The sequence below is a fragment of the Neovison vison genome, chromosome 5, assembly GCF_020171115.1.
Source record: "Neovison vison isolate M4711 chromosome 5, ASM_NN_V1, whole genome shotgun sequence".
NCBI classification, from domain to species: domain Eukaryota; kingdom Metazoa; phylum Chordata; class Mammalia; order Carnivora; family Mustelidae; genus Neogale; species Neogale vison.
In genome coordinates, this window is record NC_058095.1 from 109,215,028 (window position 1) to 109,755,030 (window position 540,003).

The 540,003-nt window shown below is 40.0% G+C and overlaps 3 protein-coding genes across 7 annotated transcripts; 2 read left to right on the top strand and 1 right to left on the bottom strand.

The window, feature by feature from the left end:
* Window positions 1-155,032: 155,032 nt before the first annotated feature.
* HTR2A (5-hydroxytryptamine receptor 2A) lies at window positions 155,033-215,000 on the top strand. The gene is made up of 4 exons (XM_044249735.1): window positions 155,033-155,462; window positions 155,896-156,630; window positions 159,442-159,642; window positions 212,681-215,000. Exons 2-4 carry the CDS (start codon window positions 156,219-156,221, stop codon window positions 213,478-213,480), a joined length of 1,413 nt encoding a protein of 470 aa, XP_044105670.1. The 5' UTR covers window positions 155,033-155,462; window positions 155,896-156,218; the 3' UTR covers window positions 213,481-215,000.
* A 34,334-nt stretch (window positions 215,001-249,334) lies between these two features.
* On the top strand, window positions 249,335-275,089 carry ESD (esterase D). 2 transcript variants are annotated; one of them, XM_044249737.1, is made up of 10 exons: window positions 249,335-249,434; window positions 253,178-253,227; window positions 256,023-256,141; window positions 256,889-256,977; window positions 261,092-261,190; window positions 262,627-262,751; window positions 264,008-264,127; window positions 265,580-265,678; window positions 268,117-268,284; window positions 274,183-275,089. In XM_044249737.1, exons 3-10 carry the CDS (start codon window positions 256,044-256,046, stop codon window positions 274,261-274,263), a joined length of 879 nt encoding a protein of 292 aa, XP_044105672.1. In that variant the 5' UTR covers window positions 249,335-249,434; window positions 253,178-253,227; window positions 256,023-256,043; the 3' UTR covers window positions 274,264-275,089. The 2 variants fall into 2 exon arrangements, with proteins under 2 accessions (XP_044105672.1, XP_044105673.1); XM_044249738.1 differs by lacking the exons at window positions 249,335-249,434; window positions 253,178-253,227; window positions 256,023-256,141 and adding an exon at window positions 256,150-256,168.
* Window positions 275,090-292,768: 17,679 nt separating this feature from the next.
* On the bottom strand, window positions 292,769-486,180 carry LRCH1 (leucine rich repeats and calponin homology domain containing 1). Of its 4 annotated transcripts, none has more exons than XM_044249739.1 (20): window positions 485,659-486,180; window positions 389,037-389,181; window positions 369,381-369,507; window positions 356,295-356,400; window positions 351,939-352,075; window positions 351,068-351,195; window positions 349,504-349,567; window positions 346,553-346,658; window positions 344,600-344,727; window positions 342,070-342,137; window positions 339,942-340,028; window positions 335,397-335,486; window positions 335,262-335,298; window positions 331,343-331,396; window positions 330,587-330,659; window positions 327,701-327,805; window positions 319,235-319,344; window positions 315,439-315,576; window positions 312,347-312,424; window positions 292,769-295,283 (listed from the first exon to the last, which is right to left on the bottom strand). In XM_044249739.1, exons 1-20 carry the CDS (start codon window positions 485,966-485,968, stop codon window positions 295,173-295,175), a joined length of 2,202 nt encoding a protein of 733 aa, XP_044105674.1. In that variant the 5' UTR covers window positions 485,969-486,180; the 3' UTR covers window positions 292,769-295,172. The 4 variants fall into 4 exon arrangements, with proteins under 4 accessions (XP_044105674.1, XP_044105675.1, XP_044105677.1 ...); XM_044249742.1 differs by lacking the exon at window positions 292,769-295,283 and adding an exon at window positions 302,878-303,688; XM_044249740.1 differs by lacking the exon at window positions 327,701-327,805.
* Between the last annotated feature and the right edge of the window lie 53,823 nt (window positions 486,181-540,003).

Consider the following 540,003-nt stretch of genomic DNA (forward strand, 5'->3'; position numbering starts at 1 on the left):
AAACTGTTGGTTCACATATTTTTATCTCAGTTATTAGTTGTTTTAGGCAGGATGGTAAACACCTTCCCTGTTTTTTCCAGCTTGGCCAAAATGGTGGTCTTTAATGACAGGTTTTTGAAATCTCAATGGGTGAGGTTTACAGTAAGGAATATCAGTACTCTCTCTTGAATGTTTTCTGATGGGAGGGCAGAGGCCTACAGATTCATTAGTTCTTACCAACCACATAACAAAGAACCCAGCTGGTCAAAAACAATCTGTTGGTTTGGGGGGACTCTAAAGCCAGCTGCTGACTTAATGTGGAGGATACTGGGGAATACATGAACCAGCACTCTGGTTTCTCTTTGTAATAGCCCCAGTGTGTGCCTCAGTCCCCTGGTGTTACAGACACAATATATGTACTCAACTGTTGGGGCCAGGCTAGAGTTAAGGACTGACTTCCTCCCCACCCCCCATATATATATATATGAAAAAATATATACATATATATATATATTTAAGACCCAATATCTGCTTCCTATCTGGTAAGGAAAATCAAAGAGAAGACTTGTTACTATACTCAGGTCAGAGACTATACAAGGGGTACCTGGTATACACCTAAAGGACACCAATTGCACCCCGAAGATAGAAATGTAGTGATCTGATCCCAATGGGCACATGCACCCCAATGTTTATAGCAGCAATATCCACAATAACCAAACTATGGAAAGAGCCCAAATGTCCATCAACACATGAATGGATATATACCAGACGGATGACTGTGGTATATGCCACATCTTCTTTATACACACACATACAATGGACTATTATTACTCAGCCATCAGTGAGGCTGAAATCTTACCATTTACAATGATGTGGATGGAACCAGAAGGTATTATAAGCAAAATATAAGCAAAATAAGTCAATCAGAGAAAAACAATTATCATATAGCTTCACTCATATGTGGAATATAAGAAACAAAACAGAGGATCACAGGGGAAGGGAGTGAAACTGAATGGGAAAAAATCAGACAGGGAGACAAACCATAAGAAATAATTGGTAACTATAGGAAACAAACCAAAGGTAGCTAGAGGGGAGGTGGGTGGTGGATGAGGTAACTAGGGGACGGGCATTAAGGAGCCCATGTGATGGGATGAGCACTGGTTGTTATATGCAGCTGATGAATTACTGAATTCTACATCTCACATTAATGATGTACTATATGTCGGCTAAATGAATTTAAATTAAAAAATAAATAAAACACCATTGAAATGAAATCTCTCCCCATTCATAAAGAAAATAAAATTCAGAAAGAATGTGTCAGTTTCCTCATCTAGTCATCACACTCCCTCCCCAATCACCTCGAAGTTTCTCCTTTAGAGACTATGATCTTGATAGGTTTGTGTTTACTCAGGTAAGTGATTTCTTCTATGTCCCTCACTTGGACTAAACACAATCACTGCTTTACTTAGCCAGAGGACAAGTCAGTACTGACCTTGGGATAAAAGTCCCCTGCGTAGTAGGGCCTCTGTGGGGCTGGTGATGGGATGGGGAATAAGTTCTAGAAAGCATAATGGAGGAAAATTCAGGAAAGCGGTAAAATGAGCTTCTGTGACAGGCACTGTACTGAAAACACTTCTAATCCTTACAACATTCAAACACTGCTCTTAAGCACTCTATCTATGGATGATGAAGCAGACTGAGTTTAATGACCCGCTCAGAACATAGGGAGAAAATGCTGTAAATACAGAATCCGAATGAGACCTGCCTAACTCCAAAGCTTATGCCCACCACACCATAATACCATACCCTTCCTATCTCCAAATAAAGACAGCTCTGCCAGCTAATGGAATACAAAGTAACCAAATCTCAAAGACATGATCTGACTCAGATCCTACATCCCTTCCTACCACCAACATTACAGTTTATTGCAGGGCTAGTCCCCCTCTCCACACATTTCATCATCTTAGGGATGCCCTTAATTATCACTTAAAAAGTATCTTGAACCCCTAATAGAGTGGTTGAGGGATAAAGGTTGGGCAAATAGGCCACAGGCATGGTAAGAAAAAGTGCTTAAAAAGCAAACTTCTCTTACCCCACACTCTACCAGCCAGTTTCTAAATCAATCATCTCCGTAACTGCTCATTCCTCATGTTAAAAGGCTTTTCTGTGCCCTTATTTCCTTATTTCTGTCTTTCTCCATCTTAAAATTTTTAACTGCAGTACTGTTGTCACTTAGATTGTAACCCTCAGGAATGGACCTCTGTTCAATTTGCATAGGATGAACAGGAGAGAGAAAATTCTCTCCTTTGTCTGCTATGAATGAGTAAATGAGCCAATGGAGGGTCTTCTTACTCTAATTATCAATCTCACAAACACCAAATTTAAAGTATCTAAATTCTGAATCACTTCTTTACTGGCCCCTTGACTTGAAATCAGGACAAATGGAACATCAAGTTATTTGGTAAAGATAATATAAATGCTCTGAAATGCTAATATACTGAACCAATGCTATGTTGTTAGGAGCAAGGCATAAAGGGGCAAGCAATGAGAGCTAAGAGTCAGAATACACTTTCAGGTATTATATAAACAATACATGTGCACTAAAATTGGCAAACAATTGTCTTTAACAGCAATTTTTAAATTTTCAATTTATCTTTGCTTTCCCTGGTAGCTATTATTTTAACACATGCCTTTTAATACACCCACACCAATCTGAGGGTGCAGGAGTGAGCAGATACACACAGAAGCAAATTGGTTCTTCTGGGCTTTTTCTTGCAAAGCAAAACTGTCTGATAAAACAAATAGTCAGGTTTGAATATGATGTGTTAAGACACCACTGTAGTACCCAAGCCATCCTTCAAACATTCCATCAACAGTTCCATTCAGCAGTTTTCTGACCTATGAGGCATCTCAGTCTCTCCCAAGTGTTGGAGAGGAGGGTTCTGTCGCACCATAAATGAGCTGTGTAACAGAATGTAAGATCTGGAGTGCTCCAAGGGCACGAGGGCAAGGATAGATCCTAGCAGAACACTCACCCCATTGGTCATGTATTATCTGAAAGCCCAAAATAAAAACCACCATGTGTTTTATGTAATGCCCATTGCTCTGAATAAGTAGAGAAAATAAAGTCCTCTTTAACATAGGTCAGAACTCTGCTAATTCCACTGAACATTAATATTCTATCGATTTCAGCCAAATGGGTTGTTCGTTCTCATCGCTAGCTAACACCCTGTTTCTTAGGGAAATTTTAGGATCTTAAGTGATACTTCTAGCTTCCCTCGTGGTGGTGGGTTGTTTTTTTTTTCTTTTTTTTCTTTTTCTGCAATAACTAAGGTGATCCAGCCCAGTAACTGTCATTTGTGAGAAATGTCTTTCCACAGAATCAAAAATTTGTCTTTAGGGTGAAGAGTTCAGTTTGTCTGAAGGAGCTTGCTGCATCCCATAAAATGTCTGACTGTGGCTTGTAAGCAATGGGATATACACACGATGTTAAAAACAGCTCTGATTCGGTGAAAGTCATAAGAACAGCTTTGGTTGGTTTCAAGATTGTCATTTGTACCCAAGTTTCACAAAGTCAAGAAAATGGCATCTTCCATGTATTTTCATTCAACAAATGTTTACTGAACATCTGCTATGTGCCAGCAGCTCTACCAGGAAAGCAATGAGTGATGTCATAAAGCTTAGTGAGAGAGACAAATAAAAGGAAAAAAAATACATACTATAATGTCAGGTAGTGGTAATGACTGTCAAAATAAAATAGGCACAAGGCATAGAAAGTAGGGGTGAGTCCTATTATACATCCAACGATCAGGAGACCCCCCCACCCAAAAGAAGGAGACATTTGAGCAAAGATCTAAATAATGTGAAAGAAAATCTTGGTGAGAACAGTGCTACCAGCATAGGGAAGAACAAGTGCAAAGCCTTGGAGATACAAGAGCTTGGCCTGCTCTAGAAACAAAAACTCTTGAAGCACCAGGGTGGCTCTATTGGTTAAGCTCCTGCCTTCAGCAGCAAGGAGTTTGCTTCTCCCTCTACCCTTCCCCTGCTGCTCCTGTGCTTGTGTGCTCAAGCGCTCTCTCTCGAATAAATAAAATCTTTTTAAAAAAAATAGAAACCACCAAATGGGGAATATGGTAAAGAAATGGAGATGGAGACGAAGAGATGGTCAGGGACCTGATAACCAAAGCCTATGGGGCCTGAAGATACAAAGATATTGCAGAGTATGGAGCCTGCTCTTAAAACATTACCTCCTCTGGCTGTGTTTTGGAAAATAGACCTTAGAGGGGCAAAAACAGAAGCAGGGACCAGCTGGTGGCCAGAGCACGAGTGTGAATTAGTAGTGCCTTGGACAAGGTGGTGAGAATTGGCAATACTTTGGACAAAAGGAGTAAGGAATTCACCATTCTCTTTTCAGCATGTTTAATTTGAAATACCTAGAAAGAATCTAAGTGGACAAAAACTGGATCTCTAAATCTAGAGGTCAGGAGCAAGGGCAGGACTGAAGATATAAGCTCAGAGGAAGAACAGCAAGAGGGGTTAATAAGACTAGGCCCCTGTTGAGATTGAAAGCAGAAGGATTTGTAGGGAGAGAAAAGACTCTGGTATCTAGAAATCAAAAAGAGATAGAACCAGAGAAGCAAATCCAGGAACTAGCAAGAGGACCAGATTACTATGTGGTGTTCTACAAATCAAGTGAAAGAAGTATTTTAAAAAGGAGAATAGTTATGACAAATGCTACTGAGAAAATGAACAAAGAGCCTTGACCATTGGATTCAGTGTGTAGGACAATTTAAATTTAAAATATATCTTCAGAAAGCTATTTAACCTAGTGGCCAGCTTGCAAAAATGCCAGTTTTCTGAACTTTATCAAATTATAATTTCTCAAAGGAATGTTTAAGAAATTTAACAAAAATATTTCAACTGTAAAATTTCAATTTTTATCACTTATAATGAAATGTAAGTATATTTTGTCAATAATCTATATTATTTCATACATAATTTATTCACTTACAATTTTAATTTTTTATAAACATATAATGTATTACTAGTCCCAGGAGGTACAGGTCTGTGAATCACCAGGTTTAGGTTTACACACTTCACAGCACTCACCATAGCACATACCCTTCACTTAAAATTTTCAACACAGGAATATCTGAGCTAATTTGATTCCTTTCAGATGTCACTGAATTTGAATTAAGATTTAAAACATTAGCTCACATATTAAGATATTTCTATGCTATAGATTCAAATATTCAAAATATTCTAATTGAAATTTTTTAAAAAAATTTATTTATTTGACAGAGATCACAAGTGGGCCGGGAGGAAGGCAGAGAGAGAGGGGGGGAAGCAGGCTCCCTGCTGAGCAGAGAGCCAGATGCAGGGCTTGATTCCAGGACCCTGGGATCATGACCTGAGCCAAAGGCAGAGGCTTTAACCCACTGAGCCACCCAGGTGCCCCTCTAATTGAAATGTTAATTCCCGGGGCCCCTGGGTGTCTCAGTGGGTTGGGCCTCTGCCTTTGGCTCAGGTCATGATCTCAGGGTCCTGGGATGGAGCCCTGCATCAGGCTTTCTGCTCAGCGGGAGCCTGCTTCCTCCTCTCCTTCTGCCTGCCTCTCTGCCTGCCTCTCTGCCTACTTGTGATCTCTCTCTCTGTAAAAAAAAAAAAAAAAAAAAAAAAAAAAACTTAAAAAAAATGTTAATTCCCAGTTACATGCTTAAATGTGAATCTAGTCTTAAATTAGTCTTAAAATTTTAAATTCATAGTTATTGCAAATGGCTAATATCCTCTTTTAAGAGCTTGAAAAAGAATACTAAAAATAAAGTTTGAACAAAAAAAGAAATGATAATTAAAAGCATCTAAAGGAAAGTGAGATTAGCCAAAACAATCTGGGCAAAGGTGAAGTGCTTATAGCAAGATTAACTAGGACATGAGTAATTGGTACAGGTTTGTGGAGATATAAAAACAGCAAAGGGTAAAGTCAAATCAGGCAGTGGGGGGACTGAGTAATCTAGGAAAGGTTACTACTCCGGATCAGTAAATCTGGATTAGTGAGAAAGTAGCATGGATGTGTCAAAACAAACACTTCAAATATTAATTTTTAGATACTAATTGCTAAAACTAAAAAACCAATGTTGACAAGCTACTGGTGAAAATCTGCAGAAAAATATTTAAAAGGTAGCAAGCTTAGAAGAACCAACAGGACAAGTATTTAAACTGAATTTTAATTGCTTTAAAGTCTACCAGAAAAGACATTTTTTATATTAAATGTGAATTTAAAACTATGTTAATGTTTTAGGTTTTCAATTCAAAAACATCCCAAGTGTATCAAAATCAGTAAAACAGTAACAGCACAAAAATCCCATTTTAAGCAACTGTGTGAATGGGAGTTCTTGCTGTTTCTCTGGCAAATTCTCAAGAGACAAACCTCGGAGAGGTCCAGTCAAGCCAAATCACCAATTTTAACTGATGGTCCTGCCCAGAAATTGGCTTATGGGGGGTCAGATTCTTCCCTGTCACTTGTACTAAGGAACAGCAGACTCTACAGGTGTGGGGCTGGCATCAGTGGTCAGCAACTGGTCTCCAGAGCCGGACTCCAGGGTTCAACCCGTGGATCTTGCATTTACAAGCTGTGCAACCTGGGGCGCATTATTGAATCACTACTTTCAAACCCAGAATTCACAATAGGATCATTATCCAGAAGAAAGCAGACACAGAAGGTCTCAGAGCAGGAGAGTATGGAGTGCAGAACAATCTAATGGTCCTGGGAATGAAAATTGTATTCACATTGTAACAATTGGAGCACAGGGCGCCTGAGCACAAGATTGCCATCTCCTTGTTAAGGGTGGGCTGGCCGTTCACCCCAGTTGCTAGCACAGATTCGTGATTATACGGACATCCAACAGATGGGTTTGCAGAATTGAACTGAATTACTTTATCTGATGGTGATACTGCATGAAAGAATATGGTGACTATTTTTTAAAAAGAAAAGCTGGAAGAAGAGGAGTTTAAACATTTCAGTTTGCATTTCAGTTGCGGGCGGTACATTTAGGTGCAAATGTCTAGCCCAGAGTTAGAAATGTGAGACTGACCTTGGAAGGTAAGATGGGGCTATAAATACAAATTTGGGAACCATCTGCCTCCATGTGTGAATTAAAACTATAGAAGGGGATGAAATGACTAAGAGAGGGAACCTAAGAAGTAAAGAGGGGGGCCAGAGCACAAACTGGGAAAGCTAAATACTTAGCTTTAGAGAGTCAGATTGTGGGTGGCACAAGACAGGATTGCACTGAGCAGAAGGGTAGAGCCATTAATTTTAGAATCCACAGGGACACCAATTCCTTGATAAGTGACCCACTGCATTACCCCCACCTTCCATAAACAAATTCTGCCAAACTTCCAAAAAACAACTTACCCTTGAAACACTTCTGTCTGCATCTCTTTTCTACGGCATGGTCTAGAAAGAAACTTTATCATAACAGCTACTTTCTCCTTCTCCCCTGTAAATAATGCTGCAGGAATCAACATTGAAATTCTAAAATGATTTCACACTCTTGACCAGAACTGAAGTAGGTAGGAATTGACATTCTTGCAGGGTAATATTAACATTTTATATCAAATGACATGTTTTTTCTCCCTCCGCAAGAATTTTGTCTTTAAGGTTTTTTTTTTTTTTAAACTTCATGTTTTCAGTAACTTAATTTGGCTTTCACTGAAAGGTTTTGGGTTTTGGGGTTTTTTTTTTTGAGGTGAATGACATAATAATAACTAGAATATTAATTGACATGTTCAGGCAGGGTTGAAAATCTATTTGAGGATAATGTAAATTGGAAGTACAGGAAGGTGGCATTTACAAATGTGGAAGCACAAGAACAAACTGAATCTCAATTTTTCCCACTGATTTTCACACCATTAGGAATTACTGCTTGCATAAACCATGTGGAATAATTTAGAATGAATAGTTTCTGACCTATACAGATAGCCTCTAAGCATGTATAAGGAACTTACACTGGATGTTTGTTTACATAAGAATTGGTAGGTATTTCACAAAGTTTTTTTTGTTTTTTTTTTAATGTGAATACATTGAGGACACAGTAGGGGATTAATATTTGCTTAGGACCATGTCCTAAAAAACTGAAATTATGGAAATATCTTTATTACCGCATATTTAACATTTATACTATAATTGTAACAAAACATACATTCATTCCAAAAAAAAATTTTTAACATTTTTCACTGTTTCATTTACACTGATCAATTTATATTTGATTCTTGTAAGAGGATCATAAAGCGACATGTTTCACACACAAAAATTGAGGGCTTTTAAATTTCCTAAAGGGTTACTTCAGTCTCTAATAGTCAAAAAATGTTTTCGAGTCTATCACATCATTATTTTTCCGCTCAGTTCCTAATCGAAAATATGGTAGACTTACACTATCAGTGATTTCTATGTGATGAATTACTTTCATGAATGTCATAAAATCTAAACTCCCTCCACCAAGATTTGAGAACTCCACTATGTTTGCACTGAATTTTCAGGTGTTTACGATATCTGATATTCATCAAAGCTCTCCAGTACAGGAGTATTTTTTACAATATGGATGGGACTGGAAGACATTATGCTGAGTGAAGTAAGTCAAGCAGAGAGAGTCAATTATCATATGGTTTCACTTACTTGTGGAGCATAAGGAATAACATGGAGGACATGGGGAGATGGAGAGGAGAAGTGAATTGGGGAAAATCAAAGGATGAGACAAACCATGAGAGACTGTGGACTCTGAGAAACAAACTGAGGGTTTGGGAGGGTAGGGGGTGGGGGATGGGTGAGCCTGGTGGTGGGTATTAAGGAAGGAACAGATTGCATGGAGCACTGTGTGTGGTGCATAAACAATGAATTTTGGAACACTGAAAGAAAATTAAATTAAATTTTAAAAAATGGGTAGGCATGGATGCTAGTGTTATGACCAGGTAGGTGTCAGAAAATGGAATCTTTGAGAGCTCAGTTCAATAGACGAATATTTTCATGTAATGCCAACGTTTGCTTCCCCTGCAACTGTGTAACAATGGGAGATTGCCTCATAAATACTGGATTTCACAGACTCATCAAGCTATCGTTTTTTTTAGGTTGGTTCATCTCTGCCTCTTACCCCAGAGATATGGCATAAAAGAACAGGATAAAAATCCAGAACATACTTCAAAGTGCATATTTTAAAAGGGACTATTTTTGTATGTTCCAGTGTTCAAAATAAATGTAGGAGTTAAAAGCAAATGAGCACTTTTTGAGGTGCCTGGGTGGCTCAGTCAGTTAAGCATCTGCCTTCAGCTCAGGTCATGATCTCAGGCTTCCGGTATCAAGCCCCACATCAGACTCCCTGATCAGAGGGAAGTCTGCTTCTCCCTCTTCCCACCCCCCTTCTCTCACTCTCGCACTCTGTCAATTAAATAAAATCTTAAAAAAAAAAAAAAAGTAAAAGAGCACTTTTCATTGATGGTAACAACATCTGAATGATCATTACTACCCAATGACATTCTACTTGCCTTAATTCTACTTTTAATTGTCACATAACCCATTCAGAGGGATATGATGTCACCCTCATTTAGCAGATGACAAAAGTGAGACCCAGAAAGGCTAGAGAATTTGCTCAATTTCACAAAGCTAATAAAAATTTTGAAAAATAATTCTAAGCTCTATAAACGGACCTGGTTTATGTAGGAAAGGTTATAGAGTTTAGATGCAGTAGCACCTGAAAACATTGGATCCTTTTGGGGTCGATGTAGCTATTAGACTACTTACACATCAGATTGTAAATAAAGATAACACACACGGTGCTTAGAGATGAAAAGAGTGATGAACTGCTAATGCATTCTTTTAGGCATCACATAAGCTAGAGCTTATGTTTCTAATTCATTTTAGTTTTGTTCTAGGCAACAGCCAAAGACAGAAAGAATTTGAAATCATCTTTTGAAAATAGCAGTTAATAAGGAATTCCTTAAAACCATCATATTCTACAGGAGGTGCTAACTACTCAGCCATGCTGCCCCATTTATCTAGAAGGTGCTACATCTGACACTGATTTATTTAGACACTTAAATGGACTATCAGTAGCTAAAAGCCTGCATGACCATTCATTATTTCAACAGTAAAACTACAGGCAAATTAGGTCAAAAATCTGTAGCGGTCATATGTAGGTATTCATTTGCAATTCTTGACCTCTGGTGAGACCCCAAATTAGAATATGGCAGCAACAATTCATAAACTGGGTTTAGACAGATATTTGGAGGACCAGCAATAATTCTTTAAGTGCCTCCTTCCATAAAACTGACACAAACAAATCCTCCCCCTTAAAATACATTGCTGGTTTATTTTGAATAAATGTTGGAGACAAGGACAAAGCACAGTAAATTATTCTTAAAATGTTCTAAAACTTTCAAAGCTTCATAATTCCCTCTGCTAGCTCTATCATGCTTATCATGTCTCCTCAAGCATCACTAGAAATCAAACCTTAAAACAAGCAAATAAATAAGCAATCAGAAACCTAGCAGGTTTACCACATCCCCAGATACCACGAATGTTCTTTGGGATCTTTTCCAACAGGCCTTTCAGATGCTTCAGTTCCCATCCTACAGGGAAACTTCTCTCTTTGACCAAACTTAACCCAGGCTCCTCTGAGCACTCTACTTGACTAGGCTCAACCCTTGGTTTCTGTTACTGTCTTTGTAGGCTCCCGTTTTAGCAAGAATCCTAAATGAGATGAGCCACAATCCCTCAGCTAAGTTCCTTATCCTCCACCACCCCACCCAGGCAATTTTTGACCACCCAGGTCTGCCTTCAGCAAGAATCTTGTTCATTTATTTTAGTAAAGAACTACCCTTACTCTTTTCATCATTTTGTGTCCATTGACCACTACACCTTTTTCCTTGACTGTAAATTCCCACTTGCTCATGCTGTACTTGGAATTGAGTCCAGTTTTATACTGAGATCCCTTTTCCCCTGTTGCAATCATACCTGCATAAAATCTGTTTTTACTTCTTTAAATACCACCAAGTTCTGGCTTTCTTTGACAGATGGATCAAATCCAAAAGGGAGAAAAGATGTTGACAATGATGATGGTCTAGGTACTCTGCAAATATCTTTGAATCTACGCTTCAGTTTTCTCATGTCTAACCTGGAGATAAAAAGCTTCTCCTTCACTTTGAGGATTAAATGAGTTAATACAATGCTTAGAATGCCTGGAACATACAAAATATTCAATAAATGTTATTTTTTTTACTATTACTAACAAATTCTACATCTGTTATTCTAAAACTCTAGTTAACCATACATGTATTTCAGTAATATAAAGTCTTTTATGCCCTGCATACTTGCTGTCCAAGCAAAATTCCCAAATACCATGTAAGTTTCCTATAGGTAACTACAAGTTAACAAGTAGAGATCATTAACACATTAAAAAACCCCTTATTATACTCTACATTATATATAAATATAAACCTACCAATTTAAGAATACAAATGCATACTACATATTCACATATGAATGGATTTAGAATCTTTTATGGCTTTAAAACCATAGAGGTGTGAAAAGTAATCAATAGTACAATAGGGATTAACAATCAACTTATCAGAGGCTGTAAAAGGAATTAATATTCTGTCACACAGAACCATGCCTGACTAAACTCTCATTTTTTTTTTTTTTTTGGTTGAAATAATCTGAAGACACCAGGCTCTAAGCCTTTTGGGGACTCAATAAATGTTAACTATTGTCACTATCAATGAAAAGGGTTGATCTACTTTCAACTCACATACTTGGTATTTACAACACCTCTCAGAGTTCCTAACAGAAAGGCTCTGGAGAAATTTCTGTTGCATCAAAGAATAGATAAGTAAATGAATGAGCGAATCCTATCAATGCCATTATATGAGCATCTGTGGTCCTCTGCCCTTCCTTAGTCTTCATCTTATTCCTTCTTCCCTCTACCACCTGTTAATGTCAACCTCTTGGGATTGCTACCTCTCTTCCACTTTGATTTTTACTTTATCTACTCTATTTTTTTTTCTTTTCACTCTCCCCTTAACTAGTTGAGTGAACTGATTATGTGAACAAATCGACAGACTTTAGATTAAAAATGGAAGACTATATACATATTTAACTCTTCCCTCTCAAAACTCTTCTGCAATGAAAAAAGAATATTTTTTTCCAAAGTATAGATCCTCAAAGACAAAGATAACAGGGAGAAGAAAACATCGAGATTTTAGAAGCTAGGGACGCCTGGGTGGCTCAGTTGGTTAAGCAACTGCCTTCGGCTCAGGTCATGATCCCAGCATCCTGGGATCGAGTCCCACATCGGGCTCCTTGCTCGGCAGGGAGCCTGCTTCTCCCTCTTCCTCTGCCTGCCTCTCTGTCTGCCTGTGCTCGCTCTCTCTCCCTCTCTCTCTGACAAATAAATAAATAAAATCTTTTAGAAGCTAGAAATCTTATGAATGAATGGGAAATGACTTAAGAAACCTGAATGCCCTGAAACCCAGCCTGGTTGATGGGAAGCCCAAAACCTGGTCAGTTGTACCCCACAAATAACACAAGTGTTCAGGAACTGAAGTTACCTGAGGACCTCTGAAAAGAAAGGCTAGAGGTAGACTTGATTGGCTGAAAAATCTGTTTGGAAAGAAAATAAATACCCTGTCTGGGGTCCCTGGGTGGCTCAGTCAGTTAACTGTCTATCTTTGGCCCATGTCATGATCCCAGGGTCCTGGGATGGAGCCCTGTGTCAGGGAGTCTGCTACTCCCTCTCCCTCTGCCCTCTACTTGTGTACCCTCTCCCTCTCTCTTTTTCTCTCTCAAATAAAATAATCTTTGAAAGAAAAAAAAAAAAAGAAAAAGAAAAGACCCTTTCTAATCTCAGTCAAAGATGGAAAATTTACTTTCTGGATAAGGTGAATTGGGAGATTCTAAGGAGTACCAGGCACAGTTAGGCTACCCAACTGAGAATTGCTAAATGATGTCAAAAGCTACTCACAATAGTGAGGCCCCCATCCCCTTCCCTAACTTGGTTTCCAGAATGGGGTCAACTAGATATGTACCTTCCACAGGTCACTGAAAATGATTCAAAGTTCACAAGGAGATATGACCAGAAAGAAAAGACCTAGTGTTACCAATAGTCAAGTGATTGTCCCCAACACAAAATTGTATAGAAGACCCCCAACCCAAACACACACACACAGGTTTGGATCAAGATTTCAGTTACTCATCCTCAAGAGAGTGGTGAGTCTGAGACCATTGGACATTTGAGGAAAGGGTCTCACATAAAAGAATAAGATGAAATCCATCTGAAAAACAGAATTGTCCTTTGGGTCCTTTCAGTATCTACCATAGTCCTTTGACAGTGTTTTATTCTAATTATTTCTCCCCATGCCTATATTTTTCTAGTAGACTATGACTTGCTTGAACACACAGAATGCATCTTAGACAATTTTGAATCTCCAGTGAATAGCCTGGAGCCCAGAAAAAAAGAGAGAGTACCTGACAAAAGTCCATTAATTTAGGAAGAAAGGGAGTGAAATCATATGGAGAAAAAGCTAACTATGAGTGACAACACTAGATCTGACTTATGGGGGGGGGGGAAGGCCACTGGAGTATTCCAAAATTTAGTACTTCAAGATCAGAAGAGAAACTAAGTAAAAGAGAATGAGAAAGAGCTGCCAGGGAGCTAGAAGGACAACAGCAAATGCGGCCTCTGAAGGACAGGTAGTTAGAAAGTGCTTCAAGGAGTTCCCTGTCTATACCGGCAGCGCTGCTCCGACATCAGGTCTGGGAAGACAGAACTACCCAGAGGCTTTGGCGTGCTGATACCACTGGTGTCCTTGACAGTAGTCATTTCCAGGGAGAGGGAGAAGGACAAGTCTCATTGGGTTGGCTTGTGGAAAGATTAAAGCTCAAGAGGTAGAGACGGTAAAGAGAACCAACTCCATAGAGATGTTTGCTATGAAAGAGCTATAGTGGGGGGGACATGTGGAGTGAAATGCAAACATAAATAAAATATCAGTAATGACGGTAGGAACAATCCAGTCTAGACACAAAACTGCTTATGGAAGAGGAACAGCTGCAAGAACAGATCTTTTGAGAAGATCTGAGGGGTCGTGGAGAGGCTGCCCATAGCAGCAAGAATGGACAATTCCGTTAGAAGGGGACAGAAGGTAGACTCTGCAGGAGCCGAGGGAGATGGGCTGGTGAAATCGATGCTGGGAAGATGAAGTGGTTCTCCCTTGATTGCATCTATTTTTCCCATGGAATACGAACCATTTACACACAGTGAAAGGGGAGATTTTTCTTCGAACGGGAATAAAATTGAGTTGTAAGGACCAGGAAAAAAAAAAACCTCAAATAGTTTTTTAGAGTAAGATGTATTTGTTGGGGAGAAACTAACTACAATGCCAAGCTCTGGAACATGCCTCTAGGAAACATTAGTGCTCTAAATCTGTGAAGGAAGAAGTATATAACTTAACTTTACGACACTCTACTACCCAAGCAACCACCATAGTGTTTTTCAGCTCCGGGCAATAGCACCAGGCACACACATTCAAGGTCACTCAGAGCACATTTCCTAACATCCATTTCCAAAATGTTGAAATAGTAAATACCATGTATGTCGGGTGTTTACATATATTTTACGTACATTAATTTCTTTAAGTTTCATAGCAACCCACTAAAGTAATCACCATTTTTATGAACACGCAATACTTTTTAAAACCAGAAAACTGATACTAAAAAAGATTAAGCAAGCCACACAATTTTTTTTTTAAGATTTTATTTATTTATTGACAGAGACACAGCAAGAGAGGGAACACAAGCAGGGAGAATAAGGGGGAAAGGGAGAAGCAGGCTTCCCGCTGAGCAGGGAGACCAGTTCGGGGCTTGATCCCAGGACCCTGGGACCATAACTGGAGCTGAAGGCAAACACTTAATGACTGAGCCACCCAGGCGCCCCATGATTTTATTTATTGGACAGAGAGAGAAAGAGAGCACAAGCAGGGGAGGCACCAGGTAGAGGGAGAGGGAGAAGCAGGCTCCCTGCTGAGCAGGGAGGACACCCAGGACTCTGGGATCATGACCAGAGCTGAAGGCAGACAGTTAACCAACCAAGCCACTGAGGCGTCTCCACACAGCTGCTTAATAGCCACACTGGAACTCCAAACTCAATCTGATTCTTAGGGTCATAGAAAGAACTGACCTTATCACCAGAGATATGCAGGAGTTGTTTAAATTCCATTATTTAAAGAAATGCTCACTTTAGCTAATACTCTAAGTTTTAAAAGATTCGTTCTTTTTAATGTCGATTTTTCAGTTTAGTCAGAATTAATTATATAACTCATATCTAGAGTCATACATGCAGAATTCCCTCGTTTTCTTTATACATATTAAGAAACACTGCGGAAGTACCTACCTCTCACAAACAGCAAGAGATGGTATGGGAGTGGGGGCAGAGGAGGAGAGAAACAATCTAGTTAGAGACAGCTTTAAGAGTAACAGGCTTCATTTGGGGGCTCAGATGCTCAAAATCTTAATCAACGTTTGGCCTCCTTTCAATAGTCCCGAACACTAGTTTCACATTGCAATCTCTTGGGGAGCTTTAAAACAATACAGGTTTCCAAATCAACCCTTACCAACTAAAATCAGATTCTCAAGTGAGAGAGCCTAGGTAGTGAAAGCATTTAAAACCTCCCCAGAGAATTCTATCATGTAGCAAAGGACTCAAGCTCCAGGCCCACTGGTGAGCTCTTTGCTGGAAAGTAGACAGTGCTGTAGCTGGGCTCTTGATTTGAGCCTGGGGCTCAGTCACCTGCACAGGACTCTCTGTCTACCTGGACTCAGCGCCCATCTGGAGATCATGAGAAAGGACAGGTCAACCAGCATGACCAAACCTACCGTAACATTCTCCTCAGCTTGACTCAACCTTGGAAAGGTGTCTTCCTTACTATTTAAACAGCACGCCAACCCGTTTTAAGGATTAACTTGTTTTAAGCTTATGCATTCTTGGTTGCTGCCCTACAAACCCTGGTCTGTAGTAAAACTATCCTGTGTTGAGATCTGTAGACCACTGGTGTTGAGGAATTAAGGACCAGATTTTCCCAGAAGGTAAGGCCTGACTGCGTTTGGAAACAGCTACCACCGATGCCACCAAGAGCTTGCTGTGATCTTCTATCAATCCAGTACCTTAGAAGTCAAGTTCACCTATTAAAGACACCCTTTGGGGTTTTAAATTCTGTCAAGTTCTTCATTGTTGAAATTAGTTCAGGGGCTTACATCTGCATTCTTCCATTTATTAACATGTTCATTTGATATCTTCATCACTACCTATCTTAAAATAAACTAAGCAGTCCGATTTTTTTAAGATTACTGATCTCAAAGAGAACAAGATAATACACAAAAATAAAGTGGCATAACCAGCAAGGCCATGCTCACTCAGAACAGGTATAAGAAAAATAGGAAGTCAAAAGCCCTGACTGCTTACCATATTTCGCATTTCACTTACATTCTCCCGATAGGTTTATAAACTCCCATGGAGACAAGTTTCATGGAATAGCTATTGTTATCTCTATTTTACAATAAGGAAACTGGCTCAGGGACATTATATAACTTTCTCAAGGTTATCCAGGCCCATGCTTGTACTAAAAATTCAGACCTGTCCAAAACTCATACTCTATTTTGTCCAGATTATTAATGAAATTACTAAGAACAGACTTGAAATTCATCAATTTGACAATTACTTCTTACCACAAGATACTTAGACACTCACCCTTATGTGCTTGTATGCAGCTCATCTACTTTTCAACATCTGGACATGGCCAGGAAAAGGTATATTAATCTGATGAATAAGACTATGCAATTTCATATTAAAGTCAGCCATTCCTACTTAAGGACTTACATTTTTAAAGGATTTTCTAATTCTACTCTGAGGAGGTTAGAACTTAGCTTGCCTTGATCACCTCACTGATGTTGAGTTTTCTCATTAAGATTTAGCCTACAACTACATTTAGACATTTAGGTGATATGTTCTTGTTATACTATGGACCTCCAAATTGCCATTTGTACAGACTAGTGTAAGAATTATTTTTAACTTGACCATGGAATTTTGTTTCCTTCATTCATCATCTTTCTATTCATGTCCCGCTGATCTAATCATTTAATGTCAGAAGCTTCCAAATGGTTCCTTTTATACTTTACCTAGGTATTTTATACATTCATTATGTATTCCTTGTTTATGTTTTCCTTGTTTTCCTATGTTTCCCTTGTTGTAACACTTTTTAAAAATTAGTTCACCATCTAAGCCCCACGGACAATCATCTAGCTCCTCATTTGTAAATTCCACTTCTGCAGCTGCTCTTTTCCCTGGATACATCGTAAACACAAATTCCATTCTTGGTTCTCTCTCCCTCTTTCAGGAGTCACAATTTATTCTGGTCTTCTCTTCCTCTTATCTTCTCTCCACAAACCAGAAACCTATAATCTGTGCCTTATTGTGCTGTGCGCTTTCTGTCTAATTCACTCTGTCCAGTATTGGTTCAGTTCTTGGCTCTGCAGTACAAAAGATGGTGTCTGGGAGGCCCCTTTCCTTCTTCTTCAGAGAAAGGGAAGCAATTTAACTTTCTTTTGCTCTGATTCACAGGCACTTTCACATGCTTGGAGCTTCTGATGTTCTGTTGTTCATTTGATTCGACAAATAACTGAACATTCCCCGATTTACTTCCCGGCCATCTAATTCCTTTGTCAGACAGTGCATTTCCATAGTGCTTTTCAATACCTGACAGACATTCAATTATAAGTAGGACACAGGGGAGGATCAGGGATGAACCAGACCCCCCCTCCTCCAGCACTGTCTTTTTTGATTAGTTGGCAGTCAGAAAAAGGCTCCTAGATGCCAGCTTTCAAATTCCCTGAGTTAAAAGCAAGGGAATGACTGGACAAAGAGATAATTTCTCTTTCTGAAGAGATTCCAGGCATCAAGCCAGAGAAAATGAGTGCCATCACATTTAATAGTTTAACCCAAGGGAAGTTGAAGGGGAAGGGATAAGGGAAGTGGCTGAGTTGCTAGAAACTGGCTGAAAGCCTGTCCATCCCTGGATTCAATCTTAGACTGGCCTCCAAGAGGCGAGACAGTGTGAATAATGAGCGACTTCAGCAACATTTGGAGCTGTAATCCTCTTTCAAGCCTCAAAATCCCAGTCTGATTTCCCAAATAAAATTACCAAAATATCTCCAATTCTGAATGCCCCATTTGCTAGGTTTTTAAATGGCGGGAGATAAAGGTCCCAGGGAACATCAACCTTTAGGAATATAAACATAAAGAGAATCCGACAACAACAAGGAAGTAAAAAATAAGGTGAAGTGATCAAAAGCATGAGTGCAGAGACATGAAATGGTCTAAAAGAAGGCATCATGACAACAATAAATACTGATGCAACATCGAATAGGGAAGTGCTTTGGGGTTTTTGGATGCAAAGCCCCCTATGGAAGGCAGCTATGGCATTATTCTTGCCTTTGCAGGAGATGAAGAATGAGACTATGTAAGGAGAATGAATGCGATCTCAAAAGCACTGCTATCTATGCATGTCAGTTTTTTTTAACTAATTTGCACAGCTCAGTTTTTTAAGAAATAGAATACTCCTGAAGTTATCCCATACATGACCTATTTCTGGGGAGACTGACAGCTAAGCCGAAGCCCATCCCAGCATCTGTTGCTACCACAGCTTCGCATATTAACCACCTTCAGAAATCTTCATGGATTAATCACTGGGAAAATTAAGCTCATAGCAAGCTTGTTCTCAGGAGAAAGGTGCTGCCATTTTGACAGCTATTATGCTAAATGTGAACTAGCACAAAGTACATGACGATTTCTGTTTTTAGTAAATGTTGACTCTAAATTTTGTTAAGTGTAGTTAATAATATCCTAGTTCTTTGAATAGAGAATTGCACTGGCACAGAGCATTCCTCTGTGGATACAGTCCATCTATTAATTTTCAGATTCGGGGTGCTTGGGTGGCTCAGTGGGTTAAGCCTCTGCCTTCGGCTCAGGTCACGGTCTCAGAATCCTGGGATGGAGCCCCACATCAGGCTCTCTGCTCAGCAGGGAGGCTGCTTCTCCTCCTCTCTCTCTGCCTGCCTCTCTGCCTACTTGTGATCTCTGTCAAATAAATAAATAAAATCTTAAAAAATAATAATAATAATAATAATCTTCAGATTCAAATGATCATTCCAGAAAGCTGTTTGAGACATTCCATTAGCATCTAATAGGGCATTTTACAGTGATCCAAGATGAAGTTTTTATTAAATGTTACTTCTGAAGACTAAACATGTTTTTCCAGAGGTCCATCCATTTCAATGTGTGCATGTCAAGTTGTGTAAAATGTCAGGTGACCTCCCTGAATGACCAGCTCCCAGTTAACAGCAAAGGGGATAGTGACAGGCTCCTGACCATGTCCTACCTCTCACCCTCATCATAAAATGTGCGCTGTTACAGTTACAGGGCAAAACTATGCGAGAATTGTAGAATATTACACTATAAATAAGGTGTCTCTATTTAACAATGTCAGTTTTTTAATTAGACTTAAAGTCTTCCAACTTATTTCCTAGTGCCTTAGTTGTACCATCAATTAAAGGCAAAAAGATTCAAGTCAATATTTGTCATTGTTGTTTTAAATACTCTTTTGAGATCCTCGATTAACTATTAATTGGCCAAGTTGGCCAAAAGACACCTTCTAATAGCACCGCATTATCTTTTATAATCCTGAGAGTCTTGAGATTATACCACCAAACTGAAAGACTATAGGACAGGAGCAGTGGTTAGCACAGTGACATGCAAAAAAGGCTTAATAAATTTCTGTTTATGCTTTCACTTCTTAGTTCTCAAAGAGTTCTTATCACTATAATTCTTATTAAGCTTAAAGTGTAGATTTGTATACAAGTGTAAGAAATAATACAGAGAAATTCTGTATATCCTTTACCTAATTTCCACCACTGGTAACATCTGCTAAAATGCTAATTGAAAATGATAAAATCCACTAATCTTACTCAGATTTTTCTATTTTTCAATTGGTATATGTGTATTAAGTTCTGTACAATTTTGTAAGTTTCTTGTATCCGCAACTACAGACAAGATATAAAACGGTTCCATGGCCAGAAGGATTCTTCTGGTTGCCCTTTTGTAACTCTGACCTACGCTGCCACCAGTCATCTATCCTCCATTTCTCCAATTTTATAATTTCTGTAAGTTGTATGAATGCAATCACACAGTATGTAACCTTTTGGGTTGACTTTTTGACTCAGCACAGTGCCCTTCTGATTGAGCCAAAATGCTGTGTGTTTCAGTAGCCCATTCCCTTTTACAGTGCTGAAATGGATTTCTCCAGGGAAAATGCCCACAAGTCCGACTGTTAGATCATAGGCTAATTAAACATTTATTTTTATTTATTTTTTTTAAGATTTTATTATTTGACAAAAAGAGACACAGCGAGAGAGGAAACACAAGCAGGGAGAGTGGGAAAGGGGGAAGCAGGCTTCCCACCAAGCAGGGAGCCTGATGCAGGGCTTGATCCCAGAACCCTGCCAAAGGCAGATGCCTAACCACTGAACCACCCAGGCACCTGGAACATTTAGTAGAAAACATTTAGAAGAAACTACCAAACTCATTTCCTGAATGGCTGTATGACTAAGTCCCTACCATCAATGTATGAGTGATCTAATTTCTTTATATCCTTGCCAGAATTTCATCTTATTTAGCCATTCTGATAAACATGTAGCCATATCTCATTGTGGTTTTAATTTGCATTTCTGTAATGGTTAATGATGAAAAATGTCTTGTCGTGTGCTTATTTGCCATGGGTATATCCTCCATGGTGAAATGTCTGTTCATGAGCTTTGTCCATTTTCTAATTGAATTGTACTTTTGCTGTTGAGCTTTGAAAATTCTTGCTAAGTAGGATTCTATTTTAGGTAAGCTTTAGAAGTGTTAAACCACTGGAGAAGCTACAGTTGATTCCAATATACAATGGTCTTCATGGCTTTGAAAGAGCCAACAGATTGTCCAGCCAAATCCCTCTCATAGGCAAGATGGCCTATGTTCACTTTAGCAGATAAGTAACTTGAACCCAGCCAAAGCACATGGTTTGCCCAAGTCAGACAGGGTTAGTGGATAAAGAAGGGGGCTAGATTCCCTAGCAATGGAGAAATCACCTACCCTCTTCTGGGACTCAGGGCTTCATCTGCAAAGTTAAGGTAATACTGATACCCTATCTCTCCAAGGAGATTAAAATTCAGAAGCCAGAATGCCTGGGTGGCTCAGTCAGTTAAATGTCTGCCTTCAGTAGAGGTCGTGATCCTGGGGTCTGGGAATCAAGTCCTGAGTCAGCCTCCCTGCTCTGTGAGGAGACTATTTCTCCTTTTGGGTCTCTCTCTGCCTCTCTCTCATTCGGTCTCTCATGACTAAAGAAAAAAAAAAAAAATCACCAAAAAAAAAACCTTAAAAAATTCTTAAAATCCAAACGTCTATTCTGAAGTCTCATACGGGCACTCATTCCCAAATCCTAATGATACTATTACCCAAACAACGATGTCCTTTGTTAGTGATGGCACAGCTGACTTGTTCTGAACCATAGCATTAGGACCTTCATTGAAACTGGGTAAAATAAGTTCATCAGTAGAAGAGCTTGTTTTGCCACTTAAGTAATGCTCATTTAATACTGACTTTCAGTTAATACTGACTTTCCTTAGAACACAAGGAACCTGATAAAGTTCGGAGAAATAAAGTTCTGAGCAATATTCTCAGAGCCCAGGCAGAATAAGAGCACTGACCTATCTTTGTCTACTTTACAGTGGGTGGGTCACTCAGCTCTTACAACTGGTCAGGTACACCTGGAACAAACTTGCTATCTCTCAAGGGGCTCTGCTTAAAGTGATGAATTGCGGGGTTCTAATGTTCTGCTTTAGGTTGTTTTTGGTCTTTTTTTTTTTTTTTTTCAAACACAACTGAGATTTCAGATTCACTTTCTAGTTAATTACACATCAAAGGATATTATATAGGGATCTTCATCATTAAATCAACACTTTCCCTGATAGAATAGTTTTTAGCTGCTATGTAACAAATCCTGGAAAATTAGCAGCTGGAAAAAATACACATGTATTATCTCATGGTTTCCATAGGTTAGGGGTCTGGCAATAGCTTACCAAGGACTTCTGCTTAGGATCTGACACCCTCTATTCTTCCTGCTCTCCACCCCACCCCCCAGGCTCTATTCTTATCTGGAACTTGGGGTTCTCTTCCAAGCTCATGTGGTTGTTGACAGAATTCAGTCCTTTTGGTTATAGGATGGAGGCCCTGAGAATCCTGGGGGCTGGCTGCAGCTGCCTGCCCTGTGGCCAGCCCCATAAGCAGTACCATTTATGGCCGTTTGCTTTCTTGCAATCAAACTCTCCAGCCTCCTAAAATGGAGTCTTATGTAACAATTATGGGAATGACATCCATCAGCTCTGCCATATTTTATTAGTTAGAAGCAAAGAACAGATTCCACCCAAGCGCAAGGGGAGGTAATTATACAAGGGCATGACTCACTGGCAGTCACCTTAAGATGTGTCTCCCATACCTACTGATATTTAATTCTCAAAGAAAATAAGCCTTTTCTGTTTGAATGGCTCCCAGAGGCAATCAAGAGTGCAGAGTACAACAGGCAGTAAGGTTATTTTTAAAGGTAGAGCTTCTAGCTCTCTTCCTCAGTTGCCAACTTTGAAAAAAGCAATGGGCGGGACACCATCAAGAAACCAAGGCAAATACACAGGGGTTTGCTGATGACACATGGAGTGTTTCCTCTGGACTGGCACCAAGATAAGATGCCAAGGTTTTCAGTGTTTGCCTGGGGAAAATGATATGGTTCAGTGTCCATTTTGTAAGAAAGCAAAATGGCTTTGCACCAATTTAAATAATTAGTTTGCCAGGCACCTTAACAAACTCAGTGACTTTTATTTCACCCTCTAACACACGCCCTCTAATCCCAGTTCTTCTACATGTCTTCACTCTCTCTCCCTCTATTCCCCAAACAAATGTGAATCTCTTCCCCTGACCCCCATTCCTCCACACTCCCAGATCTAATGATAGATTCTGCTGTTTGATGGTGGTGCTATCACAGAATGAAAATTCTTATTGCATGGAGAGATAAAAGAATGAACATCACGCCTTAATATGCAAGGTAATTGAACCTTCTCTCTCGGCCTTAGGGAGAGAAGAGAAAAAAAAAAAAAAAAGAACTCAATGATGTCATCCAGTGACAAATTCTTCCTAAAAAAGGTCTCCATGCTCCTTTGATTAACAACAACAACAAAAACCCAAAAAGAAACACACTTTCGATTCCACTTATAAAGCTTCCAACACCATCATTTTCATTTTCAGTCACCTGTGCTCCTAGTTTCAGTCTTGTATGCAGATGTCCTCCAAGTGCAATGACCCAGATTGATCATTCCCTATCATCTCCATCATTAGCAAGACCTCACCAGCACAAAAGTATTTTTTTTCTTTTTCTTTTTTTTTCCAATTTATTTATTTTCAGAAAACCATTATTATTTTTTCACCACACCCAGTGCTCCATGCAAGCTGTGCCCTCTATAATACCCACCACCTGGTACCCCAACCTCCCACCCCCCTGCCACTTCAAACCCCTCACAAAAGTATCTTATTTGAAGGAGAAACTCCTTTCTTAATTTATGCTTTATCCTGCCTTTCCACTTATTAAAAGCAGCCGTCCCCTGGCCTCTAAGACTCGAATTCTGTCATCCTCATTTTCTCCTTCTCTGCAAAGCCTCTTTTCAGGGTTTTTCCTTGCCATCTCAACCACTGGGGTACTCTTCCCAAGCATCCTTGCCTTTCCACTCCTGTGCTGCTACCTCAGCTCCAGCCCACCTTCCTCGTCTCCTGCTGTGTTGAAGGAAATAAATGCCTTCTTTCTTCTTACTCCCTTTATCAACAATTCTACACACTGTTCCCAAGAGTTTTTCACAACACCAAACATCATGGTATGACCCTACTGAAAAGTAGTCAATAGCTCTCTAAAACAGACAGTACAATCCAAACTCCATGGGCAGACATTCAAAAATTTCCAGAATATGGTGCCAAATCTGTATTCCTAGCATTATCTCCTGTGATAATTACACTTCCACACTCTCACCTAGTCACGGTCATTTACTCACTCACCTTCAACCCACTTCATCTAATTTACCCTTTCCATGCCATATGTTTACTGCTGCCTCATGCATCTCTTTTACAAGTTATCTCAATAGTCATATGCCTCATGAAATGCTCCTGATTTCTTCATCTATATCCTGATTTTTGGAGAGAACAAAAGCAGCAGAGCATTGCCATGGAACCCCACTGTAAAAAAAAAAGGAAGTCTCCTGCTTCCTATAACAGCATCATGAAAAAGTCTTCGACTAAATAAAGGTCATTTTTCAGAAACTTTCCTAGGAAATAATTTTTCAAAATTCATCCATTCACTAAACATTCATTAACCTTTCTTTATGTTCCAGGAATTGAAGGTGATGAACAAACATAGATATGAATTCTGGCTATAAGGGGCTCGGGATCTAATAGGAAAAATAAATGGGAAACAAATGCAATGTGATAAATATTTATACAGGCACATCTTGTTTTATTGTTCTTTGCAGATGTTGTGAAGGTTTTTTGTTGTTTTTTCCTGTGGAGTTTTTGGGGTATTTTTCTGTAGTTTGGGGTATATTTTTCTTTTTTCTTTTTTACAAATTGAAAGTTTGTGGGAATCCTGCATGTAGCAAGTCTATCCATGCCCTGTTTCCAACAGCATTTGCTCACTTCATGTTTCTGTAACACATTTTGGCAATTATTAAAATATTTCAAACTTTTCCATTATTATTATATTTGTTATAACAATTTGATCAGTGATTACAACTCACTGAAAGCTCAGATGACAGTTGACATCTTTTAGCAATAAAGTAATTAAGGTGTGGGTTTTTTTTTTTAAATATAATGCTTTTGCACACTTAATGGAGTTTAGTATATTGTAACCATAACTTTATGTGCACTAGGAAACCAGAGTCATTTGACTCACTTCTTTGTGACAGTCACTTTATTGTAGCGGTCTAGAACCAAAACTTCAATATCTCCAAGGTATGCCTGGGATCAAAAATAAATAAATGATCTAGGTAGACTGAATTATTCCGATGAGAAGTAGAAGTAAACAGATAAGAGAAGGCTAAAGCCTTTTTCAGGTAACTGAAGAAATGACACTTAAGTTGGATTAAAAAGAATATGTATAACACGTTCAAGAAGTTATTACATGCCAGGCTCTGTACCAAGAACTTTATATCTATTTCTTTCATGTGATCCTCACAGCAACCATATGAAGATGGTATTATTCCATTTCACACATTAGGAAAAAAATGAGGCTCAGAGACATGGGAGCAACATAGCCTAACCCACACAGTCAATAAGCAGTGGATTTAGGGTGAACAACCAGGTCTGACTAAATCCACAGTCCAGCAACTGCTTCACTGGCAACTGCTTCAGCCAGAGCTCTAGACTACAACACCCTAGACCTCAAGAACCCCCACTTTTGCCCTACCACAAATGTGGACGTCAAACTTTACACTGAAAGTTTACTTGGGAAGCCTGGGTGGCTCAGTGGGGGAAGCATCTGCTTTTGTCTTAGGTCATGATCCTAAGGTCCCAGGATCTAGCCCAGCATTGGGGTCCCTGTTCAGCGGAGCATCTTCTCCCTCTGTTCCTCCATCCACATGTGCTTGCTCTCTCTCAAATAAAATCTTAAAAAAAGAAAGAAAGAAAGAAAGAAAGAAAGAAAGAAAACATACATCAAACACAAGCAATATAAGCTTTACTGAAAATTTCGTAGACAATTTAGAAATCCCATTACGTGTTTCCACACTGCTACATTACTTGTCACTTGGCTACCATCTGAGTGTTTCTTCTGTTTTCTTCCTAGACTCCTTTATGAACCTACCTACTTGCTTCTTTTTCCTCCTTGGGTATACAAAACAATTTCATTCATATACATGTAAAACCATCAGTGATCAACAAAATGACCTTTCAATAACAGCACTGGCTTTTTTTTTTTTTTAAAGATTTTATTTATTTATTTATTTATTTATTTGAAAGAGAGAGAGAGAAAGAATACAAGCAGGCAGAGCAGCAGGTAGAGGGAGAGGGAGAAGCAGGCTCCCCCATGGAGCAGGGAACCCGATGTGGGGCTCGATCCCAGGATTCTGGGACCATAACCTGAGATAAAGGCAGATGTTTAACCAACGCAGCCACCAGGCACCCTGAGCACTGACCTTTATTAATATCAAGTATCAGGAAACTTCTGAAACTAGAACTTGCTGCTTGGGGACTTACCTCTCATGCCAATAGATTTCCAGTTTATTCTTCTCCCCAAAACGCCATGCTATCACCAACAGAACTCTGGTAAATGAACTATTTTTTCCCCACAGTTTTGCTACAGTGGAATGATGCTCATATTTTGAAATACATTTATATTATTTTCTCTGGTGCATTTATATGTACATAACTTTCAGTTGAGTCAGTAAGATAAACTAGTTACCTTTTTTTAAAGATTTATTTATCTGACAAAGAGCGAGCATGGTAGCAGCAAGAGCAGAGGCAGAGGGAGAAGCAGACCGCCCTCTGAGCAGGGAGACCTATGTGGGGCTCCATCCCAGGACCCTAGGATCATGACCTGACCTGAAGGCAGACCCTTAACCTACCGAGCCACCCAGGTGCCCTATAAACTGATTGTTTTAACAGAGATGAACTGGCTCAATATGAAAAGACTGAGAAGGTAGAGAAGGAACAAACAGAGGCAGTACAAACATAAGAACTGCAAAAAGCAGCTATAACCTCTAGGGCTGGAATGCAGGGAGACGGTGGAAGCTCAGTGATGCATCTAGGGAGTAGAGATTTGGACCTCCAAGGTGGTGGCACAAGTAAGCCTGATTCTGGAAAGAAACTCACAAATCGAACTAACTGCGGCTGTTCACGTTAGAAATCATTGCTGAAGCAATGTAACAAGGACAGGAACCCAATGGGAAGGACTGTTTCTTCTCCCTTTTCCTATGTTCCAGTCTCCCTCTATTGCCCCTGCTGACAAAACAGAAAACTGCTTTGCAGAACCACTCCATTTCAAAGCCAAAGAAGTGAATGCCTTTGAAACACAGGACAGCTTGATGACCAGTACAATAATCTATTTAACCCGAGTCATCCATCTGCCTAGGGTTAGGGAAAGGAGGCAGGGGTCGGAGTAGAGGACAAAGATTTTTACAAAAGCAATTCTGATGGATGGAAAGATGGTGTTAATATTCATCTGCTAATATTTGCATGATGAGTTTTGAGTTTGCAGTGAGACAACAGGCATTGTTAGAGAATTTTTTTTTCTAAATTCTTTTATCTCTTCTCAAGAGATAAGCCTAGGAAACCAGACAATTAAGTTTACCTTTACACTAAGGGTAGGAAGAGAAAATTACAGAGATAAATTGATAGCCTAAAGCTTACCTCTTCCAGCTCAGTGGATTGGGAACAAGGAGAAATGCTGTAAAAGTGAACAGGTCAAAAGCAAAGGTTTTCAGAAAAATACTGTATGGACTCATTTAACACCAAACTCATAGAGGGAAAGAAAGGATCAGACTTTTGGTCCCACAGGCGGTGAGCGGGGAAGGGGAATTGGAGGAAGATGATACAAAGGTACAAAATTCCATATGGTAAGTCCTAGGAATGTGACATACAACATCTTGACTATAGTTAACACTATTGTATCATAGATAAGAAAGCTGTTGCAAGAAAATCCTGAGAGTTCTCATCCCCAGGAAAAGTATTGTCTTTCTTTTTTATTATAACTATATTAAATGATGGGTAGTAAATAAACTTATTGTGGTAGTCACTTCACAATATATGCAAGTCAAAACTTTATGCTTTATATCTTAAACTTTACAGTGTTATATGTTAGTTACATTTCATTAAAACTGAGGGAGGCCTGAAGCAAGAGCTTTCATTCCCTTTACCTTTCTTCATATCAAACCTCAATAAGATAGGGCAATGGGAAACCTCCAGTTATACAGAAGGATAGCTTAAACACATTGGGAGCATGCTCCTTAGGTATTCTGGGGAAAGACTGCAAGTCTTACTCATGGCCATTATGTAATGGCACAGATTAATGTAGCAGTAACATAATGGAAGATAATTAAGTAGGTAGAAGACTTGGTGTTAGGTGATAAATATTCCTGGTTGTCCATGAGCTAAATATGGTATGCAAGGAATGGAAAAGTTCTTCACATGTCTCAGTTATTAAGTGTGAATAAGCTCCAAGAGCCAGTGGGTAGACCGAAGTCTGAGGAAACAGAGAGGCCACAGTGTGTGAGGTCATCAAAATCGAGACCAATGGCTAGAATCACAAATGTTCAAGCACACTGCCCATAAGATGAACCAGAGTAGATGCACCAAAAGGATCATCAATTCAGAGAAGCCTGGCATTCATCTCAAGAACCAGAAGTCACTGTGTCAGTCCAAGAACTCCATCGTTTTTCTACCTACTATCCCAAGACTTTTTTCTCTTCCTCAATCCCTTCATCTCTTCCCTCCCTCTCCCCCTCTTTCTTTCTGCTAAAACAATGTTCTTTATTTACTTTTTAAAGCCTAATGTAGTGACTAATGAGAACTTTTTCACCTAGGGTATTAATTCCTGACCTTCGAATTTACACTATCACAGACTGTGCATGTTCAAGGTAAGGAGCTGGGTATGCTCGTCAAGTCCGCCTACAAAAGCAACTCAAAACCACATCCAAAATGAATGAATGTTATCCTGATGAAGATGGCACAGTAGGAGGACCCCAACCTCACCTCCTCTCTTGGATACACTTCAGTACAAATAACCCATATCAGTGTGAAAAACCCAGGAATTGGTGTGAAGACTGGCAGAACAGACTCCACCAAAAATCTGAAGAAGCAGAATTGAAGAGGTTAAGAAGGGCAGAGAAGTGCTTAGGAGCTCAAGTGACATAGGGGACTATCTGCAAGAGGGAAGTACATATCAGGAACAGAGAAGAACACACCTCACACCAGGCTCATTAGGCACAGGGGACCCTCATTAGAAGGATGAATCTCCTTAATATTTGGCTTTGGAAACAAGAGGGGCTTAGTTTGAGTTTTTACAATCAAGGAGCTTAATATCCAGAACCTTAAAAATCAGTGGGCTATGCTCTGGAAGTTCTAGGAGGAGGATAGGAAATTGTGTTCCCACCCTTTAAGAGACAGCACAACAGAAAGTCCTGCTGAGATACAGTATAAAAGCACCAGTTTGAAAAAAATGCCTAGGGCACACTGAGAGAGTACAAGCAGCCATGATAGGGGTCAGTACCACTCCAAAGTGACTCCTGCCCTGAGAGGAGAGGAAGAAAACCACACACACCAGTTCAACTGTGGCCCCGGAAGTAGAATGAAGGCTGACACCTGGTCTGACTGCAGGTCCCACCCATCAACAGAAGCTACTCAGGGGATGACACAGGGAGAGCACCCTGCAGTTGGGTGCTTCTGCAGCTCGGGCAAAAGCCTGATTTGACCCAACTGAAGCTGAAGGCAGCCAAAGACTGGCCCACTGACAACAGAGGGACTGAGCAGTACCCACAACAGGCAAAGAAAGCCATTGCAGATGCCTAGACAGAAGGTAAAAGGGGCTCAACCACAATAGTAGGGTGCATGTGACATACTCAGGGAGACCACTGAAGCACCAGTTCTCATGAACAGGGGATATTGCACGGCAGAACACTACAGGACTTCCTCATAAGGCCACTACTTTCTTTTTTTCTTTTAAGACTTTTATTTATTTATTTCACACAGAGAGGGAGACAGCAGGATAGAACACAAGCAGGGGTAGTGGGAGAGGGAGAAGCAGGCATCCCACCAAGCAGGGAGCCCAACATGGGACTTGATCCCAGGACTCTAGGATCATGGCCCAAGCAGATGCTTAACAACTAAGCAAACCAGGCATCTAAGGCCACTACTTTCAAGACCAGGAGATGTACCAGACATTCCTCACACATAGAAACACATACACAGAGTTAGAGTTAGTCAAATTGTGGGAACAGATGAGTACAACCCAAATGAAAGAAAAGAACAAAATCACAGCAAGGGAGCTAAATGAAACAGATTTGATATGCCTGAATATAAAGTGTCACAAAGATAATCACTGTTCTGGAGTAAAGAGTGGAGAACCTCACGGAGACCTTCAGAAAATAAAAAACCAATCAGACAACTCAATAATTGAAATTAAAAGTACATGAGATGGAAGAAATAGTAGACTAGAGAAGGAGAAAACAAATCAACAACATGGAAGACAGAGTTATGGACATAAAACTGAACAGGAGAAAGAAAAAACATTGATTAAAAAATGAGAACGGGACGCCTGGGTGGCTTAGTTGGTTAAGCAGCTGCCTTTGGCTCAGGTCATGATCCCAGAGTCCTGGGATCAAGTCCCACATCCGGCTCCTTGCTCGGCAGGGAGCCTGCTTCTCCCTCTGCCTCTGCCTGCCACTCTGTCTGCCAGTGCTCGCTCGCGCTCCCTCTCTCTCTCTGATAAATAAAATCTTTAAAAAAAAAATGAGAACAGATTAAAAGAACACACTAACACCATCAAATGTAACAACATTCTCATTACAGAGATCCCAGAAAGAGAAGAGTGATAAGGAAGCAGAATATTTGAAGAAATAGTGGCTGATAACCTTCCTATTCTGGGGAAGGAAATAAAATCCAGATCAGGAAAGCAGAAAGAGACCCCAACAAAATCAAACCAAGGAGGCCCACACTGAGACACACAGTAATGAAAATGGCAAAAAGCAGTGATAATGAGAATTTTCAACACAGCAAGAGAAAACAGTTACAGACAAGAAACTAAGCCTGATAAGGCTATCAGCAGAAACTTTGCAGGCCAGAAGAGAATGGTAGGATATACAAGAAGTGCTGAAAGAAAAAAACCTGCAACCAAAAATATTTTATCCAGCAAAGCCGTCATTCAGGATAGGAGATAAAGCATCCCCAGACAAACAAAAGTTAAAGGAATTCATCACCACTAAAACAGTATTACATGAAGTGTCAAAGGGGATTCTGTACAAAAAGGAAAGAACATAAGAGGGGTAAGGATGGTAGGAAGCACACAAACAGTAAAATTAAGTATATTTATAAAAATCAGTTAAAGGATTCACAAACTAAAAAGATGCAGAGTATAATACCATATACATAAAATGTGTCGGGGGATAGGAATAAAACTTTGATGCTTTTACAATGGGTTCAAACCTAAGCAATTACCAACTTAATGTAGACTGCTATGCGCATGAAGTGTCATGTATGAAGCTAATGGTAACCACAAATCAAAAACCAGTAATAGATATGCAAAAAAATAAAGAGAAAGGATTCCAAATATATCACTGAAGAAAGGCAATTAAGTGAAAAGAGAGCAAAAGAATAGAACAGAGAACTGCAAAAACTGAAAGAAAAAAAAGGAAGTATATAACTATTATTTTGAATGTACATGGACTGAACACTCCAATCAGAAGACATAGGATGACTGAATAGATAAAAAATACCCATCTGTATGCTGCCCACAAGAGGCTCATTTCAGACCTAAGACACCTGTAGACTGAAAGGGAGGATATGGAAAAACATTATGGAACTGGATGTGAAAAGAAACTCGGGGCAGCAATATTTGTATCAGACAAATCGGCTCTTAAAGACCAAAAGGACACTACACAATCATAAAAGGAATAATTCAATAAGATGAACAGTTGCAAATATTTATGCACCCAACATTGGAGTACCCAATACACAGAGAATCTATTAACAGACAAAGGAAGTAGTCCATAGTAATATAATAATGGAAGGGACTTAATCACCCCTCTTATGCCAATGGTCAGATCATGCAAACAGTAAGTCAACAAGGAAACAGTGACTCTTAATGACATGTTAGACCAGATGGATCTAACAGATAAGTTCATAACATGCCATCCTGAAACAGAATACACATTATTTGAGTGCACATCGAACATTCTCCAGAATTGATCACACATCGGACCGCAAGTCTCAACAAGTTCAAAAGATGAAGTCATACTATACATCTTCTGACCACAATACCATAAAACTAGAAATCAAGCACAAGAGAAAACACAGAAAGAACACAGATTCATAGAGATTAAGTAACATGCTACTAAACAATGGATGGATCAACCAAGAAATCAGAGGAAATAAAAAAAATACACGAAGACAAATTTAAAAGACAATGTTCTGAAGTCCTTGGGATATAGTAAAAGTGGTTCCAAGAGGGAAGTTTATAGCAATACAAGCCTACTTCAAGAAGAATCCCAAATAAACAATTTAACCTTACATCTAAAGGAACTAGAGGCAGAAAAGGACAAAACCCAAAACCGGTGAAAGGAAGGAATAGCAAAAATAAATGAAATAGAAACTTAAAAAGTAGAATAGATTAATAAAATCAGGAGCCAATTCTCTGAAAACAGGCAAACAAAACAAAAACAAACAAACAAACCAACAAAACCAGAATCAGTACTTTAGCCAGGCAAGAGAGAGTGAGAGAACTCAAAATCACAAATGAAAGAAATAAAAAATGACACCACTAAAATACAAAAAATTTTAAGAGATTATAAAAATTATATGTTAGAAATTTGGACAATCTGGAAGAAATGGATAAATTCCTAGAAACAAATAACTTCCTAAAAATGAAGCAGGAAAAAATAGAAAATTTGAACAGACCAATTATCAGCAATGAAATTAAAGGGGTGGGGGGGGGAAAATCACCAAATAATTGTCCAGGACCAGACAGCTTCACAGGTGAATTCTACCAAATATTTAAATAAGAGCTAATACCTATTCTTCTCAAACTATTCCAAAATATAGATAAGTAAGGAAAGCTTCCAAATTCATTCTAGGAGGCCAGCATTCCCCTCATACCAAAACCAGATAAAGACATCACACACACAAAGAACTATAGGCCATTATCTCTGATGAACATAGGTGTAAAAATCCTCAAAATGTTAGCAAACCAACTCCAACAACAATACATTAAAAATATCATTCACTACAGTCAACTGGAATTTATTCCTGGGATGCAAGAGTGGTTCAAGTCAAGCAATATAATAAATTGCACCAACAAAAGAAGGTATAAAAACCACAAGATCATTTCAAAAGATACAGAAAAAAACATTTCACAAAGTACAACATTCATTCATAATAAAACCCTCAAGAAAGTAGACTTAGAAGGAACATATATCAAAACAAAGACCATATATGAAAAACCCACAGCTAACAGCATACTCAATAGTTGAAAACAGAGAGCTCTCCCCTAAGGTCAGGAACAAGACAAGGATGTCCACTCTCACCATTTTTATTCAACATAGTACTGAAAATCCTGGATAGCAATCAGACAACAAAAAGAAATAAGAGGCATCCTAATCAGTAATGAAGAAGTAAAACTTCTATTTGCAGATGACACGATACTATATATAGAAAAGACTCCACCAGAAAACCTACTAGACCTGGAAAATGAATTCAATAAGGTTGTAGGATACAAAAATTAATATACAGAAATCCTTTACCATTTCTATACATTAATAATGAAGCAGCAGAAAGAGAAATTAAGAAAATCCCATTTACAGTTGTACCAAAAGAATAAAAGACCTTGGAATAAACTTAAGGAGGTGAAAGACCCGTATTCTGAAAACTAGAAATGCTGATAAAAGAAAATTAAAGTAACATAAATAAATGGAAAGACTCCATGCTCATGGACTGCAAGAGTATTTTTAAAATGTCTATACTACCCATAGCAATCTACACATTTAATGCAACCCCTCTCAAAATGCTAACACCATTTTCAACAAACAGAAAACAAATAATCCTAAGATTTGTATGGAACCACAAAAGAACCCAAATAGCCAATGCAATCCTGAATAAGAACAAAACTGAAGGTATCACAGTTCCAGACTTCAAGATACACTACACGCTGTAGTAATCAAAACAGAGTGGTACTTGCACAAAAACAGTCACACAAATCAATGGAACAGACTAGAGTCCAGAAATAAACCCATGATTAATCTTTGACAAAGGAGGCAAAAATATATAATGGGAAAAAGGCAGTCTCTTCACAGATAGTGCTGGGAAAACTGGAAAGCTACATGCAAAAGAATGAAACTGGACCACTTTCTTATACCATACACAAAAATAAATTTAAATGGGTTAAAAACCTAAATGAGAAACCTCAAACCATAAAAATCTTAGACGAGAACAGGGGAAGTAACTTCTCTGAGAAAGGCTGTAGCAACATTTTTTTAGGTATTTCTCCTGAGGCAAGGGAAACAAAAGCAAAAAATCATTTCAACTACATCAAAATAAAAGGCTTTTGTACAGCAAAGGTAACAACAAAACAAAAGAGATAACTTACTGAATGGGAGAAGATATTTGCAAATGACATATCTGATAAAGGGGTAATATCCAAAATAAAGAACAACTCAACACCAAAAAAAAAAAAAAAAAAAAAAACAAAAACCCAGAAATAAGCCTATTAAAAATGGATGGAAAACATGAATAGACAATTCTCCAAAGACAACTTATACATTGCCAACAGACACATGAAAGGATGCTCAACATCACTCATCAGGGAAATGCAAATCAGAACCACAATGAGATTATCACCTCACACCTGTCAGAATGGCTAAAATCAAGAACACAAGAAACAAGTGTTGGTGAGGAGGTGGAGAAAAAAGAATGTTTATGCACTGTTGATGGGAATCTAAATTGATGCAGCCACTGTAGAAAACAGTATGGAAGTTACTCAAAATATTAAAAACAATTACCATATGATCCAGTAATTCCACTACTGAGTATTTTCCCAAAGAAAATCAAAGCACTAACTTGAAAGGATATATGCACCCTCATGTTTACTGAAGGATTATTTACAATAGCTAAATTCTGGAAGCAAGCCAAGTGTCCATCCATAGGTGAATGGATAAGAATAAGTGGTACATATATACAATGAAGTACTATTATTTAGCCATAAAAATGGATGGAATCTTGTCATTTGCAACAGAATGGCTGGAGCTAGAGGCTATAATACTAAATGAAATAAGTCAGAGAAAGACACATACCATATGATTTCACTTACATGGAATTTAAAGAAACAAAACTAAGATAACAAGAGACAAAAAAACAAACACACAAACAAAAAAAAAAAACAGATTCTTTTTTTTTTTTTAAGATTTTACTTACTTATTTGACAGACAGAGATCACAGGTAGGCAGAGAGAGAGGGGAAGCAGGCTCCCTGCTAAGCAGAGAGCCCCATGTGGGGCTCGATCCCAGGACCCTGGGATCATGACCTGAGCCAAAGGCAGAGGCTTTGACCCACTGAGTCAGCCAGGCGCCCCAAAACAGATTCTTAACTACAGAGAACAAACAGATTTTTACCAGAGGGGAGGAGGGTGGAGGGATGGGTGAACTAAGTGAAGGGGATTAAGAGTACATTTATCTGAGGGGTTTGAAGTGGCGGGGGGGTGGGAGGTTGGGGTACCAGGTGGTGGGTATTATAGAGGGCACAGCTTGCATGGAGCACTGGGTGTGGTGAAAAAATAATGAATACTGTTTTTCTGAAAATAAATAAATTGGGGAAAAAAAAAAAAAAAAAAAAAAAAAAAAAAAAAGAGTACATTTATCAAGGTGGGAACTGAGGAATGTAGGGAACTGTTGAAATACTATGTGTACACCTGCAACTAATATATTATACTGGCATTTAAATTTTAGAAATTATTTCAAGATAAAATACAAGATTATTTTACATGGAAAAAAACCCACAGACTAATGCTTCCCTTAATAGAACTGGTAAAATTAAAATTAAATGCCCATGAAAATAGGCTCAATTCAAACATTCTTTGCATCTGAAATTGTAAATATATTGGCTTCAACAGATAACATCCCTACTAGTGTGAAATTCATCAGTCATAGAGAATGAAGGAATGCAAAGGATGATGTAATGATAGAATTGTGCAATAAAATTTCCAGAAAGAGTTTTAATACTGCACAGTTAATGAAATTTATAAAATGGAGCTTAAATTTTAAAAGTTTATCCTTATCCCTTTTTTCTCTGTAGTACACTTTCTCTTCTATATTATTTGTGTTTTTCCTCACCCTCCAATTCTTTATTTTTTCCAACTGAGATATAATTAACCTAATGAGGTATAATTAACCAAGTAAATTGCCTAAGTCTCAGGTATTTCATTTTGATGTTTTGATTGTTGTATTTAACTTTTATCAACCATCCAAAAAAATATAAGAGCTTTTCGGCACTCCAAAAAGTTCTTCTGTACTTTTTTTCCAGCCAATTATTGGCCACAACCTCACCTTTCAGTAACCATTTTAACTTTTATCACTAGAAACATAGTGATACTTTTTTTTTTTTTTTTTTAAGGAACCAGTCTATCTTCTCTTATCCTGTAAGTGGCACATTATTTCCAAGACACTTTGGTTCTATAAATGAAATTGTGGAACTTTTGCAATATAAAATTTTAAATACTGGAATTTAGATGGTCTGGTAGAGCACTACTGTATTCTGTAACTCAGAGCAATGGCAACAATGGCAAAGCCATTAGAATCATATTTACTATCTTTTATTTATTAGCCGATGTTATCTAATGAGAACAAACAAACGCCACAGCATAAGAAGGTAGAAATACTGCTCTTACTATATTCTCTGAAACAATTATTGCTAGGGATCAATTGGTAGAAAACAAAGATAATCTTCTTAAACAATGTGCTCTCTTTAGAGCCTGAAAGATATTGTCATCTTAGAATTGAAGGGTATTTAGCTAAGCAGGAATAATATTGTTCAATATTAGTGTTCTGATTTTTTCTCATTTCCAGTGTTTTTACAGTAATTTCATAGGAGGTTTGCTGATTGTGTCTTTTTGCAATAATTAAGAACGATTCTTAACTTGCTGGGTTTTTTGTTGTTGTTTTTGTTTGTTTGTTTTTCAAAGGAGAGCATCTTTTGAAGAAGTGGACCTCATTCCCAAGAATGAGGAGAATCCTATGATTGCAACAAGACCCTCAACCCTCAGAGCTACACACCACCACCATTTGACTTAAGATCCCTAGGACTAATCTTGTTCATTCTTTAATCTCTATTCATATTAGTCACCTAAAGAAGATCACAACTCCCAGGTGTTTCCATCTTCCAGATGTTACTTCCATAGGAGGTGTCTTGGGCAGTGAGGCAACACCAGTCCGACCCCACCACTCCCTACCCTTTTTTCTTCTCACCATACCATTTACCATCTGATATACTTTAAGTAAACTTAAAGTATACACTTGGCCCCTACCTACTAGGAGGTAAGCTTTATGAGAGTAGGAAGTTTTGTTTTGGTCACAGATGTATTCCCAATGTTTAAACAGTGTTACCTATTAGGCACTTAAACATCTGTTTAAGGATAAATGAACTAAATTACCCCCTTCTGTAATGGCATATATGACTCCAGAATTATTCTTCTCCTTCTTAGTTTTCCTCCACTAGACAATCGGCATGGTTAGGCAGAGGCAAACAGAGAAGTTGCCATGGTTAGTACTGGAAGGATCCTCTCACTTCATTTTTTCCCCAAATGGAGATCTTTTCACCCCTAATTACTGAGGGTCTCTCGGTAAAAACGGGACAAATTAAAAGAGATGATTCTAAGCTCCAAGTCTGACAAAGGCAAGTGCATATAAATGGATACAAGCAAGGCTTTTCCACATTAAAACCCTAAGCCTAACTCCTAGGGTGAAAACAAGGCAGTAAGTAGTGAAGTGTTTTAATGCAAGAAATGTGTACCCCACTATGCAGGAAATCCTCAAGGACAATGAGAATGCACTTGATAAAATCTCCATGATAATGCCAGAACCTAACTATGAATTTGAACAAAACATGCAACTTCCATTTGATACAGTTTTCCATCTATAAAATAAAGACAACCCCCACCCCCTCACTGAAATGAGTTCTATTTTTTTACGAGATATGAGGATGAGAATCCTCATATAAGGGAATATTATGGTTCTGGAACAAGATCATCTTCCATCTCCAATCTACTTTGGCCTCTCTCATTCCTCTATTATACACAATCTACTGCCAAGACTTATCTCTCTTCATGATATAAAAACTCCTACACACTCTCCCCATTCTCTCAATGGCCACTATCCTAACCACATCATTTCTTTCGTAGACTCTTAAATGGTTTCTCTACCTCGTGTCTTCTTTCCTGAGATCTTTTTACCCACAGCCTCCAAAATAGTCCTTCTAAAACAAAAAAAAGGGCATCATGTCACTACCCCACTAAAAAAACTGTCAATTTTTCACAGTAATATTTCACATTACTTAATTGGATAATTTGTGAAAGAAATTTCACAAAGAAAGAAAATTTGTGAAAGATAAACTTTCAATTAGTTATCATTTTTCAGACAATGTTTCTTCCCCACTCCTTATGTGTCTGTCTAGTGAACAGAGCTCAAATAGCATTATTCCAGTACTTCACTACAAGGAGTAGACATATCAATCTGATTAGTAAATTTCAGAAAAATAAAGGAACATGTTTGACTCTACTCTATCCCATGTTCCTTCCACTGGAGAACAGGAATTTTTGACAGCACCTCCAAACTTTAAGTTGTAGGAACCTGCCCGACGAAGTATGCCTCACTCTGAACCATTTGGAACTAGGGTATTAAGTCAGCCTAATTCTAGAGGCCCATTTGGGTCTCAGATTAAGATAATCTGTCTCTCCTCTTTTTGAAACAAAAATGGTATTTTTTGCTTTCATCTTTAGGTTTGGCTTTTATTTCCAATATTGTTTAAAACTATTTGGAGATGAAGAGTATTATTTTTTGAGGTAATGATATAAGTTATATATATATACACACATACATATACATGTATATAATATTCTCAGGAAGTGCTTAGCACACATTATTCAGTAAATGGTGTTACAATAATGATAATTGTATCAGGACCTTTATCAGAGTTACCATCCTCATCCCATAATCACCTCCAGGCAAATGGCCAAGTTGGAAGTTCAGAGAGCACTCCAAACAGAGTTAACGTTCACAGTCCATGGATTCCAGACAACTGGCATTGATGGACATACACCAGTGAGGGGTTAACCCCATTTTCCTATACCGCTGATTTGCTTCCATGGTCCAGACAAAATTAAGTACAAGATTAGGAGGTAATTCCACCTGGGATGGTTGATTTCAGAACTAGCCACTACATTTCAGGAGCCAGTGCTAGACTACCATATATGTCCCATGAACAGTGTGGTCTTTTGAAAGGTGAGAATGGACATTCATTGAACCAACACAACTTCTGATCCTAAAGGACCTACACCAGCTTCAAGCAGGGATAACTCAGGATGAAGATGCTAAAGAATTGACATCTCCCTGAAGTATCAAGAACTTCTGTGGCTGAACCTGGGAGAACATCTTGGTAAGAAAGTTTATCAGAAATAGACTTTGGACTTTTAACACCCAAGGACACAGAAATGTGATGTGGGGCTTTAAGATTTGAATTAGGGGAAATTCCATGTTGCTGGCACTTCATATTGGTGAATCTTTATATATTTTATTTTACAAGTATCTTAATATTGCCTTTCAGTCTCATTGAGGACCGCTGGTAAGATATGTTGGATAATGTGGCCAGACTAATCTGTAAGGAAAATAGAATAAGAGAACAGATTTTCAGTCTGGAGAATGGATTAGTCTTAGGTATTTAATTTTCAGATTCTGGAAGCAAAGCATCTGCTCACTAGCAGTCTAGGAAAGTACTAAAAAAAAAAAGCAGTGCTGTATATGAAGGTAAGAGTTTCAAGAAGGTGTAAGCAAGGCTGTCCTGAGAAACTGCTGGTTTCCTTTCTTGAGTGTTGTGGGTGTTCCTATTTCTTACCATAGGCTTAATAATTAAGTACAATGGGTTAAAAAAAAAAGGGTGGGGGGAGAGACTAAGAAATATTAACAAGAAGCACTAGTTACCTCCTACTACTGTTTTGTTTTCCCAGTGAAAAGAGCATTAAGCTCTCTAGTGTAAATGACTCTATTCATCTGTATGCTTTCCTAATGTTGCATATGTGGAATGATGATCTGACGAGTATAGGAAAAACAGTTAGGGAAACTTGACCCAACCCAACCCAATCCCTTTTTCCTCTTCGGTGATTCTACCCATATAGAATCACACCATATCATAGGTTGAACAAAGGCTCATTCTTGGCTAGGGGTAGGCCTTCCCTATCCAGCTCTCCCTGTAATACAGTGGGTAAATCTGGCTGATCTCAAGGTTCAACTCGAGTCTACAGGCTTTTATACCAAGCTACATTTGCCAATCTAATTCCATATTTACCCACTGTTGTATTTCTCACATGGTTGAAAACCCAAGCAGAAAGAAGAACACTAATAATCATGGCATAAATTGCAGATTCTCTTCCATTCATTCTATTTTCTAGTCAGCCTGAGCTATTAATTGCTCCCCACACTGCTTTAGAATGTCTTGTTTCATGTCTTTGCCTCACTGTTGACTTTGCCTAGAATATTCTTCTGTTTGGTCACTGCATGTTCAGAAACGTTTTTCATACTTCAAGACCAATACCAAATACCTCCTCCAAAGTAAGCTATGTGACCCCAGAGACACTATTATTTGCAGCTGTATCCCTAATGCCTAACATTGTACTTGGCCCATATGGATTGCTAAATATATTAATAAAGGCTGAAAAAAAAATGAGGTGGGCATTGGGAACATACCACTTCCTGCTTCAAAAGGATTTAATTATTAGTTGTAAGATAATTTATGTTCTTGCATTCAAGGAACTTGGTCTAAGGCATAAATTTATGTAAACAAATAGCAGAAACTCATCATTTTCTTGGAGTTTTTTATATATGTGCTTCTTACCCTGAAGTCCTAAGCTCCTTTAAGAAAGACAGAAAGGCAGTATTGAATTCAGAATGCAATACATATTATAGGAAATGCCTAAATATCTGTTGAATGAAAAAACTCTATGCATAAATTATGAAGACACTCTAAAAATGGAGTTTCCATTAACCTGCTACCTCAATGCTATAACATAGAAAAGCAATTCCTTTTTCTATCCACTGCCCCAAGTCAACACTGGAATCAGTCCTAAAATTTCTATTAAGCCTAAAGATGAAAAGAACTTCTACTTTATCTGACGTGCTCTTCAGTAAAAGTTATGACTATTTATGATGGAAGGATAATATATACTACCGGATTCTCTAACTCGTCACTCCTTAGACAGTTTAGTTAAATGTCCTGTTTAGTTCGCATGCTGTGTTCTGTTACTGGGGCTGCATTCCACGCCCTTCTTATGCACACTTACTAAGTGTAAGATGACTTGCAGGGTGTTGTCAAAGCTGGGCACCGATGGTGATCCACCATATTATGATGTAGTTAATTTCTTACTGTTTTTCTTACATTTTATCAAAGAAAAAGTGATTTGATGAACTGAAATATAAGCAACCTGGCATTTTATGAGGCAATATATAGGAAATTTGGGAGATTTATATGCTTTAAACATTCTTTGCAAGTGCTGATTTTTTAGCCAAGCATTCCACAGCATAAAACTGAATTTGACTGAATTTTATTAACATTTGTGGCCTTTTAAATCAAATTGTAGGTACTTTACCTCATTTTATTATTTTTTTAAATTAGCTTGATTTTGAATAAAGATGGCAAATATCACTATTTATATTCTATACTGCATTGATGTTCCTAGCCAGTGAAATAAAGCATCTTACTCCTTTTTTAAGGATTATGTGTAGTCCTAAATGTGGTAGCTAAAAAAAATAAGCAGATTTTATAAGAAAGTACTGCTCATTATCTTCATGAATTTGGATAGGTAATGATTTCTCAAAAGGTATGAGAAAGCAAAAGCAACATTAACCAATTGGACTTCATTGAATTATAGAACTTATGTTCTTTAAAATGTACTTTAAAGAGTAAAATGGTGAGACACGAATTGAGAAAAGATGGATGCAATACATGTATCTAAAGAAGAATTCAAATCTAGAATATATATAGATCAATATTAAGGAAAAGATGACTTGGCAAAAAAAATTGGTAAGAGACTTAAATAGGCAGCCCTCCTAAAACAAGCAAACAATATTCAGACGTCCAATGAACATGAACATTGTCTTCTATATCATTATTCATCTGAAGACTGGGAATTATAATCACAATGATACCCTTTCAAGTCAGCAACAAGTCTAAAATTAACTGACAGTGGGACATGATATTAAATTATTAAAAATCATATTGCTAGTGAAAGTGTAAGTTGTGCAGAGCACAGGTGGTAATATGTATTGAAGCAAAACACAGGCCTACTCTATGACTAGCAATTTCACACCTGACAATACCAACAGAAATAAATGTGCACGTCCACAAAAAGTTACATACTGAAACTTTCAAAATAGCTATATTCAAAATAGCCCAAAACAGGATAAAAAACTCCAATGTCCAACAACAAAATGAAAGAACTGATTATTCACAGAATGGAATAGTAAACAAGAAACAAGTCCAAACTAGTTCTAGACACAATAGCACAAATGAGCAAAAGGGCACATACATTATGATTCTGTGTATATTAAGTTAAAAATGGGCACAACAGTTAACAAAACCAAAAGACAACTGACAGAATGGGAGAAGATATTTGCAAATGACATATCAGATAAAGGACTAGTGTCCAAAATCTATAAAGAACTTAACAAACTCAACACCCAAAGAACAAATAATCCAATCAAGAAATGGGCAGAGGACATGAACAGACATTTCTGCAAAGAAGACATCCAGATGGCCAACAGACACATGAAAAAGTGCTCCATATCACTCGGCATCAGGGAAATACAAATCAAAACCACAATGAGATATCACCTCACACCAGTCAGAATGGCTAAAATCAACAAGTCAGGAAATGACAGATGCTGGCGAGGATGCGGAGAAAGGGGAACCCTCCTACACTGTTGGTGGGAATGCAAGCTGGTGCAACCCCTCTGGAAAACAGCATGGAGGTTCCTCAAAATGTTGAAAATAGAACTGCCCTATGACCCAGCAATTGCACTACTGGGAATTTACCCTAAAGATACAAACATAGTGATCCAAAGGGGCACGTGCACCCGAATGTTTATAGCAGCAATATCCACAATAGCCAAACTATGGAAAGAACCTAGATGTCCATCAACAGATGAATGGATAAAGAAGATGTGGTATATATACACAATGGAATACTATGCAGCCATCAAAAGAAACGAAATCTTGCCATTTGCGACAACATGGATGGAACTAGAGCGTATCATGCTTAGCGAAATAAGTCAAGCGGAGAAAGACAACTATCATATGATCTCCCTGATATGAGGGAGTGGTGATGCAACATGGGGGCTTAAGTGGGTAGGAGAAGAATCCATGAAACAAGATGGGATAGGGAGGGAGACAAACCATAAGTGACTCTTAATCTCACGAAACAAACTGTGGGTTGCTGGGGGGAGGGGGGTTGGGAGAAGGGGGGTAGGGTTATGGACATTGGGGAGGGTATGTGCTTTGGGGTAAATTGGAAGAGGAGATGAACCATGAGAGACTATGGACTCTGAAAAACAATCTGAGGGGTTTGAAGTGGTGGGGGGGTGGGAGGTTGGGGTACCAGGTGGTGGTATTATAGAGGGCACAGCTTGCATGGAGCACTGGGTGTGGTGAAAAAATAATGAATACTGTTTTTCTGAAAATAAATAAATTGGAAAAAAAAAAATGGGCACAACCTACCCATGTTGATGTAGGTCATATATATATATATATAGATATGTAACTTATATATCCATCTATCTATATAGATAGATACATCTATAACCCAGGATAATGGTTGCCTTTAGGTAGTATTCACTAAAAGAGGCAACAGAGGCCTAATAGAATCCTAACAATTTTTTTTAAATTTTTTAAAAAGATTTTATTTTTTATCTGATAGAGATCACAAGAAGGCAGAGAGGCAGGCAGAGAGAGAGGAAGGGAAACAGGCTGCCCGCTGAGCAGAGAGCCTGATGCGGGGCTCAATCCCAGGACCCTGGGATCATGACCTGACCCGAAGGCAGAGGCTTAACCCACTGAGCCACCCAGGTGCCCCATAAAATTCTAACAAGTTTTAATTCATGATCTTAGTAGTTTTGCATGGATGCATACCTATATAAACATATAGTGAGAGGTACCACTAAGATTTATGTAGTTTACTATATGAATATTTAAAAAAAAAAAACTCTTTAAAGGTAAAACAAAGTAAAATAGTTTTGTACAACTCAGCTGATGGTCTTACACATTTACCTAATGAAATCTCCTAAATATATAGACTTCAGCCCTGAAAAATGCAGGTGTAATACTATGAAGAATTACTTGCTGGGTAGTCTCATCCCCTCTGCTCTGTGGTTTTCCTGCCTTCAGGAAATACACAACCAGGGGAAGGGAAGAATGGCAAGCAAGGTGTTCTCAGCCTGACTGTACTTTAGACAGGTGTCTTCCTGACTACAGGCCTCCCTTTTCTTATTACTTTAGAAAACTTCCAGTTGTAAATTCATTCTCATTGTTCTAAGGCTGGCTCGGAGAGCTTAAGTTACTTGTCCTTGTTAACACAGCCATTGACCACTTCCACCATAAGTAGGATATAACTAGATCAGTCTTGGACTCAAGAAGCAAACACTGACTCATAAAAAGAATGATGCAGAGAGATATTCAAATGACCAGATGTGTCCTATGTCCAGGAACTTGACAGAGACCATGTGGGATTCCATTTGGATCATCATTCAGCAAAATTCCCAATTCAGAACATCAATATGCCCCAAAACATGTTAACTCATTTTACTCTGGGTCTGGAAAAAATACTTTATGTCATCCATGATTTTTCTAAATTGAATAACCTCTATTATACCTATAAATTCAAAGAAAGTTAGAAGGACTGAACAAGGAGAAGACAATTATTTCTTTAGGGCAAAACCTCAGAAAGTAGCTTAATAAAGTTACAACTGGCCTAAATAGTGCCTAAAATATTAGGGAGCACTGAGACTGGAGATAATTGGCCAGATATCACATATGGGTCCAATTAAGCACTTTTCTACTTGGTTAAATCAAGTTAGAGCTAGGAATTTCTGAGCGGTAAGGGTCTTTGGATTACACTTCTGTTTCCTAAGAAAAGTAGCTCTGGAACCATTTATCACCCAAGCGGGAAAGGCAATAGAAAGTATTCTGTGGGTAGCAGTGAGTTGGGTTAGGTGAAGTCATGAAGTCATGGCTTGTTCTCTAGTTTCCCATAGTAGCAGGCCCTCCAATATAAAATTGAGTTGAGGATCCATAAAACACCTTTCGAACTGTTCTCACAGCTATTTTCTGCAGGCTGGCATTCTTATGCCTTTTCATTGTTAAGCCCTAGCCAAAAAAAATCATGAAAACTTTACTAAGTGTTTCTCTGTCCCATATGGTAAGTATCTCTTGAAGTCACTCTGCAGGGTTATTAACCTGACTGTGGGTATGAGAATAAGGCCATTTGTGTTATAGTGTGGTCTTTCAGTATGGTCTTCCTTTTCAGTATGGTTTTCCTTTTCCATACATAGGTCTAGTAAGTATGAGCTCTCCTAATTTTTCAGATGAAATGGGTCCATTCTCCTATTCTAAATATAATGTGGAGAACACTTATAGATCCACCTACAATCAAAGGAAATTATGTCAGTTCCTTCAAAGTTTTGTTTCCTCATTCCTTTACTTTGGGGTGCAGCATGCAAGTCAGGGATGAGCACTTTGTCACTGTGTTCAGTAGCGGAGATTTTTAAGGAGGCATCAAATGGCTGAAGGGGAACAGAAGACAGCATGCAGAATGGTATCATTGCCAAGTTGGCCTCACTCACACTCTACCTCCCCACTAAATCTGAATTATCCATTCATCATTAATGCAATGTGAAGTTGGATCTGTTTACAAAATACACTAAAGCACTGAGTCTGCTTCGATGACAAAAGCAAAGTAAGAACTTGAAACTGTTCATGACTTCTCTGAACATGCCTCCCTAGACTCTGCAATTTTATGTTATGAACACTATGAAAAAGCCATGGACAGGGAATTACAGTTGTGTGTGGAAGGCACATAATACCAATAAGTAGTAAGTGTTAAGAATATGTGAGCCCCACAATGAACTCCTTGCTCACTAGGGAGTCTGCTTGTCCCTTGCCCCGCCCCCTGCTTATTCTCTCTCTCTCTCTCTCTCTCTCTCCCTCATAAATAAAATCATTAAAAAAATATGTGAGGATTGAGTTTGAGGAGTTCATTATAGATCCTGGATATCAACCTTTTGTCTGTACTGTCATTTGTAAATATCTTCTCCCATTCAAAAAATGGGCAGAAGATATGAACAGACACTTCTCCAATCAAGACATACAAATGGCTATCAGACACATGAAAAAATGCTCATCATCATTAGCCCTCAGGGAGATTCAAATTAAAACCACATTGAGATATCACCTTACACCAGTTAGAATGGCCAAAATTAACAAAACAGGAAACAACATGTGTTGGAGAGGATGTGGAGAAAGGGGAACCCTCTTACACTGTTGGTGGGAATGCAAGTTGGTGCAGCCTCTTTGGAGAACAGTGTGGAGATTCCTCAAGAAATTAAAAATAGAGCTTCCCTACGACCCTGCAATTGCACTCCTGGGTATTTACCCCAAAGACACAGATGTCGTGAAAAGAAGGGCCATCTGTACCCCAATGTTTATAGCAGCAATGGCCACAGTCGCCAAACTATGGAAAGAACCAAGATGCCCTTCAACGAATGAATGGATAAGGAAGATGTGGTCCATATACACTATGGAGTATTATGCCTCCATCAGAAAGGATGAATACCCAACTTTTGTAGCAACATGGACGGGACTGGAAGAGATTATGGCTGAGTGAAATAAGTCAAGCAGAGAGAGTCAATTATCATATGGTTTCACTTATTTGTGGAGCATAACAAATAGCATGGAGGACAAGGGGCGTTAGAGAGGAGTAGGGAATTTGGGTAAATTGGAAGGGGAGGTGAACCATGAGAGACTATGGACTCTGAAAAACAGTCTGAGGGGTTTGAAGTGGCGGGGGGGTGGTAGGTTGGGGTACCAGGTGGTGGGTATTATAGAGGGCACGGCTTGCATGGAGCACTGGGTGTGGTGAAAAAATAATGAATAATGTTTTTCTGAAAATAAATAAATTGGAAAAAAAATAAAAAATAAAATAAAATAAATAAAAGCAAATAAAATAAAATAAAATAAATAGGAATCTATTACTGATAACAAAACATGCCATATATATGTAGTAGACACCTGCTGATTTTAAATAAAGAATTGAATTTTAAGATGGAAAAAAAAAAAAAATATGTGAGGAGGTGCCTGGCTGGCTCAGTTGGAGCATGTAACTTTTAATGTCCGGGTCATGAGCTCAAGCCCCATGTTGGGCATGGAGGCTACTTATAAAAAAAAAAATTTTTAATGGAAAAAAAAAAAAAGTATGTGGGAGAAAGACTACTCAAGGGGGACTCTGAATTGGGATTTGGGAATTTTAAAATTACAAAGTTTTTACTCTGCTTTTCAGGACAAAGATTAATCTGGCACTGAATAAACATAAAAAAGAAATAAAAACAAAAACAAAAACAGCATGGCACACAGACATGGCACCAGGGAGATCTGAGTAGACACACTGCCTTTTTTTTTTTATTTAAATAAAGATTTTTTTAAAATAAAGATTATTTACTTATCATTTAGGTATCACAAGTAGGCGGGTTGGGGGGTGGGGGGAGAAGCAGGCTCCCTGCTGAACAGAGAGCCCAATGTAGGACTCAATCCTAGGACCCTAGGACCCTGAGATCATGACCTGAGCCAAAGGCAGAAGCTTAATCCACTTAGCCACCCAGGCACCCCAACATACTGTCTTTTGAAAAGGAATTGTATATTAGTTTGCTAGACCTGCCACCACAGACTAAGTGGCTTAAACAACAGGAGTTTTCTTACATTTCTGGAGACTAAAGTCTTAGATCAAGATGTCAGCAGGATTGGCTTCTTCTGAAGACTTTCACCTTGGCTTGTGGAAGATGGTCTTCTCCCTGTGTCTCCATCTTCCTCAGATACATCCCTCAGTATAAATCTCCTTTTCTTAGAAAAACACCAATAATAACTGAATAGCACCTTAAATTAAGGTCCACCCTAACAATCTCATTTTAACCTAATAACCTCTTTAAAGACCTTATCTCCAAATAGGGTAACATTCTCAGGGGTTAGGATTTCAATTTGTTTGGGGAGGACATAATTCAGTCTATAACAGATGGTCAACTTCTTCCTGAATTTTAAGAGTATTTGTCTTGAGACTTAAGTAGACCTCTTCTCTAATTGAATATAAATTAAAAAGAACAATAAAGTCTTCTAAGTAGGATGACTTATATAGACCACTTACAGAAAATGAGAAGATCTATATATATTTATATATATGTATAGGTTCTCAGAAAAACATATTTTCAGGATACAGAGGTTATATTACAAAAAGTTCAAATAAAAGAACTGAAAAATATTAAGGATAGCCTTGTGAAGAACTTTGAATGCAAGTCTAAGCAATGTGGAACTGGTCAAAAGAAGGTATGAAGATCTTATTGTTTATTTTCAACTAAAATACTAAGAACCAAACAATTATTTTTGAAGTTTAAATTGCTAGTAATATGTAGGTTGGGCTGCTGAGAGAAAGAACTGGAATTTCACACAAAGCAACAATAGTTGCTAGAGCTTAAATCCAATAGAACTCTGGAAGTGGGGGATGGAGACAGTGGAGGGGAAACTAAAGAGAAAATAAGAAAAAGATAGTATTTTTTTTAAGATTTTATTTATTTATTTGACAGAGAGAAATCACAAGTATTTGGAGAGGCAGGCAGAGAGAGAGAGGGAAGCAGGCTCCCTGCTGAGCAGAGAGCCTGATGTGGGACTCGATCCCAGGACCCTGAGATCATGACCCAAGCCGAAGGCAGCGGCTTAACCCACTGAGCCACCCAGGTGCCCCAGAAAAAGATAGTATTTAATAACAAATTGGAACTCAAGAACTAGCACAAAGAATGAATAAAAGATGATGCCAAAATGTAAGCCCAACTTATTCATCACCACCCTGGATAGCAGTGTTTCTATTTTTCAATTTTAAATATCTAATTAAAATGTCACTTAAAAATTATGGAGTAATTTCTCTGTTGTTTGTTGTCTGATTTTCTTTTACAAAGCTATGAATATTATTTAGAGTATACCTATTTTCCCCTCAGAATGGTCTTTTTTTCAGTGAAGTGTTAAATTACTCACAAAAACTCACTAATTAAATTGACTGTAACTGCCACTATTACAATGTGATGGCCAACATAATTGGTCTGAAAGTGACGGCTAATATCTCATTCATAGAGGACATGCAAATTAATTTTATTGTTTCCCATTTCAAAACACAGTGCCTTCCACTCCCTCCATGACCCATCTGTCAGCCCCTGCCTATGTAGCCTCCCTCACTAGGCTTACTTATGGCATTACTACAGTGCTCTTCTAGGTTTTTGAAACAGTAGTCTTGACAGGAAGTAAACAAGCCACTTCATCTTAACTAGCAAGTGTGTGGAGACAGTCTCACTTTTATAGATAGGAATTCCCAGCCTAAAGTAAAACTCACAACTCATGGATTGCCCCAGTCATCTCCTCCTTCACTAGGACCATGGTCTTACTTCTGCCAGAGCTCCACAGGGGCATACATGTGCACAAACGTGTACATGCACATGCTTCTGCCATTCTTGTCCATTAGCTTGCTGTGAACACCTGCCTTGATTTCCCTACACCACTTTTATTCGCATCTGATTTAACTCTGCCCTAACCTCAACCACCTAGTTAGGGCCCTTATAATCTGAAATGCTTCTGACAATATTCCTTCCCTCTAAAGCAGGATCCTTTGCTTAATCGTAGATATTAACTGACCTCCTTTCATGAACTAACTAGACCACAACCACCAACCTGAACTTTCAGTAGTCCCTACTACCAGACTCAGGCTACCAGGCTCCATCTAACAAATGAGACATTTTTAGGTGTCAACACTAAGCTGAGTTATTCATGCCTGATTACTCCCCTTAAGTAGTAGCCAATAACCCACATAGACCCAACTTTCTTCTACCTCCTTATGGGAACCAGTGTTTCTGAGCTCTTTATAGGTCTCAGAGCTGAGACTGTGTGAATGAAATACTAATTCATGCTGGAAATTTTATACTGTTGGCTCCAGCAACAAAAGGAAAAGTTCACTCTTCACATTCACAACTCTAACTTATTCTAAAAATAGCCATGAGGGTATAGTTGGCTTATGGGTAGTCAAGTAATATAAGAAAACAAAGGAAATCAAAACAAAATAGTAACAAGCATGAGGAGTAGTTAGCAATTGTAAAATCCTGGAGGAATCCATAAATTCATTGTCTTCAAAATGTAATAAATAACAAAGCTGGCTTTAGATAGTAAGAAAACAAGTTTTTCTTTATGGAAATATAGCTATTACTTTTTACAATGGACTCCTACAAATAATCAGGAACCACAACTCTCTAGAATGGTCTTGAATCTAGAAATCAATTCAAAGCCCCCAGGGTGAAAATTAAATTATTTGTTAAAAAGTGTTCCCATGTGCTTTACGTCTATTCAATCTTACAGTGCGTACTTCCACAGCACATATACTAACTTAATCTTACAAATAGGACTTACATGATTAATCCAACTATGTATTTTTTTTCTTGAAAAGTGTCTATAATAAAGTAGAAAGACTAGGAAACTGGAATCAGAAGGCCTGATATATTGAGCAGTGTTTAGTTGACAGTGACACCCCATTGAGGGAAGTGTAAGCAGAAGTAGATTTTGTCAAAGACAGAATCTCTGCAGGTGCTTGAGAACCAGACTTGCCGGCTACACACTAGGGCATACTGTAGCCAGTCTTGCCCAGCCAAGAGGACAGCCGGCAAATTCCCATAGATGCTGGACTAGTAAGTTCCTATGGGTGTCGCCAGTGAGGAAGGAGCTCCAGAACCTCCACCAAGGCCAGCTCTATCCACTCAGACAATTCCACCACCGCAGTTGCTCCTTGTTCACTGCCACGAGGTTCCTGCCTGCTTTCCCAGTCTTAAATGCTCCATTGGTTTGGTAGAAACCAGTCCACATGCTGGCACTGTAAACTGCAGGGGAATTAAAAAAAAAAAAAAAAAAAGGTGGTTGTGTGTGTGTGTGTGTGTGTATTTCCTTTACAACCTCACTAGCAGAGGAAAGCAAACAAAAAGCGAACTAGAATGTGTGTTGTATGGGCCAAACTATAGTATCGGTCACAGTCTGTTCCTATAACATAACAATCTCTCCACACTTTTCTTCTTAGAATGAAACTTCAAGAAAACAACACACTCCTGCCTAACTTAATCCAACTTTGCCTTATATGAATTTAAGCACTTTTTCACAAAAAGTAGAGATCCATTGATTTATTAATCCCTCTGCCCATCTGAGTGGTTACACATTCATTGTCTAGTTCAGACATAACCTTGTCTTGATATTCTGTAGGCTAAGGACTAAATTATATGCATATTCAATGTAAAAGTAAGGGGGAAAGTGATAGGAGATAAAGCTCTGAGCTTTAATTTCTCTGAGCTTAGGAGCCCAGTCAGAAGCCAACAGTCCACTGGTTAGTATTCCTTACACATCCATACTACCCTGAGGGAGATGCCTTCAGGTCCACCCAAACTCTGTCTTCATAGGCACTCCAGATGACCTCCAGTGATCATTTTAAATAAAGCACAGCAACATGGAATACCCATTTCTACCCCCTATAATACAATGAATGGATGGATCCTCACTACCTTCAAGCTTGTCAAACCAATCATAATTCCCATTAATAATGCTGGTACCAATTACTAGATTAACCCCCAGGTTTGGTTCTTCCACTTCCCAGATGGTACACATTTATCAAAAATAAAGTAGGTATAATATGATTCTTTTGAGGTTTAAAAAAAAAAAAAGTGAAAGCCTAGCATAGCACACATAGTAGATGCTTAATGTATGTGAAATGAAACCTATCTGATAGATTATGACCAAAATAACTCTGCTAGGCAAGAAACATAGGACAGTAAGGGCAACGGATAAGAGATTGGGATTGGGTCCAAGGAAATCAATGGCAGCTTAAAAGAGGAAAATCCTAGGGGAGTTTCTTAGTCAGCTTGAGCTGCTTTAACCAAAGTACCATACATCGGGTAGTATAAACAACAGACATTTCTTTCTCACAGTTCTGGGGCTAGGAAGTTCAAGAGCAAGATGCTGGCAGATTTGGTTCCAGGTGAGAAACTTCTTCCTGATTTATAGGCAGCCACCTTCTGGCTATATCCTCACAGGACAAACTAAGAGAGATGTAGCATTTCTTCCTCTTTTTGCAGTTACTAATCCCATCAAGGGAGCCTTACGCTCACGACCTACTTTCCAGAAGCCTTACCTCCTAATACCACGGTATTCGGGATTAGGGATTCAACACATTAATTCTGAGAGAACAAACACGTAGTCCATAACAGAGTTGGTATGAGAAACCACGTGTAGAACCACACAGCTCTCCAGGGAGCCCAAAAAGAAGTAAGCATGCCACACACATCCCAGGCACCCTTCAGAGAATCCATTTTACACAACTGTACAATGACTACAACAAGCAGAATGCTTGAGGCATTGCAGATAATATAAACAGGCTGACACTCCGGAGCCAGATGCAAATGGAAGTCCCAGCTCCAGAATTTACTAGCTTCATGACCATGAGTAATTCAAATATAGTTTCCTTATCAGTAAGTTATAGACATTTTTAGCAAAGCTTAAGAATTTTAAGAGATTATGTATCTAAGACATAATGTCTGGTTTGTGACAGATGCTCCATACTACATTTTAGTAAAACCTATCTGCGTTTCAGGCACCATAGTAAGTTCCTTACATGCCTTATGTCATAAAATTCAAGGACAATCCTGTGAGATGATTCTATTACTTTCATGCCTATTTACAGATGAGAAAACAGAGGCTTAGGAAAGTTAAGTGACATGTCTCTATTATCGGCTACTGTAGGGCAAAAAAAAAAAAAAAAAAAATCAGGACTCACACACAGGTGATCTTGCTCTATAACTTATATTTAATTATTCATCCCTATGTCCTCCTAGTAAGGACAGCTGTAAGAACCAGAATAGGGGATCCTGACCTCACAATCCTGACATGAAATATCAAAAAATATTTATTAAATTTTCTCTGAACAGTAAAGATAGACTTACACAAAACATTTTCAGAACTTTCCGTCAATGCTAGATTACAATCTGAACATTTCCATGCCAAAAGATAGAAATTCATCTACCTGGGAGACAAAAGCCACTAATCTAAGTGCTTGATCACCTGGGAAAACTAAAATACATAAGGAAACATGATAATTACAAGGCACGGGCTGCAGAACATCCCCATAGGGAGAGAGGCAAACATCTCAAAGCAGAGTGAAATTCAGTATAAGGGTTTTCTAAACCTAGAGATTTAGCAAAAGATAAAAATTATGGTCCCCAGAGTTCATTAGCTTAAGAGCTAGATCAAGTAGGAACATAGAGAGGGGCTGCTTGGAGGCCTAGACAGCTAGGGGGAAAAAAATATAAACAATCTCTATAGCAAATCAAACCATTCCAAAAAAGCACTACTTAGCACAGGGACTGGATGGCACTTTCATTGCACCATTTTTTTTTTCTTTTGCCTCAAGACCAACGAGGGCTAAGCCCCATAATGGAAATGCCCTAGGACAAGGAATAGGTAGATCTGGTTCCCACAGGCAACTCACAGACCAGTTAGTTGCATCACAATGATTAAGTGGCTATTATGCCTTTGCCTCCATGGCCTTGGTGGCCTCCAGAGTTGATGATCCCAGGCAGAGCAAGGTGTGTGATAACCAAGTCAGGGCAATTAGCCCGAGATAATGCATGTTAAAGGCAGGAAAAGCAATGAAATTGAAGCTGCCCCTTTAAACCAGGCAGGGGTGGGAGAAAAAACCCTGACAAACTGTACTAATTGTGAAAAGATGACCTTCTCCTGGCTTATGCCTGGAATTAATTTGAAGACTGTAAGACTATAAATCAATTTTAAATAGGTTATGAATAGTCAGATTGGAGGAAAAAAGTCAAATGTTCTTATATGAAAGCTTACAGAGAAAGGAAAAAGCCCTGGAGGGAAAAAAAAAAAAAAAAAAGATTCATTTGCCAAAGATATTGTTTGGGGGAAGAACTAATTGTATTTATCTCTTATTATTTTATTCTTCAAAGTTTTCCACTATACTTTGCAGTTTTTTCTAACTTTAACCTTGATGCCTTGGTTTTCCAGGGTCCCAATACTGAGGTAAACAAAGTAATCAAGTAAATGCTGAACTTGGACTCAGCACATTTGGTTCCAATCCTGGTTCTAACCACATGTTACATGAATGAGGTAGACAGAGAGATGAGTTGTGTAGTCCTTTGTCAAGGAAGGGCTTGCTGCAGAGAACCATCAGCCATCAACTGCAGAGAACCATGCGGTATTTCTGAATAAAACCCTGTAACTGATGCTAGTTTGTATTAAGATGAAAACAAAATTCCTTCCCACAGCCTAAAAATCCTTGCAGGGTATGTTGCCTACCTATCCATTCAGCCTTATCTTTCATGACGGGGTTCCTAACCATCTTCACACCACGCAATCTAATGTTCCCTCCTACCCCAGAACATTTGTAGATGTTTCTTTTTCCTGAAAACTGTGGTCATTATCTTTCATTGGTTTACTATTATTCATCCTTTAGACCTCAGCTCAAGCATCACCTCCTTAAGGAATTTTTCCTGACCTCCCAGCAATTATCATAGTTGCAATTTCACATTTGATCAATGTCCATCCCCTCCATCAGACTATAAATGCCCTAAGGACAGAGACAGCATTCAATTTAAGTCTTTATCACCAATACCTATTATAGCATTAGGTACATAAGGACTTAATAAATGTTGAATGAATAAATTCAAACACTAACTATTTCTAGATCAGTATTTTGCGGGTATTTGGTGGTAGTTTCCTGTGTCACACTAGTATCTTCTCCTTTCTGAGCACACGAAAGACCAAACTTCCTGTTCTCCTTATAGTTGGGTAAGAACTAGTTGGGTAAGTTCTGACCTATAGATTATAGTCTATACAGTCTATTATAGTCTATATAGACCTATAGATTATAAGTCAATGAAACATTTAATTGACAGTAGGAAACCTTTATTCTTTTCTTTTTGATCCTGGGATCAAAAATGAACTTTTAATCAGGCTGGCTCCTTGAATGAGGACAGCAGACACAGTAGAGCATGCCAGGCAACATACAACAGATATGTAGTGGAGGGACAATAGATATTACGGTTGAGCTATCAGGGTTGGTTGTTACAGCAGCATCACCTATCCCGAATAAAGCAGAAACTCTACCAGGAATTTGGCAATCCATATTTTACAGTGAAAACATCCAACAAAGTTATTACCTATAATAATTTAGTAAATTGATAAATATACTTGGTGATCATGTATCTCTAGAAGTGGTTAGAAATCAGAACAGTAATACCATGTTCTTAAGATGGTTGGTTTCAGTTACAAGTTGTATAATTTGCTAGGGCTGCCATAATAGACCACTACTAACTGAGTGGCTTAAAAAAAAAAAAAAAGAAATGTATTGTCTCAGTTCTAGAGACTAGAAAATCCAGGATCAAAGGGTAGATAAGGTTGGTTTCTTCTATGGCCTGTGAAGGACAATGTATTTCATGCTTTCCTTGTAGCTTCTGGTGTTTTGCTATCTTTGGTGCTCCTTGGTATATACTACTCTAATTGGTCCTCATCTTCACATGGCATTCTTCTGGTCTGTGTGTGCATGCCTGCCTGTCCAAATTTCCCCTTTTTATGAAGACACATATTGTACTGTATTACAGTTCCTTCTAATTACCTCATTTTAACTTCATTACCTTTGCAAAGATACCTTCCAAATAAGGTCACTGTCTGAGGCACTGAGGGGTTACATCTTCAGATCTTTTTTGGAGGACACAATTTAACTATAATAGAGGAACTACAAGGAAGAGATAAAGTCAGGAAAAAATGAGCCATGTTGCAAGCAGAAGTATCAATCAGGTAAATGATTGTAACTTCCAACTTGTAAGTTTGGAAGAGACAACTGTTTCTTAACCATAACACATAAAGGGAAAAATGAGAAATGTCTTGAGCAACAAATGCCAACTACAACTCTACACTGAAGAAAGAATTAAACCCAAATTTAACCACCTCACCTATGATTAAAAACTCTGAAGTCGATTCTCTTGGTTGGGGAAAAATGCCTCAGCAAAAAGTACACTGAAGGAATAATTCTCAATGTCATGACTAAATGGGACTTTTGGGGTATGATCCTCGGAGAGGAGTGCATATAGTTCTTATGTGTATAGGAGAGTAAACAAAGTATTTGATGAACATATGAGCAGAAGGTGTTACTTATTACCGCTACCCATTGAAATACAGTTATTTATTCCACTTGGGAACATGGGCAACTAAATTTCCAGGCTCCCAGTTATAGGGGTGAAACTATGAGACCAGGGAGCATGAATGATGTAGGTCATTTCCAAGCTGGATTATTAAACTGCTGGTGTAAGACCTTCCAGAGTTCCCCACCCCCATTTCTTCTGCTGACCTGAACATGGAAGTCCATGTTAGACTGATATGTGCTTTCGAGCCTGAGTCTCAGTGAGTAGAACAGAGAAGAGTCCCCCAATTTAATTCAAGACAAACATATAGCTTCCATAAACATTAAAAATTTTTGCTTTAAAATACTGATATTTTGCTCTAACATAATTCCATCATCATGCTCCTTGGTATTTACCTAAATGAGTTGAAAATATGTATCCACACAAAAACCTGCACATGAATGTTTATAACATCTTTAGTCATAATTGCGAAAATTTAGAAGCAACAAAGATGTTCTTAAATAAGTGAATGGATAAACTATGGAATACTCAGACAATGGAGTAGTACTTAACTTAAAATGAGCTATCAAGCAGTGAAAAAAAAACCATGAAGGAATCTTATATTCATTTTACTCAGTGAAAGAATCCAATCTCAAGCCTATACACTATATGATTACAACTCTATGATAATCTGCAAAAGACAAAAGGGAAGGGAAGAATACATGGAGCACAGGGAATTTTTAAGGTCAGAGAAACTGTTCTGTATAATACTGGGATGGTAGATACACGTCATTATGCATCTGTCAAAACCGACAGCATATGAAACAAAGAGTAAACCTGATGTGAACTTTGGACTTTGTTAATCGTGTATTGATTATTAGCTCTTCAAAAAAATGATATTAGAGGTTATTACTGAAGCATTTCCCTATCCTGACACAGGATTAATAAGTCAATTGATTAAGTAATCTCACAAAATTAAAAAGATAATGTGGATTTAGAATAACTCAAATATCTATTTAATAGATATTTCTATAAATTATATAATTATATATTTATACATAAATATATTTATATATATTAGCCATTTATTAGCCATTATTAGTCAATTATTCAATATAAAATCAGGATTTTACTTCAGAAGCAACAGCACATGATTAATAGTAATATAGTATAAAAGCAATCTTCCAAAAGTGTAACACCTCTCAAAAGTAATATCATCCCCCAATGTTTATAGCAGCAATGGCCACAGTCGCCAAACTATGGAAAGAACCAAGATGCCCTTCAACGGATGAATGGATAAGGAAGATGTGGTCCATATACACTATGGAGTATTATGCCTCCATCAGAAAGGACGAATATCCAACTTTTGTAGCAACATGGACGGGACTGGAAGAGATTATGCTGAGTGAAATCAGTCAAGCAGAGAGAGTCAATTATCATATGGTTTCACTCATTTGTGGAGCATAACCAATAGCATGGAGGACAAGGGGCGTTAGAGAGTAGTAGGGAATTTGGGTAAATTGGAAGGGGAGGTGAACCATGAGAGACTATGGACTCTGAAAAACAGTCTGAGGGGTTTGAAGTGGCGGGGGGGTGGGAGGTTGGGGTACCAGGTGGTGGGTATTATAGAGGGCACAGCTTGCATGGAGCACTGGGTGTGGTGAAAAAATAATGAATACTGTTTTTCTGAAAATAAATAAATTGGGAAAAAAAAAAAAAGTAATATCATCAACATTTTAAAAATAAATAAATAAAAATAAAAAAAACAACTCCAGGGCACCTGGGTGGCTCAGTGGGTTAAGTCTCTGCCTTTGGCTCAGGTCATGATCTGAGGGTCCAGTGATCGAGCCCCGCATCAGTGGGGAGCCTGCTTTCCCCTCTTTCTGCCTGCCTCTCTGCCTGCTTGTGATCACTCTCTGTCAAATAAAGAAATAAATAAAAATCTTTAAAAAATTAAATTAAAAAAATAAACTCCAGCTAACCAATCTTAATACATCACAAAATTGTGGGCTTAATTATTCCTAATAAGTTAATATTTATTTGGGGGTTAATTGCAGTAAATCATATTAATCCTCAAAATTTCAATGACTCCAGTCCAGCATTTCTAAAGAAAGGTGGACCAACTGTTCTGGAATAATCTGAAGCATTTGTGAAAAATGCAGATGCCCAGACTCCCTCTCAGAGTTATTGACTCAGAATCTTTAAGAGGCCCAGGGATCCGAAGTGTGTCGGGTTCTACAGGTTTGAGCATCACTGACCTCTATTCTGTATAAAACAACAAGTCTTCATACAATAAATCTTTTTGCATTTAAAGACACTCGTTTCTAAATGCCTAAGAAATGCCTGAGCACTGCTTTCCCAATTAATCTTGTACATATGCAATACCCAGAGCAACAAATAGGGGCCTGTCCTGGAGCACCATTCTCCCTCTAGTCCTTCAGCTGCAGTGAGTAACATGATTGCTATGTAATAAACAGTCTCAGAGTGGGGCTTACTAACAGAATGCAGTTCAAGCAAAAAGAGCTTATAAATGAATTCCCATTTTTCCTAATGTAAAACTGAGCTCATTCTCAGTCTGAATTTTCCTCCTGCTGCCCACATTTCCCAGAGAGGATAAATTGTATAACTTGAGGTAATGAGGCTTTGCAGTTAGGAAACTGATGGAAAACCTAACAAACTGCAAGATCTTCAAGTGGCTCTTTGGGGAGAACCCAGCCCCACGGTGGAAGCATACAGAAAGAAAATAATACACTGCAGTGGGACAATTCATCTGTGTTTTCCTAAGAATGAAAGCAAAATAGATTATTTGATGCATCTTTGGTAATGATTTTATTCCATAATTGCATGTCTATGATTTTTAAAATGAATAAATCAAAGGTGATTAGCTACAGCTATGTTCTACATCTGGAGAGTATTAGCACCTCTAGCATTCTTACAATCTAAGATTGGTGAGCTAGGATACCATTTCCACACTCTGAGTAAAGGGAAGTTCAATTAATACTTTTTTGCAAAGCCAATCAGAGGCAAGAGTAAGCTAACTCTCATTTAATGAGATTTATTCAACCTATACTGACCCTTCTCCTCTGATATTTAGATTCACATTCAACATAATCTAATACTTTAATGGCTACATATCTGTTAGTTTTTCTCTTCCAAATTATTCAATGTAAGCTTTTTTGAGAAAGAGACCATATCTAATTAAGATTATAGCTATGAAAACACTGATGACTGTAAGAAGCAACATAAAAGTTAGGTATTATCATCATCATTTGTGCCTTATTCTAAAACAGAAAAAAGATAATCATTTCAGCTATATTTAGTGAACAAATACATTTCTCTCCAAAGACTGTGAGACTAAAGTTCATTTCCTAACTAATTAAATCCAGCACACAAACTAAATCTTAGTTTCACCTTCAGTCTAGTTTTTACATTTATGGTCACCAAGAAAAATGCCATCAGTTACATAAATGTCATAATTTCACAGTCTCCAGGGAGGTGGGGAGAATTAAAGTATTATATGATAAGCCAGTTGGCAGATTTCTGCATTAACTATTTGACTTTTTTCCTATTACAAAATGTTTGAAGACACAAATGCATATTAATCTAAAATGCATTAAAATGATAATTCAGCAACTGAAAATATACTCAGTAAACACACTTTCAGGTTGATGGATATGTATAATGTGCTCCTTAACAGAACCTCTCTGACACAGAAGGTGTGACCTACAATACAAAGTTCCCATTACTATACCCAAAAGTTCCTCAATGCCTGAAGGTCTTCCTGGAGAGAAATGTGCATGTCCAGCCATAATACAAAGCTAAAAATCCTGAGAAATGACACAGACATTTAAGAGGCAGAAGGACTGTGGAGGTACTGTAGTGAGGAGGTGGCTATGAGTCAGATGGAAACAAATATGGAGGATGGACAAGGCATATAGGATATGCCATAGGTTAGGACATTAGAATGCTAGTCAAAACTTGCAGTGGCAGAGAGAATTGATGAATATGCAGTTTGGTGACCAAATAACAGAATGAATGTATGGCTAGCTTATAGTCTGTGCTTGATGAATGTTGGGTTTGTTTTTTTTAAGATGATTTTAGAGTTCATGGCAATCAGAAGCCCCGCATTTCTACAAAATCTCATACAGGGTTTCTCTGCCCCTACCCATGCCCCTATAACATTCTTAAAGGAATTGGTATAATGACCTATAAGGGATCAACGATGGATACTAATAAATCACATCCCAAAGAAACTTCAGCAGAATGGCGGGGTTAAATAGTAGAATCCTTCCTTCGACGGGCTCATTTGGTGTTCTATGCAAAAGACCATTCATGCTGCCTCCACTCAGTAGGGTATGCTCTCACCCAAAGACACAGAGCCTGATACCTAAATGGAATAACACTCCTAAAAGCTCATCACTTCTCTGCTCCTTCATTCTTCTGGCCAAGCTTGCCTATCAGAAACCACAATAGCGTGGAATTTACAGAAGAGACCTGAGATCAAAGATTTGGTCTAGGACAGATCTAAGAAGTTTGACAGCCATATCTACCAAGTCAATATCAAGGACAGTCTGAGAAGGAAACATTTGAAATTGACACTGTAATGAAAAGACCAGGACATGTACAAGTCAGGAACATTCCATCTTCATTTTACAAATAAAGCAAGCAGGTTCAGGGACATCCCCCCTTGTGCCTTAACTGGGTGTTAGCTAGAGTAAGAACTATGTTTCCCAGTGCCTAGTACCAACATCTGTTCTACCATGAGGCCACCCCTCAGGACAAGGGGTGTGGTGAACACTCCTGGCCAGGGCCGCTCTTCCTGAACCTCCCCTTCCCATGCTAAAACCAATCATTCTCTCTCCATCAAAGCAAAGGGAAAGAGCACCCATTTCTCATTTCAGACAGACTCAGATCCATCTCTTCCTTTTTACTTACCCCTTCTTATTGTCCCCAGGGACTATTTTATATGTTGTGTGTTTATGCATATATATGTATATATATCTCTAATTTTAAAATATATATTCTATATTACATTTCTTTATATGTTAAAATGTTTGGGTTTTTTTTTTCATTTTTTTTTTCAAATATTTATTTACTTGACAGAGAGATAGAGAGAAGAGCACCACTAGGCAGAGCAGCAGGCAGAGGGAGAGGGAGAAGCAGGCTCTCCACTGAGCAGGGAACCTGATGTGGGGCTCGATGACCTGAGCGGAAAGCAGATGCTTAACCAGCTGAGCCACCCAGGTGCCAAAAGATGTTTGTTTTTAAAAAGCAAGGATTTGTTTTAAAAATAATGTCACTAACATTATGAACATTATTTCATGAGTCATTAATCAGTTTTGCCTAAATCAGGAGCTTCAGGAAATCAGATCATACTTAACCTATCAATCTTTAAGCCCCACATTTAACATTTTTTCATTTTTCTCTCACTTACTTTCTCATTTTCCCAGAAATCTGGTAGATCAGGTGGGACAAAAATGACTAAGGTGATAGATCTGTTACTTATTGGTACATTCTTTTTTATTATGGTAGAAAATGCAACATGAGATCAACAATTTTTAAGTGTAGAGTACAGTATTAACTATATGCACAGTGTTACACAGCAGATCTCTAGAACTTTTTCATCTGGCATGACTGAACTATAACCACTGAACTCCACAGCACCTCTGTGTACTGTTAGACACCTCACAGAAGCAGAATCATGCAGTCTTTGTCTATTGACTGCATTATTTCACTTGGCATAATGTCCTCAAGAGCCATCCATACAATAGAAAATAACAGGAGTTCTTTTTTAAGTCAAAATATTCCATTGTAAATACATGCCACATTTTCTAAATCCATTCATCTGCTGGACACTTTAGCTGCTTCCATGTCTTGGTTAATGTGAACAATGCTACAATAAACATAACTATATAAATATCAATGCAAAACCCTGCTTTTAATTCTTCCAGGTAAATACCATGGAATGGGATTGCTGGATTACATACAGGATAGCTTTTTTTTTTCTTTTTTTTAAACCTCTATGCCATTTTTCATAGCATCTGTACCATTTTGCATTTCTACAAACATTAGAGAAGAGATCCATTTTCTCTGCATACAAACCAATACTTCTTTTAATAGTCACCCTAACAGATGAGAGATGATAGCTCACAGTATTGATTGGTATTTCTTTTTTGTTTTAATTTTATTTATTTATTTGACACAAAGAAAGAGCGATCACAAGTAGGCAGAGAGTCAGGCAGAGAGAGTGGGAAGCAGGCTCCCTGCTGAGCAGAGAGCCTGATGCGGGGCTCCATCCCAGGTCCCTGAGATCATGACCTGAGCGGAAGGCAGAGACTTTAACCCAGTGAGCCACCCAGTCTCCCCAGATTGGTATTTCTCCTGATGATTAGTGATGTTAAGTACCTCTAAAATAAACAAACAAAAAGTATCTTTAATTATACCTGTTAGTCACGAATTCTTTGCCTATTCAGTTCCTTTCTTTTATTAATTCAAGTTATTTGGATTTTTTGCTATCAAATTGATTGAATTTCTTACACACATTGGATATTAACTCCTTATCAGATGGATGGTTTGGAAATAGTTTCTCCCATTCCATAAGCTGCTTTTTCCCCTCTGCAAGATGTTTGTCAAAAAACCAGCTTTTTAGTTTAATGCACTAATCTGCCTTGACTTACAATGGGGTTATATCCCAATAAACCCAGCATAAGTTGAAAATACTGTCAATTGAAAAGACATTTAACGGGCGCCTGGGTGGCTCAGTGGGTTAAGCCGCTGCCTTCGGCTCAGGTCATGGTCTCGGGGTACTGGGATCGAGTCCCGCGTTGGGCTCTCTGCTCAGCGGGGAGCCTGCTTCCTCCTCTCTCTCTCTGCCTGACTCTCTGCCTACTTGTGATCTCTCTCTGTCAAATAAATAAATAAAATCTTAAAAAAAAAAAAAGATTTAAAAGAAAAGACATCTAACACACTCAACCTACCAATGCTAGCAACTTAGCTTATACCACCTTAAAGATACTCAGAATACTTCTAGTTTACCATTGGGCAAAATCATCTAACCCAAATCTATTTTATAATACGGTGTTGAAGATCTCATGTGATTTATTGAATACTGTACTTAAAGTGAAAAACAAAATGGCTGTATTGGTACAGGACGGTTTTATCAGTTGTTTGCTCAGGATCACATAGCTGACTGAGAGTTGCTGCGGCCCAGCGTCATGCCAGAGTATCATATTTCCTATCACTGCCCCCCCCCACAAAGTTCAAAATTCTGAGTAGTTTCCACTGGATGCCTATCACTTTCATAACTGCAAAAACTTGAAAAATTTTAAGTAGAACCATTCTAAGTCAGGGACCACCCATAGTCCCACTAGGCCAATTTTTTGTTGCCTGTGCTTTTGGTGTCATATCAAAGCAATCAGTGCCAAGACCATGACCGTTAATCTTCTCTTCTTTTTTCTTATAGAAGTTTCATGGTTTCAGGTTGTATGTTAGGATACAGGATTACTGTAGCTTCAGGATAGGTTTTTACATCAGGAAATAGGAGGAGTCAAGCTTTGTTCTTCCTCAAAATTGTTTTGGTTATTTAAGACCTTTTGTGGCTCCATATGAATTTTAGGATTTTTTCTATTTCTACAAAATATACCATTGGGATTTTGATCAGGATTACACCGAATCTGTACATTCTTTAGATAGTATGGACATTTTAACATTAAGTCTTCCAATCCGTTCATGAACATGGGATAGCTTTCCATTTATTGATGTTTTAAATTTTCTATCAACAGCCTTTTACAGTTTTCAGTATAGGAGTCTCTCACCTCCTTGGTTAACATTATTCCAAAATGCTTTATTTTTTGTTATCATAATTGAGTTTTTTCCCTTAACTTCTATCTTAAATTGTTGTTAGTATATAGAAATGCAAGTAATTTTTGTATATTGATCTATGGCAACTTTGCTAAATTCATTTATTAGATCCAATAGCTTTTTAAGGGATCTTCAAGGTTTTCTACATAGGTCTTATTAATTTGGATTTTTTTTCTTACTTATTTACCCCACCTGTACTTACAGTACTACATTGAATAGAACTAGCAAAAGGGGGCATCCTTGACTCATTCCTGATCTTAGTGGAAAAGTTTTCAGTTTTTCCCCAAGTGTATTATCTATGGGATTTTCATAAAGGCTTTTGTTACATTGATGTAATTTCATTCTATTCCTACTTCGAGTGTTCTAACATGAAAGCCTGGTTTATTTTGCCCATTGCTTTTTCTACGTCTATTGAGAGGTGATTTTTATTTGTCATTCCATTAATGTGTTATTTAACATTGATTTCATACACTGAATAATCTTCACTTCCCAGAGATAAATCTCACTAGGTCATGCTGTATGACCCATTCAATTTGTTACTGAATACCGTTTGCTAGTATTTTGTTGAAATTTTTCACAAAATAGTCCTCAAGGATACTGTCATGGTGGGGGGTGGCTATCTATCGGAGTAATGCTAGACTCATAAAATGAGTTTAGAAGCACCCCTCCCCTTTTTGGAAGACTTTTTAAGAATGACGGGCATCAATACTTCTTCAAATGTTCGGTAGGACTCTCCAGTGAATCCATCTAGTCTTGGAATTTTTGTGTTGAAAGGTTTTTCATTATTAATTTAACCTTACTAGTTATAGGTATCTTCAAATTTTCTGTTTCTTCATGAATTAGTCTTGGTATGCTGCCTGTTACTAGGAATTTACCCATTTCCTCTAGATTTTCCAACTTTCTCTCCTAATTTTTCATAATAGTCTTATAAAACTATCTCTATGACATCAATTGTTAGGTCTCTTTCATTTGATTCTGAGTCTTATTTTTTCTTGATTCATTTAACTAATGATTAGTCATTTTTACCAAATAATCAACTCTTAGTTTTATTCATCTTTTCTCTTGCTTAATTCCCTATTACATTTATCTCTGCTCTGATCTTTATCATTTCCTTAGTTCTATCAACTTTGAGCTTAGCTTGTTCTTTTTTTTTTTTCTTTTTGAAGTGTAAAGTTAGAATATTTGAGATTTCTCTTCTTAACTTAGGCATTTATCACTAAGAACTTCCCTCTTAGTACTGCTTTTGCTGCATCCCAGTGTTCTGGTATGTTTTGCTTATCTGAAAATAGCTTCTAACTTCTCTCGTGATTTCTTCTTTGGTCTGTTATTCAAGAGTGTGTTGTTTAATTTACAAGTGTTTTTATTTTCCTATTTTTCTTCTGCTACTAATTTCTAGTTTCATTTCATTGCAGTAGGGAAGAATACTTGGTATACTTTCAGTTTTCTTGTTACTACCTATTTTGTGACCTAATATATCAACTATCCTAGACAATGTTCAATTAGTACAATATTCTATGTATGTCTGTGTGGTCCATTTGGCCTATAGCATTGTTCATGTCCTCTCTTTCCTCATTGATCATTTGTCTGGACACTCTAACCATTATCAGAAGTGAAATTTTACATATCAAACAACTGATTTCATTTTTCCCTTTATTTCTGTCATTTGTTGCATTTATTTTCATGCTCTAATGTTGAGTATATTTATATTTTTTACAGTTTCCTAGTGGATTGACTCTTAGATAATGTGTTTTCATCCCTTGTGATAGTTTTTGATTTGGTCTATTTTGCCTGCTTTGACTTGGGCCACCACTACTCATGCTTTCTGTTTGCACAAAATATTTTTTCCAACCTTTCATTTTTAACCCAATGTGCGTCCTTAAATGGAAAGTGAGTCTCTTGTAGATAGCATATATTTAGAACTCACTTTTTAATCCATTCAAAGAATCTGTCTTTTGATTAAGGGGTTTAATTCATTAACACTTGAACTAATTACTGATAACAAACGATATACTATTGCCATTTTGCTGTTTTCTGTCTTGTAGTTCGTGTGTCTTCTTTTCCTCCCTTAAAGTCTTTTTTTGTTCTTTGTTTTGTAGTATAATACTTTGATTTCATTCTTGTTTTCTTTTTTTTAATCTTCTGTAGGTATATTCTTTGTTTTATGTAAGCCCTCTGGCAACCACAATCTATTTTAAGTTGGTAACTTACTGTCAGTCACATGCAAAACTTCTATTCTTACTCTCCCCATACTCTGTTATGGATGTCACAAATAACATTTTTTATATCTTACCCATTAACACGTTTATCGTTATATTTTTAATGTTTTGTCTTCTAACTTACACATGAGAATTAAAAGGGGTTTATGCACCAGTAAAGCAGTGTTCTGTCTATTTACTTTTAACAATGAGCTTTATACTTTCATATGCTTTTGCGTTGTTGTCTAGAATCCTCAGTTTCAACTTGAAGGACTCCCTTTAGCCTATCTTATAAGGCAAATCTAGCAGTGATGAAATCTGTCAGGTTTTGTCTCTCTGGAAAAGCCTTTACATCTCCATTTCTGGAAGAATCTTGCTAGATACAGTATTCCTGGTTGACAGTATATATCTCTCAGCACTTAAAATGTAACATCTCACTGCCTTCTGGCCTGCAATGTTTCTGCAGGGGTGGGGGAGGGAAGCACATGTAATCCTATGGAGGCTCCCTTGCCTATAATGAGCAACTTTTTCTCTTGCTTTCAATTTTTTTTATTTTTGTCTTTGAAAACTTGATTATATTATGTTTCTTTCAGTAACTTTGTTTTGTTTGAACTTTGTTTTCTAGATGGGCATCTATGGACTTCTTAAATTTGATGATCTCCTTCCTCACATCTGGGCAGTTTTCAACCACTATTTATTCAAATACACTTTGCTCTTTCCCCCTCATTATTCTGGGACTTCAGCAATGTGTTGATGTTCCTACTCCCTGGCTTACTTCACTTTTTTTTGTTGTTGTTCCTCTGATAGGTCATTTGAAATTACCCAATCTTGGTTCACCAAGTCATTCTTCTGCTTGGTCAAGTCTGTTGTTGAATTCTTCTAGTGATTTTTTCATTCAGCTATTCTGCAGCTCCAAATTTATTTCTGTTTTACATTCTCTTTGCTTACATTCTTACTTTCTTCATGCATTACTTTCTTAAGCTCATTGACTATCTTTATGTCATTATGAGGTGTCAGGTAATTCATATTCCTCTCTTTCTTTGGGGTTGGTTTCTGGAGACTTACTCTTATTCCTTCGGGCCATGTCTCCATCTTTCTTCACATGCCTTGTAACTTTTTTTTTTATATTTTATTTATTTATTTGAGAGAGAGACAGTGAGAGAGAGCATGAGCTAGGAGAAGGTCAGAGGGAGAAGCAGACTCCCCATGGAGCTGGGAGCCCGATGTGGGACTCGATCCCGGCACTCCGGGATCATGACCTGAGCCGAAGGCAGTTGTCCAACCAACTGAGCCACCCAGGCATCCCCACATGCCTTGTAACTTTGTATTAGGATCCAAACATTTGAGAAAAATGTTTGGATCCTAACACAGTCCCAGTCTTTAGCGACTGGCCTCGTACAGGCAAAGATTCACCAGTTAGCCTGACTAAAGATTGTGCCAACCTCTCAAACCTTTCCAGTGAGTGTATGTTCTCTGCATTTTTACATGAAAATTATGAATTAGAGCTATGTACCTGCCCGCCCAACCCCAGAACTCACTATCTCTTCCTTTCTCTGGTGTCCCTATAAAGGTGCAGTTTCTCTGGAGCTGCCACTACCCACACCAAGCAATTTTTTTGTTCCATAGCCTCCAGGTTTCAAGAGTAAGCCAAGTCCCAACAGCGCTCCAAGTCAGACAAGACAGAAATTAGTCCTTCAGGCACCCCCTCAAAAAATTTGGAACATGAAATACCTGCTCTACCCTTTCTTCCCCTTCGCCCAACCAAGAGACCATCAAGTTCATCTCATCTCAAGGTCATATAGAAGAGCAACAAGCTCCATAGTGCTCTTGTTCTCAGTGGCTTCTAGAAATCTCAAGTATCCTAGGTTCCATCAGGGCTCCTAGATCAATCAGATATATGTGTATATATACACATATATATATGTGTATATATACACATATATCTGATACACACACACACACTCATATATATGTGTGTGTGTGTGTGTGTGTGTGTGTGTGTATATATATATATATATTCCCCTAAAATGTAGAAATATTGGACACAGATGCCAACTCTTTCTCTCCCCAGGGAGAAGCTGGGAGTTGGAAGTTTTGTCCCATTCATTCTATACTGAGCCAGGAGAAGAGACTATAGTATGTATTAGTTCAACCCATCACTTTTGTTCTTAGCTTCTCCCAACCTTGTACCCTTTCTTGCCTTTCTTGTTAATAGATTCAGGCAACACAAAAGCTAGGGCCTCCAGTAGCTCCTCGAAATATCTACCTGTTTGATGTATAGTCTTGCCTTCTCTCTCCCTCTTCAAGGAGAAGTTAGGTGTTGGGATTTTTCTCCTGGTAATACCACTAAGCTATGGGAAGGAGGACAGAGTGAGTGCCATGAATTCTCCTACAAGCTTTGATACAACTGGTTTCATGTTCATCTAGGGTGCAGGTGCCTCTTAACTGGTTTCTGGATGTCTCACAAAGGGAATTGGTACAATCAATGTCTCTTTTGGGGAGAAGTCAGTCTGGTGCTTCTTTTTCTACCATCTTTGTAATGTCACTCCTATGTCATGTCCTCCCAGTGGAGCTGTTTATATGACCCTACATCCTCAACAACAATTTCTTCCCCCATGAAATGAGAGCCTACACTGTATGATTGTCATAAGTTATAAAATCCCAACAACCTAAAAATTAAGATCTATGATATAAGTTGAGAAGAGACAAAAAGAAGGTCACAATGAAGGTGGAATAGCTATTGTAGCCCATTGAAAAATGAATTTCTGAGATTTCTAAGAATGGCAAACTCAGAAAATATCCGGTCTCTTTAGAATAAAATGTGCTTATCCTTTTCAAGTGCCTTTTCAACTTGTAGATACAAATTAAAATGTCTACTTTGCACTTTAGAAAGTTAGAAAATTGACTTTTATAATAAAAGGAAATTCTCACTCAGAATTAGCGATTGTATGATTAATAAAATAATTACAACAGCTATAATGTTGATTAGCAAGACCAATGAAACCATGGTATATATACTTAAATTGAAAATATTCAATTACAGATGCCAAGTTTTAATTACGTCCATTATCTTTGGTCCAATTTCTACCATTCTCACCATTCTAGTGGCCTCTTAGATAGGAAAACATGTGTCTCAAACTTTCTCTGCTGGAAGCTTAGCAATATGAAATGTCAAGCAGCTGCACACTTCATTCATCTTTTGTCTCTTTTATTATACACACAGTTTGGCCCCTTTTTAAATAGATTAAATAAAGTCTAGCAGTAAATGAATGCTTGTTGACAAAGACAACTATAATGCTCAAAGAACAAATCATTTTTCCTACCCTCCAACTGTTCCTAAAATGAGAAGCCACAGAAGCAATTGACCAGAAAAAATATATATGCATATCAAGTCTATAAGGACAAGGGTTTTTTCATGCTATTCATTCAATTCCCTTTTGTTAAAAATAAGTATTTTATAATATTTTGTAGGATGTAAAGAATCCTACATAAAAAATGCCTAAAATTTTAACAAATATAATACCACCAATTATTTGGGCTCAGACCTGAGAGGAGTTTGTGGTTGAAGGTAGTAATGGCAAAGCATTTGAGACACTAGTAGTTAGAACATACATTTGGGAGCAGGATGGGCTTAACATGCACTAGGGAAAAAATCAGAAAGGAGGGCCCAAGGCCATCATATGTGGGGAAGAATGGTAAAGATGAGGTTGCAGGCAAGCCACGTAGCCCCCGGAAAGGAATACAAAATTTATTCCAAGGAGATAGCATGATACTTGAAGATTTGAAGGAGAGTGACGTGATCTGGCTGACATGTCAGAATGATTACTCCAGCTGTTATGTGAAGAAGAGCTTGTAGGTCCTGGGGATAGGGTAGGAGTGGAAGCTGCTAGACTATGATAGGAATTCAGACAAAAGATGGTGGCTACTTAAATAAAATGGTGGTAATGGGAGCTGGAGGAGAGAGCAGATTAAGGATAGATTTTGAAAAGGCTGCTGATAGTGATTTGTTGATGGATAAGATGAGATGGGGGAAAGAGCAAACAAGAATGAACACTATGTTGTTGTCTTGGGTGGTAGAGTATGTGTGCTAGTAGAATGTGGACCAAAAAATGAAAGATCAACTTTGTGGAACATTACTTTAAAATTCTGTATTTAGGTTTTTAAAAACCTACTGCATAATTTAAAAAGATTTAACTTTTTAAAAGGTTAAAAGTTTTAACTCAAGTGTATATGAAAAAAGGTTTGCAGTTCCCGTTGTGTCCATTCTTTTTTTTTTTTTTAAAGATTTTATTTATTTATTTGTCAGAGAGAGAGGGAGAGAGAGCGAGCACAGGCAGACAGAGAGGCAGGCAGAGGCAGAGGGAGAAGCAGGCTCCCCGCCGAGCAAGGAGCCCGATGCAGGACTCGATCCCAGGACGCCGGGATCATGACCTGAGCCGAAGGCAGCCGCCCAACCAACTGAGCCACCCAGGCATCCCGTGTCCATTCTTAATAGAACCTCAAACAGCAAGTAACAGAAAACCACTCCTATAGTGTCTATTTTAAATGCTTGTGTGCAACACACATTATAACTCAACAGTATATGATAGTCATTTGTATATTATCACAAAGCCTTCATAACCATTTCATAAACTTCGTAATACTCTGAATAAATATATCAAAATGTAAACAGCTCCTTAGGGAATATATGTTCTAAATTATCACCGTGAGTATCAGCATGCATATAGCTTTTTGAACATTTGGGCTCCCTTCCTGACAAAAAATTCCACAGCTAGAATTTTTAGAATCATCACTGATCAATACTCACATAGTATAAACTAGAATATCCATATTAGTTTGTAACATATTACAATATATTCATACTGTAGTCACTGCCCAGCATCTTGAGTGCCTCCTTGCCTTATCAGGCCTTCCCTTCCAACCACACTGACATCTCCAGGATCCTAAATTAAAAGATTAACACCTGGCTGTTACTGTGACCAGGGTCCTGATTAGTCACAGGCCATTGTCAGTTGTTAAATATTTTGACACTCCAGAGTCAGAGACTTCTATATAAATTATAACATTTGAATGAATTAGCACAGTTTTAACAAGTTAAATTTAGCTTGCATAAATGTGTTGATATTGGTGCTTTAACATTCAAGGAGGAATGGCTATTTCATGCAATTCATCTTCTTCTAATCATTCTAGCTTTTTCTGAGCCTAAAAATGCCTCATGGGACTGCCTGACTGGCTCAGTCAGAAGAGGATATGACTCTGGATCTCAGGGTCATGAGTTTGAGCCCCAGATTGTGTACAGAGGTTACTAAAAAATTAAAACTTAAAAAAAAAAAAAAAGCACCTTATGCAGTTACTACAAAAACTCCCTAGCCCAGCCTTGCCTCACCTCACTTCACCTCACACTTCACACAGGTGCCCTTTCTTCTTTCCAGATATATTGCAAAATGGCAGGATCATTTTCTTTATCACTCCACTCCTTTCTCTTCACTTCGGTAAATCTTGGTCTCTGCAGATGGCCTCACTTTCCTCTCTTCCATGTGGGAAGATGGTCTATAAATATTTTTTGATTTGTTGATGGTACACAGTCTATATTTTTTTACTGTTGTCCTAATGTCATTAGGACTTTGAAAGCTCATAAAAATAGTTTCAGGGCTGCTAAGGGATCAGATGATTCTGAACTCAATGAATAAACTGTTTTTCTCCTTCTGAAATAAATACTTGAGGGGGCCTGATCTTGACAAAAGAAGAAATACTCTATTTAGTGAATAAGAAATGTAGGTAGTTTATGCCAAACATGTTTTTCTAAAACACACTGTTTACCCAAAGCAATCAGTCAGTCCAGGGTTATTGCACTGTATGGTAGTCACTAACCAGGTAGCCATTACAATATGTACTCTGAATTTAGGTATATCTGAGTACATTTGAGTTCTTCACAGAGTTCACTTGCCTTTCTCATAGCGGTACCAGTTAGTTTTGAGAATCATTCAAAGCAAAGGTAGTATAACACATAATTCAGTCAGTGAGAGAACAGATGGACCCCATTCAGAGTAACTAGGAATTTAATCCTCAGAGAAAATACATGGAGAAAATAAAAAATTCTATGAGAAGTCTATCATATGAAAAACTACCATAATGAAATCCATTAAAGGAAAGTATGAAAATTTGTCCTACAATACTTAAAGTAGATAGAATTTAGGATGAAATTAACATCAAGAAACAAATAGTTATCTTACCTGAAACTCCTCAATTATTGACAAAGAAAAAAAAATCCATCCATCCATCCATCCATCCATCCACTACAGAATACATATTTACCACTTTAGACAAGCTACAGTGGTAGATAATCCATGTGGTAAATAGAATATGCAACCCACAGGGACTTTCAATTTAGTTGGCAAGAAAAGGCAGAGTCGAAAAGAAATGTTAAGTGTCAGACATGAAAACTCACAGTTCTAAGCTATCTTCCTTTTTCTTGTCATGAAGTGGGGCATGTTCTAGACTGTAAAGGGTAAGGAACAACTGAGGAAATGCAAAGTAGAGGACTGTACAGTTGATCTCTAGAGAGTATAATGAATAAAGGAACTGAAATAGAAATCTTTCAGGATAGTGAGTTCTCTCTCCTTACTACTCTAAAAAGCAGCAGCCAGACATTTGATTACCTTTATAGAAAACTTTGAATATTCAGATTGGAAGTCTGTACACTTCCTTTGAAGAGAACAGCAAGTCCACAACAGAAGAGTGGTTGAAAGAGGTACTTTAACATTAGACCAGAGTTTGTGTAACAGCCAATCTAGAAGGAAGTTAGCTGAGTGATACTGCAGTGGTCCCAGTAATGGCATACCTGTAACAAAGCTTCTTAGATCAACAGAAATTCAAAATCAGTTTATCTTTTTAAATTTGTCATAAGGCATATGGGAAAAATGGTAAGAAAACAGAAGAGAGGAGAAAAGACTTCCTGGTTTAACGGCCTCACACTTCCTCTTCACTACCTGCTTACCAATGTGGGCAATGTTCTTAGTAACTGGGAATTTAGGGACAGTCACATGCAACTGCACCTCTATTCATATAAAAGCCCCCTAAAATATAACCACTTGTCATGTGTAAATACAGATAGTTCTAAAAACACAGACGTATAAGCATTAGGAGAGGCAATCTGCTATGGGCCGTGAGTGCTCCCTCCTACACATTGCTACAGAGTCTGCCAAACCGCAAGGCATGATAGTCCCCTGAGCAATTTCTATAGCTTGTCACACAAGCAATTAAGTTAAGGGGAGCACAGAGTGACTACTGTGTTACACCCCACAGGAGAGATTGTTTTGTTTGCTGCTTACTGCAAAAAGTGCTACACCCTTGGTCCAGTGTTCATGTCACAATCTACTAAGAGTATAACCCTTGTTTAGACCCATCACCATGCCCTGTGGGATTTAGGGACTGTGAAACAAGCACCACCATACTGACATCCCCTACTCTGATGTACTGTGTGTAGTAAACGGTCTTGCTCTGATCCATAGTGTCTTACTGCCTTTTTTTTTTTTTTTTTTGCACTTAAGTTATGACATAGCTGTGGGGTTGGAATTCTTCTAAGATAGCAAAGTCGGTGCCAAGACAATAACATTTGGAAAAGAAAAGGCAAGAGCCTCATGGGTCAAGTTCTAGGATACAAGAAAACTGCCATCCAAGTGCTGGGCTGAGGCTGAAAGGAATCAGTTATCCTCCACTGTCCCAGCTGCTGACGAACAAAAAGTTGGGTCAATGAATAGAGGTTGAATGATTAAAAGTAGGATAAACACAAGCCACCCAGGGGTGCCAGGGTTGCTCAGCTGGTTGAGTGGCTAACGTGATTTTGGCTCGGGTCATGACCTCAGGGTCATGAAATTGAGCCCCACATCCTTGGGCTCCTCACTCAGCAGGGAATCTACTGGACACTCTCTTCCTCTCCCCCATCTGCCCCTCCTCACGCTCTCGCTCCTCTAATAAATACATCTATGAACAACAAAAACAATAAAAAGAAAGAAGCAGTCTAACCAGTGCCATGGTATTCTTGCTATATGGAATAATGCTCTAAGAAAGCATCCCAGACCCACATCAGGGAGGAAAGTACAACCACACCCTGTTTTAACCTAGAATCACTACAGCAGACTTCAAAACAGAGTAGCAAGATACAGACCCACAGTGAGAGGAGGGGAGAGAAATGTGGAACCACTTTGATCAACAAATTTAGGATCCATTAGAGACATGGCTAGTGCATTTCTGTGATGAGGGAGTTAGAGAGGTTATCCTCTTAGATGATTGGCAACACGTAGGCCAGCTTACTCTGGAAACCAGGATTCCAGCATTTGCAGACAATTCAGTTGAGACAAAATTATGCTTTGCAATAAGGCTTCCTACTTTGAATATTTGTTTCAGTGACTGTATTATGGCCCTCCCAGGAAGACTTCCCCAAGGCCAGTGGAACTGAAAGTGCCTTTGGAGAAGAAGATTCCTCCTTGGAGATCAAGTTTTTCCACTGGAGAAATTAAGAAGCTGGGAGCTGGGTAGCTTCCTTAGAACAAACTATTCCTTCAGTAGCTCCACTTTCTGACCATATATTCTGCCAAATTTGACAGTCTTTAACAGAAGGGAGGACTTGGGGTGAGCCCAAGATCTCTGTCCCCAGAGGGACTATAAGTCTCATACCCCAGAGAAGGTACATAGCTCAAAGCCTCTACCCATTCCTGGCAAAGAGACCACATTGATCCCCTATTGCTATCTTATTGCTACCAATATCATCTGGAAACCATTGACAATTACTCCAGTTATGACACAGAGTAGCACTACCAATTCAACTGTAACTTGTTTGGGGGTATCTGGGCTTTTAGAGTAAGACAGTGACATCCCATTAATGAGAAAAGGGACTCAACCGTGGGAAAATGGGCATGGTATTCAATAGGTATTTCACACCCTTATGGTCCTGCAGTTGTTGGCATAACCAAAAGGTGAAAATGAACATTTAAATAGTTGACTGAAAAAGTTCATAAATCACCAGACTGTCATCATTGTGGACTAACACGTTAGAGAGACAGTAACGGCATGAGATGCCACTGTTCTTTACAAGGGACTATGCCTTTTTTTTTTTTTGCCCCGGACTCTGGTATCTGGGAGGCCTGAAGAATTTCATCTCAGAGTGGCAGTTAGAGTGAATGATTTAGAGTGAATGACTCCCACCTGTTGCTTAGACTACTCTTGGTTTCAGTTATTAAGTATGACAGCTCACAGATCATGAGCAAATTGAGCAGCTGGAAGAATGTGTGAACTCTACCCTATCCCTGCTTGGTGTAGCCCACTTGGGAAGTGATAGAGGCACAGTAAGTCATTACTAGTATACCACTGTGCCATAGCCCATTTGATCCCTGACGAATCAGGCCAGGAAAAGGAAAGGAGTGGCTAATACATTAAAACTACATAGCTGTAGAAGGACAAAAACTCTAGCACCCAAAAGAGAAGATCTTAGGAGCCTGAGAAGTATGGAGAGATAGAAAAGTGAATAATTATCATCTTGTCCCCTAGACCTAGCACCACAACTAGGCAAACTCTGAAGGAGTCTGAGTCAACAACATCTGAACTGGGAATCTGACCCTCTGATGGTTTCATGGTTCTCATTCACATGCTGTGGGAACAGAAAAATTCTTATGAGCATGACAGTCCAGGAATTTTTCTGTGCTTGATACTATTGTCAAAGGCTCCCAGTGTGGGATCTCCCCTCTCCCATATAGGACAAACATGGACAGTCACAACCTTGTTTCAAAAGGACTCATAAAAATTTGTATTTGTCTCCTGAGGCCCAAGCAACCTTGGGTTATATCATGTATGACAATACAGTTTGTATGTCTCAGGAACACTGCCAATGAGGCTTAATCAAACCCATGTATTGGTGATCCAAATCAGACTGAATAAACCCTAAACTATAGTGACCTGTACCCTTTGGGTTAGATGTTTATATGTTAAGGACAGTGGGTCATCACTGTCTGCTATTGGGATGGCGGTGTTTTTTGGACATCTGTTGCTCTCTGTAATTACTGGTACTGGCTTGTTTCCTGTTTGCACTAAAAGACCGTGAGCCCTTGGGCACTATGTTTCTCTCCCGCAGCATAACTTCCCACATAGTGGGCTCGTTGCATTGCCTCTAAGACTTGGGGATATGGACACTCCTGCAGACTGCTGTTCTTGAATCATTAACTGTCTCATTGAGGCCATTTTGTACTTTTGCACTTATGTAGTTATTCCTTGCTGTCTACTATGAGTTTGGGGTTCCTTCCTTACAAATCAGTTAACATATAATTATAAAAACCCAACAAAGAACTCTCCAGAGACATGAGTCTAAATGTATCAACCACATACTTAGGCTTAAAGGAAAGGATAGAAAGGGAAAGTAAATATAATCCCAGTTACTAAAAGTATGTGTATATATATATATACACTACTTGATCACATAAAGTGGCCATAGCAATCCAGATTGACTAATTTTACAGTGATAGAAAATTCATAATGAACAATAGTTTATAAATAAATCATAAATAATAGTAATCAAACTGGTAGTTAAAGAGAAAACAGGGCTTTTGGTAGATATCTTGACTTTATTCTCATGAACAATCAGCTCATATATGAAGATATTTGTACTTTAAGAATTCTGGAAGGGTTTAAAAAAAAAAGAATCTTGGAGAGGTTTTTTTTAAGCACTAGATAAAAAATTATTCGATTTACAAGAAAGCAGAATGCAATAGGTCCATAATTCAACACCATTTAAAAAAAAAATCCAACAATCTGCAGCAGAGATGTGTTGGTGTACATTTAACAACCAGTTTTAGAATAAAGAAATCTGCTTTGTAGTGTTTGCCTATGTCCATGGCATCACTACTACTGCTTTATGGCCAACTTCAAGCTACCAACATAATACCACTCATCAAAAAAACACGTGCACAGTTGGCTCTTCTGAACTGGGAAAAGCCAGCTCTGGTACACCACTGAATTAGGGGGAATGGATTAGAGGTCATAATAAGGATTCATGGTAAAAAAAAAAAAAAAAAATACCCCTACCATGTATTTATTGTCCATGGAAACAGTTCAGCTTAACGGCAAAAAGGTAGGCATTAGCATCAGGTCTATTTGGGTTAAAGAATCCTTCACCATTTACCACCGTGCAATCATGGGCAATTTATTTCCGTGGTCTTGGATTTACTTTCTTAAATGTTAATGAAGTAAAAAGAGTACCCACCCTACATTTTGAAGAATATACCAATGCATGTAATCATCTGGCACTGTGCCTAGCATATAGCTGAAACCTGTGTGTTTTCCTCTTCATGTTACCAATATACCCAAACTCCTTAATGTAAGGAACATAGTCCTTTCTAATCAAACTGGAATACTACAGTCTCCATCTCTGTTCCCCTCACGTCCAGTGACCAGGTAGGTTTCTTTCAACAGACTAAGCAACTCTAGACTTCTTTACCTTGCTTTGATCTTCTCTCTGCCACTTCCCCTCCTAGTATCTATTTATCCCTTAAGTTCCCCCTAAAACTGACTCTTCTTTTAAGTGTTCTTTGACCATTTTCTCAATCTTCCCTATAGGCAAAATTAATCACTCCTTTCTCTATTTCTTCATGCCTTTGTGAATACTTTTATTGAAGAACCTATCACATTGTTTTTTTTAATTCTTTGTTTACATTTCTGTCTACCCAATACTTTAAGTATCACTATTATTTGTTTACATTTATTTACATTTATTATTTGTCTACCATCTCAAGCAGGTTAGCATACTAATCTTTATACTCCAAGTCTCTAACACAGTGGTTGGCCCAGTGCCTCACATATTTTTAATGATTTAATGATATTTTAATGAGTAATAATTTAATGAATGAGCCCAAACAATAACTATGAAAGTCTGATACAAGGGAAGATTAGTCAGGGATCTTTAAAGTGACAGAAACCCACATGGAGTTCCCTTAAGCAAAAGTAGTATTCATTACAAAGTAATAAATTTAGTTCCCTATATCCCTTGGGGTCTAATTAGAAGACAAAACACACCAATGATTTGAACAAGGAAAATATTAATAAGAAGATAAACTAGGTAAAAGGGAGTTAATTATTAAAAGTTGTAAAAGAACTTCAAGGTCTAACAGGATAGCAATTTCAGAAAGTGTCTGCCACTGTAGGGCTGAGAAAAAAGTGAATAAGGGACATGGAAACTTAAGAGAGGGGGCTCCTTCCCTCCACAGGGTAAGGATTCTGACATGTGAGGAGAAACTAGCCTTTGCAGAAATATGTTGCTGCTAATCAACGTGAAGAGGAAACAGGGTCCAGGCTACTTTCCAGAACCATGGGAACTGGTTGCTGCTGTAGCAAAGGTTTCCAGGACCCACTGACCCCCCAATCTGGGGAATCCCCAGCCCCCCAAACAGGGTCAGCAATACAGAGGAAACAAACGAAAGCCCAGGCGCTTTCTCCCATCTTGCTATCTCCCTACAGCACCACCTACTGGCAGAGTTTAACATTAAGCCAGTTGGTAAAGGAGAAATGGAAGTCCGCAAAGTCCAAATTCATCATCACACAGTAAGACAAAAAATGGTGGATTTATAAATAATACCTGACATTCCTGAACTGGAATAAGTGCTGTAAAAACAAGGGACTTAAGGTGCTAGGAGCTGAGGCTCCCGCCCTGTAAGCCTCGCCTGTGCAGCTCCCACCTTGCTTTTCTCTAGGAATCCTCCTCATTCTGCCATTTGACCATGGATGAGCTCAATGTATCAGAGATCATGGACATTGTCACCATTCAGAAATGTACTTTTCAAAGTGAGACCACAGTGGAGGTTGAAGATTAGACATCTTGTCCTTCTGCTCCATTATTTAAAAAAACAAATTCCTTTGGAATTTTGAGTCATTCAGTGAGTCTCTGTGACCAAGAGGGTGTTCAACTCCAAAGTTTTAAGTGACATATGCTCTTCTCTGTAGGGAAAAAACAGGCACTATATGCCACCAAAAGCACATGGGTAAAATGGAAAGAAGATCTCCCCAAGAAGAAGGGGCAGGTGAAGACAAAAGAGTAAATGCCAGAATGCTCTATGCCTCACTTCTCTCTCCTTCCAGCCATTACCGAAGACCCTGTGAACAAAGCACAGAGGTAGAATTCTGCAAATTTAATACTCAAGATGACAATTTTACTCCTACACAACCATCTTCTTCACTGTGCTTGATTCTTCCCTGCTCTCATTTTAGCAGTGACTGAAATAGATAACCAGGGCATGGTGGTGGACACAACGATAGATCACAATGTGGGGAGTTATCATGCTGGTTGGGTTTCAGCACCGCAGCTTCCTAAATGCAGGGAAAAGCAAATTGGAAAAGCAAGTTAAAGTGACATATATGAGAAAAGATGGGCTTTAAATTAAAAATTTCCTTGACAGAGAACCAATGATTATGACTAAGGGATTTTTTAATTCAAGGAGAGGAATATACATTACTGTGGTCTTTTCATACTCAGTTTATGAAACTTCTATTTGATAAAAACCTGAAAAATCACTTTACTGAGGACTTACACATCAATTATAAATTTGATTAAATCTCCTCAGTTTAAACTGTAATTACAAATGGAGTATGGTTGATTCCTTTGAATGTATTAAGCATCTAAAACAGCAGACAAATTACATACAAACACAATGATTACAAAACTTGTAAAACATTAAAGCTAGTTACCAAAAGGCTAAAAACGTGTTTAATTTTGCCTTATTCCTACCCTTATTTTGACACACTGCTAGTGTTATTTTTAGATGCTTATGAGTTTTGTTAATCTAACCAGACACAAAGGAAAATGATTAGTCTCATACACACCGATGTGGCAGATTCTGAGTTGTTGGCTAGATGACCATGGCTAGAAACCCAGTTGTCACTGTAATGGCCATAATGATTTAAATGAGTAACACAGAATATCATAAAATGAGTCCTTTATATAATAAATATTTGTTTCTTTTTTTTTTTTAACTTGGATACTTTTCTAGAAATGATATGTTCCTAAACTTTGGTTTCTAATCCAATGTCCTGTCAGTATGATGTTTGTACCTAATCTATTGATTTTTAAGAGTATGTATTTTTTACCAGATTTATTTTAATTACTGGAGGCACCTAAAATTTAATCTCTATTAACAGTTCACCTCTTGGGCTATTAGGCTTAGAGATGAGAGATTAAACTGTTTTACTGGAAACAAAATCTCCATCTTATTGATGAAAAGGTCTGATTATTTTTTGCATTATTATAGGTCACAACTCATAATAGGTTATTTTATATATCCACAAATGTGAATTACTAATTCCTGTTCTTGGTAGAATTCCCACTTTATACAGATTTCTTTCCTGCTTACACAGAAACAAGTATATGTATGCATATTTGTAATTAATAGAAGGAAAACATCCCATCTAATAGACTCTGCTGTAAAAATCAACTTTTAAAGCATCCACATACATAATCGTCTTTTATATTACTACTTTCTGCATACTTATTAACTTTTAACTTGGGGTGTTATTAGGAATTCATGCCGTTTTGCAGATGCAAATTTCTAAATACCATTTTTGCTATTATTTGATGCTCATGGGAAGTCTCCTTTAGCAGATACAGTCATTCCTTATTCTGCCCCTTACGTGCTTTGAAAGCATTCTTGCCTTCTGACAGCAGATATTCCAGACACATCCTGGTTTTTAATCCAGGCTTAAAGCAGGAAATATCAAATACCTCCAAGGAGACCTGTTCTTTTATACAGAGAACAAAACTGATGATCAAACTGTATCTGGACACCAAGTGTGCACTGTAGAAATGGGGAAAAGACATGAAATGTTGGAGTTGTTTTTCTTTTTTTTTTAATTTTTTAGGGTCTGAGCTGGAAAACTATTATGTACTTGAGTATGGCTTAAAGCTAATTTTTCCAGTTTTCTATGGTTTTGCTCCAGTTATCTTTATGCTTCTTCACCATTAAAACTTTCTCCTACACTGGCCTCAATAGTTCAACAAAGAAACCTCCGAAAGAAAAGTTTAGGATTTGATACTGCTTATACATCTAAAGAATATTACCCTATAGAAAACTAAAAGAGTAAGAAGGTATATTTTTAAGATGTTTAAATTTTGAGTGAGAGAGAGAGAGAGAGCAGGGGATGGGGTGGGGAGGGCAGCGGAGGAGAGATGCTCAAGCTGACTCCACGCCAAAAATTTGATTCAGGATGACGGTGGCAGTGGCAGCTTAGTTTTCGAATCTCCTTTAATCGCACCATACAAAGAAGATAGCAAGCTAGAAAAGCAAATTATCCAGGTCTTCAACAAAATTAAGTGACCAAGTATCTTCATGTACCCCCATAATATGAGCAGATGTATATAAATTTTAATAGCTATGATATGCATAACATTCACACCAGAGGACATATAAGTAAGCAACTAGGTATCCTATAGTCCTAAGAATCCTAAAATAGCCAAGAGAAGTCACTGGACATTTCAGAGGCCAGTGTGAGAACAGCACCTAGGATTGCCTGGGTTCGGCATACACTATTAGCAGGTGAGTATGAGGGCCTTTGCAACAAGTTCTGCAGAGACTGGAACAATCTGTGTACCATGAACCCTCAAAACCAACTTCCAAAGCTTTCTTGCAGGACAAAACCCAACACTGAGAATAAAGCACTGGAAATAAAGGTCCAAATTAAGAAACATACATACAAGAGAAAAAGGAAAAAACTCATGTAGAAGTTGGACATAAGAACAGAGCCAGAAGATCTCAGAAAGTAAACCACACATTTTAAGGCTACACCAAAGAGTAGAAGTGCTACCTTAAGAGTGTCAAGTTAGAAAACTCCTTCTGAAAAAGAAAATTTCATATCAAACCAAGCAACAGAAAAGCAGCAATTTGAATCTCCTACTATAGTAATTTGAGAAATACAGAAAAATGGTCATCATGATTATACACCAAGAAAGAGCTTTAAAGGATTTGCCAAGTGACCTGGAGGATATGTAGTTTACATGGAAGGTACTGAGTTGACTTTTTATAATCTATATATTTAGAAATATTTTATTCACTGAGCGATTTGTGCTTCCACTAAATTTTAAAATTTGGTCTAATATTTGGAACTAGCCACAAAAAGATTAAGAATATCTCCCTCATTTATAACTTGGAAAACAGGCTCACAGGAAACACATTTGGGATCCCATTGCTAAAATCCTAGAATAAAAGCATTCCATAAAGCCAGCTCCAAAAGGTATCTGGAAACTGATATTTCAAAATGAGTCAAATGCAATATAAATAATAAGACATGAAAGATTAACATAAATCAGGATTAGAGAAATGAGGTGATAAAATTCAGAAGGGCATTAGAAATACAAGAGTAATTTTATAAAAGAATACTCAACTAGAAGGAATAGTAGAGAGTAGACATTAGAGACATCAAAGGCAAAAGGAAAGGAAATTTTCAAAATCCAGAAGACAATTACTGAACATTTAGATGCCACTACATACCCATCAGGATGATGAAAGTCCCAAACTCTGGCAACACTAAATGCTGGTGAAGATGGGGAGTAATCGGAAACCCAGCCATTTTAAGAGACATTTCCTTCAAAATGGGCTCTTACCAAACAATCCAGGAATTTCATCTCATATATTTACCCAAATGAGTTAAAATTCATATCCACACAAAAACCTACATAGGGTGTTTATTAATAAGGGTCTTAAAATTGCCAAAACTTGGAAGCATCCTAGAGGTTAGAAGGTGAATGTATAGACTGTGGTACCTCCAAAAATAGATCATTATTAAGCACCAGGGGGGAAGGAAAAAAATGCTATCAAGCCATAAAAAGACATTGAGGAATTTTCAGGGCATATTACTAAGTGCAGTAAGCCAATCTGAAAAGGCTACATGCTGTGTAATTCAACTCTATGACATTCTGGAAAAGGTAAAGCCATAACACACTGAAAAGATCAGTGGTTCACAGAGGTTGGTGTGAGGGAGTGAGGAAGAGGCAGAACACAAGATTTCTAGGGCAGTGAAACTATTCTGAATGATACTACAATTGTTCGATACATATGTCAAAACCCATAGGATGCACAAGACTTAAGGAAACCCTAATGTAAATTATGGACTTTGGGTGATAATATGTCAATGTAGGTTCTTTTTTAACAAATATACCCTGATGAAGGGTGTTGATGATTAGAAAGGCTGTGTGCGACAGTGGCATGGGCTATCTGGGAACTCTGCTTTCTGCTACTCAGTTTCGCTGAAAACCTAAAACTGTTTTTAAAAATAAAGTCTATTTTTTAAAAAGGTAGAAACACGGATTTGAGAAAAAGGGACAGATACCAAAAGTAGAGAAGATCCAAAATTTTAATTAAAAAACTGATATCATAGGGGTGCCTGGATGGCTCAATCAGCTAGGCATCTGCCTTTGGCTCAGGTCACGGTCTCTGGGATCAAGCCCCACATCGAGCTCCCTGGTCAGAAGGGAGTCTGCTTCTCCCTCTCCCTGCTGCTCTGCCTGCTTGTGCTCTGTCAAATAAATCAAGTCTTAAAAACAAACAAACAAACAAACAAATTAAAAAAAAGAAAGCAAACAAAACAACCCTGAAACTACGTACTGAAATTGAATATTGGAACAACTAGTGTACCTAAGAAGAAATTACCATTTGCCTAGTAAAATTCTAATAATTTGGGGATTTGGAGAAGAAAAAATTATATCCAATCAAAGGCTATATTAGTTCTCAAAAAAATCATACATTTTAAAGATTTTATTTATTTGAGAGAGAGAACACATGAGAAAACACAAGCAGGGGGAGGGCCACAGAAGAGGGAGAAGTAGACTCCTCTCTAAACTGGCAGCCTGATGCAGAGCTCAATCTCAGGATCCCAGGATCACAACCTGAGCTGAAGGCAGATACTTAATCGACTGAGCCATCCAGGTGCCCCAAGAAATCATATTTTTATTCAGACTTTTCAATAACAATGTTTTATGCCAAAGGAAAACAGAATAAGATATTGAGTTATCAAGGAAAGCAAATGTAAGTCAAGGATTTGGTATCTAGTCCAACTAACTTGTAAATATGACTACATCAATCTAGTATCAATACCTTAAGAACTCAGTATTTTCCCTATGATTTTCCTGAGGGATCTACCAGAGAACAAGTTTAATGCCCAAGTAACTAATGAAACACTAACCTAAGGACAAGAGATAAACATTAATATGCACTTACTTGTAGAGCAAGGACACAGTGATGGTTAAAAGTGTGACAATATATTATTTCACAGTTATGTTCTCACAATAAAGAAATTGTACAATTTTTTAAATGGGGAATAATGAGGAAACATGCATCAAGGAATATTAACTCTTTTTATGTGTGTGATAATAGTAGTCTTATGTAATTCTGAGCCTGCTGTGTAAGTGATGCAGGATAAAGTAATTGGGTAATTATGTGATATTCTAATTCAACCATCCTATCTCCTTGAAAATCAAAATTCCAACATGGAGGAAAGAAGATTCATATGTAAGATAGAAGCTACTAAACAGAAACCCTAGTCATGAACTTAATTTGCAAATATTTCTCATTATATAATATTTTTATATGTTTTGGGGCTATTTCTTCCTAACTGTCCACTGATAAGGTCTAGAAATAACCAGCCCAGTAGCAGTGAAGAGCCCTACCACTGAGGTTATGGTCTCAAAAACCATTTCTCCCAAAAAACACCAGGGACCCTTAGGGAATGGCTGATTACATGTTTAGAACAGGAAATGTACAAGATGAAGCACAAGCTATTATCTCACCAGAGAGCAAAGAAGCTATTAAAGACTACTAGAGGCATATACCAAAGACCAGGAACCAACCCAAGAAGACCTCCACAGCCAAAAGAGGTCAATTTTATTTTTAATAAGGATAAGATGAAGACACAAAATATATTTAACCCCTTTAATTCAAAATGATTTTTATTAAAAGGGGTAGCTTAATTGATCGGCCTTGTGAGATCATGGTGAACCATTCATTAATTTGAAAACTGGTAACTACTAAAAAAGGGTTATTTATGCTGTCTTTCCAATTCTAGCTACACTTAGGAAAAACCAAATAGTAGATGAGGGTAAACTTCTTAAGGTTTCAATTAATAGATGAAGATAGAATTGGAGTATCCTAATTATGCAATCTTAACAAATGACTGGATCTGACCAATGTACAGCAATGGCTGTTAACATCAACAGTAAAGAACATGCCCCACCCATGAAATGGTCTTCTCAAAAAATTCTCATGTAATTAAGTTTCTTTTTTTTTTTAAAGATTTTATTTATTTATTTGACAAACAGAGATCACAAGTAGGCAGAGAGGCAGAGAGAGGAAGGAAGCAGGCTCCCTGCTGAGCGGAAAGCCCAATGTGGGGCTTGATCCCAGGACTCTGGGATCATGACCCAAGCCAAAGGCAGAGGCTTTAACCCACTGAACCATCCAGGCGCCTGTAATTAAGTTTCTATCGCAGGTATCAATATACAGGAAATGAAAAGGGCAGAGGCATGTGCCAAACCTCATGTTGGGGATGCAACCAGCATACTCAGCCCTGGGAGAAACTCTACAGATGAAATATATGAGTTTCTTCAACAAATAGGTTGGGAGGGGAACAAAAGAAAAACCTGTACATTGAAGAGATCATAAAGGGACTATATTATTTTGTACTGCAAAGACATTGGAAAGACTACAGGGATGGAGGATACCAAAGTATTCGAGGTTGGACACTTTGATGGCAAGACAATAAAGAAAAGCAAAAAAGTGATTATTTTCAATGTCAATATAGTAGTTATTTTTAGAAGAAGTGTAAGAGGTTGTGATTTCAATAGGGAATTGCAAATATAAAATTCTATTTCTTCACATGGGTTATTTATAAAATTACTTGCCTTAATTCACTGTTGTATGTGTTTTATGCAATTCTTTATTTTACACAATTTTTAAAACTTATTGTAAGAAGATATTTCAGTTTTTTTTTTCCTTAAAGGTTTATTTAGTTGAGATAAAGAGAGCACAAGTAAGCGAGGCAGAGGGAGAGGAAAAGAGAAACTCAAGCTGACTCCGCACAGAGTGCAAAGCTCGATTCAGGGCTTGATCCAATACTCTGAGATCACAATCTCAGCTGAAGCTAAGAGTTGGGACACTTAACTGACTGTGTCACTCAGGTGCCCCAAGACAAAATATTTTAAATGTTGTATTTCATTTTATTACATTCAGTTAGCCACTGTATATTCTTGTAGAATATACCACATAATTTGTCTGATTGATAGTTCATTAATAGATTCAACTAACTTCTTTCATAAAAATGTTAGAGGCAATAACATGTACTTATTTCATTTAATCAGGATGTACATGTTGTTTTCAATGTAGTGTTCAATGATTCATTAGTTGTATATAACACCCAGTACTCATCTCAACACATGCCCTCAAGACCTATCACCCTGTAACCTGATCTCCCCAACCCAGTCCCGTCCCCTCTGAAACCCTCAGTTTCCCAGAGTCCACAGTCCCTCATGGTTCATCTCCTTCTGTTTTCTCCCCCTTCAGTTTTCCCTCCCTTCCCCTATCAGACCAGTGGTTTATCTGAATTTATTATCATACATTTTTAATAAGAACTCCCCTTCCTGGATTACCATTTTATTGAAAACTGTATTTACACACAATCAATCAATCAATAAAAGAAAACTATATTTACAGTCTTCTCCTTGCTTAAGACACACCATGCACACAGCATGGACTCAGGAAGTTTTTACAAGGCAAAGTAAAATCTGTCCCAATAGCATAAAAGATCACAGAAGTTTGAGGGCCAACAGGGTATCCATGGAAAGACAGATAAAATCAGACCAATTTTGATTTTAGGCAGAACTAAAGAGTAAGTATTGTTTTTCCTCCATAGAATTGATAATGTTCATAGGACAGGTCGGAGGTGGAACAGACACAAACATCATTAGAGTCAAAGAAAGAGCAATTTCTCCCAAAGCACCTGTAACAGGATATAATTTCTATTTTTGAAATAAAGAATACCTTTACACTTGGCACAGAGGTCTAGCAGACTAGATTCCTTCCTTGATTACAAGGAAGCTAACCTCTATAGATCAGAGACTCTCTTCCCAAGGAAACATACCTGAAAGCTGAGCATGAATAGGTTTAGAGTTATTTCAAGAGGTCTGCGAAACTACACATTAGTGAGCAATGCTTACAGGCTGAAAGGGTCATCCACATAAAATGTTAACTAACTGTTGAAACATAATTCCTTTTATTTTTAATATAAGAACTATTATATTTAGTATTTAGTATTTAGTAGTATTATATACTACTTTTAATATAAGAACTACTGAACTCAATTTCTCTCATATTTAGATCTCTATGTATATTTTGCTTCAAGATATTTTCCCTTTTTTGTTTTAAACATTTTCAAAGCTACAAAATCATTAGAAGCATAGCACAGGAACACCATATGCCCTTCATGTAAATTCACCAATTCCTAACAGTTATGGAAATACATTCTCATTCTCTCTTGCTCACTCTCTTATGTGCACACCTGTGATGTTCTTTATTTTCCTGATCCATTTTTAAGTTAGTTGCAGACTTCCCCTCTTTACCACTAAATACTTTAGCATCAGCTCCTAAGATTAAATCAAAAGACATTTTCCTACACAACCCCAATACAACTCTCATACCTATTGAAATTGACACCAACAGTCGTACTAAAAAGAAAGGGAGAGAGACTAGTTTTAATAACTCCAAAATATTTCCTAAATTTCAACAATTCCTAAAATGTTCCTAAATATTTTATTCCTGAATTTGAAAGTCTTTTTTCAAGTTTGTTTGTTTTTCCTGACTCAGGATATAAACAGGATCAGGGAAAAAATTTTGTTGTTTTTTTCTTTTTTTTTTTTTAAGATTTTATTTATTTATTTGACAGATACAGATCACAAATCGGCAGAGAGACAGGCAGAGAGAGAGAGGGGGGAAGGGAAGCAGGCTCCCTGCTGAGCAGAGAGCCCAATGCAGGGCTTGATCCCAGGACCCTGGGACCATGACCTGAGCCGAAGGCAGAGGCTTAACCCACTGAGCCACCCAGGTGCCCCAGTTGTTGTTTTTTTTTTTTTTTTTTCTCTTTATTCTTCAATACAGAATTGTCTGCAGGACTTTTTTAATAACTTCCTTTTTTTTTGACAGAGACCAGGACAATCTTCCAGAATATACCACATAATTTGTCTGACTGATAGTTCATTAATAGATTCAACTAACTTTTTTTTTAATTTATTTTTTATTTATTTTCAGCATAACAGTATTCATTATTTTTGCACACACCCAGTGCTCCATGCAAGCCGTGCCCTCTATAATACCCACCACCTGGTACCCCGACCTCCCACCCCCCCACCCCTTCCAAACCCTCAGATTGTTTTTCAGAGTCCATAGTCTCTCATGGTTCACCTCCCCTTCCAATTTCCCCCAACTCCCTTCTCCTCTCTAACTCCCCATGTCCTCCATGCTATTTGTTATTTTGTAAAAAATGTTAGAGGCAACATCATGTACTTATTTCATTTAATCAGGATGTTTATAATGGCCATTGTCACACTATCAGGGATGTTAAGTTTGATTACTTCATTAAGAAGATCAGAAGCAAATGTCTCCATTGGAAGGTTTATTTTTCCCTGAGTTAGCAAAACATTAGCAAGCTATGTTTTTACAAACTTATTGACCATATTCCCTGTTTTTCATCTCAGTGACTTATTTTGCAACTGGAAGTTTGTACCTTTTAATTCCCTTTATTTTACCCACTCCCCCAGCCCCAGTCACCACTCCTCTGATAGCCACTTGTTTGTTCTCCATATGTCTGTTTTTTTGTTTTGGGATTTTTTTTTGCCCATTCCTTTGTTTTATTTCTTAAATTTCACAAGTGAAATCATTTGTATTTGTTTTTGTCTGCCTGAAGCTAATAATACAGCATGTGAGTTATAAGGAACCAGTAAAAAAAAAAAAAAAAAGTATATATACATATATTGGCAAAATAAATTCAACAATACATTAAAAAAATCCTTCCCAGTATGTGCTATGTGAGTGCTGTGAAGTGTATAAACCTGGTGATTCACAGACTGTACCCCTGGGGCTAATAATATATTCTATGTTAACAAAAAAATCCTTCCTCATGATCAAATGGGATTTATGCCAACAAGGTAGGGATGATTCATCATACACAAATTAATAAATGTGATACACTACATTAATAAAATGAAAGAGGTCATCACCATTGTCATTAGTGTGGAAAAAACACTTGATAAGTTCAACAAATTAGGTATAGAAGGAATGTTCCCCAAAATAATAAAAGCTATATACAACAAGCCCACAGCTAACATCATACTGAAGAGTTAAAAGTTAAACTTCTTTCCTCTAAGATCAGGAACAAGACAAGGATGCCCACTTTGTCACTTCTAGTCAACAGAGTACTGAAGTCCTAGCCACATCAATTAGGCAAGAAAAAGAGAAGTCATCTGTATCAGAAAGGAAAAATTAAAACTATCGGTTTGCAGCTGACATGATCTTATATATAGAAAATCCTTGGGGTGCCTGGGTGGCTCAGTGGGTTAAAGCCTCTGCCTTCTGCTCAGGTCATAATTCCAGGGTCCTGGGATCGAGCCCCACATCGGGCCCTCTGTTTGGCAGGGAGTCTGCTTCCTCCTCTCTCTGCCTGCCTCTCTGCCTACTTGTGATCTCGGTCTGTCAAATAAATACATAAAATCTTTAAAAAAAAAAAAAAAAAGAAGAGGAAGAAGAAGAAGAAGAAGAAAGAAAATCCTAAAAAGACTCCAGTAAAAAATAAAATGAATTCAGTAAAGTTAGGATATAAAAATCACCATACAGCAATCAGCTGCATTTCTATATACTATTTGAAAGAGAAATCAATTTAACCAAGGAGGTTGAAAAAGGAGGTGGCGGTGAAAGATCTGCACGGTAAAACTTTAAGACACTGATGAAAGATTGAAGACAACACAAATGGAAAGTTATCCTTGTGCTTTTGGATTGGAGCAATACTGTGAAGTTACTCATACTGCCCAAAGTGAACTACAGATTGGTGCAATCCCAATCAAAAATCCCAGCAGCTTTTATTAAAAAAAAAAAAAAAAAATTTAAAAAAAGAACCCTATCTTAAAATTTCTTTGGAACCACCAAAGACCCTGAATAATTGAAGAAATCCTAAGAAGAACAAAGACAGAGGCATCATACTACCATATTTCAAGCCATATTACAAAGCCAACAATAATTATAACAGTATGATACTGGCATAAAAGCAGGCACCCAGGCCAGTGGAACCTGGCCACACATAAAATGTCAAATATTTTATTACAGGTTGCCAAACACACAATAGGGGGAGCAGTCTCTTCAAAAAATGGTGCTGGGAAAACTAGATATTCACATGCTAAGTAATAAAACTGGACATTTGTCTTACCCCACTCACAAAAATTAACTTAATATGGATTACTTAGGGGTTTCTGGGTGGCTCAGTTGGTTAAGCCTCTGATTCCAGGAGTCTGTTTCTCCGCTTTCTTTCTCTCTAAAATACATACATAAATCTTTGGAGGGGAAAAATGGATCATTTGAATGTGAGACCTGAAATCAAACACAGAAATCAAAAGGAAGGAATCTTTGTCACTAGTCTTGGCAAGAATTTCTTGGAAAAGACACCAAGTGCACATGCAACAAAAACTAAAACCACTGGGATTACTTTAGATGTAGTGAAAAGAAGGGCCATATGCACCCCAATGTTCATAGCAGCAAGGGTCACAATTGCCAAACTATGGAAAGAACCAAGATGCCCTTCAACAGATGAATGGATAAAGAAGATATGGTCCATATATACAAGGGAATATTATGCCTCCATCAGAAAGGATGAATACCCAACTTTCGTATCAACATGAATGGGACTGGAAGAGATTATGCTGAGTAAAATAAGTCAAGCAGAGAGACTCAATTATCATATGGCTTCACTGACTTGTGGAGCATAAGGAATAACATGGAGGAGATCAGGAAAAGGAAAGGAAAAGTGAATTAGGGGAAATCCAAGGGGGAGATGAAGCATAAGAGACTGTGGGTCTGAGAAACAAACTGAGGGTTTTGGAGGGTAGGGGGATGTGGTATAGGTGAGCCTGGAGGTGGGTATTAAGGAGGGCATGTATTACATGGAGCACTGGGTGTGATGCATAAACAATGAACACTGAAAAAATAAAAAAAAATCTTAAAAAAAGAACTCTGTATAACAACAACAACAAAATCAAGTTGAAGAGGCAACCTACAGAATGGGAGAATATTCACAAACCATATATCTGATAAGGAATTAATACCCAAATACATGATGAACTCATACAACTCAGCAACAAAAAAAAGGAAATAATCCATTAAGAAGTTAGCAGAGAGAGGTGCCTAGATGACTCACTCAAGTGTCCAACTCTTGATCTCAGGGTCATGAATTCAAGACCTGCACTGGACTCTATGCTGGGTGTGAAAAACCAAGAAAGAAAAAGAAATGAGCAGAGAACCTGAATAGGTATTTCTCCAAAGGAGACATGCAGTTGGCCAACAGATACATGAAAATATGCTCAACATCACTCATCACCAGGGACATGCAAATCAAAACAAGAGTGAGATACCACCTCACAGCTGTTAGAAGGGCTAGTATGAAAAAGATAAGAGATAAATGCTAACAAGGATGTGGAGAAAGGTGAACACTTTTACACTCTTGGGGGAAATGTAAAATGGTAAAGCCATTATGGACAACAGTATGGCAGCTCTTCAAAAATTAAAAACTGAGGTACCATATGATCCAGTAATCCCAATCCTGGTTATGTATCCAAAGGAACTGCCGTCAAGAATCATATTGAAAAAACCACCTGTGTCCTATATTCACAGCAGCATTATTCATAATAGCCAAGATTTGGAAACAGCCAAGAGTCAGTCGACAGATGGATGGATAAAGAAGATGTAGAATATATACATGTAATGGAGCATTTGTAATGGAGTATTCATAATGGTATATTATTCAGCCATGAGAATGAAGGAAATCCTTTCATTTCCAACAATATGGATGGACTTTATGGGCCTTATGCTAAATGAGGTAAGTCAGATAAGGCAAGACAAATACTGTATGATCTCACTTATATGTGGAAAATAAAATAACTCAAGAAGAGTTGAATGGTGGTTACCACGGGCTGGGGAATTGGGATGATGTGTAAGGGGACAAACTTGCAACTAGTAGATAAATAAGTTCTGGAGATCTAATACACAGTATAGTAAATACAGTCAGTAATACTGTATAATAAACTTTGAAATTGCTAAGAAACTAGGTCTTAATTGCTCTCATCACAAAAAAAATTGTGACATGATAAAGGTGTTAACTAATGCTCCAACAGTAATATTGCTATATATAAATACATCAAATGAGGACATTTTACACCTTATCATTGTCACAACATTGTGTCAGTTTCTCAATTTGTAAAAATCAAAACAGAAATAGTGTTATCTAAGGAGGGATATTTCACAGTAATGTTTCCTGTTTTCAACAATCTTTGCCCATTCATTTTAACATCTGTTGATGTTACTCTGCTGGAGGAGCCAAGATAGGGACTGTCAAACTTTATTATCTTTTCTGCATTTATTAACATAGTAACTTTTGTTTTCTCAATCCCTAGTTATAAACACATGTACTGTTATCTGGGAATGCAAATCTTCACCTAAATTAGGAGCCGCATTATCTAGGCAGACACTGGACTTCTGGCTGCAGATTATTTAAATGTCCCACTTCTCCACAGTTAGCTGCACCAACACACAGGGCAATAAATTCTTTGCTTAGAAGCATTGTTGATTGACAGTACTGTTATCTGAATTATTTGTGCAGACTTCATTATTAGATTTGATAATGATAAACTTTTCGATTTTTATAAAATTCAGAATCTCCTTATTCTTGACATCTAGTATGAAGATTCTACAAAGTGATAGGAAATAACCAAATAAGGCTTTATCTGGATCATGAAGACACTAAGCAAATAACTGCACAATTCCTACCTCCATACATGCTGAGACCAACAGAATTTTAATATTTGATCTTTAATTTATCTTCATTTCTCTTAATTTCCAATGTATTTAATGCAAAGACTACATGGGGCCATGTTGTTAAACTTTTATGCAGGCATGTTACTCTGTAATTTCTGATTCCCTGGGCTGTTCTTGAAAATCAGCCAAAAATTGCTACAGGTGCAGAATTCAGCAGCTTAAAAGCTGCATTCAAGCAGAGACCAATTTCATTAAATGAGAACATGGTATGTAGATCTTTCAATAGGCTCAGATGTAAGGGCCTGACTTACTTGTATCCTGAGCCAAGCCAAGAATCTGACTGACCAATTACAGTCCTGCCCCTCTGAGGTTAACAGAAACATCAATTGAAATAGAAGTTGCATTTATAAGTCATTTTTGTTATTATTAATACTAAATTATTAAGTTTGTCAGTAGAAATAGTAAGAGCCTCTTTTCCGATCTAGGGTGCTCTTATTCAAGATAGATAGATGGTGGTATTTAAATACAGATGAAATCAAATAAGATAAAAACAGAGAGGGAGGCAAACTATAAGAGACTTAACTAGGAGAGCCCAGGTGGCTCAGTCAGTTAAGCATCCAACTCTTGGTTTCAGCTCAGGTCATGATCTCATGAGTCATGAGACTGAGTTCCACACTGGGCTCTGCACTCAGCATGGAATCTGCTTAAAGATTCCTCCCCTCTTTGAACTCACACACAGAGGCTCTCTAAAAATAAATAAATCTTTAAAAAAAAAAGAAGAAGAAGAAAGAAAAGAAAAAGAAAGAAACTCTTAACTCTAGGAAACAAACTGGGGGGAGGGTGTTGGAGGGGAGGAGGGTGGGAGGTGGGGTAGCTGGGTGATGGGCATGAAGGAGGGTACTAGATGGAATGAGCACTGGGTGTTACATGCAAGTGATGAGTCACTAAGTTCTACCCCTGAAACTAATACTACACTATGTTAACTAACTTGAATTTAAAGAAAATCTTGAAAGAAAAAAAATATAGCAGAAATCATAAGACCATTATAGTCAATAGGCCATACCAACTTCCTGGAACATGCTGGGATTCCTTATCTTCTTACTTTAATCAAATTTGAGGAATGATAATGGAGTAAATACTTGCTTATAGGAAATGCTAGCTTATAGGAATTATGTAAAGTTTGTAAGAAAAACCTAATAATTTTTGGATGAAGTCTAGGAATGGCTGAAATTGGGGAATGGATCCTGAAAAAGGAGCTAATCCCTTAAATAAACAGTGCTTTGTACTTTTTTCAGAAAAATCAAATAAACACTATCCTATTATATGATTTAAAGTAGATAAACATATTGCAAACAGAATTCTTCTACATAAAAGTCCAAATGTTGTTTAATAAGTTCATTAAATACACAGAAGTTTGCCTTGCTAGAAGCAGAAAACATTTGTTCTCTAAATCTGTTGTTCACATAGCTGTAAATGAGCATTATTCATTCCAGACTCTCTAATATTCACCTTGGATCAGCAGAGTTATTACCTGGTGCTGCACCTTAACACTCAGAGATTTAAAAAAAAAAAAAGAAAGAAAATTAATACCTGGGGTGCCTGGGTGGCTCAGTGGGTTAAGCCTCTGCCTTCAGCAGGTCATGATCCCAGGGTCCTGGGATCGAGCCCCACATCAGGCTCTCTGCTCAGCAGGGAGCCTGCTTCCCCCTCTCTCTCTCTCTGCCTACCTCTCTGCCTACCTGTAATCTCTGCCTGTCAAAGAAATAAATAAGTAAATCTTTAAAAAATAGTAATACGCATTTTTGAGCACACCTCCAAAAACACTCAGGTTTACTGGAGATTTACTGGATTCAGATACGTTCATATTTTAAAAGCTCCCCCAAGTGATTCTGATGTATATGGCCATTTAGAACCACTCAGTAGAAAGTAGATATACACAGGTTCAAGCAACTTTTGTCTCGCTAATTAAACAATATTTAGAAAGGTAGTAAAATCTTCAAACATTCCTCCATTTGTATGTAAACCTAACCACCTAAGTATGGAAATACAATGAAACATCATCCTATTTCATTTCATACTATTTTTGTAATTGTTTTAGTTCTAGGAGTCTATGCACATGTTTAACAGGGTTTTTTCCATTAAAGTCACAGCTGAGTCTTAGGATGAAAGATATCCTAGGATGAGCAAGTAGAGTTTGGATCCAGTGACATGGCCCAAAATTAATGCTGCCCTGGTAATGTTTTTCAGCCACATTCTTCTCTGCTATGCCTCAGTACTAGTCAAGAAGGGTTTCTGAACTTCAAAATTAAATCTGAAAAGTTAGATCAAACCATTTGAGGCTCTGGAAGTGTGAATCTTGGTAGGAGCCATACCTAAATATGGGTAATCAGAATCAATTTTTTGTACCATTCCAAGATATAAATATAACCTAAAAAGACCTGTAATAATAAAAAATAATAAATATAATTAATATAATTAATGTATTTATATATAATTAATTAATATGATTAATATATATTTTATATAATTTATATATTATTGTATGTTATTGTATATTATTATAAATATAATATAAAGTATAAGTATATATAAATATATAAATATAAATTATAGATATAAAATATAAATTATAAATATAAATATAATATAAAGTATATTATATAGTAATTTACATATAATTAACATATATTCATAATTTATTTTAAATATATTTATATATTTATATATTTAATTTATTTATATATTTATATATTACATATTTATATATACTTATATATTTATATTTAATTTAATATAAATACATATTTATAATTTATATTATTGATATATAATAAATATATAATAAATAAATAATAATAATAAAAGACTGGTTTAGTCCTAATCTAAACTTCAAGTCTCAAAATTTAAATTTTTTAAGGTTTTTTTTTTTTCTATTTTTTTTTATTTCTTTTCAGCGTAACAGTATTCATTGTTTTGCATCGCACCCAGTGCTCCGTGCAATACATACAATCCCTAATACCCACGACCTGGTTTCCCCAACTTCCCACCCCCCACCCCTTCAAGAACCTCAGGTTGTTTTTCAGAGTCCATAGTCTCTCATGGTTCACCTCCCCTTCCAATTTCCCTCAACTCCCTTCTCCTCTCCATCTCCCCATGTCCTCCATGTTATTTGTTATGCTCCACAAATTAAGTGAAACCATGTGATAATTGACTCTCTCTGCTTGACTTATTTCACTCAGCATAATTTCTTCCAGTCCCATCCATGTCGCTACAAAAGTTGGGTATTCATCCTTTCTGATGGAGGCATAATACTCCATAGTGTAAATTCTTACACAAGTTCTGCCTCTCTTCATACCAACTTCAAAAGACACACATCCTCTTGTTTCCCTGTCTTAATTGTCTCTTCTGAATCACCTGCGGGTGGGTTAATTATCCTTTTATGTGTTTGGGACTACCACACATTATTATTACTCTTCATCATCTCATTTGATTAAGGGGAAAGACCCTTCTAAAAATCAAACTAGAATGTCTTGGATAGGTGCCTCTCTACCGCAATGTATTCATTAGGGGTTTTTGAATTATGACCTATGTTAGTGATTTGGGGTCTCTAGTGAGAATTTTAAACCTTCCTACCTCTAGCCTATCTCCTTTGCACAAAGATCGTATTAGTGAAAGAATGTTAAGTAGATAATTCTACAGAAATGTGGTGATGAGTACTGGGTGTTATACAAAACTCATGAATTGTTGAACACTACATCAAAAACTAATTGTATTCTATATGCTGGCTAACTGAACATGATAATGAAAAATAAAATAAAATGAACTCTAATCTCCCTCATATCCATGAAAACTTCTGATACAGCAAAACAACAACCCATAGTCCTTAGCTCTAGTTTTCATCAGTTCATTATTTATTGGTGTAAGGTCTCTTCTCTTTTCCAAGACAAGCTACCTAAAGGATTTTGTCTTGTCACTGCTCCATGTCAAATGCTTAGCACAATGGTAGATGTATAATAGAAAAACATTTCTACTGAATGAATGAAAAAATTGTAAGCATAATCATAGAACATTCATCCCAAAAGTCACTCCTAAACCAGTCTGTGACTCTGACTTCTCTCACATAGATGTTAAGTAGCAGTGATTCTCTTCCTTAAAATATCTATATCATAGTACCTGAGCACCTCCCTCAGACCATCTCCACTCTCTGTGAGGCTCCCAGAGCCCATATTCTGGCTAAAGATAGCAGCTTTATCTGTGGTCAAGAGGGTAACTATCATCAGTATGCACATTTTTCATTTGGCCATATGAAAGGTTCTTTCTGCCATTGCTTCTGACACCAAGTACGTGGGATTTTTCCTCACTGCAATTCTGATTCTCCCATACCAACTGGGTGTCCAACAATTCAATTCTGACACCAATTCCTGGAACCAGCTCAGACTCCCCAGGTTAAGGGCTCAGTCCCACAAATCTAACCCCACTTCAGATACCAGCTATAAATGAGTTTTCCAGGCTACTTACCTTCTGCCCAGCTAATAAAAATGCATGGATTCCTTCAAGTTTGACAGCTCACTCTAACTACTCACAGAACTCAGGAACTTAACTTTTCTTACTATTTACTGGTTTATTACAAAGGATATACCTTAAAAGGGCCCAACTGAAGAGATGCATAGGACAAGAATAGGAAAGGAGGTACAAAATTATCATGTGCTCTCTGGGTGCACCACTGCTGTAGCACTCTGATGTGTTCACTAATCTGGAAGCCCCCCAAACTTCATTTTTAGGAATTTTTATGGAAGTTCCATTAGGTCAACATGAACTAGTTAGTCATCGGCCTTTGAACTCCATCTCCAGTCTCTCTCCCTTCTCCAGAGGTTGAGGGGTGAGGCTGAAAATTCTAAGGTCTAATCAAGGATAGGTCATTCCAGACCCCATCCTGAAGCTATTTAGGGGCCCCACCAACAATTGCCTCATTAGCATAAGCTCAAATATAGTTGGAAGGAGTTTCCATCTCCCTCATGACATTAAGAGCTCTGTGCCAGGAACCAGAACAAAAGCCAAGTAGTTTTTCTTATTTTATTATACCATGTTTGTTGCCTCTCATCTTTATTTTACCTGTGGTTATACTGAAGGGAGAAATGCACCCCGCATTGGGATTGCAATCCAGTGTGAAGCTGTAACACAGAACAGCCCTAAGATCCATGATGCCAACACAATCCTGACTATATATGGTTCTTTAATATGGCTCATTAAAGGCTTAATGTAGGCCCACCCCAGCAACCTGGTATGTTCTCCCCAGTGGAAATTTGAAAGATAACCCAAGAGATCTTACATCATGATCCACATTTCTTCCTTCAAACTCCCAGTAACTATCTCTAAGCCAAATTTCTATGTGTAGACTATTTGGCTTATAAGCAACTCTTACAATTGGTTTTTCCTCTTGTTGAAGCATCCCAGAAGGCTGCCCATGAGTTCTAGATAATGAGAATTTTTTTTTTCAAGTAGGTGAAACTTACATAGTGTCTACTACCCAGCAGGCAATGCACCTAGTGCTTTACTACACTAATTCAACCCTCGCAAGAATCCTTGAAATGGGTACTGTAATTTCTCCATTTTCCAGATAAGGAAACTGAAGCACAAAGATCTTCAGGAATTTGTCCAAAGTAATACAATAAATAGGGGAGCCAAGATTCCAATCCCAGGAGTTTGGCTCCAGGGTCCAAGCTCCTAACATCAATACTAGTAACAGCATTTCATGCAAATTAAAACCCATATACTCTACTAAGTGGTTGTAATTACTAAATGATATACCATGTAAGAAAGTATTAAGCTATTATTTTTTAAAAGAAATGTTGGTTTCTCAATTTATTGTCTCTTCCTCTTCCTTCTCCCATTTCTTCTTTGTTATTCTCCTATTAGTTCCTGGAACAGTATTATGGCAAAGACAATTGTTCTTTAATGAGGGTGCTGAAAGCAAGATTAACAGAGAGGTTCATTAAATGTGCCAATGGGAACCCCAGGATATAGGTTCATACCAGCTTCTTCTAGATATGAAATCTTGGGCAGAAACAAGTCACAGAACCTCTAGGGATGCCTTTTACAAGAGTAACCAGACTTCAGTCTGCAATATAAAACTGAAAATAGCACTTTTTCTAAGAGATTTTTTTCTTGGGATCAAGATAATACGTCTCTGCCAATTCTCCTCAGTTCCTGCTGTCTTAGAAAACTTTGTGTTTCCATGGAGGAAGAAAATTGAGTCACTGGGATAACACTTAGGTCTAAGCCCACCACCTTAGTAGACCTTCACACACTTTGGTTTTTATACTTGCAAACTGGCTGAGTTTCTTTGGTCAACATGTACTTCTAATTAGTTTGTGCAGCCTTGGGGACAAGCATGTAAGAGAATGCTTCTGTTTAACCAGGGCTAATACCAGCAAACTTTTTCATGGTAAATAGTAAATACTGTGCTGATATGCCCAAAAGAGTTAGTTACAAATGTCAGCCTTGTCCTATCAAATCGTCATCTCTGCTTGTCATCTTCTTGGCTGACACCTGCAAGAGATAATGCCACCATCAAGTATGTTTACAGCATCCAGCTCAGATAATGAGCCCATTTGCTATCCTACCCTCATCCTATCAAAAATCAACATGGGGTAGGAGGAGTGAAAAATCAGCCTTGAGGAAATGACATAGGTAATTAAATCTCAGTCAAGAACCAAGTAGTTCTAAAGAACAAAAGCAAATCTATGAGTGGAGGAAGAATCTAAGAGCACAACTTAGCCTGTAATTCACAAGTAAACCCTTATTAGCACATTAACACCTAGAAGTATATGTGGCAACAGGTGCAAGTGTCATCATGCTTAACTGAATCAGGATGAAATAAGTAGTAACCTTTCATAATTATCATTCCTTCTAAAATTTTCACAGTGAGGTGATTAGACTTTTTACATTTCCTATTGTCATTCCACATCCTTACTAAATATTCCTCATTCAATAAGTATTGCACTCATTATCTAAAACAGAGATGGCAAACTACCATCTAAGGTCAAACGCCTGTTTTTATAAATTCTTATTGGAACACAGTTATACCCATTCATTTGTACGTTATCCATGGCTGCTTTCACACTAAAACAGAATTCAGTAGTTGCAACAGAAATCCTATGACCTACAAACCTACAATATTTGCTATATGACCCTTTCGGAAAAGTATTTGTCAACCTTTAATCTAAATTCTAGGCAAAAGTTTCTGGCTCTGGGTAAGATGGAGTCAACATATTCCCCCCACTGGTTTTCCCATTTGATTCCATTATAAAACTTGGACAGAATGCACAGGGAAACTATTGGAGGACTCTGAAAATTAGCAGTGGGTGGACTGAGAATAAAGACCACAATTCAAAATATCTTCAAACCTATGATGAGTTGGCCATTTCCCTCCCCTTCAGTCAGAATTCCCACCATCTGTCCTTACATGTGGCACAATTGCATAAGTCTATGGCAGGATAACTAACGCCCCATACATCTGGACAAAAGAACAAAAAGGAAATTTCCCTAGGAAATTCCCTAGTTTGCAGTTCTTTACCACTGCAAACTCTATGAGCTTTCAGTGGTAGAGAAGCTTGTGACCTCATAAAGTGATCTCAAATGTTTTTAATATTTGTAATATTTTAATTCCTGGGTTCACTCCCGAGCCATTTGTGTGTAGATAGAATCTTAAAATATATCAGATTTTGAGAAATGAACTAATAGACTACCACCCAGATCTGAGACTGGCCATCACTGGTTGATGCAACATGGTAGATACAGCCAACATTTCAACGGCTTTGAAAAACTGAGCTGATTTTTTAACTAAAGCACACTGAATGCAGTTGTAAATTTGCAGCCTGAAGCTAATCAGGCTGTTAAAACAAAAATGTCCACATTCACTATAGGATTAAACAAGACCCAGAATCTCACAACCTAATATTCAAATTGGGTCAGATATAACCCCAAATTACTGCAAATACACTTGTTGTGATGAGCATTGAATATTTTGTGTTGAATCACCAAACTGCACATCTGAAACTACTATTACATTGTATGTTAATTGGTATTCAGATAAAAACTAAAAAAAAATTACTGTGCATACCAAGAACCAGGAAATTTTCCATTTTCGTGTCACATGGGAAAGGCAATCCATAGATGTTAAAGCTGAGATTAAATAGATATTAGAACTATCTGACAAAAGACTTCAAAGTCACTATTAGAAAAATGCTCCAAGCAATTGTTAACACTCTTGAAAAAGAAAAATATGAAGTCTCAGCAAATAAATGAGGATTAACCACAAAATGGAAATTTTACAATTTAAGAAATTCAAGACAAATGGCTAAGAGCTGAAACTCTCCTGTGAGAGACTTCCTTTTTTAAAGCCATACAAACATGCTTTCACCAATGGGGATGATGGCAGAGTAAGAGGACTCTAAACATACCTCATCCCACAGATACAACTAGCTTACACTTGCATCAGAGCCAACAACCCAGAAAAGGATCCAAAGACTTACCAAACAAACTCCACAACTAAATGTAGATGAGAGGCCACACCAAAGGGGGTAGGAAGGGTAAGGACCTAAACCCTGTAGGTCTAACAGCTGGAGGGAGGGCGCTGCAGGTAGAGAGGAGTGAGGAACAGTCTATCACACCCGGGGAGCCCCCAAGAAGAGAAATCCCCAAAGCATTTGGAAAATCAGAGGGGCTGAATTTCATGAGTGCTTCTAACCAGCAGGACTTAAAGCCTGGAACTTTAAAAATCAGTGGAAGGGGAGGTGAACCATGAGAGGCTATGGACTCTGAAAAACAATCTGAGAGTTGTGAAGGGGCGGGGTGGGGGGGTGGTGGTAGGTTAGGGGAACCAGGTGGTGGGTATTGAGGGCACTGATTGCATGGAGCACTGGGTGTGGCGCAAAAACAATGAATACTGTTACGCTGAAAATAAATTTAAAAAATTTAAAAAAAAAATCAGTGGGGCTCACCTCTAAGGACCTGAAGGGCAATAGGAAGCTGAGCTTTATTTTTTTTCCTTTTGATTTTATTTAAATTCATTTTAGTTAATATACAGTATACTATTAGTTTCAGAGGTAGTATTTAGTGACTCATCAGTTCCTCAAGTGCCCTCCTTAATGCCCATCACCCAGTTACCCTATCCTCTCACCCCCTCCCTCCAGCAACTCTGTTTGTTCCCTATACTTGAGTCTTTTATGGTTTGCCTCCCTTTCTGTTTTTATCAGGTTTTTCCTTCCCTTCCCCTATTCAGTTTTATTTCTTAAATTCTAAAGCCTTTAAAGAGACAGCACAGCAAAGAGCCTGCAGAAATACAGCTCAAAAGCAGCTGTTGAAAAGACACCTGGGGCTTAGGGGAGGGACTGTTAGTGACTTATTTCAGAGTTCTTGGAATTCTGAGGGACTTCTCCAGGAACAAAGGCATTGGTTGGCACCATTTTCCTCCCCTGCCCTGCAACCTGCAGGAACCAGCAGGACACTGGCATTTCCTACCCAAATTGCATACATACACCATGTCCCATGCCCCAACCCCTCCAACATGGCCTCCCTTAGTCCCAGCACTATGGAGCCCTACCCCCATAAGAACCATAGAAACTGTGCCAACACTGTCTCCTACCTTCCCTGAAGGATGTCCATGCCTTGTTAAAACTACACACACCAACCCCATACTACCAGAACACCCAGACTACCACAGTCTCTGCAGTCGCTCCAGGATCCCTTTGGAGAAGGACCAGCACTACCTAGTTACAAGTGTGCATTTATCCACTCTCATCAGATTGCTCATTTAAGATTGGTGAATGTTATTTTATGTAAATTATACTTCAAAGAGCTGATTTTTTAAAATTTTCCAAAAAAAAAAAAGCCAAAGTGTCTTTCATGAAGGTGAGGGTAATTTACAAGAAATGCAACCTCATGCATCTCCTTACTTTCTGAAGAGGCGAAGAGAAGAGAATAGAAACTCTCACATTTCTCCTTAGCTAGGGGACTATAACCAAGAAATGTAATTTCTTGTGTTCATTCTCCAAGAAGTAAGGCTATCTTCAAGCATGATTTTTTGTGTGCTTTTGAAACATCTCAGACTTTATTAAAACCTCTTATCAAAAATAAAATAAAATAAAAAGAAGTGCACATCCCACCCACTTTCAAGAAAAAGACTTAGCTGACTCTTCTAACACTCAGAAACAGCCACAGATAGGGGAAATGAGGAGACAAGAGGAATAGGTCACAAATGAAAGACCAGGAAAAATAAAAAACCATAGCAGGAGACCAAAGCAAAATGGATATTCAAAAAATCAAAATGGCTGCAGTAATGCTTCAGTGAGGCTGGATTTCAAAGTAACCTTTTTCCTCCCTCCTGAAAACCTCTCCTCCACCCTTCTTAGTTTTTTGTTTCAGGAGCCCAGTACCACACTGGAGACACAACAAATGAGGCTGGCAGCACATACACAGATCCTGTTAAAAGAAGATAGACCCTGTATTTCCCTACAAACCTCCAGGTAGGCTTCAGTTTTCAAGTCCTTAGCCTACTGCAGCCTCCTTTCCCTGGAAAAGCAATAAAGCTATTGGTCCTCCTTATTCCCAAACTCTATCCTCACATTACATATGCTAGCTCAGAGCACAGAGGTCAGTTTTTAACAACAATTTGAGTAATATGCCTGATAGAGAATTTAAAATAATGATGATAAATATACTCACTGGACTTAAGAGTTGAGGACCTCAAGAGACCCTTAAAGGACAGAAAACAAAACAAAACAACAACTACAAAAAAAAAAAAAAAAAAAACGAAAACCAGAGAGGAAGAACACAATAAATAAGATTAAAAATACACTTGATAAAATAAATAGCAGGCTGGAAGAAGGAGAGTAATGAATTAATGAACTAAAGAGTAATGGAAAGGAAGCTGAACAAAATGAGAGATAAAAGTCATGCAAAATTAGAGCACACTTAGGTAACTCAGTGACTCCATCAGCATAATAGCAGTCACATAGGAATACCAGAGGAAAAAAATGGAAAAAAGGAGGCAGAAAATTTATTTGAAGAAATAACAGCTGAAAACTTCCTTAAATCTGGGGGAAGGTAACATATCCAGATCTAGGAAGCACAGAGATCCTCCAACAAAAATCAACCCAAGGAGGTCCACACCAAGACACACAGTAATCAAGTTGGCAAAAAGGATAAAAAAAAAATTTTAAAGCAGCAAGAGAGAAGGCAGTGACATACAAGAGAAACCATGTAAGGTTTCCAGCAGATTTTTCAGCAGAAACTTTGCAGGCCAGAAGAGATTGCATGATATATTTTTTAAAGTGCTGAAAGGAAAAAATCTGTACCCAAGAATATTCTATATCGCATAAGGCTATCATCATTCAGGATAGGACAGATTAAGTGTTTCCCAGACCAACAAAATCTATAGGATTTCATGAGCACTAAACCAGCCCTACAAAAATATTAATGAGAACTCTAAGTGGAAAGAAAAGAGCATTAAATGAGTATGAAAAGTAGGAAACAGAAAAGCAGTAAAAATTTTCCATAAAACAAACACAAGAAAACCCCAAAAACCAAAGAACAGTCAAGGGACTCACACAATAAAAGGATATAAAATATGACACCATATACCTAAACCATGAGGGGTGAGGGAGAATAAAGAGTGAGTTTAAACTTAAGCAACTAGCAATTTAATATAGAATGCTATATGCAAACTGTTATATACAAACCTAATAGTAATCAAATCAAAAAACCACTAAAGATATGCAAAGAATAAGGTGAAAGGAATCCATGTAAATCACGAAAGTCAATAGACAATGAAAGAAAAAAGGATAGTTCCGAGAGGAACTATAAAAACAAGTACAAAACAAATAACAAAATGGCAGTAATATGTATCAATAATTACTTTGAATGGAAATGGACTATATGTTCCAATCTAGAGATACAGGATACAGGATGGAATGGATAAAAAAGCAAGATCCATCTATTTGCTGGCTACACCTACTCATTTAGGACCTAAAGATACCTACATATTCAAAGTAAGAGGATGGAGAAACATCTATCATGCAAATGGATGTCAAAAGAAAGCCAGAGTGGGAATACTTATATCAGACAAAATGGACTATTTTTTTAAAGATTTTATTTACTTATTTGAGAGAGAGAGAAAGAAAGTGTACATAAGATAGATGTAGTGAAAGAGAAAGCACAAGATAGTGGAGGTTCAGAGGAAGAAGCAAACTCCTTTCTGAGCATGGACCCTGATGCTGGGCTCAATCCCAGGACCCTATGATCATTACCTGAGTCAAAGGCAGAGGCTTAACCAACTGAGCCACCCAGACGTCCCCAAAATAGACTTTAAAACAAACACTGTACCAAGACTAAGAAGGACACTATATAATAAAGGGGACAATCCAAAAAGATGTAGCAACTATAAATTTTTATGCATGAACATGGAAGCACTCAAATACATTTAACAGTTAATAACAAACTTAAGGGAACTAATAGATAATACATAACAGTGGGGGATTTTTAATACTGCACTTGTATCATTAGACAGATCATCCTAAAAGAAAACTCAAGCAATGGTTTTGAAGGACACTGGATCAGAAGGATTTAAAAGATTGATTCAGAACATTCCATCCTTAAACAGCATACACATTCTTTTCAAGTGTACATGGAACATTCTCCAGAATAGAACACTATTGGGCCACAAAATAAGCATCAACAAATTAAAAGACTGAAGTCCTATCATGTATCTTTTCTGACCACAACCCTATGAAATTAGAAATGAACCATAAGAAAAAAAATCCATAAGACAACAAATAATGAAGAATAACATGTTACTAAACAATAAATGTTCCTGGCTCCTAAAGAAGCCAGAAAAAGAACAAAACCCAAAGCAGAAAGAAGAAAATAATCATTACAGCAGAAATGAATGATACAGAAACTAAAAACAGAACAGATCCATTAAACCAGGGGCTAGTTCAGGATCTTTTTAAAAGATCAACAAAATTGATAGACCTCTAGTCAGACCCATTAAAAAGTGAGAAAAGAATCACAAATGAAAGAAATAACAATTAAAGGACAACTGGGTGGCTCAGCTGGTTAAGCATCTGCTTTCAGCGCAGTCCATGATCCTGGGATGGAGCCCAGAGTCAGGCTCCATGCTTAGCAGGAAATCTTCTCCCTCTGCCTCTGTTCATGTTCTCTCTCTCACTCACTCACTCACTCTCTCTCTCTCTCAAATCTTTTAAGAAATAAAAAAAAGAGAAATAACAAGGAACACCACAGAAATATAATTTTAACTGATTATGAAAAACTGTATGCCAACAAATTAGATAATCTAGAAGAAATGGATAAATTCCTAGATACATAACCTTCCAAAACTGAAGTTAGAATAGAAAATTTGAACAAATTACCAGCAAGTAGATTGAATCAATCATCAAAAAATTCCCAACAAACAAAAGAAGAGGACCATTTAGTTTCACAGGTGAATTCTAGCAAACATTTAAGAGTTAAATGTGTTGTGATAAGCACTGGGAGTTAATACACAACTAACGATGTACTATATGTTGGCTAACAACATAATAAATGAAAAAGGCATATCCAAGATGTATGGTTTAATTAATAGTAATAAAAGTTTTCCCCACCTTAAAAAAACATTTAAGAGTTAATCGTTATTCTTAAACTATTCCAAAAAATAGAAGGAATACTTCCATACTCATTCTATGAGGTCAGTATCAAATCCAGATAAAGACACCAAAACAAAAACAAAAACAAATTACAGGGTGATTTCTCTGGTGAACATGGAGGCAAAAAATCAACAAAATACTTACAAACCAGATCCAACAGTACATTTAAAAAATCATTCATCACAATCAAGTGGAACTTACTCCCGGGAGGTACAGGGAGGTTCAATATTTGCTTATCAGTGTGATATATCACATCAATAAGAGAACAGATGAAAACCATATGATCATTTCAATAGTCACAGAAAAAGCATTTAACAAAGTACAACATATATTCATGAAAAAAAAACTCTCAACAAAGTAGGTTTAGATGGAAGAAAACTCTACATAACAAAGTCCATATATGAAAACCCACAGTTAACGTCATACTCAATATAGAAAAACAGAGCTTTTCCCCTAAGGACAGGAAAAAAGACAAAATGTCCACTTTCACTTTTATTAGCATAGTACTGGAAGCCCTAGCCACAGCAATCAGACAATAAAGAGAAATAAAAATCATCCAAATTGGTAAGGAAGAAGTAAAACTTCCATTACCTTCAGATGATATGATACTCTACAGAAAACCTAAGACCCCATAAAAAAAAAAAAAAAAACACTTTTGATTTTGATGAAGTCCCAGAAGTTTATTTTGGCTTTTTTTCCTTTGCCTTTGGAGACATATCTTGAAAGAAGTTGCTGTGGCTTTATATCGAAGAGATTACTGCCTATGTTCTCCTCCAGGATTCTGATGGATTCCTGTCTCACGTTGAGGTCTTTTATCCATTTTGAGTTTATCTATATGTATGGTGTAAGAGAATGGTTGAGTTTCATTCTTCCACATATAGCTGCCCAGTTTTCCCAGCACCATTTATTGAAGAGACTGTCTTTTTTCCACCGTATATTTTTTCCTGTTTTGTCGAAGATTATTTGACCATAGAGTTGAGGGTCCATACCTGGGATCTCTACTCTGTTCCACTGGTCTATGTGTCTGTTTTTATGCCAATACCATGCTGTCTTGGTGATCATAGCTTTGTAGTAAAGCTTGAAATCAGGTAACGTGATGCCCCCAGTTTTATTTTCATTTTTCAACATTCCCTTAGCAATTCGGTTCTCTTCTGATTCCATACAAATTTTTGGATTATTTGCTCCAGCTCTTTGAAGAATACTGGTGGAATTTTGATTGGAATGGCATTAAAAGTATAGATTGCTCTAGGCAGTATAGACTTTTAACAATGTTTATTCTTCCGATCCAAGAGCATGGAATGGTCTTCCATCTTTTTGTGTCTTCTTCAATTTCTTTCATGAGTGTTCTGTAGTTCCTCGAGTACACATCCTTTACCTCTTTGGTTAGGTTTATTCCCAGGTATCTTATGGTTCTTGATGCTATAGTAAATGGAATCGATTCTCTAATTTCCCTTTCTGTATTTTCATTGTTAGTGTATAAGAAAACCACTGATTTCTGTATATTGACTTTGAATCCTGCCATGTTACTGAATTGCTGTATAAGTTCTAGAGTTTGGGGATGGAGTCTTTTGGGTTTTTCATATAAAGAATCATGTCATCTGCGAATAGAGAGAGTTTGACTTCTTCATTACCAATTTGGATACCTTTGATTTCTCTTTGTTGTCTGATTGCTGTTGCTAGGACTTCTAAAACTATGTTGAACAAGAGTGGTGAAAGTGGGCATCCTTGTCGTGTTCCTGATCTCAAAGGGAAGGCTGCAAGCTTTTTCCCATTGAGGATGATATTTGTTATGGGTCTTTCATAGATAGATTTTATGAAGTTCAGGAATGTTCCCTCTATCCCTATACTTTGAAGCATTTTAATCAGGAACGGATGCTGGATTTTGTCAAATGCTTTTTCTGCATCAATTGAGAAGACCATGTTGTTCTTCTCTCTTTTCTTATTAATTTGTTCTATCACATCGATTGATTTGCGGATGTTGAACCATCCTTGTAGCCCAGGGATGAATCACATCTGGACATGGTGGATAATCTTTTTAATGTGCTGTTGGATCCTGTTTGCTAGGATCATGTTGACAATCTTAGCATCCATATTCATCAGTGATATTGGTCTGAAATTCTCCTCTTTGGTAGGGTCTTTGCCTGGTTTGGGGATCAGGGTAATGCTGGCTTCATAGAAAAAGTCTGGAATAAACTTCTGGGACTTCATCAAAATCAGAAGCTTCTGCACAGCAAAGGAAACAGTCAAGAAAACAAAGAGGCAACCCACGGAATGGGAGAAGATATTTGCAAATGACAGTACAGACAAAAAGTTGATATACAGGTTCTATAAAAAACTCCTCAAACTCAACACACACAAAACAGATAATCATATCAAAAAATGGGCAGAAGATATGAACAGACAGTTCTCCAATGAAGACATACAAATGGCTATCAGACACATGAAAAAATGTTCATCATCACTAGCCATCAGGGAGATTCAAATTAAAACCACATTGAGATATCACCTTACACCAGTCAGAATGGCCAAAATTAGCAAGACAGGAAACAACATGTGTTGGAAGGGATGTGGAGAAAGGGGAACCCTCTTACACTGTTGGTGGGAATGCAAGTTGGTACAGCCTCTTTGGAGAACAATGTGGAGATTTCTCAAGAAATTAAAAATAGAACTTCCTATGACCCTGCAATTGCACTACTGGGTATTTACCCCAAAGATACAGATGAGTGAAGAGAAGGGCCATCTGTACCCTAACGTTTATAGCAGCAATGGCCACGGTCGCCAAACTGTGGAAAGAACCAAGATGCCCTTCAACAGACGAATGGATAAGGAAGATGTGGTCTATATACACTATGGAGTATTATGCCTCCATCAGAAAGGATGAATACCCAACTTTTGTAGCAACATGGACAGGACTGGAAGAGATTATGCTGAGTGAAATAAGTCAAGCAGAGAGTCAATTATCATATGGTTTCACTTATTTGTGGAGCATAACAAATAGCATGGTGGACATGGGGAATTAGGAGAAGGGAGTTGGGGGAAATTGGAAGGGGAGGTGAACCATGAGAGACTATGGACTCTGAAAAACAACCTGAGGGTCTTGAACGGGCGGTGGGTGGGAGGTTGGGGGAACCAGGTGGTGGGTATTATAGAGCGCACGGATTGCATGGAGCACTGGGTGTGGTGCAAAAACAATGAATAATGTTATGCTGAAAAAAATAAATTAATTTAAAAAAAAACCCTGCTAAATGAATTCAGTGAAGTCACAGGATACAAAGATCAATGTGCAGAAATCTATTGTATTTTTGTAAATTATGAACTAGCAGAAAAAGAAATTAAAAAAACAGTCCCCTTTATAATTGCACTAAACATAAGATATCTAGGAATAAAAAGGACAGAACAGCTGAAAGACATAAAATCTAAAAACTACACTGATTATACTGAATAGGACACACACAAAAATGGAAAGACAGTCCATGCACATGGACTGAAAGTGTATCATTAAAATGTCTAGTACTACCCAAAGCAATCTACACATTTAATACAATCTTTATCAAAATACCCATAGCATTTATCACAGAACTAGAACAAATAATCCTACAATTTCTAAGAAGCCACGGAAGACCTTGAATAGCCAAAGCAATCTTGGGAACAAAAAGCAAAGCTAGAGGTATCACAATTCCAGACTTCAAGTTATATTACAAAGCTATAGTAATCAAAACACTATAGTACTAGCACCAAAACAGACACACAGATCAGTGGAAAGGCAATGAAAACCCAGAAATAAACCCACAGTTATAGATGTTCAATTTATCTTCAACAAGGGTGGCAGGAATATCTTATAAGAAAGTCTCTTCAACAAATGGTGTTGGGAAAACTGGTCAGCTACATGCAAAACAATGGAACAGGACCCCTTTCTTACACCACACCTCAAAATAAACTCAAAATGAATTTAAGATCCCAATGTGAGACCTTAACCCATAAAATTACTAGAGGAGAACACAGGCAGAAATGTCTGACATTGGCCAAAGCAACTTCTTTTTAGATATGTCTCCTGAGGCAGGGAAAACAAAAACAAAAATAAATTATTGGGAGCACATCATAATAAAAATGTTCTGCACCTCAAAGGAAACAACTAAACTAAAAGGTAACATACTGAATGGGAGAAGATATTTCCAAATGACATTAGATAAAGGGTTAGAATGCAAAATACATAAGAACGTAAACAATTCAACACCCCAAAGCAAATGGCAGAAGACATGAACTGGTATTTCTCCAAAGATGAAACTGAGAAGGCCTACAGACACACAAGAAGATGCTTGACTCAGTCATCATCAGGAAAATGCAAAGTAAAACTACAGTATCACCTCACACCTGTCAGAATAGCTAAAATCAACATACAGGTGTTGGTGAGCATGTGGAGAAGGGGAACCCTCTTCCAGTATTGGTGGGAATGAAAACCGGTGTAGCACTCTGGAAAATAGTATGGAGTTTCCTCAAAAAGTTAAAAATAGAATGACCCAAAGATCTAGTAACTGCACTACTGAGTATTTACCCAAAAAATACAAAAACACTAGTTCCAAGGGATACACATGCCCCAATGTTTATAGCAGCATTATCTGCAATAGCTAAGCTTTGGAAACAGCCCAAGTGTCCATCAACTGATGAATGGATAAAGATATCTCTTTCTCTCTCTCTCTCTCTCTCTCTCTCACACACACACACACACACACACACACACGAATATTACTCAGTCATGAAAAGGAATGAAATCTTACCATTTGCAACAACATGGATTGAACTAGAGTGTATAATGCCAAATGAAATAAGTTGGAAAAAAGGCAAATACCATATGATTTCACTCATATGTGGAATTTAAGCCATAAAACAAATGAGCAAAGGAAAAAGAAAGACAAGCCAAGAAACAAATTCAGAGAAAAAACTAATGGTTAGCAGAGGGAGGTGGTTGGGGGAATGGGTGAAATAGATGGTGGGAATTAAGGAGGGCACTTGTAATGAACACTGAGTGATGTAAGGAATTGTTGAATCACTGTATTATACACGTGAAAGTAGTTTAACACTTTCTATTCACTATACTGGAATAAAATTTTAAAATACCTTTATCAAATAGTACAACTAAAAGTTCTGGATCACAAATTGTACGAGTATTTTCTAAAAATTTATTGTTACCTCTTTGATATACCTCTAAAATGAAGTTTTTGTGACTGAGATACTTATCTTTATGGTCATAGATAGTTTTTTGCTTGCTTAAACAAAACTGGTATCACCATGCTCAGTTTTTCATCAAATACAAAGCTCTCTGGCAAATATCTATCAAATATTTGGAACATTTACTGAAACATTTTGTACTCATTAGGAAAAAATATATCAAAGACAACTGGGTTGTACCAAGAGGACATGGAAACTTATCAGAAAGGGCTATCAAAGAATGAAGTGCAACTGATAGAAACAATATTAAAATCTATGAACTCAATGATTTAAAGAGATAAAAGAAAAAAAAACCCATTGCACATCTTTGGAAGTAACTAGGCCACCAATTCCTTATTCTGGAGGTTGGCTATTTGAAAGCAAGAGAATAGAATTAATCATTTTGTCTTCCCTATGTGAACTGTATTTTAGGTTACCTAGTTTTAGTGGATGGAAATTTTTTATTTTTTTATGAAAGTATTCTAGCCAAACTATATGAGAGAGATAACAGACATATACAACTAATAGAATCATTGAGCACTACATCAAAAACTAATGATGTACTATATGGTGGCTAACATAAGAAAAATAAAAAATTAAAATTAAAATTAACAAAAAGAAAGTCACTACTTTGTAGACCCTAAGTAAAATAATTAATAAAATAATTGATTCAGGCAACAAACATTAACAAGAAGAAACCCTTATACATAGGCTATTAGTATTACTTTATAATAAATACAGGCAACAGAAAAACTAAATGATGTAAAGAAGCCAACTATGCTGAAAACAGGACCTTCTACAGGTTTCTGTTCGCAAGTCACTGATCTGGTGCTATAACAAGTCAAAATGTCATCAAGAGATACATGTGTTGTGGTGAACCCTGGATGTTGTGTAAGACTGATGAATCACAGACCCGTACCCCTGAAACAAATAATACATTATGTTAATTAAAAAATAAAATTAAACCACTTAAAAAGAAATAGGGATGGAGCAAATATACATTAGAAGAGTCTTAGGAAACAACTATAAAATCCAGTGCATAGATCTTGTTTGGATTCTGCCTTAAACGAGACATCTTTGCATCTCTGAGACAATGATATTGGATAATAAGGAATTATTAGGTCCGACGGCACTGTAGTTAAATTTAGAATGTCCTTTTTTGAGATGCACCTGAAGCATGAAGGTAGAAAATGACATGTCTTATATTTGGCTTCTAAAACTTCAAAAAGGTAAAAGTTATAAATACAGAAAAATCCTGATAAATCTTGAGGTTCAGCATATTGATCTACTGGTCCCTCTACTCTTGTTTATGCTTGAACATTTGTTAAAAACTTCTGGTAAAAAGAGTCTCTAATACCAAAGATATTTCAAAGTCTACCAGCTAAGTTCCAGAATCATCTCTGAAAAATGAAGTAACAGAAGATTTGGGTACATTACCAGCTTCTTTTAAATATGTGGTAGTCTTTTTAAGTGAGTATTCTGAAGGGGCAAAATTCATTTTTTAAGTTCTTGTAGTTTTTTTTTAAGATTTTATTTATTCATTTGACAGAGAGAGAGAGAAAGAGCACAAGCGGGGGGAAGCAGCAAACAGAGGGAGAGGGAGAAACAGGCTCAGCAGGGAACCAAAAGCAGCCACTTAACTGACAGGGCCACCCAGGCAGGCACCCTAATATGTTTTCTTTAAAATGAAGTCAATTTTATTTGTAGTTCCACATGTCTTATTGTTTACTTTAAGGTAAAATAATTTTATGTCTTAAAAAAAAAAAAAAAGATCAAGCCTAGATCTTCCATTGATAATGGGAAAGAATGTGAAGAGAAAGAGAACAGATCACTGGACTTCAGAACCATCCCTCTCATTCAGAAAATTACCTTCTTATTAATTAAACCTGCCTCCTGGGAGAACATCACTCCTTGATATTCCATCTTACACCACAGCATAAGAACCATGTCTTAAACTTAAGCAAAACTGAGGTAATATGGGCGCCTGGGTGGTTCAGTTGGTTAAGCAACTGCCTTCCGCTGGGGTCATGGTCCCAGAGTTCCGGAATCGAGTCCCGCATCAGGCTCCCAGCTCCATGGAGAGTCTGCTTCTCCCTCTGATCTTCTCGCCACTCATGCTCTCTCTCACTCTCTCTCAAATAAATAAATAAAATCTTTAAAAAAATATATTAAAAAAAAACCTGAGGTAATATAGAAACACTTATACAAGGTTTTAGTTAAAAATTGGGGATAGGGGGCGCCTGGGTGGCTCAGTGGGTTAAGCCGCTGCCTTCGGCCCAGGTCATGATCTCGGGGTCCTGGGATCGAGTCCCGCATCGGGCTCTCTGCTCAGCAGGGAGCCTGCTTCCCTCTCTCTCTCTCTGCCTGCCTCTCCATCTACTTGTGATTTCTCTCTGTCAAATAAATAAATAAAATCTAAAAAAAAAAAAAAAAAAATGGGGATAAAAAAGTAAGCACTAAGAGTAACACAACCAGACCAGGGCTACACAAATACCAGCCACAGACCAGCAGCATCAGTAATCACTTCCAAGTCTGATACAAAGCAAATTCAAAATAAATAAATAAATTATATATATTCATGGATCCCACCCCAGAATTGCTGAGTCAGAGTATCTGGGGATCGACTTCAAATCCATGCTTTAAAAAGCTTTGGTTTTTAAGAATCATTGAACTTGATAAACCACCACAGATTCTTATTAAGTTCATTTATGATAATCATTTTCTCAAACTTAGAGACACATTAGAATCACCTGGGGAGCTTTTAAAAGTCCTAACACCCAGTCCTCACAATAAACCGATTAAATGAGAAACTCTGGGAATAGATGCCAGGCATCAGTAGCTTTTAAAACTCAGCCAGAGGATTCTAATGGGCAGCCAAACTTGAGAACCACTGGTCTAGCACATGACATGCCCCAGCCATCATTATTTAGGAATTCCCCCAGAGGATACAGAAGTACAGCTTGAGCTGAGAATCAACCAATGGCTTGCATGCATACATGATACATTTCCATCCATCTTCACTGAAGGGTCTAAGCCATCTTACTGTCAGCTTCCATATGACAAGGATAGTTGTTTCCCTACACACCACAAACGTCCACAAACATGACTCAGCACTGCAAAATCCAAGAATAAGAATGAAGGAGGCCATCAATTCCTTGTACTAGTCTTAAGTATGTTCCAAGTTCTCATGATTAGCTTTTTCTACAGATGGGTAGTATTGGCAGTATCAACCTCATCATGAGACCCCACTTTCTAATCAGAAGGAGATGACCTTCCCTATCCCAAGGACCTTAGTAACAACCTTATCAGAATCTACTACAACACAGCAACTTTAACATTAGAATATGAGATAACAATTTAGAGTATTAGGGAAAACTTGTAATCTGTATTACCAAAATAATTCAAGGAGTTGACTATCCAGGAACAGAGAAGTAATTAAAGGTATGTGTGTATTATACACATGTGTGAACCACTCTGGCTTATAATTTAACTAATTGTAGACCTGATGGTTATTAAAGACTTTGGATATTGACCTCCAAGTTTTCTGAAGGCTGTAGGTTCCCAAAAACAATTCATCTCTGACCAATGCCATCTTGAACTCCCAGCAGAGAGATACTATGACACGTTATGAATTTATGTTCAGGATTTAGACCCAACATTTGAACCCAGATTCACCACTTACTATGGGATCTGGAACATATTAACCTACTCTAACCTTTATTTCCTTATCTATAAAGTGGGGATACCACCTGCCCTGAAGGACTGTTATGATAATGTACAGGGCATACTGAAATTGTTCAGCATATTTATGGTCAACAATAGGCAGCTATTATTTTCAAAATACCCTGAGTAATTTTCATGCCTCCATGATTTTGCCCCACCATTCCCTATGCCTGGAATACCTTTCCCTTTTGTCAACCTGGTTTATTCAATCATTTGGAATTTATTAAATATCTACTATGTGCTGGATCTTTATTAGGCACCAAGGATAAAATAACAAAATCAGACATTCCATTTCCGTTAGGACAACTCAAACTGTTAAAAGCTATGAAGGAAAAGCTAGAAAGAAATTAAAGTATCTAAAATGGAGCCTCTAGTCTAGGGTATCAGAGCAGTACAGTGCTTGAAAGCATGAATTCTGGAATCACTTCCAACGCTGCTTAATGTTTACACTGAGAAAGTTATTTCAGCCTCTGTCCTTCCGATTCCTTAGTACCTACTAGTGTTGCTGGCACGATTAAATGCTGTGAAAATTAACATAATACCTGGCATACAAGTACTTAATAAAGTCTTCATCTGGTGAAAGCTTTCATCTGGTGAAAGCCATCTTGACTTACAGGTTAACATTTTCTATAAACTTTTCCAACTGATTAGTGTAAGGCACATAGCAGAAATAATACTGTTTCTCGTTGAATGGATACAATGCCCATGGGCTGCAAGTAAGTCAAAGCTTACATCAAGTTATACTAAATTGTACTGCAGTTCAGTATAGCAGCATTTTACCATCCAATTTGTCTTCATTTTAACCTCCATGTAATAGCTGCTGGTGTATTCCATTAGCATCCTCTAAGATCTTCAAAGCGAAGCTTTGTTTTAGTACAGAAATGGGATGATATTTGTTCAAGTATAGGCTGTGTATGTCTATACTGTCAATTTAGCACCTATTCATAACTATAAGGGAACAACTACAGTACCCTTCAAGCATTAAAAAAAATCAAATTAAGCACTGTTAAATATAGTTGTACACATTAAAAGATATTAGAGGAATAAATCACAGCTTGAAGGCTACTATGTCCATATTTGTGGCTACTAGAAGCAAGCCACAACTCCCTCAAACATAGAGCTCCCAAGCTTCATGATCTTTTGTAGCTAGAAACCACAAGATCCTTGTCATATTTAAACCCAATTTTTTAGTAAATTATTACCAATATCCCCTAATAACTCTAAAGCCAACTGTGTCTGTCTATATGTACAGATGCAAAGGTTTCACTACAACCAAGCCTCACATAATTAGAATCCTAACAAATCAACCCTGATAGCACTCTCTTCCTAACAATTACAGCAAGAAAATACCTCACATTTATATTTACCATGTGCCAGGCGCCATGCAAGGCACTGCACAGGCATAATCTCATTTAATTCTCCCAACATCTGAGATAGTCAGTACTATTTCACAATGAGTCATCTGAAGCTTAGAAAGGTTAATCTTTTTTCAAAGCTTTCCTTTTTAGCCACTTTTCCTTTTGGCTTTTTTAGTTTATCTGTGTTCTTATTACAGAAATAGTAGCATCTTAGAGTTTCCCATTCTTGTCTTCTCTGTTGGTATTATAGTTCTTGGCTTCAGGCTATTGTTCCTACGGGTCATTAAATTCCCTGAAGAATTCTTCCTCTGAAAGTGCCCCCACTGGTTCTGAGAATCAGTGTTGAATCTAACAGTCCCCATACCTATGTGGCATGACAGGGCAAAAAGGGAACTCTGTTGGTTGAAATTTAAATTGGTTCAGTCACTATAGAAGACAATATGAATTTCCCTCAAAAAAACTCTAATTTAGGGACGCCTGGGTGGCGCAGTTGGTTGGGCGACTGCCTTCGGCTCAGGGCGTGATCCTGGAGTCCCGGGATCGAGTCCCACATCAGGCTCCCAGCTCCATGGGGAGTCTGCTTCGCTCTCTGACCTTCTCCTCGCTCATGCTCTCTCTCACACTCTCTCTCTCTCAAATAAATAAATAAAATCTTTAAAAAAAAAAAAACTCTAATTTAAACTACTCTATGATTCAGCAATCCCACTTCCAGATATATATATATCCAATGGAAATGAAAAAGGATATTGAAACAGTATCTGCACTTGCATTTATTGTTTTTCTCTGTAGCAGCACTATTTACAAAAGCCAAGATATGGAAACAAGTTAAGTGTCTCTCAGTGACCCAATGGCTAAAGAAGATGTGGTATATATAAAAAGTATTATTCAACCATGACCATCCTGCCATTTGAAACATGAATGAAATTGGAGGGTATTACACCAGGTGAAAAAAGGACAAAATACTTCATGAGATCACATACATGTGGAATCTATAAATCTTAACTCTTAAAAACAGAATATGGTAGTTTTCCAGGAACTGATGAGTGAAATGATTGAGGAGATGACTAGTAAGGGTATAAACTTCCAGTTATAGGTTCTGGAAATCTAATGCACAGGATTGTGTTTATTATCAACAACATTATATTATATACTTACTTCAGAGTTGGTAAGAGTAGATCTTACCTTTCTCACCAAAAATTAAAATTACAAAGATTACAAAACTAAGAACTGACATAAACTTTTAGTTTATACTGTAATGGTTGTGTTACAATATAAAAATGTATCATAATACATTGTACCTTTTAACTTTACAATGTTTTGTGTCAGTTATATCTCAAAAAGACAAAGACCTCTACGGATGGGTTCAAAATCCAGAGATCTTGACAGAAGACCACAAGGAAGATACTTTGTAGGCATGGAGTGCAGAAGAAGCACGGAGAAGGTGCTATTGTAGAAAAGTTTATGCAGAAAAAACTCAGACTTGAGAAGCTGAATTTATGTTATCAGTGTGGAAAGGGGCAGGGATCTCTCGGAGTAAAGCAAGTAGTAAGGACAGCCTTGAAGTAGGGAAGAGAAATGACTTAGTTCCTTGAAAGGTCAAATCCTTGGCAAGTTAGACCCTTGGATCCTGCTTCAGGTCAGGCAAGGATTTCAAGCCACAGGATCTGCTGCCATTGTGACAAGGATGGTACAAATAGCAAAGTTATTACCAAGTAGGTAACATCATCCAGCTCCTTCCAAGCACAGTTCATGAGGAAAGATTCTAGACCAATTCTAGGACTGTCCAGCACTTTAGGAGGCAACAATGCCCACCTATCAGTTTTAGTTGTGATGAGAAGGGATACACACAGACAGACTGCCACCAGAAAGAAATACACTTAGTGACTTAGCCATCTGTCTTTCTTGCAGGAAACCTTGAAAAGAGATACTGAAGGGGAGAAGGAAGGAACCTACACAAGGTTGCTTTTCCTTTTCAGAGTGGAAAGAGGGTCAGACAAACCAGGTTGGGTTGGACTCCTTTTGAAGAAAACAAAAAAGGCAATCCAAATGGGGATTCTGCCTAGTCACTGGTGTGACTGAGTTTGACTCACTACTCAAACCTCAGTCCCTCAAGGTCCCTAAAATACTGGCTTACCCACAGGGTACTCACTTCTGTATTATGGCAGGATATCTCTACCCAGACCTGTACAAACATTCCCAGCATTTTAATGTCCAGTCTAAAGAGAGATACTGAAGAAAGTTCCTCAGATTCACTACACTAAATCCTGAAGGAGTAGGGAAGAGGTAGGTGGCTGAGCATGAGAGATAGAACTTAACTATGACTCTTAGTCAAAAGGGAAATCAAGAAACTGTGGATATTACATAGGGTCCTTATATAAATACATCTCTCATCTTTCTCATCTGCTGCAATGGGCTTGCTGAGAAGCCAATGTGATTGTTTTGGAACTCTGAAGAGTATTCAAACTAATGGAGACAGCTCACTCCTCTTAATAATATGGGAGACTTTAGATGGAGGGGCACACACATGAGAAAAAATATATAGGAGGATATAGATCTCTCCTCTAATCTACAAAGTAAAGGTACAAAGAAGGCACCTTCAAAACTACCTAAGCATAGAATACTATAGCTGTTTGGGGGAGAAGAGAGTGTTACGAAAAAGTGCTAAGTCTGGCTGTAAGGTAGGAAAACAGTGAAGGTGGAACACATGAAGCCAGCTTCACCCAAGCTGTGTGAGGTCCTCCTATGGGTCAATAATCAAGTACTGGACAGGTCAAAGACAGAGGGAGAACTCACATCGTATGCCCCTGTAAGATGAGACGTGTACACAGAGCTGGAAGGGGGCACTGGCAGAGGGACCTACTGAAAATCTGAGACCCTTTGGTTGTCAAGGCAAACAAAAGAAGGAACCCATCTGGAGGAAGCCAGAAGCCATTCCAGTTATCTAACTATTGCTGCATCACCAACAATTCCCAAAACTCAACTCAGTGTTTTACAACAACCCACTGTGTTCTCTCTCACAATTTTGAGTTAGGAATTTGAACAAGGCATCATCTGGGCAATTCTGTACCATGATAGTGTCACCTTGGATCACTTAGCTGTAATTAGCTGGTGTGGTCTGAATAAAAGATCCAAAATGTCTCTACTCATGTGCCTGGGCCCTTCGGGTGAAGGTGGCTGGAAGGCTGGGCTTGACAGGATCCCTGGATTCTCCATATAGGCTGAGAGATACTCCAGAGTCCCTCCATCATGGTAATTTACCATTGGAAAAGCCATGGCAGGCCAGCCCAAATTCAAAGAAAGTAGACCCACCTCTCAAACAAGCTTTTAAATCTGTTAAAGGAAAAAGTTTAGTCTGCATATAATTGTGTTTTCAACAAGAATGACACATTCAATCCATCAGCAAGTTCTGTTGGGTCTACCTTCATAATATATCCCCAACCCAATGGATAGCTCATCACTTTCACCAAAATCAGGTAGTCCAAACCCAGATTATTTTAACAACCTCCATCTGCACTTCCTTCTACCACTCCTGCTTCCTACAATTTTCTACCAACTGCCAAATACACTTGAGTTCTCAAGTCTCAAGCTGCTTACCATGACTTGCTTACCATAATCTGAGAGTTGCCCATTTCTCCAATTGCCTTACCCATCTGCCTCTCACCTCCTCCACTGTTAGCTCAACTGGACATTATGCTATTCCTCAAATATCCCATATCCATCTCAAAGAGTCTTCACGTTTACTTTTCCCTCTGCCCGTGGAGCCCTTGTAGCAATTCTCAGAAATGGATTGCCCTTGTTATTCAGATCTTAGGAATTATACAACCTCCTAAGATCTTAAAAACCCTATCTAAAGTAAGCCATACCCCACCTCCCTATCTTCTTACCCTGTGACATTGTCCTTGGCACTCCCCATTGCCTGGCCTAATAGTATATATTAATTTGTATATGGTGATCTATCTTCCCAAGTTGAATGGAATCTCTGTAAGGGAGAAACATAATTCCACTCTATTCACAACTATATACCCAGCATCTAGAGCATTGCCTGGAAAAGTAATAGACCCATAATAAATAGTTAATGAGTGAGGCAAATGCCAGAGGCTGTTTGAGAGAAACTGGGAGAAAATGGTAACTGTCAGGGGAACTGAAACTAGAAAGAGATTATAGAAAACATCTTTGTCTTTAATTAGAGAGTTTTTTTTTTTTTTTAACCAGAGACAGAGCATCACTAACCCAATTATATTTGCAGGAATCTAAGTGATTTTTAAATACTGTTAAAGAGGTACCAACATTGAGGATGTCAAACTTCTGACAGGAAAATGACAGCTGAAAATTGTTAGGAATATGTAATGAACGTCTTATGACTAAGCAGGCTATGATTAATAAATTGCATCTTAGAACTAATATGTTTAAGGAATGCATATGAAATTTGATAGTTTCCAGTTATCTTTGTAAATTCATGTTGTGTGCTGTTTCTTCATTTAATATTAAAAGCTACTAATATCTAGGATTTATTTATAATTTAAATTTTGTCTCAATCTAAAATATTCAGTCCATTTGCTTATATCATTCACATTTAATTTGTTCATCACCTATACACAGTTTTCACATTGCCCAAGTATTGCTAAACTAACTGGCCCCTCTTCTCACAAATGGAACACAATTAAGGATGAAGGTAATGGTTTTTAAAGACCTTAAGAATCTATACAGTAACCATCTCCCAGAACATCAGCTGATTCATATTCCCTTTTCATAGGCTCTTGCTTCCATCATCTCAGTCCATGGCAGTGCTGCTTTCCCTATAAAGAGAACAGAAGTGGGTAACTGGCCCTAACTGGGCCATTCAGATGGTCTTCACTTCTGAGATGGTTTTCAAAATCCTCCAGCAAAAGAACTTCTGCTTCCGGGAATAAAGTGGAGACATACTTTTACCTGTTCTTTCCACTCAGTAGAATGAAAAACCCTAGATGTTTGTAAGTAAAATGAGCATAAGACAATTCTGAATGGTGGAAAGGAAGCACAGCTAGGGTCATTTGAATCCAAGGAACACTACAGTGGTGAATTCCTTGGGTTTTCTTTTGGCCTCCTTATTTTCCAGACTAGGTTCTAGAGAGGACAGAAGCCTGGAAACACCAATAGAATTAGACAAGAAAAAGCTTAAAAGCCCCTCTCTATCCAAAGGATCAGGAAAAGGACAGCCTAGAAAGATCAATAATTTTTTTAATAATTGCCACTCTACTCCAAACATTAAAAAAACAAACAAACAAACAAACAAAAACCCTACAACCCTACAGCCACATCCAGCAAAAGCAGAAAGGAAAGCTTATACTTCCACTCTTGCCAGGCTGTACTGAGGCACCTAAAGGATCTACCCAAGCTGTTATTAGTATAGACTGAGTAGGTTGCCAAGACACTTATCTCTACTGAATAATAAGCAGCTATAACTCAATGTGAGTGAGCAACTTCATGAAGAACCTGGGCTTCTAAGTCACACATGGCAGTAACAAAGAGACACTCCCCTCCACTTCCCTGTCAAAGCAAGTATCAGAGGAAGTCAACTAAAACAGAAAGTATAAGTAAGATCCACAGTCTCTTAACAAAATACCCAAAGTCAGATTTCAGTTGAAATAAAATTATACAAAGCTACGAGATCTAAAATTGAAAATAACCAATAGACAATAACACTTAAATAATAGGGTATTAGAAATTTCTGGCAGTGATTTTCAAGTGACCATCATAAAAGTACTCCAAGAAACAAACACAGTTGCAACAAATGAAAAATAGCAAGTGTCACCAAAGATTAAAGAACCAAATGAAAAAACTTTATAAGTGAAAACTAAAATAAAAATTTTTAACTCTGAATGGGTTCATAGGTTGAAATAGGTGTGTGTTTTTCTGCCAGTACCATACTGTCTGGATAGAGCTTGAAGTCCAGCATTGCGATGCCACCAACTTTGGTTTCCTTTTTCAACATTCCTCTGGCTATTCAGGGTCTTTTCTGATTCCATACAAATTTTAGAATTATTTGTTCCAGCCTCTGAAAAACGTCGGTGGTAATTTGGTAAGAATTGCATTGACTGTGTATGTTGATCTGGGTAGAATAGACATTTTAACAATACTTAATCTTCCAGTCCATGAGCATGGAATGTTTTCCCATAACTTTGTGTTTTCCTCAATTTCTTTCATAAGTGTTCTGTAGTTTTTAGAATACAGATCCTTTGCCTCTTTGATTAGGTTTATTTCTAGGTATCTTAAGGTTCTTGGTACAAGTATAAATGGTATCGAGTCCTTAAATTCTCTTTCTCCTGTCTCACAGTTAGTGTATAAAAATGCAACTGATTTCTGTGCATTGATTTTATATCTAGCCACATTGCTGAGTTCCTATATGAGTTCTAGCAACTTGGGGGTAGAGTTTTTTGGGTTTTCCACATAAAGTATTATGTCATCTGCAAAGAGGGAGTTTGACTTTTTTTGCCAATCTGAATACCTTTTATTTCTTTTTCTTATGGCATTGCTGAAACTAGGACTTCTAGTACTATGCTGAACTAGTAGTGGCAGTGGTGAGAGTGAACATCCCAATCTTTTTCCTGGCCTTCAGGAAAAAGCTCCCTCTTATCCCCACTGAGAATGATACTTGCTTTGGGCTTTTCATAGATAGCTTATATGATATTGAGGTATGATCCCTCTATCCCTACACTGTATAGAGTTTTAATCAAGAATGGATGTTGTGGGCACCTGCGTGGCTCAGTGGGTTAAGCCACTGCCTTCGGCTCAGGTCATGATCTCAGGGTCCTGGGATCAAGTCCCACATCAGGCTCTCTGCTCAGCAGGGAACCTGCTTCCCTCTCTCTCTGCCTGCCTCTCTGTCTACTTGTGATCTCTGTCAAATAAATAAATTAAATCATTAAAAAAAAAGAATGGATGTATTTTGTCAAATGCTTTTTCTGCATCAATTGGGAGGATCACATAGGTTTTTTTCCTTTCTTTTATTAATGTGATGTATCACACATTGATTGATTTGCAGATCTTGAACCAACTCTGTAGCCCAGGAATAAATACAACTTGGTCATGGTGAATAATCCTTTTGATGTACTGTTGCATCTTATTAGCTAGTATCTTGGTTAGAATTTTGGCATCCACATTCATCAGGAAATGTGGTCTATAATTCTTTTTGGTGTGGTCCTCATCTGATTTGGGAATTATAATACTGACATCATAGAACGAGTTTGGGAGTTTTCCTTCCATTTCTACTTTTTTAAACAGCTTAAGTTTAGGTATTAATTCTCTAAATGTTTGGTAGAATTCCCCTGGGAAGCCATCTGACCCTGGACTCTTTTGTGTTGGGAGATTTTTGATTACTGCTTCAATTTCCTTGCTGGTTATGAACCTGTTCGGGTCTTCTATTTCTTCCTGGTTCAGCTTTGGTAGCTTATACATCTCTAGGAATGCATGCATTTCTTCCAGACTGTCTAATTTATTGGCATGTAACTGCTCATAATATGTCCTTGTAATGGTTTGTCTTTCCTTAGTGTTGGTTATGAGCTCTTTTTTTCATTCATTATTTTATTTATTTGGGTCCTTTCTCTTCTCTTTTTGAAAAGTCTGGCTAGGAGTTTGTCAATCTTATTAATGCTTTCAAAGAACCACCTCCTAGTTTTGTCATTCTAGTCTACTTTTCTTTTGGTTTATATTTCAATGATTTCTGCTATACTGTTTTTCAATTCTCTTCTCTTGCTAGGTTTAGGCTTTATTTGCTTTTCTTTCTCCATCCCCTTTAGGTATAGGGTTAAGTTGTGTAATTGAGAAAGGTTTGCATTGCTATGTACTTCCATCTTAGGATGGCCTTTGCTATATCCCAATTGTTTTCAGCAGTTGTGTTTTCATTTTCACTTGTTTTCATGAATTTTTTAAATTCTTCTTTAATTTCCTGGTTGACCTATTCATTCTTCAATAACATAGTCTTTAACCTTCAAGTATTTGAGTTCCTTCCAAATTGCCTCTTGTGACTGAATTCCAATTTCAAAGCATTGTGGTCTGAAAATATCCAAGGTATAATCCCAATCTTTTGATATTTGTTGGAACCTGATTTGTCCATTGAGACCTTATTTGTGAGCCACTATGTGATCTATTCTGGTGAATGTTCCATGTACACTTGAGAAGACTGTGTATTCTGTTGCTTTGGGAAGGAATGCTCTGAATATATCTGTGAAGTCCATCTGGTCCAGTGTGTCATTCCAAGCCCTTGTTTTCTTGTTAGTCTTCTGCTTAGATGATCTGTCCATTTCTGTCAGTGGGGTGTTGAAGTCACGTACTATTATTGCATTATTATCAATGTGTTTCTTTAGTTTTGTTATTAATTGGTTTGTATAATTGGCTGCTCTCAAGTTAGGAGAATATTTATAATTGTTAGATCTTCTTGTTGGATAGACCCTTTAAATATGACATAGTGTCTCTCTTCATCTCTTATTACAGTCTTCGGTTTAAAATTTAACTTGTCTGATGTAAGGATTGCTGCCCTGGCTTTCTTTTGATGTCCATTAGCATGATAAATTTCCACCCCCTCACTTTCAATCTGCAGGTGTCTTTGGGTCCAAAATGAGTCTCTTGTAGATAGCATATGGATGGGTCTCGCTTTTTTTATCCAATCTGATACCCTATGTCTTTTAATTGGAGCATTTAGCTCATTTATATTCAGAGTAACTATTCAAAGATATGAATTTAGTGCCATTGTGTTACCTGTAAAGTCACTGTTTCTGTATATTGTCATTGTTTCTTTTGGGTTTATGTTTTGGGTTCTCTCTTTGCTTAATGGATCCCCTTTAATATTTCTTGCAGGGCTGGTTTAGTGATCACAAATCCTATTAGTTTCTGTTTGTCCTGAAAACTCTTTATCTCTCCTATTCTGAAGGACAGAATATCCTCCTTCTAGCCTTCCTGGATAAAATATTCTTGACTGCGTATTTTTCTCATTTAGCATAAGGGTTAGACTCTTGACTTTGGCTCAGGTCATGATCTCAGGGTTGGGGGGACAGAGCTGCATATTGGGCTCTGCACTCAGTGGGGAGTTTGTTGGAGATTGTCTCTCTGTCCCTCTCCCTCTGCCCCACCCACTTGCAAGCATGTTCTCTCTCTCTCACACTCGCTCTCACTCTCTAAAGTAAATCTTTTTTAAAAATTGAGTTAATTCTAAAACTCCTCAAAAAGAAATCTCTAGCCCCAATTGTTTTCATTATAGAACTCTACCAAATATTTAAAGAATTATCATACAATCTTTTCCAGACAAAATTAAAAAACACATCCCAGTGTGTTTTATGCAACTATTATCCTGATACCAAAAATAAACAAAAACAGAAAAAATGAGAACTACAGACCAATATCCCTCATTCATCGAAAAATTCTTAACCAAACATAAAAAATAGATTTCAGCAGTAAGAATCCTATACCATGACCAAGTACAGATTATTCCAGGAACGCAAAACGGACTTAAAACCTGAAGGAAAAAAATCCATGTAGTCCACATTATTAACAGGCTAGAGAAAGAAAATCATGAGATCATGTCAATTTACACATAAAAACCATTTAACAAAACTCAAAAAAAAAAAAAGAAGTGTGTGTATTTGTGTCTGTGTCTGTTGGGGTGGGACTTTAACTTGATAAAGACCATTTATAAAACACGTACAGCTAACATACTTCATGGTAAAAGACTGGAGTAAAGCAAAAATATCCACTTCTATCATATTAATTTAATGTAGTGCTGGAAGTTCTACCTTGTGCAAAAAATGAAAATAAAAGACCTATAGACTGGGAAGGGAAAAAACAAAAAACATAAAATAAAATTTTCCCTGTATCCAAAACATGGTATCTATGCATGAGCTCCTAGTATGTCTCCAAGTAACATTCCTAGATGTAAGAATCAACTCTAGCAATGTCAAAAGACAAAGATGTAAAAATTGTGTTTTTATGAACTATCAATAAAATATCAAAACTGAAAATTCAAATGTTATTACAATAACTTTTAAAAACCCCAAATATTTAGTTATAAAAACAAGCACAGAACTCATATGCTGAAAACTACAAAAGAAAAAGAAAAAGAAATAAAAGATCTAAACTGAAGACTCATACCATGTTCACGGATTGGAAGATTCAACTGGCTAAAGAGGTCAATTCTGAGTTTACATACAAATTGTTTAATACAATTCTCATCAATTACAGTAAGAATTTTAAAGATATAAGTGACATTGTTTGAACATTTAAATGGAAAGGCAAAAGATCTACAATAGCTATAAATTTTTTAAAGAAGAATGAAGTGGGGGAAAAATCAGTTTGCTCAATTTCAAGATTTATCTGTCTACAGTAATCATAACTGTGTGGTATTGGTAGAGGAACAAGCACATCGATAAAGGAATAAACATGTCAGAAGTAGCTCCTCACAATTATGCCCAAATTATTTTCAACAAATGTACAAATATGATGCAGTGGAGAAAATGTACCTTTTTAGTAGTACTAGAGAAACTGGTCATCTATAGACAGAAAATGAACCTCCACTGAAGTCCCACACCTTATACAAGTTAAAGGAATCACAAATACAAAACTTTAAAACTTTTAGGGAAAAAAAAAAAACTATCTTCAGGGGTCTAGGAAGTCCCTGAAGATAGACCTTCAGGGGTCTATCTATTTGGGGTCTAGGGCTAGGCAAAGAGTCTTTTAGCTTCTCCAAAGTAGCACCCCATGGATGGAAAACTATATAAATTGGATTCCCTCAAAATTAAAATATTTTTCTTTGTGTAAGTGTTGATTAAAAGAATAAAAAAAAGTACAGAATGGGAGGAAATATTTCCAAACCATATATGTGACAAAGGACTAGTCTGTAGAATACATAAAGAGTCCTCAGAACTCAAAAGTAAAATTTAAAAATTACAATTAAAATTTTAAAACCCCACACCCTAAACTGAAAATGGCCAAAAGATATCTGCAATCATTTCACTGAAAAGGATATATAGGTGGCATATAAGCACTGGAAAAGATATCCATTATCATGAACAATGAGGGAAGCTAAAAATTAAAACGAGATCACTACAGATTTTAGTCAGAACTAAGAGAGTAGTGACAGCACCAAATGCTACCAAAGATATATAGAAACCCAACCATTCACACCTTTCTAGTGTTAATGTAAAATTTTATAGCTACGATAAACATTAGTTTGGCACTTTCTTAAGACTCTTAACACACAACCACCTTACAACTCAGCAGCAGTGTTACCAGACATTTATTCCATGGAAGATTATGTTTACACAAATACCTGCATGTCAATGTTTATAATTAATGTGAAATAGCAAAAAAGTGGAAACCAGATGTTTTTCAATAGGTAAATGAGTAAACTGTTGTACATCTATACCAAGAACACTATTCCACAATAAAATGGAACTACTGATATACATAAAATCCTGGATATCGACAGAGTTAGCTGAATTGGAAAAGTCCTTTTCAGTACATTACATTCTGCATGATTTCATTCATTCACCATTTCTGAAATAACAATTATAATGAGGAACAGATCAGTGGTTATCAGGGAATAAGGAAAGAGTGGAGACAGAGAAATTGAGTGTCGCTCTAAAAAAGGTAACACAATGTATCCTTATGATGATGAAGTGTTCTGTATCTTGAGTGTGTCAATGTCAATATCCTGGTAATACTGTACTATTCTCTTTCAAAATGTTACCATTGGGGGGAAATGAGTAGAGGGCATCTAGTATCTATTATTTCTTACAGCTGCATGTAAATCTACAATTTTCTCAAAAGTAAGAATCAAAAAATAAATAAACAGCAAGTCTATTGGGAGATTGGGTTGAGAGAACATTTAAATGGAAGCTGGGAGGCAATGTTGGACCAGGTAAAGAAGAAAAATAAGTTTGCAGTAAGTAATGGGAGAATAAAGCAAACATGGCAGGTAAGAATGAACATCTAGGAAAAAGGAGCCGTCTAAAAAGACAAGCTGCCTTGATTCCTCCTGACAGCTGAGTTCTTGGTTCTACATTACTGGAAGGCTTAGCTTAGCAGTACTTCCCACCTTTGAGATATATAAGACAGGTATCTCTGCATCTTTGCAGTTAAAGTTCCTTTGGGCTTAAGTTACTGTGGATGGTTTCCATTACTTGCCGCCAAACAATTCCTAACAAGACAGCCATGTTCAAATTACCTCAACTCTCAAAACAGAAGTGTAAAAAACGGGATATGTGACAGATTCTTTTGTTTTGGTTGCATCAGGGCACTCAATTTTTAAGGGTAATATAGTGTGAAGTAATAAGTGAATGGAGATACTGATGTTCCAAATATTGATAATAATTGTAAACATGTGCCGACCAAGGTTAATCTATACTTAACTATGTAATGTCTTTTATGTCCCATTTCTCTGAGAAAATTTCAAACTTTTTCTAGTACTAAAACCAAGCTGTTCTGATCCTACCTCTTTTCTCCTTAAATTAGCTCATGTTCCGTATTCTTTTAAAACAAAGGAATGTTTAGGAGAAACAACTGTTTGTAGGACATTTTTCAAGCTGGATAACTTAAGTTATTAATTAATTTATCAATTTAATTTTATTTAAATTTATTATTATTCATTATTAATTCCTTTAAATTTATTAATTTATACTACTGGGTTGTATGCACCATTAGTGAAACATAGTTATGCTCATGTTCATTTTTATGCTTTTGATGTGGGCCCACAAATAAATGCAACAGGTGATTCAGATCCCTTCTTAGAAAGCAAAAGAATTATTCAATAATCCTCTGAGAAGCATTTGTCTCAAATTTCTCTAAAATGGCAATTACCCTTTCATCTCCTAAAATTCAGAACTAGGACAGTTAACTGTAACTATTTCAGAACACATTTATTATAACGAGGATCACTTGCCCACCCATTTAACTTTCGACACAGTTAAGGTTCTCAGTATTACACAATGAGCGAGGTCTACAGAATAAGGACAGTTCCAAAGACTCTCACAGACCACGGGGAGACACCTGTAGTAAATCTGAACTGGAGGATATCTCACCATTTTGAGTAAGCATATCTTGTACGCACAAAGGAAAAAAAAAAAAAACATTTAGTTCGTCCAAAGTCCCTACAAACTGGGGAGTTTGTACTTAGGATTTTGTGTTTAAACCTCACCACATTATGAAACTGGATATGGACTCTCAGAGGACTTATCTTTTTATAGTATCTCTTTATAATATCAGAAACTTTTTTTTTCTAAGATTTTATTTACTTGACACAGAGAGAGAGATAACACAAGTAGGCAAAGAAGCAGGAAGAGAGAGAGGGGAAAGCAGTCTCCCTGCTGAGCAAGGAGCCCGATGTGGGGCTCAATCCCAGGACCCTGAGATCATGACCGGAGCCGAAGGCAGAGGCTTAACCCTCTAAGCCACCCAGGTGCCCCAAGAAACATGTTTCTAATAATGGAAAACTCAAACTAAAATTAACATTGTATTTTAGAAATTAAGTACCTTTGACCCCAAAAAGCACTTCTGATAGGGACAAAGTAAAATGTATTATGCCCACAGAAGATATGAATGTACAGATGAAGCTTCATTTTATCCCTGATATTACAAGACATCTTAGACTCGAAGAAATATACCATCAGGCTGCTTGGCATATTTTTGACTCAGTAAATTACAAAAATATTATCCTTGTCATTTTCTGTGAATGAGACAAGGTTTTAGCTTGCTTCTTTTTATGTGGAAATAGGATTAAAATAAGGCGTGCCATGGTGCCTGATAGTAAAAGCTGAAACAGCTTCCTTACCTTATTTAATCCCTTTTCAGAACAAAGCACTTATTAACTACTATCATAATTATAATCCTAATTGTCCAACTTACTGCGTGTCTGTTACATGCCAGGTACACCATACTTAGTATTCTCCACATGTTGTATTTAGTCCTCACAACCATCTAAGGCATTATCATCCCATTTTCTAGGGGAAGAAACCGAGGCTCAGAGTGTTTTGGCCAGCCTCCAGCCACAAACCAGACCACTGGATTGCCAACAAAATCCAACACACTTCATGTATGCTTAGAAAAATAAAGACCATGGTTGCTTCTGGGATGGTTGGTTCTCTGAGCCTGAGAAAGGGTGGCTGAACAAGATTTTTTATTATTTCATGTACCTACTGCTTGTTTTGTTTTTGTTTTTTTTTTAAACAAGGAGAATGGATTACTTTTATAATAAAAGTTATTGAATTCCTTGATCTGAAAACACCTGCTGTATGAAAACTTCCAATCTTTGGAGAACTGAACACAGCAGGCACTGAGTCAACACTAGATAGAATTGAAGTGAGTTAAATTGATTATTCTTTTAAAAGTGAAAGATACGCAGAAATTGAAGTATAAACGTATTTCTACCCTTAACGAAGTATAATTAGACTATATATGAATATAGATAAACCCTTATTCTTAAGGTATCTAAGCTATATTTTATATATTTAACATTGTACTATCATAAATATGAATGATTCTCAACTTCTACCTCACAAGTTTATTTTCATGGGGTTTGTTTTAATGAAGAAAATTCAGCCCCACTCCAGAGGACCTGAAAATAAATCTAAGGTAGAATTTAGGAATATGCATTCTAAAAAATCTCCATATATTTGTTGAATGGACCAGGGACTGTGAATCCCTACTCAAACTCTTTTTCAAGTAACTTAGCAATTCCTCCTCCTAGGCCCAACAGAATACTGTTTACTAAAACACATGTAGCAGATGAATAACAGCACAATTTCTAACTGTCCCAAATTAGAAGCTAATCAAAAGCCTAGTGACAGAATACAAAAGTGGTCTATTCACACAATGGAATGCTATGAAGCAGTCAACAGCTACATGAAATAAGGATGAGTGTCTCAAAATGTTGATAATAGCCAGACACAAAGAACAAAACACTGTGTAATTCCACTAATATAAAATAAAAAACTGATAAAACTTGTTTTTGCTGTGAGAAGTCTAGATAGCAGTTACCTTTGGGGGGCAGGAGTGGAGGCAGGGAAGAGTAACTGAAAGGGAAAATAAGGAGGATTTCTTGTATGCTGCTACTGTTCTGTTTCTCCATCTGGTCATGCAGGTATATAAAGTTTGGGAAAATTAATCATGTAGTACTATTATATGTGTACTTTGCTACATTATACAGCATTCTAATAAATCTAAAATGTCCATAAAATATCAGTTATTTGGCAGTTTAACATTTAAGAACCAAGAAATAATTTAAAATATACAAAGAAGGGGCTCCTCAGTGGCTCAGTGGGTTAAACCCTCTGCCTTTGGCTCAGGTCATGATCCCAGAGTCCTGGGATTGAGCCCCACATCCGGCTCTCTGCTCAGCAGGGAGCCTGCTTCCTCCTCTCTCTCTCTGCCTACATGTGATCTCTGTCTGTCAAATAAATAAATAAAATCTTAAATACACACACACACACACACACACACACACAAAGAAGATGTGATATCAGAGAGTATACAATAGATAAGGGTTGAGATCCCAAAAGGAACAGACCTAGGAGATTTAAATTCAGTCTCATCTTAACTTCCCAAGATCATCTGTGTTGCATATTATTTTACCTCTTGAAAAGCTGTTGTCAGGATTATGTAACTAACTAAAGCTTCATAGTTGGCCCATAGTTCACAGTAAGCATTCATTTCTCTCCCTTCCCAGATTTTAGAACAAAATGTATGTTTCACAACAAAGCAGCTGTTATTATCCTTAAATGTAGTATCAGTTCAGGTAAGACTACCAAGAAATGTTTAAGCCACTTCAGAAGTATGTAATTCCAGAGGATTTTTAGATACTTCTAATTTTGTTCACTTTTCTGGGGTACGAAAGCAAGTGGTAGGTGGTGACTAAGCTACCAGACAGACATCTCCAGCAACCATATCCATGCAGCGGGTAATATGGTATCTGAAAGAACATTGGCTGTGACAGTTTTCAACAACCAGGAGCTGTGATTCTAACTCAGGTGGTATCACTAAAATGTGTCATTGAAGGAAAAAAATGATCAAATTCCAGCAGCCAAATTCAAAGGCAGAAAAAAAATTGAATCTGGGTATTGAAGGATTTCAAGCTGAATGGCAGTCAGAACTATCCTGTTTCCATTTAAAAGGCAAATCATCAGATGCAGCAAAAAACTGGCATATGGTTAGTCATAGTACATTGACAGAACAGAACACGTGCTGTGTAAGGAGCCTCTGGCCTCATCATCCAGTTCTCATCCAAGCCACAGAGGAGTTTTGAAGAGGATTAAGAAGGGCAAAGGTTGATAACTAGGACTAATAAGCACAACTTAAAACTGACCAACATTCTTTACACCAAGAAGGGAAAAGCAAGGGGCAGTTCAACAATCTGTGTTTGAATCAAAAGATCAAGGATTAAGGAGGGAAATTAGAAATACATTGTCAACAAAATCAAACCCATTCATCATTTAAGCTTACTGCATGTTTTTAGCACCCTACTGGTCCCCTTCTGCTTCCCCAGGCAAAATTGATGCCTCCCTCACTGGCTTTATTTTGTTTTTAGAATAGTACAGTCAGGATATAATCACTGCAACTTCTGATTACAATAATGAAACTATGCCGAGAAACGGAGGAAGTAGAACGGAAGACAAAGGAGTAGCTGGGTGAATCAAGTGGTTTGATATTCCACTCTCATTATGTTACTTGGTCATTAGAGTCAATTGCAAATGGCTCTACAAGTCCTGTATCATGACCATCCCCAAAACAGATACTAACAGAATTGAGAGAATTATGGCATGTTATACTACTATGAAAGATTGATATGTTACAGGACATATTCCTGAGTATCATAAAGAATGACTGAAGACAATAGCAAAATATCATAACTTTGCTCTTTACCTATAAGTCTTTAAAAATCTAATTTTCTGTCCTCTCCCAAAACCTGAATTGATGGCTTACAAAAATGGAATCAGGCCTGTGGCTATGAAATCCTTTAAAAAGGTCTGTTTACATGCCAAACTTTCACATGCTGTCTACTTGGATAGAAGATGAAAAATTTAAGTCTGATTTATTCTTAGAGTGACTGTAATGGAAAAAACAGAATTTTAGAATTATAAGGTGATAGAGAATTAGTTCTAAAGTAGAGGTCAGCAGTTTTCTTTTTATGTAAAAAGCCAGATAAACACTTGAGAGTATGTGAGCCAAATGGTCTGTCCTAACTATGCAACTCTGCATGAAAGAGGCCATAGCCTAGATAGAAGAGAATGAGCATAGTCATTTTCTAATAAACTTTGATGAAAACAACAGGCAGGGGGCAGTATTTAGCCTGAAGGCCACCATTTGACAACCCTGATCTTAAGAATATTAAGATGTGGTTTACACAGGGGAGGAGGGTGAGCACTGGGTGCTGTATGGAAGTGTCGACCTACATATGGAAGTGTATACCTAAAACTAATGTAACACTGCCTGCCAACTACTGAGAATTAAAATAAAAACTTTAAAAAGATGTGGTAAAATACAGCAAACCACCCTTTTATTCAGTCTGGCCATGAGTAGGTAACATGACTGGCCAAAAGCTTGAGCATGTATATCTGGGAAGCTATTAAGTTCTTCAAGTCTTCTTACACTGACAAAAATCAGAAGACCTTCTCTTCTTTATGTCTAAACACCCATATCACCTGTTTTCATTAGCGGTGGAATTCAAGTAGCAAAACAAAACAAATTAAATAAAAGGTCTTGACACAATAGGAATGGTAAGAAAAGAAACTCGAGTCTGGGGCTGACTCCAACAGAATTCACCCAATACAACAAAAAGATAATGAACTTTAAAATATGTACTTAATAAAATTTTGCCCTTTTGTCCGTTCAGGGTCATGATTAGAAACTCCAATAATTATAAACAAATGGAGGCTCTACAGCGTATTGCGCCCTTGAACTACTGTATTGGAAAATAGGCTGCCAATTTCAGGAGAAAAGTTATGTGGCAAGTACCAAAAGAGGATACCGACAGCTACAGATCTCAAAGCTAGAAGAACCTACTTTCCCAGGAGATAGCCAACTATAATCAACAAGCCCTTTTATTAATTTAAACATGATAGAATAAGCATGTTGATATCAGGAACTTTCCTAAACCCATTTGGGATAGGGAAGGCAGGGCTGAATGAGGAATCAGGAAGTAGCATCCTGTCAGTGAGACAGTTTGTCTATAGCAAATGTTTGCATGACTGATGCAGTATCCATCTTTAATGGCTAGAAAGAACTAAAGCTGTAAATCTCATATGACTAGGGACTTGAGGAAACAAAATGTGAATTACACTAGACCTATGGAGAAATTCTCAAAGAAAAGGGAAAGAATATAACGTGGGGGAGGGGGTTACAACTAGCAGACCAAGGCTATTTGCTCCTCTCAAAAAACTTCCATCAAGAAGATTAAAATATTGACTAAACATAGGTCATGAATGTATAGGTCTTAATAAAGCAATCACACATATAAACAACAGCTTGGAGCAGCAATTCTGTGATCTCAAGCAATCTCAGGTGAGTTAACAGGGACATCGGGAGATACAGCAGGAGCTGACTCGTGGCAACACATAATACAAAGTAGTCACAGAAATGTAGACCACATTCAAAATAGCAAAAATAGACACTGCTAAAACACCATAAAAAAAGACACAAGAGATTAAATGAGTGAAATATTTTTAAGACGTAATTTAAGAAAATTACAGGAGTTCAAGAGGAAGTTAATCTACATATTAAAAAGGCACACTAGTTATACTATATGTTGACGGAGTTTAAATTTAAAAAAATAAGAAGAAGAAAAAGAAAGGGCACACCACATTGCAGGAAAAACTGACAGGACTAATCAACAGCAACACATTTCCAGGTAAACTTACTAGACATCAAAAGTTTAAAAAAAAAGTGGGGGAAGAGGTCTAAGTGGCTCAGTTAGTTAAGTGTCTGCTTTAGACTCATGTCATGATCCCAGGGTTCTAGGTTCAAGTCCTGCATCAGTCTCCCTGCTCAGCAGGGAATCTGCTCTTCCTTTTCACTCTGCCCCTCCGTGACTCATGCTTGCACACATGCAATCTCTCGTCAAAAACTTAAAAAAAAAAAAAAAAGCTCAAAGAAAACAGAAGTCTTTTGCGCACTTGAACAGAAGGAATAAAACACTTAAAATGGTGAAAAAAAGAAAATTCACTGAACTCCTACTTCTACACAGCCATCCTTAACCAAAGATGGTAAGAATATTGAGGGTGTCTTTTTTTTTTTTTTAAGTTTTGGTTGTAATCTCTCCTCTTTCATTCATGATTTAATTTATTTGACTCCTTTCTCTTTTCTTTTTGATAAGTCTGGCCAGGGGTTTATCAATCTTATTAATTCTTTCAAAGAACCAGCTCCTAGTTTCGTTGATTTGTTCTACTGGGTTTTTGGGGGTTTTATTTCATTGATTTCTGCTGTGGTCTTTATGATTTCTCTTCTCCTGCTGGATTTAGACTTTCTTTGCTGTTCTTTCTCCAGCTCCTTTAGGTGTACGGTTAGGTTGTGTATGTGAGACCTTTCTTATTTCTTGAGATCCTTTTTTTTAAATCTATTTTATTTTCAGTGTTTCAAAATTCATTGTTTATGCACCAGACCCAGTGTTCCATGCAATACGTGCCCTTTTATTGGCAGTAGCCAAGACACTGAAGAAACCTAACTGTTCACTGATGGATGAATGGATTAAGAACCTGCTAGGGTGTCTGAGTGGCTCTGTCATTTAGGGCTGCCTTTGGCTCAGGTCCTGATGCCAGGGTCCTGGGATCAAGCCCCACATCAGGCTCCCTGATAAGTGGGAAGACTGCTTCTTCCTTTCCCACTCCCCCTGCTTTGTGTTCCCTCTCTCTCTCTCTCATTTTGTCAAATAAATAAATAAAATCTTTAAAAAAAAGAAAAAGAAAGAAATGTGATATATATACACAATGGAATATTATTCAGTCTTTAAGGAAATACTACCATTTGGGGGTGGACCTGGAGGGCATGGTGCTAAATGAAGTAAGCCAAATATAGGACAAATTCCAGATGATACCACTTATGTGAGGAATCTAAAACAGTCCAGCACAGAAGCAGAGAGTAGACTGATGGATGCCAGGAGCTGGGAGACGATGACAGGAGGGGAAAAGGGAGGTGTTAAAGGGTACTAACTTTCAATTATACAAAATAAGTCCTAGAGATCTAAGATATGGCATAGTACCTATAGTTAATAGTATATTGCATACTTTAACATTTGCTGAGAGGATAGATCTTATGCTAAGTATTCTTATCACAAAAAAAAAATGATGGAGAGAGGAAACTTGAAGGTAATAGATATATTTATGATATAAATTATGTTGATAGCTTCATAGATGTGTACTTATCTCCAAAGTCATCAGGCTATATATATTAAATATGTACACTTTTTATATGCCAATCATCTCTGAATAAAGTGGTTAAAGAATTTATGTACAATGTTCAAGAAAATGACAACAATATTTGATGACATGTTAAAGTATAAATACAGACATGTTTTTCAACTTTTAACACTCAGAGAATATAGTTCCATGAGTCATTTTTGAAGAAACCACTAGAGAATACTATTCCATCAACCAAGAGATAACCAGACAACTATGGCAAAACAGACATTGGTAAGCAGTCATTTAGGATTAAGCCTAAAACAGATGTGAGGACTATGGTCACAAAATATGATTTAACATTATAGGCCTCAGAAGTTCTTAGAAAATGATATCAACAAAACCAGAATTGTCGCAGCCAGCGCGACAAATCGACCAGCAACGTGAGGGTAAGAGGATGGTGAAAAGAAAGTAAGAGACAAAGAGATAGGGGGCAGGAGGAGCACTGAGGAGGATGTCCAACAGTGCTGATTTTATTCCACATCTTACAAGCATTTATAAGGCAGATCACAACAGAAGGAATAATACATCAGTATCTAGTCAGATAACCGCAAGTTCCTATAACAAGTCTTACATTAACTACAAACAAATCTCATGATGCCAAGTAATCATGGCTAATGCCATTAGCTATAAGAAGTTACAATCAACCAGAGAGTGGATTATGGGAAGTACAGGAACAACAAGGACCAACTACGAATTCAGGACCCTGACCACATTGTCCTTCTGTAGGGAGAGCGTGTGGGAAGTCACGTAGTCGAGTGCATGACACATAGCACAGCCCCTTTCTCAGTGTTACTCAGCTTTCCTGTCCTTAACCCCTTATCAAGGCATCTGGACCTTAAAGGAGACACAAGTCAGGGCCTGATTTGATCCACGACTCCAACCGTGCCGTGGCCTCCAACACAGAATGAAAAGCAGAAAAAAAAAAGTAACAGAACTACAAGCATGCTGATTTTTTTCCTTTATAAGCTATTATTTAAAGTTCTTTAGTAAAGGTATACACATATACTTAGAAGTCACCAGAGATGTAAAAAAATCTGGATCACAGACACAGATCTGTACCCCTGGGTGCTGAATTCTCACAATGCATTTGGTAGGTTAAGTATTTTTTCCTAATAGCCTTGGAGTTTTATGGCAAATGATCTAGAGAAAGACACGATTTTTGTTGAGAAATTATCTGGAACCAAATCACTGAGACAGTTAAAATTAACATTGACGGAAATGGTCAAAGCAGAGAATCTCAAACTAAGGCATAAAGATATTTCAAGTAAACATCAGGGGTTTTCAGCAGTTACAAAGACTGCAGGTTGCAAAAATTGTTAAATTTTTAAGCCTTCAAAGTTTACATACATAAGTGAAAACCATTTCAAAACTATAATATTTCATAAATATTTATAGTTATAAATTTCACTTAAAACTTAACAGTGAGGCACAAGCTTTGTTTAATAACTCGTGGTTCAGAAGATGTAAAAATGTTAGAGCTGCCAATTTAAAGAACCCTATGTTTTGTTCAATGTTATCCTGCACTTAGAAAGTTACTGTGTGGCTTCGGCAGCACATATACTAGAAAGTCAATACCTATCCTTCTCAAACTACTGCAAGATAAGAAAAAGGAATGCTTTCAAGTTTATTCTGCAGAGCATGACGCTGATAACAAAACCAAAGACACCACAGCAAAAGAAAACTACAGACCAATAGCTCTGATTCTAGATGCAAAATCCTCATTAAAATATTACCAAATCAAATTCAATCCATTAAAAAAAATCATTTAGCACAATCAAGTGGGATTTCAGAAATGCAAACATAGTTTGATATCCACTAACAAGATACACATTAACAAAATGTAGGATAAAAATCGTATGATTTTAATAGATGCAGAAAAATCATTTGACAAAATTCAACAACTGTTCATGAATAAAAGTCTCAAAGTGGTTTTAAAGAGAATATCTCAGAGGCACCTGGTTGGCTCAGTCATTGGACATCCACCTTTGGCTCAGGTTATGATCTCGGGGTCCTGGGATCAAGCCCCACACTGGGCTCTCTGTTCAGTGGGACGCCTGATTCTCCCTCTCCCACTCCCCCTGTTTGTGTTCTCTGTCTCTCTCTCTCTGTCAAATAAATAAATAAATCTTTAAAAATAAATAATTAAATAAATAAATAGACTAGAACATCTCAATATAATAAAAGCTATCTAAGACAAACTCACAGCTAGTATCTTAACAATGGTGAAAAGCTGAGATCTTTTCCTCTAAGATTGGCAACGAAACAAGGATGTATTCTCTTACCATGCCGACCATAGTACCAATAGCAGTCAGATGAAGCAAAAGGCATCCAAATTACTAAGTAAATTTGCCCCTATTTGCAGATAATATGCTATAGATCAAAAACTCTCAAAACTTCAGAGAATTAGAATAAATGCACTCAGCAAAGAGGTAGGAAACAAAAATCAGTATATAAAAATCTGTTGTATTTCTATACATTAGTAAACTGGCAGATACAGAAATTATTATAATTTTCTCATGTTTAGCTGCATCAAAAAGAATATAATACCTAGAAATAAACTAAACGAGTAGGCAAAAGACCTATATTCTGAAAACTATGGAAGACATGGATGACAGGAATTGAAGATGAACACAAGTAAATGGGAATATAGGTCATGCCAATGAACTGGAAGAATGTTAAAATATCCATTTTAACTACCCAAAACAATCTACAGATTCTATGTAATTCCTATCAAACACCCGTAGTATTTTTCACAGAACTGGAAAAATCCGACAATTTATATGGAACCACAAAAGGCCCTTTAGTTTCATTCTTTCACATGTAACTGTCCTGTTTTATGAGCACCATTTACTGAAAAGACTGTGTTTTCCTCCATATATTCTTGCTGCCTTTGTTATAGATTAACTGACAATGTAAGTGTGGGTGGATTTCTGGGATCTCTATTCTGTATCACTGATCTATGTCTATTTTTGTGCCAATACCATACTGTTTTGATTACTGCTGTAGATCTTGTAGTACCTGTAGCTTGGTTCTTAAGATAGTTTTGGTGATTTGACCTATTTTGTTCCAAAAAAATTTTAGTATTTGTATACTTTGAGTATTATATTGTAATATTTGACTACTTTGAGTAGTCAAAGCTATCTTGCAAAAAAAAAGAACCAAACTGAAGGTACCACACTCCCAGATTCAAACTATATTACAAAGTAATAGTAACCAAAACAGGATAGCAATAGCACACACTATGAAATGGACATATTCCTAGAAACCTACAATCTTCCAAAACTGAATCTGGAAGAAATAGAAAATCCAAACAGAATAGTTAAATCTTTAAGTTAAAAAAAACTACTGAAAAATAAATGTCCCACTTCAAAGGTGATTTCTATAGAAAATTTAAACAAGAGTTACCTAGGGCACCTGACTGACTAAGTCAGAAGAGCATGTGACTCTTGATCTCAGAGTCAGGAGTTTGAACCCCATGTTGGGTGTAGAAGTTACTTAAGTAAGTAAAAAAAAAAAAAAAAAAAAAAAAAACTTAAAAAAAAAAAAAGATAAAGAAGAGTTACTTCTCCTCTAACTATTCCAAAGCATATATCTGATACCAAAACCAGATGAAGACACTACAAAACAAAGAAACTACAGGTCGATATACCTGATGAACACAGATGCAAAAATCCTCAAAATATTACCAAATCACATTCAATAATATATTAAAGGATCATTCACCATGATCAAATGGTGCTTATTCCATGGAATCAGGGATGATTCAATATTCACAAATCAGCATGATATACCACATAAACAAAGGCTAGAAATCATGATCATCTCAATAGATGCAGAAAATTTAACATCCGTTTTTTTTTAGTAAGTTCTCAAGAAAGTGAGTTTAGAATGAACCTACCTCAACATAATAAAGGTAATATATAAAATCTCTCAGCTACCATCATCCTCAAAGGAAAAAAGCAGTTTTTCCTCGTAGATCAGGAGCAAGACAAGAATGTCCATTCTTGGGGCTCCTGAGTGGCTCAGTGGGTTAAAGCCTCTGCCTTCGGCTCAGGTCATGATCTCAGGGTCCTAGGATCGAGCCCCACATCAGGATCTCTGCTCGGCAGGTAGCCTGCTTCCTCCTCTCTCTCTGCCCGCCTCTCTGCCTACTTGTGATCCCTGTCTGTCAAATAAATAAATAAATAAATAAATAAATCTATCTTTAAAAAAAAAAAAAATGTCCACTCTCAGTACTTTTATTTAAGATAGTACTTGGCCATCCTAGACACAGCAATCAGACAAGAAAATCAAGAGGCATCCAAATTGGCAAAGAAGTTAAACTTTTGCTATTTTTTTTAAGATTCTTATTTATTTGATAGAGATCAGAAGTAGGCAGAGAGGCAGGCAGAGAGAGAAAGGGAAGCAGGCTCCCTGATGAGCAGAGAGCCTGATGCGGGGCTCGATCCCAGGACCCTGGGATCATGACCTGAGCTGAATGAAGACAGAGGCTTAACCCACTGAACAACCCAGGTGCCCCTAAACTTTCACTATTTGCAAAGAGTACTTTATATGTAGAAAATCGATAGGCTCCACCAAAAAACTACTAGAATAAATGCATGCAATAAAATTAAGGAATACAAGATGAACACCCAGAAATTGGTCTCATTTCTTTACACTAATAACAAAGTAGAAGAAAAATTAAGAAAACTGTGTTTAGGGGCACCTGGGTGGCTCAGTGGGTTAAAGCCTCTGCCTTCGGCTCAGGTCATGATCTCAGGGTCCTGGGATCGAGCCCCATATCAGGCTCTCTGCTCAGTGGGAAGTCTGCTTCCCTCCTCTCTCTGCCAGCCTCTCTGCCTACTTGTGATTTCTCTCTGTCAAATAAATAAATAAATTCTTTTAAAAAAAAAAAAAAAAAAGAAAGAAAACTGTGTTTATAATTCCACCAAGAAGAATATCTAGAAATAAACCCAACCATGTGAAAGACCCATAAGAACTCTGAAGTATTAATAAGTTGAAGATGACTCAAATAAAAACATATTCCATAGTCTTGGATTGGAATAATATTGTTACAGGGTCCATACTACCCAAAGTAATCTATAGATTTAATGTAATACCTATCAAAATACCAATGCTTTTCTTTTTTTCTACAAACTGAAGGAGAGAATACTAAAATTTGTATGGAACAAAATAGGCCAAATCACCAAAACTATCTTAAGAACCAAGCTACAGGTACTACAAGATCTACAGTAGTAATCAGACATGGTAACAGTATGGTATTGGCACAAAAATAGACATAGATCAGTGAAACAAAATAGAGATCCCAGAAATACACCCATACTTACATTGTTAGTTAATCTATGACAAAGGCAGCAAGAATATATGAAGGAAAACACAAGTCTTTTCAGTAAATGGTGCTCATAAAACAGGACAGCTACATGTGAAAGAATGAAACCAAAACACTTTAAACACTCTAATAAAAATAAACTCAAAATGGATTAAAGAGGGGCACCTGGGTGGCTCAGTGGATTAAGCCGCTGCCTTTGGCTCAGGTCATGATCCCAGAGTCCTGGGATCCCAGAGTCTCTGCTCAGCAGGGAGCCTGCTTCCCCCCTCTCTCTCTGCCTGCCTCTCCGCCTACTTGTGATCTCTCTCTCTGTCAAATAAAATAAATAAAATCTTTATAAAAAATGGATTAAAGACCTCAACATGACACCTGAAACCATAAAACTTCCAAAAAACATAGGTACTAATTTCTCTGGTGTTGGCCATAGCAACATTTTCCTGGATATGTCTCCTAAGGCAATGGAAATAAAAGCCAAAATCAGCTATGGGACCACACCCAAATCTAATGCTTTTGCACAGCAAAGGAAACCATCAACAAAAAGGGTACATACTGAATATGAGATGATATTTGCAAATGATATAACCAATAAGGGATTAATATCCACAATATAAAGAACTTCCACAATTCAACACCAAAACAACAATGTGATTAAAAACTGGGCAGAGAACATGAATAGGGATTTTACCAAAGAGGACATACAGATGGCCAGCAGATACACACAAAGCTCCACATTATAATCATCAGGGAAATGTAAATTATAACCATAATGAGGTATCGCCTCACACCAGTCAGAATGGCTTGTATCCTAAAGACTTAGAAATAAGTGTTGTTGAGGATGTGGAAAAAAGGAACCCTCACCCACTACTGGTGAGAATGTGAATTGGTACATCCACTGTAGAAAACAGTTACGGAGTTTCCTCAAAAAACTAAAAATAGAACTACCTTACGATCTAATAATTCCACTACTAAGGATCTTCCCAATGAAAATGAAGTAGGGCAATTGCTGGGTCCTAAGGAGCTGAACTTTTAACTTCTTGAGAACCTCCATATTGTTTTCCACAGTGACTCTACCAGCTTGCATTCTCACCAACAGTGTAAGAGGATTCCTCTTTCTCCACAGCCTTGTCAGCATTTGTTGTTTCCTGACTTGTTCATTTTACCCATTCTGACAGCTTCAAGGTGGTATCTCATTGTGGTTTTGACTTGTATTTTCCTGATGCCAAGTGATGGGGAGTTTTTTGCACATGTCTGTTGGCCATTTGTAGGTCTTTTTTAGAGAAATGTCTGTTCATGTCTTCTGTCCATTTCTTGACTCATTTATTTGATTTTTGGGTCTTGAGTTTGAGAAGTTCTTTTAGATCTTGGATACTAGCCCTTTATCTAATATATCACTTGCAAGTATCTTTTCCCTTTCTGCAGGTTGCCTTTTCTTTTTTAACTGTTTCCTTTGCTGTGGAGAGGCTTTTGCTCTTGATGAAATTCTAATAGTTCATTTTTGCTTTTGTTTCCCTTGCCTATGAAAATGTGTCTAACAAAAAGTTGTTGCAGCCAAGGTCACAGAGGTTTCTGTCTGTGTTCTCCTCTAGGCCTTGGATGGACTCCTCTCTCTCATTTAGGTCACTCATCCATTTTAAGTTTATCTTTGTGTATGGTGTAATAAATTGTTCAGTTTCATTCTTCTGCACGTGGCTGTCCAGTTTTCCCAGCACCATTTATTAAAGAGACCATCTTTTTTCCATTGGACATTCTTTCCTGCTTTGTCAAAGATTAGTTGGCCATAGAGTTGAGGGTCCATTTCTGGGCTCTCTATTCTGTTCCATTGATCTTTGTGTCTGTTTTTGTGCCAGTACCATACTGTCTTGATGATTACAACTTTGTAATAGAGCTTGAAGTCCATCACTGGGATGGCACCAGCTCTGGTTTTCTTTTTCAACATTATTCTCGCTATTCAGGGTCTTTCCTAGTTCCATACAGAAGGGGCACCTGCACCCCAATGTTCATAGCAGCAATGTCCACAACAGCCAAACTGTGGAAAGAGCCAAGATTTCCATCAACAGATGAATAGATAAAGATGTGGGGTGTGTGTGTGTGTGTGTGTGTGTGTGTGTATACATATATATATGTATGTATGTATATATATAAAATCTCCAATGGAGTATTACTCCACCATCAAAAAGGATGAATACTTAACCATTTAAATTGACATGGATGGAACTGGAGGGTATTATGCTAAGTGAAATAAGTCAATCAGAGAAAAACAGTTATCATATGATTTCACTCATATGTGGCATAGAAGAAACAGTGCAGAGGATCATAGGGGAAGGGAGGGAAAACTGAGCAGGAAATCATCAGAGAGAAAAACCATGACAGGCTCCTAATTACGGTAACAAACTCAGGGTTCCTGGAGAGATGGGTGGGAGAAATGGGGTAATGAGTGATGTGATGAGCATTAGTGTTACACACACCTGATAAATTACTAAACACTACATCTAGAAACTAATGATGTACTATGTTTGTTAATTTAATTTAAATTTCTAAAAAGATGCCAAAAATAAATTAAAAAATAAAAATTACTGAAATGCAATTATCCAATCTTCCTTCCACCCTTCCATTCTGAGAATTCACCATATACTTGGTCCTAAGTTTTGTGATTGTGGCAGAAAGATCCATAAAATCAAGTCACCTAACACAGAGGAAGGTCTCCAGGCCATGGAAACCATGTATGAATGAGGAACTGTACATACTGCTGAACACAGAGGCAGGGCACTTCCTTAAGATAGACTTTCCTTAGAAAGGGCAGGAAGAGACTTTAAAACACTGTGGCAGGAAGAAGCCATGGCAATACTGGAATAATCATTTCCAACTCTCAGTCCATGTGAAATCTGGAGTAGAACTGACCTGTTTGGTCTAAGACTCTGGAGCCCTTCATAAACCAGAAGGAATGTGGCGATAACAATGGGCTTTCAAAGGAAGATAATGGACTTAAGGATATAAAGGAGCTCAAATAATTAATTTTACAAATAACACATGTGACCTTTTTTATTCCAATATTGTGGAGGTTTTAATATGCTCATGTGCAATGTATCACCTTATCCTGGATCATGTAGTTTAACATAGTTTGGGATGGACAATAAAGTAGGCATAGTAATTTTATCTTAATGTATTAGTAATATGCTTGTCCATTTCAGTCATTTCTGGGACCCCCATGTGAGATCTTTATAAAAGGCCCTGAGGGGCTTACCTGTCAGAATCAGAAATATCAGGTGTACAGAAAGAAATTTTTGGATTTTAAAAGTGAATAATCCAATTTAAAAATATGTAAATGATGGATCACTAAATTCTACTCCTGAAAGCAAAATTAAACCAAAAATAATTAAAACTAAAGAGAATAGGCTGACAGCATGAATAGACAGTTTTCCAAAGACAACATACAAATGGCCAACAGACACATGAAAAGATGCTCAACATCACTGATGATCTACAAAAGACAAATCAAAACTACAATGAGATATCACCTCACACCTGTCAGAATGGCTAAAATCAGCAACACAACAACAGGTGTTGACAAGAATATGGAGAAAGGGAAATGCTCCTGAACTAGCACAGCCACTGTGGCAAACAGAAAGGAGGTTCCTCAAAAAGTTAAAAATAGAACTATCCTGCAATCCAGCAATCACACTAAGCATTTGGCCAAAGAATACAAAAATACTAATTCAAAGGATTACATGCACCCCAATGTTTATAGCAGCATTGTCTACAATAGCCATATTATGGAAGCAGCCCAAGTGTCCACAGACAGATGAATGGATAAAGGTGGAATGTACATACAATGGAATATTACTCAGCAATAAAAAAAGAATGAACTCTTGCCATTTTCAACAACCTGGATGGAGCTAGAGAGTGTTATGTTAAGTGAAATTGGCCAGAGAAAGACAAATACATATGTTCTTACTCATATGTGGGATTTAAGCAACAAAACCAGTGAGCAAAGGGAAAAGGAAAAAAAAAAAGATTCAAAGCAAGAAACAGAATCTTAACTATAGACAACAAACCGATGGTTACCAGAGGGGAGATGGGTGGGTGGATGGGTTAAACAGAAGCAGATTAAGGAGGGCACTTATTACAATGAGCACGAGGTGATGCCTGTCAGTGTTGAATCACTATATTGCAGACCTCAAACTAATATTGCACAGTTGGTTAACTGGAATTTAAATAAAAGCTTAAAAATAACAACAGCATAAAAATAAAAGGGGCCTCATGAAGGTGAAAATTTGTCTTTTCTTATACAGCTTTACTCCTGAGGAAGTCAACACTTTCTGTTCAGTTGACTAATCTATGGCTATTGAACCCACTGGAATATAGACGAACCAGCTATACTGTGTACGCGTTTTATTCCATCAAAATTCAAGATGGGGAAGAGCTCCAATGTGGGTCCAAACCAAGGGCACAATCAGGACACAGTGCTAAAAGATACAGCCTTCCCTGAAAGAAGCAAAGACATTAAAAATTTATCCTCTGAGCAGTGAGCTCTCATTTGCATTTCCTCTCATAGACTGCTTTTTCCATGCTGCTGCTTCAGTAAAATGGGCCCAAAGGATTTTTCTCCTTTGGAAAGTACCTCAACTAATAAGTCACCCCATCCCCTACTCTCCCCCACCACTGTTAAGTTGGAAATGGAGTGGGACACAGAGGAGAGGCCCAAAAGCTGTGAGGCATGACTCTGATCACACAAATAGAACCCTCACAACCCATTCTGGATCACTACATGCCCTAGTTAGGAATAAGTGTGTTTGCCAGGAATAATCCTCCAGCACATTTCACAGACAGCGACCAGGGTGGCTGTATCCATAGCTGGAGCCAGAACAAAATTTGGGATCCTGCCTAAGCATCTTTGAGATACTTTTCACCAATAGGCAGCTGCAAAATTTTATGAGATAATTCTTTGGGATCAGCAATTACATTTGCCTCAGTTAGTTCTGTTTCTCTTATTTTAATTTTTTATTTCTCTTTTCTAAACATTCATGCCTTTAGAGAAAGAAAAAAAGAGCGCATGCCTGAGTGGAGGGGTGGGGAGCCAAAGGAAGAAGGAGAGAAGCAAACTCCCTGCTGAGCATGGAGCGCCACTCAGGCCAATCCCATGACCCTGAGATCATGACCTGATCTGAAATCAACCGGACCAACTGAGCTACCCAAGTGCCCCTATGCTTTTCTGTTACGGGGTAACACTGTATTTTAAATCCTTCTGTTGTACACTGTATGTTAGACTTCAATGTAATAAAAATTTATAAGTATGCTATTCTCTTGGCCCAAGGACACCATATTCTCTGATTTCTCTCCTCCCTTATCACCCCCAACCTTGTGTCCTTTGCAGGTTCTTCCTCATCTCCCTTACCTCTGAATGTTGAGGTATCTCTGGATTCAGTCCTTGGACTGCTTCTTATTCTTAGACAGGATGAAATTTCTTAAGTATCTCATAACTTTCAATACCATCTATATACTCACAATATCCTAACTTACATATGCAGCCTGGACCTCTCCATTCTCCTCCTTACATTCAACCATGTTATAAGACATAGTTATTTGTTATATCTCCAGGTTAACGTACCCAAAACTGATCTGACATCTATTCAAAACTTGTACCTTTAAAGCCTTCCCCACCCCAGTTAAGCATAACTCCATCTTCCCAGGTGCTCAGATCTAAAATTTGAGTCATCTTTGACACTTGTTTTTCTTACATGTCACATCCTGTCCTTCCACTTCCCACTTTCAGAAGTTCCTTTCCCCTCCCCACCACTGCCCCATGACCCCATCTTTCTCTTGTATATTTTAACATTTTCAATGACAGTGCTCTTAAGGTCACCACCAAACCCATGTTGCTAAACCCAATGGACTCATATATGCTTTCATCTTAATAAACATCTCAATGGCAGTAGACCTCTTAGCCTTTTTCTTAAAAACACTTTCTTCTGTTGTTCTAGGACACCAGACTCTTCTAGTTATCTTACCATTTCTCAAAGGAATTTTTTGCTGAATCTTCCAGTTTTTTCAAACCTTTAAAATCCACCCTTTCTCTTTAAATCAAGATCCTTCCAGCAACTATTTCCTGCTTCTATTGCACTGTCCATTTCTCCCTTTCTTCTGGTTCATTCCCATGATCACAAACCATGTTATAATTTATCCTTTTTTCAAAAAATCCTCTTTGCCTCTTCTCCTATCAGTTACAACTCTATTTAGGTTTTCCAAGAAAAATCCTCAAAGTAACTGTCTATACAGTCTATACTTAACACGTCTTTTTTTTTTTTTTTTTTAATCTATGCTATTGGGCTCTTACTTCAACTGCTGCAAACAGTTCTAATCAAGCCAAAAGCTTCCATTATGACAAACACGGTGGTCATTTCTTATTTCTCATACTGAGCTCAGGAGTAGTGTTTTACTGTTGAGTACACTCCCCCACTTCACTGTCTTTCTCTACCTTACTTCTGGGATGTCACTTGGTCCCTCCTTACTCACTGGCTGCTCCTTCTCATTCTGCTTGGGTAGTTCCCTTTAGATTTCTCCAACCTCAAAATTCTGAGGTAATCCATGGCCGATTCCTCAAACCTCTTTTCCTTTCTCTATTTCCACTCACCCCCCCCCCAGATGATCTCACCCAGTTTCACACTTTATATACCATCCATATGCCATTGATCACCAAGTTTATACCTCCTCCCTATACCCCTGTACTCCTACTTGCTATCACCAACTACTTAAGTACATGAATTAAAGCAGGAACCTTATCTTTAATGTTATGCTCAGCACTACAACAGTATAGTGCTCAAAGGTTATCTGTTGTTATATTCATGAGTATTGTTCAATACCCCTATGAGAAAAATTAAAGTTAGTAGCTAATTCCAAGTAGTTGCTTCTTTTACACAAGTCAATGGTGTAAGAGAAGGCAATTTAAGGCCTTGTTTTCAAACAATCTGGTTTGTTCTAAACCTGAGAACTGGAACATCCAAAGGGAGGAATGGATTATTTATCATTCAGGAAATCTTTCTCATTCTCATTCACTATTAATAAGATTTGGACAGCATAAATCTCAGGGACATATTCTTTAAAAAGAACATAGAATTAATGAATTCTATGCAGCCATTTCAAAATAAAATCAGATCTAGTCCGTTGAGCAGAGGTAAAGTTGGCATGGTCTTGAAAAAAAACCTAAAAAGAATGGATCAAGGATCTAGTCCATGTTTCTTTTAACAAGAGAAAATAAATGATTTCCCAAATATCCAGGCCATGTAACAGTTTTTCAGGCTACAATCCATAGAAAGTTTATGCACAGCAAGTAAGTAAGTAAGTCTCACAAACATACTGTTGAGCAAAAGAAGCCAGAACCAAAATGAGTATATACTACATGCTTCCATTTAAATCAAGGTTAGAGTAACATGAGAGTACTTTCACACGTGATGGAAATGGTGGCTATCTTGACTTGGGGGATGGTTACACAGGCATATAGTTGTCAAAGCTCGAACTATATACTTAATATATTGACACTTTAAATTGGGTTACATTTTACATTCATCAAACAAAGGGTCCTGAAATCAGTGTTCTGGGGCATAGATGGGGAGTGAGCAAGGTAAGATCAACAAATTTTTTCACTGCACCATCTCTTGCTACATTTAAGAGGTTAACATACACTCCAGATCTCTAAGAGAAGGGTATAGGATGCATTATGTTCCAGGCTTACTTGCTCAAAGAATCGCCCTCACACATATACTAACATCTGTAAGGCACTGATGTTTCAGAACCCACTAACTTTAAACTGGAAAAAAGTTAAGGGCTACAAATACTGCCACAGCTATTAAAAAAAAACAAAAAAACAAAAAAAAACACCTGATTTAAGCAATCCTCTTTTAGGGAATACTTCCCATAATAAACTGGTTGCAAAACACATCCCTAAAGAAAGTACAATTATGTACTTAAGAAAATGTGTCCCAAATAAGTTTATTTTGGGGTTGTTGACCTTAAATTCTTTTTTTTCTTTTAAGATTGATTTATTTGACAAAGAGAGATCACAAGTAGCAGAGAGCCCAATGTGGGACTCGATCCCAGGACCCTCAGATCATGACCTGAGCCGAAGGCAGAGGCTTAACCCACTGAGCCACTCAGGCACCCCGACCTTAAATTCTTTATGGAAGTAGTTAGACAGTAAAGCCAGTTGTCTCTTGCAGAACTTTTGGTTTATGAGAAGAAAGTATTCATCAACATATAATTTTTTTGTTTTGTTTAAAGACATTAAACTCATCCAGAATGGCATTGAAGCATTAAAACACATATTTAGGGGCACCTGGGTGGCTCAGTAGGTTAAGCCTCTGCCTTGGGCTCAGGTCATGATCTCAGGTTCCTGGGATCGAGCCCCACATCAGGTTCTCTGCTCAGCTTCCTCCCCCACCCCCGCCTGCCTCTGTCAAATAAATAATCTCTGTCAAATAAATAAATAAATTAAATAAATTAAATCTTAAAAAAAAAACAACACACATGTTTAAAAATATTGGTCTTAGGTTCCCCAGGAAGCCAACTGTGAGACAGACTTGTGTGTGGGAGATTGATTGCTGAGAGCTCCAGATGGATACCTGCAGGGGAACAATGGAGGGAGGACTAGGCATGGGGAGGAGATTAACAGCGATGCAATCTCAACAAAGGCCTGGGCAGATCCCATGGAGACTCTGGGACCAGGATGGCCCTTCCACCTCATCTAGCCTCAAGGCAGGGAAACCAGACTTTTGTATCCTCACAAGAAACCAGTTGTATTCTGGCTGCCCTAGAGGAGAGACATGGCTATGGTGAGGTGGTCTCTTTGGCTGAGGGTAGTTTTCAGACCAAGAATCAGCTGAGAGCCACCAGCTTTCAACATTTCCAGCAACAGGGAGAATGAGTGCCTCCACCCCAAAGAGGTTGCTGAGCTGCACACCAATGTTCACTTTAGCAGCCAACGTACAGCCCTCTTTGAAACTCAAGAGTGTCTGACCTCCAAGAAACCATTCCCACCAAATCTAACTCCCATGCTGTTAACAGAGTAGCCAAGGGTCTGATTTTTGAACACATTCTTTTGCCCTGGACTAGTATTCATGAAAGCAAATAATCTCCAATGGCTACGAACAAAATTATTTCACAATAGAAACTACATACCAAGGAATTCATTGACGAGCTTTGCCATGATTGGAAACCTGGCTGCGCCTGAAGACATCAAGTCTGAAAACATTAAGTTTCTCCAAGAAAAACACAGCAACCCATAAAACAAAATAAAAAAGGCCTTAATTTTCTAACAGAATTTTTAATCATATTTCCCTTTGCCCTCTTTAATAAAATTTAGCATCCCACGGCACAAAGTAATGAAAAAGGAAGTAGAGTTCTTTGTTTCTCCCTGATTAAGCTTTTTAATACAGGCTGCCAACTCACTTCTTCTTTCAAAATGCATTTACTGAGGACCTTCCATCAGGAGATACCATGCTTGGTCTTGTAGGTAAGAGATGACTAAGAAGTTCGCCATCTAATAAATACAGACATATAAATTATCAGTCCTATGTTTCATTCAACAAACAGACCTAAGCACTATATGAATGACCATTAACAAGACAAATGTAGTCTTTGCCTACATGCAAGGTGAGACATGAATGAAGAGAAAGCTTCTGAAGATACCATGCTCGTTCATTGCCCAGACTGGGGAAGAGAGCCATGGAAATCCTGACAACTGTAAACCAATGATTAGCCTTTACAGAGCACTCAAGTTTGTACATGTCTGGTGCATTATGACTCTCAATCAATCCTCTCATATAGGTATTATCTTCCCCTATTTACAGATAAGGAAATTAAGGCACAGAGGTTAAGCAGCTTAGTCCAGGTCACCCAGGGGTTGAGTGGCAGGAGTGGATTCAAGGACTTACCTTCAGAACTGAGCCTTGAAAACTGAGTAGGAATTTGCCAGATGGATACTAAGAGGGGGTGGTGAGAGCATTCCAGATACAGGGAACTTCAAGTACAAACACTTTAAAATTATCAACCTGCAAGTTTGTCTCCATGTAGGCTGCTTATAGAAGAAAACAGGAGTCTAGGCCTGGGAAGCGGGAGCAGTGGGGGACAAAGATGGGAGTTGTGTCCCACAAGGGAGAAACTAAAGGAATGGAAGCACAAATTGGTGGGAGTGAGGTCAATTGTTTCAACAACATCAAATAGGATTAATAAAATGACTAACATTAAGAACATCCTCTAAGCATCTTGGTTTAAGTATTTACATGCAAGACCCCATTTTAGTTTCAACGCCACCTTGAAGGAGGTACAACTATGATCCCATTTAAAGTGAGAATACAGTCTTAAAGAGGATGGCTAGATTGTCCAGGGTTCTACTGTTGGACTTTATCGAGCTGGAATTCAAAACTAAGGAGCTGTAACCCAGAGCCTGGGCTCTCAGCTGCCGGCTCAAACTGCACAGCAATCACACTCTCCTCCTCCAAGGCATGGTATCAAGGGCAAGTTCCCACAAGGAAGAGCCTCCAGCCCAGAAGACAGGTAAAATGCGGGCTCGAGGATGAGAAGTCTGTGTACACACAAGTGGCCCTGGAGACTGCGATCAGGCAGGGAGAATGAAGGAAGAGTCTTGGCTAACAGCCAGCTGTCTGAAGAGAACGCTGATTCTGGTGACCAAGAGAATGGGTGGAGATATGCACCAAGAAGCCCGTAGGGGGATGGGAGAAAGAGACGCAGAGGTCAAGGTCCTTTAGGGCACAGATGAAGGTCTCAGTAGGCAGTTGGATATTTAGGTCGAGAGCAGAGAAATCACCTGCTAAGAAGGTACTGATTTGTCCAAGGACGTGTTGAAGGCACACAAGTAACAGAATTTGTCTAGAGAGAATGTGAAGATAAGAACAGAAACCTAGAAAACCACCACTCTTCAGGATAAGAATCCTTTTTTTCATCTGTAAAAATAATGCTAACTAGTGTATATACATATATACACCTTGTGTACCTACCCCATAACTTCAGTCTTTAGAATTGAGAAGGGGTTTTTTTTGTTTGTTTTTTAAACAAAGAAGGCAGGAGGTCTTTACAATGATCTCTGAAAAACCCCTCTTCCATATGTGAGGTTTTGAATTACTTCTAGGTAAGTTTATTTCTGGGGAAAATAAGTTGGTTGAATGGTGCATGCTACTGATAAATAAAAATACTACTGATAGTTTGAGTATCTCCGGAGGAGCTTGGCTGCCCTGAGCCCAAGTCGCTGACGTCAGCAACTGCACTTCAGACAGCACTGTGGGCTCTGGGGGGAAGAACGGCACGCTTACAGTGCTCCCGGGATATGCCATTTTCTAGCCTTATTTACGTGCTCCCCCACCCTAAGAACCTCACAGCACAGCTTACCTGCCTTAGCCATCTGCATAAAAGGCAATTCCTGACGTAAGAGAACTTCCCTATGTTAACATGTGGCCGAAAGAGAGAGAGAGAGAGAAAAAAGGGGAGGGGGGGAACCCAGCCTGTTTGGTCCGCCCTCCTGGGCTGTTGCTACCTTGCAGTTTATGACATACAGATAGAGGGAGGTCTGGTGTGAAGTGAACGAGGCAGCCTGAGAGCAGGTCCCTTCCCGGGGAAACCACGAGTCCCCTGGCACAGGCAGCTCTCCCTACTTTCCGGAGGGATTTCTTTTGTGTGACTTGGAGAGGGGCTCGTGAATGATTGCTAAACGTGTGGCTCGCTCAGGCAAGCCGCGCAGGGAGGGAGTGACCCCGCCGAGTGCGGGCAGAGCCGGCGAACGCAGACCGCGCAGTGCTGGAATTGGCTCCACTCTGGCAGTTTTTGAAGTCAGCAGAACAGAAATCAAATTACTCTCCTGTTATGCCGGTTGAGGCTCAAGAAGAAGGGACTCTACACTGGCTTAATTACCGTGGGAGATGCAGCAAGTCCCAGAACAGCAAAGTATGTCTAACGTGTGGACCCTGAAGACAAATGTAAGTTCTCATGCTGCTGTCTTTTATTTCTGTGTTAATTTTCTTTCTGCCTTGAAATCACGCTTGGCCAAAATGTTATCATTTCAATGAGAATTTCTGGTGTAAAAAGTTGTCTGCTAATCTTTGCTTAAGAGTTTTCTTTTTTTTTTTTAAACTAAGCATAATGCAAATGGAAATTCCTGACGGCAGCTGTGGCCATTCAGCCTAGAGACAGAGAACTATAGCCCCAAGTACATCCAATTACTATGGGATTAACACAGGATGTATTTTTACTTGCCTTTCTTAATGTAGAGTGCATACCGCCCCACTGTTTTGGATTGCATGCTGTTTTAATACTGCTGTGGCTAAACTAGTGGGATCAACAAAAACCCACAAAATGAGACAGAGCTCAGTGAGATTCCTGGTAATTACAAAACTTTTCTTTCCTGGCCAGGATCGCATTTTTCTCCCCGAATGCTCCAAACTCTGGAACCTCTGTTAAAAAGTTCATCCTGCTTTTCTGACCTTGCTTTGAAGGGGAAAAAAAAAAAATGAAACCAAACAAGACTCCACGAACCCCGTGAAGGAAGGAGATACAAAAAGCCACTGCAGTTCAGCTCCCATTGTAATCATGAGAGAAAAAAGGCGACCCAAGGAGCCCAGCATGTACGCCGGCTTCAGTGTGACAGAGCGTGGGGACATAACGATGTATGGCGAGCTGAGGCTCTAGCTTGGTAGTTTTTCTTTACTTCATCTGCTACAAATTCCGGCTTAGAAATGGATATTCTTTTTGAGGAAAATGCTTCATTGAGCCCAACAACAAACTCCTTAATGCAATCAAATGAGGACCCAACGCTCTACATCAATGACTTTAACTCCGCAGAAGCTAACACTTCAGATGCATTTAACTGGACAGTGGACTCGGAAAATCGAACCAACCTTTCCTGTGAGGGCTGTCTCTCACCACCATGCTTCTCCTTACTTCATCTCCAGGAAAAAAACTGGTCTGCTTTGTTGACAGCTGTAGTGATTATTCTAACCATTGCTGGGAACATACTCGTCATCATGGCAGTGTCCCTAGAGAAAAAGCTGCAGAACGCCACCAACTATTTCCTGATGTCACTTGCCATAGCTGATATGCTGCTGGGTTTCCTTGTCATGCCCGTGTCCATGCTAACCATCCTGTATGGTGAGTGGCCTTAGCCTCCCAGCTGCACCCACACGGGTAATAGACAGTGTGTGCAGGTTAGGAGCAGATGAGTGGAGGCTCAAGGGACAAACTAAACACAAGGGTTTATTTATAGACAGGGGTCTACCATGTTACGCTGGTTAAATCTTAAATTGGCTTTCACACATTAAGAGATCACACAACCCATTATCCTTGGAGAGTTTGTGCTTTGAAACACATCCATTTTAGGTAGTCACTTTAAATGCCCCCCATACGGTCATAAAGCAGTAATTTAGCTGTCATTCTGAATCCACTGGATTTTCGCTTCTATATTTTCCCAAGTATCCCAGCCTTCAGGACAGAACACAGTTTTAGCTTTGTCACACAGTTTTCAGCACTTCTAATAGAGTGGCAAACCTTCCCAATTACCTTGGAATGTGTGCAGGGAGAAGAGTTGCGGTACAGTGGGTCTGATGTTAAAATATGCAGCTTCTACCTTAGAATAAATAAACTCCCGTTTCAATTGTTCCCTACCTCCAGAGAAGCTAATTTAGAAGTATGCCTTTAAATTAGACCCTCAACTCTTTAAAAATACATATACATCAACTCCTCCAGTCTGTTTTGGAAGAGGGTAGAAAACAAATGGGAAGACATTAATCTTGCTTTCTTCAACAGTTTGAAAGAGTCAAACCTCTCAGCAAGTCAGCAAACACTGGTACGGCTTCAGCTGGAAGCAGAATGTGATGTTCTTTTCAAATTATGAGTAATACAGTTGGATTTCTTTTTTGAAGAGTATTTAGACTGCTGACATAGGCATGTAGTTGTCACCTTATGGTCTTTGTAAGAGGAGATTTTCTGTCCAAGTCTTAAGGGCTAAAGTATATATATATACCCCAGCACAGAAGGGTATAGAGGAGGGAGGAGATGGGCAATGGAGAGCAGGCACCGGTTTGCACGGGGTCCATACTGCTCTTTGCTAGGACAACCTCCGTTTGTCCACTCAAATGTCACACCAGGATGATTTCATCAAATTTGCCTGTCATTTCCCAGACATGCTGCAGAGGTTCTGGCCCCCTAAGGCCCGACCCCCACCTCGAAGGCAAACTCCTGGAGTGGTGCATGGCTCCCAGAGGTCCCGTTAGGGCACTAAAACCACTGCCAGAGGGCGGAGGTGACCCCAGTAGCAGATGGGGAGCAGGCACCCACCAGCTGGGTTAAGAAGCTAGGACCTGGCCGCCGCCTCCCGCTCGGGGTGCAACGGCGCCCCCTGGCGGCGGCTGCTCCGCGTGCAGCCAATTCCAGCCAGAGTTTCAACTCTCACTGGGACTGGTCCTTTCTCACCCCTCAGGGTGAGGAAATGCCCCCTCCCTATCCCTGCTTCGGAAACCAGACTGTGGCCCGACCTCAGCTGTCTCCATGCAGAGAGAACTCCCAAGGGCCAACATCAGTTCCGACCAGACAAAGTGTGGCTTCCCTCCAGGCACTGCAAAGGAAGAGGCTCTTGTTTTAGCTCGTTTTTTGGCAAGTAGAGTGAAAGGCATTAAGTTAGACTTGTATCCTGCACCCTTTACTTCCCCAAATATAGGTGGTGGCATTTTGGTGGAGTACACTTGCACATGTGGAATCTGTTCAGCTTTGCGGGTCTGGACTACTGACAAGAAAAGGTGAATCTTTAGGATTGCCTTTTCCCTTGTACGCAGATGTAATATCATCGCTTACACAGTTATCAAAACTAATTTGGGTTTATATAACCACTGGATCCCCTGTAAAACAAGAACAGGACAATTAGAATATGCATCATGGGCTCCCACAGTGCTCTTCATATTGGGATCATCGTGACAGCTCTGGAACACTCTGTTTGGGGCCCACCTCCTCCTAGCCTCCTGAGAACCAGAACCTAGAGAAAAAGCTTCTCGGCTGATTCTCAAGTGCAGCCAGGGCTGACAACCGCTGCTGCACGCAGCTGTTGCCCAAGTATTATCCCGGGACCAGGAACACCACCTGGAAACTGGTTAGAAATGGCTGTTCTCCTCCCCGACTGCAGAGTCACAAAATTGACACCTCCAGGTGGGATCCAGCAGTACCATTTCAAGACCCTACCTGGAAGGCCCTGAGGCTCACTGAGTTTGAGAACCGCTGCCCTGAAACACTCCTCAGGACAAGAACACAATGCTTTTCTGCATATCCCCCCGCACACACCCCAAATTTGAGTTGAACCCCTAAAGCATAATGTAGTTATTTTTCATTTTTCCAAAAAATATTCTCAATCTGGACTTTCATTTATTCATTTATTCATTCAATACCATTTCATTTATTCATTTCAATACCATTTATTGAAAGACCAATTGATGATATTGCTGTGCAAGACTGAGCCATTATAGTTATGGAGACTAAGAGGTGGGCCAAACCTCAGGGAACCCACAGTATGTCAAAGATGTGAACAAGGCGCTTTAATAGAGGAGCTCCAAAGCTATTGAGACTTCTAACTCCTTAAAAACAAAGAAAAAAAAGGTAGATGCTGTTAGGGGACACAGAGCAAGAGAAACCCTGAAGATAACTCAAGGTTACCACAACACAGTGGCATAGAACTCCAGCCCCAAGAAATTTCTAAACCCTGAGTTCATCAGCTTATAGGATCTGAACATTGTTCAGTACAATGGTTCTTGGGCTTTTAAAACACTGAAAATATCTTGTGTTGCCCTTTGCCACCACCTGTGCCTTTCCCACCCCACCCCACTCCCAGAATAGCAGCCCTTCTGGCAGGCTGGGTTCCACGCACCGCACCGTGGGAGGCCTGAGATCCCTAATTGATGCTAACCTTTTGCATCCCAGGTTACCGGTGGCCTCTGCCTAGCAAGCTCTGTGCTGTCTGGATTTACCTGGACGTGCTCTTCTCCACGGCTTCCATCATGCACCTCTGTGCGATCTCACTAGACCGCTACGTTGCCATCCAGAACCCCATCCATCACAGCCGGTTCAACTCCAGAACCAAGGCCTTTCTGAAAATAATTGCTGTTTGGACCATATCAGTGGGTAAGTGGGTATGGGATTTCAGGGGCTCATCTGAAATAACCATCCATGCCTTCCAAAGAGACTTGTTCTGTTTTATTGTATGAAAAGCTGATATACGGACTCCATGGGGTTTTTGTTATTGTCCTCTCTAGACCACAATGTCATTATTTCTCAGATTTGCTTTAGGAAGAAAAAGCATCAACATCACTGGCTGACAACCTAAGTTTGCCCAGTTAAGAACAGAAACCTGCAGAGCCAGTTAGAAATAACTGTGCCATAGCCACCTTCAAATGCTTTTGCTCCCCATCTTGCACTTTCAAATTCACTACTCTAACTTTTGAGTTCCCTTGGAGACCTCCACATATCATCCCTGCCCTTGTCCATTTTAAATGGCAGGTCCCCACGCTGGAGAATACTCAGCTTCCGGAGGCTGGAGAAAGGTACCAGGGGCTGTAACTCAGAGGCAGAAGGTGAGAACAGAGAAAGGTGGCAGGACTAGTTCAAGGGCAAGGCACTTCTGCCCGCCCAGTACCTCTATAACCCCTCCTCTTTTTCCGGTCACCACACACCGGAAGATTTCAACCTCCTTCAGTTGCTTCGATTACACATTTCCCTCTCACCAGTATTGATCTCCTGTCACAACCAACTCAACAGGCAGGAAAGCCCAGATAATGGGAGCCAAAGGGTCAGCTCACAGGTAGCTAAGTCAGTGGCACCTGTCACCTCAACAGGCTTGGTTTGTAACCAAAAATTCCCTGGGATTTAAGGCAACAAAGCTTTTCAGGCAAGGACACTGCACCTGCTTGTGGCCACAGTGGTGTCTGCATCTGCTAACAGGAGGGAGGCTATGGGATTTGACAGCAGGCTTGACACCAAACATTTCAGAGTCTTTGTGATAAAAATCCAAGTTAATAGCAAACGCAATAGGGTATTTTGTGTTTTTCTGTTCCTCCAGCTTGCCTTACTGCTGAAGGGGTCCTCTGCAGAATAGATAACTCCGTTTTAGGGATGAGCAAATGGGGCTTCAACAAGTGAAATGACCCGCACCAGACCCCACAGCTACGACACAGGACAGTGCCTGTTTCCTGATTGAAATGCTAACAAATTACATTTGCAGGATTTTCAGATTTTGAAGGGTCTTATCTAGTTTCCATTTTAAAATTCCTAGTACAGGTTGAGGTGGACAGAAGAGCTCATTATGCTTATTTGATCAGTTAGGGTACCAGTGCCTAGAGAGGCTTTGTGGCTTGCTGTGTCAGCTCTTCAGCCAGTGACAGGTCTAGAACTCCAAACTTCTGGTGCCAAGCCATGCTCTTCCTACTGCATGACCACCTTCTTTAGAAAACCGTTTTTTGGGTGGGGGGGGTGGAGTAGCATGTGGTTTCTGGGCCCATGCAATCTTAGACTCCTTCTGTCTGGAACAACAGAATGAAGACCAGTGGTTCTCAATCCCAGCGACACCTAAGAACACATGTGGAGCACTGGGATTTAACTGGTCCATGGTGGGATGACTAAGGAGCAACCAGGGTAAAGGACCACTGAAACACATGCGCTTAGCAAAGGTGGCCGATAATGCAAACAAAGCAAACCATGATATCATCAGGTTTATTCTAGTGTTCCCCTCGTACACAGTCACACTGGTGAGACAGAGGCTTGGGAGCGTCACCCATCTTCTACCTTCTGGCATCCACATACAGCTCAATAGCACTTGTCCCAAGGAGCTGTTTCTGAGCAAAGACAACCAGCCTGCAGAATTTAAAGCGCCTTACAGAAAATAAACTGCAGAGAAGTTGCACAAGATGACATTGCTCCTATTCCGTTCTCGCTCCAGGAGACGGGCAGGCTGGATGGGTGTGGGGGTGCGAGGAGGGGTCATCACCAATGTGGCCATACTTACAACACAGCTACAATGTATGGAGCACTAAATACACGAAGATGAGTTAAGAAAAGCATTTGGAGGGGCGCCTGGGTGGCTCAGTGGGTTAAGCCGCTGCCTTCGGCTCAGGTCATGATCTCAGAGTCCTGGGATCGAGCCCCGCATCGGGCTCTCTGCTCAGCAGGGAGCCTGCTTCCCTCTCTCTCTCTCTGCCTGCCTCTCTGCCTACTTGTAATCTCTGTCTGTCAAATAAATAAATAAAATCTTAAAAAAAGAAAAAGTATTTGGAGACTTCCAATAAGGTGATGGAGGAAGGCAAATAGGAAATAAAAAAGCTCTGTATCACAAATCTGAGATAGAAGGCTGAGGAGATGGCTGTTGGGGAAGGGTTAAAAAAAAAAAAATTCTAACCAAGAGCCTGAAGGGGCTCAGCATAAATATCTGAATTTTCTGCTACTGTTTCCACTTGTTTTACATTTAGATACTTAGTCCAGATAGAATTTTGTGTATACAGTCTAATAGATTTCTTCTACCAGTCTTTTTAGCATCTATTTTTTAGCATTTCTTCTATGGGTCTTTTTAGCATCTATTGATATATCAGTACACTGAAGCTAAAAAATGGATATTTTGTTTTCTTGATAGATCTGAACTGCCCTTGCTTTCCTGAAATGCATTTATAAATGAAATTGGCTTGGAGGACTTTGTTGGTTGGTTTATTATTCTTACAAGGTTTTTTTTTTTTTCTTTTTAGCTATATTAAATAAATTTGGGATATTACTGTTTTTTTTCTCTGTGGTCTTCAAATATTTAAATGGGAATGTTCTTTAAAAGGTTTTATAGAACTTAGTTCTAAAGCTCTGTCATGCTGGAACCTTTCTAAATGTTCTCTTTAATTACAACTCTAAACTCTCTTCAGTAGTTATTTACATTTTCTACCTGGTCTTGGGTTACTAGCTACGTAGAAAGTTGAGATTATCCTTTTATATGGATTCTTGATTATTAAATGCAATTCTTCTTGCTTTAACATCTACTTCATCTGATATGAGTATAGCTCTGCCAGTTCCCTCTTGGTTATTTTCTGAATATATCCTATTCCATCTTATTACTGTCACTACTTCCTATTTAATATTTAAAGTACATTGCCTACAAGCAGCACATAAAATTTTCTTTAATCCAGTCTATCTTTTCATTGGAATATTTAACCCATTTATAACTAATGCAGCCCAGATACATAGTATTTGGGTTTAAAATGACCGTTACTTTTTTCTTTTGTCCCATTTATTCTATATTCTAGTTTTTATCCTTGCCTTCTTATGGCCTGATCAAGAATTCATTGTTCCCCATTATAAGCTTGTTATCCATTCTTTTAAATCCTTATGATTTATTTATTTTTTTAACCAAATAGAGCCTAACAAATTACCATTTCTTAGATAATGGAAAACCTCTGGAATATTTTAACTCCATTTATCCCTATCTCTCATGCTCTCTTTTCCTATTGTCTAATTTTAAGTATCCTATTAAAAACCATAGGACATAAGTGTTCTACTATTTCCCACATATTGACCATTTCTGTTGCCATTCATTGCTTCTGTCATTTCCATGATTCTGTCTTTTCCATGATCCATATTCCTTACTTCTGAATTTTAGAATGACCATGTAGTTTTCTTTCAGCTCGTTATTCTAAACATCTTTATTTAGCCTTCCTTTTAAGCATATTTTTTGCTCAATATACAATTCAAGGTTTCTGGTTTTCCAGTAATTTAGAAGGGGCATTTCAAAGTTCTAGCTTACATAATTTTGTTTGATAGTGAGAACTCAGCTGTCAGACTTAGTGTCCCTTAGAAACCACCAGCACTTGCCACCCCTTGCTACTTTAGTAGGATTCTTTGTATTTTAGAAATTTAACTATGATGTGCCCAGATACGTCTTTTAGTTTTGGGTTTGTCCTGCATGGTGTTTATATTCATTCTTTAATTTTTTGCTCAGTGCTTTTGTTAATTTAGCAACATTTTTGGCCATTATCTTTTCAAGAATTGCTTCTGCTACAACACATTCTCCCTGACACATTTCTTAGACTCGTTTCCCAGATAATAGAAATTTTACCCATGCTTACAACTCAAATAACTTTTCTACATTTTTACATCTTTAAGTCTTTAGTCCATGTAGTTTTACTCCCTTCTCTGGATTATTAAACCCCTCACCAGCTATTTCAAATTTGCTGCTCAACAAATGTATTATAGCCTTAATAGATCACTGTATTTCTAGTTTAAAATTCCCATTTTATTTTATTTAGTTCTGAAATAATTCTCCATGGTTTCATCGGTTTTCTCAAATGTTAATCACAGATGTCCAGACAGCTGATTACCTGGGATATTCTGTTTTCTGGGGTCTTTTCCCCTTTGGAAATTAGTATACCTTGTAATTTTTTTTTTTTAATTGAATACCGGACACTGTGTTAAGAAAAAAAAAAAAAAAGGAAATAAGATGTTAGTATTCTTGTTGAGAGAGGCATTCTTTAGTTTCATCAGGCAGTTGCCATAAATCCCTTTAATCCAACTAGGGACTGAGCTTATTTTAGGCTCGCTTTTCATAAGCACTGTCTTTTAGTTTACCCTTACACCTAAGGTATATGCCTTCCTTTTTTCAAATGAAAGCCTGAGGTGTTCTCCATTTCGAAGAACTCTGAAATCCTATCCCCTAATCCTATCCCCTCAGCACAGATTATTCAGCTACTCAGCCTCTCAGTCCACCCCTCAAACGGACTAGTAAATGACTAACTGGGAAAAGGGCTCACATGAATACCTTCCTTCTCTTCACTTCACTTCACTTCAGAAGCTTAATTCTTGAAATCCTGGCTACCTTGGGTAGCCCTAGCCCAATTTTTTATCTCCCTAACCCCTGAGACATGGCTTTGGGCCTTGAGTTCTACCTTATATGAAACTAGCATTGCCATACCTCTTCCTCACTTGAAATTCTCCATTTCATCTTTTCTCATCTCTTCATTTCTGTCATGTCTTTGTTCCTTTGATATTTTCACATTTTTAAAACACAATCTTCCTATCTCTGTCTTTTGATAAAGAAATTCATCCTGTCTGTATTACTATCACAACTGGCAAAAATCAATTTTATTCTTCCCATCTTCTATTTCATATATTTCCTTTATAACAGTTCATTTACCTTATTTCATGCATTTACTGACTTGTACAAGGTCATTCTTTCCTTCACCCCATCCCAATCAGTTTGAATTATTTGACTTTTCCATTATTTTTATTTTTGAAGTCCCATCCTAAAAATTGCACTGATGTATCTATTAGAAGTTCGTAAGTAATCCAACTAGGTTGTATTCTTTCCTTACTCACCCTGAGTCCCAATTTAGACTTCTCCATAATTTCAAAATAGTAGAGCAATAGCTTTTTAAGCAAGCCAAAGAAATACACAAACTACAAAGATATTGACATTGCTTACTACAGGAGAAAAAGTTCTATGGGTAAAAATCAATAAAAGCGAAGTCAAAAGAAAGTATCAGTGCATATGAACAGACCAAGGGTTGATATTCCTAACATACAAAGAGTACCTATAGGTCAAACAAAAAGACAACCTAATAGGGAAAAATATATATAAACATGAACAGAAACATGAAATGGACAATAAATGCTGAAAAGAGGATAACTAGTGGACAGGAGAATGCTTAATTTCTTTAACGGTCATGGAAATGTAATTTAAAACAATGCATTACCATTGTTCATCTGATTGGCACAATTAAAATAAGTAGAAACACGCTGAGTGATGCCCTATGTAGGCTCATACCTTATTTGTGTGAATATGAATTGTTCTTGGACAGTGTAGCCAAAGTTATTAAAATCTGACCTGCCAATCCTACTTCAGGCCATCTGTCCTACAGAAAAATAGAAGTAGATCTGAAGACCTTTAATGCAGAAGTCTTGGAAAATAGCAGAAAAGAAGACTGGATTGTGGTTCACTGTATCGTTTTTATCCTAATTACAGAACATTTTCTAGCTCTTAAGAATATTGAGGTGGGGTTATTGGATAGTCAACTGGAAAAATGTCCATGACTAAGAGCAAAAAGCAAGATTTCAGGGTGGTATGGATGGTCTGAGCCCATTCTGGTAAAATACGAATAATTTAGGTGAATCTATTAGCAGGAAGAATCTGAGGACTTCAAATTTGTCAAGTAAGGGAAATTAGAAAAAAAACAACAGATTGTTGTTTTCCCCTGTCGCTTTCTGTATAGTTTTGTCACAGATATTGTAAATGTTTCATTCTTGATCATCATAACATCTGTGGCGTGGGAGAGAAGGCTTCATGGAGAAGGTGGATGACCTTCTAAGTTTGCTCGGATCTAACAAATGGCAACCTTGGGAACCACAACCCAGATGACTCAAGTTTTCCTGCACTTGGTATTTCTGAGATTTGCTGCCATGTCCCCCTGCTCCCTGCTACCAGCTTGGTCATTTTACTGTTGCCAAGGCTTTCATCCAATTTGGAGGAAAATGAACGTAATTACAAATCAATTGCACTTTCTATTTGTGAACTCTGAGGAAAGAACTGATGACAGAAAAGATTGATGCATTAGATTAAGAACGATCCTAGGATTTTCCGGATTTCATCAGCCCTTCATAAACCCAATTTCCATGATCAGAGGTAACTGACTTCACCATGATATAAAAAAAGTGAGCAAATGCTTTCCTCACAACGATAGATTTGCTAACATCACGTAGGAAAAGAAAATACTTAATTCTCTATCTGTAGCAGGTAAAGGTACAGGTTAGATAGAAAAAAGTGAAAAGGACTATCTTTCACATCATCATAGGACAAGCAAAGACCCCAATTAGAATTTTTTCTTCTACTTCAGAAACATACTTGCACCCCATGGAGTCATTTTGAAGTATCCCAAGTCCAAATAGAATTTTTTCACTCCCCCCTCAAGGATATCCATGACTACTATTCTCTACATTAAGACTACTTTTGTAATAGGATAAAGATAAGCTGTGTCACATTTATTCAGAACCTGTCATCTTCACAAACTGACACCTTTTATAAATCCTCAACTGAATGCTTAGGTCACCAGGTACAACACTGGCCTTTAGGCAGTCAATAATTTCCTGTCTTGGGCAGATTTATAAAGAAATTTTGAGGGACAGTGAAAGTAATCTCAGTGTAGCTTTCATTTTTTAAAGAGGATTTTGAGCATCTTTGGTCTATGAACAAGTTTCCATTGTGTTTAGTTGGTTGACCATAGATCTTGGTTATAAGCCACAAGTCTGGAGTCAGACTATCTGGCTCTGTCATGCCTAAGTTGTGTGACATATGGCAAGTTACTAACCTCTCTGTATCTTAGGTTCCCAATGAATAAATTTTAGTAACAGTACCTATATCATGAGGTTTAGTGATGGAGTAAATATATGGTTTGTGTCATAAGTGTTATAACATGTAAACTTCTCTGTAAGGTTCTTGATTTCTTCCTAACAAATTAGCAGGATTAGTTTTTTTTTCCAAGTTTTTTATAACTTTTTAACTTTTTATAAACATATAATGTATGATTAGCCCCAGAGGTACAGGTCTGTGAATCGCCAGGTTTACACACTTCACAGCACCCACCATGCACATACCCTCCCCAATGTCCATAACCCCACCACCCTCTCCCTACTCCCCTTCCCCCGGCAACCCTCAGTTTGTTTTGTGAGATTAAGTCTCTTATGGTTTGTCTCCCTCTTGATCCCATCTTGTTTCATTTATTCTTTTCCTACCCTGCAAACACCCCATGTTGCATCTCCACTTCCTCGTATCAGGGAGATATGACAGTTGTCTTTCTCTGACTGACTTATTTTGCTAAGCATAATACCCTCTAGTTCCATCCATGTAGTCACAAATGGCAAGATTTAATTTCTTTTGATGGCTGCATAGTATTCCATTGTATATATATATACCACCTCTTTTTTATCCATTCGTCTGTTGATGGACATCTAGGTTCTTTCCATAGTTTGGCTATTGTGGACACTGCTGCTATAAACATTTGGGTGCACGTGCCCCTTTGGATCACTACGTTTATATCTTTAGGTTAAATACCCAGTAGTGCAATTGCTGGGTCGTAGGGTAGCTCTATTTTCAACTTTTTGAGGAACTTCCATGCTCTTTTCCAGAGTGGTAGCACCAGCTTTCATTCCCACCAACAGTATAGGAGGGTTCCCCTTTTTCTGCATCCTCACCAGCATCTGTCATTTCCTAGCAGGATTAGCTTTTTGTCTGCTTTCATAATTTATCTAGGTATTCCCAATGTGTCACTGGTCATTTGAAAATGGTGGATTTTTCCAAATGAATTTTTATTTTTATGTGATTTTTTATGTATGTTCTTTTCTTTAGGTCTTTTGAATTTTCAATCATTATCGAGATTGCCTTTCCCATTACAATGTTTAAAAATCTTCCATTACTTTTATAGTATTATATTGTCTTTGAACCATTTAGAATTTAACCTGTGATTTTAGTTTTTCTACACAGCTTCATGTACTCTTTATTTGACCACAATTTGATACTCTACTTTATCATAACCCAAGTTCCATATATATTTGGATTTAATTCTGGACTTGTTCTGTTGATTCATTTACTTTTACCCAGAGTATACTTTCAGTTGAGAATGTATAATGGAATTTATTACCTTAGATCAACTCCCTCATTTTTAGACTTTTCATGACTATTTTCACATGCTTTGAGTTTTAAAAATCAGCTTCTATCTAGTTCTGGAGGGGAGGGGGGATGGTTTTATTGAAATCCCATGTAGTTTTATAAATCAACTTTCTAGGTCTTTTGTATGTGATTTAAAAATCACATACAATCAAGGTCCAAAAAGAATAATAGTGAACTATGCTTAATTAAAAATACAAAGTGAATCAGCTGTTCTGTTGGCCTTCATGCTTGGAGGTGATGGGATTGCCAACTCTACTGGCTGAGACAAAGTATCTTAGGACTCCTGGGATTCTCTCTTCTGGGACCTAACAGGTTTATGCCCAATTTGCTTATTGCTATGAGTCAGCCAGCCTAGAAGTGGAATCCAGAGACTCATCAAGCAACCAGGACAGGAGGTGAATGTGTTACCTATGCACTCTTCCACAACTGGAAGATCACAGTGTAGGCTAGCTCCTACCAGGACACAAAGGCAAACTTGAGAAATTCACTTAACTTTCCCTTTCCCTTGGTTTCTTGGCTCATTTTCTCTCCTGGGTGAAAGAAAGTGGTTTTTCGTTTTGCTTCTCCCATATGGCACTGTCCTATCCAGACAGCTAGGAAGAAGCTCTGGGTACCACCTCAATCCGCGGGTGAGTGGGCCAGTGTCTGGGAGCAGGGATGCTCACAGCCACATGGAGACTGCAGTCCTTCCCAGGAGTATCACAGCACCAAACAGCTAAGGGACTGGCCATACTGTCACAGCCCTGAAACAAAGGCTCTACTGAGCCACTACCCCCTCAACCCATCTTCTCATTTCTTAAAGGGCCATGGTCCTTTCCCCTTCAGCCCACAGGTGCAGAATTTAGGGACCTCTGCCCTGCTGAGCAGCACTTCCTACTTAGAAATCTCACAGGAAGGCTATGCTCTTGGAGGACACATCCTTGGCTGTCCTTCAGCACTCTTGCCCATGGGTATGTGGCCATTTAATGGCCCATGTCGCTCAAAACCTGCCAGAATGACAGCTGACTTCTTTCTGCATCGCAGACTCAGCCATAGCTATGGGACAATATGCTCAATAAAACAGCACTTAGCATAAACTCTCCAGGGCAATTGGAAACTGGTGAGAAAAATTAAGAAGTGATTTGGTGGTAAAGAAGCACTTTATGCCTTGTCAGTCTGCTACTTTGGCTTGCCTCATGGACTGTTCTGCTCTTTTGATCATTCTCTCAAAAAAAAATGAGGAAGAAAAGGAGAGACAGGGCTGAGACTTTTATTACTTCTGGACATTGAGAGCAGAAGACTAGCATCCATATACTGCCCAGGCTGTGTTGGGTACTTCCAGGTTAGGGAGCCTTCCACTTTCTCCACATCCACCCATCACTTCTGGGCTGAAGGGTAGGAACCCTCAAGTCCGAGGCTAGGGTAGATCATCTGAAAGGTTATCACCAGCACCCTTCATATCCTAGTACCTGTTCCTTCCTTGGCCTAACCAAACCCCAACCCTGGGTCACTTAGACCACCATCCCTTATGGTCACTGCACCCATGTAACCCACAGCTGCTAGAGAAAGTCTCACACTGAATCACATGCCACATATCTCTGGTTTCCAACTTTGCCTAGATGCCCATTGTGGTCAGTCCTTGGGGCCATCCCTAGTGGATCTTTCAAGTTTTTCCCCATTTAGGTTTTCTCAATCTCAGTCCTTCATTCTCCAACCAGAAGGCCTCATCACATTCTCCTCTGTGAAAAGTCTATTAAAGCTAATTCCCCTTATCCCTACTTTTACTTTCCAATTTGGGTTTCAATTCCCAGTTTCCAGACACATATTCCAGGACTATCCATGTTCTTCTGTGCTTTATCTCTACTTCCTGTCCTTCCCCAATGGGTCTTCAATTCCTCCCCATCCAACTCTGATTTACATTAACTCCCCCTAATGATTCTACCCTTGCTTTCTGCATTTTGTCACATTTTTCACACCTCAAACACCATCCAGCTTTGGCTGCCCTTCTTACTGCTCAAAATCACCAAAGCCTTTCTTTCCCCAGTCATGTCTAAGAGACTCTAATAACATCCTCAAGTAATACATGGGTACTTTCCTAATGTGAGGATCCAACAGCTCAGACTACAGAGAATGCAAACTCACCCTTCATCCCTCCTCCCTTTCCAAACCAGCACCCACAGTCTGGGCTAACCTTGACCCTCACCATTACCATTCAGTGCAGAGCATAAGCTGGAGGGGAACAAGTGAATCATACCAAGCAAAGCTCCCTCAGATTTCAGCCCTTTGAGAACATCTCAGTCCCCTTTCACTTGGATAACCTTTGACTCTGTTTGCACTTCAAACCTTTGCTGCAGTTTCTCTTGTTTTGGCCCTTTCTTCAAGTTGTTTTTACTAAACCATCTGCTGTCCTCCATTTGTGAATTACTTGTAAGAGCATTCTTTTCATGGATTATTCTAGTTGATTGTAATCAATGGACTTTATTCTGTTTCGTCAGTGAAAGGAATTTCCAAGATCCTATACATATGTGCCTGGACATGGGCTTGATTCAAAAATATTTCTCATTCCTTACCTACTATCCTTTTATATATTTAATTCTATGGATTGATTGCTTTCAATACTATTTTTTTTCCTCTGTTCCTTTATTAACTCCCAAATGAACCACTGAAGGTTTATAAGAGGAACCGTACTTACAGGCTACACTCAAATGGTTAAGACAGGACCAATTCCCACCACATTTAAGGAAACCACCTAGTTTACATATTTGATATAGCAACTTCGGAAACCAGCCAGGATGTAGAAACCCACAGTCTGTTTATTCAGGGACGCTTTCTACTTCTGATACAGCAATTAACCCATCTGGGTTTTTTTGTTTGTTTTTTTTTTAAAGGTTTTTGCTCATTAAAATTTTATTTTATCCGATGAAAGATACTCAAGCCTGTCTGAAACAAAGTTGATCCTCATTTGTTGTCGTGTTTGGTCTGCTGGTTTTGTGTCTTTGTTTTAGGCACTGGCTACTGAATCCCTAGGAAATGGACCAGAAACCATGTATCTGTGGTTCCTCTAATCCAAGGGAAAAGAGAGGTTCCTCTACTTTTGCCTAGCACCTTCCTGTGCTGTCCTGCCGGCATTCTACTATGGCTCCAACCACTCTATTCCAGCATCACCATTCATAGATGCTAATTCACCAACCCCGCCCTATCATTCCGGATTAACACACATGCTCCCTACATATACCTGAAGACGTTACTTCTTTTGATTTGTCTCCTAAAGTCATTTACCAAGGAATCAGACACATAAGAGACCAAGCAGGAGTGTATTTAACCATACATAGGAAATCAATTATGCTATCTAAATGAATGAGAAAAGAATGGAGGAGACCTAGAAAGAAGTGATACAGAAATAAAAGGAGGGAGAGAAGTAAGGTTTCCTGATGGGTTCTTGTAAGCTTTTCCCCTGCAGGAAGTTATCTTTAATAGCTCTACCTAGGCCAGCTGTTTTATGCACAGGAGCTCACTTGGCCAAGTATAGCAAATAAAGGTTTGCATACACATCTCTAGGGTAGCTTTTTCAGTTCAGATTTAATGTCAGTTTCCATAGTAACAGGTTTGGTAAGGCTGATTCACAGATGCTAAGAATGAGAGACATTCTATGAGAACTTCTCTAACTTCAGGCAAAAACTAAAAGTCACACTTTAGTCTTTTCAGTAACTTGGTGCTTTAAACTCAGCAGGAGAGAGCCTTATTAAGTCGAGCAAGAAATATTTTCATTAATGAGGTTTCTTTTCTGACTGTTTATATTTCTTGTAAAATTGAAAGCTATTATAGAACAGTGTTAATAGGGAATGTTCCATCAGGGGAATGGAAAACTTTCAGATTCTGGTTATGGTCTTCAGAACCGCCCCTGCCCAGCCCTTTCCTCAATGAAAGTTCTTAGCTGCCACTTGTTCATCTGCCTATTTTGAAGTATTTTATCATTTAACCAGACGTCAAGAGTGTTAAAGAAAACTAAAAAACTTGAACAGTAAGACTGAAGTGTGAAAGTGAAGTATTTCTCTAAGCATCCCTAGTGACCATTCCTAGACCAGTTTCTGAAACAACATCAAATAGACCAAAGTGATAACCCATAACTGAAGACCATTTATTTCACCCTTGGATGAGAACTTCCTTTGTGTCTGTGAAGGAGGACTTTTCTGTAAGGAAACAATGGAAGCACATTAAAGTTACTGTAAAATGCATATGCTTAGAGCCCATTCCCAGATATCTGGTTCAATAGAAATGGAAAAACCCAGGAACTGGTATACCTAAAGAAGCACTGCCTGAATTATCTGTTTAGAATTTGAATTTTTTTTATGTATATTCTCCTGGACCATATTTCATGTTCAAGACTTCAGATTTGTACATTGCATGTACACATATTTTTAAAGGAAGCATGTAAGGATTTCCACTAGAAGTACACAGTTGTTCAACACAGCTGTTCAACCAGCACGTAGTAAGTTCTACATGCAGAATATACCAGACTTTTAACTTCTTAAGGGTAGGGACGAGCCATGTCTTACTTGTCTGTGTATGCAACACCTCTTTGCCCCTAGTACAGTAGGCATTCCATCCATGTTTGCAGAACTGAACAGTAATGAGTCAATCCTGATTTCTTCAATTTTCATTTCAAATTGGTCAAGGTAAGAAGGTACCTTCTCACATAAAGGAATATCTTGATATTTGAAAGTTAACTGCTGCCCATCAATAACTCTACCAGAATTAAAGACGAAAAATACAACTAAGATGACTCAACTAATTTCCCTGGAGCTCTTTTGAAATAGTTTAGAAAGTCTTAGATCTCACATGGCATTTGTCTAGAATTAAATTACATTTTGATAATCCTTTCCAGCTCTAAAATTCCATTTTCTACTCTTGGGTCTCAGTACCTAAAATTGTTAGCAAGAGCCTCTGAACAAAGATACTTTTGTTTCAGCAGCAAAGAATTTTATTTCTAGGTCTCCATTTGACCTTCAAAATCATACTCAGAAGAAGTTGGGTGTCCAAATGCGGAGAAAAGCACTGAAAGCTCTCACTGGTCTAACCAAAGTACAGTGTTATCTGCAACTCCTATCTGTTTGCCTACCTGGAAACTTTATGAAGTCTCCATAGTTATTATAAACTAATTCATAGACCCTATGGAAAAAGTAGCACCAAATAGCGTATCTTCAGAATGATTTGCTTTCCACCCCCACCCCCCCACCCCCCACCCCCGCCGTGGTGGTTGAAGGCAGGAAAAACAATTGCTTATTTAGCAACTCAGAGGCTCAGCAGCCTGCAACAGGCTAGAAATAGAAATAGACCAGGTGAGAACCAATGAGTCAAAAGGTTTGGGGTTTGTTTTTTTTCTTTTTTTAACCCAGCCCCAGTTGCAAGTAGAACTGAATAGACAGAAATCATAAAAGAAGGTAGGGTCTTGTGATTGATTTCCCCTTTTTTTCAGGTCAAAAATGGACCTGTTTATAGACTTTTAACAGATCTTTCACAAGGATGAAATAAGAAATCTGAATCGAATCATTTTCATAGTTCTTTAGGAAGCTTTTTCCACATTACTACATTCTAGAAGCTTTGGAAGTCCAATTCCTCAAGGTTGAAATCATTCTCGCAATGTAAAGGATACTAAAAGTTCAAAGGGAGAGATGATGGGTTTGGTTAATTTAGTAGCAATAAACTAAACATTTTAAAGTGGTTTTGCAGCACCAAGTCCCTCTGTCCATGATATATTGCCATTCAGAGTTACTATCAGGTAATAAGGTGCTCTGGCAAGAGGAACAGTGTATTGAGACCCAGGCAGTCTGGACCATCAGCTTTTATGGGCATATGGGCTGTGTCCATTTCCGCACTTGTATGGTGAGAAGTTTGGATTACTGAATTCCTGAGCTCATGGTCAACTCTACAGTCCTGTAGTCTGTAGACTGAACCCTTAAGTCTTGATATTGAGAATATTTAGGGGGAGCCCAGGCAAAACTTAATTGGAATTCAATATCTCCAAACTACTGACTTAGCTATACTTCATGTTAGACCAATTTAGATAAAATCCATCAGATTAAAACTGAGAACTGATGGAGCTCCATGATAAAATGTAGCTCAAAACTCCAATAGGTAATTAATAGGTCACTATTAATAGAGACCCAAGGTATTGAGCCAGACAAGATCTTTCCTTTAAAGAACAGTTGAAATCATTAGCAATTTTAATCCTAGAACCATTTTCATTTGTCTCCCAGTAGAATGCATTTTTAGCAAAGAGCCTACACACGGTTCTATATCATGATACTTTTATGACTCGTAATACATTGGTTTTTTTCATTACAGGCTCTATTATTACGATTCTAATGACTGTAATCTATTCCTTCATGTTGGTAAAGCATAATCTGTTAGCCATTCTCCCAATTCTGTTTCTAGTTTTGACCAGAAGTAGTATACTCAAAAAACACTCACTTGACATTTAATAATAGCATTTGCTTTATTCTATCCTTACAGTTGGTTGTATTTTAGTTTAGTCCTTCCGGTTTAACGTGTCTTGAATTTCCTCAAGTCTATTTACTTCAGTCCAAATGATTCCTTCACTTTTCTCCTGTTTAAGGAAGCTGACCATTTTAGAAGTTGCTTTTCTTTTTAAGAAGTCACAAATGAAGGCATTACTTAAAAAAAAAAAAAAAAAAAAAAAGTTGTGGCAAAACAACCAGTGTGTCATTTCACTACTAAGCATATAGTTCAGTGGTATTACATTCAGAATCTTGTAAAACCACAATCATGATTTCCAAACTTCCCAACCCAAGAAGAAACCATGTTAAGCAATTCTTCTCCATTCCCTCCTACTGCAGCCCTTGGTAACTGCTAATCTAATTTATCTCTATGAACTGGTCTCTTACATTTCATAGAAGTAGAATTATATTTTTCCATTTAAGTCTAGCTTACCGAAGTTTTCAAGGTTTATTACACTTCCTAGAAAACTCCATTCCTTCTCATAGTTCAATAGTCCATTGTAAGTACATTTTGTTTATTCGTTTGTCTGATGGTGGACATGAGTTATTTCCACCTTTTGGCTATTGTGAATACTGCTGTACTGAATGTTGGCACGAGGACCTGTTGTAGTCCCATTCTTAATTCTTTTGTTTACTGAGCAGTGGAATTGTAGGTCATATTCTAGATTTACCTTTTCAAGAAACAGATATATCGGCTTTCACAGTACCTATATACCATTTTACATTTCCATCAGCTATGTAGAAGGGCTCCAGTTTCTCCACATCATCAGCAAAAGCTATCTTGCTTTTTATTGTAGACATACTAGTAGTGTGAAGGGATATTTCACCGTGGCTTTGATTTGTATTTTTCCTAATGACTGATGTTGTATCTTAAGTATTTTTGGCTTTGTGTATCATTGATGAAATTTCTCCAAGTCCTCCATCCACTTTTTAACTGGTATGTTTATCCTCTCATTTAGGATTTTTTTTTACATGTTCTGGATATAAGCCTTTCAGAGAATATTTGAAGACATTTTTCCCCCTCATAGTTTGTCATTTTCTTGATCATCAAAATTAAACTTGTACACAGAAGGACATTAAATCTAATTTCATTTTTCTTCTGTCACCTGTACTTTTGGTTCCCTATTTCAATCACTTTTTATTCCTTTAATCTAGTTTGCTTTCTTACTCCATCTTCCCTAAGGTTTCTTTATTACTCCAAGTTATACTATTGTTAGATAATAATTCAATGAGTTATCAAGGATTAAAAGGATTTGCTACAGACTATTTTCCTGTCATTTAAAGTATTGAAATTCGGTGTGGCAATGTTAATAGCAGTGAATAACTTTTCCATTTTTAGAAATGGCACATTTCAGTAGCCGGTAAATGTCGATATAGTTTATAAAGCACTTTTGGATGCTTCAAGGATGAAGAGTCACCCTAGACTTCTTTGGGTAAGTGCCTGAAGATAGATAATGAAAATGTGGTATAGAGGGTGAAATAGGAACTCAGTCAAATACGGGTAATTTAAAATATGCTACACCTGTGAGTACACTCTCAAAAGAACTAGGTAGGATAATTACAGATTTGATGGTGCTAATTCCTTCATTTAAGATGTAGAAGAATCCAACAGTATTTTAGGGAGGTGTTAGTCTAATTCCTTCAGTTGGAGTCTGCTTTTGATTATATGGTGGATTCTTCCCAATACAGGTTCTTCTGAATAGTTACTTGTTCTTGGCCATGCATTCACCTTCAAAGACCTTGTACAAATGTTAAATCTCAATACCAAGCTGTCAGAGCTTTGCCTTCTATTTCATCTACAGATCACATTTCCAGCCGCACAGCAGCCTTCAGTAATTCCATTCAGCTTGACTCTCTGACCCAGCTCTGGCAGCTTTGCACATCCAAGGATGTGGAGCTTTCTGATTATGCAAATGTTATGTGCTTCCTGAAGTCTGACTTCTCTAGGGAAAAGACATCCCCATAGTTTTAGAGAGACAGAAAGAAAATGTTTGGGAACAATTTCCCCTGATCATCTCTTCAATTCATGATTTGTATTATCCAGCTTTCCAACTGCTAAAGGAAACCAGCTCCTGAAGAACTGATCATCTCTTTGCAGTAGACTCAGGCAATTAATCTAAGACAAAGGAACCTGAGCTTAAACCCAAATCCTTCATGAAGAACAGCAAGCAACCAGCCCCTTGTTCCAGATGGAGATGTTATCTGTTATCCAAGGCTGCTCACTATTCAAACATTCTCAAAAAGATATTCTTGAGGAGCAGCAACTCCTTGAATTCTGTGGAGAATCATCTCCTCGGTTTTATTTTTTCCCCTTTTAAAATCTTTAAAAAAGATTTTATTTATTTGACAGAGAGAGACACAGCAAGAGAGGGAACACAAGCAGAGGAGTGGAAGAGGGAGAAGCAAGCTTCCCACTGAGCAGGGAGCCCAATGTGGGGATCGATCCCAGAACCCTGGGATCACGACCAGAGCCACCTAGGTGCCCCCCCCTTTTAAAATTTTAATTTCAGAGTAGTAGCATACAGTGTTACACTGTCTCCTCAGTTTTATGCTATGTTGCACACACATGTAGCAGGCTGTCATAGTGCTGATATAAAATGACAAGTGGTAAATGGTGAAACAAGAGATTAAGTGAAAAATGACCAATTATTAGTCTCAGGGAAGGGGACAAGATAATGGGTTTGCCTTCACTTTCGAGGATGAAGTCCAGTTGGTACCAATTTGTAAGTAGCTGAGGTAGTTCAGATATCACCTATGCCAGATCCTTTGTCCACTCTACATCTAGCATATAGTAAGCATTTTTTGGAGTAGCTGTTGTCAATGTTATTAGTTCCAGGCAAGGGTTGTTTAGCCTATATATGGAAACTAGTTGGTTAATATATAAAACTATATAAAATATGGAACAAATATAAAAAAAACTTTAGCTATTCTTCTATTTCTGGACTCCAACCTATACTACTTAGAAAGCTTTTCCTCAGACTGTGAAGGAACCAATGGGACATGGACCTTCAAGCCTTTGCTCAAATGTTCATTTCCTGGTGAAGCCGATCTAAACTTTCCCTCCCACCCAGAGAGGTTTTCACATTATGTCCTGTCTATTTCCCACCCATTCTACCCAGCTTATTACCTTCTATTGTTTATGATTTTCAGCCTACCACTGGAATATATATCCCATGAGAGCAGGGGTTTGTAATCTGGTATACATGATCAATCTCCAGCCGCAAACACTGTGTGGCCACCCACAGTAAATGCTCCCTAAATTTGTTAGATGAGAGAACTGAGTCCTAAGAGATAAAGTACTTCAGCCGGCTATAGTAACAAGGTAGGACTGGGACACAGACGCAGGTCTTCTGACTCAGTTACTATTTCCACTGTATGTCACTCACTTTGCTAGCCTCCCCCTGTCCCAGGCCTCTAGGTACATGTATGTAACTCCATCTAGGAGTGGAGATGCCTGCCCCACCCCATCCCCGCCCCCAGGAAAGAGGACTGCAAGTGAGGCAGAGGCTAAAGGACGGGTCAGCTCTCCAGGTAAAAAGACCACCCAATCCAACTCTATGTGTGCATCAGCCTCCTGGGTTAGTAACAGATGCAGCTCTCTGAACTTTATAAAGGGGAGCCTTCAGAAGTCTAATCTCTAAATCAGGACTGGCCATAGTAATAAACATTTTATATAGAATTTTAATCTACAAAGCAATTTCTAAAACTCTCCCAAGTGAATTCTCTTAGGATTCCCAGGATGTGGGCCAAGATAGAGATAACAGAACTTGAAAATAATGAAGTATGTGAGAACAACAACAAAAAGGCCTCAGCAGATGGCTGGAAAGCCCAGAAAAGCTTACTTGGGTCCGAGCATCCCTATGTTCCTATCACTGCTAACATTGAGGACTCCCACTCCAGTGTCTACATATCCTGCCATCAGTGATAGATGTGCATCCGTGTCCTATACATAGGACTTATTTCCACTCATAGCACAAGACTCTGTGTATATATTTCTACATAGGCTTTAAGTGATCCCAAGATTTCCTTTGAATTAGTTAGTTCCATAAAGCTATCAAGCAGCCACCAGAAATGTGTGCTATTTAAAACTTCAATGTTCGGTAGACCTAGCCATTGATGGCTCTGAAGGCCAACATGGACCTAGGACATTCCCATCACATAGTTCTACTAGACAGTGTCCCTGCTAGATGTAGCCCACATGAGCCAAGACCATTTATAATCTGCATCTCAATCTGGTAGAGCCATAATGGTTTCATAGGGCAGTCTGTTGGCAGCCCTGATGCTAAAATTTGTGCCTAATAGCTTTTTGACACTAGATTCTCATGAACTTTGAGGAATTGCTTTATTTTTCCTATCTTATGAGGCTCTTAGTTTTCTTTTCCATCACATCACACTCACTGACCTGGAGTCCTCAACTGCTGAACCTCTTCCCTCCCCACCTCCAATAGTTTTTGTCAGCTAGCTGACAGTTCATGACCATGTGAGCCTTGGGACAACCTACTTTGCTATCTTCTCCTTCTTTGAAAGATCTTAAAATTCTCGACGTCCAAATTAAATTTACAGATTAGCTAAGAAGGCCAGAGGATGGGGAAGTGTATCAAAATATATTCTAGTAAAAATAGGCCAGACTCAGAGGTAGGATAACTCAAATTTGGCACTCATCATTAACCCACAGACCAGTCCTCTAACTTCTTTCAAAGTCTCCTTCGTTGTCATTTGTAGAAGTATTCACATCTACTGGAGGCCTGGGGGGATATTTTATTTTATTTATTTATTTATTATTTTTTAATCTTTTCAGCATAACAGTATTCATTGTTTTTGCACCACACCCAGGGCTCCATGCAATCCATGCCCTCCTTAATACCCACCACCTGGCTCTTCCAACCTCCCACCCTCCTGCCCCTTCAAAACCCTCAGGTTGTTTTTCAGAGTCCATAGTCTCTCATGGTTCACCTCCCCTTCCAATTTCCCTCAACTCCCTTCTCCTCTCCATTTCCCCTTGTCCTCCATGCTTTTTGTTATGCTCCACAAATAAGTGAAACCATATGATAATTGACTCTCTCTGCTTGACTTATTTCACTCAGCATAATCTCTTCCAGTCCCATCCATGTTGCTACAAAAGTTGGGTATTCATCCTTTCTGATGGAGGCATAATACTCCATAGTGTATATGGACCACATCTTCCTTATCCATTCGCCCGTTTAAGGACATTTTGGTTCTTTCCACAGTTTGGCGACCGTGGCCATTGCTGCTATAAACATTGGGGTACAGATGGCCCTTCTTTTCACTACATCTGTATCTTTGGAGTAAATACCCAGTAGCACAACTGCAGGGTCATAGGGAAGCTCAATTTTAATTTCTTGAGGAATCTCCACACTGTTCTCCAAAGTGGCTGCACCAATTTACATTCCCACCAACAGTGTAAGAGGGTTCCCCTTTCTCCATATCCTCTCCAACACACGTTGTTTCCTGTCTTGCTAATTTTGGCCATTCTAACTGGGGTAAGGTGGTATCTCAATGTGGTTTTAATTTGAATCTCCCTGATGGCTTGTGATGATGAACATTTTTTCATGTGTCTGAAAGCCATTTGTATGTCTTTATTGGAGAAGTGTCTGTTCATATCTTCTGCCCATTTTTTAATAGCATGAAGTAGAACTACACTGATGTTAGATCTTGAGAAATTAAACCCAGCTTCTCCCAACCCAGAAACTCTCTCAACAAAAGGTAGCCAGAAGTGATTAATGAAGCAGCATTAGTCAGAATATGCTCTGCATCACAGGCAACCTAAGAGCGCTGAAAGCAGGAAATCTCACTTTTTTATACAGCCAGGCAAATATAGCCTGTTACCTATGTGGTCTCAGGTCACGAGTTCAAGTTTAGAGGGCTTACCAGCAACATTTGTCACCTAAAGTACATCCTAGACTTACCTAATAGTTGGGGTAACCATCTGTGTTACCTAACTGGCTGTATGCAAATATAAATTTTTCATCTTTATGACAGGAGGTAGTTTTCCAACTCAGAGGGAGGTATAAGCCAAAGTCAGGATCCCACCTTCCCACAGAACTTCGTGGATATAGTAGCTCTAAATCACAATTCAGAAGGATGGCTCCCTCGTCCTTGAGAACGATACCCCTAAATTCTAAGCCCTACAAGACTTATAAGAAGACTTAAAACTCAACAAGGCAAAGGAAGAATTTAACAGTTACAAATTTATAAAAGCAAGCACCCTAAGAAAAAGGAGGCATAGATCTCTCCCCTTTTCCTTATGAGAATTAAACCTTTTGATTTTCATTTGTATTCGTCCTGCTTATAGGAATACCCAATAGGTTATTTCAAATTTTCACTGTCACTTATAATGGAGCCTTACCTAATTATTGGGAAAGTAAATCTGGATTAAAGAATCTAAAGTACTTTTTTTTTTTTTCTCTCACATGCATATAGTAAACTAGACCAAAGTAAACTGACCAAAGAGAAAGGTCAGTGAATGCGGGCCCTTGGAATCTTCTTCATTTGAAGAGCTGTGTAATCAGTGATTTACACAGAAAGGACCATGCACCTGAAAGCAGTCCAGACAACTTTAATATTTCTACCAATAACTTATTTGATATTACTTGCAGGAATATCATTTTGTAAATAAATATATAAGAAATATTTGTACTGTAGTGATACTCAAAGTTTTAGTCTATCGACCAAAGAACTTATTTTTTCTTGGATGGGTTGCATTATAGGCCTTACTGTAGGCCTTTGCATCATTCATTGTTACTGAAAATCTATGTAACCATAATACACTCTCACCAGTTTTGTTGTAGTTTAGGCAAACTAAAACTACACCATACTACTTCATAGTAGTTGATTCTAGTACTTCATAAAATTCAGTCGGTCAAGAGTCGTAGCATCATTCACTTCAAGAACAGTTGCCTGTGGTCCACATAGTCAAGGCCTCATGCTCATAAGAGGTCTTAATGACCATCAAGTGGTCAGGACAGTACTAAGATTTTTATATACTCATTAAATATATGCACCTGTTAACCCTGCTAATTTGTAGTTAAATAGGTGAATGTTTAAACAACCAGAGGCTTGATGCATTATTTTAGGTATTCAGAATTCAGACGTAGGCACTAAGATCTTTTCAATGGCTTTCCACTGTCCTTAGGAGTCTGAAATGAGTTCATTAGACTTAGATGTGAAGCCAGTCCTTCTGCCCCCAGACACCTGCCATTTCTCTACCCTCTCTTTGCCCCACATGTTCCTTATCTCTCTTCAAGTCAGCCTAGACTTTCCCAACTTACCAGGCTTACCCTTGCATCAGGGTTGAAATATTTCCTATCCCACCTACCATCCACTTTACGTTCTACCCTTCCTTTAGATCTTGACAGAGTGGTTTTACAACTAGAACCATTCCAGTTGAAGACACAGAGTTAGTAGACCCAACCTAAGTTATCTTAGGAGTTTAATAGAAATCACTAACAACTTTATTTCCTATCCATGGTCAGCCAGTTTCTTACTGTTCTTCCTATTTCTGGGGTTTTCTCATTAGGAGGCCTCTATTTCATTGAAAGCCCCATTTGATCAATCCCAAAGTGAATTCTACAATACTTATTTTCCAGCTAATTTTTCTTATTCTGTTTATATTTTATTAGACTTCATAGTAAAATATAGTTTGTCTTCCTCAATACATATATTTGGGTAGAACCAAGCTTACAGTGCTTACATCTATACTGATAATAGTACTTACCAGAGTAGGCTCTTAATGATTTAAGTAATATGCAAAATTCCTATCCCCCACCCTCCCCCAGAAAGCTACTTGCTGTGAGTCTATTTCTTCTCATGTGTGATATGTTTAAACTGCTTGGTTCAAAACTAGAGATGTATTGCCTATATCCCATGTAATAACTGTTGGGTTTAAGTCTACTTTCAAAAGATTCAGTAATTTCTTTCATTGTAATTGAGTCAAATCTGGCAAGGAATTTACTTGTCCTCATCTGGTTCTGTTGCATGCTTGGGTAGAGGTCGTTTAAGGCCACAGCTAATTTCTTACGTAAGAAACTAGGATCCCAGACCACTGACCCAGAAACTAAAGGACAGGCAATAGCAAGACAACCTATTTTTGTCATAAAGGAAGTTGTCCCCATGTATATCCAGTGTTTATTATCTTGGGCTCTTTGGCAATATGTAAAGGGCATCAAGACTGTAATTGATTTTAGCTGGGGAATTAGTGATCAGGGACGTTATCAATAGCAATTTAGCCGGAGGAGTCTCCTCTTCAGAGGAGTAGAGGAGTAGAGCGGGCAAAAAATAAAAAATAAATCCAGCTCTTCCACCTCTTACAAGTGTCTCCCCCCTTTCCAAATGCTAATATCCAGGTAATCCATTCCACCTGCTTCAGTGTCCCCAGGACTTCTATTTGGGTTAAGGTTTTAACCAGTAAGAGCTAATGGGTTCGAAGTTATTACCTCTTCCAGAAATGTGTGCTTATGAGGCAGAGTGCTAGAAGAAAAAGATGGGGTGGGCGAGGAGAAAGGTGTTTGGTATACAGAACAAATGAATCAGATGGAAAACTTTTAGGATGGTGGGAGAGCTTATTGGAGAACAGGCATTTCCAGGGTCTCCCAAACCAAATCCTAGAAGTTGTTCACTCCTCTGCAGCCAGATGATGGGGGAGTGGAGAGAGGAGAGGAACCCTGTTGCTATGGTTTTTGCTGGGGCCTGGGTATGGAGGTAATGGAAGTTTAATAAGGGTCTGGGAGATGGGGGGAGGAACTTTTTTTACAATCTCAAAGTATGTAAGTAACAAAAATGGTGCTTAGGAGAAAAAAAATTCCACCCTTTTGTACATCAGGCCAAGCTTCCAAGTTTCAGAAATGCAAACACGCAATAGGATTTGATCTTATTTATTCTCAATTTTACTTCTAAGCTTTTTCCCTCCATTTCCTTCTAAAGCTGGTTGCTTTTTCATTATTTCAGTTCAGTTTCCTATAAGCTGTTAGGAAATAACTAGGACCTTTGAAAAGGATAAATTTGTCTATTTTCTCTGCACTCAGTGAGTTTCCCATTCCTGCTTACAACGAAAACATCTGGCAAGTCTAATTTTAAATAATCAACTTTTCTAATATGGTAATTAAAAGATATGGATCTGAATTTGCATTTGTTTGTAGAAATTCTTCCTTCAAGCCATTCATTTTTTGTCAAGCTCCCTTTGCTTTTCATTACTTCCTTCCTCACCTCCTCCCTGTGGTCAGCCTACCTGACTGAGCAGCCCTATTTCACTCCAGGCTCATGCTCTGCAAATTGTAAAACTATTAGCAAATGTTGATAGTAATCCAAACTTCATTATTTCCCTAATGGAATCTGTCAGTCAGCCACGATGGTTGTTAATGACCACTTCGTTGATAAATAGAGGGTAACTTCAACAATATTCATTTTAAACAAATAAAATCTGTTCTGATTAAGAACTCATTCTGCCCAGTGGGAATCCAATTAAGCCAGCTTCTGGAGGAAGGTTCACTCAGGATCTCTCCACTTAGTCACAGAAACTTAGTTGGAATTCAATAAAGCTCTCCTCCTTGGAAGCAGAGAAGTTTTGTCCTCCTTCCAAAAGTAAGGGTGATTGCTTTGCAATTCTCACTTGGCCACAAACCTCCCCATTTCAGACCCTAACACAAACCCCTATACACAGACCTACCCACTTACCATATTGACAGTTTTTTCTTTAGTCTGCTCATATTACCATTAAGGATCTCAAATTATGGAGGTTTCCATGTATTATATAGCAACATAAAGCAGATTCTGGCTTCAGATCAGAAGTGTAGCCAGGGGTGACAGTCAAAATATTTCACCAACCCATATAACAGACACCAAGGACCTTATAGTGAGAATGACAAATATGTAAATAAAAGACGTGATTTGAAGCCGATGGAAGTGCTGTGAGTACAAAGTACATAGTTCCCATAGTTCCCATTATTAGGATACTATTTAGAGAAGGTATTCAAGGAAGGCTTTTCAGAACATTTCAGCTGAAACTTTAAAAATAGATCAGCTGTATATATCTTGAGGCATTAGACAAATTATCAAAATGCTTTTGTTGCAGATAATCTGATTCAGAAAAGAAATATACCCCACCAATTCTGAGTCCTAGTATTTTTCTCCCTCCCCTCCACGTGTTGAATACTGAGGTCTCTTTAGAAGACAGAAAGTAATTTTACAGAGTGAATGCCTGTCCCTCAATACTGATGGAATAAGGTCAAGGGACATTGCCACAAGTTCTTCACTACCGACCAAAGTTAAAATTGCTATTTCTAATCCTTTAGTAACTCATGACTTTACTAAGATGAAAAACTGAGGTTTATGGCCCATTTATACTGCTTTCTCAAAGTTAACCCTCGCCATCACCCACCTGCTGCTGTCCTTATCAAGTGGCCCACCATCAGCCAAGGCAGAACCCTGAACGTCACTCTTGCCATCTTGCCTCCCAGAGTCTGTAGCTACATCTGTCATTTTTACAGTCTCAGTATTGCCTGTATTCACTCCTCTCTCATCCCCTCTGCCTCAATTTGGGACCTCGTCTTTGGACAGGAATAGTATTGTGTTTTCTTAATAGTCTAACATTCCCATTTCCAGTACTCTTGCCAGTCCCTTGTTTAATTTCTAAAGCACAAATATGATCAGGTGTCCCTCCCCTGCCTACAACCTTATTAGTTCCTTCCTACTCCCTTAGGCATAGAACAGGACGTACAAGACCCAGTTATTCCCTGCCTGCCTCCTCCAGCTCAACCCTTCTGTATCACCTACAGTTCCTCATTGCCTTCTGGTTTCTTTCACCAATGTTCTCCTTTCTGGAGGGTGTTCCCCCCCCCGGCCTTTTTTTTTTTTTTTTTTTTTTTAAGATTTTGTTTATTTATTTGACAGACAGAGATCACAAGTAGGCAGAGAGGCAGGCAGAGAGGCAGGCAGAGAGAGAGGAGGAAACAGGCTCCCTGCTGAGCAGAGAGCCTGATGCTATGCGGAGCTAGATCCCAGGACCCTGGGATCATGACCTGAGCCAAAGGCAGAGGCTTTAATCCACTGAGTCACCCAGGCCCCCCGAACATTCCCCTTCTTTATCACCTGACCACTGCTATTCATCTTTCAAAACTCAGTGCAGCACTCCCTCCTTCCTGGAGCCCTCCCCCAACAGCTATCTGAGGAACTCATCCTGGAAGAACCCCTAGTACTGTCCTTCTCCAGATCTCATAGATCTCTTTACCAAGGAGCTCTACTTGGACATACCCTGTCCCACAAATCAACATGTCCCAAGCTAACTCACTTCCTTTCCCCCAAAACTGGACCTTCTCCCCAAGTTCCTGAGTTCCATGAAGGGTACGACTCTATGAAGCTAAGAAAGCTTAAGTCTTCCTTTTCTCCCCCATACCCACACCCACTCACAAATTTCTACCAGTTCTGTTTTTTAGTATCTCATATGTCCACTTCTCTCCTTGTTCACTGCATCAACTCCTTTACTGGTCCAATTCCCCGATAAATCCATTGTCCACACTGCCAGGCAACTCATCTGATCCTTTTCATTCTCTGCCGAGGATCATTTAATGGCTGCCAGTTGCTCTCAGGATAAAATTAAAACTTCTCAAATGGCTCACAAGCTCCTTCAAAGTGTGGCTCTTGCATACCTCTCTAGGCTCCTCTTGAGGATCCTAATTTCCTAGTGCATTACTTTCAGTTCCTATTATGTGTTCTGTCTTTTTGCCTCTTGGGAATTTGTCCAGTTTTAATAAACCCTTATTTTTGAGGTTTTAGCTTAGGATTCTTTTCTATCGAACGCTTTCTCAATCAGTCCCCAAATCTAACTCAACTGACCTCTGTAGTGTTCCTCATAGCACCTTGAAATGGCCACCATCCCTAGAACTTATTCACATGAATTATTAATGCCTCGTACTAAACTGTAAACTTCATGGTGCCAGAAACTGGCTGTTTGGGCCAAGTGTTCACCCTCTTAGCACCATGCCTGACACTTAGTAGACATTCAGAAATTTGCAGGAGGAATAAGTAATTAGGTAATGATAGGTCTTTGACCTAAGTTACAAGTATTTTGATAAGAAACTGATCCCAGGATCCAGTACTTTGAGTATAAACATTAACAATCACCCCATTAGATTATTCTAGGTGTCCATTCATCCTTGTAGTTTGTTCCTAAGAATAGAAGCCTGCTGGGAAATTTACAAACTTAAGGTCTGAGACTCTGATCTCATAAAGGTTATCCTTAACCAAGCTTCACATCCATTTAGAGGACTCCTATTAAAAACTCTACTGCATTTTTTAAAAACTCCTAAGTTTCATAAGCTTGGATCACAGTGAATATAACATATCCTTACATTTTTACCTCTCCTTTGTTGGGAAAAATAGAGGTTAAGTAATTCAGCGTATTGAGGCTTCACTGTCAAGTTAGGAGGTTGGACCTAGTTGTGTGCCTGTATTTCAAGTCTCTTCTAAATCGTGTTGTTGATTATGAAGCCACAGGAGATTGCTGTTTTCATTTTAGTGAAAAACTGAGAGAGAAAAACTCTTCATACTGGGGACTCTTTCAAAAACAGTAACAGTGTTGGCAGGGACAGATATGCCGGCATCTTGTTTGTAACGCAATGTCAGAACGTCGTCATGTTTCCCAGAGAAACCCATAGCTGGAAATGAAGCAGCAAAAACGACTGCTTGATTCCACGCCTTTGTCCTCCATGCAAGAGGCTCTAATCTCCTCTTAGAGGTCAAGAAATGTACTAGCCAGGAAGAAGGTTTAGGTACGGGATGGCATACTAAGAGAAGCTGGAAGTACAGCTAGAGGAGGAAAGACCATCTGCCCCAATGCCCAGGGCTGTTGATTTTTTTTTAAAAAAAAGATTTATTTATTTGATGGAGAGAGATCACAAGTAGGCGGGGGGGTGGGGGGGGTGGGTAGGATCACCACTGAGCAGAGTTCGAGGTGGGGCTCGATCCCAGGACCCTGAGATCATGACCTGAGCCAAACGCAGAGGCTTAACCCACTGAGCCACCCAGGCACCCCAGGGCTCTTGATTTTTAGTAATTCTTGGAGATTCCATCCACATCATAGCTTAAGTATGATTTGATGTGATATATTAATCTGTATATATATATTATCAGAACTGATCTGGCTGAAAAATGTTCTATTTTAGATATTCAAGTTAAGTGTTTGAGGTTACCTGTATTTTGGATTCTTTTTTCCAGGCTCTTTACAACACCAAAATGTCCCCATCTACTCACCTACCTCAGACCTTTTTAGAGAGGTAGGGCTTTGGAGTCCTATTCCTTCTCCCTCATCCCATTAGGTTTTACCTGGCTACATGGAATACATAGAAGCATCCCAAAAACCTAAAGGAAAGCCAGAGAACTAAGTAGCCAAGATGTCCCCCATGAGAGCACCTCCCTATGCTCAACAAGGGGATAAATGAAAAAAAATCTAGAGACAGCCCCCACCCACCCTAGGATTTATAGGCCACACAAAAGGCTCTCCCCATCCCCAGAAAAGTCTTAAGTTGGATCATGTGAAACTGCCCTTTCTGAAGGTAGAAATGGTTAAATATCAGCCTTCTCGCTTTTCAACCTAGTAATTCAATGCTTGTCTTTGAATTCAAAGACTCCATAGCATCCTTGTGAGAAAGTGAGGGAAATTGGGTCTTAGTTTCCTAGGGTTGCCATAACAAAATACCCCAAACTAGGTGACTCAACCAACAGAAATTATCTAGTCTCCCATTCTGGAGACTAGAAGTCCAAAATAGAGGTGTTGGCAGGGTTAGTTCTGTTGCAGGTGTCTCTCCCAGATCCTGCTGGTTTGCTGACAACCTTCTGCATTCCTTGAATTAATGGGTGCATCCTTTATCATCCCTGTGTCATCCCTGTGTGCTTGTCTCAGCCCTCATTTCCACCTCTTTTGTAAGGTCACCAGACATACTGGATTAAGGCTCACCCTAATGCCCTTCTTTTCACTTGTGCGTCTACAGAGACCGTATTTCCAAATGAGGTCCCATTCACAAGTACACATTCAGGGGGATTGGGATTTTAACAGCTTTTGGAGGAACACTATTCAACCCACAAGGGGGCGGGAGGGACTCTATGCCTGGCCTAAGGCACAGACCAGTCTCAGCCTCAAGTGTTACTAGATGTTAATTATGTTACCACATCTCCACAGCACCAAGTTCCCTCAGTCAGGTCGGCTAATGTTCTCAGGGCAGATTCCAAACTGCAAAGAGGTGAAGTCAGATAGGGCCAGACCTGGGATGATAAGATTTTATTGTGAGGGGTTCAACAGAGACTCAAAAACCACCAAACCACTACTTTGTCTAGACACAATGTTACAGTAGCTTCTACCTTAAGGCAGTCCAAGTTGTAGGAGTTTTATTATATACCCCTCTTGTAGCATAACAGAAATCTAATAAGTCAATTTCTAACAAATTCTAATAAGTGATTTTAACAGAAAAAGCATGGAGGTGTGGCTTGTGGCCACGGAGGAACCCCTGAGCCTGTGATATTTGCAACACCACCTACGAGATGATTCTTTTATTCTCAGATGGCTGATAATCTGGTCACACAGCAGTTAATGTTTGTCCTACTCACACAAGAGTTAACATCCAGCTAATATCTAGGATTATCTCCTGAGAGCCTATTGCTGGTATGTACTTTTCCATTTTATCCCATTTAATCCTCGTAAGGACTGAGGGATAAGTTTGTTTTGTTAGCTAAGAATCTAAGCCCAGACTTGGCACTCTGTGTCCTGTGTCTTCTCCAATACCCACTCCATTTGAGAATGTTCTGAAGCAAAACACATACAGCACGGACAACCAGGACCCTTCGGGCTGGTTTCCCTTTAGTTCTCCAGGTTTAAAGGGGCCTCCAGGTCCTGCCATGTAGGGAAACCAGCGAAGACTGCCAACTACCTCTTCTAAATCTAAGAGGAAGTTGGTGAACTGGAGACCATAAGAGCTTGGAATAACCTCTAAGAAAGGTGACTGGACCCATGCATGGCAGACACGTCACCCAGATGGGAAAACCAGAGTCACAGGCAGAGTAGGCACAGTAGTCTGGGCAGGGCTCCCCTGCCTGCTGACTAAGCCAAGCAGAGAAAAAACAATGGTGGCCCAGCACCTCCTCCAGCTGGTGGGGTACATTCACCATAGGTCTAAAGCTATTGAGATAGAGCTCAGTGACACATTAGAATCACCTGTGATTCTAATTTTTAAGTTTTAAGACCTCCTTATGCTCTAGGCCTTAACTGGGGCTCATAAAAATCGGACCAGGGGTTCAGTCCAAGCGTCAATATTTTTAAAGCACCCAGGTGGTTCCATCATGCTCCATGGCGAGAACCACGGAAGTGGGTAAATGGGGTCTTTGAGCCCACATTTTAATTCTAAAGGCTATCTACCCTAATTTCCATCTTTCTCCTCAGTCACAATCGCCAGGAGGGGGACACGCTGCAGCGCCTTCTCCCAATGTCCAGAATCAGTTATGGTAGCTGATACCCCTGAGGGAGCATTTACGCACAAGGAAAAAAAAAAAACACAACAACAAAAAACGTTGGCATAGGAAAACCAAGTCTCTGTAAAAGATATAGAACTAGTCGACCAACCTTTACCCCACAATTCAGAAGCAACACCCCATACAAGGGAACAAAATGAGTAAGAATGATACAGCAATACTGGATACAAAGATAGGCTAACAATATGCATTCGCAGGACCTTTTTGGGGAAAAAAAATCTAAAAATCATAAGACATAAATGACTTCACTTGTTAACAAAATATGTGTTTGTACTGGGATAATGTAGCATTGTAAATTACAGGACTAAGATACTCGTTTTCCCCTAAATTAAGTCACAGTTTCAATTCAAATGTCAGAAGGATTTGAGGACCTTGATGAAGTTATTGTAAAATGTTTACGGGAGAAAAACCATTCATCACAGCCCCTTACGCCAGGCAGAGGAAGGAACAGGGAAAAGCCAGGGCTCCCATCCCCCAGTCTTGTTTTACCCCACTTGGCTACAGTTCTGAGTTACATTTTAGTAGCATAAAACTGAAAAGCAATGCCGTTTTTATTATTGAACTGTTATCTTGCTCACAGAAAGGTTTAAAAGTTATTAGAGTCAATGTCATCCAAACTCATCAAGTTTGTCCCTTTGAAGAATTCTCATAGTGAAAACCACTCCAAGTGCCCAAGGTCAAAAGCAATGCCATTAAGAACAGTGGGAGCAGAGGAGCCCTCCATACAAGGAGATACGGTCATCCTTGGCAAGAGGGGGCCCCTCCTCCTCCAGGAGCACGCACATCTACAGCAGCACCCGAGCACTGAAACAGGAATGGGTCCAAACAACAGACATTTGTTTCCTTTTGCTACCGTAAAAAATGACCACAAACTTCAACAGCACTTTCGTTAGCTCAAAAAAACCCAAATTCATTACTCACAATTTTGTTCGAAATCTAAACTGGGTCTCCCCAGGCCAAAATCAAGGTGTTAGAAAGTCCACATTCTTTCTGGAGACCCTCAGAGAGAAGGCGTCCACTCGTGGCTTCTGGAAGACACCGTCCACTGTTACAGAGACTGAATTACTCTGACATACCCCTCCAGCCTCCTCTTCTACTTTTAAAAACGCTTGTGATTAGGGTGGGCCCACCTGGATAACCCAGGACACACACGCCCTCTTTAAAGGTCAGCTGTTGAACTTTAATTCCCCTTTCCTACGCAGTTTCCAGGAGACAGACGGAGACTTCTCGGGGGGGATTATTTTTCCCAACACAAAATGCATCACGGTCAAATACTAAGTGAGCTGAAGCTGGTTAAATAGTGTCTTTGTTACTGTCACAAAATTTAGGAAAGTGATGAATGCATCATGAGCAAGTACACGGTTTAATTAACCAGACCTGCAACCACTTCAGGTGCCCAAAATCTTGTTAAAAGAAGGGCCTTGGGCACCTACATGGCTCAGTGGGTTAAGTCTCAGCCTTTGGCTCAGGTCATGATCTCAGGGTCCTAGGATCAAGGCCCGAATCAGGCTCTCTGCTCAGCAGGGAGCCTGCCTCCCCTCTCTGTCTCTGCCTGACTCTCTGCCTACTTGTGATCTCTCTCTCTGTCAAATAAATAAATAAAATCTTTAAAAAAAAAGGAAGGGCCTCTCCCCCAGTTAGTCTAAAACCATCCTAACCTTATAAGGTGAGGTGGAGAGCTGCATCCATTTTTCAGATGTGCCTGTCTCCATTAGATAGATATTCTATGTGAAAGATTCTTTTGGTCTGACTTATTCTAAGTGCTCCGATTTTAACATGTGGCTAGCCTGACAAAGTAACTTCTCCGCAGGATGCTAAAGTTAATTAATGATCCTATTTTATGAAGTGTGTGTGTGTTTTAACCTGAATACACAATTCATCAAGGAGCTCCTTCTTTATCACTTCCCTGCATTTCCTTAAAACTATCTGGCTCATTAAATGTGGACTGTGACTTTGGCTTCTTAATGTCTTTGAAAAATATAAGTTTCTTCCACATTCTCTAGAAGAGTACTATCCAGGAGAAGTGCAATTCTGAAGCTGTGAAGCTGTGTTTTTATTAGGACACACACGACACAGCCTTTGTACACCCAGGCTCAGTGCCTCAGAATCATTTTTATCCTACAGAGTATTGGGGGATGGCCTCTCTTCTGAAAAATTTACATAGTCACAATAATATAAATTTTCTATCCATTTTCAGGGGGTTTCTGCCCCACCCCTACCCCTGTGATCATCTAAAGTTTCAGCTGGAAGAAAAAACATTCAACATCAAAACAGGTGTGGGACACTAGTCAGCTGAAATCCATGGAAAGAAAATAAGCATAGCAAGACAACATGAAGGATTAAATGCTAAGGTCTTATTCATTTTGTCCCAAAGTATAGCATAAACTGTAAGTATGTGTGTGTGTGTGTGTGTGTGTGTGTGTGTGTGTGTGTATATATTTAAAATAGTAAATTTTACATTACATATATTTTACCACAATAAAAAAGGGAAACTTATAGGTACAAATTTCTATTTCTTTCAACACTTAGGCATGGAAGCTCTCACAGTTATTTTCTAAAACACCTGAAACAGTAAGAGCACCAAAAAAGGTGAACATTGAGCAGATGCTTATTTTTTTAAATGAAAAATACACAATTTTTATTAAAACTATCAATTACATAAGTGTGGGTATTTACCACAGGAGGCGAGCTAGGGGGTTTGGACTGCCTGCCGGCAAGCTCCCCAGTCAGCAGTGGTGTGAAGAGGCTTAGCAGATGTTTAAAAACATATCTCACAAATATAATATTAGTGAAAAGCCAAGCACAAAGGAATCTGTGCTGATGACTTGATGACTCCATTATAGAGAGTTTCAGAGCAGATGAAGCTAACCTGTCGCAAAGGTCAGCAGGGCAGTGACCTTCAGGCAGGAAGAGAGGAGGTGTGGCTGGGAAGTGTCTCCAGGGCGCCCAGGAGGTGCTGGTGATGATCCGGCACGGGGACAGGCTCGCCTTCTGTAACTCACTCACCTGTACATGCGCGACTTACACACTTCTCTGTGTGGATGTTCTCCTTCAAGAAGTTGTGTCGGTTGTCAAAATGTAGAGGAAATTAGAATCTTTTAAATGTTAAAACTATTAATGTAATATTAATATAAAAATGTTAAATTAGAGAAGAAAAACAATACTCATCCCTGAGAGATGTGTATTAAGGCTTATGGTGCATGATGACTCCTGAACCCAGAGATCCTAAGCAGCAGGTCCCATATCATACCTTATTCGTGACTCAGGGCCATGACCCTCCTTCCCGTGGGGAGCATCCACACGACCGTAAATGTGAAATTTATGCACAAACACAGGAAGAAGAAGACTTGCACTCGTTGTACTCATTTTATCAGTGGGACACAACATGGATGTCAGGATCCAGACCTGAGGAGATAGGAACCAGGCCTAATGGACATGACTTCTTAAGCAGCAGATTCCCTGCAGCGAAGAAGTTTGACCAATCCCCACTCCCCAGCCCTGCACACCTGATGGCTAAGCTGTTCTGAAGCCACAGAGCAAAGCTGCACACAGACCATGGAGCCAGGCTAAATGTATCTTGAAAACCTAGTTCTACTACTTACTGTGTGACCCTAGGCATATTAGTTAACCTCTCTGTGCCTCAAGTTTTTCATGCAAATGACGAGACTATAGAACCTAACTCACGGCATTGCCAAGAGGATCAGGTAAGCTAATCTGTATAAAGTAATTAGGACAATGCTTGGAACACAGGAAACCTTATACAAGTATTTGCTACTATTACTATTTTTTACTATTGTTATTATTATTATCAATACCACCACTGCATAGTGTCCCTGATGTGGTTAGATTATAAAGATAAAGTACCATTATCAACTCTAAGATATTAGAGAAAGAGTAATATCCATAAAAAGTCCTCATGTTTAATAGCTTTACCTTTATCATCTAAAAAGACCTAATTTATCAGAGTTTTTAGAACCCCAAATGACCTATATTTGGGCAAATTCTTGCCCTTACCCCTATAACCAAGATAATGAAGAAGATTATGATTTAGTCATAATTGTTCTTTTTATGTCCCAAAGGCCTCTGAATTTGCCTGTTCTTTATTCCACAGATCCTTATTTAGTATTTAACATTTAAATACTATGTGTCAGGCATAACTATCTTGGGAAAACTCCTTGCTTTTACAGAGTTCACATTTATGAAAAAAGACAGACAGCAAACAAGCGAATAAATAGACCAACAAAACATTTCATGTGGTGACAAATGCAATGGAGAAAAGAAGTTTGTGATATGCTATAGTCACTATGCTATGGAGTGACTCAGATAGGGTGAGGAAGGGCTAATTTATGTTTACTTCCCAAGAAGGGCCAAACTGAGGAGACAGCATTGAAATTGATGCCCAGTAATAAGGAAGAGCTAGCCAAGGGATCATCAGTGGAGGGCATGTTCCTGGTAGCGGGATTGGCAAGTTCTAAGGTCCTAATATGGAAACTAGCTTATAGGGTTGAAGGATCAGAAGGAAGCTGATGCAGCTCAAGCAGTTCATTGAGAAGGGATGAGCAACAGGAGACAAGCAAGGAGAGGTAGGCAGGCCCTTATAACCAAGGTAAGGAGTTTGGACATTGTTCTAAGTGCAGTGAGGGACCTCTGAGAGTATTAAGCAGGGGCAGGGGTACATAAGTAAGGGCAGAAACAGAGAGAGCAGTAAGGAAGCTCTTGCGGTATTGGCGTGCAGTACAAGGATGGCTGTGGACATGGAGAGAGGTAGACAGATTCGGGCACAAAATATATTTGGGAGGTAGAATTTATAGAATGTGGGTGAGTGTATTGCAAGGGAGAATAATGAAAAGAATGACTCCTAAGTTTTTGAGCTGTGCACCTGGATGGATGGATGGATGGTAGCACCATTAGCTAGGATGGAGAAAGAATGGGAAACTGGCAGTTGGGGGATGGTGGTGGGGAACAGCATGCATTCCAGAGTTCTACTGTCACCATGAAAGGTTAGGGGACATCCGAGCTGAGAGGAAAAGTGGGTAGCTATGTATTTGTTTATTCCTTATTAAACAGTTATTTCTGACCTTGAATGGCATACTTTTAATGAAGAGCTCCATGAACCTGAGGGTAGAAGTTTTATTTGTTTTCCATTCCCTATCTCTTGTTTCTATTCCTGCCTCCCACGTATAAGATCTCACATAATGCTCAAGTGGATCTCCAGGCTCTTTACAAATAAACACCCTTATTCCTTAAAGCCTAATGAAATATAAACTATAAAATGAAAGCAATGAAAAAGCTGTCTAAACATTGATGTAGATGAAAGCCCTCTAGACTAGGGATCTGGAGGCCATGGTCCTAACACAAAGTGAGGTACAGAAGAAAACCAGAGAGTCCTACATTTGAATCCTAGTCTGTTTACTCGTTAAGGGAAAGACCTAGAGCCAATGATGGAGTATCTTGAAACCTCAGTTTTCTCCACCTGAAAGTGGGGAAAATAATTCTTGCCTTATGGGTGCCTAGTGAGGATGAAATCTGTTGACATCCATGAAGGTTTCTACAGTGTCTGACACATGGTGGACACCTATAAACAGGTGTATATAGGACATCTGTAACCAGGATTCTTTCATTCTTTTTGCCAAAGAACCACTCTTTTTTATTATCAGTGTAAACTTTCATAAAGCATTTAATATCTCTCTACCTTGGTTCATCAATTTTGAAAGAAAGCAGTTTCAACAGATGATCATTAAGCTCCATCTTAAGTCTTGGAAAACAACAACAATGAATGGCCTTCTTGATAAAAACCAGATAAACTTAGTGAAAACTGCTTTTTAACCTGGTATCAGTGCCTCTGTCTGCAAACTAACTTAGACTGGGGAAGACAGGGCATTGAGAAGCAGAAATTACACTGGAGAAATATCTCTCCAATGTCACATAAATGTTCTCCCCAAACCACTAGAATATCAGACACAAACACTTTGCAGAAGATGAAGTAAATGACATCCCACTGAGTAGCGACTTTGGGATCGCTCACTGTATGTACAGTCTAAAAGAAATCAAAACCCAAAGCTCTTCATCTCTGGCTTCCCTAAACTAGATAGGAAGTTTGGAGATCTGGGCAAACCAGACTAATGAGTAATGAAAGGGATGGGAAAGTGGAATTATTGTAGAGAAGCTTCTAAAATCCTAGCAGCTCAAAGAGAGGGTGGCCAGGACAGGAGGGAGACCCTGATTTAGCTCTGGTTAGAAACATGAGTTGCTAGTTGGGGACTATCTATGTCCCCTCCTCCACAGGCACTGTCAGAATGAGAGTTTATCTACCTATGTGACAATAGCATTGATCTGAATCCAAGGCGAGCACCTCTGAAACCCAAGCTCCTTTGAAAACAGTATGGAGTTTCCTCAAAAATTAAAAATAGAGCTATCCTATGACCCGGCAATTGCTACTAGGTATTTATCCCAAAGATACAGATGCAGTGAAAAGAAGGGCCATATGCACCCCAATGCTCATAGTAGCAACGTCCATAATAGCCAAACTGTGGAAAGAACCAAAATACCCTTCAACAGACAAGTGGATAAATAAGATGTGGTCCCTAATATACAATAGAATATTATTCAGCCATCAGAAGTGATGAATACCCAACTTTTACATCAACATCGTTGGGACTGGAGGAGATTATGCTAAGTGAAATAAGTCAAGCAGAGAAAGTCAATTATCATATGTAGAACATAAGAAATAGCATGGAGGACATTAGGAGAAGGAAGGGAAAAATGAACAGGGGGAAATCAGAGAAGGAGACGAACCATGAGAGATTGCAGACTCTGAGAAACAAACTGAAGGTTTTAGAGGGGCGGAGGGTGGGGGGGTGGATAAGGCTGGTGGTGGGTATCAAGGAGGGCACGTATTGCAAGGAGCACTGGGTGTTATATGCAAACAAAGAATCATGGAACATTACATCAAAAACTGATGACATACTGTATAGTGACTAACATAACATAATAAAAAATATTAATAACTAAAAAGAAAGAAAATAAAAGAAAAAGAAACCCAAGCTGAGAAAGACCTTGCTTGATCATTGAACTTAGGAACCAAGGCAAAAATATATTTAAGCCTAGTGGTAGAAATAGTGTCAGTCTATCCATATAGGGACAGTAACTCCAAGAGCAAAACCAAGATGAGAAGCCCATAAGACATATGAAAAAGAAGAATCCCAAGGAACTTTAAAGTTCTAAACCTGTATCAAGCTAAATGAATAATGAAAACTTTGTCTAGCCCAGAGATATGTCTTCTTTGGCTTGCACAATGTGTAATTTTTAAACCGAACTTGATTGTCCTTAGACACTGTCCAGTTTACCAAGCACCATTCTCCTGTCTTATAGGTCAGGACATAGCTCACTTATATTACCAGGCTAGCTCCATAAGGATTTCATAGATACCAGTGTGTAATGTTCAGACTGACTCATTTTTAAGTATTAAATATGTGAACATATGCTGACTACAGAGATGACAGGGAAAGGGGACGATCTTGGGGAAAAGATAAAAATAGGAAAAGGCCAGAAATTATAGCATTGCCCTCTTTGGAAGAGGCATCTCCCCGGCCCAGCCCAATTATAACAGCTACGAATCATGCCATGCAAAGGTCGAGTTAAATGGGTGCCTACCATATTTGTGGCTGGCTCTCTCTTTCAACTAACCTTTTTATATTTGGGGAAATTCCCAAGAGGCAGAACTCAAATTCTAAGCCTTCCTTATAGCTAGGACATTGGCTTATAGCCTAGGTTCACCCATATAGCAATGCCTTGGCAAAACTGTGACGGGAAAAGAGCAAAGTGAACAAATAGGAAGGACAAACCACCTCCATTCTTGCAAGCATGGAGATGGCCCAGGTGTGAGGCTTCTGGGAGGTACATAATTGAACCCCTGTTCTAGAAGTGGCATCGGTGAGGCAGGAGCTTCTGTGGCTATTCCTCCTGGTGCTCAGTGGACAAGGAAAACAGCAGAAATCTCCTCTACCAAACCAAGTCCATAATGAAATTGAATTCCTGGAATCATAGTCTGGAGCCCAGCCCTGTCAAGAATTCTTTAAACTACTCAATATCATTTTTTTTAAACTCACTTTCTGCTATATCAGCCCAAATCAGCTTCTACTACTTAAAACCAAAGTATCCTAACTGATAGAAAAAGCGATGGCAGACATATCTTGGAGAACCTTTCAGTGGGGTATCTTGGGAGAAAGCCATTCACACTAATTTCTATGAACCCTAATACCTGTGGAAGGAGCCCCAGGTTTTATAAGGCCATCCTTGTCCCCACAGAGGAACTGCACAGTAGAAATCTCTCTTTATTCATGCTCTGTGAATCCTACATGTATTTTCTAAAGCAATATCACCTTGCACACATATTACTCAGTAGTCCTAGCAGTTGACTTAATTGTTACCATCCACAGAAGAGGTCATTAAATTTTCACCATTTGCTAATTAGTTATGGAAAATTACAGGGCTGAGAAGTCCATTATCAACCATCTGAGAGACGGTCTTGCTTTGCAAGGGCTCTATGTTAAGTGATGAACAGGTTCCTTATTAACAGACCTCTACGCAAGCAAGCAAGACACAGATTTTTAAGCTTAAACTGTAAGGATGACATCAAGCTGGTTTGGATTTCTGTTACAACCAGACATTGAAAGTTTGAGCTATAGAAGGGATTTTAGATAGAATGAAGAACTCAGCATATTGAGGAAGGCTGTGGAACATTCTTGTCTATGATTTCCATGTGCTAGACAATACTGTATTTTACTACCAAAGGAATAGCAATTCCCATTGTCCCTCATGATAATCTTTTAAAGGGAATCCTATTAAATAATCAAATAATCCTCATTTAAAAGGTGAAAGTTCTCACAGGGATTAAGTGGCTTGCTTAAACGTTGCAGGGAATCCAAACTTGGGTTTTCTGATTTCAAGCTGATGGTTTTTTCTCCTACATCAGTGGCTTTCAAAGTGTGCTCCTGGGAGTTCTGGCAATACCCAAGACACTTTCAAGACATCTGTGAGGTCAATACTATTTCCATCATCATCATCACCATCATCATAATAATAATAGCCAAAGGAAAAGAAATCACCCATGTTCACTGAAGCACTACCACAATAGTCAAACAGGGAAACAACCTCAGTGCCCACTAATGAATGGATGAAGAAAATGGGGTGTGTGTGTGTGTGTGTGTGTATTGCAATATTATTCAGCCTCCTTTATACATATAATGTAGTATTATTCAGCCACAAAAAAGAAGGAAGTCCTATTATTTGTGACAACATGGATGGACTTTGAGGCCATTATGCTAAGTGAAGTAAGTCAAAGAAAGACAGATACTGTATGATATCCATTACACATGCAATCTGAAAATATCAAACCCACAGAAACAGAGTAGAGTGGTGGTTAGCTAGGACTGAAAGGTGGGAAATGGGGAGATGTTGGACACAGGATACAAACGTTCAGTTATAAGATACATAAGTTCAGTTATAAGATAAATAAGATGAATATAAATAAATAAGTTCTAAGGTATATTATGATGACTACAGTTAATAATGCCATATTCTATATTTCAAAGTTGCTGTGAGAGTCAGCGCTCATGTTTTCACCATAACAATAACAACAAAATGGTAAGTGTGTGAGAGGAAGGATGTGGGAACTAACCTTATTGCGGCAAACATGTCTCAATGTATAGGTGCATCAAATCATCTTAAACTTATACAATGTTATATGTCAATTATATCTTAATAAAGCTCAGAAGAAATAAAGTATTATCATCCCTTTCCCTCCCATCCTTTTATAAGATACAGTGCAGTTTAATGGAGGATATATGGTGTGTGATATAGTAGACTAAAACAGAAGCATCTATGAGAATCCAGCCCTTCTTGGTTAAGCCTGACATTAAAAGAGGCTTTCAAAACTAAAACAAGGCCCTTCTTCTCACTCTTTGATTTGTTGTGGAAAAGTTTAATTATTTTTCATAAAAATGCTATTTATGTTAATAGGCAAGCTATTAGCTATTTTTGATGAATTGATAAATTATTTTAAGGGTCCTCAGTTTTCATTTATAATGCAACAAATATTTATAGGTATAATCCACAGAAACAAAGCTTCTTTGGAATCCTCAGCCATTTTTTTGAAAGAGAGAGAACATGATTTGCGAGCAGGGGGCAGGAGGGTGGTGGAGGAGCAGAAGGGAAGGAAAGGGACAAGCAGAGTCTGCGCTGAGCTCAGAGTCCACATGTGGCCCCATCCTGGGACCTGAGATGGTGATCCCAGCCAACATCACAAGTCAGATGCTGGGGCGCCTGGGTGGTCCCATCCATTAAGGCTTCAACTCAGGTCATGATCTCAGGGTCCTGGGGTCAAGCCCCATCTCCAGGCTCCCTGCTCAGCGGGGAGCCTGCTTCTCCCTCTGCCCTTCCCTACCTCTCATGCTTGCTCTCTCTCAGACTGTCTCTCTCTCAAATAAAGAAAATCTTTTAAAAAAGAAAAGAAAAAAAGAAAAAAGAGTCAGATGCTCAACTGACTGAGCCACCCAAGCACTCCTGGAAGCCTCAATCATTTTTAAATGTGTAAAGGAGACTTGAAACCAAAACATTTGAGAACTGCTATCCTGCATTAAGCTGCCTTTAAAACAAACTCCAAGCTTGAGAGCTGGATGGCTCAATTGTTAAGCGTCTGCCTTTGGCTCAGGTCATGATCCCGGGGTCCTGGGATCCAACCCCACATCGGGTTCTCTGCTCCATGGGAAACTTGCTTCTTCCTCTCCCACTCCCCCTGCTTGTGTTCCCTCTCTCACTGTCTCTCTCTCTCTGTCAAAAAATAAATTTAAAAATGTAAAAAAAAAAAAAAAAAAAAAACCAAACAACCTTCAGGCTAACTACAGATTTACCTAGTTTGTGTTACTTTTAACCAACGGATATCCATGCTAACCCTAGTTTTTCTGCTTACATTTCTGTGCCTTTTTTCTCCCCAGTTTTGGATTGATGAGTTAATGAATGACAGCAAAAGTCCTGGATTGTAAAGCAGTGATTATAGCCTCAAGTACCTTCTTCCTCTCAAATTCCTGAAGTACCTAGTTCACTGTACATTCAATTAATATTTAATTAATGGATGAATGACTGAAGCTGATTGCTATCACACAGAGAGGACCTGCTTGATGTCCCTGAGAAATAACATGTGTGCCTGCCCCTGAGTTCACAGGGGCCCATCAGACACGGCAGAACTCAGCCCCAGCAAGGCCAGGCGGAGTGCAGGCCTGGAGGCACAGGGATCATATTCCTGCACCCCCCCCAACCCCCACCTGCCATCCACAGCACAAGACCCGAATCCGCAATCCCGTCTCCTCCACGGCTCTTCCCCGGAGACAGTAACCCACAATAACACCACATTCTGACCTCACACATCAGTCTGAATCCACATCATCTATTTTGCCTCTTGGCCTCATTCGATTCTGCACTACTGTCTTTGTAGACTAGGTGTGTCTATTTTGTTTTCCTAAGATTTGAGGCTTCTAAAGGTTGTCAAAGGCCTTTTGTGGCACCCAAGAGTCTAGCATAGACTCCACTGTTTTTTCACCAATGCCCTATATGTAAATTAGGGAAGGCCTCTGTTTATTACCTCTGCCTTACAGAGGGAGGCTTTAAAGTTAAGCTACGTTGAGTCTCCCAGCCAGTGATTGACAGAATGCACACCTGCATCTAGGGTGACCCATTCTGTCCTATTCTCACTGTATTAATGCTCTCATTTCTCAATACATACTTGTTTAATTTAGCTGGAAAAAAAAAAAGCTTGGAGAAAAATAACAGCTCCAAATCCAGGTGATGAGTCAAAACACACAAGAATAAACCCAGGTCTCTTGATTCCCACGCAAACACTTTGTTTTACGGCATCTTTTCCCTTGTGATTTTAGCTGTTAAGGTGGTCAGTGCCTGTGCTAGTTATATGGACTTCTCAGGAGAAAAGTACACAAATTAGCATCATAGTAATATCTATTTTCCTTTTTCTGCCCTTGGCAGCTAATTAGCAGCCACACCGACTGTGTTTTCCCAGCAAAAATGAAGGGATACATTATAAAATAATTCAGTAAATTCAAGCTGTGTCTATAAAAGTGATTATGATTCACATTTATTATAACTCCTTATCTTTGTTCCCCCCTTCATTCACTTACTCATCAATCCCACGAGAATTTACTAAATGCCTAGGATGAGAATTACATCAGATGCCGTGCTTGAAATAAGGAAAAGATGTCCCTGCCACTAATAAGATTATCATCTCATGGGTGAACTGATGCTCCTAGAGAAAAATTCTATGGTATTAGAAGTGTAAAATTAGTGCAGTATAAATTACTTATGGAGGCAATGAAGGAATATAGAGTAAAAAGTCTCTCATTGCAGATAGAACTTTAGGACAACTTCCAACAGAGGATGTCTTGAAAGAAAGATGTCATGAGCTATCTCTTCAACGTAGGATATGGTTTGGGAATATAACCTCCATCTGTAGCCCCCAAAACCCAAATAATCATACAAATCAAAGCAAAAACAAGTTGCTTCCTACGCAAATGTAGCCACAAAATGAGGTTACCTCAGTCCCCCACACCCAGGCAGCTGCCACCACTGGTGCCCTGCCACAGGGAAGTTCTGGAGTCTGCACTGGTCGGTAGAGCATTTCAAGGAAGAGGAGAATCGGAACTGGTCCAGGGCAAAATGGAGAAATGAGCCTGTACCTTCCACTTACTATTTCCAGCGCACCTTCCCTCATGGGAAACCCAACATGCCACAGATACACATCCATCTCTGACCGGCATCCCTGAGCTATGCTCTGTGTCCCCGGGCCTATGACTGCTTCCCTTTCCAAGGGCCATGCCCCCAGGAGTCTCCCTTGCTATGTGTCTCTGTATCACTACAACTTGAACTTGGATTAACAGTTAACCCTTGGAAGTTCAACAGGTACAAAAACATGGGATCTCTCTCATTCTCTCTTTTCCCGTTCATGGGAGATGGCAGTGTACAAAGCAAGCGTCTGGGAAAAGACACATGCAGGGAGCAGGCAGATATAGAGAGCTCCTCAGATCATGCTAGGTGCTCAGCTGAAAAATCAAGCTATGTATAAGTCTATCCTAAATAGTTCAAGAGATAGCATAAAGAAAAGAGAAAACACCACATGACTATGTCAAAAATAGAGAACATTGAATGATCACATTAAGACCAGATCACAAAGACTAGGTGCCTGGGTGGCTCAGCTGGTTGGGCAACTGCCTTTGGCCCAGGTGGTGATCCTGGAGTCCTAGGATTGAGTCCTACATTGGGCTCCCTGCTTAACGGGGAGTCTGCTTCTCCCTCTAGCCTTCCCCCATCTCATGCTCTCTCTCTCAAATAAATAAATAAAAATCTTAAAAACAAAACAAAAAACGGACCACAAAGACCTTGGAGGTTGGGTTCAGTAGTTGGTAATGGCTTGAGCATTAGGGACACTATAGTTCTTCATTACATAATGCGATAAATGCAGTGCTTTGGGAAGGTGTGTATAAAAGAGTTTAGGGGAAGAACTGATAACCTATAGGCCTGGATTATATAGGCATATTATGCTGCAAGCCATCTTCCAGATACCATAACTGTTTCTGCACACACGCTCTAGGCCACTCTAGGCCCAAGTCTCTGAAATGAGATATCACATGTGAGACTCATTCTCCAAGCTTTCAGAAACAATCACTACAAAATCTGTCCCTTTTAAAACAAATGGAATGGGTGTCTGGGTGGCTCAGTCAGTTAAGCCTCTGTCTTCAACTCAGGTCATGATCGCAGGGTCCTGGGATCAAGCTCCCCATCGGGCTGTCTGCTCAGCAGGGAACCTGCTACCACCCCCTTGCCTGCCTCTCTGCCTACTTGTGATCTCTGTCAAATAAATAAATAAAATATTTTTAAAAAAACAAAAAACAAATGGAAGACAGGATGTGATCCTTTAAAGATGAGGTTCAGTAATATGGGGCAGAGATGAATTTTTTCTCTTTTTTAAAAATATCTATTTATTTGAGGGGGAGAGAAAGAAGCTCAAGTAGACTGCCTGCTGAGTGGGGAACCTAAAGCAGGGCTCGATCTCATAACCCTGAGATCATGACCTGAGTCAATGCTTAACCAACTGAGCCACCCAGGCACCTTGGAATTTTTTTTTCCAAGATTTTATTTATTTATTTGACAGGGAGAGAGAGATCACCAATGGGCAGAGGCAGGCAGAGAGAGAGGGGGAAGCAGGCTCCCTGCTGAGTAGAGAGCCCAATGTGGGACTCAATCCCAGGATCCTGAGATCATGACCTGAGCCAAAGGCAGAGGCTTAACTCACTGAGCCAACCAGGCACCCCGTGGAATCTTTTTTTTTTTTTTTTTTTGAATAATAAACCTCTGTTAGTGAGTATGTTGCTTAAAGAAACTTTTCCATTGTTGATGAATAGTGTAATATCCACTGATGTAAAGAGTCAGCGGGTGACAAGGTGAATTGAGGAATTTGAAGTTTCTCCATAACTTGTGATACCAACTGCAAAATGAGGCTCTGATAACTTATCCATATGCCATCAGATCATTCAGATTCTGTTTGGGCTTCATACCATACTGACAGGGAAAAAAGATGATCCGTGGAAATCAATCTGCCTAGGGATGAAAGACACGGATGGGCTGCCAGGTGTCACAGTGACAGCCGACAATCCACATCTTAAAGTCTCAATTCAGCCCCTTTACCTTCCCAGAATGTAAGATCACGATATGAACACACAACTTCTGGGCTACTGAACCCAAAGGAAAAGGAATGAGGGTCTGAAGAGCAAGTTACCAGCCTTCCAGGACTCTAGCGGAGGGCAGTTAGTGGGGCTGCCAACTGCAGCGGTTCATAGCTGTTCCTACTTCAGGGAGACTCTGAGCACTTCTTTGGAGTATCATACATTGCCTGGGACAGAACACAAGCTCTAGCCTTGTTGGAGATTCAGCCATAACAAAGTATTAAAATAAGGATATGTGGATTTATACAATAACCGCACTCAACACATTTTTCCCCCCAGATAACTCATGCCCAACTTGAGGGAGGGGCAGAGGACAGGTTTCTTTGCCTCTCCATTTCTCCACTTGGCTTTGCTGTGGAAAGCCTACTGGAAAGTAATAGATTTGTTTAACCAAGGGAAAGGGAGCAGCTATAAAACTACTCCATTTAGTTTCATTTCAAAATAAAGACATTATTTACTTATTAGAGAGGGAGGAGCGGGGGAGGGTAGAGGGGAAGGAGAGAGAGAACCTTTAGCAGGCTCCACGCCCAGCACAGAGCCAGATGCAGGGCTAGGTCTCCCGACCCTGAGATCATGACCTGAGTCGGAATCCAGAGTCCGAAGCTTGACTGACTGAGCCACTCAGGCGCCCCTCAGAATGAAGACATTTTTCCTAAGCTTTTAACCCTATACATCCCAGGTTCTCAGCACTAATTGTGTATCAGTATCACCCAGATATTCTTTTATTTGAATAACATGTTCCCATGGGGCCTGAGCATTAGCATTTTTTAAAAGTACTAATATCAGAACCTCTGGGACTGGACCCCATGCCGTGTAATTTTTTAAAAGCTCCCTAGGTGATTCTTTTTTTTTTTTTTAAGATTTTTTTTTTTTTTTTTTTTTTGACAGACAGAGATCACAAGTAGGCAGAAAGGCAGGCAGATAAGGGGTGGGGGGATCAGGCTCCCTGCTGAGCAGAGAGCCTGATGTGAGGCTCAATCCCAGGACCCCGGGATCATGACCTGAGCCGAAGGCAGAGGCTTTAACCCAGTGAGCCACCCAGGCACCCCCCTAGGTGATTCTAATACGTAGCCAAGCTTAAGAATACCTGCCACATAAAAAAGAAACTAGATGTTGATGTTGATTCTAAGATGCTGATTCTAAGGATTTTTATTTTGGAATACCTGTCTGGCTTCAAAGAATAATGTCTCATCAGAGGATTCTGACTTTGAGATTAAAGAATGAAAGAAGAAAGTGTCAAATGTAGAGAAATGTGTGTGTGTGTGTGTGTGTGTGTGTGTTCTGTAGATAGGGTATTGAAATAACTTAGTGTTTATTAACTACCTTGGGGGCTGGAACATTTTTGCTAATCTGATGAAAGCTCTGTCTCAAAAAAAAATGTACATACATGAAAATTTTGCAAATTTCAGGAACATCACAGACTTCCTGGAACTAATGTTAAAGACCTCTGCAATAGTCAGACTGTTATAACTGCTTTTGTAAATAAGCAGGTAAAAAAATCATCCATAAGAAATGAGAGACCTAAATAGGAGTCTTGATTTTGCCCCTAAATGACTGTGTGACTCTAAATAAATTACCTAAATTTGCTCCCCCCAGCTTTTCCACAAAGTGAAATTTTTATCTAACCATGGGACAGTGTGGGTAATGTTTTTACAATTTTGTAAAACAGAACAAAACAAAACCAAAAAAAGGTCAAGAGTCAGTGGATATATGTGAAAGTACTTCGAGAAGCTCTGCTTTATTATTAGAGATATCAAGAATTAATCTAAGAAAAAAAGAAATGATTTAAGAAGCATACAATTTCTTGAGTAACTGACATGTTTATCTAGCTCTCACGTTTATGGACCTCTGCCTGTCTGAATACCATGGATTATAAGGAATGTGGTAACTCTAGAGCTTCACACTTTGTATTAGGATGAGTCCCAGCCCCAGTTCCCTACATACGCAATCTCTCTCTCTCCGCAGGATGACGACTGTCCTGCAGTTTTCACTTTTGGTGTTTTCTGTCAAAATGCTAGTAAGTCCATTCTTACAATGTCAAAAAATACAGCGTAAGTTAAAATACAAAGGAAAGACAGTAGTTCCAGAGGACATGAAACCTATGAACCAAAATTCAGTCTCTTTCACAAGAGCCCTGAAGTATTTGTTTCTTTCTCCTCTACCTCCCACAAAACCAGAGGGCTTGGGAACTCCCACTGTCATGTCCCCTATCAGAGGGTCACTACTTAGTAAGGAACCTTATTCCCCAAGGAGACACTGTCTCAGAAGTACATTTGGTCCCGAAATATTAAAGTATAAAAATCTAGGATTGAGAATAAAGCATATCTTTCACAATCAGTGCTTCTGATTGAAGGCCATGCACCAGACTGTGGTTAGATCGGAAGCAGAGGTACAAACTTGATATGCACAGTAAGCAGAGCCCCAGCCCCAGCCCCAGCCTTCACGCTCCTGGGTGTCAATGTTTCCCATTCATTTCATTGTCTGAGTTTTAATGAAAATGTGCATGGAGGGTCCAATGCAGATAGTGAATCTTCACTATTTACTGCTCCTCAGAAAGATGTATTAAACAAAATGCAGAGTCACGTAGTTTAAGCTACTGTCTGTTTGATCATAAAGGAAAATGCTTTATATGCAGAAATTTCAAGTGAGAGGAGATGTCAGGTCTCCAAAAGCAGCTATTATCAAACAAAGCAGCCAGAAAATTAATGCACTGCAGATGGCTATGACCGCAACCTTGGCTGTGAGCCAGCGTCTTCCTCTCTCTTGGTAGGAGAATGTTTTTGAACTGCTTCTTGTACTCGCAAAGCTTCCCTAAATGTTCTAGTTCTTTGACGTAAAATTCTTTCCCCTCTTTTACAGTGTATTGTTCTAACTCTCTAGATATTCTTTCCATAAACCCTCGCTGACCCCTTACTAGCAGTGAGGCACTGAGAAAGAATGGTATATGACTCTAGTTAGGACATTTTTGTTACACATAAAGAGGAATGGACCATTTAAAGAACAAATTAGTTTGATTCTTCTCCTCCAAATCAAGGACCTCCCTCCAGACAGCCTGCCTGTGCCTTCTTGCCATATCCATTTTAAAGTGGCTCTTTAGGGATGCCTGGGTGGTTCTGCCGGTTAAGTGTCTGTGTTCAGCTCAGGTCACGATCTCAGGGTCCTGGGATTGTGTCCCACATCAGGCCCCTTGCTCAGTGGGCAGTCTTCCTCTGCCTGTCATTCCCCCTGCTTGTGCGCTCTCTCTGTCTCTCTCTCGTTCTCTGACAAATAAAATCGTTAAAAAATAAAATAAAATAAAATGACTCTTTATCCCTGGCAGCTAAAAGGAATCTCTACCTCAGTAAGATGGCTCCACCATCCCTTTCCATCCCTGTCCACAGAAGTTGAGCCATTCTGGAGAGGGGTGTGTGTGTGTATGGGCACGTGTGTTTTCTCCCAAACAAGGACACTCATTTGATTTCCAAATGATTGAAGAATTTTTAAGTAATAGCTTGGTGTTTTAAGTAATAGCTTATTCTGGTTGAGAACTGCCACTTACATAAATCACCAGGTTGCAAACAAATAGGGCAAAAGACTCTCAAGGTAGCGACTTCTTTTGCATTAAGAAAATGCATACCCAAGTGTTTAAAAACAAAATAATACACCTTTTATTCACACAGTTGATTTTTGTTTATGTGTTATCGTGACTAATAGTAATGGCTGCAATTCATCACATTAGAAAAGTGATCAAAAGTTCTAGCAGCAAGCACAGAATTAAAACTGATTGAGGCCCTTTGTCACCCTAGCAGAAGCTAATAATTACATCATTATTAAAATGTAGCCAATAGCCAAAACTTTTTAACTTCTTTTGGTTTAAGACAAAATAGAACAAAATCAAGTGAATGTATTCAATTTGAATAATTCTGTGGATAAGGCTACTCCCATGTTTATCTATCATTGGCAGAACATCCACTCTGGACTAAGGACTGTCCTAGGTGCTTTACATATTGGGTTCATTTTATCCTCCCCACATCTTTGAAGGCATGTTGGATGCCAACCTCATATGATAGATGAGGAACTGTGGGGATGAAGTAACCAGCCCAGCAGCACAGAGCCAGGACTAAGACTCAAATCCAGGTCAGTCTCATTCCAAAGTTTCCATTCTAGTCAACTACACTGAACAACTACACTGTAGAACCTTCTAGATGAATACAGGAAACAGAGTTCACAGAAACGCGTTCAAACACTTGGAGGACAAAACATTCATCTTAGAAACCATTTCTTAACTTTTATGATCAAAAGTTTTCTGAAAGTTAAACAAAACTGGTGTGTGTCCAGGGTCTGAGAGGATGTTCCCTTTGGAGCCATAGTCCTTCCATCCCTTCCTGGCCCACAGAATGTTATCAACAGGCTGGGACAGAGAGGAATAACAGAAATGAAGAGTCATTAACCACACTAAGTGTCCTTAAGACCAGCTCTGGTGTCATTTATCTCTGCCTTCCAAGAATACTGGGATGGCCTAGCATGGACAAGCGACAAATACAGTCAATGAAGTCTGTGAGGATAATGGCAAATGCCACTGAGAAAGCTTTGAGTTAAACATTATATTAACCCAAGCTCATGTCCTCCTCCTTGCAAGGACGGCCAGTGTGAGGGGAAATGAGGTTAGGACAGTTGGGCCTACAGCTGGGTAGAGCCAAACTGTCCGGAGCACTCACAACTTAGATTATACAGCCTGAAAGAAGTTCTTCCAGATGGGTAACAAGACTCAAGCAAGCCATAGCTCCCAACTTGGAACTGAACCTATGTTCTTGGCTAGATTGTAACCACTCATTAGACTCTGAAGGGTGGTCAGGAGCAGTGTGTTGGACACTCCATTATACAATTTTGAGGGAGGGATTAGAAAGAACTTCATTCTGATGTTCTCCCAGGGTGCCCTTTGGCATCTACCCTTTCACAGAAGAAGCAATCTGTCACAGAAGAAGCAATCTTAAACTAAGTTATACGAAGTAGTTACTTGATTCATGTTTTCTCTCCTTCCTCATATCCCTGATGTTTCCTTTAGGGCATCACATGATTGCCAGGAGAGGAAGGCACTCCCCCACCCCCAAAAATTGCACAATGGTGGGAGTGGCCAGGTGAAGCTCCCTTAAATATGGTCCTACACCATGGGGGATAAATTAGTAGGATTAGAGGCCAAGCATTCCTTTTACTCACTTTGTTCCCTCCTCTGCCTAAGCCCTGTCCCTAAGGGAGCTGTATGGGTTCTCCAAATTTCAGTGATGGAACAATTAACCATGGGCTCACATTTTCATGTCTTCTCTCATCTTGTACCTAACTCATTTATATTTGTCAAGAAAAGTTTTATCTTATTTTTTTAAAGATTTTTATTTATTTATTTATTTGATAGAATGAGAGCAGGAAAGCACAGGCAGGGGGAGCAGCAGAGGGAGGGGGAGAAGCAGGCTCCCGGCCCAGCCAGAAGCTTGGTGTGGGGTTTGATCCCAGGACCCCGGGATCATGACCCAAGGCGAAGGCAGTTCCTGAACCAACTGAGCACCCAAACGCCCCTATGGCTGCTTATTATTTGTATTCCGCCATTATGAATATTCTACTACTAAAAATATATAAAGATTTTTATAGAACAATTAGAAATATGAACACTGATTCTATAATAATATTAAGGAAATATTAAATTTCTATTTAAGAGTAGGATTTTGATAATATGAGGTTTTTAAAGAATGTGTAGCTTTTATATCTACAGAAGAAAATATGTACAGATTGGATGATATGATGTCTGGGATCTGTTTAAAAATAACATGGGAGAGGTTATAGCAGGTAGGAATATGGGTGAAACCAGATCGTCCTTGAGTTCACTCATGTTGTAGCTGGGTGATGGGTTCAATGTGCTAGGTTTGTTTTGGTTTTTCAGTGTTTTTTTTGTGTGTGTGGTTTTTTTTTTCTGCATATATTATAACTTTTTGATAGCAAAAAGCTTCTTTTAAAAAAGAATCAAAGGACACGTGGGTGGCTCAGTTGCCAAGCAGCTGCCTTCAGCTTAGGTCATGAAACCAGGGTCCTGAGATCGAGCCCCACACTGGGCTTCTTGCTCAGCAGGAGCCTGCTTCTCCCTCTGCCTGCTGCTCCCCCTACTTGTGTTTGCTCTCCCATCCCGTGTCAAATAAATAAATAAAACATTTAATAAATAAATTAAGAATCAAAATTAAAGTTAAAAAATATAATTGGTGAGTTACTTTAAATTCACACTAGAAAATCATATTTGCTAAAAATGCTTTAAAATATGTGCAATTCTCTCTTAACTGTAGAGGGTTATGGAAGGAGGTGAGTGGGGGATGGGCTAGATGGGTGAGGGGCATTAAGGAGGGCACTTGTTATGATGAGCACTGGGTGTTGCATATAAGTGATGAATCACTAAATTTGATTCCTGAAACCATTATTACACTGTAGCCAACTAACTAGAATTTAAATTACAATCTGAAACATAATTAATTAATTAAATATATGCAATTTTCATGACTGAATGTTAAATGGAATAGGAAGATCTAAATCTGCACATAAAATACTGCATATGCATGCATATACATTTACTTATACAGGTAAATGGAAGAAGAAACTACCTAAAATGTAAATTAGAATTTCCCCTGGCTGGCAAGAATATATATCAGTATTATTTATTCATTACTTTTTTCTTTTTCAAATTTTCTGAAAAGAAAATATGTTTACAATTTTATGAGGGCATTTTTATAAATTATACTCATGGCACAATGCTAGGAGAAAAATAGAAACTGTATATGAAATTCAATTATAAAATGTGTGTGAATGCTGTGTATGTGTGTTTATCTAAAAGAAATAGCATCATAATGTTAATGGTGATTATCTCTGGATGGTAGGTGGCATCACTGGTCCTTTTTATTTTTGTGTGAATGTATTTTATTCAATTAATAAGTATAATGTTGTAATCAGAAAAAATATAGCATGAAAAGTGAAAGCTAGACTTATTTAACTTCTGTGTTTAAAATATTTATTTATTTATTTATTTATTTATTTAAGAGAGAGACAGTGTGCATGAGCAGGGGTAGGAGCAATGGGAGAGGGGCAGAGAGAGGGAAAGGAGCAGACACTTAACCAAATGAGCCACCCAGGAACCCCCTGTACTTCTTTAAAAGTAAAGGACTACTACTGGTGGCTGAGTGGGTTAAACCTCTGCCTTCAACTCAGGTCACGGTCTCAGGGTCCTGGGATCAAGCCCTGCACTGGCGTCTCTGCTCAGCACGGAGCCTGCTTCCCCTGGCCCCGCCTGCTGCTCCCCCTACTTGTGCTCTCTCTGTGTCAAATAAATAAATAAATAAAATCTTCCAAAAATAAGAAGTAAAGGACTATCTCTATAGGGAAATATAACATACACAGATAAGAAACCATATGTTCTATATAGTTAATGTATATTTTATATATATTCATATATAACAACTATATATGTCACTACTATAATTATATATTAAATTTATATAATAATCCCCTAATATCTGTAATTCCAAGAGAATTTTAAATTATCACTGCAAGTATAAACAATGTTGATACAGAATCCTTTGCCCGCCACCATTATGTAGCAATGCTCCTCGTGTAGACTATTCCTTCACAGGCATGTCTCATTTTCTGTCCAACTCCAGGTATCTCTATGCCAATACCAGTCTTCGGGCTACAGGATGATTCCAAGGTCTTTAAGGAAGGGAGCTGCTTACTTGCGGATGACAACTTTGTCCTGATCGGCTCTTTCGTGTCATTCTTCATTCCCTTAACCATCATGGTGATCACCTACTTTCTAACTATCAAGTCACTCCAGAAAGAAGCTACTCTGTGTGTGAGTGATCTTGGCACACGGGCCAAACTATCGTCTTTCAGCTTCCTCCCTCAGAGTTCCCTGTCTTCAGAAAAGCTCTTCCAGCGATCCATCCACAGGGAGCCAGGGTCCTATGGCAGGAGGACTATGCAGTCCATCAGCAACGAGCAAAAAGCTTGCAAGGTGCTGGGCATCGTCTTCTTTCTGTTTGTGGTGATGTGGTGCCCATTCTTCATCACGAACATAATGGCCGTCATCTGCAAAGAGTCCTGCGACGAGAACATCATCGGAGCCCTCCTCAACGTGTTTGTTTGGATCGGTTACCTCTCCTCGGCGGTCAACCCACTCGTGTACACACTGTTCAACAAGACCTACAGGTCAGCCTTTTCCCGGTACATTCAGTGTCAGTACAAGGAAAATAAAAAACCATTGCAGTTAATTTTAGTGAACACTATACCGGCCTTGGCCTACAAATCTAGTCAGCTCCAAACAGGACAAAAAAAGAATTCCAAGAAAGATGCCAAGAGCACAGATAATGACTACAGTATGGTTGCTCTAGGGAAACAGCACTCAGAAGATGCTCCTACAGACAATATTAACACAGTGAATGAAAAGGTTAGCTGTGTGTGAGAGACTGGTTGCCATAGCAACCATGGAGGGCACATTAGGCAAATTTTCACCTATTCTGGGGGGGAAAAAAAAAAAAGAAAGAAAATAGGGAGACTGGAAAAAAAATCAGGCCAGTCTAGTAGAACCAACAATAATATTTATATGCCTCATTTTATTCTGTCAATGAAAAAAAAAAGCAGGGTTAAATGACACAAAATGTGCACTTCAAAAATGTTCTGACAGCATTTCAGCTGTGAGCTTTATGATACTTATTTTTAACATTGTAAATGATTTGTCTTTAAAATAATTAGCTTTTATTGTATAATTATACTGAGGCCATAAATAAGTCTAAATTACCTTCTATTTCAAGTGGAAATCTTACTACTCTGTTGTTAATTCACGGCATGAGTTGGTTACCTATTGCTGTAAATAACAATAGCTATAACTAGTGAAAATTGGTTAAATATAATATAATGACCTCTTAAAGAAAAATCTTCTTTAAAACTCACTATGTTACATATTTTGAACAACAACAAAAAAAGACACTAAGGACAGTGTTACAAAATCTGTATTGCTAAGATAATTAAATGAAATACTTGACGACTTTCTCAGATGTCATTTGGAAATATTCACAAAGTTGCTGGCATTTGCTGCATTTCAAGCTAATTCTTCTCAGAAGTGAAAAAGTTTTAAAATGTTATTTAATAACTACTGCTGCTTTCTCTTCTACTATTTGTGCTTTATTCCGAATCTCCGATGTGGTCTTGTGTAGTATCTGTTCTACTAGGTAAACTATCAAAAGGATAATTTAACATTACCAAATACGTTTCTAGAAACTGCTTCTCCTGAACAGCACCATAGCAGTGTTTGGTAACTCGCTCTTTGATGACCGCACCGTGCATGCGCTCTTCTGAGCAGTAAGCAGTATTGATGTAACTGTGTCAAGATTGAGGAATAAACTCAGGTTTTTGGCTACTGACAGCAGCAGAACCTTAGGACGTCTCTGTAAAATGCAGGTGGCTTTCCTCTTGGCACCCATCAGGTAAATTGATGTTTTCAGATCAATCAATCCATATTCTTTACCAAAACTGTTCAGCTTTGGTCTCATAATCATCTACTGGGTCTATACTGTCTGTGAAGAAATGTCCCAGGTACTGAGGATATAAAAAGAATTAAAACAGTTTTCCTGCCTTTGAAGAAAATGACCTAACTGGAATGGTCCTTGTCAGAAATATTGATTAACAGACATTTTGAGAATTGGTTCAAACTGTTCTCTTCTTACTTCGTTCTGAAGGAGGCTTGTTTTGACTCTGAGGGTAGTTTTCTCAATAAGTTTCCCGACTGGTTGCCAATAAATACCCACCAAATGAGCGAGGGAGGGGATACAATAGGAGGTCAAAATTTGCAGTTAGTTTAGAAACACACCACAACCTGGACCCAACCTGCCACTACCGAAGATTCAAGGAAAATTTCTGGTTTTTTGTTTTGTTTTTTAAAGATTTTATTTATTTATTTGATAGAGAGAGATCACAAGTAGATGGAGAGGCAGGCAGAGAGAGAGAGAGAGGGAAGCAGGCTCCCTGCTGAGCAGAGAGCCTGATGCAGGACTTGATCCCAGGACCCTGAGATCATGACCTGAGCCGAAGGCAGCGGCTTAACCCACTGAGCCACCCAGGCGCCCGAAAATTTCTGTTTTACTTCCCTAAAAATCTGATTTATTTCTTACTCACTGACACTGGACTCCCTAAAAAAGAGCAGTAATACAGTGTTTTGCAGAAAAGTTTGCTAAAGAAAGAGTTTAACAGTAGTTAATTCACCTTGATATTCCTCTAGATTAAATTACACATTCTTACTAAAATAGATGTTAGATGATATGAGATTACAACACTGAAGCATTTCTATTAAATGAAAAATAGTTTTTTGCTCTAAGCCATTTGAAAAATATTGTAGATTTGAAAACTGAAGAATGTGGGAGATGCCACTGTGTAATTTGGAAATGCTTTAAGGCTATCCAATTTAGTTCTTATAGGTATGCTGAAAGGTATGTATGTCAAAGCTAGAATTTACAACAAACCACTTATACCAAGGCTGCATTTGACCTGAACCACTTTAATGATAATACCATACTAACTGAGAAAAATACAAATGTTAAAAAAATCTCTGCTCTAAAGTATTTTGCCATAGTTTATAACTCTGCACATTGCATTAAATATTAGAGAAAAGATTACAGATTCTATCCCCATTTACTCAATCTTGATCAGAATGAACATAAATACTGCCTGACCAATGTCTTTTGACTACGTATATATTACAAATGTGTATTTTTTTGCTTTCCATAAATATCTACTCAAGTGTATATAGACAAACATGTATCTGTGTCTATGTACAGACATGTTCTCATGCACTTTATTCGATATTTATATTATATTTATATGGAGAAAAAACAAGAGTCATTAATGAAAACACTCAGTATATACACATGTTTGCATGTTTGTATCCTGTCAATTAAAATGTGAATTCATGTTCTAACGTTTCTATGACCTTCCATTGCTGTCAAAGCAGATTAAAATGTAACAGAAGTATCAGTTCTTTAAATAAACTGGAAGTTCACCTAATTTTGTGGGAAGACTTTAACACAATTCTATGAGGGTGGTGAAAACACTGGTGTTTTTAATAGCTGAGTGATCTTAACTAAAATGGTGGACCCTTTCGGACCCTTTTTCATCTGGGGACTTTCTCACTACTAAGGCTTTCAAAACACCCCCGCCCTACCCCAGTGAGACACAGTGCTTGAACGATATATGGATCTGTGATTAAAGGACTCACTCCTAATCAATGCTTTAAGTTGAACAGTAGATTCTTCTCTATTTAAAGAAAGGAATCAAATGCCATATAGTTAGGGGAAACACTCAGTTTAGACATACTTAATCTACTTGGCCACAGCGCCATCTCATGGTCATTTTTTAAAGTGCTACCGTAGCCAAACTGAAGTAAGTTACTGTACTGCTTTTGGCAAAGGGTGCTTCTCCCATTTGTGCATCAACGAAACATATTTATAAAGTGTAAAATTATTCTGTGTCATATATAATAAATACAGTAAAGATTATTTTGTGTAATGATTTTAACCAAGGTGATTCTAAAAGATTTCAAGAAAGAATAATTATAAATAAAGTATACTCAAAAATCAATGTAATTTTATGAGTCCGTAGTTTTGTCTGCTAAAGGGAGTTACCCAAACCTTTCGACCATCAAACTAAGAACTTGTGTATCACCCAGATACTTTGAGAGCCCAAAGCCTGTGCTCTGAGGTTCAGTGACTGAAGCAGGATCGAGTTGAGTTAGATTTAAGATTGTGTGATCCAGTTTGCAATTATCTGCAACAGAGAGATGCTCTATGTGTGGTCACTCCATCTGGTTCAACACAGCCCAGAAACAGAGAACCACTGCTGAACCCCCAATGCACACACACCGCTACTGATGGGTACGTGTGTACACGTGTACCCCAAGACGTGCAAGGGGCCTTCACACACACGTGACACACATTTTCACAGGAGATAATTTCAGGAATTGAAGTAAACCAAGAAAACATGGTATCACTGAATAAACTGGAAAGTTGCCCTGATTCGTCGTTTCACTACTAAATGTAGGAAAAGTTTATGAAATCCAGGCAGTAGGTATCTTTTCCAAGCGTTTATAGCTCTATGTATTGAGTACCTACCCTGTGCCAGGAATTAAGCTGGCTGCTTTGCTTTATTGACCTAAAGGAATCTTCACAACAATACTATGGGGTAAGTATTGCTATTTCTTATTTTTTAGAGACAAAGAAACTGAGATTCAGAACAGTTAGTAACATGTCCAAGGTCACGCAGCTGGCAAAAAAAAAGAGTGACAAGTTCAAGCCTGGGTCATCTGACTCTGAAGCATACAATTCTTGTCCCTGCCCAATATGGCATGGGAGGATAAAAACACTGAATTCAGAACCAAAAGATGCAAGTTCCCATCTTAGCTTGCCTACATACTGGTTTTATAACCTTGGACAAATCACTTAAGAACCCTGGGCCTCAATTTCACTGTCTCCAAAAAGGGAGCCACAAGTAGCTGACCTGGCTAATGGAGAGCGTCACTTAAATGAGGTAATGACTATGGCTGTGCTTGATAACCTGTAAAGCACCATGTAAATGTAATAAGTGTGTTGTTATTGAAAAGAAAAATACCCAAAGCCAGTTTATATTATTAGCCATCAGAGCAAATTCCACACAAAATTGTGGGCTAGTCAATATTATTATTCAACAGCTTCTACTATCCTTTCCGTGAACATTCTCATTTTTTAAAATACTCTGTTTTGTCCATACCATGATGCAGAGTTCCCTTCACTGGTATTTTTTCCTGCTTACATCGAAACTTACCCATTCTATGACCCATCCTATCAGGTTCCTCTTCTTTACTAGAGCCCCAATAAGTAATTCAAGCTGACAAACCACTGTCTATCACTGAGGTCCCTTCAGCTGTCCACCATGATCATAATCCATGATTAAAAACTTTAGCACCAGGAAGACAAGTGAGAAAGAAATTTAGGGACAAGAGATATTCTCCTGGCATCACTCAAATGACCCACAGGAAAACAAGTACTTTCAGAAACTTCATAATGTGTATGCAGTTTTATAACTTAACATTAAATTTTAACTCACAATCATAATGATGATTTTGAAGAAAACATGTGATTTTTACGATTTAATTCTAAAATGAAAACACTAATAATACTACTGAGCTTACCACAAGTTTTATAGTCAATGGACATTTGCCACAGTAAATATGCAATAGGACAAAACTCTATTAATTTTTATTATTTGTGCAGGTGGTTTGTTTGAAAAAAAAATGGTTTCCTTTTTTTCCCTTAATGATATATACCCCAGTGTTCTCCCTTTTTGATATTTAATGACAATTCTCCTTTGATATTTAATTAAATTGTCCACCTGAGCCAACACATTATGGGAAGTTTTCACACCCAGCTGGAGCCTCAGGCATGAGAGACTGAGGAAGGACATCTAGGTCCAGTTTGCTGCTACTGTCTGACCCTGAACAAGTCAAAGTCTTTATTTTTTTTTTTTCAAATCTATAATAAGGGACTATAACCAACGATCTTTTGTGAAGGTCTCTTCTGAGTCTGTTTATCTCGATGTTAGGAGTCCAGTCCAGGCTCTGATGAACCAAGACACAGCTTCATGAACAAAGAATATTTTGGAACAATTCTCATATTCTCTGAAATTCTTCAGATGCATTGCAAATAAATGACAACTATAACTTTTATATGGGAATCTTTTAGAAAAATCAAATTGTTAAGGATCCAAGGAGTTTCTAATGTATGAGACCAAGAGCCAGATATCAACACAAATGATTCCTACTGTGGCATTTTTCCCACCATCAGCCTCATTTCTGCACATTTTATAGATGGTACAAGATATCAGGCTGCTCTTTTTAACAGGCCCCAGGTTCCCTAAAGAACAAGTGCTCTCACTATTCAAGTTCAACTTCCTTGAAGGGTTAAAATTCCAAAGTTCAAAAAGATTGAGATACTGATGAGGGAGCACGAGGCTGGCTGAAGACAAAGCAGAAGCTGGCGCCTTGCACCCCCCTCTCCATCAGCTCCCCCTCAGTCATGTGTAGCATCCCTCAGGCAGCCCTGATTGCCATGAACAATAAGCAAATAGTTAACTTGCAGAGCTCACAAACCTGGTAGACAGGAGTCTCCCTTGGCTTACAAATGTCCTAAATCTCACTAACAAAGACGACTGATAGCAGGATCTTGACACCCCACCAAAAAGTCTCCCAACTATCTTAATGTTAATGGCTGGTCTAAAGACAACATTGATCAAGCCGCAAGGGCCAGGCATCTGGTAGGCCTCGGACATCCTGGCACCTTGTAGGCTCTTTTAGATATGAAAACTCCGTTGAAACCTCCCTTCCCCACCCCCCTTCCCCTCACCTTCCTCCAACCACAAGGTACATAACCTGCCGCCCCTCACAACCCCGGGCAGCAGCTCTTCCTGCCCACAGGTCCTGTCCCCGTGCTTTAATAAACCACCATTTTGCACCAAAGATGTCTCAAGAATTCTTTCTTGGTCATCGGCTCCGGACCTCAGCCCACTGAACCTCACCTGGATTCTAGAACTTCATCAATACCACGGTGCAACAGGATCTCTTTTTTTAAAGCTAGATTTTTGTTGAAAATGAGCCAAGGTCATTTAAGTTTTTATTTATAATTAAGATTACAACATCTTTAAAGGTGTTTATTCTGGCTTCTAGAGAACAGCACAATTTGTACTTCCTGCCCTATATTTATTTCAGATATTGAAAGGCAATAAAATCCCATTATTTAGATGATCTTGTCTTAGTTGGGGTGACCCCAAGTACAGAGCCAAGACAAGAACTTGAGTTCAGATCATTTATGTGGCACGTGATCTCAAGAAGCAGACAAAATAAGGAAAGAGGTAAAGTCTATTTAAGGGTGTGGTATTAAGGATAGTACAGACAGTTAGGGGTCAATTCCACTAGCAGCAGCAACAGATGACTTGGAACCCTTCACTACAGCTGAACTAAGTTCAAAGGTGGGCCAAAAGCACCTGGTTTAGAGTTTGCATGAATGTTTTACCCAGGCAGTGATTAACTATGGTCTCAAAAATCAGTATGTGGGGCACCCACATGAGGGGTGGCTCACTCGGTTAAACATTGTCTGCCTTTGGTCTTCTGCCTTCAGCTCAGAGCATGACCCCAGTGTCCTGGGATCCAGTCCCACATCAGGATCCCTGCTCAGCAGGGAGTCTGCTTCTCCCTCTCCCTCTGCAGCTCCTGCTGCTTGTGCTCTCTCTCTCTCTCTCTCTCTCAGTCTCTCTCAAGTAAATAAAATCTTCAAAAAAAAAAAAACAATATGCATCCTCAATAGAAAGTGGTGTTATGGGGCGCCTGGGTGGCTCAGTGGGTTAAGCCTCTGCCTTCGGCTCAGGTCATGATCTCAGGGTCCTGGGATCCAGCCCTGCATCAGGCTGTCTGCTCAGCACAGAGCCTGCTTCTCTCTCTCTCTCTGCCTGCCTCTCTACCTACTTGTGATCTCTCTGTCAAATAAATAAATAAAATCTTTAAAAAAAGAAAGTGGTGTTATTATGGTTAGTAACAATATTTAAATGAACATCCATTCATAATGTACAAACACGTCTAAACTTATTACTAAAGCTCTAGGACTGGCAAACACATTTCCTATAGACTGAAAGTTGATAATTCCTTCCAGCTTTGCTTAGAAGGTTCTGGATAGCCATTATCATTCCCACAGGAGCTACAAAAGACCTAGAGAAGCTCTCTAAGGCCCTAATATTGTAATACAAATTCTCTGTATGAGTTCTACTTACTTAGCCTAAGTAATAGTTCTAAACTACTGAACTATAAGGAACAAAAAGAAACATACCCAATAAATTCAAGAGCTAGAGGAGCTTAGACATCATCTGATATGGGCTTCTCATTTAGCAGAAATGGTGATAAAGAGCCAGGGAAATTAGAGAAATTATACAAGGCCACCTGGCCAAGCAGCATCAGAGGCCACAATAGGAAGCCTCACCTCTTCCAAACTTTACTTTTCCCCTTCCATATGCAAAGATGATCAAAGAAGGGCCCACTGCTCTATAGTTTATCTGGCTTATTTACTCATATAACCAAAAATATATTTAAATTGGGTTGAGAGACCAGTGCCACAAACTCACTTATTTTCTCCATGTGTTTGTTAGTGAGGGTCCACTATGTGTATCTTATACCTCAGGCATCATTAAGTGTGGGAAATCTTCAGATGAAATTGCTCCTTAAAAAATATTAAAAGGACATGTTTGGTGGGGAATTATCCTATCCTCTTTACAAAACTCATGTTTATGTTACTGAACCTACTGGCTTGGTCACAGATTGACCTAGTTGATATGGGGATGGATAACTCAACACACTTACCCAATGATGCTTCTTAAGACACTGCATCCAAAAGACGTCCCTGCCACAAGACCTCCACTCTTCTGCTGATGTTTTCACAGCTGCAGACTCTAGTGAAAGCAGATTCATGTGGGTCAGTGGCAAAGTGTTTAAAATATAGAGTTTGTAAGTCAGTTCTAAAGGGGGAAAAAATAGGGTGCCTGGGTGGCTCAGTGCTCATGATCTCAGGGTCCTGGGATCAAGCCCTACATCAGGCTCTCTCTCAGCAGAGAGCCTGCTTCCCCCTCTTTCTCTGCTTGCCTCTCTGCCTACTTGTGTTTCTCTCTCTGTGTCAAAAGATAAATAAAAGTCTTTAAAAAAATAAAATAAAAAATAAAGGGGAAAAAATTAAAATTAGATGTAATGTTCAATATCACTAACTCTAGGCTCCACTATCAATGTTCTGCTTTCTATAACGCAGGCTCACATGGGATATATAAAGAAGAATATCCAAAATATGGGAACTGAGTCAACAGAGATAACCAAACCAAGAAGAATTTTTTTTAAAAAGAGGAAAAAAAATGTTAAAAAGAAATAAAACAAAGTCATAACAAATTTGCTCAGCATGTACACATTTAATAACTTACCTCTCTGGGACACTGAATATGAGAAATATCTCTAAGTATCTAATTTCTAAAAATGAGATGGTGGGTTTTTTCCAGAACCAGCAGGAAACCGGAAATGTGACTTATTCATGAGTGATTATGAGTGTGACAAATTTAATTCAACTAAACATATTCAAGACTGAAGAGCAAGAAGAGCAATTTGCATGAAAATGTCACGCTATTCTGAGCCTTCGGTTCAGTTGTCTTTGATAAATTCATCCCTATACTTGTCTATGGTAGAACGTGGAAGCTCTGACTCACATTTGGTCCTCCACCTGTCCACCAGACAGACCTGACCAACGAGCACCATTCAAAAAGAATAAATCTTGTCAACCTTAGAACTATAATGATAATCATGATGCAGGCACCATGTTATCTCAATTTATGTTAAGCACAATAAATAAAACATTGGAACTAGAGGTACATTTAGGTAATAGTCTACTTTAAGAAATTTACTTAATGAATTTGAATCTGAAATACAAATTCGAGGGGCGCCTGTGTGGCTCAGTCGGTTAGAGTGACCGGCTCTTAGTTTTGGCTCAGATCATAATCTCAGGGTCAAGAGATGGAGCCCTGCATTGACTCTGCAGGAAGTCTGCTGGATATTCTCTCCCTTTCCCTCTCCATCTACTCCTTCCCTTGCTCACTCTCTCTTTCTCTAAAAATAAACAAATTTAAAAAAAAAAAAAAAGAGAGAAATATAAATTTGAATTTGCTGATAAATTTGAAAAACAAATAATTTCCCCCTTGGGGAAGAATATTTTTTACTTGAATTCAGTTAATAACTTGTGTTGCTATTTGTCCTATTTGCCTCTAAGAATTCAAGCAAAATACAGCTAGCTACTTGTAGGTAGATGATAATGTGCATATAAACATAAATTACAATGTTCTGATATTTTTATGAAGTAGTGAAATTAAACCCAGAACCATCCAATCTACCTTCCTTACAGAAAGAGAAATGTAAAAGGAAGACACTGATGTTACTATTTATTGAGCAACTATTTTATGCTAAGGGATTTCATATATGTAAGCCCAGTAATAGGTCTACCTGTATCTCATTGTAACTGGTTAGGAAACTGTATATCAAAGGGAAATTTGCCCAATTTTCCTAAGCTAAAGAAGAGAACCAGAATTGAAATTTGGATCTGTATGACTGTTAAGCTTTAACAGTTTCCTAATTCTGTTTCCTAATTCCACTATGCCAAAGATTAGAAAACATTGTCTACAAAGGGTCAAACAGTACATATGTTAGGTTTTGTGGCCCATACAATCTGTCACAACCATTCAGCTCTGGTGCTGTAATGTGAAAGCAGACATAAACAGCAAGCAAATGAGAAGACATGACTGTCTCCCGTTAAAACTGCATTTACAAAAACAGATGGCAGGCCAGATTTGGCCTCTGGGTAGTAACTAGCCATTTCTGGGCTACATTGTCCAGCATCAGTAATAATTACAACAAACACAACAACTAATAACATATTCTACCATCCCAACGATTCATTTGAACCCTTATTGAATGCTAAATATTTTACTCCATCTTTTAAGATATCATTTCATTTAATTGTTATGGTATCAACACTGCATTCTGAACAGAAGAAAACTAAAGATTAAGGGACTTGCCCAAGCTCACACATAGTAAAGTAAAGCTGGATTTTGAATCAACAGCCATGTTCTCAGCCACTTGCTCTGTTTCTTCCCTACCCCAGAAATGTTAGCGCACATTTCCATTATGCCTGCATTATGTCCAAGACTGCCCAGCCTAAGTTAATCGAAGAAAGAAGCGCAACAGAACTTCAACCTTATTTAAGGGAGAGCTCCTCCTAAGTGCCCTAACCTACAGTGCAGAGTAGATTAGACATTGCTGAATAAACATAATTTTAACCTGTAAGTATAGTTCATCATAATATGACTAATTCTTTTTTTTTTTTAAGATTTTATTTATTTATTTGACAGACAGAGATCACAAGTAGGCAGAGAGGCAGGCAGAGGGAGAAGCAGGCTCCCCACTGAGCGGAGAGCCCGATGCAGGGCTCCATCCCAGGACCCTGGGATCATGACCTGAGCTGAAGGTAGAGGCTTTAATCCACTGAGCCACCCAGGTGCCCCCTAATATGACTAATTCTTATATAAAGGACCTTTCCTGATCTTGTAAGATATAGCCACCATATACTGATTGCTGTCTCTTCTCTTAGCTCACCTTTATGCACAGAAAATGTATCTAACATTAATTTCCTCTTAATGAAAGCTAAAATGAATAAGCCTACATCCTTTACACCAGTCAAATGATGCTCAAAAATCAATTTCTGATATTTCCTTTCTACTTCTTGCACTAATGAATAAAAGAATGAATTTGAACAGAGGAAAAAAATACTATTTAAATTGAGTGTTAGAGGGTGCCTGGGTGGCTCAGTTAAGCATCTGCCTTCAGCTCAGGTCATGATCCTAGAGTCCTGGGACTGAGTCCCGCATTGGGTTCCCTGCCCAGTGGGAAGTCTGCTTCTCCCTCTCCTACTTCCCCTGCTTTGTGTTCCCTCTCTCACTGTGTCTCTCTCTGTCAAGTAAATAAATAAAATCTTAATTAATTAATTAATTGTTAGACATGCTGGTTCATTGAAAAAACTCCTCAAGGTCCTTCAGAGAACGCGGAGTTTATTATCAGGAGACAGTAAGAATGAGTAAGCAGTAATCACAAATATCAGAGACCTCACAGAAACCCAGAAAGAAAAGCCCAGTTTCATACCAATTCTAGGACCTGAGCTTCCACAGGCACTAGATCTTCCACTTGATCATCCATGGGACCCAGCTACGCCCTCTCAGCCTGTTCCTCTCTGTGCCTCTTTTACTCTTCCTGTGTGTCCCACTTGGCTCCCTTCTGGCTTCTTTTTACTTATAACACCTTCACTCATGCTCCATCACGACCTCTCTCGACTTCATGGATTTCTATCTTCTATATCTGCCACTAGTTACTGGATCTTTGCTATATTCTTTGTTCAGATTTCTTAAAGACAGTGATCAAGTTGGTCCAGATTCTCCCTCTTTAGGCAGAGATTTTATTCTGAGCTCCTCTTATAGTCCACTACCACAGTATGGTGAGATGCCCTTCCCAATCCAATTAGCTGTGTGATCTGTGCGGAATGGTCTGTGCGGTCTGTCTTCTCTCCCACCGGATCCCTGGAGAGAAGAAGAATTTTCACACAAGGGGTTAAGAAATGCCCAGCACTGTGTCTATCAGCACCTTATAGGACAAGGCAAAGAATCTATGGACTTACTATTCTGGTAAGAACAGCCATCTCTTTCAAATAGCACTTCCATTTCTCACCTTACATTATTTCCCTTGTAATACAACCATTTCCAATTTCCTATCTGTTACCTAGACTATAAAATACAGTAGTCACATTTTAAAGAATGTCACCACGAAGCAAGCCAGCCAATTTTCTTTTCTGGGGCAATCTGCAAGACAGTCATTGCTAAATAATACAGAAGCTTAAGTACGAAATCCAGGAAATACAATAGGCTGGAGATGAACCAAACTCAATGACGCTTTTCCAATACTTGCCCTGGGAACTGTGATGTGATGATCTCTACAAGTAGCACCATGTACTGTGATTAGAATAGTCATGCTACAACCTAAAGAAAATTAGACAATTCAGAAGGAAAAACGTGCCAAGCCTCAGTAGAGGAGAAAATTACTTAGTAGCTGAGTTGGAAACATTTATGTTATTGGGCATCCAGAGTCCTCCAACCATCTGACCCCTATGTTATAAAGACACACCTAGGAGAAGAAAGGCACAGAACAACACAAGTAGCCTGCAGCCCCCAGTAGGATGCCCAGTTTATACCCGTGATCAGAGAAGAGCATGGATTTAATTATCTGTAAACCAGAACTCTAAGAAGAAATGAGGGAATTAACTACAGGATGTTAATAAAAATAAGTTAATATATCTTTCCTGCAATGCAACAAGAATTATTTGAGTCATTCCATATTTCTTAGATTCACAATAAGAAGTACATTAGAGATCCTGAAGGCTTTATTTTATTTTAACAATTCCTGGTTAGGCCATTATGGGAGGCTGTATTTTAAATATAATGGTAAAAGATTCAGGAAAATATTAGAAAGGACATGGGCTTAGGAGTTACACAGACACTACTTTAGATTCTGCCTCTACTATTCACTGGCTATATGAGAAAATACTGAACCTTTGTGAGCCTCATCTGCTAAATGGGGATGATAGTATTTTGTGGAGTTGTAAGAATTAGAGATAGATCGTTGAATAGCATTGGACCTATTCTAGATGATGACTATTCACATTACTAGCTAGAGAACAAAGGCACAACTCTACTTGTTACAAGGACCCACCTGATTGTCTCCCACACAAAGGAGGACAAAAATGAAGGCAAGGGGGACTCCAGAACTAATAAGTCGTAGGCAAAATTTACACCTGAGATCTGGCAAGCATCTCAATCTATTCTACCCCCATCTTGTTTTTCCCTTGGTGTTTATATAATAAGGTGAGTTATCAAGGAAAAAAGCAATCAACTATTGTTTGGGGCCCTCTCACCAGTACGGATTTAAAAGGAGTCATCTCCTTTCCCTACCTCCATGTCTCTAAAGGTCCGAAGGCTTCCTCCCATGAGGGGGCTGGTGAATAGGCCTGTTTCAGACACACCAACGTCTTGTCTTTCAGAAGAAAAGAAGACAGAACTAATGCTTTAAACTGCAGGTGGGGATGATGGCCTGAACTACAGTTCCCCTGAGATTTGGAAAATTGCAGGTTGAGCACTTCTACAAGTGAAAAGAGCTGCCCTCTACCCCATCTAGGACCCTGGGACTTGGTAAGTCTTCTGTTGGGCTGCCAGAAAAGCAGATGCCTTGGCAAGAAACTCCAGGCCTGATGCAGGGGTGGAGGGCAGAACCTTCCCACTCTTGCTCCCCCTCATAGCCATAGCCATGAATATCTCCAAGTTTCAGGACTATGACCTTCGGATTCTTACAAAGTAAAAGAATGGACTCCCTGACAACAGTGCCAAACCGGACTTTTCTCCAACCTTGTGGGTGAGGGAGGACGGCTCAGGGAGAGGAACTCAGGCCCAGATTTATTTTTATTTAGAAAAATAAGTAACTGGGGTTTGCTCTTGAGGTTCATTATATAAAGTAGCAATAAGAAGGTAGAATGAAGGAAAGTTCCATTTCCTTTTCCAAGTCTGTCCTTCGATGATCTGAGAGACTATCAGTCTTGCCTGCCCATGCAGAGAAAAGGCCTCACTCCATTCCCAGGAAGCCATCCCTGGGTAGAACAATCCTGTCCTAACAGTGGAATTCTTATACCACTCACTGACATTTTCTTGGCACTAGCTCTCCAGCAACCTCAGCTCTCCAGAACAGAGTTATGGAGAGAAATGAGTGGAAAGGGCTTCTGAGTAGCCAAAGTCACCTTCATCAAGGCCATCAACACAAGTTTCTTCTTTATTGCATAAAAAGGCCCTCAAACCGGGAAGCAGAGTCAGTCTGTCATGTAATAAGCAACATTACATCCCTCACACTTTCATGAATGTCAGTATCACTGTAAGGCTCAGAAGATGAGGTGCTCTTGACTGTTGTCTGGTTTCTTGTCACAGAACTGATTAGGAACTGAAGAGGGAAATCGGGAGGAAATAGTTTCTCAAGAACAGCCCATGAATGTGACTAGATAGTCATCATCTAGGTCCAATACAGTCAAGGGGTAGACAGTAAAACCATAAAGTGGATAGTAGAAGAAAATCACCTTAGGTCTAACAGTTTCATTCTGCTACAAATCATACATGCTTCAAAGGCCCCCAAATAACAGTTTTCAGTGTTCAAAACACCTGGCAAGTTGGTTTAAAGTGCAGATTTCACTTATGAGTACTCCTGGAATTTTCCTCAGGGCCATTCAGGGTCCCGGGAACTTGAAGTTTTTTTGAGATCTTCGGTATTTCTGTAACAGTAAGTCCTTGGACCACTCTGCAGAAATATGAACTGAAGATATGGCTGCACCCCCGGTATTCATTCCTTCAAAGGTCCTGAGCTGGATGCTGGGAATTCAGAAAATGATGGAGTCATCATGTCTGTCCTCGGGAGGCCCACAGCTGAGGTGGAGATACAGACAGGTAGATAAAATCTGCAATAATGTCATCGATGCTATGCTGATGCGTATTTGTACCTACATCAGCCACACTGGCAACACACAGAGGACAGGAAACTACCTCGGTGGAGCTGGGAAACCTTCACTGGTGAGATGTTTGAATTGCATCATGAACAAGTATGGAGTCAACAAGCTGACCTAAGGGAAGGGCATTTAAATCACAGATGAGCTCGGAGGATGAAAAAGCAATAAGCTTTTTCGGTGAACTGTAAGTCTGACCTTGACAGTGAAGGAGGAAGAGAGGAATAGCAGTTGAGGTAGAATTGGGCAGGAAGGGACTCGGTCAAAGAGAACCCTGAATTGCAAACTTCTCATGTGAGGAATCTCTCCTGTGGGCCGAGGGGAGCCATTGACAGAATGAGCAAAAAAATAACATGGGATCAGATTTATACCTTTGATCTTTCGACACTGGTAGGGAGCCTTCAACGGTGTAAGCCTGAGCCTTATCTAAAGCAATTAAGTAGTAAGGGTGGAGAAGCCCAAAATTTGAAATGTGCTAATGTAAGGAACAAATTAGAGATGGGAGGACTATAGCATCAAGCTCTCCAGGAACTCTTAACACAACATGCACACCATCTTTTAACTTTAAGTCCAAAGTCCTTTACCGTTAATTCCAAAGCCAAAAAGCTCTAAAAACTAAAAAATAATCCTTAGTAACTGATGTGGCAGCAACGCCTGCCTGACCTAGAGTTATTTGTGACAAAATCTTCCCTGACCTTATATGAGACTATGCATGACTTTTGATTATCCCACTTATTATATCTGTGTGTTTGCTGCAGAAGTATTACAGGATATGATTTTGGGAAACTGCTAGCTCCCGCCAGTGATGTTATGGGATGTGTGGTTCAGGGTCCAGATTGCCAGTTTAAAATCAGAACAATGAACACATTTGGCCCTAAGAGGTTGGGGTAAAGGGTTGTGGTCCTATGAAACCAGAGCCAAGAGCCTGTTGTGGGGGTGCCTGGGTGGTTCATTTGATTAAACATCTGCCTTCGGTTCAGGTCATGATCCCAGGGTCCTGGGATCGAGCCCTGCATTGGGCTCCCTGCTCGACGGGGAGTGTGCTTTTCCCCCTCCCTCTGCTTGCTGCTCCCCCTGCTTGTATCCTCTCTCTCTCTCAGCCAAATAAATAAATAAATAAATGATCCTGTCCTGAAAAGCAGCCACAGCATCAGAAAGAAAAGGAGAGCAACAAGACTTAGACATGATAGAGACAAAGAAATCCCATTTCTGGCTTAGGTCTTGGATAATAAAGACGACCACCATCCAGAATGAGGAGAAAGGAATCAAAATATTAAGGAACACTTTATAAGAGTTCAGGAACTTTCCAATTCAAATTATTATTTTTTACAATGGTGTTTAAATGGGTACATTACAAATATCTGGACATCCATGTGTCTGGAATATTTCATACCTCTTCAAACCTAGATAAATGAATTCAAAGCAACAATTCCTTATATGGCTGTGTGCTTCAGAGTGCACAGAGCACCGCCCTATAACTATGGGACTTAGCCGTCTGAGCAACCCCAAGGCATGTACTCATAGACTTAGCTAAACTTTAATTTAAAAAAAAAAAGCAGTCAGTTTATTTTTGCATATGTAATGTTTCAAGACATATACTCAATATCAGAAAGGCCTCTGTGGTACAGGGAAAGGCCTGATAATATGGGGGGAAAGAATCTAGAGAGCCACATGAAGTGTAATTAGTACTTCCATATCAGTGCAGAAAATGTTCAGATCTATACTGAATTCATAAAATAGTACATGTAGCATTATGGGATTGCTATAGGAGAAAAAGAAGGCAGGCTGTACCTGTTTCCCCTCAAGCATCCTATCAGTGTGGTCTGATCACTATTTACTTTCAATCAGCAAATTTTTCTCCCTTCCAAAAAAATGGTCTATAATTGTACATCTATTAACCTCAATTGTATGTATATCTTAATCTCCTGAGTCAATAACAAATTGAATTATTCATTCTTGATTGCATTTTTCTTTATAATCCGGCATTTATCAGATGGTTCCAAGGCATTTTGCACTGTCCTTGCCAACTGTAGATGCTAAATATTTGTCTCAATTAATCTACATGTCTGATAAAGTTCATGTTAAGTCCACATACACCTTGCCTAAATGAAGGGAAATGTGTCCTTGACAAAAGTTGTCAGTCTCATCTGTAACTTTTTTTAATGTTATGCAAGTAACATAAGACTATTTTGTTGTTGTAAAAGATTCAAACACAGCAGCACACAGCAAAGTGGGAAGGTTCCCTTTGTGGCCATTTAGGCTCTCCTACTTCATGCCACTGACAATAGTTTGACATAAGTCATTCATTCTCCACACCCTTTCCTATGGTCCAAGAGCAGTTCAAAGAGAGAATTCAATTTTTTTTCTATTTAGGTTCTCATTCTCTCTATCTCTGTCTTTCTCACTCCCTCTCTCTCTCTCTCTCTTTCTCTCTCAGTACATTTAATATCTTCTCCATCGGGAAACCCTGTTGGCTCAATCTTCAAAATCCATCATCCCACACTGTTACCACCTTGGTCCAAACCACCATCATCTCTCACCTGGATAACTACGGTAGCCTCCTTCCTGGTTTCCTGGTCTCCTGGCTTCTGTTCTTTCCCCATTCTAAAAATCTATTCACAACACAACAGTGAGAAGGATCCTTACGATAGCATTCTGCTCAAAAGCCTCCAGTGACTCCTCACAGAGTACAGGTCCTGTCCTTTTGGAGTCCAGAAAGTTCCATACAATCTTATCTCTCTGAGTTCATCTTCTATAACTCTCCTGCCTCTGAACATCCACACTGGCTTCCCTTCTCTTCTCAAATGTGCCAGATCTGGGGCCATTTCGGGTCTCCGGAATGAATGCGGCCGTACCAACACTTGAATTTTAACCCTGGAAACTCACTGCAGATGTCTGACCTCCGGAAAGGAGAAGGCAATAAATTTGTGTTGTTTAAGCCACTAAATGTGTGAAAAATTGTTACATAAGTACTAGGAAACTAATACATAATGTGCCTTTCTTTTATAGTAGTCCCAGGCAAGCACCCCTTCTTGACACAAATGGTGAAAGTACTTTCAACACTGAAATTTTACTAACTTCCCAGTGAATGTGTGGATTGCTTGCTTACTTATTTGCTTATGTATCTGTTTGTTTATGCTTGTATAATATATGGAAACTGGAAACCTAGCCTATTCAGTAGACATAATGCATAGAAAAACAGTCATTCAAATAGAGAAAGGTTGGAAATCTAAAGAAAAAGAAAAATTCTATTGATCCAAAAGTTACTGAAAATCTCTCATGGGCCAGACATGGCAGCCAACTGTGTCCCTGAGAGTGCAAAGGACACTAATTCATTCAATGAACGAATCCATGACTATGATTCTTGATCACGTACAGGCCATCTAACAATTACTGGCCAATCATCTACAACACAGTACTACTGTAGATGCTGAGTAACACAAAGAAGTATCAGGACTCATGATTATGTAGGACCAGACTAGTAGACCAGAACCGGTAAGTGAACAATGTGAGGCGCTATGGAGTTTGCATTAAATCATAAGGATAACAGGAGAGCCATGTATATGGACCAGAGTGAAGGCTGCATTCAGCAGGACCTAACTGGAGGACTGGCAAGATTAGAATAAGTGAAAAGGGGATATGAGGGCATCTTAGGCAGGAGAAATAACTGGAGCAAAAGCGTGAAAGAGAAAATGAGCATAGCAGAAGTGAGGGAGAGTGAGGAAATGAGCTTGGTTACAGCACAGGACTTGACAGGGAACAGTGGAAATAAAGCTAGACAGGTGTGGTGCAACTTTTTATTTCTGAGCTTTAAAAGTGATGGTAGAGGCCTTTGGACTTGATGTAAGAAAGGTAGGGAGCTGAGGCATATGTTTTCCCATTTTACTTGGAAATCTTTCAAACATCAAAAACAATTGAAAGAATTGTACATAAACATCCTCTATGCATCATGTGGTTTCTACAAGTCACCTGTTGATACGTGTGCTTTATTCTTATCTAAGCATCCCTGTACCTAATTATTAATCCGTCTCATGTTTTAGGACTTTTTAAAATTGATTGATCAATTTTTTAACTTGATAATTTTAAGTTGATTTTTAATTCTTATTCCTCCAGATGAATCTTGAATCATTTGCCAAATTCCACAGGAAAACCTTTGGAATTTTGAGGGACATTACACAAAATTTGTCAACCAATTTGGAAGGAATTTACATTTTTTAACTGCTTTCCTTCTCAGGAAACTATCTCAGTAATGTTTTGTATTTTGTACTTTTTCCTTGCATAGTTTTCACAAATCTATGATCAAGCTTGTTCTTAAATATTTTATCAACAATGTGACTATTCATTCCCCCATTTTATGTTTCTGATGGATGGCCCAGATCTTTTCTTTCATGGTCATGCTTAGCCATTCTTTGTTCATCTTGCATGTTCCTCTTACCTGAGACCAGATTATAACCTGGGCTCACGGTGCCAGACACAGGGCAGGGAAGGGGGGGTACTGCTAGTCTTCTCAGCAACCATTTAAAAAATATTCGTAAGATAAGACTTGCTTCTCAGTACTTCTACACTCTTTCACTAACCTAACATTTGGGAGAACATTTTTTTCAAAAACATATAAGAGTTCAGGGAATAAAAGACCTAGCGATTGATTAAAAAAGGAAATCTATATCCCTCTTCAATAGTTGGTAACATTCATTTCCTAAACAGATATTCTTCAGAAGAATCAAAAGCCAGGGTACAAAAGTGAGTTATTTGAAGTTAAAGAAAAAGGTGGTGGGTCTGATAAAGTGAAAACTAAGTGGAAAGCTACGTGGTACATACTTTCAGCAGCACAAGCCATCCTTCCCTGGACTCTTAGCCTTTGACTCAACTATGAGTGAGCAGAACTTTTAAATAAATGATGGATTTATTTTACAGTTAACCAGAAAATAAATATTTTTATTTTGCTTTAAAATTAATTTTATAGTTAAAAGATTAAAGTGTTTCCAAAAAATCAACCGAATATAATTAGGAATCTCATGGCTCCCTGTTTGCTCATATCTAGGCTCAATGATTTATTTATAGATAACATACTTTACTAGATTTGTCTATCCTCCCAGTATTACTTCACACAAATCCAAATACCCATTTATAGCTTCCCACCTTTATATATAAATGGTGGCATGCTGCATGCATTGATCTGCACCTTGCTTTTTCCTTGAACTAGAGATCATGTCATATTTACACATTAAGAACTTCCTCATTTTCCTGAAGGCCTCATAGAATCCCATTTTGTGATGTGCCACAGTGTATTTAACCAGCCTTTTACTGATGGAGACTTCGGTTGTTTTCTTTGGTTTACTAGTATAAACAATGCTGCAATTAATTGCTTTGGATGTATAATATTTCATACATTTGCAGTCATAACATGGAGTTTATAATGTATGTAGATGAAATATTAATGATACAAGATCTAAAATGATGATGGGTTAGGAAATGAAACAGTGCTGTTACAAAATCACCATTTTCATAAAGTGGCATAATATTAAGTCATGGTAGACCATGATAAAATAAGAATGTATATTGTAATTCCTAGAGAAACCAGTTTGAAAAATATAGAGGTTAAACTGAAAGGCAATAGGAGAATACTGAATATTGAACACAGAATACTACAAATACTCAACGAACCCAGAAGAAAGTTGGGAAAAAAAGATCAGAAAAATAAAAACTACAGGGGACAAATAGAAAACAGCTAATGTACAGACCTAAATCCAATCATATCAATACTTACATTAAATGAAAACAGACTGAACATTCCAATGAAAAGACAAAGACACTTCAAATGATAAACAGTTAATGCATCAAGAAGGTATAACAGTAATTTCCATTTTTTATTCAGAATGAAATGAAATATTTTTTTTAGTTCTGAAAAAAAAAAAAGAAGGTATAACAGTAATGAATGTTTACCAGAGCTTCAAAATACATGAGGGAAAACTGGTGGAACTAAAGAAAAAAGAAGGTAAGTCTATAATCATGGTTGTACATTTAAATACCCATCTCTGAAAAATTAATGGAACACCTTTAAAACCTCCTACATAAAAAATTAGTAAAGGTAGGGAATATCTGAACATTGTTGACCAACTTGACCTCATCAAAATTTATAAACAGTATACTCTATGACCACATTATACATATTATTTTCAAGTGCACAAGGAACACTCATTATACAGACATTATGCTGACACTATGCTGGGTCATAAAATGTCTCAATAAATTTCAAAAGTTTGCAATCCTTCACAGTATGTTCTCTCACAACAAGGAAATTACATTAGAAATCAATGACAACAGACAGCTAGAAGATAGAAAGGAAAATTATAAATATGGAAAGCAGGGAAGACAAGACTGTGGTGTCGGACAGGTGAATGCATTAATTTTAATATGTACAGAAATAAACACAGGTATGTATACCTACAGGACTGTGTGTGTCCATCCAACTTTGGCCTCCTGAAAGGTCCCAGAAGCAATCACATGCCAGAAACAATTAGTAGCCTTAACTCCCAGATCTTAAATTATAAAAATGGGCCTCCCTGGAGAAAAGCCTGACTCTAGCTGTGGGCCAGGGATAAGCCTACAGCATCTTGTTGCTCCAGAAAGTAAGGAATAGCTCAAAGAATAATCGAAATACGTAAAAAAGACATGAGAAGTCCTGGCAAAACCTGGGACAACTCCAACTTCAAAATAAATAATCTTAGCAGTGAGTTACATAATCCATTAAAATACAAAAATGAATGAGTACATTTTGATAAAAGTAAATGAATGAATAAGCAAACAAGAAAGGAAAGATCTTCCTTTTACTAGTAAAAGGAATAAATAATAGAAAGAAGATGTCCTAAAATAAACTGGACTGTATTCTTCAAAAAAGACAAAGAAAACTTAAGGAACTATTCTAGATTAAAGGAGACTAAAGAGACGTGGCAGTTAAGTGCATAACCCTGAAAAGTGAGGGGTAAAATACACACACACTCATATACACACACGCTTTGGACAATCAAAGGGAAAACTGACAAAATTCAGATAGAAACTGTAGGTTAGATAATAGTGTTATATCAATGTTAATTTCCTGATTTCAGTAATTATACTAGGTTATTTCAAAATTTAAATATTAAGTGCCTTTGACAGAGCGAAAGTGATAAAGGATGTATAAGTATTATTTGTATTACTTTTGCAATTTTTTTTTAAGATTTTATTTATTTATTTGACAGACAGAGATCACAAGTAGGCAGAGAGGCAGGCAGAGAGAGAGGGAGGAAGCAGGCTCCCTGCTGAGCAGAGAGCCTGATGTGGGGCTCAATCCCAGGACCCTGCGATCAGGACCTGAGCCGAAGGCAGCAGCTTAACCCACTGAGCCACCCAGGTGCCCCTTTTGCAATTATTTTGTAACCTTTAAATTAGATCATAATAAAGTGTTACCCAAAAATGAATATCCTGAGCTTGGTGAAATTCCTTTAAAATCTTTTCTACCATTCTTGTAATATACCTCCATAGTCTCCACTATCTGCTATTAAAACAAAACATAAAACCAGTTTAGATGTCCATTATTCTCTATGGGTAACATAGTTATCAATCTATCCTACATTAGTTAAAGTAACACACAAAAAGCAAACTCATTTGCCATACTGAAATTTTTACTATTGATATGCACTATGTTCATTCAAAGCATGCATATAGGCATTTTATACGTGGGAATAACTATGTGATTCAACTTTTAACTTACTTATGAATGTGGGATTTAAAAAGTTAGTGATGATTATCATCCATTCGTGTAAATATATTCAATAAATGTTTCTTATAATTATGATTTTTTCCCTCATGTCATCCAGATTATATTTACTGAAGTGCAATTTATATGTGTTGACTCTACTAATCAAAGTTGGAACTTATATTTTTGCCTTTGTGGTGGTTTTTTGTTTCATTTTTCTAGAAATTCATTTCTATTCTCTTGGCTTATGACATTGGAAGTCATGTGTGTGGTTATTAACCTCAGATAATTGAGGAGGCACTGGTTAAATTCATATATTAACAATCAGCCTCCCAGAGATATTTGCTTTCTAAAAGGACCTGATCTCTTTCACAAAGAGAATAAAGCATCCAATGGATTGGTAGGGTTTTTTTTTTATTTGTTTGATTGATGCAAACAAGTATTCCTTCTGTAAATGAATTATGCTATCACTGACACCCAACTTTTGGTAATGGAGGAACCCAAATATGTGGGTTTCATCTCTGAAAGGATCAGCTATCCTCACGCACAGAGGAATCATTCAAGACCACATCCTCATTCAAGAGCACACATCTTTACATCATCTCATGTCTGCAGTATGCGGTAATTATCAGGGGACTATACACTTAGCTCAGTATTTGGGGGCTGGGGGACAGGAATGGGACACCGTAAGGAGGTTAAAATCCTAACTAGCTATATCCACGTGGAAATTTATTGTTAGTTGTGTTTAACTAGAAGTTTTTCTCTCATGTTCTCATGGAAAGCCTTAAAATTCTTTTCTTCAGTGGAACTATGCTAGGACTTCACCCAGCAAGCTAAACCCACACAAATCCTTCTCTAGAAGTTACAAAACCCAAACATGTAGCACCACTGTAGAAACATAGTAACATGTAGTCCGATTAAACAAATACGGTCAGTGAATAATTATTTACTGATGAAAAAATTACCCAATACTTAGAAATAGGCAAAGAGATTACTGGGAGTGCCCTTGGTGGAGACTGAGCATTGTCTAACGGACATTCTGAGTATTATCCAGTTCTACGGGAGTGCGCATCTGTAACTGACTTTCTATTGACTAGGCTATTCTACAGCCCTATAGGGGTAAGCAATAGGAAATTTGCAGCAATCAATGTAAATTATTCCAGTTAATAACAGTGCAAAATATTCATATTTATAGTAAGGCAGATTAATTTTATCTAATAAAGAATATAAATCTCTATAACTGAAGTTCCCATGTGAACCAATTTTAACATCTTACTAACCTCTCCTTTTGTTAATAAATTGAATAGTCTTTGATTCATGTGCACTTTTTATTTATATAAGGATGATAAACATGACTTTAACAATTTCCTTGGAGATGGGCGCCTGGGTGGCTCAGTGGGTTAAGCCTCTGCCTTCGGCTCAGGTCATGATCTCAGGGTCCTTGGATGGAGCCCCACATCAGGCTCTCTGCTCATCAGGGAGCCTGCTTCTCCCTCTCTCTGCAGGCCTCTTTGCCTCCTTTTAATCTCTCTCTCTCTCTCTCTCTCTCTCTCTCTCTGCCAAATAAATAAAATTAAAAAAAAAAAAAATTTCCCTGGAGAGAAGTTAGGTCTGTTGAATGGGCTGTTAAACAGCCTGGGCATGTGTTAATCAATGCCCCCTCATAAGGATGTAAAAAGTGAGAAATATTTGTGAAATTATGGGAGGAAAATGCAGTAGGACTTTGCAATTGGCTGGGAAAGTAGAATAAAAAGCTATCAAATACATCATTGCTTGGAATTTCTTGTTTGAGAAATTGGTGATACTAAGGTTATTAAAAACTAAGACACATCAAATCATTAATGGAATATGAATAGTTAAGGACTTAGAAAAAGATTACCATGGGGTCTGATCCAATGGGAACATGACCAAGAGCAAACTAAATGGGTTTTCCCAAATTGTATTTCAGATGAAAAAAATCTATCAGAATGCTTTAAGACAAAAACAGTACTATATCCCCCAAAGGGAGATATTGTTTGCTAGCACCTGACAGACTCAGTGAAGTCCTTTGCTCAACCTACCATTCCTACATTTAATCTCAGAAACATGAATCTAAATAATTTCCTAAGGAACTGGGAGTTTCTCAGGGTTGAGAAAAATGATACCATATTTATAGAGGAAGTCCATTTATTAAACAAGTTTTGTCAAGTGATGACAAAATTTAAAGTGAGATAGAAATTTTTATGTGACCTCTGACTTTACCTAAGTGTATTCCTGAAACATCCTTGCCTATGGTTTTACAGAACTACTTCATGAAAATTCCAGAAATCTGACAGTTTTGCAAGAAAGGCCTTTCATAATTCTAGGCAATTCAAGTATAACAATAAAATTATCACTGTTTTTCTTACCATTTCCAGTAAGTCCAAAATGATCTAAGTATTTTTTTCCATTCTTCCATTTCAAATCAAGTTCCAGTCTATAAAAATCTCTAATAGTCACACATTTATTCTCACATTCTTATTCTCCACTAACTCATCTTACTCATACTGTTTTAAAACTCTGCTCTCTCCTTCTCTTATGGATGCCAATAAAAACATTTTTAGATATGGCTCATTACCCCTGTCTCCTACTCGCAGCATAATGTTTTTTGAGTGTTTATATAACATCGGTGAATTTCAGGTCATGTGGTTTAATTTAGTAGAAGGTAGAGTGGAAAAGACCAGAATTTACAAAGAATCAGGGGATACTGGCTATGTCTTCTCAAATTCAACCGAGCTTTACAGAGCTGAAAGCAACAGTCATTTACAAACACATCAGATTCCATTCTATGGGACATGTGTTGCCTCTCTTGCAAACCCTGGTTTGCTTTAAGGATTAGATTCACTCAGTATTTGAGTTGAAGTCACATCACTTGGGTTCATGGCAATCTAACCTTAAACTCAATTTCTAGCTATGCCAATGTCTTGACCCACATCATTTGTCCCCTTGTGAATCAGTTTGTACTCCGTTAAGACCAAATTAACTATATCCAGAAACACTTGATTCTGTTAACTGAGTTCGTATGCAACAATTTGCTTTACTAATATAGAATAATATTTTTAAGGCTTCTAGAAAAAGTAAACTCTGTAAGAGCAGAGAGTTTGATTTGTCCATTTATGCATTTCTAGTACCTTAAAAGAGTTCCTGGCCTACAGAAGACAAATAGTAATTATTGGTGGGTCGAAGAATGGATGAATGGAGGGCCCTTGGGTGGCTCAGTGGGTTAAGTCTCTACCTTCAGTTCAGGTCATGATTTCAGGGTCCTGGGATCCAGCCCCACATCCTGCTCTCTGCTCAGCGGGAAGCGTGCTTCCCCCTCTCTCTGTCTGCCTCTCTGCCTACTTATGATCTCTCTCTGTGTCAAATAAATAAATAAAATCTTTAAGGAAAAAAAAAAGAGAATGGATGAATGGATGACAGCATAAGGAGAGATCCAGAAGGTACAGCAAATGAGTTTACTCTGCCCAATGAAGCAAAATAAACCCATGCCCTTGCACCTACTATCTTATATTTTAAAAGTCAATTCCTTATTGTTTTCATAAGATGTAGCTTGAGGATGACATTGGTTTGTTCAATCTACAATGCTTTGATAGCAAAAATAGAGTGTATAACACTATCTTCCTCATTATTATTACCATGAAGCAGTGTGGAACAGTAATTAAATACACACACTCTGAATTCTGACTAATGGAAACAAATCTCAGCTCTGCCCCTTACTAGCTCTTTGTCCCATGTTAAATAATTTATCTGTGCATCATTTTCCTCATCTACAAACACATAAACATAAAAATACTTATCTCATAACCTCATAGGTTAACGCATGTAAAGATCTTAGAATAAATAGTACTTGTTCGTAGGAAGCACTAGATAAGTATTTACTATTAATAATAATAGTACTGTGCACTCTTGTTAAAAGATTTTATTTATTTATTTGATAGACAGAGATTACAAGTAGTCAGAGAGGCAGGCAGAGAGAGAGGAGGAAGCAGGTTCTCTGCTCAGCAGAGATGTGCGGCTCGATCCCAGGACCCTGAGTCCATGACCTGAGCCAAAGGCAGAGGCTTTAACCCACTGAGCCACCCAGGCGCCCCAGTAGTGTGCACTCTTATCTTAGAAAAATGCAGAACAATTGTTAGAAACTTCAAAGGCCACATTTCATCCTGATCTTTAGGTACCAAAACACAGAAGGTCTCTGTTAGAGTAAAAATAGTACTGCATCTTTAGTATCCACCCTGTTAGCCTTCTTTCTTTTATGGAAGCTCACCAAGTCCCACCTCAGGGCCTTTGCACTAGCTATACCCTCTACTTAAAATGGTCTTCCACTGATTGTTACAGAAGGGAACTACCCTTCTCATTCTGATCTCAGCTAAAATTTAGTCTCCTCAGAAGTCCTTCTCTGGCCAATGTTTCTAAAGTAGAGGCTTACTACTATATCCCTACTTACTCTCTGAGTAGTAGTTAAAACTAACTGAAATTTTCTCACTTATTTATTTATTTATTATTTTTATTTTACCTTCTGGATCCTCCTTCTAGAATTTAAGTTTAATAAGATCAAGAAACTTGCATGTCTAGTTCACCATTTTATCTCAATAATAGTACGTGGTACATAAAAGAAAATAAATAAATATAGCCAATGCATAAGTGAATCAACCTCAAATTCTTTGAAATGACTCATTGCTAAAGTCATCCATAACTTTTATTCCAATTGTCTCATCTCTTGAAACAGCATTTTTGAGGAGAAAATTACTATTTAATTAGCTAAAATTGGAATTGATTTTACATAGTCATAAAACATTTTATGAATTAACATGGAAGAAAATTAACTCAGTAGCAAAATAAATATATATGTAACTATGAGATATAAATAATATTTTCCCGTGAAACTTGGAAACTTGACCAGTCTCCCATATAATATTTGCAGGCTTACATATAATGATAGAAAGCTAAGATACCAAACAGAATAATGTTTAAAAAATATAAAATATATAGAATCAGAGACATATATTATTTCAGATGTCAACCTAGGGTTGTTAGATCTATAATCTGTATAAATGTAAAATGTTAAAATGTGCAAAACTCTCTTCTATAGATAGTTCTGTGTTATAAAAGAATCCATTAGAAGTTTTATTAAAAATAGTTTATAAAAATAAAATCAGATTAAGCTTAAAATAAAGCCTTTGATTACTCCCAAATTCCTAGTCTCTTTTGCCAGGCACAGAAAGGTAAATAGCAAAACAACTCACTCTAATTTTTTAAACTGCCTCTAGGTCATACACAAAAACTAATACAAATTTAGCCCAACCCTCAAATCATCTATATTACTAATTAAAGATATCATTTTTATCAACTGACTTATAATTTGAACTTTCCTCTCCACCTTCTAAAAATGATCAAAGTTAGATTAATTGTAGTAAAAACTGAATGTTCCCAAACAAGAGAGAGAGATAAGAAACAAAAGAGGAGAAAAAGAAAATTTGTATTTTAAAAAAATCTTGCTTAAAGTGAACAATGCTATAGTAATTGTACAGAACTTAGCTCTTTATTCTGATCATCCTAAAAACCAGGATGAAGAAGGAAGTACAGTACGTAGCTCTCACTAACAGACAGAAGTGTATTAGTTTATTGGGAAAAACACACTTTTATCCAGATCCTTAGTGCCAAGAGAAAACTGTAGGAGATTTTGTAAAAGGGCATTGAACTGCTTTGTAAGTATTATAAGGAGCTCCTTCAAATGTTCCATGTTTTCATTTCCGCCATCTATATCAGAAAATAACACCGAAGCAGGGTTCCATCAATGCAGCCACCATGGAGGCAGGGAAATGTGGACAGATGGTGCAATGCAGGTATTGAACTTCCTGTTTTCTTTAACACAGGGTGCACTTGAAAAAGAAACTACATTCATCAAAACGTCCCACTCCTAGAAAATTATAATTGGAGCCCTATTCTATGTGATTTCTGAGTTCACACTGGGAATCTGTAGTATATGTGCTTCAGGTTATACATCACAAAATGCAAAGTATCCCACTGAAGAACAGTGCCTAATGGGAGGATGTGTTGAAGGAATGTAAAGTGACATAAATGTTCTGTTATTTTGCAAATATGTATGAGGCAGCTTTAAAAAGGGGGTAAATTTTAACTCAGCAATTCTACTTCTAGGACTGTGTCCATAGGACATAATTAAGAAAGCGGGCAAAGGTTTACTTACTAAACACCCAAACAATACAAGAGATGAAAAATACATTATATGGAAAACCATTTATTCATTAAAAATTCTTTGGCAGAAAAAATTTTATCCTGGCAAAATGTTCAGATACAGGTTAGTGTTAGGAAAATGGTAAGGAAGTAGCTTCTTTCCTATGATGGAGGGTGCATAGATTTGACAAAGTCTTTGGGAGAGATACTACGTAGATGTACCAAAATTCTAAATGTGCATCCCAATGGAACAGCACTTCTATTTATGGGAAATACGCCCTGCAAGAATCTTTACTCTGTGCATACAGATATATGTATGCACAGAAAAATATTGTAAAAATGCAAATATTACAAAAACTGCAATTTTTTGCAATATTTGCAAATGTTGCAAAAATTGCAAATATTACAAAAATTGCAAAAATGTATGCAAAGAAAATATAATATATTCTTATATCACAACAATATAAGAATATCTTATGTTGGGGCACCTGGGTGGCTCAATCGGTTATGAGTCTGCCTTCAGCTTGGGTCATGATCTCAGGGTCCTGGGATCAAGCCCCATGTTAGGCTCCCTGCTCAGCAGGGAGTCTGCTTCTTCTTTGCCCACTCTGACCCTCCCCGCTCTCATGCCCACTCTCTTTCTCTCTCAAATATATATATATATATACACATTAGTTGTAATGAGCAAAATCATAAATGGCCTAAATGTTCTTTTTTTATTTCTTTAAGATTTTACTTATTTTTTTGACAGAGAGAGACACAGCAAAAGAGGGAACACAAGCAGGGGGAGTGGGAGAGGGAGAACAGGCTTCCCATGGAGCCGGGAGCCTGATGGGTTATGGGGCTGGATCCCATGGTCTGAGCCAAAGGCAGGTGCTTAATGACTGAGCCACCCAGGCACCCAAATGGCCTAAATGTTCTTAATAGGTGTGATGGTTTTATCCAAAGTCTCTGACCCTTCCCCCATCAAGAGATGGGGATCTCTATGTCTGCTCTCCTGAAATCTAGGTAGGCGTGTGACTACTATGACTGAAGGAGTGCAACAGGAGTGACACTAGGTCAAAAAGGCTATGCAGCTTCTGCCTGATTCTCTGGAGTCACTCACTTCTAGGAGTCATTGCTACTAGGAAGAACAGTCTAAGGACACTCATGCCCCCAAACTGTGAGGAAGCTCAGACCAAATACACAGGTAAGTGGTCTCAACAAGAGTCAGCAACAACCACCAGGCATGTGAGGGAAAATGCCTACTACAGTGATTCCATTCCCCAGATGTCCTCTGGCTGTTGAGTGTCCCCAGCTGAGGCCCCAAACACATGTAGCAGAGTAAGTCATCTACACTGAACTAATTCACAGTGAGTTTCTAAACCAGTGAAGCACAACGAAATGCTATTTCACATGATTAACTTTTAGAGTAGTTTATTATGCAGCATTGCTAACCAGAATGGTAAGGCACTGGTTAAGTAAAATATCCTACATCCATTGAATGAAACTCCATACAGCTGTTTAAAAATAAAAGATGGTGTCGTTTTTGAAATAATACATATAGGACCCTACTTCATTTTGTATTTTTTAAATTTAGTTTCAACCTTACTGAGGTAAAACTGGCAATTGTGATCCAGTTCATGAAAGAGAGAAATAAATATAAACAAACATTGCATATGAGTCTTATGAACTTTCTAGAAACCAATTTAATAATATATGTATTTCAAGAACAGTAAGAATCCAAAACAGTTGACCCAATAATACCTTTCGTAGGAATATATATTTTGTATTTTAAAACTACATATATAAATCTAAGAATGGTTCTTTTAAAAGGTCAACTAAAAAAAAAATCCCCTTTGAATGAAAGACTAAAGCAAAAAGAAAAAGAATACAAACATTCAACACTAAAAAAGGGAGAAAGTATGATAACCACAAAAGTGAAGATTTAAATTTTAATGCTACAAAAAATATAAAACCTGGATAAAATAGATTGCCCTTTTTAAAAACATAAATTTTCAAAAATTTTAAAAAGAATTTAAAAATCTAAATAATCATGCTAGAAGGTGAAAAAGATTTCACTGCTGCTTCCAAAATATTGTCAGGCACAAAAAGTTTTGCATGCAAGCGTGTTCAAATCTTAAATGAACAAAAGCCCTATCAGAGAAATTAAATTAAATTATCCTAGCCAATAGGATTACTAGTGATTTAATTTTCTTTTTCCACCATTCTCTATTTTCTAAGTGTTCTACTTTTCAAGTGTATTTTTTCTATTACTAATATAATTAGTATTATATATAATACAACAAAAATGTATTAAAAATTTGGATAAATCTAACTGAAATCATGAGAATGGTAACATGTAATTTTGTATGCAGTGTTGAAATCAGAGAAAGGCAAGGTGAAGGTGGTACTAACTTGGCTGGGGACGCTGAGATCTTGAGAAAGCAGTAAGAACAGAAATGTCGCCTGCTCCTCAGGCCAAAGCTCCTGGACCCAGAGATAGGCCCCTTTGTCAGAAAGACAAGGCTTCAATCAATCAGTGCAGTGCCCTGGGGGTGCAAGTCTGGTTCTCTGGGCTCCAGAGCAGAGCCAGACAATCAAGAGGCTCTCCCTAGGCTGTCACTGCAAAAAACTGGTGCACCAGACCGTGTAAAAGCTCCCCTCTTCAGATCCTGAGGCTGCGGAGTGTGGCAGAGGGAGAGCTCCAAGATGGCACCCACCGAGGAAAGGTGGGTGCCAAGAAAGGTCTAGAGAAAAAAAAATCTTGGAAAATGGTGCCCGCCAACAGCTCTGTCTCTAAAAGTATCCCAACTGGCCCCTGGCCCTCGGGAGGTGCTTTAAAATTAGCACATAACACGTGCCTGGATGGCGCGATGGCTGGATAGAGTCCCACCACAGGTTCTGCGCTCAGCACCCTCCCCCACCAACCCCACTTGCATGTCGGCGCGCGCACATAAAATCTTTAAAAAATAAAATTAGCAAATGAATCCCTGTCCCTCAAATTCTGGGTACTTTTCAAAGAGCTGCTTCTGCTTTGGGACCTGGGGCCCCTGCGTTTGCGGAGCCCATTTAAAGCCTACGTGGCGCCTGGGTGGCTCAGTGGGTTAAGCCTCTGCCTTTAGCTCAGGTCACGATCCCAGGGTCCTGAGATTGAGCCCCGCATGGGGCTCTCTGCTCAGCGGGGAGCCTGCTTCCCTGTCTCTCTCTGCCTGCCTCTCTGCCTGCTTGTGATCTCTGTCAAATAAATAAAATCTTTTAAAAAATAAATTAAATAAAGCCTGTTCCTCAGCTCCCTTCTGGCCTCCTAGACTTGAGCCCGTTCATTTTCCAATCCAGATGTTTTCTTTTCTCAGGTGCAGGTCTTAAAAGTTGGGGTGCCTGATGTGGGGTACAAACTACACTCCTGCGGGAGAAACTTCCGGGTTGTGGGAGTCCTCCTGATCCGGAAGCGCGGTGGGAGGGAGGTTAAGGGTGAGATTGCGTCTTAGCTTCTCCTACCTGTTTCCATGTTTTCTTTTGGCCAAGTGAAGGGAGTTGCTCAGCTTGTTTTCAGGTCTTTTTTAAAGGAAATTGCGCCATATGTAACTGCAGATTCCCTGTGTCTGTGGGCAGGAAAGGAGCTCGGGATCTTAACGACGTCGCCATCTTGAACCGTTTCCCGGGACTTTCTCTAGGACTGGAAGCTTGTATCTTTTGATCCACTTCACCTTTCGCGCATTTGCCAGCCCCCAACAGCATAACTCTGGCAACTACCAGTCTGTTCAGTATATCTATCTATGGGTTTGGGGGATATATATATATATATATATATATATATATATATATATATATATATATATATACACACACACACATACACATATATATATAAGATTCTACATGTAAGAGTGTGATCATATGCATATGAGACAGTCTTAGCCTTTCTCTGACTTATTTCACTTAGGATGATGCCCTCAAGGCCCATCCATTTTGTCACAAATGGCAAGATTTCCTTCTTTTCCTGGCTAATTAGTAATTCCATTGTGTGTATATATGCACCACATTTCTTTATCAATTCACGCATCGGGGCACTTGGGTTGTTTTCGGGTCTTAGCTGTTACAACACTGTAATGAACACGACGGGGAGGGGGCGGCAGGTGCAGCGGTGTTGCACGGTGCAGATATTTTTTCAAGTTAGTGTGTTTCCTTTGGATAAATACCCAGAAGCGGAATTGCTGGATCATAGGGAAGTTCTATTTTTAACATTCTAAGGAACCTCCATACTGTATTCCACAGCATCTACACCAATTTACACTCCCACCAACAGCGCACAAGTGTGCCTCTTTCTCTGTCTCCTCACTAACACTTGTTACTGCTTGTCTTTTTGATTCTAGCTGTTCAAACCATGTGAGGTGGTATCTCGTGGTTTTGATTTGCATTTCTCTGATAATTAATGACATTGAGCAACTTTTCATGTACCTGTTGGCCATCTGTATGTCACTCTTGATCTTTCCGAGACAAGTAAGGCATAACACGTACTTTGAATGTGTGGCAGAAAAAAAAAAAATGCAGGCTTTAGGATGTAAGCAAGTTAAAAAATGACATTGGGAAATAAAAGGGAAAACGGTCTGTGAGATTTAGACATTTGTCAATATGAGCGTGGGAGTTAGATAATCTTTGCTGAGGTTCATTTGTACTCATTCTACTGTACTGTGTGGTTAGAATTAAGAAAACAAAGTTGAGATGTGATTCTGGCATAGGGCTACACATTTGCAATACTGGGTTATGTTTCCCTGGTTCAAAATCTGGTCCTCAGTGATACACGTTTAGAAACTCAATTTTGGGAAGTGGGTATCACATTCAGAGGTGACTAGTCTGTTAGAGAATGAATCACCCCAGTTAGGTTCTCCAGAGACTAATGCATTTTTAACATAAATTCTGATTTATTAAATAATAATGAAGGCTCTTCTTCTCTAAAATGTCACTAGATGAGAACAGAATCCGAATAAAAGGAGTTTTGAAAAACATTTACCTAGGCCAGCTTTTCTCAAATAGGAGCAAATTGTTTGGCAGTATCTAGAGACATTGTGGGCATCACAGCTTGGGGGTAAAGGAAGTCCTGTTGCCATTTAGTGGGCAGAGGGCAGGGATGCTGTTAATCATCCTACAATGCACAGGGTAGCTCTCCACAGCAAAGAACTATCTGGCCCTAAACGGCAATTGTGTCAAGGTTGAGAAACGCTAATCAAGTCTGTGGAAAAGCCGTAAGAACACTTATCAAGTAGGACAGTGCTGATGCCCTATAGGTTATACCATTCTTCATGTATAGTGCCTTTTCCAGGCTCTCTAAAAATCATCTCCTTTCTCAAAGACCTTAAGCAGAATTGAGTTTTTCTCATTCATTATATTTCTTTATTGACTCCCTAAGATTACATCCTATTTATTTTAGTTCAGAGTCCTTAAATATTCTCAATCACATATTTACAGAGAATTTTTGGTCTATTTCTTTAAATAGTTAATATTCATCCATTTTTTAATACCAGATTCATTTTAGAAACATCAATTCTGATTTATTATTTCAGCTTAATTTGCCTCCATGCATATACATATATATGTGTATGAATATATAGAAAATATTTCAAAGAAGAAACAGAAATTTACTGGATCTATTGTAATAATATTTATGTTGAGCTAAAGAAATTTTAGTCCTGGTTATTATCATACTGTACTTGTAACACAAGAACTCTTTCATAAAGGACTATATGCTCATCATTGTTAGGCTGGTCTGTATCCCACAACAATCATTTTTATTAAATAAACACCCTTTAACTTTCTTCAAATATATCTTATCAGTTCTAAATAACTTGCATACATGGGTATTCTGTTTTAGTTATGAAACTCAGTTTGAAGAACATTCCCTTTTCAGTGATTTATATTTAAAAGTAATAGAAAGCAAAAAGAAATTTTCACTTCAATAGTTTCTCAGAATACAATCTTTATTTTGATTAGATAAACATTATTTTGGGACTAAGTCGCAACTGATCCACAGTTCCACAGGTTCAGGCCACAGGTTAGGTCAGTCCACAGGTCATTATGGCAAAAATGGGCATGAGCCACAGGACATTGTCTTGCATCCATGTTTATACTGTCAGCTCCCACAAAGGTCATTTCCGCTACAAGTCCTTTCCTCCGGGTCAGCCCCATGATCTGCAGGGCTCAGTGCAATAAGAAAATATGGGAACACTTTGTTAAAAAATTATTAACAACGTGGTACAGGAAATAATTACACCAAGAGGAGAATTAAACCAAGTGCAGGGTCCTTCTGAGATAAGCACCTTGTTCTATGGCTTACACCCCAATGAAACTTGTCCTGCCTTTCAGATTGTATTATTTACACTCAGTCTAGCTATTGGGTTAAAAAATAAAAAAAAGTTTTTTGTGATCACATTTAATTTTCTCAAAAAGCGAAGTACACACACGATCAGTTAAATTAAATAAAGTCAAAGAATAAAAAAATTAAGCGATTTGCTGTAAGCTATCAACCAGCAACTATTAATTCAGAGAAGGGAGAAAAGGAAACATTGGTGGAGTGTGTCTCCTATGTATCTGTCACCGGAGATTTGAAAATGACCCTTCATGTGGATGGGAGGATGGATGAAATAGGTGAAGGGGATTAAGAGTACATGTCTCTTCATGGGCACCGAGGTATATATAGAACTGTTGATCATACTGTAGACCCGAAATTAATATAACACTATGTTAACTACATTGGAATTAAAATAAAATAAAAAATAAACAAAAAATTAAAATGATGCTTGCTGAACTCCAGCTAAGAAGGTGAACTAGAAAGATTTATGGGTTGGGGGCTACCAGACACTATAACATAATCTTGTTTTAAAATAATCTCAAAGACTACTTGGAAGTGCTTTCCACCACTTAACTGGGGCCAGACCTCAGGCCTCTGGGAAGAGGCTGAGCCCGCGGGGGCAGGCTGGTCCCCGATGGGGAAGTCCACACCAGGAGCAGCAAGAGGGGGATCTCTAAAGGATTGGGCCAAGAAGTGTTTGGTTAGGCAGCGTGGAGCCTTGGGGGCGGAGCCGCATCTGGGGCGGGGCCCCGGAGAAGGAGCGCAGGGGGTGGGACCCGAAAGTGGGCGGGCCTTATGGGGGCGGGGTCGAGACTGGGCGACCCCAAACGTGGGCTCCCGGCGGCCATGATAAGGCCCCGCCTTCCCGCGCCGCCTGGGTGCTGCTTGTTTTCCAGCTGCCACCAGTCGCCGAGGTAGGACTTTGTCGGGGTAGAACCTTGGGTATCCTTGGTTCGTCTGCGGCTCTGGCTGCACCCGGGACCCGGCGGGGCCTGGTCGGGGCTGACGCTGAGGCCAGTGGCGAGTAGAGCGGGCTTGATCGCTGGAACTGCGGGCCGGATCCCGATCGCGACCCAGAGACGCTGGAGGCTAAGGGCAGGGCGGCGAGGCCAGGATCTTGGCTGCAAGCGCAGGCCTCGGGCCGAATCTCTTTCCTTCCCCGAGCTTCCACATTGGTGTAACGCTGGGCGCTCGGGCCTGCGGTCTCCGAACCCGCTACGTTTATTTAGCTCTTTCCATTTTGCCCAGATTGTCCCGCCCTTTGACCCGATCGCCACCGCATGAAGTAGCTCTGTACCCAGTTGAGTGAAAAACAGCCCAGGGCGGTCGTAGCACTTGCGGGAGCGCGTTTCAGGGCCCCGGGAACCGGGGAAACCCGCTCCAGCTCACGCACGTGCAAGCCCTTTGTTAGTCTGTTCGTGTTGTAAATGCTGTCCGAGTTCTGGTGGCGCCTGGAGGTCACTGCCTGATGGCGTTGCCGAGCGGACTGTGGAGGCATTCGAGGTTGCTGGAGTAATTATAACTAACATTTTTATGCGTAGCTTGCAGTGTTAACAATCGATAATGAATTAACTCACTTAGTCTCGGGAGCAACTCTGTCAGATTATATTCCCATTTTATAGTTGGGGAATGAGTCATAGAAAGATTACCTAGCTTGTCTAAAGTCATGTAGTAGTAGTAGGTGGTGAAGCCAGAATTTGAAACTGGAGGGTCTGGCTCTAGAACCTCCTCTGAAACTGTTAACACCATGGCATTGAATAGAGCTGCCCGGTAGAAACATCCAGACTATCCTCGGATTCTGCATAATTGAGTTTGAGTGACTTAAGATAGTAGAAAGTTTGGCCAGAAAAATAATGTGGGACCATTGGAGACAATTTTGAAAGCCAAGTTAAGGTGTTTGGTGTTCATGGGTGCTGTATTTTTTCCTCCATGGTGGCTTAAAAATTTCTCTATGGGCCAGCCATGTGAATTTTTATAAAAGAAAAGAGATAGTGGCTTGACACGGTTAAAATATGACCAAAGTATATATGGAGTTTTCTTCATCTTGATCTTTCTGTCAGTTCTTCATAGTTTCAATTTTAGGAAGTTTCGATGGCATCACACCTGAAATAAAATTATAATTAGTTATCTTTCATTTCAGTGACTTTCATTCACATTAAATTTCATTTCAGTGACTTAGTGATTTTAAACCACTAGGTGAGTGGGATTCCTTCTACACCTATAGCAGCAGCTACAGCTTGGAGAAGGCCAAGATTTCTCCTCTGCTGGTGATGTGCGCAAGCTAACCACGTTTTTAATTTTGACAATATACTTAACACCACTGAATTATACACTTGAAAATGGTTAGGTCAGTAAATTTTATGTTATATGTTTTTTATCACAATTTTTAAAAATAAGTCAAAATGACTTTAACAACTGCATGTAGGCCGCATTAGGCCTGAATATGTAATGTGTATAGGTATCCATTAAACGGTAAGCTTATGTGTATAAAGCCCTCAGCTTCCATGCAGGATTGATTTTAGTGGGACATACAAAAGGCAAACAAAGTAGGAGCCGAAGTTTTAACTTCTTTTGTATAATTAGCCTGGTGGCAGTGGGAATTCAAAGCAGTGGTAACTTGAAGAGATTTTACACATAGATTGTGCAAGACAGGCATGGATGAAAAGAGAGTCAAGAAAAGGGAAGAAAAAAATGGTTTGAAGGTGGGAGATAGACACTTACTTTTAAATTTATTTTTTATTTTTATTTTTTGAGAGGCAGAGTGTGGGGAGGAGAGAGAGCATCTTAACTTAAGCAGGTTCCAGACCCAGTGCAGAGCCCTACGTGGGGATGGATCTCAGGACCCTGAAATAAGGATCTAAGCCAAAACGGAGAGTGAATCAGCTGAGTGAAGAGCCGAAATCAACCAACTGAGCCACCCAGGTGCCCCCACACTTAGTTTTAGATGTGTTGAGTTTTACTAACTGGTGGCATATCTTGGTAAAAGGGTGTAGCAAGACCTTTGAATTCTGGCACTAATGCATGAGCATGATTGAGTCTAGAGATGCAGATTTCAGTTCTTCTACTTAGGAAATGTGGTTGAAACATAGGGAATGGGAGTTAGGGAAGGAGTGCCTGTGAAGAGAAAAGGAAAGGGAGATGGGAGGAGTAGAAGAACCCAGATGGTAAGTTTTCTGTGAAGAGAGGATTTGAACAGAGATGTGATGGTCAGCAGGGCCATAATCCAATGATGCTGGGGAGACCTGTGTAGGTTGTAAGAGCTGGTGGAGTGAGACCCCTGAAAGTGAAGAAATGGGTCAAAGTCCAAGGAGTCAGGAAGAATGGGACAAAACACAGGAAGAGATAGACACCTTCTGGGGCTCATCAAAAGAAAAAAAAAAAGAATGGGTGAATATATAGAGAACACAGATTTCTGGAAGAGGATGGCATTTAGCCTGAATAAAGAAAGAAAAGAAAAACTAAGATTTTGACAAGTTGGCCTTCTGGGGGAATAAATGCTTCATGAATAAAGGTGGATTTCTCTTTAATTATTTACCTGATTGGCTTGGCAGTGCACTTGAGAAAACCTTTCTTCTCTGAAAAATACTGCTGTTCATTTCATTGACTCTCTAGAAAAATTGTGTAACACCCGCTGTCATTATGAAGTCATTATTTGTTTTTGTTTGGGGTTTTTCTTGAGAAAGGGATCTGTTTGGTGTTTTGCTGTTCTGCCCCACTCAGGGATCTGTTTGGTGTTTTGCTGTTCTGCCCCACTCTTTCAGTCCATTTCTCCTACAAAATATCCAAGAACCGAAATAAGACATCCGACAGACAAATGATAGTGACAGGCTTTCATATGTACTAAGTTTCTGTTTCTTACAGTGTCGCAGCAGTTCCTTCAATGTCGTTCATAAGCCCTCTCATTTTTCTCAGCAGTTCATCCTTTCTAGCCTGCCAGCCCAGCAGTCCTGAAGTCCTTTTCTTTTCCCTCTTTTCTCCCTGCACGACCTGTTCATCTGCACATCTTAGCCAGACAGCTCAAGGCTTTCTGTTTCTCTCTACTCTTCTAGCCCCCACTCCTGTTTTGTTCCCCATCAGCGGTTGATTATATTTCATACTAACAATGACACTTGAAAATTTTTTTCTGTTTAATTAAAAAGGAAAAAACCCACAGCTTGCTTTCTTTTTTTTTTTTTTTTTTCTTAAAGATTTTATTTATTTATTTGACAGACCAAGATCACAAGTAGCAGAGAGGCAGGCGGAGAGAGAGGAAGGGAAGCAGGCTCCCTGCCAGGCTGAGCAGAGAGCCCGATGCTGGGCTCCATCCCAGGACCCTGAGATCATGACCTGAGCTGAAGGCAGAGTCTTAACCCACTGAACCACCCTGGCACCCCCCCACCCCACAACTTTCTTCATAGGGATCTTAGTCCAGCAGAAGTTTTTGACAGAATGACCTGCCTTGTGGCAAAATAGGTTCTCAAGGTAGTTAGATTAGGGGCTGAGATATTGGAGTGATGCTGTTCCCTCAGCTTTTGCCATGCTGCCTTAGCCAGGGTAAAGACAAGAAAATGTCTCTGCTCAGAATGTGTTGTGCCCTGCACATGTCTGTGTAACCTGTGTTGTGAAAAGTATGTCCTGTTTATAAGCCACTTGGTCTTTCCTTTTTTTATTTTTTCAGGATCATCTATCCTTTGGTGCCTGCAAATAAAGCAAATAGCAATTGATCAGGTAAATTTAAGTTTTATTTCTTAGGTGTTACTTTGACAGTTGGATGAAAAAGCTAATAACTTGCTTTAAAATATGTTATTTTTCACATAGAAAAACTTCAATGAAGAATGTAGTCACCTAGTATGTTATTTCATATATCATTGTGTGTCTAGTTCTTAGCTCATGTCATATTTATATTGAGTGTGTGTTAAGTTTTTTCTTGATTTGTAATCAAAGGTCCTTTCTAAAATGGGTGATTAGAGGGGGAAAAGCTTCAAAATCTTTGATTTCGTTTTTTTCAGCTTGTTCTATCAGTTGAACACACAGCATTTTAAATTGGTTTTCTCTGACCAAATGGGGAGTATTTGATTTTGAATTTTAATTAAAACACATTAAAAAAAGTAGAAGTAGACTAGTGCTTTACTAAAAAAGATAAATAACAAAGCATAGAACAGAAAAGATGAAGGACAAGCTGATTTTTAAAACTTTCACATAGTTGGTAGTCAGAAGTGAATAACATAAATTATTCATTAATTCAACAAATAATTATTAGTTATCTCTTAGGTGCTAGATATATACTCAGTGTGCCATGGCTTGGGAAAGCAGACATATCCCTTACTAAAATTAAGAAAATAGGACATTCTTATAGACTAATTTAGCAAAAAATTTCTATTCCTTCATCTCATGTAAGTATGTTAATATTACATGTGTGTGTTCAGGTATTATTTAAGCCAGGATCATGAGCAAGAATAGCTGATGTTAATAATAATTAGTAACCTTTGTAAGCAGTTTGTTACGAATTGATCTCTTACAGATTAAATGCATAAACCTGTGAATAGAAGGTAATTTCTCTGTAATCGTAAACCCTAATCCTATGAATTAAATAGGATTTTAATAGTCACTCTCAGAGCCTCTAAAGAAGAGAATATGTAAAGACCCTCCAAAGAAGCAGAAGAGCACAGCAGTGAAAAGTAGGGGCTCTGATGTCAGGCTTCCTGGCTCAAATCCCAGCTTTCCAATGCAAAGCTAAATATTTAGATTTACTGAGTATTTAGTATTTAGATTTACTGAGGAAATTACTAAAATGTAGGCTTGAAACTAATCTTATTTAGAATTTCGCAAAGACATTTCCAAGATTAACTTTTTAAGATTATTGTTATGTATTTTTTTTAAAGTAACCCTAACACCACAACTGGTCAATATACTATTACTGATAATGTCAGTAGAAATTGTGTGGAACTTATTCACAGAGAAGACCACAAGAGTGGTAATACCTATCCATAGTGTCTGAGGATTTTTCTATTTCGTGTGTACGACTAATTGATTTATAATGAGGAGGGGAAGGGAATCCTTCCTGAGGGATACACATCAGAAACAGGCTGGTTCCTCTTCGCTAAGCAGGCACTTCTGGTAAGGATAGTTTACTGACCTTTTTTTGTATTATTAAAAATTAATAACGAGTGGTATTTTAACATTTACCTTTAAAATTATTTATGAACATTTAAGATTTGTCTCAGAGAAAAGAATTACCAGACTTCAAAATTTCCCATCGATAAGCTGCACTTTTAATTCACCAATGTTTTACTTGTCGGTTCATTTTTTTTTTTTTTTTTTAAAGATTTTATTTATTTATTTGACAGAGAGAAATCACAAGTAGATGGAGAGGCAGGCAGAGAGAGAGAGAGAAGCAGGCTCCCTGCTGAGCAGAGAGCCCGATGCGGGACTCGATCCCAGGACCCTGAGATCACGACCTGAGCCGAAGGCAGCGGCTTAACCCACTGAGCCACCCAGGCGCCCTTGTCGCTTCATTTTAAAAGGAGAGTTGTTGAATCTAAAAGTTGGGCATCACTTTCTCAGAAACACTCTTATAGCACAAGGAATTCGATCTGGGTGCGCATATAGCTAAATGGTGATCACAGTGTAGATGCCCAATAAATGTTACCAAATCATTATGGTGACATCATTTTCTTCCTGTTTTAAAAAATCAGCAATAAGGAGTTAAGACCAATTCTTTGATTCCTTTGCTACAGTTGACAGGTAAACTATTAACAATTTTTTTTTTCCAATTTATTTATTTTCAGAAAAACAGTATTCATTATTTTTTCACCACACCCAGTGCTCCATGCAAGCTGTGCCCTCCACAATACCCACCACCTGGTACCCCAACCTCCCACCCCCCCGCCACTTCAAACCCCTCAGACTGTTTTTCAGAGTCCATAGTCTCTCATGGTTCATCTCCCCTTCCAATTTACCCAAAAGCACATACCCTCCCCAATGTCCATAACCTTCCCCCCTTCTCCCAACCCCCCTCCCCCCACTATTAACAATTTTTGATCTTCTGAGCTACAGTAGTTAATTAGTATATATTCTCCCTCTTTCTGAAAAGAATTTGGGGCAGTCCACAAAAAGAAAAAACTTGTTACACTACTGGATAAATTAGGATTGACATACTAAAGTTTCCTAAAATGCATAACAAGCATAAGTGTATACACGAAAGTGAGTCAGTTTCTTAATGTTATTTATCAGGGAAAATTAGCAAGTGAAAAAAATAGTCTCAGTAGAAAACAGTTGTATGGGGGCGCCTGGGTGGCCCAGTGGGTTAAGCCGCTGCCATCTCAGGGTCCTGGGATCGAGTCCCGCATCGGGCTCTCTGCTCAGCAGGGAGCCTGCTTCCCTTCCTCTCTCTCTCCCAGCCTCTCTGCCTACTTGTGATCTCTCTCTGTCAAATAAATAAATAAAATCTTAAAAAAAAAAAACAAAAAACAGTTGTATGTTGGATAATTCATCTGAAAACAGTTTTGTTTCAAATTTTTCAGGAACGAATATTCTAGAAATTAATGAGATTAATCTTTACTAATAAAGGAAGAATGGCATTGAAGGAGATTTCCAGCAACAAGTGCTTTGAAGGGTTGCAGAAAGTTTTTGAACATGACAGGTAACTACCAAGAAGATAAAATTTTAGGTATCTCTCATTCTGCTTCCATCTATTTGATTTCTTAAATAGACCCATGGAAGATAATTGTTATACACATTACCATTTACATGGAAAAATAGCTCTGGTTTTTATCAAAATTACCTCATTGTGATATTAATGATTATAGTAAGGTATTAATGGCAAAGAACAAATTAAAGATACGGTACATTTCAGTCCCCACGAACAAACATGTGATACAAGATCTTTAGGATTTATTTTTTATAAAACCGTGTTATTTCACACATCTCTTTATAAACAAAAGCAGTTTTTCTTTTAGTAATATTGGTGCTACATTGGGGGTATTATATTTGTTCTTTTTTTAGTATATGTGCTGCCAAAGCGAGCACTATATTTGTTCTTTTAATTTATCTCCCCTCCACCCCCAAATATGTGCCATGCACAGCAAAGACCCAGGTTGGTTAATAGATCAGTATGCTAATTTGGCCCCATTTTTTCTTTAAGGGCCAAGGTATATTCCTTAAATGTTGATGGAATTACTGATTTTGGACATTAAATCACTTATTTTATGTTTCTGTCTTTAACCAGTGAGAGGCATTGATTTTTTTGTCATTAAAATTGAAATTATTAATTAAATTAATAAAAATTTATTAAATTAATTAAATTAATAAAATTTATTGAATTTATTAAATTAATTTATTTATTATTAATTAAATTAAATTAAAAATTTTTTGGTTGTTAAAATTACAGTGTTGAACTGAGCTGCAAAATGAAATTTGGTATCTACTTACCACCAAAGGCAGAAACTGAAAAATGCCCTGCACTGTATTGGCTGTCTGGTAAGTGTTACACATTTGAGTTTTAGGAAGGAGTTCCTTTTTCTTTTTATCTTACTCTTTTATCTTGACTTACTGGTGTGCTTGCTGAACCATTTGTAAAAGACATTAGGAGCCACTTAGAGTCTACTCTTACTTTATCCTGAGAATAATTTCAGACCTACTGAATTATATTTATTTCTCTTCTTTTAAAATTAAACCAAGTAATTTAATAGAGAATGGAAAACTCTGGACTCAATAGCGAGAGCTTTGAAAAGTTAATTTGTACTTAGCTAAGAATTTCTGAAGTTTGTAGAGATTTTACCACTCAAATAGAACAATATTAGGTAAAACCAGAATACCCCTGATATGCTAATTAGAAACTGTAGACAGGTAACTTCTGATAGTCTTCTCTAGCATGTTTTAATTGGACTCCATCAGTCTTCTCTGGTAACAGTCAGGAAAATCACAGAAGAACACTAAAGCTTCTTAATCAGTGGTGAATATTAAAGACTGTAGAGTGAATTATGAGAGAGTTAGGTTTTGCCACCAGTAGTTTGAAGCTATCTGCTAATTTTTTCACCAAACATTTTTGGCATTTTATCTTTAGAAGCAAACATAAGGAGAGACTTGATAGATAACGAATTATGTCATAGAGTGCTATTCATGTTACTTTAAAATTGCTTATAGCTTGGATTTTAATAAATCCTCTCTTACGTGGAGATTCCCAAGGAAGAGCCCCAAATACCAGTCATTTAAAATGAGAATAAACATTTCATTTTAAAAGGTAAAAATTTTGTTAAAGTAAAAAATAAAAATAAATAAAAGGTACATTGAGTGTCTATCTGATTGTTACCAACAGCCCACTTCTGTGATTGAAAAAAGCAAACTGGTTTTGCAGGAAGAGCATTGGGTATTGCCAAAAGCAACAAGAACAAAAGTGCATGCTTGTTTTAGAAACAGTATTGTGTAACTGATGGTGGCCATCAAAGGCATGTAATCTGTAGAATAGGTAACGGTTTCACAGGCCTCGAGAACTTATGTATTGACCAGTATCACATGACAGAGTGAACAAGTTTTCTGACTTACAGCCCAACGCTGTATTTAATCTTCCCGCTGTTCTTTGTGCATGTGGTTCCTGGTGACAGCTGCCGGAGTCCTTTCTCCTGGCTCTAAGTATAATAACCTAGATCAGAAGTACCAGGATATTGTGTAGGAGGTATTAGAATAATAAGACCTATCATCTGAGCTTTGTGAGTGAAAAACAGAATTTGTGTTTGTTTATATCACATGACAGGACAGTTTCCATAGTGAGATTCTGAAGAACATAGACCTTGGAACCTAAGGCTTGATTTTCTTAAAAAAAAAAAAAAAAAAAATTAAGGTTGTCAGACTATATACACTTGAGAAATAATAGCAAAAGAATTTCAGGATATTAATTTCCTGATAAGGTGAAGGAAAACAATGGCAGAGAGACTGACATCAATTGTTATGTTTCTAAAATTACTAAGGCAACTGAATTAAAGCTTCCAAACTGAAATTCTAAAAGATGGTCATGATGGCATGGTTTGCATCTCCCAAGTCAAGGTGACCATCAGAGCAGCCCTTCCTTAGCCATATACCCAAGAGAATTGAAAATATGTGTCCATATAAAAACTTGTACAAAAATGTCCATATATTACGTTATACATTATTTAAAATAGCAAAAAAGTGGAAACAAACCAAAGGTCTGTCAACTAACTAAATAAGTAACATGTGGTATAGCCACACAGTGGAATTACTGCTCAACAACAAAAAGTAATGACGTCCTCATAGATGCGACATGCATCATGGGTGAACCTTGAAACCGTGCTAGGTGAAAGAAGCCATCCACAAGAGATGACATAGTGTTAAATTCCATTTATGTGAAATGTCCAAAACAAACATCCATAAAGACTAATCCCCTAGGGCTGAGGAGGCAGGGATTAGGAGAAAATAGGAAGTGACAGCTGATGGGTATGGGTTTTCTTTTTGGGGTGATAGAAATATTCTAAAATTAGATAGCGGTAGTGTTCCATAATAGTCAGTATTCCAACAGTCATGCAGCTGTACACTTCACATGGATGAATAGTATGGCTTCTGAATTCTACCTCAGTAAACTGTTAGCCAAAAAATCCCCAAAGCTCTTCATATAAAGTAAGCTTAGTTGATAAAGATTAGTATACTAATACTAATATTAATTAGTAACCCTCTTTATATTCTTGAGAGTAATTCTGCTAGTAGAATTATCTTCATTTCTATGAGTCTGCAGTTCATTTCCTAATACCTTCATCAAGGAATTTGTGTTTTGACTAGAAAAAAAAAGACGAATTTTTCTCTGGTTGCTAAACATTTACATTTCCCAAGTGTAAGACACTGTGCACTGGGTCTGAGACATGACTCAAGGCTTTTTACATTATCACATTTAGTCCTCACAGACATGCTATGAGATAATCATAACAATATTATCCCCATTTTACAAATGAAAGAACTGAGGCTCGGAATATTCAAGTTACCTGCCTGATTTTTGTTAGCCAGTAAGTGAGTAACAAATCTAGAACCAGATCCTGTCTGAAATCCAAAACCCATTTTTGTTACCCTTTTACCTTGCCTCTGAATACATTTATACTAAGGTCATCAAGACCACTGACCTTTTATCAGTATTTGGGGTAGTTCTCCATCATGATGGGGCATCTGTATCTCTGGAAGATGCACTAGGAAGGAACATTATGGACAACCAAGGACTTTGTTCTCCTGCCAGGACTCGTGAAAGTATGTGCATCCTAACATTAAACGTGAACACTTCATCCGATGATACTTGTAACTTTGTATCTTGTAATCATGTATTAATTTAGTCTACACTAGCAACCATTTCATCAGCCCCTGGCTGGCCGCTAGGGGATAAATGGAAACTATAAAAGTGTCTCATACATAATTCATACTGCATTGTGCATACTAGTAAGCTTTGATATCACTAATTATCAGATCTAGGGGGATATTTAGCATTGGCCACTGGGAAAAGGGTATTGGGTTATATGATACTTAGCTCATCCATCTATTGCTGGTTTATTCTTGGCCTTTCTGTAATGAGAGGATTCAGTCATCTCTTCCATCACTTGAATGAAAAGGCTATACCTAGGGAAAAGGGCAGAAATAGCTGGAAAATTTAAGGAAGGTATATGGTGACCATTTCTCCTTAAAATAGCAAGGAATACAGAGATGATCAGGCTGAATTTTGTTGCTGAGGACTACTCATACATAAAAAAATAAAAATTGAGTCATTTACAGTATTATGATGACTTATCATGAATATTTATGTTTCGATGCAGGAATAGTGACGTGTTTCATTAGCATGTTTGACAACACTCCACTAGGGTTGAGCACATTGGCTTCCACACCATATTGCCATTCCACAGTCTGAAAATTTCTGAATTCCCAAATATCTTTGGTCCTAAGGATTTCGATAATTGAAACTTTAATGAGTAACTTTGAAAGGACAGCTGTGGGAGCATTTAACGTAAGATAGTTTTCTTAGATTAATATTATTGTAAATTTTATGAGAAAGGGAACTTTATCGTCTCCTTTAGAATTATTATTTTTTTTATTTTTAAAAGATTTTATGTATTCATTTATTTGAGAGAGAGAGAGCACAAGCAAGCAGAGAGAGAGAGAAGAAAGCAGGCTCCCCACTGAGCAGAGAGCCTGATACGGGGCTCAATCCCAGGACCCTGAGATCACGACCCGAGCTGAAGGCAGAGGCTTTAACCCACTGAGCTACCCAGGCGCCCCTAGAATTATTTTCTTTAAACAGTGTTTTAATAGGGGCACCTGGGTGGCTCAGTGTAAGCCGCTGCCTTCGGCTCAGGTCATGATCTCAGGGTCTGGGGATCGAGTCCCGCATCAGGCTCTCTGCTCAGCGGGGAGCCTGCTTCCCTCTCTCTCTGCCTGCCTCTCCATCTACTTGTGATTTCTCTCTGTCAAATAAGTAAATAAAATCTTTAAAAAAAAAAAAAAGTGTTTTAATAATACCAAATGAGCTTCTTTTCCTGCATTATAAAAGGTTTACATCTTATAAACCATTCACAGGGTAGCATGAGATAATACTATTTCTGATCCTCAGGTTTGACTTGCACAGAACAGAATTTTATATCAAAGGCCGGTTATCAGCAAGCTGCCTCCGAACATGGCCTCATCATCATTGCTCCAGATACCAGCCCTCGTAAGTGTTCTCAGTCCTTTGTAGAAATACAAATCTTTTAGACTAAGTCATAAGTGGTATAATGTAATATTACCTTATTTTTTATTTATTTTATTTTTTGGCTACTATCTCTATTAATCTTTCAGATGATATCAGTACTCTAAAATACCATGCTTTATATTTTCCTCACTGTGAATCTTGCTTATGACATCACTCTTATGAGAGTTTTTTTGCTATTCCCATTTTGTAGATTAAGACACTGCAAAATAGACTGAGCAGCTTAGTTAATATATCATATTGGCACTAGTGCCAAAATGCATAAAAATATTTCTATTCCATAGGTTAATTCTCTTGTCACATAAAAATTATGGTCTTTTCTCATCTGCTCACCAGACAGTTTAATGTGTATTGGTTTTAATATGAATAACTAGCATGCTTGCCCTTAGAGAGATGAAACTATCAAATATTTGAGAGCTCAGTCCATTAGAGAGTTAAAACTTACATTGTGACCCTAGAAGTCTCAGGAAATATAATTTATTAAATGGGAGCTAAAATTATCTGGAAGATAAGTGGCTGGCCTTGGGAAGTAGTGCATTTCCTTCACAGGACATATACACCAATGCAAGACTTATCTCATTAGAAATGTAATAAAAAATTTAATTCTGAATAGCATCAGAATATTAAATGCCTAGGAATAAACTTGTAAAATGCGAAGATTTGTTTTTTTAAAGAAATATAAAATTTGCTAACCGTCCTAAACGAAGACTTTAATGAATGGAAAAATGCCATGTTCGTGGATGAGTGTACTGAATATCATGAAGAGGTCATTTTCCTGAAACTACATATTACTATAATTCTATTAATAGTCCTAATAGTTGGCTTTTTAACCACCTGCAAGCATATAAAATAAAACCTAATAAATTTTTAAAGATTATAAGAAAATTCCACTGAGGGATGAATAAATAGGGGAAATATAATGGAATGATTCCAAAGTTCATAGGAAGTGTTTTCAGTGCAAGATAGTGATCTGAGCACAAGCATTTGTCTCCCTTCCCTTCTAAGAGAAAAGAAGTTTTCTCTTAGTGGAGGGTCCTCAGGGAAGGAATCTCAACACGTTTTAGAAGAATAGAGAGAGGGTATAATCCTTCGACAGGTAAACAGTGAAGAAGCAGATATTCAGAATACATAGGAGGGCACTTCATCAGCAAAGAAAGCCAGTGTGCCTGACCTTAGTAAAGTGAATTCTCTGGCCTGGAAGGGTATTCCCTCTCGCACCTTATTGGCTAGAACTAGTCACGTGGTCCCATCAAGGACAAGAGGGCCAGGGCGAATGTGCCCCAAAAGGCAGAGAACTGCAATATTTGGTAAACAGCTCAAATACAAATGAACTGTCAGTTTCATTTAAAAGAGTGTTACTAAACATGGAGTAAATGAGACCACGGATATGTCCTTGCTAGGGGGCTGCAGTATTAAAGGAGAAGATGAGAGCTGGGACTTCGGCACCGGTGCTGGATTTTATGTGGATGCCACTGAAGATCCTTGGAAGACTAACTACAGAATGTACTCTTATGTAACTGAGGAGGTAATTTCATTGTATTTATTAATCGACGATTGCCAGTAGTTTGGTCCCTCTAGTCCTGAGAATTTTAAACCAGGGTATGGAACTGGTGAATCTATTTGGTACAGATTTATTGATTATGTTGGTGAACATTCCAAAGTTTCCTTGTATGGTAATCTTATTTACTATGGTTTAAATTAATATTAAGTACAATTTTAAAGAGGGTAATAATTATATTGATACCTATGTACACTACCCAGAGTATACACAGAAAACAATATATGAAAAAACTCTAGCGGCTGGTTTATTCAGACATATTTTATACTGATTAACCAAAGCTTATTTAGAAAGGGTAAGGGTAAATATTGCTTCTGTTAATAATATTTTTGTGCAGTTTGTTCATTTTTCTAAGTTTTATTATTTTAATTATCAATATGTATACCATAGAAACCCAGAAACAATAATATAAAATTTTAATCACACGTTATTCCATGCCCCAAATAATAACTATGTCTTGGTATATTCTAGGCTTTTTTTGTATGACCAGTTTTCATACAGTTGTAAAATTTTTTCATCTTGTTCTTTTTTTTAGTTATATAAAATAGATAATTTTGAGTACTCTATTTGTAACATAGCCATAATAATTGCATAATATTCTGTCATGTCATACTTTAGTTTCCCCTAATGTAGGATGTTTACATATTTACATATATTTCTTATCACAATAAATTTTACTACAATGACTGTATGTATAATTCTTTTTCGCTATGGACTTTTCCCTTAGAATAGATGCCAGGAAATGAAATTACTAGGCCAAAAGTTAAGGCATTTTTAAAGGCTCTTTCTGCATCATCCTCTTTAATTTGCTTTCTGAGGATTCCTTTTTTCCAGTGATATATTAATAATCCTTCTCTACCTGAGATTTTTTTTTTCCATCTTTATTAGCTCATAGTATTTTTTTTTTTTAAGATTTTATTTATTTGTCAGAGAGAGGGAGAGAGAATGAGCACAGGCAGACAGAATGGCAGGCAGAGACAGAGGGAGAAGCAGGCTCCCTGCCGAGCAAGGAGCCCGATGTGGGACTCGATCCCAGGATGCTGGGATCATGATCTGAGCCGAAGGCAGCTGCTTAACCAACTGAGCCACCCAGGCGTCCCTAGCTCATAGTATTTTGAGATTGTGATTTGGAAGTGTTAATTGTGTAATTATTTTATATGACTTTGAAAAAGTCTAAACTTGTTTTTTTCATACCTTTTGTCACACTATTAAATTCTCTCCAGCTTCCCCGGCTCATAAATGCCAATTTTCCAGTGGACCCCCAAAGGATGTCTATTTTTGGCCACTCCATGGGAGGCCATGGAGCTCTGATTTGTGCTTTGAAGAATCCTGGAAAGTACAAAGTAAGATTACCGAAGCTTTCAGGGACAAGTATTTCTCTTGGGTAATACAAGTCAGGAACTTTCGAAGAGTGAAATTAAGATATTGTTATTTTATAGTACTGGGACTAAACTTTCCTAGCGTTGGGAGTTTCAAGGGGCTATAAGGGAAGAGTATAAAATTTGACCACACAATTCTATGCTCCAGAATCAGAAGTATAGGAATTCTATCACAGTTGGTCTACTAGAAATATGATAAAACAATTTTTGTTGCTTCTATTCAAACTGTAGTCTTCTAGGCTTTTTTTTTTTTTTTTCATAAAGTTGACTGATTTTCTGAGGTAGAAGAAGATATTCATGATTTGTAACAGTTTAATTATTCTCTCTTCTCATTGCCTCTGATGAAAATTGGATTGCAGCTTAACTGGAAAATAACACTCAGTCTTTCCATTCATTTATTTTAAACTGTGTAGCTTTTCTTTTTGTTGTTTAAAGAAGCCAAGTTGGAATAACCACCATATGTAAAATGCCCTCCTGGGCAGGGCTGCCTACAGTCATGTTGAAAAAGGAAACGATGAAATAGTGATAATCTCAGGACTGCGTCTGTCTTTAACATCCCAGGACTATCAGATAGCTCAAGATTTCTTTAATGCATTTCCTTCCTTTAGAAAGAACGTCCTAGCCATTTCAGGTGTATCCTTGAGAAATGACAGTGTTTCTTAGAGCAGTTTCTTATTGTGACACCAGATATTTTTCTCTTAGTAGGCATTATTATAAAAGTTGAGCTAATTCATGTCTTGACAGTAGGTTTTTAAATTAAAGCCTTATTTTCTATTTTTTTGTACATAAGGCAATTAGTTTATTACATCCAAGGGAGAAAATCAGATTTGGGTGTTTTTTGTCCTTTAAAAAAGGTAGTAGACATTGATAAACACATACTTTGGTAATGAAATGAATGGTAATGAAACTGAACGGTTCCATCTCTGCCACTTATCCAGTGAAAAACAGGACTGCATAGAACACAGACATTTAAGGGCTTTGCTCAGTGCTTTCTTGGCCCTGCTTAAGAGAAAAAATGTGTGTCTGATTTAATAACATGTTCACAAAGGTGGTTATAAACGGTTCTGTAGTACTACTCATTAATTTTAGGTGGAAAAAGTGAGTAGAAAAAATACAAACTTGTGTTTGTGTCTTATTTAATAAAAATGTAAGGTATTGCTTTACAGTCTGTTGGCACATATGGTTAATTAGCTCTTTTAACGGAACACACACAAGCTGTATAATGGAGAGGCATGCAATCTGAGTGCTTCATCTAGCCAACAGAAAATTGTTCACAGGGAAGTTTTCATGGCAAGTCAGTTTATAAGCAAGATGCAGATGAACTTCTGAGTTTTTAAGTAAGTTGCAAATGTTCGTTTTTTTTTGTTTTTTTTTTGCAAAATATAACTTGTTTTTAAATTTCCTTTCTTTCTGAAGTCTGTGTCGGCATTTGCTCCCATTTGCAACCCAGTGCTCTGTCCTTGGGGCAAAAAAGCCTTTAGTGGATATTTGGGAACAGATCAAAGTAAATGGAAGGTAGGTACTGGGATGGCTGTCTTCATACTCATTCTTAGGTTTTCAAACCTGTGAAAAATCTACACACCACAGACTTTTTATTCCTATTCCTAACTCACTGAAAGATCCAGAGCTAAGATAATTAACAAAAGCATATACATAGAACAATATCAACAACAAAAAAGCCCTATTTCCTAGTTGTATTGAATTGTGGTGGATGTTCTGAAACTACATTCTTTTTTCTGAGAGTGATTAATGTTTATGTTTGTTTCTAAATTAACACTGCCAGAAAATACCACATTTTATTGCTGACTTAAGAATTTTCCTCTTATTAACCATGTACACAGGAAGCATGAGTCCTAGCCTTTTAATTATTTCACATATCTCTTTCAAAATCCAGCATGTCTCAGATTTGGATTTTAAATTCCAGGCTTTAAAGTCTTTAAAAATAGATATTGTCTGATGTATATTTATGTGCGCATTCCCAATAACAAGATTGCTTTTTCAAGCAGGGGACCAGATGCTTCAAAATGAAAATTAAAAAAATGGCTCTTTCTCTCGAGACCTGTTTGACTTTTGTGCAGAAATGCAAACATTGCCAAGAGTTTGAATATTTTGCAAATGCATTCATTCATCATGTGCATGTTAACAAATAGAAAATACTTAAGTGGAAGGAAGAAAAAGGCTTTTCTGTCCTACTGTTGTGTGTTCAGGGTCATTCACACATGGATCCTAATTTTATTTAAGATGGGTCATTAAAATTCTTACAAATTGGAGGGTTAATCTTTAGTCATCAGACTAGAATTCTGTTTTTGTTTAGGCTTAGATTTGTAGGGGCACCTGGGTGGCTCAGTGGGTTAAAGCCTCTGCCTTTGCTCGGGTCATGATCCCAGGGACCCGGGATCAAGCCCCACATCCAGCTCTCTGCTCAGCAGGGAACCTGCTTCCTCCTCTCTCTGCCTGCCTCTGCCTACTTGTGATCTCTATCTGTCAAATAAATAGATAAAATATATTTTTTAAAAAGTTTTATAATGTTTAGATTTGTATTACAGTGGAAGAATGCAGGAAGTGATTACTGTTAGGTACTTTGTGAGCTGACAGTGCACGCACTTGGGTGTTTAGGGTCCTTGCCACTGTGCAGAGCCTGTGTGGAGTTTGCGATCTTAGGTCACGAAGTTGATAACCTTTCTCAGTCACGTGGGGCTTAGGTTCTGATGGGAGTTGGGTAAAAGACCAACTGGTGGGGTCATTGGGTGGCTCAGTCAAGCGTCTGACTTGTGATTTCAGCTCAGGTCATGATCTCATGGATTATGGGTAGAGCCCTGCATTGGGTTCCCCACTCGGCAAGTAGTATTCTTGGGATTCTCTCTGTCCCTTTGCTTGAACTTCTTCTCTCACTCTCTCTGTCTGTCAAATAATAAATAAATCTTAAGAAAAAGAAAAAGATGAACTGGTTGGAAGAAAGAAGGGTTGAAAGGTAGAGGCACAGGTAACCTATAAAGGAATCTAATTATATAATTTTTCTCTAAGGAGCAGTTGATTTTACCATCTTAATTATGTTGCATTTAGGCTGTCATTTAATTTACTGTTGAAATAAGGAGGCCATGCAGAAGTATGAAATCACAGAACTTAGCACTAGTTGGACTTAGTTAGACTTTATAGATCCCCTTCCATTGTCTCCTTATAGATTAAAGAAAGCAAATCTTAAAAAACAGAATACTTTAGAAGGGAAATCTGGGGTTTTGCCTGTCTTATTTGGTGCATAGAAGTTATGGGTAGTGAATATATATTAATAATCAAGAATACTTAAAGGTGGATGGTAAAATATACACTTGTATCTAGTGGCAGCTCTTTAGATAACAAATGTGAGGGGCTGTTTATATGATTCAGATTATTTAAATTAAATCTTCCTGAAAGCTCACCGGGACAGCAGACATTTGGTGCTATTCAACAGACCACAGAAGAGAAGGCTGAATGTATTTAAGTCTGGAATTAGAGCCAAAAAGAAGAGGCAACAAAATAGACTATTTGAAATCGAAAATATCTGGAAATAGAAAAAGATATAAATAAAGAAGTTAGAAGAAATAGTCAATTTGTGGAGGGATTTATAAAGATAAAAAATTACAATTTTGTTTTTGTTCTTTTTGGAGTGGAGAGGTGATTAAGAACCTCAAAGGTTTAGAAGAAAAAAGTTTATTCTGTGAAGAGTGCTGAGATACAGAATTCTTGCCACTGGCCCAGGACTGCTTAGAAGTAAAGAAGAGGCTATCAGTGTGGGGCATAGATTTCTGAAGACCTCATAAATAAAAACCAGGCAAGACAAGAAAGCATTTTTCAGATTTAATCATCCTTAGAGCTTAAATAACGTTAAATTTCTATTTGGTTTTACTGCAGTCTGTTTTAAAGAACATCTTTCTGGGCACTTTCAAATTTATTTTTCAATATTTTTCTTTTTCTAGGCTTATGATGCTACCCACCTTGTGAAGTCCTACCCAGGTTCCCAGCTGGACATACTGATTGATCAAGGGAAAGATGACCAGTTCCTTACAGATGGACAGTTACTACCTGATAACTTCATATCTGCCTGTACGGAAAAGAAAGTCCCTGTTGTTTTTAGACTACAAGAGGCAAGTACTAGGAAACCTCAGCTTGTTCTAAGTGCCTGGATGGCTCAGTCAGTTAAGCATCTGACTCTGCATTTCAGCTCAGGTTATGATCTCAGGGTTGTGACATCAAGCCCCATGTCTGGCTTGTGCTCAGCTCCAAGTCTGCTTGAGATTCTCCCTCTCCTTTGCACCCCCCTCCCCGCACTCACTCATTCCCTTTTTCTAAATAAATAAATAAATAAGCAAGATTTCACAGTACTTTATATTTCAGAATTTGAAAAGCTACCTCTAGTAAGGAATTTTTTAATTACAACAAGACACTTAAAGTGAAAGCCTTCTTACTAACCTATGATCAAATCCCACAGGAAGAGGAAAGCTTTCAGAAGTGAAAAGTATTTATAATTTTTTGTCCCACCATAGAACCAGTGAAGAACAAGAAGCTTCATGCTTGAATATGACTTCAAGAGCCTTACTGGCTGTGTCTGTCTTGACACAGAGCTGTTTACACAGTAAATAGCAAGTAGAATCTTCTACCTTAATAACTCTTCACTTTATATACACATCTTAGCCTCAGGAGCTGTGAACTATTTGTCTCACGAACACTTAGGCACTTTATACTGTTTGAGTTAGTTGCTAATCTATCCATTGTGATGCATGGCATTTTTTGTGGTTTAAGAATAATTACTGAATTTCAATTGGTTTGCAAGTTTTCTTTGACCAAAAGACTGTTGACTCTCTACTCCCTACGTACCTCAATGCTAAATTGTTAAATTAAAGAAACTCTACTTCTAGTTTTTTAAAATTCCTTATTCCCAAGCTTTGGAATATAATATAAACAAAATATTTCAGGATGAAAAAGTGAACACTGTAAATTTCAAATGATTATGATTTTAAAAAACATTTTATTCATGTTCTAGGGTACTGTGTCAGGCACATTGATCTAAAATGTATAATTATGATATATGTCCAGCTAAATCTAGGTCAATGTGTAGTGTGGTACATTTCGGTTTACAAAACGTTTTCACAGCATTAGCTCATTTTATCCTTATGGGACCAAATGAGCAACCATTGCTGTCCTGTCTATCTGAGGTGGGTTTTTTTTGTTTCTTTTCCTCTACATTTTTATTGTGTCAGAATTCTATACATAAAATTTACCACCTTAGCTTTTTTTTAAAAAAGGGTTTTGTGTATTTATTTGGGGGTGGGGAAAGAGTACAAGCAGGGGGAGGGGTAAGGGGAGAGGAACAGGGAAAATCCTCAGACTCCCCTCTGAGCACAGAGCCCCACAGGGCTCCATCCCAGGATCCTGAAATCATGACCTGAGCAGAAATCAAGAGTTAGTTGCTTAACTAACTGAGCCCCCCAGGTGCCCCTCCGTCTTAACTATTTTTAAATGTACACATCTGTGCTACTAAATATATTCATAATGTTCAGCCATCACCACCATCCATCTTCATAACTTTTTATTTTGTAAAATTGAAACTTTATACCTGTAAACACTAATTTCTATTCCTTCTTCCCTGCTCCAACCTTTGGCAACCATCATTCCACTTTCTCTGTAAATCTGACTACTCTAAGTATCTCATATAAGTGGAATGACACAGTTGTTTTCATAACTTTCTTTTTAGATTGTTCATTGTTAGTGTATAAAAATGTGGCTGATTTTTGTGTGTTGCTTTTGTACCTTACTACTTTGGAATCCTCAGGGTTTCTGCATATAAGATCATATCACCTATGAGCAGAGATGATTTTATAGGTTTCCAGATTGTATGCCTTTTATGTCTTTTTCTTGCCCCCTCTGTTCTAGCTAGGACTTCTAGTACTATGTTGAACAGAAGTAGCAAAAGTGGCACCTTGTCTTGTTCCTGATCTTAGAGGAAAGGCTTTCAGTGTTTCCCCATTAAGTGTGATGTATGCCATAGGTTTGCATATATGGCTCCTCTCTGTGTATTTTATAGGCTCAGAAAAGTATTAATGTATCTAAGGTCACACAGCTAGTTTACAGTAGAACCAGAATTGGAAGCAAGATCATTTGAATGGAAATGCATGTCCTCCTGTGATCAGTCTAACCATTCCCAAGCAAGGTGAAGCAGTGTTCCTGAGGAGCATGGAATTAGCAAACACAAGGAGAATTCATATATAACCTGCAATCTAACTTATACAACAAATCACAGCAGTCTCCCTGTTTTTTTAATTCCCCTAATATTTTGATCAAGTAAATAATATACATATTATATATAACATGTAAGATTATGTATATAAGATTATATATAATTATATATAATTATATAGTATATATAAGATTATATGTATAATAAAATAATAAATTTTAATTTCCCTAATATTTTGATCATGTAAATAACATACATATATATGCTATATTTATTTACATGTATATGTGTGTGTATATATAGATCATGTGGGAAAATATGTCAAAAACCAATATATTAAATTTATCTTGTTTTCTCTGAATGTCCATCTTTAAGTAATAGTATTTTCTTAGATTTATTTAAGCACTTACCAGAATTACAAGTTTTTAGTCAATAACCAACTTTGAGAAATCCACATACAAACATACAAATTTGATGATGAAGTAGTGTGTTTAACTACATTAACGATAGCTATACGTAATGTAATAAACCGTGTTTCTTCCCGAGTCGTCTCTTGGCACCAGCAGTGTTGGATGCCTCTTCCTCCCCTGAGGCGGTGCCAGGAAATTCTGTTGTTACTACCAACAATCAAGTTTTAGCCTGCCAGCAAAGACTGAAAGGTCTCTGGAGTTTGTTATAAAATCAGCATCGAAGTAAAATACTGATGAAATTCTTTGAGGGAAACAAAATAAATCAACTTATTTATATCTGAAATGCTTATATCCTAAGCAACTAAAAAAACACAGTTGGGTGTATTTAATGAGTCAAGACAAAACATTCAGTTCTAAAAAAAAAAAAAGTGGGAAAGTATTGAAATTACTAGTCACAATCTTTAGGTCAGACACAGTTTGTTGTTCACTTTTCCTTCCGGCAAGTACAGGTTAAGAGCAAACCACACGGTCCAAAGTTGGAATTGAATGAGCAACTGAGTAGACATGACAGGGCATGGCTCTGGAGAGGCTGCCTTTAAGTTTTTCAGACCAACTTTGACTGACTTCAGATGACCTCGGGTCTGAGAGTCATATCTGCCATATCATTGGCGTATAAGTACAATAGAACTGTTTTTCCTTATGAAATGGGAGCAGTGGGGGTGCCTGGGTGGCTCAGTGGGTTAAAGCCTCTGCCTTCGGCTCCGGTCATGATCCCAGGGTCCTGGGTTCAAGCCCCACATCAGGCTCCTTGCTTGGCAGGGGCCCTGCTTCTCCCTCAGCTCTCTGCCTACCCCTCTGCCTACTTATGATCTCTGTCAAATAAATAAATAAAATATTTAAAAAAAAAGAAATGGGAGCTGTGAAGCATTAAGAAGACTGAGAAAAACAGGGACTATATGTGAACTAAGGAGGAAGATCGAGAATTATTACAATCATGTACATGACTTACCCAACTTGATTTATTTACCTCTTTTTGGTGTTAAGTGCTCACCGTCTATTTTTATACTCTACTGTCCGAAAAATAATTGCGAGGTAACTGTGGTGCATAAGGATATTTGTCTGTTACCTCATAGAATGTTTCTTTTCCTGTTTTGGCTTCAGCAAACCTAAATTGAAAAAGCACTAGACAGCATAATTCTGATAGCGTTCTAAGATCAGATCTTACTTCGAAGCTTCATATATCTTATTTCCAGTTCATTGAAGTTACATTGTGAGGTAGAGATTTCAGTGACCTGACAGAAACTTCCAGAAACAACACTGAAGCAAGGCTATCCCTCCTCTCTAAGTCTCAGGCCCTTTTCGAAGACTCAGAGACTCTTTTGGCCACTGCAATACGTGTTAGAGAATAGTAGGAACGTGGCTGAGAATTCCAGAAGTGCAAGGATCTCCTGTGTCCCTGGGTGCTCCTGCTTAGCGCAGTCATCCAGCACATAGAGTCTCAGGATGTGCTTATGAAATAAACAAGTGAGCACCTTTCAGGGGTCTTCTTTGTATCCTGAAGAAACTAAATAACCCAGGGATTCATATCTGAGCTTTTCTAACTGGGTCTAGAAAAAGTTGGGAGAAAACGTGGTTTGTTAGAGTAAGTGTTCATCATACTGCTGAGGCACTGCTGCTTTTTTTGAGAGCTCAGGAAAGATTGAAAGAATGTGTTCATTTATTTTTATACTCTAAGAGAGTTTGCTACTGATGATTTTTCCATTTAAAGTGGGAGGTACAAGACAAAACCAAGGCTCCCTCCAGGGTCAGTGAATCTGTGGAATTGCACAAGCTGCTTAGCAAACACAGCATACCAACTCAAAGAAGTCAGTTAAAGGACCTTAACCCATGTAATAATATCAATAAATAGAACAGGAGAACCAATCAAGAATGACAAAATTAACTCAAATATATAAGCATCTTTTATGCCAGTAGTTTAATGTGTTCTCCTGCCTTTAAGTTGACATTTAAAAAACTTGGGGTGCTTCGGTGGCTCAGTCAGTTGGACATCTGACTCTGATTTCAGCTCAGGTCATGATCTCAGGATTGAGAGGTCAAGCCCCCAATGGGCACTGTGCTCAGTGGGGAATCTGAGTTCTCTCTCTCTCCTTTTGCCCCACCCCCTGCTCACGTAACGCATGCTCGCTCTCTTAAAAAAAAAATCTTTCTCAGTACGTTAGGATAGGCCATTTTCTACTTTCTTGTAAAAGTGGATCTTCTGTTAAATATCACTATGGAAGTTACAGACAATGGCTTTGTATCTTAGATAAAAATATACCATAATCTTGCAGTACACTCCTGAGAGCTCAAAATCATAACTTTGTTTTATCCTGGGACCTCTCTAATAAAATAATAATAATAAATAATAACTAGAATAGTAGTAGCTATCCCTTGTGTGCCTGAAACTGTGCACTACATTAAACTGTGAAACTAAGTAAGGTTGGCAGACTCGGTCACGTTAGGGACTGTCGTGCACAGGTGTTGGGGCAGAATCCACATTTCATTGTGTTTTGGAAGGGAGGCCGCCCCCAAATTACCTGGAGTTTAACCCCTTTAGGTTTTTCCCACCTTCGTTTTTTATTTTTCCTTTGAAAGTGTCTTCTTATACTCAGAGGACACCCCAAGGAAGCATCTCCTCCATTTATTTAGATGTGGTTTTTATTAACCAGATAGCATAAGATGTGTTTATTACATTTTCTCTCTGTTTCAGAATAATTTTCAAAATAGTTTACTGACTTTACCCAGTGTGGTTTATTGCTAAGGGATGTCAGGGTTTGATGAATTATTCCTTTTTCCTTGAATAAAGATGCGATATGCTTTTCTTGTGTAGGAGGTGAAATTCCTAAGTAGACTTATGATGGCTGTGTTTGACTTCCCAAACAATGTTTAACCATTTTGGTGGATTTTTGCTCTTTCTCTGTATTGTCTTTGTGTGCTTTTTTTGTATTTTAATATTTTCCATCTTACTGATGTTAGTGTGTTTCTTCTGTGAGTTGAAACCTCTTGCTTATGTTCCTGACTTCTTTAAATTCTTTTATTCCTTGTTGATAAGATCACCTGTTTATACTGTACATTTAGCTAATGTGTTATTTCCTCTCTTTGCATATTAATGGCAGCATCTAGAAACTAGACTATGCCGTGTTTCTTTTTCTTTCTGTTTTTGCTGTTCTTGTAGTGTTCAGTGAAAATGTTGAAGTACAAGTACTTATAAGCTTGATTTTGATTATAAACCTTCCTCATGCTGTAATAATTTCAGGATTTACAAGAAATTGAAGTGACTTGAGAGATATATTTAACATCCTTAATATTGATGTTTCTGACTGGTAAATATCTTACCATTTCTTTCTTTTGTCTTCTAGGGTTATGATCATAGCTACTACTTCATTGCAACCTTTATTACCGATCACATCAGACATCATGCAAAATACCTGAATGCATGAAAAACTTCAGATAAGAAAATTTGTTCAAGATTATACAAAATTTGCTCAAGATTATAGAAAGGGAAAAATGATTTCAAGACATTGATTTCATAGTGCTAAAAATGCATCATTCCATAGTTGAATCACTTTATGGATAAATATGTAAAACCTGCTTATGATTTAAAAGTTATCTTACCAGTATTTGTATGGGAAATATTTAATATTTTACAGCTTTGTCAAAGTCATTTGAAAATCATTGTTGTATTAACCTCAAACCACAGAACATATGAATATAATCCCAATTTAATCATAGAATACTAACTCTGGAACAGGTGTTAGAAGTAATTTAGCCTAAACCCCTCACTTTGCCAGACTTGAAGTCTGTGAAAGCATGGACTGCCTTCATTACGTTCACTGTTAGATCTCTAAGTGTTTAGCAACTACTTGGCTTTTAATAGGCATTTAATAACTATGTCTTGTTAAATAAGGAAGTAGGCTCAGAAAGGTTAAGTAAATTCCCCATCATTACACATTTATTTGTGAGACAGCTAAGATAGAAGTCAGATTTCCTAAACCCATTCCACTGAAATTTCTTATCTCTTCAACCAAACAAATTTATGGACCTTGATTTCTGGAATCACCTAAGAGACAAGAATTAAACAATAAGATTCAATCTGAAAATAGCTATATAAGGAAAGTTGTTTCATATCTTACTGTAAACACAGTATTTTCCTTCAGTTACATGGAGAAATTTAGTTTGGTGAGCTCACCAAGAATAGTAACCAGTCTCTGTAAGTACCCTATTGTGTTTCTTTAAGAACTTAATGAATAAACTTTTGAAACTTGATGCAGTCTGATTATTTTAAAAAGATTTTTCTGTTGGAGACACATGAATATTAGACACTTTTTAAGTTTTAATTCATCTAGTTAACATAAGAGTGCTGTATTAGTTTCAGGTGTGCAATATAGATTCAACACATCCATCTGTTACTCAGGGCTCATCAAGATTAGCGTATTCATCTAGTTCACAAAGATTATACAAATTAAACATTCAATAAGACTGTCTATTGTAAGGTAATTGAAGAAGCCATAAGATTCTTAAAGCTATAAAATTAGTACTATTTATTTATTTATTTTTAAGATTTTATTTTTATTTATTTGACAGAGATCACAAGTAGAGAGGCAGGCAGAGTGAGAGGAGAGAGGAGGAAGCAGGCTCCCTGCTGAGCAGAGAGCCCGATTCAGGGCTCGATCCCAGGACCCTGGGATCATGACCTGAGCTGAAAGCAGAGGCTTTAACCCACTGAGCCACCCAGGCGCCGCAAAATTGGTACTATTTAAATGTGAATTAGATTGTACTAAAATTTTTTCAATCAGTTCTACTGAAATATCAGGAGTTTGAGCCCTAGTTGGGCTACACACAAAATGGTTCCAGTCTTAACAGTCTCATGTCCTCTAATAAGGAAGACCATTTAATTTGCGAATTTTGTGCATGTTGTTACTAACTCCTTTGTAAAGAAAAGCAGTTGTGTACTTCTAAGATCACCGTATGGCAGATTCAGTCAGAAAAGCAGAACTAGCAGGAGATAGTATATATTAGCGCCTTTTTTCTTTTTTTTTTAACAAGGAATTGGCTTATATGAATGTGGGGGCTGTCTAAACAATCTAAAGTGCATTGGGCAGGCCAACAGAAAGTTTCGTGACAGGATGGGACACCACAGGTACGAGCTGAGGCTATTGCCCACTGGTGGGATTTCCTATTGAGCAAGCTTTAGCCTTGTTTTTAAGGCCTAATAAGGTGAGAACCACTGTATTCAAGATAATCTTCCTTATTTGAAATCAGTTGATTAGGGACTTTAATTATATCTGCAAAATCCAGTAATAGCAATACCTAGATTAGTGTTTTAATAACTGGGAGTTATACCCTGCCAAGCTGGCACAACATTTTAAGAAAATTTTTGCTTTGCCCATTTGCAGGGTAAATGCAAAAACATTTAAATACTCAATAAAGGGCACCTGGGTGGCTCAGTGGGTTAAGCCGCTGCTTAACCAGAGAGCCCCATTGGGCTCTCTGCTCAGCAGGGAGCCTGCTTCCCTTCCTCTCTCTCTGCCTGCCTCTCTGCCTACTTGTGATCTCTGTCAAATAAATAAATAAAATCTTTTTAAAAATAAATAAATAAATCCTCAATAAATAATTGCCAACACATAGGCAGTGATAACTCTAATAAAGACAAAGGCTTTCGGGGCACCTGGGTGTCTCAGTGGGTTAAGCCTCTGCCTTGGGCTCAGGTCCTGATCTCAGGGTCCTGGGATTGAGCCCCACATTGGGCTCCCTGCACAGCAGGGAGCCAGCTTCTCCTCCCTCTGCTGCTCCCCCTGCTTGTGCTCTCTTTATCTTTCTCTTAAATGAATAAAATCTTTTTTAAAAAAAAAGGGAGGGGGGAGAAAGAGTACAATTCATTGAGGCCATCATTGAGAGTGAAAAGGCAAACCATGTAGTGCTTGAAGTTGCTTGCAGTACACATACCTGATAATGAATCTGTATCTAGAATATTTAAAGAGCTCCCACAAATTCACGTTAAGAAAAGATGTAGACCAACAGGGAACTGGACAAAAAAATTGAATGGGTAGTTCACTAAATAGGACAGAAGTATGCCTAATAAACCCATGAAAATGTGCTTCTTAAGACCAGGAAAATGCACATAAAAACTATAATAAAATACTACTGCACACTCACCTGAGTGACTGAAGTTAGGAGAGCAAGAATGCTGAGTGTTGCCGGGCTGAACAGTGACCCGCTAGCAGGAGTGGAACTGGCAGGGTCTGTGGAGCTGGAGCATGCATGCCTCTAACCACAATTCCACTCGAGTTTCCCCCCACCGTAGCACGTGCATACAAAGCCTGCCTGAGCACATCCTTAGCAGCACTACTCCTAATAGCCAAGGAGAAACAACCCAAATGTCATAGAATGGGTGAAATGGGCATATATTGAATATTCTCCAGTAATGATAATGAGCGTGCTACTAGATGCGGCCACATGGAGGGTTTGCAAATGTCATATTTTTTTTTCCAATTTATTTATTTTCAGAAAAACAGTATTCATTATTTTTTCACCACACCCAGTGCTCCATGCAAGCTGTGCCCTCTATAATACCCACCACCTGGTACCCCAACCTCCCACCCCCCCGCCACTTCAAACCCCTCAGATTGTTTTTCAGAGTCCATAGTCTCTCATGGTTCATCTCCCCTTCCAATTTACCCAAAAGCACATACCCTCCCCAATGTCCATAACCCTACCCCCCTTCTCCCAACCCCCCTCCCCCCAGCAACCCACAGTTTGTTTCGTGAGATTAAGAGTCACTTATGGTTTGTCTCCCTCCCTATCCCATCTTGTTTCATGGATTCTTCTCCTACCCACTTAAGCCCCCATGTTGCATCACCACTCCCTCATATCAGGGAGATCATATGATCATAAGATAGTTGTCTTTCTCCGCTTGACTTATTTCGCTAAGCATGATACGCTCTAGTTCCATCCATGTTGTCGCAAATGGCAAGATTTCGTTTCTTTTGATGGCTGCATAGTATTCCATTGTGTATATATACCACATCTTCTTGATCCATTCATCTGTTGATGGACATCTAGGTTCTTTCCATAGTTTGGCTATTGTGGACATTGCTGCTATAAACATTCGGGTGCACGTGCCCCTTTGGATCACTACGTTTGTATCTTTAGGGTAAATTCCCAGTAGTGCAATTGCTGGGTCATAGGGCAGTTCTATTTTCAACATTTTGAGGAATCTCCATGCTGTTTTCCAGAGTGGTTGCACCAGCTTGCATTCCCACCAACAGTGTAGGAGGGTTCCCCTTTCTCCGCATCCTCGCCAGCATCTGTCATTTCCTGACTTGTTGATTTTAGCCATTCTGACTGGTGTGAGGTGATATCTCATTGTGGTTTTGATTTGTATTTCCCTGATGCCGAGTGATATGGAGCACTTTTTCATGTGTCTGTTGGCCATCTGGATGTCTTCTTTGCAGAAACGTCTGTTCATGTCCTCTGCCCATTTCTTGATTGGATTATTTGTTCTTTGGGTGTTGAGTTTGTTAAGTTCTTTATAGATTTTGGACACTAGTCCTTTATCTGATATGTCTTTTGCAAATATCTTCTCCCATTCTGTCAGTTGTCTTTTGGTTTTGTTAACTGTTTCCTTTGCTGTGCAAAAGCTTTTGATTTTGATGAAATCCCAAAAGTTCATTTTTGCCCTTGCTTCCCTTGCCTTTGGCGATGTTCCTAGGAAGATGTTGCTGTGGCTGAGGTCGAAGAGGTTGCTGCCTGTGTTCTCCTCAAGGATTTTGATGGATTCCTTTCTCACATTGAGGTCCTTAATCCATTTTGAATCTATTTTTGTGTGTGGTGTAAGGAAATGGTCCAATTTCATTTTTCTGCACGTGGCTGTCCAATTTTCCCAACACCATTTACTGAAGAGGCTGTCTTTTTTCCATTGGACATTCTTTCCTGCTTTGTCGAAGATTAGTTGACCATAGAGTTGAGAGTCTATTTCTGGGCTCTCTGTTCTGTTCCATTGGTCTATGTGTCTGTTTTTGTGCCAGTACCATGCTGTCTTGATGATGACAGCTTTGTAATAAAGCTTGAAGTCCGGAATTGTGATGCCACCAACTTTGGCTTTGTTTTTCAATATCCCTTTGGCTATTCGAGGTCTTTTCTGGTTCCATATAAATTTTAAAATTATTTGTTCTATTTCTTTGAAAAAGATGGATGGTACTTTGATAGGAATTGCATTAAATGTGTAGATTGCTTTAGGTAGCATAGACATTTTCACAATATTTATTCTTCCAATCCAGGAGCATGGAACATTTTTCCATTTCTTTGTGTCTTCCTCAATTTCTTTCATGAGTACTTTATAGTTTTCTGAGTATAGATTCTTAGCCTCTTTGGTTAGGTTTATTCCTAGGTATCTTATGGTTTGGGGTGCAATTGTAAATGGGATTGACTCCTTAATTTCTCTTTCTTCTGTCTTGTTGTTGGTGTAGAGAAATGCAACTGATTTCTGTGCATTGATCTTATATCCTGACACTTTACTGAATTCCTGTACAAGTTCTAGCAGTTTTGGAGTGGAGTCTTTTGGGTTTTCCACATAGAGTATCATATCATCTACGAAGAGTGATAATTTGACTTCTTCTTTGCCGATTTGGATGCCTTTAATTTCCTTTTGTTGTCTGATTGCTGAGGCTAGGACTTCTAGTACTATGTTGAATAGCAGTGGTGATAATGGACATCCCTGCCGTGTTCCTGACCTTAGTGGAAAAGCTTTCAGTTTTTCTCCATTGAGAATGATATTTGCAGTGGGTTTTTCATAGATGGCTTTGATGATATTGAGGTATGTGCCCTCTATCCCTACACTTTGAAGGGTTTTGATCAGGAAGGGATGCTGTACTTTGTCAAATGCTTTTTCAGCATCTATTGAGAGTATCATATGGCTCTTGTTCTTTCTTTTATTGATGTGTTGTATCACATTGACTGATTTGCGGATGTTGAACCAACCTTGCAGCCCTGGGATAAATCCCACTTGGTCGTGGTGAATAATCCTTTTAATGTACTGTTGAATCCTATTGGCTAGTATTTTGGTGAGAATTTTTGCATCTGTGTTCATCAAGGATATTGGTCTATAGCTCTCTTTTTTGATGGGATCCTTGTCTGGTTTTGGGATCAAGGTGATGCTGGCCTCATAAAATGAGTTTGGGAGTTTTCCTTCCATTTCTATTTTGTGGAACAGTTTCAGGAGAATAGGAATTAGTTCTTCTTTAAATGTTTGGTAGAATTCCCCCGGGAAGCCATCTGGCCCTGGGCTTTTGTTTGTTTGGAGATTTTTAATGACTGTTTCAATCTCCTTACTGGTTATGGGTCTGTTCAGGCTTTCTATTTCTTCCTGGTTCAATTTTGGTAGTTTATATGTTTCTAGGAATGCATCCATTTCTTCCAGATTGTCAAATTTGTTGGCGTAGAGTTGCTCATAGTATGTTCTTATAATAGTTTGTATTTCTTTGGTGTTAGTTGTGATCTCTCCTCTTTCATTCATGATTTTATTTATTTGGGTCCTTTCTCTTTTCTTTTTGATAAGTCTGGCCAAGGGTTTATCAATTTTATTAATTCTTTCAAAGAACCAGCTCCTAGTTTGGTTGATTTGTTCTATTGTTTTTTTGGTTTCTATTTCATTGATTTCTTCTCTGATCTTTATGATTTCTCTTCTCCTGCTGGGCTTAGGGTTTCTTTCTTCTTCTTTCTCCAGCTCCTTTAGGTGTAGGGTTAGGTTGTGTACCTGAGACCTTTCTTGTTTCTTGAGAAAAGCTTGTACCGCTATATATTTTCCTCTCAGGACTGCCTTTGTTGTGTCCCACAGATTTTGAACCGTTGTATTTTCATTATCATTTGTTTCCATGATTTTTTTCAATTCTTCTTTAATTTCCCAGTTGACCCATTCATTCTTTAGAAGGATGCTGTTTAGTCTCCATGTATTTGTGTTCTTTCCAAACTTCCTCTTGTGGTTGAGTTCTAGCTTCAGAGCATTGTGGTCTGAAAATATGCAGGGAATGATCCCAATCTTTTGATACCGGTTGAGTCCTGATTTAGGACCGAGGATGTGATCTATTCTGGAGAATGTTCCATGTGCACTAGAGAAGAATGTGTATTCTGTTGCTTTGGGATGAAATGTTCTGAATATATCTGTGATGTCCATCTCATCCAGTGTATCATTTAAGGCCTTTATTTCCCTGTTGATCTTTTGCTTGGATGATCTGTTCATTTCAGTGAGGGGAGTGTTAAAGTCCCCTACTATTATTGTATTATTGTTGATGTGTTTCTTTGATTTTGTTATTAATTGGTTTATATAGTTTGCTGCGCCCACGTTGGGGGCATAGATATTTAAAATTGTTAGATCTTCTTGTTGGACAGACCCTTTGAGTATGATTTGTGTCCTTCCTCATCTCTTATTATAGTCTTTGGCTTAAAATCTAATTGATCTGATATAAGGATTGCCACTCCTGCTTTTTTCTGATGTCCATTAGCATGGTAAATTCTTTTCCACCCCCTCACTTTAAGTCTGGAGGTGTCTTCGGGTTTAAAATGAGTTTCTTGGAGGCAACATATAGATGGGTTTTGTTTTTTTATCCATTCTGATACCCTGTGTCTTTTGATTGGGGCATTTAGCTCATTAACATTCAGGGTAACTATTGAGAGATATGATTTTAGTGCCATTGTATTGCCTGTAAGGTGACTGTTACTGTATATTGTCTCTGTTCCTTTCTGATCTACCACTTGTAGGCTCTCTCTTTGCTTAGAGGACCCCTTTCAGTATTTCCTGTAGAGCTGGTTTGGTGTTTGCAAATTCTTTCAGTTTTTGTTTGTCCTGGAAGCTTTTAATCTCTCCTTCTATTTTCAATGATAGCCTAGTTGGATATAGTATTCTTAGCTGTATGTTTTTCTCGTTTAGTGCTCTGAAAATGTCATGCCAGCTCTTTCTGGCCTGCCAGGTCTCTGTGGATAAGTCAGCTGCCAATCTAATACTTTTACCATTGTATGTTACAGATTTCTTTTCCCGGGCTGCTTTCAGGATTTTCTCTTTGTCACTAAGGCTTGTAAATTTTACTATTAGGTGACAGGGTGTGGGCCTATTCTTATTGATTTTGAGGGGCGTTCTCTGAACCTCCTGAATTTTGATGCTCGTTCCCTTTGCCATATTGGGGAAATTCTCCCCAATAATTCTCTCCAGTATACCTTCTGCTCCCCTCTCTCTTTCTTCTTCTTCTGGAATCCCAATTATTCTAATGTTGTTTTGTCTTATGGTGTCACTTATCTCTCGAATTCTCCCCTCATGGTCCAGTAGCTGTTTGTCCCTCTTTTGCTCAGCTTCTTTATTCTCTGTCATTTGGTCTTCTATATCGCTAATTCTTTCTTCTGCCTCATTTATCCTAGCAGTGAGAGCCTCCATTTTTGATTGAACTTCATTAATAGCTTTTTTGATTTCAACTTGGTTAGATTTTAGTTCTTTTATTTCTCCAGAAAGGGCTTTTATATCTCTGGAGAGGGTTTCTCTAATATCTTCCATGCCTTTTTCAAGCCCGGCTATAACCTTGAGAATTGTCATTTTGAACTCTAGATCTGACATATTACCAATGTCTGTATTGATTAGGTCCCTAGCCTTCAGTACTGCCTCTTGTTCTTTTTTTTTGTTGTGAATTTTTCCGCCTTGTCATTTTGTCCAGCTAAGAGTATATGAAGGAGCAAGTAAAATACTAAAAGGGTGGCAACAATCCCAGGAAAATATGCTTTAACCAAATCAGAAGAGATCCAAAATCATGAGGGGGGATTTCTCCCCCCTCACGATTGGGTGAGGGATCTCCTCTGATTGGGATCTCCTTTGATTGGGATCTCCCAATCTCTTCTGATTGGGATCTCCCAATCTCTTCTGATTGGGATCTCTTCTGATTTGGGGATAAAAAGAGGTTCAAAAAGAAAGAAAGAAAAAAAAGAAAAAAAGTATTAAAAAAAGAGATTGAATTAAAAATTCAATCAAGAATTTAAAAAAGAATTAAGAAAAAAAAAGATTGAAGAGATTAGGATCTCTTCTTTCAGAAAGTGGTTGTTTTTCTGTTTCTAGAATTGCTGTTCTTCTTCTCTTCGATCTGCCGATGGATTTGCAGGTGTTTGCAATCTTTAGATAAGCTCTCTAGCTGATCTCCTGCTAGCTGAGGTAGTCTCAGCCTGCTACTTCTCCGCCATCTTGACTCCTCTCGCAAATGTCATATTGATAAAGGAATCCAGACAAAAAGTTACGTCCTGTGTAAATCATTTTGTGCCATCTCATGTAAGGTTCCAAGCCAGGCAATTTTCATCCCTGGTGTTAGAAGAATCAGGATGGGTTTACCATAATGGGGAGGGGTGGGACCCTTGGGAGAGGTGATGGGAAGGTGGCACAAGAGGCAGCAAGAGAGGCTTGTTATTACTTTATCTGGGTGCTGACTTCCTGAGTGTGTCCGCTCTGAAAATGCACATACACTTAAGATTTATATGCTTGCCAGGTACGGATTCATATACTTGCAAAGCCTTGCAGGATTGCTTGTGGTCGGGAGAATATGAAAACACCCCAAAACATTTATGAGTAAAAATGAGCCGCTGAACAACGCACGTAAATTCAATACTGTTAACATTTTTAAAACCACCAACACAATATGTATATTTTCTATAGATAGAAATATTTCCTAGGAAAAGGTACGAATGAAAATAATGGCCATTACTTCTGGAAAGGAGACGAGCATCAGAACTGAGGATGATAGGCAAAGGGCTTTATTTTTGATGAATGGCACCATTTCTACAATCGGAAGTTATGTGTATATATGTTGAGTTGTAAAACATTTATTTTAAACCTTCATATTTAATAAATATTGGAAGCCAGAGAGAACCAACAGTGCAGACACCCAGCTGTGTCAAGGCCCAGAAACACATCTTCATGCCTTTTCCTTTCTTTATACTCCTAGGACTTTAAGTTCTGATTCAAAAACACTTTTTAAAAAATAGAATTATCATAACTTGCTCTGCGAAATAGTGAGATTTTCCAGAATAAGAGAACCAGATGTAATTCCCACATCCACAGTGTACCTTGGACCCGATTCCTCATTTGCAAATGGGGCAGACAAGAGCCTGGCACCAGCTGACTCACGGGACTGTGCCCTGTAGCAAAAGAAAATGGCCTTCGAGATCACCATCATCCCATCCAGGTGTTAGTGACTGGGCCATCAGTGGCGCTGGACTCTACAATGAGGTGTGCTCACCTGCAAAGGTGCACAAGACCATTCACTGGAGTGTGAGAGAGCTTCTGTCTGTATTTTTAGCTCATCCCCCTCCTGTTAAAATGTATATTTTTGTGCGTTCTTTATAATGCCCGTAGCACACTGCTAGGGTGATACATACAAGGATATGTGAATAGTCAGATATTGCAGATCATGTGACATGTGTGAGACCTCTCCTGCTGAAATTCTCTTACCACAGCTTTTTGAGTAAAAGGAAAGAATCGTGGGGGTCAGCACACTGAGTACAGCTGTGCATTCAATGCCTACCCTGTACCAAGGCTGGTCAGCTGTGGCAATAAAATTGTCTCGACTTTCAGTGGCCCCAGCCAGTCCAGGAGAAAATGTCCTTTTGGTCTTCAGAGAGGAAATCAGAGGGATCTATACCCTCGTAGTATTTCGTCCGAGACCAGAACTCCAATCCAAGAGCATTAGATTTCCGATTTCATTCACATCTCTTTGGCACTAGGTGCCAGCCTTCTGTCACTGGTGATGTTTAATGAGAGGTTCACTTTCTGGTGACAGTAGGTAAAGAAGAGAATCCCAGCACTGTCTTTTTTGGATGACAATGGTATCTACTCAACCAGTCAAATATCTTAACATGTTTCATCTCGTTGGGTTTATTAGGCAAATTCAAATACTATTAGAAATGGGGGCATAGAGGTGGGAACTAGAAGAGGCAAGAGACTTTTATCAGGATGGTAGTTCTGGCATCCTGGGGAGTGTGTGTGTGTGTTTCAAACACTGCATTTAGAGTCATAATTTTCACCACGGGCTGTTCCAGTGGGGGATTGATGGCGTACTGTCTTTTTGTTCATTACTGGTTAAGCAGGAGTATTCTTCTCAGAAGACGGAAACCTACTGCCTTAGGGGCTCTTGTGAAATCATTTCAGTAAAAATACTGCCACCCAGTGTTTTATCAGGACAATCGCAATAGGCCACACACTAAAAAGTAAAGTTTTCTAGAGCGAATAGCAACTAACTCATTTTCTTAGCTATATACAAAGAAGGCCTGACAGACTCTAGAATGTTCTGGCCTTAAACGTAGACAAATCCAGCCCATACTTGCTGCATAGTGCAGACAGGCTATCCCAGCCGCTGGGATTATCATTTTGATTTTAAAATATGAATTCTAAAAAAGGAAATAATCCTGAACAAGCCTTATTCAGTTGTTCTATTCTGAGGGATTTCATAATTTGGTTTGTCCCACTGCCTTTCTGCTGCAGCCATATTCCACGCACCCCCACAAACGTACCTCCAGGAGAGTTCAAAGCAACCTCACAGAGCAGTTCCCTCGTGTGGGGTTGGGAGACTGTGTCTGGGGAAGCCTGTGTTCTGTCCGCACCCTAGGGAGGAGCACAGTTCATTCCTAGGGCAGCTCCCTTCTCTCCTCCCTGCCACCCCACAGGCCAGAGTTCAGATTCCAGGCCCCTGCATCAGAAACTCCAGAGAGCACACATCAGCCTTTCCAAATAGTCCCTGTATGCCCATCTACAGAGGCCTGAGGTTGATAGAACACACTCCCCTTTCCATGGCAGGGCAAGACTGGGGAAGTGCACAGCACCCCACATCTTTGAAAACCTTTGGCCTCCTCAACTCTTCTTAGCTCCTTCACAGAGGATGCTGGACAGAGCTGGGATTCACATCCCCTTTGCAAATGACCTAAAACCCTCCCTTTCGAAAGTGACCGTACAGAGTACCCACTATTTGGGGCCCTCCATCAGAGCTGGAATATAAGGTATAGCATGGAGGACAGTAGAGAAGGAAGGGGAAAATGAGCAGGGGGATATCAGAGTGAGAGATGAACCATGAGAGACTATGGACTTTGAGAAATGAACTGAGGGTTTCAGGGGGGCTGGGGAGGGGGATGGGTTAGCTCAGTGGTGGGTATTAAAGAAGGTTCATATTGCACTGGGAGCACTGGGTGTTACACGCAAACAATGAATCGTGGAACACTACATCAAACATTAATGATGTATTGTATGGTGACTAATAACATAATAAAAAATAAAATAAAATAAAATGGTTGAAATAAAAAAAAAAAAACAACTGGGGTAGAGAGAGCTCCATGACAACTTTTTGTTGCCGTCATGAGCAAAAGAGGGATGATAATAATGGGACCTACTTCTAGGATCATTGTGAAGATCAAAGAAAATAACCCAAGTAAAGGCTTCAACTATTTACTCTTATTTTTATGATTGCAGGTATTTGGTCAAGGGCATTCAGGCAGTGGAGCAAGGATTAATAGTAACATGGAAAGAGCATGCGTTCTGGGACAGACTGCAGGGCATCTGAATCCAAACTACACTGCTGCTTAGCACTTGGGGGGACCTTGAACAAGTCACCTCCGTGCAAAGTGGGAGTTACGGTCAGTGCTGCCTCCTAGGGGTGCGGGGAGACAGCCCTTGACTGGTGCCAGTCAGGTAGTGACCACTCAGTAGGCATCAGACATGGTATTTCACTTTCTTCATCACACTTGTGTCTATGATTACTCATTACTAAGATTTCTATAAGAGAACAGATGAATTATTGAGGGCCTTTTAATGCCCTTTTCCCCAGTGAAATGATCTTGTCCAATATGATCTTAATGAAGGGTTGTATTAAGAAATGAACATTCAAGGGGCACCTGGGTGGCTCAGTGGGTTAAAGCCACTACCTCGACTCAGGTCATGATCCTAGGGTGCTGGGATCAAGCCCCACATCAGACTCACTGCCAGCGGGGAGCCTGCTTCCCTTCTTCTCTCTCTGCCTGCCTCTCGACCTGCTTGTGATCTCTGTCAAATAAATAAATACAATCTTTTAAAAAAAGAAATGAACATTCGAATATAGCAGACCAAATTCTTTTCCAAGAACACCAAGGAGTAAGAGATCATCTGGAGGGAGTGCAAAAGGCTTACCCCAAAAGGAAGACATTGACTGTAAGTCTTGAAAGCCAGGTAGCACTTCACAACTTCAAGAAGTAAGAGGACATTCCAAGCAGTCACCGCAGCACAGAGGACAGAGACATCAGGCCCAGGAAGAGAGAAGACCGGAGTGGTTGGCCCAGTGGTTAGCCAGAAAACCATGAACAAATTGTAAAGGCAGGTATGGTGCTGAAATCTACTGCATAAATAATGGTGAGATACTGAGGGTGTTTCCAGCAGGGAAGAGACACGAGATTTGTGTTTTATCAACATGACCGTAGTAGCAGGGGCAAGATAGTAAGGAGCGGGAGACAGCAAGACCAGAGGGACCACTGACTACTCATCCCTGGAGAGCCATCGCAGGCGCAGTAAGGTGGCAGGGATGGAGAGGAGATGCTGGGGCTGAGATCTTCCCTTTCTGAAGGAAGGTCTACATGGCTTAGTGACCAGCTAACAGGGACAGGGACACACTGGCGAGGACCCTATAATGCCTAGCTCAGGATACTGGGAAGGTGGTGAAACCACTGAATCAGGAAATGCATGAGAAGAAGACGGGATTTGGGAAGGTAGACAGGGAGTTAAATTTTAAATGCCGCGAGATGGAAGGATCTATAGGACTTCCAAGTGAAGATACCCAGAGCTACATCATGCTAGAGCTCAGATGGGAAGTTGGACCGGGAATTGCAGATATTTGTACATTTGTAAGTTACGACTACTGGTGAGTGCCCCCAGAGATCTTCAACATGGAGAAAAGAGTGCCAAGTGCTCTTAAAAAAAGAACAAGAAGACTATGAAGAAAATGAAAAAAGAGCAGAGAGATAAAAATGTCACTAGAAGAAAACTCTTGGGTTTCAAGAAGCAAGTGTTCAACCATCCCATAGGTTTCCCTCCGCAGGAAGATCACATAGAACAAGGACTGGAAAAAGGCCATTGGGATGGGACCCGTGACTTTATTATGACTGTTTTCAATAGAGTGATAAGGATGGAAAGGAAAACGAACAGAAAGCAAAGGCATTTGTTCAACAAATATTTATCGAGCAGCTATTACATGTCAGCCACTATTCTGGGTCCTGAGGATACCATAGCAACAAAATATAGACCCTGCACAAAAGATGGAGCCCCTGGTTGGGCTCTGTGTTCAGCAGGGACTCTGCTAGGGATTCTCTTCCTCTCCTTCTGCCCTTTCCCTGCTTATGTGCACATGCTCGTGTGCCCTCTCTCTCTAAGAGAGAATCTTAAGCAGGCTCCGTGCTCAGCATGAAACAGACGCAGGGCTCAATCTCAGGACCCTGAGATCATGACCTGAGCCAAAATCAAGAGCGGGACCCTTAACTGACTGAGCCACCAAAGCGCCCCTTGAATATTCTTTGCAGAACATTCACTAAGGATTTGGGAAGATAGGAGACTAGACAATATTTTGAGGGGACAGTTCTGCCTGTATGGAAACTTACTCAGGCAGTAACATGTCTTTCCCTCTGTCCCCAACCCCAGCTTTAATGACTCTAGCAGGTATTTATGTGGAAATCACATTCTAAGAGATCAAGAGCTTTCTTCTACTTCTCAAATGAAAGTGATAGCTCTTAGAAAGCTTCTTGGCTAAGTACGTTGACATTTCTACACAGTAGAAAGCAGACAGCCTGCCCATCCCTGCTTCTCCTCCCTAAACCCACCACCACCTTACCCCCATGTGACCTTGTAAAATACCTAGTCTGCCCCCACTGCCCTCTATAAATCCTCAGCAGCTTTGTTTTTCCTGAGTGTGGCTGAACCAATCGACCTTCAGGTCCTACATACAAAAAGTACAGAGTGGCCAGATGGATTTTCAACGGTTAACTGCATCCCATCCCTTTGGTCTCATCACCTCTTTGACCTTATTAGAAAAGGCCTCTTTACTGTCCTGATGATGTCTGTCCTGCATTCTCCATGACACTTAAGGCAACAATCCTCAGCCCCAGACCTGTTTGCCAGGACAGTGTCCTCTGCCCACAAATAGGTGTACTTCTTAAGACCTTCTGGTTGGGCACAGCTGCCTCAGCCCTGGATGTGGGCTGACGCAGATCTCCAGTCCCGCTCATGGAAGATCCTACTTACCTTTTCAGATGGTTGTCCCCGAGTGCCTTTATCAAGTGGAACGCCCAGCCATTAGAAGGCAGAATGAAGAAATCTGAGGACATGTCTTCATTTTTTAGGATCGCTTTTACCGGATCACTACAGATCGAGATGTATTTTTACTTACCCTGCTTGAAATGTGTTGTGCTTCCTGAATCTGAGCATTCAAATGCTCTATCACTTTTGGAAAGATCTCAGTTACCATCTCTTTATATCTCGCCACTCCTGTGTTGTACTTACTTTCCTCTTAATATCACACTAAGATGATAAAGCCTTGAATAGCTTCCTACCAGCTCCAATCGGGTCTTGCCCGATTGCAAAACAATTTTGAGGCTTCAAGTCTCAGAGCTTCTTTTGTAGTTTTGCATGGGCTGCTCGTACATGGCCGGGTGTCACCCAGGGAACCTGTGGGGCCTGCTTCAGTAAGGAACTGCTTTTTCTTCTCCTTGGTGTCCTGGAATGTGGCCAGCCTGAGACACTGTAAGTGAATATTCTTCATCTTGGGGGTTCCAGGCCACAGTTGCAGTAGAAATTCAAAGCACATATCTGTGGTGGATGAGAACTATAGTGACAGGAGCTAACATTTCCCACTTCCTCTCCCCCAAGGATGGCTACTCTCCTTGCCATCTCTCTTCGTAGACAGACTACTTTTCTCTTTATCCTCTCCATGAAGACTCAGCCCTTGATGGAGGCTGGCTTTGCTCAGAGATTCCAAGTCCAACTCAGGACTCACCTTGACCGGGTCACAGTGTATTGGTCGCCATCACAGAGTTCCTGTTAGTTAATACACTGTCTCTCGGTCAAGAGGATGGACTGGTGCTCCCAGCAAGGTCATGGCTTCACCTTCATTACAATGAAGTATTACACCTTCATTGTAATACTCTGGCCTCTACCTCCCTCTCTGCTTAAGGTTTCTGGAGATTTCCTTATATTTTTATATAAGCAAAGCTTTTAAAGGGGCATATGTTCATTTTTTTAAGCATTTCTAGGCATGATGTTAAGGGAGGTTTGGGGGGAATATATTTACTCCCTGGGATTTGGGCTGGGAGGATTCTGAAGAATGAGATGCTCTCTCCAATACTGAACTTCAGTCTTTCACTGTGGGGCTGGCTTAAAAACGTACCTCCTATTGACCTCTTTCCCTTTTGAGCAGTATCTCCTGAACCCCCTTGCAGACTCCCTTTGTCTTCCAAAGACCTAATGGCCCTTAACTTTATTTCAGGGTCTGCCTGCTTCTTTTAGGTACTGCCCACATAAGACCATGTAATTCTAGCAATTAGATGTTTTTAGAGGGGGCTTCTAAAATATTATTAGTGCCTGTTCAGGGAACTCCATTTTGTCTTTGAACAACAGTATTACCTTGGGGAAAATGCATATACTTTAGTATTAACAAGCGGGGGGGAAGTATGTAAGGTTGTCCTGTGTAAAAATACATAGGAATGTCTCAAAGAAAAGATTTCAAAAGTTTAACAGTTCCCTATAAGATTACAGGTGATCCTCTCCAATCTCTTCATACTGTCAAAAATCTCTATGATAAATGTGTATCACTTTGATAAACAGATAAAAATTCCAAAATTAAAAAAAAAATCTATAGTAATGTTTTACCAAATTGGGAGAGAGAAATGGCAAGGAAACTGGAAGCATCCTCCTCAACCTCATTCAATGTGAGGAACACTTCCTCTCCACTGGGCCTGTTCTGTCAACCTCTTTTCCTGGCTTTAATCTGTCTTAGCTAGCATTCAAACCAGTCCTAATAGGCTCAGCTTATCAAGTTTTATCCCACAAATTTGCCTTCTCTTGTATCTCTAAATCCTAAGAATTGCCCAAGACCTTTTAAACAAACAAACAAACAAACAAGCAAACAAACTCTAGGAAATTCAGTTGGTCAGCTCTACTGGGATGCTCTCTGTACAGTGAAAAGGACACACGCTCCGACAGTTGAACTTGAACCTGCCTTGCCTTCTATTTTACCTGATGAACTTGAACAAATTCCTTATCCTTATCCTTAATGTCAGCGTTATCGTCTAGGTCTCTTCCAGGTTTTATGTCTTTTGTCTCCAGTCACCAGTCACCAGAAAAAGAATGAAAATCTTGGGGAAGAGATTTATTGGTCAATTGAGTAAGGAGGCTACTCTTGAATCAATAAACAACAGCCATGTGGGCAACGTCAGGTAAGAAGCACAAACACCTCTTGGTATAGGAGGCAGGGTTAGTTCCCTGACATAGGCGGTATTGAGTAGATGTCCACAAGTCCTTTTCCTGATAGAGTTTTGGCAAGAATTTTGAAAATACTATGTGCAAAGTTCATTAATTCTTCTAACTGGCATCTTTTCAGTGCTGACGAGCACTGGTCTGGGCAATAGGGAATCAACAGAGAATAGACAAGTAGCCTTGTTTTAATGAGGTTTAGAGTTCAGAAAAACACTTGACCCACAGTAGCCATTCAATGAATATTGGCCATTATGATGGCCCATTAGTGTGTGGGTGTGAGAAGTAAAGGTAGTGGAGCCCTGCTTTACACACAGGCCCCCCACACAAGGAGCACCAGCTCCTAAGAGAACTCCCTGAGTTCATACATCCCCTGAGACCAGACTCAACTGGATCTGGTCCCTCCGAGCTAACCTCCTGGGAGAGATGGCAGGTTAGATAACCAGCCCCACTGGGGTCATTATTGCCTGGATCTCTTTGACTTGCCCAGGAAGAACTGGGAAGCTTCCCCATGCAACTGTTGGTCAGAACTCAGTCTCTGGGACAGTCCCCTGCTGCGGCCAATGCCATAGGGCTGAACCGGATGGATGACCCCAGTGCGAATGTCCCCCACCCCCTCTGCCTGCCAGGTCCCCCCAGTGCTCTGCTCCTGTGGCCTCCCTTTTGCTTGCCCTTCACATGTTCCCCAGGTGCTCCAGCCAACTGACAGGGCCAAGTGTCTGTGAATGCTAGACTTGCGTGACATGTGATAGACCAAGATACCTAAGAGCTTGAGGTTGGGCACAGGAGCAGCATTGCCCATCGGAACATCGACATCCATGCCTTGGTTTTCTCAACTCAGGAGGAACGGATCTTGAATGGAGAGGCCCTGACCCTGATCCCTGCTTACTTGGGCTGTTGGTGTCCTGTGTTGTGTTTTCACCTGAATTCTTCAAAGCAGCTGCTCTTCCACCAGAGGCAGGCTGCGCGTGTGGGAAAAAACCTCCCCCGTCTTCATGGGCAGCACAATCATGTCAGCCACTTCACTCCCTGCTGGTCAGATCCCACTGGGGGCAGCTGAGGAGAGAGGACCAGATCCTGTGGTTCTACAACATGTACCACACAGCCCTCGTGCTTCCTCAGTGACACCTTCTGGAGCCACCACCCAAGGGCCAGGTGGAGGGTCCTGTGTCTAACCCCTCCACTCCCCCTCACCACAGCAATGCTACTTTTAACTGCTGTGTGTTCTCCGCTTCCAGGGAAGATTTTAGTTCGAGGGAAAAAAAAAAAAGGTCAGAAGATACATATATTATAGACACACACACACCTTGTATATTGTATATATATAAATATATACACATACACACTAGATAATTGCTACTCTCTATTTCAGCAACAACACTCTAGGATATCTTTTGTGACTGGTCAACCTTTGCATCGGATGGGTAAGTCAGGCAGAAGAGGGTTTGTACAAATTCAAAGTTTTAATGGCTGTTAAATAATAAAAGAAAGGATATTTGCACTATGTACATTCTGTCCACTTCTGGTACTCTCAGATGGCCATGCACATTTTATTGCACATATCAACAGTGTACAAGGATCTTGAAGACGTCTTAGCCATACAAGGACTGCATTTAAAAGGAAAAAAAGCCATTGCACAAAATATTGAAGCCATTTGTATTATACAGCCAACTTTAAGAAAAATACTGAAGATTAGTATCAAAAGAAATATTTTTAATTTGGAGGAAAAAAAATCTCTCAGAACAAGGATTACAGAGCTTCATGTTTGCCATATATACATGTAAAAAAATATTTCAGGACCCTGCGTTCTGAATGCCCATCAAGGTGCAGCAGTCTAAATTCCTATTTCTATATCGACCTTGGCATGTTGTTGACATTGAATACGCTCTTTGCCCAAGATGGCTTTCTCTTTTACATCATTATGCTGTTTGACAAAACAGGTATTTGTGCAGTACAGAAGAATATTAAAATATATTTTAAGTTAGGTTAAAGTGCACAGTACATTTGATAGGAAATAACTGCTAGCTGCCAATCCAAATGACCATTTCCAGTGACTGCCCCCCATCTCTCGCCCAGCAGAGGGCAGTCTTGGCATTGACGGAAGGTCGCCTGTGTTCACCGCATACTGCCCTCCTGCTGTCTTGTTTTGCATTCGCCCTTCTATTTCTCTTATGAATTGTGGCGGCTGCTGCTCTCAAAACTTACAGTGGCTTTTCACAGAAGTGAAGCTGCAGTCAGCCTTCACAAGACTTTGAAAGACGAATGACCAGGCTATCTGTAACTGCGGGGTCAACGCGCATGCATGTAACCATGTCTGTGACGCCGTACGTGGCTGTCAAGCCAACACGGGTAGTCCCTTTCCTTTGCTGGCTCTTCTCCAGTCATGTGTTGACGGAACTTCCTCCTTCCTAGGCTACTCAGTCTTCCGGACACCACTTACCTAAGCCTTTTCCTAAGCCTGCCTTGGTGTAGCAGGCAGCTGCCCCACCAACTGGCTAACTCATTTCTGTGGTCTTACACCAGGGACCGTGAATCTCACAGCGTTTATGGAAGCGCCAACTAAATGACAACACAATGAGCACGTCTGCTCTGAATCGTTTCCTCTTTTAAGACTGGCGCGTGTGAGGAGGGCCGGTTTCCTGATCCAGGTCCCGTGTGCCGTCCGCCATTCTCACTCACTCAGTCAAAGCTGCCCTTACAAAAGCTTTTGATCAAACAATGCACTTTGTATTACCTCTACTTACCTAGACCATTTCCTTGCTATCTACCTTTGGTGCTAGACTTTCTTTCGTTAGCCAAGTTACAGTGCAAAATTATACTTCAAGACACATGATGCTAACACTTACTACTTCTTTGTGTTAAAACGTGAATGTTTTGTGCATACCAAAATAAGTCTGAATCCAAAAAAATAATTGTTCACATTTCATCTTCAAGTTTAATATGCCTTTTTTTTTCATCACAGCTATTTACAAATAACTTTGGGGTGCTCTCTTGATTTCAGTCAGTTCGTTATATGAGAGGATAACAGGGCTGCTGGAATGTAGGAAACTGGATGGAATGCAGAACTATAAATAAAACCAATGTTCCATAAACCAAAGTGTAAATAATGCCTCCCCAGAAAACAGTTCTTGTCCCAGAAGCACCTGTTTTTGGCTTTTTTTTTTTTTTTTTTTTTGGCTGAGTCCCATACACCAGAAAACATGATTACTGAGACCTAGAACTACTGCACACCAAAGAGGATAGAAAATAATTCAATATTTATAATATTAAAATAAAGTGTTTAACCACAAAAAAGCAGTAATAAAATAGTTTCCTAATTTACAATTTGCATCCAAAGGATGAATAACAACTCACTAATAAATAATATTTATATAAATATTTTGTATGTCGAAAATAGTTTTTTAAAAGGCAATGGTCTCAAGAAACGTCTTGAAAAATTTGGTGGTGGAATACCTGATTGAGTCCCCCTCCCCCCACTAAATACACAAGAAGTTTGGTTGGAATAAAACGAGTGCATCTTGTTGCAAAAACGGTTGTGCTTGGTGTGTTGGTAATGGCAGTAGGTGAGCGGGGAAGGGATGAAGGTGGTTGTAAAAGGCATTGATGTGCTGCTCAGTCCTTCAGTGACAGCTCCCTCACTGGCTTTAAGGTCAACATCTCTCAAATCTTAACAATGGAAGTCAGTTCTGAAAGGCGGAATATCTTCCCTTCTGTCCTCCCCTCAATGCAACCAGAGCCAGGGAGCTGACAGGCAGTGAGCGGGAGGGTAGGAGGAACAGGTGCTGAGAGCAGAGTTCAGGATCTCTGATGAGACAAGAGTCTGAACCGACCCAAAGGAGAGAGGAGCTGGTTTCATGTGAACAGAGTCTTTGTTACCGTTACATCTAGTAAGGCTTGAACGGTAATGCCCACTTTGACTAGGCCTTTCTCTTCAAGGATGTGGTGGGGTAGACACAGTTTTTCCTAAAAGGAAGAAGAAGAAAATGTCAATTTTTAGATGACCAAGAACATAATCATAAAATCTTAGAGGACACCACTGACAGGAGTTAAGTTGAGCTCTGACATAGGCCTGTCTGAGTATCTCAGACTGTGCTCCCTCCCTTGCTTTCAACCCATTGGCAAGGATCTTTTCCATCTTTGCAGAGAAAATGACGATTTTTCACAAGTGAAGGTTGTTTCAGAAAGTCTCCCAAGCATCTTGAAATAAGCAATAGTCGAAACATTAAAAAACAAACAAACAAGGGGTGCCTGAGTGGCTCAGTGGGTTAAAGCCCCTGCCTTCGGCTCAGGTCATGATCCCAGGGTCCTGGGATCCAGCCCCGCATTGCATCAGGCTCTCTGCTCATCAGGGAGCCTGCTTCCTCCTCTCTCTCTCTCTGACTGACTCTCTGCCTACTTGTGATCTGTCAAATAAATAAATAAAATCTTTAAAAAATCCTTAAAAAAAAAACAAAAACAACCTGTATGCTAAATAACTGAGCTAAAGAGTCAGGTGGAAACCAAACACCAAGACTATATTAGCTTACATTCTTGCAAAGCAAAATGGCACAGAGCCTCTCACACGTTGTAAAGGAACTAGTACACACATGACCATGTGCCATTCTACTGACCATAAACCTTGATTTTATTTGCTGTGATCTCTGAAATAGAGGTATGCTGGTAGCCTTGGTATCCTTTCTTCATGGTTTATGAACAGCCTTGTAAATAAGTAATTTTAACCACAGCCTTCAACAGTCTCTCTCTTTTAGGACTCTTTCATAAAACTGTCAAAGACACGAATGTCCTGTTACTTTCTCATGTTGTATTTTTGCTCTTGGGAAATGGCCGGTATATACTAGTCAAGGAAAATAATCAATGCAAATCACTCCTTGGGTGGAGAACCCGGACGCTCAACGAAGCAGTTTATAAAAGAACACAACCAAATAATCTCGGACCTTTGTCATCTGGCTCTGGAGTGAGGGGAATCTCCTTGGCTAGGAAAACACTCCCCAGCAGATACTTCCTCTTGTCTACAGATCACGGTATGTCCTTCACAGCCCAACGAGTGCTGTTTTTAAGGACAGTTTAAATGAGATATGTGTCACGCCCCAGGCAGTGGATGCAGGGCTTAACATGAGGCCAGTTAGGGTCTTGGACACTTCTGCTTCATTTCATGTGACTCTTGCTTGAAGAACCAGATCTTCCTGCCTCCTCAGTGCAGAGCTCTCCATAAATTACTGCAGATATAGGCATGCTGCTCTTAGAAAAATCTTCAAAGGACATGCCGTGACATCTCCAGTAAGTTGTTCCACCATCTGAAAATGTCATCTCCTGTACTCTCTCCATCACCTTATGACCCCTATCCCTCCTCCTTCCCTAATTTGTGGTAAATGCAGAGTATCTCAGACTCTGTCTGGCACCAGGTCTTAAGAAATGGCCATGTCAACATAAGGCAACTGATTCTTTAGAACACAATTTTAACCATTATTTTGCATGTCTGCTCTGTACCATAATAGGATTATCTTGTCAATGGCATAGTTGCTGGACATTCATTTACGCTGCTAGACAACCTAGTAGCCCCGTATCAGCCTGAGGAAGGATGGGAGGCTCTGTGTGAGCTGGGCATCACGAGCCACGCATGAGGCCAAGATAGGCCATAGCCAGATGTCCGGGTAGATCCTCTCCCCATGCCACCTGTCACAGGCTTGTGAAAGCACCTCAATCTGGCATTTCATTGCTAAGGTTGGTTCCACAGGGGCAGGGGTGTTTGTTTAACCCATTCTTATGATCTCCACAGCACCCCAGTTGACATCAGGCTTTGTTGGAAAATACAAATGGCCACTATTATGGTTAAGCTTCTGGTATGAGGCATTACTTGGGGGGAAAAAAAATAAAGTCTTCTATTTACATCATATGCTAAAAGCAATTCGAAATGAATTAATAAGGAGTTAAATGAACATCTCTCCTAATAAAACAGAGATGAATTGTTCGCATTTTCTCTTATAAATAAATGGAGAATTTTCTAAGCTAAAAAATGATCCCCAAATCACAAAAGATAAAAACAATTGATTGCCTTAAAGTTTAAAGCTTCTAAGTGTCAAAAACAAAACAAAACACACAAAAAAAACCCAACCCCAAATTGGGGCTCCTAGAACGCTCAGTTGGTTGAGCATCTGCCTTTGGCTCAGGTCAGGATCCCAGGGTCCTGGGATTGAGCCTAGCATCGGGCTCCTTGCTCACTGGGGAACCTGCTTTGCCCTCTGCCTGCTGCTCTCCCTGCTTGTGTACTTCCTATCAAATAAATAAATAAAATCTTTTTTAAAAACCCCAAATTAATTAAAAGATAAACAACAAACTCTAAAGAAGTATTTAGATCAAATTACAAAGGGTTTTATAAGACATGTTGGTTCAATGAATCATCGAGAAAAGCAGTAATAGATCAATAGAATGCTCAGTGAGGAACACAAATAGAAATCTTAAAAGAATAAATACTCCTAAGGCATTTTGAAAGACACTTTGCTTTTTGACCACAGTGTTGGAAGTCCTAAACATGCCTGAATTCAAGTATTAATATTTCCACAGGGTCTAAACTCTGTGTACAGCATGGCTTTTATGGGGCTACGCGCCCTAAACTCAGTCCTGCTTGAGATGCAACATGGCCTCATTAATGGCTGCACTGGTCCCTCTGAGGAGTGCTGGCTCCAGGGTTCCAAGCTAGTGGCCACGGTTGGGAAGGTTTGGGGGCTCCAAAGAGACAGGAAGGGGAAAGTACTGAGCTCTCAACCTCTCACTGATAGGACTTCTGGAGACAACACAGACTGAGCTACCTTACTCGGCCTTTAGTTTTCCAAGTGGCATTTCTTACCTTCTTGGTCTCCTCACTCCTAAATCCACTTACACCCTCAGAGCTGGCAATGAGAAGTACACAGAGGACATAAAAAGGTACTTCTCAATTCCTTTCTGCTTTTCTCCTTTCATTCAGATGCCCTGAAGAAACCCGGAAGTGCCCTCAGATTACTTGGATGGTGTCAGAGGTATCTACAAAGACTGGACTAAGGTAACAGAAACATAAAAACGCAGCAGTTCTGTTATTTTACCACAGGACTGGAATGAAGACTGATAGGAATGATGAGTTGAGGCACTGACTGACAGGCTGAGCGAGGGGAGCCTGCTGGAAATGAAGAGGGTAGCCAGGATGGCCTGAAGGCCATCTTCCACCATACTAGTCCTGCCTCTGCATAGGCCAGGGGGTTTTGGGGGGAGGGTCCCAGAAGTGACCCAGAAGTTGGGAGAGAGAAGGAATGGCTGTACATTTATAATTAGATCAGAAGTGACAGAGAAGGGCCACGTAAACCTGGATGAAAGGGATTTAAAGCAGAGATCACTGTACGTTCGCACTGACTTTAAATGCATTTAAATTTATCCATCGTTAGAGGAGCCTAGCGGCTTTCCTGGAGAACACAGCACCACTGCTGTGTTTCCTTTTAAAGCACAGGGCAGAGTCATAAAGGAGTATCTTGCATAAACGCAGTGCCTCCCATGGCCCCTGAAGAGCTCATGCTCTGTGTTGCTTCTCCAATGGCAGAATCAGTAAAGGTTCCCTCACAGCCCGTCACCCAACTCTTTCTAGAGCCCCAGCAAACAGGGAAGCCATAAACAGTAAATGCGAACTCAGAAAGATCTCCGGGGCCCCTCCTACATGCTGGGGGCCAACACTATGGATCTGCATTGCTTATTTCATTAGGACAGCTGTGTAAGGCAGGTGTAATAGCTCTCTTTTCCAGATGACAAAACTGATACGTAGAGAGGTTAAGTAACTTTGTTAAAGTCCCAAAGCTGGTAAGTATAGGAGCCAGGATTTGAACACGCGTCTCCTCTCCCAGCCCTGGCTCTTTCTACAACATCAGGCAGCTGCCCAGAAATTCCTTCATCTGAAGGTGAATCTGTGCCCTGGGGACGGGAAAGGGCCTCTATCCTGAGAACCATCAAATTTCACATTGGGTGGGGGTCACAGAACCCTCGATTCAGGGACAGGTGTTAGCTCTGCGACCTGATTTGTTGGGCTTCTTCTCATCAAGAGCAATAGACCTCTGGGCCGGGTGGAAGAAGCCTCCTGGGAGCACGGCCGGCTGGCTCTCCTCTTTCTACGGTTCCTTGTGCTCCGACACAGCCAGGGACCTCCTCCCGGGCCAGCCGCTGGACTAAAATGAAGTCACTGATGCTTGCGTAGTTCAGATCTGTCGGTCTGTTTCTCAAACGCCCGTTCCTGCCCCTGAAGTGACTGAACTTGAAGCAGGACCATCTACGTTATTTCCACATGAGCGAGCTTCAAGTTCCTGCCACCTGAGCACTCTGGGGTCGGTTTCTTCCTATGTAAAACGGAGACCATGTCCCACTCCTAGAGACTTGTCACCTTCCGTTAGAGTCTCTGCCTTCCAGCCCTGCCACCACCAAGTGCGTCCTTCCTCGGGAATACTTCATTCTCCACGCGTATTCGCTCGTTTCCTCACTTCTCGAACCTGCACCTCTGTCCCCTGGTGATTCCTATATACCTTTCAGGTCTCGGGGTAAAAACATCACAGTTCCGGAAAGGCTCTGCAGACTCCCTGTTCCCCACCAGGCCTGATTCCCTGCTTTACAGAATCTTGTGTCACCCTGACTTCCATTTGCTTTGTCCACTAGGTCTGGGGTCCAAAACCCACTGCCTGCAGGCCAAGTCAGTCCACAGCCTGTTTTTGTAAATAAAGTTTGACTGGAACACACCCATCCCCGTTCACAGGGGGTTGCTGACGGCTGCTTTCAGACTGTTAGCAGCAGAGTGGAGTGGCTGTCCCATAGACTGCAGAGCCCACAAAGCCCGCCATATTTATCATCTGGTAAAAAGGTTGCTGATCCCCGGTCTAGACTGCAGGATTTTTGAAGACAGGGTCACGTGTCCCCAAGGTCTATGACAGAGCCTTACTCTAAGAGTGCTCCTTCGGTATTAGAAGAACGAATAAATGAATACAAGGACAAATAAAATCACACTGAAGAGCCAAGGAACTGGACCCTAATGGTCTCAAAGAAGGAAAAAAGTGCACGTTCTCTATATATCTGATTGTTTATTGAGAACTACTTCCAAAATATGAATCCTAATTTTAAACCCAAATCCCCTGAAATAAAATGGTATTAAAATATTTTTCATTTAATCCAAAACTACTTTCAGGCTTCTGAAATTTTAATCCGTTGTCCAGTACTGGACCCTATAAGGTGAGACATCCTTTGCCCTTAGGATATCTTGTCCTTATAGAGCTACATAGATTTTAGAGAGATAACCCTAGTCACCATGCACTGAATTTAATTTCTTAGTCACAAAAGTCACCCCTTGATCAGGGTATCAAGCGCCTTTTTTTTTAAACCTATTTTCATTGATGAAATTCCTACTCGGTTGTCTTACTTTTGAGTTCTGCAGGACCCCTCACCACCAGCCCCATTCTGTGAGTGTCTTGCCCCGAACACTGAGCCACATGTGAATCATAAATCCATAAATAGAGGGAATGAATAGTTATTAGCTGTGACATATTGTGGAAATCCTTATACTGAGGGGTAAGCTGTCACCAGTTGGAGGAGCTGGAGAAAGAGAACTTTCTCTTTCAAATAGATCTTTCTTATCTCAATGACAGAACATAAATAAACAATGGGTTCCTTTTATAAGGCACTGAAGGTACTGGAAAAATGGTCCTTCTTGTGTGAGGAAGGAGATTTAGGATGCACATATAAATCATGGAACTAAATCCCTGCCCATCGCTCAGATGACCCGCACATCAGCTTACATCCCCAGTCACATTGTAATGGCGGGCCTCATGCGAGCATATGGGTTGGTGTGCGGGTACCTCAGGGAAGAACCGTGGAGAAGCTTAATATTCTAAATAGAAATGAACAGCCTGACAATGGGCAAGACAGTTCATTCCAAGTTTTGCCTAAAGGGCTAAATTAATTGTGTTCTGCTAGTTACCATACCACTTGATTGAAAAAAAAAAAAAATACCACCCCACAGATCCCAAGAGGAGCAGCACGTTAGGGAACAGATACATTAATGGCATGAGAAATGAAAGCGCATCCAAAGAATCCTTTGATGCCAGGACTGAAATATGAACATAGCCTAAGAATGCCATCAAGTCAGCACTGAAAATTAAATCTGATCTCACATGATTGCTCTACTCAGTTTTTATCGATAGAATTTTCTCTCAAGTACCACCCTGTAAGTCATAGCTCTTCTTCCCTTTTGCCCCCCACCCCTCCCAAAGAAGAAGAAGAAGAAAAAAAACCCCAAACAGGGATCATTAAGGGAAGCCACAGTGCACTGCAGAGCTGGGTGGAGACCCAGAGAGCTGCTCTGGGGTGGGGGTCGGGTGGCGCAGGTCAGGGCATCAAGGGCTGATTGGAACCTGGAATAATCACCCGCAATGTGTTTATTAAACAACTTACGGCTCAGGGTGCTCATTAGGCTTTGCACAAAGGGCTTTTATTGTGTTACAGATTGAAGAGTACAAGATAGCACCAAAAGCTATTCAGTACATCTGTGGGTTATTTATACACAGCCGAGGTTAGCTAAATGGCGTCTGCATACCCTGTATTTCACCGATCCACACAAAATCAGGAGGGAACAGCTCAGGTAACTCAAGGTATTCTTATGTAAAGAATATTCCCATTAGAAAATCTGATTTAGCAACAAAGAATATTTATAAATATATTTTTCTAACTGTGTGGTTCTTTCATATTCTCAAGTTCCCTGGATTCATGGAAACATTCAGAAAAATAAAATTATCTTCTTAGAAGCCATCGATGTAGACTGTTTGCATCTGAGTAAACTAGAAATTTATCTTGAGGAAGTTAACGTCATCATCTCCCGAATTTAAGAAACAGTATTTGGCAACAGTAATGCGAAGCCTAGGGGAAGCTGTCTGAATCATGGGACAGGGCGTTCTCATATTAGAAAAAGACATCCCAGAACCAGGAATATCTTGGCCAAGAAAAGATTCTAGTGGGTTTTTTCTTTTAGTTATAAACCGATCACATTGCTCCAAAAGTTATATATTAACTATATATAATCCTGTAAGCTCACTTAAGGTAGAAGCAGCTTGCTAATGTCACTGGGAAACAAAGGTTAAATAGACATTTCAAGTCATTAGGGACACTACATTCTTCTAAAATAAGAGTGTTCTTATTGTTGGCTTCTGCCATAGTAACCCAAGTGCTAGGGCCAAGATGTTCCATGACTCATGGCTTTATTTGAAAGCAAATACAGTCAAATCCATCACATTCTTGACCTGCAGTTACGATGTGATGTAGAAAAAAAGAGAAATGACCCACCCATTACATTACTTAAAAATATAAATCCCTTCTGGAAAATGCTTTCCTAAGAGCTCAGAGTAGACCTAACGGAGCAAAAAGTAAAAATATGCGCCAAGTGATGTGCAAGCGAATCCTCCAGGTGGCACTCTAACAGCCATGGACCCTCCTTCCAGCGACCCCCTGCACAGCTAGGTCTCATGCGGCAGCGCAGGGCAGAGGGGCTTCCTCCCTGTGGAAGTGGGCAGCAATGCTCCCTGGTGCCCCTCACAGCTCCCATGGCAAGCAACAGGGAGGAAGCCAACTGCATGGCCAGCAAAGCAGTCATTTGCCGATGGCATTTTTCAACTTGGTCAATAATGGTATTACTAAAGACTTAAATAGGCCAAATAGGGCCCCAAATGCCTATTCTGTGTCTCCTCCTTCTACACAATTGCCCAGTCCCGAATTAGGATCCGACGCTGACCCAAAGGAAAGATTTCCATACCCTAAATCCCCTCTGCTCCTGTTCTAGAATCTTCCGCTCTGCCCAGGGCAGAGAAGCTCCCTGGGAGAGAGAGAAGAACTGCAGTGCACTGCTGCCGGCACTATGGGAATGAGAAAGCGTGAGGTCTGGATACACTGGTCGCTGTCTTCCAGTAAGGGGGAGAAATTCTTTAATGGCAACTGCGTTCTATGAAATAGTTTGTGCTTTGGGAAAATCGGACGCGTAATGTCCGGCTTCAGAACTCCAGAGATCACTCAAGAGATGACAGGGAGGGAAGTTGGCCAGGCAAAGGCTCAGATGGCGGAAGGGGCCTGCGATGGATCAGGGTGACATAGCAGAGGGAGTGTGGGCGCACATGCAGGCGTTAGGCGGACAGAGCATTCCAGCGGTAAGTGATATAGATCAGCACTATAAAGAGAATATGGACAAGACAGAAGCTTAGAAGGTCCCTGGAGCGGAGGGCAGAAGTTGGTGGTGGGGGTTTCTCCCCAAGTGCCAGCAGAGTGTCAACAGTCTTTCGAATGTGATGAAAGTCCGACTGCAGGATGTCATACGGAGAGCAGAGGTCGGCCTATTCCGTGGGCAGCCATTAGAACAGAAAGAGACAGTGCATACAATTAAAAATACACAGAAGAACAGCTGGAAAGAAGCACACATTTCTGGTTACTAGCAAATGGCAAGAGTAACCCCTTATTTCAAGCAGGTAAAACCCATTCCACCATCAGAGATTTTTCTTAACCCATTACAAAAGAAAAGCAGCATACCCAACGTGTTTTCTGCAAACAGCACAAAGAAATCCTCTACTAAGGAATGCCATCATTTAGGAATGGCGCATTCTGCAATTTGTAGGTCATTCTGGCATTGAAACGGTTCGAATATTTCAGTGTTATCACGTGCTCACCAAGGGCATAAGAATAAGAGCTTTTCACTAGGGACACTGAGGACATAACCTTACCTAAGGGAAAAATATAAACTTCCAAGTTGAGTCCCCACCTGTCCTCACCATTCTCAATGTGGTCTTCAGCCTGGTTTATGAAGACTGAATGAATATAAGTGAGTTCTCGCTGATAGGTGATATGTCCATCTAATTTTTTTCTTGTTTTAAGGGTTATTGATAAACTCTGGGGAATGCTGGTTTTAATTATGTTCCTAACACGTGTCAGAAAGTACATTAAATTTCATGTTTTTGCAGCCACCCATAAGCCAAAGTCTAGAGGAGCCTTCTCGGATGTGCAGTTAGAATAAAAGTACACGCCCACATGGGGCTGTTAGGTGAATTTCTTCACCACTAAACAGGTAGAGTGGGGCACAGGTCTTCTGAGTCGGCCTCTGGATATCTGCAGCTGGATATCTACAGCAAACCTGACTCACTCAGTTCCTCAACTGGAAATGACCACAGCTTACCATTAACAGTGGTTATAACTAATAGGTCAGTAGGAAAGAGAAGTAGTTTTGTGTCCAAATTAAAAAAGGACTGAAAATATTTATATTTTATAACATATTTTGCCACAGTTTTACCCTTTATTTTAGCCTCATTTGCGAAGGCAGATGCAAATCGTGGAGCCACTGAGAGATTCTAAGATATGAGATGCTGTCTTGCTTATATCCTCTGAAGTTAGCTTGATGCCCTCAGATAAATAGGAATACTACAATAGCAAGTGGGATGAATAAGGTGAAAAGCATTCAACTCTTATTTTAATTTATGAAGGTTGAGATGCGGCTGTGAAGAAAAGACTTTTTAAAGCTATCAAGTCTCCTTAATATTCTATTCAGATAATGCATCTTTTCTCAGTGGATTTGGAGGAATCAAATTACCACTGTTACTTTCCTAAGAATTAAAACAGCTACACATAGATTTGATTTCACTGGGAGAGAGAGGCTGGTCACGGACGAAGCAGATGGGGAAACATCGAAAGAAAGAAGTTTTTATTGCAATCAGAATTTTCTATTGCAATGTTGGGCTTTAACCAGTGAAATCTGAGCAAAGCAGACGTAAGACAGAAGGCATCGACAGACTAAAATGTGATTTTCACGAAAGTGGGTATTTCCATGTTAAAAGCAAATCATTCTACCTCTAGTGTGTATTTTAATACATTTCCTGGAGCCCTGTGAGAAATGTCTGGTCTGCAACCTGGCAGCGCCATCGAAGAACTTCAATCAGATTGTCCTTGTTGTGTTCTTCAGTAGTTCTTCTCACATGGGGAACCAAAACATAACACTCTTCTCCGCCTGGAATTAATTTCATGATGCCACAGATTCTGGGCTTAATTCAGATTAAAGTGGGTAGGGGCTAGACTCACAGTCCACAGTGGCTGGTTTAAACTAAATCATAATCTCTAAAGGAAAAGGCATGGGTCTAAGGTCATCTGGTAGGCAAAAACTGGAATCCCTATAATGGGGAGAGTGCAGGCTGCTGGGGCCCTCTCTTACCTGCTCTCTGATTCTGTCCCTCATCCCTCAGCAGCCCTCGGGGCAGCCTCTGAGGGGATGTTGGGGTAGGAACCAGGGCTGAAACCTCTGGGAGAAATGAATTTTCTGACCCTTATGCCTACCAAATTACAGTCGTAATGAGAGGGACTTAGGGATTATACAAAATGCTAAAAAGGAAGAAAATTTAAAGAGACAATTAAGGAGGCAAAATTCCACTCAAAATTAGTAATGACTGCAGGCATTTGAAAAACACAGTTAACATAATCAGAGTCCTCAGAACAAGTATGGATGCTAATTCCCACCAGAGAGAACAGAAATCACAATCGCCAGAGGTTAACTGATTCTCTTAGAGTCAACTCAAAAATGTGTGACTAAGATTACTATTAAAAGATTAGCCCAGTTTCCCCGAATACTATGGACACAAACAGAAATGTAGACAGATCAGGCAAAAGATCTGGTTTATAAACGTTCTGAGCGTCATACAGTCTAAATTCTAGGAAATTTAGGGCGCCTGGGTGGCTCAGTGGGTTAAGCCGCTGCCTTCGGCTCAGGTCATGATCTCAGGGTCCTGGGATCGAGTTCCGCATCGGGCTCTCTGCTCAGCAGGGAGCCTGCTTCCTCATCTCTCTCTCTCTCTCTCTGCCTGCCTCTCTGCCTACTTGTGATCTCTGTCTGTCAAATAAATAAATAAAATCTTAAAATAAATAAATAAATAAATAAATTCTAGGAAATTTAGAATATATTCAATTTATTCAAATATAATTTTAAAGGTCAACACCTAAAAAGTATTTTTTTAAAAATCCAAGATAACAAGGATCAGGAATGTTGATAGTAATTCTGAACATTTAAAGTGCTGATGGACAAGGTATAAAATCTGGAGGGGTGGGGTGAGGTACTGAAGGATTTCTAGAATTTTCTCCAAATATATGAGAACTAATCATCAATTTTAAGGACTTACAGGAAAACTGTTATTATCAGTAAACCACTTTATCTAGAATTGTAACTGAAGGTGCTGCTTTTAAAATGTTTATTCTTGGGGTGCCTGGGTGGCTCAGTCAGTTAAGTGTCTGCCTTTGGCTCAGGTCCTAATCCCAGGATCCTGGGATTAAGTCCTACATCAGGCTCCTTGCTCCGTGGGGAGCCTGCTTCCCCCTCAGCTTGCCACTCCCTCTGCTTGTGAGTGCTCTTTCTCTGACAAATAAAATCTTTAAAAAAGAATAAAAAATAAAAGGTTTATTCTCAACAATGCGCATATGAACTGCTGACCACAGGCGACCCTGCCGTCAGGAGACACACAGTGGGAAAGGAGTCTTATTTTCTCAATGGTAAACACATACTACTTGTTAAGAAATGCACCTGATTTTACACACTGGAGACTGACCCTTTTTAATAAATTATGAATTTAAAAACTGCTGTTAATAAAATAATAAATGTGCTAGTCTACACCTCTGGTTATCTGACCTCAAGACTAACCAATATAAATAGAAAATTAAACTTTGTAATAATAATCTCATCCCATCCCCCCAAAATTATTTATTAGTTATGATTTAAATTGATGCTAAAGTTACTGATTAGGGGGAAGAAAAGAGGCGTAAAGCTCAAAGAGAAAGAATTCATTTCTCCTGTTCTCACAAGATTAAAGCAACAACAAAAAAGAGTTGCATATTCAATTTATAGAATGTACATCAATTAAAAAAAAATTCAGAGTAGTTACAAATTTCCTAAAACCTCACTGACAGTAGGGAAGTTACTACTGTTACTTTCAGATATCACTATCTCATTACAAAAAAATAACAAAAGGCAAATATGAAAGGTATTGCAAAGAAGACTCGGCCACCATGTCAACTCTGTCAACTCAGTCACAATGTCAACTTGATCAACCACTTAGATCAACATGATCATTGTTAGAATCTGAATGTTCTCTAGGATTTTATTTTTAACTCCATTTGGCCGATGCAGAAGCTGAGGGATCCCCTGCGGTCTCGCAAGCCCCTGGCCTCTGTGCTGCCCAGGCAGGCGGGGGCCCAAGGAGTCTTCCACTAAGAGAAGCTGCTGCCCAAACCCTCTTCTCTACTTCTCCTCTGCAGACAGTAATGACTATGAAGTTCCCTCCTCCTCTAAAGAGAGCAAATGTCTTAAATTAAGGACCTTGCTCCTTAGAGAGGTCTGAGGCCAAGGCTACTTATTTAAAACTGAGTAGAAAAATGTACCTGGTGAACCAAACAAATACCTATTTTCTAATACTTTTAATGCTTCATAAATCAGATGTTTCTTTGGACCTGCGACAACACTAATAAGAGCCCCAAACTGCCCTCAATTTGAATCAATTTGGAAACCCTCAGCTGCCAACCACGAATCTTCTACAAGTTTACAGGCCAAGGAAAGAAGCCTCAGTGTGTTCATTAAGGGCCTCACGAGTCCGAGGGTTAACCAAACTCAGAGTCTTGGGTGATGCAAAGAATGTATCCTCAAGAGTTTGAGAGCCCACCAAGGGTAGGCCTGTCTTCAAGGTCGAGCTGATGCTGCAGCGCTCCAGAAGTCAAAGACGGCTCGCACGGTCTGACCACCGGCCTCATTACCGCAAGGAGCTCTGGGTGGTGCCAGCACCACCATCCAATCCCCAGATTTCCCCAGGCTCCCTGATGCACCTGCAGTTAATCCTTCTACTGACGAATAGGCCCCCTAAGCAGGGGAAGCAATTACAGAGCTGCAGGATACGGATGAGCTTTCATGGAATCTACAGCTCAAAGCACTCTGGGAGTCCGATGATTTCCAGACTGTGTTTAGCAATAGGATATCTTTGTCCCCAAAGAGAATGGTAGCTGGGAATCCAATATAGACTATGGGCAAAGGAGAAACTGCTCTGGCGGATGCAAAGGAGCTGGAATGATTTGTAGTCTCCTCCCCACCCCTTGTCTTTCCCTCACCTCCTGTGCTGGCTACTGGAAAGACTCCAGGGCTCTGAAGAACGTGGTTGGAATTTACTGCAACACCTGCTGTCCGCAGAGAGGGGCGCTGGGGCACAGAGAGCAGGGCTCCAACGCCAGATCCGCAGCTACACAGCTGCTAGCCTGAGCTTCGGAAAGGGGTTCACCTTTCCCCACTTTAGTTTCCTCAGAGTGTAGCCATCAAACATTTACCTCCAACCCTCCACAGTGAGCATGTAAGATGAGTGCCTGCATGAGAAGTCCTCCATGAAGGGTTAACTGCTGCACAGTTTAAGGAGTTAGCCTCAGGGCACAGAACTTGTTACCAGCACCTGTAGAGGTAATTGACCCCAAACCTCCGTATTCTCTCTCTCTGCTCACAGATCCCCTTCACCCACTCACTCTTCTCCTTCCAGGTTATGTTTGCTCTGTTTGTGTCCCTTTTGTGGAGGAAGTGGTCTCCAAACCAAAACCCCAAGGCACCCGAAATGAGCAGCAGGAGGGAAAATAACTTACACTGAAATAATTATTGGAAGGGATGTCATCCTCTCCACTGAGAAAGAAACTTGCCCGCGAGTGCTACTTCCGGTTCATTTTTAAGGACCTCTCCTTGGCAATCTCATTAGCAAGCCTCTACCTCATAGCAAATTAATAGCAAGTTAATTCTCCTGTTACCCTAACAGAATTGCTAATGTCTTTCTGTGATATCTTCTCTCCATCAGTAGCAGCTGCTGTTCCAAATTCTGTCTGTTCCCCTGACTACGGAGCCAAGGGGACAGAGCTGGCCTTAACCAGACATCACAAATAACACCCAGAGGTCTAGAGTTGCCTTACCTGTCCTCATATGCTAACCTCCCACAAGTACGCTGACCGCAATCCATTTGAAGAAGGCACATTTAAAGGTAATCCACACCAGAGTGAAATGCTTCATGAACCTTGACCCATCCTGAGGCACAGAGCTAGGACTGTGTCCACCGGGACTTCTAAGGAAAATATAATGAACTAGAACAATTGGAACATTTTTAGAATGATTTCCATCCCTTCAGATTCTTTTTTTTTTTTTCCAGGTTCTTTTATATGTAAAAACTACCCAGTGCTCAGCAACCACATTCCACAAAATTGTATCAGGGGCCAGTACTGGCCTTTGTGTTGGAGCTTCCAACAGTGATTCCATGACAAAGGACACCAAATGCAGAGCTTAGAGCACATCTGTGACCTTCTAGTCGCTACCGGGTGATTCATCACTGTCAATTAGTATGGAGCTTATTTATAAACTATAGAATTCACCACCTCTGTGACTTACGAGTGTCTGTGAGAAGCTAAGTAATGAAAGAAAGAAAGCAGGAAAAGCTTACACTGAGGAATTAACTGTCTGTGACTGGGAAATCAATGACTATTTTGTTCCCCAAATATGAAGTGTGATGCAATTAAGAAAATGTAATGGCATAGGTTCTCTCTCTTTCTCTCTCTCTTTTTTTTTTTTTTTGTACCAGTCTTTTCAAATGTCTGATCATATATGGAGAATTTCTGCACTTAGGCTTGTGATATAATTTTTTAATGTAAATAATTAATTGTAGTGTGCCACATACACATTATAACATCAACCCCCTTCAGTAGTGCAAGAAATGTATCTAAAGGAATCATTCCACCCCTCCCCCAACTCACTATCCTATGTCCAGATGACAAGATTTCCTCATTTCCAATCATGTATTCCTCGTTGCTTCTGTGAGATGAAAGCAAGCTCCCTTGTGTGTACAGGGAGATCTGCCAATTACCTTCCAACAGCATTTCTAGTTTTCCACGTGAACACTCCTTCCTTAGTTTAATATATGTCCTTAAGAAGTTCAATTGCTAACTAACCAACAGAATTTTTCTGGTAGCAAAAAGCTTAATGTAACTGTAGTCACTGGTAAAATGCTATTGGATTATCCATCAGGATGGATATATGTGTACACACACACACATGCAAGCATACACACAACCACACATACACATTATACAGGATGAAAACTTGAAGGTCTCCTCAAATCTTAAAAAAAAAATATCAAAAATGGCATAAGTAATATATTTCTTACTAAGCATAGCTGAATGGGACCCTGGCAAGAAAGGTTATTTATTCCCTGTAACTCAATCTTCTCAGAAATTATGAACTGCTGATTAGTGCCATGGGACATGGTGCTAGGGGCATATTTCAGAAATTATGATACATTTTTTGGTGCATTTTTTGGTAATTTAATTTCCTTTTCCCTACTTTAAAAGAAAATTGCAATTACCAATCTTTACTCATAACACTTGGTTAAGGGCATCTACATTTCATTTTGTACCACCAGAAGCCAAAAAAATTTTCTGAGTTTAAGAACATCACAAGGGATTAGGTCATAACTCACCAGTGCTTTCTAGCACAGACACAAATAACTTCTGAAACTTGGTATGATAGCTTTGATTCGCACATGGAAATCTTATTGGCCCAGGATGGGATCACATTATTAAAAATAGTATGTATAGGAAGTTTTAAAAATACTTGAAGCCAACAAAGTATATGCAATATTAATAAATACACAGGTAATACAGACACACAGATTCACATTGTTGAAAGACATCTGGATTGATCACAAAGACATTTAGTCCATCATATAAAGATTGTACTCTTTTTAAACATGAATTTACAAGCTTTTCTTTATGGATATAGTTCTGACATAATGATGATTTAATAGGTCTCTCCTTGTCTTCAAATAAGATGAAAAAAAATTATACCACTAACCCCTTACCTTCGAATCTTCTTAACAAGCTAAAAGAGGGAGGGAGGGAAGAAGGAAGGAAAGAAAGATGGAAGGGGGGAGGAAGGGAAGATGGAGGGAAAAAGGGGAAAATGGGAAGAAAGGAGAATAACCCTTTCTTAATTCCAATACCTAACTCCTATCACTGAAGAGAATAATGTTACAATATATTTCCCTCACATATTCATAAACAGTATTTCATGACAGAATTTGTAGTTACTTTGTCTTTGGCAGATAGGAAAACACAGAAGAAAATTTTTTTAAAAATGTAATTTTCTGTGCATTTCCGTTTATCACAATGATAAATTTCTCAACTTACCCCCAAATACTGAGTGGACTGGCTTTTGTCTCCTGAAGAAATCATTTTATGTTACTAATAGCGAAGTCCTCTAAAAGCCCCAAATTAGCCATCAGGCTGAGTGAGGCTGGGACTGAGCTTGGGAGAAAGGAAAGTAGCCAAGTATAGTTGGGCTGCCTATAGGGAACGCCAGTTGGGTCTACAGCGGACTAACGGGGTGGGGGGGAACGGAACTGCAAACAGGTAACAGATTATAAAGCAACATACAAACATTGTTATTATTATTGGTAAAAATTAATTATAATAATAACAATAGTTATAACATTTTCAACATTGATCATTTTGATCCACATAACCAAAATGCAACTATACGGAATGGAAATCAACAGATTAGTAGTCAACTACAGGTCTGCTTTGCCTAAGAGCTGTGGATGAGGAAAACAAATAGCTCCAAAATTCTTCCCTGTGGAACCTGCTAGAAGGCTCACTGAAGCCGCAATAGTTTCTGCTCTTGGAGTAGAGATTCGAGCTGACGATTTTGCATTTGTTTCAAAACCTTAAGGAAATTATATTCTCTTTTCCCTCAGTACTGACCCTACCACTTCAAGCCATTTTAATTTCATTTCAATAGAGAAATTTAAACTAAAATTTTATATAACTTATTTAATAGTATTCCTTAAGAAAGACTGAGACTAAAAAGCATGTGCAAAGCTATACATCCATTCAGTGGATTCAAACACATATATTAAAGGAAATCTGCACCAAAACATAGTTCTGGGGACTAAGTTTGACGTTACCTCTGGTACTCCTAATTTTCGGCATGCTTCCAAAAAGTTTTCCACATTTCTTCTGCATTTGGCCATGCTAAGTTTGGGCTAGAAATACAAATAGGCAGAAATAATGAATTATTAAGAGAGAAATAATTTTAGTAACAGGTTAAATTTTAAACTTTCTAATGCCACAACTAACACATGTTCATGGGAGGAAAAATATATATGCAAAAAGAAGACAATAAATATCATCTAGAAATATCTACCTAGAGATAAGAATTATTAAGATTTTGGATTCTATTCTTCCAGACATTGTATATGCTGTGATGTGTGTATATGTGTGTGTGTGTGTGTGTGTGTGTATAAAGATGTAAGTAAATGGGGCACCTGACTCATTCTACGACGTTGCCTGGGTTTAGGGTAGAAAAGCACTTGCTATAAATACAATAGTTAGAGATTCAACCACACCATGGGCTGAAGAGTCAAAATGGCACCAACCTGGTATACAGAAAATGGACAATAGTAGTTTTGCAAATGAAAAATTAGACTGCTTAATGCTGACAATAATGTGGTTAGAAAAGGCACCCAGTGCTGTCAGGGCAGCGATGATGGTGCAAACAGAGGGTTTCCCAGGGGTCAGATACCCTGCTCCGGGCTAAGTGTGTACCTGTGGAAGCCAAACATGCAAGCCTCATGGTCGCTTAGCTCCAGTCCAGTGGGAACTATTGGTAAGCTGAAGGAGATTACAGTACAGTATGGTATAGGTCTTGGCTGTGACATGACGATAAGGAGGGTAAAAAAAAAGCAGGGAAAAGAATCTAACTCCGTTCTATAGGGTCAAGAATAGCTTAGCTCCTGGAGATGTTGAAGGAGGGAGAAATGGGAGCCTGCATGGTGAGCTTCAAGGTGAGGGGATGTGGAGAGAGGGTAGGGAGCAGCCTTCTGCATTAGAGAGCACAGCCTGTGCAGACACTGCATGGACAGTGAGGGCTCAGACTAGGACCCAAGCAGGCTCCAATGTGCAGCACGGCTGGGCTGCTCAGAGGAGCTCTGAGACACTCACTCAAGAATGTTTGCTAAGTGGACATTTGGAAACAGCCTGTATCTCTAAAAAGGAAAACTGTGATATGAAAACATAAGCTAAAATATCTTACAGCTATTAAAATGGGTATTTATGAAGGAATTTTGATGGCATGAGGAAACTCTAGATTTTGGTAAGTTTTAAAAACTACTAAATGGTATCCGTGAGGAGCTCGGAATTCAGGAACAACTTAAATGCAGAAAGGATGCTAGTAGTTTGTAGAGAAGCCAAAATGTTAACAGTGGTCTTCGGCTTATGGAATAAAGGCTGCTGGGTTTTGTTTTTTTTTATCCTTCCCCCGGAGTTTCTGTATTTTCTCTTGTTGGGCATTATTTCCTGTTATTCTTTCAATTAAAAAAAAATTATTTAACAAGCGAAATAGGGGCTCTTGAGCAGTTCAGGCAGTTAAGTGCCTGACTTCACTCAGGTCATGATCTCAGGGTTCTGGGATCAAGTCCCACATCGGGCTCTCTGCTCACTGGGGAGTCTGCTCCTCCCTCTGCCTCTGCCCCAACCCGTGCTCCCACTCTCTCTCTCTCCCCATCTTAAATAAATAAGTAAAAATCTTTAAAATAAATAAATAAATAAGAAAATAGGTGGACAATCAAAAGATTTCTAGATGAATGCAGCATGTCCTAAAGGCTTAATAAAATATAAAAATGCTGCCTGCCTCTCTGCCTACTTGTGATCTCTGTCTGTCAAATGAATAAATAAAATCTTTTAAATAAATAAATAAATACCTGCCTGAAGTCCTATGGCTTATAAGTAGATGTGGCATTTGAACCCAAACCCTGCATTCTTAGCCCCAAAACTCTTCCTCCTTTCCTAATGAACAGTGAAGAGTGTGGACAGAAACTCTTCTTTCTTGTCTACTTGCCTGAACCTGACCTAGCCTCCAGAGATAAGCTGATCCCTGATTCCCGACCCTCATCTGAATGACCATAAAATGGACTTGGTAGCTCTCTTCAGGGTAGAAAGAAACATGCTCTGTGATCTCCAGGCAGAGGCTCCCACCTCTAGCTTCATCTCCCCTACAGCAGAGATGAGGATTTTTTTTTTTAAAAGGTTTTATTTATTTGACAGAGAGAGACAGTGAGAGGGGGAATACAAGCAGGGGGAGTGGGAGAGGGAGAAGCAGGCTTCTTGCCAAAGCAGGGAGCCTGACACGGGGCTTGATCCCAGGACTCTGGGATCATAACTGGAGCTGAAGGCAGCTGCTTAACGACTGAGCCACCCAGGCACCCCAGAGATGAGGATTTTTAAGCCATTAGCAGAGTCTCGCCAATCTGCCTTTCTCACTACTGTCCTGGTAACTCGTGTACCTTGAGCAAAGGGAGGCATTGAGGAATCATTGAATTAATGCCCAGCTGACCAACCTCTGGCTTGACGGGTTATTTAAAATGTCATTTTACATAGAACCCACATCTTTTCAGAGTCATCCTAAAATCTTCAGTGACCAATAAAGAAATGAGATTCCACTTATTTTATTTTTTATTTTCTTAAGATTTTATTTGGGAGGGCGAGCGAGAGAGCAAGAGCATGACAGGGGAGAAGGTCAGAGGGAGAAGCAGACTCCCTGCGGAGCTGGGAGCCCAATGTGGGGATAGGACTTCAGGATCATGACCTGAGCCAAAGGCAGTTGCTTAACCAACTGAGCCACCCCAGCATCCCAAGAGATTCCATTTAGCAGAGAAGTCACCAACCAAAAAAAGCTGTCTGGAAAGACTCCTCACTGTTTAAGTAACCCCTAGTGAGAAATGAATCTTTACATCCATACAGCCTTAAAAGTTAGCAACCCAACCAGTAATTCCTTTAATGTGATGTGCTTTATCTTTGAAATAAATTCTTTTCTTTTTATTTACATATTTATATATTTTCCCCTTTTTGGTGGATTGCTGTTTCATTTAGAGCTTTTTCTTTCCTGCTCTTCTAATTGTTGAGATCCTGAGGGACCCTGCTGGCATCTTTAACAAGCAACACTGTACTCCAAAATTTGTCTTATGTGGACATTAGTTTCCCTTTATCTGGTGTTACTTACAACTGCTGGCGACGGGACGTGGATGCTTGCAACCGATCGCGGGCGGATGTGATTGACCAGGTGGCAGAGAACCACACCATCCATGAGTGCGGCCCCCAGGTCTTCGTGCAGGCTGACCTTGAGTCTCATCTCGATGCTCTGGGGGAGGAATCAGAGGGAATCCAGTTGTCATCAGGCAACAGAGGGTCAAATACAGTGATGGGTGTTTATGAATTGAGACATTAACTTCATTATGAGGACGAAGAATAGGAACACTTAGAAAACACTTTCATTATCTAACTTTTTCCAACAGATATTGTAGTAAAAATCCTGCTGTAGAAAAACAAATCCAGCTGTGCCTAATATTTTTAGTAGGTTGAGTGAATGGGATAATGGAATTACTTCTGGAGTTCAATGTTGCGTCAGCCTTGGCTATGGAAATACAAAACCAGAATGAGGTGATCAATGGAAAGCAGGTCCAACTGGTTCTGACAGTCTGCCAGGAGTAGAGGAGGGATTAAGGAATACTTTTCTCTTAGACTTTGTTTTTGCTGAGAATCAATTTTTTGACTTTAAAAAAACTGAATTTTCCGTTTTGAGATAATTACAAATTCATACCTGGTGACAAGAAATAATAGAGATCCTGTGGACCCTTCACCCCGTTTCCCCTGAAGGCAACAACTTGCAGAAGCATACCAGAGTACCACAGCAGGGTGCTGATGTGGATACAGTCAGAATCTGAGCTATTTCCATGACCACCTTCCTAATGGTGCATCTCTACAGCCACACCCACCTCACTCCCACCTGGAGTATTGCTTCAGCCCTGCTGTCCTTTGCCTTTCCTTCAAGGCTCCCATGACATGAATATTGGCCATCTGCTACATTCCCTCAGGTCCCTGAGGCTCTGCTCAGTTATTCTCCATCTGTTTCTCTCTGTTGTTCAGACTAGGCACCCTCTATCACTTCACTGTCACCTCCATTCTGCAGTTGAGCCCCTCCACTGGGCTTTTTGTTTGGGATAACGTGTTTTTCAGCCCTTTACTTCCACTGGGTTCTTCTTTAGGTCTTCTCTTTCTTTGTTAAAGCTTCTCTCTTTCTTTACTGATGTGCTCTACTGTTCCTCTCTGTTTCAACCATGTTTGTAATTGCTTGTTGGAGCACTGTTATCAAGCATGCTTTAAAATTTTTGTCAGGTAATCCTAACATCTCTGCCATATTACTGCTGTCAGCTGTTGACTATCTTTTTGCATTCAATTTGAAATCTTCTGGTTCTTGGTAGGATGACTGACTTTTTTGTGGAAACTTGGACATTTGCCTATTATGTTAGGAGACTCAAGATTCTATTTAAACCTTCAGTTTTAACTGGCTTTTGGGGACACTGCTCTGGCAGGAAATGGGGGTTACTATCTTATTACCACTGGGCAAATGCAGATATCTATGCTTCCCACTTGATCTCAGTTAACTTGGTGGAGGGAAGTTCTAACTGCTGGATGCAGGTGGAAATCCCAAGTCCCATGTAGTCTCCACTGACGCCATGGTAGGAGATGGGCTTGTTCCCAGCTAGCATGGAGGAGACTCCTGGCTCCTGTTTTCGTCTTCTCTGATACCACCAACCAGGGGTGGAGGTCGAGCCTGCTCCATCTTTGCTGTTGGCATGGATAAGGGAGGGGCCACAGACTTTTTGGATGTTTAGCTGGAGTAAAGCATTTATTGTCTAAAGGTTTTTATCTTGCTAGGTTGTTCCTTTCTTGGTACTTTGGCTAAGATAAGCAAGCTTTGGGGTGGCCTTTTAAAAGAAATTGTGCCCAACAGCATTTCTGGGTTTCCAACTACTTCAGCTCCAGGTCTGAGCTATATGAGGCAAAAAATGAAAACCCACAGAACTCACCACTGTGTCATTTCTATTCCTGAGGGCCCCTGGCCAGTCTGCTGTCTTCTCTCTACCTTTCCGAGTATCCTTATGTTTATTTTGTATGTTATGGCCATGATTTTTACTTGTACTTAGTGAGGGAAATAGGGAAAAGTAGGTTTGTTCAATCTTCTCAGAAGTAGAAGTAGAGAAATTAACTTTTTAAACTTCAAATACAAATTTCCATTTTATAACAGTGGTTCCTGTTAAATGGATAACAGCCAAAGAAAGAATGACTTAATTTGGAGATTTGGAATAAATGAAGTGCTAGAAAACCAGTGCATAATACAGCATCATGTAATTCCTTTTCAGAACATTCTTGTGTGTAGACACCTACCTTTCTTCTCCATACTCTTTCTGTCCCTTATTTTACATCATAAATGAAAATGTAAACAACAAATATAACCCAAACTTTAAGATAATATTGTGTCACTCTTTGAGAGGCATCTCTCAGTTTCAATCTTATTTTTACCTACCTCTGAAAATTCACCTCCCAAACTTAAACAGCATATGCAAATGCTCTAGGCATACGACAGAGGTTTGACTTTTTCCCTGTGACTAATAAGCCAACCACAGTGACTTAAAGTGGTGGTAAAAGGTTTCTGCGCTTTTAATTCTTTCCTCCGGACTACCTGCTAAATCATATACAAAGAATCATCTGTAACAACACAGATGGGGACCTACCTTAATTTAATTTAATTTAATTTATGGGATTCATTTCTCATTTGCAGAACTCATTGCCCTCTGAAATTATGTTTATTTTTTTCCTTCTTATTTACTATCTATTCTCATAGACTATAGGCTCCCTAAGAGTAGGGACCTTTATGTTCTCTCCTCTACTCATCTCCTAGAATACTGCCCGGCACATAGAGGCAGTCAATAACCATCTGCTAGGGCGCCTGGGTGGCTCAGTGGGTTAAGCCGCTGCCTTCGGCTCAGGTCATGATCTCAGGGTCCTGGGATCGAGTCCCGCATCGGGCTCTCTGCTCAGCAGGGAGCCTGCTTCCCTCTCTCTCTGCCTGCCTCTCCATCTACTTGTGATTTCTGTCTGTCAAATAAATAAATAAAATCTTTAAAAAAAAAAAAATAACCATCTGCTAGTGAAGGGAGAAGATGTTACCTTAAATCTATCCCCTCTAGACTTTCTTACACTCTTCTGGGTCATGGCTACGGTACTTCTCCTTGAATATAAAGAACTTATAAAGCAATTCATGATGTACTGACTTTACTAACTAATACCAATGTGTTCTCTGACCCAGGGACTGCTATTTGATGTCTCATATGTTCATGTATGAGCTCTCTCACTAGATACAAAGACCATGAGGATATACAAACAGCTACAGAATGCCCACCAGAAGCTGTGTGGGAATAGAAATACAAACAATAAGGCAGCCATGTTCCCTGCCATTGCCAAGCTTAAAATCTTCATTGGAAAGACTAGCGCAAGACTTCATCCTGGATAGGAACTCAAATGCTTTGCTTGAGTAACTAATTACAAAGTTCTGATCAGTTGGGATGCAAAGTAGGGTAACGATGAACATCTTTAAATTAATGGAATATTATTGCTAAGCAGAAGAATGACAGTGTATTATTTTAAAGCATACTTGAACTGAACCAGTATTAGGTTTAATCCATATGTATTTCTACTTCCATTATCTCATATATTCCCCCACAAAACCCCACTAAGATGGGAAGTATTTTTTTAATACGTGAAAAAACCTGAAATCAGGGATGTTATGTGAGTTGCCCAACATCAGTCAGGAGGTGACCTGCATGAAGCCTTTCTGCAGTGCTTCAAAGTCTATTTTTCAAAAGTAGAAAATGCTGCCTCAATTCTGAAAATGGGTATTCAGTGATGGGCTGTTTCCAGGGGAAAAGCATGTTCAGCGATGGACTATTTCCGGGTACCTCACGGAGTTGTTCCACCAGTTCCTTCTCTTCTCTCATCTGTTCCATTTTCCTCCGAATTGTAAACTGTGGGTCTATAGATTCCAAATTTCTCTGAGGTCTTAGAAACACTGTAATAAAAAGGGGGAAAAAAAAAGCCTTTACTGAGTGCCTCCTATAGGTTGCCTTATAGGACGACTTGTATGTAGTTAAGCAAATAAGGCACTTACCACACAGAAACAAATTCTGACTTCACACGGAAAGCTCGATTTGAATATTCTAAAGATTATATTTTAAACTGTACCGAGTTATGCAGACTAACAACAGTTATATTTTTGGTGATAATAGACTGAATTCAGGGAAGGGTGTGGTTCATCCTTGGGACCATGCCAGGCCACAGCTCTGACTGGTGCCCCCTCTCTCATGTTCCCCTGCTTTCATCCTAAGTGTTCATTTATACATGGGGTTTTATGGTCCTTTCATAAATTAAGATAATTTTATTCAAAGAAGAGGACTCTAGAATTGTTTTACACATTAAAAATGTGCACAGGTTAATATTTCGGTTGGCCAAATTTTTTATAAGCCTGAGTTAAGGACAAGAACTAAGTGATACAAGATTACACATTTTAAGTGTGGAGTGGAAAAACTCTCCCTTCTATCATGTCACTGACACTAGATCCAAAAAGTTAGTTCTTTAGAAATGACCACAAACTCCTTTTAGAAAAGCTGGCAAGATGAGAGGCAATTTAAAAGATCATCCGTGGCTTCACGTCTTTAAAATTACAACCATCATGAATAGCGACTGACAGCGGAGCTCCCTCTGAAAGGCAGGGGAGGGGGCCTCAGGCTCCAGAGAAAATAAATCCTCGAAACCTCCGAAGGCTAACATTTTGTTAAAGACTAATAAAGAAGGTAAACAATATTCTACATAGGGCAGGGTGATTCCGGCAAGGATTTTAATCACTTTTTATTATGATACAAAGCCCAGGGCAGATTTAAATTTTAATTTTTTTCTTCCTTGAGATTTTTATCCCGAGACCGTCAACTTCCCATTCACACAGGAGGGAGCAAGGTAATGGTAAGAGTCATATTTGCTCCCCCTGTCCCACAGACCTTCATGGGGGTCTATGACCCACAGACTGCATGGGGGTTTTAGGAGGGTGAGGTGGGTTGGGGAGCCCTCCAGGAAATTCTGGGCAGACAACTTCAGTTTTAAAAACCACGGCCACAGGGAAGGTTACATGACTACTGCAATTCCAGTAATTTCAATCACCATAATTTAAATCATGTAAACAAGAAGGTCATGCAACTTTTATTCTATTCTGACAAACACTTCCTACAGGTCACTTTACTTATTTTTTTTAAAGGTTTTATTTATTTATTTGATGGACAGAGAGGGAACACAAGCAGGGGGAGTAGGAGAGGGAGAAGCAGGCTTCCTGCAGAGGAGGAATCCCAATGCGGGGCTCGATCCCAGACCCTGAGATCACGACCTGAGCTGAAGGCAGACACTTAACGACTGAGCCACCCAGACACCCCTTTATAGGTCACTGTAAAAGCTACCTCAATTTGCTAATTTTTTTTCAATTTACTAAGTTTTAAAAATTAAATATAGTTTATAAATATACTTGGAATAGAACAACTTGAGTCCACTCCCTATAATCAATTACTCCATGCTCACCCAACTATGTCATCTTAATCTTAATGTATGGTCCAAAGTGTACCTTTGGACCAAACCACCTTAATAAATGACTTGTGTGGGGGCGCCTGGGTGGCTCAGTCGGTTAAGCGTCCAACTCTTGGTTCTGGGTCAGGGCTTAATCTCAGGATCCGAAGACTGAGCCCCGCATTGGGCTCCGTGCTCAGTGTGGAGCCTGCTTCAGATTCTCTCCTTCTTTCCCTCTCACTCTGGCCCTCCCGCTTATGTGTGCACTCTCTCAAATAAATAAGTAAATAAGCCAGTTAGTAAATAAATAAAATGACTTGCATTAAGCTTCTCACATCTCAGTATTTTCTAAGTCAGTTGCAGGGTATGTGAATCAGCATTCTGATACTTTATAGAAGATTAGAAAGTTGTCTTAATATACCCTTGATATACAGTAAATGGAGAAAGAGGATGGTCTACTGGATATAACACCTTCTGGAACCTCAGGGAGGAGTCAGCCTGGGGCCTGGGCCCCTGTTTCAAGCCATCCAGGAAAGTCACCGGCAAAAAGAGCCAAAGACATGTCACCAAAGGGCTGTCACCAAGACCTACAGAAACCAAACCCCAGGAAGTGAGACCGATTATTTAAAAAATCAAGGCAAGTCCAGCAAAGGAAGTAGGGTAGTGTAACCCAGCAGGGAGAGATGAGCAGTTCGCAGAGCTAAGGGAAATGAGAAAGCAGACAAACTGGGGAGAAGGGAAGAAACTGGAAATGCATTAAGCTTGCCTTTGCATCCTTTCAAGACCAAGGAAAAACTCTACCCATTTAACCTAGCAGCCCGAAGAGATATGTATTGAAATGTAAATCCACACCCTCAAAGAAAAGAAGTCAACCAAATTTACCAAAAAAGTCAAGGAATGTGAGCAGAGTTGAGTAATTTATACACTAGCCAGCAAGGGGCGCCCCAACATTGTTTAAACAAAGCTAATGTTTTCTTTGGAGGTTTTATTTCCCTTTGCCTTTTTTCTAGGGGGCAATCTTATCTAATACAGCAAGCTTAATATTTTCAATATGTTTTTATTGGCAGATTTCTTTCTGAATACGAAACTATCAGGAAGTTAAATTAACCGTGAGCTTTGTTTAACAGCACACAATTCAAGTATCTACACCTTGTTAGAGCCCTATGTGAGATAAGATATTACAATGGTGTCTGGGTTTTAATGTCCCAGTATCCCCTTTTCATCTTAAATTCCCATGCATCTTAAAAATATAAAATGCATACTTGAGTATTTGCTCTATGAATGTTAAGCATCACAAAGTGTTAAAACACATTTGAACTGTGTTTTTTTTTAATGAATACTTCAAATGTCCTAAAATTATTGGAAATCATGACTATAATAGTACTAGTTTTCTAAATGGATTAATTACTGTGGACTATATGAAAAATGAAAACAAACTCTTTAAGCTAATAATAAATCTACAGAGCACATAAGTGCTTCCTTATTTTGCGAGGTCTGCTATGAGAGAATCATTTTAATGGGAGCATTATGGTAGCTCCAATTCTATGGTAGTACTGTAGGTTTTTTTTTTTCTTTTCTTTCAAATCATATTTAAATAATACATGACCAGTAATAATACGTGATAATACGTGACAATAATATGTGACCAGCCTGAACCAAAGATTTGGAAAATTGATCTATAGAAGAATTATTGATTTTTTCGCCCTTAATTTCAATTACTAAATTTTAAGAACCTCCTTACTTAATTCGGGGGGCAGGGAGTTTAACTCAAGGCTATAAGACAGTAGTATTAAGAGGAGCTGCACTGTCTGTACCCGTTTCTCGAATCAAATGCCACCCTATTTAAGTGTAAGTAAGAAGGAGAAGAAGAGGAAGAAGAGAGCAGAGTGAGTGTGTGGAGGACTGTGTGTGTGTGTGTGTGTGTGTGTGTGTGTGTGAAGAGATGAAGAAGTAGGTGATTTAAGGGTGAATTAAGATGCAGGAAAAATTAGTCTTTCTTAACTTTAATAAATAACATTTATAATTATATATTTTTATAAAATTATTATATAAATTATTTTATATATTTTATAAATTTATGTTTTAAAATTATATATAATTATAATAATATAATTTCTTAACATTTAATAAATAACTTAACTAATAAATAACATGCAATGAATGGAAAAGATGATTTGCTCCTATTTGTAATTTATTTAGCAGAAGAGACAAATCTCAAGCAAAGCCCCTGAAAGGAATGATGAATATGTTTGTGCAGAATGTCAAATTCATCTTTGCAGGTACAGGTCAAATTCCACAGATTTTTCCATTATCTCTGGTACTTCCTTTACTTTTCTCCTCATCCTCATCCCCGACCTGGGAGTGATCTGTCTCTCAACATACAGAATTCTTTATCTGTGTCTCTCTCATGGCACTCATCACTTTCTCTCCTACAGTATAGATCTGTTCCTCTCCATTATGACTGTTTAAGAATTTATGTCTGTTTCCAATTTGTATGTCTCCTCCTGCCCCACAAAGCAGTTTGAAAAATGAAACAAGTCTTTCAAAAATTCTCTCATTCAAAAATCAGCCTATTTCGAGAGTATTTCTGCAAAGATTATCCCACCCTGATAATCAGTCACCTCAATTTTTTCTGTCATGAAAAATCTACGAAAGCTTGGTTTCTAGGTCTGAATTCATTAGACTCTGAAATAAAAGTTCTATAAAAGCAGATACCTTGTTTGTCTTTTTCAGAGTTATACCCGTAATAACGAACATCATGCCTAGCACAAGGTAGACCATAGACATTTAAGAATGTGCACAAGAAACCATTTCTCTGTTTAAGAATATCATTTTAGGGGCGCCTGAGTGGCTCAGTTGGTTAAGCCACTGCTTTCAGCTCAGGAGTCCCAGGAGTCCTGGAATCCCAGGATCAAGTCCCACATTGGGCTCCTAGCTCCGTGGGGAGTCTGCTTCTCCCTCTGACCTTTTCCCCTCTCACACTCTCTCTCCAATAAATAAATAAAATCTTAAAAAAAAAAAATAATATAATTTTAAAAAAGGTTCATTTATTTATTTTAGAGAGAGGGAGCATGGGGGGAGAGGTGGAGGGAAAGGGAAAGAGAATCCTCAAGCAGACTCCTCGCTCTAACACAGGGCTTAATCCCAGGACCCCAAAATCATGACCTGGGCCGAAATCAAGAGTCAGCTTTTCAATGAACTGAGCCACCCAGGTCCCCCAAGAATATCTTTTAGTTTTAAACCAAGAAAGCCCACTGCTCTACAAGTTGCTTGAAATGCTTATTTAATTATTATGTGAAATGCACTCTTGGTATAGAATTTATCAGTCTATATTATTAAACTTTATTACCTAAATTCAACTCAGTGAGAGATTGCTTCTCCATGGATGTATGGGGTTTTGAAATTTAGCTCTCAGTTTATCCTCGGAAGTTAAGAACCAGGACTGGGAGTGATGTGTAAGATACACAAATACAAGGGCAGCAAAATAAAATGAAAAAATATCCGGGGCTTTAGATCCTGGCTAATGTGAATTAGAAATCTGATTAACGCATTCATTTATTCCCTTCTGGTGTCCCAAAATGAATTAGATACACACTCTCTCTGCCCTCAAAATGCTCATATTTCCTCTCTATCATTTTTGGGCAATTTATTCTAACCTAGTGACTTTCCCCTGCTTGAACATAACATAAAGACCAGTAAAAATGTAATCAATGTGTCGAGTCCATGTGACACCGAATAAATTAACACTTCTGAGTGTCGATCTAGACAGCTACTGTCTTAAAAACTCTCAGATGATTCTAATGCAAAGCTACAGCTAAGAACTGCTGAAACACCGCTCACAGCCTATTTTCTCATTTTTGTATGGGGAAAATAATACTAGAAGGGCAGGATTATTGTAAAAACTTAGTAAACGTCTGTAAACTGACCCAAGATGAAGATGCCCATTCATTCATTCTCCAGTGATAATTCAACGGCCAATTTTAAATAAGTATAAATTGGCACCCATGAACTAACTGCAAATGAAAAAGGGACAATGATTCAAAATAAGATAGGAACAAAAGAAAAAGGAGAATAAAAGGAAGATAGGAACAGTTTTCACTTCAAAGTGAAGGGGAAAGGCATGAAACAGGCAGAGTCGTACTAGGGCACAAGAGCAAAAGAAAGAGACGAAATTGTTCCTAAGAACCAGTTGGCATGAATCTGCCCCCTCCCAGTGCCAGGAGTGCCCCACGGCCCTGCACACACCCTCCCACCCTCCCCACGGATCTCAAGGGGCAGAACCCTGGGGCCTGTGGGAATTCAAACTTCCAAGGACCTTCTAGCCAGTTTGCCATTTTTTATTTCTTTGAAGAAGAGTTTTAGAAAAAGATGGGGAATTGAAAATGAGACACAGGAATAGAATACTAAAAAGACTTTAAATAAAGGGGAATTTTAATACAAAGCAAGACAGTGAACAAGGTCTAAAAATGCCAACTTTACCTAAAGCTAAAAAAAAAAATTATAAATGAAAGAAAAACTGCATTGCACACTGGGTTGAGTCAGGTATAAGATGCTGTTTCTTGACAAAGGTTGAGACAGGTGCAGACAATGGATACCAGCAGTAGGAGGAAATGAAACTGATGTGCTTATCAGCTTGGAAATGCCAAGAATGGCCACTGAACAGGATCTCCTACTTAAGAGGAAGGAGTAAGAACTACATAAAATCACAGGCTGTATTTCTCTTGCAAGATTAATTTGTATGCTTGTGAATATGCACAGGGCAGCTTCATTCATTTAAAAAATGTGTTGGAAAATATATGGAAATCACAAGGCCAAGTGTATCACAAAGAGAATGAAAACGCATGTGAAAAATCAGATCTGGGAACCTGCACCACTATTTTTCAAGGATATTTCTGCACAGAAAATTTTCTGTTGTCCACAGCACATTCTAGACAAATTGCAAATAAGGATAACTGAGGGAAGCACATGAATATTGGAAGCAATTCCTTTATTATGATTGTGGTACGGCTTGATAGCTAACACATGAATCCCTGCAATTTGCACTTGTACAAAAAATAACAAGTAAAGAGTGTGAGATTATTTTATTTTCTGAGAGAGTTCTACAATTATTAATTTCTATGGAAATCTTAAGATTTTTAGTATATGTGCTGCCGAAGCGAGCACGGAAATCTTAAGATTTTTAATAGAAAGAAGACAGTGTGGCTTAGAGCTTTCACCAAGAGTCCTCGATAAACAGCTGCAGAATGAGTATGGAAATGGTGCAGTGTTGGGACCCTGGGTGGCCTCCCTTCTGGCGCTAAGTTGTGGTGTGACCTCACCTTTCTGGTTTTAGTTGGCACATCTGTATAGATAGAAATTCTACTGCTACATAACATGACTAGATCTTTCCCAGCTTAAACAAAAACAGAAAAAAGTCCTTTGGTTTCAGATATCACTCCTAAGGAAATACCAAATCACACATAAATCTTTCATTTTAGGCTTGATTTCCTTTAAACAACAGCAGACCCATAAATAGCCATGTTTTCTGAAAAACAGAAATGCCTCTCCCCCTCTTTTTTTTATTTTTGAGTAAAGGAACAGTTTCTCAAGAAAGTTTCCACTGAACCCTCTTCAACTTCCAGAATTTAAAATAGGGACAATGTAAGGAGGGACTTGTCTCATTGCTGTTGTTGTTGAAGTGTATATTCAGTTAAAAAAAATTTAGAAATCTGTGCAATGGTAAAACTCCTTTTACAACTAACCTGACAAAATATACACGTGTCCTTCTTTATAAGGAAATTGGAAGAACTTCTTTCTATTGAATTTTGACCAGAAATCACAGCAAATATTTTTAATATATTTTTCCTATATAACATACTTCGGTTAAAAGATAATTATGACTGGAAAATTTATTTATTTTATTTTCCTAGGAAATATATAGGAAATAAATAGGAAAACTTATTTTCCTGTTGTCTTTGCACTTTCTTATCTCACTTCTCTTCCCTATAAATCATGCTGTTTCATTTAACATTACTTTTGTCATTTTATATCTTAGAGTAAAATGTTTAAAATCTTAACTAACATTAGGCAACATAGAGATTCTGATCTATGTGGCATGTAGACCTAGATAACTGTATTTTGTTTTCATCTTTTAGGTTATTTAAGATATTTAATGGCACAAAATGAAGAGATACTCATAATAATCCAACGAGCCGTCTTCAACTTTTTATTGGCATATTTGGTTTTCAGGCCAATTTGAATATCATCTACATGAATGGACACTCAAAAAGGTAGAAGGTATCAAAAGTTAAAAGTGTGCAAATAACCAAAAAAAGGGGAAGAAGGCAAGTGATTTCTCTTCACTTTTAGAAATTTCTCAATGTTGACATTATTTTTAGTGAACCACTCAGGGGTCAGCCATGGTACTCATTACCTTAAAAATCTCATACGGTTAATCATAGATAATAAAAGATCAAACTCTCAACACACTTTGGGGCAGATGCAGGACCAAGCACAGACACTCCACATGTGCAACCCCCGGTTTTTATAAACAAGCAAACAAACAAACAAAAAACCCCAAAAAACAAAAAACCCCAGTGGAAAAGGTAGAGAAAGAAATTCTTGCAAAGTCCTCCCGAAATCCAGAATTCTCAAGTTAATTAAATGCAGTTCGACAAACTGCTAGAGAAAACCCCCATGCACTTTTCTGTGCTTTACTCATTGGTTCTTAGAGCAGGCATGCAGGCGAATATAATCTACCCTTAGCTGCACCGAAACAAGCGTTCAGTACATTCATTGGCTTATTAATGAGCACATCGAAGAATAGGTACAAGGCCACCTACCATTGTCACTGTCTCCTTCAGATGGAACACTGTAGCTAGAGCTGTCCCATGTTTGTGCCTGTGTAAGTTTGTTGAAGGAGATAGGAGGAAGAGTGAGGGCTGGGTCTGCAGGAGAGCAAGAGAGCCGGTCCGCGTACAGTTGGACAAGGACCAGGAAAAACCAAAGGGGCAGCAGCATTTCACAAATGGCATAAGGTTTGTATGGAAATGAAGCGAATTTCGTATTATGGGATTTCAATTCAAATGTACAATATAGGAGAAGAATGAAAGATGGCGCATGAAATAAAAAGAATGATAAAAACCGAGTGTTAGTACTTATCAATCATATACTTTGCATGCAGTTAATATCGTTAATCTTAACAGTTCTGCAAGCCCACAGACTCAGAGCGCTCATGATTCATGTCAGCAGAGAGGAAGAGTGCCCACAGATAACACAGATACAAAGCGGAAGACCTACCAGACCCCTTTTTCAAAAACCTTCTAAGTAACTAACAATCATAGCAAATACGATTCACACAAAAAAATGTGGTTACGTAGACAAAGCTTAATATGTGCAAATACATCTGTTATATAGAAATGAGACTATTACAGAATCAGTGTTTACCTTTTGTCAATTTTTTTCCATGTCAATGCAAAATTTCTATTTAAAGGCTACTGGCATGCTTTATTGATAGCTCTAACTAGCCAAAATTCTGCTCAACCCTGGACACACAGATACCTCTTCATGCTGTCTTTGGTACAGATCAGTAGAAGAACAATTGTTCATACTAGCAGAGTCTTTTGAACAAATCTCATTCACCAATAGATGTCAATCATTTTCAAGCACTTCTGAGTCAGGAATGAATATTTGAGTATGTACAGTTCTCTCTCTTTGGAGGAGAACACAGAAGAGAAAAAAAATTTTTCTTCTGAAGAAAACTATCAACCTACTTAAAAATCTAAGTTCTTATTCCAACGTGCAGATTTGAGCAGTCTGTTCTTATTTATAACACAGAAATCACATAAATCCATATACTTAACTTTAAAAGAAAAATCAGTTGGCATTTAAAAGTTCCAAAGCTAATCATATAGAGTTTCTTTTTAAATCATGTTTAATTAAGATTGCTATATATTACTTTTTTAGAAAATGTGAAAAGTACACACTGAAATATGTTTAAATGACTAAATAAAATGAAAAACCCCCCAATATATAATGCAGTTTTATAAAATTCCAACATGCCACTCAATGTTCCTGAAGATAAATCAGCATTATTTACAGCAACCAAATTCCACAAAGCTTTCAACAACTAGAACAATTTCCACAGTGGTTAGTCTGCATTATAGAAAGGTTAGAAGCTTGGAGAGGAAATCATCTTTGTTTTCTGCTATTCAAAATAAATACCCCATTTCTTTTTCACCACGATGATGAATTTGAAATGGTTAAACACTACGAGTACAAGATTGATAAGCCGAGTTTGGACTCCATAAAAGAGAGAAAAAGAAATCACTGAGACAACTTTATACCTAAACTGTAAAGATGCACATTCAAAACAATATTGTTCTTTGGAGATCCATTCAACTTTTGATTGCTCAATGATTAAATATATTTAAAATTCCTTAAAACTACGGGTAAGGATTAGAAGCAAGTCTGTAGCCCCAGTCTGTGGTCCTGAACGCACAGAGCTAACTCTCCTGGCAGGCCGGCACTGAAGGCACAGAGGAGAGGTGCCCACCAGATCACCTCTCCCAGCACACCCCTGAGACCCTGGGGAAATGGAAGCCCAGCCCAGATCTGACTGCATATGCTCGATGCCATAAATGAGGAGGCCAGTCATTTGAGCCTTATTTCACACACAGTTTGGCTTTTCATGAAACACCTACTAACCTTTGCTGTACCCTAGCCTTTTCTCTAATAGCTTTGCCTTATAGCCAGCCCATCCAGGATGTCAGGAAACCATTATACCAGGCTACATGTTACCCATCCATCAACTTGCTTCTCAAACAAAAAACTTATCTTCATAAGTAACTACATTTGGGTTTTTTATAGGTACCTGTTTACAAACTATACCCATGTATACCTTCAAATCTTGCCAAGATGCTTTACTGAAAAATCCAAGAATATCTAAGTTCTTTACGAGATTTTTGCTTAAACGTGGTCTGTGCCCTTTCTTAGCACTTACTTAAAAGCATGAGGGTTGTGAATGTATGCAAAGATCCAAAAGTATTAAAACAAAAAAGGACCTAAAAGAAGGTAGATCTGGCCAGAACTGTAGTGGAGAAATCAGAAGAACCAAATTTTTCTATGCATCGTCCTTCTTTTTAAAACCAACAGTTAGTTTTCACATGGCTGTAATTTACATCTGTGACTATACTAATAATAAATTAAAAGAGAAATGGCTAATAGAAAAGGTTATAAGAGAAATGGGAAATAGAAAAGCTCTTTTAAAGAAATGGCTCCTGACCACTCATGTGAGTCCTGAAATGATCGCCCTGTTGTCAAAGGAAATGCATGACCTTAGGAGGGTCAGAAAGCCGACAAGGGATATTCGAGAAGAATCACCCTGTGGGAGGCTGCTCTTGAGCTCAGCAGCTTACCGGGAACCACTGGGTAAAAAACTCCTTGGACTATTTCTTCCCTGCTTGCAGGTCCCATGCCCTTTTCTCTTTGCTTGGACTGAACAGGAGGGAAGATGTCTACGACTGATAACGTGGGTGGAACGGGCGATTCACTGGAAACAAGGCTCCAAAGTCTGGCCTCCCCATGCGGTGGCAGAGCCCTGAGGCCCGGACACAGTGTCCACCAGGGTGCGTCTGCAGGGATGCTCACGCTCACACACACACATGTCGGAGGCTAAAGAGAAACCACGGAGTGCTTACAAGTGTCAGGACGCTGAGGTCTTAATTTACCTGATCGAGGCTTCAGGCCAAACGGAGCGGTGCTGTTGGTGGTGGGAGAGATGGCAGGCGAGTTTGCTCTCATCTGCGGTATCAGAAGGAAAGGAGGCTTTTGAAAGACGAGCAACGGAAACAGAACTATACATGCTTCTCTACGTTCCAGGATTACAGGGGACCACTAGCTTTTTGACCGGCTGCTGTGTGATGAAGCCCCTGACTGAAAAAAATAGGGTGACCAGGGAGAGGTTGCCTGTGGGGAGAGCCAGTCAATTTTTATTTGCCCAATAAAAAATATTCTTTAACCATGTGACACGGGCGATCCTTTTCTGCACCGGAAGAGACGTGTGCATGCTCACACAGACATGGGCACACACTCACGTCCCCCTCACAGCGGGCCCGGCTGATGAAGAATGTCATGACACAACAGGGGAGGAACACAGGTCACACCGACCAGTTTCACCTACACGGACACCACACACTGCACCACTGATAGGTCACAGGACATTCGAAACCTTGTCCGTTTGAGCCATTACTCTGTTTTCTATAAAGATGCTGCCATATCTGGTTTTCAAAATATATCTTATAAAGTCAATCTTCCATTATGGATAGGGCCAGTTAAGACTATGATAGCTAAGGAGAGACACTCCCCCAGAGAATCGGCAATGCAATTAACTCATGAAGCAGGACAATCTGATTATTTCTGTAAAAGATATTCTAGTTTGGCCTTCACAAACTACCTCAGCTTACAGGAATCTTCAGGAAACTTACCTCATTTGGAGAATAGTCGCTCCCATTGCTCTGTAAAGTGAGATCATTTTGCACCTTCAAGGAAAAAGAATGCATGGAGTATTCCATTAGACCATAAAGTTATTGAGACAGGAACAGCATCCATCTGACTTCTCTCATATCCCTGGCAGCTGGGCACTCAGTGAATATACACGGAATTAATCAATTAGTGTGTTAAGTAGTTAAGTGGATCACACTGACATTTATGCAGCTGTACTCACACTCAAAAAAATACATCTAAAGTATCACACAAACTAGAATAGGATCTCCCAGAGCAGAGAGCTCAGTCCAAAGTACCTGTAAACATAACCTGACTTGCTAGATTCTCAAGCCACGTGAGGCTCCCACTTCCTCATTTGAACTACAGGTTTTTAGAAATGATCCAAGGCAGTATTTCCCAAATACACAGAATCTCATTGGAAGCTTTTATTTTTAGGACTTTATTTATTATTTTAGAGAGGAGACAGACCAAGCTTGGTGTGCTTGAGCCTGGGGAGGGGCAGAGGAGAAGGGAGAGAAACTTGAGCAGACCCCAAGCTGAGCACAGAGCCTGATGGGGGTGGGGTCAATCTCAGGACCCTAAGATAATGACCTGAGCTGAAACGGAGATTTGGGGGCTTAACCAACTAAGCCACCCAGGCACCCCTCATCGGGAGCTTTTAATAAATATACATGCCTACACTCCAAATTACCTGAGACAATCTTATCTTATCATTCGACACCAGCTTGCTTTGGCAACCAGTGAGGAAACTCTAGGTTATTTCACTCAGATCAGCCTTCTTTATATGGTCATCATGGAACCAAATGATTACCCTAGTAAAAAAAACTTGCTGATAGCTAGTATAAACATCTTCATTTATAGTACACCAAATTAGTATAAATTTAAGATGGCGGTTCCTATTCCTATGTGTGCCTGGTCTGGCTGGCTCCCACACTGTGCTGATTCTGCCACAGCTGCGTGCTGGGACACTTCCAAATCCAAACAACCCCCCCGAATCTAGGTTTACTTCCATCTCTCTAAACCCTACCTCTTCCCCAGTCTCCCAGAGTACCTAAAATACTCAGGATCACACCATCTCAAATTCTTCCAATTTTCTCAATATCCAAGTCTTCTTCTCTCCACATTTTTAAAGACATCTTAAAAGTAAGGACAACTTCATATCCTTCATAGCCCAGTCCCTGACACCCAAAACAAGACCAAACCCAGCATAAATACTCAACAAAACTGGCTAATTGATTCAAGACTTATGCTAAAGTTATTGCTTTCTTCCTGAATGAGACAGAAGAGAAAATATAAAAATAACCAAATCATAAATGAGGACCACATTTAGATTCTGTATAATCATTAGCACTGGCCTTGCTAATCCACTACTTTCTCTTCCTCCTTGTGACTTCCAGGGCCTGCTATCTGATCCCTTCTTTTTAAAATCATGGAGATGGGCCTATCATGGACAGACAAATGCCCTAGACAAGGAAGACTATGAGTAAGAATTTTCTACACCAAACAGGAGTTCTCATCCAACCAAAAGGAAAAAAAAAACCTGACGTATATTAATACAAAACATTACAAATCAGAGATGGAGTGGAGGTATCTTTTTTCTAGAGGATCTGCATCTTAAACTGATACTCCTGAAGTCATGCACCCAGGTGGACATCTGTTTTACTAGAGTCAAAAATGGGTCTGTAGCAGGACCCTAACCAGTCCTAAAGTACCTCTTCATTGAGTGCTTATGGGTTGCAATGGAAAAACAAAACAATGATTACACAGTGGACAAATCAAGTGACACAACGGATGGGCAATCAAATTAACATCACCAACAGGTCCGTTTGCAGACACGCGTGACACCTGAAAAGGACACAATTTCACTTGCGCAGTGTTCCAATCGAGAACACAGAATCTCAACTCAGCAGGAGGAAATATGAGGGACTTTTGTCTCACAAAATAAGGGGCATGCCATTCAAAAAGAGGAGAGCTATATTCTTCAAAATTTCAAGGTGGTAAAAACCAAAAGAAGGTTACAAAAATGTTCCAGAGTCGGGGCACCTGGGTGGCTCAGTGGGTTAAAGCCTCTGCCTTTGGCTCGGGTCATGATCTCAGGGTCCTGGGATCAAGCCCCACGTTGGGCTCTCTGCTCAGCAGGGAGTCTGCTTCCCTTCCTCTCTCTGCCTGCCTCTCTGCCTACTTGTGATCTCTGTCTGTCAAATAAATAAATAAAATCTTTAAAAAAAGAAAAATGTTCCAGAGTAAAGGAAACTATAGATACCTCCTAACTAGATACAATGCCTGCCACTAGACTGGATCCTCCATGGGAGAAGAAAAAAAATACCGTGAAGAACATCATGAGATCAACCGAACAGTTTGGAATATGAATGGTCGATTAGATGAAAACAGCTTATCAACACAAATTTCTGAATTTGATAACTGCAATGTAGTTATGTAAAATAAAAGCTCTATTCTTAGAATACACACAGTGAAATATTTAGGGGGAAAAGGACTATGATGAATGAAACCCTCAGATGTTTCAGAAAAAGAACTTGTGTGGAGAAAGAGAGAGAAGAAACCATACCACAAATGCAGTAAAACATTAATAATAGGTCACTCTGGGTGAAAGGATGCAATTTTTGTAATCTTTTGTAGAATCTTGCAAATTTTCCTCCTATTTTTCTAAGTTTAAAATGATTTCCAAATAAGAAGCTTAAAATAAATAGTGGATCAACTATAATCAATCAACAGTCAAATAGGGGGGCCGTACAGAATCACAAGAAGCCTGCTTCAAAGGAGAGCCTGAGGTAATGGGCTGGGGATAGGGGCAGCCTTCACAGAAAAGTCTTCCTGATGTTCCAGGACTGGGTAATTCAGGACTAGGCAATTCAGTGATGCCTCCACCAGCGAAGACACAGTAGAGCAATTCTGGCTGAGGAGCCCACCAATAATAACCGAGTGATAGAGTGAGAGTCATAGCTAACATCTAAGAGCCCCTGGTTGTGAGGCTGTTCCCAATTTACAGAAAATGAAGGTGAGGTGTAGAGAGGTGGCCCATAGTTAGAAGTCTTTGAGGTGGGATTAAATCTCAACATAAATCTAAGTCATGGCGCTCGACAATGAAACCATAGTGGTTCTCTCTCATCTTGTTTAACACAGAGACTTAGCCAGTTAAGAGTGTGAAACTGCTTCACTACACTTCACATAAGGTGTGGACATAAGGTGAGGACACACCTCAGGGACATAAATTGGTGTGTCCCAAATTTAGCCATGCCAAACCCACTCACTATAGCGGGATGAATTATGGTGTCACACAAATGTCCCTCCCAAGCCACTGGCTCAAACCTATCTTTACAGCTGTTTCTCTGGAGCCTTCTAGGCTCATCTCTAGTTTTATGCCAAAACTGCTTTCAGTAGCCACCAAAATTCCACCTAGTGAAATGCCACCCTTATTCTGCCCCCACATAATCCCACCAGGTCTCTCTGCCAATGTTCTCCTAATTCTCCCAGGTGCTTCCCAAATCATTTGTTCTTGCCTCTCATGTCTTTTCTAGCTTATTTCCACCAGGCCACTTCCTAGGCTTCGTTCTTGGCTCTAAAATATACACTGAGTTGTCCTACATCTTTCTGAAGCAGCAGGTTCCCTAGCTATCTTAGTTGCTACTGTCTGGCTTAGTAGGACAGAATTTAATGGGAAGAGCAAACTCTTATCTTTAATGAAAGATGAACTAGGATAGGCAGGAAAACTAAATAAGGTAAAAATTTAAAACACGTGAAAAAACAGACCATGAACAAACTTGAATATTAGCCTCACTAATGAATGTTCTGCCCTATGATCAATCTTTTATAGACTATGGTAGCCACTATTCTGTGGCAGAATACTGCACGGAGTTCTAGTTAATCCAAGAGCAGCCTTACCTCGCACACCGGAGAGGTCTCCAGCTGTATTTGACCACTGTAGGAATAAAGAAAATGACAAAAAGTAGAATTTAAAGCATACATATGTCAATGTAGAAAGAGAAAATATATTCGGTTACAAGAAGGTCAACATACTTTAGTGCAGAATCTTGTACGTCTAAGGCTTCTGCTGATTCCATAGGATAAAAGTTTACAACATTTCTCTCTGTAATATTGGTGCTTAATCTAAAGAGAAGGGGAAGAAGATGTTAGCAAATTTATTAAACTTTTCATATGTTCTATGATTTTAATAAATCCAGTGTTTTGGGTCATATTTAGTTTATTGCTTTAGTATATTAAAAAGTTATATTTATCATTAAATTAAGTAATCAAAGATTTATGGTAGAACTTTCATGGTATTGAAAAAATGGTATTGAAAAGACCACGTGGTATTTTCCCACCTACCCTGGGCCAAATTTTACATAATTTTAATTTTCAGTCTGTTATTGGTATTGAAATCTAACTTACTTGCAATATAACAGTAATTTCTGTTAAAGTCATAATATTCCTAGAGAGCAATGCTGAGTTCTATTCTAGAAATTGATGAATTTATAGAAGCGTATAAAATTGCTAAGAGTACTATATGTACTAAGAGCATTTTGTTTCAATGGGAAGATATCTTTGACATACATGAATATACTCTCACTTCAAAAATTAAAATTCATAAGCTATTTGACATGCAATTTTATTTGTGTAATTGTCTTACAGATAGTTTCTGAATTTCTGCAATTTTGAATTGAATTCTTTCTAAGATCTATAAAACCAGGAATTGCTGAGTCATAAAAGTTACAAGGCTATCTTTAAAGAAGAGATGAGTCACATTATATATGCTTACTGAAAATGCTATCAAACAAATAATCAGAAATCCTTAAGAAAATAAACCAAGATAAAGGCAAAATACAGTACCCATATTCAACTAGATTTTCTAATGTTAAGGCTGTATGAAAGGTTAATCCTATAATCAGCCGCTTCATGCAAACAAAAGTTTGGATTATGAAATATGAGATAAAGGAAAAACCCAATATGCATGTAAAGTTTTTATTATTAATAGTCAGACTCAAGCAGCTAGAAATAAATGACCCCTTGAAGTGCTCTCTCTTTACAAAAACAAACACAAGACTCTTTTTAAATTACCATTATACTGGCTCACAGAAACATTATTATACATTAGAACTGTCCTATTGTGATAATTATTTCAGGATGAACAACAAAGATAAAAAGCAGCCAAAGGAGTGGATAATTTTAGGGAGGAAATGAAATCCACACAAAGTTTTATGTGTTTTAAAATGACACTCCATAAAGATGTAAATCAATTAGCTCTTGGAAGTTTACTCAGGGCTCTTTTCTTCCACAATTCAAGCACACAACCACCATTCTGACTAGCTGGACATTCTTGGCAACTCATTGCCTCAAATGTTTCCACACTGGAGAGGAATCTCGAGGTCCTCAGTTCATCCCACTTCTCATGAAGGAAGACAAAACTAAGGCCCAGAGCTGGGAACACTCCTCCAGGTCCCTAGGATTTTTACTACTGGGCTCCAGTCCCACATTCCCAAACCACTTCTATTTCCACCAAACTAGGCTGTTCTTTTTCCCTTTGGGGTTCACGTATCAATCATTCTTGAATTTGTAAGAAAAGTGTACTGGAGGAGTGATACAAAATATAAAAGGTGGAAGTATTAAAACAGTATGAAGTTTGAAGTCCCCGATTGTGGCCTTCTCTGTGTCACATCATGACTTCAAGGCTCGTTCCTGGACTCAAGTTCCCTCCCCATCGATACACTTGGCCTTGGGACTCTCATCCTCCTTAGAAGGCTCTGTTACTGCAGCAGAATATGAAAATGACTTTTTTTTTTTTTTAAGATTTTGTTTATTTGAGAAAGAAAAAGCATGAGAGAAAGAACACAAGCAAGAGGCAGGGGGAGTGGAAGAGGGAGAAGCTGGTTCCCCGATGAGCGAGAGCCCAATGTGGGGATCGATCCCAGGACCCTGAGATCATGACCTGAGCCAAAGGCAGAGGCTTAACCCACTGAGCCACCCAGGCATCCCTGAAAATGACTTTCAAACCTAAGTCTCGAAGCCCCAGAACTGAACACCTAGCAGCAGAGTGGACGTTGCCATCTTGACGTTGCCATTTTTTTTCAGTGTGTCCTACGCTGACCCCAACATCCTCCTCTTCAAACCTGCTGCCCCTCCTTGTTCTCCACCTTAGGTAATGAGAAGGGGCTCAGATCTAAACACTTTGGACAGTTCCTTCCACTGTTCTCACCACCCACTTCAAATGATCACCAAAGAACTACAACACTACCTACCACTGAGTGTCTCCAATTTATGAAATCTAAAGAAAAATATTAATTTAGAAATACCTACAGAAAAAACACCCATTGTAATATATTTCCTTCCAGTTTTAACTTTTTCTAGGTTTCTGACGTGACTGAGACCCGATTCTGTCTCTATAATTGGGATCAAACCTTTGCATTTTATATACTTTTTGAAGTGAATATTATAAAATAAGCATTCTAAAATATACTGGAAACTTAAAAAAAATTGTATCAGCCACATTATGGTCCATCTTATTAATTAATACTTATACTTAGTTATCTCCAAACTATTGGATTATTTCTTTTTTCCCAAATATTTGCTATAAAAACACCTTCCCCTTCACAATTTTTGTTCATATCTCTTTGTCTCTCAGGATAAATTTTTAGAATCTATTCAGAATGTTGGTATATTTTATAGGCTATGGCCACATACTACTAGGGTGTCTTCTAGAATGGTTTTGCCAATTTACCTTCCTACTAATTTAGATATTATTTTATTAATATTTTAACATAAATTATTAAAATAATTTAGATATTATTTCAAATCCTCACCATCCTAAAAGGATAAGTACTTGGATCCTATCTTCTAGATGAGGAAACGGGCATGTAGAGTAGTTCTCTCTTACCCAGACTAACGGTGTGGGAGCAGAGTTCAGAATCAGTGGCTGGCAGATCCCAAGTCTGGTCTTCTTCCCAGATAGTCTGCTTCCCCATTCTTTATAATTTCATGTAAATACACAATACACACACACTCTCTTGTCCCTGTTTCCTCTTGTTGACTGCCCTGGTTTAGGATGTGAAGCTCACCTCTTTCAGGAGTACACCTCGATTAGGCATTCACTAATAAGGGACTAATTCACTAATTAGGGACAACTGGCAACATGAAGAGTCATATTTGGAAACCACCACTACCTCCCTCTACATATAAAATAAGGCCTGGGCTCCTCAACCCAGCATTCAAAGGTACCCCTAGCACCCCCGCTGCCCTGCTGTGGAGTCTCAGTCCTGGCTATCCATCAGAAACACTGGCAGTATTTTTGAAAAGTGCAACAGTCAGGCCCCAGCCTCACAGGTGGAGTGGGGTATCTGGGTTTTGAATGTTCCACAAGCAGTACTGAAGCACAGAGAAGGCAGAGATCATCACTACCCAAACCGTTCCAAGCCCGCTCCACTCCCTGTAGACCTCTGTGCCTTTGCCTAAGCCTTTAATTCAATCCAGGATTTGCCTTCTCCTTGAAAGGGCCAGTTATTAAAGGCCCAGATGAACTATCCCAGGCTTCACAGAGGCCAGCCCAACCATCTCCCTGTTTCCATCTGGGGCCAGGCCTTCGCTTCCAGCACTTAAATCTATTCTGCTGAAAAATAACTACTCAAGGCAATCTCTACCACCATTTAAGTTCTTAGAAGGCAAGAGCTGTGTCTTATTCATCTCCTTATCCCCCAAGGTGCACGCGGTAGATCTTCCCACGCTCTAAGCACCCAACTAATATCTGCAAAACCAAAATGCCTGTCAAATCAATTGCTGAAGGTTTCCAACCACACAAACTGACCCAGCACTCTTGGGGTCAGCCGATGGTGGTGGTGACCCCTCACTAGCACTCTGGGACGCATGAACCATCATTTTCATAAATTTGCAAAATGTGGTGTGGTTTCTGTGTTCAACATATTCTAAGACCACATCATCTTCTCATCTGAATCCCCGGGACCCCTGAACAGTTTACCAGGAATAAGGTTGGGATACATTTCTCTAGTGATAAAGTAGTTAGGACCTGACACCAGGTATATGGTCTTTGTGAAAAATATTTTGTCCGTGGGAATTCATAATCCTTTGCGAAGAAACCAAAAACTGTACCTACCGCATACAGTGTCTGTTACTGACAATGGCCAATTCAATTATAAAATTATCTTGTGATCCAAATCTTCAGAAATATATTATTTAGTCAACATTTATTTAGCATCTCAGAAACCAACATAACAGTACCCGATAAACCAATTCTTTCTTTTTTGGAAAATCTCCCTGATATTTCTCTAAGTTGGGAGTTAAATTTTAAGCCATATCAAATATGCACTTTTATCGTATTTCTGTTTTCTAAGAATTATACCAAAAACTTCCATAAGAATTTCACGAAGGTGCCTAAATTTCATTAAGGAGTAGCAAAAGGAGGAAATGATCGCAATCACTCCAGAACTGTGACTCTTCTATTTACGGATCTTGTGAGAACTCCTCTTTTTTTGATGCTTAGACTAAGCTCAAACGGTGTGAGATAACGTACTCCATAAATTAGCACACATTATTTACACATGAAGCCTGGCCCCATACCTGTTGGGATCTTGCAGCAAATCTACTGCTTCTCTCAGTTGTTCAATCATTGCTATATTCATGTCCTGGTCTTTGGACGAATTTACTCTGCAGCATGAACCGAGAGGTAAGAACAAAAACACATTACTGGAATGTGGCTATTGTCCAGATTCTTAAGAACAAATGTATAAAAAGCCAACTCACATATAAAAATGATTTTGACCAGCTCAACACAATAATGAACACGCGTCAGTCCCCTGTGGAGTGGGTTGCCAGAAGGTAGCAGAGGTGGAGCTTCTGGGTGGGGGAAGCCCAGCTTTGCTACAATCCAGCAGGTCACACAAAGTCTCAACGTCATGGGCCTGCCTCTGCTCCTCTATAAAACCAAGGCAGTGGTCCCACTGGGTGGTTCTCACACTGAGCTTTCCCGCGTCCCGAGTGGGGGGTACCCACTGCGGCATATCTGCACCACTTCTGGGTCTTCCAGCTCCAGAGCAACCAGTGGGCCCAGTTTTGTTGCTTTCATACAATACAGTACTTCACTGGGGGATAGTTGTTCTCAGTGCGGGTGTTTTATGCAGCAAAATCATCTGTGGCACTTAAAAAGAAATGCCAAGCTGGATACTGGGGCTTGGGCTTTTTATTAAGCTCTATAGACAGCGTTGAGAACAACAGATGTAAGATTTTGAATGGGGTTTCCAAAGCTTTATGTACCGCTGGCCCTTGAAAGACACAGGTGTGAATTGCATGGGTCCACTTATATATGTTTGTTGTTTTTTGTTTTTTCAATAAATATTGCAACATTTTTTAGAGATTTGTAACAATTTGAAAAAATTCACAGATGAACTGCATAGCCTAAAAGTACTGAGAGAGGGAAAAATTAGTTATTATTCTAAGAATACAGTACCTAATACATATAAGAATATGTTAATCAACTGTTTATGTTATTGGCAAGTCTTCTGGTCACAGATTATTAGTAGTTTAGTTTCAGGGAGGATTGAAAATTAGATGCAGACTTTTGATTGCACCCAACCCCTGCATTTTTCAAGGGTCAGCTATAGTTTTAAAAAAAACCTCCTATAAAATCTCTTTCCCCATAATCCTATGATTCTGTAATCAAACTAGTCCTCCTTGACATTATAGCAATATATTCAAAGAATAGTTGATAATACTGGACAGTGATTTGAAAGGAACTTAGCAGTGTTTTTAAAAGTTAAGAGAAATTTGATGATGGTTACTGCTTTCTACTACAGAACATGAGCCAATGTGTTTCTGAGTGGAGAAACTTTTCAACAGTATAGTAAATCCTCACTACGGGGAAATCTCTCCCAAGGTATAAAGGAGGATCCAGGCCCACATGCCAGATCATGGAAAACAAAATCCTGGGAACCAAAAATCTACTTATGCCACATGGTTCAAGCTCAATTCCCCTGGCAATCATTCATCGTCTGATAGATGACTCATGCTCTCCCCTGTAAAGTTGTCAAAGTAAAATCCTCAGATGCAATAGAGTTGGAGGGATATCCATCTGACATGAGATTTCTTGGGTTCAATCCCACCCTCTGTGACCTTGAGCATCTCTCTGTGTCTGAGTTTTGTCCTATGTGAAATGGGGGATAATGGTAGAAGTTATAGGATTGTTGTAAAGACGACATGAGTTACTACCTGTGAAGTATTTAGGACAGTGCCTAGCACACAGTATTTAATAAATGCTAGCTATTACAACTGTTAGACATGGGACCAAGACATGAGAGGTATATGGTTTTCTCAGACTTTGAATCTGAAGACAGTTCAAGGGAGAGGGTGACGGGGACTATATAGTACTCTGGGTCCAGTGGTTGGTTTCCTCAGGCAAATGGAAGTAAGCTAGAATCTCTAACATAGGAAATTTATCTAATTTCCTGAATCACATTCAATCCACAGCCTCTAGTCAGATAAAACTCCCTTCCAAGGAAGAGGTCTAGCCTTCCACTGTGACAATAAGCATCCGACAGAGAAAAACTTGCAACTTATCGATATAACATTAGGTGAGATTATCAGCTTGCCCAAAGAAAAGGAGACCAAAATTCTATCATTTTACAGGGCTGCCTTCAGCTTGAACCATGAACTTTACAGGACGGTGGCTTATAACCAGGCCCTGGGGACTCACATTCCCTCAGACTGCCAGTGCGTGTCCTCTTCTATCCGTAGCAGTTCTTCACAGTCCTCAGCCCTATCCTGTGGACAGAACATACAGGTCTTCTCAGAGCCACTGGCTGTCAAGAGTCAACAGTCAAACCCTGCCTTTGTCCATGTCCACAGTAGCATTATTCTCAACAGCCAAAAGTGGGAAACAATCCAAGTGTCCATCTATAGACGAAAGGATAAGCAAAATGTGGTCTATACATACAATAGAATGTCACCCAGCCTTCAACAGGAAGGAAGTTCTGACACATGCCATAACAATGGTGAACCCGCAGGACAACCCGCTTAGTGAAGTCAGTCAGTCACCAGAAGTCAAAGACTGTAAGACTCCAGTTCTACGAGCTGCCTACAGGGGTCCCTCATAGAGACAGAAAGCAGAATGGTGGCTACCAGGGGTGAGGGGAGGAGGGAATGGGAAATTAAAGTTGAACGGGTACAATGTTTTTGTTTGACAAGATGAAGAGTTCTGGAGATGGACGGTGGTGATTGTTGCACAACAATGTGAATGTACTCACCACAGAACTGCACACGTCAGTATGGCAAGATGGTAAGTTTCATGTTACATGTATTTTAGCACAATTAAAAATAAAATTAAAAAAAAAAAAAAAAAAAAAACCTGACCCAGGACCATAGCACCTGTTAACTTAGAGTCAGAAATGGAAAGCTTAATTCTATTTCCTATTGCACTCTTACCACCTCCAGACATTCAGATGTCTCTGTTAGTTGGGCTCCTTGGTCACATGAGGAAGCACCTTCTACTTTTTTTGAGAGGAGGGGAGTGTGTGTGTACGTGTGCACATGTGTGTAATCTTGGGGAAAAAGAAAGTGCAAAATACTGAACAGAAAATGCCTCAAATTGTATCTAATAGTTTCATGTGTACCGCACCCAGACTTCACTGAAATGTCTCTCCCCCTGCCAACACACCATTATTATTCCAAATAAATGTGACAGGATTAGTTAGCACAATGTGTCTCTCTGCTAAGACTTCCATGTGCTTCTGTCCACTGTCAACTCTGACACAGAGCTCTGCTGCCTTAACTCAGACTACAGCCAGCAAGGAGCCACCCCTGATTGGTGGTACATTCCTTGGGCAAGGAAGAAACAACAGACAGACACAAGGACTGACACACTGCTAACTAACTCAGACCCAGCCCATTCTCAATTCTCATTGAGAAGAGTCTTCTTCTGAGGAAGTAGCTAGCACTGGATGCCAGCCTCTGGCTTAAAAAACACTCAGGCTTTTCTTTATTAAATATAGATATAGTACATAGTACAGTAAACACAGAAATTCCTGTGTCACTATCCAAATAACAGTGAGATTGTGGGTGAAAATATACTACCAGAAATGAGCAAAAGAACATGTTCTAATCTCTCTTTGTTGGGTTTCAACTACGGGAGCCATGCGTATTTCCTTCTAATTCTCAATGTCATAATAAAATAGCCAATATAATAAAATACCAATTTTTTTCAATATGCAAAATAGGACTAATGGATTTCTTTTGCTAAGTTACAGGGTTATACAGTTCATTCTCATTATTTGTGGGTTCCATTTTTATAAATTTACCTACTCACTAAAATTTATTTGTGAATGAATCAATAAATCAGGGATTCTGTAGAGCAGTGAAAACCTGGGGTCCGCAATGGGCATATGTTCCCAGATGAGGCAAAACAAAGCAATGCTCTGCCCTCTTACTGACCCAGCCCAGCAGGCATCCCAGCACCAATCTCAGGAAACAAGGACAAGCACCGAGAGACCTCACCCCTGCTTTACCACAGTAAGCCTGAGACCATCATCTCTCATGAGTCTCAGTGAAAATGAATTTTATTCAATTACCCTTGTGATTCCTGGGGGCCACAATCTGAGCCAGAAGGACTGGCAGAAACACACCAATCATGTCTCAAAGTGGAACCTTCACTACCAGTGTTAGTACAGGGCTAGTGTTCTTCTACTCTCCGTGTCACAACTGTGACAAAAGGTCACCGGAGAATGCAGTGATTTCATCCAAACTTTCAACACCTCAGTGCAAGGATGAGAGCTCAGGTGTAAGTATCCTCAGAGTGACCTTCCCAGAAAGAGAAGACATCTGTTTCTAGATTTTCAGTCTCTCCATTTTTTTCTCTATACTACAGACATACTCCCAAGAAAAGCATTCACCTAGAATACATGGAAAAGAACGTAAAATTGTCTATTTTAACTTTTAGTGATGGTAATGCTGACACGTCTGCTAACTTGTCATGCACTGAGAGGTGGAAAGCTAACTGATCACTGAATATAAAGGAAGTAAGACACATTTACAGACACACGAGACGTATCACAGGGACCAGCTCCTAACATCAGGAAATAGACACCCCACGCTTTGAGAAGATATTTTAGAAACCTGAGGAAACTGGCAGTAAGCTGATATTTAAGGTGATTGACTGGTAACCTTGAACTTAAATGCAAAGGCACCAAACAGAAGAAAATTTTTTAAAAATTAGCAGATTTTCAACTTGCCTTAATATAGGTTATAAATTCTGAATGGAGAACATCTTTTCCATCAGTAAATTGGTCTCTTTCTTCTCCTGAGTTGTCATTGTCACCCAAAAGGGAAGGCTCTGGTTGAAACTCCTGATGAAAGTCCCCTATTAGGAAAACGTAGAGAAAGACAAAAAGATGGTTTCATGAAGAGATGAGCAAAGCACAGATGACCCTCATATACCATCAGACTACTTTCAGACCCTGCTCTTGCTTCTTCTGGAGGTTTTATGAATGACCCAACTTGTCTCTTCCCTGAAGAGTGGGATGAAAAGATGAATGAAGGAAGAAAAAGAGAAAAAAAAAAATAGAAAGCTCCCCCCACCCCCATGGCAAACTGGAAAGTCTAAGCCTCTCTGTGGCTTCATTCCTTAAAGAAATGAAACCTCTTATAACTTTCTTAAGAAACAGAGGAAAGCAAGTTTGAAAGAGGCAAAAAAAAAAAAAAAAAAAAGAAGTTTGAAAGAGGCAAAAGGAACACCAAGCAGATCTCTTCTTCATGATCTGCAAACTGAAAAGAAGTGAGTAGGGCACCCTTTAAGGACTCCTACCCAGAATACCCACTTCTAGAGCAGGGAGGAAAAAACTCACTGGTGACAAATTACATATTTCTTTTATTTTAAAAATTTGCCTGCACTACCTTGTAGACCATGTCATGTTACATAGCTTATCCAAGTTAATAATATGGCAATTATGTTTTGCATAGAGTATACAGTAATTTTTTGGGGGGATAATGTATGGTTCCAATCAAAACCTCAGATACATGTAAGTGCTAAACTTAAAAACCTGAAGGTAGAAAGTGAAAGCAAACACTAGACATTGATTTGGTTCACACGGCTCTCCCATCACTAATGAGAGCATTTTCAAAGATTTAGGGAGAAAATCTGCATATTAATCTAGTTCTATACTGTTCATATATCATGAAGTCATCTCTGCCACAAATCATTAAACACTAAATTTTATTATTTTCTATTAAAGTCATTGAATAAACAGGAGCAGTAAAAAAAAAAAGAAATACTGCCCTAATATAATCAAATGAGGGCCCCTCACCAAGGTATGAAATATACTGCTAGGATTTTCAAGGTATATAGGTCATAAAGTACTTAGTGATCACATGGTGATTATTAGAGAACCACAGAATTTGACAGCTACTGAAGATCTTACGTATTAATTAACCTAATCACCTCATTTATAGGTAAGAGAACTAAGGTCATTTGTCTTGTCCAAAGTCAAGTGTATTCCTGGGCACACATCTCAACTACATTTCCCATCTTCATGTGTAAGAGATGTGGCCATGTATCCAGGCCTCCTTGTAAGTAATGGGCACTTCTAGGCTCAGTCCACTAAAAACCTCCTGTGAACAAGGTTCCGTGCTTGGCCAGCTTCTGCCTTAAAATAGGACTTGGAAACTTTGGAAATCTTGTGTTTCAGACGCTGGAGTCACAACTTGAAAGAAGTCTGGGCCTTTGAATCATTGCTTGGAGGGGAGTTGCCTTTCAATCATGAACTCCCATGTACACTTGATTTGTACTGTGTTAAGCCAATGAGATTCGGGATTTTATGTGCTACAACCACTGGTGTTTCCTAATATATCTATATGTCAATATATGCTTTCCAAGAATGGATTTAAAGACTGTTATAAAATCTTCACAATGATAACCACTCTATTTACTTACTTACTAGCTGTGTGATCACTGGCAAGTTAAAGTCTCTGAGCCTTGGTTCCCTCACCTATAAAATGGAGACAATTAGAATATCCATCTCAGAGTTCTGAACTTTAAATGAGGTCACCTTCACAGATTAGCACAGAGCCTGGTGCACAGGAAACGCTCAATAAACTTAAGCTAATACCATGGCCCTATTTGTGTCGATTATAAACAGAGTATTTGAAACTTAAAACAAACACTTTCTCCCCATCTTTCATTCTCACACCTTTAACAGGGCTAAGGCGATGGCATGAGTCCTCCTTGATGATCTGTTCTTCTTCCATGATATTTGACATTGGCACATTGAGGCTAACAGTGTCTTCATCAGAAGGCTAAAAAGAAACAATGCACTGCTTCATTCAAGGGACAAGCATTAACAGTGTAGATTAAGAGAATGCTATGTGATTAAAAAGAATACTGTTGATTCTCAAAAACATAATATTGAGTAAAAAAACGAGATACAAAGAACCATTCCACTTACATAAGTTCAAATCCCAGCAAAAACTAATCCGTGCTATTTGAGGACTCTGACCGCTCTTGGCTTGCATGGTGGATGCATGTGTGGGCTTTCTGGGGTGCTGGTAAAGCTCTGTTTCTTGCACTGGTGGCTGGCAATGTGGGTGTGTTCACTTTGACAAAATTCATTGAGCTAACACTCAAGTGTTTCTCTGTACATGTGTTTTGAGCCAAAAATTTGTCAGGTACCTGATGGCATTGCCAACCTAAGAGCAACTGTCAGAGCACTAAGAAGGACTATGTTATCCCTGATGGAACAAAGGAGTAACTGAATATACTATCACACTAGCCCGAGGACTGGTACTTTGCGACTGTACACCACCACCACTTTCCCAAAACTGCATTAAGGTTTCATGGTGCTAGCCACAAACAGCAGCAACAATTTATTCACAGGGCAACAGTAAACTCCAGTTGATTTCCCTGTGGGAGACTGAGGGATACACAGGCCTTTGGGCTGCATCGGATATATAAAAGTGCTGAATGACCATAAGGCTTAAAAGGACATGTGTTCTGTGCAATTTTCAGAATAAGGCTTTGACTTCGTAATCAAAGTGAGTTGTCCCAGGGGTGCTTGTTTCCCACACTCGCTGACGAAGTTTATTCAGATAATCTACGATTCTGTCATGAATGAAATCTGGAGCTTCCTTTATTTTCCTACATCTCCGTTTTCATGTTGCTATTTAGTGAGCTTTCCAAATCCCAGGGATCCTGAACCTCCACAGAACGCATTTCAGGGAATCGTGGGCTGCTCCTAATTCTTGAAGCTGTGGCTTTCAGAGTCCGGTGTTCATTTACTTTTGGACACATGCACAAACTGTTTGGAAACTGACACAAAACAAGTGTGCATTTCATCCACTCGACAGATATTCAGCCGCCAATTTTTTTGTTCATGTTTATCCTGACAAAAGTATGTTTTAAACTTCTTGGAGACAAACACTAAATCAATCAGACAAGGGCAACAGCCAAAGGATGTGCTTTCTGAACGCCACAGTGAAACAGAGGTGGGAAGCCAGAGAAACTGACCATAGATGCTAAGGGATTTGCCAAAGTGAAAATAGAAAGCTATATTGGATAATTCAGGGCCCTTTTCTTTCTGAAAAACAAATTGCTTGGAGGGGTTCTCAGGTAAGGAGGCTACAATGTGAAACCCAAAAAAAGGCCAAAGGGAAGATGCTGGCACTGACTCTGTTGAAGAGAACCCTTTTTATGGTCCTTCTTTCCACTCTCCTCCCATCTTAAAAGCGTAGCAAAATTCCAAAGATAATGCATCTAGTTAAAAGGGAGGGAATAAACCCTTGGCCTCCTTCTAGAATGATATTAGCATCCTACTTGTATTAAGTGAGAACAAAAGGATAATGAAGTTCTTTGTGTGATATTTTATTAACGAACTTAATTATCCTTAAAAAACAGATAAAGGATAAAGCAGAGTCTGTTTTACTTTCATAGAAAATAAGCTTAGGGTGAGTAATTTCTGAAACAATGGGACATTTCAGGGGACTTATGAGTTTTAATAAAACTAAGGGGGCTGAATTAAATACAACTTATAAAGCAATGTGTTGAGTAATTTCTCCCCCAGGGAGTCCCAGTAAACTATTCATGTGGCTTCATGAGAGCTATTTTCTTTTATTGAAATTGGCCTTCTTTTTCTGCCTATAAGCTCCTTTTGAAATGTTCTGTTAGAAGTTTTTTCTTAAATTTACCTTAAAATCTTTAGGGTATCTTAACTTTAATACACTGCTTTATAAAGCATTTCCTAGGAGATAAATGCAAATATCTTAGCTACATATTAACCCTCGAAGACCTGAAGAGAAGAGAGAAAAGGCATTTTTCTTGGGAGTCACACACAGTACAAATGTGAACTCCTTAAATGGGGTAACTGACTTATTAATTACATCTTCAAAGTAGTATAATGTTTCAAAACTTAATAACCACAAAACTCAAGAAATTTCCTCAGAAGGGAAGCCATAATACATCCATCCCCTGCCCCAGCCATTCCTTCTAGCTACCCTGCTCAAGAAACTCCATTTGATGGTGTATTAGTGAAAGGTTTGGGGGAATCTAATTATAAGCGAGATAAAGGAGCTATTTATAACCACTTCAGGAAGCTCTAGTGTGGGAGGCCTCTGAGCTTACAAGTAACCCAACTTTTATCCAGTTGTCTGAAAAGAGCACAATCAAAAAGTTTAAGGAAAACAAATATTGCTGTAAAAATTATGGCTACTCAAAATGGCATTTCCTGTGGGTAAATTGCTAAAATACAATGCACATTTGACTCCTTAACATTTACGCATGCAAATAATTTTTTTCCTAATTTATTCTGTCACTTAAAAACAAATGCTTTTATAAAAATGCCTCCTGGGTACTTGAGTACCACTCTTCATCATTTCATAATATGTGTGAAATATTCAAGAACATTCTAGGTAATGTAAGGAGTGTAATGGGAGGGGGAGGGGATAGGGACATTTACAAAATATTAAATATTCAGCAAAAGCTAAAAACAGCTCCTATTTATATAACGTTTAGAGGGATTTCAAATTGCCTTCACGAACATAATCACACATTTTCACACAGATGCATTAATGCCCTTTACCGCAGAGGGGTTTAGGAACAGGCGGATAGATCTATCTCAGAAAGGAAAAAAAAGCTAATCACAAACTTTACCTCTGTGGCAGATAAACGCTTATCTCCATTATCACTTCCAACACCCGAATCTGAATCCTTCTTGCTGGGATAGATGTCATCAGTATGGAATTCATTTAGAAAAAAATTGAAATCACAAAGTTCACAACAAGATACATTAATTTATATTCAAATAATGACTTTTGCTATACAAATTTTATTATTACCATAAGACAACAAATCAGCCCCATGTATTAAAGGAGGGCCTAATAATCAGATAGTCTTTCTACACAGAGGACAAGATAAATTCTTTGTGTTTAGGGTTACTCTAACCAAGTAGTCTGTACTTGAAACGGTTAAAAATTTTCTTATCTTATGAATTATACTGTCTAAAAAAGCAAAAACTGCCTAATTGCTTTTATCTTTTATAAGAGGTGTTTGCCTCTTATGTGGTTACTCTCAATAATTCTGTAAGCTTTTATCCAGTGACTAAACAAATTTGATGTCTATAAAACTAAAATAATGAATACATATTTTAAGTATTATATAAAGGTATCATTAGAATAGGCTGAGATTCTAAGTCACCATGTTTTTGTTTTTTAAAGATTTTATTTATTTATTTGACAGACAGAGATCACAAGTAGGCAGAGAAGCAGGCAAAGAGAAGAGGAAGCAGGCTCCCTGATCCCAGGACTTTGGGATCATAACCTGAGCTGAAGGCAGAGGCTTTAACCCACTGAATCACCCAGTCACCATGTTTTTCAGTAGAGAGTTAAGCAAAGGTCTCTGCAATAAAGACCTCTCAAAACAATGTGTTTCTATACACGTGTCCAGTGTGGGAATTTTAATCTTTGAAAATTCAAGGCCCAAATTATGCCACAAAAGGCCAAGGGCATGTGAAAGGATTCTAACCCTTCCGTTCCAAAAAGGAAATGGCAAAAACTATGCACACTGCATTTCTAAAAGACAACTACAAAACAAAACCTGCAGTTTTTCTTAACAATGTTCTGGAGGCAGATGAAAAATTAATAATTAAAAAGACATGCCTGAGCTTGATACGGTAGTTTTACCTGGTAAGTCAAAAATATCTGTATTTATAGTATAGATTACATTTATAAGGAGATATATGAGTGCATATAACATACATGTGTATACATACATATATACACATGCACACACAGTATTCAGGAAAGACGATTATTTTTTTTTTTCCAATTTATTTATTTTCAGAAAAACAGTATTCATTATTTTTTCACCACACCCAGTGCTCCATGCAAGCTGTGCCCTCTATAATACCCACCACCTGGTACCCCAACCTCCCACCCCCCCGCCACTTCAAACCCCTCAGACTGTTTTTCAGAGTCCATAGTCTCTCATGGTAGGAAAGACGATTATTGATTAGAATAGGGAAAACAAGATTAGCAAGATGTCGAAAGGTTTTTAACAGTACCAATTTCCTCTCTCTTATTCCAAACTGTTAAAACACTTGAGTTACAAATCTGCATTGGTTAAGGGACGCAAAGGAATTTTTGGAGTTACCAACCTGGCATGCCTTGGCCTAAGCAAATTCTAAACGGGGGCTTTGAGTGACTACAGTCACACTCACCTGTCTTCCACATGCTGGTGTAAATGTGGCCTCTCCATCGTGTGGAGATAAAGGGAGTCGGTTGTCTTAATCTGACATGCTTGTATACTCAGATACTTGAATATGTGCACTTTGCCCTTTGTGCAAATCTACGGAGAAATTAATAATACATATTTGTTTTCCAATGGCAAAACAAAATGTAAACACTAGACCTGTGACTCTGTATATTTTCATTTTTGTGTTTTCATTTTAAGTAACACTTCAACAATACACACCAAATTTGAGAATTTAAATCTCCAAAATTTACATTTTAATCTCCAAAATATATAAGAATTTAGGCAATTATGTCTTTTAGATTCTACTTGGAATAGAAAGTCATCCTAACAGAAATGTGTCAAAGTCTAAACAGTGTAAAAAAGTAGAGAAGCCGAATCCCTGACAGTGTAACATTCCAATTCTGGAAGCATACGATTTGTTTGCACACAGTTTAACAGCTGAACTTGGAACTTCTCTCTAAATAAGTGATAGTGTGTGAAATGTTTAAACCCCATTTCTCAGCTCACGTGAAAGTGAGGAATATATTACTCCACTGATAAGCCATACACCCCATGAAGGAGTTTCCAATGCGTGTCCAAATGCTAAGCCACTCAAACTCTTAATTCTAGGATTGCAGTGATCAGAACAGGAAGTCAAAGGCTGGTAAACAGACTCAACGTAGCAGAAGACACCTCCCTGTGGTCGGATTCACCCAAAGTTTCATCTTTCAGAGGTTGTGATCATGTCCAAACCAATATTAATTCAGCAGAATATCCAAGGCCCAGCTCTGCTGGGAGTTGCCCACGCGCTCCTGAGAGTACACCCCTCTGGGGGGGCAGCTCTGCCCATCCCTCACCTGCGCTGGAGGAGACTGCAAAGGGTTGTTCTCAAGCAGTAACACTTGCAGCTGTTTCATCTCTCTAAAACAAATGGGAATCACGAGCACTTTATTGCAGGAAAAGTCAAACTTTACCAAGGGAAGATCTACTAGTTCTAAAGAACAGGGAAAAGAAAAAAGAGAAAAAAAAAAAAAAAGAAAAAGAACAAATTCAGAAAGCAACAAGATTATGTGGCTAAACATTCAAAAACTCATTCTCTGCTTACCAGGAAAAACATCAGTTAGCATGATCAAAGCAAGTTATGTGCTAGGAATATGTGGTATGCATATAAAATATTTTACTAAAGGGGAGGGGGAAATCTTTCATCGGGAGGGCAATAATTTTAAATTGTTGTGAGTTCTGACAAGAGCTAGAAACACTCTTGACATTTACAATATCTATTGTTAAGAAAGGCCTTTCTTCCAGCAAAACAATCACATAAGCCATACCACATAGGACATGTTTATGTTTTAACTTCAATTGTGAGCTGATGAACAATGAGCTAATCATAAAATATTCTTATCTAGTCAACGTATCTGGTTACAAGAAATATGTTCATGGTTTTTAAAATTTCACGTTAAGAACTAAATGCTATCTAATTCGGAATGTTGCCGTGGACCCTGTAATCCTGATTTGATGAGGCTCAATTCTACTGCTTTTTCACTGTCTTCTGCAACTCCACAAACAAGACAGAACATTATATTTAGCTTAAAGTCCCCACCCAATGGCATAGTAAACACTCAGTAATTTCAAGCATTCCAACCGACATTGGCAGCTGCAAGGAACAAAGTCAAATATGTTCCATGGAGCAAAGGGGCTGAGCAACAACCAGACATGTAGGGTGACACAGGGCAAAGCGCTAAGATCTGTGCGTCAGACACTTGGGCGGGATCATGTCAGAAGGGTCCACAGCGTGTTTATTACAGGATGATGTGGGAAAGGGTGAAATACAGGGCTTTCAAAGACACAAGGAGCTCCGAAGCGGAGGACAGGCAGGCATGATATAAAGGGACCCACAGTGAGAATTCCCACAATTTCTCCCCTCCCCCTCGTATGCCTGAGGGTTGTCAGTGGACTCGCTGTGCTACTTCAGGTTCCACAAACAAAGATGCTCTTAGCAACCGGTATCTCTTCTCCTGTTCACCTGGCTCTGGGCCTCTGGGTGTGTAAGGGACTTTCCTTGTTTCATGCCTTAGTGAATTAATTCGTATTTAAAAAATGGAGTCCAGCGGACTCAAGTGCTGGAAGAGAGGTCAAAGAGCATCCAATTTGGCAGGTCCCAAGCTCAGCTCTGTGTCAACTGCCCTGAGTAGTTCACTGCCCAAACCCAGTCCCCACCCTCCGCCCCCAAGAGCAGGGCAGATGACATGTCCCGCTCCCTGCTCCTCTCGGACGCTGCCCTGATGAAGGCTCTGTGAGCGGTGGCAGGTGAAGGAGAGAGGGAGGAAGGGAACCTGGACGACAGCACGGAATCAAGAAAATCAAAGGAAAAGGGAAAGTAAGATCCCTCTCACTTCGTAGTTTACTTCTAAAACAGGACTAAGGCTTAGAGGGATTTATATAGGAGGGGAAGATCTCCTTGCAGTAACCCTTAGTGATATTAATCCATCTCCGAGACTGTTAATTTTATTCACTAAACTTAGGTTGGCAAATTCGTGGTATGGCCGTCCATACCAAAATTTAACTGGACTCCAGATCTTTAGCAAGTCTTTGCTGCTAAAAATGAAGACCTTCATGCAAGACTGAGGGTTAGTTCCTGGCAGTCGTACCAAGAAGGGGAGGAGAGGCAACTTAAATAAGGTAAATAAACTAAGAATGGTTTTTATAATGACTATTCCCGTTAATTGCAGTTTGGAACACAATTACCATCTTCGTTTGGGAAAACGAGAGCCTGGCAGTTTCACAACAAGAAAATGGGGTGAGGGTGGGGGGGATGGTGATGGGAACTCCAGCCCAGGAATGGTGAAACGAAACAGGGCAGGAAAAGGGAGAAGAAAAAGAAAATCCAAGGGATCTTCTGTTGCAAAGAAGGTCAATGACTAGCCCCTTTAATCTTAACTCTGTCCATTCTGGTCCTAGAAAAAACAAAATATGGTCTCCTCATTGCAGTATTTATAGTAAAACCACCACAAAATTGATATGGGTAATTAGGCCACAGACTTGTTCTCCCTTCTCAGATTGAAAGCATATGGGGAGGGGTACTCACAGAGGAAAAACAAGTAAATATGGAAAGTCTTTAAATTCACTGCCTGAAAGCACTATCAATACTCTTTTGTTAATAGAGTTCTCTAGAGTGAAGCAAAAAAGAAACTTGATATTCAGGAAGTTATTTTTTTAAAAAAGAGAGATTTTTCTAGTAAACTGAAGTTTTAGTTTTGAATATATTTTTAAAATATTAAACCTGGGAAAACACAATTATAAAAAGGATAGAAATGGTGTAATGATCTTTTCAAGAGAAAGGAATGCTCTTAAGGTAAGAGGGTAGGGATTGCTCAGAGAAAAGAAAAACCTCGGTTTGCAGACACACCGTTGACACGTTTCTAAATATTAGAGGCATCAGTGAAATGACTCTACTACATTTTTCCTTTGAAAATGAGAGTTTGATGATCTGTAATGATTTTTCAATGATTAGCATGAGGGCTACAATTAGAGGCTAGTTTTTTTTAATGTCACAACAGGTTTAAATGCTTACACATGTGTAGTTAGTAAGAGTGTTTCCCTTTGTACTTGCTCAAACCAAGAAAAACCATTTCCATACAAAATGGGCTAGCCAATGACAGAATGAAAAAAATCAATGTTTTCATACCAAATTATCTCAAGTAATAAATTAACACATCCTTGTGCCAAGAGAGTTTCTAATTCTACTTCTTTAAAAGGCAGGTCAGTGCAGGAAAGGCGAAGGATGGCAGGTAGCCACTCAAACCCCCCATCTATAAAGCACACTGCATTTTATAAAGTTCTTTCCTTTCCATGAGCTTCATCTGCTTGCCTTCAGGCCAAAGATCGAGATGCAGGAAGAGAATAATAAAAGTCAGGCAGTTCTTGACTAGCTGCCGTTGTATCACATTAACCAAATGCTTTCGTTCTTGTTTCCAAATATGTGCTTTTGCTCTGAGGTATAATTTTAAATATATATTTGAAACCCGGTATGCCTGGTGGCCCTAAATGAAACTGAAGGAAATCAATGCGATCTTTGGAAATGAGAAAACGTGTTTGGGAAAGCATTCAATATTTTACAGCTCATCAACTCATTCTGATGCAAGTCTGAACAAGAATCCCCAAAATAGGCAATTCAGATCCACCACCATCTACAAAGCTGCTAGTCAAGGTTCTGAAGGGTGCACACTTTCTGAAGAAATGCATCTTTTTCTCTGAACTCAGAGATGAAGTATCGGAGCAATGTACTGTAGAAGCCCACAGATGCAGGGAAGGGTCTGCCTGAGGTTGGCTCCTGAGCAGGGAGGTCCTGAGGGGGCAACCAGTCTCACTGCTGAGGTTCTGGAGGATCCTTCCTTCTGGCCTTTGGATGACTCACCAAAACTACCAGTGACATTCGTCCAAGGACCACTCAGCAGGGCTAGTTACCCTCACCATAGGGGGTGGCTCCCAACCAGGGTGACCAGATGTCCAAAGCCAGAACAGATATCTACAAGACCAAGCACATCACCTACAATGTTAGCTCAATGTTCCAGAACATCACACATCCATACCAAAACAATTCATGCCGCCTTGGGTTATGAGCTGAATCGTGTGTCCCCAGTTTTCCTATGTTGTTGGAGTCCTAACTCCCAGGACCTCAGAATGTGACTGTGTCTGGAGATAAGGCCTTCAAAGGAGTCATCAGGTTAAAAGGAGTAATTTGTGTGGGCCCTAACCCAATATGATTGTTATAAGAAGATAGGGTTAGGACAAAGACACAGAAGGAGAATGCTGTGAGGACAGAGGGAGAAGCAAGCCATCTGTAAGCCGAGGACAGAAGCCTTAGAAGACACCTTGGTCTTAGATTCCTGCCTCCAGAATTGTGAGAAAATAAATTTCTGATGTTCAAGCCACTCAATCTGTAATACTTTGTTACGTGAGCCCGAGCAAACCAACATGCACACACAGCCTTAAACAGAAGAATGATCGCATTGCTGTACTCCTTGAGGAAAATTAAAAGTTGAATATTAACTTTTCTGTTAACTGCATGTGAAATTCACATATTCATATTCATACAATTAATAATTAATATCATTAGGCATACACAAACATGACTAGACAAACTACCTTCTTCACATAAGTGAACAAAAAGCAATCAAAAAAGAATAAGCTTCTCCTGGTTTATTGCTTTTTACCTTGTGGTAAAACTTTAAGGTAATTTCTTCTGACATTCAGTTCCCGTAGAGATTTCAACTGACCTATCTGCTGGGGCAAGGCCGTGATCTCGTTGCAGCTGACATCCTGCACCAAAAGCAAAGGCAGAAATGATAAACACCCTTTTCCAGGAAATCAAACATTTTATGTGAAAGCTTCTTAAGGAATTAACATATGAGGACAACTATTCAAGGACCTTTTTATCTTGGTCAGTACATCCCTGGCAAAGTAAGACTTAGCACAGAACAGAAAAAGAAAGTGTACCATTTTGAACATCCTCTGAGGAGAAAAAAAGAGGAGAAAGGAAGGATGTGTGGAGTATTTGGGCTATTCTGAGGGCCTTGTGTCTGCTGTGCTCATGGGGTTCAACCTCATAATTCTCATGACAGACCCATGAGGCAGCATTCACAGCTTAACATTTACAGTCAGAAAAACGAGGCTCATGGAGGTTATGTCAGCTGTCCAAGGCAGTCAACACTTAGAACGAGTGCCCGCCTACTGTTAAGCCACCATCCCACAGTGCCTTGAAATAGAAGGTTACATATCCTACTTACCAAACACATTTTACAGTGAGAAACTATGACTATTAATGCATCTTTTGGATGCACTATTTAGGTAAAATGGAGTTCTTACTGGAAGGCTGGGAACCTGATGGACCTAAAAACCTTTAAGTACATTTTACAATCAAGACTGTGGGGCATGTGGATGTCATCTTTTTTTATACTGAAACACTAATATCCCATTGATCGTTGATTGGAACCACCTCTCGATACAGGCAAAATGAAAGTTACGACACTTACAATCTGCTTATTCTATCCCTCCATCCCACTCTTCCTCCTCTGGAAGCTCTGCTCTGTTCTTCCCTACCTCATCCCAGCTACTCTCCAGTCCAGAGCCACACTCCCTCTCCTGGGACACTATAATGGTCTCTTTGATAGGTTCCTTACATTGGTCTGCTGCCCAGACCCATCTTTCCCAGAGCTACCAGAGTGTGCATTTCACTATGTCATTTACCAGCTCAGACATTTGCAACAGCTCCTGTGAAACCCACCAAACTCTGCGGCAGGGCCCAGCAGCCACGGTTCAGGTCTGCTTCTCCAGCACCATCCGTCTGAAAGCCTTCCCTTGCATCCTCAAGCCATGGTCTTACCAATTGCTGTCACCAGCGCATGCCCTGATATTTCACAGTCTCAAACCTGGTCAGGCTCTTCCCTGTCTGGTATGCCATTTCCTAATATTGTCCTTTTGTCCCACCTATATCTTCCAAGATTAATTCAAGGATCACTCCTCTCTGAGACCTCTTACCACCCCTCCACCCCCGCCAAACTAACACCCAGGCAGAAAGACCACTATTTCCTCTGTGGCCCTATGCATAATCTATCACTGTATTCATATGCTCACACATTTGCATTCTCTTATGAACCTGTGAGATCCTAGAGGGAAGATACTGGGTCTTATTCACTCCATCTTCCTTCCTGGTGCCAAGCAGAATGCCAGGTATGAAGTAATGGATCAATAAATATTGGATGAAATTTCTAAAGTCCATTTCTGTTGACACTCTCACTCTGCCTCACGGCTGGAACCCTGGGGTGCTCCAACATAAGACACTGATCCCTTGCAGGTCCTGCTTGAAAGGGAAGAATCACAGATATACTTGGGCTAGGTTTGATCCCATTGAGACTGAGTCTTTAAATTCCCCCACATCACTTCTGAACCTACCACCCCCCCCTTCACAAGGCAGCAAAGCAGTTTCACATTCACTCAGAGGAGAACTCACCATTGACCCAATCCCAGCAACCGGCTCCATGTAAGAGCAGGACTGTGCAGGACAAAGGGGACTGCTGGCCTCTTATCCCTTCTCATCTGAAAATCTTCAGGTGACCTGCCAATCTGGAAGGTCACAAAGCTGCCAACTGAGTATCACTTGCCGAAGAGGACTAAAACCACTCTGACTACCGGGAAGGAAGAAGCCCTCCACAGAGACTGAGTCTACTACACAGCTCCATCAGCCGCGGTGCTGCTCCGAGCTCCACGTCTGACCCAGGCAAGGCAGCGTGTGACAGGCTCACAGCGTTGGGTGTGCAAGGGCATCACCCCCAGGCTGGCTGTGGATGCAGCCCTCCTGGCCCAGAAAAGCACATGGAATTCCATGAAAAACATCCCTAGTGTTTAAAAACAAAAACCCACAAGTACATCTGCAGAGAAATGAGAGTCGGAGGAAGGAATTACAGAATTAAAATGTCCAGAGATGTGTTCTGTCACTGAGCCTCTCACGGAGTCAGTAAATAATTCTGTGTTTCTGCATATACTTCCATACACCAGAAGGAGAAAGTGAAATGCTACCTTTTCCCGACAATGATGGCATCTGATCAGTCACAGATACCCACAACCAAATCTTTTCAAAAGAAACCTTTATCTTTCTGTCAGCCAAGTCACAGATAAGCAAGAAGTGCCATTCTATTCTCTTTGAGAAGAGCCCTCACATAAAGGGTACACAGGTAAGTGCTAGCAATGTATGACAGTGAATCATTCTATGGACTTGCAGGCAGGCCCAGTCACACTGGTGATGGCTGGCGGGAGGGAGGGGTCGTGAGGGAAGAAACAGTGGGAATTTTCCATCTCTCTAGAGAAGTTATGTTACTGACATCTATAGTAAGTTTTTAGAAGTCTGTGAGGGAGCACATGAGAAAGACCCTTTTTGCAGTTTATGGTAATCAAATTTTTTTATACGAAACTGACAATTTTCAGAACTTTCAAGAACAGAATTTTTTTTTTAAAGATTTTATTTATTTATTTGACAGAGAGACACAGGGAGAGAGGGAACACAAGCAGGGGGAATGGAAGAGGGAGAAGCAAGCTTCCTACCAAGCAGGGAGCCCCATGCAGGGCTCGATCCCAGGACCCTGGCTGGGCTCATGACCTAAGCCAAAGGCAGATACTTAATGAGCCACCCAGGCACCCCAAAAGGACAGAATTCCTTAAAACATCATTCTTTTATTATTTATTTTGAAGGGGGAGGGGCAGCGGTAGAATCCCAAGCAGACTCCCTGTTGAACACGGAGCCTGACACGGGGCTCGATCCCAAGACCTGGAGACCACAACCTGAGCCTAAATCAAGATTCAGATACTCAACCAATGAGCCGTGCAGGTGCTCCCCAAAAATCGCTCTTTAAAAAACAAGGAGGGTAGAGGGAAACAGAGATAACAGATATATTTAGGCAATTTACGGCCTAAAGTCTCATTCAGTCTTATCCTATTTTGGGGGGGTACTATATTCACCTTGCATTTTGTTGGTTACCCTCTGGTTATCCAGAAAGGGTATGCCTGTTTCCCTAAATATAAGGTAGGTGTTTTTTTTTTTCTAACATGTATTTCTAACATAATGGCTTTATCAAGGAAAACCAACCTCCTTCACTATATTTAAATGCTTACTTACTAGTAAAAAAAAAGCCGTTACCCAATTCACACTTAAAAACAAAAAACATAATGATAAAGAGATTTTCCTTCTGACCTACAGGATAGCACATCTGTAGACAATTAGAAACATAAAGTCCAATTTTCCATTTACATTTAGAAGGGTGTATAGTGAGGGTCAAATTATTTTAATAGTACTCTGCTGTCAGTAATTTCCTGTCCTGCCAAAATAATGAGGGGGGAAATGCCCAGGCAGATTTAGCATGAAAGCAAGGTAAAGACTTTTCAACTATTGTATAAACAATATTGTAGAAACTATGCAAAACTCTACTGCCCCCCAGTTACTGAAACTGCTAAATTTTAAAGAGCTATGAATTTCATCACAAAAATAAAAAAATCCATGTCTTAATTAGCTGGGGAATGAGGAGTAGGAAAGAGAGGATAATAGTCTAAATGTTCTGGGTAAGATGTTTCAGTTCAGAACATGAAAAAATAATATTCTTAGAATGGTCTGGTTCTCTAGAACATGTCTGTCCACATTTAGCCTAAGGTATGTTTTTTAAAATGTGGAGTTCATTTTAAAAAGATAACATTTAGGAAAGTAAATTTAATAAATAAAAAACACCAATGCCTCATACTTTAGTGAGAATTTGCCAAGCTATGAATTCCAGATTCAGTGGCTTCTTAGAAGAGCCAAATGAATCCCTTCTGAATTTTCTATTAGCCCCTAAGCTATAACTCAGAAAATACTTATTACAAGCTTCAGCGAATCAGATTATCATATATTTACCATTACAATATTGCAAATGTATAGGCAAGCCAAAAAGAAATCATAAGGATGTCATAAATATTGACTAATTCTATTCTTTTTTATACAGAAATGAATCTAATTATTAAATGTTAACATAAATACTCACACTTCAGTTTTTATGGACCAGCCAGTCTAATTTAGTCATTGAGATAAAAAAACAAAATGGAGAATTTTAAGTATGACTTAAATATACTTTTCCTCACTGGTTTAATCAACATGTTTTTGGGTAACCGAAGGAAAAACTTCAGAGTCATTTCATGCCAGCCCTTCCAGGCAATAAAGGAAATATCTAGAAGTCTTTAATGCACATTGGAAACTAATATATTTTTGTTACTAAGTGCTAGTTGTCAATTTACCCTTCAGGATGCAAAAATGACAAGGATTTAAAACATCAGATTAATTTGGATTATTAAACTAGGTAATGTTCACTTTCAGAAAATAACACTAAAAATTTAAAAAAAAAAAGAAAAAAAAAGTGTTTTTTTAAGAAGTAACCTCTAATGAAAACCAACACAACTGCTGCATACTGGGTCAAGATGGTCTTGGTTAGAAAAGATATCCAGTGAGACTGGGCCACCCTGTGGGAAAGCACGTGGTATTCTCATGAGCTACCTTGCTCTGACTCTCCAGCTTTCAAAAACCTAGCATGGTTATAAAACTGCTGAAGTCGTATTTTTGTAATCAATATAACTCTTTATTTAACTGAAGGAAATGCAAACATTCTGACAGGAAATTCAAGCTATTAGCTCCCATCATGGGATCATGTTGTTTTTTTGGGGGGGGGGGGAATGTCTGTTGTATGATTCACTGTGTAACTTAAGGTAAATGTCTTAACCTCTCTGTGCCTATGTAAAAAGAAGTGGCAAAGATTTTAAAAATCCAAATTTCCTTGCAATACTAGGAAAATACATTTATCACAACAGAAATAATGAAGAGTTTTTGAAAGATAGATACTTAACTCCCTTAGGAATAATGTCAATTTAGATTTCTTAGCAATCAGAAACCTCAATGCTTGTAGCCAGAACTTTTTTTTTTTAAAGAAAAATCAATATGTTCATTTAAACTCAAGACTTTCTCAAGGAACCACTGGTATGATAAATTACCACCTCTCAATGCTTACTGGAAGCCTCCTTCCATATAAAACTCTATTTCACACCCTTTCATATACCCACAAACATCTGTCCCACCCCATTGCTCTATAACAGAATGGATCTTACACAAGCCAGGGATTTCTAACTGTCCCACAGAAACTAGAGACATTAGGAGGCATCTCCAGAGACTGCAAGTGGAAAAATGATTATGGCAGACACAGGAATTTATGTCTCCCCTACACCTAGTTCAGAGGCTGGAATGCTATGGATGGAAATGAAGAAGGGATTTTCCTCAGAAGCAGGCCAGTACACCCTGTGTCTATAATCAATCCTTGAATTCAAACCCCCCACACAAATAAACATTTCATGAAAAGAGAATAAAAATGAGATGTCTCATCACAGTAAATGCACCTTTCTATCAGTTATTACTTGTGTCAGACCCTGTTAGCTTTTCAGTGGTCAGAGTAGGTTTCTGGATCATGGATACTATGTTCACTTATATGGAGGTAAAAGCCGGAAGCCATAATTTTCACTGCCTGAGTTGGGTAAAGACAAATGGAAAGAAACCACATGACGGCTAGAGCATCTCTGGACCCCAGGATGTCAGCTTGCACAGAGAACCATGAGGAAACTCACCTTCACTGTGCTCTAACTCAGTGTGCTTGTCTTCACAGCTGTCTGGAAATTATAACATAGGCCATTCACCCAGCATCTCTTACCAAATATTCAACATGCCTTTTCCTTCAGGCATGGTTTGACAGTAAAGGAACCATGTCTCCAAATGTTAATGTGGTTTTGACGAGTAAAGCAAGGTTTAATCAATACCAGAATGTTCTACTGACCTTCCCGACTGCCTTTAGTTCCTCCACGAGGAAACTTCCACAGAGACACTGCCCCTATTTTTGTAACATTCATTCTCTGATTCACTTTTGGCTGTTTGTGCTCTGCCCCAACTTTAATGGGAAAACCACTGCAAGGTGAACCAGGAACTCGACAAAGAAAACATGAGACATGTCGTCTAGAAGAAGATCTAGCAAGCACAGCTGTGTGGCGCTGTTGACAGGGTTGGGGCTTTCATCCACCACTCCACAGTCCCACAGCTTTGGGTACGTAATTCTGAAACTCAAACTTATCTACAGAATGTATCTACGTGGCTGAGTCACTGTCAGGATTATATAAAATAATCCAGGTCATTTACCTAGTAGAATGCCGAGCATATAGTAGGTGCTCAGTAAACACCAGGGCTTTTTCTCTTTCTCTTACAGAAAGAATACCAGATACAAAGACTTACAAAGCAACATATAGCTTACAGCTACAGCTCTGAAAGTACCAGAGGGACAGAAGTAATTCAAAGTGGCCAAGAGACTTTGGAAAGGTCTAGATCATTCCCATCAGCAATGACCCTAGAGGGGTTAGTGCCACAGTGCCAGGATTCCTTAGATTCTCTTGCACCTGAAACAACATGGAACTCTCTGCTGGCCTCTCGTTGATTCAAAAAGGGACATCTCAATAGGTATTTCTTTTTTTTTAAGATTTTATTTTATTTATGTGACAGACAGAGATTACAAGCAGGCAGAGAGGCAGGCAGAGAGAGGGGAGGAAGCAGGCTCCCCGCTGAGCAGAGAGCCCAATGCGGGGCTCGATCCCAGGACTCTGAGATCATGACCTGAGCCGAAGGCAGCGGCTTAACCCACTGAGCCACCCAGGCGCCCCTCAATAGGTATTTCTTAATGGCTTCTTCATGGAAGGAAGATCAACTTTGTTCTCTGCATAATCTCAGATGGCTGGATGAGACAGTCACTGCATGGCAATGCTTTTTGTTTTATTTTCAGATAACTGTGATATATTTTAGATGATAAGATGGCGTTTTCCAATTTTAGTTCCTCTTAAAAATTAGAGAAGACTCCCCCTTTCTTGCAGAGAGCTACGGTTTTTTTGTTTTTTGTTTTTGTTTTTGTTTTTCTGGCCGATGAGGACTCTGCAATACTCCCACTTGGAAGAGGAAAGGGTTTATGACTCCATTTAGTATATTCTTCAAGTCTGATGTGCAATTTAAAAATATTTCTTCCAAAATAGCTAAACAATGCTAAGAGCCTGATAAGCAGAGTGATTTTATCAGCACTTAATTGCCTTCAGGTACTCTGAATCCTTGGGTGGGGGAAGGGAGCTGACTCCCAAATTTTTTAAGAGTTGTTTACCATGTAACTATAAAACAAAAGCCCCAGAAGCAAGTCTAGAATTACTTGAGACTCTCCAGGGAATTTCTTTCCAAATGATAACTAAAAATCATTTGACATGGTTACCTATAGTAGCACTATTTTTTTCAAGATTTTATTTATTTATTTGACAGAGAGAGACACAGCAAGAGAAGGAACAGAAGCAGGGGGAGCAGGAGAGGGAGAAACAAGCTTCCTGCCAAACAGGGAGCCCAACGGGGGGCCTGAACCCAGGGCCCTGGATCATGACCTGAGCTGAAGGCAGATGCTTAACGACAGCCACCCAGGCACCCCAGTAGCACTACTATTTTAAGCAAAAAGAGATGAAAGATAAATAAGAACGGATGGAAACTAATCTTTTTTTAGGCTGTGACCTTAAGCAAGGCCAGTCACCCTTTGTGGTTAAATAAATGGCAACTGATTAAGTATTCACCAACGTCAGAAATAAATGCTTTTCACAAAGATCATGCTTGCTTGCACAGTTCAAGAACACAGGCTTCAGAGCTGCCCCAGCCATACGTGACTACTGAGCATGAGAAATATGGCTGGTCCAACCAGTGAGGTGCTGTCCGTGTAAAATATATACTGGACTTCAAAGACTTAATATAAGAAAAATATAAAAGATTTCATTAACTTAATATTGCATATATGCTAAAATAATATTTTAGCCATCTTGCATGAAATAAAATATATTATTAAAATTAATTTTACTTGCTTTCTTAAAAAAATGTGACTACCAGTACATTTAAAATTAGATTTGCTGACAGCAAATAGGCAACCAAAAGAAATAAAGCCATCCAATTTGGCAAAGAAGAAATTAAACTATCACTATTTACACATGACATGATACTCTATATAGAAAACCCTAAAGACTCCACCAAAAAACTACTAGAACTGATCAATGAATTCAGTAAAGTCTTGGGATATAAAATCAATGTGCAGAAATCTGTTGCATTTCTATACACTAATAATGAAGCAGCACAAAGAGAAATTAAGAAACTAATCTCACTTATAATTATACCCAAAATAAAAAAAATACCTAGGAGTAAACCTAACCAAAGAGGAAAAAACATGTACTGTAAAAACTATAAAACATGGATGACAGAAATTAAAGAAGACACAAAGAAATGGAAAGACATTCCATGTTCATGGACTGGAAGAATAAATAGTTAAAATATCTATACCCAAAGCCTTCTACACATTTCATGCAATCCTATCAAAATACCAACAACATTTTTCACAGACCTAGAACAAACAATCCTTAAAGTTTACATGGAACCACAAAAGACTCCAAAATTGCCAAAGCAATCTTGAAAAAGCAAAGCACAGGTGAAGGCATTACAATTCCAAACTTCAGGTTATATTACAAAGCTGTAGTAATCAAAACACTATGGCACTGGTACAAAAACAGACATGTATATCAATAGAACAGAACAGAAAATTCAGAAATAAATCCCTAATTATATGGTCAATTACTCTTTGACAATGTAGGTAAGAATATCCAATGGGAAAAAGTTTCTTCAACAAATGGTGTTGGGAAAACTGGACAGTTACATGCAAAACAATGAAACTGGACAACTTTTTTACACCTTACACAAAAATTTAAAAATGGATTAATACCTAAATGTGAGACCTGAAACCATAAATATCCTCAAAGAGAGCACAGGTAGTAGGATTTCTGACATAAGCCATATCAATATTTTTCTAGATGTCTCCTGATGCAAGGGAAACAAAAGCAAAAATTAACTATTGGAATTTACATCAAAGTAAAATGCTCTGCACAGGGAGGGAAACAATCTACAAAACTAAAAGGCAACCTACTGAATGGGAGAAGATATCTGCAAATGACATATCCGGTAAAGGGTCAATATCCAAAATACGTAAAGAACTGATACAACTCAACACCCCCAAAAACAAATAATCCCGTTTAAAAAGGGAGCAGAAGACATAACAGACATCTCTCCAATGAAGACAGACAAACATAACCAACAGACACACGAAAAGATGTTCAACATCACTCATCAGGGAAATGCAAATCAAAACTACAATAAGGTATCACCTCACAGCTGTCAGAATGACTAAAATCAAAAACACAAGAAATAACAAATGTTGGTGAGAATGTGGAGAATCATTTGACATGGTTACCTTGTCACTGTTCCTTTCTCAGTGGAGTGAAAACTGGTGCAGCCACTGAGGAAGACAGCATGGAGTTTCCTCATAAAGTTAACAGTAGAACTACTCTATGATCCAGCAATCACACTACTGGGTATTTACCCGAAGAATATAAAAATACTACTTCAAAGGGCTACATGCCCTCCGGATTTTTACTGCAGCATCATTTATAATAGCCGAACTATGGAACGCGCGCGCACACACACAGAGGAATATTATTCATTGCAGCACTATTTACAATAGCCAAACTATGGAACACACGAACACACACACACACACACACACACACACACACGAATATTATTCAGTCATAAAAAAGAATGGAATCTTGTCATTTGCAGCAACGTATGTGAAGCTAGAGTGTTATGCTAAGTGAAATAAGTCAGGGAAAGACAAATACCATATGAGTTCACGCATATGCAGGATTTACAAAACAAATGAGCAAAGGAAAAAGAGAGAGAAAGAAAGAAGCCAAGAAACACTTTAAACTAGAGAGAACCAATTAATGGTTACCGAGGGGAGGTTGGTGAGGGGACAGATGAAATAGGTGATGGGGATTAAGGAGGACACTTGTCATGATAAGTACCAGGGGGTCTGTCAAAGTGCTGAATCACTGTTTTGTGACCTGAAACTCATATAACACTGCATGTCAACTGCATTGGAATTGAGAGAGAGTAGAGTAGAGTAGAAGAAGAGAGGAGAGGACAGGAGAGGGGAGAAGGGAAAGGGAGGGGAGGGGAGGGGAGAGAAAGGAGGGGAGGAGAGAATAGAGTATCATTTGCAGCTTTGCCTTATCTTCCCATCACACGGTGCAGGGTGAAGGTGCTCAAGCTCAGGCCACAAGCTCAGCTACACCACAGGGACCTTCCATACCGCACACTGTCTCTCTATCTGGGGTTTTTGTTTGTTTGTTTGTTTTTTCATTTGTAAGATGACAAGAGCTTGGACTAGATGCTTGTGAAACCCCTGTGGCTCTCACACTCTAGGATTCAAGGATTCAACGATTCAACCGTGATTGCTGGTGGAGAAAAGACAGCAGGGGCCAGTTGATGACCGTGCGTTGTGGTTAGTCAGCACTGAGCAGTTAGTGTAATGAAGAGGCAGGGCGGCTTTTGCTGGAGCTGGGCTCTGTATGGGCTGCCTAAGGAGAGTTCAACGGGTCCCTTATGGCCACCCCACAGCTTGGGGGGGTCCCGAGGCTGCAGACGGTGCCATTCCACTGCACTTCCTGCCGCAGTGCTAACCCAACAGCTGCTGGGAGCACCCGAGGAAAGCCCTGCTTTGGTGTGGGGCCGGCTCCAGGCTCAGCACTCGGGCCACCTCGTCACAGCCGGCAGCCCAGCAGATGGGGGTACGTGCTATCAGCTTAAGCCCAGCATGCCGTGTGACAGCGTCCAGGCTGCCAACAGGTTCCAGCAGACTGACCATGTTCCATGCGCCACCCAGCTGCGGGAGCCCAAAAAGTGGGAAAAAACCAACCTGTGATTTATATTGTGTTTGTATGACTTAATCCAAATTCTAGCAGATCTGGATTTTGTGGTTTATCAGACTCCTAAAAAAAAAGTATTTTTTAAAAAAAGAAAAAAATGTATCTGACTAGCAGTTTTGGGTTTTTTTTTTAATTTTTAATTTTATATATATTTTTATATTTTATATATTTTATTATTATAAAATTTTTATTTTGTATATTATATTATATACTTTATATATAATATATCATCTAATATACTATATTATAAATATATTTATAATTTTTATTATATATTATATATTTATATAAATTTATGTTATATAAAAACATATATATCATATATAAGTTATATATGATATATACAATATATAATAAGTTAAATATATTATATTTAATATATATAAACTCCTTATTGAACAAATCATTTGAGGATACATTCTCCCATTCACTAGGTTGCTTTTTTGTTTTGTTAATAGTTTCCTTTGCTGTGCAAAAACTTTCTATTTTGGTGTAGACTCGATATTTAATTTTGTTTTTGTTTTCCCTTGCCTTAAGGAGACATATCCATAAATACATTGTTCAGGCTATTCAGTGTCCAAGAGATTACTCCCTATGTTTTCTTTTAGGAGTTTCATAGTTTCAGAGCTCACATTTATGTCTTTAATTCATTTTGAGTTTATTTTTGTGTATGGTCTAAAAAAGTGGTCCAATTTCATTATTTTACATGTAGCTGTCCAGCTTTCCTAATACCATTAATTGAAAAGACTATCTTTTCCCCACTGTATATTCTTGCCTCCTTTGTCATAGGGGAACTGACCATCTAAGCATGGGTTTATTTCTAGGCACTCTATCCTCTTCCACTGATCTGTGTGTCTGTTTCTGTGCCAGTACCATATTGTTCTGATTATCACAGCTTTGTTAGCTATCTTGAAATCTGGGATTATGACACCTCTGGTTTTGTTCTTCTTTCCCAAGATTGCTTAGCTATTTGAGGAGACCCCTGTATTTTTATAACCAATTCCAACTATGGTGTGAGCTAGTTGGAACAGGTGTCAGATACTACTATCACATAAGTCCTGAAGAAGATACTCTTTCTTCACCTTTAGTGCCTTTATACAGCAATACCTCATTTCTATGCTAAAACCAAAGCTGATCCAAATATGATACGGGTGTTGTCACTTTCCTAGTCAACTCCCCATGCAGACATGATGTAGGGGTCACAGCACTCTCTATCTGGGCCTCATAAATCATCACCATAGTGTTCTACGTGGCCCCAAAGAAATGAACTGGAGTTGGCACACAAGAGAAAAGTTATTGGCCCTCAGTGTTCTAGACTCGGTGCACACTTACAAACCCATGTCCACCCATCTATAAGGTTTACTTTTCTTTCTTTCTTTCTTTCTTTTTTTTGGTCTCTGGGGATTTGGTCACATTTTAGAGCTTATCAATTGGGGGCAATGGCTACTAAAACCCTTAGAGAATCAGAGCACTCTGCGTTTTCTGAATTAATTATCTATATTCATAAAGTATGGCCTATTAACTTATTTGTACATTACTTTGCCAGTTGAACCATAGTTTGTCACAAATTTACATGCAATCTGAAAAAAAAAAAATGATCTAACTACCACACGATAGCCTGCAAACTTCAGGAACTGTAAATCCTGTGAACTTCAGGAAGTGTAAACTACCGGAAACCTCTAAATTGCAGGAACTGTGTCTGCTACAGCAAAGCCAAGACTGTTCCTCTCTCCACTTAATGACTTTATCACGCACAGCCTTCCAGCAACATACGTGCCGCCCTGTCCAACTGTAGCAAAGATTCTTTCTGACTACCTTGATAGACTACAACTAGTAAGCAAATAAAAAGAGCATCTTAAAAATCAGTAACATACCAACTCCATCAACTGTTTGAGCTGACCTATCTCTTCAGGCAGCGCTCCAAGTTTGTTGTTACTTGCGATTAAGACTTTCAGAGGCAGACCACACAGGCAGGCAGGCAGGGCAGACAGCTGATTTCGACTGCAAAGACAATACCAGAACACAGGTGAACATACAGGCCACGTCATGCTGTTTCTGAATGTGAGTCAGCAAGAAGAAAGGAGTGGTCCAAGAAGACATTTTACAAATATAAAAGGTTCAATAAAGTTTCTGCATGTGTCATAAATCCCAAATACAGAAGATAATAAAGTATATTTCTAAGAAAGAAAGACGGGGGTGCCTGGGAGGTTGGGCGTCCAACTCCGGATTTCAGCTCCGGTCCTGATCTCAGGGTCCTGGAATGGAGTTCATCGGGCAGTCTGCTTTTCTTTCTCCCTCTCCCTCTGCCCTCTGCCCGACTCTTGCACATACTCTAAATAAATAAATAAATAAAATCTATATTTAACAGAAAGAAAGAAAGAAAGGCATAGGCAGTTCTGTGGGAAACAATTTTTTCCGGCACCAGGAAAGCCCTTGCAGAAGCTGAGTCCTTGGCCAGCCAAGAGGCAGACGGGCATCACGCCCTGTGCCACCAATAGCAACAGGAAGCTGGTGCCAACTGTTCTCTTCTGACAATGTGAGCAGGAAACTCAGCAAGATCCAAGTACCATGAAGGCATCCTCCCCTCCGTGTTAGTAGTGATGGGGAAGGTCATTGTGCTGCAAGTTATAAAAGACCTCTAGCCTGATTTCCAACATTTTGACTCTGCTTCCTTTTGCTAACACAAGAGCCACTGTGGTTAAGGTCTATTTGGATGTCTGCAAGGGAGCTAATTAAAAGAAGAAAAACACTGGGGCGCCTAGGTGGCTCAGTCAGTTAAGTGTCTGCCTTTAGCTCAGGTCACGGGCCCACGGTCCTGAGATCAAGCCCCACACGGCCCTCCCTGCTCAGTGGGGGGCTCCCTCTCTATCTACCCCTCCCCCAGCTCATGATCTCTCTTGCTTGCTCTCTCTCTCCCACATAAATAAATAAAATATTTTAAAAAATAAAAGAAAAAAATAAAGTTGGCCTTCTGCCAAAACTGAAGCTAGGGCCTCGAGGGGTTCAGTTTCACAGAGTACCCAGAAACTGCTCACATTCAGTTTCACAGAGGACCCAAAAGTCTGGCTCCACATCACACTTCTGCTTTGCAGGACGAGGTTTTCTACCGAGAAGTGTCTGAACTTCCTAACATCCTATCATCAGTGCCTAGTTTTTCTGAGAAATGGGAAAATAATGGGTAAGTGAAATCCATGAACCATTTTATGTATGTCAGCCATTTATTTCAACCTCCTTTCCCACAAAAAGCCCCTTCCTTGCCATCAAGTAAGGAGACAGAATGTTTTTAGTTTCCCTGCCTTTCTTTCCCTGGCATTCTGCTGATGAAGCCAACGACCAGGCTGTGAAATATCTAAAAATCTGTGTGTCGAGTTACTACAACTATTTAGAACTTGTTTTGTGTGTACGTGTGCACGTGCACGAAGCTTCCAAGGTTGTGGTACAGTGTGCATGTATTTATGGACACACATAAATCAGTGTGAGAGAGAGGAAGGGACAGACAGCCTGAAAACACACCAGTGTTATTAGTAATCCTTCGAGGGGGATTAGGTACAATGAGTGTCTTTTTATTTTCTTCCTTATACTTTGCTGAATTTTCCAAGATTCCTACAAAGTGCTTTCATAATTGAAATAAATATCACAGGGCACCTTGCTAGCTCAGTCTGCTGCAAGTCCAACTCTTGGTTTAAGCTCAAGTCATGACCTCAGGTTTGTGGGATGGAGCCCTGCATCAGGCTCAGTGTTCAATGGAGAGTCTGCTTCTCTTCCTCTGTAACCCCCCACTTGCGTGCACCCTCTTGCGAGCTCTCTCTGTCTAAAATAAATAAATCTTAAAAAAGAAATAAATATCACTATAAAAAGATAAACTTCATCTGCATACTGGTTACATGGGGGTTTCTATTTATGAAAATTCATTGAGATGTATAATGATGAACTGTGTACTTTTCTGTATGTATTATATTTCAGTTGAAGGTTTTACTCCCCTACTCCCCCATATGAGGAGGTGGGAATCATATGGCTAAATAAAGGACATCTCTAGCTGATGGGCTGAGAAAAAGCAGGTGTTATCCCCTGGAAAGAACCATTCTAGTGACATGTGGGCGGCACAGTTGGTTAAGGCTGCCTTCAGCTCAGGTCATGATCCCAGGGTCCTGGCATCGAGTTCCACATTGGGCTCCTTGCTCAGCGGGGTGTCTGCTTCAACCTCTCCCTCTGCCCTTCCACCCTCACTCATGTTCTCTCTCTCTCTCTCAAAGAAATAATAAAATCTTAAAAACAAAACAAAACAAAACAAAACTTTCTCAAGTGGGTACTCCCCTGATATCTCTCCTGTTCCAGGTACCCAATGCCTGGGTAATAGGGTTTATCAAAAAAAAGACATAGTCACCCTTCCCTCCATTGCTGAGATCTGCAAATAAAGAGATTTCCAGAAAGGTGCGGGAAGGAGAGAGGTTTCTCTAAGAAGGTCCAGCAGAGGGAGGGAGGAGATTGAAAGCCATCTGGGGGTGGAGGGGGGTTCTGGCACTGGAAGGACCAGCTGCCTCTTCACTTCCCCCTGGTTAGAGTGATAGGGAGAGTAAGGGGGGCTGGACACACCGTGGCACTTTCTCCTGTCTCTGAGGGAAGCAGAAGGGCATCAAGGGCTACCAGCCTGTCCTCCAGCCTCTGACATCCACCCACAGGAGCCCAGTGGGGCTGCTCTGACTGGCTGACAGGGACTTCCTGGAGCGCTGATGGGAAAGCTTTCTCCAAGCTCCATAAACATCTCCTTTGACACTACCTCCGGAAAAGAGAACGAAATTTATTGAAAGGTGGCAAGCAAATAATTTGGAATGTAATTCGTGGTTATAAAATATTTATTAATACATAATTTCCTAAAATGAGGATTGGTTACTTAAAATGTTAATAAGGCCATTTTTTTTTTTTTTAATTTTGGAGCCACATTTAAACTTCTTTTTGGAGAAAAGATAAGGAAACAAAGATTAATTGGTATTTTCAAAAATTTCTATATTCCTGTTTTCATAGAATTAACAATTACAGTTGAACATTCTTCCTGTGTTTCTTTGCTTGGAAACTCAGATCTCAGCTACTCCCAGTCACACCATAATGCAGGGATCTCCTCAGATTAACAGATACTGAATGAGGAGAGCCACTTATCATACCGTTTAAGCAATGCAATGAGGGCTCTTCTCATTCAGAAGCACAGTATTTGAGATTACATGGGATTAGGCTCATGGGAATTCTAGCGGGTACTAATTTAAAATAAAATAACACTGAAGCTGGGGCGCCTGGGTGGCTCAGGGGGTTAAGCCGCTGCCTTCGACTCAGGTCATGATCCCAGGGTTCTGGGATCGAGTCCCGCATCGGGCTCTCTGCTTGGCAGGGAGCCTGCTTCCTCCTCTCTCTCTGCCTGCCTCTCTGTCTACTTGTGATCACTGTCTGTTAAATAAACAAAATAAAAAAATATATTTAAAAAAAAATTAAAAAAAAAACACTGAAGCATTTTAAATTTAAAATGTTAATATCAATTTTAAATGTAAGCATTTTAAGTTTAAGCATAATTAAATGTAAGCATGATTTCTTTGATGGGGGTTACAAGCTTTTTATGCTAAAAGTTGTTGATGGAGTAACCTATTTATTTATGCCTCATGCTATACTATAGTTAGTCACCTGCAGATAAATCCAGACGCCAGAACTTTAGTTATAACACAGCACGCTACAGACCCAGGTCACATTTCTTCAATCTCATTGATCCAGTCTCTCAGGCTCAACTTCATATATTTTATCACAGGATGTTCCTATATGACTTGTAATTTCCCCGATAGAAAAAGGAAATACACATGCACACAAAAACCCATTAGCTGTCCGGCAAGTATTTATAAAGGACAGGAGAAACTCCATTCCCTTTAATCCTCGACCCACTAAAGACCACATGGGTAGCCTGAGATTTTTTCAAACCACTCATATGGCAGCAATTTTTCTCAAGCAAATAATTGCCTCAGGCCTCAAACAACTGTCTTGCTCCCCACGTGTCTCCTGCTGGCCTCTCGGCTAAAAATGGGCCCTTTGCAGAAAGAATGTTTAAAATAAGGCTATATACAATCTGGTAAGGTAATGGTCAACATTTATTTTCAAATCTACCTTGCAAGCTCTACCTGAAAGCAAAATCTAAAAAAAAAAAAGACTTTTTTTTTAACTCACTCGGTACAAAGGATTTAGTGGGGGAAACGGGGCCACTCATTCAGAAGCAGAAATTACAGATTTGGTCGTGGCAGCCTGACTCTTCTTGCCCAGCATCTCTTCTCACTGTCCCTGCCCAGTCTGCGAGGACGATGATGGCACAGGGAGGGAGGTGGAGAGGCGGAAAGGCGTTAGGTTTTTATTGGGCCGTGTTTACTGCTGATGCTTCCTCTTCCATCTTTCTCAATCAAATGACTCCTTATTAGATTGATTGGTCTATTTCCTCACGTCAAGATGAAACAAGGCAACTCAAACATAATTTGAACACTTTTGATAGCTTTAGTTTACAGGATAAATTTCTCTTGGCTTCAAGTATCCACTACCCCGAACTTAACATAATTCTTAAACTAAAGAATTTGCAAACCATCTCACTTCCGTACGGTTTTACTGCTAGAGAGTCTTAATTTAATGTGTTTTGACTATGACACTTATTAATATCCATGTTTTTAGACTTAATGGTGGTATTTAACCTTATTTATTATTGGTTTATCAGAAAGTTATTTTCCCTAACATATGTGATGATAAAAAAAAAAATACTATAGGGGCACCTGGGTGGCTCAGTTGTTGAGCATCTGCCTTTGGCTTGGATCACGATCCCAGGGTCCTGGGATCAAGTACCACATTGGGCTCCCTGCTTAGAGGGATGCTTGCTTCTCCCATTCACCCTGCTTGTATTCCCTCTCTCACTGTGTCTCTCTCTGTCAAATAAGTAAGTAAATAAGTAAATAAAAAGGCTATATTCTTACATGTGATTTTATTATCAGGGTATCCTATATATATATATTTTTTATTCTACTGGAATAATGTATGGGTTCTTTTTAGTGTATGGGTTCACTTAATAATTGAGGGTAGAACCCACTCAGCAGAAAATAATTTATAGGAAGACTTCCATAACATAGTCACCCACTCAGCTGGTGAAAAGGTCACCAGCTGTGGAATTAGAAGGCCTGGCTTCAAATCTCGTCACTGCCACAAACATTTGGTGCAGGTAAAACATTTAACTTCTCTGTTTTGTTGTCTTTAAAACATAGATGATAACGCTTACCTAACATGACACATGAGAGTATGGAGGCAAAAGTGCTTGGCCCAACATTAAATCTCCACAACGAGACAAAATGATACCTGACCACTCATGTGGCAAAAGCAGTGGGAGCGTGACTAAAAAAAAAGTGTACGTGTGCTTAGCTTCATTTTATTTATTTTATTTCCTAACTGCTAAAATGTCAACCACTTTTCAAATATGGTTTCATGTTGCATTCATTGAAAGCATAAACCCCTAAAACATAAAGATGATCACTCCGAGACATGCAGGATAGGACCAGGCTGGGCTACACAACCTCAGCCTAAGAGAAACCAAGTGAACTACAACCACTCTGGAAACCCTAGACGAGCACCTACAAGCACTTGGACGACTTTCTCTCCCCCACCTTCTCCAAATGCCAAGTTCCTACTATTCATCTGGGAAAACATGAATATCCAGGGGTCACCATCTTCATTTACTGTTCGGTTTCTGAAGAGTAACTGAAATAATGGTGTGAAATAATAACCATCACAAGCCTAGCCGAAACTGTCCCAGCTCACACCTCAACAGCCCCAGAGAGATCAGGGCAGGTTTTGTGGTATGAACACTCCGGGCTCGCCTTCTGTGAATCTCGGCTGGGGTGGGGGTTTGGGGGAAGGAACAAACAAGTATGCTGTAGCTATTGCTACTGTTTGTGCAAAGAGTTTCTCTGTGCGTGGTATGCGTCCTTTCAAAGGACATCTCACTTAATTTTGTGTTTATGGGTTGTTCTTTTTTGTTTGTTTTTGTTTTGTTTTTCTGTATACCCTGTTCACCTTTCATTCAAGGCAGAGTAACATTTTTATGGTTTTTTTTCTCTTTTACATATGACACTTGGCTGTTCATGGTCTTTATTACACACACACATCAGTGAACAATATCTATAGAGAACCATTTCCTTTTTCTTGCTGGCTCCATTCTGAAAAACCCACCATGGTAAAATGTCTCACCCTCTCTTCCCCTGGTGACAGAGTACTTCCCCTTCATGGCCTGTCCTCCCCCTGCGTTCCCACCATCCGCAGATGCCCGAGACTCCTCCCAACAACCACCAGCACCTCGCTTCACATTGCCTGGGATCTTCTGGCAGACCTTAATGCTACAAATACAAAATTACATGACTATCACGTTCACCCTGTTTGACATGAGATCTGTAAAGCAGTCGTGCGATTGAGATTTCGGGCATGCATAACATGTGGGCAGCCACACTGAACCTGAACTTTGAAAGCACTGAGGCTGTCTGCAACTTGGGGGTGGCTATCACCAGGAAACTTCAAATGCTTGAGACCAGCAACGCAGAATCATCCTTCTAAACCTGCATCATGAACCAGCTGTTGAGCACTACATACCCATCCATTTCCCATTCTACATGTGTGAAGGCCATGTCTGGAGAAGCAAAGCTGTCAGCTGCAGAAAGGAGAACCAAAAGAGCAGCAAGAAGCAAAAAGGGAGTGTCTACAGCAGCTCAGAGTTCGGGCCAGTGGCTGCACCAGCCCTTCTGCTATGCCTTTGTGCGTGCATACCTGCACCATATTTGGCCACTGCAGCTGAAGCTGGTTCCCACAATAACAGCCTATCAGTCTCCTCCTGAGTATAAATAAAGCCTGGCTTAAAATACTCTGCTTTTTTATACTCTCCATGGCCGGCAACCACTGCTGCCGATGTCTGTAATTAGATTTCAAAGTGTAATTATTGATAACTCACCCCTTCCCAGTTACTTCCTGTCCTTTTTTTTTTTTCTCAGAGCTCGTCATTTCTTAAAGGATGAGGCTTTAAAAACTGTGACCTCAAATTTCCTCTTTAATATTTTATTATGCCCTCCCTTCACTCTAAAATGGAGCTAAGTGTTCTAAATCACGGAAGTTCTGGATATTCAAAGAGAAAGCAGTATCAGATGCCAGCCAAGAATATTAACGGCCAAACACCTTCAGAGGAAAGAATGTAGACTTGGGGTTTTAAGTATTAAGACTATTGGGGCACCTGGATGGCTCAATTTGGTTAAACATCCAACTCTTAATCTCACCTCAGGTCTTGATCTCAGGGCTATGAGTTCAAGCCCTGAATTGGGGCTATTTAAAAAATAATAATATAAACAAAATAAAAAGTATTAAGACTGTAGAGGCCTAAGCCCTATGTCTTGAAAAACACCACTCTGCAAAACACTGTTGCTGGTACCTAGGGAAACCACCACTAAATGGCTAAGAAAAATGTCTTGGCACTGAAAATAATTCTCCCACTTTTTGGAGCCAAGTAGAATGCTCCAAGTAGAATGGACACTAGCTTCCTATTACCAGGCAAAGATGCCTACCTTACCCACCTTCTCCTCCATGCAACTCCACCAAGCCAAATGTTACTTTGACATTTTTCCTCCACCCAAAAGGAAACGGATATCCATACCGACTTAGAGGAGAACAGGCTGTCCAGATCAAGTTAGGCAGACGGACCCTGGAGTCCTAAGTGAATACAAAATATTCTATCCAGGGACTCTGAGTGAATACAAAATATTCATAGTAAGATTTAAGATGCCTGAACATTTTTGAACATTTTGTCTATCATTTAAAGACATACATCTCTCCATCTATTTCCAGGAATTTTTAAGTGCAGGTGGAATTAATTATATGAATATGTCTATATACATCCTTCTTTTTTCCTACTTATTCTTCCAAGAAAATGAGTCTTCAGAGAGCTCCTGTCATGTAACTTGACAGCCTATAATAACACGGTTTCATTTAACTGTTCTAATACTTTTACAAATCAGCACCATATCCACATTACTAACAATACTAGAAAATCCACTTACTTTACTAGATCTTCTGCACTCTTTTTCTTAACCCATATGGCAATAGATGTGACATAGCACACTACAAAACCGGATTAGACAATTCCAGAAACATTTCTTGGGTAGTTATGACGTATAAAGCATTATGCTCAGCACTTAGACAACTATCATTTTATTTATATTCACAACAGTCATGTAATATAAGCAACAGTCATGTAATAGAACCATTAAACCCCCGACCTTTCAGATGCAAAAACTGATGTTGTTCAGAGAGTTTAAAGAACTTGCTCCAGATTGCCTGGCTAGTGCTCTGTGATGCGTGGTTTGAAACGAGGCAGGCCAGGCTTCATAGTAATGTCTGTGATCTTCTTCAATACAACACTGGCTATTTTCATTGACTTTGGAAGACAAAGTGAAGGGAAACCCGGAAAAGAGTAGGAGGAGGAGCTCAGATTCTAAGCAGGAGGCAATGAGATCCTAGACTGGTTGCTCAAGGATTAATTTCTATGAAAAAGGGTGGAGGACAGGGTCAAAGATAATTTCTGAGGTTCTAAGCTGGGCGGGATGGAGAAAACTGGGAACATAGACAGGAACAAGGATGCTAATTTGGGAAAGAAGAAAATGAGCTTAGTTTAGCAGATGCTCAATTTTGAGGCGTCAATAAGCATCTAAGAGGACCTGAATTTTTGGCAGTCAGGAAAAAGGGGGAGAGGATATATTTGAGACACCTGAGGCACGGGTCTGAGAGAGAAGATTTAAGGACCAAAGACTGACCTGTGTGGAATTCTAGTGATAAGGTGCAGAAAGAGAAAGAACACCCAGACAGGGAAATAAAGAAGAAACAGAAAGACACAGAAAAGCAAGGAGGAAAGCCTGTGACCAAATCCAGGAAGGTTGGAGGCATGGTGTCAAACGCTGATAGGAAGCCAGTTATTTTTCTAAACTTCTGAAAGCCTGCTCTGATCAAGAACCTGTTCTAAACTCAGAAAATACGAAATGGATATGAATCCTCAAACCTAGCCCTTCACAGAATTAGGCAACATCTCTCTGAGCTGATGTCCCACTAGAACACTGGACATTTATTTTAAAAATTCTGAAACAGCAGGTATCTCCTACTGGGTTTCTCAAGACATAAGATAAAAAAATTAGTGACTCGGGGCACCTGGGTGGCTCAGTGGGTTAAAGCCTCTGCCTTCAGCTCAGGCCCTGATCCCAGGGTCCTGGGATTGAGACTCAGATGGGGCTCTCTGCTCAGTGGGGAGCCTGCTTCCTCCTCTCTCTCTCTCTGCCTGCCTCTCTGCCTACTTGTGATCTGTCTAATAAATAAATAAATCTTAAAAAAAAAAAATTAGTGACTCTTAGCAAATAAAGTGAGACTTCCTTTATGGATGCTCTCTTGTAAGGGGGACTGAAAGATGCCTGGCTCACCCTAACTACTATGTAAACAAGGGTCTGCAGACTTTGGGCCCCACTGTCAACTACTCAAAAGTTGTCTCTGCAGAAGATTCTAGGCTGTTCTCTCCTCTTGGTACAGAGGTCACAGTGGTCTCGCCCTCGGATTAACGTACAGGAGGGAGGACCCTCTACTCCTAACAGTTCACTTACGTTCCCTGAAGGCCACCCATTCGAATGCCTGGCCAGACAAAGGTCCACGTGCTGCCCTCAGAGCACACACTCTCCTTGGTCTTGCCCAACAACACACCTGCCCGCACAGAGCCTCTCACAGTCTTTGGGACACAGGCTGTTGGAAGAAGAGTTTCACAATCCCCAGCAAATACCATTGCTTATATTCTTCTTCTTCTTATAGTTCATGAAGCTGCACAACTCCTGCATACAGTGATGCAAATGGAATTATTTAGTATATTAGGAACATTGTGATTGACTTTAAAATGGGCAAAATCAGTGCTCGGGGTCTTGTCTAATATACCTTTCCAAGTTATCTCTGCCTTTCATCATCTTTGAGCTATCTTACACCCCTATAATTTGTTGTAAAACTGAAAACGGACAGTAAGGAAAATAATTTTAGTACACAGACGCACAAATTGTGGCGAGTGTGGTGGAACTGTAAATGATCACGGCGCTCTTGCAGCCGTTCATAAATTCATCTCTGCCAGCCCACTAGTGTGTGGGTGTGCGCGCGTTAGCGTGAAGTCTCCCTCAAACAGGCTGTGACATCTTACTGGCTCCTTTGGTAATTAACGAATTATATACAATCTTTGATGGATGTCATATTTGTATGAGAGTCCTGATTTTACCTTTTTAAAAGAATTATCCTTTAATGAGTGATTATTTCAACTATAGGGATGTGGCATTTCTACAACAAAATTTCAGTGCAGATAAAGACTCTTTCAGCTGTTTCAGACTTCTGGTCAAGGTCATTCTTTTCTTCATTATATAATATTGAGCTCTCAGAACCTCTGGAAAAAAAAAAATCCTCTTATCCCCTACAAAAAGAGTTCAATCCTATTAAAAAAAAGGGGGGGTGGGCTGGGAAATGGAAAAAGCTCATAAGCACACATCACAAAATATTAACAATTGTTTGAGTACTGGTGTGAACGATTGATATATCGTTTGTGCTTTGCACTACTTAATTTTTTCTCAAAAAATCGTTCATTTTACTTGATAAATAATAAATAATAATAAACAAATATATATGTATATATATTTTAAAAGTACTAATTAAAAAATAAATCAGCTTGGATGCCAGCTCTGTGTAACACACTTTATGCTTTAGTGTTTCCTGGGCCCTTCTGTCTTCTACTTAGATTTCATTTTTCCCTTCAATACATCTAGCCCATACAGATTACTGGGCCACTGAATATAACATTATGTAGGGAACATATCTTTTTTTAGTTATTTTTATTAACATAAAATGTATTATTCGCCCCAGGGGTACAGGTCTGTGAATCATCAGGCTTACACATTTTACAGCACTCACCATAGCATATATCCCCCCTAATGTCCATAATCCACTCCCCAGCAACCATCACTTTCTTTTGTGAGATTAAGAGTCTCTTATGGTTTGTCTCCCTCCCAATCCCAAATGAAACATGATGGGATCACATTTTTTAACCTCATCCTCTTTAAGCATGAGGTCAGTTCTTAAAGGAATGAATGGGTGATAAAAATTCTTCTAAGTTAGTGTTTACAAACTGATGTTTTGGAAAGCACCACCCTGGGAGATGCTAATAGGTAGGCCTCACAAAAAAAAAAAAAAAAAAAGGTTGGGGGAAGAACTCTGTGTTGCTTGGAGATATACAGTGCAGATTAGTATAATACATGGTTTCATTTGTATGTGTGTGTGTGTGTGTTTAAGTATACCTATATCCAACAGAACATTTTTCCATAAAACATACTCTGAGGAAACGATGTTCTACTTATTCCTTAATTGATCCAATGGCATCACTGAGATTAGAAACAAACAGCTTTTTTCTCCAATGGAGTCTGGCAGGTAACTTTTCTCCAGATCCTTTATTCTCTATTCATGAATAGACAAATTAATCATTGAGTAGAATGGATCAATTTTCTTATGTTATTTTCACATTCCTTTCTGCTTTGGCTTGCCAAATGGAGTACCAGAAAAACACTGCTTGATTTCATGAGGTTAAGGTAGATATGCTTAGATTAATAGATAACATAGTTCCACATTATCCAACCCTGAAAGTGACCCAAATCTTCTGGTTATTTTCTCACTGTTCAAAGAGATTATCTCATTCCATCTGTCCTCACAGTCCATCTGGTCCAGAGAATGGAAAGGTGTTCCAGGAAATGGCAAGAGATTTAAAAAAAAAAAAAAAAAGCCCCACAGACTCAACTGCTCACATCCCAATTATACCCTTTGTTGCCTAAACACTCAATGCCTTGAATGCTTCTAGATAAAGAACCACAAAATATGCATTTATTCTTGACTTAATTTATCTACTGCGGAAAAGTGCTATTTAGGACTATCACATATGCTGAAACTCTTGGCTACATTATTTTGTCAAGAATTCCCCTCCTTATAGAACTGCCCTATGACCCAGCAATTGCACTACTGGGAATTTACCCTAAAGATACAAACGTAGTGATCCAAAGGGGCATGTGCACCCGAATGTTTATAGCAGCAATGTCCACAATAGCCAAACTATGGAAAGAACCTAGATGTCCATCAACAGATGAATGGATCAAGAAGATGTGGTATATATACACAATGGAATACTATGCAGCCATCAAAAGAAACGAAATCTTGCCATTTGCGACAACATGGATGGAACTAGAGCGTATCATGCTTAGCAAAATAAGTCAAGTGGAGAAAGACAAATATCATATGATCTCCCTGATATGAGGGAGTGGTGATGCAACATGGGGGCTTAAGTGGGTAGGAGAAGAATCCATGAAACAAGATGGGATAGGGAGGGAGACAAACCATAAGTGACTCTTAATCTCACGAAACAAACTGTGGGTTGCTGGGGGGAGGGGGGTTGGGAGAAGGGGGGTAGGGTTATGGACATTGGGGAGGGTATGTGCTTTTGGGTAAATTGGAAGGGGAGATGAACCATGAGAGACTATGGACTCTGAAAAACAATCTGAGGGGTTTGAAGTGGCGGGGGGGTGGGAGGTTGGGGTACCAGGTGGTGGGTATTATAGAGGGCACAGCTTGCATGGAGCACTGGGTGTGGTGAAAAAATAATGAATACTGTTTTTATGAAAATAAATAAATTGGAAGGAAAAAAAAAAAAGAATTCCCCTCCTTGAGCTCTGAGCACTAGCATTCCTTTCAGAATTAAGATAATATTATTAATAAAATATTCTACAGTTTTCTAGCTACGATAGCATATGTTTTTTTACTTTGAAAATGAAACCATGCATCTAGATTTGAATTAGGAAGCTGAGAAAAAAAAAATACTGTCTCTTTTCTCAAAAGCAACTCTTATAAAAAACTTTTGTATTTGCCCTGTTACTGTAATTGTCACTAACAAGCAAATAAGAACACCAAGAAAACCAAAGTAAAGCCCTGGCTTGGCCCTTAGGCCAGCAGACTGCAGTCAAAATCTACTCACCTTTATAAAGCCCTAATTCCATCTGACCCTCAATTTAAGACACCAGGGAAGAAGGCATGGAGGATGTGACAAGACAGAAAAGGCATGCAAAAAAAGTCAACAAAGTCAACAAAGAAAGGACTGAAGATTAAGAAATCAAACTCTCACGGCACTTGGGTGGCTCAATGGGTTAAAGCCTCTGCCTTCAGCTCAGGTCATGATCCCAGGGTCCTGGGATGGAGCCCTGAATCGGGCTCTTTGCTCAGTGGGGAGCCTGCTTCCCCCTGCCTTTCTGCCTACTTATGATCTCTGTCTGTCAAATAAATAAATAAAATATTTTTTTAAAAAAGTCAAACTCTCATAGGTTCCAGTTTCATAGGTCAAAGGCTTTAAGACTTGTTCTCAACTCATTTTATAATAAAAGAACTTAACTCATAGAAATTTAGTACCAAGTGAAAGTTTGTCTTTAGCCAACCAACAAAGTATACCATTTTAAGGGTAAGAGAGTACATCAGATCTCAGTAATAAGTCAAAATACTGAGTTCTTGTGCTACACACTCCAATCACTGGGAGTCTTTTCAATTGAGGAGCCTACAGTACTACAATTTTTCCTGCTTTCAAAGAATTACTGTACTTCCACTCTCGATATGCTTAAATGCATTTTCATGTTTGACAACTACCTCAAATATAAAGAAATAAGAACTATATAAGATTCTAAGAAAAGAAGAAGAAGGAAAGATCGAGGTTAACTAATAGGGAATACCCAAAGAAGGCAGAAATAATAGAAAAATGGAGAAAGAGGCAACATGAAAGAAGACAATGACTAAAATTTTTCTAGGGTTGATGAAAGACACGAATCCTCAGACTCAGAGAGCAAAACAAAGTTTATAGCGAGGTAAACCAAAATAATATACCTATACATATTATAGCAATAAATATAAAGCAATCAAAGATAAAAAGAAGGTATGGGGAGAAATCAAAAGGAAAAGCATGGAAAATGCTCTACAAACCTAAAACATTTAACCTAGCAAAGGATTACTTTATAGCAAAACAGAGGTCAGAAAACATACTACCTTTGAAATACAATAGAAAACTTGTATTGCAACTTAAAATTTTACACTAATACAACCTAAAATTTTGTCCTAAGAATTGAACCTTCTTTCAAGAATGAGGGGAAAAGATAGTTCAGGAAAAGACTATACTTACCATAAGCATACCATCACCGAATAAACTTCTTAAGAATGCATGTTAAAAAGAAGGAGATTGAACCAAAAAACAGTGAGATGAAAAAGCAGAAAATCTGGTTAAAAACAAAAAACAAAAAACAGGGGCGCCTGGGTGGCTCAGTGGGTTAAGCCGCTGCCTTCGGCTCAGGTCATGATATCAGGGTCCTGGGATCTAGTCCCGCATCGGGCTCTCTGCTCAGCAGGGAGCCTGCTTCCCTCTCTCTCTCTGCCTGCCTCTCCATCTACTTGTGATTTCTCTCTGTCAAATAAATACATAAAATATTTAAAAAAAACAAAAAACAAAAAACATATATATATGTATTTTTTGTTTTTGTTTATATATATAAAACATATATATACACAATATATATAAATATATATACAAATATATATATACATATATCTGTATATATGTGTATATATATATGTAAGTACAAATAAGTATCAGTTGACTCAATTCAAAGTAAAAAGCAAGATGGACCTAAAATATAGAATAAAAATAATACACAAGTTTGCGGAGGGACACTTGCAATTTAAGCTTTCTATGAATATTATTATTTTAAGGAGGATGGAAGAGGTATTTTTTACCTTTACCTTCAGGCTTTTGTAAGTCAAATATTCATGGTAACAATTTATATAAGCAACCTTTCAATTCAAAGTCTAGAGATATAATGACTAACCTCTAACCCAGAGGAAGAAAAGAATTAGAATAAATAAAACTTGGAATAGTCAATAGAAGGGAGGAAAGGTCAGGGGGGAAAAGGCAATAATAATCTTCATTTAAAAAAATACAAAATAAAAAGAAAAATGTAAATCCACATACATACATACCGAAACTAAGGTTGAAAGGTTGAAGATGAAAAAAATGAAAAAATATGTGCGAGCAAAAGCCTCAAAAGAAAGCTAAGACGTAAGTATTAATTTCATATACAATAGATGGTAAGTTTAAAAAAAAAAGCATTCTCAAGATAAAGTGAATCACTACATAATGATAAAACATGCAGTTTGCAAGAAAGACATATCATTTTGAACTTGGGCTCAAAATACTTGGCCTATAACTTGGTCTTAAAATACATAAAGAATTGATAGAATTACAGAAGAAAAAGCAAATCTATAATCATCCTATTTTGCTTAAAGCACATCTCTCAGTAACAGATATATATGAAGCAGACAAAAGATGTTTTGGGGTAAAAAAGATGTGAGCTTCCAAATTAAAGCTATACTTAATGGCTTTACTGGAATCCACATTCAACACTTAGAAGAACATACATTCTTCTCAAGCACAGGCTATAACATACATCTCAATCAATGTAAAGAATCAACATCAAATAAAATATTCCCAAAATGCAATGCACTAATATTAAAAATCAATTTTAAAAGGTAACTTTAAAAATCAATTCTAGCAAACTCATGAGTCAGAGAAATAATACTGAAAATTAGGGGCACCTGGGTGGCTCAGTTGTTAAGCACCTGCCTTCAGCTCAGGTCATGATCCCAGAGTCCTGGGATCCAGCCCCACATCTAGCTCCACATTGGACTTCCTGCTGAGCAGGAAGCCTGCTTCTGCCTCCCCCACTCCCCCTGCTTGTGTCCCCTCTCTTGCGGTGTCTAATAAATAAATGAAATCTTTAAAAAAAATAAAAATAAAAAAAAGAATAATGAAAATTAGAAAAGTTTTAAGAGTGAGCTTAAGAATATGACATCTCACAACTTTAAGGAATGAGCTAAAGTGCTACACACAGGGAAATCCATAATCTTAAATGCTCCTATGAGGGAAAAAAGATAGAGATTAATGAATACACATCTCAAACTGCAGAAATCAGAAAAAGAACAAACATATAAGAAAACAGATGGAAATTTGATAAAAATTGAAAACTAATAAAATAGAAAATAAAAACCTAAAAAAGTTGGTCACTAAAATTAAAAGTTGATCTGACAAAAATATACACAGTCAAAACAAACTTTTAATTTAATTAATTTAATTTAATTTAATAAAGGAAATAAAGGAATAATAAATAATAAAGGAAATAATAATAATAAATAAATAATAAAGGAAAACAAAATTCACAGCACCAGGAATTAGAAAGGCAAACCAACTACAGATACAGTAGAAATTTTTTAAAATTTAAAAAAGCCTTCCTTATTTAAATATTAAGGTTGGTCTCCTGGACAATTCTCTAACAACTATTTTTAAGACTATGAAACTCTCCCAAAGGACAAGGAATACAATAAAGCATCATTAATGTTAGACAAGGTAACAAAAGTGAAAATGCCAGGCAAACTATAAATGCCACAGAAATAAACTCCACCAATTTCTACTATTCTTATGTATGAACTGGTGTGGCTGGGGGATAAATCACTTTCCTGTTTCCCACCTAAAGTAAAGGGTTGTTGAAGGACCCAAATATGACCGTGTACCAGCTAAATCCTCTTTGGCTATTAAGAGATGATGATGGGGCACCTGGGTGGCTCAGTTGGTTAAGCAACTGCCTTTGGCTCAGGTAATGATCTTGGAGTCCCAGGATCAAGTCCCACATCAGGCCCTCTGCTCATTAGGGAGCCGGCTTCTCCCTCTGCCCCTCACCCCTTTCATGCTCTCTCTCTCTCTCTCAAATAAATGAAATCTTATAAAACAAAAAAATGATGATGATGATGATGATGAAGAAAATCCACACCCTCCTTGTTGTATATATACTCCTTTTCTCGTTCCCTCTTCTTGATGATAGTACTTGTTATAAGACCTGGCAAACTGCTGCATTCTTAGAGGAAATAGAATAAGTTGATTGTTGATGGAATGGCAATGTTTCAAAGGGTCTTCATCTGTCTAGTTAGAAAAATAAATGTAACTTGCATCTTGCTCCTTTGGGCTTGCAGAAAAAACTCTGAGAATTACTATAAACAAAACATCTGTATAGTCAATTAGGAGTAGGTATTTACCCCATTTTTGGAGGGAAAATCTGAAGCACAAAGATTTTAAGTGCTCCATTAAGATCAGAAATAGACCTAAAAAAAACAACACATTCTGACAGTGCTCTAGCCATCAAAGCCATAATGTCCCTTTTGTGTCTCTCTGTTCCTCTGTTTAATACAAACACTGATCTAAAACAACATCTGTGATCAGGTGACATGTATAATGGAAAAATCCTCTTTGGAAGTCTTGCCAAGTATGAAATCTACTAAAAGGAATGGAATCTGGTAAGAAATATCCTACTATTAACTCATTCACGTTTAGCAAAACCCATCAACTACCAATGCCAATGTATATAATTTTATAGGCACTGCAAAATGTAAATTTTTAGGGAAGACTGTCTCTAGGTTCTGCTTGAAAACAAATGCTCAGTGAGCACACTAGAAAAAACAAGGCTTAAAACACACACTGCTGCTTGTGCAACCAATGACCCAGTGGTCACTTCCAACTACAGCATTCTACAAAAAAAATTTTCAAATTTTAAGATGATGCTTCCAAATTCCAACATGGTTCACTGTGTTTTGGAATCTTCCGTCTGAAGATAGCAGTATTATTCCACTCTCGACTGAAAATCATCACACCAAAACCAATCATATTAGTGCTTTTAAAGCATAATATAAATTTTAAGATTAGATTACCTCATGTTTGTAGAATCTTATGGTTCATATCATACCAGAAGAGAGATCTCATCTATACCCAGCAGCTTCTCATTGTGTATGGACTTCGTGTAACAGTACAAACGTACATCTCCCCACGTGTTGCATGTAGGACTACTGGAGGTGAAAAGCATCACAGCAGGACAGACCTAGGTAATTAAACACATGCACAACTGCATGTGCTCTTGGGATACTGCCTCTATGCAGGTTTGAATTAGAGGGCGGATGATTCAGGGAAATAGTGAACCAAACCCGATAGACACCACTCCATTGGCTCCATCAGTCAACTCCAAGATAATGAACATTGTGCTGTTGCAGAAATAATTTAGATTATCTTATTCAGGGAAACTCAAAAGGGTCAGATGAATTAGAAACCTGGAGAAGTGGAAGGTAGTTCTATAAGCCTCTAGGCTATGCTAATAGTAACTTACATCCTATTCACTAACCCACTTCAAAACATGACTAGGATTGTTTTTTCACTCCCAAGAAGGATATGCACACCTAATGAAGCACAGTGGAAATCCATTTTTGACCGCAAAGCATGCAAGAGAAGACCCCAACTCTCCGTGGCCAACCATAAGCCAACCAACAAACCAGAAAAAAAAAAAAGAAAAAGAAAAAGGACATTATTATCATAAGTTAATGGCTCCATTTGGTTCATTGTGAATTTGGCATGTTTGTGACACTACACCAGCCCTGCTAATCAGGTGCTGCTTTTCCCACACCAAGATCATGTCACTGACATGGGGAGAGGTTTTGTTCCAGCTTGAACTCTGGAACCTTGCATTTGTAATAGAGATAGATTTGATTTAACGATTCCTATTTCTCTCCTGACATCCTGTGTGAGTCAAAGATTTAGGAGACAAGGAACCAAAATCTGTCCAGAGCAGCGGACAGTTACAGCACAAAGTCTAAAACCTGGGTCTTATGAAAGTTGATTTTCTTAACTTCAGGGCTGCTCAGGGGTGTTAATATGTTACACCGTGCGTGCATAATTAGGGAATCAGTACAGCCCACTGGTCTGTCCTCAGCAAATGCTGACCTAACTGAATGGGGTCAAAGACAGCAAACTTTGTATCTTGCTGCAGTTGGTCAGTGCTCTTGAATTTTCCCAAGTGGCCAAAAGGGAACAGTCTCAGACAGTACTAAGTAGCAAATCCAAAGGTACTAAAACTCCCAAAGACCAGCAAGGCCCCAATTTGTCACAACCCTCAAGTTCTTTCCTCCCGTCCTTTAGCCTTCCACCTCCAAAAACTACATCAATACATGAAGACAATATACCAAGCATCAAAAAACCCAAAAAGTATAAATGATACCACATAAATTACTATAAAAAAAATAAACAAAAATATCTTGCCATACTGATATTCAGAGAAGTCTAGCACCGAAAACAATATTAATAGCCCTACTAATTTATTATGACAGGTAGTTCTTAAATAATCTTAAATAATAATCTTAAATAAATAATCTTAAATAATCAAAGGGTGATCAGGATTTGCAAAGAGAAAAAAAAACTTATAGAAATGAAAGCACAGTTAATTGGGGTTTTTTTCACTGAATTTGATTACAATCCTTAGAAGTCAACCTACCTCAAGTTTAAGTAGGTCAGCATCTGCAGATTAATGATGGCCTCGGGAATGACTCTGATACAATTATGATACAGATTAAGAATTTCCAGTGATACGAAATGGCACAATTCCATTGGAACTTCGACCAGTCTGTTTTTCGATAAATCTGTGAGAAAAGGAAAGAGTATTTTGTCAATAAATCTTCAACATGACCCAGTACAATTACCCACTACCAACACTTTTTTTTCTTAACATGTTTTAAAATAAGCATAATCTAAATGTAGATAAGCATTTTCATTCCTTGTAGCTCTGTTACTCCAGGGCTGATTTCTTTTTCCTGGCATATTACCCAATTCATATGGGAAAGCAAAAATATTGCTAAAACAGTTTTATCTCTATATTAATTTGTAAATACAGGCCAGATATAGAAGAGTAACTGAATCAATATTTACTTTCCATTCTATCTAAAAATTATTTCAAAGTCATTCTCCCCTAGGCAAGAATGAAAACTGTATCCTTCAATCTTCTCTGAATACATATCTTTACCATAATATTTATTTAATTTAATTTTGCTTTCATAACATATGTTGTCTCTTGGGACATTATATCCTCTGCAAACACACACATAGTAGATACTAAGTAAATATTGCATTCACTGGAATAACTGAGAACCTACAATGAACAAGCCCAAGACAGATCAACTGTGTCTCTCTTAAGGATAGGCAATGCGCAGGCCACATGACCAGCCATAAAACTGGGCTCCCTTCCTCAAGTGTACCAAAGACCGTAATAATGGAGGTCTACAGAGCAATGTAAGCAAACATTAAGGTTTACAATACCACCATCTCAACAATAAAAAATGGAACAATCCTTAATGTCTAGATCTAAGAATGGCAGACATAACTGTCAAATACCATAGAACACCAATCATGAGAAAAGAGCTACCACTGTCAAAAACAATAAGTCAACATTACTGATATCACCCTTCATCAGGAGCGACTCAATCAGTATGACCAGATGTTTATTAAATATCGTGTCATATATATTTAAGGAATCACACTCCTTAAAAAAAAAAATTTAAATAGGTGAATACAATAATGAAATAGAAGTCCAAGGGCTATCCTCCTGACTACTCTTCTGAGAAATAAATACATAAATAAACAAAGACAGACCTAGATGGCTTCAGAGGTGAATTCTAAGCAGGTTTAAAGGGACAATTCTGATAAAATTTAAACTATTCCACACAAAGTAAAAGAAGGAAAGTTTCTAAATACTTATTTAAACAGTAAGGTATAATATTGATATCAACACCTAACAAAGAAAATACACAAAAACAAACTACTTACACATCTCCCTTCTACATAAATACTTATGTAAATCCTAAATTTAAAAACTAGCAAATGGAATTGAGCAGTATATGAAAAGATAGACATACTAGAGTATGAGGTGAAGGCAGATACTTAACTCCCTGAGCTACCAGCTGCCCCTAAATGATTAACTTCAAAAAGTGGAGCACTGGGTGTGATGAAAAAATAATGAATACTGTTTTTCTGAAAATAAATTGGGAAAAAAAAAAAAAGGTGAAGCCATCACAGCACAGGGACAATGCGTGGGAAGTTTGCGTTTTTGATCTTAGAATAGAGAAAGTCTTCCTATGAATGGCATAACGCAAGACTGATAAATTCAACACATTAAAACAGAACTTACAACATTCTAAAACCAACAAAACTCCACCAAAAACATACATGACAATCAAGGAACGAGGGGCAGGTGAGCAGTCCTACAGTTCATAAGCCCAACAGGTTAATTTTTTATACAATGATAAGAAGTCTGAAATGCAGGGGGGAAAAAAAGGACAGAAGGAAGCAAGGAAGGTGAGAGAGGAAGGAAGGGAGAGCATGGAGGAAGGGAAGGGAAGGGAAGGGAAGGGAAGGAAGGAAGGAAGGACGAAAATGAATGGATGGCTCACAGAAAAGGAAATATAAATGGCTCTTATGCATATGAAAAAACGATCAACCTTACTCACATTAGAGCAATGAAAATCACAGCTACATTCTAAAGGAGAATACTTTTCACCCATTAGACTAGTATCAAAAAGTTTGGTGAAGGGCACCTGGGTGGCTCAGTTATTAAGTGTCTGCCTTTGGCTCAGTCCATGATCCCAGAGTCCTGGGATCAAGCCCCGCATTGGGCTCCCTGCTCAGTAGGAAGCCTGCTTCTCCCTCTCTCTCACACCTGCTTGTGTTCCCTCCCTGGCTGTCTCTCCCTCTGTCAAATAAATAAATAAAATCTTTTTAAAAAAAGAAAAAAGCTGTTTGGTTTTTTTTTTTTTTTTAAGACTTTGTTTATTTATTTGACAGACAGAGATCACAAGTAGGCAGAGAGGCAAGCAGAGAGAGAGAGGGGGAAGCAGGATCCCTGCTGAGCAGAGAGCGATGCGGGGCTTGATCCCAGGACCCTGGGATCATGACCTGAGCCGAAGGCAGAGGCTTTTAACCCACTAAGCCACCCAGGCACCCCCCCCCAAAAGAGATTGATGAACACATTATAATGCTGGGGAAATGGTGATGAAATGAAGAACATGTTAGCAATATCAATCAAAATTACAAATGTACATATTTCATTCAACCTAGGAATCCTTCTCATCTACAGATAAACTCATATGTGTACAACTGACATATTTCTTAACGTGGTTTGAAAGAGCAAAAGATAGGGAGCAAGTTAAACATCAGTGGAGGTCTGATTATATATTAATATGGTATTAATAAATATAAATAAAACTAAAATTAAATTGACAAATACTAGCATAATATTAATATTTCATGTGGTAGAATGTAATATTAAACACTATACTCCATAGTGCAGTGCTGATACAATGCAGTCATTAAAATGAACGAAGCAGCTTTATGTGTGCTGATCTGGTACAATCTCCCAGACATGTTATAAATTTCTTTTAAAAGCCTGGCATAGAACCAAGTATTTAGTATTTGTATTTTTAAATGAATATTTGCAGAGTTGTAAATAGATATGGAAATATAAATAGATTATCTGTAGAAGCTGCAAAAGGAACTGGTAGAAGTGGTCGTTTCTGGAGAGAGGGTTTCTTGCACAGAGGAGGGGCGTCGGAGGGAGAGCCCCCCACCGTACATCCTGCTGTACCTTTAGAAATGTGAATGCACCACTTACTTGATTTTGCATAGAGAAACGGATTCAATATATAATAGGTACATGTGTTATATATATTGCATATAAACACGTATGTGCATATACACGCAGATACATGCACACACATAAACATATTCTCTACACACAGAATTTTGTTTCATTTGAAAAGAGAGCGAAGAAGCCAGAGCAAACCGTGAAGTCCCATGCTCTTACTGAAGGGAATACAGAGACAAGCTTTTCGTGAATGTTTAGAACCTCAATGGAAAACAATTTCACAAGCCTCTTGCATTCTTTCTTCCTGAAACTCTATTAGACAGGGCAATCTGCGTGTGCTACAATGCTGGAAATCTGCCCAGAAAACTTTTATGGGCTGTTTCCTTTAGGTTAGACTCAAAGAAAAAATTCTACGGAGGTTCCAGTTTACATTCAAAACTTGACTTTCCTGAGAACTGCGAGAACGAGACCATCAAGTTGGATGTTTTGATAACTGCTTTAAATATTAATAATGTTTTTATTAGTTTCAGTGTCACTCACACTTTTTTTAAACAAAAGGATATAGGGGTTTTTGCAGAAATGCTGTCATGTAACTATAAACCTTTTAAAAGATCATGGGATAGCAAACCAACAGTAGAAACCGCTCCAATCAGAAAGCAGAAGACCAGCTCTAAATTTACAACCGCTTGAGATGTTTGCGGAAGTTACTCAGCTTCCCAGGTCACTGTTTCTGAATAGGTAAAACCCGAATACATGCGACTGGATCAATTTTAACATTCTTTTCAGATCTAAGATTTCTATGAATAAAAAGTATTCAGAATTCAAGTATTTTCTGTCAAAATAGTCCGAATCCAAGTCATTTTGTTTCCTCGTGATAATCAATAGCAGCGGTTGACAAAAAAAGTTATAAAGTACAAACCCACATATAATAATTACTCACCCATCTTTTTGACAAATTTGTCCTTTCATTGTAAAATCTATATTCTTATCAGATAATCTAATTTTAAAGAGCGCTCTATTTTCAAATTTGCAGACAATGCTCCATGGTCCACTTGGAGCCTGACACGGGGCTCAATCTAACGACCTGACCTGAAATCAAGAGTTGAGGACTTAACCAGCTGAGTCAGCCAGGTATCCCTTTAATCCTTGTTTTTAACTTAGCTGTCCTCTATTTTTTCAGGAATCCTTTTTCTGAAAGGACTCTGGCTATTCATTATAAATGAAGTTACAAGCAATGGGCATCCGCCCTGCCTGAGCCTCCTACATTGCTAGTCACATGAACAGAGCTCCATGTCAAACTCTGAGTGAGAATTTTCCCATGCACTGTGCTTCCTATCATCCTGCATTCATGTTCGTTTCCACAAGAAAAGGGAAGAAATTGATTACAGAATCTGCACACAGCTCAGACTCTTTCAATGCCTAAATTAAAAAGTTGCCTAAACCAGCATTGTTGGAAGTTAAAACAAAGCTGAAATATGGACCGAAAAAAAAAAAAAAAAGAAAGAAGAGAAAAGAAAGAGAAAAGCTCTCCTTTCTTATTTAAGTTCATTAACCATATGATGGATTATTGACTTATTTATCAACACACACTCAGGACGAGGTTTCTGGAGAAGTGAAAAACACAGAGACTTACTTTTAAGGAATTTATCATTTGAAAAATGAGCTGAAGCAAACCCAGAATGAACTATAAGGTAAGATGTTCTTGTGCTGAAAAGGGAAAAGGTACATATAAGGAGCTGAAAGCCAGGTGGGTAAATCACATTACCATCCGTTAGGCATGTCTTTTGTGCCACACACTGTATCTGGAGTTTTGCATCTGGTACCTCATTTAAAACACCCCAAGGAGCTGTGCCTCCACGATCTGAAGAAACTAGACTCAGAAAGCCTGTGTGACCTGCCCAGAGCCACAGAGATAAGCAGTTACACTCACACCTAAGGACATCTAACTATAGGACCTGACAGAGTTCCTCACATGAGACCACTCTTTCTCCACAGAACAATGCCAGCAAGACCATGATGTGTCCCTCAGCAAGATTATTAGGAAAATACAGCAATTAATCTTCACTGCATTTTTATTTGTCCAAAATACAGTCAAAAGAAAAGCAGCATGTTCTGTGTATAGACCCAGAGGGGAAGACAGTTATAAACACGATGTTCAAAAAATAAAGTACTGAAAACAATATGTCAGCTAATGGGCTAAATTCTGGAAACAGCTCCCGGAAACTTGGTAAGTAGAAATCCTGGCCTCACCCGCTAATTACGCTAACCCTACGTAAGCACTCTGTTCACTGAAGAGTTTAGAACGGGTTTTCAAAGCCATGACTTACTTTCCCTACTTGTCTCTGAGTATCATCTAATTTTGAATTAACTTCATTATTGGAAGACAGAAAAAGGCTCCCAAAACCAGGTAAAGTGCTTTCCTGGGCTTTCCTCAGGCTAATGCAGACATCACTTTGTATCTTTGAGTGTCTGCAAGCACCACAGGAAAGCTGTCCAAAAGGGCTGAAGTCAGTCTGGATTATGCTGTTTTGACTTTGATAACCCAGAGCAGATAATCCAGTTATAAATACTGGGGGAGGAAGCAGGGAATGGCATACCAATTTGTTCAAAATCTTTCTGTTAGTGGAAAAAAAAAAGAAAACAAAATCTGATCTTTCTTAAAAAGAAGGAGGAGGAGGAGGAGGAGGAGAAGAAGGGGGAGGAGGAGGAGGAGGAGGAGGAGAAGGGGGAGGAGGAGGAAATGGAGGAGGAAATGGAGGAGAATGTGGGGAAGAAGGTGGGAGGGAAGGGAGAGAAGAAGGGGTAATTAGAAGAAGAAAAAAAAAAGGAGGAGGAGGTGGAGAGGAGGAGAAGGAGGAAGAAGAGGAGGAGGAAGAAAAAGAAGGAGGATGGGTTCAGGACAGGGAGGACAGGGAGGAAGAGGAGCAGCAAGAACAGAAGGAAGGAATCTAGGACTTAGCTGTAATTAAACAAGTAAGAGGACAGTCAGTTCACAGTGTGCACATAGATGTGAGCATCCCTAACTTGGCCTTTGAAAGAATAGAGCCATGCCAGAAGCCTGGCCATCCCACCCACTACGCCAGATGGACCAAGGTGGGGTCAGTGAGCGTTGTCGAACCCAGGAAGACAAAAAGAACACGTACTCATAGACAACAGGCAAATGTGAAGAAGGCCAATCCAATCTTCATCTTGTAATACAACCAAAACCAGCTGGGCAAATGGGTCAGGAGCTCTGAAATGACCCAGTAAGTTCTGAGCAACAACAGGTAAGTAAGCTTTTAAATTTAGGAAGAGGTAACTACAGATGAGGAATATGTGTTCATTTTTATTGTTTATTGGTCTAATTCTGTTAAAAATATAGAGAGGTACCACTTCTAGAGCAGGAGAGCTTGTGGGTTGGCTGTTTTCCTAAATAAAATGTTTGCCTAGTGTTTCTTAGCCTTGTGGGTACACTGAAATCACTTAGACAGTTTTTTAAGCCCGGAAGCCCGAGGCCTATGGCCATAAATTTTAGGAAGTGGCTTTGGCATCAGGATTCCCCGGATGTCCAGTTGCTTCCCTCTATTCCAGGGGAAATTCCTTTGAGTAGATGATCCCACCTCTCAGGTTCCCTACCTAAACCAAGCCTTTCCAACAGGTGGCGCTGTCCTAAGGCCAGACAAGGACAGAGGGGCCTGATTTGGAGAGCCCACTGGTACCTTTACCATGAATCCTAATTTGGGAAAGAAAACCTGAGCTGATCCAGAGATAACTGTTAGTCAATCAGATTATTATTCTAAATTCCTCCGCAAATAGTTTTTGATACAATACAGCAGCAAAAATCCGACCTGGAAGGGAGTTTTATGTATTATAAGTTGGCTATCATCATAGAAATTTAGATTTTTTTCCTCCTTGATTTCTCAGCATAACCTAGTGAGGCAGGTGTTGTTACAGCTCTCAGTTACGTGTGGACACTAAGGCCCAGAGAGGTTAGTAACTTGCCTGAGGATACAGAGCTAGGAAGCAAGAAATAAACCAGTAGGTATGACACTTTGGAAGCCTTGCTCTGAAGTGTTTTCGATTCTGCTTCATAGGATTGCAATGTGCGAAAAGTCAGTTGTTCATATGGGTAACTCTTGTTTAAAAAAAAAATTAACAGATTCATTTCAGATGCCCGATCAGGAGACACACAATGACCCCATAGCCCCAAACGAAAACTTCTGACAAGATGCCAATTCTTTTCTCCAGAAAGAAGGACACGTGTCACGTGGGCACCTCATTTCCCACCCTGAGCTACACGCTGTCCTTCGCTGCGAAGCCCCCCTGGGGGCCAGCCCTGCCCTGCCGAGTGGGGGACGCCACAGCTCCGTGCAACACAGCCAGGCAGCCAACCGGAACCCCAGAGCCACGTCCTCCCCACGTCCGCTGCTTAACTGAACCATCGACATGAAAGCCACGCAGCCAGAAATAAAACAATAAGTTTCACCCGGGCCAAAACAAGCTTTGCAAATCCCTAAAATAAAGTAGCCCACTGAATGAAAATAAGCAGGGGAGGGTGGAAAAACAGTCGCTGGAATCTGGTGTGCAGTCAGCACCATCAGAAGCACGATGTTGTTTTTGTATAAAAAAGGAAAGTGGTGCCTCAGGAGGACCTGGAGGAGGCCAGCGGTCCAGGAACAACATCCTGAGCGATCAGCCGCGACAGCACAGAGCAGCTGCACCGGCAGACCGACGCTGCTGTGAAGCTCCCCTGCAGGGTCTTGCTCTTCCGTCAGGCGAGAAAGGCCTCATCTTGGAGTGACCATCGCACCCAGCCCCACAAGACCAAAGGATGTATTTTTCAAGCTGAACGATACACATGTTATCATGAAAGTTTAAAGTTTGGAATGTTAGCCCCAAGCAGGACGCTGCAATAAAATCGGGTCAAATGGGTTTTCTTCACATAGAAATCTAAACTCCTGACCCACCAACTAGAGCCTGGGACCTACTGTCTTTCTAATACTGAGGAAGGATGCTCTGTGCCTGACCATCACCACCCTCTTGGTTGGTCATGCCTGGGACTACCGTGCAGGGACCATCCTCAAGCGGAAGCATGGTCTGGAAACATGTGTCCTCCCTGGACAATCCCTCTCTCCTTGCACCTAGGTAGGCAGGGGTCTCTTTAGAAGAATCTCAGCTGTATCTTTCTGTCCCTTCTGAACTTCCCCCCATCTCCCCCACTCCACAATGCCCCCAGCATCTGACTGCCCCTCGCTTCAACTTTTCTCTTGGCAGAGACCGCCTACCCGGCCCCATGACTCAGCACCCATGGGGGCATACTCCTGGGCACCTGCCCATTTGGAAATGCACTCAAGCAAGGGCATGCTGCTTTCGGTTGTGAAGCAGAGCCCCTGGGATGACTCATCCTGACTCTGGAGATAAAACCACCTGATGCTTCCAGGGTTAAAGGGACAGAAATAATAAGCAGTTTCATGAAAGTTCTGAGGGAGTTGGTCAAAATCTCAGGCTACATCTCTAACAGATCAACAACAACAACAAAACAAATCTTATCAAATCTTATCAAACAGGAGAGATGTGTTGAGTAACTCCTCAGTATGAGCCATGAGTCCTCCCTGACCATCTATTTAAAGTCTCAAATTCTGTCTTAACCTCCTCACTCTAGTCTACATTTTCTCCTTTTCTTAGCACTCAAGAAACATACCATTTATTCTAGTATTATGGTTCCTACTTTTCTCTTTCTCCCTACTAGAATGTAAGTCCTGTGAGGGTTGGGATTTTGCATGGTTCAGTGGTGTACACTAAGGCTTTAATAAATATTGTTTGAATGAATGGAGTAGGAAGGCAGGTTCTTAGGTCAGACAACCTGCGTTCAAATCCTGGTCCCACCACTCAGCTGTGTGGACTTGGAAATAATTATTTAATTTCTCCATGCCTCCATTTCCTCATCTGTAACATGAGGATAATAACGGTCCCAGCCCCACTGAATTACTGGAAGGATCACATGAGATGATTGATACCTCTAAGTCTTCTGAGCAGCTCCTGGCACAGGAGTGAAGGCCTCTAAGCAAAGTCTCTATCATTAGGCTAGCTAACGCTGGGTTCTGAGTATTTCTAGCGAGAAATAATACTGCTTGGGCTAGGAAGGAGTTTAAAACCTAACTGACAAGCTCATGAAGTAAACCATACACATAAATGCTTCATGATAACAGCAAATCTTAGATAACAGACTAAAAGAATATAGTGTATTTTGAGTGAAAAATTCGTAAGTTGGTTGGAAGGTTTCCCTTTCCAAGGCTGCAGGAAGAAATAAGAAACAGAAATTAATTTTGGTAAGTGCCAAAAAGCATCTAGTGTCAGATTAGACTCCTGGTGCATTGGTTTTATTAGTGGGTGATTCCTGTGAGCCCACAAAGTGCCGAGAGGTAATGACGTGTAGGTGGCCTTTTACTAACAAATGCGTTACTGACACATTTAGCAAAACCTGATTTATTGTACCTCTCCAAAGCACTGCCAAAAAAAAAAAAAAAAAATCAGGTTATCGATTTTTAAAAGAACAGCATAGATGTGTGTGGTGGAGGGCAGGATGGGTAGGGAATTTCTGCTCCAAAGTATAATCATTTCACTTAAAGAACCTCTACAAAGAGGTTTTCTACTCTTCAACACAATTCTAACAAATGCTATTGATCACTGTTCCAGCCCCGCAGCATTTTAGAAACAACAAACATGTAAGGAAAAGAGACAGCCGTAAGAAAGTACATTTCTTACATGGAACAGTAATGAATGGTGAAGTCGATCTACATTTTCAATTTTAAGTACTTTTAAGTTAAAAAATTTAAGCTGCAATGGCAGGGACCAGAGACAAGGACATACTAATGACTCCAAACAATCCAGCGGTAGTTTGCCAACTTGAGGATTTTAAAAAAAAAAAAAATTTTTTTAAAGATTTTATTTATTTATTTGACAGAGAGAGATCACAAGTAGATGGAGAGAAAGGCAGAGAGAGAGAGAGGGAAGCAAGCTCCCTGCTGAGCGGAGAGCCCGATACGGGACTCGATCCCAGGACCCTGAGATCATGACCTGAGCCGAAGGCAGCGGCTTAACCCACTGAGCCACCCAGGTGCCCCTGTTAACTTGAGGATTAAACTGCATTTCAAATATTCTGTTGAAGACAGGAGGGAAGTGTGTCCTTAATTCTTTTTGTGTTCTCTTGTAAAGTTACTCAAAATGAAAACATTTTAGGTGGGTGCAGCCTCTCTGTCACGACCCATCCCTTTGTGACTCTGAGGAGCTAAGGCTTCACTGCACCACGAATCACATCCCATTTGCTTGGAGACAACTTTGGTCTCAAGAGACGTAATAACAACAGCCCCTTGATGGTAATCATCTTTAAAATGGGACCTACTAATTCGAAGGGGAGATACTACTTTTCCTATAAAACACGAATGCTTTAAGTAGCCTAATTTGCAATGTCCAAAAGGTGACAAGAGCCCAGATGTCCACCAGGGGAGGAGCAAAGAAGCAAAACGGGGTGTACGCACACAGTGCAATAGGATGCGGCCTTGACAAGGAAGGAGGGTTGGACACGCACTACAGCGTGCATGCAACTTGAGGACATTTTGCTAAGGGAAATAAGCCAACCACAAAAAAGACACTGTACGATTGCACTTGTAGGAGGGGCTTGGCATGGTGAAGCTCAGAGAGACAGAAAGTAGAAGTGCAGTGGCCAGTGGGGAGGCGGAAGGGAGAGCCACCTTTCAGGACTACACAGATAAAAACCCTGTAGATGGACGGCGGTGATGGCTGCACCCCACGAGTGTCCCAAACTACACACTGAGACATGCTTAACGTGGTACTTTTTCCGCTGTAGGTTATTTTTATCACAGTTGGAAAAAAACGCATTTTTTCCAAAATGGTCATAAAAGACAAACATTATCCTAGAACATGAAATTCCCCAGAATGCCAGAAATGACTAATCCTACAGGGGCTGGCAGCCTGAGAGAAGGGAGCAGCTCTGGACAATGACATAGGGAAGGTGTCGTGGACAGCGTCATGCAGCTCTGTGACCGAGCACCACCTCACAGTTTTCTCTGGCTCCGTCCATCCACCTGCATGTACGTTGCCCCACTGGCCGCCGCCGCCAAAATGTGTGCTTGACTCACTTGGGCCCCACCCATCCCCACTGGGAAGGAAAAGTGAAATGATGTGTATAGAGCAGCAGCACCTGAACTCGCCGAAGACGGTTCCGGAAAGAAATAGAGCTAGGACAGCTTCTGCTGTCACAGGCTCACAGCACAGAAAGGAACAGCCCTGCCGTTCACAGTAAGAGAGGTGTAAGAACAGGCTCCATCGCAGATTAGCACAGGAACAGGGATCCCCTGGGGTGCAGAGGAGCCCAAATAAGACACTGCATGGGGCTCTGCTTGGGACAGGGCTCCTGAGCCCCAGGGCAGGGGACAGGGAGTGAGGGGGACCAGCCCCAGAGCAGAGCAGACAGAGCAGCTGCTCAGATGCTGTGAGGGGAGGGCAAGGACCTCAGGTTCTCTGCGCTGCAAGAGGGGGAGCTTTTTCTGGAGGGGGGGGCGGTTCTAGAGCTCAAAGACCCCTTCACTAAAGCACGTGGTTAGTATTCAAAACGTAGCAAAGGGCTTGTTGCCTGACCAAGGCTGAGCCGCTAAGGACAGTCACTTAGCAACCAGTTCATGGGTAGTCTCTGTCTCACCGTAACTAGAGGAAGACAAGTTGCTAGTCAGTGAGGGATCTGGAAAGTACTGCCAGAGGAGTAATCTGGGGAAGGCAAAGGAGGTGAGTCCCAAGGGCTCTAAGTAGGGACGTCGCGCACGCCCGCCATCCATGAGAGTGCTGGAGTCGGAGGCAGGGAGCAGACTCCACATTCTTGGCGGAGAGCGGGGGAGAAGAGAGAGCAGAAAACTCGGGACTCTGGTCCCAGACTTGCCTGAGTTTTATTATCATTCCAGGCTCGCTATCAAGACTGAAACAATGCGCTGTTGTGAGTTGATGATTACATAAATATTGAAACTCTCAACCATGAAAGAAAAGTTACTTGCTGGAGAGAAAGCCCTTTCTCATAAAAATGACCAAGTGGTAACATTTTTCTACGATTTTTACCTTTGTTGGAAGCTTTTTAAATCAAATTTATGGTGAAACAGTCCTCAGTTCACCATAACCACCAGTTCATCAGATTCTTTATTATGTTCTTTAAAAATAGCAAACAAAACCATTAAGAAAAGTGAATACTACCCCCCAAAGATAAAGCAGACGGAGTGCTTTTGTACTTTACATAGTACTTTCACATATATTCTTGATTTGGTCTCTCCCATTAAAAAGAGCTTTTTAGGGGCACCTGGGTGGTTCAGTGGTTTAAGCCTCTGCCTTCAGCTTAGGTCATGATCCCAGGGTCCTGAGATCGAGCCCCACATCGGGCTCTCTGCTCAGCAGGGAGCCTGCTTCCCTCTCTCTCTCTGCCTGACTCTCTGCCTACTTGTGATCTCTAATAAAATCTTTTTTTAAAGAAAAGAGCCTTTTAGGGGTGCCTGGGTGGCTTGTTAAATATCCAACCCTTGATTTAGGCTTAGTTGTGATCTCAGGGTTGTGAGATTGAGCCCCAAGTCAGTCTCCACACTGGTGTGAAACCTGCTTAAAATTCTCTCTCTCTCTCACTCTCTCTCGTGTCCTCTGCTCCTGCCCCGAAAAGAGCCCTTTAGAGGCAAATCAAATGTTATTATTTTTTCTACAATTTGGTAAATAATCTCAATCATGAGGCCATGTAAGATCTTTAATTATCACAGATAAGATAACTGGGAGACTTTCTAAATGACACGAAAATGTACTGGTACATTTTAAGAGAGTTCAAGATAAAGAAAAGAATCTTTCCTTTTATTAACTATGATGTAAACTGCAGCTCTACTAGCCAGACCACCCGTTATTCAAGTTTTCCAAATACTTGTGTTAAGTGAGTAGAGGGAGGGTAAGAGCCATGATTTGGAAGTATAAATCGTACAGAATTCAAAATTTATACCATATGGTGTTATTAATTATCAGTAGTTAGTTAATCTCAAATGAGGCAAAATTTCAAAAGCCATCCACAAGTTTCAACATATGCTAGTGAGGTCGAAAGAGGACCACAAACTTGACCACAACCTATCAAAAAAAACCTCAAAGATACTACCAATGATATTTTTAAGATATGAATCAGGAAATCTAAAGCTACTGTAACATTTAAATGGAAGTCGATATGAAAATGAATTTTACATTTTCATCTATTTGAAAATCCATAGGAATTTTCCAGTGCATAATGGAAACAGTGTTTTTACTACCAATGACAGTTTATGTGTACAAGAATGTTCAGAGCAGCCTAAATTATAATTTTACTTGTATGTGCTTTTTTGAAAGCACATACCTCATTTTACAGAATTTTAAATTCAGCTTTGTTCATCTTTTAGATAAAACAAGAACTTGAAATTTCAAGTGAAACTTAGATACTATTAGGAGAGGGAAATGGACAATGAATTATAATCTTCTGTTTGGGAGAGTTTTTTTTTTTTTTTTCTCTACAGTCATTCAACAAATATTTGTGCACCGGCTCCGTGAACTCTGGCAAAACGCCTGCCCTCTGGAGCGTAGGTTCAGGTGGGGCGACCTAAATAAAACTAACAGGGAGAATACAGAGTGTGTTAGATGGTGATACATGTTAGAGAGAAAGAGCGAGTGCAAAGTATGGAGGAGGGGCCTGCAATTTTAAACAGGGTGACCAGGTTGGACTCAGAAATCAGGTGATGTTAGGTGAAAGCTGAAGGAGGTCAAGAGAAGAAGTCATGGGCACATCTGGGGGGATGAGCCTTGCACTCGGGGTCAGCAGCAAACTGAAAAGCCCGAATCAGCACAGGACGGTGGACTGTGGGGACACCAGCGACGCTGTGTGGCTCCAGCAGAGGGAACCAGGGCGAGAAAACATGAAACTGAGGCCAGGGAGCATGTCATAGGGGAGCAGACCAAGTAGGGATGTTGGTAAGGGGAAGATGCGGCATTTACTGGCCACTGGAAGGTTTTGCACAGGGTCTCCTCCCCTCTTAAAAAGGATCTTACTAGATCTTGTGTTGAGAATAGCTTCTGAGGGAGCAAGGACAGGGACAGAAAGACCCTACAAAGGCTCCTACAATAATCCAGGCCAGGTAAGACCGTGTGGCTAGACCTGAGTGGGAGAGTGGAAGAGGCAGGAAGTGGTGGGCTCAGGTCATACCCTTTGAAAGGAGAGGTTAGCGAATTTTCTGATTGGATGTGATTTTGAGAGAAAGGGAATAGTCAAAGATGTCTGCAGATGTTGGCTCCGGAAGTGAGAGTGGCGTCGTCATCCCAAGATGCGGAAGCCTGTGGGCAGACAGTGTGGGGAACACTGTGAGGGCTTATTTTGGAGACATCAGTGTTGAGACACCCAGCAGGCATGCACGTGAAGGTATCAGGTGGGGAGATGCACCCGTCTGGAGCCCAGGGCACATATCTGGGCTGGAGATACAAATGGCAGGAGTTGTGGGAGCAGAAATCACACTTAAAGACAAAACTAAGATTTCCAAGGGGTTCAGAGAAGGTGGACAAGAGGGCCCAGCACTGAGCCCCAGAGGCATCCCAAGGCACAGAGGTGGGAAATGAAAAGAAGACTAAGAAGGAGGTCTGTGAGGAAGGGGGAAAACCCCGGCAAGTATGATCTCCTGAAAACCAGGTCAAGCAACTGTGTCACGGAAGAGGGAATACATCCCCTGTGCCCTGCGCTACTGCTGGATCAGATCAGTCCAGAGCGGAGCAATGAGTGTTGTATCTAGCCTGGTACAGGTCACAGGTGACCTTGAGGCGTGCTGGGGGCACATGAAGTGGGTTTAAGAGAAAACGGAAGGACTATATAAAGTAGTTAAACTCAGACTGTTCGAAAGTAGAACGGTGGTTGCCAAGGGCTGGGGGAAAGGGGGAAATGGGGAGTTACTGTTTAGTAGGTATAGAGTTTCAGTTCTGCAAGATGAAAAAGTTCTGGAGAGTGGCCTCACAAGCAATGGGAATGTATTTACTACTGGTCTTTACACTTAAAAAATAGTTAAGATGGTAAATTTTAGGCTATGTGTATTTTACCACAATTAAATTGTTTTTAATTTAAGGAATGAGAGAGAGTATGGAAGGAGAAAAATAAGTTACAATGAGTTTAAGCAAATCAAAGAGCCTGTGGTAGAGGGGAGACAAGAAATGGGATAGAAGCTGGAGGGAAGGTCCTATCAGAGGAAGAAATACCAGCATGCTTGTATGCTGATGGGGATCACTTGGTGAAAAGGAGGAAACAGGAATCAGCAGAGAAATGAGACAATAAATACAGTGGTGTTTTTCAGAAGGGGAGGGGAGCTCAAGCATCAGTCATGGCCTTCCAAAGGAAAATGGACAATTCTTCTCTAGCAGAGGGGGTGAGGCAGTGGGTATGGGCACAGATGCAGATAACTGAGTAGATGGGGCAGAAGGGAGACAGAGAAGTCTCCTCCGACTGTCTGTGAGCTCAAACAGCAGAGAGGGAGAGAGGAGAAGATATTAAAGGTTTAAGGAAAGACAAAGTATGAAGTAGCTAATAAGAAAGCAGGAAAGCGAATGCACTCAACAAATGCAGAATGACAGTCAGGTGATGTTCAGGGCCCACTTGAAGTGTGTGGGCATGAACAGGAAGAGAGGCCACTGGGATGGCCATAGTCCTATGGATGTCTGAGAGAAGCGTGTATCTTTCACTATTAACTCAGTCTTGTTCAACCTCAGTACCTCTGCCTATCAACAAGCTCAGTCTGGAAATGTAAAAGTAGTCCTGCCTTATATTTTTCAGCTCTGATCCCCAAGCACATATATAACTGGAAAGAGCCCAGCAAAATCACCCATGTAAGCTTGCTCAGCGGGAAGTCACAGATGCTGGAGGGAGACTCCCGAGGGCTGTGTGGCACCTTCCCAATCCCTTCCCACATCAGGGAAAACCCTCCACCCTGTCACTCTCTCACTCAGTCATTTACTGGCTGTCTTCTATAAGACAGACACACTGTGCCCAGTATTGTATGCAGTGATGTGAATTGAAGACTCAATTCATAACCTCGAGTGATTTACAGAGTCCAACTGGGGAGGTCGAGAAATGAACAAAAGAAAACATACAATGGATTAGACCTAAATTTATCAGCATGGTTAAAAATACCAATTCTGTATGAAAGCTTGAAAAAGGATTCAGGACCTAGAAGCTGAATCTCCAGACAGGTGGACGGAGACCCCCAGGGCGGAGGGGATAATTCACTCCAGGCTAAAACACGCAGCCTGGATGAAGAATGCATGGATGAAGAAGTGTGTGGAGGAAGTGTGACTGGCATTATGGCCGAGGCACATGGAAGTGATGTTGAACAGGGATCCACGGAAGCAGTTGTCCAACCGCAGCCACAAAAATCCAGGTAAGAAATGAGGAGGGTTTTTAGTAAGGTGAAGAAGTTGATATAGAGAAATGGACATCATCGTCACCCTCCTCACCACAACCACCACTGTTGCCATTATCGTTAGGAGGGAATGGACAAGGGAGACACGTATGAGGTACAATTGGCAGAGCTTAGCGATCAGTTAAATACAGAAAGCGAGGAGAAAGAAAGATTGAGGGCGTCTCGGGATTTCTGTCTTGGAGAAATGCCTGGAAACTTGCTACTTGTTCAAAAGGAAAGCTGGGAAAGAAACAGGGTAGTGGTGGGTTAGAAGAGTCACGGTGACTTTAGATAAGATATGTATGGAGCAGCCAAGCAGAGTGGTCTGTTGGTCACTGGATAGAGGGTCTGGAGCCATGAGAAAGGCGTTGGTTAAAGTGTAGGTTTTTGTTTTTGTTTTAAGATTTTATTTATTTATTTGACAGAGAGAGAGAGAGAGAGAGATCACAAGTAGGGAGAGAGGCAGGCAGGGGAGCAGAGAGCCTGATGCGGGGCTCGATACCAGGACCCCGAGATCATGACCTAAGCTGAAGGCAGAGGCCCAACCCACTGAGCCACCCAGGCACCCCTAAAGTATACTTTTGAAAGACATCAGCATATAAATAAGGAGTTGCCATACATGATGTCACCCTGGAAAAATGTGAAAAATGAGGAGAAAAGATGAACTAGAAAACAACCTTCTAGAAGCTGCTACCATAAAGCAATGCCTTTCTCTTTTCCATCACAACTTCTTGAAACCTAAAGGGCTTGGCTCCATGGCCCAAGCACAATGGTGAGTCCTGGAATTCAGACTTTCTGAACCAAAATCCAGAGTTATGTCCATGACAGCACTCTGCCCACATGTTTATTACACAATTCAGTGATAATAATGGTATTGTGCTGGTAACCTGACCAACTGTGTGTCAGGTGATAACAGCATTATTTGCTACGTTGTCACTCACTCGTTAGGAACCAATCATGATCCATGCTTAAGAAATGTGTATTCCTCCTTAGGGTCACTACCAATTTCTAAAACAACAAAAATACTGAAGGCTAAACTATGAAGGCAGTTGAAAAGTTTGACTCCTTCCAGAAATACTTCCTTGGGCAATTTTTTTTTTCTTAGCCCCCAAAAATACGAAACAAAGAGTGAACTGTCTACAAAGTGCCTGGTTTTCCCATTCTTAAAGTTCACAATTAGCTAGGACAGCACAGATAAGAAAGACATTTTTGTGATGGTGACTGAGTATAGTATATTCTATTGTAGGAACATGAATTTTAAGGCTGGAAATAGTTTATTTCAGATGATTTCTGCATCCTTTTTTACAGATCTAGTTGGAAGCTCCTTGTTGAACTCAAAAGTAAAAGATTGTTGTACAATCTTTATTGTACAAATAGAGACTGTTTTTATCACTTACCAGAAAGTATAACAGAAATGTGGTTTATCTAGCTTATTTAAGAAAATATATTAAACTGGTATATTACTTTCAAACATATCATTTCTAGAAGATTTAAATGTAAACAAAATGCTTCTTTTCTGGAGACTTCCCTTTTCCCTCTCATTGTGATCACATGATCTACTCATCTAGACTTCATGAAAACAAATAATTGTTGTTATCATATTTTTTTTAAAAGTAAGAGCTTTTATCAAAGGCTCTGAAAAGAGTTAGTGTTTGTGGAATATAGTCAGAAGTCTCCACCCTCTCTAAGCCTCTTGCATTATGCTTTAACCATGAAAACTAAACAGGTTTTATCTTTTCATTATTAATTGCTTTGCAAACAATTTGAAATCTAAGTCTTGGAAAATCTCTTCTTCCCCTGCAGCTCCAAGTACATGTTAGTCCCATGCTGAAGTGGACCCAAGAATGAAGAACATTCCAGTGTCTGCACTGAGAATTCTCTAGGTCTCCACATGGATTCAGTGGGCGACAGTTGCCACCAGCTACCCTTTCACATAATACACACAACAACATAAGGACACCAAATGCAAGTCAGCCAGGACGATGTGTTGTCATGGTGTGTAATCACCACTGAACACCTACAGTGGCCTGGAAACACTGAGTGTCTTCTAGAGACTCACTCCTAATCTCATAAAAACTTCATGGGCGTGTTATCCCCACTCGCAGATAAAGAAACAGAGACACAATAATTCCACCCATTACACAAAGCCACATAGCGGCCCAGTCGGGAGTGTGTTTAACACAACCTAACTTCACACCTAAAAATGGTTAAAATGGTAAATTCAATGTTGTATATTTCCCACAAGAAAAATACATTTAAAAAATTGCTTAAAAAAAAAGATTAAATAGCTAGATCTGAACTTGAATCCTTCTAACAAAATTAATTCTAGGTTGGTTAAAAATTGGAGAGTAAAAAGAAACAGTAAAGCAACCAGGAAAAAAACTTTGAAAAGTTGGTGTTCAAACCAAAGTCATCTAGCTTTAGAGTCCCTTCTACATGCTGACAGTCGCTCACAAATTGCTATTTTATAGGGGAGACTGCCCAAAGTGCTCTATATAGAGCGCCCTCACCATTATCAAATTGAGTTTCATGAGAGCGCGGCAGTACCTCTTGGCCCGCGGGAATACACAGAATGCCCCGGGCCCATCTGGCTGCGGAACACAGGAAGGGCATAGCCCAAGACGAGGTCAGAAGCCACCTAGCAAGCCTCAAAACTGCAGCAGGTTGTTCACTGCAGAGACAGTCACTCTCCAGAAGCTTCCAAAGGAGGTTGTATGTCACACGCACTCGGGAACCCACTTTTGGAGCCTGTAGTTTTGGGGGAAATGTTTGCTATGGAAAGGACGCAGAAAATAAGCACACTTGTGTTTTAAGAAACCACATGCATACAGCAGAGAACAAACAAAATTACAGTTTTCCAAAATACCTCAGAGTTGAAAGCTTGCAAAAAGCCTCAAATCTTTCCTGCAGCTCTAAAATAGAGTCCAGAGGGAGGAAGGAGGGGGCAGGATCCCAGTTTTGAGGTCTCCCAGTGGCATCCAGACAAAAAGAGTCCCAGATCTAGGGAGCACATGTCTTCTTGGAGGCGGACCCAGAAGGGAGCTGGGAGGGACTGCACTCAGCCAGAGAAAACCTCACCTCCTCAGGCATCTTACATAAACAACTGCCCACCTTGTTTATTTTACCATCTCTCATATACTATATTAATTAGTACTTTCCCACCATTGTTCTGAATATCAGTTTTAACTGCCTTCAAAAAGGAAGGAAAGTCAAAATGCCCTTCTTGTCCACGTGAAGCCTGGATGCTGAGTATCCTTTCCACTTAACAAACAATGCAATCCTTTCCCCCCACCCGGTATCTTACTGCACACCAAAGCCTAGCAGAGAGCAAGTGAAAGAGAGACAGAACCGACTGTTGGGTGTGGCTCTCATCAAACTGTGGGACTTCAGAGACAAGGTAAACGTACCTTGGATTCTTACACATTGGATCACGGAAAAGAAGACACATATTTAGATTTAGAAGATCCTGGGTTATGAAACCCAAAGTCCAACCTTGTTAAATCTCAATAATCAATGTCATTCTTTGACCCATTTGCTGAAGAAGTAGTCGTAATATATCTTAATAACCTTCCATAACCTCGGAATTCAGGACCACAAGGGACATGCCCATTGATATAACTTATAATCAACTGTCATTGGGTAGGAAGAGAACAATATTCCTGCCCCATCCATCTGCTTTCTGCCCACCAATTATGCTCCAGGGATCCAAATCCTAGATAAGCTCTGAGATGTCCCATATGGCCATTACCATCAATTTTCAATAAGCATTCTCAGAGTGAGTGGCGTGAATATTGTAGGAAAGGAAAGGAAGCAGATGAAAGGAAAGAGGAGGGGAGGGAAAGGGACGGGAGAACAGAAGAGAACAACAACAACAATAAAACTCAGAAAAAGAACAGGACAGAACAGGACAGGATAGGGCAGAATGGGAAAGGAAAAAAAGACCAGTTGCCCTGTGGTTCTAGGAATGAGGTCTGTGGACATCGCAGTGACCACCCTCACAAGCCCCAGGGAACAGCTCTGTATCCCTCCCTTGCCCCAAACTCTCCCCCAGCCTCTTTCCCTAGCTTCACACCATCTCCACTTAACCAATCCTGTCCATTCTTTAAAGGCCCACTCAATCACCACCCACTAGGGGACATCTCTGTGCCACCCAGCTTTGAGGGATGTCTGCCCTTCCTAACTTCTGCAGGGTGGCCCAGACACATGGCTCTTACTCAAGAGTCCTTACCCTGAGGTTAGTGCCTGAGAGCTCCTCTAGCAAGTTACACCCAGGCAAGAACACAGGACACACTTTCCAACCTGCATTGCTGGCTACTAATTCATAGTCCTGGTCTAGTTAGTCCCATTTTCCAGTCTCTCCTATCACATCTTATTCCAGTCCCAGAGACTCTGAAAGGCACAAACCATCCCCCACCTTACCAGTCAGAGACCTCCATGAGGTCTAGGGCTACCCTGATCACCCACATGCTGGGCCCTGAGGATGGTGGGAGGCGTGATGAGGACAGAATCAAAGTCACGTTAACTGGGTTTACCCAGTCAATCGCCCATGGATGTTTCAGTCAGCCACTTCCCATCATTTTCAACCTTCTAGGAACCGTGCAGCTGGAGGCATGAGTGGTGTTTTTTCTGTTTTTGATGGACACAAAATGCATTTCCATGGGATTAGTATAAAAAATTTTAAAACTAAAAATAACAAACAAGGTGTAAAATAAATAAACAAATAGATAAATAAATAAATAAAAGACAGAAAGGCTACAGATTCTGAGAAGACAGTTCATTGGTCCTGTTCTGTTAATTGGGGAAAGGTGTCTTTTGCCCCCACAAAGGATTCTATCCCATCTCATCAGTTTGCCTTTCTGCTCACCGATTTTGGCCCAGGTTCCACACCCCTCAGAACCTCTGTAATTTTGTTATAGGCTTTCGTCACATGTCCTCCATAACCTATCAGGAAAAAGGTATTAAATACGGTTCTCGGGAAAAGTCCTCTGAGATATCTCTATTTACTTTCTAGCATTCAGGAATATTATTCAAATATATGAATTCTGTTAAATGCAGAATGAATAAGCGTTCCACAGACTACACAGTGAGGCTCATACTCCTCGTTAGCACCAGAGCCCATGTGCCCAGTCCCCTCAAGGCCGGAGCCTGCGGGGCCCTCAGTCTTGCAAATGCCCCTAAAGGAGGGCACCTGGGTGACTCAGTTGGTTAAGCTTCTGCCTTCGGCTCAGGTCATGATCTCAGGGTCCTGGGATCAAACCCTGCACGGGTCTCCCTGCTCAGTGGGAAGTCTGCTTCTCCCTCTCTCTCTCTGCCCCTCTCATTCCTCCTCCCCCTCCCCTTCTTCCTTCCCTTCTTCCTCCCTTCCCTTTTCCCTTCCCCTTCCCCCGCTTCTGCTCTCTCTCAAGTAAATACATAAATTCTTTTTTTTAAAAAATCTCAAAATATTACCTAAAAAAAAAAAAATAAGTGCCCCTCTACACAATTTACCAGGCATGATTCTCAGAGACCCTTGCTCACTTCCCTCCTGTGTCCCAGTCCCCTCCAGCCTAAGAGCCTCCCTTCCATCCCCTTCCAACAAGCAACCCACGTTTCTTAATAAGTTAAAGTCAAGTTTATCCAAATACATATGTATATAGTAGGAATTCAACATGTCCTCTGAACTGTGCTACTATTTTTACTCTGGTTTTTACTGTCTTTGTAAAGTAAAGCAGCATAGATTGTGAATGGTTGGTCCAACCCTGTATTTCCCATTAGCCACATTCAGTTGCCTATGTGATTTTGCAGAAGGTGAGGTTTTCAGAATGTACATAATGTATATATGTAAATATGTATATTAGGTTATAGGAGAGATGCCTGTAATGGTAATTCGGGTCATGGAGAAAAAGAGAAAATAATGTGGGTGCCTCAAGGATGTCACATGGGTCCAAAAACTACAAATGAAAAAGAAAAGCTAGAAAGAAGAAATTATATTTAGCTTTTCAAAATATGCTATTGTTGTAAGTGATCAACAGGCATCGACCATGTCTAGCCAGGAAAAGCACTGGCAGGCTCCCGCAGAAAACAAGCTGGACACTGCATCCTTCTTGATCTTTGCCATCCAGTGTGTGTGTGTGTGTGTGTGTGTGTGTGTGTGTACACACTGCAATAAAGCACGGTGAACTGGGATTGAAAAAGAGGGAGAAGGGGGAGGAAAGATTGGGAAAATAGGCAGTGATCTAATAATTAATACAGTAAAACAATGGACAAAGTCCTGGGTTCTGTCTCCCATGTGCTCTGTGCCTTGCATCATTCATTTCCTCCTCTGAGTCTCAACTTCCCCATCTGTTAAATAAGAATCTGATTTTATCTCAAATGCCATGATACTAAGCAAAAAGGAAGGAATAGAAGTGGTACCATCTCTTCTCATCACCTTAGTTCCCAGAAATATGTCGGGTTCTGCTTTCACCATGTTCATGTTTATAAATACAGAAGCATACAGATGCTTAAGACGAACAGGTCACCTGGGTCGAACCGAATCTTTCCAACTGGCCAAGAGATCACTATTATCAGTCCTACTTTTCCCAAGTAGTACCTTTACAAGTAAATGACAGAACCCAAACCCAAACCTAAGCCCAATCAACTCCAAATCGAAAGCTCCTCCATTTTACCATACTGTCTAAATAAAAGATGTACGAGGCATGTGGAAACTCCAAACCATTCCTCAAACTTTAATTTGAAGAACATTCATGAAGAAGTAAAGGAAAATACCACCCAGTAGTATTTATCTCATTTAGAATAAAATAGAAAATCAGGATATTATGACCACTTTCATTTTCATTTTTGTTTATTGGGTTTCTTTTTTTTTTGTTTTTTGTTTTGCATAAACTCTCTGATGGGGGTGGATAATAAAAGAAGACAAAGGAAAGCAAGGGTGGCTATTTATTTGATATAATAACATAAGTCCTCCTTCCTCTCTGGTCTTTAAATTTAACTAAAATAAAAGAGGAGCAACAAAACCTCCACAACAGTTTTATTATGAACCACCATGCCATCCATGGTCACTATTAGTATCATGTGGACTGTACTTCAGAAAGACCACCCAAGTCTGCATATGAAAAGGGCTAAAATGGCTGTAGTGAAAATCAAGCCTAATATTACACAATTTGCACATAATCTGTCATTATCAAGGTTGCCAGGCTTAAAGTATAATTAAATAGAAACTAATCAATACACAAAGGAAGTGTTCTACTTCACAGCTCCTTGAATTACCCAAAAAATTACTCAATACAGGACCACATGTTAAGCACAGTGGAAGACATTAAATGATGAAAGATTATTAAAACATCCTCTTACAAGTTCCACTTCCCAACAGCAGTTTAACTCAATTCAACCCATATTTATAAAATGTTCACTCCGTACCAGGAGCTGTCCAATAGGGATACTAAAATTATGGAGCCCAACTCGGCAGTGACTGCTTTAAGATGTAGATCAAGGGATGACCCCATCTTCAATAGGACACAATATAGCCATTGCCACACTTCAGAAATGAAACTTTCCATCTTCTATAGATACTTGTCATTCATCCACCCACCCATCCATCCATCCATACATACATCCTTCATCTAATAGATTTTTTTGTGCCTGTGTTATCCATCCATCCATAATACCTACATACATCCTTCATCTAATAGATTTTTTTTGTGCCTGTGCTGGGCCTTAGAGATTTAAGGATGGAAAGACACTGTTCATGCTCTCAAGTATTCCCACTCCAGTAAAGAAAAGGAACCAAAACACAGAATGAACCATAAGAGCGAGCTGATTTTAAAAAGTATCCTTCACTGGAGAGCCATGTTCACAGCAGCCTAATTTACAATAGCCAAAAGGAGGAAGCAACCCAACTGTCCGCCTACAGATAAATGGATAAATAAGATCTACATACTCTATCCATACAATGGAATATTATTTGATTTTTAAAAAGCTTTAAAAAAGAAGTAAATTCTAACATAAGCTACAACTTGAATGAATCTTGAGGATGTTATACTAAGCGAAATAAGCCTGACACAAAAAAGTCAATTACCATATGATGATTTCACTTCTAGGAAGTAGAACTCATAGAAACAGAAAGTAGAATGGTGGTTGCAAGGGGCTAGGGGGATGGGAAAATGGGGAGTTACTGTTTAACGGGTACTGAGCTTAGTTTTTTGCAAGATGAAGAGAGCTCTATGGATAAGCATGGTGATGGTTGCACAATAATGGGAATGTGCATAATGCCATGGAACTGTGCACTTCAAGATAGTTAAGACAGTAAATTTTATGTTCTGTGTATTTTACCAGAACTAAAAATCTAAAACACATTCACACACACACACACACACACACACACAAAACAAAACCAAAAACCCACATCCCTCGGTTCTATGACACTCCTCCCCACCGAGAGTTGGGGTATATGTAACTGCCCCACACATGAGCAGGCCCTTGTGACCATCTCAATGAATATGGTGCTGCTAATGCAACTGTATGTGACTTTCAAGGCCAGGCAGGTTCTACCAGTCCTCTTGGGACAGTGGCTCTAGGATCCTCTATCATGGAAGAAGTCCAGCTACCTGAGGCCACCACGTGGAGAAGTGAAGAGAGAGAGGTACCCCAGGAGCTCCAACAGTGGGCCTCTTCCCTGACCCAGAACCAGACGGTGAGCCAAGAAACCTCTGAGATGAAGTGCCAGCCACCCTAAGACATTTTTCACATGAGACACCAGGCAGAACTCCCAAGATGTGCCCTCAGATTTACACGCAAAATAAAATGATTGCTAAAGGTCTATGCCACTGTTTGGGATACCAACCACTGATTGGTTCCACGGCAATAGAAAGCTGGAACACAGAGGTATGTAGAGGATGATGGTAGGGCAGTTTGGATGAGGATAGTCCTAACTGGGACTGGGGGAGTCAGGGAACGGGAGACACTTAAGTTTAAACCATGCCAAGGGTATCACTGAGCATTTGGGCCAGGGAGAGGGCTGGCAAACAAGCGGATAAAAGCACACCACCACGGTCGCTGGTAATCAGGGGCATATGGATAGAACGTGGTCAGAAGAGGCTGAACAGATGGTCAAGGGTCTCTGCACACGTGACCCAGAGGCTGTGGGAGGTACCGAAGGTTTTTGAGTAAGAAAGTAACAGGAAGAGTTTCAGTGGTAGGAAGATTGTTGACCAAAATCAATCGGCTGGATACAGCATTCTATTCCACAAGGAAATTCTCCACAAGTTACTAGGGTTAAAATAGATCTTGAAAAAATAATTGACCTATTCAGAGTCACTGGATTAAACTCACAATATTGAGATTCTGTCATCATAACACCACTAGATCATTCCAAAGGTGTTAATACTGTTTTTCTTTTTTCTTCATCGTGGCTAAAACAGATTGTGTTCCCAATACAAGCTGCTGAATTTTAACTTTGCAAGGAGCTCTCCTCGCCTGCCTTGTCTCCTGGGACCCTCTCACAACAGAATCCCTCCATGGTCTTTGGATTCCTGCAAGATTTTCCAACTCTTGACCAATTCAACCCACCATTTATGTCTTCTAAGCAATGAAAAATGAAAAATTACACTCCCCTGAAAATGGGAGATTTGTCAGTTGCAACAGCCCAAGTCCTAAGGCGCAGAGAAGAGCTGGGAATGCGGGGAGAATGAAGGCATGCCAAGCACTGTCATTCTGAAACTAAGTTAAATGTGACCTGGCTAGGGGCACCTGGGTGGCTCAGTGGGTTAAAGCCTCTGCCTTCAGCTCAGGTCATGATCTCAGGGTCCTGGGATCGAGCCCCGCATCGGGCTCTCTGCTCAGCAGCGAGCCTGCTTCCTCCTCTCTCTCTGCCTGCCTCTTTGCCTTCTTGTGATCTCTCTCTCTCTGTCAAATAAATAAATAAAATCTTTTAAAAAAAAAAAGGGACCTGGCTAGTTCTCAGTGTTTTCCTTAGTAAGGCACAGAACACATCCGTTATTTTTTTTTATTATTAACATATAATGTATTATTTGTTTCAGGGGTACACATACAATCTTAAACTCCATACCAATCAAATCAAGCACCAGAGAACAGAAATGAAGGAAGGAAGCTCTTACAATGGAGTGTGTCCTATTTTTGCCACCAAATCTTAAAATCTCATATAAACTCACTCCTGCAGAAAATTTATTGCACGTTAAAAACAGAGACGTGGTAGCACAAATTATTTTCTGAGTCAAGAAAAGGGGGCTGGGCAGCAGGAGTGAAAAGAATGATAGGATTGGCACAGTCACGAATGGAAGATGATGGCCTTAATTAAACATATCCCTGGAGGAAAGGGTTGACTTTGAACAAAAGCAAGTGACCCTCCAAGGATGAGTAGAGTTTTAGAAAGGAAGCTAGAGATTGTGGATATTTTGCCTGGCTAGTATTGAAAAGCTCACATTTTATAAACATTTTACTTAAAACTCTTAAACTGATCATGTATTTGTGGCTTTCCTGATCCTATAAAATATCTGCTTTTATTAAATACTTGCCTTCCCCTACCACTACCATTCTTAATGCCAAGGCCGCTATTCCATCTGCACATTCTAATAACCGCAAGCATTATCTTTCACCAAGACTGTGCATTATTATTATTACACCCCAGAAATTGCTCCCAAGATGAAGCAGGATTCCATTAAACACACCAGCTGATAGGTCCCAGCTCCCACAGACTCGGCAGCCCTTCACCAGCTGTTCTTGCTGGAAGTATAATGTAAAGCTCCATCTGAGATCTCTTGCTCAATTTCAGACTGGCATCTTTTAACTCCACTAAAAGCTTCCAGCCCTGCTTGCTCTGGGACACATGCCAGCGGGTTCAGCTATGACACCATGGGTCTCTCTCCAAATGGTGCTTCCCAAAAGGCTCCAGCTCAACGAGCAGGATGATAGAATAACAGAGCCGCTTTAGTGAGATTAACTAATGGCAAACTTTTTACAAAAATGAAACCAAATGTAAAAGGATCGTAACGGTAAAGTGCAGCCTTACCAAGGTGCTCTTGAATGTTGCTGGAAACTTCTGCAGACTATGGAGGATGTTTAAATTACAAAGTAATTTTCTTAGCTTAATTCCTTGCATACGTTAGTTGTAAATAAGCAAACACTCAGAGAATTGCCAGTTCCCTTTCTATTTTGCATTCTTTAATTCTTTGACAGCTTCCCTGGGGTTTATTTAAAAATCAGCATTATTTGAGCAGTACTGGTCACTCTAAGTCTTAAAGGACTCAACTTCCACAGTGGCAGGAATCCTCAGGAAGCCTTGTGGGTAACTGGAGATGCAACCCACTGACAAGAGTTCTGCAGGTTAATGCCTGCTGCTTGCGATGTCATCAGGATTTGCACTGATTTTTAATGAGCTTCTGCAGGCAAAACACTTGCAGATGCTTGTCTGTTAGAAAGATACAAATCACAACCACCCAAGCTAGAGAATTAAAAGCTATTTAATAGCTGATTTGGTACAACAGTAAATTATTTTATTGCCTTTGGAGAACTCTGGTGTCAGTGACTTAGTTAAGGGTATAATCTATTAACCAGCCAGGTGGTTGGCCAACTGGCGTTCAATCAACACAGAAGATACAGGATACTCTGCCTTGGGACAAGCCATACAAATGAGAAGGTTCTTATTTGGATTTCAGTTTTTACAAGTTCTTCATTTCACAAAGGTTTCATCACAGGGTTTCTTGAAATAGCAACTTCTCTCTGCACATTTCACTTAATTCAATTTACTTGGGGCTGATTTATACACAAACTTGCATAAATGTTTCTCTTACACAAAGTAGAATAATTCAATATTTCTTTTACGTTTGGAGTTCAATATCTGAAACACAGACATCATTACTCTGTATCTTATCCACCTTTTAAATCCTTCTAGCCTCCAAGAGCATAGAGAAGGGGTTAGATGAACATCTGCAGGAATGCAAAGTTGGGAAGGCAAACTTCCCCAAGCAGCGCCCTCAACGCCCTGATAAGTTTTCTATTTTATTATCATAATGCAGTATAAAAAAATACAAATTGTTTAAAAACCATTATCCTTACTGATTACCAGAGAGTTAACTAATGCCCTATATTCCTTGATTATACTGGGCTTTCTGTGTCTTTAAAATATCAAAGGCATTCCAGCGTCAAATTTATTCAGTTGTCAATACTGCAAACATCTAATGAAAAATGTACTCTTTTACTGAGAAATCTATTTAAAGCAATGCAGAGTTCCATCATCGCTCACCTTTGTCAAAAGCTTTCTAACTAGCCCCTTACCCCAACGTCTCCCCTCACCTAGTGCCACTGGGAATAACTTGTTAGGATGCCCATAGAAGCCTGTCACTCTTCCGCCTCATCTCCCTCATTCATCTCTTTTACTGTTTCCTATTGCCCCCACCCAAAGTCTAGACTTGTTTACACAGCCTTCAAGTGCCCTACACTCAGAACTGAACTCTGGAAGAGTCAGCTTCATCTGCCTTCATTCAGCGGGCATGGCATCCTACCCTGTGCTAGACGAAGCAAGCACTGGCTCTGAAGCCACTCAGAGCTACGTGGGAAGGACGGGTGCACGAACGGACACAGAAAATACACTGGGGCACCTGCAGTGGACCTTCCACAGACTGGCAAGGGTCATTTTGCAGGTGGAGAAATCTCTGATTCACTCTACCCAAATGACCCTGGAAGATCTTCTGTCTGGGCTAGGGAAGGGAGGATGGGAAGGCTGCTGGGTACAAGAAAATGGGCTCATACACAGCTCTACCACCCTCAAAATGTCCTGGGGGCTGAGGTGCAAAACCTGAAGAGAAGGGTCTCCTGAAGAGAAGGGGCATGGGTGGGCATGGCAGACCTACCCCAGTCCCTGTTCTCAGAGCCCCAATGTACCTTAAACTCAGTAAGAACTCAATGAATGTACCATATTTCTTAACCAAGAAAGATGGTGAGTTCCCCATAAGCAATAAAGTAGCTCATATATTAGTTAATTATTTACCCATGTCTCTGTAAAATGGATAAAAAGGAAATGAGGGCTAATTGAGTATAGTGAGAACTAAAATTTAAATTCAATGAGAAGCATGGAAATGTCCAATTCCAAAGGCAAAATTCTCTATAAATAATAGGGCAAACAGCAAGTTCCTCCAGACGTTGACCACAAAACTCACCACTGCCTCACGAAAACATGGTGGCTCATACACAGGTCACTTCACCACGACATAGCTCCATGGTCTGATTAACTACCTAATCAAGGTTTTACGACACTGTCATTTGAGCCCCTTTGTTTCTGGTGGGGATTACACAGGCTCCTGATTTACTCTATACATTTCATTTTTTTTCCTCAGGAATTAACTGAACATAAATGCATATACCACAGAACAATGAACATAGCACATCATCATTAGCATAAAAACAGAAAGAAAATAATATTCTTTTGTATTTTTGGTATAGCTGGAAATATATGCAAGAAACTGATGACACCAGTTCCCTGTGAGGAGATGACCTGCATGGCTGGGGACAGACATGGGAAGGAGTTTGCCCTCTGTCCCCTCCTTCTGTCAAATTTGGAAAAACATAAATGTACTACTGAGTCCAAATATCTTAACAACCAGTATAGACAGCAGAATTACATTACCTCCATTCATAATTTAAATTATTCCTGAGCCAAAAGTAAATTAAATGCACTCTTTCTCTTGAACATATATTTAATCCAATATTAAAAGGATTATAATGCAATCCTGCTATTTTAGAAAATGTGTTACTGGCAGCAACACAAAGACTGAGTATGTGGGTGTAGAATTTAGGAAATGTCTCAACATAAGGATCTATTTTGGTTAAAATTCTCAGCACATGAAATCCACAAGGCTCACAATTTGGTCCATCTTCCAAAGGAAAAACAGTAGTAAAAGTCACGCCAATCCAACAGCCTTTCATCCAAATGTTCACTTTCCTTTCTTCTGACTTCAAACACTGAGCTTTGTGTGTGATCTCTAAGAATAAATTACCCTGAAGATGATTTCTGTACTGAAGTAGCTTCTCTGTGTATAACTTATCCATTTCCTAGCTTCGGTCTTGTAAACTCGCACCCTAACTTTGAGCCTGTTCTGCTGAATAATTCACTCCTTAATGGATTTCCTAGAAATACTTGGGTCACTGCCTCCAACAAAACTTCTCAAACTAAAAGAAACCAGAAGAAATTGTTTAAATGAGAACTTAAGACATGAAGCTAGGGGTGCCTGGGTGGCTCAGTGGGTTAAGCCTCTGCCTTTGGCTCAGGTCATGGTCTCAGGGTGCTGGAATCGAGCCCCAAATCAGGCTCTCTGCTTGGTGGGGAGCCTGCTTCCCCCTCTCTCAAATAAATAAGATAAAAAATCTTAAAAAAAAAAAAAAAAAAAAAAGACATGAAGCTTAAGATCCCAGGAATCTGACAAGATCTTTCTAAAAATACTTGTAAACTAGGAACTGCCATGTATAAAGTAGTTATTACTTTACCTAATAGTAATAAAAGAGTAAAACCCACACAGGGAAAACATAACAGAGGGAAAGCTACAGAGGCAGGAAAATTCTACTTTAATAACAGAGGTCAACTCCGAACCTCCTCAGGGGCAAAACTAGACAAGAAAACATGACTGACAAGGGAGAAAATGTACAGTCACAAGTGGAAAACAATCCTTTCATGTTACTCGGGATACACTAAGTTTGTTGTTATTACTGTTTTGTTTTATATTAAACTTGGGCTTCAAAGAAAAGTCCACTGAGAAACTTCACGAGGGAGCTGGTACAGCATGTCAGTGTCCTCAACATCATCTCCATGGTGAATGACAAAGATGACTCTGTACAATCATTTGCAGCAAACTTTCTTAGAACTTGAGCAAAATTCAGTGCAGTCAACACAAAGAGCAATTTGCTGTGTACCAGGCTTTGCTAAAATTCGAAGTAGCTGTAATTTCATCTATGTGAACACACACGTACGTAGCTCACATAACACACTGAGGGCATCACTACCAGGACAGAAAGATTCTCAAAGGTAAGACCTGTGTCTGATTTCTCTTTGGGTCCAAGTGTCTAGTAAGACCCAGTGCTCAGCAAACTCTTGAAAACATTTACTGAATGAATGAATGAACCAACAAACAAATGCAAAATGAGGACATGATACCCCATCATGATGAAAAGAAGATTCTGGGGCCTAACTTGGAGGAGAGATTTTATTGTTCTTCAGGAACTTTCTTTCTAAAAGCTATCATTCTCTATGGAGAATCTGAGTAAATAAGTAGAGACAAAAAAGACAGCTTAATGGCAGAGAAAAGACCTGGCATGTGTCTTTCAAAGAGAAAAGTTAGGGAAGAACTGGTATGTCCAAGATCATGAGACTGACCTTCAGGGGGCTTGACGTGGGGACCTGCCCCATAAAAGTCTTGCTCCGGGTCACGCAGCTGCTTCTCTCAGCCGCCCTAAGTCGCAAACAAGACTACACAGCTCAGATGACCCTGATGAGCTCCCACTTCAAATGTGCAGTCTCTAGCTCACAAAAACACAATGTTGGAAGGAACCACACTGATGAGCCAACATCCTGATTTTACAAAAGGAAAAAGGGAGTTTCAGACAAATGAAGTGACTTGCCCACACAGCTAGTAAGTAACTGGTCCGGGATGAGAACCAAGATCTCCGGGACCCGGGTCCAAAGTTGTGTCTAATTCGCCACACTCCCCTGCCTGAAATGAAAGGCTGACTCGCCGACTATTCCCGTCCACAGCATCCAAGTATAAACAACCAGAAACACATTTGCAGTCAGCCAGAAGCCCGCCCACAGAGCTGTTCACCTGACACAGACGGCCAGTTCAGTTCAAAACTGAACCCTGTGGAGGCGCCTGGGTGGCTACAGCGGGTTAAACCTCTGCCTTCGGCTCAGGTCATGATCTCAGGGTCCTGGGATCGACCCCTATATCGGGCTCTCTGCTCAGCAGCGAGCCTGCTTCCCCGTCTCTCTCTGCCTACTTGTGATCTCTCTCTCTGTCAAATAAATAAATAAAATCTTAAAAAACAAAAACAAAACAAAACAAAAAAAACTGAACACTGTGTTATGCCACTGCCGAAAAACACAAATTAAAAAATATTTCAGATCAATTACCTTCACAGAGAAAACGGGAGATGTATTCTGGGCTACTTTTAAAAAAAAAAATAAAATTTTCACTCCTGCTCTTCAGGATGATACTACTTAAAGTTCTCTGGGGAAAATCTAGAAGTAAGTGACTCAAGAAGTTACACTTACTTTCATTTAGGAAATGCATAAAATAATAAACATCAGCATCTACTGCCACTAGCGGTTGACACCCCACCACACTGTCATTATTATTTACCTTTTTTTTTTTTTTTTTAATGTCAGGCTTACAACCAAGGACTGGAGTGACAGATACTGTCATCTGAAGGACAGAGGAAAAGCCATCTGTCAGATGGCAGTTCTGCTTTAAGCTTATTTTGATAGCAAATAGGTGATTTTTTTATGCTGTAGTCTAAAAACCTAGTTTCAAGGGCTCTGTCTCTGTTTCGTGCCATTTGCTTTCAAGTTTTATTTGGAAGCTGGTCTTGTGCCCAGGTAGACTCATCTGGGAAGAGAGAGTACTGACATCAGGGCACGGGGCTCGTACTGTTCCAATTCGCTAAATAAAGCCAGTTCCCTTATCTGCAAAAGTGAAACTCACTCCAGGATATTTTTCTTTTTCCAACACACCATTCCTCTGCCAAATGTGTTACCACAACTTAATTCTCAGTCTCTTGTTTGCATTTCCAAGAAATGTGTTTAATTACTCTAGGAGGGAAATGTAAGGCAGCTACTCAAACTGTTTACAAACCCTAAGTACAAGAGTTGCCTTATGGGGGGCACAGAGGGTAGGAGAGGCAGAGAGGTCCCAGGAGCGGCTTTGCATCTCTGCTGATGGGTTTTCCTCACCAACACTCAGAATATAAAACTTCAGGGAAATGTTTCCATCAAACCCTTAATAATAGTAAGTGATTACTTAAGACGACCTGCACAGAATACCATAGTTGGGCATGCGCTGGAAGAAAATACAATGGAAAAATATCCATTCTTGGGAACAAAAACATTCCTGAAACTCTTGCGCTTGAAGTCTCTTTTATTCTGAGAAACAATAACACAAAAGCAGGTCCCAGGACATATCAGCGAGGAAGGTCGGGACGACTGAACAGAAGGAAGATGAAAGCTGGGCTCTCACAAGGTGAAAATCGCTGTAGTTGCATCTTACACCCCCCAGCCACGGAAGCAGTGTTTTTATGAGTTAAGAACTAAATCATCAGAGCAAGAACTCAGGCTCGCTGCTACGCAGTGAACTGATCGGTACAGACGTGAGACCAGTATAGCCCTAAAGAGAACAGCACCCTGACAACTACATTTATAAGGACGTGTGGCCATGGAATGAGGTCAGCGTCCCCGAGGCCCAAATGCCAGACAGTAATTCTGAACTGGTTTTCTACATTATAATACAACTCCAACAGGATATTCTGAGTCACTGTCATCTCTTCTCAGGACAGCATGTTTTGATACTGCATGTGATAAACAATTGAGTAGGTCCATCTTGTGTCATTATTCATCTTGAATGTCCTAATATACTTCCTCTGAGTTTGGCAGCCCCCACCAGAGAGTGTTAATGCAATATTAGACAAGGATGCTGAAACAAGAAGCCTCCACCAATTACTCATTTTCAAAGGAAAAAGAAAAAGGCCATTCAGAAAACATGACTCAAGGTAACATTCTAGATGTGATTGGGAAATGGCATCTATCACTAGAGATCAGATTTTATTAAGACTTTCTTTCTTAAATGTTTCCTTAGTCGTGGACGTTCTTCCCTCTAAGAACAGTTTGGTTTTATGAATTCAACATTCTTTTAAAGGCTTTTGATTTTTTTTTTTTAATTTTAGAGGGAGAAAGAGAGGGAGAGCAGGGGAGGAGCAGAGGAAGAAGGACAAGAAGACTCTGCACTGAATGGGGAGTCCAAAGTGGGACTTGATCTCACAACCCTGAGAATACGACCTGAGCCAAAACCAAGAGTCAGATGCTTAGCCAACTGAGCCAGCCAGGTGCGCCATGAATTCAATTAAAAAAAAAATGCTTTCTGTAATGTCCATTGACAGATGAATGGATAAAGAAGATGTGGTATAGACACATACAATGGAATATTACTCAGCCATCAAAAAGAATGAAATCCTGACATTTGCAAGACGTGGATGGAACTAGAGGGTATTATGCTAAGCAAAATAAGCCAATCAGAGAAAGACAAATACTGTATGATTTCACTCATATATGGCGTTTAAGAAACAAAACAGATGAACATAGGGGAAGGGAAGGAAAAATAAAGCAAGATAAAAACAAAGAAGGAGGGGCGCCTGGGTGGCTCACTTGGTTAAGTGACTGCCTTCAGCTCAGGTCATGATCCCGGACTCCCGGGATCGGGTCCGGCCTCGGGCTCCCATCCCTGTGGGGAGTCTGCTTCTCCCTCTGACCTTCTTCCCTGGTATGCTCTCTCTTACTCACTCTCTCTCTCAAATAAATAAAATCTTAAAACAAAACAAACAAACAAAAACAAAACAAAACAAAGAGGGAGGCAAATCATAAGAGACTCTTAACTATAGGAAACAAACTGAGAATTGCTGGGCGGGGGTGGGGTAACTGGGTGATGAGCATTAAGGAAGGCACTTGATCTAATGAGCACTGGGAACTGATGAATCCCTAAATTCTACCTCTTAAACTAATGATATACTATATGTTACCTAAATTCAATTTAAATTAAAAGAAGTTTTTAAGAAGCCAGTCTACTTTTAGAGACCTCTAAAAATAGGGATAAAGGGAGACCTCCCTCACCTGTGCTACACCAGCATTCTGCGTTCTGATGTTTTATAGCTTGTTACATTTGTAGTTATTTCCGTTATGCCCTTGCTTTTGGTATGCTTGCAAGTTTTAGGAGAAAAACCCCTTGCCGCCTTGTTTTCCACTGCACTCCGGTGCTGAGAACAGTGCCAGCAAATAAGTAATTATTTGTGGGGGGAAAAAAATGTTCTCTGTACTATGATTTGTTTGGCAGATGTTTTTGACTTAAGTTTTATGATTTTGTTCATGTATCATCTCTAAACTCTTTTTATATTCTTCTAGTCTTTCCCTAACAATTTCACCTCTCTGAAACCAGACAAAAGGACCCCAGAATTCAGTGATTGCTAACCATCGCACCACACTACTACCTCAAATGGCATAATTAATGAAGGCAACATCCCAGATTAAAACGCACATAACCTGGCTCACCAAGAAAGGGTAGGCAGTATTTATGAAACAAAACAAACTGCTAATGTTTTTAATGCTGAAAAAGAATGTGTTTGCATGAAGCCATTTAAAAAACCTGAGTGGGAAGTAGGAATTCATAAGACATTTAGGATCGTATCGGACTTGAGTAATCAATACTATGGTCACCTTATTACCTTGCGTCTATAGGAATGCCTTCAACTACAAGTCATAAAGAACCTATTTCAAAATGGCTTAAGCCAGGCCCTGTGTCAGAACCAATTAAATCAGATTCTCTGTGAGCACAGCCCAAGCATCTGAATTTAAAGCTCTCAGCAATTCTAAGGAAGAGCCAGGGTTGGGAAATCAAAACTCTGGCAAATCATGTTTTAGACTACTTACGTAAAGCAATGGAAGGGAGAGGCCTGAGCAAAGCTGGGTTTTATTTTCAAGGGAAAAATGACTGGGTGGGGGAGAGTGAAGGCTAATGCAGAAGGAGCAGAAAGAGGTAACTAAAAATATAGAGGCTGATGGTTTTATTTAAAGGAAACCAAAAATCTGGTAATACCCATTATGACAATCTAAAACAGATTGCAATGTAATCTATTTGTAATCTACAAACCTGTAATGTACAATTTACAGGTTTCTACAGTTTTTCATTGGCTTTCACTAAACTATGCCACCTGTCACTGTACATATATACATATTCATTCCACCAGGAACATTTATAGTTACTTAATCATTCTATCATATGATTTCAATAGGTCAAAATGAAAGTGATTTCTTTCAATTTTGGTTCTTCAATAATTGAACAAGTACATCAACAACAAACTATATTGCCTGGGAGGTGAGTAGGATATATCACTGGCTTTCAGCAATTTACATGATCTACCAAGGTATACACATACACATATATTTACCCAGGGAGCCTCAGAAATAATCATCACATTGTATGATTTCAAGAGGTCAAAATGAAAGTGTTTTCCTTAAATTTCAGTTCTTAACTGACCAAATGCATGAACAACAGAAAACACAGCCTTAAAGATAAGTAAGGGAACAGCTCTGTTATCTTCAAAACACTTAAGTGTTTTCTTGGAAATCATCTGCCTATCTAACAAGACCTACACACATAGTACAGAATTTTCCTTCTTCTATGACTTTGCGTTGAAAAAAAAAACAAAACTAAGCCTGCTTAAAATGAACAGCTCCATCTGTATTTTGGCTACTGTGGACATTGCTGCTATAAACATTGGGGTGTGGCGCCTGGGTGGCTCAGTGGGTTAAGCCTCTGCCTTCGGCTCACATCATGATCTCAGGGTTCTGGGATAGAGCCCTACATCGGGTTCTCTGCTCAGCAGGAAGCCTGCTTCCCCCTCTGCCTGCCTTTCTGCCTACTTGTGAGCTCTGTGTCAAATAAATAAATAAATAAAATCTTTAAAAAAAAAAAAAACATTGAGGTGCAGGTGCTCCTTTGGATCACTATGTTTGTATCGTTTGGATAAATACCTAGTCGTGCAATTGCTGGGTGGTAGCGTAGCTCTCTTCTTAACTTTCTAAGGATCCTCCACACTGTTTTCCAGAGTCCCTGTACCAGATGGGCACTGGTGTTGCATGTAACAATCGATGAACCAACAGCAACACGTGAATCATGAAACTCTACCTTTCAAACTAACAATATGCTACACGTTAAGTAACTGAATTTAAATTAAAAAAATAAACAGCTCCAGTATGTGAGCTATCCGTCTTCCCCAGAAAACACAAAGGTGAAAATCGAGTAGTTCTCAGACTGATCAAACGGGTCTTATGCCAAGAGGGGGTGCCTCAAAATCAACACTTACAAGCCCATCTCTCTGAAGAAGTGGGAGTTTCAACAAAACTGTGAGCTCTTTTTAGGAATTTACACTTGGAGCCCATAATATAACAAGACCAATACCAAAGCATTGTGGTATAGCAAGTTCTTTCTTGCTTATATATATTTAAAACTGTGAGACAGAAAGATAAAACTATACGAAGTTATTTTGCTCATTAATATGTTCATACCTTAATAAATATGCATATAAAATATATATTTTTATTGAAGGTACTCCCCTTAAAATGCAGGGTCTACCTTCGTCTCTGGTCACGATCCCAGGGTATGTACTGAGCCTCCTAGTACTTAATGCCACAGACTACCATGGCAAATGAGGCCCTTGTACCTTTACTTCAGTAAGCCCTAGATCAGTGCCCAACAATAAAAACATGGTAAGCCATTTACGTAATTTTAAATTTCAAGTAACCACATTTTTAAAAAAGGTAAAACTAAAAAAAGGTAAAACTATTTTAATAATATATTTTACCTAATCTAACATAACCAAACTGTTACCATTTCAACATGTATTCAATATTTTTCTAATACTGAGTATTCAAAATCTGGTGTATGTTTTACATATATAGTACATCTTGATTTGGATGCTGAATTCCTCCTGAAAATACTTGGTCATAAAATTAGTAGTTGAAAAAGTAAAGTCACATACTCAAGTTCTCTAATCGTGGACTGGAATATCAGTTTTAAAGTTTAAATTAAAATTAATTTAAATTAAATTAAATCCAATTCCTCATTTGTATCACCACATCTCAAGTGCTTTTTAGCCAAATGAGGCTACTAGGTAATGGGAGCTACTACTGCACAGCTCTGGTTACGGGAGCATGATGGTGCCAGGATGTCACACACGTGTTCTCCAGAAGGTCTGGTCCCTACACCAGCCCTCCTATGTCCCAAAGAGCCCAAGGAAAGGAGCTGTGTAGCTGAGTCCAAATAAGGCTCACTCCAGTGTGGGCAGGCTGAGAAAGTCTGGCTCTCCCGAGTCTAAATAGATGTAGTCTTAGAAGACCCATGGAGGACCTCAATAGGTGACAAGTGCCAAGCCTGGCTCTCAGATGCAAACTCGACTGAGGACATGAGAGCCAGAATCTTATCCTAAAGCTTCCCAAACCAAGGTTATCCCAATCAGGAGCAAAAATCTAAGCATCCTGGACTCTACACCTGTACAGCTGTTTCAAACTTTGGTTGTAAAACTGTCTCCCAAATAACATTTTGAAGTTATGCCATCTCTTAAATAGGTATATTAATAGGATTAGCAAATTACACTCTATGTCATTTTCCTAATCCATTTCTAGATCCTGCATGCCTAAATGTCCCAATGTAATGGTCAGTGCAAATCATAGCAGATGAACACCTATCTGAAAAGATATTGTTATCACTTCTGGGGAGGGAGGTGTGGGTGAAGAGATTAATAAAATTTCACAGTTTTTAAAAATATATATATAAATAGAGTGACCATCTATTTTTTTTTCTCAAGTTAAAAAAAAAAAACAGGATTTTATGGTCTGAAGTAGGCTAGATAAATCAGTATTACCCTAGGAAAGCTGACTTTGAACAAAAATAAGGTAGAAAAAATAGAGAACTGGATACAGTTAAGTGTTAAAAACAAGGTTTAAATGATTCACTTCTATAGCCATCCAAAGGGAGTGATGATTTTGGATTATCATTTCAAACTCTCTCCCAAATAATGCTGCACCAGAATTAAAAGTAAGGCCTAAGAGGTAAGCATTCCACTTCCTCCTCTTTTTCTTTTGTTTCATTTGACAATGGAGGCCATGAACAGTAAAAAAGAGAACAAGGAAACAAAGACACTAGCTCACAGATGTCTTGATGACTACAGCTCGTACAATACAAACACAACCTTTTCTCCTTTCTTCATACGTCTTCCTTCTAAATGGACACTGATTTTAGCTGTCAAGAGGGTCCTTAGGTAGCTGTGTGTATGCTCAACAGCAGATAGTCAGACCACCTTCTCCCTCCTCTGGATTATTTCCCATTCATTCTCCTGACCTAACACTCCCCTCCCCACCTATGATAGGGTCTATGATCTAGGCCACCTATGATGGGTTAGATCTGGTCCCCTCCCCACCTAAGCTCAGAGTCCTCAATCTCTCCTTCAGTGGACTCACCATTCTTTTAGTTTCTGGTTCTGCTATCCCCTAGACTGTGAGCTCCTTGAGAAAGGGACCACATCTGTTGTGTTCAACATGTAAGCACATTTCCTAGCACAAAAATCCTCTACCCAGGAGGTGTTCAATAAGTCTTTCTGATTGGATGAATTAGCTAGATTAGCTACCCTTCTCATTCTGAAATTCTAGAACTCTCCATGAGACCTTCCTTAAGGGAACTCTTTCCCTTTCAAATAAAGAGCAAAGATAAGTCATCAAGTGTTTATAAAAATACGTGATTTCTTTCCTTGTACCCTTGTTGCCAGCTTTCTCAAAATGTAGTTTTTCATCATAGGGACCATGCAGGGGACAAAGTGGTTCCCAAACTTGGAGAAAACGGATGTTCAGTTCTTCTTTTTTTTTCCCAAAGATTATGTTTTTGGGGGCATCTGGGTGGCTCAGTGGGTTAAGACTCTGCCTTTGGCTCAGGTCATGATCTTGGGGTCCTGGGATCAAGCCCCACATCAGGCTCTCTGCTTAGTGGGGAGCCTGCTTCTCCCTCTCTCTGCCTGCCTCTCTGCCTACTTGTGATTTCTCTCTCTGTCAAATAAATAAATAAAATCTTAAAAAAAACAAAGATTTTATTTATTTATTTGATAGACAAGAAATCACAAGTAGGCAGAGAGGCAAGGCAGGCAGAGAGAGAGAGAGGAGGAAGCAGGCTCCCCACCGAGCAGAGAGGCCGATATGGGCTCAATCCCAGGACCCCGAGATCATGACTTGAGCTGAAGGCGGAGGCTTAACCCACTGAGCCACCCAGACGCCCTGATGTTCACGTCTTGTTAGCAAAACCATCACCCTCTAAGGATGAGAATGGAGAGGTTTGTCCAAGGCAACAGCCCTGGAACTCCACCCCAGAATAACGTCGAGAAATGGGGAAGGCACACAGGCCTTGGGCCTCACGCTCGTGGCCAAACGGGGAGCATGTGAAGGGCCTGATCTCAGCAGATGAAGTAGATTGAGGTAGCCCTCCATGTCCATTCTATGCAGGAATTACCAACCCCATTTTAAAGTGTGATGACAAGTTAAAGGTCATAAACAACTAACCTCAAGTCTCTGTGGATATTAAGAAATGATTAGGAAGAGGCTGCTTCCACCTGGTTCACTCAAATGGTTCATTCAGTTCAGATCACACAATTACACGCCACACACTTCTCCTTCATGAGATGAGCAAGTGGGGGAAAGCCAAGTTTCTAGAAAAGGATTACATTGTTTTCTGACCATTTTGCTTAAAAGAGGGATGTATACCATGCATTTACTTTCCTGAAGAATTACAGAAAATAAAAGCATGTTCATCAAATACTTATTATGAAAAGAATTTATAGCACTCTATGAAGCATTTATTTCTTTTTTCCAGAATTTACTCCAATTGTGTCTTACGGTCTTTTCCTCAAACTGAGTAGAAATAAAAGTCAAAGTTACCCCAAATGACACAAGGCATTATCAGTGGAAAATATGATCAGCCATAGACACAACAAAGTGTAAGTCTCTTTTTAATTCCAAAGCAAATCAGCTGTCCTGACGAGAGTACCATCTTCCCTTTCTTCCCTCTCAGTTTGCACATCTGGAAAAGACATGGGGACGTGCCTGCACTTTTCTTCTGCCCTGTGACTGCTGTTAATGCAAGAGATCAGGAAACAAAACTGGATTTGGATTAGGAGAAATAAATGTCCACTGGTCCCTAAGTTCTAGTCACTCTGGAAAGGCACCTATGACCTATGACTCCCCTTCACAAATCCCTGTTTTGATTGACTGTACAGTGGGGTCACAGTGCATCCAGTGGCAACTCCTAGCCCAGCCTTTGATCTCAGAGTGACCCATCACCTTTCAGCTCTGGCTATAAAACCAGTATCTCATGGAGAAGGAAGTCAAGACTGCCTTACAAGCAGAGAAAATACCCCGCTTTAAAAGTAATTGGTAATTATTAATAGTATTAGAACTAAACAGGTGCGACTGGGTGGCTCAGTCTGATGAGCAGCTGACTCTTGATTCTGGCTCAGGTCATGATCTCAGGGTCACGGGATCAAGTCCCACATAGGGCTCTGCACTCAACAGGGAGTTTGCTTGAGATTCTCTTGCTCTCTCTGCACTTCCCCGCACTCCTGCCACTTGTGCATGTGTGTTCTTGCTTTCTCTCTCTAAAATAAATAATTTTTTTTAAAGGAGGGGAAAGGAAATAAAGAGATGCACTTAGTGCCAGAGATCCTTCTCCCAGAGCTGAAGATCATCACAAGGAGAAACTCACCTCTCCATTAACCATCTCTGCCCTTCCCTACCCCACCCCTCACTTGTATGGAAGCTGTCCTCCTGGTTGGTAGGCAATAATGACGGTTACCTCCCTAAGGTGTCTTGGGTCCCAACATCTTATATTATGCTGTACATGGTATCGGCAAACTGGTATCACAATTTAAATGTTTTGCTTGGAGAGTAGAAATATTTCAAGGGAGGGGCTGGTTATCTCCAACAGAAAATACCTAATGCTAAAGATGTTAATGAACAGTCTTGGTCTCAACCCCAGAGTTGCAACAGCTTGTACCTTCCTTTACCTGGGCATCTTTTCAGAGTCCAGGCAGCATCTGCACACTCCACACACGCAGTCAGCTAAAACCAACAGAAATATGCATCATTTCTCTCAACTATTTCCACTGAAGTACAGTTGTGTGTATGTGTGTGCATGTGTGTTGCTGCTGAGTGTGTGTGGCAGTCAGCATATGAGGGATCTTCTTCTGGTTACTTAAGAATATACAGAAATGAAAAGTTCTGTTGCCTGGCACCATGTGAGGACTTCTGCTCTTCATTCAGGTCCAAGTATCTGGGTACCTGTAGCCCAATAGGAGTCAAGAAACAACAAATATCTGAAAGCAGACTGTATTAGTTTCCTACGGCTGCTATAACAAATCAGCACAAACTTGGAAGCCCAAAACAACAAAAATGTATCATCTTACAATTGCGGAGGTCAGAAGGCAGAACCGGGTCTTAAAGGGCTAAAATCTAGGAGTTGGCTGAGCTGGGTTCCTCCAAGAGGCTCATTTCTCACCTCGTCCAGCTTCAAGATACTGTCTGCATTCCTTGGCTAATGGCCCTGTGTCACTGACACCTTTGCTTCCATCCCGTCAATCACTTCTCCTTCTCTGACTGATCCTCCCACTTCCTGTTTATAAGAATGCCTGTCATGGGTGCCCAATGCTTGGGTGGCTCAGTGGGTTAAGCCTCTGCCTTCAGCTCAGGTCATGATCCCAGGGTCCTGGGATTGAGCCCTGCATCAGGCTCTCTGCTCAGCACAGAGCCTGCTTCCCCTACTCTCTCTCTGCCTGCCTCTCTGCCTACTTGTGATCTCTGTCTGTCAAATAAATAAATAAATAAAATCTTAAAAAAAAAAAAGAATGCTTGTCGTTATGTTAGACTCACAGGGAAAATCCAGGATAATCCCCCCACCTCCAGACCTCAAGATCCTTCATTCAATCACATCTGCAGACTCCTTTCTGCCACGTAAGGAAATGTATTCACAGATTACAGGGATCAGGACTTGGACATCTGTTGGGGGTGGGGAAAAATTTTTTGACCTACCACACTAATGAATTACATTTTAAGTAACTGAAAATGGAAAAGCCTTTGAAAATTGGGGTTTTCATTAAATACACACACACACACAATCAGCCTACTAATGGATCAAACTGGACTGAAGTCTTTCTGTTTCAATATTTTCATTACATAAATTTGGTTACCCCAAACTCTTTCTCTGCTTTGGTTACTCCACCCCTAAAAACCGGATTGTCCTATTAGATCCAGAAACACTGAGTGGGGCCTGTCTAATGGAATGTCTCGTAATATTTTCTGCATTTAGACAGATAGCCATCTCTTACATTCCTGGAGTCACTCAGCAGACAACCTCGATTATCAAGACAAATCTCAAATCCCCGAGGTAAGCAAAAATGGCAAACGGCAAGCCACTGTAGATGTCACTCCACAAATATTTACATCTGGATACCTGCTAAGCACATGGCTCAGCACAGACACTAAGGGGACGGCCTAAGATAACAGAGGAATACGTCCATGAGAGGACAGGAAAGACAAAGGGGGGGATAAAGTTAAAATGTGGCAAATGCCACACCAGAAATATAAGAGCAATGTTTTGGAGTCGGAGCTGAGACAGGTCATCTAAGACAATGACATCACAGTAGAGGGGGCCCGTGGGCTTGGTTTAAAACATACATAGAACTTTCTATCAACCTCTCCAAGGAGAAGAAATAAAATGGATGGTGGTCTCAGGGCAAGAAAATCCTCACTCAGAATCTACTTATCACCCATGCATATTAAGTTTCCAAATAAAATAGCTTTGTTTTTTAATTACAAAAAATTTTAATCTTTGTTTAAAAAAAAAAGTCCCAGTTTACAGAAAAGCACAAAAACAAATATCTTTCCTAAATCCCACCAGTCACAAAAAGGTACCCACTCATCCAGACATCTCTCTTCAAAACTATAAACAAAATATGCATCCTTCCAAGAGATCTGGGATTTCTTGGTTCACCACAAAAATGAATGCAGCAATGTGAGACAGGGGAGCAAGGAAATGCTATTATAAATATCACCAGTGAAGGGAGCAAAAACTGAGAACTGACAAGGAGGAAGGATACCAAAAAGTGACAAAATCAGGCCTATGCTCTGAGGAGGTCTGTCACACTGGAGTTTTGTGTAATCAAGAGCAAAGTGTTCAACACTTCATAGCAGCAAAGGGCAAATATGTATTGAGCCACAAACACTGATGATCAGAAGATAATGAGGCAGAGGAGCAAACTGAGAAAAGGTTAAAGTAGGTTCCACAACATCAATTTAGACCTCAGAAGGTAAAGTATTTCAGAATGACTGTCACCAAAAAACTGTTAAAATTAGAATTGGGGAACGTAAAGGAATATTTCAATTACCTGAAAAGCTAAACCACCCTGAACTCCTTTTTTCTTCAGCAGCTGGGAGAAAGTTCTGCTCTGCAGCTTAGCAACTCAGTTCCTTCCCACTCACGGCTTCTCCACTAACTCTGCTGTGTGACTCTGGAGAAGTCACTTCACATCTCTGAGTCTCCACTTCCTCCAGTGAGGCTAAGTGTTGAACTAGATCAAATCTCATTTCAGCATCTTCTATTTTATAAGGAATGGTCCCTAGTAAGCCTAAAATAAAAATCCCAATCACATCTCTCAGTCATTATCATAAATTACAGCTTGGGTGTTGGCCTTATGACCAGAAATGTAACATTTTTAGACAGCAAAGAAACTGAATGAAAAGAAAAAACTAAAAATCAAAACTATTCAAATCTCTCCACAAGGAATTTATCACATGAAAAAATACCCGACTTCCCCTATCAGGATGTTTAGAAATCCCAGTCAAGAACGCCCAGTAAAAATATTTACAGGCACATGAGGATAAAAAAATGTGCTATGATTTTTAAGAAAAAGGAGGTGGGGGGAGGATAGAAAGGAATGGGAGGAGGAGAAAGAAGAGGAGGAGTTTTCCCCTCCCCCTCAGCACACAGAGTCTGTGGAGTCTCTAAACAGAAAAGACTTCACAATTTCTGTACCTCTGCTCTCGAAGCACATAAGCATGTTTCCAAGTGGAGAGCAATGGATAAAAAGCACAAGACTGCTGTAAAATAAATACATAAAGTAGCATGGAAAGAACATATTATTGTTCAAAAGTCAGGAAGCTCTGGAGCCCAGCCCAGGAAAACACTCTGTAACCTAAGGTGTGCCCTTCCAAGTCTTGGTCTATTTGTTTATAAAGGACTCAGAGAGATAATTCCAGACAAGTGTGTTTTAATGTCAACCCAACTTTTCTTGGAGAAAAACTGTTTTAAATTCAGGATAGTTAAAATTTGGAATGGGTAGGTGAAGATCTCTCTTTCAACACACTTCTAAGGCCTACCCTGTTGCTAACTAGATTGTCTTTCCTGACTTAGGACTTAACAGGTCAACTTCTTGAGGAACCAGCACCGTGACCTAATTGCCTGCCACTCAACCCAACATTTTTCTCATTCATCTGAGTTTTTCCTCACACCTCAGCTGATATCCAGTATGGCCCAGAACATTGTTGTTTGCACCTTTCCCTCTCATCAGTGCAATAGGACTAAAAGTGTTTGCCTGTTGCTAATTTGACAATGGTCGGCACATAGTCTGGCTCCTCAGAGTCAGGGCTGAAAACTGTGGACAGTGTGGGATGAGATGAAACTACTTATGCTCTAAGTGCACCTAGCTCAAAGCGCATCACAAATTCCCACCAGACCGTTCTGGTGCAGCTCAGTCCTTGGATCGTGAAAAAAAGAGAAAAAGAGAAATCTTGGAGGAAGTCAGAGGCTGAAGGCTCGAGCAACAAGACTCAAGCAACAACAATTGCTCTGTTCCAGCAATAGTTCATGCTTATGCAATATCAGGAAGGAGAAAAGGCAGACAAATTTAACTCATGCATATGGGAAATCCACACAACACAAAAAAATTCATGAGAGTTAGATTTGAAATTCAAATAAATAACCAATAATTTTTTAGTGTAATTATGTCCTAAATATTGTATGGGAGATACACTAAAACAGTATTTCTTATTTATCTGAAATTCATATTTAACTCTTGCACAGGAGATACCTATACCAAAAAGAAATCATTTTTTATGTAAAATTCAAATGTCATGTACTTTTTAAAAAGATTTTTATTTATTTATGTACTTATTTGAGAGAGAGAGAGAGAGAGAGACAGAGAGAGAGTCTTAAGCAGACCCAGCTCTGAGTGCAGAGTATTAGCTGGGTTCAGTCCCGGGACACTGAAATCATGACCTGAGCCAAAACCAAGCACCAGGCACTTAACTGACTGAGCCACCAGGTGCCCGAGCGTCCTGTACTTTTACTTACTAAGTCTGACAACCCCATCCATAGCTGTTCTAATATTCTTTCACGGTACTCTATAACACAAGGAAAAATTTAATTGAAGCCAACCAAACAAAGTGGGGGTGGATGATGGACAAGCTAATTTTAAAAGGAAAGTTTAACAATATTAAGGCAAAATGATTTTAGGGACTATCACTATACCCCCCAAAATCTGTATATCATTGTAATTAAAGGGTTTATTATCACTATTTGAAACAGAGTCATCGGAGTCTGAACACAACCTCTTGCATAGTACTTAGACCATTAAAGCATCTGATTTCAAAAGGTGAGGGTTAAGATTAAAACATGTTTTTAAATGCTAAAAACTCACAATACTTAGTTTCTAATAGCATTACATTTCCAAGACACATATAATTTTCAATTTATTGATGGCATTCAGTGTACATATCTATAATTTTCCACTTAAACTACACACAGGAACTCTCCCCCAGTTCTTTTCTACTAGACACAGAACACCTCTGCAGACACCAGCTCTGGAAACAACCCATTTGGGTTATGTAAGGAGGCCTGCTGACAGAAAGAGAATGGAACTGGCTGAAGATTTCAGGGAAGACCTGAGTCAGGGTCAGGCGGAGGAAACTGGACAGCTTCCCGATACCTCAGATCTCCACAGTGTGGCTTTGTTACTCCCATAATGATCAGACACACCCATGCTCCAAATATAATGCCATGCCAGAAAGAAGTGATCTGGAGACTGTCCATATCTCTGAGCATAAAATGAAGAAGATCAGGGAAACTGCAACAGGCAGTTACTTAAAAGATGGAGCCACAAAATGCAGTCACTTTTTTATAAAAATACCATGTATTCGGTGTGTATTGCCATGTATTCGGCAAAAAATAAACTTATTTAAATGTATTTCCCTTTTTTTGTGGTTAATCTTAAGTACTGAACAAAGGCTATCAAAACCACTGTGACCATGGAAAACTTCAGAAAACATATTGCTGGAAGGGGATCAAAAGCAATGAGCCCCCCTTTTTAAAGATTCTATTTATTTGAGAGAAAAAAAGAGAAAGAGAGCGCGCACACATGCACACATGCATGTGAGCAGGGGAAGAGGCAGAGCGGGAAGGAGAGGAAGGGGAACAGAATCTCAAGCCGACTCCATGCTGAGCACTGAGCCTGATGTGGGGCTTGATGCGGGACCCGATCTCATGACCCTGAGATTAGCTGAGCCTAAACCAAGAGTTGGAGGCGTAACTAACTGAGCCACCCAGGCACCACGAAAGCAATGTCCTTTGATTAGGAAAAAATGACATCGAGCATTTTCTGGGCACCAGCCCTTGTGCTAAGAGCTTTACATAAATTTACCTCATTTGATCCTCACCACACCCCTGTAAGCTAAAAAAAAAAACCAAAACACTCTTATTATTTAATGCCATGGGAAGACTAAGTCTGCAAGAAGTTAAGTAGGTTGTCTAAGGTTACAGAGACAATAAACTGCAGGGGAATAATTTAGATCCACTATAGACTAATCCAGAACCAGTCCTCTTAATCCTGTGGGCACTCTATTCCAGATTAAATGACACATTTCTGGGCGGTGATATAGCACTACCACTGTCACAGTAAGGCACAACAAAAATGCACTTAAATCTCTCTGGGTCTCAGTCATACAACAAAGCGGGATCCTCTGCAAAGGCCTTTCCACCTTCAAAAATCCAGGCTCTTTTTAATTTGGACGAAGGATTCCTCAGGGCCAACTATTTTAGCTTAGGAATGGGCAGGTTAAGTGGCTTCCTCAATACATGGATAGAATGAGATTCAAATTCTGATCTTTTGAATCCACATCCCATGTAACCACTATTAAACTACAGCCAGATCCATGATCTCTAATTTATATGACAATGCCGTAAGTAAGGGAGACACAGAAACATCCAGGTTACAACAGACAAGGTGTTCACTCTCAGGTTTACCAAAACAGGCTCTTTCCTCCCAATAAAAAAGAAAGTAGCTGAAAAACTTGGGCTCATTAGCTGATTTCCAGAGTTAGGCAGCAGTGTTGACACCAGGATGCCAGCCAAGCTCATGTTCCCAACACCCCAGGCACTGGTGACCTTGCAGAGAGACCTGTCACCCACAAAACATCCCCTGGTCCTGCAGGATCTTCCCAGGGGCAAAGAAACTCAGCAGGACTGGCCTTGGCAGGTCGGGGGCGGCCGGCCACCTAAACATGGCCCTGGAACTTCTTGTTAACCTAGGAATCAAATACTTTCATGGTTTTGTGATATTTCGGGGGGAACCAAACCCCACCTGGACTTAAAAGGATTGGAGAAGAAAATTCAGATTGCCAGAGGACATTAAAGCAATCTTAGGTGATATTTAAAAGCCAGCTAAAGCCCCTCTTTCCCTCTGATCAATTAGATCATTGCTAATCATCCCCTGTATTCATTTTTAAAAATTCTGTCATCTTATTTTTCCTTAATTTAAAGAGTCTTTTCACCAACTTGCCACAAACATAAACGTTTACCTCCGGGAGGTCTCCACCTCCCAGGACAGTTACCCCCCAGGTCATTCCAGACAGTCTGTTTATCTCTTGCTGGATAAAACTAACTATGTTCTCTGTAGGAAGGAAGAAAAGGCACTGCAAAAAAGAAGAGGGTCAATTAAAGGGCTCTACCAGACCTAAGGCTAATGCATTTTCTCCACACATTGTGTGAGTACCTGTGAGAAAGAGAGAGAAAAGGGAATCAGAGCCTCCCCTCAAAGCATGCGCTAGGTGGGTGACAGGATGCTATTCCTATGCTTTTAATGCGTGCACCTATGCTTTTAAGGGACGGGGTGGGCTGCTGGGCGATTTCCATCCTGCTGAGACTTCCTTTGTGAGCAACCTCTCCCTCTACACACTATGGAACCTTCTGTCTGCTCCCACCCCCCAAGGAGCAGCAGTGCAGGTAAAATACAATAGCAACTTGAGCCAGCATGACTTTGGCAATCAAACTGCTTTAACATGGGACAGAATCCCCAGCAACAGGCAATCAGTCAAAAGCAGAAAAGTTGACTATCATGACAGAACACACAAACACACAAAAGGAAATATATATCCTTAGCAAGAACTATTATACTCAGTTGGTTAAGCGGCTGCCTTCGGCTCAGGTCATGGTCCCAGCATCCTGGGATGGAGTCCCACATCGGGCTCCTTGCTCAGCAGGGAGTCTGCTTCTCCCTCTGCCTCTGCCTGCCACTCTGTCTGCCTGTGCTTGCGCTCTGTATCTCTCTCTCTAACAAATAAAACCTTTAAAAAAAAATTAAAATTAAAATTAAAAAATTGAAGAACTATTATACTCCTTACAAGTACTTTAAGTTCAGTTGTGCGTGTGTATATGTATTTGTGAAACTGGTTAGGATGTAAAGTGTATGTCTTACTGGGGGTCATGATTTTAAAAGCTTAGAAAACACTCTCTAGGCTCAGTAGTAAACTCAGTTTAAGGGAATAGCAGCAAAGGGAGAAGCAATAAGGATGGTGACCCGAGGAAAGGCGAACAAAAATGAATAAAAATAAATACTTCCTTGGAAGGGCTGACCCTGCAATTCATGGTCTTGAATCCCAACTCTGTTATCCTTGGCACGAAGTAATCCAACTATCTGGGAAAACTACTGCAAAACACCTGAAAGATTTCAAATGCAACTGTTCAGAAGGCATTTACCAAAAAAAAAAAAAACCCAAAGAAGGACACCTGGGTGGCTCAGTGGGTTAAGCCTCTGCCTTCAGCTCAGGTCATGATCTCAGGGTCCTGGGATCGAGTTCCGCATCGGGCTCTCTGCTCAGCAGGAAGCCTGCTTCCTCCTCTCTCTCTGCCTGCCTCTCTGCCTACCTGTATCTCGCTCTCTGTCAAATAAATAAATATAATCTTAAAAAAGAAAGAAAGAAACCCAAAGAACATCAAGATTTGAAAGACAGAAAGCCACATTCCCAAACCCTAAAGACATTACTAGGATAAAAATGTTGATATTTTTGTGTTTAAAAGCCTGGCCCACATAGTTAAAGCACATCGCAAAGCCTAAAGATGGCCTTAGACACTACAAAGGCAAAATGTCACTCAGGCAAGGCCCTGGCGTGAGGTAATAGAATAGGATCATTTTCCTTTAAAGGACTAACACATTTAACATTCAACATAACAAGCACATTTAACACTGGGTAACATTTAATATCCAGAACATACAAAGAAGAATCACAACTCAACAACAATAAAACCACACAATTAAAAAACAGGCAAAAAACTGAAGTAGACATTTCTCCCAAGATGCTATACAAACGGCCAAGAAGCCCATGAAGAAATGCTCAACATCACTAATTATTAGGAAAATGAGAATTAGCACCACAGTGAAGATCCCTTACACCCATGAGGAGGACTACTATCAAAAATGAGGCAACTCTGAACAGAAAATAACCAGTGTTGGCAAGGATGTGGAGAAACTGGAACCCGTGGGCACTGTTGGTGGGAATGTAAAATGGCATGGCTGCCATGGAACTCAGCACAGTGGTTCCTCAAAAAGTTAAAAATAGAATTACCATATGATTCAGCAATCCCACTTCTGGGTATATACCCAAAGAATTGAAAGCAGGGACTCAAACATATTTTTACGCCCGCATTCACAGCAGCATTGTTCACAACTGCCAAGAGATGGAAACTACCCAAGTGTCCACCCACAGATAAATGGATAAGCAAAATGTGATATATACATTCAAGGGAATAGTGTTCGGTTTTATAAAGGATGGAAATTCTGCTATATATGCTACAACCTGGATGAACTTTGAAGACATGATATGCTAAGTGAAAGAAGCCAGTCCCCAAAAGATGAACACTGAATGATTCCACTGATAAGAATTTTGGAGAGTAGTCAACTTCATGCATAACAAAGTAGAATGGTGGTTTCCAAGATCTGGGAGCAGGGAGAAAAGGGTCCAGAATTTCGGTTTTGCAAGATGTAAAAAGTTGTGGAGACCGGCTGCCCAGCAGCACGAATATATTGAACACTACTACTGAACTGAACAGTTAAAGTGGATAAGGTAATACATTTTATGTGTATTTTTCCACAATTTAAAAAATACACACATACACACACGTACACACACACACACACACACACACCAGTGTTTTGTTCTGGGGTGTAAGCAGAGAACAGCTTGTTAAGAGCTGAACCATAGGCTTTGCAACAGCACACATTTCTCTTCCTGAAAGCCCATCCTGGAAGTCCCGACACGTTAATTCACTGTCCAACCAAACAGCCTCCCAAAACCATTTCCTCAAAACACAGAACAAGGCTGTTCTGTTTGTGTCCTTTCCTTTCTCAGGGGGTGCAATGGGGTGATGGGTGGGGTGTGAAACTACAAAAGGAAAAGTTGTAGGGAGTACGGAAAGGGACTTTTTCCCTTTTCCCTTGAATTTTCTGAAATTGGACTTTTTCTTGAGCCTGTAGAATATCATCCATTTGGAGGCAGAAGTTTTCTATAAATCTGCACCATCCCCACCCCCCTCCCCGACGGCCAAGTTCCTGGGCTGCCTATTTTTATACTGATTGTATGCTGAACTGGGACATGCAGGCTACAAGAGCACCAGAGAAAAACCACCCCCACGGTGGCCTGAAAGAGGCCATTTTACATGTAAAAAAGTGGTGTTTCTGGAACTTGTGGAAAAAAAAGAACACAATACATGGGCTTACTCTGAAATGGTCTCAGAAACTGTGAAGTGTAAATTCTGCTCCATTTTGCTAGATGTGTGGTTCCTGACCGGCACACCATTACATTTCCACACTGGTAGTGACAGACCAACCCACCCCCCACCAAAGTTTCCCAGAACTTCCGGTCCTGACGGTGACGTACTATGGTTTAATCATCTAGCTATGCTCTCGGAAATGTTAGAGAAAACAGGTGGGACGGACGGAAAGGAGCTCCCACATATGGTTGATCTTCATTATTTGTGGTAATTCTGTCCTACAAAGTCACCTTTAGCAAATACCAAAGCACTGTTACTATTGAACATACAGGGTTAGGGTCCCTGTATACCTCCAGTCACATTTTAGTCAACCCATCAATACATGACCTTGTTTTTGTGTGTGTTTCTGTTTCAGAACCTCTTATTTGGGGCACCAGGATGGCTCAGTCAGTTGGGCATCTGACTCTCAATTTCGGCTCAGGTCATGATCTCAAGAGTCGTGAGAAGGAGTCCTGGGTCGAGCTCTGCACTCAGTGAGGAGTCACTTGAGATTTCTTTCCTCTCGCTCCTTCTCCCTCTGCTCCTCCTGCCCCCCGTGCTCATGTACTCTCTCTCAAAATAAATAAGTCTTTAAAAACTAATGAAAAGTAACAAAAATAAAACTCCTTATTTGATATAGGTTGTTGATCCATTAGCACTGCACCCATAGTATAGGAACTATAAACTCATACCTGAACAAAGCTGCCTAACGTATACATTTTCTTGAAAAGACACACACCTTACTTAAAAAAAATTTTTTTAAACTCCAGTTAGTTAACATATAGTGTAATATTAGTTTCAGGTATGAAATACAGTGATTCAACACTTTCATAGATCACCTGCTGCTCATCACTTGTGCCCTCCTTAATCCCCATCACCTGTGTCACCTATCGCTCCCCCCTCCCCCTCCCCCGTAACCATCAGTTTCTTCGCTATAGTTAAGAATCTGTCTCTTGGTTTGCCTCTCTCTCTTTTTCTTCCCTTTCCTTGTTTCTTTTGCTTCTTAAATTCTACATAGCAGTGAGATCACATGGTATTTGTCTGTCTCTGACTGACTTATTTCAGTTAGCATAATGCTCTCTAACTCCACCCAGGTCATTGCCAATAGCAAGATTTCATTCTTTGTTATGGCTGAGTAATTTTCCATTGTATATAAACATATGCCACATCTTTATCCATTCATCAGACGATGGACACTTGGGCTGCTTCCCTAACTTGGCTATTGTAAATAATGTTGTTCTAAATATAGGGGTGCATGTATCCCTTTAAATTAGTATTTTTGGGGCGCCTGGGTGGCTCAGTGGGTTAAGCCGCTGCCTTCGGCTCAGGTCATGATCTCAGGGTCCTGGGATCGAGTCCCGCATCGGGCTCTCTGTTCGGCAGGGAGCCTGCTTCCCTCTCTCTCTCTCTGCCTGCCTCTCCATCTACTTGTGATTTCTCTCTGTCAAATAAATAAATAAAATCTTAAAAAAAAAAAAAAAAGATTTAAAAAAAAAAATAAATTAGTATTTTTGTATTCTTTGGGTCTTACACTTAGAACACTAGGCAGCACTTTAGCACTAGCTGGGAGCACTTTTTTTTTAACATCTTAATTTTATTTTATTTTTGTCAGTGTTCCAAGATTCATTGTTTATGCACCACACCCAGTGCTCCATGCAATACGTGCCCTCCATAATACCCACCACCAGGCTCATAATTTTAAATAGTGACATCACTAAAAAAAAAAACACAGAAACTGCAAAAAGGGTGGCCCAACTGTAAAGAACACAACATGAGAGCTGAAGCCAGAAGGGAGAGCATCGCCTAGTCCAACCTCAACCTTTAGCATCTCAAATTTTCCGCCACCCCTACACATGCCCACAAATGACCACAGAAGTACCATGGGTACTGACTGGCTTCATACAGGGGTTACAGATGAGCCTCAGCAAGTAGGAAAATTCACAAAAACAGAAGCCACAAATGATGAAGATCTACTGCCTTCGCTGACTTGGGAACTTTTCCACACGTAAGCTTATGATAATAAATACAAAATCTATTCAAACCTATTAGTAGTGACCCTTTTAAAAACCATTTGAAAATTCCAGTGTTTTGAGCTGCACACACAGGGCACAAGTCACTGGCTGCTAGCGGCAGGGGAAATGCTCCTCTTGCTCCCCAAATTCAGAAGCCCGAGCACTAGGCAAGTCACTGACCACCACAGACCCAGCAGTCTTGACTACCAGTACCAACCACTACATCTCTGTGACTTTGATCCAACAAACGGCCGCTGGTCTACCCACGATGGGATTTCCCACAGTCTCCAGAAGGCACTTCCTCAAATCGCTTCCTTTCAAGTCTCATCTGAATGTAATTTGCAGTTAGAATTCATGGGCATTCTTACACACTCTAACAAAGAGGTCTCTGTGCTTCTGCACATTTCATTTCCATATATATGCTTAAGATAAAATTCAAAATTGAAAAAATGCCCTACTTTTTCCCATTTACCATATCCATGGCAACACCAGGTGCACTACAAAAAAGGGAAATGTCCCAGACGTAACGCAACTGCTATAAGATCCTTATACAGTAACAAATTATTTTTTATCTCTCTGGAGAAGTCAAGACGCTGATTCACCATCACTGTCTGAGACTGGACCAAATCATGCCACCTCCTCCAGGCAGAAAACATTTAGGGGCACACAGAAGAAGCACCGGGTACCCTGGGAGTTCATCAGGATCACAACACTTCTTCAGAACTGCAGGAAAGTTCAAGATTCACTCTTTTACAATCAAAGAGATAAGCACTTGAGATGTGTCTGCTTTTAAGGAAGGAGCCTTTTTTTTTTTTTTTTTCTTTTTGGCTCCCTCCTCAGTCACAGCCAGACCGTTTTCAGCCCCCACCTCCTTGCCACTCTCCGACTAACATAGGAAACCCTGTTCCCTAACACTTCTGCTTTTTAAAAGTCTCAAAACTAGCTACCTTCTCAAAGACTTTTTGACATCACAACTAAAAAAGCTTTGGAGCACTAAAGTTGTGATTTACTGTGTTTAACTGTCATGCTATGCTCACCACTGATAACTCTTTATCCTCCCTTTCGTACACAAAATAGTCAAAGAAAAAACGTCAAGCCATGTTTTGATTTCACATGGCTGATTCTGCTCTGTGCCCGTCGCCAGCAAAAGTCTGTGTCTGGGCTGGCCAGTATGTGCCTAGGGCCTTTCCTGTTCTTTTCGTTTCCTTGAGTCAATTCCTGTCAGGTGCGAATGCTCCAGAGTTAAAGAATTAGGACACAGGAACTCACCCTGAGTCATAGCTGGAACCCATCTTCTCTTCTGAGCTCACAATGAAAAACAAACGAAATCTAAAACTACACTGAAAACAAAAAAGGCAGGTGGAAGTTTAAAGTGCAGATGTGGCTGTGGCCGGAGCTGGGTATGATCAGGCGGAACAGATGTCAGTAATAAGCCTAGGAGAGCTACAAAGGTTAGTTTGTATCCATCTCCAGTCCTAAGTGAAGAGGCTGACAAGAACACAAAGCCACATGGCACCTGCTTTGCTACCCGTTCTGCATATGCAATCAGGGCATACAACCTGGAGGAGAATCCGAAAATGGTCTGGGAGGGCAAAGCAGGTCTGGCCCATTAGTGGCGAAGAAGTGGGCGTAGGACCTGATGAGGGCAGCTTTATAGTTTATAGGCAGCACCATCAGTGAAGCTGGCACCGGGCCCATTCATCCTCTTGGCTCCCCAGAGAGAGAAAAAGGGTCACCCACAGTTGCATTTGTTCCAGTCTGCCATAAAGGAATATGGCTCTTGAAAGAGTCTGGGGCCAGAAACAGTAGAAAGTTAAACCCTACTGTGACCAAGGAAAAAGCAAATCTAGTGATCATCATGAAGCTGGGAACTAACTAAGGTCTGTAAAATCAGAATAAGGTAGGAGAAAATCCAGAGCCTGAAAGTTCAAGGAAGGGAAAGCAGTACTGGAAATACTATCAATGGGACTCAGATCAAATCTATTTATGAGACTCCTTTTATAGATGTAGACTGAATAGCCACCTACACTGGAGCCAATCAGGTTTCCCTAAATTACATTCTTGTTATCTGATCTTACTACAGTCCTCACATTTCAGAGCTAGATAGGTTTTATTTTTAGAAAGCAGCAGCGATATACTTGAAAAGTAGGGGCAACTGTCTTCTTCAGGATTTGCAGCCATTGTAATTCAGTGATTTTATTCACCGCAGCTAACTGAAGCAGTCACTTATGAAGTCATAGGGACTAATTCAGTCAACCTGAGAAACTTGAAATATTAAATTCTACTGTCAGATTCAGCCAGAAGTCACCTCTCCCTCCACCAAACTCCCAGGGCACCTGCTATCTGTCTGGGCCCTACCTCTCTCAAGGAGGCAGCATGCAGTCACTTGAAGTCCAGGGTCTTTATTCTCCAGGGAGAGAAGAAATCACTTATTACTCTACAAAGATCTTCTCACTGAATTTTTCTTTGAGTTCAAGTAACACTAGCACTTGTCCAAAAATAAGGGTCTCACATCTGTCCCAAGGTGGCTTTCTTAAAAACTTTATAAGTAAATATATGTTTGGAACAATGCCTTATTTGTTTGAAAATTAGAGTACATTCTTAATTTTATTTTAATTTAGTTAATTAACATATCATGTATTATTGGTTTCAGAGGTACAGATCTGTGATTCATTAATCTTATATAACACCCAGTGCTCACTACATCACGTGCCTGCCTTCAAGCCTACCACCAAGTTAGCCCATCCCCCTACCCTCTCCCCTCCAGTAACCCTCAGTTTGTTTCCTATGATTAAGAGTCTCTTGTGGTTTGTCTCCCTCTCAGGTTTCATCTTGTTTTATTTTTTCCTCTCTTCCCCTGTGATCCCGTTTTGTTTCTTAAATTTCACATATCATTCTTATTTTGTTTCAATGTTAAACATGCACTTTCCACCTTTTTTTCTGAAATTAAGAAGGGGACCAGGGCCAAACAGAAAGATTACAGGTATTACAGGAAAGAACTATGGATATCTTGATTTGTTTCCTGGAGTCTGACTGCCTGGGTTCAAATCCCAAATCCTCCATTTACTGGCTGTGTGATTTTAGCCAAGTCACTTAAGCTCTCTGTGCTTCAGTGAGGATAGTAACAGTCATTACCTCACAGGATCACTGTGAGAATTAAATAGGTCAACCAAATATGTAAAATACGTAAAATTTTTCCTGTCACATAGTAAATGCCATATGTGAGTTAACCTTACTTTACTATTATGTATTACTATGTATTATTATGTATTATGCATTATTATGTATTACTATCACATTTCAAATCTTGAAATATTTGAAGTTATAATACTTATCCATAATATCCTTAAATTTTATCACATCAAGTTAAAATTGGCTTCATACAGGAAATGATATATGATCCAAAAGATAGCTAACAAAAAGCAGTGTTTTTATCTCTATCGTTACTGTGGACCTACTGAAACAGAGCTACCACAGTGAACAAATATGAAATCAAACCAGAGTGAATTAAAATTCAGAAGAAGAGAAGAAGAAACTAAGAGAGACTAGAAATGAAATATGGGTCCACCAGGGGCAATTCAGTGCCCCCTGGACTTGTCATGGAAGCATCGGCTTCATCTCAAGACCTTCCCTCAGGAAGGATGGTCCCCACCTGGACCACGCTGCACATGGGGCAGTAGGCTACAGGGGCATTCTGCGAATGTTCTACTGTGCCCACTGGTTTACTAGGCAGCCCCTAGAGAAACCAGCTCCTTGGGTCAACCCACAGAATAAAATTATTCAGAACACTGCCTCACTTTTCTGAGATTGAGCTTTTTTCAGATCACGGTGATGGTTCATGAAAGTCACGTTGGTTTCTCCCGGCTCTAAAATTCAGTGAATCTCTGTACAGACTTTTTCACTCCTGCCTTTGTATTCTCCGGAATGACCTCATCAGCTACCAAGTGCTGGGATTCAAAGAAATGTTTGAAGAATAACATGTTCTAGTTAACTAAATTTGTCTAATCAATTCAGATCTTAGGAAAGCAAATTTAAAAAAAAAAAAAAAAGTAAAAACAAACATTTTTTTTTCAATCCTTGCTGGAAAATGTTTGAAAATACAGCTGACCCTTGAACAACGTACGGATCAGGAGTACCAATCCTGTCCCACCCCCAACCCCCACACGGGAAAATTCATATACCTTGACTCCCAAAGAACTTACTCATAGCCTACTGTTGACAGGAAACCCTACTGGTTAATAATAACATAATAACATAAACAGTCGATTTAACAACTACTTTGGATGTTATTTGTATTATATACTGTATTCTTATAGCAGTGTAAGCTAGAGAAAAGAGAATGTTACTAAGAAAATCATAAGGAAAAGAAAGTACATTTACAGTACTGCACTGTATTTATTGAAAAAATCAACTTGTAAGTGGACCCTCACAGTTCAAACCCAGGTTGTTCAAGGGTGAGCTGTACATTGACAAACTTTCTTATTGAATAAATAGAAGTACTGAACACTGTTTAATATTATTAATGATTTGAATTCTAAATAAATTTCCTTAGGGTTTTAAGAGAACTATAAAAATAGGGTTAGCAATTTAGAGGAGGACGACATTATTTTCAGTCCGCAGGGAAACAGGAAAGCCTAACCTGGGGCACAGGACCCGGAAGGCACAAGGGGATTTGGGCAGGTGGAAACTGGAGGAGACAGGCCAGAGGGAGAAGGGGCAGGAACACAGGTCATGAGGGAGTTTCGGGTGGAGAGAACCCACAAAATACGGAAGCTATAAATTCAGTGGAGTGTGTGGTATGGCAGCTGGTCCACATTTTCCATACAATCCAAGCAGGAAGGGAAGCGTGAGCCCAGAAAGGTAAGATGGGGGCAGATCACTGGGAGCCTCATATGACCAACTAAAGAATTTGGATTTTAACCCAGAAGCAGTAGGGAATCACCAAAGGTGTTCACCTCTGAGAACATGGACTGGGGAGAAGCAGGACATGACCAAAGGAGGGGTTCAAAATAATAAAACTCGCAGAAATATAAGTAGTATAAAGCTAAAGTGCCATTTATAACATACCTCCTAAATGTTTAACATGCTCTAGCAATTTAACCCCACCTTACAGATAAGAAACAGAGGCAGAAAGGGATTAAATAAATTCTCCAGATCAGTGTGACTCTAAAGGCCAGGGCTGGCAGCCACAGGGAACCCCAGTTATCTGTACTCAGGATACAGCCCCTTTGTATAGAGAGAACAAGAACTCAGCACCCCTGCCTGAAATGGAAAAGGGAAGTCTAGCAGCAATAAGGATGGACTACAGTAGCACATACCACAGGGCACAGTCATGGGCGTGACATTTCCAGGAGCCATAAGTGGTGAAATTGTAATGTTATCTCCCGAGACTGCGCCTATTAGCCCTGAGAGGAATCAGCAACGCTCCTCTGTTGTTAACAAAAATTAGCAACCCAAAGCCAGGAGACCATGCTTCTCTGTGAATGTGAAGAGATGATACACTTCAAAAATCTATCCAACTACGCATACCAGTAAGAAGATTTATTCGTAAGACCTCAACATCGCACTCAACAACACTATGTTCCAAATAGGACTGAGTGGCAGAAAGTAGGGCTGAGTAGGAAGTGTTGGCCATCCTACCGTTTTAAAGATTTTATTTATTTATTTGACAGACAGAGATCACAAGTAGGCTGAGAGGCAGGCAGAGAGAGAGGAGGAAGCAGGCTCCCTGCTGAGCAGAGAGCCCGATGTGGGGCTCGATCCCAGGACCCTGAGATCATGACCTGAGCCGAAGGCAGCAGCTTAACCCACTGAGCCACCCAGGCACCCCCATCCTGCCGTTTTAAAACAAAATCCTCTTTTTTTTTTTTTTAAATACCACATGACAGTAAGGAAGGACTGAAAACCAGGGACATTCTTCGTCTAGATCCATGACCAAGTTCAATGACACCATGGCACGGAGTTAAGCCGCAAACTGAAGACTGAACTCTCATTTCTCAAACTGTAATATTCCTTTCCTTGATATTGACCTAGCTCGTTGAATTGAAAATAAAACTGTTATTTTATTTTAACTATATTTAAACTATAAAGGAAGACAACCCAGCTTTGCCTTGGAAGAGGAGTTAATATCTTACTTGCCTGAAGGCAACAGGCCTGCCTTGCTTGCTGGCTGTGGTCCCTTCCTGGTGGAAGAGCTCTAATTTAATTAAGTTGGCTAGACGGAGAACTCCCCAGAATCCTGACTCTCATCTTAATTGCCATGAGGAACCTGGTGGCTAGCCTCCAGGCCTGCCTGAATAAGTGATACTTAAAAGTGAATGTGGAAAGCCACCTTCCCTTTTATCAAGTGCACATCCAGAGTACTATTTCTTTTTCTTCAAATTTGATTAAAGTCTTCATTCCATTATGCCTTTCCAGAAGGGAGTCACAATGAAATCATAATAATACTACTGGAATCATTTCCACTCCAACAAACTGGATATTAATGAAGGCTTATTCTTGCAATTGAAGAAAGGAACTAATTCATTATAAAAATGAGTAACACACGCGCATGCTTATCAACTGCCCGTAAAATAAATATTTTCATGTGAAAGCTGTGTTTTTATATCCCAAAATTATTTCCAGCATTTGGCATGGGACCAAGGCAATTCAGAATCATTGCCATTTATAGCAAAGTTTAGGCTAAGTTGTAGGGCACACAAAAAAAGTGTACTTGCTCAACATTTTAAGGTCACAGAGTCAATCAGAATGTCCGTGCAGGAAAGACTTAGTCTAAGTGATACACCAAGCTCTGTGAAAAGGAAGAGAGTCTACATGTGTCCATGGGTATAGCAGGCAAAACACTAAGAGAAAGAGAACCACAGGCAACAGAAACTTGGCTTCAGAGAAGACACACATCAACTCCTAAAAGCCAGCATCCCCACTGATAGGCAGATCTACCTTTTTAATTCACATGGGGGTCCCTGATGACCAGATGTGACTAAGTAGCTAAACTAACGACAGGAGAAAGGGTGAATCCATCTGGTATTTTGCAAAAACATCTATCCACCTGACAGAGACAACTGAGTGGTGGATCCAGAAAACTCCTTTCCCCATCCAATTTAAGAAGAAAGTTTTAAATAAAAATAAATTAGCAAAATCATGCAATTCAGTGTGGTTACTGAATTGTTCCAATAAAATCAACACTGTTCCTGCTTTCAGGATCTCATGGGCTGGGTGCAAGACAAAAAAAGTACACACGACAGCTGCCACATAGAGCCAAAAAAAAAATCTCCTAGTGACACACTCTCTAGGTGCCATGGGAGCCCAAAGGAGAGGAGACGGGATGGGACTTCTCCTTCAGGTCTCAGGAAATAAGGAAGAGACTCTAATAAGAAGACTATAAGTTTCACCTTCCAATAAAGTCATTTTCCTTCTCCACTCTACTCACTATCACAGAGGTCTGGGCTTTAAGGAAATTTGTTCCTAAAAGACAGCATACACTTTTTCTTAATCTCCTCCACTCTACCCCTAAAAAGGGAAAAGAAATAACCTCTAAACTTTTTGCCCAACTTCTAGTTTATAGCAAATATAGGAGTGAAACAGAATGAATGGCCCCAAGGGAAACAATCCATCAGAAACATCCTCAGTGTGAGGCATTCTCCAAGATACACAGCCTGGTCTCTTTCAGATGTCAAGGTCATACATGTAATGCAAGAGAACATTCTAGATTCTAGAATAAAGGGCCATAACATTATTGCAACGCATCAATACTAACTGCGCCTTAATTCAGAGAAAAAAATAAACAGTCACAAAAGTCATTTTGGAGACAATTGGGAAAATCCAAACATGAACTGGCTAGGAGATGCCATGAAAAAAATCTAAAAAAAAAAAAACTTTTTTTAAAGATTTTGTTTATTTATTTGACAGAGATCACAAGTAGGCAGAGAGGCAGGCAGAGAGAGAGGGGGAAGCAGGCTCCTCATGGAGCAGAGAGCCCAATGAGGGGCTCGATCCCAGCCTGGGATCGTGACCTGAGCTGAAGGCAGAGGCTTAACCCACTGAGCCACCCAGGCGCCCCGCCATGAAAAATTTTTAATTTTCACATTTTGAAGTTTTATTGTGGTTATGTAGATTGTCCTTTTTCAGAAAATAGATGTTTAAGAAAGTAGGAGTCACATCCTATTCACTTACCCCAATTTACCTCAAATTGTTCGGCAACACACACACGTGTGTATACCTTCACACCCTCACACACATGTACGCATGTGCACACACACACAGCAAATGGCAGCACAATGTTAATAATGAATCTAGGCAGTGCATATATAGATGTTCTGTGTACTAGTCTTTCTTTTTTTAATTAAGTAATTAATTAATTTCTGTGAAAGAGAGCACGAGCAGGTGGGGAGGCGCAGAGGGAGAAAGAGAATCTTCAAGCAGACTCCCTGCTGAGCCTGGAGCATGAGGCAGGGATCGATCTGACGACCCTGAGCCAAAACCAGGAGTCCGATGGCATAACACACTGAAACCCCAGGTGCCCCAGTCCACTGTTTTTTCAATTTCTCTCTGTTTGATCTCTTTTATAATAAAAAGCTAGTTGGGGAGCTGGGGGAGAAATACTGCAAGACCTTAAGCATGTAAAAACTAAGTAAACATGTCTATGAGGAAACTCAAAAGAGTGAAACTCAAAAAAGGAAAGTTATATATTACGTCTCGTGTAACTAGCAGACGTTTAATCAGACGAATAGGTTACTTATTTATCTCTGAAAACTGTTACCACTTTTCCTATCTCAGATCTGTAGGAGTTTCTACTATAATCTAACCCAGATTTACTATGCAAATAAAAAAAATCTTATAACTTAGTATGATCATGAAACTATGGTTATGGTGTTCACACTTTCATGCACAGCATGTTGTAAATATAAATACTCCAAGATAAGTCAGTAGGGAAAGATCAAATAGCTTGGCATTTACGATTCTATCAGAGAAACATGCCTGGATTTACATAAGGGAGAAATACAGCCTCAAATCTGCACATTCCTTTGATTTTCTCATACTAAATTATACTTAAATATCCACATAATGCAAATAATCACAGCCCCCTCATCCCTGAAACACTGTGGTATTGAAAATGAAATGGAAACACTAAAATTGACTTCAGCAGTTGAGAAGAAGAAGCAGGGAGATTATGAATTTCATACACTGGGAAGAATGATGTGATCTATGTGTTTCCACCTTTTCTCACAGCTCCTTCACTTACACTAAGACTCTTAATTTCAAGTCTATACTGTCACAGGTGGCAAAAAGAAGGGTAGATTTGTTTCAACTTATCACCAAAAAAACTGGTAGCATTTAATGAAATTCCATAAAAGCTTGTTATAAAACAACAACAATAACAATAAGTCACACCAGTGACCCCTTACCTGAGGGGGATCCGTTCCAAGTCCCCCCAGTGGATGTATGAAACCACAAATAGTACTGAAACTTACAAAGACTGTGTTTTTTCTTACATACACCCACCTGTGATATTGTTTAACCTATAAATCAGGCACAGTAAGAAATTAACATCAACTTATCTGTTTTGAGATTTTGTTTACTTATTTGAGAGAGAGGGTGAGCGAGAGAGAGAGAGAGCACAAGCCAGGAGAGGAGCAGCGGGAGAGGGAGAAGCCGGCTTCCTGATGAGCAGGGAGCCAGACCCGGGACTCGATACCAGGACCCTGAGATCAAGACCAGAGCCCAAGGCAGATGCTTAATGTCTGAGCCACCCAGGCGCCCCTAACAACAATAACTTTTAATGAAACAGAACAATATAACAAGACTATAATAAAAGTTATGTGAGTATGGTCTCTCTCTCCTCAAAAGATCTTATTACATAGACTCACCCTTCTTGGGGTGGAATGAGGTTGATAAAATGCCTACGCGATGGGGAGAAGTGGGGTGGATGACGTAGGCACCGTGACGCAGCGTTGGGCTGCTACGGACCTCCTGACGGGGCGTCAGAGGGAGGGGCATCTGCTTCTGGAGCGGGGTGTGCCAACAGCTGATATGGGGAGAAACAAAACTGCAGATAAGGGAGGGCGAGTGAACTCAGAAAGTTGCCTCTAATGCCTGACTAATAAAAGTCACTAAAGGAAAATACAGAAGTGTTGACTAAGAGACACACTCATAAATCAGGGACAACCTAAAATTTAACTGAAGTCGAACATCTCCTCTCAGGCACCCACAATATGTCCCAATACCCTTATTAATTTTCTTCTGACCCTTCTTCAAAAATGTCTTTTGGCACTGCAAGGTCATCGGGAGCGTCCTAAAGGGCTGTCTAATCTGCCTTAATTCATCAATGCCAAAAAACAATTATCAAGTCTCAATATTTTTTCACTTAATCAGAACAATCTACACATTCTATTTGCAGTGCAACCTATCAGGCCTTTGCAGAAGGCATACATCTGTGTTTTCTTTGCAGAAATTTGCCACTCCGAGACTACAGAAAGTGGGGCACATAAATAAAGTCAAGAACAAAGATGGAGCCTAAGGCCATCCCTCCAGTCTTTTCTAGAATCAGGGCAAATGGAGATAAGCTTCACCATCAGCAAGCCGTGTGTCAGAACATTTACAAGGCAAGCAACCTGGATTGGTAAATAAAGGTCTAGACTTACAAGCTTCTTGGGGCAGCTGTCAGGAGCTGCTGGATCCCTAGCAAACCACACATCTCAAGGGTCTCAGCTAGAAGGTACAACTGAAGTCAGCGATGGCCTATACCTTGATTTCCTGATAAAGATACTGAGACCCAGTGGGAGTCACTGTCTCTCCTCTGTTGAAGCTGAAACAAAATCCTGAATGACCTTAACCACATCTACACAAAACGTCTAACAATCGTTTCTGCTTGGGGAGTTTAGATATTAGGGAGAGCTGCTGGTGAGGACATGGGAGTCCTTCCTAAAGCTGGGGAAGGAAGTGAGGCAAAGCTGGCTGGCAGAATAAATGAGTGAAGCCCTCCTCAGCCTTGCTCAGGCTGTTCCTGGCTGCCAACCACATGTGACAGGCCGTCCTGGACCCCATGTGTGGCTTTTCCTAAGGCTTCCTAATCAACAAATACCATATTGAATCGAGCAAAATGTTTCATCTTTGTGGTCATACCCTCTGGTCTTCCTCCTGTCTGACCTTCTGTTCCTCTCTCTTTATTTTTAAAATGATTTGTTTTATATCTCCTATAGGTCAACCTATTTCTAGATGCTAGACTATTGATACACATGGTATCCTAGTGCTATGGCCTGTGAAAAGAATCCATGATGCTTTTAGAATTTAAAAGCTCTAAAAGAAAAGTAAAAGTAAATTTTAAAGTGCATTTTTTTTTCCCCTCAGTACTGGCCTGATTCGTAACTGAAAACCGGGAGAACAGGAAGTGAAGAAATTTCTTAAAAGCAGACACCTGCGAAGCATAACCAAATCTGAATGTATGGTTTAAATTTAAAAAGGAAAAAAAAAATTCACAAAGACTTAAACCACAGTCTCTGTGGTCTGTTCTTCAGCTGGAAAGGATTTCTGAGTAGTGCAATTACACTTATCATACCAGTGTCCTAGGGGGGCGAAATGACAATGTTCATTCTTATCCCCAGTAAATCTAGTCAAAACCAAAAAGATGGATGCAAACTAAGAGAATGAAAATTATCTGCGTGAATGATAAATATGCAGGTAAAGCATATTCAGGAAAACTAATGTTTGTTTTTTAATAAAGATTTTTATTTATTTATTTGACAGAGAGAGAGATCACAAGTAGGCAGAGAGGCAGGCAGAGAGGCAGGGGGAAGCAGGCTCCCCGCTGAATAGAGAGCCTGACACGGGGCTCGATCCCAGGACCCCGAGACCACAACCCAAGCAGAAGGCAGAGGCCCAACCCACTGAGCCACCCAGGCGCCCAAGGAAAACAAATGTGAAGATCATACTGGTTACTACAACACTGTCGCAAATTACAGAAATGCTGAATGTGTTCTTCCAAATAGCAGAAATACAAGTGCCAACCGCTTTTAAAACACCTTACTTAAAAAGTAGATTGAAAATGTTGCGAACTATATTGCTAAAAATTGTACCAAGTTGTTCCTACTCATTTCTAAAACCTTGCTAATAATAAGGGGGAAGACATCTGTTCATTTTCAAAGCTGGAAATGTTTCTAGTTACCTATGAAAAATGCAGTTCTTTTCAAGAACTACCTCTTCTCAATGTCACTGTTACCCCATAAATTTCCCTTTACTTTTCAGTAGTGAAGCAAATTGAGAATTCTCTGCTCTTTCCCTGCGTAGTTGTGTGGAAGCAATTTGGGGAGAAACGTTTCTAGCGGACCAAAATATACTTCCCCATCAGTTCGTGACTGACACACAAATTCCACCCACAATTCACACAGAGCTTCATCTCAGGACGACCCACTCTTTTTCATAGTAAGCAGTACTTTATAAAACATTATGAAACAGATACCGTGTGGGTTTTGACTATAAAATTGTCACCAGGCTGAAATGCCATGTTAAGACTAAGAAATAAAATGCTATTAAGTTTGGAGCACTCAAGGATGAAACCCAAGGGACAAAGTTTCAAGGGACAAAGGCACAGAGAGGCACAGTTAAGAAGAGGAACCCAGGTGCAGAGACCCTCGGGGGCCCTATGGTGCCCAAGGGGACCCTGCATCATCTTCAGAAAGGAATGGGCCTCTCGGAAGTATTGGCAACACAGGCTACACCACTTGGGCAGATATGATTCAGGAGGTCTGGGGTGTCGCTGGACTCTGCTTTTCTCTGTGAGCTCCCAGGGGACACCAGGGCTGTTATTCCCCAGACGGTACCTTGGGTAGCAAGATCTTAAATCAAATGTGAAAGAATGAGATGAACATTGAATGCTGTGGGAAGGAATGAGGCTATGTGTGTAAGGACATGCAGGTTCCCTGGAAGAAAGCCACTCTCTAACTAAAATTATGATTACCCCAGTGGTAAATGGAATAGAGTGTAATTTAAATGTCTTAATTATCCTTATGTCTTCAAGTCCCATTGTCTAGAATTTCCGAATCACATAAACTTTGGATAAAGTTTTGGATAAACTTTGGAAGACAGATTAATTTTTACTAACAAATGTAATGTTTTTCCAGTCTTATGGGGTCTTTCTGGTAGTTAACAGAAACTTCTAATAAAAGGCATGGGTTTCTCCTAAGATATTAGAAAATGGTTACCCTTGTTTCTACACTTCTTTTTTCTTTTCTAGGCTACACATCCAATTTCTTCAATTATTCTTTGATTAATAAGGTTTTGTTTTGTTTTGAAGTAGGCTCTGTGCCCAGCGAGGAGCCCAACGCAAGGCTTGAACTCACGACCCTAAGATCAGGCCCTGAGCTGACATCAGATGCTTAACTGACCGAGCCATCCAGATGCCCCTGATTAATAAAGGTTTGATTTCACTGCTTTAGTTGCTCTATTCAAAAACTCAATGTATAGGTCTACATGTGTTACTCTCCTGTTTACTATTAAAAATCTACAAAATAATAATGAATAGAAACATCATAATATTAGTTGGCATTTATTGGATGTTTACTGTCTTTCAAGACAGTAAGTAAGTAAGTAAGTAAGTTTTAAGTGGATTATCCCCTTAAATCCCCCAGCATCTTTTTCACATCACCATTTTGCAGAACCAGAAAATAGGGCCCAGAAAGATTAAGGAACTTGCCTGAGGCCACACAACTAGCAAGTGCACAGGTCACGATCTACATCGTAAGAGGAAAGTTTAGGGGTGCCTGGGTGGCTGAGTCCATTAAGCATCTGCCTTTGGCTCAGATCATGATCCCAGGGTCCTGGGATAGAGTCCCCCATTGGTGTTACTGCTCAGCAGGGAGCCTGCTTCTCCCTCTCCTCCTGTCTCTCTCTCTTTCTCTCTCTCAAATAAATAAATAAATAAATAACATCTTAAAAAATAAAAAAATTTAAAAAAAGGAGGAAACTTCAGAGGTGAGGTCCTTAACCACTACCTATATCCCCTCTAAAAACACACCTAAACAATATTCCTCTACATAAAGGAAAAACGCATTATGCAAAAAATTACTTTCCTGACTCCATACAGTTTAAAATCTTGTAACCACCACCAAAACCAACAAATCTTGGTGGAAATGTTAACAAGTAACACAAATACAAATAGAAAATTAAGGTCAAACGTTTGTAGGGATCGAGTCAGATCAAATCACATCGATAACATCTACTCCATGACATAGAAGACAAACCCATGGGGGGTTATTGACTCTCAGTGGCCCAGGAGTGAGCACGGACTTTCACACATGTAGCCAGGAACCTGAAGCCATCTTTGGAGCCAAACACTCACGAGTGGCTCCTGAATTAGCAGCTTTCCGTATGAAAGACTGGAAGGGAAGTTGAGTCCCAGAAGGTAGACAAAACTACACTCCCACATCCCAACCAAGACCTCCAGGGCGTGATATAAATCACTGACTTAATTCGGCAATAAAAGTGTCTTGGTACGGTGAAATTCATTCTTTAAAATTTGGCTGGGATTCTCACTGGCTGTATGTATTTCTTTAGCACCCAGGAAAGAGCAGAATATTAGTGCTTTTAACACGGCTGACTGAGAACGGGCATGAGATTAGAGCACGCGTCACCAACACCTTTTAAACAAAGGAAGCTAGAACTGCTTTGTCTCGGTAGCTGTCAAAATGAAATCTTAAATGTGAGACTTGATAAGCCTTTAAAAGACAGAAAGGTTTGCAGTCTTATGACAGGAAGGTCAGTCTTTGGAGAATCTGTGGCAGAATGTTCCTTGAGACTGCAATAAACAGACACTGGATGCCTCTAGCTTTGATCAACAGGGATTTCTTGGGAATATATTTTGGAGAAACATATTCAGTTCCTAGCTCCACCCATGGCTGAACGGAACTGTCATTTGTTTTCCTTCTGAGAGAGCGAACCTTTGTGGTGTAAGCTGTTGGAAAAGCTGGGGCTGAGCCTCTGCTCCTGAACCCAACAACCCCTGTGAGAGCCTTGGTAACACTTACTAATTCCCTCAAACAACAACACACTCATCCCCTTGCTAAGACATCGAACGGACCTCAAAAGCAACCACTCGGCCACTGCAAAGATGAAATGACAGAAAAGATGAGAGCAACAGCTGTCTTCCCATTGGTGGAAAAGCCTGGTAACAAGGGGCCTTTGTGTCCAGAAGACACTCGGATTTTTATAACTGCCAGGGTCCTGCGAAATGAGCAGCTTTTAGCTCACACCCTTAACTTCATTCAAAAAAAAATTTTTTTAATTATTTCTTTTGGATTATATAAAGGAAGGGCCACCTAATCAAGGGAAGGAGGAGAAAACAAAAAGAGGGAGTCCGTGGGCATGAAAAGGTGGCCGGAGGGCAGGTGGGAAAATCAGAAGGGCGAGGCAGCCTCTGGTTGTGATTTTCACCCCACACTTTGTTCAGTACAGTGTAACAGTGAAGGGTATAAACTAGAGTCACACTCTTGGGGGTTAGTCCCCAAAAGGGTCATTTCACAACTGAAAAACCGCCTACCGTTTCGTGTTTCAGATTCCTCGCATCTAATATGGGGATGATGGTGAGAGCACTTTGCCTAACAGGACCTCTGTGAGACTCTGATGAAGTAATCGGTCCCACGCACTTGGAGCCAGGCCTGGCACGTGCCACACGTTTGGTGCATGTCGCTGGTCTTTCTGCACCGCCCTCTCTCAGTTCCTGCGTCCAGATCCTGTGGGCCTGCCACCTCTACCCCGACTCCCAGGTCCCTTTGTGTTGCTGCTTTTCATTCACTCTGTCCCTGGCCTCCCCACCTCACCTCTCCTTAAGCCTCTTCTGTGATGCTCCAGGTATAGTCAGTGCCATGTTCCACTTAGTGCACAGAGGTTGGAGGGCAAGGGGGTAAGGGACAGGAGGCAAAATCTCTCCAGCTACAGTGGGGTTTATTAAGACAATAAAAGAGATGAGGAGACCGAAGAACCCCACAAAACCCCACCAGCAAGTCTCCAAACGTCAGGAAGGAGATGGCACAGGAGCCCGCTTTCCGACCCAACAGGGCCACAGCGGACTGTGTTTTACTTTATTTCATTAACCAAGTGAATGCTAGACCCCCTGGGAAAGCAATCTAGAAGCCCGCTCCATGACACCTCCATTAACAAAAGGATGAGTTCCGACTGTACATTTCAATATCTGACGCACCATTATACTGCTTTTCATCATCATCATCAACGACGACGACTACAACAACAATAATAACGATGAAGGCCTCAAGTCAGCCCTTGTGCACAAATTCCCTTTCCTAGAGCTTCATTAGAACTGACCCAGCCCCAGAAACTAGGGATTTTTACCCTAGTGCTCTGCTCGTCTTTGTTAGTAAGAGCTTTGTCCCTAAAGTTCTGTCCTTTCCGATGTCAATGAAATGCATTTAAGCTTTCCCATCTTGGTCCACTGCAGGTCAGAAATGTTGCTCTGGTGACATTAGGTTTCATCAGGGTGTCTGTGCTAATTAATCCACATCTCACAGAATCCAGAATGGCAACAAAGGAAGGGACTTTCCTTTTGGTCTCACAAGCAAGCTCCTCTGACAAGACTTGCTGCAAAATTTAAATTCAGTGGTCACTTATCAGTCTTACAGATTTGTCCCAGATCAAAAAGTGCGTGTCCCCAGTTTCAAGGCCAGTGCCCCTGGAACAGAGAGCAGTGTGCGCCAACCCCTCCCCTCAATGCTGGTGTTACAATACAGCACAGAACTCTTTGTGTTTTGCGGTTGTCATTTCAACTCCAGGCTAAGATGCAAACTACGAATTACACTTTGTACAATTTCATATCCCACTCTAATAATACAGGATCCCAGCAAGAAGGTGAGAAAAGGGCCCTATAAGAAAAAATATAATAACCAAAGCATTTATTATTATTTCAGATCTTTAGATATATCTATAGTCAGGTTATAATGTGATTACATGTGATTAAAGTCATTTTAAAACTCTTTCTTCATTGAAGGCACCAGGATGGCTGAGCTGGCTAAGCAACTGCCTTTGGCTGGGGTCATTGTCCTCGAGTCCTGGGATTGAATCCCATATCGGGCTTCCCCTACTCTGCAGAGAGCCTGCTTCTCCCTCTCCCTCTGCCTGCCACTACCCCTGCTTGTGCTTTATCTGTCAAGTAAATACATAAAATCTAACAAAACAAAACAAAAACCTCTTTCTTCATTGAAAATAGTTCTATAAGGCTATTTTGCAGAGGAAGCTCACTACCAAACAAGAATGTTTGGGTTAAAGGAGACTTAATTTTTTAAAAATTGAAGGCAAGGGGGGAGCCTGTGTGGCTCAGTCCGTTAGGGATAGGACTCTTTGTTTCAGCTCAGTCGTGAGATCAAGCCCCGTGTCAGGCACAGAGTCTGCTTGAGATTCTCTCTCTCTCCCTCTGCCTCTCCAGCTTGTGTTTTCTCTCCCTCTCTCTCTAAAATAAATAATCTTAAAAAAAATTTTTTTTGAGACAGGAAAATGGAGCCTAAGAAAGGAACAAATGTTATTTAAGAAAAAAAAAAAAAAAGCCTTGGGCTAGAAACTCAAACATTCATGCCAAAATGCTCCAAGAGCTTCCCTTGAAGCTCTTCCCTTGGATAAGCTCCAAGAGCTTATCCCCCACCTCACTTGCCCGAGGGGTCTCAGTCCATGAAGCCACTCTCTAGACCTGCCTTTCTGGGGTACATACAAGACGGCAGTCTTATCAAATTACTCTGAAGCTACACAATATTAACAACGTTATATCGCTGAGGTTAAGATCAGGCACCTCGTGTTTCAGTATTTTAAGCTACAAGATGACGAACAATGACGTATTTTAAGCTACAAGATGACGAAGATGTTTCTGAAACTAGATTTGCCTGACAATTATTTCAATATTCGCATTGCTTAGGTACATGAGGAACAAAGCAGGCTGCTGCCTTTGAGTGCATTTGCAGAAAAATTAACTCTGAAAGGTATGAAGGTGGTGAAAAGTGATAAGGTGATTTAGGAAACTAAAGGTTATTTGCTTTGCTGTGATTACTGAGATGTTATTATCTCTCTATCATTCACATCATCAGATCATAGTGACGAATCCCAGGAAAGGAGCCAGATTTACCCCCTATCCAACTCAGCTAGAAAAATGATTAATATAGGAAAAGATAATCTTTTTTTCCCACTAGCAATAAAATGAGCATATGTGGAAACACCATGCCCAATAAAGAAAAAAAAAAACCATAGACAAAAAGACACAGAGCAATACCAATGCATCTCATAATACTGGCGTCTCGTTCCATGGAGTTCTAAAAAGCCACTTTTTGTAGGGATTATTTCTCTGAAGAGTTTAAAAAAAAAGGATCCCCGATTCCACAATGACCAGTGACAGTCCAGTCCAGGCTGGAGTTAAGTCGTGTTCCGTGGGTTCATACCAGGTGGCGGTCCAGTCTGCGCACCCTGCTCATAATTAGATCCTGCTGTCAAGTTCATGACAACACTCCTGCTCGGCTGAATCAGCTGGACCAGGTCTCAAAAGAACAGCCCTTTGGCCTATTTTGTTTTTATTCCAAGGTCTACATATGAGTTCTTGGAAATGCAGCCCTTGCCCTGCACACAGCAAGTCCCCCACCTACACACCTGGGAAACAGCCTTCTTCAGGAGGGACAGAACTTTGTCAGCACGGAGGTTTCCCTGCAGAGCTGGAGAAGGCAGTGTGGTCCTACCCGTTAAATTCATTAATAACCTAAGAGAATGCCAACCTCCCTCCCCAGAGAGCTCCCCTACAGTGTGCTTCCCTGTCCTTTGTGGCAGGAAGGCCAAGCCCTGCACTTCTACCTCCCAAGATGTGAGCATCTAACGGCATAAGGCAGGTGTTTCCGAAGCCAGTCCAGTGACTGCTGAGTGATTCTGCACCAGCTCCTAGAAACCAGCCACCACGCCATTTCAGCTCTCGAGGGAGTCCCAAAGACTGGGCATATGAATTTTGGAGGGAGTAAGAGATTTGAGAAACAAGGACAGTCTGTTGTGAAGCAGAAAAAAATATTTCTTCTGGCTGCAATGCTGGTCCTTACAATCCAGAAGGGCAATCAGAATGTATCCAATTGTTAATCAGATGAGACAAAGACTCTCAGTGTTTGCACACTGCCAGACTCCAGTCTTCATATTTTCCTCCCAATTTTAATGAGATCCTCCGGCTGCTATTATTGTGTCATCCTTTTGCCTCTGCAATGCACTAAAAACAGCAATGTTTACACAAGGTGGCACCCATGCCTGGGAACTGTCAGGGAAGCAGGGCCATTGTCTGCACGGGAAGCTTCTAAGGCTGGGCAGAGCGGTATTATGTCATGGAGCCTTCTATGCTACGTGGGCGCCACAATGCACACATCCTTTCTGTTTTTCCAAATTAAACACAGACGGTCATAGCTCCATTTGATTTTTAAAGCCAACCGCAGCCAGGAGATTTGAAGTTAAGGCTTCCTCTCCACACCTAATGCATCTCGCTGCTGGAGGAGTCCAGGAGATACTGCATATGCATGTGGTTGTAAGGGACAGAATAAAGACTATGGTTTTTATTTCAACCTAAGGCAGAGACTCCATCTCTGGAAATTAGAAGCCAAGCTGAAAGGGGTTCTCTTTATTGCCTTAACCCTGCTGCATCCAGAACGTCCCTGCCCCCAGGGTAGAACGGAGGAGACACCCATAGCTCCTAGTGTCTGACCAGCATGTAAATGTCAGCAGCCTGGAAGGTGGGTAAGCTCCTCAGAACGGGAACCGCCACCTGAAATCAGCCCAAGACATGATTTCCTTTCTCTTTTTCCTTCCTTGCTTTCTTGCTGTTTCTTCTCTCCTGCTGATGCCTTTACAGCTGCCAGGAAACAGCTCACTTGTGATAAAGAAACTGCTAGCAACCACATTTTGCAATAAGGACCCCAATGCCTTCTCTCACTCATTTTATACTCAAGTTGGTTGCTGTCTTGCCATCAATCAGAACTCATTCATTCATCCTTTCAATATTCTGGTAGGCTGAATTTTAAGATGTCCCCCAAGATATCTGTCCCCCTGTTATCTATACCTCATAGAAGCCTCTCCCCTTGAATGTGAGTGCATCCCATGAATATGATGGCATATCATCGCTCCTGTAATTATGTTACCTAACACAGCAAAAGGATTTTGCGAGAGTAATTAAGTTCCCCAATTGGCTGACTGAGCTCTTAAACAGAGATGATCTCACGTGGGCCGAGTTAATCAGCTAATGCTTTTAATTTTTTTTAATATTTTTATTCATGAGAAACAGAGAGAAAAAGAGGCCGAGGGAGAAGCAGGCTTCTTGCTCTGCCCAATGCGGGACTCCATCAATCCCAGGACCAGGAGCATGACCTGAGACAAAGGAAGACCCTAAACCCATGGAGCCACCTAGGCACCAGGCAATGCTTTTCAAAGAGGGACTGGAACTGGGACCCTCTTTCAAAGAAAAAAAAAAAGGCCACTGTGAGTTCTGTGAGTTCTACAACCACAAGAAACTGAATTCTGGCGATAATCTCATGAACTTGGAAGAGAATTCAGCCTCAGATAAGAGCAGCCAACACCTTGATTACAGTCTTGTGAGACCCTAATCAGAGGACTGCGCTAAGCTGTGACTTTACTCCTGGCCCAGGGAAATTGTGAGATAATAAATGTTATGTTGTTTTAAGGAATTACACTTTTTTGTGGCAGTTTCTTATGAAGCAATAGAAAACTAATCCAAATGCTGATGTGGGCCTGGCACTGTGCTGGGACGCTGAGGATAGAGAAATAAAGAATACAATACAATGAGGCTAAGTACAAAATTCCATGGGGCCATCCAGGAGCCTCTAATTCTGGCTTGTGGGGGAAGGGGTGTTGAGAACATCCAAAGAGATGCAGCATGCTCCCCAATTTTTCAAAGAGCACAAAGCTGATCACATTTAAAACTTAGTGCTTTCGGGGCACCTGGGTGGCTCAGTTGTAAAGCATCTGCCTTTGGCTCAGGTCATGATCCCAGGGTCCTGGGATCGAGCCCCGCTTCAGGCTCCCTGCTCCGCAGGAAGCCTGCTTCTCCCTCTCCCACTCCCCCTACTTCTATTCCCTCTCTCGCTGTGTCTTTCTCTGTCAAATAAATAAATAAAATCTTTAGGGGGAAAAAAAAAAAACTCAGACCTTTCATCAACTAGAGCGTTGTGTTCATGTTGTGACAGGACTCCTGGGTCTCAAAACAGACACTGACAATCAGCATAAAGAATATAATTATTTCCGTTGAGTCCAGCAGCAATTTGACAACTTGGGCCAGGACTCCAGGTTATCAGAAGGAAAGGAACTTAAACTGTCCCACTCAGGAATTTTTACACTGACAGAACCTGTATCCTATAGAAAAAAAGAAAAAAAAGAAAGGGAAGGGAAGAGTATTCTCATCTGGGGCCCGCATAAAGGGAGCACTGTGGTCCAAGCCTGCTGCTGTTATGTGAGACCCTCGCTAACAGTGCCTCTCAGGTTCTTGTTTCTCTAGGTTAGGGAGACGTTACATGAACACAAGGTCCGTGGCAAATGTCTAACCCAGATGGCCTTCCCCTGGTCACTAGCATGCCTCAAGGCTGCCACTTTCTTTGGCCATAATCTGCATGTGCTTAAGGAATGCCAACTAATTCCCCTGTTCGTCCAAGCAGAACAGAGGAGGGAAATCTACTGCCAAAAATCTATTCCAAAGTCAAATATTAGTTACTTCCGGATGATGTACTGCTTTGTATCATCCCTGCCAGGGCTTTCCTCCTTCACTCCTGTGTATCATGTTCGTTCCTTCGGAATTTCCCAAAAGATCTTTCTTATTACTTTACTAGAGGCATGAGCTCAAGGGCTAAGTGGCCAGCTTCACTCCTTCATTTCAGCCAGAGCTTCCTGCAAGCATTTCATGAAAAATGGAGAGAGAAAGAATATAGGATGTACTTAACATAAATTGAGCAAGTTTCTGTATCATGCAGTTCGGTTCAGACAGATCTCATCATTCAGTCCAAAATAAATGGCTCCCAGGAACACAGAGTGATCTCCCACTGTTTGCAAAGCATTGCACAGGGCTCACATTTAGTCCACCCACCAGCTGAAAAACACAAGCCCTGTGCAAGGCTTTGAAAAGAGACTAATGTGTCCCCATCTCTCAAACACACACACACACACACACACTCTCTCTCTCTCTAGTTCTGTAGATTTAGATTCTGGTGCCATGTCTCCTTTAACTTAGAGAACCATCTGTGTGCAGAGCATAGGGAGGCAAAGCCCTCCAAACTCAGTGCAAGCACCCTAACCACAAGGCCGAGTGATAGTGCTTTATTTAGACGGCGGTGCACACACCTCACGATCGTGTGAAGCTAAGCCATACAGTAGGCAATTTTGCTAAAGTCTGGAGTGCACAACTGAGCTTAAACTTCACCCCTGTAAGACCATTAATCTGCAACAGAGAACACACTTCTTTGTGCTGGTGATGAGTGGGGCACGCAGCAGCACGGAGCCTTCCAGCAGCTCTCAGCTGCCTACCGACAGTCCGAGTCAGGGCCCTATGAAGGATTTCTGCCTCCTGAAAGAAGGTGGCTCTTGTCCATTAGGCATATTTTGATTTGATCTTTTCAGTAATCTCACCATCCAGTGGCCAAAAAGAACCTATTATTCTAACATCCAAGAATATACTTGTAAATACTTCATGTAAATCTCATCCTAAGACTAAGCAGAATCTTTATCATCCCTGCTGCCAAAAAGAATTTTGCTGGCTGAATTTATCCAATAGACAAGGAAAAGGTGAAGAAAAACCAACAAATATCCCATACACCAAAATGGAAAAAAGCAACTAATCCCAAGCAACTGAAAATAAACAAGGGAGTGTTTATCATAACCAGTTTTGAGTTACTTAGTTGACTTTCAAAAATCTTTAAAATTGTTGAAGTTTGTTCATCTTCCTTTTAAAAATCTTAGAACATGCACTTAATAGTCTATATGTTTAAAGAGAGGAAATAGTTGATACGGAAATGCTTTAAAAAGCAGGAAGGGAGACCCACAAATAACTATTTTAAGTCTTCAAAGAGATGAAGAGAAAAAGGTACGCCATGTATCAGTCATCCAAAATAGTCTCCCCTGGTTCTTTCCTTGTGTATCACTCATCACCATTGGCCATGATGTATCTCCAGTCTGCTCTCCAACAAACTAACATGGCAGCTTCATGAAGGCAGATACCATGTTCATTCTACGACTATAGAAGCACCCAGCATGGAGCCTGGCATTTGTTCACTTGTCCACTTTATTCATTTATTGAGCTCAAATATTTAATAAGATCCTACCATGGACTAGACACTGTCCTAGGAACTAGGGATACTAGTTACAAGAGAAAAAGAAAAACAAAGTCTCTGCCAGCATTTAATGATGGAGGGGGAGAGGGACAACAAAGAAGCAGACAAAAAAGTGATAAGTAATAATAGCTAATAATTATTGAGTATTTCTCAAGTGCCCGGCACTGCTCTACACTCCTTACATATTCAAGTTCCAAAAGCCCTCTGAAATAGGTACTGGGCAGGGCCTTCCCAGTGACTTGCCCAAGGTCACCGTACCAGTAAGTGGAAAAGCAGGAACCTCAACTTGGAATGCCTTGAATATGGTTCCAAGCCACCATGCACACTGCTGTGCCATCTGTTTCCCACTTGATCACCTGATCTCCAAGCCTAATACTTAACCAGCCACCATAGTTTTAAAGCTCTTGGAATCCCCAACAAAAAAAAGCGAGGGAAGCCAGTGACAGAGGCATGGTGATCTGAGCACTGTGGTGTTTCATTCTGGGAAAGCCCTCGTATCATGCACATTCTAGGAGGATCAATAGCCCTGGGAGAGGACACACCTGGCACATCTTGAGAAAACCCAGTATATGCAGCCAGCAATTCTGCTACCCATGGCACAAAAGGCCATGGGTGGAAGACAGAGTTGGTGTCCATCACTCAAGAATCTACACTTGAGTCTCTTCTGGCACTCGGGCTAACACACATCGCTGTGAATGCCACGGACAACTGTTCGCTTGGCAGGTAGCACACTCAGCGGAAACACTCTGCTGATAGAAATGAAAGTGAAGGACCTATTCCAAGATCAGGAACTGGACCTGATGCAGACCTATCTTCTCATCCCACTGGGTTACTTACACTCACAACAGAGATACACAACAAAGATACACTGGGCAGTTGGAGAATGTGTGCTTTGTACTGTAACATATATTCATGCTAAGTACTGTAACATATATTCAGAACTGAAAGGAGTTCCTTTTTCATTGTTTGGGTTTGGTTTTTTGTTTTGCTTTCTAATAGTTAATTATTTTTCAGGTGCTCTCTGGGTGAATTTCAGGGTCTACACATCCACCAAGGACAGGGCCCAGGGTAAGCACAATTGGCTTTTACTTCTGTCCCTGAGAAAGGTGGTAAGAAGTGGGGAAGCAGGCTGATTAGAGTAGGTGAACAACACAGCAACTTAAAAGTGAGAACAGAAATCCAAAGTCATCCTCTCCCGTCTTTTAATTTTAGACATTCCTGCTCCACTACAGTATAAGTCAGGAAGGCATAAAGTCCATCTCCCAAGATAAGTGTGGTTTATCTGTGGCTGCCATGCCCTTTAAGAATCAATTCCACTTCATCTTCATTCCTGTAGCGTCTCTTTCAAAAAATCTAACTTCTGGGACGCCTGGGTGGCTCAGTGGGTTGGGCGGCTGCCTTCGGCTCAGGTCATGATTCCAGCGTCCTGGGATCGAGTCCCGCATCGGGCTCCTTGCTCAGCGGGGAGCCTGCTTCTCCCTCTGCCTCTGCCTGCCATTCTGTCTGCCTGTGCTTGCTCTCTCCCCCTCTCTCTCTGATAAATAGGTAAAATCTTTGAGAAAAAAAAAATCTAACTTCTTGGTGGATTCCACCCTGCTCTACTGGAAGATGCTCTATCCGTTCCTGCTCCTCTAACAGAATAAAGGGGACCTTGGTGTTTTTCAATCAACCTATAACTAATTGAAAAGTTTCACTAATATATAGCTGGGCCCTGGGGAGAATTTAAAAAAAAAAAAAGAAAAGAAAGAAAATGCCCTGGACAGAATTAAGAGAAAGAAGTACAGATTGAGTTTCTCGTGCACAGAGCAGTGTGTCCCCAGGGGCAGAAAGACCTGGTTTAATTTTGATGTCTCCACTTCTCAGCTCTGTGACCTGGAGCAAATTATTTAAATTAAGCCTTGGTTTTAGAGGCCATGAATCTAACTTTTAGCACTTGTGTAAAAACCATGTGAGGAAATGAGTTGACCTCCTCTATGCCATGCCCTAGGAAAGACACAGGAAATGTCACTTTCTTTTCTTCTCCAGCATCTTCCAAGGAGTTCGCGAGGAGTCAGTAAAGAGTGAGATGTGAGTGCTCAAACTGTGAGATTCAAACTGGATTTGAATCTCAGTTTCTCCATTTAGGACTTGGACATTTCTCTCTCTGAGCCTCAATTTTCTCATCTGCCAAATAGGGAGAAAACATATATTTGCATATATTTGCTGCCTATAATTTTTTCGGGGATTAGTTGAGAAAAGCCCCCTGAAGTACACAGCACGACACTGGACTCTATAAATAAGGCCGTTACCATTCTCACTGTTGGGACTTGGAAAGGGAAGACATAAGATTAAAGAATAATTGAGGGACAACTTGATCCCGTGAACCACCTGCTTCAGACCCAAAGCCTGGAGTTCAGAAAGGATGGGAGGTGAACGGCAAGTGGGAGGCTGGGACTGGGGACATCCCAGAAGTGGCAGGAGTTGAGATTTGGGGGTGACTGTCAGGCACCAGAGTACTGGAGTTTTAGTTTTTATTGTTTTGTTTTCGGTTTTATTTTATTTGGCAAATGCAGAGAGGAAAGCAAAGGTATGATCAAAGGCGAAGGAGAGGCACTTAACCCAGAGCATATGGGGACATTACAGGAAAAGGCAGCTGGAGCCCCAGGGGCCGAGAGGAGGGTGTGAGGAAAACCCAGTGGGATAAGCAGGGTGGCGCCAGATTCCAGAGGCCCATCAGATCTGCCGGCAGGCAGGCAGCTGACTCCGGGTGGGCAAGCAGGAGAGAGCCATGCGGGAAGGCTGGGCAGGGGACCTGCCGGTCACAGCTGTAACGTTGGAAGTCTGGGAGTGATAGGCCACATGCTCCTAGACCTACAGGCTACAGCCAGGAAAGAGCCAACATGCTCCACTTTCTCTGGGAAAAGACAGTTCTTTCTAAATGACCATGTGCTTGGTGGGAAAGGTGAACTTAGGCAACTAAGATTCAAACCGTGGCTCCTCCACTTTCCAGGGAAGCTGCTTAACATCCAGGAGCCTCAGGATCTGTAAATGACAGCTATCATATAGGCTGGAGAGAAGACTGGGAGCCTGTCTACACAGTGCCTGCTACCCACGGGGTTTACAACAAATGCTCTTGGGCCTTGGACCTCATTAGCCAATATCATCCTGGAAAACCTGACTGGGTATCAGTTTTTACTATCAATTAAATAAAATGCCACTCATAAATGGACTTAGAATATTTTATTACTATGACTATATAGACAGACAGTTAATAAGCTGTTTCAAAATAAAGAAAATGAAGATCAAAGAATCTGCCCACTACAACGGAAATATCAGTCTTCTAGCAGGAGGCACTGACTCAGCCACGAAGTCCCAATTACTCTGTGTTTTGAAACAGCTTGTCCATCAGGGACACACTGCACACAGACAACTAAAACAAATATTGCAAATGGTCTACTTATAAGTTGAATAATGGGTCTACTTTACTAAGGTACAATTTTTATAAAAAAAAAAAAAAGAAAGAAAGAAAGAAAAAGAAAAAGGAAATATGCCCCCATTATTAAGAGTTTCTGAGTGTTGACCAAAGCACACAGCCAGGCACTCAACATTACAATCAAGACACAGACTGCTTCCATCACACCTTGTGCTTCTCCAGGCAATGACCTCCCCACCCCCAGCCCCAGCTTCCTGTCTGACCTCTACGTCTATGTTGCTATCACCATTTAAATCGTGCCTGCATTTTGTATAGACCCCTTTCTAGGCTGTATTTCAAAATTTTAAAATGAGTACTGTATTCTGCCCACTCAAATGAACAACAAATGCCAAACACCTTCCTGTGAGGGTTTCTCGGTTTGAAAGTTAAAAAGAAAAACCAGCCACCGGCCGCCATTTCTTCATAGGACAGCAGTGTGGGCGGTAGACAGAGATGGCCAGGATAAGCTCTTCTGATTCTAGACCTTACCCCGTACTAACTGGCTGGGGGACAGGGTGACGGGGAAGCCATTTCGTTTGTCTCCATTTCATTTTATTCTTAAAAGATGGTATCTATGGTCCCACATGAGCGGAGCGACCGTAGGATTTATCATCCAAATCAGGAGTTGCTCTCCTTCATTAAGCCAGGGCAAGAGGCTTAAACCAGACACGACTCAGCATGACCATCTCCAAGAGCATGTCTTGTGGCGTCCACCGTGACCAAATGTTCTCTTTCAAAACTGGAAGGGGGTGACACGTCACAAAATGACACGTTTGAAAGCTGAGGTCTTTCATCCCAAACTGATGGGGCCCATCACCGCAATCTACCATGTGGTGTCAAGAGAATACAAACAAGGCTGCCTGGCTGCCACAGGAGAGAGGGGGTCTGAGACACGGAAACCGGAGAGAGAGCCCAGGGCATGCACTGAAACCAAGAAACCACTTTAGAGAGACCCAGGCTGCCTGATTATGTAAGCACTTAGCGGGGTTCTTCCATCTTTGTCACTCACTCTCCAAGGGGCAGACATCAGGGGCTCTATCAGGGCATATTACCCCAGAATGCCCACTGTGCAAATTTCCTATGGAGATACCAAGTCCTCATTAACATATCAAGGACGTTGGGGGTGGAAGGGGAGCAAAAGCAAGTCTTTACAGCCACCAACTGAGTTTCATAAAATAGATCAGACTTGGCACATTAACACTCTCAAAGTTATAGCACAGCACCCTTTAAAGGACTGCACAGATACAAGAAAGCATGAATTGTAAATATCTGACAAACCAGAGCTAGAGATTTTTGCAAGACTATAACCACAGGAATGACTGGTACAACTGAAATTAAGCTTTGATTTAGCCAGGCTTTCTAAAGACCAGAAAAAACATAATTGCATAAAATTACATGCAGAGATTAGCATCCACACCTCCAAGGGAACTGCACAAAGAGGTATCTATTTGCCTTCAAATGCACAATCAGATTCCTTTGATTTGGATCAATTTGCATCAACACAAAAAATTTTGGTTATTCAGCCATAAGCGGAGCTGCCATTTTAGCTAAAATGGGCTGCTGTTCGATCTCCTAAGACTCTAAGAGCAATCGATGAATGTATCGCAGGATCTGTATGACAAAATAAAATGCATTTTTAGAAATCAAGTCAATGGGGGCGCCTGGGTGGCTTAGTGGGTTGAAGCCTCTGCCTTTGGCTCAGGTCATGTTCCCAGAGTCCTGGGATTGAGTCCCACATCAGCCTCTCTGCTCAGCGGGGAGCCTGCTTCCTCCCCTCTCTCTCTCTGCCTGCCTCTCCATCTACTTGTGATCTCTATCTGTCAAATAAATAAATAAAATCTTTAAAAAAAAAAATCAAGTCAATGATTATCACTCAACAAAATGACTTTTAGAATATAAACACTTGTATTATAAAGACAATGTTCTAGAAAGTAAACTACTTGTTCACTCACCCAGTGGGTCTTCATTCATTTCTCATAGTTGGGAATAAAATGTAGTACAGTTAAAATGGGTTGTTCAGTTAGGTTACATACTATAAAGTCCTTCATAATAAAAGACTATAAGGTTTTTTAGGCCTAGTTTTATTAAATTCTTTAAAGTAGTTTAAATGAGTTTACAAAGTTTATAATGCATACAAAATATATGTAAATGTGTATTTTATGTAAAATACATGTAAAAATAGCACAAAGGACAGAGTAAGTGGAACTGAACTGAATACTCTGAGTATATCACATATTCTTACATTTTACATGAAGTGATACAACATTAACTCAAGGAAGACTGTGATAAATTAAGGAAATATAGGGTAAGCCCAAGAACTACCTACACAAAAATACAAAAATTAAAAACCCTAATGTGTATTTATGTCTCTACACAACAGACACCTCAGAGAATTTTTAAAACCAGTCATTGTCACTTGCCTAAAAATGCAGTTCTCAGAAAGGGAGCTGATAAATGGCCATTACAAACAGGTGAGGATCATGGGGGGTGCCTGGGTGGGTCAGTGGGTTAAGCTGCTGCCTTCCGCTCAGGTCATGATCTCAGGATCCTGGGACCGAGTCCCCATGTCGGGCTCTCTGCTGGGCAGGGAGCCTGCTTCCCTCTCTCTCTGCCTGCCTCTCTGCCTCCTTGTGATCTCTGTCTGTCAAATAAATAAAATCTTTTAAAAAAACAAACAAAAAAAAAAACAAACAGGTGAGAATCAGAATGTGCCACATGTGTACCTGCATTCTTGGCACCCACTTTCAGATTAGTGGGAGAAAGAAATTAGACCAGGGGTGCCTGGGTGCCTGGGTGGCTCACTTGGTTAAACATCTGCCTTGAAATTCTGGGATTGAGCCCGGCTTGGGCTCCCTGCTCAGCAGGAGAGCCTGCTTCTCCCTCTGTGTCTGCCCCTCTCCGACCCCCTGCTCATGCTCTCTCTCTCTCGCTCAAACAAATAAATAAAATCTTTTTTTTGTTTGTTTTTTGTTTTTTGGTTTTTTTTTTTTTTTAAGATTTTATTTATTTGACAGAGAGAGATTACAAGTAGGCAGAGAGGCAGGCAGAGAGAGAGAGGAGGAAGCAGGCTCCCTGCTGAGCAGAGAGCCCGATGCGGGACTCGATCCCAGGATCCTGAGATCATGACCTGAGCCGAAGGCAGCGGCTTAACCCACTGAGCCACCCAGGCGCCCCAATAAATAAAATCTTAAAAAAAAAAAAAAAAAAAAAGGAAGGACAGAAGAAAGAAAGAAAAGGAAAGGAAAGGAAAGGAAAGGAAAAAATTAGTCCAGAATCTGAGTGCAACTCGAGGATCTGCTCTTCATTCTGTCACCCCAAGGACTACCTGTCAAAATGCTACAAAATCCCCTTCTTTGGCCGGTTCCTCCAGCGCTAGATACTCTGTAACTGCAGACTACAGCCTGGCAAGACTCCACCATTTTCCCCAGGAGCGGACTCCAGTTCTGGTTATGCCTTTACTGGATCCACAAACCTACTAAGAAACATGTTTCCTTCTCAGCAGCAAGGACGCTACTTACTTTACCAGGTAGTCGTGATGACTAAATGAAGGAATATTTTGGGGGCACCTGGGTGGCTCAGTTGGTTAAGCCTCTGCCTTTGGCTCAGGTCATGATCTCAAGGTCCTGGGATGGAGCCCCACATCAGGCTCTCTGCTCGGCAGGGAGCCTGCTTCCCCCTCCCTCTCTGCCTGCCTCTCTGCCTGCTTCTGATCTCTGTCTGTTAAATAAATAAATAAAATCTTTAAAAAAAAGAAATATTCTGAAAGAACCTGGGCCCAGATGACATGCCCCTTTCAGTTCCCTTAGCAGCAACTACAGGATGATACTGAACCAACCACAAGGCTTTTAAAGAATTAACACCTGAATAAAGTTCAAAATGATTGCTGGATGCCAGGAAAGCATTGAGAAAAGAACAGATACATTTAAGTCTACATATTTATTCTTAAAGCTTTGCCTCCTCATAGACATCTTCTCACGTCTTACAGAATTATTTGCTACACATCCTCAGAACAGCTGCCAAAATGTAAAAAGATTCACAAATGGTTTTTTGCCAAGAGCATAAAAAGGCGATCTATTTATTTTAATCTAGAAAGCTTTTATGTATTTATTTTTCTAGAAAGATTTATTTATTTTTTAATTTTTTAGCAGGAGGAGGGGCAGAGGAAGAGAGAAAATCTTAAGCAGACTCCATGCCCAGCACAGAGCTCACTCGGGACTCCATCTCACACAGCCCTGAGATTACCACCTGAGCCACAATCAAGAGTTGGACACTTAACTGCCTGAGCCACCTGGGCGCCCCATTCTAGAAAGCTCTTCAATCAGTGGCAGGACTCTTGCACAGGCCAGACAGCCAAAAGGCAAGCCCTCCTCTGAGGACTCACCCCATAATTCCCACCCTTCCAATCCTGAGACCAAAAAAAGCCTTGGGTCCTAGACTCTTGGCATCGATACATAGTGTAGCCTTGGTATATGGTTCCCCATCCTTCAGTGGGAGAATCCTGAACCCAATCAGGATTCAGAATCACCCATTCTTCTCATCAGGCTTGTCCCCCTCAGGACTTCTCCATCCTGGTAAAATCAAATCAGACCTAAGAAGGCTGTTATATTAAAGACTGAATGGAAATCACCTAAAAGCTCAGAAAGGCCTGGTTCCCAGGCTCAACCACCCGCTAACAACATAACCCAAGGAAAACCATTTCACCCTCTAGTCTGGGTTTCCTCACATGTAATTCAGCTCAGAATATTTAGAGCTGGAATAATAAGTACACCTACTCTATGCCCTTCCAAAGACTGTCAGAGACTATTGGTAATGCTTACACACACCGAAAGCATGTATACTCAATCTTTCTGAGTATTAAAATCATTTTGTAATGTCACAAAATTTCCAGGAATTTAGGTGGCTTTTTGTGTGTGTGCTTTATAAAATTGAATCTGTTTCCTAAAGATAGTGAAATATAGTAATGATGGCAAAGGTCAATGCCAGGCATTGAACTAAACGCTTTAGACATATATTCATTTACTTACTCCTCACAATAATCCTATGATTGTTACCCTCATTTTATGCTGCGGGGCAGGGGAGGATCTGACGCACAGAGAGGTTCAGCATTCACCATGTCCTGGGGAAGCCAGGACTGAGACTCAGCCACTACTCTTAATGTCCTCTTAGCCCCAGACTAACAATATGCCAACAATTTCCAACAATTATTTTTAATGAAGAAAACTATGGCATAATCCCAGAGGAACCCATGAGGGCCAGTGACATCTACTGACGGCTCACTGTGTGCCAGACCCACTGCACCTTCTCTCAGGAATCCTCACAGCCCTCAGGGGTAAGGAGTATTTTCCCTCCTCACAAGTTACAAACCTGAAGGTCGTGAGATTCAGGAACTTGCTTCAAATTCTAAAATTAACAAATTGAGGGAGATAATATATTAAAAATTTTTTACAAAATTATAAAAAATGTTTATAAAATTATAAAAAAATGTTTATAAAATTTCACAGAGAAGGGTTTGAAGCCCTGCCCATCTCCCTCCAACAACAGCTGCTGGGCCAGCCCCTCCTCGGCATGGAGGCCTCGAGGAGAGGGAGAGCCGGACCATCTGACTTATGCCAACCCTTGTCCCCATACCAGTGGGAAGGGACACCCACTGACCGAGGGACCTGGAGAAGGGGTGGAAACCTTCTGACGATCAATCGGAAAGGATGAAGGGGAGAGAGTTCTCCCCATGAGGCAGGAGCTTCGTTCACAGCCTGATGCCAAGATCTCCAGATTCAGAATTTCATGTTACAACTAACGCTGCATTTTTCCAAAGAAACAATGAGAAACTACCATAATATGGAGGCCCACCTCTGTCAGGGTTAAATAGAGGGTTGGCGGGAGAACCAAACCACCACTTACTGCTTTGTTTCCACAAGAAATGGTATTCCAAGAAAAACACTGCAATGAAAGACCGCTGCGGGCCTCCCGTTTGTAGGCCAGGGAATGCCCCACACGCCCGCCTTTCTGTATTTTGAATCCAGTTCACCCGGGGCCCATGCATGTCCCCCAAACCACATGCAGTAAAATCCTCAACTAACACGTTTCATCTATAACCGCGATTAGTTTTATAGCTTATTCTCCCTGGCTTTAAACCATACGCTATTAAAGGTTTCATAGTATTTTTTTGTTCTTTTAGGGACCATCCACATGGCTGGTCTGGGTGAGTTTGACCTGAGAACTCTGTGGAAGGTGGGAGGTCGTCCATCTGTGCCAGGGTAGCTTCCGGGCTCCACAGAAACAGCCCTTTGCTGCGAGGCTGTGAGACTCTGCCTTGGCTCGGGAGCCTACCCATGGCCCAGCTGTGTGATGTTGGTCAAGCAGCTTAAGCTCTCTGTGCTTCCGGGTTCTCAGTCCTCAGACAAGGGAGGGATGTGAACGGATGCTTTCTAGATGTCTAAACTCCCTCTTCAAGCCACAGTCATCAAGAAAGGCATTTCAGAAGCAGATGCGCTTGAACCAGATACGGGAGGTTGAGTGGAATCCAGGTAACAGCTAGAAGAGCCGGGGGTTAGCAAGTTCCTACCGTGGTTGAAACAGAACCCTCGGCAAGAATCAAATGAGGTGATACCTAGTCTACACAGATTTAACACACGGATTTCCATCTAAAGCATGAGGAACAGGACCTGGCCGGAAGAAAGCACTTGACAGTGTTCTAAGTGCCCTTATAACCATTGTCCTTGTAACAACCCTTCTGAGCACCTGTCATTCGCACTCTGCAGAGGAGGGCACTGAGGCTCAGGATCCCCATTACCTGGTCAGACCTGAGATGATGGATTACAAGGACACAGCCTCCAGGGGGGCTGCGGGTGGGCAAGGGCAGACACAGCAGTCACCCTGACAGAGACCTCACGCTGTCTCTGACAGGCACAGAGGGTGCCTATGAAAATTAAGAAAACCCTGCCTAGCCGGACCTTCCAGGGCAGTAAAGGCAGAAACAGCCTAAACAAGGGAAAAGTACCAAAGGAGAAGGTAATCATTAACCAAAAATGGCATAAAGAAATACTGCAAAGGTGCCCTGAGGGCATCCCTGATTCAGGGCTCAGCTCCGCAGGGAGGGCTGGCAGGGAGACTGCGTGTTTTAAGTTGGCCTGGGCACTGGAAGAAATGAGAGTGGGAGAGAGGCAGACTCCGTCAGGGGCAGGCAAGAGGGGGAAGCGAGGGAAATGACCTGGAAAAGCAAAATGAAGGCAATGCAGAGGAAAGCCTAGTCCGGCAGTCTGCAGCTGATGTCCTTCGAACGAGTCACTGTTGCCTGCAGAGGTAACAAGTCGAATCAGAGCCTCGCTGATGGAGCCAGGTCAGACATACTCGCGCTGCTCCTAACACTGGACAGCATCACATCAAACACCGGGAAGAATACCAGAGGGATATGCTATATAGCAAAACCTTGGGTCTTGCACTATAGGGGTCAGCTGCCAAAAGCAAGGCCATGGGAGAAACCAGAGGATTAAAAAAACTGAGATGGGGTCTCTTTCTGTCTGCTCAGGGACAACATGAAGAGGAAATTCAAGACTCACTGGGTTGGGGGTCTCAGGCCCTGATAATCTCTCAAGGTATTAGGGCCCCCTCCAGCAAAAAAGAGGGAGGAAACACAGCTAAAGAAAGAAAAGCCTACATCAAAGAAGATTCCAAACCCATAGAGCTTGATGCTGGTGACAAAAATGTTCTGGAAGGGTTTTGGGAACCGTAAACCAACAGCATATTAACAGAGGAGCAATAATTTCTCATCATGCAAGAACACCTAACATTTCTGTTATGGCAATCAAACATTCTTCTATAATTGTTCCCCCTCCCCCCATCCACCTAAATCCTCCTCTGTGACTGGTTAAGGGGAAGAGGGTGGGGAGAAACTATGAACAGAGAGCAATCTGAGGATAAAAGCCCTCCCCACCCCTGCACTGCTGGAGTAAGCAAGAAAAGCCAAATTCTCACAGTTCGTCGACTTTCTATTCATGTAAACAATCTCACTTTATTTTTGAATTACTTTGTGGGAACAGATGGTTTCCAAATGCATGACTTCTTACTATAGTAGATGGAAGCAAGACTACTGAACTCTTCAATTAAGATGAAGAAAACATAGGCGTGCTTCAAGCTTGTCTCCATGCGTAGACCTAGTTTTCCTGAACTAAGGCTTACTTAGAATTCTGACCTTTTTTTTTTTCCCTTTTGGTTAAACAATTCATATCATATAGAAAAAAAGTCCATATGAAATAGAGTAACTGCAAATTCAGGAATTAATTTTCATGAAACAGCAGCAACAAAAACCAGGAGTATCAGTAACAGAAGCCTCTAGGCTTCCTATAGGCTACACATAAATGAAGGCATCAAATATGTAAATATAGTTGGGTTTTGTGCCTTAGATCCTTAAACCTTTTATGATAGATTATTATAATACCTTGAAATAATCTCTGTAATTAACCCCAAATTACCTTAATCCCAACAACTGACTCAATCACTGAAATTGTTCACAAATCCGGGGCCTTACCAAATCTCAACCCAGGGCAGTTTCCCTGATGTCTCTGTAAGACAGAACCCTAATTTTCCAAAGAACTAAACCAAATCTGGAAAGTAGTGTCACAAACAGGTCTTTGTGAGGCTTAGATAAGAGTGCAAGTTATGTGGTCAGACTGATGAACCCACAGCCACCTTAAGTAGAATTAATAGCATTTCAATCATTTAAATTACCAAGTCTCTGGAAAAATATACTCTGTCTATGCCTGGTAGTGACTCAGGAGAGAAAGTAAAAGAATAAATGCTGGCCCTCTAAACGCAAAACATCTACTTATCTAACTATCTGTCATCTAACTATCCTCCTACCTATCTATACTTTTATGTACATTTCTCTATTTTGCATATTTTGTACTTATGTATGTTTATATGGATAGATATAAAGGAAAAAATAGAAAAGTACACACAAACAGGGGAAAAACTTATGTTTAAAAACAAGTAATGATGAAGTTGAATAAGAGGATAGAGAAAGTCTCCCTACACATCAGAAGAACAACAACAGTAAAAGGACACTGACCTGTGAATTGATCAAGATTGACAGACTTCAGGGGCGCCTGGGTGGCTAGTGGGTTAAGCCTCTGCCTTTGGCTCAGGTCATGATCCCAAGGTCCTGGGATCGAGCCCCGCATCGATCAGCAAGGAGCCTGCTTCCCCCTCTCTCTCTGCCTGCCTCTCTGCCTACTTGTGATCTCTCTCTTTCTCTCTCTCTGGTCAATAAATAAATAAAATCTTTAAAAAAAAAAAAAAAAGATTAACAGACTTCAAAAGGGATCTACCTTTCAAATGCTTGCCACCAGAGAGTTACTAAACCACAGCATGAAAAAATTTAAGTTTGCAAGGGAACTCGAAATTTTTTTAAATCAATAATTTAAATTAAAAATTTTAAATTTGGGGTCTGCCAAATTGTGGCTTAATGACCTTCACTCACCAAAAACCAAATTTAAGATGTCGCAGTGACCAACAAACAATCCAGAAGAATCATCCCGATGATGAAGGTCAAACCCTGGGCTGTTTCTTTATAAACCAGCACAGGCCAAAAATTCCCAGAGGTTTTGTGGCCTATAATTGTATGCTATTATTCTAGAGACTTGATTAGTGTGCTCCTGCCTCTCAATAAAGAGCGGCCCACAGTGCAAGCACTGAGAATAACAGGGTGTTTGTGGAGACAGCTTCTGCTATATACACAGACACACAGATGAAGCAGATCTGGACAGGACCCTGAGCCACCATGTATACTGAGTTTTCGATATTCTAAAAGCTTTCACCATTAGAAGTCTTCTACACCTTAGAAGACTTCTACACCTTAGGAATTGATCAACAGAAGAAAAAATAACAATAGGAAGGAAAGGGGGTGCCTGGGTGGCTCAGTGGGTTAAAGCCTCTGCCTTCGGCTCAGGTTATGATCCCAGGGTGCTGGGATGGAGCCCCACATCGGGCTCTCTGCTCAGCGGGGAGCCTGCTTCCTCCTCTCTCTCTGCCTGCCTCTGCCTACTTGTGATTTCTGTCTGTCAAAGAAATAAAAAATCTTTAAAAAAAAATAGGAAGGAAAGGCTGTGACTGATCATTTATGTATGGAAAAGGATTGAAGATACATGTCATAAATGTAGACATTTACATATTAATGACCATAATAAATGATAGGTATGGCAATAATTAACAAATTTAATTCAATAGCAGAAAAATAATCTGAAACTAAGTATCACTATAAAAGAACATAAGTTTTAAGGAGCCACATGATTTCAAAAGTTTCATCACATTTGTAATGAAAACTCTCAGTTTATGGAACAGAACATGTTTTTGAGAACACATAGATTACTTTATCAAGTTCTGTATGAATTCTGATGACTAAAGACTGCTAACATCCCAAGGATTCAGTTGCTATAGGATGGGAATGGGGTGGGGAAAATCAGCATTCAGCAGATAAGCCTGCCCACAAATCTCCAAGAAGATTCTTTGAATCTGCATAGACATTTGAGGGAGCTAGCTCAGACAGACTCGGGTGTCAGTCCCACAGACTGACAAGTCCCAGGCCTCAGCCATCTCCAGAGTCTCAAATAAAAGGTCCTAAGAGCCCTAGTCTCTATGACGTCATTACATGGTGATAGTGGGCAGGCAGGATCTGACCAGAGGCACAGGCTTAAATGCCTCTCTTTCTGTTTTATTCACAGATCTCAGGCCATCAGGTTCTCACCTATATCTCAGAAACATCTTACCAACCACAGAATGTCCCTGGGCACTTCTATCCAAAACTAACCCATCCTGTAAAATCTGACCCAAACCATGCCTATGCTATGAAAGTCTTTCCTAGCCAGCTTAACTGAAAAGACCCCCCTTTTTTTTTTTTTTAATTTCACAGACACTGTCTATCTGTGCAATTCAGCATCTCAGCTTGACCTGCTTTGAGGCTCCTGGACTTCCTGAACTATTACTTACCTTCTCATGCATTCCCATCTTATCTTCACCTTGTAATCTCCTATACCTTCCACTCGGGTATATACGGGACCACAGTGAGCATTTTTTTTACACCAGACTTCTATATTCCTGTTTGGGTAGGCTCTTCATTTCCCGTACATTCTTTCCTGCTTCCAGCCACCTCAAAAAGACACTGCCATGATACACTCTTCCCTCTTCTTGTTTTTTTCTTTTCTTTCTTTCTTTTTTTTTTTTTTAAGACATTTATCTATTTGAGAGACAGAGAGAGAGAGAACAATGGAGGGAGGTGGAGCAGAAGAAAAAGCAAACTCCCTGCTGAGCAGGGAGCCCGATGCAGGACTCAATCCCAGGACCCCGAGATCATGACCTGAGCCAAAGGCAAACGCTTAACCTACTGAGCCACCCAGGTGCCCCTCCACCCTCTCCTTAATGGGACCAGTTCTCACCAACTGTCTGTGCATCAAGTCCAAGGGCTTCCTTTTTATTTTCTTTCTTTCTTTTTTTTTTTAAAATATTTTATTTATTTATTTGACAGAGAGAGATCACAAGTAGGCAGAGAGGCAGGCAGAGAGAGAGGAGGAAGCAGGCTCCCTGCTGAGCAGAGAGCCCGATGCGGGACTCGATCCCAGGACCCTGAGATCATGACCTGAGCCGAAGGCAGCGGCTTAACCCACTGAGCCACCCAGGCGCCCTCCTTTTTATTTTCTAGCACCTACTGCAATCAATCTGAGACAGACACTCTACTCTCGTTTCTTACTCCTCTTTTCAATTTGCTTTTTCTCAGTCTTATTCCACACCACCTTGAACTTCTTCATCCCAAAATGACACACTTAATAAATCAGCACTAAAAAAAAGAAAAGTTTGCTTTCTTGATGCACGTGTGTACTTCTTTTTATCAGACCCAATCTTATGCATCAGTTTCTATTTCTTAAGCGTCATCCTTTGTGCTCTTGTTGTTATAAGCTACCTCACGTCACCTTAAATCCAGGCAGCATGTGTCTTTCTAAAACAAAGTATTATATTTATCCTGTAAATCTTCCAACTCATTCTGCAAAATCAATTTCCTCCTTTCCCTCCCCATTCCCCTCCAGATAGAATGGAAACTCCATATGAAGTGATACAGGAATTCTCTGATGATTCCCGGTGCCTGAAACAGTGCCTGGCACTTAGCATGTTCTTGAGGAATGAATGTTGGTTGCTTGAACCCCCAAACAGCCTCTCAGATTCCGCTCCTCTTGACCTCTTCTCTGCTTCACAGGAACATGGTCAAGAACATAAAAGCCAAAGTGAAACCGTCAGGGTCCAATCACTGCTTCACCATCTAAGTAGGGGTATGACCTTGAGCCTATTACCTGACTCTTAACTGCAACCTCCCCAAACATAAATGAGGATATGAATAGGCTTCCAGTGAGGAATGAGCGGGCAAATGCAGATAAAGTACTTGGCACCCTGCAAAGTGAACACACCAAGGGCTTATCATGGCTCTTTTCTTCACGCTTCTCCCATTCAGTGTCACTTGTGCCACCACACCTGCATTAAGTCAGTCTTTCCGAACCTTCTCACCTTCAAAAAGGCTGGACCCTGACAAGATTAGTTTGACTCAAATATAAGCAAAATATAGGCTTTGGGCCTGAGGCACTATGAGCAAAGACTTGCGAGTTTTGGGGTTTTTTTACCCTGTGAAAAATATGTATGCATTTTAGTGATAGAATTTAGACATTTCCTGAGCGGCCCCCGCCTCTATGTTTCCGCATTTACATCTCACTTTTCAACTCTGTTCAGGTAAGTTACATTGCCCAAGAGTGGCGGTCTGCACAGGTGGCAGCCGGAAGAGTTTACTTTTACCGAATGGCCTGAATTATACAACTGAGCAGTGAGAAAAAGCTTTCTGTGTCACTCCCTGTTTTATGAAAAAGTGCACTTTACATCTCAGGTCTTTAAGAATCTTCATGGGCCATTCTGATTTTAAGAGCTTTTCTGTAAACTTCTGTAAACTCTAAACTAAATATTAACCAGGAGAAACCACTGTCTTTATCATATGTCTTACTCCTCATACTCTGCACTTTGCCAGAACTCTTCATATGCAGGAAACATCAACACTGTGCAAACTGGGGGGTGATTTAACTCTTGTTTTATTTTTATTTTTGCTCCTCCAAATAAAGAACAGTGATCAGTAATTACTTCTTCAGAACAAAGGGCAGAATACATTTGGTTTACAGCCAGCTTTTGACCTGAAGCAAAGAAGTTTTGCAGAAGCCACTCTGGAACACGGCAGGGTACTCACATTTCCCGTGAAATTGCTAGCTACCTTAAATACACTTTACCTTTTCCAAGTTGTCCTACATTTCTACAAACATTGGTGACATCCCCTAGCCCATAACTAATATTGCATTTTTTGTTGGGAAACTGATGTTAAGATTCTGACTTTTAATTCGTTAGAATTCCCTGAACCTTAAACACATACAAGGAAGGGTCACAAATAAAAACTGACAAAACTCACAACCTAAGTTCACCACAACCAAGCAAGAGAGGAGAATAGGAATATTGTGGAGCGTTTACCTCACGTGGCAAGGTCTTAACTGAAAAAAGGTGGTCCCTGCTTTTAAAAGCACAGGTCTCAAAGAAATGCCAGCACAGCAGACCCACCAATTCCCAAATTCACTCAATTTGGGAAATAAACGTCTGCATAACTGAGTGGACCAACAACTTTCAAACCCCTCTACCCAACACTGACCCTACAAACATATATAATTCGTCAACAGCTCCCTTTCCCGCAGTCCTACCCAATCTTACTATAGTCCCTGGTATTCTCTATGGCAAAAGGGAAGTAGAACTTAGCAACAAATTTTTTTTTTTTTAAAGCTAATGATTCAGGCAATTCTTGGAATAACTTCCACTTGAGAAAATGTAACTAAGAGGTCCTATCAAGAGACTCGCCAGCTGCTGAGACTTCAACTCTGGAAATTCCCTCCTTTTTGACGATTCCTGACTACCCCTAATCCAAGCCACAAAGTTTAATGACCCTATAGGGCCCTTTTTTACCTCCAGCGAATTTGGGATTCGTTCTAAATATTCATTAAGACGCTCAAAGATGTTTACTGACTTGAAGTCGAAAACAGAAAGCACTGGAAACCTAACTCCAAAAACCTTGCTTCCCTCGCCCAACCCCCTTTCTTCCCCCAGGAGAGGAAACTGGAAGATCTGGAACTGAGAGTTGAGCCATCCAGTATCCAAGGGGTCTGACACTCAGCCCAAGAGGTGATGACAGCCAGGAGGTCTGGGCAGTGGTTCCAAATTGGGGCACCCACTGCGCTGGGAAATGTTGGGCGCTTGCCAAGATACAAACCCTCCCCCGGGGGGAGGTGAACCGGATGGTCGGAAACCAAGGCAGTTCTGCAAGGATCCCAAGGCCCAAATCGAGTTCCACCAGCCTCCTTCCTGTTTATAGATCCCGCTCCCGTAACCCCAACTACCAAAGAGAAAGCAGACGTCTCCGAAATATGTCAATACATGACATAACTTGAAAGAGCTGGCTGCTCATTGGCGCGAGTTACAACTTGTCGGGTTCACACAGGAAAACCGGCTCGCTTTAATTACTTTTCTTTTAATATGCCATGCCGTCCCCTCCTGGGCCCCCGCAAAGATCGGGTTACTGAGAACCAGGGAACCTCGGCGGTAGGACCGAACCATGTGGACGGCTAGCTGAAGGCAAGGAACGCGGGAGCCGAGCCGACGAAGTGGCTGCCCATTCGAATTGGTGACAACGGCAGCGACTCTCCCCTCGCACAGGCGCAGGAGAGGAAGGCTGGCACCTCCTCGCAGTCCGCACCAAGTTGCCCGACCGCTCGCTGATGTCGCGAGGGGGCCTAGCTGCACCACGCAGCTGCCCTCGGGTCGGCCCCGGGCGCGCCACCTTTGTCTCGGCTTCCCCGTCCGGACAGGCGACGCCTGGCGCGAACCGGGCTTTGCCCGGGTCGGAAGCACACACCCGAGGCCCGGGAAGCCGACACAGCCGCCCCAAACCTCCCACTTGCACCGCGCGCCCCCGACTCCCGGCCCGGCCGCCACTTCCCTGGCGCGGCCGCTGCAGGGCGGGGAGCCGGAGACTCGCGCGCTCGCGGACGCCGCGGCCCGGCGCACCCCGGTACTCTCGCCAAGCGGGGGCCACCTTGCCCTCCGCGGCGCCCGCCTCTCCCACGCCCACGCGTGTTCTGACTCTGGAAAGCACCCGCCAGAGGACCCCCCGCGAAGCCGGATCCGACTGGCCGCGGCGAGGGGAAGGCGCGACAGCTGCTCACCCACACCCACTGCCTGCCCCTCGGCCCTTTCTCACCTGCCTGCACCGTGTCCGAGAGGTCGTGCCCGGGGGCCGCGGTCCTGGGAAATTCCTTCAGTTTCCTGGCGCTGAGGTTCAACCCCCCGGAATTGGCCGCTTCCTCTAGCGCGCGCTCCAGCCCCCGGTTCAAGGGCAGGTTGAAGCCCCCGCCGCCGCCGCCGCCGCCTCCTCCTCCCCCGACCCCGCTGCCGGCTCCGGTTCCTCCGTGGTGCTGATGGTGGTGGTGGTGGGGATGATGATGTGGGTGCAGAGTAGCCACCGAGAGGGCAGGGACGAATGGTTGGGGTTCGCTTCCCGGCGTCGCCATCTTCTCCCGGGCCCCCCCACCCCGCCCCGCCGCTCCTGCGGGGGGGGTCACAGCTTTCCCCCGGGAGGGGGAGACTGCCGCGCGGGCCGAGTCCCTGCAGTGCCCCACCGGAAAATACTGGAAGAAGGGGAGGAGGGTGTGGCAGGCGCGCGGAATGGGGGGCAGTCGGGGAGGCGGCAGTGGCGGCTCGGTCTCGAAGGTTTCCTGTCCCCGGGAAGCTAAGCACTGCGGCGGCGGCGGCGGCGGCGGCGGCAGGCAGCGCGCATGTGTCTCCTCCCGCCCTTGCTCCCTCCTCTCCGCGGCTCTCCCCTCCTCCGCGGCGCCGCCTGCTCTCTCCTCCTCCTACCCCAAGCTGTCAGTCCAGCCCTGAGCCTTCCTCCCCGCGGGAGGGAACCGGGCTGGCCCCCGCGGCTTCGCTGCGCTCCGCCTGGCAGTCGGGGGATACGTCGGGGGCCGGACCCTATGACCGGGGTGACCTTCGTTTAGACGCCGAAGACCTCTGGGTTCTTTTTGCTGTCCAGGGCATTTGGGGGGACAAGAGGTTTTAGAGGGTCTGAGAAGACGTCAACGAGGCAATAGATGGGGTTTGAAATACAGTGAGTTCAAGAGGAGGTGACAGGTTATCTCAATTCTGCGAACTGTATTGGCTTTTGGACCCACAGTTCCCCCAAGAGGCAGGTTTTCACTGTGGGATCAGACCCCTGGCATTTGGGCGTAGGCAATGAACCAGTGGTGTCTACATTAATTATCTCATTAATCCAGGGATCCCATGAGCGGAAAAACTGTTTCCCCAGACTACAGAGGAAGTTAAAAAACAAACAAACACACACACACACACACACACACACACACACACACAACTTGTCTGAGGTCACCCATGCAGTCAGAGGCAGCGAGAACCTATAGCCCTCAGACTGTAGGGTTGCCCTCCTTCTGTATAGTCTCGGGCTGGACCCTAGGTCGAAGAGCCAAATAGGAGTAGAGCAGAAGATATTCTGAGCGATCGGGGGGGGGGTGCTGTAAAGGCAGAAAGGAAGGACTTTGAAAAAGATGGTAGTTTTGATGGTGGACAGAATCCACTGGCCCATGAGGGAGAGGGGCTGGCTATGGTTGGCTAAGCCCCAAAGTTGAGTGGTACAGAGAGAAGTAAGAAAACCAGTGACCCCAACTAGTCAGTAACTCAGCACATTTTGAGCCTACGCACAGGTCCCATCAAAGTATCCTCGTGCCGCTTCTTGCCCCCAAAGGACATGGGGACTGATGCGTAAGCAAATTCACGTTCTGCCCAGACACAGCGACAGAGCATCTGAATAGGGCAGACCAGCTGAAGACTGATAAAACCCCACTCCCTTCGCAGGACGGAGCTCCAACTCTCTAGAGCCTCCATTTCTGCGGATAACCGTCTTGACCATCACTACGAGCAAGTTGGCTAGGAGAGAAGAGGATACAGGTAGGAAAATACCACACCCCTGCTGGTAGACGAGCCGGTCTTCCAAATGGTAGAGCAGGAAGGTAGGAACTGGTGACTTCATGGACTCGGCACTAAAGTACGACATGATCTATGTCATTTGCGTGGCCTGCATGCCCAGTCGCCCTTAATTCGTACAGGATTCTAGGCGGAGTAAAGCATTCTAATCCCGTCGGAGGAGACAAGCGCCACCTGCTGGTGTCTGCCCTCCAAACCGGCTCTCCAGCCAAACTCAATCCTCTGAACTTGCCCGACCAGACTGGAAAATCATAAGTCAAACCAGACTTGAAAATAATAACAATAATAATAAATAAAAGCACAGTTACATCACTTATAAAAACAAACCTACTTTCCCTTTTCCTCACTGGTCTTTACCCAAGAGGTGAGTGAGAAACAGACATAGGAAAAATTTTTACTTAATTGTCTTCAACTAAAACAGGTGGTATGTCTATGTGATCAGTATGCAAGGTATGATTGAGGACATCTAGCAGATTGCAAATTTAGTTCAGACCCCAAATTGTGGTAATGCACCTTAGAGAGCGTCATTTCTTTTTTTTAAAAAAAGACCACAAATTCTTTTTTAGGGGAAATGACGGAATAGGAGTTCAGGATTTGTTTTTTAACAAGTGTTTGGTCCTTATGTTAGAATGACATAGTCATTATAGTTTGTTTTCCTTCTCCAGATAACTAAAGTGTGAACTCCTTGAGGGAGGGACACATTCATCTTTGTAACTCTCACCTCGTATCTAAAATAGTACTTTGTGAATAAGGAGTGCACGATAAATATTGGTAATTAAGCATTGCGCAACGGGCCAAGTGCACAATAAACCTGTCTATTGCACAATGGAAAGCTTACCATTTGTTGGTACATCTTTCAAATTATGTCCCTGAGTGAAGGAGTTTTCCCTTAAAATAGAGGAGAATACTTGATCCTTAAAACTGACTTCATTTCTAAATATTCAAGAACTTAAACTATTTTCTCTTGTTGTCTTGCTTCTCTCTCTCTCTCTCTCTCTCTCTCTTTTTTATTTGGACATCTCTGTTTTGTTAAATACTCTTTTTACTTCTTGGGAAAACAGTACCATCTTCCCATTCACCCTCCCCCCTCTCCATTCATACAGTTCTTCGACTCAGCTGGTCATCTCGGTTAGTCTAGAAGTGGACTTCTGACCAAATGACAGCAGCCAGAGGATCAGAGAGTCCTGATTGTGTTCAAACCCTGGATTCTGACTGTTCCTGATTTGCATCTTTAGTTTCTATGAGATATCCAGTAGTTTTGTAATACATTCTACTGTTCACCTAAGTTAATTTTATTTGCTCTTCTGTCTGTGTAACCAAGAGTTCTAATTAATACATGCAATTTACCATATTTTAGTCTTTATTCCCCCTTGTTTTCCTAATATAACCTCATTTGGGGATGGTCTACAAATAATCTTTTATAAACTATTTGGATAATGTCAGCAGATTTTTTTTCATGTTTTGTCTTTAGTACTTTCCAATCATCTTACAAAGTTAACAATTCAAATAATTGAGAAAATGGGGGAAATAGAAATATTCTCAGATTAAAATAGTGGCTCTTAGAGAAAAGTGATCAGTTTCATCAACAAACATTAAAATTTTAGAACCCATTTTTTTTAATTCCTCTTGAGTTCAGAAAAGTTACCAGACTCTTCCATATTTAAGACCCAGCTCTTTCATTCTTGCCTGAAAAATAGAGCTATGGGCAAGCTTATGAGAATCAAACTTACTAAGAATGGCAGAAGGTTTGAGCAGGGCTAGGGGCACCTGGGTGGCTCAGTCTGTTCAGTGTCTGCCTTGGGCTTGGGTCATGGTCCGGGAGTCCCAGGATAGAACCCTACATCAGGCTCCCTGCTCAGCAGGAGTCTACTTCTCCCTTTCCCTCTTCTCCTTTCCCACTCGTGCCTGCTCGTTCTCTCTCTCTCTCTCAAATGAATACATAAAATCTTTTTTAAAAATTAGATTGGAGCAAGCCTGTACAGCCTATACCACCTTCTCAGAAAGCCATGAAGAATTTTCTTTTGGTGCGAACTCAAAGCATATACTGAAGAGGTAGGCATGGTCACCCAGGTTTGTCCTTCACGGTCCTGAATGCCCCCTCCAGCCATAGCTAATTTGATAAGAGGAGCTGACACAAGATCCAGCCAACCCCAAGCAGGGGAATTCCCCCATCTGACTCTCCTGAAAATTGAAGCAAAACATACCAAGACCAGAGTCAAATTACAGCACGTATGTGACCCCAAAGGAAGTCAGAGTCGGGGCTTATTCCCATCTTTTTACCTGAATATTCTCCAAACTCTCGGCTTCAGTTTCCTCTTTCTTAAAAAAGGAGTAAGAAAATTCCCTGCATAACATCAACCTTTTTTATTATTCCTTCCACATGCTCTCGGACTTAAGTAGTCTCTTTGCACTATATCAGTAAATATTTATAAGTACATATTTATCCGGAAGTGATCAGAGTGTGTTGTATTCATGTGTATTTGAGTACTTTTTCCCTAGAGCCCAACGTGTGGCAGGAAGACAACACTCTGATCTAGAACTTCTGGGAGATTAATAGCATTTTTTAATTTTTATTTTTAATATTTTATTTATTTATTTGACAGAGCAAGAGGGAGACAGAGTATAAGCAGGTGGAGTGGCAGGCGGAGGGAGAGGCAGAGGGAGAAGAAGCAGGGAGCCTGACTCGGAACTTGATCCCAGGACGCTGGGACTATGACCTGAGCTGAAAGCAGACACTTAACTGACTGAGTCACCCAGGCACCCCAATAGCATTTTTTAAAAAGATTTATTTATTTGAAAGAGAGAGAGAGAGAGAGCATGAGGGGTAAGGGCAGAGGGAGAGGCAGTGAGAATCTCAAGCAGATGCCACGCTCAGCATGGAGCTCTGTGTAGAACTTGATCTCACAACCCTGAGATCACGACCTGAGCTGAAACCAAGAGTCAGAAACTTAACAAACTCTACCACCTGGGCATTCCTAATAGCATTTTGAAAGAACCTGTGAGGGAGAGATCGCTTGGACCACCCAGCATGTGAAGATGATTGTGACAAAGAGTTTTTTCGGTTTAATTTGTTTGATACCTCTTTGAATAAGGTGTAACAAGAAAATGTCAGTGACCAATAGGTGACCCTGTCACCTGTCAGAAGTTTCTCAAGAGGTTACTGGGGAAAGAGCCACTGGAAAATAAGGACTGAAGGGCACCAGCAACATAACTTTAACTTATAAAGAAATGTATTTTGGGGGCGCCTGGGTGGCTCAGTCAGTTAAGGGTCTGCCTTTGGCTCAGGTCATGATCCTGGGTTCCTGGGATCGAGCCCTGTATTGGGGTCCCTGTTCAGTGGAAAGCCAACTTCTCCCTCCCCCCTGCACCTCCCCCTCCCCTGCTCATGCCCTCTCTCACTCTCACTCTATCTCAAATAGATAAATAAAATCTTTTACAAAATGTATTTTTGAGTAACTGGCCTTTTAAAGGTGTGAATGTAAATATTCAATTATAGATGATATTAGATAACAGCTTTACCATGATCGGTCCCCCTAAATATTTCATCTGTTTATTATATTGTGTGTTATTGGTTTATAATATAACGGCATATTAGGCTATTGGCTTGTAATACAGTAGTCTCCCCTTATCTGTGGTTCCTTTTTCTGTGATCTTGATCACCTGTGGTCAACTGTGGTATAGAAGCAAATGAACCCCCCACCATATCATCAGAAGCTTACCTACCCCTACGCCATAATGCCTATGTCATTTACCTCACTTCATATCATCACATAGGTGTTTTGTCATCTTAAATCAATAGAATGGTGTTATAATTTTTTTATTCTTGCTAATACCTTCCTGTGCCTTATTTCTATTTAAACTTTAGTATAGGTATGTATAGGGAAAAAACAACATATATAGGGTTTGGTAACATCTGTGATTTTAGGTATCCACTGGGGCTGTTGGAACATAGCCCCTATGATAAGTGGGGAGACTACTGTCTCCCATTCATGTATAATGAATACATGAAATATTTAGGGAACAAATTATCTTTTTATAAATAAATTGCTCAACTTGCATGGATAAACAGAAGCAACATTCTTATCCAGGATGTGTCCTCTGAACCATAGTTCTCTAGGCTATAAATAGACATTGTGCATAAAGGGTTTTATTACCAAATAAGTTTAGGGGAATAAAAAAGTTTACAAATTATTTCACTTTGGGACTTCGTAGAGTCTTTTCTAGGCTAGTGCACCTTGTGAATATGCACAAAAGAGAAGTGGCTTGCCTCCAGCTTTTCTCATATATATTTGAGAAACCCTAGATGAAGGTGATCTCACACTGCGAACCTCCTGACATTATCTATAATAAATCACAGTTGAACAGATCAAAATTGACCTTGAAGTCAATATTTAAAATGATGCCAAGTGTCACTACTATAACATCTCCTCAGCAAAGGTCATTCTAGCCCTGCTATTCATTAGGTGGATTTTAAAAGAATAAAAAAAGTCTTCCTCTTTGTACTTAAGGTACTGTGCATCTAACTACAACGCTAATTTATATGTTCCCCAAAGGCAGTTTTTAAGAATCCTGATGTCATTACAGGGATATTTTCCAAATGCAAGGCTGTCATTACTCCTTAGTCAGATGCAGAACTGGAGCGTGCCTCCCAGAGGGGCCGTTCTCCCTAGATTTAGCAGGAAACACTCTCTGGCCACAATGGCACTAAGCTTTCTGCACCCAGATGTTATCACTGTTCATGTGCTCAGGATTTGAAGAGTTGATGTGGAGAACCTCAAGTTCTTTCTCAAAATCATTCCAGGGCATCATTAGAAGAGGGGTTGGGGCCCCTCGGTGGCTCAATCAGTGAAGGGTCCAACTCCTGACTTCGGCTCAGGTCATGATCCCATGGGGTATGACCTGAGCCGAAGTCAGGAGTTGGACCCTTCACTCATGGATCCCATGGGGTATGAGAGTGGCAGAGACTGTTGGCCATGGGACATGTAGGAAAATGGAGGAGATGAGAAGGATGGGATCCAGTTTTGATGGAAGGACTCAAATACTTCTTTTGGAGACTGGGGTGAAAAAGTCAGGAGACCTAATTGAGAACACTAATATGCCAAATTAGCAATTGGTCCCTTAAGAACTGGATGCAAGGATCAAAAATCTAAATATATATTCTCTGCTAAGAGCAGAACTGGAGATTAGAGGTGGGAAGAGAGATTTATGAGCAATATTTCCAAATCAGAAACCATAGAGCAAGTACCCCATTATAATCTTAAATATGTGATCTTTGGTTTTCAGCCCTAACTAGCACATTAACCTATCACTAGATCTCAATGCTACCCACAAGTGATGGTTTTCCTCTTGGATGCATCTGTTTTCTTCTAATTCTTCTATGGATTGCAAAATCCAACATGTCTTAAAGCATACAGCTTGGCTTATAAGACAGAAAAATGAACTAGCTCCTAATAACAGACCACTTCTCTCCCATAACCTCTCCGTAGACAGGAGCCACATCATGGACTTCATATATAGTCTGTCATGTCCTCAGCGAGGGATGCCTCAGAAATGCAGTCCAGCTTCCCCATTCTGCGGATTGGGAAACTGAAATAAAAACATGAAGGTGAATTACTCAATGCTATGCTGCTGGCCAGTGCAGAATGTGGACTAGAAATCAGGTCATTTCCTACCTACTGTTAGCTACTTATCTCTGGAACATGATAGGCAATGTGCCCTTGGCCAGCTGAGGGGTGACATAAGTACCCAAGGGCCAGGCAAAACACAGGCCCTAAGTTACCTGACATCTACTTCATGTAATGATCTTTCAGGATACTTTCTGCCATGATTAGAAAGGCTGGGTTCCCTGGGTTCTATACCAGTGGCTACAAAACATTTTGGGTATTGCAGATCTTTGAGGTACTTCTTTTTTTTAAAGAGTTTATTTATTTATTTAAGAGAGAGAGAAAGAGGGAGAGAGCACACAAGCAGGAGGAGGGGCAGAGGGAGAGGGAGAAACCAACTCCCCACTGAACAAGGAACCCAACGTGAGACTCGATCCCATGACCCCAGGATCATGACCTGCGCCAAAGGCAGATATTTAACCAACTGGGCCGCCCAGGTGCCCCCCTATGATGTTCTCTGACAAGACATATACCCTCTTCTTGGAAAGATGAGCATGAAATCCTATTTGCACCATTTTGTGTATAATTCCAAGGTACTAGACATACCCTGCACCTTCTAAGGTTGGTCAAGCCTCATCCAATGAACTCTGACTCTAAACAAACCTTCCCTATTAAAAAAAATATCAAGTGAGGTAGTTTGAGCCATAAGACTATCTCAGAATATATTCTAATTTTAGGTACTGCAAATATTTCTTCTTCTGAACCTCGATGTTTCTTTGGGCACAGAGGGAAGCTAGGGACATTGGAACTGCCTTCCAACACATAAGTAGAGGGGGCGGGTGGTTGAGGTGATTCAGATGACAGAGGTTCATCCGTGCTAACCTTGAGCCCCATCTTAGAATTCCTGTTCAGGCTTCCACAGCCACACACCAGATTTGATCTCCGCCCAGCCTCTCCTAACAGCCTCCCACAGCCCAGGTTAGATAATTCATGTGTGCTCAGGTCCTTTCCAGCCTTTCTACCATCTGGCTAATGACGGGGCACCATATGTCAGCAGCGGGATACGGGCATCCGCCTATGGCTTGGGGCACAGACCTGCCCCATGAACAGCATGGTTTCTCAGTGTGAGGCTCACTCCGGAATGACACCAGGCATCTCTTTTGCATGAGTCTGCAACCAGGACACAAACGACTGAGGTTCCTCCCACTCTGGGCTGAGTGTGAGGTAAATGACATAAATGTGTTTGAGTTACCTTTAATTTAAATCTTCATCCCCTGCCTCTTCCCTAGCAACTTAGTGCAGTCGGAGTTGTTTCACTCGTGGGCACAGATAATATCTAACTGACCACTCATTACTCCTGCAGGGTTAAAAATCAGGAGGCTAGGGCTTTACTACTGAGTTCCGTGGAAATATTAAACAGATTTTCATTCAACATCATTCCCAAGGAGTTCCAGGTTACTCAGATCTTCCAGTGAGTGATGACTGGGAGAGATCTCTTAACAGAAGCAGGTTAGATGCGAAACTGGGAAGCATGTAGATTACCTTGTGTGGTTAACCTTGTGTGGTTAGCAATTCTGTGAGCAAACCACGGAGCGAGAATGGGGCTGCCTAAAGGTCCAGACCCTGGACAGTGGACGGTAGCTTCCTGATCAGATATGAGAGAAGCACACATCTTTCAGGTCCTTGCTACTGATCAGGTTACACTATTCTGCACGGACTGTTTCTAATTATACATGCCTCTTCTAACTGGGACCATTTGGGTCCAGATGGCTGCATTAGACAGTACCTGTTTTTCTTTATCATGCCTGAAAGTCCAAGGGATCCTCTAGGCTTAATGTTTTCTAAGAACGAAGCCAGGCTTTTATCCACTTTTCCCCTCAAACTTCCTTCAACTTAAAAAATAATTTGAATGCAAATGAGAGATATTAAATGCAGGGATCTTAATAATGGACTGTTTTCTTAGTCATTAACTATTGAATTAAGTAGGCAAATATGTTTTTAGCATCAATTAGCCAGCCTGGTCTAACTTCAGCAAGCTAAGAGAAAAACCCGGAGGGCTTTCATAAATGAAGGGAGGTGGAGTGTGTGGCCGTCATATGACCTAGTCTAATATGAGATTTTCACTGTTAGTGAGAACAACAGTGAAGATCTCATATTAGCTTAACATTTATTTTTGCTAGTTGTAATTTAAGTGCAAATTTGCCACCATTGACCTTGCCCTTGATTTTTCCTTCAAATTGGTAAAACAATAAGCTTTTATAGATCACATGATTTCATAAGATGGGAGAAGTTCAAGAAAATAATTCACACTATAGTTATTTCTTAACTATTGTGCTAATTGGAGTTCTTGAAGGGCAAGGTCATTGAAATGCTGTGTGTCTTGGAAAGAGAACTGAACTGGAAATGAGGGTGCAGTCCTATTTCTAGCAAGGTCACCAGCCAGCTGTGTTACTGGGGCCAAGTCCTTTAATTTCTCTGGAACTCAGTTTCCACTGGCGTTACATGAAGGGTTTGGATGGTTTGTGTCAAAGATCTTTCTTCTCTGAAATGTCATGACTCTCAGAATTATAGTTTAATCACTAATTTCATCTTTCTGTTTTACCCAAAGTACTTTGACATTACTTCTCACCCAGAGAAGGACATATCTCCTAAGTATTCCTTGCCTTGTCAGAGGAGAATAAAAGCATAAATGGCTCATGAAGAGCCCCTGCCTAGCAAAAGAAACTAGTATCCTGAAAAATCCACGAAATACATAGTAATCTGTCATACAATGAGATGTGTGAAGTAGGGCAGGCAAATTCAAGTCTAAAATTCTTAATTAGGCTCCAATTGTATATTCCCCTTCTCATAACACCCTGTTTCTAAAGTATCAGTAAGCAGAGAATCTTAATTTTGCAGAAAATGAGGAAAACGTTTCAGGGGAGAATGAGAAATAACATAGTGGTAGCACTGGAAAGAGAATTGACAACGGACCCTCTGAACCATCCATCTCAAAAGGTGAGATTCAGAGCTATCCGAACTCTCACAGCATTTTGTATGCTCATGTTGTAGGTCCCTGAGTTATGAAACAGAAACCACAAGATGGAAATAATACTGGCATTTTTTCTGATTCTACTGATGCACACACACACAAAATACATTCTGTTAAAAAATAATCCTGGGGCACCTGAGTGGCTTAGTCAGTTGTGATCTCAGAGTCCTGAGACTGAGCCCTGCATTGGGCTCCTGTGAAGCTGGAGCGTGCTTAAGATTCTCTCTCTCCCTTTCCCTCTCTCCCTCCTGCCACTTCTCCACCCCCCCACCCCCCCAATACCCCCCAGGCTTACAAGGAGGAAAAAAGAGATAATCTTTAAGGGTAAAATCATGATTGTCATACCAGCATAAAATAAACACGTGTCAAAGAATTTATCTAACTCCTTCATTAATCATTGAACCCCTAAGATATTTCAGCTGGTTCAAAGGAGAATTCAAATGAATACACACATCTATGGCAGAGAGGGAATGCTGGAAGGAATTTACAAGCAGACACAAAGAGCAGTCTATCCACGGAGTAATTATCAATTGCACTCCACCAAAGGCAAGTAATTTACCACTCTGTGGACAAGAATAATTTGCATTATTATCAGCTTTCTGTAATCTGCAGAGTGGTAAAATAGCTTTGAGACTGAAAAGGAAGATAACTAGGAAAGGTGCACTAAACAGGACACTTGGAGATCTTTTTCTTTACCTCCGCCTTGCTTCGAAGTCTTTCACAGTTTTTCCTGACGATGTGCTTTGAGGGAATGTAATGGGGTAGAATGTAATGAACGCAGGACCGGGTGATAGGCGACCCTGGGTTTGAATTCCTTTGTTATCTTGAACAATATATTTGACTTCTGGGTTCTCAGTTTCCTTTTCAGCCAGATGGAAGTGATGCTAGCTAACTTTGAAGATTGTAATGGAGGTTAAATAAGATAAGCATGTAAAGAAACTATTGCAGTTCACCAAATAGATTTCTGAGTAAGTAGGAGCCTGTCTTGGGTCGTACCAATGACACAGAAAAATCCATCCGTTTGTTAGAACATATTGATAGGCTTTACTTTTGAAGAAATCTGTCTGTCTGTGATCCAGGCACAGTTAATATAAGCAAAAGCGCTTTGTAAATTATAAACGTCTATATAAAAATTAGTTATTTCTTTTTTTAAGTCTTTCATTTGAGTAGAGCTGATACAAAATGTTACATTAGTTTGAGGTGTACAAAACGGTGATTCAAAAATTCATTTTTTCTTATTCATTGCTGGTGTGAATGCAAAATGGTAGAGTCGCCTTGGAAGGGAGTTTGGCAGTTTTATAAAACTAAACATACTCTTACCATATGACACAGTAATCATACTACTTACTATTACAGAAATTAGTTGAAAAAACCTGCACATGAATGTTTATAGCTGCTTTGTTCAAAATTCCCGAAATTTGGAAACAACCAAGATGTCCTTCAGAAGGTGAAAAGCTAAACAAACAGTGACATATCCAGACAATGGAATATTATTCAGTGATAACAAGAAAAAGCTATTAGGCTACGGAAGGAAATGAAGGAAACTTAAGTGCATATAGGTAAGCAAAAGAAGCCAATCTGTAAAGTCTGTAAACAGTGTAATTCCAGCTATACAGCATTCTGGAGAAGGTGAAACAATGGAGACAGTAAAAAGATCGGTGGTTGCTGGGGGAAGGGGGAGGGGGGGAGGAAGAGGAGCACAGAAGATTTTCAGGGCAGTGAGACTGTTCCGTGTGCTACAGTAATGTTGGACGTATGCCATTATACATTTGCCAAAAGCCATAGAATGCACAACACAAAGAGTAAATGCTAATGCAAACTATGGCCTTTAGTTAATAATAATAATAATATATCAATATCAGCTTATGAAATATAACAAATACACTGCACTAATATAAGATGTTAATAATGGGGGACACAGGTGTGCAGGTGAGGGGGATGTGGGATCTCCCCAACTCTCTCTCAGTTTTTCTATAAGCCTAAAACTGCTCCCTCCCAATCCTTGTTACTTCCTTGTACCGGCTGTGTGATCTTGGGCAAGATCTTTAAAGTCTGTAGGATTGCATTTCCTTCTCTGTAAAATGAATGTAGAAGCAGGATCTTCCCTGAAGGGTTGTGTTGGGAAGAGGAGCTCTAGCACAGGGCCTGGAGGCTTCGAATGATATGCAGCAGGTGGACCCATCTGTATTATCTGTTATTCAAATATGTAACATTTCCATGTGAGTGCCCTCAACAGATCCCCCACCTCCTCCCCACCAAAAACCACCACGTCTCCTGCCAGGGTTCTACCCCTAGATTCCTCACACTTCTTTGTGACCCAGCAACTAAAGGGTTAGTGCCTAATGTGACAATAGGCCTCAGGTATCCTACTGGAGGTGGAGACCAGTGATAGTTCTGACCGGTCAGTGCCCATGCCATACTGTCTATGAAATGCTTTATCCTAATCCTGGTACCTAAGGAGTAGGAACCCCTGAAGACTGTTAGCTACTGTTATTAACATAATCAATTTTATTATTTAGATTTTTATGCTTTGAGCATAATCTTGTTTTTATCAAAAATATCATTAGCTTATGGCTATGAAAAGAATGAGTGTGTCTTAAGGCAATTTTTTTTTTAAACTATGGAAATACACTGCACACAGAGTAGGAAATGTTTTGTACTAGCTTGCAGCCTGGGCTCAAAATGCATACTGCAAAAAATTAACTGCAGGATGGCGAAAAGCAAGGTAGTCGGCTGATATAATCGTATTCCATAATTGCTTTAGCCTCAGCGTAGCATTCAAGACTTATCGTGCAATTGCTGGAAAGGAAAATCCTGTTGATCGGTTGACGTAAGTGTAGAGCTCCATATCTAATTTGGATGCCTTTTCTCAGGTAGAACCCTGAAGCTGTCCCATCCAGGAAATAGTAAGAGAACAATCAGAGCTTGGGACTTCCAAGAACAACATGAAAAGGGAGAGGTGAACCATTATCGGAGGAATGTGATTATCTGAAACTAGATTATCCTATCTAAGAGGCGTGGACTATGCTTGTTCCTTAAGAATGTCTTATTTGGCCCAGGGTTTCGAGTCTGTAAACTGCCTGAACTATCCCTTCTGCCTTGTCTGTGCTGACGGGAGGGAGGAAGGGGAAGTGAGCACAGGACAATGCGGTCAGCTGGACAATGGGGCATTACTATAATGCCAGTATTAGAGTCCTCAGAGTGCTCTCTTCTTTACTAAACTCTTAAACAGTAGTGAGAGGACACTCTTTTTGGTTTGACTAGAAATAATCCACTGGATAGGTCAAATCCAGGTGAATCGACTCCTCATCCTAGGATAGCTGCTCTAGCACCAGGGGGAGGAAGAAACCAGCGGAGAATCCTCACAAGGTAGCTCACCCAGAAAGACTGGTTTAAGGCTCCAAGTGATTATTTGGTCTGTCCTTCTGGGTCCCAGATAACCACCACGAATGACAGTGACGTTGTCACTTCACACCTGCATATCATTTGTGTGACTCTGTCAAACAAGGTGGTTTAGCTTCCTTCTCCCCTGCTCTCCAGCCTGTTTCCAGAAACCCATCAAGGAACACAGCTGAACAAAGTCCTTTTTGGGAACACCATCTATCTTTTTCCAAGGCTCATGATGGTTTCAGAGCTGGGGTGGGAGGAGTATAGAAGTAAATTTGTTTCCTTTTATTTCCAGCTGGGGAAAGATTCACAGAGATGCAGAATCAGAAAGAGAAGACCATCACACACCTGCATCCCTCCCCTGGCCCCTCTAGCTGCATGCAGGTCCTGCCCTGGCTTCTGGTCTGGCTCTCATCCATTCTTCCTGCCTGCCTGGGACTGCACTGTATTCTATCCTTCATACTGTCCTGACCTTTGCTCAGGCAATCACCCGGACATGTTGTTCTCCTAGTTCCAAAGCTGGTACAGACACATGCTCCTAAGGAGGGGGACTGCCTTTCAGGAGACTATGGAAAAACCCTATGAGATTCTCACCCATTATTTATTTATTTGAATTTGTTTTGTTTTGTTTTGTTTTTCTCAACTGCAAGCATTGTCTGTCCTTTTCTAATAAGTCGGTTTAATAGGCTTCCATTGAAAAGGATTTTGTTCTAATATGATCCTAAACAATGGAATAGAGTCAACAAATGCATTGTCTAGATATAGTCATAGCTCCCTTCTCTCCAGGGTATTTGCTGATTGTAAAGGGGAAAAAGTCCCCACACCTTTACAACAGAAAGATCTGGTAGTCACCATTTGTCCATCTGCTAAATTATAGGATAGCCTGAACTGTATGCCTCCACGTGTCATGCAATTTGGAACACATCACATGACCTAGGGACGTTCTCTTGTTAGAAATGTATACTCTTGGGGCACCTTGGTGGCTTAGTGGGTTGAAGCCTCTGCCTTTGGCTCAGGTCATGATCTCAGGGTCCTGGGATCAAGCCCAGAATCGGGCTCCCTACTCAGCAGGAAGCCTGCTTCTCCCTCTCTCTCTGCGTACTTGTGATCTCTGTCAAATAAATAAAGTCTTAAAAAAAAAAAAAGAAATGTTTACTCTGGGGGTGTCTGGGTGGCTCAGTCTGTTAAGTGATCGACTCTCGATTTAGGCTCAGGTCATGATCTCAGAATCGTGGGATCAAGCCCCACATCAGGCTGTGAGCTCAGCAGTGGATTCTCCCCCTCTCCTTCTGGCGCTCCCCCTGCTTGTGCTCACTCTCTCTGACAAATACGTAAAATCTTAAAAAAAAAAAAAAAAGAAGAAGAAGAAGAAGAAGACGTCTATCTTGTGACTATTGTGCTGCATTTATGGTGTCCATCAAAACTACCTTATATATATATATATTTTTAAGATTTTATTTATTTATTTGGGAGAGAGGCAGTGAGAGAGAGGAGAAGGTCAGAGGGAGAAGCAGACTCCCCATGGAGCTGGGAGCCCGATGAGGGACTCGATCCCGGGACTCTGGGATCATGACCTGAGCCAAAAACAGTCATCCAACAAACTGAGCCACCCAGGCGTCCCTACCTTACATGTTTGATGTGATGTGGAAAAGAATGCAAGAGAAACAGGTCCCCGAACTTAACACGTTTTGGTCTTCCAAGCACGTATTTTCTTGGGACCTTGTATCATGTTGTTACAGTATCCCACTTAACTCCCTGCCAGTTCTCTCAAGTCCTTGCTGTAGGTCTGGGGTTTGATGAGAGGCGATCAAACCTATTACCTAGTCTCTCCTCCAGATTCTGAACAAATTTTAAAAAGACTCAAGAAGCCAGATTTAATGATGATACAAAAGCAGTTATATTCAAGGACAGCTGGCAGCATAAAGGACGTGAGTTGGCCCAAAGCCTAACCTTGAGCTTCCTATTCTCCCTGACAAATTCAGCAGTCACAAGTCAAAAAGCAGAGGGCCGAAGGCTTCCCTTGCAGGGAAGGGCTGCTGTTGAGGAAGGCCGTTGAGCTGCTGAGGGAAAGGAAGAGGTGGGAAGGAGACTTTCTCTGCGTGTTGGCAGATAAAGGAGGCTGAGCCCTCATCCCACCATTCCTATTGGTCTCTCCACCATGGTGAGGAGCCAGGGAGAAGAAAGCTTCCCCCCAGTTCTCCAAGAGGGTTTAGGGGCCAGGGATGAATTCCTCATCATCTGGAGAGGCCAGAAGTTTCTATTCTACAGTCAAGATGGAGAGCACAGGACAAAAATGAAAAGACATCCCCTCCGTTCTGAATTTGGTCTCATTCACATGCCTTCCTTTTTGGCTGACTAGTCGCCTGACAGAGGAACTGTGGACCTCCATGAGAAGTCCTAAGGCGGGGGAAATACTTGGTTGAGCCGTGGATGAAGGCTTCTAGTGGAGCAGAAATAAAATTTTTAAATGTACCTGGCACCATTAGAAGGTTAATTATCTACGTTGAAGTCTCTGTATTAAAGGCTGCTTGTAAAGATAACACAGAGAAATAGAAGGATTCAGAAACGCCTGGAAGTGGGCACCTGGGTGGTTCAGTGGTTGTTAAGCCGCTGCCTTCAGCTCGGGTCATGATCTCAGGGTGCTGGGATCGAGTCCCGCATCGGGCTCTCTGCTCAGCAGGGAGCCTGCTTCCTCCTCTCTCTCTCTCTGCCTGCCTCTCTGCCTACTTGCGATCTCTCTCTGTCAAATAAATAAATAAAATCTTTAAAAAAAAAAAAGAAACGCCTGGAAGTGAGGCTCAGGTTTTCCTCAATCTCACTGAAAGGCTAGCTGGCTCTTTCAGCTGAAATGTAATTAAATAGCTAATCATTGTGATGAAAGCCAGGCATGTAAAATGAATATCAAATGGACAGGATCATGAACTTAAAATAGCGTGAGAAAGCCAAAGAGATTTTTATCCTGAAAAAGTACTTACCCCCGCCTTCTCCCCATGACCATTTTTATTCCAGGAAGAGGAGAGAGATGAGTATGGAGGAATAACACTTATACTACAGGGGAAAGTTTTACCCAGTAGATTCAATTTAGCCTAAGGAACAACACAACTATAAAAACATAGTTTTAAGCTCTTAAAACCCCTAACAAAACCTTAAATGAAATGAATCAACAAATGATTCATCAAAGAGCTCCATGTTTTTTTTTTTCTAAGAGTCCGGAAAAATAAAAATTGTGAAGTTGAATCAGCTAGGGACTTTAAATATTCACCAATGAAAAAAGATTTAAGCACATTGGTAACAGTTCATGAATGAAATTTAATAGTACAAGTGTTGTGATGGTTAAATTTTATGTGTCAACTTGATTGGGGCCACAAGTGCCTGGACATTTGGCCAAACATTATTCTGAGTGTGTCTGTACAGGTGTTTCTGGAGAAGACGAATATTTGAAATGGGAGACTCAGTAAAGCCAATGGTTCTCCGCGGTGTGGGTGGGTCTCACCCAATCAGTTGAAGGCCCGAAGAAGACAAAAATGCTGACCCTCCTGTGAGTATGAGAAAATTCCTCCTGCCTGGTGGTCTTGGACTGGGACATGGGTTTTCCCGGCCTTCAGGTTTTCAGACTTGGACTAGAACTATATTACCAGCTCTGCCATATCTCCACCTTGCCAACCGCAAATCTTAGGACTGGTCTACATCCATAATCCTATACAATAAATCTCTCTCTTTCCCTCAACCCCTCTTTTTCTTTCTATCTAGCTATCCACTATCATCTAGCTATGCTAATGGTCTGTTTCCCTGGGGAACCCTAACACAGGTTTGCACTAATATCTGGGTCCAGCACTCCACTGGCCAGTGACAGAAAACTGTACCCACACTGCCTTCCATAAATGGCCATTCTGTAGGTAACGTGGCTTGGTTTTAAGCCTGGCCTTACACACTAGTTCAAACATCAGGATCCGTTTTCCTGACCTCTTCCATTTCTCAATCGTGCTTTCTCTGAGGACACTCTAGTCTCACACAAACTTCTCTCTGTTGGTCACAAGATGGTTCTTCTGAATTCTTATCGGGGATGGAAGTGGGATGGGAAGTTAGTTGCTGCCATCTGGAGCAAAAGCTTCCAAGGTTTTATTTGGTCTCAGTAGGTCTGGTGGCTCACATGCATATCTGTATGTAGCCAAGCAAATTTGATACCATTGGGGGACACATGGCCCTGAGCATCTGTTATGTGCTGGGTGTGCCCAGCCTCAAGGTCTGTCCTTCTCCAGAGTGGCTCTGGAGTTAGTCACACGTGCAGCCGAGTAGGTCAAGGATGTATAGTTTGACTGTTGCTTGCATGGAGGGAGTGGGGAGGAAAGACTGACTTGTTGCGCCAACAGTGTTCTCTGCTTACTCAAAATGTACTGGGCTCTGGGCTCTGAGTTTCTCTGCTGTAACACAACCCACTACATGTGAACATGTGCCCTCTCCCTTCTTGCCACCCTGTGGAACTGGAGCTTGGGAGACCAAAACAAATATGCCGACACTTTAGCTACTGTTTTTGCTCTGAGTAATAGATTTTGTGTGTGTGTGTGCACGTGTGTGTGTTTCTGCCAAAGAGTCTTATGTTCTCCATAAGCATCCATGAAATGATAGCAGGCTAACTTGTTTTCTTGCAAGTAGACTAAAATCTCGGAGTCTTTATGGCTCTTGGCAGATGTGCTAATTGACTCCAGTGCATCTCCACCTATGACACTTGACAGAGATAGGGAGGAGGAGGCCTCCCAGCGGAAGAATGGGCACAGATAGCTGAAGTAGGACAAAAAGATGGTGGGCAGGGAAAAAATTGCGAACTGTGCCACCTTGCCCACATGTGCCCTGCCTCCACACTTCTGCCTCTATCGAAGATGCCATATGTCTTAATCATTTCAACACTTGGGCAACTCTACCTTTAGTTCTACTCACTGGACCCAGGACTCCATGAGGACTTAAAAGACTTCTACAGGACTCGGGCAAATGGTCCAGGATGCCATGGCTACCTGCCTCTTGGAGAAGGATGCCTATGAGAAAGGAGGAACAGAACTTAATTGTTTTCTGTCATTTTAAGGAGGAACTTTTTAAAATATAATTTCAAACACAGGCAATACTATCAGAAATGAAGTTACAAGGGGAAAAAATTTCCCCCAAGTCTGCCTCCTCCCCCAAATACCAAATTGTGTTTATTTGACCCCCTTTCTAGTTTTTTCTCTTTATTTATTTATTTATTTTAAAGATTTATTTATTTATTTGACAGACAGATTACAAGTAGGCAGAGAGGCAGGCAGAGAGAGGAGGAAGCAGGCTCCCCGCTGAGCAGAGAGCCTGATATGGGGCTTGATCCCAGTACCCTGGGATCATGACCTGAGCTGAAAGCAGAGGCTTTAACCCACTGAGCCACCCAGGTGCCCCTTTTCTCTTTATTTAAAGATTTTATTTATTTATTTGACAGAGAGAGAGAGAGATCACAAGTAGGCAGAGAGGCAGGCAGAGAGAAAGGGGGAAGCAGGCTCCCTGCCGAGCAGAGAGCCCGATGCGGGGCTCAATCCCAGGACCCTGAGATCATGACCGGAGTTGAAGGCAGAGGCTTTAACCCACTAGGCCACCCAGGTGCCCCTCTAGTTCTTTTTCATATGCATACATATTGTTCACCAGATCATAATAGAAAAATGTAACACCGTTATTCTTCCTTCAGTGTGCCAGTCATTTCCCCATTTTGTTATTGTTTTCATTCTGATTACTGCAAAACACTTAATACCAAAATATGAGTAGTTACGCAGAGCTGATATACCATTCCCTTTTTAATGGGTACTTCAATTATTTTCCCTTTTCTTCCTAAAATAGCGCAAGTAAATAATATTCATATAAGAGTGCTTTCCTTGGTTTTACTTGGTTCTCACAGCAACTTGGCTTTGTTATGTATTCCCTGTTTACAGCTGAGGAAAGAGGGGCTCAGAGGCATTCAGTCACCTGTTCTCAAATATAGTGCCTGGTGCCTTGGGGTGATGGCTTGAGCCTAAAACGGAAAGGGCTTCTAGATTCCATTTGCTCTGCATATGTTGGTGCTGACAGAGTTTTACCTTTAGAACCTAACTGGCCGAAAACTTCCACGGGTGACAGAAGTGTTGGTGTTAATAGAGAGAGCTCACTGGCTTTCTGAGTAAAGGACATTCACAGCTCCCTGCGTGGGGTTACTGAAAACTCTGGAGAGCGCTGTTATACCCCTAAATATCACAACCATGGGGGCCTGTAATACATCTATTAGAAAGGCATTTCTCTGAGTTTTGGTGACCTTTTGATCTTTTAAGAGGCGCTTATGAAAATGTCCAAAACATTGAGAGGGATGACTGTATAAACAAGGGTTCGCTAACCCCAGTAAGAGATTGTTTTTCAACCGTCGATGTTAGCAGACTGTCGTGGACATCTGTTGTTTTCCTAGCTCGGCACCCCATCCCCACTCTCATTTAATAGAATTGCAACTTCCTCCCAGTGACATGGTCATATTAGAATAATGTCATATTAGAATAATGTGATCATGGATGTTATCATTGTTCCAGTGTCAGAATCGAGTCCATCAGGTCTTTTCCTGGGATTTTGGAATTGCAGAGAGAAAGAGTTCTCCCTCTCTCTCTCTCTCTCTCATTAAAGGCTAATTTTACAGTCTACACAGAAGTCAAAAGCAGAAACTCTCTCTACCCAAAGACTTGTGAAGACAGGAATTCAGCCTCATTCTAAGAAACCTGTAGAGGCACAAATTGAGAACAGTTTGCATTATGTAGAGGTATTAAATGTTAGTAATCACTCACACATCCTTGTAACTAGTATAGATTTAGTTCAACATTTATTTAATAATCACTGTTGAAAGCCTACTATACAAGGCCCTAGAGACTCAAAGATGCAATCAGTCCTATTCTCAAGAAGCTCTCAGGCTAGAAAGAGAGCCAGACAAGCAGATGATTTCAAAACATGTGCTCCACATTCTAAGACAATAAATGCATGAGGTTCTGTAACCAAGGAAGGAATCTGCAACCATAGTCGTGGAAGAAGAGTAAACCATCGGGGGGCATCAGGGAGGGGTTACCTTTTGAGGAGTCCTTGCTCGATGAGTGGGAATTTGTCCCATGGAAAGATATTAAGCATGAAGTGCATGAGTTTGGGTGAGTACGAGGCTGCGTGTGAGGAGAGTGGGGTGTGCAGAAAGTCCTGCTATCTGTGAGGTTGCATCGCAGGGTTCATGGTGGGAACATTAGCACAGGGCACATAAAGACTAAAGGCTACATAAAGACTAAAGACTATAGGCTAAAGACAAGGAAGGGCCATCCTGGGATGGACCTTGTGCACTGGGCCCATGAACTCCATCCTGTTTGTGAGGATGATCTTTCTGAAAGCGGGTGAAGAATGAGGAGTTAAACCCATAGGCTCTGGAGCGCCAGCTCTGATGCCCAATAGCCATGTGACCTTGGTCGAAGTGATGATCCTCTCCAAGCTGCTGCTTATGTACAAATTTAATGGCATATATAAAAAGGCTTCTGGAGGGCGCCTGGGTGGCTCAGTGGGTTAAAGCCTCTGCCTTCGGCTCAGGTCATGATCTCAGGGTCCTGGGATCGAGGCCTGCATCAGACTCTCTGCTCAGCAGGGAGCCTGCTTCCCTCTCTCTCTATCTCTGCCTGCCTCTCTGTCTACTTGTGATCTCTCTCTGTCAAATAAATAAATAAAATCTTTAAAAAAAAAAAAAAAAAGGCTTCTGGAGAGGTGTGCCTGGCTGGCTCAGTCCTAAGAGCACATGACTCTTGAGTTCAAGCCCCATGTTGGGTGTAGTTATTACTAAAAATCAGTAAATAAATAAAAATTTTAAAAAAGAAAATGGCTTCTTGTGGGAATTAAATGCATATCTTTAAAGCACTTAGCACAGTCTGACAAATGTAGGGATAGCTTAATACAAAGTGGATACTATTGGGAATTTGAGTAGCAGTGGATTGAAGCCTCCAGCAGGAAGTAAAGAAGCTTCGGTTATGTTTAGACTCTCCCAAGAAGGAAAAAGCTATCATCTCTCTTGAGAGAAAGCTTGAAGATCTTACTCACTGGAGGCTACTTCAAGTACATGTTACTCATGATCTGGGAAATGTGTTTCCAAGTAGTTGGGTAAGGAAAAACAATCAGGAAAAACCGTGAAATAATTTTCATTGGTTAGTCTATGTAAAGAACAGGATATAAAGTGAAACACAGTTGAAAGTTTCTAAGAGAATAAATCTTAAAAGTCTCACTATAAGAAAAAAAATTTTGTAATTATGTATGGTGATGGATGTTAACTAGACCTGCGGTGATCATTTTGAAACACATACAAATCAGATCATGACATTATACCCCTGAAACTAATACAATGTTATATGTCAATTACACCCCAATAAAAAAATCAAATCAAATCAAAGACAGGGTAAAGAAGGTTGAAATGTGTCTTGTTAAAAAAAAATAATAAAAAAAATTAAAATGTGTCTTGTTTGTCTTGGTTTGAGCTTCATCATATTGGGGAAAACCAAGAGTTTCTTTTTTCTCTGGTAACTCAACAGAAGAAATGTTGGCCTTTGATGCAGTTGTGTTTAGTTGATTAAAGAGTTTGCAAAATGTGGGGGGATCTTTTTCTCTTTGTCAGATTGGCAAGCAACATGGAAAGAAGATTTGTGCACTGGAAAAACTGCAGGGAGCTTTTGTTGTGGGATACTTTTTGGAGGTTGCAGTATTAAAATTAATCACTACTAAGCATAACATCTTCCGGATGCCAAAGCATCTAGCACATGTTGATTGATTAGACGGCAATGAAATATTTGCCTAATGAATCAAGGTTTTGTTTCACATGTTGCCAAACATCTGGATATTTGGAAGCAGCTGTTTGGCATCCTGTGGACCAAACAGAAACATCATTGTACTCCTGCATGATGGCAAAGGCCCTAGCTTGCCTTCTGTCTGATCTGCTCCTGTTCCTAAAATCCAGTCTCGGGAAAAATGTTGACCAAGGAGGGCCAGTACTAGTTTGGACCAAGGTCAAGTGGAAAAGATGATGGAGATAGAATTTCTCTTTGGGATTTAAATCTAAGGAGTAGGCATGGGACAGGCTTATTAGGAGGACTGAACCTCCTCATTTCAGCAGTTTAGGAGGTCATGGTGCACCGGAATAAGATGGGAAGTAGTGTGGAAACCAGAGCAAGGATGATTTCTCCTGATGGTCTAGACAAAAGCACTTTTGAGAAGGTGTCTGTTTCAAGAGCCAACACATTGACTGAGTTTTCATGTTTCACTGAGTCAATGGCATGGCATGATGCAAAGAGCCCAGGACCAAGAGTTAAAGGACCTAGACTCTGTTTCAGCCCTGCGTCAGGCTGCACATGTGAACATGTGCAAACTCTCCGAAACTTAACTTTCTAAGTTAAAATAAAGTAAAATAAAGATGATACTGATTGTCTCATAGGACTGCTGACAAGTTCACTGACATGCTTTATAAACAGTAGAGCGGTAGAGAAGGTAAACTATCATTAATAGACTTTTCACTCCCATCTTTTAATCTCATCAAAAATTTAAAATAATTAGCTAAAATTATGAGTTGCTACAGGTAAGGAGATTTCAGAGTCCTGGTGAGAATGGATTGTTCTGAAAGGTTCTGGGACACCTTAGTGGAGAAAAACTTGGGGTCTAGGGGGAAAGAGACCTGGGTTTGAACTCCTGCATCAGCGCAGTCTAGTTGTATATCTTTGGGCAAATTTCTTCTCTTGCTTTGGTTTTCCCATTTGTGACGTAGGGCAAAGAATAGTAGCTACCTCAGAGAGCTGTGAGCAGTGAATGAGATAGTGCGGCAAAGGCCCATTCCTGGCTCGAAGGCCGCACTAAGATGCCATAGGTATTGGTTCAGAGAGCCACCTGTCACTGAAAGCAGGTGAGCAAAAACAGAACCCCGATCTCTTCAAGGTGTTGATGGTATACAAGGAGGTTGGGCAAAATGACTTCCAAACCTCCTTCAAATTCAAACTTTTGATGAGTTTCTGACATCAAAATACACAATTGTAGGAAAGGAACCAGAAATGAATTTGATCCTTGGAAAAGATCCTTGGACTTACATGCAGAATGACAAGTTACATATGAGTAAACATTAGAAACTGTTCTGCAAAGCTTTTTGCTGGCCAGGAACGCAGCCTATCATCTAGGGAAGCCTAATACAAACAACTAGTGAGTGCGTTCACGATGTCCTGTGCTTTGAAGTGTCAGAGTTTCAACTTCTCCTGCGCTTGTTGGGTTGACCCCAGTACAAGATAAGGGAACAGAGGATTCCGCTGGCAAGTTAAAGAATGAAAACAGTAACAGCAACTTATCAGTGTAACTGTGCCATTAGTCCTAACTCAGGTTGTAATTGCTGGCTGAACAGATAAGATACTTTGGGGCAGAGCTATCAATGTTTCTCACTTTGCAAACAAAACACCATTTTTCTTGTTAAACTCATCTTTTAAAAGGGAGAAAGAACAGTCCAGCTTTGGACACTGAGACTTTGTTGGAAAACTTGCATTACAAAGAGAAAAATTCTTCTTAGCAAATGCGAATTTCTCTTTGTCAGAGGTAAAGTTAACCATGAAAACCTCAATAAACACAAGCAACTTTTAAGTATTTTTCTTCACGCACTCTTGACTTCTTTCCTTCTCTCTTTTTGGAGCTAACTGCATGCTCAGCATATTGCCAAGCCTTCTGAATGTTCTGCCAGACATTGCCCATTTGCTGTCCCACTTTTCCACCCTGCCCTGGGACCCCAGGAAGCTCACCTTGAGAGAATGGTGTCATCTAGGCTCCATCGACTTTCAGTTTTTAGTTGAGTTTGGCCACAGGGGAGGCAAGAGCAAAAATTAGAGGGGCAGGAAGAGAGAGGGTTTAGCTTACTTATTTCTACCCTGCCCCCACCCCTCATCTCCTCCCTGAGTTTTAGGTACTAAAAATCCAGGGTTGGATTGAACTGCTGGTACCCCTGACATACCTCACCACCACTGTGCTTTCTTCTAACCTTGCTCCTGGCTTTGTAAATGATCCATTAAACAGTGGCCCTTTAGAGTACACCCTATATTTTTTGTTGTGCCTCTAATATATACATGCTTACTTCCAATGGGCCATAACCAGAAAGGACAAATCACTTTGAAGCCAAGCCAGTAGAGATCCGGTGTGAATCCTCCCTTCATCAGCAAGCAAAGACCTCCAAGATATCAGAGCTGCTATTTGGAAACAGCCCAGGATCTTGAGCACCCTTGGAGGAAAGCCACCTCCCTCACCTCAGACTATGACATGAGCAAGAGGTAAACTTTTTCAGTGAAGCCACTGAAATATTGGGGTCTATTTGTTACTGCTGCAGAACCTATCATATCCTGACTAATCCTCTTATTTACTTTAACCCTTATTCCCCATCCTATGAAGTAGATACTAATGTTAATCTTCATTTTATAGATGAGAAAACTGATGCAGAGTGCTTACATAACTTGCAACAATATCAGAAGGATGTACTTTCTGATGGTGAGTCTTGCAAATGAAATGGTATAAGCCCAGGACAGGCCTGCTGGCCAGGCAGATAGTATATCCAGCAGAGGTCAAGGGAACTTTCCCGAAGCTGGTGAATGATGAGTAGAAAGCCCCTCAATACCCTTACTCACCTTCCCTACATGGAAAAGGGATTTGGGATTTTTTTTTTCTTATTTAGGCTTATAACATTATTCTTATAGAAGTATCATGTTTTCCCATTCTTCTCTAGAATCAAAATGATAGCTCTTTATTATATCCATGTTTAGCAATTTATGTATATTTTTAAAGACTTGAGAGTGAGAGAGAGAGTGCAATAAGAGGAGGAGAGGGAGAGAGACAAGCAGACTCCTTGCTGAGTGTGGAGTCCAATGCGGGGCTCAATCCCAGGACCCTGAGATCACAACCTGAGCCAAAATCAAGAGTCAGTCACTTAACCAACTGAGCCACCTGGGTGCTTCAGGAATTTATTTTTAAAATATGATTCTTTGGGGTCCCTGAGTGGTTCAGTCGATTAAGACATCTGCTTCAGCTCAGGTCATGATCCAGAGTCCTGGGAACATGCCCCACATTGGGCTCCCTGCTCCTTGGGAAGCCTTCTCCCTATTCCTCTGCCAGCTGCTCCCTCTGCTTGTGTGCTCTCTCTCTCTCTCTCTGTCCAATGGATAAATAAACTCTCTAAATATAAATAAATAAAATAGGATTCTTCACTGACCTCTACCTCTAAAACAAACAAGACATTATATGTTAATTGAATTTAAATTTTTTAGAAAATCACTAGCATGAAAATAAAATATTATTCTTAATGTACATAATCCCGTTGATTGTGCATGCTTAAAAATAGTTAAAATAATGACATATCCTACCCTGCTGGTGAGCACAGCATAACATATAGAGTTGTCAAATTACTATGTTGCACACCTGAAACTAACGTAACATCAAGTCTCAAATATACCTCAATAACAAAATATTTTTAACACTAATGAAGTAAAGGACAAAATAGCACCCCAAAAGTGGTTCCAATTGAAAGTTTTATGTTATATGGGTTTGGTCACAATAGCAAAAGACTGTCTTAAAAATACAATTCTTGGGCTCCTGGTTTGTTCAGTTGGTTAAGCAACAGATTTGAGCTCAGGTCATGATCCCAGAGTCCTGGGATCAAGTCCCGCATTGGGCTCCCAGCTCCGCAGGGAGTCTGCTTCTCCCTCTGACCCTTTCCTTTCGCTCTGACCCTGTTCTCTCTCTTTCTCTCTCTCTCTCTCTCTGTCTCCCTCAAATAAATAAATACATGAAATATTTTTTAAAAAATACAAAAAGAAAATCATGTTGGAGTTAAAACAATATTCTTCATTTTCAATTGATTAGGGTATAAGGAAGGCTGCATTTTTGCCATGGATTCTTTGCTTCTGAAATGCATGTCCAGCACATTTCCAGAGTGTCATTACCAGCTGGAGGAAACAGGCTTTGTCACTTGCAGGAAGAAATCATTGACTCTAGGTCAGAGCTGTCCCTTGCAGTCAACAATGATGACTATTTTTTTTCTGTTTCCAAAGGAAATTCAGCAACACAGTGACTTCTGAAATTTTGCGCATAGGAAGGAAAAGCCAAAGGAGCATTTGGTGGCCCAAGCCGGAAATGTGACCTATTGAGCTTTTCTCAGGCAATGAGGTCAGAGAAATCCTTTCCCCTCCTAAACTGGATATGCTAAGCCTCAGCACTTTGCTTTCTGTCACTCTGTTGGGGATGAACTCAAAGGTGAAACTTTAATCCCAGTGTCCTGTGTACTTTCCTATAATCAGTTTGCCTGGTTTCCTTCACTGCGTTTTCAATGCATCTGGAGGAGGTCTGAGTGCATGGAAACCATTCTTTCCTATTTACATCTTTCTAGACGTGACAGGGCTCCTTGGGAAAGAAAGCAGGCATTCACTTGGAAAAGCCAGCAATGTTATTTAGAACTGTGTCTGAGCCCAGAGTCCTTTAAAGAATTAACTTGTTGGGTGAAGTGGGAGTTTCAGGTCAGATTCTCTGTACAGTGGTTGGGACTGAAATAGGCAGAGGGGGACTCCAACACCCACTGCTTGCTTACTGTTGGGCCAGACCTAGCCTTGGTAGTCAGAGTGTACAGCAAACCATTCCAAGAGTGACCTTTCCCCTGCTCTGTCTTTAGGGATGGCATGATTTAAAATAGCCACACATTTTTATAAAAAGGACGAGAATTCTCAATCCGCTCTGAATCTCTTATTATAGGGGCTGGTGAAGTGTTTATTTTCCACTAAACCAATCCGTATCCATTTCTCACTCTTCTCTCTCCTGCCCTGTTCCCCAGGGAACATGGTCCCTGCTGGATTGGATCATGGGGCCCTCTTATCCCCCCTTTTCCAGTTGGATTTGGCCTCCCCATTGTAGGGAGAATGAGTGGGGTATTTCTCCCTGCCTCCTTCCTCCCTGCTTTAGCGCTGTGGCTCTGGCTACCACCAGGGTTTTCCCCTAAGGTGGCTTGGCAGCCTGTGGAGTGGGCGCCTTGATGACCCCAGGTTCCTACCAGTTCTCATCCTATAGAGTCAGGGGAGACAAAGACTTCCTGCCATGCCGCCTCTGTCTCTGAAGCCTGCCCATACCTGTGCAAATGTCCTATCCTGAAAGACTCGCAATGGCCAGCAAGGCAAGCCTCTGAGAGTTTCTTGGTTCTGGGAGCCTTCGCCATATTGGGTGAAAGCCTTACTGCATTGAAGCTGAAACCGCAGCACTTGGAGGCTGTTGAGCCTTGAGCCAGTATTAATGTTTCAATATTGACAGTGCTATAGTTTGTGGCAATGAGCCTTTACCCTGAAAGATTATTTTTTTATAAGGATTGTATTTATTTACTTGAGAAAGAGAAGAGTGCAAGGAGGAGGAAGAGCAGAGGCGGAAGGAGAAGCAGACACCCCACTGAGCAGGGAGCCTGATGAGGGGGTTGATCCTGGAACTCCAGGATCATGTTCTGAGCCAAAGGCAGATGCTTCACCGACTGAGCCAGCCAGGCGCCCCTGAAAGATTATCTTTGGTAGTGTTCCCTCCCCAAAGTGTGGTCAAAACTAGCAGCCTTGGCATCATGTGCCAAGAAACTCTGGCTCCTCCCTGGATGCCCCTGAACCAGAATCCACATTTTAACAAGAGTTTAGACAATTGATGTTTTTGAGAAGCACTCTTGTAACCCACAGATCATCAAGATCCGTGGGCAGAGCCTAGCTCAGAAGGATGGTTAAGGCAGGACGGAGGGTTAGCTTTGTGAAATATTTACGGATGGCTCTTCATGCTGATGAGAGCAGAGGAAATTTGTATAATGTCCCCTTTTAACACTCCTTCCTCTCAGAAATCTCATGAGATCCTGTTCTATTTTGCATCTTCAGCCCATCTCGAGAGAATCTGGTAAAATCATTCATGGGAAGTTAATTAACGGGAAGATCCCTTTTCATTCCATCAAAACCAAACATTCTCGAGGGTTCTGCTGGGCACCAGAGAGCTCTCTACAGGAAGAAATGGTGAGATCCCCCTGTTAGAAGAGTGGGTGGTAGGAGGAAGTGGGAAATCATTTGGGGAGAAATTCACCAGAAGTTAGTAACTAGTGACAGGCCACCAGGGTCACAGGGGTTGGGGGGAGGGATGTGGAAGGAGAGTGTGGAAATGGGACAGTTTCTGCATTTGTCGCCTTTGTGGTTGGGGTCCTGGGTGGTGCTGACACCACCACGGGAAGAACGAAAGACTGCAGGAGAAGGAGCGAGTTGAGGGAGGAGGAGGAGGTGAGGGTAGTATCTCCTGGGCAGTTCCATGTAGGAGTCTGAAGTTTAGGAAATCTATTTAAAAAAAAAGAGGAGCTAACCAGTAAACGTAATGATTGACAGGGAGATGCCATGGAGAAGTAAGTGTTTCTCTGAGTTCAAACACAAAATAAAGGAAAACACCCTTCTAACCACCTGTAAGCTCAACAAGCCTCAGGTTAGGCGCCGGCACTCCATTCTCTTTTGGCTCTGCTAGACCACGTGCCCCTGCCACACCCCCTTGAGAGGCTCCTCCCTCCCTTCCCCTCCCACCCCGCCCCTGTCCACTTCAGGATGAGGAGTGGGTCAAGGCCGCCTAGGCCCCCCAGCATATAAGCCTTTGGTTTTGGGGTTTTCATGGCAATCCCTACAGGAAATAGGAGAAAAGGAGTTGGAGCAAGAATAAAAGTGCTTTCTTGTGCAGTATTTTTACTGGGAGTAAGTAGATTTTCTAAACCATTCAGCCTGGCCCTTTTCCTGCACAGCAAAAGTGCCCTCTTGGGAATCAAACGGGAAAGGAAACTTACGTTGGCTGACTCTTTTGAGAGTAAAAACAAAGGGAATCCTAATAATGAAAACGATGTTATGCATTTTCTTCCTGGATTAATAGATGGTTCTGTTCTTTTTTTTTTCTTTCTTTCTTTCTTTTAACTTTGTTTTGTTTTTTGTTTCATTTTGCTTCTTTATTCTTATTTGCCCTTCTCTTGGGACCAGATCTTGACTCTGTACAGAATCGCTATTATTTATCCTGCAGTCTGGGAGGTCTCCTCATTGCTCCGGAGAATGAAATCAGATACTCCAACTGTAGGTATTGTGAACACAAGCCTACAGAACTCATAAATGAGTTCCAAATGCTGCCCTGTGCAAGACAAATCACAACCCCTTGGACTAAACTGGTTATAGAATCTACGTGATATTTTATGCTGAGAAATACATTGTCATTCACCAGGCAAATACCTTGTAGTTTCTCCATTTTTTTCTCAAATTATATCAATATTCATTTTTTTCCTCTTTGACAAAGAAAAAACAAAACAAAACAAAACTTGACCCCTGTAGTACTTAGCCTTAGACTTCCTTAGAAGATCTTGTGTAGCACAGAATAATGCCAACATTTTGTCTCACTGAAATTCAATAATAAAAGGGCTAATCTGAAGACTTCCATTCAAGTAACCATCCATTACCCTCAGTTGCTAGAGTAAATCAGGCAAGAGTCATTTCTTCAGAATTTATCAGAATAGTTCTAGTAATGTGATGATAGTTTCTTGGGAAGGTTTCTGGGAAAATCCTTTGGCTTTTCAAAATGAGAGGCAAGAATTGCCTTTTACACTGGATTGCTAGAAATAACTGGTGGACTTCCTCCTAATAGAAAAAATCATCAGTACAATATCTTTACATGCATTCACTGAATAATGTTCCTTGATACCTGTGTTGAAGACATATTTTGCTGGATTTGGAGAGATCCTTACCCTTGGGGAATGCACATTCTTGGCAGGAGACAGACTCGTAGTGATGTTAACAATGTGGAGAGTGATGCAATAGAATTATGTTAAAAAGGCTATGGGGACATGAAATAGAGAAAGGTCTAATTTTGTAGGGAGGAGAGGGGATGGATGAATAGCTTCATAGTAGGGGTGACGTTGAAGAGGGTCTTGAAGAACAGGTAGGATAAAGGCAGGTAGCATAGGCAAAGGGAACAGAGTGAGAAAGACACAGGTTTAAGGTACATGTGTGTTTAGGATATGGGGTATTTGTTGGGAGGTAGGAGGAAAAAATGAGGGCTAGGTCCAGACTGACTGACTGATGAGCCCATCCTGGAAGTTTACATGTTATCCTACAGGTAGTGATAAACTGTTGAGGGGGGGGTTTTATTTAGTTATCTCTGCTTTCTTTTTCTTCAAGAAAATATCCATATCCTCTGTTATTAAGAATTTAAGTAAAATTCCCAGGGGATCTTATTCTGTAAGGTTCACTTTCATTTTTTAATGGTTCCCTAGTAGTCAGTTCCAGTATTATTCAGGTCTTGAAGAGATCTCTGGACCAAGCCAGAGAGAGGGCTCTTCCAACAATTCAGTGATACCCCAAGATCTGACAAAGACATTGAACAAGATTTTATCAAACCCTGGAGCTACAGAAATAAACAGCGTAGGATTCTACAATTTAGAAAACGTGGCTTACTCTTAGGTTATGAATGTCTGGTCCCATCCAGTTTTGGGTCTGCCCTTATTGCTTGTGTATGCGAAGCTTTCACACATTCGCATGTGGATGCTTACAGGAGTGGGGCATGGATGGGGGACAACCCCTGGACAACTACCATCCAGGAGCACATGCTGAGACTGCTAACCTTCTCAAAGTCTACCGAGTCTACCAGCCCTTCTCAACCGCACTTCCCCCAAACACTCATCTTTAATGGCCTAAAGCACGCAACACATTTTTAACAAATCAACTTCTCTACTGTGTATCTAGAATGGAACTAGCTATGGACTTGGGAGAGGGGGGAGATAGGGTTTAATTCTTCTAGCTAAGAAAGATTGGGCAGAGGCCCAGCTCCCTCACCTGCCTACATTAGGCCCATCTTCTGGGGTCAAGTTTCCATACCAATCAATTCTAGGAAGCTCCCCTCCATCAGGAGAGATCACACCTCACATCGGGTATGTGACCTCACACTGACAGTCCCAGAAAGATTCTCTTGGGCAATCTGGTGGTAGCAAGAGAAATAGATTGCAGAGAAGAGAGCCTAGAGGTAGAGAGAAGTTAAGAGGGTAGTACAAAGGCCCAGGGGGTGGATGGGTTATCTTTGTGTAGGACAGGCGAAACCAAAGGCCAACAAAAGGACAGGCTCCATTAACAGTGTTTGTGCAACTCTTTTCCCATCCAGAAGGGACTGTTTGAAGGGAAGACATCTCACCCGACCAGAGTTTTTCACCTGAGAATTTGAAACTTGGAAAAGAGACCCAAAGACTGAGGATCTTTTTTTTTTTTTTTTAATTTTAAGTAGGTAACATATTGGTTAATTAGTGCAATATTGATTTCTGGAGCAGAACTCAGTGATTCATCACTTACGTACAACACCCGATGCTCATCACAACAAATGTCCTCTTTAATACCCATCACCCATCTAGCCCATCCCCCACCCACCTCCCCTCCAGCGACCCTCAGTTTGTTCTCTCTCATTAAGAGTCTCTTATGATTTCCCTCTCTCCTTGTTTTTCTTTTCCCCTTCCCCATATGTTCATCTGTTTTGTTTCTTAAATTCCACATATGAGTGAGATCATCTTTCTTTGACTTTTTTCACTTAGCATAATACACTCTAGCTCCATTCCCTTTGTTGCAATATCAAGATGTCATTCTTTTTAATGGCTGAGTAATATTCTATTATATATATATAATAGAATATACATATATTTAATAGAATAGAATATATATATATATATATATTTCCTTTTTTTTTTTTTTTCACCATATCTTCTTTCTCCATTCATCAGTCAGTAGACATTTGGACTCTCTCCACAGTTTGGCTATTGTTGATAATGCTGCTATTACTATCAGGGTACATTCCCCTTCAAATCTGTACTTTGGTATCCTTTGGGTAAATACCTAGTAGTGCGATTGTTGGATTGTAGGATAGTTCTATATTTAGCTTCTTGAGAAATCTCCATACTGTTCTCCAGAGTGGCTGCACCAATTTGCATTCCCACCAACACTACAAGAGGGATCCCCTTTCTCTGTGTCCTCACCAATACCTGTTGTTTCTTGCATTGCTAATTTTAGACATCCTGAGAGGTGTGAGATGGGATCTTATCATGATTTTGATTTGTATTTCCCTGATGATGAGTGATGTTGAGCATCTTTTCATATGTCTGTTAGCCATCTGGATGTCTTTTTTGGAAAAGTGTCTATTCATGTCTTCTGCCCATCTCTTAACTGTTTATTTATTTTTTAGGTTTTGAGTGATAATTTCTTTGTAGATTTTGGATACTAACTCTTTATCAGATATGTTGTTTACAAATATCTTCTCCCATTCTGTAGGCTGCCTTTTTGTTTTGTTGACTCTTTCCTTTACTGTGCAGTTTTGCATTTGTTTCCCTTGCCTGTGGTGATGGTTAGGAAAAAGTTGCAACACCCAAGGTCAAAGAGCTTTCTTTTGAGCTGACTAAATAATGGCAGGGCATAAGAGAGATCGACTGGGTTAATGGTTTCTTTTTGAAGTGATGAAAATGTTCTAGAGTTGATTGTGGTGATGGTTGCACATACCTGTGAATATATTAAAAACCACTGTATTGGTTTACCTGGGTGAATTGTAAGAAATGGGAATTATATCTCAAAAAACTGATTTTAAAAGTCTTTGGAGAAGTAGATACTAAAATGCTTTTCTGAACTCCTCAGCAAGTTTAGGGGCTCAGCAAGGACTCTATCCAAGGCTCTATCCAAGGCTCTATCTGCCCCTATCCAAGGCTCAGGCTCACATGTTTAAGGACCTGGGCTGCGGCAAGAGCCATGATACTGCAGTTCCACAAGGCACCACCAGGATTGCTTTAGCAGTGTTTTTGCATCCAACTCTGCTTGTTCTGGTCTCAGGGCCCCAGATCACCAGAGAGTAGATTCACTAGGGCTCTGAACCTGAGCCCCAGGTGCTAGGAGAATTCCTGGATTCAGCATCTGGTGATGTTTCATTTGGCCTTTGACCTCCACAGCTGGAGCCTAATACTTTTTGGGAAGAAAATAAATCAGTGCACTCTAGCTTTGTTATGATGATCAGGACAAGACAACATTGCCATCTGGGGCCAGTGCTATCTGCCATTAATCAGAATCATTCAGAATACCTAAGATAGATCTCTGTAGGGCCTACAGTGTCAAATTAATGAATGAGAAGAAGAAAAATCATGTTTCCAGACCTGGTGTAAGTAGTTTGAAAACTCAGTCATGCCATTCAGACCATGTAATTCCCCATTAATATTCTAAAGGTCTCCAAATGGAATGTGCTCACCCCAAAGAGGGTCAAAATAATCTACTGGGATGCAACAGCATCGTAGTAGAATTTCTACATATTCCTTGTTTCATCCTTTTAAGTTTCTTTCTAGTTTTTGATATATAAAATATTTTAGGAAAATTGTGCCTGCATATTACTTATAAGTAGATTAACATAAGTGAAGATTCTCAAAAACTATCAATAGTTTTATGCAACTTTGAAAAAATGTTAAGGGAACTATTGCTCTAAAGAATGTAGTTAGATGGTGTAGGGGAGAGAAGATTGCCGTAAATGACACATTAAGTTACATTTGAGACCTATCCCCAAAAGGAAAAACTAAAATACCTATTTGCAAAAATTTATTTTATTTTTTTAAAGATTTCACTCATTTATTTGTCAGAGAGAGAGAGAGAGCACAAGCAGGGGAAGGAGCAGGCAGAGCAAGAAATAGACTCTCTGCTGAGCAGGGAGCCTGACATGAGACTCGATCCCAGGACCCTGGGACCATGACCTGAGCCAAAGGCAGATGCTTAACTGACTGAGCCACCGAGGCATCCCTACATAGATTTATTTTATAAATTCACCTTAAAAGAACTCGAATCTCTAGGGTTCAAAATAGATGGGAGCATCCCTCCCTGCCCATGGCTACCCTGCTTGAATTCATAAGCTCTCTATCCCTCTTCTTCACCAGTTGGGCAGTTAAACCCCATATAGAGGGTCAATACTGCTCCAACCTGAAGGATCCACCCAGCTTTAAACTGGTAGTTTTAAAGTACTTGACACCTATATTCTTGGCCAAAAGATCAATTCTCTTTCATTGCTAAGCTAACTTTAAGCCAATTCCCTAGTTCCGAGAACTGGCTTGTGTTTTGACCCTGAGACCAACTCCCAATCCATACCCTTTTTGTAGTAACTGAATCCTCTATTGCACCCAACCCCCTGTTGTATCCAAACAACCCACCTCCTCAGTCCTACAGGGATGGAGACCATCAAGGCCTCACTGATCTCCAAACATATGATTAGGGCCTAGGTCTCTGCTGACAGAGTCTTCAATGGTTGGGGTTCTTGGAGTGTTTACATGTCTACATGACAAAAGGAAGCTATACATAATATCTAAAGTATTCTTATAACGAATGAGTAGTACCAGGTATCAACAACTGCTAGGAATCTTCTTGATCAGCATTTAGATGTCCTCTTTGGTTCTTTCTAAGAATACAAAGCAGTTGTACATCATCAATCCCTTTAAATTTAAAGAAAAATCAATGAGACTTCTAAGTGTGTCCAATCTGGAGACCATAGATAGCTCCAAGCTTCTCAGGTCCCCTTTGAGAAATAGGCACTACTTTATGATGCTGAGAAATCGAGCTGTGGTCAAGCAGACTTCTGGGAACTCTGGACACCTGCAGATGATCTCTCTTCTTTCCCATGTCTAATCTTTCTCAGGTTGACCCTCAAAAACACCTTTATGCATTTAATCACCTGTGACAATGTCTTTTATTGCTTCTTAACTATTTTCACTTTTCATATGCTCTCTAAAGAAAAATAAATACTTTAGGAAATACACTCCAAAGTTATCATAAAGCATTCTGAAGAGCTTTCAGATTTGTCTTACTTTTATGTCCTGGCTCTTTTTAATATTATTCATAGCCCACAGCACATGATCACCCATCAAGTTTCATGGCTGACTAAGAGAACTGGATTGCATTCTACTTCAGGTGGATCTTGTGGATGGACATCCATTCCATCTCATCTAACCACACCTGTCAGAATGGCAGCCTTGATCAGCTGTTACTAAACAACCAAACAATGCCTGGTGGCATATCCAGGAGTTACTACATCTGGTGGAGTTACTTCATTAGTCAGTTTCCTTATATCTGAAATTCTTACAATTATCCACCCAACAAGATGATTGTTGGAGCATAGACTAAGTTAAAATTACTACGGGAGGAGCAAGATGCCCCTAACATGGGAGCAGCCAATTATACAAACCCATTAATAACAAAATCAAAGAAACACATTGACAATAATAGTAGGGGTCTTTAACAACCCCCTCGCTGAAATGGACAGATCATCTAAGCAAAAGATGAACAAGGAAATAAAGGCTTTAAATTACACACTGGACCAGATGGACACAGATATATTCAGAACATTCCATCCCAAAACAATAGAATACACATTCTTCTCTAGTGTAATGGAATATTCTCCAGAAGAGATCGCATCCTGGGTCACAAATCAGGTACCAAAATATTGGGATCATTCCCTGCATATTTTTCAGACCACAGTGCTTTGAAACTAGAACTCAATCACAAGAGGAAAGTTGGAAAGAACTCAAATACATGGAGGCTAAAGAGCATCCTACTAAAGAATGAGTGGGTCAACCAGAAAATTAAAGAAGAATTGAAAAAATTCATGGAAACAAGTGAAAATGAAAACACAACTGTTCAAAATCTTTGGCACACAGCAAAGGCAGTCCTCAGAGGAAAGGATATAGCGATACAAGCCTTTCTCAAGAAACAAGAAAGGTCTCAAGTACACAACCTAACCCTACACCTGAAGGAGCTAGAGAAAGAAGAGCAAAGAAAGCCTAAACCCAGCAGGAGAAGAGAAATCATAAAGATCAGAGCAGAAATCAATGAAACAGAGACCAAAAAAACAGTAGAACAAATGAATGAAACTAGGAGCTTGTTCTTTGAAAGAATTAATAAGATTGATAAACCCCTGGCCAGACTTATCAAAAAGAAAAGAGAAAGGACCCAAATAAATAAAATAATGAATGAAGGAGGAGAGATCACAACCAACACTAAAGAGATACAAACAATTATAAGAACATATTATGAGCAACTATGCACCAGCAAATTTGACAATCTGGAAGAAATGGATGCATTCCTAGAGACATAAAAACTACCAAACTGAACCAGGAAAAAATAGAAAACCTGAACAGATCCATAACCAGTAAAGAGATTGAAGCAGTCATCGAAAATCTCCCAACAAATAAGAGCCCAGGGCCAGACATCTTCCCAGGGGGTGTCCTACAAAACATTTAAAGAATAATTAATACCTATCCTCCTGAAACTATTAAAAAAAACAGAAATGGAAGGAAAACCTCCAAATTCATTTTATGAGGCCAGCATTACCTTGATCCCCAAACCAGACAAAGACTCCATCAAAAAGAAAAATTACTGGGACCTGGGTGGCTCAGTGGGCTAAGCCTCTGCCTTTGGCTCAGGTTATGATCTCAGGTCCTGGGATCGAGCCCCACATCAGGTTCTTTGCTCAGCAGGGAGCCTTCTTTCCCCTCTCTCTCTGTCAAGTAAATAAATAAAATCTTTTTAAAAAATGAAAATTACAGAACAATATCCTTCATGAACATGGATGCAAAAATTCTCACCAAAATACTAGCCAATAGGACCTAACAGTACATTAAAAGGATATTCACCATGACCAAGTGGGATTTATTCTTGGGTTGCAAAGGTTGGTTCAACATCCACAAATCAATCAATGTGATACAATACATTAATAAAAGAAAGAACAAGAAACATAGGATACTTTTAATAGATGCTGAAAAAGCATTTGACAAAGTACAGCATCCTTCATCAAAACTCTTCACAGTGTAGGGATAGAGGGTACATTTCTCAATATCATAAAACTGTCTATAAAAAACCACAGCTAATATTATTCTCAATGAGGAAAAACTCAGAGCTTTTTCTCTAAGGTCAGGAACACGGCAGGGTGTTCCACTATCACTGCTATTCAACAAAGAACTAGAAGTCCTAGCTTCTGCAATCAGAAATCAAAAAGAAATAAAAGGCATCTGAATCAGCAAAGAAGAAGTCAAACTCTCACTCTTTGCAGATGGTATGATATTTTTTTTAAAAGATTTTATTTATTTATTTGACAGAAAGAGATCACAGTAGGCAGAGGCAGGCAGAGAGAGGGGAAGGGAAGCAGGCCCCTGCTGAGCAGAGAGCCCAATGCGGGACTCGATCCCAGGACCCTGAGATCATGACCTGAGCCGAAGGCAGCGGCTTAACCCACTGAGCCACCCAGGCGTCCATGATATTTTATGTGGAAAACCCAAAAGACTCCATGCTGAAACTCCTAGAACTCATACAGGAATTCAGTACAGTGTCAGGTTATAAAATCAATGCACAGAAATCAGTTGCATTTCTATACACCAACAGCAAGACAGAAAAAAGAGAAATTAAGGAGTTGATTCCATTAACAATTGCACTCAAAACCATAAGATACCTAGGAATAAACCTAACCAAAGAGGCAAAGAATCTATACTCAGAAAACTATAAAGTATTCATGAAAGAAATTGAAGAAGACACAAAGAAATGGAAAAATGTTCCATGCTCATGGATTGGGAGAACAAATGTTGTGAAAATGTCTATGCTACCTAAATCAATCTACACATTTAATGCAATCCCTTTCAAAATATCATCAATTTTTTTCAAAGAAACGAAACAAATAATCCTAAAATTTATATGGAACCAGAAAAGACCCCGAATAGCCAGAGGAATGTTGAAAAGAAAACCAAAGTTGGTGGCATCATAATTCCAGACTTCAAGCTCTATTACAAAGCTATAATCATCAAGACAGTATGGTATAAAACCAGACACATAGATCAATGGAACAGAATAGATAGTCCAGAAATGGACCCTCAACTCTAATGGTCAACTAACCTTGAACAAGGCAGAAAACAATGTCCAATGGAAAAAAGACAGTCTCTTCAACAAATGGTGTTGGGAAAATTGGATGGCCACATCCAGAAGAATGAAACTGGACAATTTCCTCACACCACATACAAAAATAGACTCAAAATGGATGAAAGACTTCTATGTGAGATAGAAATCCATCAAAATCCTTGAGGATAACACAGGCAGCAACCTCTTCGACCTCAGCCACAGCAACTTCTTCCTAGAAACATTGCCAAAGGCAAAGGACGCAAGGGCAAAAATGAACTTATAAAGGGACTTAAAATGGGACTCATAAAGATCAAAAGCTTTTGCATAGCAAAGGAAACAGTCAACAAAACCAAAAGACAACTGACAGAATGGGAGAAGATATTTGCAAATGACATATCAGATAAAGGGCAAGTATCCAAAATCCATAAAGAACTTATCAAACTCAACACCCAAAGAACAAATAATCCAATCAAGAAATGGGCAGAAGACATAAACAGACATTTCTGCAAAGAAGACATCTAGATGGCCAACAGACACATGAAAAAGTGCTCAGCATCACTCAACAGAAGGGAAATACACATCAAAACCACAGTGAGATACCACCTCACACCAGTCAGAATGGCTAAAATTAACAAGTCAGGAAATGACAGATGTTGGTGAGGATGTGGAGAAAGGGGAACCCTCCTACACTGTTGGTGGGAATGCAAGCTGGTGCAGCCACTCTGGAAAACAGTATGGACGTTCCTCAAAAAGTTGAAAATAGAGCTATGACTCAGCAATTGTACTACTGGGTATTTAGCCTGAAGATAAAAATGTAGTAACCTGAAAGTACACCCATACCCCAATGTTTATAGCAGCAATGTCCACAATAAAACTGTGGAAAGATTCCAGATGTCCATCAATATATGAATGGATAAAGAGATTGTGGTATATATATATTCAATGGGATATTATGCAGCCATCAAAAAAAAACAACACCCCAAAATCGAAATCTTGCAATTTGCAATGATATGGATGGAACAAGAGGGTATTATGCTAAGCAAAATAAGTCAATCAGAGAAAGAATTATCATATGATCTCTCTGATATGAGGAATTTGAGAGGCAGGATGGGGAGTCGTGGGGGGGAAGGGAGGAAAAAATGAAACAAGGTGGGACCAAGGGAGAAAGACAAACCATGAGAGACACTTAATCTCAGGAGGCAAACTGAGGTTGCTATAGGGAAAGGGTGGCTGGTATGGACATTGGGGAAGGTATGTGCTATGGTGAGTGCTGTGAATTGTGTAAGACTGATTTACAGACTTATATCCATGAAGCAAATAATATATCTTATTAAAAAAATAAAGAATATAAAATTACTACAAAATATCCTTACTTCCCAAGATCATGATGGTTAATACAATACCAATCAAATTTCTTCAGAATTTTCAGAATTTTTTTTAAAAGGTTTATTTATTTATTTATTTATTGTAGAGACAGAGAGTACACAAGCAGGGTGGGGAGGGGAAGAGGGAAAGGAAGAGAGAATCTTAAGCAGACTCCCCACTGAGTGTGGAGTCCAACATGGGGCTTGATCTCATGACCATTAGGTCATGACCTGAGTCTTAACCAAGAGTCGTATGGTTAACTGACTGAGTCACCTGGGCGTCCTTAGACTGTTTCACACAAATGTCTATGCATAATGTTTTCATCCGCCTGTATAAGGTGCAAGTGCTTCCTGAGGTTTAACTTTAATTCCTTTTCAATAATCCCTTATCCTTGCTCTCCTCAGGGGTCCTCACCATCGCCAAGACCATGGTTATCAGTGTATGCAAACTATCTGTGGCTTTTTCCAAACTTACCTGAAAGGAAGTAATATTCAGATACAAAAGAAGTCATTTAAAAGAAATAATGTTTGGTATTTATTAACACTTCATCTTGCAGAGCATAAACCTCATGTTGACTTTAAATTTTTATCAATTGCCTTCAATAAGCAGTAAATTCATATGAAGGTTAATGGGAAGATTTGAAATTCTGAGAAAAGAAAGCAGAGCCAACATCAGGGGTTAAAAATACAGGCTCTGATACCAGAGTAGAGTTACCTGGAGGTCTGTACTCAAGCTGAATCAACTTGGGAGGTTGTATGATCTCTCAAGTTTCATTTCTTCATCCGCAAAATGGATGTATGAGTTAGGTCAAGGTTAACCTACTGTAACAGAGACCCGGAAATACGGCCACCTCAAGAATAGAAAAGCTTATTTCTATCACACATAATGATTCCCAGGTAAGTATTCTGGTTGGCCAGGTAGCTCCGCTCAGAGCAGTCATTCCAGAATGCAGTATCATATTTAAATCCCACATGAGAATGTTGCTGAAATCCATTCTTCATTCTTCTGGGGCACATGGCTACCCATTTACTCTGTGTTTTCTACTTTGCCACATGAATTGGCAAAGAATTTCTCAAACACTATCTTGGAAACATAAACTGTACGGCAAAATTTAATGAATTTGATTACATAAAATTCACCATTTTTGTGGTCATGTTACAAGAAGCACAGATCACATATATGGGGAAACTACGGGTAGATGCGCTGATTGCCCAGCCCAGCTGAGTTACCAGCCAAGAGTCTGCACCAGCTGTTAGCTGTCCCCTTCCATAGGGAGATAGTCATAGTGAAGATAGTGGAGATAGTGAAGAAGCCATCATGAAGTGGCTCCTCCAAGTCCAGCAACGTAGCTGATGCCCCTGGGATGGATACTAACCACCCAGATGAGCCCTTCCTAAATTCCTGACCCACAAAATATTTTAAAAGATCAAAATGATTATCCTAAGTTTTAGAACAGTGTTATGAAAAAATCTGAGCTGAAAACATAGATCTGAGATTTACATAATGTAAGTGGTGACTAAGAAGTCCTGGAAATAGTGGGATGGAGAGTCGCAAGACACAGGAGCCAGGACACCAGGCCTCATGGGTGGTCCAAGGATGAGGAATCTGCAAGGGAGACCAGGAAGAGTGGGATAAGCAAGAAGAGATAGAAAACAATTGTACTTTATCAACTTATTTTGGCTAGTTAAACTCATAGAGAATGATATAAAATTCTAATTTCACTCAGATCAAGGTAGTTATTCAAGTGATTGCATGTAGAACCTGTGTGAGGCTGTGGTTGAAAACTTGGGAGTGGCAGAGGCAGATCAGATTCAGACATAAAGCCCAGTCTTTCTCGTGCCTTTGCAGTGTTTTTTTTTTTTTAATTATTATTATTCTTTTTTCTTCTTTAAGATATTAAATTCCCCCTTGATTAGTACACAGTCCTGCATGTTATGACAAATGCATATTGGGGTATCACCCCCACCAAGACCAAATGTCCCTTTAAAGCCCCAACTCTTCCCCAGACCCTGAAAGCCAGTGATCTCTTTGTATGCTGGTAATTTTGCTTTTTCTAGAACATCTATTAACAGACTAACATAGAAATGGACTCTGTCTCTGTCTGGATTCTCTCACTCGGCATCATGCCTTCCTGAGCTTCATCCACATTATTGGGTCTACCAGTAATTCCTTCCTTTATATTGCTGAGTAGTATTCTATTACATGGGTGTATTGTATTCGCTATTCATTCCCCCATTGAGAGAAATTTGTATTTTTTCCTCTTTTGGACAATTATGTGTAAATTTGCTAAAATTGTTTACATACAGGTTTTTATGTGAACATGAATTTTCAGTTCACTTGGGTAAATACTCAGGAATGAGATGGCTGAGTGATATGGTAAGTGTATGCTTACTGCATAAGAAACCACCCATTTCTTTCCTGAAGTGACTGTACCATTTTGGACTCCAACCTGCAACCTGTGAGCAATGCAGCCACTCCTCTTCCGCATTTGACATGATCTGGTTGTTGCAATTCTTTAAATTTCAGTCATCCAGGTAGAGGTTACCTCACTGAGGTTTTCATTTGCAATTCCCTAGTAACTAACAGTGCTTGTGTTCACCATCCTTTTGTGTCCTTATTTGTCAGCATTTATCATCTTTGGTCAACAGTCTATTCAAATATACTCTCCATTTTTTTTTTTAAATAAAAATGTGTTGTTTTCCTACTACTGAGTTTTGAGAGCTCTGTATATATTCTGGAAACAAGTCTTTTATCAGATATGAAATATGGAAATGTTTTCTCCCAATCTGATTTGCCTTAAATTCACTTTCAGAAAGTAGAAGTTCTTAATTTCAATAAAGTTCAATGTCATTTTTCTATGGATAGTGCCTTTTGTGCCAGTTCAGAAGTATTTATTCCTAACCCAAGATCACAAAGATTTTTCTCTTATTTTTTAAGAGGTTTTAGAGTTTTAGATCTTACATGTATATGGAATAGTTTATTTTTGTATACGCAGTCAAATGCTCTACCACTGAGCTATACCCCCTATTTTTGTATATGGAGAGAAATACGGATCCAGGTATATTTTTTACATGTCCCAATATCCAATTGTTCCAGCCCATTTATTGAGAGAACTGTCCTTTCTCCAGTGAACTGAGTGAATTGCCTTTCCATCTTCATCAAAAAGTCAACTGACCATATGCCATTTTTTAACTCTCTTCTGTTCTATTATTCTATATGCCTACTCTTTCTTTAAAACCGCACTGTCTTGATTACTATAGCTTTAAATTAAGTCTTGAAATTAGGTAGTGATTTTCTTTACATTTTGATCACAACACAGTAAAGAAAGGTCAGAATAACAGTTATACTAACAAAATCAATGAACTCAGATTAAAGACGATAAATGATTAGCGTTTCATCACAACCTCTCAGATGGATAAAACATATTTTGTCTAAGCCAGAATATGATAAGTGCACATCCACACCTAATTACCAGCTTTTTAAAAAAATTTTTTAAAAACATTTTATTTATTTATTTGACAGAGAGAGACACAGTGAGAGAGGGAACACAAGTAGGGAGAGCGGGAGAGGGAGAAGCAGGCTTCCTGCTGAGCAGGGAGCCCCATGTAAAACTAGATTCCAGGACCCTGGGATCATGACCTGAGCCAAAGGCAGACGCTTAATGACTGAGCCACCCAGGTGCTCCAATTACCAGCCCTTTTTCAATACATAGTATCTATGAAATAATTTTAAAATACACAACATGGTCAGTTGTTTTATAGTACAATTTCCACACAATGTCTAATATTCAAGCAACTCACTATTATCAGCCCTTTAATAAGCAGGACTTAACCAAAATTCCACTTTTATTCTGGTGCTAACATCTTCTCTACACTGACATAAATCCACTCATTTCAAAACAACAGAAACAAGGAGAGAAGATAAATAATCAATTACTCCAACTGTCACTTTCCTGTGGCAGCCTTATTGCTTCATAATTATTTTGAGACTGAAAAGAGAGATAATCTAAGAGCCTGAATGCAACCTTCGGGGCAGTTTCAATAACTTACACACCTTCAGTTTTTGAAAGAAACCTGTGGCAAAAGAATGAAAGCAGATGACGTTCCCAACAGTGGTGGTTTTTGTTTTTGTTTTTGTTTTAATCAGACTTCTGCTTAACCTACTCTCCATGTATAACATGGGCTGGGGAGGAAGCCCTGCTGAGTTCAAGCTCTTGAAATATCAACCCAGTGAATCTCAGGTTGCTTTCTGTGATAGCAATAGGAATGGTACTCACCAATAGCTGTTAAAAAGATTAAATGAAATTATGGAGGGAGGGAGGTGTTGACCTAAGGGGAAAAAAAAAAAAGTCTGCAAAGTAAGGTTATCCCAGAATGTCTGAGAATTCTAGAAAAGAATGGATGCTGATGAAACGTTAAAAATAATCTTTCGGAGATACAGCCTCATTTGCTGTATTTTCTTGCTAAAATTCCTCTGAAATCTCTTCCTCCATTCTTATTAATATACCTCTTTGAAACCGATAGCTCTATTGTGTGTTATTAAAACAAAACAGAAATAGTTTAGGTATATACTATCCCCCACAAATAGTTTCTATCAGTGCGATGTAGGTGACAAGAAACAGGTGAATATATTTGTCATACTAAAAAACTTTAAATATTGATATACACACTATTTATTGAAAGCATGGATAGATGTGTTTAATATTGGGAAAACTATTTCATAGTTTTTCGAGAGGAAAAAAAACTCAGAAAGTTAGAATCATAATAGAGATTTCCTTTACTAATTGCCTAAATCCACATTTTCAATAAACCTGTATAGTTTTTGTAATTCTTTTTTTTTTCTCACACCAATTATATTTGCCAAAATGTAATTTTTCGTTGGCTGAGGCTAACAATAAGATAACAGAGCTTATCTATGTATTTTTAAATTCATTGTTCGAGTAATTCATGTTTAATCACTTTACGAAAGTGCTGGTTCTAGATGGGTTGGAAATCTAGGGAACTGGTTCTTTACCACAGATAGTTCAAGAAGTACTGCCAAGAGACCCTCCTTCTCAAGCTTTCTGGGCACAGGCGTCCCTGAGGATCTTGTTAATAAGCAGATTCTGGTTTGGTACATCTGAGATGGGGTCTGAGATGCTGTATTTCTCATAAGCTTCCTGGTGAAATGAATGCTGCTGGTATAAGAACCACACTGAATAGCAAGGCTACGCAGGAATGGGAAGCAGATGATTCTAGAAGTTTTGAAACACTGGAAAGGATTAAGGGGAAAGAATCAGTGAAAGCAGCAGAAAGGGCCCAGGAGAAGCAGAAGTGTGAAGTGGGCCTTTAACTTTGGATAGAATTCTCTCCCCAGGTGCCCCTGAAGGTAAGAAGGACAGTCTAGGAGTAACTGTCATTGTTATGCAAGGGGGCTATGTAATGGAGATGACTGGTGTGCTCACCAAGGGTTGCCTGGATCACAAGCTAGATGAGACCCCCGAGGGAGAGGCTCTGCTTCCTACTGGACAGCTGGCTTCTGTCCCCCACTGCCCCGGTGATAGTAGGAGGTCGTTATAACAACCCATGGGACTCAGGGACCCCAACTGCTCTAAGTTCTCCTGTGGAAGAAGGTTTAATGTGCTGAGATGACTCTGTAAACAGTGGTCCTGCAGTCTAGGTTTTCCTGATGGGACAGTTCCTCATACTTGTCCTATGAAAGCACACCTACACAAGGGAAAAGTCCCTCCATGGATCGAAACCATAGCCCACATGTGATCTTCATCCAGGGACAATGGAGAGATTGGTGGGCCATATTCACCTGTGCCTCATTGCCCTGTGCGTTGGTGACCTGAGCTCTGGTCCATCCAACTCCTCTAGCAGGTGACCAGGCCTTATAAAGCAATGTCTGGATAGAACACGGAGGTGGGTGGACAGTGTGCTTGGGGCCTCCAATGCCCGACCCATGCCCTGTGCTTGTTTGGCAAAGAAGTAGCAGAGGGACCTACCTTCAAAGAACTCCAACATGGGACTTAGCTCCAAGGGCACCTGACGGGCTAAAGACAAGAGGCCCTTTCCCAGTTGTTCCTGGGGGAGGGAGGAGCCTATCAGGAAGATTAACACTCAATTTCCTGCCTCCCAGGTGGGGTCAGAGTCAGAGTTAACCAGGCTTTAAAAGAATAAAAGGATGTAACAGTTATCGGGTGCTCCCCAGTTTGTGGGGTAAGTTCATAGCTGCTTTCATCCTCATGACACAGATGATCAAACCAAGCTTTGAGATGGCAGATACAATGATTTCTCCAAGATCACGGAGGTCATTGGTTTCTTTCTATAGCTTACCACCTTTCTTATTATATCTGACTGGAGTTTCGGAGGTGAGGAGAAAACAGATCCAATCCTAAAAACATTTCATAATAATAATAATAGTAATAGTAAAGATAACCACCAGTGAGTTTACATCACACCAGAGAGTTTACATTGGTCATTCAATTTAACTCTCATAACACTCTACAATAACTATTATCTCCGTCTTACAGAAAGTTGAGCCTCAGAGGATTTCACTGGCTTGCCCAAGACCCTACAGGTAGGTAAGACTGACTCTGGGTTTCAAGCAGGCGGTCTGTTCCCGGAGCCCGCACACCTACACCACACTATTCTTTACCCACAATTCCAGGCTTCAAGAAATGAGGGCAAAAGGCTTGCCATCTGTTTTCTATTCAACCAACCTGATTTATTTTAGGCTTTATGGATCGGGAGTGTGCTAATACGAAATCCTATGTTACTAGTCCATTCCAATTAGGGGAAAAAACTGAGATCTGTATCAATGGTGTCCTTTATTTTTAGTGTGAAATTCTTTTAGCCTAGCGGTGAACTGGGCCTGGGCCCCGATTCTGCCTTTCGCTCTACACCCCCAGAAAGTTTTCCAGCAGAGCAGGGATTGAAGCAGCTGAGACCCTCCAAGAGGGAATCACAGCTCAAGCGCTTTGAAAATGAAACCATATTATTTTATTGTAGGTTTGGCAAATGCTCTCAAAGTCTGTCTATTCCTTGTCTGGTTTCCAACAGCAATCCTTTTTGCCAGTGGTCACCTAGGTGCCTCTAGTCTCCATGTGAGGAAGGCATAAAATTCTATTGGAACAAACTGGCTTTAACTTTTGCATTCTTCCTGAAATCTAATTCCTCACAACCACATCACGGAGCCATTTCACGTGGTGGTAATTAAGACCACATTTCCCATACTCGATTTTTTGGTCTCTGATAAACTGCACGTAGGGGCCTTCAGTTTCTGAACACCCTGGGCTCTGGTTTTGTTGCTGTCTCACGTAAAGGAGGGGTTGTGGACTGAATGCCTGTATCCACCCCTTCCCCACCGATCCCTATATTGAAATCTTAACACCCGATGTGATGGCATTGGGGGGTGGGGCCTTTGGGAGGTGATTGAGTCACGAGGGTAGAGCTCTCACAAGTGGGATTCGTGCCTTCATAAAAGAGATCCCAAAGAGTTCCTTTGCCTCTTCCACCCATGTGAGGACACAGTGAGACGTCAGCCGAGGATAGCCCTTGGCTCAACAGAACCCAACCACGCTGGCACTCTGATCCTAGACTTCCAGCTTCTAGTGCAGTGAGGAAAGAAATTTCTGCTGTTTATAAGCCCCCCAGTCTGTGGCATTTGTTACAGCAGCCTGAACAGATCCAGAGAGGGCCGAAGGGAAGGCACGAGCCATCGTTCTCTCAGGCTTCCCTATCTGGGACCTATGATAATACAGCATGTTCTTGGGAGGGAAACAGATTCCTGCCTAATAATCAAGAAGAATCCAAGGCCATCCCACAGGCAGGCGCTCCTGCCTATCTCCAGAGAAGGATGAGCTGTCCCAGCAGAAGTAGCCGTGCCTGCTGAACACCAAGGTCTGAACTCGTCGTCCTTGGATCCAAAAAGATAAACAGAGGGGCCCATGTGTTCTCTGTCGGGGCTCTCCTTCTCCCAGTTGCGCAGTTCCTGGGGAACGTGGCCATCGACACACCACGGAATGATGGACAGCCTTCAGAAAGAACGAGACTCTGACCCAGGCCATCACAGGTGAACCTTGAAGACCTGGTATTGAGTGAAATGAGTCGGACACCACGGACAAATCCTATCTGGCTCCACTTACTTGAGGCACCAGAAGGTAGAATGCTGGTTGCCAGGGACTGGGGGAGGTGGAGTGGGGACAGATTCATTGCGGGAAGGTGAGACAGCTGTGGGGAAGGAGGGTGGTGATGGCGATGCCTCGGTGTAAATGGACGTGAGGTCACTGGACTCTACGCATAAATATGGCTCAAGGGATACATTTTACGTTCTGCATGTTCACCGCATATACACAAAAGAATTTGATGACGATCAATTGATCAATGATCGATTGATCATGTTCTGGGCTTACAGATGGCCGGGAACAACGGTGCCGAGTCAGAGATGAGGAAACGGAGCTCCAGCAGGTAAAGCAACTTATCAAAAAGCTCACCACTACCTAGAGGTCCCATCAGCACAAAAATGGAAGCTCTTCCAGCCTCCCCAGCCACGGGGCTCCGCACAGCAGCTGTAATGGCCCAGGGCCTCCGGGGAGAGAGAGAGACACACACAAGCACACAACACACACACACACTGCAGGGAGACGTGGGGCCCCTCTCTTGGTCTCCCACAACACTGAAGCCTGCCTTGGAGCAGTGCCCCTGTGATATTGTTTTTGTTCTGGGGGTTGTCTGTTCCCCCTCAGACTCTAAGCTCCTTGAGAGCAACACCCATATCTTCTTTCTTTTTCTTTTTTCTCTTTTTTGGTAAAGACTTAATTTTTTAGAGCAGTTTGAGGTTCACAGCAAAACCAAGCAGGAAGTACAAAGATTTCCCCTAGACTTCCTGCCCTCACACGTGCACAGCCTTCCCTGCCATCAACATCGCCCACCGGGTGAGCCAACAGACACATTGTATCCCCCAAAGCCTGTGGTTTCCATTAGGATCCGCTGCCATAGAACGTGTTGTACGTTCTATGAGTTTTATAAATACATAAAAACATGTGTCCCTCATGGTGGTCTCATACAGAATAGTTTCAGGGTGCTGAAAGTCCTCTGTCTATTCACCCTGCCCTCCTCCCTAGACCCTGACAACTGCTGATCTTTTTACTGCCTCCATGGTTTTGACTTTTCTCAAATGTTATACAGTTGGAATCACAATATTGATTCCAACACAGTTGGAATCACAGCCTCTTCAGATTAGCTTCTTTCACTAGTAATGCATGTAAGTTTTCTCCGAGTCTCTTCATAGCTTGATAACTCATTTCCTTTTGTCCTTGAGTAAAAGGACGGGTGGACCACGGTTTCTTTATCCACTCTCCGTGTCTTTTAACCCTTCTATTTCAACACCTAGCAACCTGCCTAGCACATAATAGAATCTGAATACTTGTTAAATGAAAGAATAAACAAACAAAGCATCTGTTAACAGGCATAGTCTACTCAGCCCAGAAGACAAATATCGAGAAGAGGGTGGGCTGGAAGGTTTATTATTGGATTCCTCAATCCTTAAAAACACTGGGCCTGAATCCCATTGCAAGAAACAATACTATATGTATTTTATATTGTGTTTTAAACCCAAATTTAGAATTTAAAAGATAAATCAATATTCACATTTATTCAAAGTAGTATGAATCTTTATCTATTCTTATTAGAGAACAAAATTACACTTTTTACATTTTTGTTTTGTTATTTATTTATTTATTTATTTGACAGAGAGAGAGAAATCAGAAGCAGGCAGGCAGAGAGAGAGGGGGAAGCAGGCTCCCCTCTGAGCAGAGAGCCTGATGTGGGGCTTGATCCCAGGACCCTGAGATCATGACCTGAGTTGAACGTAGAAGCTTAACCACTGAGCCACCCAGGCACCAGGCACCCCTCAAATTACACTTTAAATGATAAAAGCGAATTCCCTTTAACTGTGATCTCTTCCTTCTTTGTACTCTGCCATACCCTGTTTTCTGATTCAGAAAACTGAAGTCTGGCGCCCTCTTGCGGTCTCTCATTTTTAAAAGAGAAGCACAGTGAAAAGTTTTGTTTCCTGACGTTTTTATCCACTTGCCAGCATCTAGTTTCTGTTTGGAGGAACGTGACTTCCTCACAGCTCATTGTTTCTTTTTTTCTTTTTTTTTTTAATTTATTTTTTTTCAGTGTTCCAAAATTCATTGATTATGCGCCACACCCAGTGCTCCATGTAATACCTGCCCTCCATAATACCCCCCACCCCGCTCCCCTCCAAAACCCTCAATTTGTTTCTCAGAGTCCACAATCTCTCATGGTTCTTCTCCCCCTCCGATTCCCCCCTACTCACTTCTCCTCCCCATCTCCTGATGTCCTCCGTGTTATTCCTTATGCGCCACAAGTAAGTGAAACTATCTGATAATTGACTCTCTCTACTTGACTTATTTTACTCAGCATAATCTCCTCCAGTTCCAACCATGTCCATACAAATGGTGAGTATTCATCCTTTCTGACGGCTGAGGGATATTCCATTGTATATATGGACCATATCTTCCTTATCCATTCATCCATTGAAATCAGGCATCTTGATTCTTTCCACAGGTGCCCACAGGTTGGCGACTGTGGCCATTGCTGCTATAAACATGGGGGTACAGATTGTTTCTAATGCTAGCAGTGGTTCCCAGAAACTTCAGAACTGATATTCCACCCACCACAGATGTGGTCAGGCTGGACGTGATTTTTCTGTTGGTAGAATTTGAGGTAAGCACAAATAGGACTAGAAACTCATTGCTTCCTGTCTTCCCTCTCTCAAACACTCCCCATCCCTGTGCCTTCTTGACCAGCTGGCTGTTCAGCTTGCAAGGCTCTTTAAGTGTCATTTTCTTGATAAAACAATTTTCTGGGTTAAAAAAAAAAATTGTTTCTTCTTGGTGCTCCCACCTGCCTGCTCTCTCCTATAGAGGCTGACAACAGCTGCATTTAGCCAGGTGTTTATCTGAATCCTTCCTTGGTGGCTATGCTCCTTGAGGGCAGGCTCTCCATCCTGAGAAGAGCAAATACTTTTTCCCATCCCCCCAGTGCTTAGCACAGAAAGGCAAGTAATGTTGATTGTAAATTGAAGACCAAGGCAGGAGGTCATAATGGAAGCAAAGAACACATGAAAACGTGTCTCATGGAGGCCCCAAGACTCTCTTCCCTTCTGCTTTCCCAGACCTGCTATTGGTTACAAGACTATAAAGGCAGTGTCCCCTCCACGAAGCCTGCAGACCGTAATGCCCCCCCCACCAGATTTATAAGGATGAAAAAGATACATATTCATTCCATGGCCTCTCTATGGGCTTTGGAAAGTGTTGAGTCAAACCAAACTGTTAATATAATTACAAGTCGGAGGGAACTCTGCTATGAGTACGAAGGAGGGTGGGGTTCAATGCACTGATAAAGAATGTGAGCTCAAAGACTCAGCTTCCTCCAAATCACATGACAGGTGAGTTCCAGGACAGGAACCTGGGCTCCAGACTCCCAGTTCCATACTCCATCCATTCCAGGGCACAGTGCTTCCTCAGGCAGGGAGCTCAACTCCGGAACTGGACATTTTAGCTTCACATACACATTTCAGTAAACATTACAATATTATTTACATTGTAAATAAATGTAAATGTACATGTAAATGTACATTATAAATAAAATGTAATATTGCATTACAATATTATTTAGATATTACAAGCAATCCCCACTGATGTGGCAACCCCACCCCCAGTCTCCAGCTAAGATAAACTAAACAAAAACCCACTGATGAAAACAAATGGACAAAACCATTAACAGTATTCCGCCCAGGGCCAGCAGAGTGTTAGGAGTATCACGGGGGAATCAGCAGTCAGTGGGGTCGTGTCCCAATCCAGGCTCTGCCATTTATCTGTTTATGGTCCTAGGCAATGGCTTCTGCCTTAATTTCCTCATATATGAAATAGATCAGACAGTTGTGTGTCTTGAGAGAATTCAATGAGTTCAGTGCACACAGAGTCTGGCATAGAGTCAATATTCAATTAATACTAGCTAATATTATGTGAAGAATTCTTTAAGGTATCAAGATTCAAATGTCTACATTGGTGGAATTCACAATATTTTCCTTTTATATTTTTAAGATTTATTTGTTTATTTTTAGAGAGAATGAGAGAGAGAGAGTTTGGGGGTGGGGGGCAGAGAAAGGGAGAGAGAGAATTCCAAACAGACTCCGTGCTGAGCAGGGAGCCTGATGTGGGGCTCTATCTCGTGACCCTGAGATTATGACCAGAGCTGAAATCAAGACTCAGATGCTTAACCGAGTGGGCCACCCAGGTGCCCCTATTTTTTTTTTTTTTAAGATTTTATTTATTTATTTATTTATTTGACAGAGAGAGATCACAAGTAGGCAGAGAGGGAGGCAGAGAGAGAGGAGGGAGCTAGCAGAGAGCCTTATTCGGGGCTTGATCCCAGGACCCTGGTATCATGACCTGAGCTGAAGGCAAAGACTTTAACCCACTGAGCCACCCAGGTGCCCCCCCTATTTTTCTTTATATTAGCTCAAGTCTTTGATGGGTGATTTCTTTAAAATAAAGTTTCTCTCACCTACTGTTCTACAGGTAGCAGTAGAACCATCTGCCTCCCTCTGTGTCTCTCTCTCTCTTGGTTTCAAAGTTAACAAGATAGTTTCAGTACCATCACTCGGTGTTAAGGGTTAGGCCCTTCTGTACTCTTTAGCTTGTCTCATTTCTGAGGTCCAGGGCCCCAAAACAAGAAAGTCTTTAAATAACTGACAAGACTCATGTCAATACAGAAAGAGGAAGCGTTACTTGTTTGCTTCTCAGTTTGCTTCTCACACACCCCAAAGGGTAGCTGTCTTGGAGCTTTGATGGGGGTTGATTGTTTCATCTCCCTGCAAATGACTTCATTTCTCTCGTCTCCTTCAATACTACTTCATGATGCAAATACCCTTTGACAGAATAGACAACTAGTAGTGCCTCCTGGCCAGATGGCTCTTGTTCCTACAGGGGCCAAGAGGGGCACCTGGGTGGCTCAGTCATTATGCATCTGCCTTCAGCTCAGGTCATGATCCCAGAGTCGTGGGATCGAGTCCCACGTCGTGCTCCCTGCTCAGCCAGGAGCTTGCTTCTCCCTCTATCTGCTGCTCCCCCTAGGGGCACCTAACCTTCTGACACCATTTGAAAGAGAAACTCCTCTGAAAGCTTTCTGGAACGAGACAAAAAGTAAGTTTGGTAACAACCACATATGACTGTTATTACCATGACAACCGTGAATTTAGTAAACAGAGGAATCTCAAAACAGGCACCTGTCAATACCGAAGCATGTGATTCCTATAAGGATTAACAACTGTGATTCATGATGTACACAGACCCTGGGACTGCAGTTCCCTGACTTTGAACTTCAGCATCCTGGCCAAATTACAGATCCACGATCTGGTAGATTTCATCTCTTAAATTCAAACCATGTGTAGGGAATTATTAAATAAGCACATGTCATAACATATTTGGGCAACTCTTGGGCAAACTAAAAAGTTGGCAATAGATCTCATAAAAGTTACTCAACGGTCTAGCAAGGCAAGGCAGCTTCTGAAAGCATGGCCACCTGCTATTTCTCGAAGCCCTTGCTGTGAGCAGCTGCAAGACTGATCAGGATTGGAGAAGTGGCTGTTCTTCCACGAACAGGGTGAGGATCGAAGCCTGGAAGTCAAGCCAGAGAAGCGTGTCTGCACTGCATCGAAGGAGAACAAAGCCTAGCCAAGTCCTACCCTCTCTCGGCCCCAGGTTTGCAGAAGTGATGGACGAAAAGCCACACTACTCATCTGGGCCCCTGGGCATCAACTCCTTACCTTTTTGCAGCCTTCAGGGCTATGTAAGAAGGCTGATGGGTTCCTTGGGGGCTGGTTCTTAGAATCTTTAGTCTTTCCATAATTCCTTATTTTATAGGGATAGTCATTCACATATGATGAAAAATACCAAATACCCCCAAACACACTAACCCTTACCCCTTTCTGGTGTCATGGCAGCCAAGAAATATGAAAATATTTAAGGGATATTGGAATTCACAGCTTGATTAGATGTTTCCCTGCTTTTTTGCGATTATTGCAGCTGCTCAAAATGATGCTGGACAAATATGTCTCTATGCTTAAAATCAACAGGCCAGGGGCGCCTGGGT

What these genes read in the sequence shown, in the direction of transcription:
- HTR2A (XM_044249735.1), top strand. Translation starts at nt 156,219, where the DNA reads ATGGATATTCTTTTTGAGGAAAATGCTTCATTGAGCCCAACAACAAAC. An exon ending in CATGCTAACCATCCTGTATG is followed by an intron (nt 156,631 to 159,441) that starts GTGAGTGGCCTT and finishes TTTGCATCCCAG; the next exon opens with GTTACCGGTGGCCTCTGCCT. An exon ending in TGTTTGGACCATATCAGTGG is followed by an intron (nt 159,643 to 212,680) that starts GTAAGTGGGTAT and finishes GTCCAACTCCAG; the next exon opens with GTATCTCTATGCCAATACCA.
- ESD (XM_044249737.1), top strand. Translation starts at nt 256,044, where the DNA reads ATGAGATTAATCTTTACTAATAAAGGAAGAATGGCATTGAAGGAGATT. An exon ending in ACTCTTATGTAACTGAGGAG is followed by an intron (nt 262,752 to 264,007) that starts GTAATTTCATTG and finishes AATTCTCTCCAG; the next exon opens with CTTCCCCGGCTCATAAATGC. An exon ending in CAGATCAAAGTAAATGGAAG is followed by an intron (nt 265,679 to 268,116) that starts GTAGGTACTGGG and finishes TTCTTTTTCTAG; the next exon opens with GCTTATGATGCTACCCACCT.
- LRCH1 (XM_044249742.1), bottom strand. Translation starts at nt 485,968, where the DNA reads ATGGCGACGCCGGGAAGCGAACCCCAACCATTCGTCCCTGCCCTCTCG. An exon ending in TCAAACAGTTGATGGAGTTG is followed by an intron (nt 356,401 to 369,380) that starts GTATGTTACTGA and finishes CTTTTGGTGCAG; the next exon opens with GATGTCAGCTGCAACGAGAT. An exon ending in AATTTATAACCTATATTAAG is followed by an intron (nt 342,138 to 344,599) that starts GCAAGTTGAAAA and finishes TTCTGTCCACAG; the next exon opens with GATAGGGCTGAGGACTGTGA.